This window comes from Pleurodeles waltl, chromosome 5 (genome assembly GCF_031143425.1).
Source record: "Pleurodeles waltl isolate 20211129_DDA chromosome 5, aPleWal1.hap1.20221129, whole genome shotgun sequence".
Taxonomy (NCBI): domain Eukaryota; kingdom Metazoa; phylum Chordata; class Amphibia; order Caudata; family Salamandridae; genus Pleurodeles; species Pleurodeles waltl.
In genome coordinates, this window is record NC_090444.1 from 1,497,226,600 (window position 1) to 1,497,803,315 (window position 576,716).

The following is a 576,716-nucleotide window of genomic DNA, read 5'->3' on the forward strand; positions in this document are numbered from 1 at the left end:
GTTAAAGAGACATAAAATCGTTCTCCCAATTCCATACCCAATATTAACTCTAATACAACCTGCAGAAACATCATATTATCGCCACAAATTGGGTCTCTCAGTGGCAAAGGTTTGCACTCTGTCGAAGTAGGAACCACAATCCTAGTGAGGGTGAATCAGATATACACCCTAAATTAACCTGTGCTCACCCCTTGGTAGCTTGGCACAAAGCAGTCAGTCTTAACTTAAAAGAGTATTTGTGCAACACTTAATTAGATTAACACAGTGAAAGACACCACAAAAAGACCCCACACCAGGTTAGGAAAACAGAGAATATTAATATGAGTAAAGCAAGACCAACATAACAAAAATCTAATCAGTGTAAGTCGATATATGAGTTTTTGAGGATAATATGTGAAAACAGTGCTTAGAAGTGTATAGCGGTCAAAAGATTACTTGAAGTCAGGAGGAACTGGTGCAAATCCTAAATCCAGACCAACTGCGATGGAGGGTAGGCCAGCTACAGAACCCACGCACAGTCCTGCTGAAGAGTACCTTTGTTGGAGCAATGCGACGATGGTGAGGACACAATGTATCAATATTTCTGCCACCATCAGGCAATGTGTCGCTTTTTGAAGCTTATAGTTGTAGAATGCACGTCTGGGACCGAGGCCAGGAGGAGGGCATCTCAGGCAAGGATAGGACTCACAGTTGTTAGAGACCAGCAGCACCAGTAGAGGTGCAAGTAGTCTTTGATGTCGATGAGACTGCAGAAGAACAGGGGGGCACCCCAGAGAGCCTTTGGAGACTCCTGGGTTAAAAGATGTAGAGAGAAAGTCCATTCATTCTCACTGCAGGACAGAAGCAGTAGGCAGGAGGCTAACACAACAGAGCAAACATCAAAATGGCAGTTCATCTTACAGCACAGCACACAGGAGCACGAGGCCAACACAGCTATGCAGTTGTAGAGTGGTAGCCCTTCTTCAAAGCAGAGTACCCTTGGCTCCAGTAGAGATCTGATTTGGTGGGCTTTGGTGTTCAGTATTTATACTTTGGTGTCTTTGTTCTGGAAGGTGGATGAAGGTTTCAGGCCTTCCTTTGAAGTCCACAAGGTTCCTTTCCTGCCCTCTCTAGCTCCCAACACTCTACAGGGGGTTATGTTGCCCTTTGTGTGGGGAGATGCATAGCTCTATTCAGGTGTACGTTGGCAGTGACAATCTCCACCCCTCCCATCAAGCCAGTAAATGGGCCATTAAGGCCCATTAAGTCACACCTAAGCTCACATTGTGTGACTTTCTAGAGGGAATGCACAAAGCCCAGCTGTCATCTATACCAGACATGTATTCAGAAACAGGAAGAGGTACTGAATTGTTAAAGTAAGCACTGGGCACATATAGCTCACTTTACCAGGAACTTACAAGTAAATTAATGATACCAATTGTGAAGAAGCCAATGTTAACATGTTTAGAGTACAGAGCACCTGTACTTTGGCACTGGTCATCAGTGTTAAAGTGCCCAGAATCCTAAAATACAGCAAAAATGAATCAGGAAAACAGGCAGAAGGTGGCAAAAAGTTTGGGGGTGACCCTGCGGAAAGGGCCATTTCCAACATTCTCCAAATAAAAAATTGAGAAATTTGATCTTGAACTTGCCCAGTCACCCGCGCATGTGTAATCCTTAAGTTAATACTGAAAACTAAACCACTATTCACAAAGGTAGATCTATAGATTTACTCTCATATAAATGTACTATTGCACATAGGGGTACATCTCCACAGCTTTGCTACTCACCATTTCTGAGTGTAGATTTACACCTAAGTGTAGACATACTTGCCTCCACTCCCTTAAGCCAGGGGGTACAGATATCTAAGACTGAATTTACAAGTTTAAAGATAGTACTAGTTACTTTTCACTGAAGGAGGAGATCTCCACCACTCAATCAGGGATCTCAAACAGTAAGTATCTTAAGGCACCTTGATGTTGGCACAATATTACCACACATGCAATGAATATGGTACATTTTCTGGTGTTCTTTGTGAATCTCCAAAGGCGCAAAATGAAATTATTTGCAATCTGTGTAAATCAGGATTTGTTTTACCCGAATTACACAGATTGCAAATCTGTGCAAAGAGGTCCTATCTTTTTAGCACATTGTGTAAGGTCAAGGAATAATGTCAAGATATCCAATATATCCGAATAGTATATATGGCCAGATCTGCAATAAAGGTGTACATCAGTACCGATGAGCCACTTTCCTTGCCCCGCCCCTACCCCAACTAATGACACCATGATTGCACTGTATTTACAATGCAGCGCAACATGGCATTCGTTTCCACAATAGCAACATAGTTTATGATGCTCTTGTAGGGTTTTGCTGGATTAGCGCCATAAATTATGGTGCTAGTGCAGCAAACTACTAGGGAGGCCCATAGATTACAATGGGCCCGTCACTTTAACGCCTGCCCTATTAAAAATGAAGGAAAAAATGTCATAGGGAAATCTTGTAGATTTCACTGCACCATTTTTTGTGGCCTCCATGCATGGGCATGCCCCCCCATGCATACATATTACATGGAGCAAGTATAATGTGGCGCATGGGGGTCCACTTTGTAAATATGGCATGGGAAAATGGCCTCCTTAACGCCACATTTGCGTCAATAAAAATGATGCTAATGTAGCACAAGAAGGCGCAAGGGCGTTGTAAATCTGTCCCATAGTATTTCTTGTTCACAAGGTTATGATAAGTGGTTATTTGGCAACACAGGTAAAATCAAGTAGTTGTGTAATCTTCCCCTGAGGAAGTCTGTATCTCAACAATCTTGTCCCAAAGTTGTGAGCTAGGGAAAGGGGAATAGGTTAATGCTCCCCACACATGATACCCAATGTGAAAGCCCACACGGGGCATATCCTTGTGCCATGATGATTGGCAGATGTTAGCTTGCAGTAAACCTACTCTATCCACTATTGCAGACAGTTACCACAGTCATCTTCTTGTGGACTCATGCAGAACACTCATGAAATCCTTGCCACCAAATGTGCAATACTTTCTTTAGATTATAGTGCCTTCCAGAGACCATTGTTGATAGTGACTCAGTGCCTCTCTCTGGGTGATCACTGGTTTTCAAGTATGACAAATTTGAAAGTCTGCTCTTAAGTACTGCAGTAATTATGTACGCAGCAGTCAAGTAAATCGGGTAAAAAATAATAAAAGTGATGTAAATTTAAGTTTTAATGAAGCAGAAATAAATTCAGAAACCCCCAATGGACAGAAACCAAATGACAAAGGCCCAGGGCCATTGTCCAGCCTCCTGTCACAGTGTCCTATGATGACACAGCAATGTTCTGTGATGAAAAGCTTCATCAAAGGAAACTCCAGTCACTACAGGTACTTTTCACTCTTCATCGCTTCTCTACTCCAAATGCTTTTATTTGCAATCCTCTGCTGGTTTAGGGTCTCCTTTCTTTTGTATCTCTCCTTCTCTTTTGTGATGGACTCTGTTGTCCACTTTGTTGTTCCCCTTCTGCTCCACTTTGCCTTCAATCTTGCTGTTGTGCTGGTCTGCTCCACCCACCACAATGCTTATCTCTTCCCCCTCGTTTCTATCTTGCTCCATTAATCCTTAATCTCCTTAAACAATCCTCACTCCCTTACAAAACAGACAGTCCTCGTCTGTCTATTCACCTCCCCAGAAATGAAGGGCCCTCATTTATGAGGATTTGGCATAGGGAGTGACTTGCTGCACTGCCCTTTGTCAAAGTGAAAGGGCCGGAATGCAACCTATTTATCCAATAGGATGCATTCCTGTCCTTTCCCCTTGTGCTGGCACCATTTCAACAGCCTAGCGCCAACTAAGGCACCCTTGCACCATATTGCAGGTTTGCCTGCATTGCATGCAGGATTGTTTATCTGCACAGAAACAATCAATAGAGGTTTTTTTCCTTTTTCTATGTGGGTTGCATTATGCAGCCCACAAAGAAATAGGAACAAAGGAGGAGAAATGAATATATTTCTCCTTGTTATTCCTGCTCATGGAAGGTGTAAGAGTTTGACGCATTCCAGGTTTACAAGTCCTTGTAAATCTGGAAATGCATCAAAACCCATGGAATCCATGGAACGCCTACCTTGCGCAAAGTATAGTGGCTCAGGGATTTGCACAGTCTTGCAATAACTCAAGATTTCTGAGGCCACTCAAAACCATGCAATGTGGCTTTGCCTTGCTTCATAAATCTGACTCAGAGTCTTGCATCGTGCATGTAGCACTTTGCATGGTGTAAACATGATGCAAGGCTCCCATAAATATGCCCCTAGATGTCGATATCCAGCACCTCAGGGTGCCTCTGATGAAGGAACTGTGGACATAATGTTGGGATAAATGAAGTAATGGTAAATGGGCAGCACTGTCCCTTACTTGCAAATATGTATTAGCTGTGGCTTTACAGCACAGCATAAAAGGGATTCCTGTTTGCTTTGCTAGTGCTTTGATCAGGATTGCCAGACCTTTTTCAATCTATACCTCTGTCTTTAAATATGTGTACATGCAGTGCTTCAAGATATTTTGTAAAAGAATTAGGGCTAAATTCAAGAAAAGTGACACTGCATCCAATCTAGCACCACTTTTCTTGCAGCCCTTAGCGCCCCTCCCAGTCGCCACCAGGTGTGCGCCATATTCAACACACGGCGCACCATGGCAGTAGTTAGGGAACTAGCATCAAAATTTTTTACGCTAGTTTGGCCCTTTGCAGGATTAGCACCAAAAATATTGACGTTAATTCTTCAAAGCACATTGAGGCCCATTGAAAACAATTGTGTCCTTGCTTTTAATGCCTACTCCGTGCAGGCATCATTAAAAATGCCACTAAAATGGTGCAAATAAATGTCCAAGATTTTTTGGCACCATTTTTTAGCCCCCCCACCCCCTAATGGGGGAACACCCCCCTGGCATACATTATGCCTCATGCAGGCACAATGAGGCCTAAGAGGATACAAAGTGGCACAATGCACGCATTGCACTACTTTGTAAATATGGTGTGGTGTTTTAGCCATAATGTTGCCACATTAGCATAAAAAATGGCTCTAAAGTGTTTATCTATAGTGCTAGGCCCTTCTTAAATTGTGCCTTAGCATTGGGCCCAAAGTTCTGCTCAGATGCACACAGCTAGTGCTATTGAAGATTTGGGAACCAAATACCAAGGTTGCACAGTCTTGATTCCACTTAAAAACTTAATCTACAACAAAATAACTCATTCCTCTTTACGTCACTCTTACAGGTTTTTATTTATCCCTGCTTTCTCCCTTCAATACTGTCTTTCCCTCTTTCTCTGCCTCTTTCTTTTCCTTTATTATGTTTTTCTATCTCATGTTCTTGATCAAAGTCTATTGAGATAAATTGTGGCCTGCTCCCCAAAAATTAGTGCAGATGAACTCTATCTGCATCTACTGGCTCAAGTTAGGCACTGTTTTACCCGACAGAAAGAACATCTTTAACTGCTGCACATCACTGTAGGAACAGGGCAACACTATCCCTAGTCAAAGTGGTTTTGGCCAGCCAACCTTTTTAATGACAAAGAATAATATACATTTAAACAATGAGTGATGAACAAAATATGTTCTCAATGTGATTTAAGGTCTGAATTGTAAAGACACAACAGTTGGGTTGGCTTACCTCTTTAAAATATCGGGAACACATAGGCCCTTATTATGGCTGCTGCGGTCGGACCAACGGCACCGCCACTTTTTGTCGGCAGGACGGTGTGGCAGTGCTGGCGGTCCTAATCCGTCAGGGCAGCACTGCAATCATCACTGCCCTGGAGATTACAACTCCCTTCTCTGCCAGCGGTTATATGGCAGTAGCAGCGCCAAGAAACAACTGTCAGAGACAGGGTGCAGGGTTCCCCAGTGGGGGCCACTGCACTGCCCATACACTTGCATGGGCAGTGCAAGGGCCAACCTGGCCAGCTCCGTCGCAATGTACACTGTCTGGTTTGAAGACAGTGAAAAATGCGATGGGTGCTGATGCACCCTATGCACTACATCATTGCAGCCAGCTCTGTTACGAGCCAAAGACAATACTGTAAGCCAATTCCCGCTGGGTCAGTGGGAGAAAACTCTGTTTCTGCCCGCTGACCCAGCGGGAACCTCGTAATGGGGGCCGAGGGAAGGGGGCCACACTTGTGGCAACTTACCATTCGGGACTTCGGCGGACGGGCTTCTCAGTCCGCCAAAGTCAAAATGAGGGCCATAATGTCCACAAATATTTTTACCTTAAGATGAGGCTAGGTAAACTCAATTTCAGTACACCCAATTAGAGAGTAATGTGAAATGCCAGGTAGGTTTTACCACTCTAATCGCTGGCATCCTAATATTTATCCTTTGTACTCAGTATATTTCCCTCAAAAAATGTACATTTCAATTGTAAAAAATATATTGTTCTTACCTGTAGTTTCTTGAATTGATCTGTTCAATCTGTTCTGGACGAATAAGACAAATGTTTTCTGTGCATTTCCATTTTGTTGCAATGCATATACTGAAGAAAAAGGCAATAGCTTAGTGATGAGGTTTTTAACAGTAAATAACATCATTGAGCAGTTTTGAATTATTCCCTATACAGTGACATTTGCTTGTATGATTAGTGTACTCTTACGTTTTGAAAGAGATGACATTATAGTTTCGTTCCTAACAAACTATTATCATAGTTTGCTAAATTATGGGTAAAGCAGATTAGTAAACATGTGCAACCTAAACAAAACAATTTTGTTAATCAGAAAACACATTTTCGCACATTCAAAATGTTATTCACGAGGGCAGGTTGTACTGTGCTCAATCTTTTGACCTTGTTAACGCGTCCGTCTATGTTAATTTATACACATCAGGACTCGTTTTAGGTCGATGAACCTTTTGACCCAGTGGTAAGTCTCCGTAAAACGAGATTATCAAACATCAAAATATCTTTCGCAATAACCATTAATGAATTTTCGGCGCATTCATTTGTTCCTGACTCAAATAACCACACCTTAAAGGAAGAATTTGTGAATTTATTCCCTATTGATTATAATCTAATATTAAACGTATTAATCTCAAAACCAAGAAGCATAAAAGCATAATCACAGAGTGGCAATTATAATGAACTTTCAATAATGCGATAATCAGAATCATAGGATAGATACGTTAGCAGAGGATAGACCATAGTGCATGATAAAACATCAGAATATCAGTTCAGCATAGCTACATGTTAGTCACGTCAGTTTCGTCAGTCAATTGAATACCTCACCTAACCTCAAATTAGCATTAGCATGTTGGGCTTCATGCAAAACAATTTAGAACGTCAATTTGGAAGACATCTAACTAAGATACCTAATTAAACATACAGCAGTTGGTACCTAGAAAGAAAGGCATAGAGATTCTGTTAGCAGTAATAATTACCCTCCTCAAGCTAAGTCAGCATACAGGATCAGTCTTCGTCTTCAGGACATCAGATGGTTCACCGTCAATCTATCTAAAGAGAATCAAGGGTCACTCTCCTCATATGGAGGAAAGTGTAATAGGGTGGTCTATGGGCTGTGATACTTTTGTCTAAGTCTCAAATCACCAAATAGAGTGACAGAGTTTCTGGATGCAATCGATGTCATCCCTTCCTAACTGACTGTCGTCCCTTGTGTCATGAGTTTTTATCCCCTTTTCGTAATCCATTCCCCCAAAATTCTATTGGTTAATAACTACACCCCATCATTGGTAACCAATCAAATTATTCATTAAGTAATGCATTTGTCATTCTTCGATATTTTCTCGTCTTTCAATTGGTCTTCATAATCAGCATTTTCGTAGGTGGTACGTCCGGGGTTACTTCACCATCTTGGCACACGTCTCGGGTCAGGAGTTCTTTTCCCCTCGTCTCATCATCCTTGAGAGTGTCCATTACTGTTTCGAAGCACATATCTTTTATACTAAAAGCTGCTAAAAATAAGGATGGGAAGTTTTGTTCATGTTTCAAATTAATACAGAAGAGAACAATAGCTGGGTCATAGTCCTTTGCGAGTCCGCACACAGAAAAAGCAGGAAAAATAGGTTTTAAATGAGAGTTACACAGCTAGTTCGCGACTCATGCTAACTTAAGACATACAATTTTAATTAATACAGTTTTGATCATAATAATGCATATAACTGAAGATTATAATTAATTTAGCATTAACATTCATTCATGAGCAAAACTTATACTTTTATTAATACATTTTAATAGTGTTTTAGTCAAATGTAAGCATTTCACGTCTATAATATATGATATTAAAACTACGCTCTCTCAGTCCCTCCTCTGATGACGCACGTCATCACACAATTCTTGATTTTCAGTTTTTCACCTTGCGCATAATGCGCATTTCAACATCTTGCCCTTTATGTGAACTTCCCCATATTTCATTGAACATTTTCTCTCTTTCACTTTCTTCATTGTGTTTGGCTCTTTTTGACAAGTTTCTTCTAATTTTGTCGTTAATTTTGCATGCTCCCCATAATACTAATAGACAAATTAAAACAATAAGTAGGCCCATCATAATTTTTGCAAGAACACCATTCCAAATATTGGTAAACCAGTTTCCTACCCGGGCAATTCCTTTTCCAAATTTTTCCCAAACTCCAGGTTCTTTCAGTTCCTTCAAATCTGTACTATCTCAAGTCAGGTTAGTAAGCATGTTTCTAATTTTCTTACTATTATCAGGTATATAGGAACAACAGTGACGCTCATTAAGCATTTTGCACACACCTCCATTCTTTGCTAAAAGAATGTCTAAAGCAAGCCGATTATGAAGAGTCATAGCTCTTTCTGCAGCGAGTTCAGTATCCATTAATAATATTGCTCCTGTAAAGTTTGTCAGCATGTTATCCACAATAGTAGACAACTTTTGAATTTTCATAGAATTTAAGATAACCCCAACTGATGGGATTATTGCTCCAAATATGTCACCAACGACAGCAGCCACTGATTCTCGTTTTTGTCTAGAATGTTGTATTTCAGAAGATTTATGTATTTGTTTTAAGTCGTCAATCTGGTATATTTTTGGGAAAACTATTCCCAAATAACATGTCCCATACCATCCCTTTGGGAGACGATAATATGCATTTAACCCACAAATGTAATAGATTCCAGGAATCGCTGGGTCTTGTCCATTTAACATGAAGGTCCATTTACTCTGGAACAAAAACACATGCCTACATTCACTCGTACCCACAAACAAATTGTCGTTATCGGATTTTGGTCTGTATATACATAGCCTACCTACGTGTAGTGCATCTATAGCTAACTTGCCTTGTGTTTTAATGGCAGTGAAGGCGTAATCATTTGCATAAGTACGTTTTTCTAAGCCTTTTTCTAATTTCTCTTTTAATGCTTTGCGTCTATCATCTGTGTGATCTAAAAAGCTTTTTTTCTACAGAAGACAGTAAGCATGTTAAATTGTTGCGGTGTGCATAAGCAGTTCCAAATGTTAGTGTTGGCTCAAAGAATCCTCTGACTAATTTTATATCATGCTCTTTAGCTAGCTTATTTAGGAATTCAATTACAGGCACAAAAGAGAACACAACATCCAGATTCGAATAGAAGTATTGTACATGCTCTTGATTATAGAATCTCGTTAGTAACAAACTACAGCTAATTCCATAAGTAAGAGGGAGACTATGATAAGTAACCCCCTCCTGCACAGATGAAGGAATTTTAGTACACACATAACAATCTTTCGTATCCATAGTCTCCACATACTCATTCAATAAGCGATAGAAGACATTAGTAGAAAGTTCCCCCTTCGTATTAGTTCCCTCATGTAGATGTTTAGTATCTTGTTCGAATTTCTCCCACAGTGATAATTTATTAGTTATAGTGGTAGTCTCAGGTTTTGAAGTTGCATTAATAGTTTTACTCTCTCTCCACGGCATTCCCACGATCACTCCCACAATCATTATTGCGCATACAACACCTATCATAAGTCCTAACCAACCACACACTTTACTTCCTTTGTTACTATAAGCCATGTTTGTATAGAATCAGAATAGCAGATCAACAATCAACTTAAGATGGCAAACTCTTTATGCGTATTTACAGAGTCTTCTCTCACTCCAGGACCCTTTTTGTCAATTCAGGTTAGCAGCTTGTCGTAATCAGGTTTCTTGATGTCAAATCCAGTTTTAATTGTCTCTTTCCGGTAGGTTTATAAAGTCTCTTTCCTTTTAATATATTTTCTACAGAGTTTTCCTGATGTTTTCCTTCAGGTACCGTAGTATTGGCCTGGCACTTCTCGATCAAAGCAAAATGCTAAGAATTCTGGTTGCCATTCAGAGGTTGTAGCATATGCCCATTCAGGACCTGTGCACCTTCGGTTTGCTATTCTCTTTCTTTTTAATCTTCGTTCACCTTGCTGTTCCCCTTCACTCAGATCATCCACCTGTGATGTATCGCTTTCTTCTATTATTGACTCGTTCGTTAATTCTCTTATTCTAAAGGGCGACCTTTCTGGCCATGTATCACCTCTATGAGTCTTGTTTCGGTGATCTCCTTCAGGACGCTGGACAGCACCCTCCTCTTGTGATATGGTCTTTTCTCTCGGTAGGCTTGGAATTCGATCAGAATAGTCTGATTTGTTTTGATTTGGATTTGTTACTATTCCGTCTCTCTCTCCTTCTGGTTCAATACTGTATTCAGGTTCTGAATTGTATTCGTCTGCTTCTGGGAGAACCTCTCCTTGTCTTTGTTCTCCTGCTGCCTCCACTGAGATTGGCACTCCGTCACCTCTCTCGAACTCTCTGATAGTGTGAGGAATGCGGCTGTTCTCAGCGTGCTCTCCTGTAGTCTCAGATCTTTCTTGACTGATCTCTGATTCTGAGACTTCTTCTCTTGAAGTTGCTGTACCGGAATTTTCAAGTTCCTCTTCAACAGGACACGTTACCCTTTTTGTGTGGCTGGCATGTATCCAGTTGGGAACCCCGGCACATTTCACAGCAGTAGTGGTTGTCAATATCACTTGATATGGCCCTTTCCAACGCAGCTCAAGACACGATTTTCTAACGTGTTTCTTGACAACCACCCAATCTCCAGCTTGCAGAGAGTGTCCTGGTTCGCCGATTGGTGGTAACGTGTTAGCTTCTACCTGGTGAGAGAAAGAGCGTATCACGTCAGCTAAATTTTTGCAGTAATCCAACACCATATCATCTGTAATATTCACTAGTGCATTGGCAGGTACCGCTGGTAACCTCATTGCTCTACCCATGAGGATTTCATGGGGGGACAATCCTGTTTTCTTATCTGGTGTGTTTCTCATGGACATCAGTACTAGCGGTAATGCATCTGGCCACTTCATGTTTGTTGCTGCACACATTTTCGCTATTCTTGATTTTAAGGTACCATTCATCCTGTCAACTAGTCCTGATGCTTCAGGGCGATAGCTACAGTGTAACTTCTGCTCGATGTTGAGTGCTGCACACAGAAGTTTGATCACCTCATTGTCGAAGTGTCTTCCCCTATCTGATTCTATAGAAACCGGGAACCCGAATCGTGGTATTAATTCCCTCAGTAATAGTTTTGCAACTGTGAGACTGTCATTTCTATGTGTAGGGTATGCCTCAATCCAATGACTGAAAACACACACAATCACCAACACGTACTTCAATCCCCCACAAACAGACATTTCAATGAAATCCATTTGTATTCTATTAAATGGACCTTCAGCTCTTCCAATGTGGCTCAAATTTACCACTGTTTCTTTTCCAACATTCATCTGTTGACAGATAATGCATCTGTGACAAGTAATTTCTGCAGCATGTCTGAATTTTGGATTAAGCCAATCAACTTTAAAAGATCTGATCATAGCGTCTCTTCCTAAATGTGCTTGTCCATGATATAACCAGGCGAATTGTGACAGTAGGCTATTAGGTAAGACTAATTTTCCATCATCTGAGACCCATATATCATCTGCTCTCTGTGTACATTGCATTTTCTGCCAGGAGCGTTTTTCTACTTTGTTAGCACGGTTCTGTAGTGTATTTAACTCATCTAGAGTATCAACCACTTGCAATGCTAGATTCAGAGTCGTGTCATTTTCAGGCTGAGGTAGCAATTCCCACTGCTCTTTGAATGATATACAATTTAATGCACAAAATCTTACTACCTGATCTGCATAATGATTTCCCATTGACACAAAGTCTTGTGATCTGGTGTGAGCACTGCACTTTACCACGGCAACTTCAAGAGGTAACTGAATTGCATGTAACAAATCTCTTATCTGTTCTCCATTTTTCACAGGTGATCCGGAAGAGGTCATGAAACCCCTTTGTGACCAGATCTGACCAAAATCATGTACAATTCCAAATCCATATCTGCTATCAGTATAAATTGTAACTTTCAAATTCACAGCAGCATGGCAGGCCTTTGTAAGAGCTATTAATTCTGCCACTTGTGCTGAAAATACTTTTTCAAGCCAGGAGGCTTCGACTATGCCAGACATTGTACATACTGCATAGCCAGCTCTTAATGTTCCAGTTGAATCTCTTAAACAGGACCCATCTACGAACATAATGCAATCATTTTCTTTTAATTGGGTGTCCTGTATATCTGGGCGAGGTTTGGTACAGAGGTCAGTCACCTCGAGACAATCATGCTCAAACTCTTCCCCTTCTTTGACTTCTGTATTTTCATTGGGAAGCAGAGTTGCCGGGATCAGTACTGTGCATCTTTTCAGTGTAACATTTGGTGACCCCAAAATAATCGTCTCATATTTGGTAAGTCGTGCATTCGTCATGTGCTGTGTTTTCGTTCTTGTCAACAATATTTCAACAGAATGTGGAACCAAAACTGTTAAAGGGTATCCCATGACTATGCCCTCACATTGAGAAAGGCTTTTACCAACTGCTGCAACTGCTCGCAAACAACCCGGTAGGGCTGCTGTGACAGGGTCCAAAGTAGCTGAAAAATATGCTACAGGGCGATTTGCATCTCCGTGGACCTGTGTTAAAACAGACAAAGAACAAGCATCACGTTCATGACAAAACAACAGAAAAGGTTTTTCATAATCAGGCATCCCTAATACTGGGGCCCTGCACATGCATTCCTTCAGCTCCAAAAATGACTCAAGTTCTTCTTTTGTAAAAGTGATTGTATATGGTTCATCTTTGACATCTTTCCCTGTCAGTTTTATTAAGGGCTTTGCAATGATTGAAAAATTGGGTATCCATTGGCGGCAATAACCCACCATTCCCAAAAACCTCCTGACATCTCTTTTTGTTGTTGGGGGATTCATTTGTATGACAGCTGTTATTCTCTCCTTTGATATTCTTCGGGATCCTTTCTCAATTAGATGTCCCAAATATTTTACTTCTTTCTGACAATACTGCAGCTTCTTAGGTGACACCTTATGCCTGTTTCTTCCCAAATGGTTCAATAAAGCAATGGTATCATATTTGCAACTGTCTCTGGTCTTGGATGCAATCAACAAGTCATCAATGTACTGCACAAGAGTTGAATTAAAAGGCAGTACAAGAGATTCCAAATCCTTCTTTAAAATCTGATTAAAGATAGATGGAGATTCGGAAAACCCTTGAGGGATTCTGCACCAACTGTACACCTTATCTAGGAACTTAAAACTGAACAAAAATTGGCTTTCTTCATGCAGTGGTATTGAGAAAAATGCCTGTGATAGGTCTACTACGGTAAACCATTCAGCATTGCAAGGAACTTGGAACATTATTACTGCTGGATTAGGAACCACAGGGCAGCATTTGATCACAATTTCATTTATTTTTCTCAAATCCTGCACAATCCGAATCTTCCCACAGGGCTTTTTCAAACCCATAATAGGTGAGTTACATGGACTGCTCAAAACTTCCTTCAAAACTCCTTGCCTGAGAAAATCTGCAATTATCTGTGTCACTTCAATGAGTACGTCTTGAGTCATGTGATATTGTGGTACTTGTGGGAATACTGCATTTGGTTTTATCTGCACCTTGACTGGTTTAATTCCTTTAATTAATCCAACCTCCTTTCCTGTCAAATCCCACACTCTTTCTGTTACGGACCCTTGTAGGTCAGCAGGTAAGTCGATTAGTGTGAACACTGGGAATAAGGTAATTAGAGGGTAATCTTCACTCGTCTCCCCTCCCCCTATAAGCTGGTCCTCATCACCTTCGTCATCACTATTTGTCTGAACTTCTATTCCATCGTTGGAACAGGTAATTGAACATTTAGTTTTACATAGTAAGTCCCTTCCCAGTAGGGATACTGGACTTGAGTCGCATACGACAAACCTATGCAGGCCTTGGAAATTCGCAATTTCAACCTGTACTGGATCGGTAATTGGATTTGTCAGATACTGATTAGCCACACCAACCACTCGTATTGTGCATCCTGATAAAGGTAACCTTGGTACTTCCACACTACGGACTGTAGAGCGTGTAGCTCCGGTGTCAACCAAAAATGAAACCTTATAGCCCATTACTTTTCCTTCTACATATGGGCCTCTCTGATCTACTTCTAATGAGGCTGCGAGCCTGCACTCTTCACTGTCTGAACTGTCATCTGACCATTCGTCATTCGTCTCATTTTCACCTCGTAATGGGAATTGCTGTACAGTATTGTTTTGACTCGACACCTGACCTGTGACCTGCTGAGGAAGCATCACCTGTTGCTGACCCATCGGGCTAGAGGTAGCTGCATTTGCTGTCTAGGCACCATAGGAATCTGCTGTTGTATTGGTTGTACTGACACAGTTTGGAAACGTGGTGTCTGCATTTGCTGTATGGGTTGTACCCCTGACATCTGCGCCAAATTATTTTGATAATTCTGATTTTGCTGTCTCATTCTTGGACCTCGTTGATTCTGTTGTGCCCCAACATTCATGCTCTGCTGAACTGCATCATCATGCACCATATTTGGACAATCCCGCTTCCAATGTCCCATGCCCCCGCACGCGTGACATGGTGACATCCTCTTCACTACTTGCCCATCATTTTGTATGACAACATTATTCATGTCTAAATTATGATTCACAAAGCCTCGACCTCTACCTCTCGGCTGTACCTGAAACCCCCCGTTCATTTGCGGTTGCTGATGCATCATTTGCTGAACACCATTTCCCTGAATTCCAGCCTGTGCAGCTCTTATATGCATCACCATCACCATTTCATTCAGCTTTTTCTGCTTTAACTCAATTTCATCACTACAGTATTTCGCATACTGCAACACCTCGTCAATCGGTTTAGCTTGCCAACAAATTAAATGATTCTTAATCATCTGACCAACTTCTGGTCTCAGCCCTTCAACAAATCTGAACACAAGATGATTCATGTCTTTCGGCTCCATCGTTTCAGTACCACTGTAATGTTTAAATGCTTTTAACAATCTCTCATAATGGGCATGTATTGATTCCTTAACTTCTTGCGAAGTCCGGTCAATTTTCTGCCAATCGGTCACCTTCGGTGACACTTTTTGTTTCAAAAACTCAATGACTTTATGATAATATTTCATCACCTCTTCAGAAGGTGCTCCTATCGCCTTATCTCTTGCCGGTTCCTTTGTGGGCCAATCCACCCCTCTTTTGCACTCAAGCCATAAATCTGGCGGAACAATAATCTCAAACAAAGTATTCAAGTCCTCCCAAAGACATTTTGCAAGCTTCACGAATCTATCTGTCTGCTGATACCACTCGATCGGTTTCTCTCTCAACCTCGGGTAATCATTTGTAAAGGACAAAATATCTCCCCTGGACCATGGCACATGGACTAAAACACCACCAGCTGTTTCTCTCATGGGCAAGATTTTTACTGTATCCAGATTGGGTGTAGTCGCCGTTTCAATAGACCCTGGACTATCCCTCTTCCCTTTGTCCCTTTTCTTTGCCCATCGGTTTTCCCATTTTTCTAATGCTCCCCAGATTTGCGCACTCTGCAGCAATTCTTTCAGGTGTGTTTTCATACCTGCGGATCTCATGTGTTCGAAATCTTTTGTTTTGAAGTCTAATCTGTAACTTCGTTTCAAATGTTTCGTGTTTCCAATATCGATGTTGTATTTGTCTGCCAAGTTTGTTAATCTCTGGTGTATTTTTCCCACTTCTTTAGTAATCTTAGGGCATAAGTATCTCAATTCTGCCTCAGTGTAAGATTCTAACCTGTTCACCCCCATTGTTCCTTCCACTAACTCAGCAGCTTCTGCACCTAGCCGTACCAGATTCAGGTATTCATCTTGTTTTTCTTTTTCGGGATTAACTTCGGTTACTGTAGTTGCTGTAGCCTTTTGTGATGTACAAGTTTTCTCTAACCACTCATTTAACTGCTGTACTGTAAAACCCTGCAGTGAAATGTTCCCTGTATGTATCATTGGAGTGTACGAGGTATTTGTACTCATAGTTTGGGGAGTCAGGACTCCCAACCCTGCTTGTCGCATTGCCTCAAAAGGTGCCCCTATTGGACTGAGGTCCATTAAGGGTCTTGATTGTTCGGAAACCTGACCTCCCTGGGACATTATTTGTGGAGTTCTAATAGACCCTCCTCTTATGGCTTCATGGGTCATGACTCCCTGTTCACATGTCCTTGTTCTTTCTTGGGCGTACAACGGTACTGGGGGACCAACAGTGATAGGTAGTGATATGGCGGCAGGTGTCTGACCTGATCCCAGGCTTCTAGGAGCTGCAACACCATAGGTCTGCTCTAATAATCCTGGTGCAGGTTCTTTCAAAGGACCCGCTACTGGGTTATACCCCGGTATCAGTTGTGGCGGTTGTGACACCAACTGTGGGGTTGACTCGATCTGAACCAATCTTGGTTTTGTATATATCGGGTCTGGCGGCACCACTAAGTTTGTAGTAGTCTCGAGCACTGGAACATCGGGATAAATTATTTTTATCTGTGGTGGAGGTTGCAACTGTGTCGGTATGTCTGGAGCAGTAGGTACACTGTCACCATTCTGTATCAAAGCTGTATCACTAGTCTGTACCGTATCAGTGACTCCCTTCTCTTGTGTCTGGTTCCCAGGATCCAAGCTAGTGCTCGGAACATTATCACTCACTGCATAAGGTGGTGGTCGGTCAAGCAGTAATCTATCCATAAACTCCTCATCCTCTGAATCATCCTCTTCTTCCCAGGTCCTTTTTTGTTCTTTAACTTTGTCTGAGTCTTTGTTAGTTTTGCAAGAAGCTTTCTTTCCCTGTCTCTCCTCTTCCTGTGTTATCGCTGGAAACAGCTTTAACCCATCTACGATTCCCCGTCTCCACATCTTATTCTCGTTATCCCACCTTGCTTCTGCATAAGATTTCTCTGCTCTTGTCAATCTCCTGTGAAACCTTTCCTGCCTATGCTTAAGAGCCATCAAATCCCAGATCGCTAGAGCCTCATATTGTGCTGGTCTCGGAGGTGGTTTTTGTGTATTTAACATCCACCTCAAGTTTTCTAAAACTTTTTGATTAAACGTCCCATGTTCCGGAAACGCTAGACACCCTTCTTTTTCTGTCAACTTGCGCCATTGTTTTAACCACAAACACGGTGCAACACCCTTTTCCTCCATAACAGTATAAGCTGGAGTACCTTCGGGCGGTGTAGGTTCCCCATCTGTTGCAACGATGTACACATCTCCCCTCAAAGCGCTTTTGAATGCCTTAACAAAATTCATTTTATTTTAGATTTAATCAGGAACGGCTTAGTTCCCAGGACACTCTTCACCTGCCCTTTGCTCACCCTATTGCCTCTCACGGATGGCAGCCAATCCGTGCGCAACCCCTCTCAACATCTGACCTATCCCAGCGCGGCACTTCTGACATCACACTCATACACACTGCAACTGACAAAGTCTTGCGGCTTATCCACACCTCACTAACTTCTAATAACTCATATAAACTAATGCGATTTATTGCAGACACCTTAAATGACAATACAAATCTGCCGATTTACTACAGGAAGGGTAACACATTCGCTTCAGAACTTTACAGAGATTTCACTTGAAGCCTCAGCAGCTACTCTCTCCTTCTCAGATCCCACATACGCAAGCAGAATTCGACCGCAAATCCTACTCTCGACTTGTCAATGACTCCCTCTAGTGCACTTTAGAGCTTGTCAAATCTCCATCGAAGGTTTCATACATACGTTGTGACTCAAACTTGACTTGTCAACCACGCCCGATTGACCTATTAAACCACGCAGATTACAACATAAACCATATTTTTCATCCTACTCCGGAGTCTTAGACCTCAACAGGTCCGTACCTTAACCAACCACGTGGATAATTTTGAACAATAAGCGCTGCATTCACGTGAAGTACGCCGACTTCCCTACTCTCATACTGTGGAGTACGCCCACTCCTGCTAAACGACACTTATCTTTGGCCTAAACACACAATCTTCACAATCTCCTGCAAGTTGCATAAGCTTTTGAGCAAGCGCAAAAACCCTAACCACACATACTATGGCGCCAAGAACATTTCCAGCTCATCTTAGGCAGGCTCCGAGATCCCAGGAGAGCCCATGGTGAACCTAGCCACTCATCGTTTTGCCAAATTTCATTATCATAGAAAACAAAATTAACAACAAAAACTCCGTCCTAGGGCCTCCAAGGGCCAAACTATCCTCTGCTACCAGAATTGTTAACGCGTCCGTCTATGTTAATTTATACACATCAGGACTCGTTTTAGGTCGATGAACCTTTTGACCCAGTGGTAAGTCTCCGTAAGACGAGATTATCAAACATCAAAATATCTTTCACAATAACCATTAATGAATTTTCGGCGCATTCATTTGTTCCTGACTCAAATAACCACACCTTAAAGGAAGAATTTGTGAATTTATTCCCTATTGATTATAATCTAATATTAAACGTATTAATCTCAAAACCAAGAAGCATAAAAGCATAATCACAGAGTGGCAATTATAATGAACTTTCAATAATGCGATAATCAGAATCATAGGATAGATACGTTAGCAGAGGATAGACCATAGTGCATGATAAAACATCAGAATATCAGTTCAGCATAGCTACATGTTAGTCACGTCAGTTTCGTCAGTCAATTGAATACCTCACCTAACCTCAAATTAGCATTAGCATGTTGGGCTTCATGCAAAACAATTTAGAACATCAATTTGGAAACCATCTAACTAAGATACCTAATTAAACATACAGCAGTTGGTACCTAGAAAGAAAGGCATAGAGATTCTGTTAGCAGTAATAATTACCCTCCTCAAGCTAAGTCAGCATACAGGATTAGTCTTCGTCTACAGGACATCAGATGGTTCACCGCCAATCTATCTAAAGAGAATCAAGGGTCACTCTCCTCATATGGAGGAAAGTGTAATAGGGTGGTCTATGGGCTGTGATACTTTTGTCTAAGTCTCAAATCACCAAATAGAGTGACAGAGTTTCTGGATGCAATCGATGTCCTCCCTTCCTAACTGACTGTCGTCCCTTGTGTCATGAGTTTTTATCCCCTTTTCGTATTCCATTCCCCCAAAATTCTATTGGTTAATAACTACATCCCATCATTGGTAACCAATCAAATTATTCATTAAGTAATGCATTTGTCATTCTTCGATATTTTCTCGTCTTTCAATTGGTCTTCATAATCAGCATTTTCGTAGGTGGTACGTCCGGGGTTACTTCACCATCTTGGCACACGTCTCGGGTCAGGAGTTCTTTTCCCCTCGTCTCATCGTCCTTGAGAGTGTCCATTGCTGTTTCGAAGCACATATCTTTTATACTAAAAGCTGCTAAAAATGCGGATGGGAAGTTTTGTTCATGTTTCAAATTAATACAGAAGAGAACAATAGCTGGGTAATAGTCCTTTGCGAGTCCGCACACAGAAAAAGCAGGAAAAAAAGGTTTTAAATGAGAGTTACACAGCTAGTTCGCGACTCATGCTAACTTAAGACATACAATTTTAATGAATACAGTTTTGATCATAATAATGCATATAACTGAAGATTATAATGAATTTAGCATTAACATTCATACATGAGCAAAACTTATACTTTTATTAATACATTTTAATAGTGTTTTAGTCAAATGTAAGCATTTCACGTCTATAATATATGATATTAAAACTACGCTCTCTCAACCTCAAGCTAGCAAGGTTATGCTTGAGAACAGCACAGAAGACTCAGCACGTACAGCGAGTTCTTATTTTCTATGTTTGCAGTTTTTGGAAGATATGGGTGTGAAAAAACAACAGGCGATGCCAGAAACAAATATGTTTTCAGAAAACTGGACAAAATTCTGAATTCGGCAATGGATTTTCACAATACATTGAATAGAAATCAGAAGGACAAATTGGTGACATGGCTTGCAACTGTAACTTTGATAATAATGGGCACTCCACAAAGCAGTATTGGGAGATGTCCCCAGACTACCTGGGAAATACTGAGTTACAGCGTTCATAGTTTGTCAGGAAATATGTTTGGACTAAACACAAGCATTAGTTTCAAGTGTTTTTACGTAGTCTATGTCCGTGTATTGAATTACATTGGAAAAGATAATAAAAAGTGTTATGAAGGCAAGCTATGTATTTAACCCAGAGGTACACAAGAATGTTAAGTGAGGGAGAGGGGTCACTCCTATCAATTGTTTCACAGCAATTCTTTGGTTGGCACTCAAAATAGCAGCTGTTAAATTTGGGATAGCCATTTTCATGTAAATTCGTCAAGTTGGGTGATTGCAGTTTTGGCTTCAAAGTCGTTACCACACAGTGAACCCAAAAAACCCTTACGGCTTTTCAGAAAATGAGTGGCCCTTGTGAGACCAAGAAAGTATGACATGCAAGGCTCGTACAATCTTTCCCTTTTTTATAATTCTGCGTAAAAACGAATCTATAGCGAAACAAACACATTTTTTTCGTATTTATGACTTATTAAAATATACCTTTGTGCCAAATCCTCAGCAATTGCGAGGAATTTCAAAGACGCATTTGACTTGTATGGTGCCTATAAGTTTGGACACAGGAAAGTCTACCAGCAGGGGCAACATACCAGCATTAGGTATTTCTGAAAGCTAGAGATTCCCAGGGGCCTATTCACATTGGTAAATCTGCATGTTTATATGTACTACTACTAATTTGTCAATCATATCAAAAATGCTTGGAGTTGATAGATAAAGAGCTCAAACGATGCCTCTTAGTGCCACAAGCGAATATGTGGGATTTTGAATAATTGATATCCACATCTATTTCACTCATAAAGTTAGCGATGTTCTGCAACAAATGTGAGAGACTCTTTGGTATACGAGCTAAAAGTATGGTGTCATCTGCATAGAGTAATGCCGGTATTTTCAGGTTGCCTGTTTGCGGGACATCCTCCCCACAGTCAGATGGTCATGTAGATTATTAATATGTAGTATAAATAACATTGGTGCCAGGATACACCCCTGACAAACCCCTCTGGCTAAATCAAAAGGTTCTGGACACATTTGGACAGATTTCACTTTAACTGTCTGATTATAGTGAAAGAAGGCCAAAACTTTTCAAATTTGGATCCTGTCCCAATCCGATTAGCAAGGGTCAAAGTACTTGTCCGCATGTGGAAGTTTCAGCTTATTAAATGTAATAAGGTAACTCCAATGTTATACTATAGGGGAGGTACGCCTTGCAACAGTAAAAAATGAATTTTGGATATGTAAAACTTACAAGTACATGTCCTACTTGTTAAATCCACTGCGCCCTGCATACTGGGCTATCCAGAGCCTAGCCTAGGGTGACATATACGTATTAAAAAGGAAGGTTTGGGCCTGCAAAAGGCTTACCTTGACAGGTCGAAATAGCAGTCTAAAACTGCACACCAAGGCTGCAATGGCAGGCCTGACACATGTTTAAAAAGCTACTTGAGAGGCTGGCACAACAAGTGCTGTCAGTCCACTAGTAGCATTTAATTTACAGGCTGTGGTACATCTAGTGCCACTTTAATAGGGACTAATAAGTAAATTAATTATGCCAATTGGGCAAAGGCCAATGTTAACATTTTTGAAGGAGGTAGTACGCACACTTTAGCACTAGTTACCGGTGTTCAAATGCACAGAGTCCTAAGCCCAACAAAAATGAGGTCAGAAAAAAATGGAGGAGTAAGACAGAAAGACTGTGGGAAGGCCACCCTAATGCTCACAGGTCTAACAATAACCATAAACTTTAGAAAAGTGCCATATCAGTCCATCATGGCAATACGGAAGATTATTTGCCTCTTATTCCTTTTGCTGTCTCCTAGTCAGTTATATACCAGAATGATTTGTATCTTTCTTCTTATTGGCCTCCATCATAGCTTTGAGATACTGTGCTCTGATCCCCTGTTTACTTAATTTAAGAGTAATCTTATATATGGCCCTACAACTATTAACTCTCTCTCTTTCTCCCCTGGTGTAGCTACCAGTGCTTGCCTTACATTTTGATTAGCCAAGGTATATGTTGACTCAAACACTCTTGATTTTGGGGCACTATGGCAATGGGCAGTTTTCATAAGCCCTAACCCATATAGTCGATCAAAATATGCAATTTTAGCTTTGCGTTCAGCCTTGTTCGTAAAGCAATCAAAAAAAGCCCTTTCATTTTGTTTTATAACTTTTGTTTAAAGAAGATGGCTGGGTTTGGTAATTCTTAAATTAAGTGTAATTTGCTAATCTTGGTACGTTGTCACAAGTTAGTGCTTGTTTTTGGGACACAGAGGGAAACCAGTAGATCAGGGGACATAGTGAGTGGATTATGATCGGCAATACCCAAATTAACAATTAGCAGCTGATTAGAGATCTACTTGGAAAGCTATAGGCCCTCATTCTGAGAATGCCGGCAAATGCCGCCTACCCCCACGGCGACGACCGCCAACATATCGTCGCCGTGGCTACCGACCGTCCATGGAATTATGACCATAGATGGAATTCTGCCAGAAGGCTGGGGGAATTCCGTCAACAGTCATGGCAGCGGACAGCGGACGGCGGTAAGGTGACGCTGTTGCCAGCAGCAGCGCCACGCCAGCAAAACACCGCCTACGGTATCATGTTCCATTATACGGCCTGGCGGTGTCTGCTTGCGGACGCAGCTGCTGGCAGCAGCGCTGCATCCCATCTCCTGCCGGAGGACCCTCTGCATGCAGTTAATCCGGGTGCTCCGACAGGAGAGGGGGGTGGGGGGTGTTGTGTGCCTGTGTGGAGGTGTGTGTGACTGTGTGAGAATGCGTGCATGCGTGTGTAATGAGTGTGTGCATGAGTGGGTATGAGTGTACGTGCATGTTGTGTTGTGAGATTGCGTGTGTGCCTGGATGTATGTTTGTGAGTGTTGATGTGAGTGTGTATGAATGTTTGAATGCGTGGGTGAAAGTGTGTATGCCTGTGTGTATGTATGTGTGTAAATGTGAGGGGGGTCGGGAGAGGGAGGGTGTGGGAGGACTCTGGGAGGGGCGGGGTAGACCCCATCAGTACCAGGGAAGGAATTCCCTGACACTGATAGTGCCTACCGCCATGGTTTCAGTGGCATTACAGAAACCACTGAAACATTGGCAGTGGGTGGGGTCAAAATGCCACGGGCGTCCCTAGTGACGGCCACTAGGCTGGAGACTGTAGTCTCCAGCCCGCCGGTCATTACCGCCGTGGCAGACGGTGTGGTACATTGGCGGTTTGTCTTTGGCCAAACCGCCAATGTCATAATAGTGGAGGTAGGTACCGCCAGCCTGTTGGCAGTAATACCCAACTATACCACCGACTGCCAGTGTCGTAATGAGGGCCATAATCTATAACAGCACTACATCAGTGGCCAAAAAAAGTATGAACTCAGGCTTTTGTTGATTACATAAATCTTGGTAGAATATCAGGTCTCTCTCACATATCAGGTTTCAAAGATAAGTGCCTCTAGGAGTGGTGTACAAGGTTTAATCATTAATAATACATTCAGATCTTAAATTCTTTTTAAGTGTATAAATATTTAAGACTGCATTCACATCACCTCAAACTCTGGCCTTTGGTGTCACCAGCAAACAGTCATGTGATGCAGGTGGAAGAGCGTGATTTTATGCACCCGCCCAGTGCAACTAATGGAGTTCCTGCCTCCAGGCAGAGAACAAACTCTAGTCTTTGGAGTCTAACTCCACCCATTAGCTTTACTAGCAAATGGTCCCACACCACGGGCTGAAGAGCAGGTTTATAATTTTATGATTAAATCAATTTGGGAATATATATTTCAGTTTTCTGAATATCAAACATGAATTTACAATTGTAAATTAAGCAATTTGTTTAAATTCGATCCGTAAATGGTTGTCTGAAATTGGTTCTTTGTCTTGAGATATGATACACATTCTTCATACTAATAACAACATGGACCGAGCACTCTTAAAACTACCACTGAGGTCTCAAGGTGGAATAGGTCACCCCTCTTTTATTTATTTTTGCAAAATTACAGGAAAATTACATGAAGTTACACGCACATTTCTTAATATACACCTCAGGAATGAAAATGGAAATCATACTGCGCATTTGAACTTCATTCGAGATCCCGGCAAGGGAACTGGTGAGAGGAGAAAATGTATCCTACAACATAGTTTGCACTTGAACTAGTTTTCCGCAAAGCATATTCACCATCCCATAATAAAATACAGTGTGAAATGTCAAGCTTGTATAATTTTAGAAATGTTGTTAACTATTTTGTGCAGAGCAAGTCCTAGGGTTTGTTCGGTCCCAGGCAGAACAGGAACATGCGAGGTCCCTGTAAGATGTGACATCATAGGAAGGGACATCAATTGAAAATAAATGTTCTGGAATTTTTGAAGCAGCTTTGTAAGCAAGTACCTACCTAGTGTGGATATCTCTAAATTGCTAAAAATATAAACAATAATCCTAATAAAAAAATAATATAATTTTTTAGTCTGCATCGCATGGAAATACATAACATTAATCAAACTGGCTCAAAAGTCTCCCAAAACTGATATGATTCCTACAATGTTCATTAATTGTTTTCAGATTAGGATATGATTAAAATTCCAAGTCAGATTGTCCGAGAACTATACCGCAGGACTTCAATTGACTCCCAAGCCCCCTTCCCCTTCATGCTAGTGAAGTTCAAGGTAAAGTATTTGGAGTCAGCAAGCATGAGGGATCAACACAAACAGCTACATGCTAGATGGGGTAAGTGCCCTGCAAGAACTAAAGCAAACAGAATATAAGAAGAGGATACAACATAAATGTCATACACAGGTAGGGTAGGTAATATGTTGACAGGCAGAAGCACCAAAGGCTGGCCCACAACTGCCCAAAGAGCACTTAAGCATTGGAATTACTTTCACATTCCATATTCCATTTTTTAAACGATGCAGAGAACTGAAATGTTATATATATAAAGATATATATATATATATATATATATATATATATATAGATAGATAGATAGATATATAGTCACTAAAAAACAAAGGTTAAAGAGGCTTGTAGTTAAGTTCTGAATTTACTTGTACAAAACCATAGAAATGCAGCAATTGGGGAGGATCCTAGATGGCCGCCTGAACAGAGGTGTTCTACAGTTACTCCAACTGATTGCTCGGCCAGGACCCCCCTCGGGCCCAAACACGATTGAGACACCAGCTGTGGTTAATGAGACACCCCCTAGCATAAGCAGGATTGCTGGAGGCCTCAACTGGGTGCAGCAACTGTAGCAGAACGCAAATCCCATCTGGAGGAGCAAGCACCCGGTGAGATGCGGCCGTCAGAGAGCAGCGGCTTAGTGAGGCAGGACCGTGGCAGTGGGTGCTGCTGCTTCGGAGTTCTGCGGGGTGATGCCGCTGCTGTGGAGGAGGGCGGGGGAGCAGAGTATTGCCCTGTGGGCCGGGAGCAGTGGATGGACCCGTGAAGGTGGGAAACCTGCTCTGGGAGGGCCCCCGGAGCATGGAAAAGAAAGCAGACCTCCAGTGGTGCCTTGGTCCCAGGGAGTGGAACGGAGGGTGGCAGGCTGCGTGTGATAAGCTGCGTGTGCCAGCTGAGACAGTGGAGGCCGTAAATCAGTGTTGCAAGTGAGGAGGATGTGTTCAATGACACCCCCATAGATTTGGACATTTCTGCAGGAAATCATGAAATCATCATGCAGTGAAACACATGCAAGGGTAGACTGATCTTCTTGTCGATCAGCAATGGCGTCATAAGTGATTACGTGGGATCAGTCCCCTGTTAGTAACTGAACCTGCAGGAGGTAGTGGTCTTGGGAGACGGCACTTCCAGCACAGTACAGCACACTATTGGAGCTGCATGGAATATCGAACTACAACAAGTAAATGGTGCATAGAGCCAGGATCACAGTAAACACAGGTAACTTTACTGGGGACGTGTGGCGAATCTGACGACATAATGACCGGCAGGTGTACACCAAGGCAGGGCCAGCCATTTACAGACTGCTGCACCACCAGGCAGGGTGTACACCACTTGGCTAACTTCAAATCAGGTGACTTGTGGAGTGGGTTCCACCCACACAACTGGGCGTTCCCTAGCACAAGATACACTGCAAGACATAGAAGCCACCCAAATCTAAGGTGAGCCCGGCTGTGTCCGCTAAACCACACCATACCGTTGAGGATGGCCTTGCTAGGATGGCTCAGAGTGCAACTTCAGGTGAGAAGCAGGAAATGGAGGGGTGCTACAATGCCATCCATGCTTGAACTCTGAACTCTAATACTTGGGAGCAATAAAATCATCACCAAGAAAATTGATTGGGGGGGCCACAACAGTGGCATTGTTGAGACAAGACCTGGACAATATGCAGACAAGGTGAAGGACCTGGGACTCAGAGTGGGCGGGCTGGAGGAAATTGTAAGTGCACACACCACCCAGCTGACTAATCATGAGCACCATTTGGAGATGCAGGAGGCTAAACTAGCGGCCTTGGAAGACAGATTGCGGCATAATAATATTTGTATACTTGAGCTACTAGAGGTAATGGAGACAACATCAGTGGAACAATTTTTGGAGCCTTGGCTGCCCACTATACTATCGGGCTTCAGAGGAGAAGAAGGGATACAAGTGGTAGAGCCCACAGAACGCCAGGAGGCAAACCCCAACCGGGCACCATGCCATGCATTCTCATCCCCAGGCTACTATGATACAAGGACAAGCTAAAAGTGCTGGCAGCGGTGCGTGTGAATAGGGATGTGGAGATCAATGGAAACTGGATCTCATTTTATCCTGACTAGGGCTCAGCAATATAGAAGAAGAGGAGGTCCTTCGTGGAGGTTGAAAAGAAACTCCCAGAACGCTGACTGGTATACGTGATGTTGCCCCCTGCGCAGCTGTGAGTGGGCAATCATGGGAAGATGCATTTTTCCGATGACCCTAAGGAAGGTATGCAAATTATTGAGAATAACTGACACACTAGCATTAGTGCAGAACAGGCACATGAGAATGCATGCATGTTTGCAGGAAGGGGACGTTGGTACTGATTCTTTACACCGAGGGGTGGTACATACCAGCTGATAGACAGCAGATTATGTGTCAGACCTGCCTCATGAAATATAGATTGAGAAGCTATCCATGTGTTTAAGTGTAATGTTAATGCTGCAAATGGTGTTGCCCCGCTTCTGGGGCACACATGACCAGCACACAATGATGGGATGTTTGTTGAGTTTTATTCATGGGGAACTGGGAGTTCACTGATTGTGACAATTTTAGAGGCCAGGTTGGGGAGGGCACATGGGTGGGGAGATGGGTGGTAGTTCATTTACAGCGGTGGGGAGCGCAAAAAGTGAGCAGGGCAGTAACTGCTCATTGCTGGGTGGGTGCCAGATCACAAAACACTTCACATCTCTCACATGGGAGTGAAAATAATATCATGGAATGTGAAGGAGACACAGAACCTGATCAAGAGACAGAGATCATGGTCCTATCTTCGCAAGCAGCAAGGCAGAATTGTTAAAGGAGACCCATCTTTTGCCACACAAAAATTAAAAGATTTACGCTAAATGGGATGGATAAATGTGATATACCAGTTTCACTTCCTCGGCACAAGGGGTTTTGCTATGGGTGGATGATAGTATCCCATTCAAAGCAGATGTGATTTTAAAGGCAGTAGACGGATGCTATGTTGGACTGGTGGGCGTCACGGGTGGCAGGCATTAGTTGCTTTTTAACACATATGCACCGAATATAGATACTCCGGACCACTAAAAAGCAGTGATACATGTGTTAGTACCATATACACACACACCATGATATCATATGGATGGGGGATTGCAGCTGTGTGTAAAACAGGGAACTAGACAGCTCATGACCTACAGCATGACCACTGGACAGATTGTCAACAGCTTTGCTAGAGGAGCTAGATTCACTAGACTTGGTCTAATTGTGGTGAGATTGCCATGAACCTGCAAGGGGCTATTCCTTTTATTCTTCACCTCATGGCACATTCTCCAGTATTGACTATATATTTGTACACCTAGAGCAGATGACACACTTTGGGGACGTACAATACATTGATTGCACACTGCCGGATCATGCTCCACTGGCAGTGGAATTGCAAGGTCAGGCATATACAACACCTATGCTGCAGTGGCGCTTCCAGTACAAAGCACTGTATGATCAATCCTACAGGGAAGGAATACGGGAAGCAATAATGGAATACTTTCACATTAATACTAGCACAGTGCAATTTGCTAGAACACTTTGGGAAGCCTTTAATGTGACTATTAGGGGGAAACATTTGACAGCGACATATGGCACACGGAAATCACCTAGTGACACAGTTAGATGACTAGAGACACAAATAGCAGCAATGGATAGGCAGGCTCTACATACAGATGAGACCTCAGAAGTACGCAATACACTAACTGCTGAGTTGGCTGAGGCCCATGACATGCTAGGGAAGCATTATTACCAAACACAGCTAGACATGCACCATGAACAGGGTGACACTGCAGGATGGCTACTGGCATGGCTGGTTAATAGGTAAAGAGAGGGGCATGCGGTGGCCGGTCTTACGGCTGTAAACAGAGACCTGCTCACATCCCAAGATGCCACCCTGGAACGATTTGCTCAATTTTACTCAGCATTATCTGAGAGACAGGATAGAGATTCTGAAGCAGACATAGAATCCATACTGGATGAAGCATGAAGCACAGTTTCCCAGGTGGATAAGGAGGTGAGGCCCTAGCTGAGTGTGCCCCTAGACAAAGCAGATATAAGCTGGGCCAATACCCATATGAGCATTGGGAAGGCCATGATGAACTGACCGTGGAGTTCTACCAAGCATATGTAGACCTTCTTTGTGGGCCATTCTTGGCAATGTACAAGAGGCATTCGAGATGGGAATACTTCCTGCATCAATGAGGGAAGCACACATAGTCCTCTGCCTAAAGGGGGGGAGAGTCTCAGAAAACGGTGAATCATACAGCCCCCTATCGATGATTATGGTGGGTGCCAAAAGTTTAGGGAAAATCCTAGCTCACAGACTGGCAAATGTGGCTAAGAAGGTAGTGCACACATATCAAGCAGGGTATGTAGGGGGGTGAAGCACCACTATGAATATTTGGAAAGCATTCCTCATCACAGAACAGGCTACGATGATGGAAGAGACATGTGCTTTGGTAAGCCTGGACGCCTTTAAGGCATTTGACACTGTTGACTGGCCAAAACTCTGTTGACATAGACAAAACACTAAATAGATATGGGCTGGAAAAGGATTACCTCTGATGGGTGAAGTTGATGTACACAGAGTGAAGATTAGACACAGAATGTCAAAGGTGTGGCCGATAGAAAGGGGGACTCGACAGGAATGCCCTCTCTCCCCCCTAATATTTGCTATGGTCATAGAACCCTTGGCACAGATTATACGCAATAGCCAGTTGGAGATTGGTGTTATGACCGGAGTAGAAGGGAAATAATCTTATTATAGGCCGATGATATTCTCCTGATCATGAGGAACCCAGAAGACAATTGGTCAAAACTGAAAAGCGGGATGTTGGGATTCACTTGGTTTTCACACTGAACACAGACAAATCAGTACTGCACCCAATAATAAAGGCATTAGGGGTAACGGAGGGCACACACACAAATAAAGTACAGACTACAGCTGTTAAATACTAGAAATATATCTGAGCTCTGACTTGTCTGTAGCCTATGAAATGAATGTTGGTAGGTTGCTGACGAGCCTTGAGAGAAGCATACGCAGATGGCTGAGATTCCCCATGTCCTTAATGGGTTGCTTAGCCATAAGCAAAATGATAATATTGCCCAGGGTTTTGTATATTTTGCAACATACGCCAAGTTGCATTCCGGACACCTGTTTCTGTAAGTTGGACAAACGTCTTAGGCTACTTTTCTGGGGAATGGACGTGCAAGGATAAGTCTAGATGTTTTTAAATTGCCATGGGAAAGGGGAGGGATGTGGGCCCCAGACTTTAGGGTTGGGCTTCCCATGTGCATTATGTTGTGCCTTGGTTCATAGAGAATGAAACTGACCCAGTGGATAATATACTGAAACAACTAACCCACCCGCAGAGTCTACTGGCACTATCCCTGGTCCCAAGGAAAAAGAAAGCTGCACTCCCACTCAAGTCAGGACCTTACTGGAGTTATAGGAAAGGGATACTAGGGGGACAGACAATCTATATATCTACATGCAAGATCTGATATCATGACACACTGGTATTAGCCCACAGATACTGTCATTCTTACGCACAAGGACTGAAGGGGGATACCCTAAACTATTAGTAATTTCTTTGAGGATGGTCGGCTGATTGGCTATGGGGCCATCTGTGCTAAATGGGGAGTGGGGGGTGTTGGCTTCCTGGCATATGAGAGAATAGCAGTGGTGGTACGTAAGACGTGGGAGGGGCTCCCTCAAGAACCGGAGACCCATGAACTATATCGGATATTCATGGATATGGGGGAGGCTCAAAGCTGGCCACACAAGTGTATGGGTTGCTTTTGTCTCCTACGGTTCCCTGAATAGGGAAATTAAAGGCCCAGTGGGAAGGCGATCTGGTGAAGGATATAGGGGAGAGAGAATGGCTAGTGGTGATGGGCAATTACCGGAAAGTGACAAGAAATGCCCGCTCATGGCTGGTACATTACAAATGCTTACATAGGGACTATGTCACACTGCAATGGCTGCATAAACTTGATCCCATAAAACCGAAAAGGTGCCCTAAATGCAAGACAGCACAGGGGACATTTTTACATATATGGTGGACATGTCCAGGGGTGGGAAGTTTTTGGAATGAAGTGATCGATAAACTATGGGATTTGATGGGCCATGCAGTTCAACCGACTGCCCAACTGTGTCTGCTGGGGCTAGTAAAAGGATTCAAGCGTCCTGAACATATGGTGAAAGTAACTGAGCTGGGACTGGTTGTGGCCAAGAAATGCATTGCATTGAAATAGATTTCACATAAGATACCCACCAAGAAAAACTGGATGTGGGAACTAGCTAAATGGATGCAGGTGGAGTGTGGGATTCAACACAAACTAGTATACATTGGGGGTCAAGCTGACTGGGACATTGTAGAGGTTCACTTGTGGGGTGCATTGGAGGACACTACATGGACGTACACACAAATCTTGATGACTAATTGATTTCTGGGTATGAAGCAGAATGAAGTGTGATGATTATATGTAACTGCTGCAATCTCCTCTTGAACGGGGGGGTGGGTTTGAAAACTAGTAAATAGAATTAAAAAAAGAAATTCAGCAGTTATAGTTAGCGTTATTTCAAGTAAATATAACTCACTCCCTAAGGTAACTATAACTCGTGCCTTCGCCATGCACAGTTTTCTTATCAATAATTCTATTGCAAATGTTGCACTAATAATATTAAAGATGCCATACAAGATCTCGTCAATAATATAATATGTGGAGACAATAGCTGTGCATGGCGAAGGCACAAGTTATAGGTAACTCAGGGCATGAGTGATAGTTACTTGAAAGATCTCAAACTATAACTGCTGAATTCTTACGGTTTCAGAACCTAACTATAATGTCCCTGTAACCTTTGGATAGTTTTCAGTGGATTTCTATGGTTTTTTAATGTAAAGAAATTTAAATGAATATACGTTATTCCATCCCCCACTGTGCATGACTTTCGACCGCGAGTGGCAGGGTTTAGAAGACTTGGGGGGCCAGGGTCGGCGGGAGCACCGCCGACAGGCCGGCGGTGCCCCGCAGGGCATTCTGACCGCGGCGGTAAAGCCGCGGTCAGACCGGCAACACTGGCGGTCTCCCGCCAGTGTACCGCCGCCCGTTTGAATCCTCCAAGGCGGCGCAGCTAGCTGCGCCGCCGAGGGGATTCCGACCCCCCCTACCGCCATCCAGTTCCCGGCGGTCCGCCCGCCGGGAACCGGATGGCGGTAGGGGGGGTCGCGGGGCCCCCGTAAGAGGGCCCCTACGAGTATTTCACTGTCTGCTTGGCAGACAGTGAAATACGCGACGGGTGCAACAGCACCCGTCGCACCTTCCCACTCCGCCGGCTCGATTACGAGCCGGCTTCATCGTGGGAAGGACGGTTTCCCCTGGGCTGGCGGGTGGCCTTTTGGAGGCCGCCCGCCAGCCCAGGGGAAACCTCAAAATACCCACCGCGGTCTTCCGACCGCGGTACGGTATTTTGGCGGCTCCCGCCGGGCGCGCAGTGACCGCGCCCGGCGGGAGTCAGAATGACCCCCTTGGTGTTAAGATACATTTATTTCCATTAATAAATAGATGTAGATCACATACCAGGAACAATAGCTTTATTTTCATCAATAAATCAAAAGCCCACGATCGACCTCTCATGCTGCTCAGTTGTCCAGCGGAAAGTGACCAGATGCCATTGAACCCCCAAAGCAGGGCCAAGAAGTCAGAACATTGAACGCACTTGAAAATACACATCCTACACATCTGGAGATGGGAGCATCTTGTGACAATAACAATGAGGAAGAAAGTATGCTAATATATGTACTACACCTGGCCTGCAGCCAGGACTTGCCGCAAAGCACTTATAACCACCCAACTCAGAGACACGCACAGCCTTTGGTTGTGTACAGTGTAGGTTTGCAACACGGCCTGCCTTTGTCAGTGGGTCTGGGAGTAGGTGCGTGAGTGACTGAGTGGGTCTGAAAGTGGGTGATTGAGTCTATGAGTGGGTCTGAGTGGGTGCATGAGTGTCTGAGTGGGTGTGTGAGTGGACGCCTGAGTCTCTTGGTTCGAGTATGAGTGAATGAATTAGTGTATGAATGTGTCTGTGGTTTTCTTTCAAATGTTTTCACATCTGTGAACATTTTTCAAAGAATCTGCAAACATTTGTAAATATTCATGAATTTTCCTGAAAATCATGCATGGTAATGAAAAATTATTTTAAACCTATAATTTGCCCCTAAAACTCACCTATAACACGTCCCTGGGATCAGGGTGCCTTCACCCTGAAACCTTATGCCACTTTTAATTTTGATTTCCACCCTGGGGGACCATGTCCTGTGAAATAAAATGGCGGCCACAACTTTCTTGTCAGGTTGTGGTCAGTTAACTGCAGTACTTCTTTTTGCATGCACATTCGTGAAGATTTGTAAATATATATGCCAAATATTCAAGGCCAGAGAGATATATTTTTTCCCTTTAATATTTACTGAACTACTGAACAGATTTACACAAAATAAGTGACAGCTTGATCTGTGTACCGAACGCTAGCTTTCTGCCAAATTTGTGTAATTCCATCCAGCCGTTCGGACTGCAGACACGTCTAAAGGTCCTATATGAATTAACATGGGAAACATAACTATTTTCACTCCCCCACCCATTTGAAGCCCCTGCTTGACGAATCACTCTGAAACATTCCATACATGTGTGACAAGAATCACTGCAATACTTTTTTTTTTACATTTTGTGAACATGGTCCTTACTATAACCATCAAGTGGCTGCCTCCCTCCACTTTTTTGACACTGTTTCTGCTGGTTTTAGGACTCTGCACACTTTACAACTTTTAACCAGTGCTAAAGTGCATATGCTCTCTCGCTTAAAACATGGTAATATTGGTTCATACCCACTTAGCATATTTGATCTACTTGTAAGTCTCTGCTACTCTGAAAGTAGCTGTGAGTCCTGCCATGCCTGTAGATTGTCTGTTAGACAATGACCTTGAGCATACTACCTGAAATGAGTTGGAGCTCAGGTTTCACCTGGAGGTGTTAGGGTTGCTTGAGTGGATCTGCATGACCACAAGGCCCAATGCTGCCCGGAAGGGAGTCAAGGGCATCTGGAGTCTGGAACAATGGCCCAAACCGCTGAAAAAGAAAGGGGCAAAGGATGTGGGAAACCGGTCCCAGAAATTCCAGCGGTGGTTGAGGGGGTCCCAGAGGAGGAGGCCCCTGAGCCAAATGGGGAGGACATTGCCACCCTGGGTAACCTGCCTGAGGTTCCTGGCTGGCAAGTTGAGGATGGGCCAACCAGGAAGAAATTCTGCCAAGCGCAGAAAAAGTGCTCCACAGTTGAGGGTTTGAGGCAACAGGCTGCGGCCCAGGCAGCAGATGAAGCCTCTGGCGATCACCATATCTATTGAGAGAATGATCTCCTTTACAGTGAGCCTAATGTGCCAGAAGCTGGGGCAGCACATGTGCTGGTAGTCCCCCAGTGCTACCAGGCCTTCCTACTGGGGTTGGCTCACGATATCCCCCTGGCGGAACATTTGGGTCAAGAAAAGACCTTCACCAGGCTTGTCACCCACTTTTATTGGCCCTGAACGCGGGTGGCCTCAGATGCTTTCTGTAGGTCATGCCCAGCCTGTCAGGCAAGTGGGAAGAAGTGAAAAGGCTAAAGGCCCGCCTAGTCTCACTCCTCATCATTAGCACCTCCTTTGAAAGGGTGGGCATCAACGTCATTGGTCCCTTCGACCCCAAAACTGCTCTAGGCAACAGGTTTATCCTAGTTGTGTTGGACCATGCAACCCGCTATCCAGAGGCAATCCCTCTAAGGACAGGGACTGCACCGGTGGTGACCAGAGCTCTGAGGGGGATATTTACCTGTGTGGGATTCCCAAAGGCGATTGTGTCTGACAGAGGTACAAACTTCATGTCTTTGAACATGAAGTCCATGTGGGATGTGTGTGGGGTGACCTATCGGTTCACCACCCCTTACCATCGTCAATCCAATAAGCTTGTGGAAATGTTCAACAAGACCCTAAAAGGCATGATCACAGGCCTCATGAGGCATAAGTGGGCTGTCTTCTTGCCATGCCTTCTCTTTGCTTGTAGAGAGGTGCCCCAGAAATGGGGGGGTTCAGCCCCTTTCAACTTCTCTATTGGTACCCTGTCAGGGGACCCCCTAAGCATCACGAAAGAGGGGTGGGAGAAAGCTCCCAGGAAACCCACCCAGGATGTGGTCAGTTACATGCTGGCCCTCCACAACCAGATCCAAAGCTTCTGGAAACAGTGCAAGAGCAACCGCGAGGCCAGTCAAGAGGTGATGAAGCAATGGTATGACCAGAAGATCACCCTGGTAGAATTCTGACCTGAAGACAATGTATGGGTAATGGAGCCAGTAGAGCCTAGAGCTCTCCAGGACTGTTGGACTGGCCCATTCGAAATCAAAGAGCCGGAGGGGGAGGTCTCTTACTTAGCGGACCTCAAGACCTCTAAAAACCCACAAAGGGTGCTCCATCAGAACAGAATAAAGCCTCATTCTGAGAGGTCTGAAGTGCAGGAGGCTGGCCTGGTTTGTAGTGGGTACCTAAGGTACTTACACCTTATACCAGATCCAGTTATCCCTTATTAGTGAAATGTAGTCAGTGTCTAGAAGCCAGGCTCTCTAGGGATAGTGCGGATGAGCAGCCAAAGCCTAACTAGGAGACATGCAAAGCTCATGCAATACCACTGTAGTCACACAGTACTAATACACATGAAAGAAAATACTCAGTAAAGGTACTTTATTTTGGTGAGACAAATACAAAAAATACCATAGAGACTATACTCGCTTAGGAGGTACGTAATACACAAATTATATACACCAGTATGCAAACATAGCTGTAAAAACAGTAAAAAAACTGTGTAAATATTTAAAATCACATTGTTAGAAATCGGCCTGGGGGAGCACAAACCATATACTAAGAAAGTGGAATGAGAAAGTCGTTTTCCCACCTAGGCAAGTGTAGTGTGTAGAGGGGCACTGGGCGTATTAGAAAACACCAAAGGTAAGTAATAGAACCCACCCCAGAGCCCAGGAAAGCAGGAGTAAATCACATTAACTTTCCCAGAACACACAAGAAGAAGATAATGCAAGAACCAGAAGAGACTGCAAGACACAAACAATGGATTCCTGGACTTGAAGACCTGTGGAAGAAGGGGACCAAGTCCAAGAAGCACTGAGGAGTCCAGGGAGAACCCAGATGAAGTTGCAAAAGAAGAACAACTGGTTAAGAACAAAAGTCAGTACTGCACTCAAGAAGACGGATGCGGTTTCCTGGTTGGTGCAGATGATGTCCCACGCGGGATGGATGATTGCAGTCTGGTTTGCATCGCTGGATTCCACCAACAAGCCTTGGCACACGCAAAGCTCGCTGTTTGTGGAAAATGGCACTGTCCGGGACCAGGAGGGAGCCGATGGACTCTAATCAGGATGGGAAGTTAGAGGGAGCTCTCAGCAACTCAGAGGGCCCTCAGAAGACCACGCAGGACACACAGGAGTCCCAGAGCACAGGGACAAAGAAGGTGCAAAAGGAGGCCCATGCAGCACTACACAAAGGTATCCTACGCATACGGAGAACCACGCAGGAAGTTGTGCATCGCAGGATAGAGTGCTGGGGGCTAGAGCTGCACAGTACATGAAGAACTTCATGGAAGGATGCCAACAAGCCTTGGCAACTGCAAAACACGTGGTGCACGGGGGTACTCTCCTATGTGGGGAGGCAAGCTCTTACCTCCACCAAAGTTGGACAGTAAGATGTCAGGACTGTCGACACAACTTCAGTCCACCACCCGTGATGCTGGATCCATGCACTTTGTTAAGAGAGGGGACCCAAGCCACCAGTTGTTGCAGTAGAGGGGTGCCTCCTGAAGCAGGGAAGTGCCTCCTTCACTTCTGGGGAGATTCCTTCATTCTTCTGGTGCAGGCTGAAGATAGGCAGTCCTCTGAGGATGCACAACCTGGAAACAGTTGCAGTTGCTTGCAGGAGCTGAAGATACAATGTTGAAGAAGTCGTCTTTGCTTCTTTGTTGCAGCTTGTAGACTTCCTGGAGGGTCCAGATGCAGTTTCTTTCTTTATAAAGGTGAAGTAAAGGATGCAGAGGATTCCTGCTGGAGTCTTGCAATCCAAATCTGAAAAAACACCCAAGAGAGAGACCCTAAGTAGCCCTGAAAGGGGGATTGGTCAGCTACACAGGTAAGCACCTAGCCGGGAAGGGCTCTGATGTCACCTGCTGGTGCTGGCCACTCAGATGCTCCCAGAGTGCACTGCCAACTTGTAATCCAAGATGGCAAAGACCAGGGAGCCACTGGAGGAGCTCTGCGTGTCACCCTGGGGTAGTGATGGACAGGGGAGTGGTCACTCCCCTGTCCTTTGTCCAGTTTTATGCCCCTGCAGGGACTGGATTATGCAAGGGGGCACCATCTGTGCCCTTCAAAGAATTTCCAGAGGCTCTGGGAGGCTATCCCTCCCATGCCTGTAACACCGATTTCCAAAGGGAGAGGGTGTAACACCCTTCTCCCAAAGGAAATTATTTGTTTTGCCTTCCTGGGCTCAAGCTGCTTGAGCAACGGGAGGGCAGAAACCTGTCTGATAGGTGGCAGCAGCTGGGTCTGCCTGGAAAACCTCAGAAGGCTGTAATGGCAATACAGGGGGTCCTCTAAGGAGCCTCCAGAGTGCATGGATTCATACAAACAATGCTTGCAAATGCCTTGAGGTATGATTCCAACATGTTTGATACCAAACATGGCCACATTCGGAGATACCATTATCAAGCTGGACATAGATGGTGACCTATGTCCTGTGCACCCGTAAAATGGATTCCCGGCACTCACGAAGTCCAGGAAAATGGTCCTGGAGGTTGTAGGGGCACCTCTGCTAGTCCACGGGTGTCCTCACAAACTGGCACTCTGCACTCTGCCTTCAGGGTTGAAAAGCCTGCAATAGGGCTGACTTATAAGTGACCTGGTGCAGTGTAAATTGCAGTGAAAGGGTGCATTCACCGTTTCACACAGGCTGCAATGGCAGTCCTGTAGAAGCCTTTACAGGGGCTCGCTATGGGTGGCAAAAGAAATGCTGCAGCCCATAGGAATCCCTTGGAGCCCCAATGCCCTGGGTACCTAAGTACCATATAGTAGGGACTTATAAGGGGGCACCAGTATGCCAATTGCGGGTAGAATACTGGATTAACAGTATGCAATATCCATAATTTAATGGAGAGAGCATACCTACTGGGGCCCGGATTATCAGGATCCCAGTAGACACAGTCAAACACACTGACAAACAGGCCAAAGGTGGGGATAACCATGCTAGAAAGAGGCTACTTTCTTACATGAAGTCAGCATGCTTCTGGTGACAGATGAGGGTGTGGAAGAGGAGAGTGAGCCTCTCCCCGACCTCCTCTCTGCCAAGGAAGGTGATGGTTCAGTGGAGGGTGTCAATCTCTCTGACTATCTTACCCTAGATCAGAGAGCATGCTGCTACCAATTATTGGAATAGTCTCTTAACTGTTTTCTTTCACCCCTGGACTCACACACTTGTGTGTCCATGATATTGCCACTGGAGACAGTCCCACCTGTAAAGAATGACATTTGAAGAGTGTCAGGTAAGGTGAGGTCCAGCATCAATGAGGAATCTGCCAAGATGCTGGCTCTTGGGGTGATTAAGAAGTCCAGTGGTCTCTGGTCTAACCCAGTGGTGTTGGTTCCCAAGGAGGTCGCTCCCAGTGCCAAGCCAGAGCTTAGGTTCTGCATGGACTACCAGGGTCTCAACTCTGTCACAAAGACATATGCTCACCCCATCCCCCGAGCTGATGAGCTCATAGACAGGCTAGGTGCTGCCAAGTTCCTCAGTACCTTCGATCTCACATCAGGCTACTGGCAGTTCATCTTGACTCAGGGGGCAAACGAGAGATCAGGTTTTTCTACTCCTGAGGGTTATTACCATTTCTGGGTTATGCTCTTTGGACTGAAAAATGGCCCCACTACCTTCCAATAGTTGGTTAACAGGGTCCTCGTTGGCAAGCATGCCTTCTGTGCAGCCTGTCTAGACGACATCGCTATCTATAGTTCCAGCTGGGAGGAACAGCTGCTCCACCTCAAGGAGGTGCTTCAGACGCTGCAACAGGCAGGCCTGACCATCAAGACCAGTAAGTGCAAGATTGGGCAGGGTTCCGTGGTGTATTTGGGACACCTAGTAGGTGGTGGTAATGTGCAGCCCCTCCATACCAAGATTGAAATAATCAAGGCCTGGCAACCACCTAGAACCCAGACAGAGGTGACAGTCTTCTTAGGTCTCACCAGGTAGATTGATTAAGGGTTATTGCACCATAGTGACCCCCTTAACAGAACTCACATCCAAAAAGCAACCTAGGTTGGTGAATTGGATGGAGGCTTGTCAGAAAACCTTTGATTCTCTGAAGGAAGCCATGTGCACGGCCCCCATGCTCAAGACCCCTGACCAGTCCCAAGAACTATCGTGCAAACAGATGCTCCAGAGCATGGCACAGGGGCGGTCCTAGCACAGCTAAATGAGGAGGGCCTAGACAAACGGGTAGTCTTTATGAGCAGAAGACTATTACCACAGGTACAGAGGTAGAGTGCTATTGAAAGAGAAGCATTTGCTGTGGTCTGGGCACTGAAGAAACTAAGACCATACTTGTTTAGGACTTCTGGGTTCAGACAGACCACAGGCCCCTCAGATGACTCATGCAGATGAGGGGTGAAAATCCTAAACTCTTGAGGTGGTCCATTTCCAGTAGAGGCAATGGACTTTACGTTGGAGCGTCGCTCGGGGACTGACCATGCCAATGCTGATGGTCTCTCCAAATACCTCAGCCTTAGTGATGAGAGCTCCCAAGGTGTTTGGTAGCTCTCCCCACTTTCAGCTGGGGGGACACATGTCAGACCTGACAGCCTTAGGGTGGTCACCCCCAACTTTTTGCCTGCCTCCCTCCACTTTTTTGACACTGTTTTTGCTGGTTTTACGACTCTGTGCACTTTACCACTGCTAACCAGTGCTAAACTACATATGTTCTCTCCCTTAAAACATGGTAACATTGGTTCATGCCCAATTGGCATATCTGATCTACTTGTAGGTCCCTAGTAGAGTGCACTACATGTGCCTGGGGCCTTCAGATTGAATGCTACTAGTGGGTCTGCAGCACTGGTTGTGCCACCCACATAAGTAGCCCCTTAACCATGTCTCAGGCCTGCCATTGCAAGGCCTGTGCGTGCAGTTTCACTGCCTCTTCGACTTGGTATTTAAAGTAATTGGCAAGCCTTAAACTCCCCTTTTTCTACATAAACTGCACCCCTAACATAGGCCCTAGGTAACCCATAGAGCAGGGTGCTGTGTAGGTAAAAGGCAGGACATATACCTGTGTGTTTTATATGTCCTGGTAGTTGAAAACTCCTACATTTGTTTTCCACTGCTGTGAGGCCTGCTCCTTTCATAGGCTAACATTAGGGCTACCCTCATATACTCTTTGAGTGGTAGATTCTGATCAGAAAGGAGTAGACAGGTCATAGTTAGTATGGCAAAATGGTAATACAAAACCCTGCCTACTTGTGAGGTTGGATTTTATATTACTATTTTAGAAATTCCACTTTTAGAAAGTGAGCATTACTCTGCACTTAAATCCTTCTGTGCCTTCCAATCCACATCTAGCTAGGTTTAGTTGACAGCACCCTTGTGCATTCACTCAGACAAACCCCAAACACAGGATGCTCAGTCACACTTGCATACATCTGCATATTGAATGGGTCTTCCTGGGCTGGGAGTGTGGAGGGCCTGACACTTACATGTCAAAGGACAGTAGCCTGCCCTCACACAAAGGACTCTTACACACCCTACTGGGACCATGGCAGACAGGATGGTACTGAAAGGGGACCCTGTGCACTTCTAAGCCACTCTTTGAAGTCTCCACCACTTCAAAGGCACATTTGGGTATTTAAGCAGGGTCCCTGACTCTACCAACTTAGACACTGAACAAGACATTTCCTGGAGAAGAGTACCTGAACCAGAATCTGCAACCTGCCAAGAAGAACTGCCTGGCTGCCCAAAGGACTCATCTGACTGCTTTTCTGAGAAGGTTCTGCTGCCTTGCTGTTGCCCTGATGCCTTGCTGCTTTCTGGCTGTGTTGAGGAAGTGCTCTCCAAGGGCTTGGATGGAGCTTGCCTCCTGTTCCCTGAAGTCTCAGGACAGAAAAGACTTAATTCCTGCAAGAGAACTCACTCTACAGTGAAAATCAATGCATAGCCTGCAAGAAACAACGCACAGCCTGTATCGCAGTGAGAAAATCACCGCACGCTGAACTGAAATGATGCAGCCCGACTACGCAAGGAGAAGATCGAAGCAGCACCAGCGTAGTAACCGGAAATTCAACACACGGCTCACTGGATCCAGGCAAAGCTGAGCCAGAACGACACAGCCCGACTTCCTGAGAGGAATCGACGCAGCGCCTGGCGTGTGGTAAAAATTTCCACGCAATATCCACCAGATCGACGCTGCCCCTGTGTCTTCATCCTGCAAGCGCCAGATTTCAACGTGAAGAGGATCTCATTCTACGCGTCGGAAATCGACGCAAAGCCTGCCCTGCGTGAAAACTCAATGTTGCATCGTCTGTGTGTACACACCTCCCTGTTTTCTATGCATCTCCTCCTCTGCGGTCCCTTGCGGAGAATGTGAACACAAACCAGGTACTTTGTGCTTGCAAGAGACATTTGTTACTTTAAAAAGACTAAAGACACTTTATATCATTTTTACAGTGACATTTCAACATATACTTATTTCATCTTGATTGTTTTGACCAGCATCTTATCAGTTAAATATTTTATTTTTCTAAACACTGTGTGGTGTATTTTTGTGGAGATCTACTGTGTTATTGCATGATTTATTGCACAAATACTTTACATATTGCCTTCTGAGTTAAGCCTGACTGCTCTGTGCCAAGCTACCAGAGGGTGGACACAGGATAATTTGGATTGTGTGACTTACCCTGACTAGAAAGAGGGTCCTTGCTTTGACAGTGGGTTACCTAACTGCCAACCAAAGACTCCATTTCTAGCAATCATGATCGAATCATATACATGATAAATGTGTCCTACAGAACCTTGATCAAGCAATAATGTAAGTAATGCTTTTGCACATTACCATATGGACTCCCATGCTGCAAAGAATTGAAGGGATATATCATCATACGATCCCTACATGGGACCCTATGTGGTCTAGAAAATGTCTGAACACCCCCAGGTGCATCAGCACGCCTATCCGTCCATGCTGCAACTGAACACAGTGTGAAGAATATGTCCCTCTTAATAGATCCGCTGTGTTTATAAAGGCAAGTGGGCATACACACCTTCGTGGGCCCATTCACAAACCAAACAATAGTGCAACTTTGTTTGCAAAAGCATGCCTTAAAGATCCATGTAAATAACTTAGACTTTTCAAGCTCTAGGAACATGGATTTGAGATGCATTGGTTTCCCTTGTGCCAAAAAGCACATTAATCTTTTTGCACAGGAATAGGACACAGCATCACCAAATTACCTCAGCCAAAGTTCAGCAATGTCAATGTGCTGCTTGTCTTCCTCACCCCAGGAATGACAACTCAGAATGACAACGCTATACCCAGTCTTCTCACTTCCTACAAATGCTCTTCTATGCACCTGTCACTTCAAGCTGAGACCTGAAGCAATCCTGGATATTCCAAAGGATGCACAACCAAATTAATTGATTGCACATCATCATATGAAATCTAGCGGTTAAACTGCACCTTATTTATTGTTTATGGCTACCTTTTAGTAAAGGGGCACTGATAGACTAAATGACTGGTTTTCCTGTATTTTCTACCAGTAAAGAGTCATATGTCATCCTTATCTCCAAGAGACGTGGTCCTGCATTCTATAATGAATGCCACAGAGCTGCCTTGTACAAAGAGGAACACTTCTTTATTCAGTTAATTGCAGGTATTTGCTCCATGGTGTTCAATACGTGGATTTATGCTATCATTGCGCAGCCCAGAATACAGCTGACATAACCAGACAGTCGGACATCGCAGAGGACACAGAATCCTTGGAATCCAATAAGTAAACCTTCGGTCTGTAGCAGTCCAACATAGGCACAAGACCACACTTAATACAGCGCCATCCGCGTTATGAGGCTCCATACAAGAGCTATAATGAAATACATACAACTCATAACCCTACTCTTCCTGAATATTTCAATTTCCTTCCGTAAACACAGTTGCTTGTATTAACTCAATTTGTAATATATTTTATGGTTTACCCATTTTTCACGGAGTTGTCGGCAGGCTGAAAAACAAAACACTGAAAAACGAAATAATATTTTTAAACTGGTTTAAATACATCAGTTCCTCGAATACTATTGGACGTTTTTAATAAGAAATAATGTAAATCAGTACTGCACTTAATCTAATTGTATTTTATTATTTTACTTCAAAATTCATGCTTCAAACATTAAAATTGCTTTCTTAAATGTAGCATTGTAATGAACAATCAAATTTAGAGTCATTACCAGTAATTGCAGTTTTCTTTAATGACAGATTCCTCTTCATAGTGTTTGCCATCATGGATGCAACCTGCCAACATAATTCATTTACATGTAAAACTATAAAAATGTTCTGCATTTTTTTTTAGTTATTAGAAAGTAAGTTGTAAATGGATGATTATAATGAATGCGTGAACAAGACACAAAAGAATACCACTTTATTTATACAATCATTATTATATGCAGGTTTTGTAAATTCATAGACTATATTGAACTTTAGCTGACATTTTATAGTTTTAGTTTATTTTCAAGCAAATCTCAGCCACTGATGGTTTACACCAAGGCAAAGAATGCCATGATAGAGTTTAGTTCTTTAATTATTGATCATCTGTAACACATATGTGAGAATAAATGTTTTGCAATGTATTATTTCATTAAAAAGCTGGACCATTGGTAAAGTATAGTGACATCCTTCCATTTTAGTCTGAAACTGACTGCCTTCAAGGAACGTTAGCTTGTTTCAATATTGAAAATCCCAGCATTTAAAGTTCTGTGGCTGAAAGGAGAGGACCATCAAAAGATGTCACACAACACAGGACCTGGCTTGGCAGTTCGTGCTGGAGTTTTCCTGTGGGGAGCAGGGTCAAGACTGACTTGCATATGGCTGGGTCTAAACTGGGGTGGCGTGGAGACCAAAATACAATGATTTAAACCCAGGTCTGTGACAGCGGGTGAGTGTTTAAAAACTTTCAACATTCTGTCCATCATTTTACCTAGTGCTGTTGCTATGTGCGCCCTAAGTGGCTAGGATATGCCCTTATGTGGTTCCCGTGCTTGCTGCACCACTGGATACAAGCTAGCCAGGCTTATCAGGGGTGATAACCCAAAACTGGTCTCAGGATGCTTGTTTCTGGCCCAGAGAGGGTGTTGACTGGCAGTTCAAGTTGGACTGCTCCAGTGGGGAACAGGGTCAAGTCTGATTTGCATATGGCTGGGTCCAAACTGGGATGACGTGATGAGCGAAATAACAATGGATTAAACCCAGGCCTGTGACTGGGGTTGAGTGTTTGAAAAGTTTTAACATTTAGACCATCATTTTCATTTGTGATGTTGCTCTGTGCACCCAAAGTGGCTAGGGTATGCCCAGATCTGTGTCCCTTTCTTGCTGTGCCACTGGATTCAAACTAGCCTGCCTGATGAGGGGTGTTACCCCAAAACCGGTCTCAGGATGCTTGTTTTCAGGCCAGGGAGGACCTGGCTTGGCTGTTTGTGCTGGACAGTTCCCATGGGGAACAGTGTAAAGCCCGATTTGCATTTGGCTGGGTCCAAACTAGGGTGATGAAGCAAGGAAAATAACGATGGATTAAAACCAGATCAGTGACTGTAGGTGAGTGTTTGAAAAGTTTCAACACTCTGTCCTTCGTTTTATTTTGTGATGTTGAATTTAGAGCCATTACCAGTAATTGCAGTTTTATTTAATTACAGATTCATCTTCATGGTGTTTGCCATCATGGATGAAACCTGCCAACATAATTCATTTACAGGTAAAACTATAAAAATGTTTTGCATTATATATTTTAGCTATTAGAAAATATGTTGTTATTAAGTGATTATTATAAATGCATGAACAATCACAAAAGAATTATACATTATTTATACAACATCCTTCCTTATATGGCAGGTTTTGTAAATTCACAGAATATATTGACCTTTGGCTGGCATTTTACATTTACCCTTTCAACATGATTCCTCGACATTCTGAAGAAGTAAGAAGGTAATCACTGAGGCTTATCATCCTGTTCATCAAGTTACCTCTGTAAAATCTCATTTACAGTATTTGCCAGAAATGGCCACTATCTGACCCCTGCCCCATTGTACTCCGTATCACTGATGTTGTAGTTTATTTTTATGCAATCATCAGCCACTGGTGGCTTACACCGAGGCAAAGAATAGCATGATAGAGGCAGTTCTTTTATTATTGATTATCTATGGCAAATATATGAAAACATTTTTTTTGCAATTTATCATTTCAAATTAAAATACCCAAAGTACTATTAAAAAGCTGGACCTTTGGTAAAGTACAGTGACATCCTCAGCACATCCTTCCTTTTTAGCCTGAAACCAATTGCCTTCTAGGATCTTTAGCTTTGTTTCAATATTGTAAATCCCAACATGCAAAGTTTTGTGGCTGAAAGAAGAGGACCATCTAAAGATGTCACACAACACATGATCACTTGTCATCTATATATTGTGAGGATGAGATGGCAAGTAGTTCTATACTATATACAATAAAGTATCCCCTTCTTTTACATTATGAAGGAAATTGCAAGTCACCTGCAGTTAGGTGACCATTAAAGACATCTGCTTGCAGCCTCTGTTTTATGGTACCTTCTAAAATGATAAGACTGCACATTAGGATGAGAGAACTTCAGAATGTGGGGATTGAGTCTGTCCACACCAGCAGAAGCTATTGGCTCAATTCATGGATAGCTCACAGTGCCTCATGCAAACCTCTAAGCTTCCCGGGGTGGAAGGTGATTATGGCAATCTGAATATGCCACTCTGATCCCCTAGGCAATAGTGGAAACAGATTTTACCCTTTTGTCGTCTTACTTTTGCATGCCCAGGTGAGAGATACAAGATAAGTTTCCCATACATTTATTGAACACATAACATTGCCTTGCATTGCCTTGCATAGAGAGAATGAGCAGTGATAATTAGGGAGATGAAATGTTACCAGCATTATAAACATGATAAAAAGAATAAACAATCGAACCAGGCAAATTATTTTTAGATATTACTATCACTTACCTTATACTGAGTGTGGAGTGAATGTACCCTATGTCTCCGCCCAATCTAGGAGGATAACCTTAGCCCCCATACCTGGAGAACTGAATCAGTAAACCGGCCAGTAATGTAAATGACAATCCTTTTCTGCAAACTTGAAGATCAGCACCAGCAGAGCTGCATGTCGAACACAGCATTCGTCCAAGGACGGTCGCAGCTGAAGTGCCCCTCCAACCCTTCTAACTCAAAGCATAGTTTACATAATCAAAGCCCATTGTGTGGTCATGGTGCAATGATGTGTTTAGGTAATAGAAGCTATCTCGGAACGGGCAATGTGCTGTAACAGGCCTCAGTACTTCCAACACTGCATGCTCCTGACTCAGTGTCATGTAGTTTCTTTGAAAAGATCTCAGACTATGCTGTTCCTGACCCCATAATGGACACTTCCGGCCCTCCGTGACCTGACTGTCAGGTGCACTCTCGACAACTATCAGCTTTGGCTGACTCCATGGGACTTTGCAATTTGTGGCACATGTAGCACATGTAGCACCCCCACAAATGCACCTATACTCATACATGGGTACACCCAGGCCCCTGTTGTGCATTGACCTGATCTGGCTTCCTGTGGTGGATATCCTCCAGCTCTGAAAGATTAAAACCCTTCACCGGGGTATCTCAGACAATGCCCCCCTTTTGCTTCAGTTTAGCCCCCCCCCCACAGCAACACTACGCCCTATGTGGCATATCGACGCTTGACATTTCACTGAGCAAGAATGCTCTAGCTTCATTGAAGCAGAGATCCACTCTTCGTTTGAGGTGAATGGATGTACGGTGGATTCAGCTGGTACACTGTGGGAAGCCTGCAGACCTACCCTTAGATGTTTAGTTAAAGGATATATCTGTGGTAATGAGGCCGCAAACTGTCACAGGTGACAAATCTGGAAAAATTGACCAACCATTACAATGAAAAACAATACACTCCTAATGACCTTAGATGGATCATATTGGAAGCTATTAATGATAACAGAGACTGTTCAAAGAGACTTTTTGAGAAAGAACAACGGTGGGTTTATAAATTGAAAACTCACCACGAACTTTATTTACAGATAACCATTCTCATTGATGGGGACCTATTCTTTGGCTTTCCTAAATTAGTTTTTTTTTTTCTGTACTTTCATTTTGCTATTTTTGTTTTATTTTAATTAGGATGGTGTTTTGCCATTGTTTTACTAAGTAAATACACCACCTATTTATATCCCATAGGGACAGATCTGAGAGATTTTCTATGTAACAAAAAAATATTTTTACGACCTTATGTCGAGGAGACCTCATGGGGTTTATCGTCTCTCTTTAGCCTGTTAATTAGGACCCTCTCTCTTTATAGCACTGTTGTCCCTAATAACAGTACCCTGACTCCATTAATATATTTACCATTATGGTGGGGTTGCCATGAATAGTAGAAGGTTAATCCCAGACAGCACTTTGCCTTTAGCACACTTGTCCTTTCTTAGTGTTTAAGTTTTTTGAGTTCTCCTCCCTATGATAGTCCTTTTTCTTTGTTGCTGGCCCTTTTTTCATGTTAAAAGCTCCTCCCTCAATCAACCCCTTATCGTTCGGGAGCACCGAGGAGATGTAGGTGGAACAGCGGCATGTGGCAATTCCACACACAGTAAATACTGAGAAGCCCCCCCCCCTTCCCCTTTTTTTGTACCTCTGTCTGTGGCACATGATTATCGGTGTCTGTATAACATTTGACTGCACCACTCGGACACAATGTGCGTCTTTACTGCTCTTTGTGATGCATTCTATATGCCTTTACTGGCCCCGGCATTCGGACCAGGTCAGCTTTTTCAGCGAGCCACATCGTTGCGCTTCCACGCAGTTCTGCATTTTTTTTAAATAAACCAGCTTTTTTCTTGTTACTTGGAAGGCGCCGAGGGGAGCGCTTCCGGCTCCCTTCTGTCGAAGACAGAGCACTCTACTTTACCAGTAACGTACCCTGACATGGCTAGGGAGGAGAGCCATGATTTAATTGCTTCCTACAAGTGTCTGTTTGTATTTTTAAACTTCTTTTCAACCAAATTGGTGTGAACGGATTTTGGGGATGGCATATACCCTTGAAATCTACTTTTGGTTAAGAGTTATGTAGCATACGTGTTTGGAAACTTAGGGGGTCATTCTGACCCCGGCGGTCTTAGACCGCCGGGGCCAGGGTCGGCGGGAGCACCGCCGACAGGCCGGCGGTGCCCCGCAGGGCATTCCGACCGCGGCGGTAAAGCCGCGGTCGGACCGGCAACACTGGCGGTCTCCCGCCAGTGTACCGCTGCCCTTTTGAATCCTCCAAGGCGGCGCAGCTAGCTGCGCCGCCGAGGGGATTCCGACCCCCTCTACCGTCATCCAGTTCCCGGCGGTCCGCCCGCCGGGAACCGGATGGCGGTAGGGGGGGTCGCGGGGCCCCTGGGGGCCCCTGCAGTGCCCATGCCACTGGCATGGGCACTGCAGGGGCCCCCGTAAGAGGGCCCCTACAAGTATTTCACTGTCTGCTTGGCAGACAGTGAAATACGCGACGGGTGCTGTAGCACTCGTCGCACCTTCCTACTCCGCCGGCTCGATTACGAGCCGGCTTCATCGTGGGAAGGACGTTTTCCCCTGGGCTGGCGGGCGGCCTTTTGGAGGCCGCCCGCCAGCCCAGGGGAAACCTCAAAATACCCACCGCGGTCTTCCGACCGCGGTACGGTATTTTGGCGGCTCCCGCCGGGCGCGCGGTGACCGCGTCCGGCGGGAGTCAGAATGACCCCCTTATTGTCAGGCGTACTACATTATCTACATGACAGGCATCTAAGAAATTACATTTTGCCAGCATTTCACACTATTTATGTAGATCATATAAGATTCTAGAGGGATGGAAAATTATATATATTCTTTCTTTGTACTGACCATTGACAATATGGATACAAGTTAACTATCGATGATTTATGTCTCTACACCTATACATACTTAGACTCAGTTTGACCACGCAATCCAGGTGATTCTCCCAAGGGGCCCATCCTTATAATTCATGGAGGGTAAGCACATGGGCATATGTGCCCTATTTTTTATATTGATTTTTTCGCCACTACTTACCTGCACACTTCACCGGAGGGAGTCTTCACGAGTGTGCGATTGCTTTGATGTTGACAAGGTGCACATCATGAATGTTGTGATACGTATTTTTATCTTTTCCTTGTCCTATCTCTCCAGGTTCCTTAACCAAGATATTCCCTAATGGGTACTACTAAGTATTTAAGGATTAGGTAGGTGCTTGCGGTCCTGAAGAATCGCATTAGATCAATTTTTGACTACTAGTGAGAAACATGTTGACCAAGATATAAGAGTAGTACAGGGGTTCCTGTATCTACATGCACTAGCCTCTATATCAAGAGATTTAGGGGCATATTTATACTCTGTTTGCGCCGAATGTGCGTCAAAATTTTTGACGCACAATCGGCGCAAACCCTGCCCCATATTTATACTTTGACGTCCGACCCTGCGGGCATCAAAATTCCACCATGTGCGTCATTTTCTGGAAGGGGGAACCAGCCTTGCGTTAATTATATGCAAGGTAGGCGTTCCCTTCCAAAAAATGACTTTAAGGCCTGTGCCCCTTATTTATACTCTGATGTCATTTTGACGCACAGGAGGGGGCAGGCCTTAAAAAACGGCGCACAGACTGATGGGTGCTGTTTTTTAACGCCTGGGTCAGGGCAGGTGTTAAGGGACCTGTGGGCTCAGAAGGAGCCCAGAGGTGCCCTCCCCTGCCCCCAGGGACACCCCCTGCCACCCTTGCCCACCCCAGGAGGACACCCAGGATGGAGGGACCCATCCCAGGGAAGTTGAGGTAAGTATTTTTTTTCGTTTTTTTTAAGTGTCATAGGGGGGCCTGATTTGGGCCCCCCCTGCATGCCACATAAGTCCCCTGGGCATGGCCATTGGGCAAGGGGGCATGACTCCTGTCTTTGCTAAGACAGGAGTCATGTCAATGGAGGTTGGGCGTAAAAAAAAATGGCGCAAATCCAGTTTGAGGCCTGAATTTTGCCTCAGACCTGACTTGCCCCATTTTTTGACGCACAACCCCCATTTTCCCATACGCCTGCGCTGCCTTGTGTGAGTCATTTTTTTTTACGCACACCAGTCCGCAGCGCCGGCTAACGTCATTCCATAAATAAGGCGCCCGCATGGCGCGTTGGAATGGCGTTAGCCGGCGGTAAAATTTTTGACGCACAACTGCGTTGGCGCAGTTGTGGACCAAAAAGTATAAATATGGGCATTAGTGACTACCAAGAACTTTTCTTGATTTTTTTTAGGGGAGTTTAGACATTGTTCCATTGCCTCCCCTATCTATGTTTTTAATTATGTCAGAGGTCAAATACCTAATTAAAATATGTTGCACCTCTAGGCATTTTTAACAGTTTTTTCTTTCTTTATACCAATCCAGTATTCATTTTTTGGACTGGCTTGTCATTATCTGCAAAAGATCTCTGGCAAAGAGCCCCCTCGTGGGGCCCGTCAGGCATTGCAGCGCCGGCCTGACGAGGAGCAGAGCCCAATGATGAAGCATGTCACCAAATGGTGAGTGAGGGCTCTTGCTTCAAAGATTTTGACTCTCATGGACCTGTGACTTTAGGTTACATTTTGTATATTGGAACTGTGTATGTACTTTTTGATTTATAAGGTTTGGGAGATCTATACACAGGACCAGAACGTTGTTTCCGAACCTCCCGCTATATCCTGTGCCCCTTCCTTTTGATTTGTATAGACAAATCTGGAGGCCCAGATTAACTACCTAGAGTGAAGGGAGCAGGACCAGCCCTCTGCTGACCTGGACCATAGCTAGCCTTGGCGAGATTCTCACTAGAAGAGGCCAGGCAATGCTGGAGAGAATCAACATAATGGGTATACAAACAAAGGGATAAGTTAAGGAAGCTTTTATACTGGCTGGCCACCAGGAGTAGTGCCCTTGATTAGAAATGCTGAGGGATGCCTCAATGAGCTCCAAGAAAATCCCTGAGTCCACACAGATTCCCAGTTGAGCACCTTTGAAGATTCCAGAGTCTCCTACTTCCTCACCTGCTAGCAACGTACAATGAGGCGGAAGATATGGGGATGTTCCTCTCGGGGTTGGATACATCCACGATTGCTGTGACCCCAAACCCGGTTCAACCACTGGTCAAATGCCCCTTGTATTGACCTAGCTCTCTTAATAATTCCAGCTTTAAGGTATTTGCTAAAGTCTTAGCTAACTGGCTAAGCCACACCCTGTCCTATTTGATCCACCCAGATCAATTGGGCTTTATGCCAAACTGAGGCACTCAGCATTGTATCTGAAGGGTCCAGTTGGCCTTTTCCCAGGCCAGTCAGCTTTGATATCCCACAGTGCTGCTCCTGGTGGATTTTGAGAAGGTGTTTGATTCCATTGACTGGTCATTCCTGATTGCCGTGCTGGAGTGGACTGGAATGGGGCCACATTTGTGCACACTTGTCAATCTTCTTCTAGCCCAACATGAAATTTTTGCCTCCATTCCTTATTCACAGAGGCACCCAACAGAACTGTCCCCTACCTTCTCTGTTATTTGCCCTAGCAATCAAGACCCTGGCATGCCTCTTTCACTACACTCGTATTCAGGGGTCGTCTTGGGAGAGAGGCCTGGAAGACGTCATAGCGCTATAGGTTGGTGATGTCTTGGTGTTCTTAGCAAACCCACAGACCTCAGGTCCATGTTGTATGGTGATCCCACAGATCTATGAGGAGACATCTGGCCTCCTGGTGAACAAATCTGAATCCCTGCTGGTACCCATTACTGGGGACATGAGTAGCCATTCCTGGCACTATGGGATCCTGTCACGCTGCTTGACTACAAATACTTAGGTATTCATGTCTCATGTCTTCCAGACTTGGGACCTCATTATGAACACAGCGGTGTTAACCGCCGTGTTCATGCTGGCGGTCATGTAACTGACCGCCAGCCTCCCTGGGACCCCACCAGCCGCATAAAGAACATTCTGCTGGGCCGGCAGCTGGAAACATTGTTTCTGCCCTCCGGCCCAGCAGAATGCATGGCCGGGACATTGCCAGCGGCTCCATGTGGAGCCGCTGTCAATGTCTCTGTGCGGTGGGTGTAGCTGCGCCCGTCTCGCAGATCACTGCTTACGCGATGGGGCCCCCAGGGGGGCCCCGGAGCACCCCTTCCACCAGCCCCTGCCAGGCAAAGGCTGCTGCCAGTAGGAATCATTATCCAAGGGGCAGCAGTGCTGACCTGTCGGATAATGATTCCCACCACCTTCAGGCTGCATGTCAAGGCAGCCTGGCGGTGGAGGAGGGCCACCTATGGCGGCCCTCCCTTTGTTCTTTATAATGGCGGTTCAGCCCACCATGCCGGTAGCGGTCTTTTCACCAGCCGCAGGCATGGCGCGCTGAACCGCTGGGGATCATAATGACCCCCTTGGTCTGGGGCCTTAATCTGACAACTTAGGCAACCAAATGAGTGGAGACCTGCTGATGTGGGGCCGCCTACCATTGAATGTCCTGAAGAGGATGGCCTTTTTTTAAATGATGTTCCTTCCCCATTTTCATGTATATTTTATCAAACTTTCCCCACCCCATTCCTAAGTGATGGCTCTGAACCCTGGCTTCCAAGAACACTTTTCTCTGGGCTGGTGGCCGCCCTCATGTGGCCTTTGTCAATGGCCAAAATTCCCCCTATATGGCAGACCTATATTGTTAATACTTGACCTTGCAGCTTCTCCCATTCAAGTACTGATTTAATGGGGGCCTAGGACTACCCATCCTACTGGGTGGAGCTGGCCTTGCTTGGCCTGGATGGACTGATGGGCCCGCTCTATGGGATCCTAATTACTCAAGCCCCCCGGACTGTACTTAAGTAGCACTACTTTATAGGTTGGGATCATAGACTCACTGCGCTGACCCTCTGGTCGCAGAGGACAAGTTTGCACCATGCCACTGGCTTTGTGTGCTGAAGTAGAATAGGGATCGCTCACCTTAGATATGTTTGGACAGGCACAGGCATGCTGGAGCTGCAGGCGCAGTAGCAGCTCTCCCACACCTAGGGGCCGATTTACAAGAATTAAAGAACAACTGTGCAACCACATTTGTGCGTCAACATTTTTAACGCCGGCTAATGTCATTTCTTATTGCACCCTATTAACACCTTGGAGGTAAGAAAGGGCTAGTGTAAATAAAATGACACTTGACTTTGCGACTTGTCACCAAAAAAATTACACTAGTGCTGTAGAAGTGGTACTAGCCTGATTAGCAGTATGTAGTTGTAGGAGGCTGGACTGGCTTGTAGTGAGTACCAAGGGGTACTTGCACCTTGCACCAGGCCCAGTTATCCCTTATTAGTGTATAGGGTGTCTAGCGGCTTAGGCTGATAGATAATGGTAGCTTAGCAGAGCAGCTTAGGCTGAACTAGGAGACGTGTGAAGCTACTACAGTGCCACTTAGTGTCATATGCACAATATCATAAGAAAACACAATACACAGTTATACTAAAAATAAAGGTACTTTATTTTTATGACAATATGCCAAAGTATCTTAGAGTGTACCCTCAGTGAGAGGATAGGAAATATACACAAGATATATATACACAATAGCAAAAATATGCAGTATAGTCTTAGAAAACAGTGCAAACAATGTATAGTTACAATAGGATGCAATGGGGAAACATAGGGATAGGGGCAACACAAACCATATACTCCAAAAGTGGGATGCGAACCACGAATGGACCCTAAACCTATGTGACCTTGTAGAGGGTCGCTGGGACTATTAGAAAATAGTGAGAGTTAGAAAAATAACCCTCCCCAAGACCCTGAAAAGTGAGTGCAAAGTGCACCAAAGTTCCCCTAAGGACAAAAGAGTCGTGTTAGAGGAATAATGCAGGAAAGAAACAAACCAGCAATGCAACAACTGTGGATTTCCAATCTAGGGTACCTGTGGAACAAGGGGACCAAGTCCAAAAGTCACAAGCAAGTCGGAGATGGGCAGATGCCCAGGAAATGCCAGCTGCGGGTGCAAAGAAGCTTCGACTGGACAGAAGAAGCTGAGGTTTCTGCAGGAACGAAAAGGGCTAGAGACTTCCCCTTTGGTGGACGGATCCCTCTCGCCTTGGAGAGTCGTGCAGAAATGTTTTCCCGCCAGAAGGACGCCAACAAGCCTTGCTACACGCAAAACCTGCGTTTGGCGTTTTTGGACGCTGCTGGGGCCCAGGAGGGACCAGGAGGTCGCAAATTGGACCTGCAGAGAGAGGGGACGTCGAGCAAGACCAAGAGCCCTCACTGAAGCAGGTAGCACCCGGAGAAGTGCCAGAAACAGGCACTACGAGGATGCGTGAAACAGTGCTCGCCGAAGTTGCACAAAGGAGTCCCACGTCGCCGGAGACCAACTTAGAAAGTCGTGCAATGCAGGTTAGAGTGCCGTGGACCCAGGCTTGGCTGTGCACAAAGGATTTCCGCCGGAAGTGCACAGGGGCCGGAGTAGCTGCAAAGTCGCGGTTCCCAGCAATGCAGCCCAGCGAGGTGAGGCAAGGACTTACCTTCACCAAACTTGGGCTGAAGAGTCACTGGACTGTGGGGGTCACTTGGACGGAGTCGCTGGATTCGAGGGACCTCGCTCGTCGTGCTGAGAGGAGACCCAAGGGACCGGTGATGCAGCTTTTTGGTGCCTGCGGTGGCAGGGGGAAGATTCCGTCGACCCACGGGAGATTTATTCGGAGCTTCTGGTGCAGAGAGGAGGCAGGCTACCCCCACAGCATGCACAAGCAGGAAAACAGTTGAGAAGGTGGCAGGATCAGCGTTACAGAGTTGCAGTAGTCGTCTTTGCTACTATGTTGCAGGTTTGCAGGCTTCCAGCGCGGTCAGCGGTCGTTTCCTTATCAGAAGGTGAAGAGGGAGATGCAGAGGAACTCGGATGAGCTCTTGCATTCGTTATCTAAAGTTTCCCCAGAGACAGAGACCCTAAATAGCCAGAAAAGAGGGTTTGGCTACCTAGGAGAGAGGAAAGGCTACTAACACCTGAAGGAGCCTATCAGCAGGAGTCTCTGACGTCACCTGGTGGCACTGGCCACTCAGAGCAGTCCAGTGTGCCAGCAGCGCCTCTGTTTCCAAGATGGCAGAGGTCTGGAGCACACTGGAGGAGCTCTGGACACCTCCCAGGGGAGGTGCAGGTCAGGGGAGTGGTCACTCCCCTTTCCTTTGTCCAGTTTCGCGCCAGAGCAGGGGCTAAGGGGTCCCTGAACCGGTGTAGACTGGCTTATGCAGAATTGGGCACATCTGTGCCCAACAAAGCATTTCCAGAGGCTGGGGGAGGCTACTCCTCCCCTGCCTTCACACCATTTTCCAAAGGGAGAGGGTGTCACACCCTCTCTCAGAGGAAGTTCTTTGTTCTGCCATCCTGGGCCAGGCCTGGCTGGACCCCAGGAGGGCAGCTGCCTGTCTGAGGGGTTGGCAGCAGCAACAGCTGCAGTGAAACCCCAGGAAGGGCAGTCTGGCAGTACCAGGGTCTGTGCTACAGACCACTGGGATCATGGAATTGTACCAACAATGCCAGGATGGCATAGAGGGGGCAATTCCATGATCATAGACATGTTACATGGCCATATTCGGAGTTACCATGGTGAAGCTACATATAGGTATTGACCTATATGTAGTGCACGCGTGTAATGGTGTCCCCGCACTCACAAAGTTCAGTGAATTGGCTCTGAACAATGTGGGGGCACCTTGGCTAGTGCCAGGGTGCCCTCACACTAAGTAACTTTGCACCTAACCTTTACCAGGTAAAGGTTAGACATATAGGTGACTTATAAGTTACTTAAGTGCAGTGTAAAATGGCTGTGAAATAACGTGGACGTTATTTCACTCAGGCTGCAGTGGCAGGCCTGTGTAAGAATTGTCAGAGCTCCCTATGGGTGGCAAAAGAAATGCTGCAGCCCATAGGGATCTCCTGGAACCCCAATACCCTGGGTACCTCAGTACCATATACTAGGGAATTATAAGGGTGTTCCAGTAAGCCAATGTAAATTGGTAAAAATGGTCACTAGCCTGTCAGTGACAATTTGGAAAGAAATGAGAGAGCATAACCACTGAGGTTCTGATTAGCAGAGCCTCAGTGAGACAGTTAGTCACTACACAGGTAACACATTCAGGCACACTTATGAGCACTGGGGCCCTGGGTTACCAGGGTCCCAGTGACACATACAACTAAAACAACATATATACAGTGAAAAATGGGGGTAACATGCCAGGCAAGATGGTACTTTCCTACACAACCCCCCCCCCAAACGAAGGACAATAAGACTAGCCATTACCTGATGAGTCTTCATTGTCTAAGTGGAAATATCTGGAGAGTCCATCTGCATTGGAGTGGCTACTCCCAGGTCTATGTTCCACTGTATAGTCCATTCCCTGTAGGGATATGGACCACCTCAACAATTTAGGATTTTCACCTTTCATTTGTTTTAGCCAAAGTAGAGGTTTGTGGTCTGTCTGAACAATGAAGTGAGTGCCAAACAGGTATGGCCTCAACTTCTTCAGAGCCCAGACCACAGCAAAGGCCTCCCTCTCAATGGCAGACCAACGCTTTTCTCTAGGGGTCAACCTCCTACTAATAAAAGCAACAGGTTGATCCTGGCCCTCAGAATTAAGTTGTGATAGGACTGCCCCTACTCCTAATTCAGATGCATCAGTTTGGACATAGAATTTTTTAGAGTAACAAGGGCTTTTCAGGACAGGTGCAGAGCACATGGCCTGCTTCAGCTCCTCAAAAGCTTTCTGACAGCTTGCTGTCCATAATACCTTTTTAGGCATTTTCTTGGATGTGAGGTCATTAAGAGGGGCTGCAATGGAGCCATAGTTCTTAATGAACCTCCTGTAATACCCAGTGAGGCCTAGGAAGGCTCTCACCTGAGTCTGAGTGGTAGGGGGAACCCAATCAATAATAGTTTGGATTTTCCCCTGAAGTGGTGCAATCTGTTCCCCACCAACAAGGTGTCCCAGATAAACCACCTTACCCTGCCCTATCTGGCACTTTGAAGCCTTGATAGTGAGGCCTGCCTTTTGCAGGGCCTCCAAAACTTTCCATAGGTGGACCAGGTGATCATCCCAGCTGGAGCTAAAGACAGCTATATCGTCCAAATATGCTGCACTGAAAGCTTCCAGCCCTTGCAGGACTGTGTTCACCAACCTCTGAAAAGTGGCCGGTGCATTTTTCAAACCAAAAGGCATTACAGTAAACTGGTAATGTCCTCCAATGGTAGAAAATGCAGTCTTAGGTTTAGCATCTTCTGACAATTTGATCTGCCAATACCCTGCAGTCAAATCAAAAGTGCTTAGATACTTGGCAGATGCCAGTGTATCTATGAGCTCATCTGCCCTGGGTATAGGGTGAGCATCAGTTTTGGTTACCAAGTTGAGACCTCTATAGTCTACACAAAACCTCATTTCCTTCTTTCCATCTTTAGAATTGGGTTTTGGTACCAGTACCACAGGAGAAGCCCATGGACTGTCAGAGTGCTCAACCACTCCTAGTTCCAACATTTTCTGAACTTCTTGCTTTATGCAGTCCCTGACATGGTCAGGCTGCCTATAGATCTTACTTTTGACAGGTAAACTGTCTCCAGTATCTATAGTGTGCTCACACCAAGAAGTGGTGCCTGGCACAGTAGAGAAGAGTTCTGAAAATTGTCCTAGGAGATTTATGCAATTATCTTTCTGCTCAGCAGTAAGACAATCAGCCAAAACTACACCTTCCACAAGAGCATCTTGTTCAGTGGAAGAGAAGAGATCAGGTAGAGGATCACTGTCTTCTTCCTGTCCCTCATCTGTTGCCATGAGCAGGGTGAGATCAGCCCTGTCATAGTAGGGTTTCAGGCGGTTGACATGGAGCACCCTAAGGGGACTCCTGGCAGTACCTAAGTCAACCAAGTAGGTGACTTCACCCTTCTTTTCAACAATTGTGTGGGGTCCACTCCATTTATCTTGGAGTGCTCTTGGGGCCACAGGCTCCAAGACCCACACTTTCTGCCCTGGTTGGTACTGAACCAAAACAGCCTTCTGATCATGCCATTGCTTCTGGAGCTCTTGGCTGGCCTGAAGGTTTTTACTGGCCTTTTTCATGTACTCAGCCATCCTTGATCTGAGGCCAAGTACATAATCCACAATATCCTGCTTAGGAGCTTTTAAAGGTTGTTCCCAACCCTCCTTTACAAGTGTGAGTGGACCCCTAACAGGGTGTCCAAAAAGAAGTTCAAGGGGGCTGAAGCCCACTCCTTTCTGGGGTACCTCCCTGTAGGCAAAAAGGAGGCATGGTAGAAGGATATCCCATCTCCTGCGGAGTTTTTCAGGGAGTCCCATAATCATGCCTTTGAGAGTTTTATTAAATCTCTCCACCAGTCCATTTGTTTGTGGATGATAGGGTGTTGTGAACTTGTACGTTACACCACACTCCTTCCACATGGCCTTTAAGTATGCAGACATGAAATTGCTTCCCCTGTCTGATACTACTTCCTTTGGGAAGCCCACCCTGGAAAATATTCCCAGGAGGGCCTTTGCCACTGCAGGGGCTGTAGTGGTCCTTAAAGGAATAGCTTCAGGATATCTTGTGGCATGGTCCACTACCACTAAGATAAACCTATTGCCTGAAGCAGTAGGAGGGTCAAGGGGGCCAACTATGTCAACCCCTACCCTTTCAAAGGGAACCCCAACCACAGGCAGTGGGATAAGGGGTGCATTTGGAGTGCCACCTGTCTTGCCACTGGCTTGACAGGTTTCACAGGACTTACAAAATTATTTTGTGTCCTCTGACATCCTAGGCCAATGAAACAATGGAACCAATCTGTCCCAAGTTTTCATTTGACCCAGGTGTCCAGCTAGGGGAATGTCATGTGCCAGTGTTAGGAGGAACTTTCTGTACTCCTGAGGAATCACTAATCTCCTGGCAGCTCCAGGTTTAGGATCCCTATGCTCAGTGTACAAGAGGTTGTCCTCCCAGTAAACTCTGTGAGAGTCACTGACATCCCCATTAGCCTGTTTGACAGCTTGCTGTCTGAGACCCTCTAATGTGGGACAGGTTTGCTGTGCCACACTCAGCTCCTCTCTGGCAGGCCCCCCTTCACCCAAAAGCTCAGCAGTGTCTGCTTCCAGCTCCTCTGGTGTAGGTTCTGCACAGGGAGGGAATTCTTCTTCCTCAGAATTAGAATCCACTGTAGAGGGAGGGATAGTAGGAAGTGGTTTGCTTCTACTAGCCCTAGCTTTAGGGAGCACTTGGTCCATTGTTCCAGGATCCAAGTTTCCCTGTCCTTTTTGCTTTTTGGCCTGAGCCCTTGTCAAAGCAAAAATATGCCCTGGGATGCCCAGCATTGCTGCATGGGCCTCCAACTCCACATCTGACCAAGCTGATGTCTCCAAATCATTCCCTAATAGACAGTCTACAGGTAAATCTGAAGCTACCACAACTTTCTTTGGACCAGTTACCCCCCCCCAGTTGAGATTTACAACAGCCATGGGGTGGCTTTGTGTTATGTTGTGAGCATCGGTTACTTGGTACTGGTGTCCAAGTATGTGTTGTTCAGGGTGCACCAGTTTCTCAATCACCATTGTGACACTGGCACCTGTGTCCCTGTAGGCCTTGACCTCAACACCATTTATTAGGGTTAGTTGCTTGTACTTCTCCAAGTTATGGGGGCAAGCAACCAAAGTGGCTAAATCAATAGCCCCTTCAGAGACTAAAGTAGCCTCTGTGGTCTCCCTAATCAGACCAACCCCAACTAAATTACCAAAAGTGAGCCCAGCTACTCCCTTGGATTGGCTATTAGTAGGTTTGCTCCCACCGCCACTGCTATTAGTAGGGACACTAGGTGTAGCAGTAGGGGTTGTAGTGGTAGGAGCTGTGGTGCCTTTCTTTGGACAACTGGGATCTGTTGTCCAATGGCCTTTTATTTTACATAAATAGCACCATGGTTTCTTTTCCTTGTTCTGATTAAAGGAGGATTTGGACCCACCCCCCCCCCACCAGAGTGTTTTTGTGGGCCTGATGAAGACTCATTTTTAGATTTGTCCCCACCCTTGTCAGAAGACTTACCATCCTTCTTTTTGTTGCCATCTTTGTCACCCCCTGTATGAACTTTTCTGTTCACTCTTGTTCTGACCCATTTGTCTGCCTTCTTTCCCAATTCTTGGGGAGAGGTCAGATCAGAGTCCACCAAGTACTGGTGCAACAAATCAGACACACAATTATTAAGAATATGCTCTCTCAGGATTAAGTTATACAGGCTGTCATAATCAGTAACTTTACTGCCATGTAACCACCCCTCCAAGGCCTTCACTGCCTGGTCAATGAAATCAACCCAGTCTTGTGAAGACTCCTTTTTGGTCTCTCTGAACTTTATCCTGTACTGTTCAGTGGTTAAGCCATAACCATCCAGGAGTGCATTCTTAAGAACTTGGAAATTATTAGCATCATTTTCTTTTACAGTAAGGAGCCTATCCCTACCTTTTCCACTAAATGATAGCCATAGGATAGCAGCCCACTGCCTTTGAGGGACATCCTGTACAACACAGGCCCTCTCAAGTGCAGCAAACCACTTGTTAATGTCATCCCCCTCCTTATAAGGGGGAACTATCTTGTGCAGATTCCTGGAATCATGCTCTTTTGCAGGATGACTATGGGGAATACTGCTGCTGCCACCATGGGTATCTAAACCCAACTTCTGTCTTTCCTTCTCTAATTCAAAAGACTGTCTATCCAAATCCAGCTGTTGCTTTTTAAGCTTCAGTCTGGTTTGTTCCACCCTCAACTTATTGAGTTCCCTCTCTAACATTCTGTCATCAGGGTTGGTGGGAGGGACATTTCTAGAAACAGAGCTATGATGGGAATGAACAGAAGGAGACCTGTCCCTTACAGATGCCAACTTAACAGCTTGGTTTACAGAAACATTACTACCAGTATGGTGAGAATAAATGCTTTTGCTATGATGTGAGACAACACTATTTCTATGGTGTGGCTCATCATCATTACCATCTATGCTAGATTGTCTAGTAATGGGCAGGCTAGGAAGTTTCTTTCCTGAATCTTTTCCTGGGGGAGTCCCTGAATCTGATTGGGAACTATTAGGTACTTTTTCAACAGATGGGGCACCTATGGCCTTATCCTGTTCTCTAAGCATGTTAATTAATAGTTCTAAGGCAGGATTCTTCCCTACACTCAAACCTCTCTCTATACAGAGACTCCTTGCTCTTTTCCAGCTAAGGTTGTCATATGCAAGTTTGGACAGATCAACACTTTGGCCTGTGCCAGACATTTTTTTGAGAGAGTTAAAGTGATAGAGAAAGAGACAAAAGTTTTCAGAACTTTTTGGAAAGACAGAAAAAAACTTTTTAAACTTTTAAGAACTTTTTGAAAGTTTAGAAGTACTTTTCAGCACTTAGAAAAGAGTGAAAAGAGGAAATGCAAAACTTTTTGGCTATGTGTATATACACTGACCTTGTTTTGTATATTTTTCTCTTATGAAAAGTACAATGACAAGAGTGGTAAGTAGTCTCAAGCACTTATCCCACCACTGCACAACCAATGTAGGAGGCTGGACTGGCTTGTAGTGAGTACCATGGGGTACTTGCACCTTGCACCAGGCCCAGTTATCCCTTATTAGTGTATAGGGTGTCTAGCAGCTTAGGCTGATAGATAATGGTAGCTTAGCAGAGCAGCTTAGGCTGAACTAGGAGACGTGTGAAGCTACTACAGTGCCACTTAGTGTCATATGCACAATATCATAAGAAAACACAATACACAGTTATACTAAAAATAAAGGTACTTTATTTTTATGACAATATGCCAAAGTATCTTAGAGTGTACCCTCAGTGAGAGGATAGGAAATATACACAAGATATATATACACAATAGCAAAAATATGCAGTATAGTCTTAGAAAACAGTGCAAACAATGTATAGTTACAATAGGATGCAATGGGGAAACATAGGGATAGGGGCAACACAAACCATATACTCCAAAAGTGGGATGCGAACCACGAATGGACCCCAAACCTATGTGACCTTGTAGAGGATCGCTGGGACTATTAGAAAATAGTGAGAGTTAGAAAAATAACCCTCCCCAAGACCCTGAAAAGTGAGTGCAAAGTGCACCAAAGTTCCTCTAAGGACAAAAGAGTTGTGTTAGAGGAATAATGCAGGAAAGACACAAACCAGCAATGCAACAACTGTGGATTTCCAATCTAGGGTACCTGTGGAACAAGGGGACCAAGTCCAAAAGTCACAAGCAAGTCGGAGATGGGCAGATGCCCAGGAAATGCCAGCTGCGGGTGCAAAGAAGCTTCGACTGGACAGAAGAAGCTGAGGTTTCTGCAAGAACGAAAAGGTCTAGAGACTTCCCCTTTGGTGGACGGATCCCTCTCGCCTTGGAGAGTCGTGCAGAAGTCTTTTCCCGCCGGAAGGACGCCAACAAGCCTTGCTACACGCAAATCGTGAGTTTGGCGTTTTTGGACGCTGCTGGAACCCAGGAGGGACCAGGAGGTCGCAAATTGGACCTGCAGAGAGAGGGGACGTCGATCAAGACAAAGAGCCCTCACTGAAGCAGGTAGCACCCGGAGAAGTGCCAGAAACAGGCACTACGAGGATGCGTGAAACGGTGCTCGCCGAAGTTGCACAAAGGAGTCCCACGTCGCCGGAGACCAACTTAGAAAGTCGTGCAATGCAGGTTAGAGTGCCGTGGACCCAGGCTTGGCTGTGCACAAAGGATTTCCGCCAGAAGTGCACAGGGGCCGAAGTAGCTGCAAAGTCGTGGTTCCCAGCAATGCAGCCCAGCGAGGTGAGGCAAGGACTTACCTCCACCAAACTTGGGCTGAAGAGTCACTGGACTGTGGGGGTCACTTGGACGGAGTCGCTGGATTCGAGGGACCTTGCTCGTCGTGCTGAGAGGAGACCCAAGGGACCAGTGATGCAGCTTTTTGGTGCCTGCGGTTGCAGGGGGAAGATTCCGTCGACCCACGGGAGATTTCTTCGGAGCTTCTGGTGCAGAGAGGAGGCAGGCTACCCCCACAGCATGCACAAGCAGGAAAACAGTCGAGAAGGCGGCAGGATCAGCGTTACAGAGTTGCAGTAGTCGTCTTTGCTACTATGTTGCAGGTTTGCAGGCTTCCAGCGCGGTCAGCGGTCGTTTCCTTATCAGAAGGTGAAGAGGGAGATGCAGAGGAACTCGGATGAGCTCTTGCATTCGTTATCTAAAGTTTCCCCAGAGACAGAGACCCTAAATAGCCAGAAAAGAGGGTTTGGCTACCTAGGAGAGAGGAAAGGCTACTAACACCTGAAGGAGCCTATCAGCAGGAGTCTCTGACGTCACCTGGTGGCACTGGCCACTCAGAGCCGTCCAGTGTGCCAGCAGCACCTCTGTTTCCAAGATGGCAGAGGTCTGGAGCACACTGGAGGAGCTCTGGACACCTCCCAGGGGAGGTGCAGGTCAGGGGAGTGGTCACTCCCCTTTCCTTTGTCCAGTTTTGCACCAGAGCAGGGGCTAAGGGGTCCCTGAACCGGTGTAGACTGGCTTATGCAGAATTGGGCACATCTGTGCCCAACAAAGCATTTCCAGAGGCTGGGGGAGGCTACTCCTCCCCTGCCTTCACACCATTTTCCAAAGGGAGAGGGTGTCACACCCTCTCTCAGAGGAAGTTCTTTGTTCTGCCATCCTGGGCCAGGCCTGGCTGGACCCCAGGAGGGCAGCTGCCTGTCTGAGGGGTTGGCAGCAGCAACAGCTGCAGTGAAACCCCAGGAAGGGCAGTCTGGCAGTACCAGGGTCTGTGCTACAGACCACTGGGATAATGGAATTGTACCAACAATGCCAGGATGGCATAGAGGGGGCAATTCCATGATCATAGACATGTTACATGGCCATATTCGGAGTTACCATGGTGAAGCTACATATAGGTAGTGACCTATATGTAGTGCACGCGTGTAATGGTGTCCCCGCACTCACAAAGTTCAGTGAATTGGCTCTGAACAATGTGGGGGCACCTTGGCTAGTGCCAGGGTGCCCTCACACTAAGTAACTTTGCACCTAACCTTTACCAGGTAAAGGTTAGACATATAGGTGACTTATAAGTTACTTAAGTGCAGTGTAAAATGGCTGTGAAATAACGTGGACGTTATTTCACTCAGGCTGCAGTGGCAGGCCTGTGTAAGAATTGTCAGAGCTCCCTATGGGTGGCAAAAGAAATGCTGCAGCCCATAGGGATCTCCTGGAACCCCAATAACCTGGGTACCTCAGTACCATATACTAGGGAATTATAAGGGTGTTCCAGTAAGCCAATGTAAATTGGTAAAAATGGTCACTAGCCTGTCAGTGACAATTTGGAAAGAAATGAGAGAGCATAACCACTGAGGTTCTGATTAGCAGAGCCTCAGTGAGACAGTTAGTCACTACACAGGTAACACATTCAGGCACACTTATGAGCACTGGGGCCCTGGGTTACCAGGGTCCCAGTGACACATACAACTAAAACAACATATATACAGTGAAAAATGGGGGTAACATGCCAGGCAAGATGGTACTTTCCTACAGTAGTTTGACACTAGTCATGTTAGCGTAATTTTTAGGCTTAAAAGTAGCAGCAGAAACACCAAATAGCAGCCACAAGGTGAAATAATGGAGAAGTCAGGGAAGGAGAGACCCCAGAGAGACACCAACAAGCTCAGTACAAGTCAGGATGTCCAGACATCCTCCGAGGAGAAGGGAAAAAGGAAGAGGAAGAGTAGGTTCAGTGAGGAGGAGGACAACTTCTTGATCACAGAGGTGACAGAGTACCAATGCCAACTAATCATCTCTAAATTGCCAATAAGTTGGAAGGAGGCCATATGGCAGTCCGTACTTGAGAAAGTCAACAGAGTAGCAGAGGTGAAGAGGACTGATGGATTTTAAAAAGTGCTGGCACGATTGCAGAACAAAAGAGAAACTGGCCAGCAACCGAAAGGCAGCATTGCAGACCGGTGATGGAAGTCCTGCACCCCAAGTGCAGCTGAATGAGCTGGAGGAGATGGTGGCAGCAGTCATCCCTAAGGAGTTGGTGACCGCAGTCCAGGGACAAGACACTGTGGCTTATGATGAGCAACAACAAACACAGGGTAAGTTGCAGTGGAGGGCAATTTTGCAAATAACAAATGGCATAAGGGTGAGGCACTGTATGCATGAGAAAGGGTTGCATGGGGGCACAATAATGGCAAAAAAAACAAACACATCTAAGGTGCACTGACTCCCCCACTATAGGCACAGACCACATCACAACCCTCACATCACTCCCTTCACTGTATCAACTGTACCATCTGGCCCTGTTTAGCTCTTAGTTGCCATCATGTAACAGGCTTGGTGCACAAGGTGGGACAGCAATGGTTGGGATACACCACCCTGCACCACTGGGAAAGGGTGCAAATGTGATATACACACAACATATGGGGTAGCTCTGTCATTACCATCTATGCTGGTTCGAAATCTGCTGTCATGTGCCTACGCAGGCACACCTGAACCATGCTGCAAGGGTATCTGTGTTTTGGGGAGAATTGCTGTTGTGCATGAAGGGACACCTTCCTGCACAACATTAGGCACAAGTGGTACTTTTCGTCTTCTTGCACAATGCAGCACACAGAGAAACATGACATTACTGGGACAAACAAAGATTACACTCAACCGCTTGTCACAGTCTATGCCAACCCTGAGATGGCGAATGAAAATGCAGCATTCCCAGACATGAAAATCTGGGAAGGCTTCAGAAGTTTGGTGGGTCACATGTTGTGTGGGAACATACCCAGCAACACACATGGATTTCCACCTACATGCAGTGTGAGGCATGAAAGGGGCACATAATTACCAGGTCATGAAAAGGCACACACAGTGCCTCCCTAGCCTGGTAAATATGGCCTGGCACATTCCACCAGTGGAGTGTAGCGGTACAATTATGCTCAGATGGGGCAGTGTGCTGTCAGTGTCAGGAAAATGTGGCCCATTGTTCACCATGTATAATGACATGATGCAGTGCAGTGCAGCATCTCAGCCTGCTGTGCTGCATCATCTTGAATGTTCATGAATGTGCACTTGTCATTAACATGCAATGCATCCCTGTATTACCCTTGGTGACTGGGCACAAACAGCTGCCTAACACCAACACAGGCACACATTGAGCATGGTGTAGAGGTGCCTGTGTTGCAGGTCTGACTGTACATGTGCAGAAAGGGACACATCCTGCAACATCAACAATCAGGACTGCCATCTGCCACTGCCAATACATATTGCTGATTGCAAAACACAGTGAAAGATGCAAAAATATACCCACAACAATGTTAGTCATATGTAGCACCTCTACAATGCCACCCCTGAGGCAGCTGATGATTCCTCTGTCTCTTGCTGTCCCTGCTGACCTCAGCACTGTACCTCATAAACCCTCGCCCTTTCCCAGTCTCTGGGGAGACAGGTTCTTTTCAATTGGAGCTCTGACTGCAAGTTTCCTTTTTTCCAAGAACAAAACCCCCCTCATATGTAAAAATACTGTCCATGGCTAGTGCAGGCCTCTGTGAGCACATAGAAGAGAAAGTGAAACGAGGGTCTGAACTACATGTCAGATCCAGGGTCCCCGTTGCCAGCAGCCTGGCTCCCTACCCCCTGCTCCTGGGCTGCTGAGGGCAGTGAAAGGAAGGAGGCCAGGATCCAGAGCTGGGACAGGTGCAGCCCTTCAGCAGCAGCTTGCCACAGCTCAAAGCCACCTACTGGCAGAAAGCCGTCAGAAAGCAAACCATTGCCTGTGGTAGGGCAAATGTTGTCTTCCTATTGGGCTGAGTGTAAAGTGCAGTCCAGTTATGGGCCAGACAGTGCAAGAGCAGGGTGAGTTTGCACTGTGTGGCCCATAACTGGACTGCAGACAGTGCGCATGCTGGTGAACTACACTCTGCTGCCGGGCTAGCAGAGTTTATGCCAAAAACGCCATTAACTTTGCTCGTGGAGCAGAACTCACTCCCCACCCCTAATTGAGACACTCATGGCTGCCCCTCACAGTCTTACACATGCTTAATTTATTTGTTACATCATTGTTTTACTGTTGCTACCATCCTTGCTTGGCCCAGCCACTTGTGTGATGATTGGCGTCAGCTATCGCAATACATGCATGCTAATTGTCACATGCCATGCTTGGGATCCTCAGGTAAAACTTGCTAGTTCACATAGTTATCAGTCACCTCAATCATGTTGCAGTCAGTGTGTGTGACTTTGTGTATGTAACATATCCACACATATCCCTTAGGCGGGTACTTAGGGGAATATCGACAAGTCATTAGCGCCACCAGAGAGTCTCTTTTTGTGATGGTCCTGTGGCACTGTGCCCTTTCACTGATTTACAAGGAGGCATTTAGCCACTTTGCATGGCTTAACACCACAATGTATGAATGGGTTCCCCAGTGCCAATTTCTGTGGCAGAGGGGAGTGCAATAGGTGTTGCTGTTGGCATACCCATGCAACACCCATTGCTTTAGGCTCTGCCTCAGAGTTACAATGGAATGCAAACCTGAGGCAGTGCCAAAATAATGACATCACCCCAGGGGTGGGGGTTGTCATGGCACAGCAGGGAGAAGACTATTATTTCTCCTTGTTTTTACAAAAATATATACAATAGCAAGGGAAGTGCAGTATATCGGGACCTTTGACCACCTCAGCGCCTAAACTCCTGGATCATTTTCATTATTTGATTATTCTCGTGCTCCAATCTGGCTATATGGTACTATTGGTCCACAATCTCTTTGCACATTTCCTGCACATAGGGTGGTTATAAATATGTCAGAGCACCTGTGAACCCGTTAGGGCACTTGTTGTTGCAGCTGATGTTGACAGTCCGGCCCCTGTAGAACTTGCCCTGTCTGTTGCTAAGGACCTGCCTGCAGTGTGGGTCTTGGAGGCGGATGGATCGTTGGGTAGACCAGCTTAAGGGAATGTTTTCCATGCTCCAGATGAACGCTCCTTCTCATAGAGGCACCCAATCCTCCCCCTTTGAGACCTCGGAATGTGGAGGTAACATTCCACATGCTTCTTGAACTGATGCCTTTGAAATGGGATCATGTTTGCAGCTGCAAAATGAATGGGACAGTTCAGCCAAATGTATATTAGGCAAATGAACAACAGGCATGCAATGAATACACCATCTGCAGCTCTCACATTTTGGTCAGCACAAATCACAATGCCATCCTGAAGGGCAGGTGTAATACACACCTGCACAACAAGCATCATTTCCACATTGCTCATGTCCAAGGTGTCAAGGCTAGTTATTGTTGCACAATAAAAATGAACCATCTTGGAAAACCTTCAAAGGACCATGTCACCATTGACCAAGATTGTCATACACATCAGCCATGTGGCCATGGTAGGTCACACTCATCATGTTGCATTGCTCAATAATGTCCCTCATGTTTGTGCAAGCGACCTCAAATCCATTTGCATGTACCTAACTCATCTGAGCAAGGACTGCAAGTTAAATGTGGTCCCACAGCAGTTTGAGCCTCATATGGCAAGGATAGATGTCTGGACAGAATATTCATGCAAAATGGATGTGACTGGTATATGTGAACATGAAGGGGGGGCAGTCAGTTATGGAGGAGCATTATACTACCCTCATATTCACACAAGTCAGTTCCTGGTAAGCTGTGACATGGCTTGATGCATAGTCCCAGAGTAACTTGATTGCTCTCACTATGCTGCCCATAGGCTGTATGTGTCCAAACCTCTGGTCAGTATGTTACACAACAGCACTCAGCACTGCCATCTCATATGTGGGTGCATGCACGCCCTATACCTTACCTGCACAGGTGTTAGAAATTGGGTCTCTAGTTGGCAGAGGTATACATCCTTATCCTCAATCCTAGTCAGGGTAAGTCACACACAATACAAATTATCCTGTGCCCACCCTCTGGTGGCTTGGCACTGAGCAGTCAGGCTCAACTTAAAAGGCAAAGTGTAAAGTATTTCTGCAATACCTCATACAGTGACACAGTGAAAGCACCACAAAAAGACACCACACAGGTTTAGAAAAATAGTGAATATTTATCTGAATAAAATACTGATGAAACAATGAAACTCAAATGCACAAACCCAAAGTTGTGAATTTTTAAAGATAAAATCCAACTATAGTGCATAGAAAACACAATAGATCCAACTGGGGCTATCAAAGTATTGTTGATAGAGTTGTTCCCAACAATCTGTTGGACCAGTGCAGGTCACAGAGTCATACGGACCCCCAGGTACAGTACCTTTTGCAAAACAAAGAACAAGGACATTGCACAGAGTCAGAAAGAGGCATCGGAGAAGTTGGTGAGGCGTCAGCTCCTTACGGCGTTTGAGGAGAGAGACATTGGTTCTGCACTGCAAGGCAGGTGGAGGTGCGGAGTTTGCTCTCTCTGGATGCAGGGGGAGATGATGAAGCGTTATCTGCGGTGCATCGATTCCTTGAGACCTGGAGGGGTTGCTGTTCTGGTCCATCAGGACATGATATGTCGACTTCACAGCGTCACAATTAACCTTAGTGACATCAATGAAGTTGCAGCAATGTCGAACTTGCATTGCAGGCCAAAGTCATTGCATGCTGAGATGTCCCCAGAGCGGGAGAAGGCTGCGGCGGTACTGGCATAGCTGAAGTCTTTCCTAAGTTGCCGCAGTTGGTGTGCTAGCAAAAAGCTATCTGTGAAGGTCTTTGTAGTTCCTGAGACCCAACAATGGGAAGCAAGCTCAATCCAAGCCCTTGGAGAGCAATTTGGGATGGTAGGCAGAGTCCTTCCAGCACAGTCAGAGGCCAGCAGGGCAAAACAGGGCAGCAGTCCTTTGCTGCAAAGCAGTCCAGAGAGTCCTTTGGGCAGCCAGGCAGGTCTTCTGACAGAGTTCAGGTGCAGGTCCAGAAGTGTCTGAGATGGTGGGGCCAGAGGCACAGTTTATATACCCAAAAATGACTTTCAAGTGGGGGAGACTTCAAAGAGTGGTTTTAAAGTTCACAAGTTCCCCCTCAGTGCAGTCCTGTCTGCCAGAGTCCAAGTAGGGAGCTTGACAGTCTATTGTGTGAGGGCAGACCACTAGCTTTTGAAGTGTAAGTGTCAGGTCCTCCACCTTTCCAGTGCAGGAAGACCCATTTAATATGCAGATGAGTGCAGGTGTGACTGAGTGTCCTGTGTTTGTGGTTGTCTGAGTGAAATGCACAAGGAAGCTCTCAACCAGCCCAGCCCAGAAATTGATTGGAAACAGGCTGTAAGGCACAAATGGATTTTAAGTGTAGAGAAGTGCTCATTTTCTAAATGCAGATTGTCTCAAATAGTAAAATAAAATCACCCCTCAACAATGAGCAGAATTTTCTATTACTATTCTGGCCATACTAAATATGACCTGTTACCCCTTTCATATCAGAATCTACCACTCAAAAAGTATATGAGGGCAGACCTAATGCAAGTTTATGAAAGTAGCACAGTAGCAGAAAACAAATCTAGGAGTTTTCCTCTACCAGGACATATAAAACACATATATAGATGTCCTGCCTTTTACCTACATAGCACCCTGCCCTATGGGTATCTAAGGCCTACCTTGGGGATGACTTATATGTAGAAAAAGGAGAGTTTAAGTCTTGGAAAGTAATTTTAAATGCCAAGTCGAAGGGGCATTGAAACTGCGCACACAGACCTTGAAATGGCAGATCTGAGACATGTTTAAGGGACTACCTATGTGAGTGGCACAGCCAGTGCTGCTGATCCACTAGTAGCATTTAATTTACAGGCCCTGGGCACAGATAGTGCACTTTACTAGGGACTTATAAGTGAATCAAACATGCTAATTGGGTATGAACCAATGTTGCCACGTTTAAGGGAGAGACCATATGCACTTTAGCACTGGTTAGCAGTGGTAAAGTGCAAAGAGTCCTAAAACCAGAAAAAACACTGTCAGAATAGTGTAGGGAGGCAGGCAGAAAGTTGGGGGATGACCACCCTAAAGCTGTCACGTCTAAAAACGAGGATCTTGGAACAGCACTGGCTAATGCCGTACATTTTGTGAAGATTTTTGCTTCATATCATGAATACTATCTCGACCACCAGGATCTGAGATGTTGTGAGCGATGGCATGTCATATGACAATTTTGTAGGGACATCTCTCTGATCAAATACACATGACAAGATCTGTGAGGATGATGGGTTGGCAATGTTGCAACCTACGACACAGATTATGGGGCATTACACCACAATGGTGGTCAAAGATTGGCATTTGCAAGTATGGTATGTTGACCACTGTCCTGCTAATCTTAGGGAAATATTCATGACCTGAGTTTGTTTGTGCTACATGTGGCATACAGATCAGTGACATTTTTTGTGAACATCTTGCCACCCTGCAAACATGTGTAGGACCCTTTACTTCTGTCACATGTCCCGACTGTAATCACTGTTTTTGGACTCATGTACCATGTTAAACAATTCAATGACCCTTGCTACACATATTGCCACCAGTGCATTTGTTTTCTTGGGATGCACATCCTACACACAACTTTAACCATACAGTCCATATCCATGTTTAGCATAGGTTGTTTGTAGTAGCATACATACAATTGGTACGTGGCCTTGCTCACAACATACAACAGCACACACAATACTTGCACTACACATTACATATACAGGCCAACATGTGCAGCACAGCCAGGAGCTTTGTCAGGGGTGGTATATTTATCAGCCTGTCAACTCTTGCCATTATTGTGAGAACAATATGGTGGAGCAGCTGGACAATGGACTCCTGCTTCAAATAATAATATTTTATGACTTCTTCTTCTCTGAGGCCACATATGGACATCCGCTGGTGATAGATTGACTCTCTTCTCCTGGCCTGCCTTTATGGATGCTGTTGTGGTGATGGTGGGTGATGCAGTGGTGCTGGTTGGCATTGTCATTGTCTCCATGTGCTCTAGCTGGAGCACTAGCAGGTTCATGTTGTTCTATGGGTTGTCAGAGTGTTTTGTGTGTGTTTTGCGTCTATACCTGTGCCTGTGCATCATTTTAATGCCAGGTCTCACCAGGCATTACAATTTTGATGCCTTTCAGAGCTAGCATTATTTTTCCTCAGCGCGTCTTTATTTGTGAGGCTTGTGAATATGACGCTAGCGCGCTAGCGTCAGTTTTTAGGAGGGAACGCCTACCCTGCATATCATTGTTGGTAGATAGTGCTGAACCTGTGCTCCTAAAAAAGGACATATGCCAAGGAAATGTAGTGCTAGACAGGTCTATATCAACTTTGTAAATATGGAGCTGAGTTAGCGCCATTGCACCAAAAAACTAATTGTGCAACAGCAGCGCAAACTCCTTGTATATATGACCCCTTGTTCCAAAAATACCTGCTGCTGTGGCATTCCCTTTCAGCCAATAGATCCCCTGACATGCAGATTCCAGAATTCAGCCCCCTTGAGGCAAAACTGTTGATGGAGAGGCTGGGTATGGAAGCCATCACCCGGACCTATGGCTCTCTAGGTATTAATACTCCAGACCAGTGGTTCCCAACCTTTGACTTCTGTGGTCCCCCACATTATCATTACTGGATACCCGGGGTCCCCAACTAAATCATTATTGGAGTCCAGGGACCCCCGACTGAGTCATTACTGAAAGCTCAGGACCCAATCTGTTCTCTTATTTCATTTTCTAAGCAGTTGCGGACCCCCTAAGGAGGCTTCACGAACCCCCAGGGGTCCCCGTACCGCAGGTTGGGAACCACTGCTCCAGACCACTTCCAGGGAGTAGTTCTACCAAGTAGATGGGAGGCCTGAGATCATGAGCCTGAGGATGCGGAGTGATGTGGCTATCCCCCTGTGCCTCCGGTTTGTCCAGATTAATTATCTGCATATCACATACACAACTCTGAGCCAGCAGGATCTCCCAAGCCAACTGTGCTTTATGTTCACTACCAGAGGCAGATTTGTCTTGTCATGCCCAGGTCTTATTTCCTTTTGGGAGGAGATTGGGAGGGTTGTTTCTGCAATTCTGGGTCGACAGCTCTTCCTTACCCCCAGAATTGCTGTGTTCGGTTGATTCTAGGACGTAGGTGGGCAGAGAATGGAAAACATTTTTATTGGGCTAGTAACACTGGTGGCCAAATGAGATATTGCCTGCAGATGGAGATCTCTAAATCTCCTTTCTGTGGTGGTGTGGTAGAGAGGGATAATCATCTGTGGCATACCCCAGGGATCGTCCCTCAGCCTAACTCTCTTTAACGTATACATGGCTCCGCTTGCAAACATCGCCCGATCTCACAACCTCAACATTGCCTCATACGCCGATGGCAACCAGCTGATCCTCTCCCTCACTAAGGACCCCGCCACTGCCAAAACCAACCTCCACAAAGGATTAAAGGCCATCAACGAATTGATGAAGAACAGCTGCCTGAAACTGAATTCTGACAAAACTGAGGTCCTCATCCTCTGCTCCACCCCTCCACATGGGAAGACTCCTGGTGGCCTGCCACACCAGGAACTGCACCGACACCCACCGACCAAGCATGCAACCTGGGATTTATCCTGGACTCATCACTATCAATGACCCAGAAGGTCAACATCGTCTCTTCCTCCTGCTTCAACGCCTTCCGCATGCTTTGGAAGCTCTACAAATGGATCCACACTGAAACCAGAAGTACGGTCACCCAAGCCCTCGTAAGTAGCAAACTGGACTACGGCAATGCTCTCTATGCAGGAACCAAGGCAAAGGTCCAGAAAAGACTGCAACGTATAAGGAACGCCTCTGCACGTCTCATCCTGGAAATCCCTCACAAGAGCCACATCACAGCCAACCTGAGAGATCTGCACTGGCTCCCCGTCAACAAGACTCCTCACCCATGCTCGCAAGGTACTCCACAACACCGGACCAGAATACATCAACAGATAGCTTTTCATCTACACCCCGACCCAACAGCTTTGCTCCACTGACCTTGCCCTCGCCACCACCCTACACATCCACAGAACGACCGCCGGTGGCAGACTGTTCTCCCACCTCGCCGCCAAGACGTGGAACACTCTTACCACCCACCTGCAACAGACACAGGACCTACTTACCTTCAGGAGACACCTCAAGACTGGGCTGTTCGAGCAGTAGCAGCCCCCCTCTCCACTCTGCACCTTGAGCCCCTTGTGGGTAAATAGTGTGCTTTACAAATGCTCTGATTGATTGACTGATTGGTGTGCACCTCAGCAAGAATGACCCATATATGAGGCTTGAGGCTGTCCCTTTAAACACAAGAAAATTTGGAACAGGTGGTGGGTTTACTTCACACTGGATGTGCTGATTACCTAAATGATGTTTGTGTATTGTACATTACCATGATGGGTTGATGGTCTGTCAACATGTTGTTACCTTTTGTTGTTGCTGCAAATTCAATACAATTATTTATCAAAAAAATCTCAAAGTTTTTATCTCTTCTCCATGTGTCTCTGAAAAAGTGCTGCTTCTTGTGTCTTTTCTTGAAACATCCCCAGCAGTGCTACAATGCTGGCAGAAATGTTAAGCAATACCATCATCAGCTTATGTATGCTCACCACTGCAGGCGACTGACTTTGCACAAGATATACCATATGTACATACAGTAAAAGTACATGCATATCTTCAATCTGAGATGCAGAGGAACACTGAGAATGCCTGCGCTGCCTCTGTAGGTAACCCATGCAGCCACATTCTTGAGGCAGCTGTTAAACAAAATACTCAGTGTTGGAACTGAAAGGCTCTCACATTGTGATAGAAATGTACTGCTGCCCTCTGTGTACCAGCTGCAGTGATATTTGGAACCTTGTTAATGATTTTTGGTTGTGGGCGAACATGGATTAGGCATGTGTGCTATGGCTTACACCTAGCTCATTGACAGTGGTTTGCTCAGACTGGGAGGGGCACCTAAAGTGCTACTTTCAAGTGGGGAAAGGATTCTGCCTTCACAAGGAGTTAAGTAGCAATAGTGCATTGTTGGTAGCATCCCATGTTTTTTTGTGTCCAGTGATCAATAGTGTGAACATACCATTTAACTTTTGTAATGGGAGTGGCGCTTCCTGGCTCAGTTCTGCATCTGTGTGCTTAACTCACCTTTGGCCTGCATTGCATTGTGTGCAGCATGGAGATGCATGAAAGCCTGTGGAAAGTTCATCAGGAAATAGCATGCGTGGATACATGGACATGTGCGGATATATGTGGGCCTGTGAGCTGGTACTGCATGTAAGTGATGACATGTGGGATTGCATGAGCATGCTAGAAGGAATGGATGCCCATACAAGGGTAGTTTTGGAGGCTATACATGTGTGTATATATACAGAGGTGTGTGTGTGTGCACATTTGCTTGAAATGGATCTAAAACACAAAGAAGACACTGGGTATCATTTTTCTATCCACGTACCAGGGCTTGCTGGAGGACCACAAAGACATAAAGTAAAGGTTTCACCAAGACCGATTTGTGGATTGCTGTATTCCTGAGAGTTGGGTAGAACATGGACTTGAGGAGGAAAGAGCCAGTCTCTTCAGTGCATGTCAATAGTGGCTCTTTGATTCTGAATAGGGATCCCTGGTCAAAGGGGTGTGGGCACATCTGAGGAAGGAGATGGGGTTGATAAGAGAATCATATAAAATCATTAGGAATACAGCTGAGGCCATTTGGTAACCTTTTGATGTGCTTATCACTGAGGCTGACATCCAGTCATGAACCTCTAGTCATTCCCTTGCCAATGTTTTGGCTTATCAATGTTGGAAACTGTCCTGTTGTGATAGACTGCTCTCCAGAGGAAGATCACTACAAAGGAGTGGGCATTTCAAAGTGGGTAACCCTCAGAACATGAACTTCAAAGGCAGAGACACTAAATAACAAGTGTGCCTGTAAATTGTTTTAAAAAGGGAAGCTTGAGATACTCAAATTGTTCATACTGAAGCTGTATATCACCGTGGAGAGGCTCAGCACAGGTTCTGCTTGTTGTCACTAGGCCTGTGGACTGTGGTTCCGCCAGACTCCCATGCTAGGTGTCTGTGACATCACCCAGGAAAATAAATAACCCTTTGTCTGGAGCACCAGCTTCTGTCTAACCCAAGACCAGTGGGCCCTGTGAGGTCAACACCCCAGAACATGATCTTCAAAGACAGAGACACTAAATCATAAGTGTTTCTGGAAATGGTTTATAAAAAGGAAGGCTTGAGATACTCACATTGTTTATACTGAAGCTGTACATCAGGGTGCAGAGGCTCAGCATGAGTTCTGCCTGTTTTGACCAGGACTAGGGACTATGGGTTTGCCAGTCTCCCATGCCTGGTGTGGGTAACATCAGCCAGGAGAATAAAAAAAAATGTTGACTGGAGCATATAGCACCTGCATTTGTCTGTCCAAAGACCAATGGGCCCTGAGAGGTGAAAGAGATCTCTTAGAGTGAATAAGGTCCAGTGCTGATAGTGTTGTATGGATCCTGGGAGTGGAGTGTGAGATTCTGGTTTGTCTGAACTGCCACAGATTGTCTGGCACTGTGTGTGCCTAACAGTACGACCCCTTTGTCAGGGGGCGGGCCACTTAAAAAAATAATTGTTACCACTGTTGCTGTTGCACTGTGAGAGGAGATAGACCATTGTTTGACACAGAACTGTGACCTGAAGAGGGCTGTCATTGTATTCACCACACACCGGAACCCCCGTATGCCAAGTGGGGTCACAGTGAAGCCGCAAAGTCAAGCCGACTGGCGATGCACCTTGGGCTGATTGACAAGCAGGTTGGTTGAAGTCTTCCTACTGTTCTCAGAGCAGTTTTAGCCAAAAGTCCCACGTTTTGGATTTTTGCTAACTGGGCACCTTTAGCACAACAACCAAGGGTCCAGGACTGGTGGGATACCACTTGGGGGTTCCGGTCTCACTCAGGCTGGGTCCAGGTGCAAGTTCAAGACAGTAAGAGCCTTTTATGTCTCTTTGGCTCTGAACAGGAGGCCAGCAAAATAGCCCTTGGGGTCATGTTGGTAGTCCTGGGTTTAGGTGAAGATGCAGGGCTCAAACAGTAAGGCTGGTCTCTTTGAGTTTAAGGCAGGATCCAGGCAGCAAAGGTGTCCTTCCAGGTGTATCAAAGTGGTCTTGTGAAGTACACAGTAGGCCACAGCAGCACGCAGTCCGCTGAGAATCTTTACAGAGATCTAGAAAATGATCTGAATAGTGGTCTGAGGGCCTCATTTGAATACCTTTTGCCTTATTTGAAGTTGGGAGAAGTTTCTAGTGGCTTCTCCCCTAAGTGCTTGGAAATTCCTGTCTCTTCTATACTGCCTCAAAGCTGGCTGCACTGACAATAAAGAGGTGACATGCCCTTTGTGCCCTTTTTATTCAGTTGCATGTGGCCTGTGCCCAATTCTGCCTCCCAATCCTGCCAGTAGATGGCCCATTCGGGCACACCTAATCCCTCTATTGTGTGACTGTCTAGGAGGAATTCACAAAGACCAACTGTCAGTTGCACTCAGTCATGTGACCAAGGGGAGTCTGCAGGCATCAAAAGGCTAAGGACAAGAAAATGTCAATTTTCTAAAAAAGGCATTTTCAAAATTGTAAATTAAAATCCCACTTTGAAATTCATATCTGTTGCCAATCAGAAATCAGAATTTATTAAATATAATATGGCAATCCCATGGGACCGATAGGTCTCACAGTCATGAAAAATTAATTTAAGAGTTTTTTACTGCCAGGACATGTACTTAGGTTACCTAGGTCCTACCTTAGGGGTGACGTAGACGCAATGAAAGGGAAGGTTAAGGCTTGGCAGATGGGGTTCTATTGCCAAGCCGAATTAGCAGTTTGAAATTGCATTCAGGCTGCAATGAGGCCTCTTAAGTGGGTGCCACAATATGTGCTGTAGGCCTACTAGTAGCATTTAATTTATAGGCCCTAGCGATATGGTATACCACTATACAAGTACTTATAAGTAAATTAAATATGCCAATAAGGTGTATTCCGATCTAACCATGTTTAGGGTAGTGAATACAAGCACTTTAGCACTGGTCAAAAGTGGTAAAGTGCACAGAGTCTTTAGGCCAATAAAAACAGATTTCTCCAGAAAAATGGGAGGTAAGTAGGCAAAATGTTTGGAGGAAGTCCACCCTAAGGTTGATAGGTCAAACAGGAAGGAGTTAATTTTCATTCTCTCACTCTCATATTGTCTTTCTACTTGTGTACTAGAGAAGGCTAGATGCTTTGTAGTCCTTTTGATTAGGGCTTGTTCATATCAATTTGACTATTTGCCATTTGTGCTGAGGATAATTAGGGGCATATTTACAAGCCTCTCCCGCTTCCTTGCACTGGCCTCGCACCATTTTTCTAAAGTTAAGGTGGTGTTATGGAGGTCATTTTTTTAAGCAGAGGCGGTGTTGGACTTTTGCTTATGCAGGGTCATCCCCAGACTTTTTTGCCTCCTGCCTCCTATATTTTTCTGACATGTTGCTGTTGGCTTTTCAACTCTGAGCACTTTACCACTGCTAACCAGTGCTAAAGTGCATATGCTCTCCTGTTTAAATTGTATGTAAGTGGTTTATCCATGATTGGCATATTTGAATTACTAGTAAGTCCCTAGTAAGGTGCACTAGAGGTGCCAGGGCCTGTAAATCAAATGCTACTAGTGGGCCTGCAGCACTGGTTGTGCCACCCACATGAGTAGCTCTGTAATCATGTCTCAGACCTGCCACTGCAGTGTCTGTATGTGTATTTTTACACTGTAAATTCGACTTGGCAAGTGTACCCACTTGCCAGGCCTAAACCTTCCCTTTCCTTACATGTAAGGCACCCCTAAGGTAGGCCCTAGGTAGCCCCAAGGGCAGGGTGCAGTGTATGGATAAGGTAGGACATATAGTAATGTGGTTTATATGTCCTAACAGTGAAATACTGCCAATTTCGTTTTCACTGTTGCAAGGTCTGTCTCTCTCATAGGATAATATGGGGGCTACCTTTAAATATGATTAAAGTGTAGATTCCCCTAGAGAGTAGATGGACATGTGGAGTTTGTGATCCCTGAACTCACAATTTAAAAATACATCTTTTAGTAAAGTTGATTTTAAGATTGTGAGTTTGGAAATGCCACTTTTAGAAAGTGAGCATTTTCTTGCTTAAACCATTCTGTGACTCTGCCTTGTTTGTGGATTCCCTGTCTGGGTCAGTTTGACAGTTGGGTTGTTTTTCACCTCACACCAGACAGTGACACAAAGGGAGCTGGGGTGTAATCTGCATTTCCTGATTAGCCATCTCTGCTAGGAGGGAGGGGTGGAGTGGTCCCTCTCATCTGAAAGGACTGTGCCTGCCTCTGACAATGCTGTCTCCAACCCCCTGGTGTGTGTCTGAGGCCTTGCCTGGGCAAGGCAGGATTTCACAAGAAGGTGTGAGCCCCCTTTGAAGAAAGGTGACTTCAAAGACTAAAATGGGTATAAGAAGGGCACCCAAACTTACAAACTGGAGAAACACTTCTGGAATCAAGGGGAACCTCTGCCTGGAGAAGAGCTGATCGCTGAGGAACAAGTGCTGCCCTGCCTGTGACTGTGCTTTGTGGAGCTTTCCTGCAGTGCTGCTTCTGCCAGAGTAAGAGGGCAAAGACTGGACTTTGTGTGCCTTCCATCTTGAAGAAGAAATCTCCAAGGGCTTGATGTAGAGCTTGCCTCCTGTTGTTGAAGTCTCAGGGATAGCAAAGACTTCTTCCTGCCAGCACCTGGAGTCTCTGGAGAGACCCCTACTCTGCTCTGTGGTGCCCTTCCAGTTCCTGGGACCCTGAAAGGAGAGGCTGGCAGCCTAAGGACAAAAATACACGCACCGAGCACCGTGCGGAGAAAAGATCGACGCGAATCCGATCGCGGCTGAGAAAACGACGCGACGCTGGTTCCGCAGCTGAGAAACGACGCCGCAGGAAACGCGACCGAAAAACCGACGTCCGGAGCAGGAGAAACGACGCGCAGCATCGCTGACGGAGGCTGAGAGATCGCACCCTGCGCCGCGGGACTTTCGGATCGTCGTGTGGCTGGCTTTTTCAACGCGCACCGCCGTGCCGAGTTGTTTTCGACGCACACAGCCGTGCAGGGTTACTTTCGACGCACACCGCCCGTGCGGGGTTATTTTTGACGCAAACCAGGTACATTTTCACACTAGCAGCGCTAGTGTGGTGTTACAACTACCTAAAGACTCTTTTTATTTTAAACCTTTAAAAAATCATAACTTGACTTGTGTATGTTGGATTTTTGTCGTTTTGGTCTTGTTTTGTCTAGATAAATATTTCCTATTTTTCTAAACTGGTGTTGTGTCATTTTGTAGTGTTTTCATTAAGTTAATGTGTGTGTTGGTACAAATACTTTACACCTAGCACTCTGAGGTTAAGCCTACTGCTCTGCCAAGCTACCAAGGGGGTAAGCAGGGGTTAGCTGAGGGTGATTCTCTTTTATCCTAACTAGAGTGAGGGTCCTTGCTTGAACAGGGGGTAACCTGACTGTCAACCAAAGACCCCATTTCTAACAGGCGGTATTAAGGAGGACATTCCCCTGTGCCATATCTACAAAGTGGTGCAATGTATGTATTGTGCCACTTTGGAATCCCTTGTGCCATACCATACCTGCACCAGGCATAATGTATGCAAGAGAGGGCGTTCCCCTGCACAGAGGCTCGAACAAAATGGTACAGTGAAATTTAAAAGATTTCAGTGTGACATTTTTTCCATCATTTTTAATGCCTACCCAATGCAGGTGTTAAAGTGACACTCCTGTATTGGCCTATGGGCCTCCCTGTGCTTTGCTGCACTAGCACCAAAAGTGTTGGCACTAGTGCAGCAAAGCGCCACAACAGTGCAATGACAGCCATTGTGTGCCCTATTGTGTATATGGCTCAACCAGTGTGTTGTTTGAGGGGAGCAGGAGGGTGCAAGAAAAGTGGTTCATCCGGACCGATGTTCCACTTTCTTGTAAATATACCCCTTAATTTCTTAAAGACATGTTGTATTTTTGCACTTACTAATAACATGGTTTCTAGTTCTGTAATTATTAAATTGACATTTGAGTAAATTGAAAATCTGAGATCTAGAAGAAGTCTATTTGGCCATTTTTTCCTTAATGGTCTGAGCTATTTATTTGAGCACAATGGCACATGATTCTCCCTTTCCCATTTCTTCCTTAATGTGATTTGAATTGGAGCGTGAACAATTGCAACACAATATAATTTTGTGATAGGTAAACAATGTCTGCTCTTGACTGATAACAAAGCGTGTGCACTTTATTTCAAACAAACGATAAATGAATGTTTAGCTACTTCTGCCATAACTCTGCAAGTCGCGGCTTGCAAGGGTTACAGGGAGCAGGGCACGAAGGGCATGCAGGTTTAAAAAAAGCTTACTGTTACGCTGCCAATCATCTTTGTTTCAGCAGCAAGCAGGCACAGGCTCCTAGCCTGCCCTATGACCAATCCTGACACCGCTCAAAGCAGCGTTAGGATTTTTTGGGACCACACATCCAGGGTGCTCCCAGGCAGACTGGGAGCCTGTGCTCTCCAGCCCAGCAACACAGTGCCGAGCTGGAGAAAGCACAGTGCGCATGTGTGTTTGGCCGGCCCAAGATGGCTGGCCAAACATACATGTGCACTGAGAGGAGTGCACAGTGCACTCCCCTCAGAGCTCGGCATCCCAAATGCCCCACCCTTTAACAACGAAAGGATAATAAACCTAGTTTATTATCCTTTCGTTGTTAAATGATTTGTAGCGGTTGCTGCTAGTACGGATGGGGAGGTGACACTGCCAGTGAGCCCTGCAACTGTAACTTCTGATGCTATTTTCAAAGTTAAGACTGCCTTTCATGAGCATAAGATGAAAACATACATTTCCAATGTTGATCATTCAAGTGAGACTACCAGATATTTGTTGAATAAATGTCATGAGGGGAGTAGAGATAGAGTCATACTTTGATGCGGTTCCTGTGGCATGCCACTCTTTATATGTTAAATATCATTTGCGGGGTTTCCCACCAGAGTATATATATCTCTAAATTCTCATCAAATGCACTTGTTAGTGACATTTGTGACTGCGAGTTTGAGGGGAATGAAACTTTGCCGCACTTTTTATTAATTTCAACTAGGTAGTCCTCTATTTACTGGCTACCTGTATTCTTACGAGAAGACTAAAATAGACTTGAGGCTACCATTATCCTGGTTTTGCGATCCGCCTATCAACAGTATTTTTCGTACCGTGTAGCTATGAACTATTATGTATCTAATTGCATTCGTGTTACCACTTTTTAAAGGCTCCCCACGTAGTAGGTCTTTCACGTTTATACTTCTTTTCTTTCTTGACAGGTTATCATTGTTGTTAATTGCTCTGTTTTAATTGCATGAAGGTATTTGCTACGGCTATTGCTGAAAACAATCAAGAAATAAAAAAGGAACAGATGTCTGATCTCTATTGAAGATAAATAAAAGATAAGCTGACCAGAAATAGTATGGTCTTAAGAAGTGAAATCTTACTAGTCGAGGGCAAATATAGAGTCCTTGGTATCCGAGAGTGAATACAACGGCACCTGAAGCATTTGGCATTTACCAATTACAGATGAAAGGTGCTGACATTTCAAAATGCGAGGTGGAACAAGTAAGAAATGCTTAACCCATTGTAAAAACCTTAACCATTGTTAGCTTTTGGTTACAGCTGAGGTATTAGGGGAAGGCAGTGTGGAAATCGGAGAAATAGATCAGGGTTCACATAGCCCTATATATTTACCCTTTCTGCTGCTGCTTTCGGGACGACTGAGACCAGGGGAAACAACGGGATGACAAGGGTGCAAATGACCGTGCAAGGGGTAGCAGCTGATAACCATAACGGACATCCATGTGTACAAGCCCTCTGAATTGCAGCCCGTTATTGAGGCACACTTGGTTTAAGATCCGTAGAATTCAAGTGGACTGCAAGAAGAAATAAAATTGTACTTGCAGAGCTGTTTATTTTATGTGCCACCCTATTGTATTCCTAGATAAATTGAGATGAACTGCAACAGTCGCAGGGGAAGGAGAGAGAGGTTGGCTATCTTCTTCCCGTTCAAATCTTCCAGGGGGTATAACTTTTGAAAACTCTGACATCACTGGACTGAAAGTCATAGGGAAATATATGGCACTGAGAAAGCTACTTGGAGAGCTAGAAAATAAAGTTTAAGGTCATAAGGTAATACACCAAAGTCCCTGCAACACCGGTGTAAGAAAACACGACCTGCTGAAGCTCTAAATTAACTACGTCTGTCACACAAATGCACAACAATTAGCAGCTAGGATTTTTTTGCATCAAATTTCAACATTTGGGCATATACTCACAAATATTGAAGAGGGACAGGCATTTGAAATGCTGGACAATCATGCAAAAGTCAGAATGTTTGACCACTGTACCTTTGACCCAGAAGATTGGCCTAGTGTTTTTATCAACTTGTCTATAAAACTTTAAACTCAAACATTTTGGTATGCATTGAATGTTAACAGGCATAAACAAATAGTCTAGAGTGAAATTTTAAATACACCAGAGTGATAGGAGTAATTTTGGTAACGTCGGTCTAACCTTTTGATGCAAGATTTCTGAAAATTAAGCAATATGACGCTTCACATAATTATGAGTAATTTGGCACATAAATCCTACAGCAGGAGCACAGGAAAAACAAATTTAGCGAGCACAAGAGGCTGCTGGCTGTTCATATTCTGTTCAATGTATATCTATTTTCTAAGTACGAAATGTATCCTCTGACCCATTTATGATGTAATGGTGCATTGTGCACCAGAAAATAGTTCTTAATTCTGGGTTACATTCCTCATGTCTTTACACAAATCCTTGTGTAATTTTACTGTAATTTTGTGTAATTGTGCTTTGGTAAATTATACAAATTGTGCCAAATGGCAGATTAATACAAACAACCGAATCAAAAGGCACATTTACGAAATAGCAGCAACAATTGGTTAAATAACTCAGGCCCATATTTATACTTTTTTAGCGCCGCATTTGCGCCGCTTTTTGATGCAAAAGCGGTGCAAACTTACAAAATACAATTGTTTTTTGAGTTTGCGCCACTTTTGTGTCAAAAAATGGCGCAAATGTGGCGCTAAAAAAGTATAAATATGGGCCTCATGATGCAAAGCTGCCATTTGCATCTCCTGTAAATTGCTTTGAAACTCCTATGGTTCGTTATGAACACATTGTTACTTTAAAGGAAGAATAGTTTTAACTTTTGACTATCTATTGGGGTGCACTAGAGACCCTGCATAGATGGCCCTCATTGTCTGCCCGACTCAAAATTTGTTTTCCAAAAACATGTCTGTCTACTCCTTTGAGGTAGTCAAAAACTTTAATTGTTACCAAGTAGACACCTCCATCCAGTCCAGCCCTGGCGGTTTATCTGAAAGCATATTGCATTCTGGAGCACTTAGTTTTGCTTTTTTCACAGTAGAAAAAGGCTTAAAAATCTAAGCATGCAAAGTGATCTTGGCTCAAAAGTAAAAAACGGCTCAATGTGTCACACAGCAGCACATTTGGCAGCTATGTTCATCACCTGAGGAAAAAAGACTGTATTCGCCAGTTCTGCAAATACTATTTCGGTTTGTCCAAGATTAGCATAGAATAAATTGCATTTGGAATACTGGTGGAGTCAGAAAGACGTAAAACACACCCATGTGCTCCAAAATCTTGAAACAGTGGTAACCTCACCTCAGCAAGTGTTGCTAATTTTTGTGCCCGGTTTTAAGAGAACTAGGCATGAACCTAAAGTAAGTACAACGCTGTGTAATTCAAGGAGCATCAACCAGGCCTCCAGGAAACAATTTCAGGGTTGAACTTTTAGGGCTTGATTCCCAAAGGTAAACTTACACTTGTGTGTGTAGCTTTACATTTGCCTATCTTTATATATGGCGCAGTCTCAGCCACAAATGCAGAGATTCCGCAAGTTCTAAAGATACTACTCGTAAAATTCCTTTTTGAATTCCGAAAAAAATGTAAACTTACACATAAGTGTTATTTTAAGAATAATGTCAAAACTTACTATAGTATTTAGGACTTTTAGGAATACATTGCCAACAATCAAAATTAATTACTATGTTAGAGGCTGCCCAATCCCCCCAAAAATCTTTAAGCAGTGCATGAACACTAATCAGTGAAGGCAGAAAGCCCTTTCTTAATGTATACATGGTTTCTTAAGTGCATGTGAAAGAACTTCTGTCTAGTGTCACACTTAAGCAGCACTTTTATGCCAATAAAGTACCTATTAGCCTTATTGTTTTTGCAGATGCATGATAGGTCTTTTCAGCCCATATATGCACTAGGAAAAGTGAAACTATTAGCTTCGGAACGCATATTGGCTGAAGTGTCAGAAATTATGGCATATGTGACACAATATAACCTAGAAGCTGCTACAATTCACAGGAAAAAAACAAAAAACATAGCATGCATGCACCCTGAAGAAATGGGACAGTGGATAGATGCGTGGAAAGATCACAACCATTGGGAGGGGCTGCACATCTAAGAGAGGGTGTGCATAATAGGGTTAATACCTATGTCACCGTTTCAGCATACATTTGTGTGTAAACGAATATGCGGAGGTATTCACAAATGTGCAAAAATTATTATATAGCAGAATCCACAGATGTGCAAAAATAAATATGTATCTACATTCTCAAAGCGAGCAAAGAGAATGAAGACCCCTTTGCAAATACAAAAATGAAACCTCATCCATGAAAAATAAATCTACAATTAATCTTAAGGAACATTAAAACAACCATAACCAAATCTTTCTTCATCCATGAGCTGTTAAGAACTCTATACTAGCATTTGATATGTTAAAATAAAGATTAAAAGTCACAAAACAGCACTGACTAATTCTCTGAAAACAACCGAGAAAATGTGTTCTGACAGCATTTTCCATAAACATGTTTCTCTGTTATTGACACTTGCGTACGTCATGGCAGTAATATAGAGGACGTGAGCTTCCAAACAGGACAACTGAATTTCCCTTAAGCACACCTAATAAGGAATGGAAAATCAAGTATAAGATAAAAGTGATAACTGTCCAGGGCCACACAAATTGGTCAAGTGGTGAGGGTGAAATTCAAAGCACAGGCCTCCTGAAAAAGGCCACAACTGTTCCAGTATATGCACAGTTACAAAGACTGTCTGCCATCTGTACAGCACCACATGTGCCGTTTAATCAAGTGTGAGCACCAGTGCGTGTGTGTGTATGTCTGTGGGTGTGTGTCTGTGTGTGTGTGTGGCTGTTTCGATGTGTGTGTGTGTGTTTGGGGGTGCGTGTGTGTCCGTGTGTGTGTGTGTGTGTGTGTGTGTGTATGTATGTGTGTGTTTTGGAGTTTTCACTAGTTCTGCCCATGAGACTTGAGAAACCCTTTTTAGAGACATACTCTGTACTTTTTATATATTTGGGTGTTAACCTTTTACTAATGAGGTGCAACAGATTCCCATACAATGATCAGAACTGGGAAAATTACAAATTAATAAAGTAAATCTATCACAAAATGCTCTGCACTACTCCATATGCATTGCAATTTCTTGTGGAATAATGTACTCACCCGTGCTGCATATTGGCCCTTCCCACCGCATAATTTCAGTGGCCCAGCTTATATTCATCTTTATCACAATGAAACACTTCAGCACCTCAAGTATTTGCAAGGCAACATTAAGCAGGTAAAGGTCACTCTTAGGCAAGGAAAAATCCACACCCAGAAATATTTAATGGGGTTGCTCGGTCAAACCAGTTGTTATAAGATGATGGAACTCCATTGTTTGAGGAGCTCCGTACAATGTCATCTTAAAGAATCCCTGTTTGAGGAGAGATGGTATGATCAAAGAAACTCTAACTTGGTATCGGAGTGCACACAGTGCTTTCAATGTCCACTTTATCAGACAACCTGGGCTCCCAGACAGTCACAAGAGCTAGCTCTTGAAGCTTGTTCTGGAGGAGGGTCCAAGCTTGTGAGTTACTGCTGTCTAGAAATTCCAGTGTGGGTTCCACGAGCGCAAGTTGCTTTTCCGACCTGCATTCTTGCCAGAAACACTAAGGCCCATATTTATACTTTTTGACGCACAACTGCGCCAACGCAGTTGTGCGTCAAAAATTTTAACACCGGCTAACGCCATTCCAAAGCACCATGCGGGCGCCTTATTTATTGGATGACGTTAGCCGGCGCTGCGGACTGGTGTGCGTAAAAAAAAATGACTCACACCAGGCAGCGCCGGCGTAGGGGAAAAAGGAGCTTGGGCGTCAAAAAATGGGGCAAGTCAGGCTGAGGCAAAATTTTCGCCTCAACCCGATTTGCGCCATTTTTTTCGACGCCCAACCCCCATTGAAATGACTCCTGTCTTAGCAAAGACAGAAGTCATGCCCCCTTGCCCAATGGCCATGCCCAGGGGACGTATGTCCCCTGGGCATGGTCATTTGGCATAGTGGCATGTAGGGGGGCACAAATCAGGCCCCCCTATGCCACAAAAAATAATCGAAAAAATATACTTACCTGAACTTACCTTAACTTCCCTGGGAAGGGTCCCTCCATCCTTTGGTGTCCTCCTGGGGTGGGCAAGGGTGGCAGGGGGTGTTCCTGGGGGCATGGGAGGGCACCTCTGGGCTCCTTCTGAGCCCACAGGTACCTTAACGCCTGCCCTGACCCAGGCGTTAAAAAACTGTGCCCATCAGGCTGGGCGCCGTTTTTTAAGGCCTGCCCCCTCCTGTGCGTCAAAATGACGTCACAGTATAAATATGAGGCACAGGCCTTAAAGTCATTTTTTAGAAGGGAACGCCTACCTTGCATATAATTAACGCAAGGCAGGTTCACCCTTCTAAAAAATGGCGCACATGGTGGAACTTTGACGCCCGCTGCGTCGGACGTCAAAGTATAAATATGGGGCAGTGTTTGCGCCGAATGTGCGTCAAAAAGTTTGACGCACATTCGGCGCAAACAGAGTATAAATATGCCCCTAAAGGCTACAGTACGTAACTCTAAATTAAAGGTAAAAATAACGCTCTGCTCCTTACTGGTCCTCTCACCCATCCAGTGCCATTATACCCTCCCTGGTGCTAGTGCACTCTACACATCTGCCTAATAAAAGAAAAACAAGTTAATTGTCATCTTTTGACATTAGCGTTCATTCATGAGCAAAAACAAAAATAACATGAGTGGATACAGAGAAAAGTCGATTTAATAAAATAACATAAAGTTAGCTTAAAAAAAAAAAAAAAAAGTTTGCAGATGTGTTTATCTTGCTGGGCACATTTTTGCCAGTCATTAGCCTTCTGTTTGAGGGGCACTAGAACATAATAGTACCACGATAACGTCGGTAGTAGCGGAAGGGCACCAATTAAGTTGAAATCAATTAGTGCTTCATCCCTGTTGCACACCGAGGAACGGAAATGATGCCAAACATGCCTTTACAAATTACTAGGATGTAAACAAAGTGCCACACAAACCATCAAATGGTGAATGACAGGCTGGCTCCAAGGCCTTTACTGATCACAACAGCCTCTCACATACAAGGCACATGCGCAAGCGCATGCACTTGCAGCCTCGACCCTAAAAACTGGTATCACTGAATTCAGCCTGCACACCTCATGTGTACCCGGCCACAGTCTTGCCTTGGATCTGTGGTTCTAAAAATTCTGGATCCATGTAATTTACTTTGCCACAGCAGTACGATTTTAGTATGAAAAGACCGATAATGACTAGTACACTAAGCATGAGCTTTTTCGCTCAATTCCAGCAGCGTTTTCACCTCGAAATCGCCATTTTCGTCCTGCACTCGTGGCTCCCATTTTATACACGGCAGCCATTTTTTAAAAGTTGCCCTCACATAGGCTTATAATACAGTCAGATTTGATTCCAAGGACACGTACACCTTGATTGACTTTTCTCTGACCTGGGCAAGCTGGAACCATTGCCTCAGGCCAAACCTGTTTGGTCAGTCCCTCTCCCAGTGGCCGAATCAGATAGCATCAAGGCACACCATGCCATAAAACCCTTATTATCGCTCACACACCCTGCCTAATCTTGCTCACACCTGCGCCTGCTCTTTTCTTCTTCTTACTTTACGAGGGGGAGGTGCCCGTTTTTATTGGGGTCCACACTTATCTGATGTAAAATACAAGGCCTTGCCGGGTAATTTATTATGGGTTGGATGACATGAAATATGAGGTTTCATCATGACACTGTTTTTTCCTTTGTAGTGAAAACATGTGAATGACCAACCAAAATGTCAAGAATGTTTGCCTGAAGCTTAAAAAACTGTATATAAGGAAACCTGACTTTGCATTGAAACACAGTCTCCTGAGAACATACAAACCGTGCTGTTGTACTTCTAGGACGCTTGTTACTTGGTTGCAGCCAATAAATTCGATCTTTGACTTCACCTAGAAGACTCTGAGTTTCTGTGGTCTGAATCAGGAAAGTACCCGAGGTCTTTGGGTGTACCCTGGCACAACTGGGTTACCGGATCAGTACCGGTTCTGAAAAACCCAGTACCTCAGTTGGCGCCCAATGTGGGGCGATACCAGCGGTACCGGTCCAAGCCTGAGGTCCGTGAGGAGCTTCGTGTGAAAATTCTGGAGGAAGGCCACCACCCCATCGACCCCTGCATGTCGACGTGGTCCGAAAGACTTTGCTGCGAGGTTCCCCGCTTCCCGACGGCTACGAAGGACTGCTGCCCTGGCTATCGCCCTGATTTGGACCCTTGATGTTTGGTAGAGCGAAACGATAAGACGAGTCTTCTGGTGACGTCATCGATATTTTCAGTTAAGTATAAGTGGAGCGTCTCCCAGTCCTTAGTTGGACACTTGGTTTGGTCCTTAGTTGGACATTTGGTTTGGTATCCCTTCGGGATCACTTTGATTTGGAACTTGCAAGTACCAAAGCCGAAGGACTCGTGTATTCACGAGACTATCGTAAACGATAATCCTTTGAAGTTTGAAGCTAGACTAGTGAGCGAAGATGCCTGGTCTTAGCAGACTTGGAAATTTGTTTTGTATTTGGTTGTAAAAGGGACTCCCGGTTGGAGGACTCATGTCCGGTTCCTCCGATTGGAACTCCAACCTATGAACTATATGTGAAGCACGGAGTAGGCCCCATCACATATTATGAAGTATGGATCCGTTACACCAGAAAATATGGTGTTTTAAAATGGCCCCAAAATGGTAGCTTTGACACAGAAATCTTAGATAACCTCGAAGTTAGACTTTTTAAGAAGAAAGCCAAGCAAAAGGAAATTAAATTAGCTAAGAAAAATAAGAGAGAAAAAGGTATTTCGATTATGCAAGCTGCTATACAGTTTAAAGATAACAAAGTAGAACAGTTGAATGAGCAGTTGCATAGGCGACATAAAATGACAGTAAATAAATGCTATCCAGTTTTGCCGCCTCTTCAGCAAGATGCAGCAAAATATCCCCTAATGTCGCATTTGCTAAGTTCGCCACCACCCTATGCGCAGAATGCCACTGCACCTCCGCAACCTCTAGTTGCACAACCAGTGGTTGCATTGCCTACTGCTCCTCCACAGCACCCACCAGCTATTCTTCAGTTGGTTCCTATTCCTCCGGTGCAGCCTCCTCAAGGGCCACCGGCTTTGACATCTGCTCTGCCTTTACTTCCTACAACTTTGACTACTATAGCGACTTCCACTCCTGGTATTGTTTCTGACACTGCTTCTGTCTCTGCCTTGTCTCATTCTGTTTTTCCTCCTGTTTATTTGTCAATCTCTCCCTCTATCCGTCAGAGAATGACAAACACTGTGACTAGTCTTTTATCCCCTCTCTTTGGGTCATTAGCTACGACCCCAGTTTCAGAGCGTAAACAATTGCGTAGCCAATTGCCTGATGGTAGGGAGAAAGAGACACTGAATTATTTGGCGCATAAATGGGTTACTGAACCAGCGAGATATGAACTAGAGTCTGTTATGGATGTCTTCCATCAGTGGGAAGAACCGAAACAGAGATACGTTTTTGTGAAAATGTGTACTTTTCTTTCTGAGGATTTAGAGGCAAATGGTTTGGAGCCCAATCCGCCTAAGTTGTGTCGTGTACGGTTCGATTTTGCGACAGGTTTGATTGTGGGTTCAGATGTCGAGAAAGCAGTTGCGATGTTATTGTCGTTTAGGACTGAAGGTGTTCCCAGGTTATTGTTTAAATATGATTCTTCTGCTAAAAAGAAAGGGAAACAGTACCCCATGAGAGAAGTTCCCCCACAATGGAGGGAAGGGGACCCAAATGCTAATCCACCTGTCCTGCCTCATTTCCAGCGTGTATGGGTACACGTTCCATGGAAGCGAGCTGAAGTTTTAGCCCTTAAGCAGACATTGCCTGATCCCCGTAAGAATCCTACAGGGTATTACAAGGAATTGTCACAGACTGCGGGGTCTTGCATTATGAATTTAGCTGACATAGACATGTTGTTTGGGAATGTTGTTCCACAGCCTTTATGGGGAAAGATTCGCCATACAGACCATGCTCAAGAGTTAGGTGACACATGGGCTAATATTGCTGCTGCAGATGCCCGACAAATTGGTGGTGCTAAACCTGAGCCTTTAGTGACAGAGCTTCCTGGTAGGATTTTTGATTACATGAAAACTATAATGCCTGCGATGCGTGTAAACTGGGATAAATTGTCTGCATGTAAGCAAAAGAAAGAAGAACGGTATCAGATTTCTTCACCAGGTTTGAAGAAACGTTTGTGGACCACAGTGGTCAAGATATGAGCACGGAAGGTGGTCAACGTTTGTTCGTTGATAAATTTGTGCATAATCTGCTTTCTGAGTTGTGTAAAAAGTTAAAAGATTCAGAAAGTTCTTGGGCAGTTTCCTCTTCAGCGCAGATATTGGCTACTGCACAGTACTAGGAAAATAGAGATAAAGATGAGAGAGATAGAGTAGAGAAGAAAACTAAAGAATTGAAAACGAAGGTTCTGTTACAACAAGCGTACCCGCCACGTGGTGGTCAAAATAGTGGTGCACAGAGTAACTATCATAACAACTATCAGAATAACTATCAGCCCCAACCGTTTCAGAGAAACTCGCAAAGAGCCGAGTATGCTCAACCACGTATCCCAGTAGGTCCCAATCAGTGTATTGCAAGGAAGAGGGTCATTTCAAGTATAGTTGCCCTGCTCTGCTACAGCGCGCAAATGGTACTTCTGGTTTAAGAGGTTGAGGTGTTCCACAAGCACCTAGAGGAAGAGGACGTGGATCTGTTCCCCAGAGCGCGCGCCCATTCCTCCCTCAAAACTCAATGAACAGATTTGATCAACAGGTTAATGCATCTGGTAGGACGGCTCAGTACTATACTGATGATTACTATACAGAGGATGAGCATTTGGACAGTAATGATTGCTAGGACAGCAATAGACAAAGAGAGGGAGTTGTTTCAGTTCCAGTAGATCAGAGTGGGCCTTATGTTAAGGTGATTGCATCAGGTGTGTCAGAACCTTTTCTGTTGGATACTGGTGCTACCAAGAGTTCTATTATGCACTCAAAACTCCCTGGCGCACCTTTGTCTGGCGAAACAAATGTATCAGTAGGGTTTTCTGGCGCCCCAGTTAGAAATCCGATTTCTAACCCTATATCTCTTTCTGTTGGACCTTGTAAATTTGAAACACCCCTTATTTTGACGACAGGTTGTGGCGAGAACTTGATAGGATTAGATCTGTTAAAGAGATTGTATGCGACATTGTATTGCTCTCCTTCTGGAGTGCAACTCACATTGGGTAAGAAAGTGGTTTCACCAATGTATTTGTCAAAGGATAGATTTCCACCAGAATTTTCGTCTCTTCCTAATACTCTTTGGGCTACTGGACCTAATGATGTAGGTCTTTTGGAAATTCAGCCATATGTGATAACATTAAAAGCCAATGTTAAAATGCCACGTATTCCCCAATACAAGATCTCTAGTGAAGGGGAAAAAGCGTTGTTAGCAATTATTTGTGATCTGATTGAGAAGGATGTAATTGAAGAGACAAGAGGCAACATTTGCAATAGTCCTGTTTTGCCTGTCTTGAAGCATACTGACCCTACTCAGCCACATGTTTATAGGTTTGTAATTGATCTTAGAGAGGTGAACAAAATAGTTGTGCCACAGTTTCCAGTCGTCCCTAATATCACTGCATTGTTGACAATGATTCCAGCTTCAGCCACTTGGTTTTCAGTGATAGACCTGAAAAATGCTTTCTTCAGCATCCCTATTGCAGAAGAGAGCAGGGACATTTTTGGCTTCAATTTGGGAGGACGAAGCTTCAGATTTACGAGAGCTCCTCAAGGCTATTGTGAAAGTCCATCTATCTATAGTCAGGCTTTGAAAGCACAACTTGACACTCTTATGTTACCTGATGGCGCCACTTTCATTCAATATGTCGATGATTTGCTAGTTGCTGCAGATACTAAGGAGATCTGCAAAGAAGCAACATTGTCATTATTGCCTCATTTGTCTGATTTACACCACAAAGTGTCCCTTTCAAAGTTACAGTATTTTTCAAAAAGAAGTGACCTATTTAGGTCATCTCTTTTCGAAGGAGGGAAGGCAACTGACCCCAGAGAGAATCAGGGCTGTTGCAGCAATGAGTGTGCCAAGAACACAGAGAGAAGTGCGTGCTTTCTTGGGTATTACATCATATTGCAGACAATGGATACCTAATTTTTCGTTAATAGCCAAACCCTTGGTGGCATTAACTTGTAAAGATACACCAAATCCCGTCCCATGGTCTGAAGATTGTCAGAAAAGTTTTGTCGAATTACGTGATGCATTATGTTCAGCTCCTGTGTTGGGTACCCCCAACTACAGCAAGCCTTTTACATTGTATGTCCATGAGAAAGAAGGTTGTGCGTTAGCAGTTTTGACACAACAGTTTGGAGACAGGGAGTGTCCATGCGCCTATTTCTCTTCAACCTTAGACCCAGTAGCTAAGGCACTACCAAGCTGCTTAAGAGCGGCAGCGGCAACTGCTGTTTCTATCCGACAGTCTGCTGGTTTAGTGATGAATAACACATTAATCGTAATGGTTCCACATGCAGTGGACACGTTGTTAAACAGAACCAAGACACAGCATTTAACTAGTGCTCGATTGTCAGGTTACGAGTTGACATTGTTAGCAAGCCATGTACATATAAAAAGATGCACTACACTTAACCCAGCTACGTTATTGCCAATTGTGACGGAGTTAGATACTTCTGAACAACATGATTGTCTCCATAGAACAGAAGAAGAAACGAAAGGGAGAATAGACCTTCTGGACACTCCCCTTGCAAAGAGTGATGGTATTTTGTGGGTGGATGGTTCATGCTTTAAGCTCACGAATGGTGACACAACTGCGGCGTATGCTGTGACAACTTTGTGTACGATTGTTGAAGCTGCACGTATCCCACACAATTCAGCCCAAGCAGCTGAGTTAATAGCCCTAACAAGAGCATGTACAGTATCAAAAGGAATGAAAGTGACTATCTATACCGATAGCCAATATGCGTTTGGTGTGGCCCATCGTTTTGGGCGTTTGTGGAAGGAACGTGGGTTCCTGACCTCGCATGGATCTAAAATACAGCATGGTCAGTTGGTAAATGAGCTCCTTGATTCACTTACTTTACCGTTGCAAGTTGCGATTGTGAAGTGTAGCGCACATAAAAAGGTGACTGATGATGTTGGTCGTGGGAATGCATTTGCTGACGAGGTCGCAAAAGAAACGGCAAGGAATGTGATGAGCCGAATGTATGTCGCGCGCCCTGCAAGATGGATTGGTGATGTTGGAATGTGTGAAGACACGATAGAAAGCGTGAAATCGATTCAAGCTGAAGCCACAGAGAGAGAATTGAGTGTGTGGAGAGAAAGTACGGGTAAATTAGATGCGAATGGTTGTTGGGTCGAGTTGTCAGAACATCAGAGATGGTTGCTACCCGATGCGTATGTGCTTGCAGTAGTTACAATGGCTCATGGAATGGCTCACATCAGTGTGAAAGGGATTTGTAAGTTGTTGGCCCCAGTATGGCAAAATGCAGGAATTCCCAAGTGCGCAGAAAATGTGGTTAAAAATTGCATGGTATGCCTGAAACACAACCCTGGTAGAGGAACCCCAACTCCAGCTGGTCATTTTGCACCTCCTACGTATCCGTTTGAGGTTTTGCAGCTAGATTTCATCCACATGGAGAGGTGCAACAACTTAAAATACGTACTCGTTGTTGTTTGTGCCTTTTCAAGATGGGTGGAAGCCTATCCCCTAAAAGACAATACTGCGCTATCCACAGCCAAAGCCCTTGTGAAAGAGTTCTTCCCTAGATTCGGAATGCCGAGAATGATCTGGAGTGACAATGGAAGTGAATTTGTGGGTCAAGTGATGAAGAAAGTATGCGAAGGGCTAGGCATAAACCAAAAGTTTCACGCTGCAAATCACCCCCAATCAGCTGGATTAGTGGAGTGCTATAATGGCACTCTAAAGCTAAAATTGGCCAAGATACAAGCGAGCTCTGGTCTTAAATGGCCTGACGCTCTACCCTTAGCACTCCTATCAACCAGAATGACTGTGCATTCACGAGTGAAACTTAGTCCTTATGAAATAGTCTTTGGCCGCCCGGCCAATATATGGTGAGTGCCCAGGCCCAAGAAGTTTAGCGAGATAGAGCATCCTGTTTTGCTTGACTATCTGTATGAATTGACGGCTAAATTGCGTGTTTTACATCAACAGGTCCACGACACCCTGCCTCCGGTCTCTGAATCTCCAGGTCATCCCATTGAGCCTGGATCTTGGGTTTTAATAAAGAACTTTCAGCGAACCAAAAACGAGCAGCCCAGGTGGACCGGACCGCACCTCGTTCTTCTCTCCACAAGATCAGCTGTTCGAGTAGAAGGGAAGAAACACTGGATCCATGGGACCCATTGCAAAAGGGTACCCCTACCTCTGCCATATGACCGGTGGGTCCAGGAAGGTGTCGCTGACTCAGAGACTGAAACTGTGCCACGTTTTCTGCCTTTCAGCGATGCACGAATAAAAGGAACACTCACTGAGAAAGAAAGTGATGACATTTTACAATCAGCAGTATCACCGTCAGTTCGATTGGACACTACAGAACCTGAACTCCTTTTTCAGGACCACACGATACCTGGGACTAACCGTTATAATCTACGACCAAGAATAAAGGACAAATAAAACAGTTTACTTTTCTTCCCTTTAGCAAAGTTCTCCAATATGGAAAATTATTTTTTAATGACTTTTTGTTTTTTTTGTGTTTTTCGAACCTCCATCCGGGTTCAGCTGTAGGATCGTGGCTGAAAAGACTTAGTGCGGTAGCCTGTGGACATAAGATCTACAGGTCTGGTTTGTTCTAGGGCGGCCTGGAACATTCAGAACACTCCTAAGTGAAGTAAACCAGCCGCCACGAACGGCAACGGTTAGAGGATGGAATCTTTCCAAAATGGAGAACATGTTGAAAGACTGAGTTTCAAGAAGAGAATATGTGAAACGATAACCAGGAAACGGTTTTTGCTGCTGTGCATTTTTATGTTATTTAGTATACTTATGTTTTTTATAGGATATGTTTTATTCTGTTTTAACGTGATATTGGCACCCACTACCTCGTCTACACCTCCTCCTTCCACTGTTTCCCCACATTCTTTTCAACTCCTCCCTAAACATGAATCTGCTAGGAGACTAGAGTTCATTAATAACTCCTTCATCCAGCTTTTGCACCAACACCAACTAGTGATAAATACAACTAACTGTTGGGTGTGTGGCCTTATGCCTCACACAGCAGATAAAGGTATCCCTTATCTGATCCTGCCTTTCAGCCACAATGGTTCCGTGTGGGCATTCAGAACGATATTCATCTATGCACACTACCCCCTACGTTTTGCGGAAGACAACTCTAAGAAAAATGCTTTAGTTAAAGGTATCATAGACATTATGAAGGACAATATCTTCTACAAGACTATCCCCAGAGATGAGACAATAGCATATATAGGATGGAACATGACCGGATATGAAGCCACAATGAGTGAGAAACAGCAAGCTAAGATATCTTCCCTGATTTGGGTTGTACCCCATCAGGGTCACCTGTGTCTGCAAGGTACTGGCAAGAATCCCAGAGCTCAGCTAGGGGACAGCGTCTGCACTGAGACATATGTCTTCGCATCTCAGACCTCCCCTCCGCTCTTGGCAGCTAAGGGTACCTATTTCATCTGCCATGATAGAGCCTTTACATGGTTGCCCCCTGACTTTTCGGGCACATGCTTCGTTTCGTTCCTGTTGCCCCCTACCTACACAGCAGCGGCAGATTACCACAAGACAAGGATAGTTAGAGGCGTCTTCAGTGAAGAAGACACTGCAGGACAAGAATTTGGGGACTTTGTAAAGGGTTTTCTGCCGTTCTGGGGACAAATAGGTAACAGCAGGAGCATAAGGCAATTGATAAGAGTGGTTGAATCCACCGTGGCTGAAACCGCTGGTGCCCTTGGTAACTTGACTGCTGAGCTCCAGTCGGATCGTCTTATGACCCTTCAGAACAGGGTCGCATTAGATGTCATACTTGCAGACCGGGGTGGAGTATGTACATTGATCCAATCGAGTTGCTGTGTTTTTGTCCCAGATAACGCTCCAACAGTATACCTGGCCATCTCCAAACTGCATAGAATTTCCGAATCTATTCATTTAGATAGAGGAGATTGGTCATTAATGGGATGGTTCTGGGAACTGATATCAGCATGGGGATGGAAGATACTGATGGTCATTGGGATGATCTTGGCCATTCTTTTCCTGTTCTGTCTATGCGTGCAGTGTGCTCCTGCGATTTGTGGCCTCTGTGTTACATCATGCATAAGGAAACCTGCACCAAGAGACGAGCTAAATACTAGGATGATGTTTCAGCAACATCTCAACGACTTTAGAAACATAGACCTGGACTCAGATTAGCATGAGAATAGGTTTATTGCCTATGTAAGTGCAAAAGGAGGGTTTGTGGTTCTAAAAATTCTGGACCCATGTAATTTACTTTGCCACAGCAGTACGATTTTAGTATCAAAAGACCGATAATGACTAGTACACTAAGCATGAGCATTTTCGCTCAATTCCAGCAGCGTTTTCACCTCGAAATCGCCATTTTCGTCCTGCACTCGTGGCTCCCATTTTATACACGGCAGCCATTTTTTAAAAGTTGCCCTCACATAGTCTTATAATACAGTCAGATTTGATTCCAAGGACACGTACACCTTGATTGACTTTTCTCTGACCTGGGCAAGCTGGAACCATTGCCTCAGGCCAAACCTGTTTGGTCAGTCCCTCTCCCAGTGGCCGAATCAGATAGCATCAAGGCACACCATGCCATAAAACCCTTATTATCGCTCACACAACCTGCCTAATCTTGCTCACACCTGCGCCTGCTCTTTTCTTCTTCTTACTTTACGAGGGGGAGGTGCCCGTTTTTATTGGGGGTCCACACTTATCTGATGTAAAATACAAGGCCTTGCCGGGTAATTTATTATGGGTTGGATGACATGAAATATGAGGTTTCATCATGACACTGTTTTTTTCCTTTGTAGTGAAAACATGTGAATGACCAACCAAAATGTCAAGAATGTTTGCCTGAAGCTTAAAAAACTGTATATAAGGAAACCTGACTTTGCATTGAAACACAGTCTCCTGAGAACATACAAACCGTGCTGTTGTACTTCTAGGACGCTTGTTACTTGGTTGCAGCCAATAAATTCGATCTTTGACTTCACCTAGAAGACTCTGAGTTTCTGTGGTCTGAATCAGGAAAGTACCCGAGGTCTTTGGGTGTACCCTGGCACCACTGGGTTACCGGATCAGTACCGGTTCTGAAAAACCCAGTACCTCAGATCACAGACACATCCTGCAGGCATCTGGCAGGTTTCTCTAGGAAACATATCTTTGTTAATGGCCTGGATTGGAGGCTGTTAGACTTTTCATCCTTGGCGTGGTCTCCCTTAACTTATTGCCTCTGTTCGCCAGGTTGTTGATGTGTGCTGGACTCTGATTTTGCTGTTTTTGATACTCTGGGCACTTTACCACTGCAAAAGTGCAGGTGCTCCTTTACAAAATGTATATGTAATTGGCTTATCCATGATTGGCATATTTGGTTTACCAGTAGTCCCTAGTGAAGTGCACTAGAGGTGCCAGGGCCTGTAAATCAAATGTTACTAGTGGGCCTGCAGCACTGGTTGTGCCACCCACATAAGTAGCTCTGCAATCATGTCTCAGACTTGCCACTGCAGTGTCTGAGTGTGCAGTTTTAACTGTAAATTCGACTTGGCAAGTGCACACACTTGCCAGGCCTAAACCTTCCCTTTTCTTACATGTCAGACACCCCCAAGGTAGGCCCTAGGTAGCCCCAAGGGCAGGGTGCAGTGTACAGTTAAGGTAGGACATATAGGGCCTGATTCTGACCCTGGCGGCCGGTGACCGCCAGGGTCACCGGCCACGGGAGCACCGCCGACAGACCGGCGGTGCTCCGAAGGGCATTCTGACCGCGGCGGTTCAGCCGCAGTCAGAAAGGGTAAACCGGCGGTCATCCGCCGGTTTACCACTGCCCTTCTGAATCCTCCATGGCGGCAGGGCGCGCTCCGCCGCCATGGGAATTCAGACACCCCCTACCGCCATCCTGTTCATGGCGGGAAACCCGCCATGAACAGGATGGCGGTAGGGGGTGCCGTGGGGCCCCCGTAAGAGGGCCCCTGCAGTACCCATGCCAATGGCATGGGCACTGCAGGGGCCCCCGTAAGAGGGCCCCGCAAAGTATTTCAGTGTCTGCTATGCAGACACTGAAATACGTGACGGGTGCCACTGCACCCGTCGCACCTTCCCACTACGCCGGCTCAATTCTGAGCCGGCGTCCTCGTGGGAAGGTTGATTTGCCCTGGGCTGGCGGGCGGCCTTTTGGCGGCCGCCCGCCAGCCCAGGGCAAATCTCAGAATCACCGCAGCGGTCTTTCGACCGCGGTGCGGTGTTCTGACGGGGTTACTTTGGCGGGCGGCCTCCGCCGCCCGCCAAAGTAAGAATGACCCTCATAGTAATTTGTTTTATATGTCCAGACAGTGAAATATTCCTAAATTCATTTTTCATTGTTGGAAGGCCTGTCCCTCTCATAGGTTAACATGGGGGCTACCTTTAAACCTGATTAAAGTGTAGATTCCCTTTGGGAGCGGATGGACATATGGAGTTTGGGGTCTCTGAGCTCAGATTTAAAAATACATGTTTTAGTAAAGTTGATCTTAAGATTGTGTTTGAAAATGACTCTGCCTGTTTGTGGATTTTCTGTCTGGGTCAGTTTGACAGTAGGGCTGGTTGCACCTTACACTAGACAGTGACACAAAGGGAGCTGGGGTGTAGCCTGCATTTCCTGATGAGCCATCTGTGCTAGAAGGGAGGGGAGGAGGGGTCACTCACACCTGAAAGGGATGTGCCTGTCCTCACACAATGCAGTCTCCAACCCCCTGGTGAGTCTCTGGGGCCTGGCCTGGGCAAGGCAGGATTTCACATTAAAAAGAGACTTTACTTTGAAGTAGGCCTACTTCAAAGGAGAAATTGGATATGAGAAGGGCACCCAAAACCACAGCCTTTAGAACACTTCTGGAAACAAGAGGAACCTCTGCCTGGAGAAGTGCTGAAGGGCTGAGGAAGAAGAGCTCCCCTGCCTGTGACTGTGCTTTGTGGAGCTATCCTGCAGTTGCTGCTTCTGCCAGAGTAAGAGGGCAAAGACTGGACTTTGTGTGCCCTCTATCTAGTGGAGCTCCAACGGCTTGATTTAGAGCTTGCCTCCTGTTGTTTGAAGTCTCAGGGACAGCAAAGACTTCTCTCTGCCAGCACCTGGAGTCTCTGGAGAGACTCCTGCTCTGACAAGTGGTGCCCTATCCAGTCCCTGGGCCCTTGAAAGGAAAGCTGGTGAAAATCTAAGGGAATCGACTTCGGATGACTCCGGACCGACGCTGCTGCTGAATCCGGTGACGCCGCCTACAACGGACTCCGTGATCTTTGCTGGAATGCGTCGACCTTTGCAGGCCCGACACCGCTGCAGCTCCGCCGAAGTCCACGACTCCATGGAAGTCGCTGCACCAAATCGTGACCGACGCCGCTTGAAGTGCGCGGATTCAACGTTTCGCACAGACGGTGCGATCCCCGACTTGTTTTCACTCTTCACCAAAGGTAATGTACCTGGGGGTCTATGTGACTATGTGGCCGGCACCGCTGGTGTCGGATTGTATGGAACGACTCCGTCACAACGCCGTGTTAACACCTCATCGAAGCATTTTGTGTTTCTAAGCGCTGTTTTTGAAATTAATCTTTAAAAATTCATAACTTGACTTGTGTATGTTGGATTTTTGTCATTTTGGTCTTGTTTTACTTCACTTAAATATTTCCTATTGTACTAAACCTGTGTTGTGTCATTTTGTAGTGTTTTCATTAAGTTACGGTGTGTGTTGATACAAATACTCTACACCTAGTGTTCTGAGGTTAAGCCTACTGCTCTGCCAAGCTACCAAGGGAGTAAGCAGGGGTTAGCTGAGGGTGATTCTCTTTTACCCTGACTAGAGTCAGGGTCCTTGCTGGAACAGGAGGTAACCTGACTGTCAACCAAAGACCCCATTTCTAACTTGGTGATCAGCGGTTGGGATTTAGACTTGTATTTGTACTTGACATACAGTGATTAAGTGTACACTACTGTTTTGAGTGCAGACCACTACGTGACCACATACTACTTGTTTGGTGATCTTTTGATTTTTTCTCTTTGGGACTGTTTTTTTTTTTACTTCCATTTTTTAGCTGATTCCTTGATTGACTTGCTTTGGAACTTCATTTGGGAACTTGTTTTTCTGCCTTTGGAACATTGCACTTGTTTTGGAATTTTCATCATGTCCCAAGCTGGAGATGCATCAGTTGGAGCTGACTTTGACCTTGAGAAATTGGAGAGTTATACCAAGGCTCAGTTGAAGCAGTTCTATAAATGTTTTGACTGTCCCATTAAGAACTCATCCAGGAAGGAGTAGCTGCAAAAGGCGCTGAGGGCCGGGGTGACAGCCAAGAGCACTGAAGGGCATACAGAGAATGAGGGAGATGAGGAGGAGAAAGAAGAGTGTTCCGTACACAATGGTATTGTGGGTGGGTCTGTTATGACCAGGGAGAAGGTCTCCAGGGCAGGTAGCAGTGTCTCATCTAAGGGTCTGACACCTGAGGAGTTACGGGACAGACAGGCAGAAAGGGAGTACCAATTGGAGCAAAGAAGGCAAGCCCTTGAGGAGAGGAAGTTAGTGATGGCTCATGAGCTTAGCTTGAGAGAGATGGATCATAGAAGCCAGTCCAGTAGAGATGGTGGCAGCAACCCTACAGTGCAGCCTGAGAGGAGGGTGCACATTCGTAAAGACCTTGTGAAAGATTACAAGAGGAAGGATGACATATACTTGTGGTTCAAGGGGTATGAGTCTGCTCTCCACATGAATCTGGTCCCTGAAGCTCATGGGGGGGGTGGGTCTGTGGAAGCACTTTGAGGTAGAGGGGAGGGATACACTGACAGCCTTAGGGGATGCTCAGAATATCACCTACTCTAGCATGAAGGATGCCTTGCTTACAAGGTATGGTCTCACCCCTGAGCAGTACAAGGATAAGTTTAGGTCCTACAAGAAGAAGGAATTCCAAACATGGTTGGAACGTGTTGATTCTTATTGCAAGTTACTGGGTGGTTGGGTGAAGGGCAGTAAGGTAACTACGTATGCGGGGCTTTACAATCTGATTGCTTGGGAGCACTTGTACAGTTAATGTTTTCCAGAGCTGCGCCAGCACCAGGTTGACAGCAAGCTGACTGACCCTAGAAATCTTGCGCAGGAAGCGGAACGCTGGGAGAGCATCAGGATCCAATCGAGGTATGGGAAGACCACTCCAAGGGTGGGCAGGGTCCCTCTCAGAAGAAAGGGGGGGTGAGAGTTAACAGGGGGAGTTCTCTAAAGGGTTCCAAACTGATCCCCAGGGTAAGGATTCCCTACTCCCCAGTGAAAATAAGCCATGGTTCTCCAAAGGGAAGCCAGTGGCAGGTGGTCCCCCATATAAGTGCTATGCATGTGACCATGTGGGTCATGTGAGGGGGGACCCAAATGCCCCAAAAGTATACCAGCACCAACTGGTCTGCCGTCCCAGGATTTGGCCAGTGTAACTCTTGGGGAGGAGTTGGTTTCAGGTGGGTAGGAACCAGCTGAGATGGCCCTTGTCTCACTAGGGGACAGTGAGATGGTCCAGACAACCCTAGTGCCTGAAAACACTAAGAAGTACAGGCAGTGGGTGACCATTAATGGACAGAGGGTGGAGACTCTGAGAGAAGCAGGAGCCTGTGTGACTACAGTGAGGAGTCAGCTGGTGTCTGAAGAGCAGCTAGATCTCTGTGTACTTCACCAAGTACTTGCAGTGGACAACTCAGAGCGCATGTGCAGAGTGGTGCAGATTCCCTTTGAATGGGGGGGGGGTCTTAGGTTCCTTGAAGGTATCTGTGAGGCCAACCATGCCTGTTGATTGTTTGCTAGGCAATGACCTGGAGGATTCCCCTTGGAAGGAGGTGGGACACAGGTCTCACTTGGAGATGTTGGGTCTGCCAGGGTGGGTATGCATATCCACCCGGGCAATGGCATCCCGTCAGGGTAATCAAAAGCCCCTGGAGCCTGAAATAGTGGCCCAGGGGACCACCAAGAAGAGGAAGGGTAGGGGGTGCAGGAAACCGACCCCAGAAGTTCCCACGGTCCGGTTGGAGGGGAACCTGAGGGTGACACCCCAGAGCCTACAGGGGAACAGGTGGCTGAACTGGGGGAGGTCCCTGAGCTGTCGCAGTGGCAGCCGGAATGGGGGCCCACCAGGGAAGCATTCTGTGCAGCACAGAAGACATGCCCTACTTTGGAGGGTTTGCGGCAGCAGGCTGTAGACCAGGCGGCTGGCAAGGAGCCAGGATCACACCTGATCTATTGGGAGGATGACCTCCTGTATAGTGAGCCTAAGGTTCCTGAGCCTGGGTTATCCCGTGTGCTGGTGGTACCCCAGTGCTTCAGGGCCTTCCTACTGGGGTTGGCTCATGATGTGCATTTAGCTGGACATTTGGGGCAGGACAAGACCTTTGAGAGGCTTGTCACCCACTTTTACTGGCCCCTAATGTGCAGGCACTGAGATGCACATTGCAGGTCTTGTCAGACTTGTCAGCCAAGTGGCAAGAGTGGGAAGAAATGTAAGGCTCCCATCCAGCCTTTGCCTGTTGTCAGTACTCCCTTTGAGAGGGTAGGCATTGACATTGTGGGGCCTCTGGATCCCAAGACAGCCATGGGCAACAGGTTTATTCTGGTCTTGGTGGACCATGCCACCCGGTACCCAGAAGCCATTCCATTGAGATCAATCACTTCCCCTATGGTGGGTCGTGCTTTGATGGGGGTTTTTACCTGCATGGGGTTCCCCAAGGAAGTGGTATCTGATAGGGGTACCAACTTCATATCCACGTATATGAAGTCTCTGTGGAAGGAGTATGGGGTAACCTACAAGTTCACCACCCATTACCACCCCCAAAGTAATGGTCTGGTTGAGAGATTCAACCGCACCTTGAAATGCATGATCATGGGCCTGTCAGAGCCCTTGAGGCAGAAGTGGGACGTTCTCTTGCCATGCCTTCTGTTCGCCTACAGGGAGGTGCCTCAAAAGGGACTTTGGTTTAGTCCCTTTGAGACGATTTTTGGCCACCCTGTGACGGAACCTTTGAGTCTGGTTAAGGAAGCTTTGGAGAAAGCTCCTAGTACCCCCCCCCCATGATGTATTCAGTTATCTCTGGCTTTGAGAAACCAGACTGCCTGCTTCAGGAGTCTCGCTCAAGAGAACCTGGAAGCAAGCCAGGAGGACACGAAACGCTGTATGACCAGAACACCGCTCTTTTCAAGGTTTCAACCTGGAAAAAAATGTGGGTGATGGCACCAGTGGAGCCTAGGGTGCTCCAGGATAAGTGGACTGGGCCATTTGAGGTGGCAGAGCGCAAGAGTGAAGTCACCTACCTGGTGGACTTGCAGTCTCCAAGGAACCCTTTAAGGGTCCTGCATGTCAACAGCCTCAAGCCACACTTTGAGCAGACTGAGCTGACAATGCTCTTTGCAACAGATGATGGGGTAGAGGAGGAGAGCGAGCCTTTTCCTGACCTCCTGTCTGCACGAGAAAAAGATGGGTCAGTGGAGGGAGTGATCCTCTCCCCCTCCCTGACTGAGGAGCAGCAAGGTGACTGTTGCCACGTGTTGGGACAGTTTTCCTCACTGTTTTCCCTGATCCCAGGAGTCACACGCTCGTGCACACATGATGTGGACACTGGGGACAGTACACCCATTAAACAGAAGGTTTACAGGGTGACTGACAGGGTCAGGGAATGCATTAAGGATGAGGTATCCACAATGCTTACCCTGGGGGTTATTGAGCAATCCAGCAGTCTTTGTGCCAGCCCAGTGGTATTGGTCCAAAAGGCTGCTGCATATGGTGCCACCCACTCCAGAACTCAGGTTCTGTGTGGACTACCGGGGACTCAATGCGGTCAGCAAGACTGATGTACACCCCATCCCCCGAGCTGATGAGCTCATTGACTGATTAGGCACTGCCAAGTGCCTCAGTGCGTTTGATTTAACATCTGGGTACTGGCAGATTGCCTTAACTGAGGGGGCCAAGGAGAGGTCAGCATTCTCTACACAAGATGGCCACTTTCAATTTAAAGTGATGCCATTTGGGAGGAAGAATGCCCTTACCACCTTTCAGAGGGTGATCAACCAGGTGTTGGCTGGGCTGGATGAGTTCAGTGCTGCCTACCTGGATGACATTGCTGTGTTTAGTTCCATAATGAGAGTAACACCTGCAACACGTCTGGAGAGTGTTAGAGGCCCTGCAGAAGGCAGGCCTTACTATTAAGGCGAGCAAGTGCCAAATAGGGCAGGGTTCTGTGGTGTACTTAGGACACCAGGTGGAGAGTGGCCAGATGGCACCCCTACAGCCTAAGATTGACACAATTCTGGCTTGGGAGCCTCCCAAGACCCAGACTGAAGTGAGAGCCTTTTTAGGTCTCACAGGATATTACAGGAGGTTTGTTAAGGGATATGGTATCATTGTTACCCCTTAACAGAGTTGACTTCTAAGAAGCAACCCAGGAAAGTGATCTGGACAGAGCCTTGCCAGAATGCATTTGAAGGCTGCCATGTGCACAGCACCTGTGCTGAAGGCACCTGACTACGCCAAGGAAATTGTTGTGCAAACAGACGCCTCAGAGCATGGTATTGGAGCAGTACTCTCACAATTTAATGAAGAGGGCCTAGATCAACCTGTAGCCTTCATTAGCAGGAGGTTACTACCCAGGGAACGTAAGTGGAGTGCCATAGGACGTGAAGCGTTTGCTGTGGTCTGGGCACTGAAGAAGCTAAGACCCTACTTGTTTGGGACTCACTTCCGAGTTCAGACCACCCACAGACCCCTCAGATGGTTAATGCAGGTGAGGGTGAGAATCCTACAGGGGATGGACTTTACAGTGGAACACCGTTCTGGTACAGAGCACGCCAATGCTGATGGTCTGTCCAGGTTTTTCCGCCTTAATGATGAGAACTCCCATGAGGTTGGGTAGTTGCTCCCCACTTTTAGCTGGGGGGGACACATGTTAGACTTTCATCCTTGGCGTGGTCTCCCTTAACTTTTTGCCTCTGTTCCCCAGGTTGTTGATGTGTGCTGCACTCTGATTTTGCTGTTTTTGTTTCTCTGGGCACTTTACCACTGCTAACCAGTGCTAAAGTGCAAATACTCCTTTACAAAATGTGTATGTAATTGGCTTATCCATGATTGGCATATTTGGTTGTAAGGAAATGCCTCCTTGGCATGGTTGCCCCCTGACTTTTTGCCTTTGCTGATGCTATGTTTACAATTGAAAGTGTGCTGAGGCCTGCTAACCAGGCCCCAGCACCAGTGTTCTTTTCCTAACCTGTACTTTTGTATCCACAATTGGCAGACCCTGGCATCCAGATAAGTCCCTTGTAACTGGTACTCCTAGTACCAAGGGCCCTGATGCCAAGGAAGGTCTCTAAGGGCTGCAGCATGTCTTATGCCACCCTGGAGACCTCTCACTCAGCACAGACACACTGCTTGCCAGCTTGTGTGTGCTAGTGAGAACAAAACAAGTAAGTCGACATGGCACTCCCCTCAGGGTGCCATGCCAGCCTCTCACTGCCTATGCAAGTATAGGTCAGTCACCCCTCTTGCAGGCCTTACAGCCCTAAGGCAGGGTGCACTATACCATAGGTGAGGGTACCAGTGCATGAGCATGGTACCCCTACAGTGTCTAAGCAATACCTTAGACATTGTAAGTGCAGGGTAGCCATAAGAGTATATGGTCTGGGAGTCTGTCAAACACGAACTCCACAGCACCATGATGGCTACACTGAAAACTGGCAAGTTTGGTATCAAACTTCTCAGCACAATAAATGCACACTGATGCCAGTGTACATTTTATTGCAAAATACACCCCAGAGGGCACCTTAGAGGTGCCCCCTGAAACTTAACCGACTGTCTGTGTAGGCTGACTAGTTCCAGCAGCCTGCCACACTAGAGACATGTTGCTGGCCCCATGGGGAGAGTGCCTTTGTCACTCTGAGGCCAGTAACAAAGCCTGCACTGGGTGGAGATGCTAACACCTCCCCCAGGCAGGAGCTGTGACACCTGGCGGTGAGCCTCAAAGGCTCACCCCTTTGTCACAGCCCAGCAGGGCACTCCAGCTTAGTGGAGTTGCCCGCCCCCTCCGGCCACGGCCCCCACTTTTGGCGGCAAGGCTGGAGGGAACAAAGAAAGCAACAAGGAGGAGTCACTGGCCAGTCAGGACAGCCCCTAAGGTGTCCTGAGCTGAGGTGACTCTAACTTTTAGAAATCCTCCATCTTGCAGATGGAGGATTCCCCCAATAGGGTTAGGATTGTGACCCCCTCCCCTTGGGAGGAGGCACAAAGAGGGTGTACCCACCCTCAGGGCTAGTAGCCATTGGCTACTAACCCCCCAGACCTAAACACGCCCTTAAATTTAGTATTTAAGGGCTACCCTGAACCCTAGAAAATTAGATTCCTGCAAACTACAAGAAGAAGGACTGCCTAGCTGAAAACCCCTGCAGAGGAAGACCAGAAGACGACAACTGCCTTGGCTCCAGAAACTCACCGGCCTGTCTCCTGCCTTCCAAAGAACTCTGCTCCAGCGACGCCTTCCAAGGGACCAGCGACCTCTGAATCCTCTGAGGACTGCCCTGCTTCGAAAAAGACAAGAAACTCCCGAGGACAGCGGACCTGCTCCAAAAAGACTGCAACTTTGTTTCAAGGAGCAGCTTTAAAGACCCTGCAATCTCCCCGCAAGAAGCGTGAGACTTGCAACACTGCACCCGGCGACCCCGACTCGGCTGGTGGAGAACCAACACCTCAGGGAGGACCCCCGGACTACTCTACGACTGTGAGTACCAAAACCTGTCCCCCCTGAGCCCCCACAGCGCCGCCTGCAGAGGGAATCCCGAGGCTTCCCCTGACCGCGACTCTCTGAAACCTAAGTCCCGACGCCTGGAAAAGACCCTGCACCCGCAGCCCCCAGGACCTGAAGGACCGGACTTTCACTGGAGAAGTGACCCCCAGGAGTCCCTCTCCCTTGCCCAAGTGGAGGTTTCAACGAGGACGCCCCCCCTTGCCTGCCTGCAGCGCTGAAGAGATCCGTTGATCTCTCATAGACTAACATTGCAAACCCGACGCTTGTTTCTACACTGCACCCGGCCGCCCCCGCGCTGCTGAGGGTGAAATTTCTGTGTGGGCTTGTGTCCCCCCCGGTGCCCTACAAAACCCCCCTTGTCTGCCCTCCGAAGACGCGGGTACTTACCTGCAAGCAGACCGGAACCGGGGCACCCCCTTCTCTCCATTCTAGCCTATGCGTTTTGGGCACCACTTTGAACTCTGCACCTGACCGGCCCTGAGCTGCTGGTGTGGTGACTTTGGGGTTGCTCTGAACCCCCAACGGTGGGCTACCTTGGACCAAGAACTGAACCCTGTAAGTGTCTTACTTACCTGGTAAAACTAACAAAAACTTACCTCCCCCAGGAACTGTGAAAATTGCACTGTGTCCACTTTTAAAGTAGCTATTTGTGAATAACTTGAAAAGTATACATGCAATTGAAATGATTCAAAGTTCCTAATGTACTTACCTGCAATACCTTTCAAACAAGATATTACATGTTAAATTTGAACCTGTGGTTCTTAAAATAAACTAAGAAAAGATATTTTTCTATAACAAAACCTATTGGCTGGATTTGTCTCTGAGTGTGTGTACCTCATTTATTGTCTATGTGTATGTACAACAAATGCTTAACACTACTCCTTGGATAAGCCTACTGCTCGACCACACTACCACAAAATAGAGCATTAGTATTATCTCTTTTTACCACTATTTTACCTCTAAGGGGAACCCTTGGACTCTGTGCATGCTATTCCTTACTTTGAAATAGCACATACAGAGCCAACTTCCTACATTGGTTTACTATTAAGTCCCTAGTAATGTGCACTACAGGTGCCAGGGCCTGTAAATCGAATTCTACTAGAAGGCCTGCAGCACTGGTTGTGCCACCCACATAAGTAGCTCTGTAATCATGTCTCAGACCTGCCACTGCAGTGTCTGTGTGTGCAGTTATAACTGTAAATTCGACTTGGCAAGTGTACCCACTTGCCAGGCCTAAACCTTCCCTTTTCTTACATGTCAGACACCCCCAAGGCAGGCCCGAGGTAGCCCCAAGGGCAGGGTGCAGTGTACAGTTAAGGTAGGACATATAGGGGGTCATTCTGACCCTGGCGGTCGGTGATAAAGCGGCGGCCAACCCGCCAACAGGCCGACGGTCAAAAAAATGCAATTCTGACCCTGGCGGGAACCGCCAACACAGCCCGCCGCATTATCACTCCGACTGCCACGGCGGAACAAACAAACAGCGCGGCGGTCACCGCCAACAGCCAGGCGGCAGACAATGTACCGCCCACCCTATCACGACCCACCAATCCGCCACCTTTTCCGGGGTGGGAGCCCCGCCGATAAAAACATGACGTCAACGGTGAGTACTGCACCTATGACACACGGGAGGGGGGAGGAAGAAAGGTTACGGGCATACACATATGCGACCCCCCCACCCCCCCAATATGTACACACCAATGCAGAGCAGGAAGTCACAGTGACACCACACAAAGACCCTTTAAAAATACAATGACACAACCAAATTTGGAATAAATTTTCATGTACAAAAAAAGCACCTGGAAATAATTGAGCAACCGTGAAAAATATTTACAAAAACCAAAAAGATATACACATCAGTGTATCACTGAAGTAACAAGTCCTGCACATCCTACGGATCTAACATGTCCGTGGGCCAAGGTTCTGCGAAACAAGGGCAAAGCCCACACACGAGACCTGAGTCCTTTGGAGAGAACACTGCAGGGGCATCTGATGTCAAAACTACAGGCACCTCAGGGGGAAGGGAAGGGGGGGCCACCACAGCCACATGAGTCCACGACGCCAGATCCACGAGGAGCCACCATGCCCACTGTACCATCCTGGGGAGTGCAAAGCCACAGTCTCTCAAGTCTCTGCAGTGGGTGGGTTGCCCACTGGACCATCCTGGGGAGTGCAAAGCCACAGTCTCTCAATGTCTCTACAGTGGGTGGGTTGCCCACTGGACCATCCTGGGGAGTGCAAAGCCACAGTCTCTCAATGTCTCTACAGTGGGTGGGTTGCCCACTGGACCATCCTGGGGAGTGCAAAGCCACAGTCTCTCAATGTCTCTACAGTGGGTGGGTTGCCCACTGGACTATCCTGGGGAGTGCAAAGCCACAGTCTCTCAATGTCTCTACAGTGGGTGGGTTGCCCACTGGACCATCCTGGGGAGTGCAAAGCCACAGTCTCTCAAGTCTCTGCAGTGGGTGGATTGCCCACTGGACCATCCTGGGGAGTGCAAAGCCACAGTCTCTCAGGTGGATTACAGAGTCCACTGGTCAAGGAGGAGGCATGGTGGGCACAGTGAACCATAAACAGTGCCTGAGACGGCGGGACCCAGCGCAGCGGTGCATGACATGGCGATGTCCAGCGGAGCGGTGCTTGAGAGGAAGGGCCCAGCGGAGCGGTGCTTGACAGGAAGGGCCCAGCGGAGCGGTGCTTGACAGGAAGGGCCCAGCGGAGCGGTGCTTGAGACGGCGGGTCCCTGTTCAGCGGTACCTGTCTTCACGGCGGGGCCCTGTTCAGCGGTGCTCTTCTGCACGGCGGGGCCCTGTTCAGCGGTACCTGTCTTCACGGCGGGGCCCTGTTCAGCGGTACCTCTCTTCATGGTGGGGCCCTGTTCAGCGGTGCTCTTCTGCACGGCGGGGCCCTGTTCAGTGGTACCTGTCTTCACGGCGGGGCCCTGTTCAGCGGTGCTCTTCTGCACGGCGGGGCCCTGTTCAGCGGTACCTGTCTTCACGGCGGGGCCCTGTTCAGCGGTACCTGTCTTCACGGCGGGGCCCTGTTCAGCGGTGCTCTTCTGCACGGTGGGGCCCTGTTCAGCGGTACCTGTCTTCACGGCGGGGCCCTGTTCAGCGGTGCTCTTCTGCACGGCGGGGCCCTGTTCAGCGGTACCTGTCTTCACGGCGGGGCCCTGTTCAGCGGTGCTCTTCTGCACGGCGGGGCCCTGTTCAGCGGTACCTGTCTTCACGGCGGGGCCCTGTTCAGCGGTACCTGTCTTCACGGCGGGGCCCTGTTCAGCGGTACCTGTCTTCACGGCGGGGCCCTGTTCAGCGGTACCTGTCTTCATGGCGGGGCCCTGTTCAGCGGTACCTGTCTTCACGGCGGGGCCCTGTTCAGCGGTGCTCTTGCAGTATGTCAAGGGAGTCATACCTGGCCTGGACACCCTGCTCACTCGCCCTCCGACCGTGCTGTGTCAGGCCCCTTCGGGGAGTGAGTCCTGGGCCCTTTGGTGTCGTCCCTTGCAGCCGGGATGGGGCTTGTGGGGCCCTCCTGCTCCGCGCTACTGGTGGTTGTCCTCTCCGCCCTGCTGTCCTTCCGCTCCTTAGATGGGGCTCTCGGGCCCTTGCCTCCCCTGGCTGCTGTGGCCGGTGAAGTGGCCGGAGTCACCTCCTTGGGGGCAGCCTTCTCTGTCCGCTCACGGCGGGCCTTCAATTTCCGGGTCCTCTTGCCTGGGGGTGGGCTGGCTGTCCCCTTGCTGCTCACTGAAGTGTTACTGCCACCAAAGGGTGGACTCCACATGCCATGCACTACTTGCACTGTAGAAGTTGGGCTGGTGGTGGCTGAGGTGCCCTTGGGACTTTTCCCAGTTGGAGGGGGTGGGTCGGGGGAGGGAAAGAGGTCAAAACTGGAGAGGTAATTTTTCTTGGGACCAAGGTAAGGGGTAGGAGTAGTGGTGAGAGAAGTGGAGGAAGAGGATGTGGTTGTATGAGAGCCAGGTGTGCTGTCCTTGGGTGCAGGTGACTGGGACGTAGGCTGTGGTGAGGTGGTTGGCTGTTGTTTGGGTGTCTGCCTGCGTTTATGTGTCTTGAAAGAGGGGGTGACAGACACAGTGGGAGAGGACACAGGGGACGTGTAAATGCCAGTGGGGGTGGTGACTGCAGGTGTGCGGACTGTAGTGGAGGGTTTGCTGGTGGTGGAAGAACTGGCTGATGTTGGGGTGCATGCAGGTGTGAGTGTAGACGTCACAGGGAGGGAGGAGGGAGACGAGGAGGACGGGGACACAGAGGTGGTAGTGACTGTTGATATGTCTGCATCTGTGTGTTGCTTGGGTGAATGCTTGTGTTTTCTGTGGTGCTTATGTTTGGATGAGCTGGCCTTGGGTGTTGAGGTGTGTGCAGGCTGGTCTGATGGTGTGGATGGGATAGGTTGAGGTACAGGAGACAGAGAAAGGGTGGAGGCAGATAGAAGAGGGAGACTGGAGACAGGGACAATGGCTGCCGTCAGTGCTGAGGCCAGAGCAGTGAACGCTCGTTGATGGGCAGCCTGACCCGAATGAATGCCCTCCAGGTAGGCATTGCTCCGATGCACCTCCCTTTCCACCCCCTGGATGGCATTCAGAAGGGTAGTCTGCCCAACAATGACCGTCCTCACCAGGTCAATGAGCTCCGCACTGAGGGCAGCAGGGGTAACAGAGGCAGGGGCTGAGGTGCCTGGGGCGAAGGAGACGCGCGCCTTCCTGGCCGAGCGGCCACGGAGCGAAGACTGAGGGGCTGCTGGGAGGGCGGTGCTGGTGCGCTGGGTGGCGGCTGTACCTGTTGTTGCGGGGGGCACAGATGGTGCAGCCACCGCTAGGGAGCTCCCAAACGAGGACGTGTCCGTGTCGCTGGTGTCTCCACCGGCCCCCGTTGTGGTGCTCCCCTCGCCCTCCGGATCACTGGTGCCCTCTGTGTCTGTGTCAGTGCCCACCGGGGCCTGGTGACCTGCAGCTCCCTCCTGCTCCGACGCCAAATCTCCTCCGCCGGATGATGCTAAAACACAAGAAGACAAAGATTTAGGGTGGGGGGAGAAATGAAACAAAGTTGAGTGCATGCCTTAGCAATACCCTTTGCGGAGAGGACAGACACAGGTGCCTCGTGCACTAAGTCGCGAACTTGGGGTACACTACTCAGTACTTCTGACTAGGCAAACAGGTCTAGGGACAACACACGCGCACATGTGTGATGCTGGAGCATGGGTAGCTGCACTTGGCACCCTACAGAGGTGGGGGGCGGGGGCACAGGGCCATGCCTAAGGGAGCGGACTACACTACAGAGAGCGCCCTGGCCTAATGTCACCCACAGCCCTCCTCCCCCACCCAGATGCCTCCAATGCGCATACAGATAGGAGAATGTGCGGATACTCACCCCCTTGTGTCTGCTGTGCTGTCCTCAAGCGCCCATCCAAATTAGGGTAGGCCACCGCCAGGATCCGGGACATCAGGGGGGTCATGGTGCGACTGGCACCCCTCCTAGGTCGGGAGGCCATCCCCAGCAGTGTTTCTGCAGTCTTCCTCGTTCCGCGGCGGATGTCCTCCCACCTCTTGCGGCAGTGGGTGCCCCGTCTGTTGTAGACCCCCAAGTTCCGGACTTCCTTGGCGATGGCACGCCAAATATCGATTTTCTGGTGGGCGCTGACCTGTTTGACATGTACAGGGTGGGAAAGAGAAACCGTCACATATCTGCATGTTTGGAGTACATGCCCCCCCCTCCCCAACCTTGTCATGGTTCCCATTCTCTCATCTGTCGTGCGTTGCACTCCTCATTCCCTCCACACCCCACCAACTTACATCCCCCCCCCTCCACACAGGCATAACCCATTCAATGTGCACTGAGTGTACTCACCTGTTGGTCTGGAGGACCGTAGAGTAGCGCATACTGGGGGAGGACCCCGTCCACGAGCTTCTCCAACTCTTTTGAACTGAAGGCGGGGGCCCTTTCACCAGTAGCAGCAGCCATTGTCACTTCCAGACCGAGTTCACAGCAGCACTTGCAGTATAGGTCCTCTCCTGTGGATGATCAGGTCTCGAATGATTGAGCAGATAGAAAATGGCGGTCACGCCCGCGGCGGTGCGTACCACGGCGGTGCGTCCCGCGACCGCCGGCGCACATCTTCATTGGCTCCTGAAACCCATAGGCTTCAATGTTAACCAATGCGTCTTCGCACAGCGGTCTTCGACCGCCTACCGCCACGGTGTGCCCCGCCAGCGCAGTGACCTCACATCCCATTGTCCCACTTCACAGGTCAGGCATCGGCCATTTCAAGGGCCCACATGGCTTAATTTCTAATGCGTCACACAGGCCTACGCTTTGCAATGGCACACATACAAACATATCAAACCATACATTTACCTGTACTGTGCAAGCTGTGTTGTACGTACCTGTGAGTGGATTGACTCTGTACTCCATATTCTCCTTCCTAGGCACCGTCCGCTGGGACTAGCGATGAGAAGGAGGAATCCTCGCGTGTACCGGCCGCTGGTGGACCTGTCCACAATGGAAGAACGCAACATAATACTACGATACCGACTTGACCGAGCCTCCATCCATGAACTGTGTGCCCAGCTGGAGCCAGCCCTGATGTCCCCCATCCGCCAACCCACAGGAATTCCCCCTCTAGTGCAGGTTCTGTCTGTCCTCCATTTCTTTGCAACTGGCTCATTCCAGACAACAGTGGCCATGTCATCTGGGATGTCTCAGCCTATGTTTTCCAAGATCTTATCCAGAGTGTTGTCTGCCCTGATGAAACTCATGCGGAGCTACATCATTTTCCCAGAGGAGGGTGATTTGCCTACAGTGAAAGCTGATTTCTATGCCCTTGGACACATCCCCAACATCATTGGTGCAATTGATGGGACCCATGTGGCTTTAGTCCCCCCAAATGACGATGAACAGGTGTACAGGAACAGGAAGAATTACCATTCAATGAATATCCAGGTGGTCTGTTTGGCTGACCAGTACATCTCCCATGTAAATGCCAAGTTCCCAGGGTCAGTGCATGACGCGTATGTTATGCGAAATAGCAGCATTCCCTATGTGATGGAACAGCTACAGAGACAGCGTGTGTGGCTTATAGGTGACTCTGGTTACCCCAACCTGCCGTGGCTATTGACCCCAGTGAGGAATCCCAGGACCAGGGCAGAGGAACGGTACAATGAGGCCCATGGGCGTACTAGGAGGGTGATTGAGCGAACCTTTGGGCTCCTGAAGGCCAGGTTTAGGTACCTGCATATGACAGGTGGATCCCTAATGTACTCACCAAAGAAGGTGTGCCATATCATCGTGGCGTGCTGTACGCTCCACAACCTGGCTTTGCGACGCCAGGTGCCTTTCCTGCAGGAGGATGGTCCAGATGGTGGTGTTGTAGAAGCCGTGGAGCCTGTGGAGAGTGAAGAGGAGGAAGACTCTGAGGACGACACAGACAATAGGGACAGAGTGATACAACAGTATTTCCAGTAACACACAGGTAAGAATCACCCACGCCATTTCACAATTGCTTATAGCCTCCTGCATCTGTACTTTCTGTAGTTCCCCACAGATGTTTTTCATTAATTTTTGCCTTTCCCTTCCCTTCTCAGTGCTGTCTGACTCAGTACCTGACTTCTGCTTGGTTTGCCCATGAAATACAGCGTATTGACATTGGTATGTTGTCATGACTAATTGACAGAACAGAAATTGAACAGTAATATGTAATACATTTGTTAATAATACAGCATGACTCAAAACAGATTTGTGTGCAAAATGTGATTTATTTACAGTGCTAGATATCGGTACATGTGATTCTAAGGGTGATGGGTGGGGGTGGAGGAATATCCATGGCAGAGTCCAGTTCTCAGTCTCACAGGTGCATTGTCCTTTTGCCTGTGGAAGGATGGAGCATAGGCAGTTCATGGTTGGACAGGGTGGCAATGTGGGACAGTGGGAAGACTTGAGGGGGTATGTCCTGCTGGCGGGGGTCTTGACATCCTACTCTGTCTTTTTCTTTGGTCTCAGGCTCCTCTTACGGGATGGTTGTTCTTCAGCAGGAGGTGGGGTTCTGGGGGGCTGTCGAGGTGTTGGGACCTCCTGTCCACTAGCGCCGGCGGAGGTGGTAGGCTGTTCCTGGTCCGGGCTAGTGACAGGGGCCCTGTGTGGTGCACCATGGTCCCGCAACGCGTCCTCTATCCTGTGGAGGGCCAGGACGATGGTCCCCATTGCGGTCCGGATGATTCTCAGCTCCTCCCTGAACCCCATGTAGCGTTCCTCCTGCTGTGCCTGGATCTCAGTGAACCTGGCCAGTACCGTCGCCATCGTTTCTTGGGAGTGGTGGTATGCCCCCATGAGGGTGGTGAGGGCCTCTTGGAGAGTGGGTTCCCTGGGCCTCTCCTCCCCCCCCTGTCGCACAGCAGCCCTCCGAGCTGCCCGGTTTCCCCCGGCCTCTGTCCCCTGGACGGTGTGCCCGCTACCACTGCCGCCAGGTCCCTGTTGTTGTTGGGGTGTTGGGTTAGCCTGGGTGCCCTGTAGTGGCAGACACACCGCTGATTGAGCTGTCCTAGAGACAGAGGCATGGGCCCGCTGGGTGGGAGCTGTGCTGGTGTTGGCAGAGGGGGTCGGGTCTGGTGTGGCCTGTGGCTGCCTGAGGGGAACCGACTGCCCAGAGGTCCCCGATGGTCCGGGCTGGTCATCAGGTTCACTGTCGACAGAGCTGCTATCCTCAGTGTGGGCCTGTTCCGGTGGTGGGATGGACACTTCTGGACCCTCCTGGCTGGTATGTTGTCGTTCGGGTCCTGCATGGGGTAAGAGAGTTTGGTTATTGTTTCTGTGTGTGCAATAGCGTGCGTGTTATGGGTGCCCTTGTCCCTCCAGTGCAGGCATTCCCTTGAGGGAGGTGTTGTGAGGGTAGTTAGTGGGGGGGGGGGGTTAGTGCAGTGGTCATGCTTAGGTGATGGGTGCCCATGATTTGTGTTGGCATGCAGGAGTTGGTGTTGGGATGGGTGGGTTGTGCTGGTGAGACATTGTCAGGGAGGATGTGTGCTGGGGGTTTGGGGGTGAGGGTGGGGGTGTGGGTTGGCATGCTGGTGGGGTGGGGGGGATATAGTAGTTGAGATTGGACTTACCAGAGTCCATTCCTCCGGCTACTCCTGCGAGGCCCTGAGGATGCAGGATGTTCAAGACCTCTTGCTCCCACGATGTGAATTCGGGAGGGGTGGGTGGGGGTCCGCCACCAGTCTTCTGGACCGCGATGTTGTGCCTGGAGACCATCGATTGGACCTTCTCCCGTAGGTCGTTCCATCTTTTGCGGATGTCCTCCCTATTCCTGGGATGCTGTCCCACCACGTTGACCCTGTCCACGATCCGCTGCCATAGCTCCGCCTTCCTAGCTATACTGGTGTGCTGCACCTGCGAGCCGAAGAGCTGGGGTTCCACTCTTAGGATTTCCTCCACCATGACCCGGAGTTCTTGGTCCGAAAAGCGTGGGTGCCTTTGGGGTGCCATGGGGTGGTGTGGGTGAGGTGTGGGGTGGTGTATGTGATGATAAGTATGTTGGTGAGTGGTGCTTTGTGCTACTATGTGGTGTGTGTGATGGTGTAGTGTGCCTCAGTGTGTCTTGCTATGGATTGTCTGCTGTGTCTCTCTCTCCTTCTCTCAGTAATTATGGTCGCAGGGGTTTGTGGGTGATGTGGGTGTGTGTTTTATAGTTGGTTGATTGTGTGGGAGTGGTGTGTGTATGTGTATCAGGTGTGTGTATTTCAAATTGTCCAATGTGGCTGTGTTTTGGTGCTGTGTGTGTATTCTGACCGCGGCGGTGTGTAGCGCCAATGGAATCCCGCGTTTGAATGACCGCCGTGTGGATTCGTGGGTCGTAATGGCATGGGCATATTTCTGTTGGCGTGACGGTGGAGGTTTGGTCATCTCCAGTTTCTCGCTGCCCGCTGATGTGGCGGGCTGCAGTGGAGGACGGATTTTTGGAGGTTTGGCCGTTGTGGGTCAGAATGACCGTGGAGGTTAACCGCGGCCGCGGCGGTGTTATGGCGGTCTTCTGACCGGCGGTAAGGGCCTTTTACCGCCAAGGTCAGAATGACCCCCATAGTAATGTGTTTTTATATGTCCAGACAGTGAAATATTGCTAAATTTGTTTTTCATTGTTGTAAGGCTTGTCCCGCTCACACGTTAACATGGGGGCTACCTTTAAATCTGATTAAAGTGTAGATTCCCTTTGGGAGCGGATAGACATGTGGAGTTTGGGGTCTCTGAGCTCACAATTTAAAAATACATGTTTTAGTAAAGTTGACCTTAAGATTGTGTGTTTGAAAATGCCACTTTTAGAAAGTGAGCATTTTCTTGCTTATACCATTTCTGTGATGCTGCCTGTTTGTGGATACACTGTCTGGGTCAGTTTGACAGTTGGTCTGGTTGCACCTCACACTAGACAGTGACACAAAGGGAGCTGGGGTGTAGCCTGCATATCTTGATGAGCCACCTGTGCTAGAAGGGAGGGTAGGAATGGTCACTCACACCTGAAAGAGCTGTGCCTGCCCTCACACTATGCAATCTCCAACCCCCTGGTGAGTGTCTGAGGCCTGGCTTGAGAAAGGTAGGATTTCACATTAAAAAGAGACTTTACTTTGAAGTAGGCCTACTTCAAAGGAGAAATTGGGTGTAAGAAGGGCACCCAAAACCACAGACTTTAGAATACTTCTGGAAACAAGAGGAACCTCTGCCTGGAGAAGAGCTGAAGAGCTGAGGAAGAAGAGCTGCCCTGCCTGTGACTGTGCTTTGTGGAGCTATCCTGCAGTTGCTGCTTCTGCCAGAGTAAGAGGGCAAAGACTGGACTTTGTGTGCCTTCCATCTTGTGAAGAAATCTCAAAGGGCTTGATTTAGAGCTTTCCTCCTGTTGTTTGAAGTCTCAGGGACAGCAAAGACTTCTCTCTGCCAGCACCTGGAGTCTCTGGAGAGACTCCTGCTCTGACAAGTGGTGCCCTATCCAGTCCCTGGGCCCTTGAAAGGAAAGCTGGTGAAAATCCAAGGAAATCGACTTTGGACGAATCCGGACCGACGCCGCTGCTGAATCCGGTGACGCAGCCTACAACCGACTCCGTGATCTTCGCTGGAATGCGACGACCTTCACAGGCCGAACACCGCTGAAGCCCCACTGAAGTCCGTGACTACGTGAAGTCACCGCACCACGTCGTGACTGACGCCGCTCAAAGTGCGCGGATTCAACGTTTCGCACAGATGCAGCGAACCCTGACTTTGCGCATCAGCTTGTTTTCACTCTTCACCAAAGGTAATGTACCTGGGGGTCTACGTGACTCCGTCGCCAACGCCGCTAGTGTCATATTATTGGGAACAACTCCGTCACAACACCGTGTTAACAACTCATCGAAGCATTTTGTGTTTCTAAGCGCTATTTTTGAATTTAATCTTTAAAAATTCATAACTTGACTTGTGTATGTCGGAATGTTGTCGTTTTGGTCTTGTTTTTTTAAAAAAATACTGCCTATTTATCTAAACCTGTGTTGTGTCATTTTGTAGTGTCGTCATTAAGTTACTTTGTGTGTTGGTACAAATACTTTAGACCTTGCGCTCTGAAGTTAAGCCTACTGCTCTGCCTAGCTACCAAAGGGGTAAGCATGGGTTAGCTGAGGGTGATTCTCTTTTACCCTGACTAGAGTGAGGGTTCTTGCTTGAACAGGGGGTAACCTGACTGTCAACCAAAGACCCCATTTCTAACAGAGGCAAACAAGTATGTCATGTCCATGCATGAACAACTGTACAGACTTGTTGAAAGAATAAATGGAATGTGTTCATTTCTCTCTCCAGCCTCTGGAGGTGACTATCTACATAAACAGAAGCTGAACTTTTCTCCAGCAGTCAGGAATGAATAGGAAATAGGAGCAGTAAAGGGTGGGTGTTTTTCTGCAGGGGGCAGTGACCCCCCATTTCATTATTTCAAGGAGAACTGAATTTTTGAGCCCTAATAAGGTCAGCACCACAGCCTGCAGTAGTTAATTTTGCTGATGTTTCAACTTAACTTGCTCTGGCAGATAACTGGATGGTGTTTGTGTACTGTAGTACTGTTCTCATGGTAGAACTGAAGTGCACCAACTGAATTGTGGGTCTGATTTCAGTACTTTGCTACCTGAGTGTTTTGAGCCTGAACAGTTCATGTCCATGGATGTCAGTTGATCAAAATGTTAGGAGTCGCAAAAGTACCGTCACATATCACTTGAAGCCTGATTACATAACAGGGTTCACTGTCCCACATTTTGCTTCTCATCTGCCTCCTATTTGCTTTTAAGATCCCAGGGGAAGGGCTGTGACACTAGACTAATATAAAGGACAAACTCCAACCACAGCTACTAATCTTGAATCCCGGCTTGAACTATTGTACGTTTTTATTACAAACAATACATTGGCTATCACTGCTCTGGTAGTGCCACTCAAAATGCACCTGATCCACACTGAGGTTCACTATTCTATCTATGGATTACTCTCATGTAAAGAGAGGAATGAGAGGAGAGGAGCAGAGGGGAGAGGAGACTATAAAGGAGAGAGATTTGCAAGAGCAGGAAAAGAGGGAGGCGATAGGTAGGAAAGAGTTACAAGTAAGATTACTCCATTTTACATGTAAGCACAGTACTTTGCAAATGAGAGCAAGTGTACCTATGCATATCACCAAAAAAGTGCTGTCTGAAAGGAAGAATTTCTGTGACACTTTACTAACTGTACACCAGATGTTAATAAAAATGTTATATCACTATTTATGAGACAAAAACATACAGAATGTATATGTACATACACTACAAGCCAAATATGGAAAGGCAAAATACAGGAACCCTTGATGTAAAGACACAAATAAGTCTTATGCTCTGGTAAATTAGGCTGCTTGCCTTCAGTCTCAAATGTTAGTCTACACTTAAGCATCATATAGTGATGACTGTGTTGGAGTCAGTCATTGATTTAGCTCAAACAGGCCACAAAAGAGGTGTTGGAGTGAGCCAGAAATGCAATAATTCCACCCATCACTTGCTTGTATTCCTCAGTGTGATGCCCATTTAAAAGCAGTGCCACTATACACCATTGAGGCTGGCGTAGCTTCTGACACCACCTCTGTCACCCATCAGCCAGTGTATGCTGGGCACCAGGGACCTGCGGCCGTTGGGGGCTCCCCAGCTGCTGCCCACAGAGCACACCAGTGGTCCCCGGTGGGCTGCCAGAGGGGACCACCAGCTGCCTTGTGCATGGGAGGGGCTGCCTCACCTGTGACTGCGTGCCCAAGCTGGAATGCGATCAGAATGATTTCTGGTCCAACCTAGAGTCTGCCTGGGGAAGGACCTGCGTGACTGGTGACTCAAACAGGGGTCCTACTGGCTCCTCTTTCATCTGCCTCTGGATGCTAATCCCCACAAGTGGCACTCCCTTACGCACATCTCAGACTGGGGCCTCTGACAGGGCCCTACCCACTCATCTGCAGTTGCCGAGACGCCTGCAGCACACACTGGCTGAGCCTACACTACCACCCACCAACACTGAGTGCACAGCTCTACTACTGCATATTCAAACATACTACCCAATGGCTGTGTGGCCTACTCCCACCCTTCATGAAACTGACACCCAGGGTGGCAAGACATGGGAGGCACTGAGTCCAGTGGGGATTCTGTGATGGTGTCACCCTGAGTCTGGAAGAGTCATAATGCACCCCACCCCCTGCTGTGGCTGGAGTGGCACATACCTTAGACCTGAAAGCCCTTGTCCCACCCTGGTGTGGGGCTTCTGCCTCTGCAATCACTGCCCAACTGCCACCCCTCTTTTACAATGTCAACACCCAGAGCCGAAAAAGACTCACACCTTAATGACATCCTGCTTAAGGTCTCTCCCAAAATGCCAGACACACCAAGGGACACCCCACCTACAAAACACACAACCTCTGAGATGCCAACCACAAGTCTGGGTCAAACAGACACAGAGGGGCCTCATACCTTCACCTTATGAAGGCACTGTTTGCTAGTCTCACGGAGGACATCACTGCACTTTGGAGTCAGGTTGCCAAGGAAATTAAGGAGGCGAGATGTGATGTGTTGGAGCTGGGTTAACACGTGAACACCCTTGAGCAGAGAAGTGATGCCAAAGAGGAAGAGCTTGACACCTTCAGATACTAGCTGCTTGAGTTCTGTGCATAAAACATTAACCTGCAACTTCACCTTGAAGAATTGGAAAACAGATCTTGCCATTCCAATATCCAGATCAGAGGCACCCCTCTCCTGGCAGACTTGACAGACCAGGAAGTTTATGTCACCCTCCTCTTCTCCCATATCCTTCCAGACCTAAAGGACATAGATCATGTGCTGACTGCTCCCACAGAGCTGGGCATCCATCTGCAACTTGTGGGGCCACCGAAGATATACTTACCTGTGTCCGCCATGTACCACCAGGGTCCTCCCTCCCTTGACGGCATGAAAGTGTGGTTCTACCAAGATCAGCCCCCCTCACCCTTCAGAGACATTGCTCACCCAAAGAGGCCACCAACTTTCTTTGCGACAAACTAGTCAAGTATAAAGGGGGCCACCCCTATTACCTCACCTTTATCTGGAACAAAGAAACGTGAGTGGTTTGCACCATAGAGGAGGACAAGATTATTTTGGATTTAGAGGATGTCCCAAAGGGAGTGAGCCAACAAGCTGGACAGCAGAAACTACCCAAGCAGAGATTTCATGGTAGTTGAGTGTGTGAGGCTTTGAGGAAGAACACCCACAAGCCAACAGCGGACAAAATTTTTCAAGAACAGTCGAGCTGCTGCACCACCTACAGACTTGTGAATCTACTTAACAAATAGCCCCCCAGACATCAACCTCAACTGGCAGAGAGGCACCAATGATGACTGTCTATCCTGAGGCTCTCATGCAGCAGAGATTACCAATTGTGATAGCTGGAGGCCGTAGGTTCAACATATCCTCTCCAGTGTCAAGTTACAAAAGGTTCAGAACTCCCCCACACTTGTACTGTACGATGACTGTCACCATGATCCCCATATGAGTTGTGCTTCTGGCTTCCATGGAGGAAGTAATTGAGTTCCATGTTAGTTCCCCAGTTAAATTCCACTCACCACCTAAGGGCCTGCACCCTACTTGGTACCTCGACACACACACCAATGCCACTGGCCACCCATCTCAGCAGTCCACCTCTATACCAGTCCATCCCCATAGGCACTGCACTTCTAACTGTGCACATGGTTACATTTTCACCTTCAACCTCTACTGATTGAATGTCCCCATGCACGCATAGCTCACATATCCCCGCTCAGAGGACTGAGACATATGTGTGCTCCAAGAAACACACCTGCTGAAGAAGGACTGGGCAGGAAGTGACATCCTACTAGTGTCATAGACAGTATTTCTCCAGCGGTCATAGGAAAGGAGTGGGGTGGCAATAGTGTTGGCCACAACATTTCAGAAACTGGTAATGTAGACACAAGAAGAGTTCTTTCTACAAATATCCATAAATATCTATTTGTTCACCCTTGCCACACTCTACACACCTGAGCAATAGACAAAAGCAATTCATACTGAATGTCCTGGGGATCATAACACCCAATAATACAGCCAACATTATAGTGGGGGGACTTCAATCTGGTCCCTAACAGTGCTGGTCAGATCAGCTGAACAGGTGGAACAAACTGGCACCTATTCACTGGAGGGCTTGCGCTGGTTAAGTGATATGGGCCTCACCAACACATGGCAAACAGAACACCTCCTATCAAGAGACTACACATTTTCTCTCGCCTCCCACCTAATGTAAGCTCATGTAGATTACGTACTGCTCACCCCCATGGACTAACAGCCATCAAACACTTTGAAATAGGAGTGCTGGTGCTCTCCAAATACTCCCAGCCGTAACTGGTGGCTTAATAACTCCCTCTTATCCTATGAGTCCACTATAATGGAGGTCAGAAAAGCAATCCAACATTTCACTCAAACTATTGACACACCAAATACCCCATCTCATTACTGTGGACACTCAGAAGTGGGTCATGAGAGGGACTTTTAGAGCTATTTCTGCAGGCTTAAAAAGCTCAAGAAGATCAAACCCTCTACACTAGGGGACCAAGTGAGTTCCCTAGAACAGGCTTACATACATTCGGAGTTGTGTGACGAATGGAGGCAGCTGACACTGCCTCACAAACAACTGAAGCATTGGATACAGACAGGGCGGAAGGTGGTCACTTCTGACTAAAACAAAGTTGCTACACCAGAGGAGTAAACAAAGCAGGAGATATATTGGCTTAGATGCCCACAAGAATCAAATTGTAGACATCCACACACATTCAGGGCAGGACCTTCACAAGGATGCCCAGATCCTGAGGGTTGCCAAAGGCTTTTATGCCGACCTATGTACTGCTGAGTTAGTAAACCCTGCCGACATGGAGGAGGATCTCACTTGCACCCACATCACACACCTGCCAGAGCTGGGAGCACAGTCCCTGGAGACGGACATCCACCAGAATGAAGTCTCCGTACTCATCGCTCAGCTGGACGACTTTACCTAAAGCTTCTATAAGGTGGTTGCTATGCAGTTGGGCCAACTTTTCACACATCTTTGCACCTTTTTAGTTGAGACTAGTACCCCCACTGACTCTATGACAGATTTAGTGATCATGGTGATTCACAAAACCTAAAAAATCCCAAACAGTGTTCTTCCTACCTCCACTACCGTCTCCTAAATGTGGATACCAAACTATTTACAGGCATCTACCCTGCAACCCTCAACCCACTTATGCATGGCTTGGTCCACCCAAACAAAGCAGGATCTATACTGGAGAGAGGTTGCTGCGATATCCAATGCTCGAGAGCCCCAGCACTTCTAGAGCTGACTGACGCTGAAAAAACATATGACTGCTTACACTGACCTTTCTTATGATGGTTACTTGACAGGTTCAGGCTGCTACCAAGTTTTCATACATGGATTAGGTGCAGTTACAACCACCTCAAGGAATGATTGAGATTTAACAGGCTGATCTCAGGCATGTTTCCTGTCCTTTGAAGCACATTCTCCCAGCTTCTCTTGGTGCTCTACATTGAGCCCCTTGTGACCAAGATTTGTGCCACCGCGCAGGTTAAAAAAATCATTTCAGGGTGTCAGGAACACAAGATAGCACTTCACATTGATGACATCATACTGACAACCTATCTTCTCCCTGCTTCAGCTCTGCTTCTGTCACCTGAATGGCCATTTGGGATTCTATCTTAAAAGTGGAGACTTGTGACAGTCCTTTGTGTTACCATGTGTTCCTGTACTCACCTAGTTGACTCATTCCAGCTAAGTGCTCATTTGTTGAAACTACAACTGCCTTTCTGGTTCAGCTATAGCTGTAATACCTAACGAGTAGGACAACACCTCACTTGTACTCGTAATCAGGATGCAAATACTGTCACTTTAGGGAAGACAGCTAGCCAAAGCGACATTAATTCTAGCTTGCCCTTGTGCAGCGCTAAACACACCTTTGAAATACTACTTTTCTACTACAGATCCCAACATTTCTCATACTGAACTTCCTTAAAAATGTGTTAAAATGTAATAGTTTCTACAATTTTCCCAAACAAAGCTATGACAAGCATTTGGAAAACCAGTAGGCCTGGCATTGCCTGCCAGCGTTTTGGCTTTGTTAATGTTTGTTTTCTTTTGATATGATCCCTGTAAAGCTTTATTGTTAGAAGAGCTACCGGGCGCTAACCTATATAAAAAGTAATGACTAAAAGAACAAAATGATAGTCGTCCGTGGCACTGAACAGAACTTCTTTGTCTGAGGGTGTGCTCCTTGTAGAAGAAGCAGAATGCCTTTAATCACGGTTATTTTAGTGAACAGGTGAAACGGGCACAACAAGCAAAAGAATGAAGTGGGCTGATTGTAAGATTCTACAAGAAAGAATACTATTTAAAAAATATTAGTAGTAGCAAAACGTTTTAGCTAAAGCCAGACTTAAAAATAGGCGGTCCAAGTATAATTAGAGCTACTCAGGGGAAATTGTAACTAGGTCTGTACAGTGACAGCTTTTAGCAACATTTAGTTGTTGGGACATATTCTTTCTTAGCTTAATTTTGTGGGCTTAGAGGGCACACTTAAGGTTATTTTACTAAAAGTGTAATCGTTTTCATAGTACGTTTCCTTTCCATGCGTCACAGTAGTGGATTAAAACTGCAGTTTAGCAAAGATACAATGGTGTAGTTTGATGAAGCGCACTTTAGTCATTAGGTTAGAGGTGTAAATACACTCTGCAACCACATATAGAATGTAACTTCCTTTTTACTCATTAATTTCCTGCACCGACAAACTTTGAGTTCACTGAAAAGTTGAAAAAGTTAAAACAGGCAATTGTGCTTTTGGCAGAAAGCACACACTCTGTGACATTGAATGACAGGGTCATTGCACACAGAAGGTCTTATTTAGACTTTGCAGACAGGATACTCAGTCAAAACGTGGTAGAAATTCCATCTGCCGCATTAAGAGTGCTATAGGCTATAATGCGCTTGTAATACGGCGGATGGGACCTCTGTCATGCTTGTGACAAAGTATACCATATGCCAAACTATAAATAAGGCCCAGAGTCTTAAATCCAGTAAAACCAAAAGAACAAAGAAGGAGGATCATTACTTAATATTCCTTAGAGCAATGCTGCTTCAGCTAAGCACCAAATCTTCCAAATTATAAATATCTGCAACTTGTCATCAGGTTTTTGAGTGTGGAACTCAATTTGTATGTATGAACGTGCATGATTTTCTGATTTTGAGAACTATTGTTTGTGTATATTGTAGCAGACCTTTAACTACTACAATATTGTGTTACTACACTAAACCTTAACATTTGTTAGCTAATGTTTTTGGTGTGGCATCAAAATATTCTACTCATCCCCTTGTGGCTGCTGTGATGCCCTCAAGCGCCCATCCAACTCCGGATACGCCACCGCCAGGATCCGGAACATCAGGGGGTCATGGTGTGACGGGCACCCCTCCCACATTGGGAGGCCATCCCCAGCTGTGCCTCCGCCGTCTTCTTGCTCCAGCGGTGAATGTCCTCCCATCTTTTCCAGCAGTGGGTGCTCCGTCTGTGGTGGACTCCCAGGGTCTGGACGTCCTTGGCGATGGCATGCCAAATATCCTTCTTCTGGTGGGCACTGACCTAGAGGAATAGTACAGGGGAAAAGGATAATCTTTACCCGTCCGGACCGTCATACCCATTGGCCCACGTTCCCGCCTTGCCCTGATGCACATACACTCACCGTCCGCTCATGCAGGCCTCAGTACCCCCACCCCATGTATCTTCCATCCACACCACTCCAAACAGGCATTGCCCATGCAGCATGCTCACAATGTACTCACCTGTTTGTCTGGAGGACCGTAGGGTAGCGTGTACTGGGGAGGACCCCATCCACTAACTTCTCCAACTCCTCCGAAGTGAAGGCTGGGGCCCTTTCCCCAGACACATGAGCCGTCGTCGCTTCCAGACCCAGGTCACAGCAGCACTTGCAGTGTAGGTTCTCTCCTGTCGAAGGTCAAGTATCAAGTGAGTGAACAGACAGAAAATGGCGGTCATGTCCGCGGCGGTGCGTACCGTCACCACCAGCGGACATTGTCATTGGCTCCTGGGACCCATAGGGTCCAATGTTAACCAATGCAGGATTGCACAGCGAACTTCGACCTGCTACCGCGACGGTGTTGAACGCCAGTGCAGTTACCTCATATCCCCTTGTCCCACCTTACAGGTCAGGCAGCCTCCATTTCAGGGGTCCACATGGCATTAATAATAACTGCATCACACCTATCTAGGCCTTGCATACACACAGTAACAAGCACATTGCGGATTAATAAATGTGTGCAAATGACATTTTGTAATACCTCAGTGTTGGCTGACTCTCTGCTCGCTGTTCTCCTCCATAGGGCATGTCCGCTGGGGCAGGTGAGGAGATGGCGGCATCCTCTGGTGTACAGACCGATGATGGACCTGCCGACAATGGAAGAGAGACACGTAATAGTCACCTACAGACTTGATCATGCAACCATCCATGAACTATGTGCCCAGTTGGAGCCAGACCTGATGTCAGCTATCCGCCATCCCACAGGGATCCCCCCCTCTAGTGCAGGTCCTGTCAGTACTCCATTTCCTGGAAAGTGGGTCTTTTCAAACAACAGTGGCCATTGCATCATGGATATCCCAGCCAATGTTCTCTAACGTGTTGTCCAGAGTGTTGTCTGCCCTGCTGAAACGCATGCGCAGCTACATCGTTTTCCCTCAGGTGGAGGATTTGCCTACAGTGAAAGGTGACTTCTATGCCTTGGGACATATCCCCAACATCATAGGTGCCATTGATGGGACACATGTGGCCTTGGTACCCCCCGCAGGAGTGAACAGGTGTACAGAAACCGGAGGAGCTACCATTCGATGAATGTGCAGATGGTGTATCTGGCCGACCAGTACATCTTCCATGTGAAGGCCAAGTTTCCTGGCTCAGTGCATGACGCTTACATTCTGAGGAATAGCAGCATCCCTTACGTGATGGGGCAACTCCAGAGGCACTGTGTGTGGCTAATAGGTGAGGACAAGGACCCTATACCCTGTGAATAGGTGTCTTGGTATGGGGTTGTCCCTACGGGTTAGTGTGTGTCTAACAGTTGTCCCTCAATATTTTCAGGTGACTCTCGTTACCCAAACCTGTCACGACTACTGACCCCAGTGAGAAATCCCAGGACAAGGGCAGAGGAATGCTACAATGAGGCACATGGGTGAACTAGGAGGATTATAGAAAGAACCTTCGACCTCCTGAAGGCCAGGTTCTGGTGCCTCCATATGACAGGTGGTTCTCTCTACTACTCACCAAAGAAGGTGTGCCAGATCATCACGACCTGCTGTATGCTGCACAACCTGGCTTTGCGACGACAGGTACCTTTTCTGCAGGAGGATGGTCCAGCTGGAGGTCTTGTGGCAGCTGTGGAGCCTGTGGACATTGAAGAAGAGGAGGCAGAAGAAGAGGATACCGACAACAGAACCAACGTTATCCAGCAATATTTCCAGTGAGACACAGGTAAGAAGATATTTCTGCATCCTACTTCTCATACTGTTGTTTGACCTATCATTAGTCTGTCATTTTCACCCAGTGTATGGACCCTGATTTGTCACTTTGCCTTTCCATTTAACAGATGTGGGTCCCACTTTATGACCTCTGCTATATTTCCTCATGGACTAGAGCTGTGTTACATTGGTATGTTGATATTTAAATTGACGTTGCTATATTCCATAGTTATTGCAATTACACATTTGTGAAAGCACAGACTGACTCCAGAATGTTTTGTGATTGATGTGTGTTTATTTTTGTGCAAATAAGTGGAGGGGATTGTAAAATGGTCAGGGGTCATGGTGGAGGAATGTCCATGACAGAGTCCAGTCTATTTGTTTCACAGGTGCATTGTCTAAAGGGGCATAGGAAGTGGAGCAAGGGCAGTTGAAGGATGGACAGGGTGACAAAGTAGGACAGAAGGATGACATTCAGGGGGGTCTCATTTCCTGGTGGGGGTCTTTGCAATGTTCTCTGTCTTGTTCCTGGATCTCAGGGACCATTTGCGGGGTGGCTCTCCATCTGCAGGGGGTGGGGTGCTGGTTTCGTGGTCCTGTGGCACTACCGTCGGCGGAAGTGGTGGGCTGTTCATCATCCAGGCTAGTGTCAGGGGCCTCTTGTTGTGCCACAGTGTCCCTCCTGGTGTTGACAAGGTCCTGCAGCACCCTTACAATGGTGACCAGGGTGGTGTTGATGGACATGAGTTCCACCCTGATCCCCAGATAGTGTTCCTCGTGCAGCCGCTGGGTCTCCTGAAAGTTGTCCAGTACCATTGCCATCGTCCCCTGGGAATGATGGTACGCTCCCATGATGTTGGAGAGGGCCTCCTGGAGAGTGGGTTCCCTGGGCCTGTCCACCCCCTGTCACACAGCAGTCCTCGCAGTTCCTGTTTTCCTGTTCCTCTGTCCCCTGAACCGTGTGCCCACTGCCACTGCCCCCAGGTCACTGATTTTCTTGGGGTGGTGGGTTTGCCTGGGTTCCCTGTAGTGGTGGACACACTGCTGCTTGATGTGTCCTGGGGACATAGGGAAGGGCCCGCTGGATGGGTGCTGTGCTGGTGTTTCCTGAGGGGGGAGGCTTTGTGATGGCTTGTGCCAGTGGAACCGACTGTCCTGAGGTCCAAGATGGGCCGGGCTGGTTATCTTGATCCAGTAGTTGTGCAGAGCTGCTGTCATCACTGTGGGCCTCTTCTGTGGGGGGACTGGACATGTCTGGAACCTCCTGTCCGGTGACGTTGGGTAGGGGTCCTGCAGGGGTGTAAAGGCATGATTATTGCTTCTGTGTGTGCCATTGTGTGCAATGGGTGAGTGACCCTGTACTCCAGTGCTTGCATTCTTGTCTAGGTCCTTGTGTGATATTTGGTTTGGGGTCTGTGTGGGTATCTGTTGTGGACATGCTTTGGTGATGGGTGTTCATGCTTTGGTGTTGCATGCAGGGCTTCGTGTTGGGATGTGTGGGTTGTGATAGTGGGACATGTGTGAGGTGCTGGAGTGATGGGGTGAGGGTGGGGGTATGTGATGGCATGCAGGTAGGGTGGGGGATATTATAGTTAAGAGTTGCCTTACCAGAATCCATTCCTCCTGCTACTCCTGTGAGGCACTCAGGATGCAGTATTGCCAAGACTTGCTCCTCCCATGTAGTTAGTTGTGGGGGAGGAGGTGGGGGTCCACCGCCAGTCCTCTGTACTGCAATCTGGTGTCTTGAGACCACGGAACGCACCTTCCCCGGTAGGTCGTTCCACATCTTCCTGATGTCATCCCGTGCTCTGGGATGTGGTCCCACTGCATTGACCTTGTCGACGATTCTGCACCATAGCTCCATCTTCCTAGTAATGGAGGTGTGCTGCACCTGTGATCCGAATAGCTGTGGCTCTACCCGGGGATATTTCCTCCACCATGACCCTGAGCTCCTCATCAGAGAACCTGGGTTGTCGTTGAGGTGCCATGATGTGGTGTGGGTGATGTGTGAGGTGGTGTTGGTTTTGATGTGTGAGGGGATGTGTTTGTGTGTGTTGTCTGAGGCGCGTGGATGCTGTGTGAGTGATGATGTTGTGTGCCTGTGGATGCTAGTGTTATTTCTGGTAGTGTCTCTCTGGCCTTCTATCGCAATTCTGGTCGTAAGGGTTTGTGGGTGATGTGGGTGTGTGTTTTATATTGGATTGTGTGTGTGAGAGTGGTGTGTGTATGTGTATCAGGTATGTGTATTGCAATGTGTCCAATGTGGTTGTGTTTTGTAAATGTGTGTGTATTTTGAGCGCGGTGGTGTGTACCGCCAATGGAATACCGTGGTTGAAAGACTGCCGCCTGGATTCGTGGGTCGTGCTAGTGTGCTAGTGTGCTAGTGAGCCCGTATTCCTGTTGGCATGGTTTTGTTTCTGGCAGTTTATCACTGACCTTTGGTGTGGCTGACTTGATCTGACTGCATTATTAAGTCTTTCTGACATACATTGTGGTACCGTTGAAGGCGTTTGATTGACTGTTGAGGATCATACTCCTTGCTGTTTATTTTGTTACTCATTTTGAATGCTCTCCCTGTTACATGTCTTTGTTTTACCTTGACCAGATTGTTTGTGTATTGGGCATCAGGCCTACGTGATCCCATGAAGCCCTTTCTCTAGTGGAGATGGTAAGCCCAACCAATATACTACCAGCATGGGTTGCTACCTCCCACCCCATCACGATGTGTTGCACAGTTTGTCACTATTTTTCCACTGACTTGATTGGATTATTCTTTCATGTTCAATGAAGAGATTATATATTTTTAACCTCTGTTCCTTTTTGTATTTAGGGTGACTGATAGGAAAAAGCCAGTCTTGTTCTATCCTAGTAAGTGACTGACTACGTTTTGACTGTAAACGATAGATTGCAGGAGTCTATATATATAATTTTTTCTTTTTTTCACTTGGGTTTCGATTGAAGAAGTCCAATTATTTAATAGGTCCTGAAGAAGCGTCGTAGGATCCTGCTGAGACCATATCAAGACGCGAAACATGTCGACCACATATTAAGGAATTTCGGATAATTACCGACTTCCTGCTTTGAATTTTCTTGTGTGAGTGTCTGAGCATTATCTCAATTTTCACTCCCTTGCCATTCTTTTAATCTTGGCCATTTCCCAACATCAAAGAATAAATCACTTAGTGAGGGTCCTGAGCCAATCTTATCCTTTATTCCTGTACTTTCCTTCCCCACGGACCCATACTTGGCTCCGCGGCATCATCGGCAAAAACAAAAGATCTCCGGCAAAGAGCCCCCCCTTTTTAGGGGGGAGCCCGTCAGACATTGCAGCGCCGGTCTGACGAGGAGCTGTCCGATGATGAAGCATGACACCAAGTACGGTGTGTGAGGACTCTTGCTCCTGATGATCAGGACTCCTTTACTTCCTCTCCCTATTCTTTTGGAACAGTGTATCATATTTTATTATCAAGTTCTTTGGAGGATATACACTGGACCATAAATCCTCCCATCCCCTCCTTTTTTTGAAGTATCTAGTACAGCAGGTTTGCTGTGGGGTTACTAATTGGATAATTCCTCTGAGACTCCTAATATGGATAATTTTCAAGGTCTCAGCTTTGATGATGATGTTGTATCTGCTATTCTGCAGACCCCCTCCATTCTGACCAATGATGGTGCAGGACCATCTGGTCCCACTAAGGAAGAATGGGACAAACTGTCTTCACTTAAACGAGATCTGGTTAAAACGGTTTTACATGGGACTATCATGACCGAATACCTCAGAGCAAACATAGCCCCCAATGGACTACTTGTGTCCAATATGCCCAGGATCTTCCTACAAGACCTTGTCTTTAGGAAGGACTGGGCACAGATTGCATGGAAATGCACTCGAGATTGGCTGGTCTTGATTATCAATACATCTAGACGACTAGCTGAATCTATGGCTATACAGATTACTTTTATGGAGAACACACTTAAGACCATTGTTTCTATAACAGCCTTTAAGAGTCGACTCGCAGAGATAAATATGGATCTAAATGAAACCAAAGAGTTTCTAACGCAACAGAAGATCACTAAGTTACAGAAAGACATCAATAAGTTCAATAGAGAGAAGGTTTACCCTTATGTCAAGGAGGATTACACGATGGATACACCATCTATATCATCAGATGAATCCTCCATTTCAGGCAGGAGACAACGTAAATATAGCCACAGCTCGTCCTCTGATGGATGGAGCACTGAAGATGAGAGACCACAACCTTATTATAATTTTCCACAGTACCATCCTGGCCACCCAATGGCATGGCAACAACCTTTTCCTTTCTATCAACCCCGTCCAATGCCACCTTACATGCCTTTTTTAGGCCGCGGCAGGGGCAGAGGCAGAGGCAGAAGGCTAGGAAGAGGCAGGAGAGTCCATTGGTCTCAGGAGGAACCACAGATGGTAACAAGGAGCCAGGGCAAAACCCCACCAATCAAGATCTAGTGGTCAATCTGTCCTCAAGGCCTCTCTCTGTTTATGAAAAGAAGGCACTCAATAGAGGCCTGGGTTATGTTCCTACTCCCAAGGACGACCCTTTTCGCCTCCAATGCGAACTCTCTCGCTTCTTTAGGAAGATTCGACTACAATTCTTTTTTAAAGATAAACCTACTCACGACTCTTCCCAGGATTCTGGGCTAAAGAAACCCTCCAGCTTCATGCCACCCACGTCCGCTATGCCCTGTGAGGTTTTGGCCTTTGAAAAAGCGGTCACCTCCGACATTATGAAAATGCAACCACGGCATAGATTTAACAACATTCCTAGAGCCGAGAACGAGGCCCTCCACGACTTATCAGTGGATACTAACATTACCATAAAACCAGCAGATAAGGGAGGTGCCATCGTTGTGATGGACACAGAGGACTATAGACAGGAATGTCTTCGCCTTCTCAGTGATTCTACCTATTATGCACATATCACCCAGGATCCCACGGCCAATTTACAAACTGAGATCCGTGGCATGATAGAAGAGGCCCGCGGCAACAAATGGATATCACAAAAAGAAGCAGAATTTTTGGATACTGAGAAGCCTCGCACACCATATTTCTACTGTCTTCCCAAGATTCACAAAGGCCGATCTCCCCCACCGGGCCGCCCGATAGTATCAGGGATTGGATCTATCCTTGAACCATTATCTATATTTTGTGACCATTTTCTACGACCTCTTGTACAACATTCGCTAACTTACCTTAGGGACACAAAGGATGTCCTTAATCTCATTGAAACTATAAACCTTACAGTTAATGTTCATGCCCTCATCACACTTGATGTTGAGGCTTTATATACCAATATCCCACAGGCAGCTACACTGGAGGTAGTCGAGGCAGCTCTTCTGTCAGCCAGATTGGAGTCAACTACCCCTGTTCATTTCATCATGCACTGTGCTAGCCTCGCCTTGACAAAGAATTTTTTTCAGTTCGAGGACAAGCTTTTCCACCAGATTCGCGGTACCTCGATGGGGAGCACTTTTGCCCCTAGTCTAGCATGCATGTATATGTATGATTTTGAGAAGCGCTACATACTGCCAGAGACAAATCCTTTTTTTGACAACATTAAACTATGGCGTCGATATATAGACGACATTTTAGTTGTCTGGCATGGCTCTGCCTCAGAAGTTGACTCTTTCACGACCTGGATTAATGGTCTTGATCCCTTTCTGAACTTCACATCCTGTATCTCTACCATTGAAATCCCCTTCTTAGACCTAATGATCAGCATTGAGGGAGGTAAACTGAAGACAAGAACTTATCATAAAACGACAGATCGGAATAGCTTGCTATTATATGACAGCCACCACCCTAAGGCACTGAGAGACAATTTACCGTACGGGCAATTCCTACGTCTTCGACGGAATTGTAGTGACCTCAAACTATTTAATACCCAAGCTACTGACCTACAGACTAAACTACATGACCGCTATTATCCTGATAAAGTCATAAGGACGGCCTACAAACGAGCCAAATATAGTGACAGAGATTCACTATTGCAGCTGACTCCCAAATCCACAGAAACCAAATTGACGTGTGTCTCCACCTTCACACCACTATCTAATACAGTCAAAAAGATCATCAATAAAAGATGGTCTGTTCTCTGTAGTGGAGGCGAGAGTATTCCTAAACCTGTTTTTGCTTTTAAGAGGACCTCCAACGTTAAAGATATGTTAGTACACACTCGACCGAGACTCAATACGGTCTCGTCCAGCCAAAGGTCTCTATGGGATCTTCCACCAGTCAAGGGTCACTTTCCATGTGGGTCTTGCAATGTATGCTCCCTCACTAAACGGACAGACACCCTAGATTTCGAACCTATACTAACTTGGCGACTGATGAAACATACCAATTGCAATACTCGCAATTGTGTCTATTTGATCACCTGCCCATGTAATCTTCGATATGTAGGTATGACCACACGAGCAGTGAAAACAAGAATAAATGAACACCGCAGCAACATCCGCTGCGGCAGAGTCACAACTAAACTCAGCATCCATTACATTGAGTCCAACCACACACCAGATGATATGTGGTGGGTTGTTTTACAGACTAGCACCTCAGAAGGTACACGTCCACTTTTTGAACTTGAACAGCGCTGGGTTTACAGGCTTAACACCCATCGCCAAGGGTTGAATGATGATATTCCCTGGTTCAACCTGTCAATATAAACAATCATCAGCTGACTGATTATCTACTTATAATCTAAAAGATACAGACTATTGTATTCTCTTATGATTACACTTTGGGCTTCAGTGGTAACATCTCCTACGGGAGCTGGTTACACCCCTCTACACTTTCTATAATTGAATTAAGTGCTCCCCTTGGTAGCGAGTTGGCCAATGAGCAAGTTACTGTATCAGATGGGGGCATTGTGAGTCTTTTATGCTGTCCTTGAGTGGTCTATACACTCATTTCTCTTACAATGCACACTAGCCTAAGATGGCCGCCATGTTATTCCCTCTCTGGTGACGTGTTTTGATAGTCCCTTTTTTATTTTTACCTGTTTCTTGTCCCTATCGCGCCTCGTTCGGAGGGAGCAGTTGCCAAGCAACCAATTGAGTAATTGACGCTTGCGCGCACTTCTCGCGTATTATTTATACCCTTGGAGCACTCGGCTTCCGCCTCATTCGGGAACGGAGCCTGAGGGTAGGTGCTGCGCCTGACACCGATACGCACACAAGTGAGTACCTGCACGTCCTTATGGATATGTTTGACCATAATGCCATTCTATTGAATTTAGATACCGGTTCCTTTAGGGGAGGTCGAGTGTCTCCTCCACTAGTTACCTGTGTGTTTGTGTCTCTGTCACTAAAGAAAATGATCTGTTCAGAGACTGTTAATCTCGATCTTTTTAACTAATTACCCGGCCTTCTTCGACAACAAAGGAAAGGTATTCATAACCTGTTGAATATTCCAAGCCCCGCACGTGACCATTTCAATACTTATGAGCACTTGCTTACTTGTGACCATTAAACGGACCACATGCACAGACACCGAGAATCCGGTGCTGTTGTCTCTACCGTTGATGCTTTTCCATGTGGGAATGACTGATGTTTCATTGAGCATTTTAATGTATAAGGGGGAGAGACCGATTATCTGTTCAAACTCCAATCCCTGCACATGTCTATTTCACTATTTATGAGCACGTGCTTAAATGCCACTATGAATTGAATTATATGTACAGACATCGCGAATCTAGTGCGTTTGTCTCTACCACTAATGTGTTCTATTATGAAATGAATGGTGTTTCATTGCACATATTAGTATGTACTATTTGGTTCTCTTTTTTGATCTGACTGCATTATTAAGTCTTTCTGACATACATTGTGGTACCGTTGAAGGCGTTTGATTGACTGTTGAGGATCATACTCCTTGCTGTTTATTTTGTTACTCATTTTGAATGCTCTCCCTGTTACATGTCTTTGTTTTACCTTGACCAGATTGTTTGTGTATTGGGCATCAGGCCTACGTGATCCCATGAAGCCCTTTCTCTAGTGGAGATGGTAAGCCCAACCAATATACTACCAGCATGGGTTGCTACCTCCCACCCCATCACGATGTGTTGCACAGTTTGTCACTATTTTTCCACTGACTTGATTGGATTATTCTTTCATGTTCAATGAAGAGATTATATATTTTTAACCTCTGTTCCTTTTTGTATTTAGGGTGACTGATAGGAAAAAGCCAGTCTTGTTCTATCCTAGTAAGTGACTGACTACGTTTTGACTGTAAACGATAGATTGCAGGAGTCTATATATATAATTTTTTCTTTTTTTCACTTGGGTTTCGATTGAAGAAGTCCAATTATTTAATAGGTCCTGAAGAAGCGTCGTAGGATCCTGCTGAGACCATATCAAGACGCGAAACATGTCGACCACATATTAAGGAATTTCGGATAATTACCGACTTCCTGCTTTGAATTTTCTTGTGTGAGTGTCTGAGCATTATCTCAATTTTCACTCCCTTGCCATTCTTTTAATCTTGGCCATTTCCCAACATCAAAGAATAAATCACTTAGTGAGGGTCCTGAGCCAATCCTATCCTTTATTCCTGTACTTTCCTTCCCCACGGACCCATACTTGGCTCCGCGGCATCATCGGCAAAAACAAAAGATCTCCGGCAAAGAGCCCCCCCTTTTTAGGGGGGAGCCCGTCAGACATTGCAGCGCCGGTCTGACGAGGAGCTGTCCGATGATGAAGCATGACACCAAGTACGGTGTGTGAGGACTCTTGCTCCTGATGATCAGGACTCCTTTACTTCCTCTCCCTATTCTTTTGGAACAGTGTATCATATTTTATTATCAAGTTCTTTGGAGGATATACACTGGACCATAAATCCTCCCATCCCCTCCTTTTTTTGAAGTGACTTGTGTGGGTGTCTGGATTTGGCGGATTCCGAGCTGTGGGTCTTAATAGCTGTAGCGGTATTCCGCCACCGCTGCGGTGTGTTGGCAGTCTTCTGCACGGCGGTAAGCGGGATTTACCGCCAGGGTTGTAATGAGGGCCTAAGTGACTCTATGAGGCATGGTTAGGCATGACAACTAGTTATTACTAGATTTGACACAGTATTCTCCAATGGCATAGAGGTATACCTAGAACTGTACATGTTTATACTTACAGGCTGGTGATGTAAATATACACTAAAGACTTCAACTGGCTTTTAACTTCCACAGTACTGGTATATTTCCTGGGCCAATTGCTAAATGACTGAAATGAAGTTGTAGATCCGAGAAACCTTATGCTAATTGACTGAAATTTTCAAGGTTTATGTTTGAAAATGGGTTATTGGTAAGTGCAGGTGAGTACCTACACTTAGCAATAGGCCACTAACCTCCACTTAGGTCCAGTTAGGTCTCAGTAAATTAAACCCAGCTCAACCCTTGGTAGCTTGGCAACGAGCGACAAGGCTTAACTTAGGAGACAAAGCGTAAAGCAGTCAAATATCACAAAACAGTAATTAAATAAAACACAGGAAAAAGTTTAAAAATCCAAAATCAATTTATAAAAATAGATTCTATTTTTATCTCTAAAATGACATCAAAACGAATAAAATCGGAAAAGGGGAACCGGAGATATGAATTTTAAAAGAATTAATGGTTTCTAGCACATAGAAGCAACTAGCACTCAAAGGGTTAAAAAAGGTCACATCGGAAAGGAACAAAGTCCAGAGTTCAGGCCACCCACGAGGTAACACTGTCACACTTACTTTCAGAAGTGTTTGTTTCAGGAAAGTGGTCCACAGCACCAGCCAAGGGTTCAGAGGCTCTGGTGTGCCTATTGGGGTCTGGGACTACAACTCCCACAATGCACATCTTCAATTTATGAAGTTGTCCAACTGTCTCCAAACTTCTGGATTGTCTTCCAGAGGTCCTTTTTGTGTCCTTGAAGTGTCCACAACTTGATCCAGGGTTCCAGAAGCTCTGAGTTGCTCCTTGGGAGTTAGGACTACAATTCCCAGAATGCACCTGGTCAGAATCCTCAAATGGCCACTGGACGCTGGTCAGCTGGGCTCTGCTTGCAGGACTTGATGCAGGGGACTCTGGGCAGCTGCTTTGTAACTGTAGCAAACAGGGAGTCCCTTCTTGAAGCAGTAGAAGACAGGTAAAGTCATTTTAGTGGTGAAGCCCAAGTGTGCAGCTGGTGCAGTCCTCCAGAGTGCAGTGTCCAGGTGCAGGTCAGGGGCCCAGCAGGGCAGTCCTTCTTCTGCTGTAGTTCTTCCTTGTTGGAATCTGATAGGGATCTGTGGTGTGAGTGTAGGTCTGCCAGTTTTATCCCTGCTCCTGGGTGAACAACAGCGGGCCCTGGTTCTCCAATCAGGTGCAGGGTCCTTCCCCCTGTGATGACCACTTCCTGGGAAGTGTGGCAAAAATCAATTCCAGGGAGAAACATTCCTCAAAAATCCATCATGGTTGAAAGTGATTTTTGGAGGTTACATCTGCCTAAGCCCACCCACTGGTGTGGCTAAAAATCCTAAACACACCCCTCTCCTGCCCTCTCCTAATCTAATCAAGGGGGCACCTAATTGTCTGGGTTTGCAGGATGTGAGGGTGTTGCTCCAAATATCCTTCCCTGCCTCAGAAGACCAGTTTGTCAGCCCTCCCCTTTCCTGCTTCGCCATCTGCTGAGGGGAGATCTCCTCCCCCAGACACATCTCTTTGTGTGGAACCAGGCCACTTCACACCTCATCAAGGCAGCCTGGCCAGGATGCCAGAGGCTGGCCAATCAGAGCACAGCAGCAAAAACACCGCAGGGCTGAATTTGGCAAATTTTCAGGTAAGGTTTAAAACTCTTTACCTGAACAAGTTATTTTAGATCCAACAACTGGAAGTTGTGGGATTTATTATAACAATTCATTTGATATCAAAGTCGAATTTGCATGTAACTTTAATTTAAAAGCAGCCAGCAAGGCAGGCCTGCCTTTACAATGACACTGGGCACCTGAGCAGTGCACCTATGGGTGCACTACCTATGCTGGGTCCCTAAACCCACTTGCCTTACCATATACTATGGACTTCTAGGTAGGATGACTTAGCCAATCATAATTAGCTTAATTTGCATCCTGAGTTTACACAGAGCACAGGGCCTGGGACTGGTTAGCAGTACCCAGGGCACCATCAGAATCAGGAAAACACCAGCAAAAAGTGGAAAATGGGAGCAAAACAGTTTATGAATCCATATTTAATCAAGTTCACTTCTTGGACAATGGCGTACACTGTTTGAAGTCTTACTAGACTTATGGTCCAATTTATATATGGGAGGACAGCCCGTAGTTCTGCCAAGGGGGTGGATCAAATTATTCCATCTCCCTGATGGAGGGACCACACGATACATTTATACATGACCCCCATGCAGGCAGTTATTTATATTGCATTGGCAGGAACCACTGACAAGGCAGTTCCTGCCAATGCATTTCACTGTCTGTTTGGTGCAGGGCTGAGCCAGCATGATACAGCCCTGCACCAGTTTCCTTTTTTTTATTTTCAAAAAGAAAATTCTAAAATGGGAATTTTCATTAAAAATAAAACAGGTCCCCCTTGCCATGGGAGTCATTTCCCATCAAGATGGAGATCATTACCATTTTACACTGCTTTATCACACTTGATTACCAAGATGACTGCCTGAAATGAAGTTACTCTTGGGTATCAGGCACAATAATATTGCAACACATTAATATCATAGACAAAATATTGAAGAACAAAATATCAAAAGGTATATGCACGGAGGAAAGTATATATTTATTATTCTTAACTCCACATCCATGTACCTTGAAAACATATATTTTCAAAGAATCTACATTTGGAGTTGGGAATAGAAAGTTATAAGAAATTAGGTGAGTCTTCACAAGTACAAGGTGCACAATTGTCTTATCACTGAGAACCAGGTAACCCATTGTAGCACTTGACTCTCTCTATGAGGTGAAGCAGAGCAGTCCAAGGCCTAGCCAGAAGAGGCAGTGTTGAACAACAACTCTCAATAAAGTATTGTCCAATCAGAGCTTTTTCTTTTGAAAATGAAAATTACTATACATACATTCACGTAGATGGGTTGATGGAAATACCTTAGTGACACCCTCATATCACATTACCTGTAACAGATACAACATCTCAATACAAGGTGGTGTCATTTTAAATAAGGTAGGTTTATTGGCTTTAGCGGGGTGTCACCATATTAAGATCAATAACCACAGGTTACATTGTCAATGTAATGATTATAAGGGCTGTCACTTTATATAAGGTAGGCCTATAGGATTTGTCAGCTTATCGTATCCCTTGCATCACCAATAAACCAATGAAGCCAGTACTAATAATCATAAGAATACATTAGGATGGTAAATGCTCAATATACATGTTATTAATACAGCCTTTGATTTCAAGTCAGCATGTGTGTCTGAGTCTTTCTTCAGAAGTTACAGGCCACAACATGCATCCACAGGACAACCACAAAGGGTTCCTGTACTCCAGAGCCCTGAGCAAAGGTCCACCTCTAGGGGTTCTCAAACTTAAAGCAGACTTCTTGTGGGTCATTGCTAGAAGGCAACAGGAGACTTAGTTAAGTTCTGCTAAAACACTTCTAGGGGGACCACTGCAACTTCTGCCAGGATTGGTGAACATCTAATGAGCAGGTCTATTCAGTCTCTCTTTTTAACTTTGTGCTTCATGCCATGGTATTTGGTGGCTCGGTCCCACCATGGGCACTAACACACTCAGGGCCTTGTAGAAAGCCACAAGGTTAGGCAATGCTGCACAGAAGCCTGCATCTTCCTTTTGGCTCATTCAGAGGCAGAAGCAACTCTTCTTCTGCTCCTGTGGTGGGAGCAGCTCTGTGCTGCTGAGTGGACATGCCCTACCCCCAGCCAAGCACAGGCACGTGGGGGAACAATGTGCCCAACAAACTTGTTTCTGTCTCGAAGAATGGGGTCCCAGAGGAAGAAAAAATACCTTGACCTGTCCTTCAGGAGATGAGCCCCACAGGAGCAGAAAGTGGACATGGGGAGGGAGTCCCCATACATGCTGCTTCCCAAAATGGAATACTAAAGACATAATTGCATGGAGCCCTGGCCAACCTCTGCTGTAATTTAATGAAATATGGTAGACTGCTAAGTGCCTATTTTCATGTTTCTTTTTGTTGTAAAGACTAATGTTCGAGGAACAGTGAAAAGAAATGACTTCAGGACAGGCAATGTTATTTAACTTCCTGTCATCACAAATGTAAGTAATTGGGATCACAATCATAGTCAGAGTGAAGTTTCAAGAAAACCTCAAATTAACTTGTGCTCAACTCTCTAGTTGCTTGGCACAGAGCAGTCAGGCTTAACCTAGAAGCCATGCGTAATGTATTTATGCAGCACTTCAAACAGTAATAAAGTGAAAACACAATGCAAGAGATGGCCCATACCAATTTTACATTTTAAGTACATTTAAATGCACATTTTACATTTTAATAAACACATTAAGCCCAAAATTACAAAATTCCATTCAGTAGAACCAGAGATATGCAAAGCATGGAGTGAAAATACAGCCAACAAGCACAAATAGTCTCCTGTGGATATCTGGCTGCACTAGATTGGGACAAGGTCACAAGTTCAGGTCAACAGGGACTAGTCCGAATGAACAAGAGTACCTTAAATCATGATTGCAAAGAGTTGTGGGTCAGACATCGAGAATGATTTGCGTAGCCAAGGCTATGTGAGGTCCTGGTCAGAGAGATGTCCTGCAACATCAGTTCCGTGGAGCAGCGAGGCTGAGGTGTGAGGTCCTGCGTCCCTGTTGAGGAGGCTGTTAGTAAAGGGGCTTGCAATGCAAAGTCCTGATTTGAAGATGTTTTGCACACTGGTTGGTTCCAAGTAAGCTGAGGAATTTGTGATGTGCAGTTGTGCGTCATCGTTAAGGCTGAAAGGGCCTGTGTTGGGGATGCGTCAAGAAGCGGGGGCTGTGAGGGTGATGAAATGTCCTTGTGCTGGGAAATTCCATGCAGCAGAGGCAATACATCAGTTCTTTTGGATGGCTGAGTACCTTTAGGCCCACTTCCAAGGATCCAGGTCTAGGGTGGCACCACATGGTAGGGTAGGACTCACAGATGACAGAGCACAGATTCTGGGTTCAAGGTTGCTGTAAACCAGTTATGTCACTAAGACTTCTGATCATGAGGCCAGACAACAAGCCTCTGGAGTCGATCTGGGATCCCGGGATTGGAGATGCAGATCCAGTCTATCTCACCAGGCTAGAGGGAAGAAGGGAAATAGTTCGGCAGGGCAACAGTCCCTGTGAGCAACAGTCCAGTAGAGTGACAGTCCTTCTTGCAGCACAGCAGTCCATCTTCCTGGAAGAGCCCACAAGTTCAGAAGTGCCCTGAAAGCTGGGGTCTTAAGTTCAACATTGCCCACTTTGAAATGGATGAAGATTCTATAGGTTTCCACCCCTGTGAGGTATTAGCCACCCCCTTCCTCCATGTCCTGACCCCATGTAAGACCTAACAGCCTTAGGGTGGTCATCCCCCAACTTTTTGCCTCCCTCCCTCCACCTTTTTGACACTGTGTTTTCTGGTGTTAGGACTCTGCACACTTTACCACTGCTAACCAGTGCTAAAGTGCATATGCTCTCTCCCTTCAACATGGTAACATTGGTTCTTACCCAACTGGCATATTTAAGTTACTTTTAAGTCCCTAGTAAAGTGCACTACATGTGCCCAGGGCCTGTAAATTGAATGCTATTAGTGGACCTGCTGCTCTGGTTGTGCCACCCACATAAGTAGCCCTTTAACCATGTCTCAGGCCTGCCATTGCAAGGTGTATGTGTGCAGTTTCACTGCCACTTTGATGTGGTGTGAGAAAGTAGCCTCTTTTCTAGCATGGTTGCCCCCATGTTTGGCCTGTTTGTGAGTGTGTGTCAGTGTGTTTTTACTGTGTCACTGGGATCCTGCTAGCCATGACCCCAGTGCTCATAGATAAAAACCTATATGTCAGTATGTTTTGCCTGTCTCACTGGGAACCTGCTAACCAGGATCCCAGTGCACATAATTTGTGGCCTAATGTGTCTGCCTATGTAGTGCATGACTGTGTCACTGAGGCTCTGCTAATCAGAACCTCACTGCTTATGCTCTCTCTGCTTTTAAATTTGTCACTGTAGGCCAGTATCTTCATTTATAAAATTCAATTGGCACACTGGACCCCCCTTATATGCCCCTAGTATATGGTACCTAGGTACCCAGGGCATTGCAGTTCCAGGAGATCCATATGGGCTGCAGCATTTCTTTTGTCAACCATAGGGAGCTCAGACAAATACTTACACAGAACTGCCATTGCTGCCTGCGTGAAATAGTGCACACACTATTTCACAGCCCTTTTCACTGCACTTAAGTAACTTACAAGTCACCTCTATGTCTAACCCTCACTTGCTGAAGGTTAGGTGCAAAGTTACTAAGTGTGAGGGCAGCCTTGCACTAGCAAAGGTGCCCCCACATAGTTCAGGGCCATTTCCCCGGACTTTGTGGGTGCGGGGACACCATTAACGCGTGCAATACCTATATGTAGCTTCACAATGGTAACTCCGAATATGACCATGTAACATGTCTAAGATCATGGAATTGTCCGCCATTCCAAATCTGGTATTGGGGAGTCAATTCCATGCATCCTGGGACTCCACCATGGACCCCCAGTACTGCCAGACCAGCTCTCTGAGTCTTGCACTGCAGCTACAGCTGCTGCCACCTCACAGATAGGGTTCTGCCCTCCAGGGGTCTGGGCAGCCCAGTCCCAGGAAGGCAGAATAAAGCTACATCTGTCAGCCTAAGCTCTATAACACTACTACTTCACCAATAAGGGATAACTGGACCTGGTATAAGGTGTAAGTACCCAAGGTACCCACTACAAACCAGGCCAGCCTCCTACATGTTGCATTTAAAACTGCTTGCTGAGCCTTAAAACTCCACTTTTTCTACATATAAGTTACCACTAAAGTAGGCCCTGAGTAACCCATAGGGCAGGGTGCTTTGTAGGTAAAAGGCAGGACATGCTTATGTGTTTTTTTATAGGTCCTGATAGTGGAAAACTCCTAAATTTGTTATCCACTGCTGTGAGGCCTGCTCCTTCATAGGCTAGCATTAGGCCTACCCTCGTATACTGTTTGAGTGGTAGATTCTGATCAGAAAGGGGTAACCATGTCATATTAAGTATGGCCTGAATGGTAGTAGAAAGTTGTGTTTATTGGTGAGGTTAGAGTTCATATTACTATTTTAGAAATGCTACATTTAGAAAGTGAGCATTTCTCTGCATTTAAAATCCATCTGTGCCATACAACCTGTCTCCAATCCACGTATGGGCTGGGCTGGTTGACAGCTCCCTTGTGCATTTAACCAAGACAAACACAAACACAGGATACTCAGTCACATCTGCACTCATCTGCATACTGAATGGATCCTCCTGGGATGGGAGGGTGGCGGACCTGACATTTACATTTCAAAGGCTAGTAGCCTGCCTTCACACAATGGACTGCTAAACCCCCTACTAGGACAATGGCAGACAGACCTGTACTGTAATGGGACCCTGTGAACTTCAAACCCACTCTTTGAAGTCTCCCCCACTTTAAAGCTATTTGTGGGTATATAAACTGGGTCTCTGACCCCACCAAATCAAACACTTCTGGAACTCAACCGGCAACCTTTCAAGAGGAACTGTCTGACTGTCCAAAGGACTCATCTGTACTGCTTTGTTTTGAAGGACTGCTGCCCTGCTGTTAATCTGCTGCCCGGATGACCTCTGACTTTGCTGAGAAGTGTTCTCATAGAGGTTGGATTAAGCTTGCCTCCTGTTATCTGAAGTCATAGGGCCAAAAAGACTTAGGCCCTCATTACAACATTGGCGGTAAAAGCCGCTTACCGCTGTGCAGAAGACCACACCAAAGGTCAATGATAAACTGGTGAAAACAAAACCTCCACTGTCACGCCAACAGAAATACGCCCACACTGTCACGACACACGAATCCACGCGGCGGCCTTTCAACCGCGGTATTCCATTGGCGGTACACACCACTGCGCTCAAAATACACACACTCTTACAAAACATGCCACACTGGACAATTCAAAATACACACACCTGATACACATACACATACCACTCCCCCACACCCATTAAAATATAAAACACACACCCACATCACCCACAAACCCCTACGACCAAAAATTCCAAAAGAAGGTCAGAGAGAGACAGCACCAGCAAGAACAACAGCATCCACAGGCACACAACATCATCACCCACAGAACTTCCACGCACCTCACACAACACACCACTACATATCATCACACTTATCACCACACACTCCACCCCACACATCACCTACACCACCCCAAGGCATGGCAAAGACACCCCAGGTTCTCGGAGGAGGAGCTCAGGGTCATGGTGGAGGAAATCGTCCGGGTAGAGCCACAGCTATTCGGAGCACAGGTGCAGCACACCTCAATTGCAAGGAAGATGGAGCTATGGCGAAGAATAGTGGACAGGGTCAACGCAGGGGGACAGCACCCAAGAAATCGGGAGGACATCAGGAAGAGGTGGAAAGACCTACGGGGGAAGGTGCGTTCCATGGTTTCAAGACACCACCTGGCAGTTCAGCGGACTGGCGGCAGACCCCCACTTCCTCCCCACAACTAACAACATGGGAGGAGTAGGTCTTAGCGATTCTGCATCGTGAGGGCCTCGCGGTGGAGGAATGGACTCTGATTCTAATTAATTCTAATTTATTAAGAATTCATCTTAATTATTACATCCCCCACCAAACCTGCAGGCCAGCACATACCCCCACCCTCACCCTCACCCCCAGCACCCCAACTCCTCACACATGTCCCAACATCACAAACCACCCATCCCAACACCAAGCCCTACATTCAACAACAAAGCATGGACACACATCACTAAAGCATGCCCACTGCACATACCCATACAACCCCCTAAACCATCATCACACAAGGTCCCACACAGGAATGCAAGCACTGGGGTACACGGTCACCCACCCATTGCACACCATGACACACACAGATGCGATAACCATCCTTTTATACCCCTGCAGGACCCCTACCCAACGTCACCGGACAGGAGAGTCCACACATGTCCACACCACCAACAGAAGAGGCCCACAGAGAAGACAGCACCTCTGTCCAACTGGATCTAGTTGACCATCCCGGCCCATTGGGGACCTCGGGACAGTCAGTTCCCCTCACCCAGTCACAGGCCACCACAGACCTTCCCCCCTCTGGAAACACCAGCACAGCGCCCACCCAGCGGGCCCATACCTCTGTCCCCAGGACAAGTCAGTCAGCTGTGTGTCCAACACTACAGGGAACCCAGGATAACCCACCACCCTAACAACAACAGGGACCTGGGGGCAGTGGCAGTGGGCACACGGTCCAGGGGATGGAGGCCCAGGAACACAGGGGAACTGGGACGGCTGCTGTGCGACAGGGGACGGACAGGCCAAGGGAACCCACTCTCCACGAGGCCCTCTCCTCCATCATGGGAGCCTACCACCACTCGCAGGAGACAATGGCAACGGTACTGGCCAAGTTTCAGGAGACCCAGCGCCTGCAGGAGGAACAGTATATGGGCTTCAGGGAGGAACTCAGAACCATCAGCTCCACCCTGGGCACCATCATAGGGGTGCTGAAGGAACTTGTGAACACCAGGAGGGACACTGTGACACTACAAGGGGCCCCTGACACTAGCATGGACAATGAACTGCCCACCACCTCTGCCGGCACTAGTGGAGAGGACGCCCCGCCACAGGACCACCACACCAGCACCCTACCCCCTGCAGAGGGAGAACCACCCCGCAAACGGTCCCTGAGATCCAGGACAAAGACAGAGCACGATGCCAAGAACCCCGCCAAGAAATGAGACCACCCTGATGGTCATCCTACTGTCCTACTTTGTCACCCTGTCCATACTTAAACTGCCCCAGTTCCACTTCCTATGCCCATCTGTGCAATGCACCTGTGAGACTAATAGACTGGACTCTGCCATGGACATTTCTCCGCCATCACCCCTCACCATTTCACTACCCCCTCCAATATTGAGCACTTAAATAAACACACTTAAAGCACAAAACAATCTGGAGTCTGTCTGTAATTTCGAAATAGTGTATTAGCAATTAAAGTGACAAAATGCTCTTTCAATTGTAATGTCAACATACCTATGTCACACAGCTCTAGTCCATGAGGAATCTAAGCAGATGTCACACAGTGGGACCCTCATCTGTGAAATTGTAAGGGAAAGTGACAACTCAGTGGCCATACACTGGGTGAAAACGACAGACAGTAGAGAGGTAGTAGTGTTAAAGCACATGTAGTAGGCAGGTCTGTATTCTTACCTGTGTCTCACTGGAAATATTGCTGGATCACTGAGTCCCTGTTGTCCCTGTTGTTCATGTCTTCTTCCTCTGCTTCCTCGTCTTCACTGTCCACAGGCTCCACAGCTGCCACAATACTGCCATCTGGACCATCCTCCTGCAGAAAAAGCACCTGTCGTCGCAAAGCCAAGTTGTGAAGCATACAGCAGGCCACAATGATCTGGCACACCTTCTTTGGTGAATAGAATAGGGAACCACCTGTCATATGGAGGCACCTGAACCTGGCCTTCAGGAGGCCGAAGGTCCGCTCGATCACCCTCCTAGTTCGCCCATGGGCCTCATTGTAGCATTCCTCTGCCCTTGTCCTGGGATTCCAAACTGGGGTCAGTAGCCATGACAGGTTGGGGTAACCAGAATCACCTGCAAATGGTGAGGGACAACTGTTAGACATGCACTAACCTGGAGGGATATCCCCAGACCCAGACAACCATTCCCACTGACTTGCTCCCAGGTGCTCCCCTAATAACCACACACGGTGCCTCTGGAGTTGACCCATCACATAAGGGACGCTGCTATTCCGCAGGATGTAGGCATCATGCACTGAGCCAGGGAACATGGCATTCACATGGGAGATGTACTGGTCTGTCAAACATACCTTCTGTACATTAATCGAATGATAACTCTTCAGGTTTCTGTACCCCTGTTCACTACTGTGGGGGGGAACCAAAGCCAAAAGGGTCCCATCAATGGCACCTATGATGTTGGGGATGTGTCCCAGGGCATAGAAATCACCTTTCACTGTAGGCAAACCCTCTACCTGAGGAAAAACGATGTAGCTCTGCATGTGTTTCAGAATGGCAGACAACACTCTGGACAATACGTTGGAAAACATAGGCTGGGACATCCCTGATGCTATGGCCACTGTTGTTTGAAAAGACCCACTTGCAAGGAAATGGAGCACTGACAGCACCTGCACTTGAGGGGTGATTCCTGTGGGATGGCGGATTGCTGACATCAGGTCTGGCTCCAACTGGGTACACAGTTCCTGGATTGTGGCACGGTCAAGCCTGTATGTCATAATCACATGTCGCTCCTCCATTGTTGACAGGTCCACCAACGGTCGGAATACCGAAGGATGCCGCCATCTCCTCACATGTCCCAGCGGATGGTGCCTATGAAGGACAACAGCGAGCACAGAGTGAAACAATTCTTAGGTACGTACCCACAGTTTACACAGAACACCATTCATACACAAAAGATGGCCTGTATGTGTGTGTAGAGTCTAGGTATGTGTGACGCAGTTGAAAATGAAGCCATGTGGGCCCCTGAAATGGCGGCTGCCTGACCTGTAAAGTGGGACAAGGGATGTGCGGTAACTGCACTGGCGTTGTACACCGTCACGGTAGGCGGTCGAAGACCGCAGCACAATGCTGCATTAGTTAACATTAGACACTATGGGTCCCAGGAGCCAATGACAATGTATGCCGGCGGTGACGGTACACACCGCCGTGGACGTGACTGCCATTTTCTATCTGTTCAATCACTCGATACCTGATCTTTGACAGGAGAGAACCTACACTTCAAGTGCTGCTGTGACCTCGGTCTGGAAGAGACAATGGCTCGAGTGTCTGGGGAAAGGTCCCCTGCCTTTACATCGGAGGAGTTGTAGAAGCTCCTGGATGGGGTCCTCCCTAGTACACGCTACTCTACGGTCCTCCAGACAAACAGGTAAGTACACAGGGAGCATGTTGTATGGGCCATGCCTGTGTGGAGAGGGCTGGATGTAAGAGGAAGGGGGGAGTGTGCTGCATGCATGAAAGACGGTGAATGCATGTGCCACGTGGCAAGGGTAGGGATGGGGCCAATCACTTTGACGGTGCAGTTGGTAATAACTTCTTTTTTTCCCCTGTACATTTCAGGTAGGTCAACACCCACCAGTGTTGGAAAATGGGTTATTGGTAGGGCAGGTAGGTACCTACACCTAGCAACAAGCCACAAACCTCCACAAAAGTACAGTTAGGTCTCAGTAAATTAATCCCAGCTCTACCCTTGGTAGCTTGGCATCGAGCGTCAAGGCTTAACTTAGGAGACAAAGTGTAAAGCATTCAAATATCACACAACAGTAATTAAATAAAACACAGGAAACAGTTTAAAAATCCAAAACCAATTTATAAAAATAGCTTATATTTTTATCTTTAAAATGACACAAAAATGATTAAAATCGGTTCAGGGGAACCGGAGATATGAATTTTTAAAGTATTATTATTTTCTAGCGCATAGAAACAAAAAGCGCCAATCGTGTCATCTGGTTGCACCAGGACCGGGACAAAGTCAAACTTTCAGGCCGACCGCGATGGAGCCCTGCTCGGCTACAGGTCGCGGGAAGCCTCGGTTAAAAAGTTACCTTCTGACTTAGTCTTTATTTTGAAGTTTTTCTTCACCGGGACGAACCTGCCAGTTGGATCCGACCTCCTGGAGCCCTTGTCCGGATACGCGAAGTCGGTTTCCTCGGTGGTGATTTTTACCTTCGGACTTAGTCGTTTTTTCGAGATGAAAATCCTTCGACCGGGGTAAACCTGGATCTTGATCCGACGTCCGTGGAGCCCTTCTCGGATACGATGGCTGGAAGGTCCCGGTCAACTTTTTACGTTCGGACTTAGTCTCTTTTTTGGATGTTTTTCTTTACCGGGACGAACCACGAAGTCAGGCCGGGTCGCGGTTGAGGCAAGCCGGCTAGAATTTCCGCGTCGGGTCGGTCACTTTATGGAGCTTTTTTCCAAAATTTCTCCAATCTTTTCCAAACTTCTGGGGCTTCACCCAGATGTTCTTTTAAGGTTCTTTTGGGGTCCACAGCTCACCCCAAGGGTCCAGAAGTTCTCTGATGGTCCTTGGGGGGTGCGGACTTCAACTCCCAGAATGCACCTGGTGCAAACTCCTTTTTGGCCACTGGACAGTGGTCAGCTGGTCGCTTTCTTCAGGAGTTGGTGCAGGGGACTCTGGTTTAGCAATTTTTCACCTGTAGCAAACAGGGAGTCCCTCCTTGAACCAGTTGAAGCCAGGCAAAGTCCTTCTTGTGGTGAAGCCCAAGTGTGCAGCTGGTGCAGTCCTTCTGAGTGCAGGGTCCAGGTGCAGGCCAGGGGTCCAGCAGGGCAGTCCTTCTTCTTCTTTAGTTCCTTTCTTGTTGAATTCTGGAGGGGATCTGAGGCGTGGGTGCAGGTCTGCCAGTTTTATCCTTGCTCCTGGGTGAAAAGCAGGGGGGCCCTGGTCCTCCAATCAGGGACAGGGTCGTCCCCCTGTGATGACCACTTCCTGGGAAGTGTGGCAAAAATCCATCCCAGAAGGCAATAGTCTCTAAACATCCAAAATGGATGAATCTGATTTTTGGAGGAGAGATCTGGCTGAGCCCACCCACTGGTGTGGCTAAAAATCATAAACACACCCCTCTCCTGCCCTCTCCTAATCTAATCAAGGGGGAACCTAGCTGTCTGGGGTTGCAGGATGTGGGGGTGTTGCTGGGTGCTCCAGATGTCCTTCTTTGCCTTTGAAGACCAGTTTGGCAGCCCTCCCCCTTCCTGCCTCACCATCTGCTGAGGGGAGATTCTCTCCCCCAAGCACATTCCTTTGTGTGAAGTCAGGCCACTTCACACCTCATTAAAGTAGCCTGGCAGAAGCTGCTGCAGGCTGGCCAATCAGAGCACAGCAGCAAAAACAATGCAGAGCTGAAATTGGCAACTTTTTAGGTAAAGTCTAAACTTTTTACCTGCACTAGTTATATTAAATCCAACAACTGGAAGTTGTGGGATTTATTATAACAATCAATTTGATACCAAATTCTTGGTATGTAACATTTAAGGAGACTTTAAAATTTAAAATAAAGTCTGCCCATTCTAGCCTATGAAGGCCATTTACTTCAATGAGGGAAAAACGAATTTGGCTGTTTTTACCTCACCAGGGCTTATAAATCTATTTTTATAAAGTCCCTGCTTATAGTTACATGGCACCCAGCCCTAGGGGCACATAGGGCACACCTTAGGGTGACTTATATGTAAAAATAAGGTAGTTTAAGACTTTGGAAGTACCTTTAATTCCAAAGTCGAATTTGCATATAACTTTAATTTAAAAGCAGCCAGCAAGGCAGGCTTGCTTTTAAAATGACACTGGGCACCTCAGCAATGCACCTAGGTGTGCACCACCTATGCTGTGGTCCCTAAACCTACATGCCCTACCATATACTAGGGACTTATAGGTAGGTTTACTTAGCCAATTATAATTAGCCTAATTTGCATATCCATTTTACACAGAGCACAGGCCCTGGGACTGGTTAGCAGTACCCAGGGCACCATCAGAGTCAGGAAAACACCAGCATAAAGTGGAAAATGGGGGCAAAAAGTTATGGGCCTCTGCAATCAGCCCCAGTTTCTCACACAACCCCCCCCCAGCCCACACGCCCAGGAGACTCAGCCCAACCCTGGGAGAGTCTTCCTGGCTTGTTAGGCGAGGAAGACAGTGAAGAAAACTGGCTGTCCCTTTGCAGGGCCTACTCTGCCTTACATCCCCCTGTCAGGGTCACTCCCTCTGGGTAGTGAAGCCATCCCAACAGTAAAAGGACCCAACTCAAACTGAAACTTCCCTCTAGGGGGGTTTTCCTCCTCTCTCTCTGCCAACTTGGGTAGTGAGGTGCCCACCTCCCCTACTCCAAACTTTGCTAGGGCAACACCTAGCTTACCCAAAGAGGTCACCCAACACTTGAGCAACCCCACCATGACCAATAGGGTCAGGGGGCCTACTTTGCTATTGGCCCTGGGGTCTGCCTCCCAGGCCAAGTACAGTGCTGCCAGGAAGGCTAGCACCCAGCAGAGGCTACTGACAGCTGTCAGTACCCAGAACCACACCCTAAGCTCTCCACTGACAGGTGGCTGAGCTGCTTTAGGGGCATCTTTGGGGTCCTGGCACCCCTCTTGCTGTCTAGAGTGGGGGGCTACCACCTCCTGTGGCAGACACCCTCCTTCCACTCTCCCTTCTGTCAGTGCAGGGGCAACACCTTGCATCTGGACAGCTGCCTGACTACTCAGGACTTCCTTGGGGTCAGGTGAGGCCTCACCAGTGCCAACTCTGGGCTCCCCCCCTACTGGGGCAGAAGGCCTTTGGCTCCCTGGAACTCTCTTTAAGAGTGGCCTACCCTTCCTTTTCTTCTTTCCTTTTCTTGGGGACCCCTGTCTCCTAACTGTAGGGACTGACTCCCCAGGACTTTGGGTTGGGGGGGCGCCCTGGGCGACCACCCCATCTGTGACCAGACTCACCTCTGGGAGGTCATTGCCCAGGATACAATCTAGGGGAAGGTCAGCACTGACTACCACCCTAATCCAGTCAAGGATACCCTCCCTCTCTAGGGGCACTATGGCTACAGGTTTAGAGGTGACCTCCCCTGTGGCTATCCTGACTTTCTTTGTCTCTCCTGGGACATACATGTCTGGGGTCACTAACCGGTCACTCACTACAGTGTGACTGGCACAGGTGTCTCTCAGGCCAGTGGTAGGGATCCCATTCACTTGAATGTGGTGGAAGTGCCTACTCCCACCCTCAGGGATCACCAGCTTACCATCTGGTCCTGTCTCCCAGCACAATGCTAGGAGGACTTCATCATCTGAGGAATCCTCCTCTATGGCTTCACTGGACAGCCCAGTGCTAACCACTTTCTTTGGACAGGCTGCATCTCCTCTGAAGTGACCTGTCTGCTGACAGTCAAAGCAAGCCCTACTGTCCAAGAGCTTTTTTAACCCTGGGTCTCCCTGTCTCTGCATGTCAGATTGGGAGTGGGATTTACTCTCCTCCTTCTTAGGGTTCTGGGGTACAGAGGGAGTCTCTGTGGTGGGCTTACCACCTCCCTCCTTAGGTTTTTGGGGACCTGTCCCCCCCTTCTTGGAGTCTCCCCCCTGGGACTTGACAACCACCCTGGTTCTCAACCACTCATCAGCTGCCTCCCCTAGCTCTCTAGGGTTGGTCAGCTTAGAGTCCACTAGATGCTGGCGTAACCTTTCTTGGATACAATTGGTCAAGATGTGCTCTCTCATGATCAGATTGTATAACCCCTCATAAGTATTTACTTTGTTGCCAATAATCCAGCCCTCTAGTGCCTTTAGTGAGGTGTCCACAAAGTCAACCCAAGACTGGGTACTGACCTTCTGGGTGTCCCTGAACTTCATTCTATATTGCTCTGGGGTCAGACCAAACTTCTTGGCTAAGCACCTTTTCATACTAGGGTATGAATCTGCCTCCTCCCCCCTTAAGGTCAGAAGCCTATCCCTCCCTGAGTTGGGGACCAACTCCCACAAAAGGGAACCCCAGTATTGAGGCCTAACCCTTCTCATTTGGAGTGCCCTCTCAAAGGCCTCCAGCCACTTATCTATGTCATCCCCCTCTACATAAGCAGGGACCACCCCCTTGGGTAATCTGGGGCAAACTCCCCCACCCATGGACACCTCAGCTTCTTTATCGCTGCTTCCATCTCTTTTTTCTTTGTATGCCCACTTTTTCTTCTCTAGGGCCAGCTTCTCTGCTTCCAAAGCTATGTAGGCTAGCTGGGCTTCCAGCTCTCTTTCCCTGATGGATGGGTTCTCTCCTCCTGAAAGGACCCTCTTCCTACCACTAGCTTTGGGTCTGCCCCTAGTGACTGTATCCAGTGAGGACCGTTCCTCCTCTTCCTCACTTGGGGTCTGATGCCTTCCCTCCCCTGAGTGGTTAGAGTTAGCATCTTCCTCTTTTTCTTCCTCCTCTGGAGCTTCCTCTGTCTCTACCTCTTGTGCCTCAGCCCATGCTGTCAGGGATTTAATCAGGATTTGCTTCCTGAGATCAGGGGTTGCAGGCAACCCCCTCTCAATACACAACCCCCTAAGCTGGACTACTGTCAGTGTGGGTAGGCTAGCCAGATCAAGCTCCATGGTTCCCTAGTTTTGTGTCAACAAAAATTTTTTGCAAAAATTGGTAACAAGAATTTAGAAAAATTACAAAAATTCAATAATTGAAATTAATCCAAATTAATTTAAAAAAAAATTAAAATTAAAAATTAAAAACAATTTTTGCACTAGGTCAATTTAAAGGATTTTTAATTTGTTTTATCTAAAACTGTAACGTGATATTGAACACAAGTACAGGATCCCGTCGCTGCTTCCAATTATGTTGGAAAATGGGTTATTGGTAGGGCAGGTAGGTACCTACACCTAGCAACAAGCCACAAACCTCCACAAAAGTACAGTTAGGTCTCAGTAAATTAATCCCAGCTCTACCCTTGGTAGCTTGGCATCGAGCGTCAAGGCTTAACTTAGGAGACAAAGTGTAAAGCATTCAAATATCACACAACAGTAATTAAATAAAACACAGGAAACAGTTTAAAAATCCAAAACCAATTTATAAAAATAGCTTATATTTTTATCTTTAAAATGACACAAAAACGATTAAAATCGGTTCAGGGGAACCGGAGATATGAATTTTTAAAGTATTATTATTTTCTAGCGCATAGAAACAAAAAGCGCCAATCGGGTCATCTGGTTGCACCAGGACCGGGACAAAGTCAAACTTTCAGGCCGACCGCGATGGAGCCCTGCTCGGCTACAGGTCGCGGGAAGCCTCGGTTAAAAAGTTACCTTCTGACTTAGTCTTTATTTTGAAGTTTTTCTTCACCGGGACGAACCTGCCAGTTGGATCCGACCTCCTGGAGCCCTTGTCCGGATACGCGAAGTCGGTTTCCTCGGTGGTGATTTTTACCTTCGGACTTAGTCGTTTTTTCGAGATGAAAATCCTTCGACCGGGGTAAACCTGGATCTTGATCCGACGTCCGTGGAGCCCTTCTCGGATACGATGGCTGGAAGGTCCCGGTCAACTTTTTACGTTCGGACTTAGTCTCTTTTTTGGATGTTTTTCTTTACCGGGACGAACCACGAAGTCAGGCCGGGTCGCGGTTGAGGCAAGCCGGCTAGAATTTCCGCGTCGGGTCGGTCACTTTATGGAGCTTTTTTCCAAAATTTCTCCAATCTTTTCCAAACTTCTGGGGCTTCACCCAGATGTTCTTTTAAGGTTCTTTTGGGGTCCACAGCTCACCCCAAGGGTCCAGAAGTTCTCTGATGGTCCTTGGGGGGTGCGGACTTCAACTCCCAGAATGCACCTGGTGCAAACTCCTTTTTGGCCACTGGACAGTGGTCAGCTGGTCGCTTTCTTCAGGAGTTGGTGCAGGGGACTCTGGTTTAGCAATTTTTCACCTGTAGCAAACAGGGAGTCCCTCCTTGAACCAGTTGAAGCCAGGCAAAGTCCTTCTTGTGGTGAAGCCCAAGTGTGCAGCTGGTGCAGTCCTTCTGAGTGCAGGGTCCAGGTGCAGGCCAGGGGTCCAGCAGGGCAGTCCTTCTTCTTCTTTAGTTCCTTTCTTGTTGAATTCTGGAGGGGATCTGAGGCGTGGGTGCAGGTCTGCCAGTTTTATCCTTGCTCCTGGGTGAAAAGCAGGGGGGCCCTGGTCCTCCAATCAGGGACAGGGTCGTCCCCCTGTGATGACCACTTCCTGGGAAGTGTGGCAAAAATCCATCCCAGAAGGCAATAGTCTCTAAACATCCAAAATGGATGAATCTGATTTTTGGAGGAGAGATCTGGCTGAGCCCACCCACTGGTGTGGCTAAAAATCATAAACACACCCCTCTCCTGCCCTCTCCTAATCTAATCAAGGGGGCACCTAGCTGTCTGGGGTTGCAGGATGTGGGGGTGTTGCTGGGTGCTCCAGATGTCCTTCTTTGCCTTTGAAGACCAGTTTGGCAGCCCTCCCCCTTCCTGCCTCACCATCTGCTGAGGGGAGATTCTCTCCCCCAAGCACATTCCTTTGTGTGAAGTCAGGCCACTTCACACCTCATTAAAGTAGCCTGGCAGAAGCTGCTGCAGGCTGGCCAATCAGAGCACAGCAGCAAAAACAATGCAGAGCTGAAATTGGCAACTTTTTAGGTAAAGTCTAAACTTTTTACCTGCACTAGTTATATTAAATCCAACAACTGGAAGTTGTGGGATTTATTATAACAATCAATTTGATACCAAATTCTTGGTATGTAACATTTAAGGAGACTTTAAAATTTAAAATAAAGTCTGCCCATTCTAGCCTATGAAGGCCATTTACTTCAATGAGGGAAAAACGAATTTGGCTGTTTTTACCTCACCAGGGCTTATAAATCTATTTTTATAAAGTCCCTGCTTATAGTTACATGGCACCCAGCCCTAGGGGCACATAGGGCACACCTTAGGGGTGACTTATATGTAAAAATAAGGTAGTTTAAGACTTTGGAAGTACCTTTAATTCCAAAGTCGAATTTGCATATAACTTTAATTTAAAAGCAGCCAGCAAGGCAGGCTTGCTTTTAAAATGACACTGGGCACCTCAGCAATGCACCTAGGTGTGCACCACCTATGCTGTGGTCCCTAAACCTACATGCCCTACCATATACTAGGGACTTATAGGTAGGTTTACTTAGCCAATTATAATTAGCCTAATTTGCATATCCATTTTACACAGAGCACAGGCCCTGGGACTGGTTAGCAGTACCCAGGGCACCATCAGAGTCAGGAAAACACCAGCATAAAGTGGAAAATGGGGGCAAAAAGTTATGGGCCTCTGCAATCAGCCCCAGTTTCTCACAACCAGAATAAGATATTTGGCGTGCCATCGCCAAGGACCTCCGGACCCTGGGGGTCTACCACAGACGCAGCAACCACTGCCGTAAAGGATGGGAGGAAATTCACCGCTGGAGCAAGAAGACGGCGAAGGCTCAGCTGGGGATGGCCTCCCAACGTGGGAGGGGTGCCCGTCGCACCATGACCCCTCTGATGTTCAGGATCCTGGCGGTGGCCTACCCGGAGTTGGATGGGTGCTTGAGGGCATCACAGCAGCCACATGGGGGGTGAGTACACTCTCATTCTGCTGACTTTGCGCACAGTGGAGGTGTCTGGGTGGGGGAGGTGGGCTGTGGCTTTCCCTAGGCCAGGGCGAGTTCTGTAGGCAAGGCCCCTCCGTAAGGCAGGCCGTGTGGCACCCCAACCCACCTCTGTAGAGTGCCAAGTACACCTACTCATGCCCCTGTGTCATCTATGTGTACAGATGTCGTCCATAGCCTTGTAGGCCATTTCCCAGGAATTGAACAGTGGACCCCAAGAGCGCGGCGTAGTGCAGGGGTCTTCTCTGTCTGTCGTGTCCGCCAACGGTAGCAGTAATGCATGCACTCAACATGTCTTTCTTCTGTCGTCCCCCCCTTTTTTGTGGTCTCCCTGTTCTTGTGTGCATTAGCATCATCAGGCGGAGGAGCATTGGCACTGGAGCACGAGGGAGCTGCATCCCACATGGCCCTGGAGGGCAAGACTACGGACTCAGAGTTCACCAGTGGGATGGAGGGCGATGGGAGCTCCAAGGCAGGGAGAGGAGCTGACACCAGTGACACAGACTTGTCCTCTGATGGGAGCTCCCTTGTGGTGGCGGCAGCATCTGTGCCCCCCGCATCTACAGGTACAGCCACCACCCCCCTACCAGCACCGCCCTCCCAGCAGCCCCTCAGCCTTTGCCCCGTGCCCGCTCACCCAGGAGGGTGGGCGTCACCTTCGCCCCAGGCACCTCAGGCCCTGCCCCAGTCACCCCTGCTGCCCTCAGTGAGGAGGCCATTGACCTCCTCAGGTCCCTCACTGTTGGGCAGTCTACCATTTTGAATGCCATCCAGGGTGTAGAGAGGCAGTTGGAACAAACAAATGCATTCCTGGAGGGCATTCATTCTGGTCAGGCAGCCCTTCAGCGAGCTTTTCAGACTCTGGCCTCAGCACTGATTGCAGCCATTGTCCCCGTCTCTAGCCTCCCCCCTCCAACTTCCTCCACCCAGACACAAACCCCTGTACCTCAGCCTATCCCAAGCACACCATCAGACCAGCATGCACACACATCAACACACAAGGGAAGCTCTGGCAAACATGAGCACCACACATCCCACAAGCACTCACGCAAGCATCACACACATGCAGACACACCAACATCCACTGCCTCCACTGTGTCCCCCTCCTCCTCGTCTCCCTCCTCTCTCTCAGTCTTGTCTACACTCACACCTGCATGCACTACCTCTACTGCCACTACGTCCCTCTCCAGCACACCCACACCACACCCGCTCACGTGCAGTCACAACCCCCACTACCATTCACACATCCCCTGTGTCCTCTCCCAGTGTGTCTGTGACGCCCCCTCTCAAGATACACAAACAAAGGCACACATCCACCCAACAGCCATTCACCTCAAGACAGCCTCCAGCGCATGCACCTTCACCCAAAGTCACCAAACGTACACCTCCTACAACCACCACCTCTTCCTCCACTCCCAAACCCCCTCCAGATACCCGTCCCGGGGTCTCCAAAACACTTTTCCTGTCCAATCTTGACCTCTTTCCCACACCTCCCCCGCCCCGTCCGTCTCATAGGTCCTGAAGTAGCACCTCAGCCACAACATCTCCGGGACCAGTGGTGCCTGTAGTCACCGGAATCTGGAGTGCACCGGCCACCAGGGCAGCCAGTGTGGCACGGAGCCACAGCACAGACAGTCCCCCACCTGTGAAGCACCAGAAGTTAGTCAGTGCCCAGCGAGAGAGGGGGAAGACTCCAGCCACCAAAGCTGCTCCCAGGGGTCCCGGTGGAAGTGTGGAGTCAGCTGTGACAGCTTCTAAAGTGGTGAAGGGCCACAAGAAACCCTGCAAGTCTGTGAAGAGTAGCACTGCGGAGAAGACCGCCATCATCCCCGATGCCCCGGAGCCCACCTCCAGCACAAGCCCAGCTGCCCAGGACAGGACCGCCAGCACCGGCCCACCTGCCCAGGAGGCCACCGCCAGCACCTGCCCAGCTGCCCAGGAGGCCACTGCCAGCACCAGCCCACCTGCCCAGGAGGCCACCGCCATCTCAAGCACCGCTGAACAGGGCACCGCCATCTCAAGCACCGCTGAACAGGGCACTGCCATCTCAAGCACCGCAACTGAGTCCGTCATGGGGTGAATGATGCACTCTGGGCACCATGCCCCCTCCAGAACCAGTGGAGACTGTCATCCACTACCTTTGGACTTAGCAGGATGAAGCACTCTGGGCACCATGCCTCCTCCAGAACCAGTGGAGACTGTCATCCACTACCTCTGTCCTTAGCAGGATGAAGCACTCTGGGCACCATGCCCCCACCAGAACCAGTGGAGATTCCCATCCACTACCTCAGTCCTTGGCAGGATGAAGCACTCTGGGCACCATACCCCCTCCAGAACCAGTGGAGATTTACATCCACTACCTCAGTCCTTGGCAGGATGAAGCACTCTGGGCACCATGCCCCCTCCAGAACCAGTGGAGACTGTCATCCACTTGTGAGACTGTGGCTTTGCACTCCCCAGGATATGGCAGTGGGCAACCCACCCACTGTAGAGACTTGAGAGACTGGCTTTGCACTCCCCAGGATTGAACAGTGGGCAAGCCACCCACTGTAGAGACTTGTGAGACTGTGGCTTTGCACTCCCCAGGATTGAACAGTGGGCAAACCACCCACTGTACAGACAGAAGAGACTGTGGCTTTGCACTCCACAGGATTGAACAGTGGACAAACCACCCACTGTTATCCACTTGAGAGACTGTGGCTTTGCACTCCCCAGGATGGAACAGTGGGTATGTGGCCCCCTCATGGATTTGGCGTCATGCACTCAAGCAGCTGAGGTGCCCCCCCCCTTTTCTTCCCCCTGAGGTGCCTGTTTAGTTGCTGTCTGATGCCCCTGCAGTGTTCACGCCGTCATAGTCGGGGATCTTGTGTGGGCCTCGCCCATACCGTGTGGTCCCAGTGTTCCACGGACTTTCTTAGAGCACTACCTGGACTACTATGCCTGGTATATGTTATGTACATGGTGTATTTATATATTTCTGCCTACTTGTTTTACATATATTACAATGGTTACACTCATTTTCTATTGTCTTTGCATTCTTCAGGGGGGGTTGGGGGTGTAACTGTGATGTATTGATATGCATTAGTGTGTGTGTTGTAGTGGGTGAGGGTGGGGGTGTTGCGTGTGTGTGTCCCTGTTTTTTCCCTCCCCCTCCCCTGTGTGGTAGGTGCAGTACTCACCGTGGTCTTCGCCGCCGGCGTTCGTGCTCCTGGTAGAGGAGCAGGAAGACTATCGTAGGGAGATTTTGGAGTTCCAGGTCCATGGCGTCCTCGTTTCTCATAGGGTGTGTAGAGGTGAGCGTTTTCCCTTCGGGATTCCTGTTTCCGCCGTGTTTTTATCCACGGTGAATCCGCTCCGGAAAAGGTGCCGGATTTGCCTGTCATAATAGTGTGGGCGGTACATTATCTCCCGCCTGTCTGTTGGCGGTGACTGCCACGCTGTTTGTTTGTACCGCCGTGGCGGTCGGAGTGTTAAAGTGGCTGTCTTTGTTGGCGGTTTCTGCCACATTCGTAATTGCAAATTTTTTACCGCCGGCCTGTTGGCGGTCTTACCGCCACTTTAACTCCAACCGCCAGGGTTGTAATGACCACCTTAATCTCTTCATAGAATTTCCTTGTGTACCGAAAATCGATGCACAGCCTGCTGGAAATAATGCACAGCCTGCCCTGTGATGAGAAAATCGCCACACAGCCAAAGCGGAATGATGCAGCCTGACTTCCCAAGTGAAGATCGACGCAATGCCTGCATCGGGACTGGAAATTTGGTGTGCAGCTATTCCAGATCGACGCACATCAGAGCCAGAATGACGCAGTCCAACTTCATGAGTGTAGAATCCTTGGATGTGGGCTTCTTTTATAAATTTACTACTGGTGTGTCTCATTATACTCTTACCACACTGACTGAGAAAGTTCCACCTTGACTGCAGAGGTTCTGCACTCTGGGCCGAAGTTCCACACTCTGGGAATGGATTCTGCCCTGAGTGCTGAATCTCCATATCGAAATCAGACCCTGCGCCTTGATTGCGAAGCCTCCATAGTCGTAAAGATTCTACTCACAAGTTCCTCTGTGAATACTGAAAAGTAGCAAAGTTAAACCTTTGATCTAAACTTCGACTTCATGCCTAACTTTACCACTGTGTATCTGGCTTCTTGTGTTTACCTGGCTGCATGTTCCATACAACCAATTTGAACTTGTTCTTACAGGTGATCATAAGGACCAAGTCATTACCATCCTTCAAAATTATGACTCCATCACAGTGGTAGTTTCTTTATCATCCAAAACAATTTGACACGGTTTGCCAAAAGATCTGATTTCAATCCTAAAGACATTATGGGGGTTATTCCAATTTTGGAGGAGGTGGTAATCCGTCCCAAATGTGACGGATTTACCACCAGCCGTATTACGAGTTCCATAGGATATCATGTACTCGTAATACGGCTGGTGGTATATCCGTCACTTTACCGTCACTTTTGGGACGGATTACCACTTCCTCCAAAGTTGGAATAACCCCCTATATCACATGGGGCCTGATTCCAACTTTGGAGGAGGTGTTAATCCGTCCCAAATGTGACGGATATACCACCAGCCGTATTACGAGTTCCATAGCATATAATGGACTCGTAATACGGCTGGTGGTAAATCCGTCACTTTACCGTCACTTTTGGGACGGATTAACACCTCCTCCAAAGTTGTAATCAGGCCCATGGTGTGGTACTAAGCCATGGGGAGACACGTATTTTGCTGGTAGAGGCATAAGACAAAGGCTGTTTCCCGTGTTATTCTAATTGTAATGATATATTGCTGATATTTTCACTTTGCTGACTACAGCAATGCTATTTCTGCCCAAGTGCGGCATCACACATGTGTGAGATATAGCTCATGCTGATGACATGCTGCTCCTTGAAAGGACTCCAATATACTCTGATCTTAATATAGGGATACTGCATGCTAAGCAAATTCAATTAATAAAAACCTAAAAAAGCCACAATTTATGTTGTTTGTAAAGGTCGAAAATAGAATTGGTTGCTCAATGCCTTTAAAGTTGCCAAAGCATGTCTATAAATTGTGCAGGTGCAGGGACAGGCTATTCTCTAATTTGAGGGCTACATAACGATATTAATGAGGACATGCTACCTGAGGACTGTGCGGGGAGAAAAGTTGTGTGAATGCAACTTATGTTAAAGAACGAGTCACACAAGGCTCTGTGGCCCCTTTTGTAATTTCTAATTTCCCCTAAGGCACATAAAGTGAGTATAAGCAACTGCTACATCTACTGGGTGCTTCTGCAATAAGGCCTCTAAACAAAGAGGTACTTTGGAATGAAATGGAGCAAACCCCCTAACCATATCTAAGGTGGGTATGTGCATTGTGAATGAATAGATGCAGACTTACAATGTTTGACAACTTTTACTTGCGTTCGCCTCTGAAAAGTTACTTCCTACCAGTGGGATCCAACTTAAAGTCTACATAATATTACACCATACAGAGCAAATTGTTGACGAGTGCACCTGCATATTTTGTGAATTGGAAAAGGGTATTTACATTTGTAAATAAAACAAGTTGTATATCTGTGTGAAACAATAAAAATAGTAAGGCTAAAGTTTTTAATATGTTTCATATTAAACATTCAAACCACCTTTTAAGGTGAAAAGTAAAGTGGTGTAATACTAAAAGGAACAGTTTCTAATAATGGCAGACGTAATGCAATGGTATGTTTCTCCTTGAGTGAGTGATGTTCGACCTGGGGGCAATCCTAACCACAAAGAGACTGCATGATGCAATACAGTGCAAAACAAGCTTATCGTAGAGATAATGCAGTCTTTTCAAAGTTTATCTAGGATCAAGGGATGCTGATTGTACATAGAAGCTATTAATCTTTGAAAGTGTTTTTTGCAGCAACACAGGGACTAAACTAATAAGGTACAGGAAGATATTGTCAAACAAGCCTAAAACACCGAACAAAAATGTTTGATCTAAAATGTGGTAAACAAGAAATATAAAATCCTCATCAGTGCTCAAAGAAATAAAAGGATAATTTGGATTTGAATATTTCCCACGGTTATAGTCTATCAGTATTTTTTATCTGCCTAGCAGATCATCTGTAATATTGAGAAAGGCAGACTAATATCTTTTTAAAAGAAAGATTGGGACACAGATCACGGTAGGTGGCAGAATGAAACGTTTATAGAAAAATTGGAGGCCAATGATGAATTGGCATTCTGTATTGTGTAGACAATACAATGATGATCACCAGGCACAGATACGTGTAGAATCTCTAGAATGAATTAGACTAACAGTCTAACAGCTTTTATACATAATGGCCAAATACAATTTAATTGTTTATGAGTAATGTAAAATAGCAGTATTTAATATTTACAGCTTTGACGCAAACAGTGTTTGTACAGACTGTAAAGTGTTTGACAAATAGCACATGCAGTAAATATTACCTCCATTTTTAACACGTCTTAACAGAGGTGCAACATAAAATAAATTTACAGCATTAACTAATTTCAGATTTGCTCAAAACAAATGAAAATTGTGCCCTACAACAAATTTTAAATATGCCCCGACATAAAAACCGTAACAAATGCACGATAGTTCTGCATTCCCACGAGCCACCTGCACTAATGGAACATATAAGCACTACCAAAGCCAAAAAGTATCGCTTTTGAAATGCTTACCGCATCTTTAGGCTTTACCGACACCTGTTGCCCATGCTGAATATAATCAGCAATGAGGAATGTTCAGCATTAGCAAAAACCCCAAGACACTGAAGTAGCCATTATTTTAAATTGCTATTGGAAAATGGTGGATGACGGTGTTGGAGAGATAAATTGAACAATAAAATGGTATACAATTCTTATCAGTAAAATAGTATTCTGATAGCTAATTGAAATTCACAAGTCTTCAAAAAGAAATAAGAAACTACTTTTATTAATAAAAGTCCAAAAATGCATGGGCGAGGCCCACAATAGATACCTGACCAAAATCGGAGAGAACACTGCTGGGACATCAGATGGAAACACTACAGGCACCTCAGGAGGAAGAGAAGAGAGGCACCTCAGCCACATGAATGCGAAGCAGATCCACGACGGGGTTCCATGCCCATTGATGTATCCTGAGGAGTGCAAAGCCACAGTCTCTCAAGTCTCTACAGTGGGTGGGTTGCCCACTGGAACATCCTGGGGAGTGCAAAGCCACAGTCTCTCAAGTAGATGCAGGTCTCCACTGGTTCTGGAGGGGGACTGGTGCCCAGACTGGATGAGTCTCCCCGTGAAAGTTCCTGTCCTGTGACTGTCCCAGCTGCACATGGGATAAGGATGCCTGATGTGGCGGTCCATTCATTCCTACACGGTGCATGCCCTATTCAGCGGTGCTTTGACATGGCGGTTCAGGACTGTTCAGCGGTGCATTGACATGGCGGTCTTTGTCCTGTTCAGCGGTGCTTTGCCATGGCAGGTCTGGACTGTTCAGCGGTGCTTTGACATGGCGGTCTTTGCCCTGTTCAGCAATGCATTGACATGGCGGTCTTTGCCCTGTTCAGCGGTGCATTGACATGGCGGTCTTTGCCCTGTTCAGCGGTGCTTTGCCATTGCGGGTCTGGGCTGTTCAGCGGTGCTTTGACATGGCGGTCTTTGCCCTGTTCAGCGGTGCATTGACATAGCGGTCTTTGCCCTGTTCAGCGGTGCTTTGCCATGGCGGGTCTGGACTGTTCAGTGGTGCTTTGACATGGCGGTCTTTGCCCTGTTCAGCGGTGCTTTGCCATGGCGGGTCTGGACTGTTCAGCGGTGCTTTGACATGGCGGTCTTTGCCCTGTTCAGCGGTGCTTTGACATGGCGGTCTTTGCCCTGTTCAGCGGTGCTTTGCTATGGTGGGTCTGGACTGTTCAGCGGTGCTTTGACATGGCAGTCTTTGCCCTGTTCAGCGGTGCATTGACATGGCGGTCTTTGCCCTGTTCAGCGGTGCTTTGACATGGCGGTCTTTGCCCTGTTCAGCGGTGCTTCGCCATGGCGCGTCTGGACTGTTCAGCGGTGCTTTGCCATGGCGGTTCTGATACGGACATTGGTGTGTGGCATGACGATCTCCACACTGGACATTGGTGTGTGGCATGATGATCTCCACACTGGACATTGGTGTGTGGCATGACGATCTCTACACTGGGCATTGGTGTGTGGCATGACGATCCCTACAATGGGCATTGGTGTGTGGCATGACAATCCCTACAATGGGCATTGGTGTGTGGCATGACGTTCCATCATTGCCCAGCGGGGCTGTAGCATCCTGGCCCCTCCTGGGCTATGACTCCGGCGGTGGTTTCTGGACCGGTAACGATACTTGTGCCCTCCTGGGCTGTGACTCCGGCGGTGGACTCCTGACCAGTGACGATACTTGTGCCCTCCTGGGCTTTGATTCCGGCGTTGGTTTCTGGACCAGTGACGATACTTGTGCCCTCCTGGGCTGTGACTCCGGCGGTGGTTTCTGGACCAGTGACGATACTTGTGCCCTCCTGGGCTGTGACTCCGGCGGTAGTTTCTGGACCAGTAACAATACTTGTGCCCTCCTGGCCTGTGACTCCGGCGGTGGTCTCCTGACCAGTGATGATACTTGTGCCCTCCTGGGCTGTGACTCCGGCGGTGGTTTCTGGACCAGTGACGATACTTGTGCCCTCCTGGGCTGTGACTCCGGCGGTGGTCTCCTGACCAGTGACGATACTTGTGCCCTCCTGGGCTGTGACTCCGGCGGTGGTTTCTGGACCAGTGACGATACTTGTGCCCTCCTGGGCTGTGACTCCGGCTGTGGTTTCTGGACCAGTGACGATACTTGGGCACTCTTGGGCAGTGACTCTGGCGGTGGTCTCTGGGCCAGTGACGACGGTGCTGGCGGTTGCGTCTGGACCGCCGGAAATGATGGCGCATTTCTCCGCCGTGACACTCACAACAGACTGGGCAGACTTCCTATGGACCTTCCCCACCTTTTTTGGAGTTACAGCTGACTCACCAATCGCCTTCGATCCCATGTCACTTGTTGTCCCACCAGGAGTCTTAACACAGTCCCGTCGTCCACTCTCCAATTTCAGAGCCTTTACAGGGGGTGGGCTGCCAGTGCCTTGGCTTCGGGTCCTACTGCCTGCCCTGGTGGGCGGTGCACTCCAAAATCCTGGAACCCGCACCACTGGTACTGGAGGCTTTTTGGCTGAGGCGCTACGACGGGACTGATGAATTGGAGGGGGGGGGGCAAAAAGGTCAATTTGACATAGGAACAGTTTCTGACGGACACTGGGATGGGTAGCTGGAGGGGGTCTGGGAGTGGAGGAAGAGGAGGTGGTTGTAGGAGGTGTCACTTTAGGTGTTTTGGGTGCAGGTGCAGGTACTGTAGGCTGTCGTGAGGTGGATGGATGTTGGGTGAGTGATTGCCGGTGTTTGTGTACTTTGGGAGGGGGCGTCACAGACACACTGGGAGAGGACGCAGGGGACGTGTGAATGGCAGTGGAGGTAGTGAGTGCAGGTGAGCGGCTTGTGGTGCTGGGTGTCCTGGTGCGAGTCCTAGTGCCTGTAGATGTGGTGCATGCAGGTGTGTGTGTAGACGAGACTGGGAGGGAGGAGGGAGAAGAGGAGGAGGGGGACACAGTGGAGACAGTGGATGTTGCTGTGTCTGTATGTGGGTGAGGGTTGCCTGTGGTGTGTGTGGTGCCTATGTTTGCTTGAGCTACTTGTGTGTGTTGACTTGTGTGCATGCTGGTCTGTAGGTGTGCTTGGGATGGGCTGGGGTACAGGGGATTGGGTCTGGGTGGAGGAAGTTGGAGGGGGGAGGCTGGACACAGGGACAATGGCTGCCATCAGTGCTGAGGCCAGAGATTGCAGGGTTCGCTGAAGGGCAGCCTGACCAGAATGAATGCCCTCCAAGAATGCATTACAGTGTTGCAACTCTCGTTCTACACCCTGGATGGCATTCACAATGGTAGACTGCCCAACAGTGAGTGACCTGAGGAGGTCAATGGCCTCCTCACTGAGGGCAGCAGGGGTGACAGGGACAGGGCCTGAGGTGCCTGGGGCGAAGGTGATGCCCACCCTTCTGGGTGAGCGGGCACGGGGCGAACGCTGAGGGGCTGCTGGGAGGGTGGTGCTGGTAGGAGAGGTGGCGGCTGTACCTGTAGAAGTGGGGCGCACAGATGGGGCTGCCACCACAGGGGAGCTCCCATCGGCGGGAGAAGTCCGTGTCGCTGGTTGTTGATCCGGTGGCCGACGTGAAGCTCCCCTCGCCCTCCTTCCCACTGGTGCATTCAGAGTCTGTGGTGTGGCCCTCCATGGCCATGTGGGATGCAGCTCCCTCGTGCTCCGGTGCCACTGTACCTCCGCCTGATGATGCTGATGTACAAAAGGACAGGGAGAGCAGGAAAAGGGGGGAGAAAGAACAAAGAGAGTTTTAGTGCATGGCGTACCGCTACCGTTGGCGGACAAGACAGATGCAGCAGCCCCATGCATTACGCCATGCTCCTGACCTCTGCACATGCAATTTCTGGGATATGGCCTACATGGCAATGGTGGAAATCTGCGCACAAGGATGCCACAGGGGCAACTATACCTCAACTTGGCACTCTGCTGAGGTGGGGTTGAGTGCCAAATGGCCTACATAACGGAGGGGCCTTGCCTACCTAACTCGCCCTGGCCTAGGGACACCCACAGAACACCACCCCCACCCAGACCCCTCCACTGCACACAAAGTCCACAGAATGAGTTTGTACTCACCCCCTTGTGTCTGCTGTGATGTCCTCAAGCGCCCACCCAACTCCGGGTAGGCCACCGCCAGGATCCGGAACATCAAGGGGGTCATGGTGCGACGGGCACCCCACCCACGTTGGGAGGCCATCCCCAGCTGAGCCTCCGCCGTCTTCTTGCTGCAGCAGCGAATGTCCTCCCATCTCTTCCGGCAGTAGGTGCCCTGTCTCTGGTGGGCCCCCAGGGTCCGGACCTCCTTTGAGATGGCACGTCATATGTCCCTCTTCTGGTGGGCGCTGACCTACATGACATGCACAAAGGAAGAGGAACAGTCATTACCAACTGCACCGTCAATGTGAGTGGCCCCCTCCCTACTCTGACCATGTGGCCCATTCATTCCCATGCATTAATGTATTATGAACTCTGGCCCCTTCCCTCTTCCACCCAGCCCTCTCCACCCAGGCCTAGCCCATACAACGTACACCCTCTGTACTAACCGGTTGGTCTGGAGGACCGTAGAGTAGCATGTACTGGGGGAGGACCCCATCCACAAGTTTCTCCAACTCCTGTGCAGTGAAGGCAGGGGCCCTTTCCCCAGACGCAGCAGCCATCGTCGCTTCCAGACCTAGGTCACAGCAGCACTAGCAGTGTAGGTCCTCTCCTGTCGAAGCTCAGGTATCTAGTGACTGAATAGATAGAAAATGGCGGTGACATCCGCGGTGGGGCGCATCATCACCGCTGGCGCACCTGTTCATTGGCTCCTGGGACCCATAGGGTCCAATGTTAACCAATGCAGCAGTGCGCCGCGGTCTACGACCGACTACCGCGACGGTGTGCAATGCCAGCGCAGTTACCCCACAATCCCATTGTCCCAGTTTAGAGGTCAGGCAGCCACCATTTCAGGGGCCCACATGACTTCATTTACTACTGCGTCACACATGGCTAGGCCTATACTCAACACACATACAGGAAGGGTTTATTGTCTGGTGTAGTCTTGTGTGTAACTGTGGGTACATACCTGGAGGAATAGTGACTGGTTCTTCGCTGTTGTCCTTCTTAGGCACCGTCAGCTGGGACATATGAGAAGATGGCGGAATCCTCCGGTGTACCGACCGCTGGTGGATCTGTTGACAATGGAAGAAAGACATGTCATCGTCACCTACAGGTTTGACCGTGCCACAATCCAGGAACTATGTACCCAGTTGGAGCCAGACCTGATGTCACCAATCCGCCATCCGACTGGAATCCCCCCTGACGTGCAGGTGCTGTCAGTGCTCCATTTCCTTGGAAGTGGGTCTTTTCAGACAACTGTGGCCATGGCATCAGGGATGTCCTAGCCTATGTTTTCCAACGTCTTGTCCAGAGTGTTGGCTGCCCTGCTGAAACACGTAAGGAGATACATCATATTCCCTCAGGTGGAGGATTTGCCTACAGTGAAAGGTTACTTCTATGCCCTTGGACATATCCCCAACATCATAGGTGCCATTGATGGGACCCATGTAGCTCTGGTCCCCCCCCACAGGAGTGAACAGGTGTACAGGAACAGGAAGAGTTATCATTTGATGAATGTCCAGATGGTCTGTTTGGCAGATCAGTACATCTCGCAGGTAAATGCTATGTTCCCTTGCTCTGTGCATGATGCCTACATCCTGCGGAATAGCAGCATCCCTGATATGATGGGTCAACTCCAGAGGCACTGTGTATGGCTAATGCGGGACTACGGTTCCCCAACCTTTCCTGGCTATTGACCCGAGTGAGGAATCCCAGGACCAGGGCAGAGGAACGGTACAATGAGGCCCATGGGCGGACTAGGAGGGTAATCGAACGCACCTTCGGCCTTCTTAAGGCCAGGTTCAGGTGCCTCCATATGACAGGTGGATCCTTATTCTTCTCACCGAAGAAGGTGTGCGACATCATCGTCGCCTGCTCCATGCTCCATAATTTGGCATTGCGACGCCAGGTGCCTTTTCTGCAGGAGGATGACCCAGATGACGGTGTTGTGGCAGCTGTGGAGCCTGTGGAGCCTGTGGACAGTGATGAGGATGAAGCTGAGGAAGAAGAAAACGACAACAGGGATTCATTCCTTCAGCAATATTTCCAGTGACACACAGGTGAGAACATTTTCTGGTTTAACAGTACATTAACTTTCACACGTCTACCTCTATCCTGTACCTAAATTTCAATCACTATTTGTTAATTGAGTTGTACCCTTCCATTTCAGTTTCACAAGTGTGGTAACCTACGTGTCAACTGCTTGCATCCTTGAAGGGTTTGTGATGTGTGACATTGGTATGTTGGCCTTAAAATGGGTAACCCATTATGACACTGTAATTGATAATACAAAGTTCCAAATCATAGACTGACTCCAGATTTTGTTGTGTTTCAAGGGTGTTTATTTAAGTGCTCAAAAAATGAAGGGGGGTTGTAAACTGGTGATGGGGGATGGTGGAGGAATGTCCATGGCAGAGTCCAGTCTATTCGTCTCACAGGTGCACTGGCCATCTGGGCATTGGAAGTGGAACTGGGGCATTTCAAGTATGGACAGGGTGACAAAGTGGAACAGTGGGAGGACAATCAGGGTGGTCTCATTTCCTGGCGGGGGTCTTGCCATCTTGCTCTGTCCTGTTCCTGGATCTCAGAGACCTCTTGCGTGGTGGTTGTCCGTCTGCAGGGGATGGGGTGCTGGTGTGGTGGTCCTGTGGCGGGGCGTCCTGTCCACTAGCGCCGGCGGAGGTGGTGGGCAGTTCATCGTCCTGGCTAGTGTCAGGGGCCCCTTGGAGTGCCACAGTGTCCCTCAAGGTCTTTTGAATGTCCGTCAGCACCCCTACGATGGTGCTCAGGGCGGAGCCGATGGTCCTGAGCTCCTCCCTGAACCCCAAATACTTCTTCTCCTGCAGACGCAGGGTCTCCTGCAACATGTCCAGGACCGTTGCCATTGTCTACTGGGAGTGGTGGTATGCTCCCATGATGGAGGATAGGGCCTCGTGGAGAGTGGGTTCCCTTGGCCTGTCCTCCCTCTGTCGCACAGCAGCCCTCCCAGTTCCCCTATGTTCCTGGGCCTCCGTCCCCTGGACCGTGTGCCCACTACCACTGTCCCCAGGTCCCTGTTGTTGTTGGGGTGGTGGGTTACCCTGGGTGCCCTGTAGTGGTGGACACACCGCTGATTGACCTGTCCTGGGTAGGGAGGTTTGGGCCCGCTGGGTGGGTGCTGTGCTGGTGTTACCAGAGGGTGGAAGCTCGGTGTTGGTCTGTGGCTGGGCAAGGGGAACCGACTGTCCTGAGGCCCACGATGGTCTGGGCTGGTCATCAAGATCCAGTGGGGCAGAGCTGCTGTCGTCACTGTGGGCCTTTTCTGTGGGTGGAGTGGTGTTGTCTGGACCCTCTGGTGTGGTGACGTTCCTTCGGGTTCCTGCAGGGGTATAAGAACATGATTATTGCATGTGTGTGTTTCATGGTGTGCAATGGGTGGGTGTGCGTGAACCCCAGTGCAAGCATTCCTGTGTGGGGGCTTGTGTGATGATGGTTGGGGGGGTGTTCTGGGTATGTGCAGTGAGTATGCTTTGGTGAGGGGTGAGTATGCTTAGTTGTGTCATGCAGGGCTTGGTGTTGGGATGGGTGGTTGGTGTCATGGGTAGATTAGTGAGGATTTGGGGTGATAGGGGAGGGTGTGAGGGTGGGGGTGTGTGATAGCATGCAGGTAGGGTGGGGGATGTGATAATGAAGATTTGACTTACCAGTGTCCCATCCTCCACCGACTCCTCCGAGGCCCTCAGGATGCATGATGGTCAAGACTTGCTCCTCCCATGTTGTTAGTTGTGGGGGAGGAGGTGGGGGTCCGCCGCCAGTCCGCTGTACTGCGATGTTGTGCCTGGAGACCGTGGAACGCACCTTCCCCTGTAGGTCGTTCCACCTCTTCCTGATGTCCTCCCTATTTCTTGGGTGCTGTCCCACGGCGTTCACCCTGTCCATCTTCCTGGCTATTGATGTGTGCTGTACCTGTGAGCCAAATACCTGTAGCTCTACCCGTAGGATTTCCTCCACCATGACCCTGAGCTCCTCCTCGGAGAAGCCGGGGTGTCTTTGGCGTGACATGGGGTGGTGTGTGTGATGTGTGGGGTGGTGTATGTGTTGATGAGTGTGGTGAGTGTAGTTTTATGTGGTGTTTTGTACGTGGATGTTGTGTGGGTGATGGTGTTGTGTGCCTCGGTGTGATGGGGTTGTCAATAGCTGTGCTCTATCTCTCGCCTTCTCTCAGAATTTTTGGTTGTAGGGGTTTGTGGGTGATGTGGGTGTGTATTTTATATTGGGTTGGGTGTGTGGGAGTGGTGTGTGTATGTGTCTGAGGTGTGTGTATTTGGAATTGTCCAATGTGGCGGTGTTTAGGAGCTGTGTGTGTATTTTGAGCGCGGCGGTGTGTACCGCCAATGGAATACCGCGGTTGAAAGACCGCTGCATGGATTCGTGGGTCGTAATAGCATGGGCATGTTTCTGTTGGCGTGGAGGTGGAGGATTTGTTTCCGCATGATTATCGCTGACCTTTGGTGTGGTGGTGTTGTGTGGGTGTCTGCATTTCGGCGGATTCTGAGATGTGTGTCGTAATAGCTGTGGCGGTCTACAGCGGCCGCGGCGGTGTATTGGCGGTCTTCTGCACGGCGGTAAGCGCCTTATACCGCCAATGTTGTGATGACCCCCTATATCTCCAACTCCAATTTTGCCCACTACTGCAAATATGAATTCCCATTTGTTTTTAAACAAATGCCTTCTCAGTGCCTAAAAAATCAGCCACTGTAATAGAATCAGGATGAAGTTGACTGTATCAAAGAAGTTTCTTAAACTAAGTATAGTTTATCTCTGTGGCACAAACCCTGCCCTTCCGGTAAGAACAATCCAGGCATCAATGGGCATTAGCCAGTACCTTTGCAAATATTTTTTGCCAGTATTGAGCAATGACAGAAGCCTGTATGATAATCACTGGTCAGCTGGCTTGCCTGAATACAGTATTGTTACTATCAGCACCTCACGCACAGAAGGTGGAAGACACCCAGTCTGTGACACCACTTCAAATAATATCATTATGTGAGGGTTAAGCTACACCAGAAATTCTTTAAAAAAATTGGAAGTAAGCCCATCTGTGCATGGAGCCCTGTCATTCGGCCTACCTCTGAGACTGTTTGCATTTTTAATTGGCATGGAAGGGTCAGTGAATATTTCTCCATACTTACTTTGGAGCCAGGCCATTGTCAATTTATTCATGTAATTGTTGATTGGAATGGACTGAACATGAAATGAATAGTTCTGTATAGTATTACCTGAATTACTCTGCTATTTCCTTCAAGTCATAAATGACTCTGTTCCTCCCGAATTACACATGAGTTATTATTAGGCCTGGGTGGAGTTTGCGTAGCAAAGTTGCTAAAGAACTCTGTTGCTTTATATGGAGTTCCCCTAGTGTGCAGAGTTTCTTGCCGCACCTGTTTGCGTGAGGTTTAACATCACTGGCAAAGCAAAGTAGGTCATTGTGTTGGATTCTTGTCTGAACTGCACCATGCGGTTCGCATGGGAGCAGCTATCTAAGGTGCTGGGGCATAGTTTTTATCCCTCTTATATCTGTCCCACCCCACTCTTTTAAAACATATTTTCCTCTAGTTTTTGTTTATTATATTACCTTTTCTCTTTGTGTTTTTCTATTTTAACTTTTTTCCAAATGTTTTTGATTTTTTGTGACTTTTTACTTTTTGATTTTTTTGCAGTTACTTTTCTTTTTTCCCTTCCTTCTTTCTTATCTCTTCCCCACCCATGTCTCCAGCACCATTTTAAAGCAGGGGAGGGGTAGCACCAGGCCCCCAACCACCACCGGCAGCCACATTCCTTGCAGGTGGCGCTGTGAAAGGGTGCAACACTGTGCCATTTTTCCAGGGTGGAGGTGGCTGCATTGGTGTTTTCTATTCAGCACCACCTCCCATCCACCTTGACAGCATGCCCAAGTTGATTTACAGCCTCCAGGAGCAGCAGCAACACTGAGAGAGGGTTACGGGGCTGTGCGTTGCAGCTCTGGGGTCTGGTGCACCCAGCATCAGCTAATGCATCATTGGGCCGATATCCTAGACCATGAAATCGACCTGCTAGACACATAAGTTGCAGGGCTCGGTGAGTAATAATTAATTATTAGTTGAGTTCCATGCTAATAGTTTCTTCCCAAATAGCAAGCATGGTGCTCACACACAGGTAAGTTAACTTTATGTTACAAATATAATATTATATGATCATCTTGTTGTCTAGACAGGTACATGGCACTATCCAATTGTACTTGTTTTTGGTCCTTTCTGAGGTTGATTAAGAAGTAATGCAGAGAATCATCCTGTGCCCTATCCTGTTTAAGATAGTCTTAATTAATATCAGTATTAGTGAGTTAGCATGTTCTCTCACTTCTCTCTACCTAAATTTTTTTGTAGTTTGTTCAGTGCCAACTGCCAAGCCATTTCCCAGTGATGTGTACTAGTTTGGCATGCATGCATCCAATCCGTGCATTGGGAGATTGAGAATGAGATGAGAACTGTAGAAATCATTAGTTCCATTTTATGAATAATTCCAAAATGTAGTTTATGAAATTTGGAAGAAGGTTTGGAAATTTGGAATAAGATGGTACATGATACTAGTATTATTATACATGAGTTTGGCTTTTCCTTTAAAAAAAATAATATTCTTGGAGAGATTATTTATTAACAGTACCACTAATCTTTTCTAATTTGTTTTATTACATCATCTAGCATCCAGGGGCAGGAAGAGGGCTGGTGAGGCTGGTGAGGGAGGTGAAGATGGCCCTCCACAGGTGCTGGGGCAGATGACTCTTCTGCCCCAGTAAGTCCTCTTGTTGTTACATTTTATTTCCCTAACTTTTACTGCTCCACATATAGATTCATTTTTTACCTTTTTACTGTGCCTGTATCCTAATCTTTTTCCACTCCATTTCGATTTATCTGTTTTGAAAATTCTTCTTCTCCCTGCATTATCCTATTTACTTATTCTTGATAATTTAAGTTTCTTTACTTCAAACTCTCTGGCTGTTCTAGTCTGTCTGTACCCTCCATTCTTCTGCTTTGTCAGTGAGCTTTCCTTCTCTCCTTATATATCTTATGGAGCAGTGGTACGGGTCAGAGAACCCATGTACTGAAAATTGCATGCCCATGTAGGGCACTGTATGCATATTTCATGAGAAGGCTTCCTTATTCCTGCTACAGCTCAGTTATTAAACAAAAGGGAAAAACAGGTGGTTTTGAACATGGACATGTAATTGTTTGTACCCTTCAATGTTGTGTATGTATTATTTGTATACTAGCTATTATTAATGCACCATGGTTGGAAATATGAGGAGGATGGCCCCACTCCATTAGCCAACCAAGACCTAATGTCCTTCATTGACCAATTCTTGCACCGTTTTATTTCTCATGAAAAACTCAGATTCATCAATAGCTAGTTCTGCCCGTCATTACCAAAAGTCTTTTTTTTTACTTGACTACTTGGCTTTCAAAAAATTGCCAACCAACAAAATGGCCACCTGATATTTTGATAGAAGAGAAGTTTGTACCCAAAAATACAATGATACATTGCGCTTGTATTTTGCTATTAAAAAAAACAATTGGGGGATGCGTATCTGACCTCTCAATTGTGTAATGTTTTTTTCTAGCTGTACTAACAACCAGGGCCCGTGCCAGCAGTGTCAGTGCAGATGCAGCTGCAGGCGCAGATGAAGGGGGAGTCTCGGCGGCAGCAGTGGAGAGCATTTGTAAGTCCTATTGCTTTCTTATTGACAATTAGGAATACAATCATTACAAGGGTGTACTAGTGTTGTTGACTCACTCGTCAACACCCTGCTTTAGCAGATACAGCATGAGTTAAGTATTAATGACCTCTTCTATATGCAACTCAGTAGACTAAAGTTCATAAAATTAACTTGAGCTATGATGAGAAAGGATGGGTGAAATATAAAATGAGTGAAAGAATATGTAGGCAAAAGGGTGCATAATAATCATATAATTGGGTGATGAGGATAATAGGTAGGGTATACGAGTGAAAGAATGCCTGCCAAGGTGGGAGAAAGGATTCCATGCCTGGAGTGGTGAACAAACTCCTCAGGTGGGTTGAATCTCTAGGATGGGTAAATATGGTGAAAGGATGCAAGGGTGGGTACTGGGTAAATGGATGTTGGTGAAACGTTATTTGGGAGCCATTTTGGAATTTGAATGGTTTTAAATGGCAAAGGACTGGATGAGAGAATGTCAATCTTATATGGTATGCATCAAAGCCAAAGGTGAAGAACACGAGTACTAAAAGAACACATTTGCAATGATGAATAGATAAAAGCTTGGAATGAAGAAACAAGGTAGCTCTTCTGGATAAGGGCATTTCCCCCCTACTTTACTTGCTTGAAATGGTTTTTATCAAAGGTTTGATTCAAAGGGTTGGATGGTATTTCTGACTCACAGTATTTTTCAAGCATGGCAGGTAATATGATTCAAGGCATCCATTAACCATCACCTCCCTGCCTCACTATGGCCTTTCACCAGTGCCACTCATGGTGACCTAAAAGCTTCATTGTTCAATTTGACAGAATCAGCACTGCAGTGTTGGCTGTGCAACATGCCTCTGTCTGCTTAAGTTAAGTTAATGTGTCAAACACTTTTCAATGCATGGAAATGCAAAAACAAGTCCTGTATCCCTTCCCTTCTAGTGCCCTCTGGGTCAGTTGCTTCCTAGTACTTTACTGCTTTACTCTTTCTTCACTATTTCTTAGGTTACTGTCCCAGCCCTCTGAATAATTCGAAAAATCCAGTCTTTGCTTGCACCACATTTTTCTAGCCAAATGATATACATATAATTTATTAGGGCTTCATAACATATTAGCTTCTGTTCAATTTGTTTTCTTTTTAACATTTGCAAACCAGAGAGAGTCACACTACTAGCCAAACCTTAGGCACATGATGATGATGAGGAAGTGATCAGTAAAGTGTATACTCTACCTACCCATCCTAATCCCAATCCCCTGTACCTTACCCTGCAGTTGAGTAATTTAAGAAGATTCCTTTCCTTATTGCAAAGCAAATGTATCTTTCTTGGAAAAAAGTAATTATTACAAAGTGTGGTGGAGGAAGGTGATGAGTACAATGAGTAAAGTTGTACTAAGCAAGTGCCTTGATATTCCTGAAAGGGATAGTTTGGGAAGAATGCACCAAAGAAATCCTATATATATCCCATTCCTTAATCCTTTTCCTGTACTGCAGTACATCGCTTTTCCCACCGTCTACTTATGGAAGGCAGGATGTCTCCATGATTGATTTTATTACACCAAGTGGCATGTTTCATTCTTATTCTTAGTATTCATCTGCCTTGTATTCTGGGTATAATTGAAAGGCATTTTTTTAGGAGAAGAACAGAGCCATTGGAATAAGATAATTTTTGAGTACAACTGCCCCAGCCGCAGACAGTAATGAGTACAACTAGGGCACCAGCTGAGCTAGCAATGCCACCATTAATTTAGCACAACAGGAGAGAGAAGAATACATGTACTCCATAGTATCAAATGGCTTCGACTCCAATCCCTTCTAAAATTGAATGCCCTGAGGTGACCAGCAAATGTATTGCTACTGTTCCACTAACCTACCTGATTTTAATCAAGTGTTTTGCTCAGAACATTGTTTTCATGTTCTATTTTTTTCGTGTTATAGCTAATCCTGCTGGTCCATCATCACAGCAGGAAAAAGCATACCAGATGTGGGGGCAGCAGCTGAAGGCTATCAGGTCTGAGTATCAGGGGCTGGTGGTCCTCGAGAAGGAGCTGGTGACAGCAGCAGTCACTGTCAATATGCTGGGACCCTGCCTGCCCCAAGCCTGCCCCCAGCACCTCAAGCCGATGCCCAACAACACCAGTGCTGCAGTTCTATGGCAGCAGCCCGCTGCCATACCTTCACTGCTGCCTCCCTTCGGATACTGTTTTCCAAAGCTGCGTCCTTTCAAGGCTGGCACTATTAGAGGCTAGGCAGGCACTCATGGATGAGCTCCTCATATGAATCCTGGCCCACCTTTAGTAGCCTCTTCCCTTTTATTTTGATTGTTAGGACTTGCGGGTCGAGGGGACGGGAATAGGTTTTTGAGCTCGGTTCCACTTTGTTTTCTTTTATATTGGACAATTGGACAGTTTTTTTGGACATTGGGGATAAATGGGCCAGTTTTGGGTGGAAGGGGTGGGTTTCTATTCGTTTTGTGATGTGGTTAGTTACCCTTGTACTAATACTCTCTGCAGTGCATTCTGCACTAATTTGACCCACAAGGACAGGGGCAGAGAGATTTGCCATTGCCAATTATATTGCCTAAACTAAAAGAACAACAATGCTCCATTGTTCTCTTACATGAATAGATGAAGCGAGGACTGCATGGTATATCAAAGTACCATGGTGGTGTAGTAGTAGGATGCTAGCACACTAACATTGAAGGCATCAGAAGCAAGGTCCTACTCCATCTGGGTGAACTCAAATGAAAATCCTGCACACTGAGTTGGCATTGCTTCCACCACATCTGCCTCACCAAGTGTGTGATTAATCAATGGTATAAATTATTAGGTAACACCTCAATAAATCACACAGTCTGGGAGAAAAGGGTTAGGGATTTGATGAATGGATGGGAAAGGGATTTAGGTAAAGGTGTGACAAAAAGACAAACACTACACAAACACAATGTTCATCTGGGGAATGATCAACAGCTTTTTGTGGAAGGAATAAAAAAAATGAGTATGTATGACACAGATAACTTTACATTCCATCAGACCCAGTGAGACCCAAGTTGTTATATATCTAAAAATGTTCGGTCACCTATGTTTGCAAAATAGTAAATATAATTAAGTTTGGAGTGAAGCTAACTTACTGAGTTCTAAAAAAAGATTTTTGAAAGAAAAATGATAGTGGTCTGTATTGCCAAATGGGGTGGCACATCTGCATTCTTCTTGGATTGCCCCATCAATCTTCTTGGGTGCCTGCCTGAAGCAGTCTGATTAGGTGAGCATGAATGTTATGGTGCAAGAGAATGGAAGGCCTGTGGATTGTAAAACAGAATGATTATCATGAAATTCTAGAATCAAAAGGGATTGAATGGAAGGTTAGCTCCATGAGGAGTAGTGTACGAAGAAGACTCAGAAGTGGCAGAACAAGAGCAAAGTGCTTTGCAATCATTCATTGTATGACTGATGTGTGCTCAATTAAGTGAGAGTGATTACAACAAACAACGATCACAGACAACATTTAGCCTAGAGCATAATGTGACATCAGCCATCACATGTCTGTCTTCTCCAGTTACCTACAACAACAGCCCCCCGACCCAACCACATATTTCAAGTTTGAGCCAGTCAGCACACTCATGGAACAGCATGGTACTGCCCAAATCAAGTAATTGACACACTCTCTCCACGAGTCCACAGATTAGAGTAGGCCTCTTAGACTCATCATCATCATCCATGTTGATTTCCTTGAAGTTGATAACTTCCTTCTTCTGGCAGTTTTATAAGTTGGCAATTCATGATCTGATTCCTTGCACCATACTCCAGACTCTGATTAAAGATTATGTCCAACTCCCTACCAACTACTCCTGAGAGTCAAAGTCTTCAGACCCAATTCGGATAGAGCAACCTGTAGTGCAGAGCTGTGTTTAACAACAAGAGAAACATTGAGCAGTTGTTTTATGTCTGGACTAGATTTTTGTTTATCAGCCACAAGGACTGGTTGGGTCTTCTTTGACAAACATGAACCATAAAACAAAGTACTAGAAAACAGAGCAGTGTGAAAATACTGGCAAACAAATCTCGCTAAGTGTCAGAGGGGAAGGAAAATAAATTATCTTCAGAAATAAAAATTATTACCCATTAATAGGCCACCAACTTTGTAAATCAATCAGGAAGCAAACACAAGCAGGCATAATAAAATATAATATAGTTAAACAATTGACACGCAATCTTACTATCTGCCACCACTAGACATTAGTCACATGAACCATCTCAACATTAAAATAGGAATCCCTCATACCACTCGCTAGGGCATGTAGCATTACTTACCTGTTCTAACCAAGCATGGTGGAACATTACTGATCCTCTTTGTTTCCCAAAACAAAACACACATTGGCTAGTAAGTTGTAAATCAAATATCTGGGGCAGTTTTGCTAGGGAACAAAAAGAAAGGATAGGCACAGAATGGAGGCAGGAATTGTCTCTCAAATATCCTTGAAGTGTTTTTGGGGTTTGGGGAGGGGCTTCTTCAATGCATACTGGTCAAACTCCAATCTGGGCATACATGTCCCTAAAATGTTGTGGTTCATTAGTCATTTAGACAGATACAAACTATAAAAAATAATGATCTTCTCCCAGCTACCTATATTCTTTTTTTTCTCAAAGCAGTCAAACAATAAAAGAAAGAAGAAAGTTTGATGGTGCCCCAGGTCTAGTCAGGGAAGTAGAGTTCATCCTCAAACTCAAGTGGTTCACCCAGAAGCTGGTTGGTTAATACACTACCATTATCTAAGTCTGTCCAATCACCCACATCTACTTCCTGTTGTACTTCAGGTATGCTATAATTCCGGGGTATAAAGTGTTGATTCATTTTGATCATGGCCAATCTCTTGACATTTTGGGGTGAGAGGCTGGCCCTTCTCACTGTGACAACCGCACACGCTGCAGTGAACACATGCTCAGCAGATACACTGGCTACAGGGCAAGCCAGATACTTTATTGTCAGCCTGCTGAGCACTGCCCATTGGTGCTTCTTTTCATACCAATCCACCAATAGGTTTTGATCCAGATTCACCTCTGTTGCATCATCCATGTAGGCCTGGACTATCCTCTCAATAGTCATTGGTATTCTACCTTGCTCAACCTCTTTTTCCCTTGCCTCTGCAGTGAACTTAAGCCCTGCCTTCAGAAACCAATCAAATGCAGATTCGGGGGCTGCTACTCCTGTTGGTGTTGCTGGTGTTGATTTTGGCTGCTGTGAGTCAACAGCAATGTCCGCAGGCTCTATGGAAGTTATAGGCTGCACCCCAGACCTTCTGCCAGTGACTAGGCCTCTAATTTTCAACCATTCTTTTTCTAGGTCGCTGGCTTGCTCAGCACTCTACTTCTTCTGAAAAAAGAATGAACACGGCCAGTAATTGTTTGCACCGTGGGTCAATAATTGTGGCAAAGATGTAATGTTTGGATGGCACAATGTCTCTTTGCAGCCTTTTGTTAACAAATAAGCAAAGGATTAGGTTCTCTGCCAACTCCAGAGCATCTGTTTTTTCATCCACACCTGCCTACATTTAAGACACCTCCTTTTGCTGTTTCTGCAGCATCTGCGCCAATAGGATAGCTTGGCCCATGGTACAAGCCTTCTTGCTGACTTATGAGTGCAGATTCTTCTGCATGTGCACAGTAAGTTGCTAACTCTGGGTACTTTTTTGAGAAAGTCTTGTAAAATGGTGTTTATGCAGTGCACCAAACACAGGACCCTGAAATCGCCACAATCTGACATAGCCTTAACTATATCACTGCCATTGTAGATGGCAACAAATCCAATGTTAAGCCCTCTGGGCACAGCCATTCAAAGATCTCGTTGTTAAAGTTATCCAAGATGTCTGCAACGATATGGGATTTTTTCATGGCAAACTTAGGTACCGTTGCACGCTTCCAAGCACCATTCAGAATTTCAGCAGTGACAACACCTGCAAATATCATTTCTCTTACCCCCACAAAAGAGATGTAATGTGCATTGATACACATGTAATCAGTGGCTTGGCATCTGGTCCACATGTCTGTCATCAGATGGACTGTGTGGACATCACTCTCTGCAAAGCTTGTCCAACCAATTCCATCACATCGTGATGTAGCGCTGGAACAACAAATCTGGTGAAACAGGTCCGGCTGGGAACCTTCCATTGGGGCAGATGGCTGCCACAAATTCTAGAAACCCCACTCCTTCCACAAAAGAAAAAGGGAGGAAGTCCAATGCTAACATTTTAGTCAGCTTCCCATTATACAAACGTGCAATTGAGTGGTTGCATTCATACTGCCCTTCCTGACTAAACATGGAAGCAATAGTAGCATGGATTTTTTTCTTTACTGGTGCCACTGATGCAGGCAGAAGGTGGTGGCAGGCTGAGTGTGCATCTCAGGGGAGTAGCTACTGTATGTTCTTGCCTTGGTGTTTTGACCTGACTCTGACCCTGTGCCATTGTGATGCTGCTGAACCAACAAGGAGGCATGACTAGTGGCCACAACAAAGAACACATGAAAGGCCTGAAAAAAGTACACTAGCCCCCAACATAAAATGGCCACAACCACCTGGTCAAACAGCAACAACCAGCAAGGAGGCATGCCCACAAGAAACAACTCATGCAGATCTAAAAGCATTCTGGCTGCCTACAAAAATGGTCACTAGCCACATGGTCAAACAACAAGCAGGATGAATAGAAAACAAAAACGCATATAGGTATAGGGCTATAATTGACTACACAAAAAGGGCCCCCTGGCCACATGGCATGGGGAACAAACACAAATGGTGGCTAATGACAAACATTCTCATTCACTGTCTAGACAACAAAGGCATTGATACAGGAGAAAATAAACAGCAATAAGTCAGCAATTCTAAAAAAGAAAAATAGAGGAGCCAAAAATGTTACAACAACACCACACTTCGTTCAACGGCATGAAGTATTACCCCATCATACATTGTTTGCAGAAAAAAAGTGAAATATCACCTAACAGCATTTTGTGATATGTAATCCAGTGCCATCCATGGTGTTTCAGTTCAACAGAAAACACAAACAGTTGTTTCATCAGCATCCATGACTAGTACTTGGCCTACAGGTCGAAGGCCTATTCCGTTAACCGACTAGGACACTGAATGCCTTTTCTGTTGGACCTTTTCCCTCCTAGTGCTGAGCCCTTTTCTGGCTATTTGGGGTACTTTGCGCGTAGGTCCCCATATTTGTTTGTGCACATAAGCTATCCATGCCAAATTTGCATCTATTTTTTCTGACATTCTGGGGATTGTAAAGGTACCCAGAGTATGTGGGTTTCCCTGGAAGAGACCAAGAAATTAGCCAAAATACAGCTAAACTTGTTTTTGTTTTTTGTTGAAAAAAATTGAAAAAAGTGCTGCAGAAGAAATCATCTGTTTTTTTCCCTGTAAATGGGATCAACAAAAGGACTGCAGTGCTAAAATAACAATCTTCCCAGCTTTCAGGAACGGGCAGACCTGAATCAGAAAACTACATTTTTCAACACAGTTTTGACATTTTACTGGGACGTACCATATTTTTACTGTTTTTTGTGCTTTCAGCCTCCTTCCAGTCAATGACAGAAATGGGTGTGAAACCAATGGTGGGTCCCAGACAGCTAAACATTTTGAAAAAGTAGACAACATTCTAAATTCAGCAAGGTGTCATTTGTGTGGATTCTTCCAGATTTTCCTACAGAAAAAAATAGTTGAATTTATAAAGTATTGAAATTAAGTTGAAAAAAACAGCTATTTCTGTCTATGTTTTCTTCCATAAATTTTTCTATGTGTTGTACATTTTTGAAAGCAATATACTGTTATGTCTGCTGGACCCTTCTGGTTGCGAGAATATATAGGTTTTTTTAGGTTCATCAAGAACCCAAGGTACCCAGAGCCAATAAATGCGCTACACCTTGCAATGGGTTTTCATTGTGTACCGGGTATACAACAATTCATTTGGTAAAATATAAAGAGTGAAAAATAGGTATCAAGAAGACCTATGTATTTCCAAAATGGGCACAAGGTAAGGAGTTTAGAAGCAATGGCTTTTTGCACATCTCTGAATTCGGGAGTCCCCATACTAGCATGTGAATTACAGGGCATTTCTCAAAATGACTTCTTTCCTACTCACTGTCTTATGTTTGGAAGGCAAAAATGCACAGAAAGACAAGGGTCAATAACACTTGTTCTTCTATTCTGTGTTCCCCCAAGTCTCTCAATACAAAAGGTGCCTCACTTGTGTGGGTAGGCATAGTGCCCACAACAGGAAATGTCCCAAAACACAATGTGGACACATCAACATTTTCCAATGAAAATGTATGTGTTTTTTGCAAAGTGCCTACCTGTGAATTTTGGCCTCTAGCTCAGCCAGCACCTATGAGAAACCTGCCAAATCTGGACTTGTGGGGTTCTCCTGGGTTCTGTCACCCAGAGTCCTTTGCAAATCTCAAAACTGGGCTAAAAACACTTTCTTCTTCACATTTCGGTGCTGCAAAGTTCTGGAATCTGAGGGTAGCCACAAACCTCTTCCCAGCTAGCACCCCTCCAGGTCTCCCAATAAAAATGGTACCTCAATTGTGTGGGTAGGCCTAGTGTCCATGACAGGAAATTCCCAAAGCACAATGTGGACACATCACTTTTTTCCAATGAAAACTAATGTGTTTTTTGCAAAGTGCCTAGCTGTGGATTTTGATCTCTAGCTCAGCCAGCCCGTAGGGAAACTTGCCAAATCTACATTTTTTAAAACTAGACATCTATGGAAATCCAGAATGAGTTCTGTTATTCAAAATCCTTTGAAGACCTCAACATTAGGCTAAAAAACACTTTTTCCTCAAATTTTGGTGCTGCAAACTTCTGGAATCTGCAGGAAGCCATAAACGTCCTTCCACCTAGCGTTTCCCCAAATCTACAGATAAAAATGATACCTCACTTATGTGGGTAGGCCTAGTGCCTGTGACAGGAAATGCCCCAAAACACAACATGGACACATCAAATTTTTCCAATGAAAACTGATGTTTTTTTTAAAGTGCCTAGCTGTGGATTTTGGTCCTTAGCTCAGCTGGCACCTAGAAAACCTAGCAAACCTGTACATTTTTAAAAGCTAGACATCTATGAGAATCCAGGATGGTGTGACTTGTGAAGCTCTCACTGGGTTCTTTCAGCTGGAATCCTTTGCCCTGGAGAGTGAGAGAAAGTATTAGTCTCTTTCGCTCTCTTTTTTTAATATGTGTGGTTTCCCTGGGGGCCAATCATGGCACCAGGAAAACTACAGATATAAAAAAAAAAAAATTATGCCCCTGAGAGAACGTAGCTTATATACTCAATATTAACATGAAATGTTACAGTACTAATACATAATAATGCTGCATAGAAAATGTATTAATGTATTTTGCTAAACGCATGCTTGAATAGTGCCCACGGGGAGTGGCCGCCAATGTATACGGAGACTAATGAAATTGACTAATAATGATGAAATGTTATGCTAAAATATGGTTTTACACTAATATTAAAAGGGTTATATGATAAGGTTCTACTAATAAATCATTGGGCCTTAGTTAGCATTAGTCGAGGTCTAGCTGCCTGGTTTTCATATTAAGGGGGTCATTCCGACCCCGGCGGTCCTTGACCGCCGGGGCCGGGGTCGGCGGGAGCACCGCCAACAGGCTGGCGGTGCTCCTGAGGGCATTCTGACCGCGGCGGTATGGCCGCGGTCAGAACCGGAAAACCGGCGGTGTCCCGCTGGTTTTCAGCTGCCCTGAGGAATCCCCCATGGCGGCGCAGCTTGCTGCGCCGCCATGGGGGATTCCGACCCCCTCACCGCCATCCTGTTCCTGGCGGTTTCGACCGCCAGGAACAGGATGGTGGTGAGGGGTGTTGTGGGGACCCTGGGGGCCCACTTTGAATTTCAGTGTCTGCTCAGCAGACACTGAAATTTGCGACGGGTGCTACTGCACCCGTCGCACACCTTCCACTCCGCCGGCTCCATTCGGAGCCGGCTTCATCGTGGAAGGGTGTTTCCCACTGGGCTGGCGGGCGGCCTTTTGGCGGTCGCCCGCCAGCCCAGTGGGAAACCCAGAATGACCGCAGCGGTCTTTTGACCGTGGTACGGTCTTCTGGCGGTCCCAGCCAGGCCGGCGGCTACCGCCGCCGGCCGGGGTCAGAATGACCCCCTAAATGTGTTTTTCTAACGTACAATGTGCTGACTTGCTGAAGGACATGAACTCTTGTTTTTCTAAAAGCTAAAAGATGAATGGTATTGTAGTAGATCTGTTCTCATGAAATTCGACTTGCTTAAAGAAACATTTTTGCTGAATGCAACAGTGTAGACTACTCGCAGGTACAAGGTCGCCTGAACCAGTACAGACAATGGAGCCACTGACTGAAGATGTGCAAAGGACCACAAGAGTATGAAATCATACCGGACATTCTACCCGCTGAAGACGTCAATCATAAGGACCAACAAACTACATGAGAACTGTTATGGGGTGACAAATTTTATGAGCTAATTGGTAACCTATTGGATGGAGATAGTGGGGTGCAAACCCTCATCCAATGGGAAATTAGGGGACTGTACAACATAAAAGGGATAAAAATCTTTGACACAAGGATCAACGTTAGAGCGAGGGGAGATGTGATTGCGAATTACTATGATCCAAAGACTTTGGGCCAGATGTAGAAAGCTTTTTGCATGGCGCAAACTGCGAAAATCGCAGTTTGAGCCATGCAAAAAGCCTTTTGCGATGCTCATTCACAAATTGCGAGTTGGTACCGACTCGCAATTTGTGAATGCGACTCGCAAATAGGAAGGGGTGTTCCCTTCCTATTTGCAACTCACATCGCAATTCAGAGTTGCTTTGTGACCGCGAATGCGGTCACAAACCAACTCGCAGTTACCACCAGTGTCACACTGGTGGTAACTCATTCGCAAAAGGGAAGGGGTCCCCATGGGACCCCTTCTCCTTTGTGAATGTCGACAAAAATATTTTTTCAGAGCAGGCAGTGGTCCTATGGACCACTGCCTACTCTGAAAAAAACAAAACCGAATGGTTTCGGTATTTTTTTCATTTTGCAACTCGTTTTCCTTTAAGAAAAACGGGCTGCAAAATGAAAAAAAAACTGCTTTATTTACAAAGCAGTCACAAACATGGAGGTCTGCTGACTACAGCAGGCCACCATCCCTGTGAGTGCAGGGACTCGCTATGGGGTCGCAAAATGCAACCCACCTCATGAATATTGATGAGGTGGGTCTTTGCGACCCCATAGCGAGTCGCAGAAGGTGTCTGCGACACCATTCTGCATCCGTTTTTGCGACTTGCAAATTGCGAGTCGCTCAGACTCGCAATTTGCAAGTCGCAAAAACGGATTTTGCTACATCTGGCCCTAAGTCACTCTGTTTAGTGACCTGCTAATTTTTACTTAAAACCATCCTGGCCCTTAAATTGACCGTTTATACTTTACCTCCTTCTGAGGGAAGTACCTTTTATACTTTTGCCCGACTTGCTGAATTCCTGACTGATGACGAATCAACTGATGTCCTGAAGACGAAGACTGAATCTGAATGCTGACCCAATACGGAGGGTAACTATTTGACAGTGAAATTGTAATTGTCTGTTTGCTTTTCCTTTCTAGGTACCAACTGCTTCTTTTGACAGAGACCATAGTTAGAGGTTTTCTAAATTGATGTTGCTAAATAGTTTTGCATGAAGCCCAACATGCCAATGCTAATTCGAGGTTAGTTGAGGAGTTCACCAGACGGATGCAAATAGACAAATGACTGAATCTATGCTTTGTTGAAGAGGTGTGCTAATGTTACTCTGTTAAGGATAACCTATGTTGGCTTCGTGTTATGTTCTAATAATTGTGATCCTTGCTTTGATGAAGTCTTATTCGAGTTGCCAAATTATGACAATATTGATGAGCTTTTTGCTATTGAAACTAATAAACTTGATATTAGAATTGTAATCAATAGGGAATAAATATCATAAAATCGTACTAAACTGGTGTGGTTATTCATGACTGAAAGGTCATGGTGGTTTCTGAGTTTTATTAATGTCTTTGACTTATGTGAATTGTCTTGTTATGGTAAATATTGATGATGTTATTGACATATTGATTGACATGTTGATTAGTTATCTCGTCCTAAGGTGTCTTCAATCAGGGTCAAAAGATTCATCGGCCTAAAACGAGTCCCCGAGTGTATACATTAGTCATAAAGGGACGCGTTATCACCCCCGTATGGGTTAGCCCATGTCAAGAGGGCTGACTCGCCGTCTTTTAAAAAAATATATTTTTTTACTTTTTTGTTATTTTTAGCCCCGGAGGCGCAATCGCTACTTAAGGGTAAAACCCCTTATTTTAAAAAATTAGACTGCCCCCTTTGGTGGGGGGGGCAGTCGCCCCGGAACTATCCCTGAGGCCTAGTGCTGTTTCCTGGCTGTGGATCACTCCAGGAAGGCAACAATGGAAATGGGAGATTCTCTCTTTTCTATTGATGCCTCCCTGGTATCTGGGGAGGCTGTTTTGTCCTTTTTTCCCCACCCGAGTGAGGAGAGGATGCTCACCTCGATCCTTCTCGATCCTCCTGTGGAGAAAAAGTGTGATGTCAGCGTGTCTCACTGATGTCACATATGGGCATGAGTGGGTACAGGGGGAGATGCTGCAAAGCACCATAGTATTTTTAAAACCTCTCCCTGGCGTCAGCCACTGATCTTGGTCCGCAAAAGGGAGGGTGTGCATGTGTTGGCCATTGGCCAACACACGCACTGATAGGGTTAAACTACACGTTTACATTTCTAAAACTCATTTTTCATGTAGGCCTTCAAACACACTTATAGTTAATAAATTACCTTTTAGTACTTAAATTTTTCTAATAAAGTTTGCTCTTTAACATTTCTCTAAGCAGTCATGATCTGCGGACTGCATGTAATACATCTTTCTCAAGACAACACTTGAAGGAATCCCCCGTACCCAAATGGTCATGATCAAAAATCCTCACACTGAGAGGTGTGGGTTCTGCTCAAGCTGTGTCTGTAGAATTTATCTCTCTTAAATTATTTATAACTCTAAGGGGGTCATTATGACCCCGGCTGTCACTGTTAATGTGGTCGAAGTACCGCCAACAGGCTGGCAGTACATAGCGCCACGTTATGACAATAGCCAACCCGCCAATGTCCCACAATGACCGCCATGGCAGTAGCAGCCACCGCGCAGTAGATTACAATCTCCAACCCGGCGGCGGCTACTGTACCGCTGCCGGCATTATGACCCTGCCTTCCGCCATGATTTTCGTGGCCTTTGTAATGCCACGAAAACTGCAGCGGTAGGCCCTACCAGTGACAGGGAATTCCTTCCCTGTCACTGGTAGGAGGTCTACCCCCCTAACACTCCACATACTACCCCCACCCACCCCCTCCTTCCACTCTCCCCCCTTCCAATCCCACCCACATACATGCATACTTGCAGGCACACACCACGCTTTCACACACTCACACAGGCATACATGTATTCAAACATGCATGCATCCATTCACTCGCACACATATGTACACACATCCAAACTTACATGCAGACACTCAAAAAATTGTCATATCATTGAGTGGAAGGAAAAGAGGATAGGAGGATACCAACCACGTAGCTCTATACTGAGTAGTCCAGTACAGAAGTGTATATTAGGATCTGATATTACTGTACATGACAAAGCTCAACAAAATGTACTTTACACTTTACAATCTATCAGTCATCATCCACAAGTCACACTTAGGCATGGGAACTCATGACTCCCTCACTGATGATGCAAGTCAGGTGGAGTAATGGCTGATATCTACTTCAAGTTGAGAACACACAACACATCAATAGGTCCACTTCACATACCTGCATATCAGTTGAAGTATTGATTGATGAGATCTGCCCTAGAGTAACCTGCTCCTTCTTTCCTTCTTTCAGGAGCCCAAATGTTCATTGTTTTACACACCTTGACATTCCATGGGCATTATTGTAACGGACTTCCGCAGGCGTGGCTGGGTACCTCACTGGTATAAACAGCTGAGGACAATTTGGATATCCAGAGTCACCTGTGTACACAATGGTCTAAATACACAATTGCTGTATGTGGGACTGGCGTGATTGTGATGACAGGAGACAAGACTCATAGACACACACCATGAAGAAAATTTACCAAGCAGCCAGGCCCTCTCTATTTGTAGTCATGCCATTAGACGTGGGACATTGCTGTTACACATGATGTAGGAATCATGCACAGATCCAAGAAACTTGGCTGTGACTTGTGAGATGTACTGGAACTGCAACTGGGAGGGACGAGGGCGACATGGGTGCCATCAATGGCTCCTACCACATGAGGAATGTGTCCAATATTATAAAAGCCTGCCTTTTATAGTGCAAATCTGCATGTTGGGGGAACCTGATGTAGCTGTCTAGGTGTCTCAGCAATGCATACAATAGATCCTTCAGCACCAAGTGTAGCACTGACAAGACTTGAAAGATGGGAACTATGCCATAGGGATTGCAAATGGAAGGCATCAGATCTCGCTCCAACTGTGTACAAAGATCCAGGATGGTCTGGCAATTCAGATGATAGGTCTGGATGGCATGCCTGTCCTCCATGGTTTCTAGGTCTACTAGTGGTCAGTACACTGGTGGGTGTCTCACTCTCCTCGTGGCAGCATTACTATTTAGAGAGAAGAGATTATATTCTGAGTTATGCAGTAGGTACACATCTGTAACACAGTGTGAATTACCTGACACATAACATTTGTTGAGGATGTGTAGCACTTCTGACATGTAAAATACTGTCCATAGATATACAGAGATTCCAGTATCAATGTTGCACATTAGCTAACATGTTGATGGGAATGTATATGTTAAACTGATGTTTGTGTACATGTGTGTAGGATTTAGCTCTATTCACACATATGTCTTGTAACCTACCAAAATCTACCTGTGGCCAATGTCTCTCAGAGTGATTTACATAGTTCTCTCCATTTTTACTTCCTCATAATGTAAATTGTAATATATATGCCCATTGTGTTGCACATACATGATGGCACTACATATGTATCTCCACTTATTTTAGTGGAATAGGTAAATGACACTGATGGAAAAACACATCCATTGAAGAAATGTTGCCAAAATGGCAGACACCTCACCTACTGTACTGGACAGTTGGAAGTGACCTGAGTCTGCCGGCGGAAGTCATCATGGCGGTAGGAAATCGCAATTGCTGTGCAAATTGGCATTGGGTAACACTGCTGCCTTTGGTGGACTTGGGTCAGTGGCGATGACCACCGGTATTGGCAGTCTTGTATGTGGCGGCCGTGAATGCCATTTTCTGCAGTATTCCTCACTTGATCCTGAAATTGTTGCCAGCAAGACCTCCATGACGTGAGCTGTGTGTACTGCCTCTGGGAGCCATCATTCCTGCAGGTGATAGGGCCCCTGCCTTCACCCAGGAAGAACTTGAGAGGCTGGTGAATGAGGTCCTACCCCTGTATGAACAGCTAAATGGGGCACCAGAGGAGCACGTGAGTCCTATGCCTTAGCCAAGTGTGATAGATGTTCTGTGTGACATTGAATCGGGCATGTGCACTATTATGGATGTAGATGTTTGCAGTTGGAATGATGTGAAGGCGTGTGTGCTGAGAGGATGGATATGTGTGCCAACTAGCTGCGACTGGTGTGCACTGACCACTCCTTTTGGTATGGTGCCAGTATTCATGACATTCTGCTTATGTCTGTGTCATTCATGCAGGGTCACACCCACCAGAAGGAGGAAATCTGGTGTGCCCTGGGGGTCCACAGCCTGTGGAGCACCAATTGCAGAAAGCGGTGAAAGGACCTGAAACGCTGGGCCCAGAAGACCGGAGAGGCCAAGCTGGGGATGTCCTCCCAATGAGGGAAAGGTGCCCATTGAACCCTGATTACCTCTAATGTCACGCATTTTGGCAGTGACCTCCCCTGAAGTGGATGGGCGTTTGAGGGAAGCACAGCAGCCACAAGATGGTAAGTACTTACAGTAACCATGTACTTTGCTGTTATAGTTTGGGGCTTGATGTCACACTTTTCCAGCTTTAACAATGTAAGAGGTGTTCCATGTATGGTGACTAGAAGGATTATATAGTACTCCATTTACTTGAATGAGGGAGGGAGATCTGACCCAGGACAATTGCATATGTAAGTAGAGGTCACCTGTGTAAATATACATCTATGTCTGCATGTGGAAATATGCAATTAACAGTGCCAATTGTGTGTCTCAACCCACCCTTATTGAGATGTATGTAGTCTGCTGTAGCAGCCTACCTGTCCAGTAATTCCTGGTCCATGAATCAGGATATATGAATATAGCTCTACGGTGGCAGTTCACTTCCATCCATGTTCATTAACTGTATTTGCCACAGATTGCCTTACAAATGTGGTATTGGGCCTAGTAACCTTTTGTCATGGTACAGGTATTGACTTCATGTGAGTCTGCCATCTCATGCAGTCAACAGGTATGGACAGATAGGGACTGTAAAATGGGTTTGTGGTGGTGGCACGCTTCATATGCACACTGGGGGGTATGTAAAGGTTGTAACTGAAGAACATCCAACTATATTGTGTATTTGGGTGTATCTTGCTTTTCCATGCCATATTAATGTAGGCAATTAAGTATTATCCGAATTCCTTTGCATCAGAGGATGTAAGTGATTGGGCTTTCCCACCCCAAGACAAAGTGCAATGTACATGCAATCTGCCAATGGCCTAGCAATACCAGTGCAATATATGGTATTACCCATCTACATCATGTCACAATAGATACTTGGGGTCAGCTCTAGTGGAGAGGGACACATCCTGTTACCCCCAGCCCTGCTCATGTATTTCTCATGAAAAACTCAGATTCATCAATAGCTAGTTCTGCCCCTCCATTACCAAAAGTCTTTTTTTTAACTTGACTACTTGGCTTTCAAAAAATTGCCAACCAACAAAATGCCCACCTGATATTTTAATAGAAGAGAGGTCTGTACCCAAAAATACAATGATACATTGCGCTTGTATTTTGCTATTAAAAAAAACAATTGGGGGATGCGTATCTGACCTCTCAATTGTGTAATGTTTTTTTCTAGCTGTACTAACAACCAGGGCCCGTGCCAGCAGTGTCAGTGCAGATGCAGCTGCAGGCGCGGATGAAGGGGGAGTCTCGGCGGCAGCAGTGGAGAGCATTTGTAAGTCCTATTGCTTTCTTATTGACAATTAGGAATACAATCATTACAAGGGTGTACTAGTGTTGTTGACTCACTCGTCAACACCCTGCTTTAGCAGATACAGCATGAGTTAAGTATTAATGACCTCTTCTATATGCAACTCAGTAGACTAAAGTTCATAAAATTAACTTGAGCTATGATGAGAAAGGATGGGTGAAATATAAAATGAGTGAAAGAATATGTAGGCAAAAGGGTGCATAATAATCATATAATTGGGTGATGAGGATAATAGGTAGGGTATACGAGTGAAAGAATGCCTGCCAAGGTGGGAGAAAGGATTCCATGCCTGGAGTGGTGAACAAACTCCTCAGGTGGGTTGAATCTCTAGGATGGGTAAATATGGTGAAAGGATGCAAGGGTGGGTACTGGGTAAATGGATGTTGGTGAAACGTTATTTGGGAGCCATTTTGGAATTTGAATGATTTTAAATGGCAAAGGACTGGATGAGAGAATGTCAATCTTATATGGTATGCATCAAAGCCAAAGGTGAAGAACACGAGTACTAAAAGAACACATTTGCAATGATGAATAGATAAAAGCTTGGAATGAAGAAACAAGGTAGCTCTTCTGGATAAGGGCATTTCCCCCCTACTTTACTTGCTTGAAATGGTTTTTATCAAAGGTTTGATTCAAAGGGTTGGATGGTATTTCTGACTCACAGTATTTTTCAAGCATGGCAGGTAATATGTATCAAGGCATCCATTAACCATCACCTCCCTGCCTCGCTATGGCCTTTCACCAGTGCCACTCATGGTGACCTAAAAGCTTCATTGTTCAATTTGACAGAATCGGCACTGCAGGGTTGGCTGTGCAACATGCCTCTGTCTGCTTAAGTTAAGTTAATGTGTCAAACACTTTTCAATGCATGGAAATGCAAAAACAAGGCCTGTATCCCTTCCCTTCTAGTGCTCTCTGGGTCAGTTGCTTCCTAGTACTTTACTGCTTTACTCTTTCTTTACTCTTTCTTCACTATTTCTTAGGTTACTGTCCCAGCCCTCTGAATAATTCGAAAAATCCAGTCTTTGCTTGCACCACATTTTTCTAGCCAAATGATATACATATAATTTATTAGGGCTTCATAACATATTAGCTTCTGTTCAATTTGTTTTCTTTTTAACATTTGCAAACCAGAGAGAGTCACACTACTAGCCAAACCTTAGGCACATGATGATGATGAGGAAGTGATCAGTAAAGTGTATACTCTACCTACCCATCCTAATCCCAATCCCCTGTACCTTACTCTGCAGTTGAGTAACTTAAGAAGATTCCTTTCCTTATTGCAAAGCAAATGTATCTTTCTTGGAAAAAAGTAATTATTACAAAGTGTGGTGGAGGAAGGTGATGAGTACAATGAGTAAAGTTGTACTAAGCAAGTGCCTTGATATTCCTGAAAGGGATAGTTTGGGAAGAATGCACCAAAGAAATCCTATATATATCCCATTCCTTAATCCTTTTCCTATACTGCAGTACATCGCTTTTCCCACCGTCTACTTATGGAAGGCAGGATGTCTCCATGATTGAGTTTATTACACCAAGTGGCATGTTTCATTCTTATTCTTAGTATTCATCTGCCTTGTATTCTGGGTATAATTGAAAGGCATTTTTTTAGGAGAAGAACAGAGCCATTGGAATAAGATAATTTTTGAGTACAACTGCCCCAGCCGCAGACAGTAATGAGTACAACTAGGGCACCAGCTGAGCTAGCAATGCCACCATTAATTTAGCACAACAGGAGAGAGAAGAATACTTGTACTCCATAGTATCAAATGGCTTCGACTCCAATCCCTTCTAAAATTGAATGCCCTGAGGTGACCAGCAAATGTATTGCTACTGTTCCACTAACCTACCTGATTTTAATCAAGTGTTTTGCTCAGAACATTGTTTTCATGTTCTCTTTTTTTCGTGTTATAGCTAATCCTGCTGGTCCATCATCACAGCAGGAAAAAGCGTACCAGATGTGGGGGCAGCAGCTGAAGGCTATCAGGTCTGAGTATCAGGGGCTGGTGGTCCTCGAGAAGGAGCTGGTGACAGCAGCAGTCACTGTCAATATGCTGGGACCCTGCCTGCCCCAAGCCTGCCCCCAGCACCTCAAGCCGATGCCCAACAACACCAGTGCTGCAGTTCTATGGCAGCAGCCCGCTGCCATACCTTCACTGCTGCCTCCCTTCGGATACTGTTTTCCAAAGCTGCGTCCTTTCAAGGCTGGCACTATTAGAGGCTAGGCAGGCACTCATGGATGAGCTCCTCATATGAATCCTGGCCCACCTTTAGTAGCCTCTTCCCTTTTATTTTGATTGTTAGGACTTGCGGGTCGAGGGGACGGGAATAGGTTTTTGAGCTCGGTTCCACTTTGTTTTCTTTTATATTGGACAATTGGACAGTTTTTTTGGACATTGGGGATAAATGGGCCAGTTTTGGGTGGAAGGGGTGGGTTACTATTCGTTTTGTGATGTGGTTAGTTACCCTTGTACTAATACTCTCTGCAGTGCATTCTGCACTAATTTGACCCACAAGGAGAGGGGCAGAGAGATTTGCCATTGCCAATTATATTGCCTAAACTAAAAGAACAACAATGCTCCATTGTTCTCTTAAATGAATAGATGAAGCGAGGACTGCATGGGATATCAAAGTACCATGGTGGTGTAGTAGTAGGATGCTAGCACACTAACATTGAAGGCATCAGAAGCAAGGTCCTACTCCATCTGGGTGAACTCAAATGAAAATCCTGCACACTGAGTTGGCATTGCTTCCACCACATCTGCCTCACCAAGTGTGTGATTAATCAATGGTATAAATTATTAAGTAACACCTCAATAAATCACACAGTCTGGGAAAAAAGGGTTAGGGATTTGATGAATGGATGGGAAAGGGATTTAGGCAAAGGTGTGACAAAAAGACAAACACTACACAAACACAATGTTCATCTGGGGAATGATCAACAGCTTTTTGTGGAAGGAATAAAAAAAATGAGTATGTATGACACAGATAACTTTACATTCCATCAGACCCAGTGAGACCCAAGTTGTTATATATCTAAAAATGTTCGGTCACCTATGTTTGCAAAATAGTAAATATAATTAAGTTTGGGGTGAAGCTAACTTACTGAGTTCTAAAAAAAGATTTTTGAAAGAAAAATGATAGTGGTCTGTATTGCCAAATGGGGTGGCACATCTGCATTCTTCTTGGATTGCCCCATCAATCTTCTTGGGTGCCTGCCTGAAGCAGTCTGATTAGGTGAGCATGAATGTTATGGTGCAGGAAAATGGAAGGCCTGTGGATTGTAAAACAGAATGATTATCATGAAATTCTAGAATCAAAAGGGATTGAATGGAAGGTTAGCTCCATGAGGAGTAGTGTACGAAGAAGACTCAGAAGTGGCAGAACAAGAGCAAAGTGCTTTGCAATCATTCATTGTATGACTGATGTGTGCTCAATTAAGTGAGAGTGATTACAACAAACAACGATCACAGACAACATTTAGCCTAGAGCATAATGTGACATCAGCCATCACATGTCTGTCTTTTCCAGTTACCTACAACAACAGCCCCCCGACCCAACCACATATTTCAAGTTTGAGCCAGTCAGCACACTCATGGAACAGCATTGTACTGCCCAAATCAAGTAATTGACACACTCTCTCCACGAGTCCACAGATTAGAGTAGGCCTCTTAGACTCATCATCATCATCCATGTTGATTTCCTTGAAGTTGATAACTTCCTTCTTCTGGCAGTTTTATAAGATGGCAATTCATCATCTGATTCCTTGCACCATACTCCAGACTCTGATTAAAGATTATGTCCAACTCCCTACCAACTACTCCTGAGAGTCAAAGTCTTCAGACCCAATTCGGATAGAGCAACCTGTAGTGCAGAGCTGTGTTTAACAACAAGAGAAACATTGAGCAGTTGTTTTATGTCTGGACTAGATTTTTGTTTATCAGCCACAAGGACTGGTTGGGTCTTCTTTGACAAACATGAACCATAAAACAAAGTACTAGAAAACAGAGCAGTGTGAAAATACTGGCAAACAAATCTCGCTAAGTGTCAGAGGGGAAGGAAAATAAATTATCTTCAGAAATAAAAATTATTACCCATTAATAGGCCACCAACTTTGTAAATCAATCAGGAAGCAAACACAAGCAGGCATAATAAAATATAATATAGTTAAACAATTGACACCCAATCTTACTATCTGCCACCACTAGACATTAGTCACATGAACCATCTCAACATTAAAATAGGAATCCCTCATATCACTCGTTAGGGCATGTAGCATTACTTACCTGTTCTAACCAAGCATGGTGGAACATTACTGATCCTCTTTGTTTCCCAAAACAAAACACACATTGGCTAGTAAGTTGTAAATCAAATATCTGGGGCAGTTCTGCTAGGGAACAAAAAGAAAGGATAGGCACAGAATGGAGGCAGGAATTGTCTCTCAAATATCCTTGAAGTGTTTTTGGGGTTTGGGGAGGGGCTTCTTCAATGCATACTGGTCCAACTCCAATCTGGGCATACATGTCCCTAAAATGTTGTGGTTCATTAGTCATTTAGACAGATACAAACTATAAAAAATAATGATCTTCTCCCAGCTACCTATATTCTTTTTTTTCTCAAAGCAGTCAAACAATAAAAGAAAGAAGAAAGTTTGATGGTGCCCCAGGTCTAGTCAGGGAAGTAGAGTTCATCCTCAAACTCAAGTGGTTCACCCAGAAGCTGGTCTGTTAATACACTACCATTATCTAAGTCTGTCCAATCACCCACATCTACTTCCTGTTGTACTTCAGGTATGCTATAATTCCGGGGTATAAAGTGTTGATTCATTTTGATCATGGCCAATCTCTTGACATTTTGGAGTGAGAGGCTGGCCCTTCTCACTGTGACAACCGCACACGCTGCAGTGAACACATGCTCAGCAGATACACTGGCTACAGGGCAAGCCAGATACTTTATTGTCAGCCTGCTGAGCACTGCCCATTGGTGCTTCTTTTCATACCAATCCACCAATAGGTTTTGATCCAGATTCACCTCTGTTGCATCATCCATGTAGGCCTGGACTATCCTCTCAATAGTCATTGGTATTCTACCTTGCTCAACCTCTTTTTCCCTTGCCTCTGCAGTGAACTTAAGCCCTGCCTTCAGAAACCAATCAAATGCAGATTCGGGGGCTGCTACTCCTGTTGGTGTTGCTGGTGTTGATTTTGGCTGCTGTGAGTCAACAGCAATGTCCGCAGGCTCTATGGAAGTTATAGGCTGCACCCCAGACCTTCTGCCAGTGACTAGGCCTCTAATTTTCAACCATTCTTTTTCTAGGTCGCTGGCTTGCTCAGCAATCTACTTCTTCTGAAAAAAGAATGAACACGGCCAGTAATTGTTTGCACCGTGGGTCAATAATTGTGGCAAAGATGTAATGTTTGGATGGCACAATGTCTCTTTGCAGCCTTTTGTTAACAAATAAGCAAAGGATTAGGTTCTCTGCCAACTCCAGAGCATCTGTTTTTTCATCCACACCTGCCTACATTTAAGACACCTCCTTTTGCTGTTTCTGCAGCATCTGCACCAATAGGATAGCTTGGCCCATGGTACAAGCCTTCTTGCTGACTTATGAGTGCAGATTCTTCTGCATGTGGACAGTAAGTTGCTAACTCTGGGTACTTTTTTGAGAAAGTCTTGTAAAATGGTGTTTATGCAGTGCGCCAAACACAGGACCCTGAAATCGCCACAATCTGACATAGCCTTAACTATATTACTGCCATTGTAGATGGCAACAAATCCAATGTTAAGCCCTTTGGGGCACAGCCATTCAAAGATCTCGTTGTTAAAGTTATCCAAGATGTCTGCAACGATATGGGATTTTTTCATGGCAAACTTAGGTACCGTTGCACGCTTCCAAGCACCATTCAGAATTTCAGCAGTGACAACACCTGCAAATATCATTTCTCTTACCCCCACAAAAGAGATGTAATGTGCATTGATACACATGTAATCAGTGGCTTGGCATCTGGTCCACATGTCTGTCATCAGATGGACTGTGTGGACATCACTCTCTGCAAAGCTTGTCCAACCAATTCCATCACATCGTGATGTAGCGCTGGAACAACAAATCTGGTGAAACAGATCCGGCTGGGAACCTTCCATTGGGGCAGATGGCTGCCACAAATTCTAGAAACCCCACTCCTTCCACAAAAGAAAAAGGGAGGAAGTCCAATGCTAACATTTTAGTCAGCTTCCCGTTATACAAACGTGCAATTGAGTGGTTGCGTTCATACTGCCCTTCCTGACTAAACATGGAAGCAATAGTAGCATGGATTTTTTTCTTTACTGGTGCCACTGATGCAGGCAGAAGGTGGTGGCAGGCTGAGTGTGCATCTCAGGGGAGTAGCTACTGCATGTTCTTGCCTTGGTGTTTTGACCTGACTCTGAGCCTTCCTGTGCCATTGTGATGCTGCTGAACCAACAAGGAGGCATGACTAGTGGCCACAACAAAGAACACATGAAAGGCCTGAAAAAAGTACACTAGCCCCCAACATAAAATGGCCACAACCACCTGGTCAAACAGCAACAACCAGCAAGGAGGCATGCCCACAAGAAACAACTCATGCAGATCTAAAAGCATTCTGGCTGCCTACAAAAATGGTCACTAGCCACATGGTCAAACAACAAGCAGGATGAATAGAAAACAAAAACGCATATAGGTATAGGGCTATAATTGACTACACAAAAAGGGCCCCCTGGCCACATGGCATGGGGAACAAACACAAATGGTGGCTAATGACAAACATTCTCATTCACTGTCTAGACAACAAAGGCATTGATACAGGAGAAAATAAACAGCATTAAGTCAGCAATTCTAAAAAAGAAAAATAGAGGAGCCAAAAATGTTACAACAACACCACACTTCGTTCAACGGCATGAAGTATTACCCCATCATACATTGTTTGCAGAAAAAAAGTGAAATATCACCTAACAGCATTTTGTGATATGTAATCCAGTGCCATCCATGGTGTTTCAGTTCAACAGAAAACACAAACAGTTGTTTCATCAGCATCCATGACTAGTACTTGGCCTACAGGTCGAAGGCCTATTCCGTTAACCGACTAGGACACTGAATGCCTTTTCTGTTGGACCTTTTCCCACCTAGTGCTGAGCACTTTTCTGGCTATTTGGGGTACTTTGCGCGTAGGTCCCCATATTTGTTTGTGCACATAAGCTATCCATGCCAAATTTGCATCTATTTTTTCTGACATTCTGGGGATTGTAAAGGTACCCAGAGTATGTGGGTTTCCCTGGAAGAGACCAAGAAATTTGCCAAAATACAGCTAAACTTGTTTTTGTTTTTTGTTGAAAAAAATTGAAAAAAGTGCTGCAGAAGAAATCATCTGTTTTTTTCCCTGTAAATGGGATCAACAAAGGGACTGCAGTGCTAAAATAACAATCTTCCCAGCTTTCAGGAACGGGCAGACCTGAATCAGAAAACTACATTTTTCAACACAGTTTTGACATTTTACTGGGACGTACCATATTTTTACTGTTTTTTGTGCTTTCAGCCTCCTTCCAGTCAAAGACAGAAATGGGTGTGAAACCAATGGTGGGTCCCAGACAGCTAAACATTTTGAAAAAGTAGACAACATTCTAAATTCAGCAAGGTGTCATTTGTGTGGATTCTTCCAGATTTTCCTACAGAAAAAAATAGTTGAATTTATAAAGTATTGAAATTAAGTTGAAAAAAACAGCTATTTCTGTCTATGTTTTCTTCCATAACTTTTTCTATGTGTTGTAGATTTTTGAAAGCAATATACTGTTATGTCTGCTGGACCCTTCTGGTTGCGAGAATATATAGGTTTTTTTAGGTTCATCAAGAACCCAAGGTACCCAGAGCCAATAAATGCGCTACACCTTGCAATGGGTTTTCATTGTGTACCGGGTATACAACAATTCATTTGGTAAAATATAAAGAGTGAAAAATAGGTATCAAGAAGACCTATGTATTTCCAAAATGGGCACAAGGTAAGGAGTTTAGAAGCAATGGCTTTTTGCACATCTCTGAATTCGGGAGTCCCCATACTAGCATGTGAATTACAGGGCATTTCTCAAAATGACTTCTTTCCTACTCACTGTCTTATGTTTGGAAGGCAAAAATGCACAGAAAGACAAGGGTCAATAACACTTGTTCTTCTATTCTGTGTTCCCCCAAGTCTCTCAATACAAAAGGTGCCTCACTTGTGTGGGTAGGCATAGTGCCCACAACAGGAAATGTCCCAAAACACAATGTGGACACATCAACATTTTCCAATGAAAATGTATGTGTTTTTTGCAAAGTGCCTACCTGTGAATTTTGGCCTCTAGCTCAGCCAGCACCTATGAGAAACCTGCCAAATCTGGACTTGTGGGGTTCTCCTGGGTTCTGTCACCCAGAGCCCTTTGCAAATCTCAAAACTGGGCTAAAAACACTTTCTTCTTCACATTTCGGTGCTGCAAAGTTCTGGAATCTGAGGGTAGCCACAAACCTCTTCCCAGCTAGCACCCCTCCAGGTCTCCCAATAAAAATGGTACCTCAATTGTGTGGGTAGGCCTAGTGTCCATGACAGGAAATTCCCAAAGCACAATGTGGACACATCACTTTTTTCCAATGAAAACTAATGTGTTTTTTGCAAAGTGCCTAGCTGTGGATTTTGATCTCTAGCTCAGCCAGCCCGTAGGGAAACTTGGCAAATCTACATTTTTTAAAACTAGACATCTATGGAAATCCAGAATGAGTTCTGTTATTCAAAATCCTTTGAAGACCTCAACATTAGGCTAAAAAACACTTTTTCCTCAAACTTTGGTGCTGCAAACTTCTGGAATCTGCAGGAAGCCATAAACGTCCTTCCACCTAGCGTTTCCCCAAATCTACAGATAAAAATGATACCTCACTTATGTGGGTAGGCCTAGTGCCTGTGACAGGAAATGCCCCAAAACACAACATGGACACATCAAATTTTTCCAATGAAAACTGATGTTTTTTTTAAAGTGCCTAGCTGTGGATTTTGGTCCTTAGCTCAGCTGGCACCTAGAAAACCTAGCAAACCTGTACATTTTTAAAAGCTAGACATCTATGAGAATCCAGGATGGTGTGACTTGTGAAGCTCTCACTGGGTTCTTTCAGCTGGAATCCTTTGCCCTGGAGAGTGAGAGAAAGTATTAGTCTCTTTCGCTCTCTTTTTTTAATATGTGTGGTTTCCCTGGGGGCCAATCATGGCACCAGGAAAACTACACATATAAAAAAAAACTAATTATGCCCCTGAGAGAACGTAGCTTATATACTCAATATTAACATGAAATGTTTCTGTACTAATACATAATAATGCTGCATAGAAAATGTATTAATGTATTTTGCTAAACGCATGCTTGAAATGTGCCCACGGGAAGTGGCCGCCAATGTATACGGAGACTAATGAAATTGACTAATAATGATGAAATGTTATGCTAAAATATGGTTTTACACTAATATTAAAAGGGTTATATGCTAAGGTTCTACTAATAAATCATTGGGCCTTAGTTAGCATGAGTCGAGGTCTAGCTGCTTGGTTTTCATATTAAGGGGGTCATTCCGACCCCGGCGGTCCTTGACCGCCGGGGCCGGGGTCGGCGGGAGCACCGCCAACAGGCTGGCGGTGCTCCTGAGGGCATTCTGACCGCGGCGGTATGGCCGCGGTCAGAACCGGAAATTGCGAGTTGGTACCGACTCGCAATTTGTGAATGCGACTCGCAAATAGGAAGGGGTGTTCCCTTCCTATTTGCAACTCACATCGCAATTCAGAGTTGCTTTGTGACCGCGAATGCGGTCAAAACCAACTCGCAGTCACACTGGTGGTAACTCATTCGCAAAAGGGAAGGGGTCCCCATGGGACCCCTTCTCCTTTGTGAATGTCGACAAAAATATTTTTTCAGAGCAGGCAGTGGTCCTATGGACCACTGCCTACTCTGAAAAAAACAAAACCGAATGGTTTCGGTATTTTTTTCATTTTGCAACTCGTTTTCCTTTAAGAAAAACGGGCTGCAAAATGAAAAAAAAACTGCTTTATTTACAAAGCAGTCACAAACATGGAGGTCTGCTGACTACAGCAGGCCACCATCCCTGTGAGTGCAGGGACTCGCTATGGGGTCGCAAAATGCAACCCACCTCATGAATATTGATGAGGTGGGTCTTTGCGACCCCATAGCGAGTCGCAGAAGGTGTCTGCGACACCATTCTGCATCCGTTTTTGCGACTTGCAAATTGCGAGTCGCTCAGACTCGCAATTTGCAAGTCGCAAAAATGGATTTTGCTACATCTGGCCCTAAGTCACTCTGTTTAGTGACCTGCTAATTTTTACTTAAAACCATCCTTGCCCTTATATTGACCGTTTATACTTTACCTCCTTCTGAGGGAAGTACCTTTTATACTTTTGCCCGACTTGCTGAATTCCTGACTGATGACGAATCAACTGATGTCCTGAAGACGAAGACTGAATCTGAATGCTGACCCAATACGGAGGGTAACTATATGACAATGAAATTGTAATTGTCTGTTTGCTTTTCCTTTCTAGGTACCAACTGCTTCTTTTGACAGAGACCATAGTTAGAGGTTTTCTAAATTGATGTTGCTAAATAGTTTTGCATGAAGCCCAACGTGCCAATGCTAATTCGAGGTTAGTTGAGGAGTTCACCAGACGGATGCAAATAGACAAATGACTCAATCTATGCTTTGTTGAAGAGGTGTGCTAATGTTACTCTGTTAAGGATAACCTATGTTGGCTTCGTGTTATGTTCTAATAATTGTGATCCTTGCTTTGATGAAGTCTTATTCGAGTTGCCAAATTATGACAATATTGATGAGCTTTTTGCTATTGAAACTAATAAACTTGATATTAGAATTGTAATCAATAGGGAATAAATATCATAAAATCGTACTAAACTGGTGTGGTTATTCATGACTGAAAGGTCATGGTGGTTTCTGAGTTTTATTAATGTCTTTGACTTATGTGAATTGTCTTGTTATGGTAAATATTGATGATGTTATGGACATATTGATTGACATGTTGATTAGTTATCTCGTCCTCAGGTGTCTTCAATCAGGGTCAAAAGATTCATCGGCCTAAAACGAGTCCCCGAGTGTATACATTAGTCATAAAGGGACGCGTTATCACCCCCGTATGGGTTAGCCCATGTCAAGAGGGCTGACTCGCCGTCTTTTAAAAAAATATATTTTGTAACTTTTTAGTTATTTTTAGCCCCGGAGGCGCAATCGCCACTTAAGGGTAAAACCCCTTATTTTAAAAAATTAGACTGCCCCCTTTGGTGGGGGGGGCAGTCGCCCCGGAACTATCCCTGAGGCCTAGTGCTGTTTCCTGGCTGTGGATCGCTGCAGGAAGGCAACAATGGAAATGGGAGATTCTCTCTTTTCTATTGATGCCTCCCTGGTATCTGGGGAGGCTGTTTTGTCCTTTTTTCCCCACCGGAGTGAGGAAAGGATGCTCACCTCGATCCTTCTCGATCCTCCTGTGGAGAAAAAGTGTGATGTCAGCGTGTCTCACTGATGTCACATATGGGCATGAGTGGGTACAGGGGGAGATGCTGCAAAGCACCATAGTATTTTTAAAACCTCTCCCTGGCGTCAGCCACTGATCTTTGTCCGCAAAAGGGAGGGTGTGCATGTGTTGGCCATTGGCCAACACACGCACTGATAGGGTTAAACTACACGTTTACATTTCTAAAACTCATTTTTCATGTAGGCCTTCAAACACACTTATAGTTATAAATTACCTTTTAGTACTTCAATTTTTCTAATAAAGTTTGCTCTTTAACATTTCTCTAAGCAGTCATGATCTGCGGACTGCATGTAATACATCTTTCTCAAGACAACACTTGAAGGAATCCCCCGTACCCAAATGGTCATGATCAAAAATCCTCACACTGAGAGGTGTGGGTTCAGCTCAAGCTGTGTCTGTAGAATTTGTCTCTCTTAAATTATTTATAACTCTAAGGGGGTCATTATGACCCCGGCTGTCACTGTTAATGTGGTCGTAGTACCGCCAACAGGCTGGCAGTACATAGCGCCACGTTATGACAATAGCCAACCCGCCAATGTCCCACAATGACCGCCATGGCAGTAGCAGCCACCGCGCAGTAGATTACAATCTCCAACCCGGCGGCGGCTACTGTACCGCTGCCGGCATTATGACCCTGCCTTCCGCCATGATTTTCGTGGCCTTTGTAATGCCACGAAAACTGCAGCGGTAGGCCCTACCAGTGACAGAAAATTCCTTCCCTGTCACTGGTAGGAGGTCTACCCCCCTAACACTCCACATACTACCCCCACCCACCCCCTCCTTCCACTCTCCCCCCTTCCAATCCCACCCACATACATGCATACTTGCAGGCACACACCACGCTTTCACACACTCACACAGGCATACATGTATTCAAACATGCATGCATCCATTCACTCGCACACATATGTACACACATCCAAACTTACATGCAGACACTCAAAAAATGGTCATTTCATTGAGTGGAAGGAAAAGAGGATAGGAGGATACCAACCACGTAGCTCTATACTGAGTAGTCCAGTACAGAAGTGTATATTAGGATCTGATATTACTGTACATGACAAAGCTCAACAAAATGTACTTTACACTTTACAATCTATCAGTCATCATCCCCAAGTCACACTTAGGCATGGGAACTCATGACTCCCTCACTGATGATGCAAGTCAGGTGGAGTAATGGCTGATATCTACTTCAAGTTGAGAACACACAACACATCAATAGGTCCACTTCACATACCTGCATATCAGTTGAAGTATTGATTGATGAGATATGCCCTAGAGTAACCTGCTCCTTCGTTCCTTCTTTCAGGAGCCCAAATGTTCATTGTTTTACACACCTTGACATTCCATGGGCATTATTGTAACGGACTTCCGCAGGCGTGGCTGGGTACCTCACTGGTATAAACAGCTGAGGACAATTTGGATATCCAGAGTCACCTGTGTACACAATGGTCTAAATACACAATTGCTGTATGTGGGACTGGTGTGATTGTGATGACAGGAGACAAGACTCATAGACACACACCATGAAGAAAATTTACCAAGCAGCCAGGCCCTCTCTATTTGTAGTCATGCCATTAGACGTGGGACATTGCTGTTCCACATGATGTAGGAATCATGCACAGATCCAAGAAACTTGGCTGTGACTTGTGAGATGTACTGGAACTGCAACTGGGAGGGACGAGGGCGACATGGGTGCCATCAATGGCTCCTACCACATGAGGAATGTGTCCAATATTATAAAAGCCTGCCTTTTATAGTGCAAATCTGCATGTTGGGGGAACCTGATGTAGCTGTCTAGGTGTCTCAGCAATGCATACAATAGATCCTTCAGCACCAAGTGTAGCACTGACAAGACTTGAAAGATGGGAACTATGCCATAGGGATTGCAAATGGAAGGCATCAGATCTCGCTCCAACTGTGTACAAAGATCCAGGATGGTCTGGCAATTCAGATGATAGGTCTGGATGGCATGCCTGTCCTCCATGGTTTCTAGGTCTACTAGTGGTCAGTACACTGGTGGGTGTCTCACTCTCCTAGTGGCAGCATTACTATTTAGAGAGAAGAGATTATATTCTGAGTTATGCAGTATGTACACATCTGTAACACAGTGTGAATTACCTGACACATAACATTTGTTGAGGATGTGTAGCACTTCTGACATGTAAAATACTGTCCATAGATATACAGAGATTCCAGTATCAATGTTGCACATTAGCTAACATGTTGATGGGAATGTATATGTTAAACTGATGTTTGTGTACATGTGTGTAGGATTTAGCTCTATTCACACATATGTCTTGTAACCTACCAAAATCTACCTGTGGCCAATGTCTCTCAGAGTGATTTACATAGTTCTCTCCATTTTTACTTCCTCATAATGTAAATTGTAATATATATGCCCATTGTGTTGCACATACATGATGGCACTACATATGTATCTCCACTTATTTTAGTGGAATAGGTAAATGACACTGATGGAAAAACACATCCATTGAAGAAATGTTGCCAAAATGGCAGACACCTCACCTACTGTACTGGACAGTTGGAAGTGACCTGAGTCTGCCGGCGGAAGTCATCATGGCGGTAGGAAGTCGCAATTGCTGTGCAAATTGGCATTGGGTAACACTGCTGCCTTTGGTGGACCTGGGTCAGTGGCGATGACCACCGGTATTGGCAGTCTTGTATGTGGCGGCCGTGAATGCCATTTTCTGCAGTATTCCTCACTTGATCCTGAAATTGTTGCCAGCAAGACCTCCATGACGTGAGCTGTGTGTACTGCCTCTGGGAGCCATCATTCCTGCAGGTGATAGGGCCCCTGCCTTCACCCAGGAAGAACTTGAGAGGCTGGTGAATGAGGTCCTACCCCTGTATGAACAGCTAAATGGGGCACCAGAGGAGCACGTGAGTCCTATGCCTTAGCCAAGTGGGATAGATGTTCTGTGTGACATTGAATCGGGCATGTGCACTATTATGGATGTAGATGTTTGCAGTTGGAATGATGTGAAGGCGTGTGTGCTGAGAGGATGGATATGTGTGCCAACTAGCTGCGACTGGTGTGCACTGACCACTCCTTTTGGTATGGTGCCAGTATTCATGACATTCTGCTTATGTCTGTGTCATTCATGCAGGGTCACACCCACCAGAAGGAGGAAATCTGGTGTGCCATCGGCAAACAAGTGTGGACCCTGGGGGTCCACAGCCTGTGGAGCACCAATTGCAGAAAGCGGTGAAAGGACCTGAAACGCTGGGCCCAGAAGACCGGAGAGGCCAAGCTGGGGATGTCCTCCCAATGAGGGAAAGGTGCCCATTGAACCCTGATCCCCTCTAATGTCACGCATTTTGGCAGTGACCTCCCCTGAAGTGGATGGGCGTTTGAGGGAAGCACAGCAGCCACAAGATGGTAAGTACTTACAGTAACCATGTACTTTGCTGTTATAGTTTGGGGCTTGATGTCACACTTTTCCAGCTTTAACAATGTAAGAGGTGTTCCATGTATGGTGACTAGAAGGATTATATAGTACTCCATTTACTTGAATGAGGGAGGGAGATCTGACCCAGGACAATTGCATATGTAAGTAGAGGTCACCTGTGTAAATATACATCTATGTCTGCATGTGGAAATATGCAATTAACAGTGCCAAATGTGTGTCTCAACCCACCCTTATTGAGATGTATGTAGTCTGCTGTAGCAGCCTACCTGTCCAGTAATTCCTGGTCCATGAATCAGGATATATGAATATAGCTCTACGGTGGCAGTTCACTTCCATCCATGTTCATTAACTGTATTTGCCACAGATTGCCTTACAAATGTGGTATTGGGCCTAGTAACCTTTTGTCATGGTACAGGTATTGACTTCATGTGAGTCTGCCATCTCATGCAGTCAACAGGTATGGACAGATAGGGACTGTAAAATGGGTTTGTGGTGGTGGCACGCTTCATATGCACACTGGGGGGTATGTAAAGGTTGTAACTGAAGAACATCCAACTATATTGTGTATTTGGGTGTATCTTGCTTTTCCATGCCATATTAATGTGGCAATTAAGTATTATCCGAATTCCTTTGCATCAGAGGATGTAAGTGATTGGGCTTTCCCACCCTAAGACAAAGTGCAATGTACATGCAATCTGCCAATGGCCTAGCAATACCAGTGCAATATATGGTATTACCCATCTACATCATGTCACAATAGATACTTGGGGTCAGCTCTAGTGGAGAGGGACACATCCTGTTACCCGCAGCCCTGCTGATGTGGACAGGTTGTACAGGCATTGATTTAGCTTTGCTTCATACTTTGAGATGTGATGTCTTGCCTGTACTGTCATCATGCTGTTTTTGTTGTATAATTTCTTGTAAGTGCAATGGCATATGCCATGGGTCCATGGTTTAGGTCCAGGGGTGCATCATGCATACATGTCATTCCAGTGGGATATGTGTGTTGTGTGGACCTAAGTATTAATACTCACATGTCAGGATTGGTGTGAGTGATGTGGGTACATGTTGACATGTAATGGTTCTGTATTAGCATGTCACATGGTGTATGATTTGCCATAATGGGTATCAGTTGTCTGTCCTTTGTTTAGCTGTAGTTACACTGCTGTCTATGATTGTCAATGGATGTATCATGTGTGCTAGGTAGGACACTGTTGCCATACATGCACATATGGTGTGATGTGGAGTATGTATTAATGGTTACTGCAACAAGGCCTCTGGATTTTGATTCATGTAGTGATTTAGCTGTTCCCTAGACATGTATTCTGAAAGGGACTGCCACATGTTGTGTCTTCTTCAGGCATTGTATCCATAGTGTAAGATCAGTACTGAGGGTTAAGGTAGGCATGTAATTTAAATGGCAGGTGCTGTGTAGTTAGTCAATAGAGTTGTCTTCCCTTGCATGGTATATTGCTTATGGCAATGGACAGGTCAGGAGTTGAATGTGAACATGCCTATTGTGGTGCTGTCAACTACACCACGCCGCATCGGATCCAGTGACGCCTCTCTCCCCCACTTCATGCACTCGCCTGTTTCCCACAATTTGGCAGAGGTACCGTGCCTGGGGGTCAGTGGCACTCCGTAAACAGTGCAGGCGTCCTCCTATTGTGTGAAACTACTCTGTCATAACGCCGCTTAACATCACATTGCAGCATTGGTGCTTCTAGGCACTATTTTTGTGTTTTTAATTGCTAAAGTCATGTTTGTAATTGTGTACTGTGGATGTTTATTGTATTTGGTCTTGTTTACTTACAGAAATATTTATTCTTTTTCTAAACCTGTGTGGTGTCCATTTTGTAGTGTTTCACTGTATTACTGTGTGTGTTTGTACAAATACTTTACACACTGCTTCTGGGTTAATCCTTTCTGCTCATGCTTAGCTAATGAGAGGGTGATCAGGGTTAACCAGGTGTGTTTCTCCTTTACCCTGACTAGAGTGAAGGTCTTTGCTAGGACATGGGGAAGCCTGACTGCCAATCAAATACCCCAGTCCTAACATATAGGTATGCATGTTTTCATGTGTTTATGTGACGAATGTGGTGTCCCTCTTGCTCCCTCTCTATCTCTCCCTCCCTCTCTCTCTATTTGTGTGCATCAACATCGGCAGTTGAAGGAGACAGAGCACAGGCGAGTGGGGATGGTGCCGACCACAGGACCCGGAGTGTTGTGAGCACTGACAGCGAGGGAACCAGTGGCCCAGAGGGCGAGGGCAGTACCACGATGCAGACCGGATCTTCCACTTCATCACCTCCATGAGCCTCCTCCAGTGGACACTCCCTGGCAGTGGCAGACCTTTTTAGGACCACCCCAGTACCATCTTTGTCCGTCACCCCCTTTCTACCACCGCCCTCCCTGTAGCTCCCCACCCAGTTGCCCGTGCCCACTCACACAGGAGGGTGGGGGTCTGCTTTGCTGCAGGCACCTCTGCCCTTGCCCCTGTCAGCCCTGCTGCCCTCACTGAGGAGGCTATTGACCTCCTGAGGTTGATCTCTGGGGATCAGTCAACCATAGTGAATGCTGTCCAGGGACTGGCAACTCAAGTCCAGCAGAGTAATACTTTCCTGGAGGGCATTCATGTTGCACTGGCTGGCCTACAGAGATCCGTTCAGGCTTTGGCCTCTACACTGATGGCAGCCAGTCACCCTTTGTCTTCATTCCCCCCGCCTTCCTCTTCCCAATCCCAAAACACTCTTCCCCGATCCAGCCAAAGCACACAAACCGATAAGCATGCATCTGGCCTTGAATATTTTATCATACTTATTTATATTTATATTATAACAAGGCCAACCAGTTGTTGGTTTCAAGGTTACAGCTTTATCCAGCATTTCTTTACAGAGGCCGTTTTGGTCTTGGCTGACATTGTATGTGTGTGAGCATTTGGGGGAGAGTGGTGGTTGTGCTACCAGTTGTGTCTAGACTGCATGTGTGGATGTGTGCATGGTATTTCTCCCTCAGTGATGGGTGTGTTGTGTGATGGGCGTGTGTATGTTGAGGACATGTTGTTGTTTTGCTGGTATTGTGTGGTGACCTGTTATTCACTATGTTATGTGCTTATGTGTGGTTGTACTTTGTGTGTATGTGTGTGGATATAGGCATATCAGATCCCTTGTTATGTATGTTTGCTGAGTATTGTGGTATGGCTTGTTGTTTGGATGTGTGATTGTATGTGTTTGTTCTCTGGTGGTGTTATGTTGTATTGTATGAATGAAAGAACGGGAGGTTTGTGTGGTGGATGAATAAAGGTGTTTTGTGGTATTGCTGTTGTGGTGTAGTTGTGTCATTTGGTGGTGTTGTGGTTTGTTGTGTGTGACCATGCCTGTGCTTTGTATCCAGGGTTTGGCGTATGTTTTTGCATGTGTGTGGGTGTGTAATGGCTGTATTGTGTGTGTACTGTGTATGTCTGTATGTGGCTGTGCGTGTGTGTGCGTGCATGTGGGTGTGAGGTTACATGTGTGGGCTACCCTCTATAGCCATCCTGGATGTGTATGTTGTGTGTGCATAGGTACATTGGCATTTTCTGTGACAGGTAAGTGTGTGTACTCACAGTTGGTGTCATCGCAGTCTCCGCTGGTTCCAGAATTGTTGGGGGAACAGGAGCAGAGGGAAGATGTGCAGTTCAGGTTCCATGGCGGCTTCAAACTGTTATGTGTTCTTGAAGGTGAGTGTCTCCTTTTGTAGAGAGGGTTTTTGCAGTGGTGGGACTGCAGCGTAAACCTTAGTGGTGTGCACCTTGTGATATGTCCAGCGGGAACATGCTCTGTTCTTGCCTGAAGGTATCTGTAGTTGTCTGTGGCGGCCTGACCCTACTGGCAGTGCCGGTGGTGGTTTGGCTAAATTCTATAGGGAAGACAGCCATGGGCATAATTTTGCATTCTTCTCCACCAGCCTGTTGGTGGTACAGCTGCCATCTCCAACATGGCAGCCCCCGAACTTGCAATGTGGCTCTGTATGTTCAGTTTGTCAACAGAGGCATTTGACTTTTCAACGTTGGTCATGCTGTTTGAAATGCAGCCTAACTGTTGTAGCTCTAGCCTCCTCTTAAGTATTAATTGCATCTGCAAACATCCTGCATATGTGGAACCAATATGACTCACCCTGGCATTTATGAGATTGAGTTCCGGTTTTATCAGATATTGCCTTCTGGTTTTATCTGTCAAATCATTCCTTCATATGGTTTTGCTGTGCAGGGCCATCTACACATTTGAATAAGTCTGCGCTGAAACTCGTGGACCACTGACCAGTCCGCAGTATCTGCCCCTGTTCATTCCCCTGGCCCCTGTTGCAGTTTCACTGTATTGGCATTTTTTTATTATGAAGTGACAGTGTAATCTTCAATACAACTGTAAGCTCACTAGCATTTCACTTTTTAGATAACTTTTCATTAGAGGTGTGAGAAGAACACCATCCATCTAGCTAGGAATGTGTATTGTCCAGTGCCTGTGGTGACCAGCATCAAGTTGTGTGTTGACTTGCAAAACATAAATGCACAATCACAGACTCTCTTTGCTTATTTTGCAGATTTGCAATGGCTAATATAAATGATGTTGTAGCAATTTCTCCAGAAGGGTCTCTAAATAAAACAAACTGAATATCAAGCTCTATAACTCTGTTTAATGTATAACAACAAATAGATAAACATGTTGTCCTGTATCCTGGGCCCTCATGTCAAGTTGTGCTCTGACATAACAATGCATAATCAAACAAAATATCTTACTCTTAGATCATGGTTTGCAAAGTATTATTTGAAAGGCATTATTCAGATCAGCCATACTGGCAACAAATTTTATAACATTATAAATAATATAAGAATTACAATAAGACTAGGAATAAGAATGTATTTTTACATAACGCACTATAGGGCATTAGATGATCCTTGTCTGTGAGCAGTTTGGCAAAAGTGGACTTGGGCTGCAGCAGGTGTATACAATATTTTAACTTAGACTTTACATGATATTAGATTAGATTCCTGATCAGTATGTATTTTGACTTGGATCCTTCTGTATAAAAGCTATGGGGGTTATTCCAACTTTGGAGGAGGTGTTAATCCGTCCCAAAAGTGACGGAAAAGTGACGGATTTACCACCAGCCGTATTACGAGTCCATTATATCCTATGGAACTCGTAATACGGCTGGTGGTATATCCGTCACTTTACCGTCACTTTTGGGACGGATTAACACCTCCTCCAAAGTTGGAATAACCCCCAAAGTGTGTTTTTCCCTCATGGGAACATTCTATGGGCAGTGAGAAAACGCACCATGACAGTGAGGTCATCACATAATGTAGAATGTTGAGTTTAGATCTGACCAAAATTTGTGGGTGAGGGAATTGGTGAGAGAGACAGGTCAGACCCTTATATAAGCTGATACTTTTAGGCAAGAGTTAGACCACAAGATAGAAGGATCACTGGTGAATCACAAGGTTAAAAAATTAAGCAACATTGATAGGTAGAAGTCTAATGTGCTAACAGGTACTTGGGAGTGGTATTTTTCTTAGGAAACCTAACCACATTCAGGGGCTCATTACGAGTGTGGCAGTCTACAGACTGCCACACTTGCAGTGGTGGTCTGGATGCTGCCAGCTCCATTAGGATCTTGGATCCCAGTGGTCTGGTGGTGACGAAGGTTCTAATCTGCCAGGGCAGCGCTGTAAGCAGCACTGTCCTGGAGATTACAACCTTGCTCTCTGCCAGCGGTTTCATGGAGCTAGCACTGCCATGAAAAGGCTGGCAGAGAACAGGTGCAGAGGCCACAGGGGGGCCCTGCACTGCCCATGCACTTGGCATGAACAGTGCAGGGACCCCCTGGCCAAAACCATCATAATGTTCACTGTCTGCAAAGCAGACACTGAATATTGCGAGGGTGCTGGTGCACCCTGCTGGCGACAGCATTGCAGCTGGCTCATTTACGAGCTGCAGACAAAGATTTAGCCTGTTTCTCGCTAGGCTAGTGGGTGGAATCTAATGTTTCTGGCCAGTGACCTAGCAGGAAGCCCATAATAGTTCCAGCGGGGGAATCGCCACATTGGCGGCAGCTACCGTCTGGAGTTGGTGGATGGAGTTTTCCATCCCCAAACTTGTAATCAACCCCACAGTCTTTTTCATCCACATCTTTTCAAAGTTACTTATACAAATAACACAACAACATATTAAGAAAATTCCAAACAGGAAATGTTTTCGATGACTGTAAAAGAGAAGACATAGACACTTCTAAAGTTTCTCACTGACTAAAAGTTATTTACTGATAGTTGTATGAATATTAGTCACCTACATGTTGACATAAATGTTTATTTACCCCTTTATTCTTGCAGGATATTTCAATCTCAGTTTTTGTCAATGTGTCTTTATGTTGTAGCATACATAGTCACATCCTCATCCATCTTTGAGTGCAAACATGTCTTCATCACGTGGCCTTACCACCCTCAGCCTTTCTGTTTGTTTGTAGATATGTGTCTTTATTTTGATTTTACTGCTTCTCTTTATCTTTCATTCTCTTTATTTTTCTATATCCCTTTTTCATCTATTTTCCAACCTTCCCCTTTCACCTCTAATCTATTTCTACTCTGCTGTCTTTATCAATGTCATGGATTCATGTAGGCAACGTTTTTTTTTCTCTTCAGGTTCGGGAAAAAGAAACAGAGTGATCATTCTAATTGATGGACATATTGACATCCAACATATATCCTCAGAGAGTGATGATGAGGGAAGGTGGGTTGCTGTCAAGTCACTTATTAAGAATGCTGCCTTAACTATTTTCAATGTATATGTCCAGCTCAAATTGACAATTCCTTACACTGTAAAATGTATCAAAAGTGAATGGGATAGTCTGTTGACAATTTAGTACTTTGTGGAAACTGCAATAAAATATCAGACCCTTTTTTTATAAGAATTCTAAATTTACTTTTATCTCAATTAAAATGCATAAATCATTTGTCAGTTCAGTAACTTAGAGGTCACTTGTTGATTCATCGATAATTTATAATCCTACTTTAAGGGAGTGAACTTTTTCTTCTCAGATCATCATTCCCATTCTAGAGGTGACCATAAATTTGTATCAAAACATATATCACAAATTATAATCAGTGCTGAGACCACCACAATTCTAATATCTGATCATGCTCCTGTCAGTATTGATCTTGATTTCTTATGTGCTCCAAATACAAACAGACATTGGAGATTTGACAGTACTCTTTAAATGGATGAATCCTTCACACATACCTTTTAGACAATTGCTATTGAGTTCTTTCATCTTAACTCCACTAGTAATGATTCTATACAAGCGATTTGGGAATCCTTCAAGGCTAGGGATTTCCTAATCACCTATGTATCAAATCAAAGAAGAATGCAAAATAGAGAAATGTATAATAATATGCATAATATAAAAAAAAATGGAACATCAGTGTTATTAATCTAAATCTAAACTATGCTTAGATGAAAGTATAAAGGCAGAATTCCAGCTTAATACAATTTCCACAGAAACCACTTTTTTCTTATCTTCCTAGAGCCAGTGCAAATTATTATAATGGACAGAATGAATCTAGGAAACCTTTTGAAAACTCTCAAAATTGCAAATTAAAGAACTAACGTACAATGCATTTTAAAGAATGATAGAGACTTTAAATTAAAGGGTGATGATATTTTGAATGGATTTGTCCAATTTTATAATACTTTATACACTCCTCAACATAAGTGAATTGTAGAATATCTTGCCTCCAGGCAAGAAAACACTGGAAAGGATATACATTTTAATTAACTGGAAAGAAATATCTCAATCAATCTATCAGTATTTGTAAAGTGTGACTACTCACAAGGAGCTGGGTTGGAGGGGCCTCATCCAAAAAGCCATGTCTTGAGGATTTTCCTGAAGATAGTGAGCAACAGGCTTTGTCTGAGATGCAGGGGAGGTTGTTCCAGCTCTTTGCTGCAGTGTAGGTGAAAGATCGCCCTCCGGAGGTGGTTTTGCGAATGCGAGGACCAGAGGCCAAGTCCATCTGGGTGGAGCGGAGGGATCTAGCAGGGTTGTGGAAGGTGACATGGTGGATCAGGTAGGCTGGTCCTGCTTTATGTATGGCCGTGTACGTGTGAGTGAGAAGCTTGAAGGTGATCTGCTTCTCGACCGGTAGCCAGTGAACAATCCTCAGGTGTTGAGAGATGTGTTCTCAGCGAGGGAGGTCCAGAATGAGTCTGGCAATGTTCTGGATGATTTGAAGTTTTTTGATGTTCCTAGTTGAGGTGCCCGGGTAGAGGGCGTTGTATGACGCCGCGAAGACCTGCAACACCCCACTTGTGAACCTCTGTCAGGTCTGTGGTCTGTGTCCGGGACGGCCGTTTCTGCCGCAGGCTGCGTTTTGAGCCGCATTTCGGGCTGCTGCCTATTTTTTGATCTACAGCGTGACTGGTACATTTTTCTTTGGGCACTGCTTCGTGCTGCGCCCGCCTTTTGCCCTTATAATCTCTCTTACCTATTCTCTCTGTCTTTCTCTTGTTTTCTCTTTCTTTGTGATTTCCCTCTTAGCCATCTTTTGTTCTTCCCAGGAGTCAGTCTTTCCTTCCCTGCATGCTTTACTTCCTCTTTTACACCATGGCTATTTTTCCATTCACTCTAATGTGGCTTTTCCCAATTCAAGATGGTGTCTTCAGAACTTCCTGCGTTTCAAATTCTGTTTGCCAGTATACAAGCACAGTTGGTCTTCTGTTCTTTGCGTTGCGAACACTTCTTTTCTGGTGGTGCTCCTCACTCCTGTATAGTCTTTTTTGGACTTCTCCAGTTTTTTCTTGTCTGCAGTTTTTACTGTTTCCAGTATTATTTACGCTTCTCTTTTTTCTTACCTCTTTTCAGGAGTTCCTTTCTTCTGAGGCTTTTCCCAGGATTGGGTGTTTTCCTCTGGGACTCATTCTGGAGGTTACAGTCTGCTTGGTCTTACTCTACCAGCAGCACCGTGGCTACTGGAAAGGGTCATCCTTACCTTGGTCAGTCCATAACCAGGAAGAGACCAGGTAGTGCCTCAAGATTGACAGAGAACCACGGTAAGAAGCATTCAGATCGTGTCACGTTGCCGTAGTCGAGCTTGCTCATGATTAGCGCGTGGGTGACTGTCCTGCGACAGTCTGCTGGGATCCATCAGAAGATCTTCAGGAGTTTATGGAGTGTGTGCTAGCAGGAGGACGCGACAGTGTTTACCTGGTGGATCCTGGAGAGGGAGGAGTCGAGGATGATTCCTAAGTGTCAGGAGTGCTCAGTTGGTGCAAGGGTGGTGCTGAGGGATGTGGGCCACCAGGAGTCGTCCCAAGCTGAGGTGGCATTTCCGAAGAAGATGAGCTCCATCTTTTTGGAGTTGAGCTTGAGGCAGCTTTCTCTCATCCAGGTGGGGATGGCTTCCATTCCTGCGTGAAAATTCCTTTTTAGGTCTTCGGTGAGGGAAATTATGAGTTGTGTGTCATCGGCATATGACACGATGTTCATAGCGTGGCTTCTGACGATGGCAGCAAGAGGGCCCATGTAGAAGTTGAACAGTGTGGGACTCAGTGACGATCCTTGGGGGACTCCACAGTTGACTCATGTGGGTCTGGATGTGTAGAGTGGGAGTCTGACCCTCTGCATCCTCCCAGACCTTAAGGAGTGGATCCAAACCAGGGATCTTCCGCAGATTCTTATGTCATGTAGTCTGGTGCGCAGATTGCTGTGGGAGACCATGTCGAAAGCTGCTGAGAAGTTGAGGAATATCTCTTGTGAAGAGATTACTAAAGTACTTCATTTAAATACAAATGGTAAAGCACCAGGCCCAGAAGGGTTTCCTATTTCATTTTATTAAATGTTTTTCACATTTATTCTCAAAATGAGATAAATGAGATGGCTTGTTTACCTTACTTTTATGAAACAGGGACAGCTCAGGACACCTTTCAAGATGCATTGATTTGTTTGATCTCCTAAAGAAGATACAAAACACAGATTCTGTAAGCACTATAGACCATTATCCCTGGTTACCATTGATTACAAGACCTTTGCAAAACTCATTCTGTTCGGATTTGATCCCCTGCTGCCAAATCTGTTGAAATTAGAGCAATCTGGTTTTGTTAAAGGTGGATTTTTCTATGATATTACAAGGTTATTTTTTAAAATATTTTAAGCAAATCTAATAGTTATAGGTCTTGATGCTGAGAAAGCCATTGATCATATGAGTTGTGCTTTTCTTTTTCAGGTCTTGTTTGGCTTTGGTCCTAAAATTATCTGTTTAATATCACCTTTGTATTCCTCACCACAAGCTTCAATATTTGTTCATTCTTTAATTTCCCCACCTTTCAATTTAAAAAGTGGAGTTAGACAAGGATGTCTTTTATCTCCTATATGATTTATACTGTTCCTTGAACCTTTTTTATTTAAAATAAGAAAAAATAATTATATACAAGGATTCATGTATGGTAAAAATCTAATTATCTGTGTATGTAGATGGCATACTCCATTTCATTTTCATTCCGACTTTGTCGCATCCAGCTTTTCTTGATGAAGTGAATTACTTTTCCCTAGTCTCAGGATACTAACTCAATATATAAAAAGGTGAGATACTCCCTCTCAATAACATTTGTTTAAAACTTGATTTTATATCTTTTTGTTTTCGTTGAAGCCTACATAAAATGAAAGGTGCAGTCAAAAGGACCTTATACAAAACTATGACTGAGTTAAGCTTATTAATAACAAGCTGGAACCATTATTCCTTTCCTGGCAGTGGCATCTTCATTCTGCGAAAATGATGTTGGTTCTTGTAGTTGTATTTACTCTCTCTACAATTCATCCAAATGTAACAACTTACTTCTTCAAGAAAATGAATTCCTTACTCACATCTTTCTTGTGGAATAAAAGGAAACCATGCATGACCATACTAAAACTATTAAAAGGATAAGTAGTATGGTGGAGTTAACAATCCACGTTTTAACTATTAGATAACATTTATGATGACTTCCTATGTGGGCTTAGGTAGAAATTTCTCCTTTCTAATTTAAAGAATAGATATTATTTACCAAACGTGCCTCATGTATATCACAGCCGATCCATAGGAACACAGGCAGATTAACATTAATGTCCCACACGATAGAGGTAATTTCTTAAATTCATCTATCTGCTATAACAAATTTCTTAAAAATAAAAATAGGACAGTTTTTGGCAACCAAGGAGAGGTAAATTGTTAGTATGGATTTATAAAACATTTAAGGACACTACAATACAATCTTTCGCTGATATACAACATGCAGATATATTTCAGTTTACAAATTGATTACGCACAAATGTATCACTTTAGTACAATTTTGTATCTGCAATATATGCTAAACATTTGATCACTTATTCAGTCATGATGTCAGATAACCACCTTTTTCAAGACCAGCACACATTCAAAAGAAAAAAAAGCATCCCAGGATGATTTTTGTGTGCTGCGCTGCATCAAAAGCCCATAAATATGGGCCTTAGGGGCATATTTGCAAAGAACTGGCACGACACTGTGCCAAAATTGGCAGTGCTGTGTTAGTTCTGAAATGCAGGGTTGTGCCATATTTACAAAAATATGGCACATTTCTGTTTCCCCCTGTGCTAAATTAGCTGACTAGTACCAAAGCAGCCACGTTTGCACCATGATGCAAGAATGGCTGTGTTGCGTTGGAGGTTGTTTGCTCCATTGGTTGGTTAAATGCTCCATTACCCAGGATTGGTTGTTACGGAGCAGCAACGTCGGCTACCGCAGCTATGAAGGATTTGAAGTTAATCACTGCGGATTACAGGATTGAAAGGTAGGTGCCATCATTTCTCTGAGTACTTGGCACAGCCGATGAGAGTGATTTCACTCGCGTCTAATGCGCTAGTTCTCGGGACAGCGGCTTCCTGCATGACACAAATTAAGATATTTCTACAGTGATTCTTAATCCGCTATGTAACGGCAAGAGGAACCGAGCATTTGACTCAGGAGACATTCAGACTATTGGATATTTTGGAGTGGCGAGTTGTAGTACATATATCATTACATTTGTTTTCAATTACATGAAATTAAGGGATGATAACATTGATCAAGAAAGGAAATTGGTGGCACATGCCTTATTAGCAAAAACGTCTGTGAAAGGGAGATCCTTTGTGAAAGATCAAGAATATAATAATGATCTGCATACCTTATTAAATAAATTGAAAAAAATATGTAAATTGGAATTGTCTAAATGGTGGGAAGCAACATCGCTACAGAATTATGTTGACCAAGAGATGGTCCAGAGAGACCTAGGAATTTACACCACTCCATCATATGAATTGCCTAACCCACATATCCTAAAAGAATGGACAGAGAATTCAGCCACCAGTTCCAGACGCATGCTTAAAATATTTATGAAAATATGTGTGGCATGATAGAGAAACTATGATACATGATATTAAGAAATGTTGGATTTGAGACCAGAAAAAGAGACTATCACTAAGTTTATGGAGGCAATAAATGTACGGGTGAGTAAATATGAGGAAAATATCAAGATTAGAAAACAAGAGAAATTAAATAGAGACATTAGAGACTTTAAAAGCTGAAGAATTGTAACTTTCAGTAGAAAATATGACTATTTATATAAATCAGTCACTAACAGTCTTTGGATAGGTAGTGAACCTTCAACCTCTAAAAGTGAACAAGGAAGTGAGCGGGAAAATGATACCTCAAGTACAAAGGACAATGAGATACTAAGTATAGAAGTGGAGAATAAGCCAACGACTTTTTTAGACGAATATCCACTGCTGCGCAAAGGCAGGCAGATTGCCAATAATCAGAAGGGAGAAGCACAGAAGTACAGAGGCCGAACAATGGGCCAAAGAGGAAGACGGGGAGGAGCCATAAGAGACAAGAGAGGCTTAGAAACCGGAACAAAAATGATTTCAAATCATAGGCATGTGGGAAGAACAACAAGAAGCTCCAATTTAGAAACATAATGGATACAGAAATGGTGAATAGAACTATTATTAACTTGTCCAACCACGTATTAACAGATAGTGACAAACTGACTTTATGCCTAACATTATCATTCTGTCCTACTGAACGCTTCAACTATGCAGAGACTTGCATTGACTAATTTAAATGCATCAGAAAGTTGAAACTTATTGTTGGAAAATGGGTTATTGGTAAGGGCAGGTAAGTATCTACACTTAGCAATAGGCCACCAACCTCCACTTAGGTCCAGTTAGGTCTCAGTAAATTGAACATAGCTCAACCCTTGGTAGCTTGGCAACGAGCAACAAGGCTTATCTTAGGAGACAAAGCTTGAAGCATTCAAATATAAAAAAACAGTAATTAAATGAAAAACACAGGAAACAGTTTAAGAAAATAGAAAATATTTTTAGCTTTAAAATGACACAAATACAAATAAAATCAGATAAGGGGAACCAGAGATATGAATTTTTAAAGAATTATTGCTTTCTAGTGCATAGAAACAAAAAGCGCCAAACTGGTCATCTGGTCGCACTTCGAGCAGGGCAAAGTCAAAGTTTAAGGCCGACCGCGATGGAGCCCGGCTCGGCTGCAGCCCGCAGGAGGCCGCAGTCAAAAGTTTACCTTAGGACCTAGTCATTTTTCTGGAGATTTTCTTCAGCGGGACGAACCTGCCAGTCCAATCCGACTTGGAACTCTTCATCCGATACGCGTTGTGGGAGCCCTCGGTGGAGATTTTTACCTTCAGACGTAGTCGTTTTTTTGAGGTGAAAATCCTTCAACCAGGGCAAACCTGAAGCTTGATGTGAATCCCCGTGGAGCCCTCTTTGGATACGCTGGCGGGGAGGTCCCGGTCAACTTCCTATGTTCAGATTTAGTCTCTTTTTTGGAGATTTTCTTCACTGAGACGAACCTGCAAATCAGGCCAGGTCACGGTTGAGGCAAGCCGGCTAGAGTTGCCACGGCGGGTCGGTCAATCTATGGAGCTTTTTTTTTAAAGTTCTCCAAACTTCTCCAAACTTCTGGATCTTCTTTCAGATGTTCTTTTAAGGTCCTTTTGAGGTCTACAGTTCACCCCAAGGTTCCAGAAGCTCCGAGATGCTCCATGAGGGTGTGGACTACTATTCCAAGAATGCACCTGGCGCAAACTTCTTTTTTGGCCACTGGACAGTGGTCAGCTGGTTGGTTTCCTCAGGAGTTGGTGCAGGGGACTCTGGTTAGCAAGTTTCACCTGTAGCAAACAAGGAGTCCCTCCTTGAACCAGTTGAAGCCGGGCAAAGTCCTTCTTGTGGTGAAGCCCAAGTGTGTAGCTGGTGTAGTCCTCCAGAGTGCGGGGTCCAGGTGCAGGCCAGGGGTCCAGCAGGGAAGTCCTTCTTCTTCTGTAGTTCTTCCTTGTTGGAATCTGGTAGGGATCTGAGGTGTGGGTGCAGGTCTGCCAGTTTTAACCTTGCTCCTGGGTGAAAAACAGGGGGGTCCTGGTTCTCCAATCAGGGGCAGGGTCCTTCCCCCTGTGAGGACCACTTCCTGGGAAGTGTGGCAAAAATCAATCCCAGGGAACAACATTCCTCAAAAATCCATCATGGCTGAAAGTGATTTTTGGAGGTTACATCTGGCTGAGCCCACCCACTGGTGTGGCTAAAAATCCTAAACATACCCCTCTTCTGCCCTCTCCTAATCTAATCAAGGGGGCACCTAATTGTCTGGGTTTTCAGGATGTGAGGGTGTTGCTGGGTTGCTCCAAATGTCCCTCTCTGCCCTTGAAGACCAGTTTGGAAGCCCTCCCCCTTCCTGCTTCCCCATCTGCTGAGGGGAGATCTTCTCTCCAATGCACATCTCTTTGTGCTGAGCCAGGCCACTTCACACCTCATCAAGGCAGCCTGACCAGGCTGCCAGAGGCTGGCCAAACAGAGCACAGCAGCAAAAACACTCAGGGCTGAAGTTGGCAACTTTTCAGGTAATGTTTAAAACTCTTTACCTGAACAAGTTATATTAAATCCCACAACTACAAGTTGCGGGATTTATTTCAACAATTAATTTGATACCAAACTTCTGATATCTGTTACTTAAGGGGATTTTTAACATTAAAATAAAGTCTTCCCATTCTAGCCTATGGAGGCCATTCACTACAATGAGGGAAAAACGAATTTGGCTGTTTTACCTCACCAGGGCTTATAAAACTATTTTTATAAGGTCCCTGCTTATAGTTACATGGCACCCAGCTCTAGGAGCACATAGGGCACACCTAAGGGGTGACTTATATGTAAAAGTAAGGTAGTTTAAGACTTTGGAACTACTTTTAATTCCAAAGTCGAATTTGCATGTAACTTTAATTTAAAAGCAGCCAGCAAGGCAGGTCTGTCATAAACCTCAGCTGTTCACCTTTGGGGGCACTACCTATGCTGGGGTCCCTAAACCTCCAAGCCCTACCATATACTAGGGACCTATAGGTAGGTTATTGTTAGAAATGGGGTATTTGGTTGACAGTCAGGTTACTTCCTGTTCGAGCAAGGACCCTCACTCTAGTCAGCGTAAAAGAGAATCACCCTCAGCTAACCCCTGCTTACCCCCTTGGTAGCTTGGCAGAGCAGTAAGCTTAACTTCAGAGTGCTAGGTGTAAAGCATTTGTACCAACACACACAGTAACTTAATGAAAACACAAAAAAATGCCACGCCAGCTTTGAAAAATAGGACATATTTATCTAAACGCAACAAGACCAAAACTACAAAAATCCGACATACACAAGTCAAGGGATCGTGGTGTCTGCGCGAAACGTTGAATCTGCGCACTTCAAGCGGTGTCGGTCACGACGTGGTGCGCCGACTTCCACTGAGTCACGGACTTCAATGGGGCTGCAGCAGTGTCGGGCCTGTGAAGATAGCCACGTCCCAGTGAAGAACATGGAGTTGGTTTCAGGCAGCATCACCGGATTCAGCAGCAGCATCGGTCCGAAGTCATCTGAAGTCGATTTCCTTGGATTTCCACCAGCTTTCCTTTCAAGGGCCCAGGGACTGGTTAGGGCACCACTTGTCAGAGCAGGAGTCTCTCCAGAGACTCCAGGTGCTGGCAGAAAGAAGTATTTGCTATCCCTGAGACTTCAAACAACAGGATGCAGCTGTGAATCAAGCCCTTGGAGATTTCTTCACAAGATGGAAGGCACACAAAGGCCAGTCTTTGCCCTCTTACTGTGGCAGAAACAGAAACTGCAGGATAGCTCCACAAAGCACAGTCACAGGCAGGGTAGCACTTCCCCTCCGCTCTTCAGCTCTTCTCCAGGCAGAGGTTCCTCTTGATGTCCAGAAGTGATCTAAAGTCTGGTTTTGGGGGCCCTTCTTATACCTAAATTCTCCTTTGAAGTAGGCCTACTCCAATATAAAGTCACTTTTGAATGTGAAATCCTGCCTTCCCAAGGCCAGGCCCCAGACACTCACCAGGGGGTCGGAGACTGCATTGTGTGAGGACAGGCACAGCCCTTTCAGATATAAGTGACCACTCCTCCCCTCCCTCCTAGCTCAGATGGCTCGTCAGGAAATGCAGACTACACCCCAGCTCCTTTTCTGTCACTGTCTAATGTGAGGTGCATCCAGCCCAACTGTCAAACTGACCCAGACAGGAAATTCCACAAATAGGCAGAGTCACAGAAATGGTGTAAGCAAGAAAATGCTCACTTTCTAAAAGTGGCATTTTCAACACACAATCTTAAAATCAACTTTACTAAAATATGTATTTTTAAATTGTGAGCTCAGAGACCCCAAACTCCACATGTCCATCCGCTCCCAAAGGGAATCTACACTTTAATCAGATTTAAAGGTAGCCCCCATGTTAACCTATGAGAGGGGACAGGCCTTGCAACAGTGAAAAACAAATTTAGCAATATTTCACTGTCAGGACATATAAAAACACATTACTATATGACCTACCTTAACCATACACTGCACCCTGCCCTTGGGCCTACCTTAGGGATGCCTTACATGTAAGAAAAGGGAAGGTTTGGGCCTGGCAAGTGGGTACATTTGCCAAGTCGAATTTACAGAGAGCACCCACAGAAGCAGGCAGCACCTGCAGAAGTACCAGAGCAGGCACTTAGAAGATTTGTGAACCAGAGCTGGCTCAGAGTCACAAAGGAGGTTACCACGACATTGGAGTCCAACTCAGTGGGTTGAGCACTGCAGGACGGAGTGCTGGGGACCCAGGCTAGCCCGTGCACAAAGGAATCCTTGGAGAAGTGCAGAGAAGCCGGAACAGCTGCAAATCACGCAGTACAAAGGTTCGCAGTCTAGCGTGGGGAGGCAAGGACTTACCTCCACCAAACTTGGACTGAAGGATCACTGGACTGTGGGAGTCACTTGGATATAGTGCCTGTGTTCCAGGGAACATGCTCGTCAGGATGAGAGGGGACCCAGAGGACCGGTGATGCAGGCTTGAGGTGCCTGCGTTAGCAGGGGGAAGATTTCGTAGACCCACTGGAGATTTTTTCCTGGCTTCCAGTGCAGGGTGAAGGCAGACAGCCCCCAGAGCATGCACCACCAGGAAACAGTCGAGAAAGCCGGCAGGATGAGGCGCTACAATGTTGCTGGTAGTCATCTTGCTACTTTGTTGCGGTTTTGCAGACATCCTGGAGCAGTCAGCGGATGATCCTTGGCAAAAGTCAAAGAGGGAAGTGCATAGGAACTCTGGTGAGCTCTTGCATACGTTATCTGAAGAATTCCACAGAGGAGAGACCCTAAATAGCCAGAAAAGGAGGTTTGGCTACCAAGAAAGGAGGATTGGCTACCGAGAGAGGTAAGATCCTATCAGAGGGGGTCTCTGACATCACCTGCTGGCACTGGCCACTCAGAGGCGTCCAGTGTGCCCCCAACACCTCTGAATCCAAGATGGCAGAGGTCTGGGACACACTGGAGGAGATGAGGGCACCTCCCCTGGGAGGTACTGGTCAGAGGAGTGGTCACTCCCCTTCCCTTTGTCCAGTTTCACGCCAGAGCAGGTCTGGGAGATCCCTGAACCGGTGTAGACTGGCTTATGCAGAGATGGGCACCATCTGTGCCCATCAAAGCATTTCCAGAGGCTGGGGGAGGCTACTCCTCCCCAGCCCTTCACACCTATTTCCAAAGGGAGAGGGTGTAACACCCTCTCTCAGAGGAAATCCTTTTTTCTGCCTTCCTGGGCTGGGGCTGCCCAGACCCCAGGAGGGCAGAATCCTGTCTGAGGGGTTGGCAGCAGCTGCAGTGGAAACCACGGAAAGGCAGTTTGGCAGCACCCGGGTTCTGTGCTAGAGACCCGGGGGATCATGGAATTGTACCCCCAACACTAGAATGGTATTGGGGTGACAATTCCATGATCTTAGACATGTTACATGGCCATGTTCGGAGTTACCATTGTGACGCTATACATAGGTAGTGAGTTATGTATAGTGCACACGTGTAATGGTGTCCCCGCACTCACAAAGTTCAGGGAATTTGCCCTGAACGATGTGGGGGCACCTTGACTAGTGCCAGGGTGCCCACACACTAAGTAACTTGGCACCCAACCTTCACTAAGTGAGGGTTAGACATATAGGTGACATAAGTTACTTATGTGCAGTGAAAAATGGCTGTGAAATAACATGGACGTTATTTCACTCAGGCTGCAGTGGCAGGCCTGTGTAAGAATTGTCTGAGCTCCCTTTGGGTGGCAAAATAAATGCAGCCCATAGGGATCTCCTGGAACCCCAATACCCTGGGTACCTAAGTACCATATACAAGGGGATTATATGGGTGTACCAGTGTGCCAATGAGAATTGGTAAATTTAGTCACTACCCTGCAGTGACAAATTTAGAAAGCAGAGAGAGCATAAACACTGAGGTTCTGATTAGCAGAGCCTCAGTGATACAGTTAGGAACCACACAGGGAACACATTCAGGGCACATACTATGAGCACGTGGGTCCTGCCTGGCAGGATTCCAGTGACATAAGGGTGAAAACAAACATACATACAGTGAAAATGGGGGTAACATGCCAGGCAAGATGGTACTTTCCTACACAAGACAAGTAGTATGTGGTCACGTAGTGGATTGAACTCAAAACAGTAGTGTACACTTAATCACTGTATGTCAAGTACAAATACAAGTACAAATCCCACTGCTGCCACCAATGTAAGAAATGGGGTCTTTGGTTGACAGTCAGGTTACCCCCTGTTCAAGAAAGGACTCTCACTCTAGTCAGGGTAAAAGAGAATCACCCTCAGCAAACCCCTTCTTACCCCCTTGGTAGCTTGGCAGAGCAGTAGGCTTAACTTCAGAGTGCCAGGTGTAAAGCATTTGTACCAACACACACAGTAACTTAATGAATACACTACAAAATGACACAACACCAGTTTAGAAAAATAGGAAATATTTATCTAAACAAACAAGACCAAAACTACAAATATCCGACATACACAAGTCAAGTTATGAAGTTTTAAATATTAAACTCAAAAATAGCGCTTAGAAACACAAAATGCTTTGATGAGGTGTTAACGCGGCGTCGAGACGGAGTCGTTCCCAACAAGCCGACACCAGCGGCGCCGGACACGGAGTCGCGTAGACCCCCAAGTACAGTACCTTTGGAGAAGAGTGAAAACAAGTCGATGCGTGAAGTCGGATCGTGGCGTCTGTTCAAAACATTGAATCCGCGCACTTCGAGCGGCGTCGGTCACGATGTGGTGCAGCGACTTTCACGGAGCTGCAGACTTCAGCTGGGCTGCAGCGGCGTCAGGCCTGTGAAGGGCATCACTTTCCAGCAAAGATCACAGAGTCGGTTGCAGGCAGCGTCACCGGATTTAGCAGCGGCGTCGGTCCGAAGTCGTCTGAAGTTGATTTCCTTGGATTTCCACCAGCTTTCCTTTCAAGGGCCCAGGGACTGGTTAGGGCACCACTTGTCAGAGCAGGAGCCTCTCCAGAGACTCCAGGTGCTGGCAGAAAGAAGTCTTTGCTGTCCCTGAGACTTCAAACAACAGAAGGCAAGCTCTAAATCAAGCCCTTGGAGATTTCCTCACAAGATGGAAGGCAAACAAAGTCCAGTCTTTGCTCTTTTACTCTGGCAGAAGCAGCAACTGTAGGATAGCTTCTCAAAGCACAGTCACAGGCAGGGCAGCACTTCTCATCAGCTCTTCATCTCTTCTCCAGGCAGAGGTTCCTCTTAATGTCCAGTAGTGATCTAAACTCTGTGGTTTTGGGTGCCCTTCTTATACCCAAATTCTCCTTTGAAGTAGGCCTACTTCAATATAAAGTCTCTTTTGAATGTGAAATCGTGCCTTCCCCAGGCCAGGCCCCAGACACTCACCAGGGGGTCGGAGACAGCATTGTGAGAGGACAGGCACAGCCCTTTCAGATGTAAGTGACCACTCCCCCCCCTCCTAGGACTCATCAGGAAATGCAGACTACACCCCAGCTCCTTTTCAGTCACTGTCTAGTGTGAGGTGTAACCAGCCCAACTGTCAAACTGACACAGACAGGGAATCCACAAACAGGCAGAGTCACAGAAATGGTATAAGCAATAAAATGCTTACTTTCTAAAAGTGCCATTTTCAAATGCACAATCTTGAAATCAACTTTACTAAAAGATGTATTTTTAAATTGTGAGCTCAGAGATCCCAAACCCCATATGTCCATATCTTCACTTTAATCAGATTCAAAGGTAGCCCCCATGTTCACCTATTAGAGGGACAGGTCTTGCAACAGTGAAAAACGAATTTAGCAATATTTCACTGTCAAGACATTTAAAACACATTACTATATGTCCTACCTTAACCATACACTGCACCCTGCCCATGGGCCTACCCAGGGCCTACCTTAGGGATGCCTTACATGTAAGAAAAGGGAAGGTTTGGGCCTGGCAAGTGGGTACATTTGCCAAGTCGAATTTACAGTTAAAACTGCACACACTGACACTGCAGTGGCAGGTCTGAGACGTGATTACAGAGCTACTCATGTGGGTGCCACAGCCAGTGCTGCAGGCCACTAGTAGCATTTGATTTACAGGCCCTGCCACCTCCAGTGCACTTTACTTGGGACTTACTAGTAAATCAAATATGCCAATCATGGATAAACCAACTTTATACAATTTACACGGAGAACATGTGAACTTTAGCACTGGTTAGCAGTGGTAAAGTGCTCAGAGTTCAAAAGCCAACAGCAACAGGTCAGAAAAGATAGGAGGCAGGAGGCAAAAAGATTGGGGATGACCCTGTGTAAGCAAAAAAGTCCAACAGTTATTTTGCCAATTATAATTAGCCTAATTTGCATATCCACTTTACACAGAGCACTGACACTGGGGCTTGAAGCAGTACCCAGGGCACAGCAAGAGTCAGTAGCCACCAGTACATGTCCAAAAGGTTTGGGGGTAACCAGGGCAAAATGGAGGACTTTCTTACACTTATGAAATGGTATAAACCTAAAAATCAGAAGACTATGGACATGGGATGCTCAGACGTCCATGATATCCAGGGTGTCTTGCGCATTAGTGATGTGGATACCGTAGTAACTCTTCATGAGCTAGAAAATAATGGGGTGACACAGGAAGATTCCAAAGGTTTATATGAAATCTTGGGTGATTTGGGTATCACATACAGCCTTACAGCACCATCTGGTTTTAAACCAAGATCTACATTTCTTCCCAATATGAATCATGACGATATTGATACCTTTCATGGTGTAGTGACTCTGAATTTTATACAATTTTGACATAGGACATGGTTTAAAATGAGGCAGAATCAAAACTTAACATATGATCAAAGGATAACTATAGAATTGTTAGCAGGTAGTTTTACACCATTGTCACGAAAGATATCTATGCGAGTAGCATTACAGGAATCTGGCAATATCTTACAGAATGGAATGATAAATGCTTGCTATCTTGGGAGGAATACTGTTTTCCTAAGAAAGATTTCCTAAGTTATCAGTATTGTATATTCTTCCCAAGATTCACAAAGATAAGGATAACCCCCCAGGTAGACTAATAGTATCTTCATGTGACAGTGCTCTGGAAAATGTGTCCAAATATGTAGACTTTTTTCTGAAGGAATTTGTTATTAATTTACCATCTTATGTGTGTGATACCAAAGATTTTTTGGGCAAACTTGAGGGTATTTCATGGGAACATAATTTCATATTGGTAACCTTAGGTGACAATTCCCTATATACATTATTGAGCTTGAGAAGGGCATTGAAACATGTAGAGTAGACATTTTTGCAAACAAGACCTATTAAATATCTAGCACACACTGATATGATTATTGAAATTATCAGATATTGTTTGACAAAAAACATTTTCTTAGTCAATGGAGTATTGTACAAACAAATACTTGGGACTGCCAAGGCAACTTTTTTTTGCTCCATGTTTTGCTAATTTGCTCCTAGGATGGTAGGAAGAGGAGATTTTTAGGGATGAGGATAGGTACCCTGAAATTTAGCAAGCCATGCTGTGGCTTCGGCACATGGATGATCTGTTCATTATTTGGAAGGGCACTGAAGAGGAAGCCAAAAGATGTATTAATAATTTGAATAATAACAATCATAATTGTTTTGACATATAGTATGAGCAAATCTTCTATTGATTTTCTAGATATAAAGATACAGATCAGATATAATAAGATACATACAGAATTGTTTCGGAAGCTCACTGCAGGTAATAGTTTACTTCATGCATCGAGTGGGCATCCAGAGAATTTGAAGTGGAGCATTCCATATGGTGAATTGTTAAGGGCCAAAAGTAATTGTAATACTGAAGAAGCATTTGATAAAGAACAAGAGAATATGACTATTAGATTCAAACAAAGTGGTTATCCTAATTGGGTTATTAAGAAGGCCATTAATAAAGTTAAAGGGGTAGAAAGAACACAGACCCTGTTTGACAATAAACCAATGAAGAGAGGTGAGGACATCAATGAGAGCAGAATCATCATGACTTTTAATGAGGATGCAGCACACATTAGGAAGATTATCTCAAATAATTTGGACATTCTGAGAAGTGATCCAATTATCAGTGCCACTATCCAAAAGAGACTCCAAATCACTTATAAAAGGGGACATAGCCTACACGATATTCTAAGATCTAATGATATCACCATGGTTCCTCAAATTAGAGATCATTATTTACAGGGAATTTTCCCATGTGGACACTGTAAAGCTTGCCACAATAGTGCTCTGCGGAAGGAATATCCTACCTGCAAACCAGGTGAATTGAGACTGATCAAGCAATTCCTTACATGCAATACCCCATTTACGATCTATGTGTTAGAATGTCCTTGCCACTGGTGGTACGTGGGAAGTACCAAACATATTGGTAAAAAACGCATTCTCGAACATATGCAAGATATTACATCAAAGGATTCCCACTATCCAGTAGCTAGACACTTTCAGGAGAAACACAATTCTAACGATTCCTTGCTCTCATACTTCATTATTGAACATGTGGCATCTAACTATAGGGGTGGTGACAGAGAATTAACTTTGAGGAAAAAGGGATCCAAATATATTCTGCATTTAGAAACTAAAATACCAATGGAGTTGAATACTGATCAAGGATTGAATTTTCACATCTATGAGGGTTAACGAATTGCTACTTTTCGCAAATAACCTACCAATGTGATTTTAGAGAATTTAATTCATAGTTTGAGATCTGCTTATGTACTGAATTTCATGTACATATAGGCCCCCTTCATGACATTGGCGGTAAATCCTGCTTACCACCGCGGTGACGGCTGCCAACATACTGTCGCACTGGCAAATATCTGGTCGCCATATTATGACAAACACACACACCAATCCGACAGAATACTGTCACAAATACAAATCCGTCAGCCCAAAGGTCAGTGTTAAACTGTCAGTACCAACACCCAGACCATTATGCCAACAAAACAACGCTCATTACATCATGACCCACGAATCACCATGGAGGACATTCAATAGCTTTAAATGATTGGCAGTACAAACTGGCGCGCTCAGACTGGACTCCCAAATTCTAAACTACAGAACGTTGGTCAATACCAAATACACACACCTGACACTCGTACACTCCCACCCACCCACAGCACTATAAAACCCACAACCACATCACCCACAAACATTTACGAATACAAATTATTGCCTCCAGACTGACATCAAGACCACTGCGACAACCAGACACACACAAACACACATCCCTCACACACCCCACTTCGCATACCCAACCACAGTACCCAAAACCCACACACTTACACACACCACACAACACCCCACAAAGGCACCCCCATTTCACAGATGAAAAGTTGTGGGTCAGTGTGGAGGAAATAGTCAGGGTAGAGCCACGGCTGGTTGGAGAACAGGTCCAGCAAATATCCATTGCCAGGAAAATGGAAGGCACCAGCTTGCCATACAAAGGACTGGTGGTGGACCACCACCTCCTCCCCCACAGTTCACAGCACTGGAGGAACAAGTCTTGGCATTACTGCATCCTTAGAGACTCACTGGAGTTGCTGGAGGACTGGACACTGGTGAGTCAACATTTACTACTTATTAACCCCATACCTGCATCCCATCTCACACCCTCACCCTCACTCCCATCACTCCATTCCATCCCACACACTGCACCTACACAAATAACTAACTCCAATGCCAAGCCCTACATACTATACCAATGCATGGACAGCCCTCCCAGTCCTGCATGGACACCCCTCACCAAAGCATGCACAACATTGGGGAACTAACAATCCCACAATACATCACCATACACAATCAAAGGTGCAACAATTGAGGGGAAGCTAGGGATGGACAATATGTTACAGAAATGAAGCATAATACATCACTTACATCCTGCAGGTGCCCCAGCCATCCCCAATGGAGAGGAGGTGCCACAACTATCCAGTCCCCCAACAGAAGATGCCTCCGGTGATGACAGTAACACTGGATATCTAGATTAACAACCTTGCCCATCAGGGATCACTGGACAGTCCTTCAGCCCGGCCCACTCCCAGTCCACCACAGAGCCTCGCCCATCAGCATCCAACATCACAGCACCCACCTAGTAACCCCACACCTCTGTCCCCAGGAAACATCAATTAGCAGTGTGGCCACCTGTACAGGAACCCCAGTCCACACCTTGCCCCCAAGACAATCAGGGACCTGGGGTCAGTGGCAGTGGGCACACCATTCAGGGGACAGGGGCACAGGGGAACAGAGACACTGGGCGGACTGCTGTTCACCGGGGGAGGACAGGCCCAGGGAACCGACAATCCAGTAGGCACTCAACAAGATCCTGGGGACCTACCAACAATCCCAGGACACGATGGGCCAGAACTTTGACAACATGCAGGATAACAAGCGGCTGTAGGAGGAACACCATCAGGAGATCAGAGAGGGCTTGCAGGCCCTCAACACCAGCCTGATCCCCATTGCAGGGGCGCTGGCAGACCTGGCCAACATCATGAGGGAATCAAAAGCACACCAGCAGGCACCTACCACTAGCCAGTCTATTGACCAGCCCTCCACTTCCCTTGTAGATGGTGGACAGAAGGCACTGCCACCGGACGCACAGGCCACCAGCACCCCTCCCCATGCAGCAGGTGAATCACCCTGTAAACTTTCCCTGTGACCCAGACAGAAGCCAGAAACACTTGCCAAGACCAAGACCACCACCAGGAAATGAGACTCTCCTGATTGTCCTGCTTGTGTCCCACCCTGACACCTTGTCCACTTTGAACTGCCTTTGCTCTTCTTCCTCTGTCCCCTTGGACACACTGGACCTGTGCTACAAAAAGACTGGAACAATACCCTAGACTTTCCGCTACCATCACCCCATTCTATTGCCCTTTGCCATCAATTTTATAGCACTACATTAAACGCTCTTGAACACAACTTGACTGATATTATTTGATGTTTTGAGAAGGTGCATTTAGGGGAACCGTCACATCTAGTGCAAATGATCTGAAAACTGTGATAGCAGACAATTAATGACCTGCAACTGTATGTAGTAATCACATCAGGACACTGTTTTCACATCACCAACATCTGTAAAATGAAAAGGCATAGGTGACAGTAAGTTGAGATGCAAAGAAAGTGAATGCTATCATGCTACAGTCACACAGATGAAGTCAATAGTCAGAGCAATGATCACTTCCACTGTCTCACCTGTGTGTCATTGGAAGTATTGACGTGTAACTGATGTCATGTTGTCCACATCCTCATCCTTAGCCTCCTCATCCTCACTGTCCTAAAGTTTCACTGCTACCACGGGGGCATCTCCAGTCTCCTCCTCCTGTGGAAAAGGTACATGTTGTTTGAGGGCCAGATTGTGCAACATGCAGCATGCCACTACTATCTGGCAGACCTTCCCAGTGAGTAGCACAAGGATCCACCTGTCAGATGGAGGCACCTGCACCTGGCCTTCAGGAGGCCGAAGGTCCTTTCGAATATCCTTCTGGTTCGCCCATGTACCTTATTATAACGGTCCTCAGCCCCTGTCCTGGCATTCCTCGCAGGGGTCAGGAGCCACGGTAGGTTTGGGTAGCCAGAGTCACCTACAAGAATTGAGGGATGAACATTAGCCTGACATAATGCTATGGGGATAACACCATAAGGCATACACTGACATACAGTTGGTGGGGACTCTGGCTCACCTATTAGCCACACCCTGTGCCTCTGTAGTTGGTCCATCACATTTGGGATGCTGATATTCCTCAGGACAAAGGCCTCAAGCACCAACCCAGGATACTTGGCAGTGACGTGGGAGATGTACTGGTCTGCCAGGCACACCATTTGCACATTCATTGAGTGGAAACTCTTCCGATCCCTGAATACCTGTTCATTCTGGCAAGGGGGGGGGGCAAACGCAATATGTGTACAGTCAATCGCCCCAATAATATTGGGGATATGCCCATTGCATAGAATCCTGCCTTCACAGTGGCCAAATCTTCCACCTGGGGGAAAGCAATGTAGTTGCACATGTGTTTCACCTTAGCAGACAATACCATTCCCAGCATGATTGAGAAAACTGGCTGTGACATTCCTGCTGCCAAGCCCACTGTCACTTGGAAAGAACAAGTTGACAGGAAATGGAGCACTGATAGCACTTGCACAAGAGGGGGGATCCCAGTGGGATGATGGATAGCTGATATCAGGTCAGGCTCCAATTGGGCTCACAGCTCTGTGATTGTGGCCTTCTCCAGTCTATAGGTGAGTATAATGTGCCTGTTCTCCAAGTGTAGCCAAGTCCACAAGGGGTCTGTACATAGGGGTTTTCTCCTCCTCCTATTCATCCACAGTGGTAGGTATCTAAAGGACACAAGAGTGAGTAGGTTGTCACAATTTGAACAATGGAACCACCACCTCAGTGTACATACAGCATAAATGTGATGGGACAGTGGGAATGGCAATGTATGTGAAATTCTAGGCAATGACGCAGTTATGAATAATCTGATCGTTGTCCACCGCCATGCAATGGCGACCTCCTGTCCTGTATATTGGGACAGGTGGAAGTGAGGTAACTCTGTGGATGTTGGGCGTCATGGTGTAAGGTGGTCTTGCACCGCTGTGCAATTCCTCATTGGCTACTGTAGGGCTCTATGGAGTACAGTGGCCAATGGGGATCAGTGCCAGTGATAATGGTGACCTCCATTTTGTATCTAAATCCTCACTTGTTTCCTGACTTTCCACAGGACAACACCTGCACTGCATGTGCTGCTGCGACCTGTGCCCTGAACCTGCCATGGCCCTTGTGACCGAGGAAAGGGTCCTTGCCTTCACTTTGGAGGAGTTGGAGCGACTAGTGGATGGGGTCCTACCCCAGTATGGACTGCTCTTGGGCACGATGCATGTGGGATGGTTGCATGGAGATGTGTGTGCAAGCGTTGTATCATCAGGGGGGAATGTCTTGTGGTAGTGTACATGGTGGGCACCAGTCAGGAAGGGGAAGGATCCCATTTCACCAGCCAGGAAGGGGAAGAATCCCACTCCACCAGCCAGGAAGGGGAAGGATCCCACTCCACCAGCCAGGAAGGGGAAGGATCCCACTCCACCAGCCAGGAAGGGGAAGAAACCCTCACCACCGGCCAGGAATGGGAAGAAGTCCTCACCTCTAGCTGAGAAACAACAGCCCTCACCTTCAACAGAGGCTGCCCAGGAAGCCCCTTCCTTTGCTGAGGCACAGCAGCCCACACCTCCTGCAGAGGCCTGTAGGGTCCAACACCACCCTCAGTGGGCACAGGGCCCTCATCCCCTGCTGAGATGCAGCAGCTTTCACCTCCAGCAGAGTCTGGCAGGGTACCAACAGCACCATTACCACCACCAGTGGCCACGGAGCACTCACCTCCAGCTGAGACAATGCAGCCCTCACCTCCAGCAGAGGGCATGTAAGCTACCCTCCAGGGACTGCTGTACAAGGAACACCTTCAAGAACAAGTGGGCAAGTAACCCACCTGAGAGACTGGGACCTTGCACTCCCCAGCAAATGGTACTGGGCATTGAGCCCCCTCAAGAACCAGTGGGCAAGTACCCCACCTGAGAGACTGTTACCTTGCACTCCCCAGCAAAAGAGAATGGGCATGGAGCCCCCTCCAGAACCAGTGGGCAAGTTCCCGACTTCAGCAGAGGTGTCCCAAGCCCCTTTTGCCCTGCAGTGCCTGCCCACTTCAAAAATTATACCCCTGCACAGTTCAGTGTGGATGTTGTCAGGAAACAACTTGGGCCTTTGTACTTTGGAATGGGCATTGGCCCTTTCGGGACAATTGTACATATCTCTTTGTTATCCAATTGATTTATTTGGTGGCTTTTCCCATTCAATACATTCTCAGTACTGCCTTACTGTAGTCCTTGCATTACTATGCCGTTTGTCCTGTACCACTGTTTTTTGTCTGCAGCTGGTTGTGTGTATGGTGTGTGTGTGTGAATGGTGTGTGTTGTGTGTGTGTGTGTCACTCTCATTTTCCTCCCTCCTTCCCTTGTGTGCTAGGTGGCTGTATTCACTGTGGTCGTCTTCGTCCGCGTTGGTGTTCCAGGTGAAGCATGGCATAGAAGAGCATCGGGAAGACTTGCAGTTCCGGTTCCATGGCGGCATTGATCTTCTCTGTGTCTCTGATGGTGAGTCTTTTGTCTCTTGTGATGTGTTTCCACCAGGCTTTTGATGGCGTTGGTACCACCCCGGAAACTGTTGCAGATTGCAGTGTCATGATATTGTGGGCGGTACCTTGTCTTCCGCCCGGCTGTTGGTGGCTACCGCCGTGGTAGATGTTCTGGGACATTGGCTGTCTTTGGGAGTTCTCACTGCCATGATGTTAATTTGGCAGCAATTACTGCCAGCCTGTTGGCAGTATTTCTGCCACTTTAACTGTCACCGCCAATGTCATAGTGACCACCACAGAGTTTCTTGTTTCTTTTTTTGTCTTTATTAATGAGTATTTGGGGTAAGATTATTTAATTCATCTTTTGTCTTGTTACAGAAGGAAGGGGGACGGATGGATAAATATCTGGATTTTCATTGCAACTTCTTTCTTTTTCCTGCACATAATGACACTTTTTGCACGGGGTGTAATGATACACAGATAAGGATTTTTTGCACTTATTTTCCATTCCATGTTTACTAATTCGGATAGTTCAGTTTATGGAATTACCCATTGGGTTATCAATTAAGTTTATCTTGCTTTTAACAGGCTGAGATTTTTAAGTGACATCTGTGTATTTGCAAAGCTATTTGGTATTTTCTAATGCTATTTCATTACATGTAATATGAATGTGGGCTGTCTTTATGGATTGATTGAGGATACTCTACAAAATAATTAATAATTCTGAGTGGGCCTTAGAATTACAGTACAATGGCATTCTGTCATTTGAGACTCATACGGTTTTTATGTATATATTTTTCATGCATTGAAAGTTCTCCATATATATTATAAAATCATAAATTAAAGTTAAGGTAAAGAATGCACCTAATTAATTGTTTAGATATGGGCAGCCACATTTGTATTGTCAATAATGTTAAACATTACTCAAATTGCTTTACAACAAGTATTTTGCCTCTTTCTTCTTTTTGTCCTTTTTCTATGAAACTGAACAATGCTATGTTTATGTGTTACTGATTGGTTTTGCAATGCACGTAACCAAGGCTGCAGGGAAAGCCAAAACGCATTGTGTTTTGTATTAAACTCACTACCTTTATTTACCTTCCTGGATGTCGTGAGTGTGAATTTTCATTTGACATTCTTCCATTGGGATTATACACAGGCTTGCTCTGCCGGTTTACGCACCACCTCTCTCAGGCTGCCCGAGCCCAGGTGGAACGTGTTGTTTTGTTATATATATATATTTATATTCACTTAAAAAAAGCAAAGGTTACAGGGACTTTACATTTCGGTTCTGAATTTACTCACACAAACAAAAGAAATTCAGCAGTTACAAGTAGAGTTATTTCAAGTAACTTTAGCTTGCGTCCTGAGGTAGCTATAACTTGCACCCCCACCATGCACAGTTTTTACTTCAGTAATCTGACTGCTAATGTTTCATTGATATTTTTTATTGATGTCATAAAAGCTGTTGTGAGTGCTGTGATAGCTGGGGTAATTAGTGGTGCACGATGAGGGCAAGAGATATAGTTACGATAGGGCGTGAGGTATAATTACTTGAAATACCTCTAACTATAACTGCTGAATTTCTCTGGTTTTGTTCAAGTAAATTCAGAACCTAACCTAACTATAGCATTCCTGTAACCTTTTTTTTATTTTTTTTATTCTATTTCCTAACAATAATGTTCCCCTTACCTTTATATTTTTCAGTGAATTTATATTTTTTTTAAACCTAAAATAATTTTCATTACTATACTTTAATCCTACAAAAGGGGGTTGGCCGCAGGGTGTGTCCAACGCTACTAACCACCAAACCTCACGCTGTGCATTGCCTTTGGGCAAGCACAGCAGCAATTGGCCACAAGGCTTGTCTCTCTGGGTGTGAGAATAAGTGTGGGAGATTGTCTCTGGGTGTGAGAGTGGCTGTGAGATTGTCTGTCCAGATGTGACTGTGGGTGTAAGAAGGCCTATGTGGGGGTTAGAATGGGTATGAGATTATCTGATTGGGCTCCAATTGATGAAAGATGCATTTACCACCAAAAAGGAGTTCAGATCATTTTTCAATATGAAATTGCAGAGTAAACACACTTGCTTTGCCAAGCCCAGTGGTTAGGAACATTTGTCCTTTCCAAAAGCAAAGCTTAAGCTGGGGTACCTGGTGTGTTTACATCTGTAAGTGCTTCCTGCTGACATTTAATTTTTGTGAAGCAAGCATCATGTCCAGGATGGATGCTCATCTGGTTGTTTATCTAGCAAGAGTCCACTGTCCCAGGGACCCCACATCCCAGGGCCGGCCATGTCACCTGGGTGCCCCCCTCACCATCATTGGGGACCACAGGGTAGCCTAAAGGCCCCCATGGTCCCAGCTGGCTTCCAGCCTCCTGTGGGAGCCAGAATTGCTGTCAAAGACAGGGAGATGCTTAACGTGGAGCTCCCTGTCTGTGAGTGGAATTGTGACCTCCATTTCCCTGCCTGCATGTCTGTAGGCAGGGACACAGAGGCCTGGGGAGGTGGTGGTCCCTGCGGGCATGGGGAGGCCAGGCATCCTCCTGTACTATTGAACTAAAGGTTCACGAAGGTGATGGTTCCCAAGGCAAAAATAAGCCTGTGAGCAACCTCCTTTATTTTTTACATGCACCCTGGGACCTTTTGTTAAACAAAAAAGTTGCCACAAATTTGTGACATCTTCACAAATTTTCAGCAATTTTTTTTACAAAGTGCTTTTTCGCCCTTGCGGGGCCCCTCGGGGATCCCAACAGCAGAGTTAAGGGGTTAAATTGTCCATACCATGCCCCTTTTCTTTTTCATTTTTTTCAGGGACTCGGCTGAAGGCAAGTCCCAAGATAGCTGCCAACACCTCCTAGTTAAAGTGTTGGCGGCCAATCAGAGCTTTCCATTTCCATGCACAAGCTTGTTATTATTTGCAAAGTAATTGGGGAGGATCCACTGCACAAGATATACAAATTTAGTTTTCCTTTAATTTCTCTTAAACAACTGAATGGATTTACACCAAATAACAAAAAGCATAATCTACTGTATATACCAAACGCTACCTTTCTGTCGAAGCCATTTTCAAAACAGCTATGGGAATTAGAATGTGAAACATATGTTTTTTGATTCTCCCTTTTCATCAGCCCCTGCTTGACAGATCAATGCAAAACATTCCATGCGCAGCAAGAATCACTGGCACACTTTTGTTGGAACATTTCGGGACATTCATCTTACGGCACCAAAGATATGGAAACTATGGAAACATGGATCTTATAATATTTATCTACTGGTGACCGCCATATATATATACATATATGCATATATATATATATATATATATATATATATATATATATATATATATATTATACCTATGTGTGTGTGTATATATTCACTGAAAAAAACAAAGGGTACAGAGATGTTATAGTTACTCGTACAAAACCATAGAAATTCAGCAGTTATAGTTAGAGTTCTTTCAAGTAACTATAACTGTGCCCTTGCCATGCACAGTTTTCTTATCAATAATGTATAATGTTATTGCAAATGTTGCAGTGATATCAAAGATGTCATAAAAGTTCTCATCAATCACATAATATGTAGAGTAATTAGCTGTGCATGGTAAAGGTGCGAGTTATAGTTAAGGCGTGAGTTAAAGTTACTTTTACAGCTATAGTTACTAGTTTTTTTCTTTCCTCAGATCTGCCATGAATTGTAGTGAAAGTTGAAAAAAATGCTTTTTAGCTCTAGGGTAGTCCCTCTCGGACCCCAACGCCAGAGCTAAGGGGTCATAGTGTCCTTACCCCTATCCCTTTTGTTTTCCTTTTTTTGTTTATTCCCTAAATATAATGTCCCAGTAACCTTTGTTATATTTAGTGAATTTCTATTTTTTTTAACATAAAGTAATTTTCATTACTGAACATTAATCCAACCACCGCCACTCATGGCCTGCACTCGTCTCATAGAAATCCCAAGCCAGTTATTTCAATGGCTTTTCGAGTATCTGCTGGGAGCGTGGACAGGTCTGAGGCATCTATGTACCACCACCTTTATTTACAAATTGTCTGAAACACTGAACATCAGTCTTTTTCAGCACATTAGCAACAAACTAAGCACCCCAGCAAATGCAATACCACCCTTGCATTCAGGTTTGGCAGGTTTGGCAATATGTTGTGGTGATACAGCTCTAATCATATCACTTAGGGGTGACTGGGGGGAAGATATATAGGAAAATGCATCGTACTCCATTGAGGTAAGCCAACCACCATACAGGTCCTGACCACCTTATTGATGAATTTCCTGTGAATTATCCTGTTCTGCTTTGTACCTCATTTGCCTAGATTGAGTAGCCACCTGTTCTTTACCTGAACATAGTCTAGGCACAGAAGGGTTGCATAGCCGTCAGACTGTTGCCAGAGGTGTATACTGTAGCTGTACGTGATGGTGTTAATATTCACCTGCCATGGGGGAGAGCACTGGGCTGTTACGATTTCAGCTGTAGCTGTACATGATGGTGTTAGTATTTGCATGTCATGGAGGGAGAGCACTGGGCTGTTATGATTTTGGCATTGAAGGTTGGCCGCAGGGTCTGTGACTAGACCCTGCGGCCAATCCTCCTATCCACCCAGCGCCATGCTGCGCACAGCCTTTGGCCATGCACAGTGGTCGCAGGTCTGCATGACTCCTTGCCACCATCCAATTTTGGCCCGGCGATACCCATCGCCTAGGGCAAAACCTTCTAACAATTTTGTTTGAGGGGTCATGTGGCCCCTCTACCCTGGCCAATTTCAGCCCCTGGACCTCAAGGAAATTACCACAGATACACAAACAGTTGAACCCTCCCAACCTTGAGTGTACAGGACTGAGACCTTACCCACTAGGCCAAAAGTGACTCCCTAGCATGTGGTGTCCCAAATTAGCTATGACATTGAATACAAAGATTTTGAGTAGAAAAAGACGTCAATGTTACATCACTAGGAATGCTTAACAGGCAAAACACTGGAAAATAAACAGACATACTGTCATAAGATACAATGATTTGAACCTTCAGCCTACTGAATGGCAGTCCAACAGCTTTACCATTAGGTCAGAAGTGGCAAGGTGTGCTGTCCATCAAAACAAAGCTATAACATTCTTACCAAACATCTTGCTAGTCTGACTCTTTGAAGTCTTTGTATGGAGAGACCATTGTAATAACAATCTCTTCCTCTCTCTCTTCCATCCCATCCCAAATGGAACCCACTCATTGGTTTATTTTAGCCCCGGACAGGTGGTGGTCCCCAAGACTGCGGTGGGCCACATGATCCCCCACACACAACTAAACCTTTGCCACGGGGAGGTGGTGGTCCCTGGGTCTGTGGGTGGCCACAGGGCCCCCTGCGTCCAAGTGTCTTCTGTTTGGTCTGGGAGTCCATTATCCCTTAGAGCGTTCAGGTGTTTTACCAATTTAATAAATAACATTTCACAGACAAATTTCTATTAAGAACAAGGAGCCAGATTTATTAACCATTTATGCAACCTAGTGCAGCAAGGCAACTTTTATTGCTGTGTTGCGTGAAAAAGAGATAGCAAAAATGTGCTATGTCTACTAAGATATGGCACACTTTTGCTCTATCATAGCGCTGGAGCACTTCAGGCAACCTAACGCAAATGCAGACACCCTTGTACCACAGTGCAGGAGGGCATGTGCTACAAGGAGAATTGTTTTTGTGCAGGAAGGTTGTAATGTTGTGACCAGTGATGTGAACTGGTGGGCAGTCATTACCAAGGTAATCTGCCAGAGAGGGGTTTTCAACCTCCTGGCCTGGTTTCCACTTGTCCCACCGCAGGTAGAGGTTTAAACCGAAGGTGACGTAGTGAGGGGAATAAATAAAGAGGCCCGAGCAGGCGGGGCCAGATAGGAAGTGCTGTATGATAGAAACACGCTGTCCTACTCTCAGACGGTGAAACTGAAGACACGTGTCTGTGTTTGTGTTAAAGCGCAGCACGCGACCCAACTCCAGGAAGCCTTACCTCGACTCCACAGAAGGGGTAACCCTAGAGGCAGTTTACTCTTAGTATGCATGCTGCAGAATACAGCACACATTGATATAGGACATAAAGAAGAGAAAAACAGAGCCTTCTCCTTGTTATGTCATCCTCTGGGAGGGCTAGCGAGGTCAAGCAATCCCAATTTTACATCTGCGTGAAATCCATAGGTGGGTGCAAGGGAATACTTGTGCTCCACTAATGGAACGCCTCCCAGAATGAAATGTAACGCAGTGCAGCACAAGCTTCTGCATTGCATTACATGTCTTCACAAAGTCATGTAATGAGGCACACATCGTCCCTTGTGTTGTTTTTAAATATCTACTTGCATTTTGCATCATGGCTGCACCACAAAAGTGGTAAAACCATGATGCAAAATGTTAATAAATCTTGACCAAAGTGCCCAGACCCGGTCAAGTTATGATAATGGGATATGATAAAATGGCATTGCACAAGATAAATAATAGTATCTGCTCAAAAGTAGACACAATCTAGTTAAATCTCAAGACATATGAATTTGTTTATTGGTTGCTATAAAAACTGTGATAGTTGTACTTATAACCACATTCAATTAAGTGGGTGAAAGGTGCTTTTAGTGCATGAAGTCTGAAAATTATTTAATTCTCAGATAGCTTTATAAACTGAAGAATGAATCACGCCACCCACTTATGTAAAAAGTCAGTTCCTTAAAGCTAAAACATATTTAAGGTCAGTAACACCCTAAGAAGGTAACCTTCATGCACACATTCTCATTTGAGTTTGAAAACTTGAATGACTGAATAGTCTGATCGCTGAGGATAATATACAAAGATATATATATATAGCAATTGTACTGACGTATCTTATGCTGATGAATGTCTATCTCAGCACAACTGTTATTGTTGTACTTGGTTCAGTTTTTTGCAAAATAATTGGAATGATTTATGACCACCTGCCATTAGAGTAAAGATTGTTTTTTTCTGGCTATGGATGAAAAATGAATAGCCTACTGGTGATGATCTCTCTATTGAAGGTTTGGCGCCTCGATTCAGCTGGCAGAGTGGAGGGATGCTGTAAAATTATACTATTTCTGAGCAAAGAATATCATTGTTTCAAGTAACATATTTTGTTGTATTCTTGTGTGTATTAATACGTGCCTCGGCTACCGAAAAAATGAGGACCCACCCCTTTCCTAGTCAACATTTCAGCAGCAATTCAGCAGCATCAAATGTGTTAACAAAGTTAAGAAACCTGCTCAACTGAACTAGCGCTGTATTCTTTACAGTGCACATAGTTTAAGAAATAAAGGGAGGCGTCAGATCATAATTCACTTTTTGTTGTTTCCATGCCAGGCCAGTAACAGAACGTATTGCAATACCATTTAGTGTGTCAGATATTCCTTGTAAACAAACTCAACATGCCATCTTCAAAAATTGTTGCTAGACGTCTGTTGCTATCTGCACGATGAACCTCGGAGAATGAATGCACTGACCTTCCCAGAAAGTTGCAACATATGCGGTATTGAAAAGTACTAAATACCATGATATAAGTGGAAATGCCGGAATTGATGTTTATACGTATATAGCTTTCTGAATACTCACCGGGTGAACCCATGTGCGTAGTAAAGTCAGTGGTGGATGGCAAAGGTGTGCTCTCAGTATGAAGCTCCGATGATTCATCGCCCTTGCAGGCAGCCCAGAAATCTGGACAGCAGTCAACATGCCCAATGGGTTCTTTGTCACAGAATAAGTCACAGTAGCATGTGGCATTTTTCTCAAAGTACGGAAGCTGACAATTGTCATCTCTCTGCGGGCAGCAGCCACGGTTCCTGCAATAGAGATCTTCGGAAAGAGATCTCTTGCTTCTGCTCTTGCTTGTCATGTGCAGGTTTCCATCAGAATAAAAGTTCACTGTCAAATTTCTGACAGAAACAACTCTCTCAACTGAGGCAAGGTGCAGTGCAAAGTAGCCCAGTATCAAAATGTGACATTTAATCCCCATCATTTCACCAAGAGTCTGTTCCGTGATATCAGTGAGTAGAGCTAAATGGCAGAGGGCTGTCGTTCTAGTAGTAAATGAGTCAAAATGGCTGGCAGACCGGACGCGCAGTGATCAATCAAGCGCTGACTTGGACTGTTGAACTCTTTCAGGTTAACAATTAACCAAGAAAGGATGTATCTGTACAGGAGGAAACTGAAAAAGTAAAGTAAGATGGCTTAAGTAATATATTTCCTAAGGTATGGGGAAAAATCGTACAGGTAAAAAAATAAAAACTCCATTAAGACTGACAAATTTCCTCATTAGTCAAAATGTAAGGACCTAAGGAGTGGTACTTACAAAAGATGATGCTGCCATTGTTAATACATATATTCTATTATCTCATAGGTTATTTTCTTACTTACAGCTGGGAGAAGACTGACATTGCTTGAGTCTGGGCTTTCTGTTTAATTAAAGTGGTTTTCCTCAAAGGACTCTGGAGACAAAATGCCGTCAACTACAGAAAGTGTCCCTCGAGATTCTTTGCTGATAGAATCTGCATTTAATTTTTCATCTTTTATAAGGCACTGATCTGCAGAACATAATGGAAATTATCTTGAGAATGTTTCGCTTTTGTCTATGAAAATTGACAGTTCTAATAAAATACCGATGAAAATTGAACAGTTCTAATAAAATCCCGTGAGATGTGCGGAAGAATACCAAATATTTAATTAAATCATGTTGAACAATGTGAGGTGACATGTTTAAGTGATCTTTCTAGTACATAAGCCTCAATTACGAAATACCTTCGAATTATCCCTACTATTTCCTTGCTCAGAAATAGCCAATGTCCGGGTCCCCGAAATTAAAGAGTTGTTGAATTATTAGGGATCTCAAGAATTTGTAGAATGAAATGCAGGAACTTCTGTTTCCATTACAATTGCTACGATTCTACCTTTCTCACACGAGATTACAGCTGCAATCAGGCAGCCCAAACCTGAAAAACGAAAACTTGTACTTTTCACGGGCAGGGATGGGCCCTGTTACTAGAACCATCGGAATTACTGGTCCACTTGTCCTCAAGACCAGAGTGAGTATGCAACTGTTTGTGATTGAAGTATATAGCGAACCTGCGGAGTATAACATTAGCGTGACTGTGTGACCAAGTATGAATGTTACATTTGAATTCATACAAACTCTTAAATTAATTATGTTTTGCAATTAATATTATTTAACAAATACACAGCCTCACGAGAAGTATTAGATTTGTTGCCGCATTTGATATGTATCTTGTATGTGGATCTGTTGACGCATCTTTTCCAGTGCCTGCATTCAGATCTTTGGTCTATATAATGAAGCTTTGCGTATGTTAATGCCCCGCAAATCGACCTGAGGGTGGCATGCGTATCACACCATAAACAAAAATAACACTTACACAAAGGCACACTTTTACACACCTCCTTTGCCGGGAACTGTGGTATATACTACGCTTTCCTCGAACGTTGAGAGGAGGCATATAAATATCGCGGAGTGGTGTATTCCAGTGGTACAAATATTCCAGAACTTGATCATTTCTATTCTAGCGTTAGCAATGTAATTTAAGGAAAGTGCATTTTATATATATATATATATCCCAATCATGTTTTCCATAAATCCTCTAGGGCTGGATTTACACTAGTAAATTAAGCTGGGAACCAATATTTGTGGTATATGTGTGCCTCCTGTTCTCTTTCATGTGGAGGGAATCAAATGGGTCTACTTTAGTCACACAACACAGAATTTCTTGATTTTTCTCTTTTTCGAGGGAGAGACTTAGTAATACAGATAGCTGTTTATAAGTGCTTTTGGGAGCCTTAGAAATACAGGGCAGCTCAAAGTGTTTGATCACAGAATGTATTTACATCTCAGAGCCATTTTGTGCCATATTACAATGTCATGTAAAATGTTTCCGCGCCAACAAAAGCCATCGTATTTTGTAAACCCAAAAACAAATTTGACTATAGCAATTTTAGGTGCAGTTGGACTGGTTTAGTGAAATGTTTATTATGGCTTTTACACGTTCCCGGTTTTTTCTGTAAGAAGAGTTATAATTTACAGGAAAATTCAAATTGGAATGCTTAAATGTAATGGCGTAAAAAAAAGAACACATCACTGGGGATTGACTTTAAAGTCTAACGTGTTTAATGCAAAATAGCCAATATGCAGGCAACATAATGCAATGCAATTTCCGTTTCAACAGACTAGAGCTTCTATACTAAATCAGTTGCGGCATACGTTAAAATCCATACATTAGCTTCTAATTTGTATGCAGTTCTTTTTCTCACTATAATTGAAAAAAAGCAGCAACTCTTGACTGAGACTGCACTAAACACTTAATAGATACCAGCTAATTATCAGATACCAGGATCTTCTCAAGAGAAAGAATCTGAGAAGATCTTGAATAAACGATAGTAAAGGGACAAACAGGCGCTAACTCTACTCTAAAATGATCACATTCTGGTGCCAGTCCTCAGAGTGAAGCTATATTTACTTCACAGTGAAGAAATCGTACACCGCATAATGGCAATGGTGTTTTACAAATGATGTAACTTAGTAGGCATACTAGGGTTTCAGTGCTTTTTAGGCAGGCATAAAATTACCATAGCAATTTAGTAATAACAAGTAATGGTACATGAAGCATTCGCATTTTCGTAATACATATATAGTTATTAGGGCGCATAATTAAAGTTACTTTCTCACACTGCCTTAAGAATGCCCCCACTGCTGCCTGTTTAATAATATAATGCACCATTATTCCTGACACACCTATATTTGATTGTCAATATCCAGTACACATAAGACAGAATCCTAACACCCTCGTACACACAACACAGTGCAAACGTCATACAGTTGATAACACAATACCAAACCACAGTCATGCACCACACAAACACATCCAGAAGAATCATTCAGATAAATCCAACATAAATGTATGCCATCCCTATCAGCACAACGTTGTGTAATTGCTTAACTGGATCATGATGCATAAATGGAGAGTACTTTACTCCAGCCAAGCAAAGACAAACAACCACAAAAGCCAGAACAAAACAGAAAACTCCTTCTGAAGATCCACTCTTTCATATAAGACCCTAAAAAAACTCCCTAGATGGAATTAAATTTACTTTCACACTAACCTATACAAACCATTTCTAAACTAACATTGAAAACTCTCTCCTAACCTCACATAAATAAACAACAAACAAAAGAGATGATTGATTGATGGTCTTCCCACATATACTCAAAAGGGTAGCCAGATGGAGAATGCACTGCTGTGGCACAATATTTAAGCATTATTACCCAAACATGCGAGCAATGATGGCTAAGACCCTCCCTGTAGTCAAGATCTTGAGCTGCAGACAAGCAGGGTTGGACTGGACTATAGGGCAAACTATAAGTGCCCAAAGGGCTAGCCTAACAGGCTAGTTCATTTGATTTATTTAGTTTTTTGGTTGTTTGTCAGTCTGTTCAATTGTCTGGTGGGCTGGATTTTTACTGTTTATGTTCCACTGATATTACAGTAGAAATACCGGCAGTAAGCACAAATACATTTGGTCTCTCATACTTTGCAAAACACACACATTAGGCCTCATTACAACTTTGGCAGTCTTTACAGAAGACCACCATGTTGGTGGTAATCTGCCCGCCGTATTAAAAGGCACAAACTTAAGACTGCTGGAAAACAGCCATAAATTTAACACTGCCAGTACACAGGAGGGCGGGAAAGAGACGGTTCCACCACCTCACCGCCAGGCCGACAAAAATCCACCTACCAGATTATGAGCCACAAATCAGCACAACAGTTCTTCCATGGTGGAAAACCATTGGCGGTGTGAACCGCCGCAGTCAGAAACCACTACTGTCAGAACAAAATATCACATTGGACAGTTTGAATACCCCACATATGACACACATACACAAACCAGACACACCTACTCACAGCACTATATAACACACCCCCACACGACCCACAATCATTTGCAACAAAAACGACAATCAGATGCACCACCTGTACACTATAAGCACACATATACATCTCACTCAGCACAAAGCATACAACTACACTACCAACACAACACGCACTTACCAAGCACACACAAACACCACAAGAATCCATCACGCATAATGCACCACCCACAACCCATCAGTCATCCACCACTGTATCCTTACACACATGGTTCACAGACAATGAGTTGAGGGTCATGGTGGATGAAATTGTCAGGGTAGAGCGACACTTGTTTGGAGCACAGGTCCAGCAAACGTTGACTGCCAGGAAAATGGAGTTGTAGCAGAGAATAGTTAAGAGGGCCAACTCAGTAGGCAACCATCCACGCACAAGAGAGGACATCAGAAAGAGGTGGAACAACCTACGGGGGAAGGTGTGTTCCATGGCATCACAACACCAGATCGCCATGCACAAGACTGGCGGTGGGCCCCCCCTCCTCCTCTACAGTTCACATCTTGGGAGGAGAAGGTCTTGGACATTCTGCATCCGAGAGCCTGACTGGAATCCCTGGGGCACTGAGCCCTGGTAAGAGCCCGCAAAATCCAAGTCACACAGTGATCGTGTCCTGCATGCTTCCTCACCACCCAAATACTCTGCAATTCACTGTATGTCTCACTACACCTCCCACATATTCCCCCAATGTCCCTCTCCTGCATGCCACACCTCCACTGAGCCTACCTGCCCACACAACCCTTGGCAAAGCACAGATAGTGTTGGTTAATACCATCACCACAACTCCACAATGCACTAGCTCATCTACGTGAAAACCTGGAATGTGCACATCACATTACATCTCTTGCATGTATGACTATTGTACAATCCATACCAACTAGATGGGACAACTGAGGACCAACACATGGCAATGACAGATATGCAGTCGCACAGCACAATGTAAAACATGGCTAAACACAGCTACAGGTCTATGATGAATACAAATGGCCACTAATCCATAACCTAAACCCTGAAATGGACTGACCATGGTATAGAAAGTGAGAGGGCAGACTCCATGCACATGTACAACATGCACAGACAGGACATTTAAACTTCCATACTCACATACTCACCTCCCACTGGGACATCATGGTGCAATGTCCAGGCATTTTGTGTGACATCTAACAAGACTGACTAGTCATTAGGTAACCGTGCTGAACAGTCCTGTGAACTATCAGACAGTACCCAAACCCATCTGCAGTGCTATATGTACCAAACCTGAATGACAGCACCCAACATGGAGTATAGTTCATGTCACAGACTACTATGTACCATCAATGGTATGCTGTGCAGCATCTGTCATTGTCATTGCTGGGAATTATGTTAAGCCACTGTATGCATCTGATAAAGAGATTACCAAAAAAACTTACTATATTTAACTCTGCCACTCACTCCCTCCACAAGTACCCTTGCCAGTGCCACAATGGAGAGGATACCAGAGGCTGCCAGCCCTCCGCAGGATGAAGGCCCCAGTGAGAACAACACGCCTGGATGTCTGGACACCGACGGCCTACCTGGCCCATCTGGGACATCTGGTCAGTCTAAGACTCCCTGCCTCACCCTGCCCACATCAATCCCCTTCAACCCTGTGGTATCAACATCACAGCGAACCGTTCATCCCCAAACCTATGACCCAAGGAACGGTCAAACTATTGTGTGCCCCCCAGTACAAGGACCTGAGTCGACCCCTCACACACCAGACAATGAAGGTCCTGCAGACACTGGGAGGGGGCACACAGTGCCTGGGGCACAGGCACCTGGGGATGTGGAAGGGAAGACTTGTACCAGAGGAAGGGGCTCCCCAAGGGACTTACCTGACCAGGAAACCATCTCCTAAATACAGGAAACATACCAACAATCCCAATGACAGGATGTGCCAGATTATCACCATGCTGGGGAAAACCAAGGGCTGCAGAGGGAATACCACCAGAAGGTCATGCAGCAGTAGCAGGCCCACATTGCCACCATGGCCTCCATTGCAGGGGTGCTGAGGGATATCAACACCACCCTGCATGCTTCCTCCACCCATCATCATGCCCTTCTGCTGGCAGCCTAACATCTGAGCCATCTACATCAGCGGCAGCTAGTGGAATGGAGGCTCTACCTGGGGAACCACATGCCTCAGACACTCCTCCCTCTGTAGCTGAAGAACCCCCTGCAAATGTAGATGTCCAACCAGACATCCGGCTGGAGCAGATGCCAAGACCAAACCCACTGCCAGGAAGTGAGCCTCTCCTGATTTGTCTCCCTTGTGTGCCATTGAGACACTTTGTTGACTGTTCTGAGACATTAATCCATTTCCCAAGGGCACATGAACACTGGACCTGTGCAACCAACTGCTGTAGCAACTACTATGATGATGCCATCTACCACGACCTCACTCATCACCATTTTTGTCTATGTATGCACATTTATTTTGACAATCACTATCATGATATGCACAATAAACACCATGGAACACAGCTACTGGATACATGTCTTTAATAAAACATCAACAAATGTCATGCTTGCAAACTGTGGTCAGGTAATGCCCCCCTCCACATTGAACAGGCAGTGTAATGGACAGCAGAGGGAGGCACCCTCAGTAGGACACACAGTACAACAGATATGTCCAAGAACAGATGTCAGAGATGTAGAAATCCAGGACCACACAAGTGTATAGTCAGTATTCCAACCTGCTAAAGGAGCATGACAGTGAGTACCATCAGGATGGAAGGCATGGTGCCACACAAACCACATATGCAGGTCATAGATATCGTGCCCACTGTAGTATACGTCCTAAGCAGGGGCACATAGATGTAACCTAGACATCACCAGTCACAGGCCATTGCACAAATTTCTTCACCAGCCAACGTTCATGTACAACCCACATTTCTGTGATCATTTACCAATGGCTAATGACTATGAATGTCTCAAGCCAGATAAAATACCACAGTCAGTGGGTGGAATGACATGAGTACAGGTGAATGCAGCTAACATAGCTCAATACTGGCCTGTCCGTTTGAGAAGTGAATGTAGGAAACTGCAATTAGAACACATGTTAGAGCAGAAACACTGTAACTGTGTACTTTAAATGATATCTGTCAGCCACCACAACTCACACATTGGGATAGGACCACACTACACCCCCACTGATGAATCAAGTCAGGAGGACTATTGTCACCAATTCATGTAGACATACAAGACTTGAAAAACCCCACTCAACATACCTGTATGTTACTGAAAGTTCTGATTGATGAGGTCAGTCCTAGAGTCAGCTGCACCTTTATCCTCTGGCTCCTCATCACTTGCCATTTAGCTGATGGAGCTACTGGTCCAGCTGCCTCAGCTCCATCAGCTAGCAATGCTATCTGACGTCTCAGGGCTAGATTGTGGAGCATGCAGCCAACAATGATAATTTGGCATTCCTTTTGAGGCGAGTAGAGGAGGGCCCCTCCAGATAGGTCCAGGCACTTGAATCTGGCTTTCAGGAAGCCAAATGTTAGCTCGATTATGTGTCTCATCCTCTGGTGGGCCTCATTGAAACATAGTTGCCTTTCAGTGGCAGGGTACCTTACTCGTGTCAACAGCCAAGGATGTTTAGGATAGCCAGAGTCCCATGTGTGCACAAATGTAGGGCCAGTGAAATAACAGGCACAGCGACTGGCCAGAATGTGAAGACAGTTGCTATAACAGTGAAACACCTTAAAATGCACACATACCAAGGAGCCAGGCCCTCTCTGTGTGCAGTCGTGCCGTCATGAGTGGTTTCTTGGGGTCACATCTGATGGAGTGGGACAATGACTTCTATCCTTGGCCTAGATGATGGGGTGATTTGGACAGGATGCGGTTTTGTATGACTTAGAAGATGGTGATGTGAACGTTTAATTGTTTCATCATTCCAGACGCTGAGCTATGTAGTAGTGTAGTCTGTTGTCAGTACAATGCCAGTCATGTAGGTCCATGTGTTCATTATGTGTACATGTCAATTCCTTTTGACATGTTGTTGTCTGGCCTTAGGTACAGGTTATTACATGTCAGGAATGGTGTGAGTAATGGTGTTTTTATCATGTTATGAAGTCCAGCTACTGTAACTGAATGTCATGTGGCATGGTATGTGCCTATGATGTAATATGTGGGTTCCTGAACTTCATCCACTGTGACACTGTGCTCAGTGATTGACTATGGATGCGTATTATGTGCTATTTAGGGCATTTTAGATGCACTTAGATGTATGAACCATTGTGGTGTGTTTGGTGTCTGCAGATCTTCCTCTGTGATTGGGTGTGACTAATCACATATCTGTAACCCTGTACCCTAGACTTGTCTTCTACACACCTGTATGGGTGTACAACTTGTAGTGGCTACATCAGTTATGAGATCAATATTGGCATTTATGTACAGAGGGCTAGGTCAGCCATGTTATGTGACAGGCAGGTGCCGTGTGGTCTGTGAGTGGAGTAGTCTTTACCATCAAGGGACATTACAATGGACATGGATTGATCAGATGTGGTTATTGTACAGGCCAGATGTGTGAGTATGGAGAGGCATGATCATGATCATGATTCACATAGTCATTTGTACTTCAGCCAGGGCATGATGTGCATGCAAATGTGACTTTGTTAATGATAATGTGTATGACTCCAGACTTCCTAACTTACTTGGGTATAGATGTGGGTGTGAGGGTTGGCATACAGGGGTGACTAGTAGTGACATTTTGTGACTGTGAGAAAACAGAGCTGATTGCAGAGGCTCCCTGACTTTTTTTTCCACATTTTTCACTTTTTGCTGGTGTTTTCCTGACTCTTATAGTACCATGGGTACTGCTAACCAGTCCCAGGGCCTGTGCTCTGTATAAAATGAGTATGCCAATTAGGCTAATTATAATTGGCTATGTCGAGCTACCTATAAGTCCCTAGTATATGGTAGGGCATGTAGGTTTAGGGACCCCAGCATAGGTGATGCACCAATAGGTGCACTGCTGAGTTGCCCAGTGTCATTTTAAAGTTAGGCGCAAATTTGACTTTGGAATTAAAAGTACTTTCCAAAGTCTTAAACTAACTTATTTTAACATATGAGTCACCCCTAGGGTATGCCCTATTTGCCCCTTGGGCTGGGTGCCATGTAACCATAAGCAGGGACCTTATAAAAATAGTTTTAGAAGCCCTGGTGAGGTAAACCAGCCAAATTCATGTTTCCCTCATTGTAGTGAATGGCCTGCATAGGCTAGAATGGGGAGACTTTATTTTAATTTATAAAGTCCCCTTAAGTGACAGATACATTAAGTATGGTATCAAATTAAATGTTATAATAAATCCCACTACTTGCAATTGTTGGATTTAATATAACTTGTTCAGGTAAAGAGTTTTAAACTTTACCTGAAATGTTGCCAACTTCAGTAGTGTAGTGTTTTGCTGCTTTGCTCTGATTTGCCAGCCTCTGGCAGCTTGGCCAGGCTGCCTTGATGAGGTGTGAACTAGTCTGGGCTGAACAACACAAAGGAATGTGCCTGTGGGAGGAGATCTTCCTCAGCAGATGGAAAGGCAGGAAGGGGGGCTGCCAAACTGGTCTTGAAAGGCATGGAATGACATTTGGAGCAACCCACACCTCCCTCACATCCTGCAAACCCCGACAATTAGGTGCCCCCCTGATTTGATTAGGAGAGGGCAGGAGATGGGTGTGTTTAAGATTTTTGACCACACTAGTGGGTGGGGTCAGGCAGATGTAACTTCCAAAAATCGCTTTAAGCCATAATGGATTTTTGAGGAATGTTACTCCATGAGATTGATTTTTGCCACATTTCACAGGAAGTGGTCATCACAGGGGGAAGGATCCCCCTGTTTTTCACACAGGAGCAAGGATAAAACTAGCAGAGCTGCACCCACACCTCAGATCCCTACCAGATTCCAACAAGGAAGAACTACAGAAGAAGAAGGACTGCCCTGCTGGACCCATGACCTGCACCTGGACACTGCACTCTGGAGGACTGCACCAGCTGCACACTTGAGCTGCACAAGAAGAAAGACTTTTCCTGGCTTCAACTGGGTCAAGAAGGGACTCCCTGTTTGCTACAGATGAAAAATTGATAACCCGAGTACCCTGCACCAACTCCTTAAGAAACTGACCAGCTGACCACTGTCCAGTGGCTGTTATGAAGTTTGCACCATGTACATTCTGGGAGTTGTAGTCCGCACCCTCAAGGAGCATCTCATAGTTTCTGGAACCTTGGGGTGAGCTGTGGACCTCAAAAGAACTTTGAAAGAACATCTGGAAGAAGATCCAGAAGTTTGGAGAAGTTTGGAGAACTTTTGGAAAAAGGCTCCATAAAGGGAACGACCCGCTGTGGCAACTCTAGCCGACTTGCCTTAACCGTGACCTGGCCTCACTTGCAGGTTCATCTCGGTGAAGAAAATCTCGGAAAAAGTGAATAAGTCGGAACGCAGAAAGTTGACCGGGCCCTCCCAGGCAGTGTATCCCAAGAGGGCTCCAGGGACGTTAGATCAAGATTCAGGTTCCCCGGTCGAAGGATTTTTGCCTTGAAAAATGACTAAGTCCGAAGGTAAAAATCTCCACCGAGGGCTCCCGCGATGTATATCCGAGGAAGAGTTCTGAGAGGGTGAATTGGACTGGCGAATTGGTCCAGCTGAAGCAAATCTTCAAGAAAACGATTAAGTCTGAAGGTAGACTTTTGACCAAAGCCTCCCACGAGCTGTAGCCGAGCAGGGCTCAATTGTGGTCGGCCTCAAACTTTGACTTTGCACCAGTCGAGTTTGACTAGATGACCAGATTGGCGCTATTCGTTTCTAAGAGCTACAAACCATTAATTCTTGAAAAATTCATATCTCTGGTTCCTCTTATCCAATTTTAATCATTTGGTGTCACTTTAAGGCTAAAAATATAATCTATTGTTATAAATTGTTGTTGCATTTTTATTGTGTTTTGTGCTTTACCTATTTACTTTTATGTGTTTTTTAAATGCTTTACACATGTTTCCTAAGTTAAACCTTGTCACTCATTGTCAAGCTACCAAGGGTTGAGCTGGATTTAATTTATTGAGACCTAACTGGACCTAAGTGGAGGTTAGTGGCCTATTGCTAAGTGTAGGTACTTACTTGCCCTTACCAATAATCCACTTTCCAACAGTGACATGATGTAGGATATGTGTACTAGAACCAGAGATAGCCAAGGCAGGAGATGTATCCCACAGATGTGCATGTTTACATGTGTGTATGTGAGGAATATGTTAACTCGCTCCCTCCCTTTCACTCTCTCTCTAGTTGTGTGCCTCAGCTTTGGAAGATTAAGGAGTTGGGGTACAGACAAGTGTGGAGGCTGCAGGCCACGGGACCCAGAGTGCTGCGACCAGTGACTGCAAGGGACTCAGTACCACGGAGGGCGAGGGGAGTTCCATGGGGAGACTGGATCTTCAGCATCATCCTCGGAATACTCCTCCAGTGGGCACTCCCTGTTGGTGGCGGGCCCTTCTAAGACTACCCCAGCACCATCTTTGTTCACCTCCCCCTTACTATCACTGCCCTGCCTGTAGCTCCCCACCAAGGTGTCTGTTCCTGCTCACCCAGGAGGGAGGACATCTCCTTCACTGCAGACACCTCTGCCCCTGCCCCAGTCAGCCCTGCTGTTCTCAGTGAGGAGCCTATTGACCTATTGAGGTTCATTTCTGTGGGTCAGTCGACCATCGTGAATGCTATCCAGGGACTAGCAACTCAAGTGCAAAAGAGTAATGCGTTCCTTGAGGGCATTTAAGGTGCACTGCCTGGCCCACATAGATCCTTTCAGGCTCTGTGTCCACACTGATGGCTGCCAGTCACCCTTGGTCTTCCATCCCCCTTCCATCTACCTCTTCCCAATCCCACACCCCTCTTCCCCATCCCAGCCAAAGCACACAGACAGACAAGCATGCACCCACCATAGCCACCGACACACCCACATGCAGCACATCGGTAGACACTACCCCAAAAGACAGTCAGCCGTCCAACATGGCATCTCCCAGCACTGCTTCCCCCTCCTACCTCTTCCCAAGACACACAAACACCCACAATCACCCACCCAACAGACACCCAGCACCCACAAGCATTCCTTCCACAAACATGCACCCACAACATCCACCAAGACACCTCCTACAACCACTCCCAAACCATTTTGCCATGACCGTCCTCCTGTGTCCAAAAAGGTGTTCCTCTCAGAGTTTTCCCTCTTCCCTATTCCTCTACCACCCCATGATACCCCCAAACACACTGTGTCCCTCCCCAAGTCCAGCCCTTCTTCCTCCAAGTCCTCCCCAGACCCCCTGATACTACCCATGCCCCTCCCCTGCCAAAATGTCGATCCCTGCTAAGTGTTCCAGCCCTCCCCTAAGCCTCGCCCTAAGCCCCCCTCCCAAGCCCAAGCCCAACCCCAAGCACAAAGAGCTCCCTCCTAAACCAAAGCCCAAATCCCCCATCCACTCCACCCTAATCCATGAGGTCCTTTCCTGCCCCCTTGATGCCCCTACCCCATGGAGGTCAGATAGAAATCAGAAGTCATGTAGTGGTTACACAGAGGTTCCATTTGGGCATTGTACACATTGTTGTTTGGACTGGCCTATCGCCTTTTATCTTGTACATAGTTATTTATTTATTGGCATATTTATTTTTCTAATTTATCTGGGCAAACCAGTTGTTGGTTCTGTGGACACATTTTTGTCCTGCCTTTCTTTCCATGTGACTGTTTTGGTCTTGCCTGCTTTGGTTTGTGTGTGTGGGACTTGTATGTGTGGGTGTTGGTTGTGCTAGCAGTTGTTTCTTGGCAGCATGTGTGGGTGTGGCCCTGGCATTTGTCCTGATGCGTTGGCTGTGTAGTGTGTCTAGGACATGTTTGTGTTTGTAACATGCATGTATGTTTATATTGTGTGTATTAATTATGTTGACATGTGTTCTTGGTAGTGCTGTGTGCCCTTGTGTGGCTGTAGTGTGTGCGTGTGCGTGCATGTGCCTGTTGATTGGTATATCAGGACCATTGTTTGGTGTGTTTGCGTGATATGAGATATGCTTCGTTGTATGACTGTGTGATTGTGTGCATTCGTTGTCAGGTGTTGTAACATATTAGCGTGTGCATGTAGCCTCAGGTGGAGGTGTGTATTGTGTTTGCTTGCTAATGTTTTTGTGTTGGTGCGATTTGTGGTGTAGTTGTGTTATTTGGTGGTGTTGTGTATTGGTGTGTTTGACTGTGCCGGTGCTGTGTTTCTGCTGTTTTGTGTGTGTATTGTACATTTATGTTGGCCATGGTGTGTGTGGTATGTGCATGTGTGTGTAAATGTGGCTGTATGCGATTGTGTGTATGAGTGTGAGGTGAAGAGTGTGTGACGCCGTCACCATCCGTCCCAGATGTGTATGTTGTGTGTGCGTAGGTACTTTGCCTTTTCCCTTCAGTGTCAGGTAGGTGTGTGTATTTACTGTTGTTGTCATTGTAGGCGTCTCTGTCTCCAGAGTCATTGTGCGAGCAGGAACAGTGGGAGGACATGCAGTTTAGGTTCCATGGCAGCTCCAGACAGATATGTGTGGCAGAAGGTGGGTGTCTCCTTTTATAGAGTTGGTTTCCGCCAGGGCTTTCATGGTGGTGCGACCGCGGCATAAACCTTGGCAGTGTGAAGCCTCATAATGTGTCCGGCGGGAACATAGTGTCTACTGGCCTGAAGGTGGCTACTTCTGTCAGTGGAGCGCTGACAGCACTGGCAGTGATGACGGTGGATTGGCTGTATTCTGTGGTGAAGATCACCATGGTCATAATTTGCTGGTCTTCTCCGCCGGCCTGTCGGCAGTATGACTGACACCATCATGGCGCTTCTGAGACCGCCAGACTTGTAATGACCCCCATAGTGTGTCTTTGAAAGTTTAAGATGGCCCTGAATTGCAGAATGTGGTCACCTTTATTAGCTATCTGATTTACTAATAGGGCCACTTTAATTTTTGTGCCTGGGCCTATTTTTGGTCCCAGATCACCCTGGTTGACCATGCACAACCCTGATAATAACTACCTGGTAAGGGTAGCCTGCTCCCAAAATAGGTAGCATTGTGAGGACATGTGAGACCTCATACCTAACATTTTGTGAGAAAAAATTACTCTATCCTCCTGAGTTGTTCCCTCAGCCACTTCTCCAGCAGTTGTCAGCTCACAAGCAGCTGCTCTGGCTCCTCCCCTTGCTCTTGATGAAGGGATAGACAATAAGCCAAAGAAAAGTAGAAAACACTGTCTACTTTTCTTTGGCAGACTCATCTTCCCTCTCACCAAAAGCAATGTGAGGACTCTAGAGAGGCATGTGTGATCAAGGAGCTGCTACAGTAAGGGCATATAGACCTGGAGCAAAAAACTAGAGGAACCCTGGTAGCTGGCAGCCAGAAAATGCCCTCTGTGAATACCTGTAAAAGTAATTTTACCCAATAAAGTAAGCACCACTCTGGGTGCTAAAGATAGTAAGTACTATTAAAATATGAATAACAACAGTACCTTAACAACATACCTCAATTCTGACAGACAACCACAATCTTTACACATGGCGCCCTGAGCGACAGTCTTTTTTGGCGCCCTCCACCCCATTACCACCTCCTCGGATTCACTTTTTACCACCTGGCAAATGCGCCCCTTTTACATACATTAGTTTGTTTTAATTTGCTTGCAAAAGCTGGCTTAACTAATCCACTCAGCTATCCACATAAAATATAGTTCTGTTCTTTGCAACAGGCATATTAACTCTCTATGCTACTTTATGGTGAGTCAAAGCTGCCGCTAGACAAAACTTCCATCTTTCTCTCTAGCAAGAATATTAATCATAACAGGTATCTTGATATTTTCATTGTTTCCTGAAGGCTGGACGCACAAGGACATTTTCAGCAGGTGCTTTTGAATCTCAAGTTTCATAAGTCATTGCTAAACACAGCACCACCCTGATGTTAGCACCCCCCAATCTAGGTCAGGACTCTGTGTGGCCACACCGCTCTCACTGCCCTAAAGACAGCCCTGTTATTATTTTGATTTAAGTGGGCATCAATCAGTAAATGTCAAAACTGCACACTGTTCACATTTCACACCGAAAACAAAAGAGAATATTAAAGTGCGAACTATAAAAATGTATCTAATTCTACAAAAAACTAGAGCTTGCAGTTTTGCTGATGCTGCGCAGGCCTGAAGGGAACTCACCTAAATTATTTTATTTTCTGTTTCCAATGTTATGGCCGCTAAATGAATACTTAAAATACATACACATTCGGCTGTTGAAATTATTCTTAATCCATTTATTAATCCTCACAAAGTAAGAAGTGAAATTATGACTTGATTTAGATGTTTACAAAGCACCTGAGTATTGTTTCCATAGTTGTGAAAGTGATCCGTTGAGTCTGAAATATTTCCTTCGGATGTGTCATAAATAATTAAAAAAAGAGTTGGAGAGTGTGCTGCTACTCTGGGTCTGTACTCATTAAGTATGATCTAAGTTTGATGAAAATGATTGTAATGCAACCTCTGCTAGATCTTTACATTGTCATATAGGACAAATCACACTGAGATTTAGGTGTTTTGGGATCTTTTGTTGTTCAATAGAGATTCAGAGCTTTGATGATTGTCGCTGGTAGTTAGGACCTAGTTTCAACAGGAAAAGTGTTATTTGTTTTGCTAATAACATTGGCGCCATTTGGCGAATCCTCACAAAATGTTTTAAAAACTAATATGACATTCTGTTCAACTGCTGTCTGCGGTGATCAATCAAGCAGGGTTCTAGGACAAAGGTGAGGTCCCAACATGTGTTTTCTCCATTAATTTTCCAATAGGGCCTTTAGACGAGCCTACAGCCTGAACTGCAGGAATTACACCATATTTGGAAGGAAGCTAGATCTTGGTGCACAGATTGTGCTTTTTGTTATTTGCCATTGTTAGACCTGGCATCCTTGGCGTCGTCTCCCCTGTCTTTCTTGCCTCTGCTTGCCATGTTTTGACTGTGTGCTGTACTCGGTTTTCGCTGTTTGCGGTAATCTAGGCACTTTACCCCTGCTGACCAGTGCTAATGTGCAAGTGCTCTCTGTGTAAATTGCATGTGTAATTGGCTTTTTCCATGATTGGCACATTCGATTTATTAGTAAGTCCCTAGTAAAGTGAACTAGAGGTGCCCAGGGCCCGTAAATCAATTGCTACCAGTGAGCCTGCAGCACTGATTTTGCTGCCCACATGAGTAGCCTCGTAAACATGGCTCAGACCTGCCACTGCAGTGTCTGGGTGTGCAGTTTGAAATTGACAATTCGACCTGGCGAGTGAACCCACTTGCCAGGCTCAAACCTTCCCTTTTTATACATTGAAGGCACCCCTAAGGTAGGCCCTAGGTAGCCCCATGGGCAGAGGGCAGTGTATGTTAAAGATGGGCAATGCACTGATGTGTTTTACATGTCCAAACAGTGAAATACTGCCAAATTCAGTTTTCACTGTTGCAAGGCCTATCTGTCTCAGAGGTGCCTTTAAACAACCTTTAAGTGCAGTTTCCCTTTGAGAGCAGATAGAGCTAAGGGGTTTGGGGTCCCAGAACTCAACATTTCAAAATACATCTTTAGGTAAAGTTGGTATTTAAATTGCCTGTTTGAAAATGCCACTTTTATAAAGTATGCATTTTCTTCCTTAAACTGTTTTGTGACTCTCTACTTGTGTATTCCCTGTCTGGGTCAGATTGTCAGTTGGGCTGTTTGTGAATCTCCACTGGACAGTGACACAAAGGGAACTGGGGTGTAGCCTGCATATCCTAATGAGCCATCTGGGCTAGAGTGAAAGGAGGTGTGGTCACTTACACCTGAATGGGCAGTTCCTGTCCTCACACAATGTAGTCTCCAACCCTCTGGTGTGAGGCTAGAGCTAGGCCTGGGCAAGGCAAGATTTTGTGAACTACAGAGACTTTCCTTTGAAGTTTGCCTACTTCAAAGACAGAAAGAGGTATAAGTCGTGGACCCAAAACCCCAGATTTTCAGATTTACTTCTGGAACCAAGAGGAACCTCTGTCAAGTAGAAGAGCTGAAGAGGTGAGGAGAAGTGCTGCCCTTGCCTGTGACTATGCTTTGTTGGGCTATCCTGTAGTTTTTGCTTCTGCCTGAGGAACGGGACACACTGGACTTTGTGGTATATTCCTGCTTCTGAAGAATCCCCAAGGGCTTGGACTCAGCTTGCCTCCTGTTATGAAGTCGCAGGGCCATCAAAGACTTCCCCTGCTAGCACTTGGGCACTCAGATGAGACTTCTGCCCTGCCAAGTGGTACCCTATCCAGTCCCTAGGCCCTTTAAAGGTAAAGTTGGTAGAACATGGATGGAAATCCATGCAAGAGAGCAGTGTGAAGAAAACTTTGACACACCACCTGCAACGTGGCTGTAAAAAGAACGTGCCACCCTCCTTGCGGCTGATTTCAATGAATCACCTGTAAGACGGCTAGAGATTTGACACAACACCTGCTTGTGGCTGCTGAAAATGACGCAAACCCCCATGCAACGCAGTTTTCCATCACAGTGCAGCCTGATTTTCACGCATCATCGCTTAGTGTCAAAGTTATCGCGAACCTGCACGGATCCGAGGTGCCCTGTCTGGAAATTGATGCATCGCTCTCTTGCGGGAGAAAAAATCCTTGTATCTCCTACCCGACCAAAGAAGAAACAATGTACGGCCTCACTCACGAGCAAGGAATCAATGCAATGTGAACTTTTCCAATGCACAGTCACCAGTGTGGCTTTATTTTTTATACACACCAGGTACTTTGTGTAAAAACAAAGTTTCCATTGTTTTCTATGAAGTAAGACTCTTTTTACTTGAAAAATTCTTAAATTGACTTGTGTATGTTGGATTTATGTCCTTCTAGTCTTGTTTGATTTAGATAAATATTGGCTATTTTTCTAAACTGGTGTGGTTGTCCATTTTGTAGTGGTTTCACTGTATTACTGTGTGTTGGTACAAATACTTCACACAATGACTGACTGTTTGTGCCAAGCTATCAAGGGAGTGAGCAGGGGTTATCCTAAGTGTGTATCTCCATTGCCCTGACTAGAGTGAGGGTTCCTGCTTGGACAGAGGGCAAACTGCCAACAAGAGATCTCATTTCTAACACTGATAATCAGCGATGAGGATAGAACTTGTATTTGTATTTTACATAAAATGATTAACTGTTTTTCAGTGGATACTATTGCGTGACCAGAAACTACTAATTTGTGCTTTTTCTCATTTTTTCTATTTCCATTTTTTGTGATTTTTGAAGTTCTCTTTGGAACTCTCTGAACTACTTTGGAACTTTGCATTTTTTGTGAGTACTCACCAACATTTCTCAATATAGAGATACATCAGCTGTTGCTACAAAGGCTGTTTTTGAGTTGGAGAAACTGCAGGAGTGCACAGAGCTGAAAAAGGCATTGAGGGCCTAAGTAACAGCCAAGGAGGTAGGCACACAAATGAGGAGGAGGAAGGTGAGGAGGTGCAAAGTATTCCAGGTGGTATAGTAGATGTACCTGTTCTGCCTCGGGGTGGGTGTCCAGGGGCAGGTAGCAGTGTGTCACCCAAGGGTCTGACTTCTGAGAAGTTGTAGGACAGGCAGGCATAGAGGGTGCACCAAATTGAGTTAGAAAAGCTTGAGGTGGAGATGGAGATGGAAGAGAGGAGGCTGACCATTAAAGAGAAAAAGGTGCTCTTGGCTCATGAGCTCAGTTTAAGGGAGCTAGATTAGAGGAGCCAGTCTAGTAGAGATGGTGGCAGCAGTACCTCAGTGTAACCTGAGATGAGGGTACACATTCCTAAATATCTGGTGAAGGAATACAAGAGGAAGGATGACATCTGTTTGTGGTTAAATGGGTATGAGCCTGCTCTCACATGAACATGGTACCTGAAGCACTTTGGGGGTGGGTCTGTGGAAGTGGTAGAGGGGAAGGACACTTGACATCCTTAGGGGATGCTCATGGACTTATCTACTCTATCATGAAGAATAGCCTACTTACAAGATATGGTCTCAACCCAGAGCACTACAAGGACAAGTTTAGGACTTGCAAAAAGAAGAAATTCCAAACCTGGTTGGAATGTGTTGACTCTTTTTACAGGTCACTGGATGGTTCCGTAAAGGACAGTAATGTAACAACTGATCAGGGGCTTTACAATTTGATTACTTCGGAGCACTGGCATAGTCTTTATTTTCCAGAGCTGCGCCAGCACCTAATTGACAGCAATCTGACTGACCACAGAAAGCTTGCTTAGAAAGCGGACCAGTGGGAAAGCACCAGGGCCTAGAAGAGGAATGGGGCAGACTCCCTTAAGGGTGGACAGGGTCCCCATTAGAAGAAGTTGGGGGGCAGAGGTAAGCAGATGGAGCTCTCAAAAGGGCTCCAACCTAGATCTCAGGGTAACGATTTCCAGCCTCAGTTTAAAAAAAAACCCATGGGTCTCTACAGGGAAACCTGCACAGAAGGGCCCTCACAAGTGTTATGCTTATGACCAGGTAGGTCATGTGAGGGGGGATCCCAAATGTTCCAAGTGGACACGAGCACTCACTGGTGCTCAGTCACAGGGTTTGGCCACTGTAACGCTTGGGGAGGAGTTGGCTTCAGGTGGGTGGGAGCCAGCAGAGATGACCCTTATCCCACAAGGGGACAGTGAGGTGGTCTAGAGGACCTTTGTGCCTGAGAACACTAAAAAGTACAAGGAGCGGGTGACCATCAATGGACAGAGGGTGGAGACTCTGAGAGACACAGGAGCCAGTGTGACTACTGTAAGAAGTCACCTGGTGTCTGAAGAGCAGGTAGTTCCCCATGTACTTTACCAAGTAGTTATGGTAGACAACTCAGAGTGCCTGTGCAGAGTGGTGCAGGTTCCCTGTGAATGAGGGGGGGATCTCAGGTGACTTGAGAGTAGCTCAGAGCCCATCAATCCTGTAGAATGTCTGCTTGGCAGTGACCTTGAGGATTCCCTCTGGAAGGAGGTGGAGCACAGGTCTCACTTGGAGATGTTGGTATGTCTGGGTGGGTGTGTGTTCACCGGGTCAATGGCAGCCCGTCCAGGTGATCGGAAAGTCTTAGAGGAGGAAGAGCAAGGGGTGCAGGAAACCCTCCCCAGAAGTTCCCTCAGTCCAGGAGTAGGATGAACCTGAGGGGGATGCCCCAGAGCCTACAGGGGGACAGGTGGCTTAACTAGGGAAGGTCCCTGGGCTGACTCAGTGGAAGCAGGAAGGGGGACCTACCAGGGAGGTATTCTATGAGGCACAGAAAACATGCTCTATTCTGGAGGGTTTGCGGTAGCAGGCTGCAGATCAGGGCACCTGGCAAGGAGTCTGGTTCACACTTGGGCCCATATTTAGGAAAAATGATGCACAACTAAGCTAGCACAGTTGTGTGCCTTTTTTTTTACGTGAGCTAACATCATTCCATAGCACCATATTTAAGAAATGATGAACAATGGCGCTAAGGAATGGTTAGCATAAAAAAAAAAATGACATTAACCATTGCGGCATGCCATAAGGAAATATGACGCTAATGCTGCAAAAGTGGCGCTAGACCATTTTGGGGTACGTAAATATGTCGCAAAAGTGTTAGCGCCACTTTTTTTTTGCAATTTAGCATCAAAACAAAACGCACAAGCAGGAAAAATTGCAAATTGAAGAGAAGATGGAGATTTCAGGCCAGGAGAGACGCCAGGGAAACCTCAATCACACAAGTACCAGCCTGGAGGGTCTAGAAAAGTCCCAGGAGAAGGAGAAGTGAAAGTGCAAGTGTTGTTTTCGTGAGGAGAAATATGACATCCTGGTCAAAGAGGTGATGGAGCACCAAGACCAGCTCTTCGTTACCTCCAAATTGCCAGTTGATAGGAGAGACGCAATATGGCAGGAAATAGTAGAGAAAGTCAACAGTGTGGCAGAGGTCAAGAGGACTATCACCGAGTGCAAGAAGCACTGGCACGAGTGCAAGCACAGGACTAATGAAAAACTGGCCAGGAACATAAAGGCAGCACTGCAGACTGGAGGTGGAAGTCCAGTACCACAACAGGACCTGGATAAGCTGGAGGAGATGGCTGCAGCGTTCATCCCCGAGGAGCTGGTCACTGGAATTGCAGGACAGGACAGGACAGCGTAGACTACCAAGAACTACCACAAATGAAAGGTTTGTTGCAGGAGGGGAAAATCTGGAATTCCACAAATGGCAAAAGGGGTAGGCACATAGGACACTGCCAATGCATGCTAAAGTGTTGCATCTGGACACATAGGCCCTGAATAAAGACGCACCATCCCCACCCGTGCCACACATGTACTGACACTTTGGTTCTGCTATGCACTCCAACATATACACAATGTGGACATAGGCCACTCACTATGGCTATCCTTCACCATCTAAATATGCAACACATTCCCTGGAAGGGACATGCCAATAGTGTGGCTGTGGCTGTGGCTGTGCCATGACAACACCCACTGAATATATTTTCAAAGCCCCTGTACCAGCACAACTGAGACATCAGAGACTAGGACAGAAGTCAATACCACCTCTGGGGTGGTGTCAGGGTGGTGTGTCTGGTGAAAATGCTTCCCTTCCTCCTTGTCGAATTGCCTTTACTCATGTGTACTGCATCTTGCAGCACACATTGAAATGTCACCTTAGCAAAAATAGCTTGTAATGTGCAGGAAGGGACACACCCTTGCACATAAACAAATCCTCCCCTCAAGGCAGGCACCCCTTCATCATGCTGCAACAATGCCTGTGCAGAGAGAACAAATCTATGCAGGCACAGGGGGAATTGCAGGGCTATACCATATTCAAGTAAACATGTCACATCCCTGCATATGTAAACTGGTGAAGTGTAGTGCAACACATATTGCTGCTCCCCTGAGCCGTGCTACATGAGAAAAATCTGTCCAAACGCTTGCATACTATGAAACACAGCTCATATAGGGTTAACCCACAACATCTCAGAGACAACCATTTGTGCCATATGGGAATGGCCACAAAATAAAACACATAAAATGCATGAAGCATGTCTGAGAACATCATGTGTGCAGCTGTACAAGTAGCTGCAATCTCACCATCTGACAAGATGGAGGCCCAGATCAAACAGAAACTGATGTTGTGTAGTGCTGTACCAAACTAGAAAGTATCACGCACCGTCATTTTCAAAACACAGGGATGCGCCATATTCATAAGAATATGTGCACCTCTGTATTCCCCCTTGCGTCAGTGGTAAATTAGCTGTCATGCACCAACGCAGCCACCCTTGCGCCATAGTGCAAGGGTGGCTGCGTTGAGGGGGAGATTGTTTTTGTGCAGTAATAATACCTTCGTGCACAACAACAAACTTAAATGGTAAGTTGCTCTTTCTATGTGTGCAGCAGAATGCAGAACACATAGAAAAAAGCAAAAAATCTAGGAGAAATGTAAGCATTTCTGCTTGTTCTGCCATGCTAACGCCACCCCTGGGCTGCCGTTAAATGTTGGCACTGCTTCCGGTTTACGAAAAGTTGTAACTCTTAGGCAGTGTTAAAACACAATGGGTGTTGCTGTGGGGGCGCCATAGCAACACCCATTGCACACACCTTCCACGCAAAGTGCTGCATGTGAAGGGGCCATATATACAAGGTGGCGCCAACTTACTGAGTATTCTATACATATATTGAACAGATAGTCTTTGAAGTTGACATATAGCATGTATGGATCTGAACCAAGTCAATAGAATTTACCCAGATGGGAGTACCAGTTCAACTTATTTGTGTGGTACAGAAGAAGCTAATCTTATCAGTGATGGATACCTGTCAGTGTTGCAGGATACAGTTCCAATGTTGCCTGTTGTCAGATGTGCCACACTTGCCAACAATGAAACTGCAGAACTCCACCAAGGGCAGTTTAAGTTCCATACTTACCTGTCCAAGACAAAGTATACATACACATTGTGAATGGCTGGAACAGTGGATGGCAGATGTATGGACTAATTGACGCTATTTAACAGCCAATCTGGCAGCTCCTTATTCATAGGGGATGCACATGGTAATCCTTGGAAATCAAGATAGTAAGCATACCCTAGGCCATTGCTCCAACTTGGTCAGTGACTCATGAGAACCCCCAGATAATCAACTTTCAAAACAATTAGTCTAATAGAAACAGGATTTATTGCAAAATTTCTAACAGTCATTTACCTACTACTAACCTAAAAACGATCCTACATTTATACTATCCTAAACTAACTTAGCATAACCCCTTCCCTGCCAAGGACGTAATGGTCACATCTGTGGCTGCAGTGCTCAGGCGTCATGGACGTAACCATTACGTCCTGGACTGGCCCTCAGGGAAAGTGCTAGCGCTCCCGCCGAGGGCCGCCCTCCTGGCTCCCAGGTCACGGTTGGAAGGGGAATCGCTTCTCCTTCCACCCAGCCCCTCCTACCCCCCAGTGACGTCTGATGACACCAGTGCACCAACGTGCGCTGACCTCATCAGAGGTCAACTTCCGTTGCTTTGGAAGCAATGTTTTCATTAGGCCTTTTCTGCCCACCCAGGGGCAGATCAGCCTATAATAATTAGACTGATCTGCCCCCAGGGGGGCAGAAGCCATTAGGCACCTGGGATGTTTTTTTTAAAATTTATATTGATAAGGGGAGCGAATCCATAGGCAAGGGTCGCTCCCTGGGGGGCATTTTATTTATGAGGCCTTTTCTGCCCCCCGGAAGCAGATTGGCCTATATTAATTAGGGCGATCTGCCCCCGGTGGGGCAGAAGCCACTAGACACCAGGGATTTTTTTTTCTTTATATTGATAAGGGGAGTGACCCTTTAGTCAAGGGTCGCTCCCTGGGGGGGGGATTTTTTTAGGCCATTTCTGCCCCCCTTGGTTGCAGATCAGCCTATTTCTATTAGGCCGATCTGCCCCCGGGGGGGCAGAAACCACTAAGGCATCAGGGATTGGTGTGTGTGCATGTGTGTGTTTTGTTTGGGGGGAAGTCTCTTGGGCAAGGGTCGCTCCCCATGGGGCACATTTGGGCAGATCGGTCTATATTTGGAAGGCCCATCTGCCCCCAAGGGGGGTAGAAAGCCCACCAGAGACCAAGGAAGATTTTCATTCCAAAATAAGAGGGTGGAGGTATGGTCGTACCACCATCCCAAATACATGGGGCCAAAGTTGTTCTGCCCACCAGTGGAGAGATAGGGCAATTACACCCGATCCACACCTCAGGGGTGCAGAAAGTCTACTAGATGCCAGGGAATAAAAAAAAAATAGTGTGGTGGTGGCTCCCAACCAGTATGGGCCTGGTTATGCCCCCACCCCCAACTGAAGGGGTAACAGTATTTCAGCTCTCCCGCACACACTAAAACATCTTATCCCATGGCAAGCAAGAGGATGCTTGATTATTTTGTGTTTTGGTTTTACATTTGGGCAATGAGAGCTTGGCTAACTCTCAAAATCGTCCCACATGGAATGGTGAGGGCTGCTCTTTTTAGACTTTGGGACATTGCCATCTAGAAAACTCCACAAGACCTAGACACATCTGAAATGTAAACATCTGGGTGAGTCCAGGGTGGTGTGCTTCACGTGCACCCGCACCATTTTCTTATCCACAATACCCCGCAAACCTCCAGCTTTGCTGGAAATCACACATTTTTCCCCCAGTTGTGTGATGGAACCTTCCGGAATGTGCAGGAATCCACAAAATTCCTACCACCCAGCATTGTGTCATTTATACTGATGAAAATTCTGCCCCACTTGTCATCCTAAAATTATTTTTTTTCCAACTGCCCTTTTGGACCCGCTTTGGTTCCCCCTCAATTTTCGAAATGTTTTTTGCTCTGCCCTGTCACAGGCGTTTGGCCCACCTACATAAGTGAGGTATTGTTTTTAGCGGGAGACTGAGGGGAACGTTGGGTGCCCTGGTGCGGTGATCACAGACAGAAATCTGGGAAAAATATGATTTTTTAGCTGAATTTGAGGTTTGCTGAGGGTTCGGGTAAGAAAACACTGGGGGGTGCATGCAAGTCACACCTCCCTGGACTCCCTCAGGTGCCTAGTTAACAGAAATGTCTGATTTTGGTGGGTTTCCCTGTATGGCTGCTGAGCCCAGGACCAAAAACGCAGTTGCGCCCCCACACAAAAACATGTAGTTTTGTATTTGATAATTTTGATGTGTCCAGATAGTATTTTGGGGCATTTACTTTCGCGGGCCCTAGGCTTACCCACACAAGTGATGTACCATTTTTATCGGGAGACGTAGTGAAACACTGGGTGGAAGGAACTTTAGGGCTCCTCTCAGATTCCAGAACTTTCTGTCACCAAAATGTGAGGAAAAAGTGATTTTTGGGCCACATTTTGAGGTTTGCAAAGGATTCTGGGTGACAGAACCTGGTGAGAGCCCCAGAAATCATCCCATCTTGGATTCCCCTACATATTTAGTTTCCATAAATGCACAGGTTTTTGTAGGTTTCCCTATGTGCCGGCTGAGCTAGAGGCCAAAATCCACAGCCAGGCACTTTCCAAAAAACAGCTCTGTTTTCTTTGGGAAAATGTGATGTGTCCACGTTGTGTTTTGGGGAATTTCCGGTCACGGGTGCTAGGCCTACCCACACAAGTGAGGTACCATTTTTATCAGGAGATGGGGGAACGCTGGGTGGAAGGACATTTGTGGCCCCTCTCATATTCCAGAACGTTCTGTCACCAAAATGTGAGGAAAAGTGTTTTTTTGGCCACTTTTTGAGGTTTGCGAAGGATTCGGGGTAACAGAACCTGGTGAGAGCCCCAAAAGTCACCCCATCCTGGATTTCCCTAGGTGTCTAGTTTTAAAAAATGCACAGGTTTGGTAGGTTTCCCTAGGTGCCACTGAGGCCAAAATCTACAGCTAGGCACTTTGCAAAGAACACGTCAGATTTCTGTGTAAAAATGTGATGTGCCCATGTTGCATTTCCTGTCACGAGCATTAGGCCTACCCACGCAAGTGAGGTGCCATTTTTATAGGGAGACTTGGGGGAACACTGAATAGCAAAACAAGTGCTATTGCCCCTTGTGTTTCTCTACATTTTTTCCTTCCAAATGTAAGACAGTGTGTTAAAAAGACGTCTATTTGAGAAAAGTCCTGTAATTCACAGGCTAGTATGGGCCCCCCGCAATTCAGAGATGTGCAAATAACCACTGCTTTTCAACACCGTATTGTGTCCCCATTTTGGAAATGCAAAGGCTTTCTTGATACCTATTATTCACTCTTTATATTTCAGCAAACAAATTGTTGTATACACAGTATAGAATGAAAACCCATTGCAAGGTGCAGCCCATTTATTGGCTCTGGGTGCCTAGGGTTCTTGATGCCCTATAAATCCCCACAACCAGAAGAGTCCAGCAGACGTAACAGTATATTGCTTTAAAAAATCTGACATTGCAGAAAAAAGGTACAGGGAGAAATATGGACAAAAATGGTTGTTTTGTTACCTCAATTTCAATATTTTTTTATTTCAGCTGTTATTTTCTGTAGAGAAACCTTGTAGGATTCACACAAATTACCCCTTGCTTAATTCAGAATTTGTCTACTTGGATCCAGCATTGGTTTCACACCCATTGCTGTCACTAACTGGAAGGAGGCTGAAAGCACAAAAAATTGTAAACATGGGGTATGTCCCCGAAAAAAAGGCCAAAATTGTGTTGAAAAATGAGGTTTTCTGATTCAAGTCTGCCTGCTCCTGAAAGTTGGGAAGATGGTAATTTTAGAACTGCAAACCCTTTGTTAATGCCATTTTCAGGGAAAAAAACACAAACCTTCTTCTGCAGCCGTTTTCCCCAATTTAAAAAAAAAGAAAAAAAAAGTTTTCGCAATATTTTGGCAAATTTCTTGGTCTCATTCAGGGGAAACCTTCTGGGTACATCTAGAATCCCTAGGATGTTCGAAAAAATGATGTAAATTTACTGTGGGTAGCTTGTGTGGACAAAAAGTTATGAGGGCCTAATCGCAAACTGCCCCAAATAGCCAAAAAAAGGGTTGGCACCTGAGGGGGGGAAGGTCTGGCACCAAAGGGGTTAATTAACAACTACACCTATCTAACCTTTTCTAAACTTATCTTATGCATGTAATACTACACTCTAAACATTAATCCCTACCCCCCTTAAGAGACCAGTTACAGGCAGGACAACATAAGTATGCACATATGTACTGACCTAAACTATGGCCTAAACAAATATATATTTTTTTGTTTTGTTTTATTTTTGTAATTATTTCTTTATACACAAATACTCGAACATTACTCCCAGCAATAAAAAATTGTAGAAAAGCCCACACCAACTATATTTAATCTAATCAATGCCTACCATACACTAAACTAATACTACTCATATGAAACCCAATCTAAAACTCTGCACAACAGTAAAAGGGAGGGGAAGGAACTGGGAGGCTGTGGGGCAAGCTTATTTCATTTTTTTTCTTTTTTTTCTTAATTTTCTTCAACATCTTCTTGTTGTCAGCACTCTCCTGCTCCAATTCATCCAGTATGGCCATTATGTTGGCCACGTCCCATCTCGTGTCAGTTTCAACTTGACTGCTCATTACTGCAGCAGGCGGCTGAGCAGGAGCTGACATGGAGGGGCTAGGACCTGCAGAGGCTCCCCGCACTCCTGATGTTTTGCCAACACTTTCCTTCTTTTGCTGGGCTGCTCTGGAGGTCCCCCATGTGCAAGCGCATACCGTTCCCCAGTCGCCTTTTCCTTTCAGAATTGTGAGAGTGTGAATTTTCTAATATGTCTTATTAAAAATTGTAGTATATTAATTATATAGTGACTTAACATACAAAAACGGGTGACTTTTGAAAATGATTGCAATAGTTAATTTCTGTTCTTAGCTGAGCAAAATCCTAACCAAACGTTGAGGTTATTTTAGATAGTTCGATGCTTATATAAAAGTGTGTTGGATGGCATAATATATGTGTACACAGCTACCCCTAGTGGGTTGCTGCATTATGTCTTTAAACGCCATGTTTAACCAAGTTCTTGCATAAGTTGAATGTTCTGTTGTCTGAAATTGTCACTAATGCGTGGTTTCTTCCTCGAGGATGGAAGAGTTACTTTGCAAGACATTTCTTCCTGAGAAGAGAAGTTTAGATGGGATGGAACAATGGAGCTACAGACAAGATGGAAGAGGAAAAGTTACTGTTATGAATATGTCCTGGTTATTGTGACATCACCACATTTTAGGTTATCAATTAAAGCTACTATTGATTGAATTGTAACCACCCCATGTACTTACCAATAATAAGCTTTTTGAAGATTAGATTAAGAAGCTGGGTAGGATTTTCTTTAGTCAGAGGCGAGATTTTTTTAGACACTGGACTCTATCCAAGATTTCCCATTGATAGTTCAAGTCATACTAACAGTGTGGGTTTAGTTGTCAATAGGCCTGATTCTCTGAAGACTTACCTGATGGTGTCCCTTTGCTGAATTAGATTGCATGTTGTTGTTCTCTGGGTAATGTATAAAATCATATTGATATATGTGTCTCTTTTGCTTTGTACCAGCTGCAACTTATAATTTGACTGATGCATATTAATAATGTTTTCTTACAATGACCTGAGATAGTATGTTTTTCCTAAAGTTGTGTTTCTAAATTCTTTTACAGGAAGCCCAACATGTTGATGCTAATACTGGTTAGTAAGGATATTAACTTCATATGCTCAAGATTTATATTGGCACTCTTTGATTGGTTGTACTAATGCATACTTTACCATTATTATGAATTCTAGTGTTGTTAATCAGTGTTATTATTCTGGAGATTATTTGTTTGAATATTTTGATTAAACTCAGATATATAAGACATTCTAATCAGCCATTATTAATTCTATATGATTATCACTTGTGTTTGAGAGTTATTTTCGTGACATTAGCATTGTTAATCTAGGAAAATAAATTCATAATTCTTCTTAATAATTTGGTGTGGTTATTGTCTAAGGTTCAGTATTCCAAATTCGTTATTTAATGCTGTAAATCATATTACTCATTGATAACATCCTCTCAATGCATTGTTGCTTCGATCCATTGACCTCTTGCGCAAACTCCACTATTCAGCTTAAGCTATAGCTAGGATTTTGTAGTGCTGCAGCAAAACCTCCTTCCCGTCCTCTGGCATCTGGCATCCACTTCCATAATGTACCTATAGCGTTCAGCCCTTTTGTGGAATGCATTCTGTTGGTCAGGTGCCATGTCGGCAGCTGATAAATGAGAAGAATCAAGCATTACATTCAGGATTGGGTGGAGGTTGAACAGACCTATAATGTACACTGCAACTGCAGATGACACATGCAGTCCACCACATTCCTCAACAAAGACTTACTCCTCATCTTTAACTATTTCCCCCCAGCCATCTACAGTATCATGTACATGTCACTGAGATGACAGCTATCCATTGTTGACCATCAGGGGCCAGAGGTGAGTGGACTAAATTGTCCTTGATCAATGTTTGTGTTATCAAACTTGTGAGGCTCATGTGCCTCAACAAGTCTGGATTTCCTTTGTTCTTGTCCATGAGGGGGGCTGTGCATGCAGCCCACCACCCTGATTCCCCTGGGGAAGCATCAAGGCTTGCCCAGCCATCATAGATGTATGACACGGCCACCCAGTACGAGCATCACGGGAGGTAATGTTGTCATATGAAGCCCCCCAGCTCATCGGCCAACATCCTGGCCATTCTCTCTTTCCCTGATAAAGTGGACAGCAAATGCAGTTGACAGAAAAAAAAAAAAATGCCCTAAGACTGCTCAAACTACCCCAAATACCCAAAAAATGATACTACCCTAGACAAACACCCCACAATACAGTGACAAATACAGAATACATACAATCCAAAAGACAGATTGAATGACAAATAAACACAGTAGCTACGGGACACAGCACAAAAACTCTCCAAATACTCCAGAGCTCAAACAACACCAGCTCCACACACCCTCACACATTCACAGACAATAAGACTATGAAGTGAAAGTAGAAGTGGGCTCAGTGTACCATGGCTGTTATGCGTTGATTTTTCCCCATGGTGCGTGAAAAGACCTGTAATAGATGCTCAGTGGCCAGGCATCATTTTTCTAATGTTGCAGAATGTAGATTTGAGCCGTTTGCATCATTTTTTTACACATGACAGGAATGCATAGAATTTTGCAAGGCAGACCTTGAGCTCACCCAGATTCGCTGAATATATCACATGGGCTATGCAACAATGTTATAATTATGGTATGGCTACATGTGTGTAACTAACTAGTCATATCTTTATGGTGACATTAGTATGTTGAACCTATAGGTTTGTTTATGAGTCTGCTGAATGTGATTACTCATGCCGTGTGCATATGTGTAGCTATACTGTGTCCACATACATGTTAGCTCATGTGTACTATACGTGTACATAGGTGTTTGAACACCAATTTGAGGGAGTACTACATTGTTATGTCTGATAAACAAATGTACACTTACCAACAACACAAAATATATGAAGGACTATGTCCAACACATGGTAAGGCATGTGACAGCCATGACAATTTGTACTAATTTTATGCAGTTAACGGGTTGACATCATGTTACCCCAGCCAATTTGTGTGTGCATGTGTGTCCACTCTGTGGTGCGTTGTTGGTTTTGCCTTCATGATGCTCTGCTATACGTGTGATATATAGCTCCTTCTGCATCTTAGCTGCAGGAGATGGAATGTTTACATGTGTCACAGAAGGTTGCTATATGGTGTGTGTGTGTGTGTAAAGATATGTGTAGTGTCATTCCAGTAACATATTACTACTGTGGTGTGTTCATAGGATGTGAAACCTCACATTACTATTTTCCTACGTGGACACATGTTGGACTTTCACAAATGCCTCTGTAGTCATATCAGTGCCACCTAAGTTTCCGTTTGTCGGAACACATGTGAAGGTCATTTCTTTCAATCATTGATCTTTTGATACCTATGCCCTTACAATTTTTCAGAATCCTATGCCCTTACAATTGCTATACACATTACCATGCCTGAGTCATTACCATGCCTGAGTCAGTAAAGTGGTACATGTGTGCTGAGATATGTGGTATATGTGTGCATGTCACCAACTATAAACTCACATGTGTCCACATTATGGCCCTCATTACAACCCTGGTGGTAAATCCTGCTTACCACCAGGCCAACGGCTGGCAAGCACCATGGCCGCGGCAATAGTCCGCCACAGGTATTATGACCCACAAAAAGAATACCGTCACAATACAGACACCCACACAAGTCGGCCACACCAAAGGTCAGTGATAAACTGGTGATAGCAAAACCCACACCGTCACGCCACAGTATCACAACCCACGAATCAACGAGGCGGTCTTTCAACTGCAGTAAACCATTGGTGGTACACACCGCCGCGCTCAAAAGAGACACACATTTACAGAACAACACTACATTGGACAATTCTGACAAACATACACACACCACACCCACACACTCCACCACTATAAAACACACACACACATTACCCACAACCCCTTACAACCAAAAAAAGAGACCAAGCACAGAGAGACAAAGAGCACACACCCAATCAGAGGAACACAACACCATCACTCATTCACCTCCACACACATCACAGTATACATCACAACACATCACCCCACACATCACCTCACTCATATCACTCACAGCACATCCATGACACCTCAAAGACACCCCAGGTTTTCTGAGGAGGAGCTAAGGGTCATGGTGGAGGAAATCATCTGGGTAGAGCCCCAGCTATTCGGATCACAGGTACAGCAGACGTCCATTGTAAGGAAGATGGAGCTATGGCGGAGAACCGTAGACATGGTCAACGCCATGGGACAGCATCCAAGAACCAGGGATGACAACAGAAAGAGGTGGAACGACCTACGGGGGACTGTGCGTTCCGTGGTTTCAAGACACCAGATTGCTGTATACTCACCTCCTCCCCCACAACTAAGAACATGGGAGGAGCAAGTCTTGGTGATAATGCATCCTGAGGGCCTTGCAGGAGTAGCAGGAGGAAGGGACTCTGGTAAGTCAAATTCTTTACTACTTTATCTCCCCCTACCTGAATGGCATCACATACCCCTCTCTTCCCTCACTCCATCACCTCACATCTACCCTACCATCACAACTAACACATCCCAATACCAAGCCCTGCATGCAACACCAATGCATGGACACCCATCACCACAGCATGCCCAGATGAGAGACTCACCCAGCCCACACAATCAGCAATCACACAAGGCCAATGCAACAGAGAAACCACAATTAAATATGGGAAACATACCCATTGCAAAATATGGTACACACAGATACTATAACAATGCATTTGCATCCCAACAGGACCCCTACCCAACGTCCCCGGAAAGGAGGTACCAGCTAAATCCAGTCCCCCAACAGAAGAGGCCCACAGTGATGATAGCAGCTCTGCACGTCTGGATCACGATGACCAACCTGGCCCATCATGGACCACTGGACAGTTGGTTCCCCTGCCACAGTCCCAACCCACCACAGAGCCTCCCCCCTCAAAAAACACCACCACTGCACGCACCCAGCGGGCCCAATCCACTGTCCCCAGGACACGTCAATCAGCAGTGTGTCCACCACTACAGGGACCCCAAGCAACCCCACAAACACAGAACGATCAGGGAACTGGGGTCAGTGACAGTGGGCACACGGTTCAGGGGACAGAGGCACAGAACAACAGGGAAGCTGGGAGGACTGCTGTGCGACGGGAGAGGACAGGCCAAGGGAAATGACCCTCCACGAGGCTTTCTCAAACATCATGGGAGCATACCACCATTCCCAGGAGACCATGGGCACGGTACTGGCCAAGTTACAGGAGACCCAGTGGTTGCAGGAGGGACAGTAGCTGGGGATCAGGGAGGACCTCACAAAAATCTACACCATCCTGGTCACCATAGCAGGAGTGCTGGCTGACTTGGGCAAGACCATGAGGGAGGCAGTGGCACAACAAAGGGCCCCTGACACTAGCCAAACCGATGAACAGCCAACCACCTCCGCCAGCGTTAGTGGACAGGAGGCCCCGCCACAGGACCAACAGGGCACCAGCACCCCACCCCCTGCAGAAGGATAACTACCCTGCAAAAGGTCCCTGCGATTCAGGCAGAAGACAAAGAACATTGCCAAGACCCCCGCCAGGAAATAGGACTCCACTGATTGTCACCCTTCTGTCCCACTCTGTTTCCCTGTCCACCTTGAACTGCCATTACTCCCCTTCCTATGCCCCATGGGACAATGCACATGTGATACCAAGAGACTGGGCTCTACCATGGACCTTCCTCCAACATCACCCCAGCCCCTTGCACATACCTCATACTATTTACCACAAAAAATGAACACCATTGTCAGTACACCAGGTCAGTGTAATGATTGAAAAGATGTATTCTTACTACATTGACAGAGCATTGCAGCGTCTATGTTCATTGAATTATACAATGTATGACAGTTGGTGGGCAGCAGTACACATAGCAGAAGCCAGAATGGGATACACAGATCTGAAAAAAAGGAAACCCAAAGTGAACAGTTAGTGGCCATACTCAGAGGGAAAGAGGCTGCCATGTACAATGTCCTAAAGTATACTGAAATGTTAAGTGGAGTTACAGTCTCTTACCTGTACACTGGAAGTACTGCTGCATAATGTTTGTTCTGCTGTCCACGTCTTCTTCATCTGCCTCCTCTTCCTCACTGTCCACAGGCTCCACCGCTGCCACAAGACCATCACCAGACTCATCCTCCTGCAGAAAAGGCACCTGGCATCTCAATGCCAGGTTGTGCAACATGCAGCATGCCACGATGATCTGGCACACCTTCTTGGGTGAGTAGTACAGGAATCCACAAGTCAGATGGAGGCACCGGAACCTGGCCTTCAGGAGGCCGAAGGTTCTCTCAATAATCCTCCTTGTTTGCCCATGTGCCTCATTGTAACGTTCCTCTGCCCTTGTCCTGGCATTCCTCCCCGGGGTCAGAAGCCATTACAGGTTGGGGTAACCAGAGTCACCTGCAAATATCAAGGGACAATTGTGAGACTCACACTAACCCTTAGGTTCAAACCCATACCCAGACACCTACATATACTGTGTGGGGACCTTGGGCTCACCTATTAGCCACAGCCGGTGCCTCTGTAGTTGGGCCATCACATAAGGGATGCTGCTATTTCTCAAGATATAGGCGTCATGCACAGAGCCAGGATACTTGGCATTCACATGGGAGATATACTGGTCCGCCAAACACACCATTTGCACATCCATCGAATGATAGCTTTTTCTATTCTTGTACACCTGTTCATTTCTGCGGTGGAGCAAATGCCACATGTGTACCATCAATCGCACCAATGATGTTGGGAATATGTCCCAGGGCATAGAAGTCAGCTTTCACTGTGGCCAAATCCTCCACCTGGGGGAAAACGATGTAGCTGCGCATGTGTTTCAGCAGGCCAGACAACACTCTGGTCAACACGTTGGAGAACACTGGTTGAGACATCCCTGATACCATGGCCACTGTAGTTTGAAAGGAGCCACTTGCTAGGAAACGGTGCACCGACAGAACCTGCACTAGAGGGCATATTCTTGTGGGATGGCAGATAGCTGACATCAGGTCTGGCTCCAATTGGGCACACAGTTCTTGGATCGTGGCACGGTCAAGTCTGTATGTTATTATAATGTGTCTGTCCTCCATTGTCGACAGGTCCACCAGGGGTCTGTACTCCGGAGGATACCACCATCTCATATGCTGCCTCAGCAGCTGTACCCTATGGAGGAGAACGTGAGCAGAGGGTCATTTATCACATAGATAGCACAACTGTGTTTGAATTGAGGTCACAGAAGCAGTGTGTGAAATCGAGAGTCAGTATATGTGCCAATATGTGCTGTGATGCAGTTAGGTGCCATGCCATGTGCCCCCCTGAAATGGCGTCTGCCTGACCTGTGAGGAGGGACAAGGAGAAATGCGGTAACTGCGCTGGCATTGTGCAGCATTGCAGTAGGCGGTCGCAGACCGCCGCACAACTCCGCATTGGTTCTCGTTGGGCTCTATGGTTTCCAGGAGCCAATGGAGATGAACGCCGGCGGTGACGGTACCCACCGCCACAGACATCAACGCCATTTTCAAACTATTCACTCACTTGCTACCTGACCATCAACAGGAGAGGACCTATACTGCAAGTGCTGCTGTGACCTGAGTCTGGAAGCGACAATGGCTAGAGTGTCTAGGAAAAGGGCCCCTGCCTTCACTGCAGAGGAGTTGGAGAAACAGGTGGAAGGGGTCCTCCCCTAGTACACGTTACTCTATGGTCCTCCAGGCAAACAGGTGAGTACACTGTGAGCATGATGCGTGGGCAATACCTGTTTGGAGTGGTGTGGATGTAAGCCACATGTTGGGGGGTGCTAAGGTGTCCTGGCCTGAATGTTGCATGAGAGGTGGTCAGTGTACGTGCATCAGGGCATGGGTGGGAACTGGTGGGCAATGAGTATGACGGTCCGGACGGGTGAGTAATTACATTTTCTGCCGTTGTTTCCCTCTAGGTCAGCGCCCACCAGAAGAAGATTATTTGGCGTGCCATCGCCAAGGAGGTGCGGACCCTGGGGGTCTATCACAGGCAGAGCACCCACTGCCACAAGCTTTGGGAGGACCTGCGCTGCTGGACCAAGAAGTTGGCGGAGACCTAGCTGGGGCTGGCCTCCCAACGTGGAAGGGGTGCCCGTCGCACCATGACACCCCCAATGTTCCGCATCCTGGCGGTGGCTTATACGGAGTTGGATGGGCACTTGAGGGCATTACAGCAGCCACAAGGGGGTGATTACTGTTTCAGAAAGCTGACTTTGGCGCGTTAGGAACTAGCTGGGTAGGGGATGTGGGCTGTGGTGCCCCTAGGCCAGGGTGATCATACCAGGGTAGGGCCCTTGTCTGCAGGCTCTGAGCACCCCTACCCCAATGGTACAAGTGGCCAACTACTACTGGGCAGGGTCCTGTGGGTGTCAGGTGTGCAGGTGCTGGTGTTAGGCATTGTACCCCTGGTGACTACCTTAGCGAGTGGTTGGGCATGGCCTAGTGCATAGGACTGCTCCCTGTGTGTTGTTTACGCCAACAGTAGTGTTGTTTCTGGCATTGAGCAAGTGTATCCTCTGTCTATCCCCCACCTTTTCGTTTTGTTACCCTGTCCTTGTGTGCATTAGCATCATCTGATGGAGGAGCAGAGGCACCGGCGACTGAGAAGGCTGCATCCCACATGGCCCATGAGGGTGAATCCACTGAGGGTGAAAGCACCAGTGGGATGGAGGGCGAGGGGAGCTCCACGATGGGGACAGGAGGGGATACCAGTGACAGCGACTCTTCCTCTGATGGAAGATCCCTGGTGGTGGCGGACACCTCTCTGCCCACCCCCCCACCAGCACCGCCCTCCCAGCAGCCCCTCAGCGTGTTTCCCGTGCCCACTCACCCAGGAGGGTGGGCATCTCCTTCGCCCCAGCACCTCAGGTCCTGCCCCAGTCAGCCCGACTGCCCTCAGTGAGGAGGCTATTGACCTCCTGAGATCCCTCACTGTTAGGCAGTCAACCATTCTGAATGCCATCCAGGGTGTTGAGAGGCATTTGCAACAAACAAATGCATACCTGGAGGGCATTCATTCTGGTGTGGCGGCCCAACAGAGAGCATTTAAGGCTCTGGCCTCAGAACTGATGGCAGCCATTGTACCTGTGTTCAGCCTCCCCCTCCAACTTCCACTACCCCGACCCAATCACCTCTACCTCAACCTATCCCAAGCATACCTTCAGACCAGCATGCACACACATAAACACACAAAAGTGGCTTAGGAAAACATAAGCACCACACATCATCACACAGGCACTCACACAAGCACCATACCCATGCACACACATCCACTTCCTCCACTGTGTCCCCCTCCTCCTCTTCCTCCACCTCCCTTCCAGAAGTGTCTCCACTCATACATACATGCACTACATCATCAGCCACTGCCTCCATCACCAGCCCACCCATCACAACACACCTCTTATGAGCAATCACCACCTCCACAACCATGCACACGTCCCCTGTGTCCTCTCACAGTGTCTGTGAGCCATCCTCCCAAAGTACACAAATGCACACACACACACATTCAACAGCCATCCACCTCACATTAGCCTCCAGCCCATGCATCTTCACCCAAACTCAGCAGATGTACACCTCCTACAACCACTACCTCTTCCTCCACTCCCACACCCCCTCCATCTTCCCGTCCCAGTGTGTCAAAGAAACTTTTCCTGGCTAACATTGACCTCTTCCCTACACCTCCCCCTAGGGCCGGGATGTCTAGATCCCAGGCCAGCACCTCAGCCACCAAATCGGCATCCGCTGTGGTCCCTGCAAGTCCAAGAGGATTGAAGGGGGCACCCGTCAGGGCTGTCAGTGTGCCACTTACCAAAGGTAAGGACCACCCAATTCCGCCACCTGCCAAGGTTAAGAAAGGGCCAGCTTGCAGCAGGGAAAAGACGCACCACCCACCCAGCAAGGCCTCATCCAAAACCAAAGAGGACAGTGCCAAGGTCCCAGCAGCGACTACAAAAGTGGGGAAGGGACACAAAAGCAAGGGCAATTCACCTCAGGGCACGAGCCTCCTGGTGAGGGACTGGGGACCACCATTTCTCCTGACAGGCCAGCAACCTGTACCACGGTAAACTCTGCTGCAACGACCGCCACCTGCACCGCCACCTGCACCTCCACCAGCCCGCCATCTCCACCCCCACCTGCACTGCCGCTGCCACAATGACAGTCACCAGATTCATCCCCAGAGGGCAGCCATCCGAGGCTGCTGGAGACAGCCTAGTGTCTCCCTCCACTACTACAGACACCTGCTCCACGGGCAGCTGTGATGCTATTAATTGTGTTTGACCAATGACTTTGTGTTTCACCACTGCGCATATTAGTTGCTCAATGTTCACTAGTAGCACATTATGGCGGTCATTCTGACCGCGGCGGGAGGCAGTCGCCGCCCGCCATGCGGTCACCGCCGAATGACCGCACCGCGGTCAAAAGACCGCGGCAGCCATTCTGGCTTTCCCGCTGGGCCGGCGGGCGACCGCCAAAAGGTCACCCGCCGGCCCAGCGGGAAAGACCCTGCAACGAGGAAGCCGGCTCCGAATGGAGCCGGCGGAGTTGCAGGGGTGCGACGGGTGCAGTGGCACCCGTCACGATTTTCAGTGTCTGCAAAGCAGACACTGAAAATCTTTATGGGGCCCTGTTAGGGGGCCCCTGCACTGCCCATTCCAGTGGCATGGGCAGTGCAGGGGCCCCCAGGGGCCCCACGACACCCGTTCCCGCCATCCTGTTCCTGGCGGTAAAAACCGCCAGGAACAGGATGGCGGGAAGGGGGTCGGAATCCCCATGGCGGCGCTGCCATGGAGGATTCCCTGGGCCAGGGGTAAGCCGGCGGGAAAACGCCGGTTCCCCTTTTCTGACCGCGGCTTTACCGCCGCGGTCAGAATGGCCCTGGAAGAACCGCCAGCCTGTTGGCGGTGCTTCCGTGGTCCCTGGCCCTGGCGGTCATGGACCGCCAGGGTCGGAATGACCCCCTATATGTTTTGTTCAGTTTAGCTGCCTATTAGCTTTGACATGGCATTAGCCATTACATTCTGCCTATTGGCTTTGACATACTGTATTCAGTTTAGCCACCTATTGGCTTTGACATTGCATTAGCCATTACATTCTGTATTCTGCCTATTGGCTTTGACATGCTGTATTCAGTTTAGCTGCCTATTGGCTTTGACATGATATTAGACATCACATTTGATATTTAGCTCAGCTGCCTATTGGCTTTGACACGATATTACAACATGACATTAGACATTACATTTGGTATTTCGGTTAGCTGCCGATTGCCTTTAACATGGAGTTAGACATTGCAGTTGAGAATCCAAGCTGTATTTTTCCAAGCTATGTTTTTCCACAAGATGAACCAAGCTGTTTTCTTCACACCAGACTAGACCTGATAAGAGAGTACATTTGGTGTTTTCCTTTCTGCTCAGGCTTGGGAACAGGAGAAGTCTAGGAGATCTGGCCAGTCTCCAAAGGCTTGCGTACTTTTCCCGAGTCTGAGAGGAGGGGGCACGCTTTTGTAAGGATGACTCGGGGCTTCAGAGATTTAGATTCGAATCTGCTTGACTTCAGGCTGGAACTAGGCGCCAGTTGCCAGTCTCCCGTTTGGGAAGATAATCTCTTTCTCGCAGTTGACCGGAGTCATCAACTTGCAGACCCCAGAAAGATGAAGCTGAGTATGTAGGCCCTGCCGCATTGCTCAAACGGTGAAGTATTTGATTTTTTTTTGCTTTGCTAATGTAATCATATAAAGATATACATAATCTGCTGTGTACATTGCAGCTGAGAAGTACTGTGGTATATTTTGTTTTCATTGCTGCGACTACTTTTACTCATTTGAACGTGTGCTTGAAAGCTATTAATTTGTCTCTCAAGAACTTGTGGGTGGGGAAGAATTAACAACAATAAAGGTCTTCTTTGAACTCAGAAGTGCATTCCAGAGATGTTCTGTAAGCTCTGATACGAGATAAGTAGGAAGGCAGAACAGCAGCACCGGCAGCAACTCCGCTGCAGACACCTCCACAGCCACCACCACCTGCACCACCGTATGCACTGCCACGTGCCCAGCCAGTGCCACCACATCGGACATCAACAGCATCCCCAGTGGGCAGCCATCTGAGGCTGCAGGAGACGTCCCGGACCCTGCACACACCACATGAGGCACCACCACCAGCATTAGCACTACCAGCAGTTTGCAGCCTAAGTCGCGACAGGGTGGAGTGTGGCTCTGCCTCCATGGAGTATCATGCTACCTGTTCCCTGCACATCTTGTGCCTCAGACACCCAGGTGAGGGAATGGGAACTGCCACACCCCATGTGCAGCATCAGTGGGCACGAAGCCCCCTCCAGAACCAGTGGAGAGATGAATCTACTCACCCTATCCTTGGCCGGATGAAGCACACTTGGCGCAAAGTCCCCTCCAGAACCAGTGGAGAAAGACATCCACTCACCCTATCCTTGGCAGGATGAAGCACACTGGGCACAAAGCCCCCTCCAGAACCAGTGGAGATATGCATCCACTCACCCTATCCGTGGCAGGATGAAGCACACTGGGCTCAAAGCCCTCTCCAGAACCAGTGGAGATATGCTTCCCCTCACCCTATCCTTGGCAGGATGAAGCACACTGGGCACAAAGCCCCCTACAGAACCAGTGGAGAAAGGCATCCAATCACCCTGTCCTTAGCAGGATGAAGCACACTGGGCACAAAGCCCCCTCCAGAACCAGTGGAGAAAGGCATCCTCTCAGCCTATCCTTGGCAAGATGAAGCACACTAGGCACATTGGGCACAAGCCCCCTCCAGAACCAGTGGAGAAAGGCATCAACTCTCCCTATCCTTGACAGGATGAAGCACACTGGGCACAAAGCCCCCTCCAGAACCAGTAGAGAAAGGCATCCACTCACCTTATCCTTGACAGGAAGACGCACACTGGGCGCAAAGCCCCTCCAGAACCAGTGGAGATATGCATCCACTCACCCTCTCCTTGGCAGGATGAAGCACACTAGGCACAAACCACCCACTTGAGAGACTTGAAAGACTGTGGCTTTGCACTCCCCAGGATAAAGCAGTGGGCAAACCACCCACTTGAGAGACTTGAGAGACTGTGGCTTTGCACTCCCCAGGACCATGCAGTGGGCAAACCACCCACTTTAGAGACTTGAGAGACTCTGGCTTTGCACTCCCCAGGACATCGGTGTGGGCTTGTGGTTCCCTCCAGGAGCAGTGGCGCTGTGCCATCTTCCAGCTGAGGTGCCCCCTTCCCCTTCCCCCTAAGGTGCCTGTGTTTTTTTGACCTGATGCTCCTGCAGTGTTCTCTCCATTTTGAGGCAGGAGTCAAGTGTGGGCTTCACCCCTGGTTTTTGGGCCCACTGGTCCACGGACATTTACAAGGGACAGTGTACGGACTTCTGTACATAATGTAAATATTTGTATATACTGATATTTTAAGTATCGTTTGCTATATCTGCATGTTCCAAAATATCACTGATTGAACTCAATTCCTTTTGACCTTGCTTTCTTCCAGGGGATAACGGGGTGTATCTGTAATGTTGTTTGATGTGTTAGTGTATATGGTGTTGTGGGTGAGGGTGGGAGCGTTACGTGTTGCGTGTGTGTGATTCACTCTCTTTTACCTCCCCCCCACCCTGTGTGCTAGGTGCAGTACTCACCGTCGTCGTCGCCTTCTTTCTTGTTCCTGGTGTATTAGTAGATACAACAACATGGGTAACACCTGAAGTTCAGGCTCCATGGAGTCCTGGTTTCTTGTTGAGTGTCGAAAGGTGAGTGTTTCCCCTTCAGTGTACTGTTTCCGCCGTGCTTTTGATGTCATTCGTACCGCCCTGGAAAAGCTGGAGGATTGGCCTGTCATAATACAGTGGGCGGTACATTGTCTTCTGGCTGTCTTTTGGCGGTGACAGCCGTTGTGTTTGTTGCTACCGCCCTGGCGGTCGGAGTGTAAAAGTGGCTGTCTATGTTAACAGTTTCCCCGTGGTCTTGATCCCATTTTTGTTACAGCTGGTCTGTTGGCGGTGTTACCGCCACTTTAACACCGTCCACCAGGGTTGTAATGAGGGCCTCTGTTTGTTATGACTGTCACACACAATGGTATACCACTCTGTAGCAGTGTTGCAGTCTGGCATACATGGCAGCATACTCTTCATTACTACTGTGGGAATTTGTATGGCAACACAATCCAGTGGTTGAATGTGAAGGTACAGGTTTACAGAGCAACAGTTTACTCAGGCTACTGTGCACATATATCAGGCCCCTGACAAGTCATAAGTTTATGTAGCCAGAGTAGTGGTGTTAGGGTATTTTGAGCGGGGATATAGCCTCTTCTTGATCGCTACTCAGCAGAATGATGCACACTTCCCTATAGACAGACACATGCACAATTGTGATCAAATAGACAGGAATATCACATTTTCCTCTGCAGTACTTGATGCCAGCCTTCCCCTCTCAAGTACTGAGGACTGGGTACTTACACGTGTAGGACACATCTCATCATTTGATGTCCTCAGTAATTTCCATGGGCAGCTTGCTTAGGGGTTGTATATCTGTTGTGACTTCTATTTTGGGAAAGTGCATGGTACAGATGGTGTTATCTGTCATTGCCTCCTGTCATGTTGGCATGAGATGGGCAACTATCAGGTTATGGTAGTGGCAAACATAACTGGGTTATGTACTGACCTGGCCACCCTCTCTGTACATATGTTGGATGTTCACATGTAGACATTGATGTGTTGCACAGTCAGTATTGGTCTATGTGTGTTCCTTTTCCATGTTTTCCCTCATTACTTGTAAGGTATATATTGTCTCCGACATTGCTCCCATTCTTGAGGCTGCTTGCACTTTGTACATATCTTCTACTGCAACATTGTCTGGTCATAGATGGACAGGATGCAACATGTGACGTATTAAATGTAGAAGTACACATCTTTTACTACTGGCTGCATGATAGTTACCGTCCATTTGATGGTATTTGTTAGATGTAATAAGCGCCATGCAAACATGACATTACACCTTTGTTAGACCTGACAGCCTTAGGGTGGTCACCCCCAACTTTTTGCCTGCCTCCCTCCACTTTTTGGACACTGTTTTTGCTGGTATTAGGACTCTGCACACTGTACCACTACTAACCAGTGCTAAGGTGCATATGCTCTCTCCCTTAAAGCATGGTGTCTTTGGTTAATACCCAATTGGCTTATTTAATCTACTTGTAAGACCCCAGTAAAGTGCACTACATGTGCCCAGGGCCTGTAGATGAAATTCTACTAGTGGGCCTGCAGCACTGATTGTGCCACCCACGTAAGTATCCCCTTAACCATGCCTCAGGCCTTCCATTGCAAGGCCTGTGTGTGCATTTTCACTGCCGCTTCCACTTGGCATTTAAAAGTACTCGCCAAGCCTTAAACTCCCCTTTTTCTACATATAAGCCCCCCTAAGGTAGACCCTAGGTAACCCCTAGGACAGGGTGCTATGTAGATGAAAGGCAGGACATGTACCTGTGCAGTTTATGTGTCCTGGTAGTGTAAAACTCCTAAATTTGTTTTTACACTGCTGTGAGGCCTGCTCCTTTCATAGGATAACATTAGGGCGACCCTTATATATTGTTTGCGAGGTAGATTCTGATCTGAAAGGAGTAACAAGGTCATATTAAGCATGGCCAGAATGATAATACAAAATCCTGCTGACTGATTAAGTTGGATTTAATATTACTATTTTAGAAATGTAACTTTTAGAACATGAGCATTTCTCTGCACTTAAATCCTTTGTGCCTTACAATCCTCGTCTGGCTAGGTAACTTGACAGCTCCCTTGTGTATTTCACTCAGACAACCCCAAACACAGGATGCTCAGTCACACCTGCACACATCTGCATTCTGAATGGGTCTTTCTGGGCGGGGAGGGTGGAGGGTCTGATACTTACATTTGAAAGGACAGTGACCTGCCCTCACACAATGGACTGACAAACCCTCTACTGGAACCCTGGCAGACAGGACTAAAAGGGGACTTGCTGCACTTCTAAGCCACTCTTTGAAGTGTTCCCCACTTCAAAGGCACATTTGGGTATTTAAACAGGGCCTCTGACCCCACCATCTCAGACACTTCTGGACAAGATACCACTGGTGAAGAAACTCTGAACCAGGACCTGCAACCTGCCAAGGGGAACTGCCTGGCTCCCCAAAGGACTCACCTGACTACCTTTCTGCAAATGACTGCTGCCCTGCTGTTGCCCTGCTGCCGTTGGCCCTCTGGCTCTGCTGAGAAGTGCTCTCCAAGGGCTTGGATAGAGCGTGCCTCCTGTTCCTTGAAGTCTCAGGACCAAAAAGACTTCATCATGTAAAATTTGACGCATAGCCTGCCAGAAATGACGCACAGCCTGCATCGTGGTGAGAAAATCACTGCACGCTGAACTGGAACAATGCGGCCCAGCTCTCTGAGAGGAGATCAATGCAGCGCCAGCGTTGCGACCGGAAATTTGATGCATGGACCACTGGATCGCCGCAAAGCAGAGCCAGAACGAAGCACCCTGACTTCCTCTGAGAAGAATCGATGCAGCACCTGCGGTGCAACAGAAATTTCCACGTATCGCCCACCGGATCGACGCAGCTCCTGTGACTTCATCGTGCACACCCAGGATTTCTCTGCATTGTCTCCGGGGCATCAGAAAACCTTCAGCCTGAAGAGGATCCAAGTCCATGCGCCGGAAATCCACACAAAGCCTTCCTGCGTGGAAAATTATCAACGCATCGCCTGTGTGCATCAGAGAAATCGACGCACACCTCCCCATTTTCCAGGCATCTCTTCCTCTGCGGTCCCTTGCAGAGAATTTGAATGCAAACCAGGTACTTTGTGCTTGCAAAAGACGTGTTGATTTTTAAAGACTAAAGAATCTTTTTATCATTTTCTGAAATTACAATTTAACTTGTACTTATCAAACCTTGATTGTTTTGACTTGCATTTAACCAGATAAATATCCTATATATTTCTATAGACTGTGTGGAGTATTTTTGTGGTGCTATACTGTGTAATTGCATAATTTAGTGCACAAATATGTTACACATTGCCTTCTAAGTAAAGCCTGACTGCTCAGTGCCAAGCTACCAGAGTGTGGGCACAAGATAATTTGGATTGTGTGAGACCTACCCTGACTAGATTGAGGGTCCTTGCTTGGACAGGGGGTAACCTGACTGCCAACGAAAAACCAAATTTTTAACAACCTGCCACAGCACTTGTGTTGTCTTCAAGTGACCTCCCCTGTTGTATTTGCAAGTATCTCTGCATATCTCTCAGCTGTCCATCCACATCTTCTTCCAGCATGGCACAAGCAAGGTAACTCTTGCCATGACTGAATGATGTTGAGGTGTGAAATCATCTCAGTGCTGTTTTTTTCATTAGCCAAGTGCAACATATATGGCTACTTCTACTCCCATTCATTTTTTGATGGATCTCTGACATTTTTTAACATTGCTGGACACAGTTGCATCCCACATTCCACATCTGATTGCCGTGTTGGAGCCCTAACATGTATAGGATAATTGTTAATTGGCCCTAACTTGCACTTGTTCTGGCATTTGAGTGACAATTAGTGGTGTGTATTGCTATGTGCTGTGTGATGTTATACAGAGCATTCCAGGTAACCATGCTGACACATGTCAAACATTGTTGGTACTAGCAAACCCTTTGCTACCTAGGACATACACTCGCACATCAGTATTCACACATTTACCTGGAATTGCTGTAGGCATGTGTCAAGCCAGCAGATTTGGTGAAAAGTGTGCATCTTATGTACATAGGGAGTGTAACACATTCAGCCTGCATTCTACCCAGACAATTATTTGGTGGTGCATTGTCCCATTTAATTCTTAAATCCTGGAAATGGGTCATTTGTTTGGATAGTGATTCAGCACTCATAGCTGCTTAATTTGTCTGGCCACCCATAGTGCACTTCACAGCCAATGTGTGTGTGCCATAAGTGAGGACAGTCCACCATGTGTCAGGGTTGTACCCAATGGCAATGCCAGGACATAATCCCATGGATACACTTTGCAGACTCTGTTTCTAACATTGGTTACAATCTCTGTACAATTACTGAAAGTCCATAGTTAACAATGATGCCCCCTCATGTCACACATGAACAGTGCAGGCAAAGCGGCACTCACCCTGAGATGTGACAGTGGTCAGTTTCAACATTACTTAAACACCATTTGATCATAGCCCCTACCTTATGTGTGCCCCTGTTGCATACATCCCGGTAGGTAGGGTGTTGATGTGGGAAAAGAGCTTGGAATTAGCCCCTTGCCCACTTGACAGCACAATATATGTTGTTGTGCATGGACCTAGGCTTTCAGGAGTCACAGGCCCGTGAACTGCATGTCACTGATATGTGAAATGGAGGCAGTAGACCCTCTTACATCACAAACAAGGTTGCTCCCATACTTGTAACTATTGTGTTTCTTACCTGCTCCCTGAGGTTTGAGTTTGATTCCAATGGTATATGTTGTGGAGAATGAGTAGTCCAAGGAGATTCAGGTGCAAAGTATTATATTTGTGCTATTTACAATGTGATGATAGTCCAGTCACTATGTATTCATGCTCTGTACTGTGTGGTGTCTCCCAGGAACTCCTGCAGCAGTATTTTTTTGTTTCCCCTCCAAATTAGCTGCTCCATGATCACCCTCTTCCTCATTAGGTACGTCAACCTGTTCATCCCAGGGAACATGTGTTTGCATACATATGTTATGGAGCATTGCACATGCCTGTATTATTTCACATACCAGTGGAGGAGCATACAAGAGACTTCTTCCTGTCAGGACCAGGTACCTGAACCTTGACTTCAGAAGCCCAAATGTCCACTCCACCACATTGCCTGTTCTCCTGTGCCCTTAATTAAATGCACATTCTTCCACCATTGTGGGATTGGCAAATGGAGTCGTTACCCATGGCTGTATGCCGTAACCTTCATCAGCAGCAACGGAATGAGAGAAGATGTGCTGGTAAAGCTTGATAGTGGTTTGGAATACACCATGGCAGTTGTTAGTTGTTGGTGGAGGTGGAGTGGTGACTCAGACTTGCTTGTGATGTAGTGTATGTTCCTGTTTTTGTGCAAAGGTTTCATAGGTCTGTGTTGATGGACATGACAATACTGGGTAGTGGCTCAGGGACCTGGGAATTTCCATATTGATTCCAAACTGATGGTTAAACCATTTCAAGGATGTGCTGTGTAGTCCATATTTGAGGCAGTGTCCTATTGTTGGATGGAACCTACCAATTCCTTGCATCACAATGGTGTCAGAAGGAGAGACACCACGGTAGCCCTATAAAGCCAAAGTGTGTTACCATGTGGCACTACGCATGCAGTGTGACACTTAGGGGGTCATTATGACCCCGGCAGTCAGGAATAATGTGGTGGTAGTACCGCCAACAGGCTAGCGATACTCTCTGCCACATTATGACTTTCGCAGGTTGGCTGCAGCCAACCCGCCAATGTACCACTCCGACTGCCATGGAGTTAGCAGCGGGTATCATGACCCTGCCTACCCGCAATGGTATCCGTGGCAACTGTAAATCCTTCCCTGTCACTGATAGGATGCCACCTCCCCCCAACACTCCCCAGACACCCCACACCCTTTCATCCATGCTCCCCCTCCCTTCCAACCTCCCCCATGCACACACACCACGCATTCACACACTCATTTACACAGACATACACGTATACATACATGCAGGCATTCATTCATTCACACACACATCCACACTTACCCGCAGACACGCATTCACATTTCCATTCATACATGGACTCACACACATTAATACACGCATGCAAACAAAACTAAACACACACTTGCATTCACAAACACACTCATACATACATGCACACACCCCCACCCACACACAACACCGTCCACCCCCTCCCCTGTCAGAAACCCGACTTACCTGTGTCCAGGGGGTCTTCCGGCAGGGGATGGAACGGGGCACTGCTACCACCAGCAGTGCCCACCAGCAGAACACTGCCAGGCCATATTATTTGTTATAGTACGGCTGGTGGCACTCTACTGGCGTGGCACTGCTGGTGGTACCAGTCTGCCCTTCTTGTGGGGGAAATCCAGCTGTGGTCATAATTTGGCGAACGGATGGTAGCGGACTTTTGGCAGCCGTCGCCGTGGCAGTAGGCAGCATTTACTGCCAATGTTCAAATAAGGGACTATGGGCCAGATGTAGGTAGTTCCGATTTTGCGAATCGGAAATTGCGAGTCGGTGCGACTTGCAATTTCCGATTCGCAAAATCAGATGCAGAACGGTGTCTCAGACACCGTCTGTGATCCGCTATGGGGTTGCAAAGACCCACCTCATTAATATTAATGAGGTGGGTCGCATTTTGTGACCCCATAGCGAGTCCATGCAATCACAGGGATGGTGGCCTGCTGAAGACTGCAGACCTCCATGTCTGTGACTGCTTTAAAGCAGTTTTTTATTTTTTTATTTTGCAGCCCGTTTTTCTTGAAGGAAAACGAGTTGCAGAATAAAAAAAATAACGAAACCATTTGGTTACGGTTTTTCAGTGTAGGCAGTGGTCCATTGGACCACTGCCTGCTCTGAAAAACCCTTTTTGCCAACAGTCACAAAGGGGAAGGGGTCCCATGGGGACCCCTTCCCTTTTGCGAATGGGTTACCACCAGTGTGACACTGGTAGTAACTGCGAATTGCTTTGCGACTGCATTCGCGGTCACAAAGCAATTTAGCATAGCGATGCGAGTCGCAAATAGGAAGGGGACACCCCTTCCTATTTGCGAGTTGCATTCACAATTTGCAAGTCGGTACCGACTCGCAAATTGTGAATGAGCATCGCGATCGGCATTTTGCATGGCGCAAACTGCGATTTTCGCAGTTTGCACCATGCAAAATGCTTCCTACATCTGGCCCTATACCTCTATTTGCTCTCAAAAGAAAACTGTACTTAAACGTTATTTAAAGGCAGCTCCCACGTTCACCTCTGAGGGAGATAGGCCTAGCAACAGTGTAAAACAAATTTGGTAATATTTCACTGTTACGACATGTAAAACTCATCAGTACATGTCCCAACTTTAACAACACTGCACCCTGCCCATGAGGCTACCTAGGGCCCACCATAGGCGTGCTTACATGTATCAAAAATGGGAAGGTTTGGGCCTGGTAAGTGGGTACACTTGCAAGGTCGAATTGTTAGTTTAAAACTGCACAGACATACACTGCAATGACAGGTCTGAGCCATGTTTACCGTTCTATTCATGTCAGTGGCACAATTAGTGCTGCAGACCCATTATTAGCATTTGATTTACAGGCCTTGAGTGCCTCTAGTGCACTTTACTAGGGACTTACTAGTAAATCAAATATGCCAATCATGGAAAAGCTAATTACACATGCAATTTTCACAGGGAGCACTTGCACTTTAGCACTTGTCAGCAGTGGTAAAGTGCCCAGAGTATCAAAAACAGCAAAAACAGAGTCCAACACACATTCAAAACAGGGGAAGCAGAGGCAAAAAAGATAGGGACACTATGCCAAGGATGCAAGCTCTAACACGTGTCACCCCCAGCTGAAAGTGTGAAGAAGTACCCAACCTCAAGGAAGTTCTCATCACTAAGGCGGAGGAATCTGGACAGACCATCAGCACTGGCGTGTTCTATTACAGGGCGGTGTTCCACTGTAAGGTTCATTTCCTGCAGGGAGATACACCACCTCAACAGTTTTGGCTTTTGACCCCTCATCTGCATTAACCATCTGAGGGACCTGTGGTCTGTTTGAAGCCGGAAGTGAGTCCCAAACAAGTAGGGTCTCAGCTTCTTCGGCGCCCTGACCACACCAAAAGCTTCACGCTCAATTGTGCTCCACCTATTTTCCTAGGGCTGTAACCTTATACCAATGAAGAGTAAAGGCTACAGGCTGGTCTAGTCCCTCTTCATTCAGCTGTGACAAAGGTGCTCCTACGTAATGCTCTGAAGCATCAATGGCAACAACAAATTCTTGAGAGAATTCAGGTGCCTCCAGTTGATTTCAACGCATCACCTGCATTGCGGCTGGAGAAACAACAGCACACCCGCTTGCGGCTGGTAAAAATGACATAAACCCCACGCAGGGTGGTTTTCCATCACCTTGCGTCCGGATTTCTCATGCATTGCCACTGAGTGTCAAAGTCATTGTGAACCTGCATGGATCCGAGGTGCCCTGTCCAGAAATTGACACATATCTCTCTTGCGGGAGAGAAAAATGAAGCATCACCTACCCGACTATGGAAGAAATGATGCACAGCCTCACATGCGAGTAAGTAATTAATGCATCACTGACTTTTCTGAAGAACGCTACTCTATGTGGCTTTCTTTTAAATGCAAACCAGGTACTTTGTGTAAAAACAATGTTTCCACTGTTTTCTATGGAGTGAGACTCTTTTTAATTTAAAATTTAATAACTTGACTTGTATATGTTGGATTTTTGTTGTTCTGGTCTTGTTTGATTTAGATAAATAGTAGCTATTTTTCTAAACAGGTGTGGTGTCCATTTTGTAGTATTTACACTGTATTATTGTCTGTGTTGGTACAAATACTTTACACATTGCCTTTGGGATAAGCCTGACTGCTTGTGCCAGGCTACCCAGGGGATGGGCAGGGGTTATCCTAAGTGTGTATATCCATTGCCCTGACTGGAGTGAGGGTTTCTGCTTGTCTCCTTGGAGAGAGTGCAAACTGACTGCCAATCAGAGACCCCATTTCTAACAGCCATAAATCTGTTATATTTTTAGAGTTATTAAAGGTAAAAATTATAGATACCTATGCTCTCCAAATTCCATCAATCCCATGCTGATATCTGAGTGACTGCCAAGATTTCTACCAGTGACAAGTAATCATAACTCATGCCCCAAGGTAACTATAGCTTGCACCCTTGTCATGCACTGCTAATTACCTCATATATCAAATCACTCATAACATAATCTATGACATCAATGATAATATCACTGCAAAATTTGCAATACAAATATTGATGAGAAAACTGTGCTTAGGAAGGGCACAAGTTATAATAACCTTAGGACATGAGTTATAGTTACTTGAAATTATTCTAACTATAAAAGCTGAATTGCTATGGTATGTTTGAAATGTGAGCATAACTATCACATCCCTGTAACCTTTGGCTTCTCCAGTGACTGAATCTATATATATATATATATATATACAAAAATATATATACATATTACCTAGTGGCAGTTGCCACTAGGTAGTTATAGTTCGGACCTAGTTTCTATAGAAAAAGCTGTCATTTGCTTAGCTAAATCTTTTTTGTTTTGTACGTTTGAAATGTGAACATACGTATAACATCTCTATAACCTTTGGCTTTTCCAACGACTTATCTAGTATTACCTAGTGGCAGTTGCCACTCGGTAGTTATAGTCAGGACCTAGTTGCAATAGAAAATGCTATTATTTGCTTGCCTAAATCTTTGGCACAGCTTGACAAATCTTCACAAAAAAATTCAACAGTCACACGAGCTGCTGTCTGGAAATTTTCAGGGTGATCCATCAAGTGGGGGCAGAGATAAAGGAGGGATGAAATTTAGAGTTTTTCCAATGCTAAGCTTCATAGGAAAAACTGAACAGCAATAGAGCAAAAACCACTGAATGGATTTACAACAAATTTAGAAGACAGGTAGCTCTTGGTCCAGAAATAGCCCTTTTTAGGGTCAAGCCTGAGTTGCATGCGCTCGTGCATGCGTATCGCAGCGAGACACTTTAGTATTTAGAAAAGGGCTCGGAGCCCTGTCAACTTCATGCCAGTGTTTTTTATTGGTTTGTGGGCTTGCCTAATAAAATCTGCTTGCTTTCATTAGTCGAAGGCACATATACGTCATGCCTTTTCCGGTAGCTAGCCCTCCTCGAGTGCAGAGACCAAGTACAGAAAACATGCGAGGCTCGCTGTTTTCCATCGGGCTTGTGGACTTCTTTTTCTCTAATTTACAAGCGCGATCTTGCTTGGTAGAAGTCGAGTGCTTTACATAGTTAATTTCACTTTTTCGGGTTATGTACATAAATGCACTTTTGCCCGATAGGTGAAAAGTCGGGTTAGGAGTTTACAACGCGATCAGCTCTAACATGAGCAAACGCGAGACCCGTTGCATTGTAAATGCTTGTTGTTATTTGGTGTAAATCTGTTCAATAAGTTCTGAGAAATGTAAAGAAATCCAAATTTCTATATAAGGAGACACAAAGGATTTGCGACCCCAACGTGAATCCTCGCACCACTAGGAATACTGTGATTAGTTGGTCCCACCTGTCCAGAAACCTGCAGCTGCCATTTCATGAACCGGGGCACGATCCTGGAGAATGAAAATATGGGCTCATTATTACAGAAGGGGGTCAAAGTAGAGGTACTCTGACCTAAATTGAAAATTAAATAAAGTGTGAGGACACAGTTTTAGAGTTTAGATAGAGTAAAACCCTTTTTTTGGCCATGAGTGCGGAGTCACAAACTCATCGTAGCCATCAGTGCGGCCCCCCAAGTGAAGCCCCAATGGAGTCATGACTGCAAACCTGTTCAGAAAGTTGCAGCTGCCATTTTATTACCTGGGCCATGGTCCTGGGGGATTGAAATATGGGCTAATTCTAACAGAAGAGGTCACAGTGGAAGTAATCTGACCTTATGTGAACATTAAAGGATGTGTGAGGACATAGTTTTTGAGTTTAGAAAGAGTAAAACCCTTTTTTGGTCACAATCGTGGATTTGCAAATCCATCGAGGCCTTGAGCATGGCCCCCTGTGTGAAGCCACCATGGAGTCACGACTACAGCGGAACACCACCACAAAAATGAAAAAAATATTATAAAAACATACACACAAATTCTGTGTCAGACGCATTTCTACATTATGCAGTGGCACTCATGCTGACACACCAGTGAGAGCCTCATACAGCCACTCAGAGACTCAGTGAGACACTCATGTACCCAGTTAGATACCCAGTCAGACCCTCATGTACCAACTGACATATCCAAGCAGGTCTTCATGCACCCACTCACAGACCCATTCAGACACCCATGCACTCAGTCATAGAGCCATTGAGCTACTCATGCACCTATTCAGAGAGCCACTCAGACACTCATGCTCCCACTCAAAGACTTAGTCAATCATGCTCTCACTCAAAGACCCATTTAGATACTCATCCACCTACCCAGAGACCCAGTCAGAGAGTCATAAACCCATTCGCAGACTCATCCTGACACTCATGCACACATTCCGAGATTCACTCAGACATTCATGCTGCCACCAAGAGACTCAACGAGACATTGATGCACCCATTCACACAATCACTCAGGCACCCACATAGAGACCAATCCAGCCACTTACACACCTACTCAGAGACTCATGCACCCATTCACAGACCATTCAGGCAGTCATGCACCCACTGAGATACCCAGTCAGACACTTATACTCTAATCCACAGACCAATTGAGACACTCTTGCATTCATTCACAGATCAACTGAGACACTCATGCACCCACTCACAAACTAATTAAGATACCAATGCTCCAACTCAAAGATCCACTCAGAAACTGATACACCCATTCAAAGATCCATTCAGAAACTCATGCAACCATATAGAGACCCATTTAGACTCTCATTTACTCACTTACGGATCCTTTCAGTAACTCATATACCCATTCAGAGACCCACTCAGATTCTAATGCACAGACTCAGAGACCAATTAAGACAGTCCTGCACCCACTGCAAGATGCACTCAGACACTCATGCACCCACTAACGCACATATTCTGACACTTACACATTCACTTAAAGACCCACTCATACACTAATGCTCCCACCAACAGACTCATTGTGCCACTCATGCAGCCACTCACAGACCTATTCAGACACTTAAGTACCCACTCACTGACCCACTCAAAGAGTAGTACATCCAGTCTCAGACCTATTCGGACAGTAATGTTCTCACTCATAGACCCATTCATACAGTAAAAGTAAAAGTCTCATGCAGACGCTCAGTCATGAAGTCATAGAAAGACTCATACACTTTTGAAGTCAGCTTGGGACCTACTTTGAGTTAGAATTGTTTACATTCACATTGTATAATTGGTTGGTTATAATATGTTCTTACGGTTGTGGCCAGCATTTTCTAAAGCTTGTCATGGTCCTGGGGGATGAAAATAGTGGTGAAATATATGGAATGGGCCAGGGTGTATGTATTGTGCCATAAGGGGGATATTAAAAAGTGTCTGAGGGATTTTTTCTACACTTACCAAATGTTTAAAGTGATCTGGAGTCACTGCACCAGGATAAGTTTATAAAAATAAATGGGAAGTAGGTTTTTAAGTAATTAATTACAATTTAGATAGGAGCATGGCTCTAAGAAGAGCCTTTGTGTTATTTGTTTGTATTTTATTGATGGAGATAAGAGTGGATGCAGAGTTTGAAGTGATTCAGAAGCACTGTGTTGCCTTCATTTGTAAAGTGCACATCATCTCTTCTATATATGATTGGCATGTCAAAGTGCAGATTATTATTGTAAATACAACCCATGTTCTGGTCTTTGAGGTATACTGAAAGAGTTTTATTAACAGGTTCTTAGCTTTGTGGAGAAAATGTTGGTGGCCAGTTCCATTTTGTCTCTGGCAGATATTTTAGATATTTGAGAACACATGGTAGAGTGTAATTAATTGACTAAAGGTATCTTTCATTAGGATTTCCAATCCTACTCCAGTGAGTGTGCCTAGGTCATTTCAACCATAGTGCGCAATCATGAAATGAGTGGGCTAGCAGTCTATAATGCTTTCAAACAATAGAAGCACCTGATGTCACTTTAACCCTCTCTGGCCAACCCAAGTGATATCCACATTAGGCAAACCAAGACCCTTGTTAATGCCACTATTTCTAGCATAGTCACAAGCACAATAAATGTAATCATAGAAGCAGGAGCAGTAAAGAGACGACTACAGTTTAGTCAAGTACTTTACAAAATGTGAAATGGTTGAAAATGAAGGAAGCAGTAGGTTTTAAAAAATTGATTGGATGTTTAAAATAGAAGAGTACATAAAATAGGTTGTAAGTAACAGTATTAAGTTACTGCATCTGTGATTGGGTGACATTTTTGGGTAAAATATGATAAAGTTTTGGTTAAGATTACATTTGCAAACAGTCAAACATACCTGCTACAGAGCAAATGAGAAGCTGTCATGCTCCTTGCAGACAGTGCTGTGACCTTTTGAACTGCTGCTACTGAGACAATAATTGAGTTGCACCTGGCATAGGGTTTTCATTGTGTGCCTGTATACAACAATTCAATTGGTAAAATATAAAGAATGAAAAATAGGTATTAAGGAAACCTATGTGTTTCTGAAATGGGCACTAGATAAGGACTTTAGAGTGGTTATTTGCACATCTCTGAATTTGGGGGTCCCGTACTAGCATGTGAATGACAGGGCATTTCACAAAATAACTTTTTTTTTTACATACTGTCTTACATTTGGAAGGCAAAAATGTAGAGAAAGACAATTTGCAATAACACTTGCTCTTCTATTCTGTGTTCCCCTAAGTCTCCCGATAAAAATGGTACATCATTTGTGTGGGTAGGACTAGTGCCTGTGACAAGAAATGCCCCAAAATACAATGTGGACACATCAAATTTTCCCAAAGAAAACAGATGTGTTTTTTGCAAAGTATCTAACTGTGGATTCTGGCTTCTAGCTAAGCTGGCACCTAGGGAAACCTACCAAGCCTCCACATTTGTAAAGGGTAGACTCCTACGGGAATCCAGGACTGGGTGACTTGTGGGGCTCTCACTGGGTTCTGTCACCTGGAATCCTTTGCAAACCTCTAAATTGGGCTAACAAAACACTTTGGGCCTCATTATGACCCTGGCGGGCGGCGGAGGCCGCCCGCCAGGATCCCGCCCTCCAAATTACCGCGCCGCGGTCAAAAGACGGCGGCGGGCATTACGAGTTTTCCCCTGGGCTGGCGGGCGGTTCCAGTAAAACCGCCCGCCAGCCCAGGGGAAAACGACCTTCCCACGAGGATGCCGGCTCGTAATCGAGCCGGCGGAGTGGGAAGGTGCGACGGGTGCAGTGGCACCCGTCGCGTATTTCAGTGTCTGCAAGGCAGACACTGAAATACTTTTCGGGGCCCTCTTATGGGGGCCCCTGCCGTGCCCATGCCATTGGCATGGGCACGGCAGGGGCCCCCAGGGGCCCCGCGACCCCCCCTACCGCCATCCTGTTCATGGCGGCTTTCCCGCCATGAACTGGATGGCGGTAGGGGGGGTCAGAATCCTCATGGCTGCGGAGCGTGCTCCGCAGCCATGGAGGATTCCAAAGAGCAGCGGAAAGTCAGCGGGAGACCGCTGACTTTCCGCTTCTGACCGCGGCTGAACCGCCGCGGTCAGAATGCTCATTGGAGCACCGCCAGCCTGTTGGCGGTGCTCCCGTGGTCGGTGGCCCTGGCGGTCACCGGCCGCCAGGGTCAGAATGACCCTCTTTGTCTTTACTCTTCAGTGCTGCAAACTCCTTCAACTGAGCATTCCTCCAAGTCTCCTGATAAAAATGGTATCTCACTTGTGTGGGTAGGCCTAGTGTCCGCAACAGGAATGGATCACACAATGGTCAATGGTAGTCCTTACGTGAGGCAACTTTTGACCATGGGGTAATCCATTCCTGATGCAGGCACTAGGCTCAGGTACACAAGTGGAGTAGAATTTGTATCAGGGCAAGTGGGAATACGCTGAGACATAGGAATTTTGTGGCTCTCTGCATAGTCCTGTAGTTTGTATGACAGAAATGCAAGGAAAATACAGTTTTAATTCAATGTTTCACCTTTAGAGCGTATTTAAACTCTGGGTAATCCACACAGGCCACACCTCTGTGGACTCCCCCAGGTGTCTAGTTTTCAGAAATGTCTGGATTTGGTAGGTTTCCCTATGTGGCTGCCGAGCTCAGGACTAAAAACACTGTTGCCATTCTTACAAAACCAGGTTGTTTTGTCATAGATAATTTTGATGTCTCCACAATATGATTTAGGCAGTGGAATTTGGGGCTAAACTAAATTGGGAAGCTGCCTCATGCACCTGCTTTCTGGGTTGGACTAACCCACTGTTGTCCCGCTGCACAGACTGTGCTTACGACGGAACAGCATGACTGTCCTCATCTCATCCCTCAGAGTCTCTGGAAGAGGAGATGTCAGGTTGGACTTCTACGACTGAAAAATCACTCCCAGAGTCTGCTCCATTGTCCTGTCCCACAGATGCTGTCTAAGTATCTACTGTCTTAGTCTCTGATCCTGCGTCAGAGCTGTCCTTCATAACTTGAGTTAGCGCTTGGGCAGCAGTCATCCAACGAGACGAGACACCATCTCTGCTACTGGCTAAGCTGCCCCTTTAAAACACTAGCCTACATAGATGGTCACAAAATTGCTGGGTGCATGTGTTAGATGTGTGCAATAGTAAATGTCAGTAACCTTACCTTAAATTCTTCCCTCAATCAGCAGTTTCTCTGAAGACACTGATAAAAACAAAAAAAGACATGCTATTACTTCACCTTGCCACATCCCCATCATCACAGTCTTTACGCCTGTGGTGTCTAGTCCGACAGTCATTTTTGGTGCTCCCACTCACAGGACAGCCTCCTCAAATTTCCTCACTACCATCCAGCAAAAGTGCCCTTCATCTCTCCCCAGCCCCCCTTGCACATACATTTCATTTGTTTTAAAGCTCAGGTAATGGCTAATTACTAATTCACCCAGCTATTCATTTAAAATATGGATCCAGCAGGCACATAACCCTTCTGTGCTACTTTAGGGCATTAAAATTGCCACTAGACAAAAGTCCTATCTCTTTCTCCAGCAGGAACAAAATCACAAGAGTGATACTGACAAGTTTGTTGCTGCCTGAAAGCCAAGGTTGAAACACATTTGTTGAAGTCTGTGCATTGCTTTGAAGAAACACACTGCAAGACAACCAGTGGTGAATATATATATGTGCATATATATATATATATATATATATATATATATATATATATACACATATATATATATATTATTCTTTACCCTTGGGAGGGGCAATGGTGTCCCCACAGGAGTAAACCAACTTATTTTGCTTTAAATAAATGCCCCGAGGGTGGGGTGAACCCCCCTAGATAAAATCCCTGGTGTCTAGTCGTGTTTCCTGGCCATGGATTGTAGTGCGGGAGAATCACCACTTTCAAACAAGGCCTTCCTGAAAGATGAGGAGGCCCTTTTGGCCCCGTTTTCCCCACTGAAGCTGAAAGCAGCTTTACGTCCTGCTTCCTGCTCCAGTGGAAAAAACAAAATGTGATATCAGTGTGCCTTGCAGTGCGCTGATGTCACAGAGGGGCAGGTGAGGAGGCAGAGGGGAGACACAGAAGCTCTTCTATGTCTCCCGACGGATAATACATTGAAAAATAATCCTCCGGTGGAAGGCACAGGAGGATTTTTAAAACCCCTCCCTGGCATTGGCCACTGGTCATTGCCTGCACCAGGAAGGGTGTGCGTGTCAGCCATTGGTCGACACACACACACGCCAACAGGGTTAAAAGAATGAAAACTCTAGACAAAACAGTGTCATGTATGAAGAGATGCTGTAAAAGGAAAACATGTACAAAAATGTAAAATGTATAAACAAAAGTAATTTTTGCAAATTATTTACTGCTGAGTGAAAGTATACCTCCAGTACTGAACCATTCTTTAATGAAGAAGGTTATTTGAAGGACAGCATATTAGTTCATGCAGTAGATTCAACTGGTCATTGTTATGAGACAAATAAAGATACTTCTATGGAAAAATAAGAGATTATTCCTAGAGATATGGAAGACATAATAGCTGAAGAGGCTCAGGAAGGCTTAGACAGCCCCCTGTTTGCAATTTGAATTGTAGCAGTATTTGTAATATTCTGCAAGAATCTATAGATTTATTAAGAGTTTTTGTATAATAATTTCACAAGGATTAGTGCCATGCAAATTAAAAAAGAATACTAATTTACAAGGACACTCATTAGCATATTTGTCAAGGAAAGGGTGCCAAAGCATCGTTCCTCACTTTAGGATGGTGGCCGTTCACCATTCAAAAATTGAAAGTTTGTAAAGAGACTTTACTTTGTAAAGAGTCCAGCATTATGTTTAGGGGAATTAACAGAGTACTTTTGTATGGTACCAAAGAATAGGTGGAGAAAGTTTGTGATTATGTGCAGTTTAGTTTCTTTGGACCTCAAAAGGAGTGCAGGAAAAGTGAGGAATTTGTAGGTACAGTTATTGAAGAAGAAAGTGGAAATGTCGCTATTGACAATTTTCAAGAAGAGATTATAAAGTTTAAAACAGTAAGTTCTGAAAAGCCAAGTTATGTATGTGTTTGCTGTAGACGCACTCACTATAAAAGTCACACACGTAATGTAGATGTTATTTCTAAAATTGAAGATGAAAATAGAGAAAAGTGGCAAGAATGTGCTGCTTATTTATATATAGTAAAACATTTTGACTTGTTGAGTAAGCAAGTTATATGTAAGTTCTGCTATGAGAAGTTAGATGATCAGAAAACACCAAGTAGAGCAGTCTATAATCGATTGGAACTTGACAGTATTTCAGTAGGGCTACAAGATTTATATGTATATGAATCTATCCTTATACAGTCTGTACATCCATTTCAAGTGATAATTACGATTGCAACCAAAAACAGGTAAATTTCGTCCAAAAGATTTATTGAAAATTCTTAAAGGTAGAGTAGTGTATTTGCCATTGGACTTTAAAAATGTTGAGACAGTAGGTACAAAGGAAGACAAAGATTAGCCAATTGTTATCTTGGTAAATGGTGTACCAACTAAGAACAAAACAATTTAGCAAGTGTTAGTAGATGTTAATAAAGTTAAACAAGCAACTTTATACCTGGTACACAATAATCTGCATTATAAAAATGTTAATGTTGATCCTGATGTACTAAATGTTGATAATGCTACTTTGTCAGGCACTGGCCAAATAGAAAAAGTTGATCAATCCAGAGCAGAACAAATTTGTGAGACTATACAATCCATTCATTACTTTCCAAAGAATATATTGGAGATCCTATTGGTCTTTTAAAAATGAAGCAAGCTAAGGGAGTTCCTATGAGTGTATGGGACAAATGTTTAGAGGCTTGCTGTTTTCTGCAGTTGTTTCCCACTGGAGTACGTGGTCAGTATAATAACTGACCCATAAAAATACCAGCAGTTGAATACCAAACAACATGATTGTATTCAGAAGATTTAAGGTTTAGACAGTGTATTCCACATATATTTCATCTACTTTTTTGAAAGTGACTTGTCCGGACTCTCATTCACAATGAATCACATGCTAAAAACGGGAATTGGTTTTCAAAATATCTGCAAGAGACTTTATAAACAAAGTACATGAAAAGGACGAGAAATTAGAATGCAACTTGATTAATTTGGGGAGCCAATGAATATTAGCACCAACATCATGGAGGTCTGAAGTGTATGCTGAGGAACCTAGGTCCACCTACCTGTTTCTTTACATTGAATTGTGCAGAGTATGCATGGGATGATTCCATTCATTCCTCAAGAGAAGCAAACTCTAATATCAAAGATATTAATTTAAAAACACCTGGAAAACTGTGCTCATTAGATCCTGCTATTGTGAGTAGATATTACAACTACAGATTTCAAGCTATTCTTGCTATTATCTGCAACAAGACAAGTAAGTGATTTCTTTTGGAGAAAAGAGTACTAGGCAGGAGGTGTTGCTACTGTGGATAAAAGACACACTAAAATTTGGATCAGAAGCTGATGAATCAGTGTTGTCTTTTATAGAACAATATGTGACATGTAGCATACTAAAACGCTCTGCTGGAAAAGGTCTGAAAGAGCAAGAATTGCATTTCCAAACACATAGATGTGGAAAACATATAGACAGATCCAAAGGAAATGTTTACACAAGATGTAGATTTGGAAGCATAAACAGCCTTTAGTCCTCAGTCAGACATACAAGGACATCTCTAACAAATACATATATTTTAAAAAGAACCGAAGATTCCAAATACATTAATGATAATAATCCAGTCATTATAATATGTGGAATGTTAACATGGACATTTAATTTGTTGCAGACAATTAAATTGCTGTGGCTCGATATGATACATCATACATTACAAAATATTTAAAAATTGAGATGAAGGAGATGTGGGAGGATATGTTTGCATAGAGGACTCCCAGAAAGAAATTGTATTCCTTCAGCTTGAAAATGCTTTCTCACATGGAAATGTGGTCTTATGAGGCCTGTGATAGACTTAGTTCAGCAAGTTTGTTCTCAAATTCAAAAGGAATTCTCTGAGTAAATATTGGCCTATCTAGTACAAGAAGCAGAGTACTGAAATCCTTTCCTGAAATTCAGTACATGGCAGAGTTTGATCCAGAGAGTACCGATCTTGTAAAATCAAGTATCTTCGATGCATACTATCCAAAAAGAAGTACCCATCTTGAAGACAGATGCATTTATGAAATTCTTCAAAACTACCAATATAACGGTAATGTTACTGAAAATATAGAAGAAAGAAAGTATGCAATTCAAGGCTGTGATGGATGTTTAGTTAAACATGAAAACCAAAATGTAATTAATCAATAGAAAACTTACATGTAAAACTCCTGAGAAAAGAGAAAAATAGATATTTTTCTATCTAGCACTTCTTCAACTGTTTAAACCTTGTCCGGGTGAATTAGAATTACTTTAAGGCTATAACTCCTATGAAGATTCTTATAATGGTGTAAAAGATACTATTGAGTGTCATATCTTTAAAAACTATTTACAAATGTTAAATGAAGAGATACAGCAAGGAGAAATAATTGCTACTGAGATAGCAAAGGATAGTTCTCAAAGCAGCCAGAGTTTGGCGCATTCAAATCAAGATCCTCTTGGAAAACCTATTATTGAAAATGAAGCTGCCATAGCTATGAATGAAGTGGAAACTGCCATGGAACAAGCTAGATTGGAATCAGAAAATCTAACTGTATTAGTTGGACAGCTGAACAATGAGCAGAAAGACATTTACATTGAAGTAAAAGAAAACATAGAACACGGACTACAACATGACAGAAGTGAATGCAGTTGCTCACTATTTTAGCCAATTCTATAATACATTAGTGTACAGGCTGGTAATGGAAAAAGCTTTTTAATGAAAGTGGTCTCTACTTACAAAAAATCACAAAGTCCATCCTATTGTGTGTAGTAACTGCACCTACAGGATTGGCTACACACAGCATCAAGGGAACGAAATTACATAGACATGATAATAAAATGGAATACGTGATGTCATCTGGAGAAGCTTCTCATGAGGTAGGAAGAGTTTTGAAGAAGATCAAACTTTTGATTATTGACTAGGAATGCATGATTTCAAATCTAATGCTTGCTTTTGTCCATCTGTGAATGCAAGAGATTTTAAAAACTGAATACAACATCTTGTTTGGAGGAAAGGGCAGCCTGTTTTTAAAACTCTCTCATATGATGACACTCAAAACTCATTAGGAAGTATTGGCAATGTCAACATTTGGCAATAGGTTCAATATAAGGAACTTGTGAAAAGTATGCATCAAGTTTCTGATGTGGAACATGGAAACATTCTAGAGGACATCAGAGTGGGAGTTCTGACACAGGAGGCATAATTGATGTTGGAAACTTGAGTCAATCCTAGTTGGCAGCCCTCCTTACCTGTGGTGGACTGACTAAACCCATGGACAGCTGTCGAAAACTTCCTGGCTGTCCAGGATGTTTGAAAGTAAGTGTTGCATGTCCATCACCCCCTGAGGCACATGTTTAGGGTTATGAAATATGTGTACCTAGGTGTGAGGATCCCAGTGTAGAAGATAGACATGTAATTCCAACATTCATTTGTTCCAACCTAGGATACCCCCTCATGATTAGCAACTGCATACCGTCCAGGCAATTCCATTTACTAACCACAGGTCTTGTGGGCCTTGATTGTCATCCAGAAGATAGTCATGAGTTGGCCTGTCACATGTGGAGTACTTGCAGCGTTTTTTATGTGACTGATAGCAGTACAATGATGCACAGATCATTTGAGTAGGTGCACACCTTTTTGTGCATTGCTGTGCTGTTAAATAGTAAATGTGTAGGTTGTGTTGGCCTGTCATTCCTCAGGGACATTCTATGATCTGTACTGTGATTTGGACTGTTTCAACTATTTTTGAGGAAGTGTTACAATATCATCTGTAGATGTATCACATAATGATGTCACTAATGTTTGGCTTTCTCTATTTTCACAGCTCCCAACATGCATGCCCATGAGATCAGGGAATTCCAGAGGCGGTCTCTGGGTTCCGCAATATGACACAGCGTTATCGCCATGAGAAAGCCACAGGGGTCTGGAGGGCATTTGCCCAAGGGGGGCCAGCCTTACCCACAACAGCCACCACCACCAGCACTACAGCTCAGACCACAGTCGGCCAAAGGATTACAGCCACTGTTACAGGTCCGTCAACCTCATCTGCTCCAGACCCACAGGCAGCAGCTCCTGCACCTCCCCCTCCAAGCACGGCACCGGCACCAGCAGTGCCATCAACTAGTAGAACACAGACAACCCCAGCTGCTGTGATAGACAATGCAGAATTTCAGTCCATGAGATGTGACATGTAACGGATGTTGCGCAGGATAGACAGGCTGCAGCAGGAGGTGTCCTGCAATAGCAGGTGCCTGCGGGGTATTAAGAAGATCCTGCGGAGGGCCAATTTGTGACTTTTGGATCCTCAGCCATGATTCCCTCCATCCTCTTTCCTGGTTCTTAGCTTTAGTGGGTTTAGGGGTCTTAGTGTTAGGTTAGAATAGGCTGTTAGTTTAGTTAGTATAAGTGGGTTGGGGGTGGAGAGGGTTATATTATTACATGTGTTTTTTGTGGGTGGGTGGACGATGATGTTAGGGTTTATGTGTATAAAAAAAACCTAAAAAAAGAAAATATATATAAAAATATACGTATATATATATATATATATATGTTTGTTTAGGATAAGATAGTATCTGTTTACGTTAGTATATGTTGTCCTACATGTGTCTCGTCATATGAGGGGCGTGGGTGGTTGATGTTTAGAGTGTTTAGTAAAATGTGATAGATAAGTTTAGATTAGGGTAGTTAGGGCCAGTAGTGGGTAATGTGTAGTTAGGATAGGTTAGGTTAGTTAAGGTGTTTCCCCTAGTTTTAGTATCCTTTATTACGGTTATCTAAAGTTTTAGGTACTCCTTTACAGTATGTGTCATATTCTTGGGGATCAGGGCGTTGGCATGGGGGAACAGTGTCAATTTAGTATTTGCATTTGTGTTCCATCCTGCATCCAAATCCAATTATTGACATGGTTATTCCCAATTCCTACTGTGCTGGCACATTGGCAGAAACAACAAAGCTACTTCTGTATGCATCTGCCATCCATTGCACCCACCACTCAAGGTTACTATGGTTTCCAATGTGTTGTGAAGTTTGGATGTGTTTTTAAATCTTTCATCGTCTGAGTCCTGAATTTGAATCTTGGGCACTGTGGTACGTCTGCCTGCAGCCTGATGTTCATGTGAACCCTGATAAGGTGAGTGATGGTATAATATTATGTAGTATTGTATACAGAATTCACATCTATCCTTTCTTACATTGTAATCCCAGGTTACATATTTGTCCATACACTCGTACACATCCATTCCTGCTGTATGCTGTGTGTATGTGATAAAAGTTTATAGTCAGATGTCACATACAAAAAGATTGTCCTGAAGGGAATGTTGGCCACATTGATTTTCAGCCTATAAATACATTGAAGCTGACTTTTTCAGTCCTACACAGCATTATACTGTTTGTTTTTGTCAGAGAGACCAGATCCTCGGGGTTTGCGCCTTTTCCAAATACATCCACCTCTTCGCAGCTCCAAATTCTACTAGCTATCATAGCACAGAGTTAAAGAATGGCCAAGTGGGGGATGGGGTTTTAGGTTGGGAACAGCAGGGAAGGAGACCTGTGGAAGCAAGAGTTAAGAACACAATAGCAAGGTTATTCACATTAATCTTCATGAACTTTGTTTTCATTATCTATACTCTAATAACATGAGAGATCAAGAACTTTTCAATAACGTGATCTTTTTAACTCTGGATACATGGAAATAAAAGAAAGATTATGCAGACTTTTATATGAGCGTTTTCAAAATAACATCTTTTTATAATTATATACTCTGAGCATTGACCTCTCTCAAGTTAGTCCTTAGAATAGCAATTACGTCATAACAAGAATCAATGAGTACATTCGTTCCCAAATAATTAACTGCTATAGGATTCATGAATGATACTGTGGAAGAGGTAAACTGACTAAACTTGTTTTGTCTAGAAAGATCACAGTCTGTTTGGTCTGAGTTTCAAGATTCAATTGCCCAGAAATTATTACGCACCTTATTGCCAGACTGCTCATCAAGACTCAAATACCTGAAATGATCGCGCGCGCTGCAGATCTGAACTGCAAGGGTTAATTGTCAAGAATGGATCGCGCACACTATCGCCGATTCAACCATCAAGATTCAAATGCCTCGAAATGATTGTGCCCTCTGCCGATCTGAAGTGCAAGGGTTAATTGCCAAGAATGAATCGTGCTCACTGTTGCCGATTCAACCATCAAGATTCAAATGCCTCGAAATGATAGCGCACTCTGCTGATCCAAACTGCAAGGGTTAATTGCCAATAATGAATCGGGCACACTATTGCCGATTCAACCATCGAGATTCAAATAACTCAAAATGATTGCGCACTCTGCTGATCCGAACTGCAAGGGTTAATTGCCAAGAATGAATCGCGCACACTGTTGCCGATTTAACCATCAAGATTCAAATGCCTCGAAATTATCGCGCACTCTGCCGATCCGAACTGCAAGGGTTGATTGCCAAGAATGAATCATGCACACTGTTGCCGATTCAACCATCAAGATTCAAATGCCTCGAAATGATTGCGCACTCTGCCGATCCGAACTGCAAGGGTTAATTGCCAAGAATGAATCGCGCACACTGTAAATCACAAGGCCAAAACTGATATGCTTCTAGAAACGGAGTTGGGGGCCTACCCAGACCTCCGCCTTACCGCTCTGCTTGAAGATCAGCAAAATAATGAGGACATGGCCAGGTAAATGCCTAAGTAGGCCCCCGGAACAAGAGTTCAGGGAAATGCTGCTGCTCTGCACCGGGACCTCTGAATAGTGAGCACGTGGAGCTGGGCTGGGTCCCTTAAATAGACCCAAGCCCCACCCACATGCCGCACCCAGCCAGGCTGCAGGAAAGGCATCTAGAAAGGCTCGGAATAGGGACCACACCCTAACCACACCCTGTATTCTTGCAGCAAAGCCTTGAAAATAAACAATACATTACAAACAGCATTAATGACATTTCAAGATAAATGCCTGCAATGCAAATGGTTAATATACAATATCAACACATAATGCATGAATTATTACATTGCATAAGGTTTGTCATTTTGCATTATGCTGCCCGTAGAGAGCTCACTGTCCTGGTGTTGACAGTTTTCATTTCACTTCAGATATAAGTCTCAGGAAGTGCAGATTATGATACAGTCCAGACCCAGTGCATAGTTATCAGTCCACAAATTTTTCAATGCAGTTGTATTGACATTCTATGGACATTGACATGTGACATACATCACTAATCTCCTACACAGTTGATGTGTCACATTACACAGAGACAAAGTGGTTGTGTAAATGCTATTTATTTTACAGTGCTGTATTGCAGTAATTACATAGTCCATGATTGTGAGTCCATTAGTGTGATGCCTTCTATTGTGATGCAACACAAGTGCAATGGGACATGTCATTGGGCATGCTGGGGTGAAGTGTCATTCAGTGCAGAGGAACATGAATTGCCAATGAGGTAGTGAGAGACAATCACAGAGCATAGGGTCAAGGTAAACAGTGTGCTGGAGAACAGTGCATGAGACCAACTGTAGCAAGACTGGCATTTTAACAAGCACAGGACCTAGGATATCAGTGCCATGTGACATGGAGTGGTGCTACCGGGTACTCCTGCGGGTGAAGGTGATCTATTGCATGTCTTCGTCTTCTGATGTGTGTGTTGTCTCCTCTGCCCTTGGTGGTGGTGGGTTTGAAAGGGCAACACACACTTCAGTGTTTGAAGACGTGGAGTCAGAATTCACGGTAGCTGCCAACTGTGGGGCTATTAAGGGCATTACTGCAACAAGGAGGAGCTGCTGGTTCTTGAGTATAGCAGCTACATCACTGTGGTAGGCAGCCAGGTCGGCCCTGAGGGGGTCATGATTGCATCTGTGCACACAGTGAAATGTTTGGGATGCCAGGTGTTGTGGCTACTCCCTTACTGCTGTGGTGAATTCCCTTACACATTGTTGTAGTCCTTGCAGGATGGATGGTAACCCTTGCATGGCTGCTGTCTGTTCTGCAGATGACATCATGCACGTGCGCATCCCCTCAAGGCTGGCTGCCATATTTTGCATCCCCACCCGCACCTCCATTGGCCAGCTCCCGCTGTATTCCAACCACAGTCCTCTCAAAGTCAGTACCAGTGTCCTCAGAGTCCTCATCTGGGTTGGAGCTGGCAGGCCGTACTATTGGGGTGGTGGATGGGTCCTCTGTGATGGCTGCTGCTTCTGTGCTCCTCCTTGCGACCGAAGGTGGGGTCTGGGGGGTACCAAGGACATCTTGGAGGGTCTGCTGACTAATGTTTGTCGGATCATCATCCATGTCATCAGGGAAGTCAGGACAGGCAAATCCCCAGAAGAGCCATCGTCCTCTGCAATGAGATATTGTACAATTAGTGTGTCTGTGTTGTGGCATTTGTAATGTGATGTCACTGACTTCCTATTAGTGAGACATTGTAATCTTGATTCCTGTTCATTGTTCCTGTCATTAATATTAGCATTCTCACAGGCCTATGCCCCAGCTGCATGTCACATGTAGTGTGGGCAGTTTGGGGAATTGTCTGCGTCACATCCTCTAGCTGTAGGTTCTGTCCAAATTGTATGTTGCCACCTTCTTGTCCTACTCAACCCTCCGTCTACTTCCATTATCATGGTGATGTCTTGCACTGGCTATGGGTGTTCTGATGCCACTTGCACCACACTTAACAATCTGGAACTGACCCTGTCTCAGATATTTCACATCCACCTATATGTTGCTGAGACCTAGCATATACTATGTATAGCATTGGCATAGCATGAAACAGGTGTCAGCATTGTTAGTGTGTAATGTTGATGTTGGGGAATGTGTGCTACATTGAATTGCAGTGATGGTCCTGGCAGTGTTCCATTTTCTCTTATGACTGTGCGGGTGTGTTTAACTAGCTAGACACATATGTCTTCCCCCTCAATGGTGTTGTCTTAGCAGTAGACAGTTGGGATGTTGCAAGGTGGCATTGCAGCTATTGTAACACAGGCACGGGGTAGACCCTGAAATGTGCAGCATGGGTATGGCAATACTGCTGTGTACTTCATAATGTGAGTAACAATTCCTGATGTTTATAGCACCTAGAGACATGGGAATTTGACAGGATTTGCACTTTGTTAGGAATTACAGGGGATTGATAACGTCATCATCCTGAACCCTCTATTTCGGGTGTGTTTGATACATGGGCACATAACTGCCATAAGCTACTTGACCTGCACACACAGCACAGGTGGTAGTGGCAACTGTTGTCAATGGTAAATACCACTTGCGGATATGGCCTGAGAATGGTTATTGAGCCCTAGTTCATGTAGCGACAATACCAGCTGTCGTGTGACAGCAGGACAGTTTTACGTTGTACCCTACCCTCCTGGACTGCCTTTGCCTTTCCAACAGCCTTGGCATGGCAGAGTACCCCCATGCAAAGGTTGTTGGTGTAGTGTTGTGCTGTGTCCCAGTTTTCCCCTGTACAGCCCATGCACACGTTCCGTGCCCCTTTGCCCTTTCCACTACCTGATTATCATGGCTGGCATGCATTGTGTAGTAGGTATGCCCCCTGTTCACAGTTAACATTTAGGCATTTGTGTCCCTCATGCAACTTACCCTTCATCTGTGTTGTTTCCTGGTAGTCTGTGCTGTCCTGTCCTTGAATCCCTGTGATGATCTCCTCAGGGATGACGGCTGCCACCATCTCCTCCATGTGGTCCAGGGCCTCCTGTGGTGCTCAACTCCCACCTCCAGTCTGCAGTGCTGCCTCCCTGTTCCTAGCCATCTTTTCCTTGGTCCTGCGGTTGCAGTCATGCCAGTGTGTTTTGCACTCAGTGACTGTTCTCTGTACTTCTACCACACTGTTTATCTTGTCCACAATTTGTTGCCATATTTCCTCTCTCCTCCCAACTGGCAATTTTGAGGTGACAAAAAGTTGATGCTGGTGTTCCATCATCTCTTTCACCACTATTTCATTCTCCCCTGCACTGAACCAGCACTACCTTCTCTTCTTCTCCCTCTCCTGGGTCTTGTCTGGGTCCTCCTGGCTGGTTCCTGGTCGATTGTACACTTCCTGGGGTCTCTCATGGCTTCTGGGATCAATTTTGGGGCTCCCTTGCACATTTTGCTATGTTTGCATCACTTTTTGACACTATTATTGCGAAAAAATGCAAGTGTCTGGTTTGCGACATCGTAAACCGGATTAGAGTCATTTTCGCCACGAGTTTGAGTAAAAAAAGAATGACTTTAACCCGTGGTTTGCGCCACGGAGCGCCAAAGTATAAATTTGATGCCCGGGTGGCGCAAAGAAGTTGTGTTAGCCGATATTAAACCTTTTGACGCAAAACTGCATCAGCGCAGTTTGGTGTCAAAAAGTATAAATATGGCCCAGAGTTTAATTAAATTGTTTGATTTTTTTAAAACAACATAGCCCTCATTTGAGCTAGATCTTAACCCTTTGGTACAAAGTAACTAGGAAAAAACATGAGTTTGAATGGATTGAAGAGCAGCTGTGTGCCTTTGATTTGGCAAATGAAATAATTCAACAGACTTTAGACTTGTGTATAGTGCAAGAGGGAAACACTGAGTTACATGTAACTGTTTAGGGACAATATGCAAACTGTAGTATGTGGCAGAAACAGGGGAGGCCAAGGGTGCCCCTAGGAAGTTGGACTAGAAAACGATCTGACTCTGGAGAGCGCTATACTCCTTTTGAAAACCAGTTCTTGGGTTGTTATTGGGCTCTAGTGGATACTGAACAAATGACACTAGGTTATAATGTACCTGAGACCTGAAATAGCAATCATACAGTGGGTGATGAGTTCACCTAAATCTCACTGTATAGGACATGCACAAGAGTGTGTATCATACACTGGATCTGGTACATATAAGACAGGGCTTGAGCAGGACCTGCAGGCACTGCAGCCCTACATGAGCAGGTGTCACAAGCCCCTGTACAGGATGAGGAGAGGGTGCAGGAGGTACCACAGGTAAAAGAGTCACCAGTGAGATGTAGTGCGCCATTTGAATCCTTGTCCCCTGAGGATAAGAAACATGTGTGGTTCACGGATAGTTCATCCAAATACGTTGGTACCAAAAGACATTGGAAAGCAGTGTCATACAATTCAGTTACTGAAAAGTTGTTGTCTACCACCGGAGAAGGAAAAAGTAGCCAATATACAGAGTTGTACACTGTGTGTCAGACTCTAAAGCAAGAGCTGCCTGGGACGTGTCATTTTTACACTGATTCTTGGTCCAATGCCAATAGATTAGCAGTTTGGCTTTCCACATGGCATGCACATAACTGGTTCAATCATTTAAAGGAGGTGTGTAGCAAAGAGTTGTGGCAGGAAATTTGGGAAATGTTAGAACAGAGGAAAGTCATAGATGTTCATTGTCACATTGACTCATCAGAACACTGGTTCAATTCCCTTGCAGATATCAAAGACAAAAGTTCAGAGGCAGAAGTGTCAACCCAGAATTCTGAGTTGGTGGGAATGGCTAAGTGGGCGCACCAGAAATGTGGACACCTGGGAGAAAAAGCCACTTACAGGTGGGCAGAGATTAGAGGGATGCACATTCCTCTAGATTTGATAAAAACTGTGATTTTGCAATGTCCTATTTGTCAGCCCACACAACAGAGATCTGTCCCACAAGCAGTTAAAGACCAATTGGGGAGAGGAAAGTTACCAGGACTGATAGAAATCAAAGCTATTCTGTGAAATAGTGGAAAAGCTGATTTATTCATACAGACTGGAGACAGAATTGTCCAACTTATCATAAGTGCAGTGTATGGAGGATTGGTAAGGAAAGGGACTGCCCCAGTCCTTCTGACAGTGCTAGGAAAGGGAAGTTGTAATCCAGTAGATAAAAACCTCAGTGTTACGGTGTTGGTTGAATCCCCAAATGGCTATGCAGAACCTACAGAAATTATAGCAAAGGGCCCCAATAATGTCCTGCTGATTAGAAAACAAGGAAAGGTAAAAGGGGAGCACATTTCAGATGACAAATGTTATTTGCAAGAAAAGTCATACTTGTTTCTTTTACAGATCTTACTACGACTTGCCACTGACCATGAGTGTGCTGTGGCGTCTCCCTTAGAGTGTTTGCATGTGGGGTCAGGGGAGGGACCTCCCCCCCAACCTGAACCTGATTGATAACCTTTGTGCAACGCTCCTGCTGCTTTTAAAGTACAAAACCTATGGATCCATTTTGCGTAAATTGTGCTTCACAGACCAAAGTTCTACATGGGAACAATACAGAGTACCATGGATGTTCTGTCAACGTGTTTGATTAAATTTTTCCACTGGAACTAACCCATGGCTTGTTATCATCTGATGACTGCTGCCAGTCTTCTTAAGCAAAATTTCCAGTTGACTAACTATTCTCGTATGGGAACACTTATATTCCAGCAAACCTTTTAGGTGGACGCATACCTTTGCATGATTAGAACTTGTGATGTTTTCATCTAATTCTAACTTGCTATCCTAGAGACACTATTCAATCAGTTATTATCCCAATCAGAATATATAAGCCTCAGTCTTTTCATTGTAGGAGTGTCTGGTTTAACTGCTGATAAGATCAACACATTAATCCACTTCTGTTGCTTTCTAGTGATTCCTTTTATCATTGCATTATGTTGCTGTATACAATGCAAACCTGATAACTTTTTTAAATAAGAGAAAAGTCCACAAAGTCATTGATAAAAGGGTGGAAATGTAACGAAAATGTATGTTTGACCCCTGACTTTGTGTTGCACCTCTTTGCATTTGGATTAGTTGTTCAGTGTTCACCAGTTGCAGATTACATTTTGTATTCAGTTTAGCTGCCTATTGACTTTATCGTGGCGTTAGACATTGCAGATGAGACATTGCAGTTGAGCTGTGTTTTTCCACATGGTAAACTGTGCTTGTTTTTCGTATTTCTTTTTCACCAAACAGTTAGTCAGTCAGCATGATAAGAAAGCACATATTTGTTTTTTTTTCAGTGCATGTAACAGTTCGGGCTTGGGAGGATAGCCTTGAAATATTGACGAGTTTTCAGCTTTTTTCTTGCAACTCTGACCTACAGTAGCCAGCATGTTTGAATATTTCTCTTTCATGGGAGTTTTTTTTCCAGAAAGCCCTTTTGATTCTTTAAGGTATAAAAAAGGTGGCCCTGCTCAGAAGTGAGGGAGTTTCCAAGACCTAGGTCAGGTTAGACATCGAATGCCTGCTACACACACTTGTCCCGTGAGGCTGGATAACTCTTTCTCACAGTTGAATGGGGTCATTTTCTTGCTGGCAGGAGAAAGATGAAGAGCTTGGAAGGCCCTATGGTGATGAATTTTTACTTTATTCTTTGCAATTATGCTATAATATAATCACATATATTTGCTGTGTACATTGCAGTTGAGAATCATTGTGGTAAATTTTCCTTTCATTAGTGTGACTGTTTTTAAACATGTGCTTTTGACCTACTAATTTCATGTTTTTGGAACCTCGTGGTGAAATGATAATAAATGTCTTTTTTGAACCGAAAAGTGCATTTCAGAGATTTGTGTCAGCTCGGTCATTAAAGAAACTAAAACAGTCATGTATGTCCTTAATGGTTTTATTACACTTAGAGATCTGATACTCAAGCCCTTTCGGATTGTTAGGTTTGTCCATAAAGTATTTTTGCAACTTCAAGCGTCTGATAAATTTAGAAAGGTCTCTGTGTATATTGGTATAATCTGGTCTGGAAGTAGGACAAAAACCTAGACCTTTGCTTAGAACATTTATTTCATCATTGGACATTTCAACATCAGAAAGATTAATGACTTGCACAGTGTCAACGTTGTTAGTATTGCATTCGTTAGTGTTGGAAGATACATTTTGCGAACCTCTGTTTAAGTCCTTGATTGCGTGATGCTGATCTTGTGGTCATACCCTCCCTTTTCTCTGTGTCCTTTGTGTGTCTCCCCTTCTTGTTTTGTGTTTGGATTGTACCTCTGTCGTGTACCTTTTCTGTATCTCTCTAGTTCTAATAAAAAAGTTGAAGAGGAATTGCTCTCCCCACATGTATTCAGTGTGCTGTTAGTTCCCTCCTCTTGTGTGTCAGTTCCTCCACTAGAAATGCTGGAAACATCCGTAACATTGTTAGAAGCGGATATGTTGTTTTTACCAGTCTTAGACTGTGTATTGATTTTAATGTCATCAAATTTGTGAGAGAACGTAAAAATTTAACCATTGCGGTAATCATTGTTGTCTCTCATTAGTTTTCTCAATTTTTTATCTTTAATAGCAAGTTGGTGTGCATTTAATACTGCTTTCAAAATAGTGTAACTCTTCTCTGTTGCTTCTGGCAATTTTAGATCTTTAATCTCTTGTTCCAAAGCTGTCATGTCTTCTAAGAGTTTCTTTCTCCTTCTTTCTGTATGTCTAATAAGGATATTAATCATCCCAACTGAGGATGAAGTAATTGGGTGTCCCATTCTTTTAAAAGATCTGGGTGTAAATCATCAAAGATGGAAAAATAATTATATGTAAACCTCTGGGGACCTGTCTTAGTTCTAGATATCTCTTTAACGTGGTGGCATCCCACAATTGAGAAAGTTCCTGTTTTTTAAAAAATTCTAGTTTGATGAATTTTTGTTTAAGGCCCTCTTGTATATGTGTGCTAATAGTGTCCAATTTTTTTTTAAGGTCCTCTTGTATATGTTTACCACTAGTGTCCAGTGTCCAGTGCACACCCAAGCACACAAATGAACACAATCCCATATGGGGAAATGTTCAGAACTAGAGTAACTGTAGTGATGACAAGGTTTTCAACCAGGAGTTGGACCTTTTGGAACAAAGTTTTAAAATAAGGGGATATCCCAACCATCTATTCTCCAGAGCCAGGAAATGTGTCATGGCCATTGAACGTAGGGCACTACTAATTCAAAAAAAGTGCAAAACTTTTAAGGGACTAAGCTGTCTATGACAATCAGATATAGTATAACTAGTACTTTGGTGTATTGTATTCTCCGATGATATTAGCACCTTTTACAAATGGATGCCACCCTAAAGAAGATCATTAATAAGAAACCCTCAATGGTACACAGCAGAGGCATTACCCTGAGAGAAAAACTTTGTCCCAGTCATGTTGTACCTGACACACAGGAAAAACAGGAGTCATGGTTACCCATAAAACCTAAGGGATTCTATAAATGTGGGGGATGTATCTCCTGTCAATTTGCTTTGAACAAAATATTAACATTCTCCTATAACACCAAAGAGGTGCATCCCCTGAGAGAATGCATTAATTGTAACACTAGATTCACTGTCCATTGCATCATCTGTGTGTGTGGCACAATATATGTGGGTAGCACTATCCGTCCACTTAAAGAGCGGATACAGGAACACATTAGAGCTATTCGTAATGCCAACCCTAACTATCCCATAGCTGTACATTACAATAGAATACATCGCAATACAGAAGTCCTTAACATTAAATTCCATGGTATTCCACATACTGTATTCCCAGTCATCCAAGGGCTGAGGATCGAGGTAAGGAACTTAGGAAACAGGAAACCAGATGGATCACAAAACTACGGGCTATGAACATGGATTAAATTGAGACAGGGAACTGTATGTGTTTTTGGATTGACCTTATACATTTAGACTGTTGTATCTAAATGATTCTGTTACTGTATTAAATTATGGATTGTATATATGACAGTATACAGAAATATACATGACCAGGTTTACGCTTCTATTCACTGATACCTTTACTCTTTAATGTAAAATGTGCAATATACATTTATACTAGGAAGACATTTACACATGTAATAGATTCTTTTATACTGTCCTTTGACCTTAATCTCTAACAAATCTTCTACTTGCATGTATTGGGTGCACTCTCCCATGTGTGTTCAACCTTTTAAAATATTTTTTGCATATCAGCCAACACTGTCTTACTTTTAGGTAAACATTGAAATGTATAGTCATCTTTTCTTATCCTCTTTGAGCACTTTGCTTGACTTACTCTCCATTTTGAATGTCTACTTTAAGATGGCGGCCGTCTTTTTCAGGGTTCTTTCCCAATTTAGATTTCCATACCATTCTGCTCTTGAAAAGTTGCTCTATATGTGCAATGCTCATTATTTACTTTCTATGACACTGCCAATACCCCTATATATAATGCCTTTCTGCATACCGTACCACTTTTATGTTATTCAAGCACTTGTTCTCCTAAAACATTCCAACAGTTTTTATTACTCCAAGATGGCCGCAGGCATAGACGTAGGCTGGTTGTCCCATTTTGATTACTTTTCAACCTGTATTTAAACCCATGCCGGGAACTGTCCTGACTGTTTATTCCCAACAGCACCCAGCCAAATACACACGGTGGCAGGAAATACAGTAAGAGTTTTTTTCTTTTTTCTTTTTTCTTTTTTTCTTGTGAGCATTTGTGTCTATATTCTTTGCCTTAGGGACTATGGTCTCTGTATTTGAGAACTTGACTCGCATGTGCTCTAACATGTACGTTCTAACACATGGTGACATGATCTTATTGCTATCACCATGGCAACTGTGTTTTCCATATAGAACGAGACCGGTGAGTTATTTTTTCTTCAACCTGTGTTCACCTATAGTTGCCTCCAGTTTCAAATTTTGATTGTGACCGGTTTACTATATACACAATACATCATGGGTTTTTTCCCCTGTTCTGCCTAGTTACCTGATACATTTTAATTATTCTTTCTGGGTCTTGACCTCTTGACATCTTCAGTGCCTCCTTATGATAACAAAAATTGATTTAATTCTAATTATCAATTACGAATGTATGACCTGCTACAACTCTTTTAAAGTCAACTATCTGTTTACCCACACTTTTCTTTCCACTTACAGATTATGGGGCTTATCAGGGCCTGTGTCTATGAACAGAAATTTAAACAATACTTTTCCGAAGTTACCACTTCGAGGACATACCTCTAATAATATACTTTGCACTGACCACTGTACTGGATAATTTCTTTGAAGTACACCACCTCCTGACCGGATACAATAAACAATGTAGCGCGATTTTAGAACCATTACAAGTTTTCCTTGGAGCTTTGGAACACTTATTGGTCAGGATATTATTAAATTAGACTCAATACTCTTCCCTCTCCACCAGCAACTGGGAATTAATAAGCACTAGCATCTATGGAAGGTGAACGTATGAACTTGTCCTTTCTAAACATTCTCTTTCTATGGACATCTAAAGTACTTTTGAAATCTGACTTGCAGTTACATATATTAGTCTCTGCAGATACTGTATCCTTCACATTAGGATCTAAATATAAGTATGGGGACATACATTGCACCTATCTTCACTTTCTTTTCTTTTTTTATATAATATTTGCTTTTATATATATTTCTATATCACACTGGGTGTAGGCATACTAGTGATTATTGTTGGGAAGTCACTTCACATTAAGCCAGTGTCCATCTTATACACTTGTTTTTTATACATGTGATGATTTATATATTCCATAGCCTTGATAAAGTCATTTTGTGACAAAACACGTGTTGGCTGTGCAAATATCAAACATCTGCAATGAAGAATTATATGGAAACATGAACTGAAATGAAGTCTTCTAATAAAAGAAGACCTGGCAACACAAAACGGATTGGTCTGAAAGACTGATATTATGGACTATTTGTTATATGATCTGAACAAAGAGAGTGCTGTGATTGCAATGTTTTGAATTGTGATGACAGACGTAAGAAGCAATAAGTAGAGAAGGACTTTCCTTCCTTCTAACACTGCTCTCTCTGATAATTGGTGAGCATAGTAGGATGTAGGAAGAGGTTATACCCTACTAACAACTCTTACAAAGCTGATAGGCATAAATGGTGCACTCTGACAAACACTATCTCCATTCATACTACTTCCTATAGTAGAAAGTATGCATACTACAGTCTATTCAAAGATCATCTACTCCTTTTCTACTGTTCACAACCCTATGTGAGTCTCGGAAGATCATAACTTATTTTTGGAAAGAGGAATTAACCATCTACTCATCACAGTACTCATCTCTTACACACTTCCTCTCAAAAACAATAGTCACATTATACATTTGTACTAATGGAGTATAATCAGAGCTCTTCTACCCCTTTTTACTATTCACAATCCCACGAGAGTCTCACAAGACTGTAAAAATAGGTTCGAAGTATATGCATTAATTTTCTTCATAGTAGTTATCCCTTAGACACCACCTCTTTAAATCTAGGGAGACAGGAGACCCTTCTGCTGCCCTCTCTGTCTATTGTTTATTTCATTACCAACAACACCTCAAATTATTCTCAGTAAAAGTAATGCCAGCCATTTAATTTCTAACATTCTAACAGTCAACCAATCAGATCTCTCCAGAGACTCATTTTAGCCTCTCTCTCCCTCAAGAACGTAAAAGTTCACAGGAAAAATGGGCTTCTCAATCAATCACAGGGCACCATTTTTATATTTGAGCTCCCACAGTACTCCCATGGGACTCTCACAAGTCCAACAATTCAACTATACAATTATTTTTTACCCTTAATTTCTCAAAAATCACTGAACAGATTTACACAAAATCACCATGATCTGGCTTGCTGTCAAACTTTGTGTAGCTCTATTCATCAGTTTTTGTTGTAGCTATCTCTAATGAAGTCTATGGAAAGTGAATTTTGGATTTTATGGTTTGGGGACCACCTTTTTTCTCAACCCCTGCTTGATGGATCACCCCATAACTTTCCAGGGAGCAGCTAAGGTGAAGGAACCTCATTTTGGAAGGTTTTGTGAAGATCCATCAAACGGGGCCAAAGTTATTAGCAAAACAAAAAATGTTCCATATATGGAAAAGGGGACTTAACTATAACTACCTGTATATGCATACAAAACATACATATACATACCTGCATATATATATATATATATATATATATATATATATATATATATATATATGTGTATATATACACACACACATGCACACAAACACATATATAAATTCAGCAGGTATAGTTAGCAGAACTAACTTTAACTGGTGCCCCCACCATGCACTGCTTATGACCTCACATATGACATCACATGTGACATGTTGAATGATATCATTTATGACATCACTGATGACATCTTAAATGACATAATTGACAACATCACTGATGACATCATCCAAACTTCACTTTCACGCATATTGCTCTGTAAATTAGTATGACATTAGAGGCCTGACAAGTATAAAATAGATAGCTCAGGAGAACATCATCCATTTACACTGCCACCACACATACAACTCACCTAGATGTTAAAAACAAGCATCAAATACAACATTGAGCCTATAGAATTTACTTTAGAGGTTGCCTAACTTTAATAACTTAGCGGTGATCGCCATTAGGTAATATAGATATGATGACATTTAACAAGAACTTCTAAGTCCAACACATATGCTTAGTCCTAAAGTTGTTTTTACTGTTGTACAGCCTATCTCTCCTTTTGACTAACACTGAGATACCTTATTAAATTCATTATGTGATAACGTTGGATTGGGAGTAGAGAGAAGTATGCTTTTTATGAATTGCAATTTAAAATACTCTTTAGTGTTAAATTGGATTTTAAGTCACTAGTCTGAAAATGCAACTTTTAGAAATATGGCATTTTCTTGTCCTAATCATTTGTGCCAGCTGCCAGTGTCCTGGGCTGCATGACTGGGAATGGCTCTGCTTTTGGGTTTTGTTTATTCCTCCCAGACAGTTATTCAAACGGGACGAGATGAGGGCAAGATAGGGCATCCTATCAAGATGGCTGGGGATGGAGCTGTGCTTGCACTTCAAAGGGCTTGCCTACACCACATAAAAGGAATCTGACAGCAGCCTGTTTGCCACCACAGACATTTCGGAGCCTTGTCAGGGGAAGGGAAGACATTTCCAGAACCAAATGTGGGGATAGGACAGGGTGTTCACCCACATGCAATGGTTGCCACCAGGTATGAATATTGGACCCTCAGAAAAACTCTTCAGTATACTCCTGAACCACAACAGGCTCCAGAGTCCTCCCTGCAACTGCCCCGCTGACCAGCTTCACTGGAACAGCCTGGACATGCAAGTGAACTTGCCTGATTCCTGCTGGCCTCTTCTGGAGTAAGTGACTGGTTCCCAAAAGCTGCCTTCCCAGGGCCTGCACCCTTAGCTAGCATCAGAGTGTACTTCTCCATGCCTAACAGTGGGTTTCATCAAAACTGATGCATCGCAACACAACTCAGTTCCAGACCTTGCAAAACAGTTTCTTGTTGATGGCTGATGCAGCATGATGCAATTTGACATAGCACCTCACATCACAGCTCCTCATCAGCAGTCTCATCAGAACCAACGTAGCATTACACAACTCAATGCTGAACGTTCCTTGCAGCTCCTGATCTGTGGCCCCATCAGAGCTAATGCAAAACCTTGCTTCAAGGATATAATATGCAGTTCTCAGTGGGAAGAATCTGGTCATTGCATCCAGGCTAGATCCTCCAAAAATGGCCTGACAATGTAACATTGTCCCGTTCCGATGTGACCAGATAACCACAGCTGGAGCTTTATGCTTCTAAAAGCAATTGTTACCTAAATGATTTAAATTACATATCTCCATTTCTACTGATTAGATTTTGTTGTTCTAGTTACATTTTATTTTTTTAAATGGACTCCACTTTCCTAAAATGATTTGGGATTTTTCTTGGGTTGTATTTTCATTTTATTACTGTGTACATGCTGCATAAATACTTTACACATTGCCTTTAACTTAAGCCTGACTGCTTGTACCTTTCTAACAGAGGTTTATGCACAAGTTAATTTAGTGAAGTTTGTGGTTTGCAATGATGAGTATTGTGGTTGTTGCCTGAATGGACCTTTCACCCTCCTCAGCCAATAACCCGATTTCTCACAATGAATGTATTTTTCACATGCAAGACAGCAACCTTCCCAAGAATAGTAAAATGTACTTCCAGTGCAATTGTACATGGTCAAGGTTTCACCTCGCTGTTGCTAGCACAGACTCACATAAATCTAGCAATATTTGTTCTAGTACAGGTGGTGTCTGTGAGAAGCTCCATGTTGGAGAGTTATGAGAGATCTTTTAAAGGTATGTTTTACTTCATTAAATGTGATAGGTTTATTCTGTGGGAATTGTCTACTACTGTATTAAATGTATGAACTCTTAAGAACCCCATAAAAATACATTATTTTGGATATCTAAGGAAGTCCTCTCTTACTGATTTTAGGAGACTAACCCATGCTGGACTACTATCCTATTATATGAAAAGTAAAATTTTCCCTGCATGAAATTCCTGGAGGCTAATTTATAGTAACTCTAAAGAACTTTACAACCTGTATAGAGCTCAAGAAGATGTGTGAAATCCCTCCCAGCATCACACAGTAGGCTGACCCGAATGGGCAGAGATGACTCCTCTGAGCTAAATAATATGCACGGTGGAGGTTATGGGCATTCTGTTGACACCACAGTATCAAATCCTGCCCTACAAGTCTGATGAGTCATATATAATATTTTAGTGTAGTAGATTACAAAAGAAGAAGATGTCAGGACAATCCTTGGATGTTCTCTGTCTGGTTGCATTTTTCTCATCAGACTTGTGGCTCTGGGTTTGGTGTGGGTACAACACCTGCTTCAAACTGGATTTTAGTGATACTTGAAGGAGTGCACTAGTTGTTACCAAAATGAGCCCACAGTACTTGAAGACCAAAGTGTGACTGAAGAGTTTTGCTATCTGGAAAAAGTCCTGACACATAGCATTTTGAGCATGCTGCAGTATGGCAAACAAGAACTAGTGAAAAAAGTAGGTAGGGTTGCCCTCTGGAAATGTTATCCCAATGTTTAGGAAATACCCAGGGGCCATTCCGACCTAAAAGTGGCAGGCATATATGGAGCTCCCCTAGACACCTCATTACAACTCTTTCTGGACCTGTAGAAGGACAGACTGGTGACTGTGACCCGGGAGGAGCGCTGAAGGGCTGGACCTGCTCTCACTTGTACCCAGGCCAAAGATGTGAACTCCAAAGGTCAGTTGACTGGTCTCCTGTGTGGCCTCAGGGACATAACAAGCTGCATGAGGCCTTTCTCTGGACTGCCAAGCAGACCAGTAGCAACTAGACCTGAATCTTTTAGGTGGCTTCTACTGCAGTGAATCCTATCCCCCTTAGAGCTGCACCTCAGAATCTTAGAAGTGTTGTAACTGGTGGTGCTGTTTGGTCTTGAAGGCATGGTTAGAATGCTTCTGGAGCCTTCTGTCATCAATTTTCTCAGTGACATATTTGTTTTCATTTTGCTCTGCAAACTGTAATGAAGTCGTTTTCTTTCTCGGAACCTCTACCCATCTGTCCCATCGCTGGACATTTACCTTCATGCGGAAATGAAAAACCACATCATGAACACAACTTTTTCTCCTTTAAAGACATTGACTTGCATTTATTTAACTTGTACTTGCCTTTCATGACCTGATTCATTTTTCACCATTTCAACTTCCATATCAGCACTGCGTCAGTCTATTCTTTCATTGGCTCTTTCAGTCGTCAGTATTTTCTCTAGACTGAGCATCTTTCTTAATAGGTGTCTACAAAAAGAATCTGAAACAAAGCCATCAAGGATTCATCATTGAATTCACTAAACTTGCAGTATTTGATAATCACATCAAGTCTTTCAACAAACTCATCCATCATTTCACCAGCTCGCTGTTTTGTTTGATTGAAAATATACTTTTCATAGCTGACGTTCGGCATTGGATTGAATTCGTAACCCAATGCTTCTTTGATTTGATGGTACAATATTGCATCAGTCTGTGACATATACTTCAGCACTTCTTTTACTTCATCACTGGCAAAATTCTTTAAATACTTAGGCCCCCACTTAGGTCCCACTAGCCACAAGACAGCCAGTGAAGGCGGTTACCCGACTGCCATATTATGACTGCTGGTGGCTCTCCACCATAATTTGGGGGGAGAGCTGCCAGCAGCCATACTGGCGGTTGCCAGTGCAGTGGAGGTTGTCACGCTGGCACTGCCATGTCAACACAACACTGTCACACCTATTATGACTTAGTAGTAGGCTTGGCCGTGTTGTGTTGGCGGGGCGCTGGCAGCAGAGCAAGTGCCATGGACCCCGTTCCCTCACAGACAACCACCACGACCACCAGGTAAGGTGATCGACTGACAGAGGGGGGTGTTGGGTGTTGTGTGTGTGAATGGGGGGGTGTGTTTGTGTGAATGGAAGGGGATGGGGGTGTTGTTGTGTGTGCGTATGTATGCAAGTGTATGCGTGCATGTGTGAACACGTGTATGCTGGGGTGGGGGGTTGTTGGAATAGGGATCGAGGTTGTGGGGCTGTTGGAATGGGGATCAGGGTTGGGGGTGTCACAGCTTTGGGGCCTAGGGGGCTTAAGATGGGGTTAGGTGTGGGGGGAGGGTCCTACATGGAGGGCGGGTTGGGGAGTCCTGCAGTGGTGACAGGAATTACCATTCCTGTCGCCAGTATCGTTACCGCAAGGGATTCCATGGCGGGGCTGCCACCACAGAATCCCTGGTGGTAAGGATGCACAAAATACTGCAGGCGGGGTTAGGTGGACCGCTGGATCGAAGGTAGTCTACCTTTGGCCAGGTGGTCCTACCAACCTAGTGGTACTGGTGGTGAACTGGCTGCAATACAGCCAGTTCACTACCATTGTCAAAATTTGGCAGTCCTGCACTGCCACATTAGTGGCAGTCTGGCTGCCACCACTGTCATGGTGGTGTAGGACCAGCAGGGTCATAATGACCCCCTTAATGATTTTCTTATCATTTACTTCTTCTATGTCATCTATGAAGCTGGTAAAAGTCCCAATCCACGTGGTCTATCTGGAACCAACATTTTTCTTGTTGGCGGTGTCAAATGGTGGTGACGGTTTCAGAAACACACTTGTGTCATAATATGCACTCTTTTCTTCTACTTTTGAGAGCACATGGTGTTCAGGTGACAGCCGCTGTTTGCCTGAAATGGTAGCCTCTGCAAGCACTGTCCTTGTACTCAAACTTGGGTCATCATGCCTGATTGGAGGTCGCAGATCCTCATTTCCTTTCTCAACAGTGAGTAATGATTCAGTTTCTCACACTTGATCATTGTTGCATTTTGTTTTTTGCATCATACCTCATTGTCAGTGCCTTCAGCGGCTTGTTTTGTATCGATAATGGCTGTGTTATGGTGTGCCACAGTATTTCCTCTTTCACCCTTACCAATTGATTCTGGTGGGCTCTTTGAATGCTCTCCTTCAGAGAGCCTTACACTTTTTTGAGGATTAGATATGGGCTGCAGCAGAGCTTCGACTTCAAGCCCACCATCTTCAAATTGTCGATTTGTGTGCACGTGGTATGCACAAGCAGTTTGCTGTATCATTGCAAATTCTCAGGGAGAACAGCCTTGTTTCTTTGAGGCACAGATCCCCTACTAGTCACCAGTTGCAGCTTCCTCCCCAGCCAGGAAGCATGCAAATGATCATGCCACACATGGAGCTCATTACCATATATCCTTATTCCTCAGCATACAATCACACACTATCCTTGGATCATGGCATAACGGTTAATAACCACACTTTAAGACCTCCCAATAAGTTATGCAATTTCTCTTGAGTCTTCTTAAAACTGCAAGGGTCCTAGCACACAAAGGGCCTGATTACAACTTTGGCGGAGGGGGTTAATCTGTCCCAAATGTGACGGATATCCCGCCCGCTGTATTACGAGTCCATTATATCCTATGGAACTCGTAATACAGTGGGCGGGATATCTGTCACATTTGGGACGGATCAACCCCCACCGCCAAAGTTGTAATCAGGCCCAAAGTCTTACGACACTACAATTGCATTCATAACACATCTTGAAACTCATCATCACACATTGTTTAGATGTCTGTTGTTCATCATCAGACACTTTCCTTTACTGTTGTCAGGATGATGTGCATGTGTTCATTGATAACTTTTCCTGTCTATTATTTTAGACATTTTCTGCGTCTCTTTATCCCTGAACATTAGAGCCTCTTTTTGATTGATCTCGTTAATGGTTGCAGCTTTATTGTCTATTCCCCTTTTGCAAAACCCACTGCAACCTTCATCATCGTTTCTAAACTGCAAGTATCTCAGTATTTCTAGGAATCTAGCAGACAAGTAATGTCCTACTCTGTGGCACCTTTAAGTAAGTATTAACATACCTAGAAAGATTTAGACTCATTCTAAACCATTTACATAGCCCTAACCTGAAGACCTGTTTTATCAACTGGACCAGCTGTATCATAAATATGCTGGTAAAGACATACATCGCTACCTGCCAAAATAACTAACCATCTTCGCAGGTCCCCACAGGAAAAGAAACCAAGTCATTGTCAGGTTCGAGTAAAAGCAGAACGTAAATGTAAACAAGAAAACTGGATCGATAAATACATAAATACATTTTTATTGTTTTTAGGTATTTAAAACCGTAAAAATGTGTAAATCAGTTAGAATTGGTTAAAACAGAGCAGTGTCATTTAAGTCCACAGTCAATAGATGCATGGCACACATCTGCCAATTCAGCACATTATACAAGTGCACAGTCATTACATCTTTTCCAATCAATATAAAATCATGACTTGTTAGATGAACTTTCACAAAAATGATGCACTGTTCTGCCCAGGGGATCCCTTGACAACATTCAGTCCGAAGATTAAAGTGCAATGTGTTTTAAAGTAATCTTAAAAGATGGCGAAAATACTACATTAAAAGTTTTCAAAACAGTCAAATTTAACAACTGACAAGTAGTACCGCGGTACCATGATAAACTGCATAATGTACATCTGGCTTAGAGGGTCCATTGATGGCGCCCCAATGAATAAAGTGCACTATGAGGGCTTATTGGTCTTAAAGAGCAAATTAGAATCGTAAAGTGCTTTGTGCGGTGATGAGGGGCCTATCAAGCCTGACTCGCACTAGTTGTGGCCAATGTAGAAGACCATATTCGTTTATCGCCTGGTGACTTGCACAGATTAATTGCAATTAGGTTTCAAGGCCAGGAAGACTCCCATCCGAAAATTAAAGTGCTAAGGTGCTAGCAGAGGGACTACCATACCGAATCTCCACTAACCAGGACCAGAATATAACAAATTGTTGGTATATGATTAAAGTGAACAGTGCAATCTTTTCGGGTATAAAGAGTCTGAGGTGAAGTGTGGTTTTAACGTGCGGTTGGAGGCAAACAAACTCAGAGGGGCTATTCTTTGGCTGGAATTCAGTAGAGCAAAGAGACTGCCACTGTAGCTATCCAAAAGCGTCGAGTTTAATAGCTTAAGAGCTTCCCTGAAGAATTTCACACTGTTGGCTAAAAGCTGTATACCTACACCACTCATGCATTCTTGTTACATTGATGTATGCCCAAATAGTGGTAAATTGGCTATAGCCATTAAAGTCTTAATCTTTTAAAACAGAGGCAAATACAAACATGCATCAAAGATTTCTGCTTAAAATTGCAGACAAAAGTTATCATCAGAAAATAATTTTTATGTTGTTAACCGTATTAGTCCGCATCTGAGCCTCATAAGTACTTTTTTGAAGACCAGTTTCATAGGACTGGATAAGCATGAGGCTTTTCCCTGGTCTTGGTAAAGAGGCACAAATAGAGCTGCATGAACCATTCACACTAGCTCTTGCCTGTCTTCTCCCTTAATCACTGTTGCATTTTTGGCTCGATTTTTTGAGGTTAGCTTTCGAGGATGTTTTGTTTTTCAATGACGCTCTGCACAGCCAAAAGATCAATTGAGTTCCTCACATAGGCTTCACATTGTAGCTTGTGACCTTGAATGCCTAGCCAGATCAATTCTTTGAGGGATCCTTTGGGGGCCATTTTTAGTTTGTCATAGTAGCCCAGTAACCAACCAAATTCCAGTCATACTTGAGCCAACAGAGAGGCATCCAGAAGATGGAACAAGCAACTGCAGCATCGAGCTTGAGTTTTATCCAGCCATGTTGCAATTTGATCTTTAAATATCAGTGAGCCATAGGTTAAAGCTGGCATAAAGTTGGCATCGATTACTTTGCCAATGCCTGGAGTTGTGGCCGATGCATCGTATCTGTCAATTTTTTAGAGCTCATGATCATGGACAGAGAGATTTCTTTTAAGCTCGAGAGCTGTGTTCAGTATGAGCCCTGCTTGTTTAAATAGATGGTGAAGTACTTTGAGCTCCATACTTGTTCCAAATGTACATCATCCATGACAAATTTGAATTTATTGGTGGTCTTGATGATTCTATCTCCACAAACCTTGATTTTTAGTTTTGGAATAGTTGATTGATAAATTGTTTTCTATGCAGTAAAGTGAAAGTGCATCCAAGGATCCTTGGAGCCCTTCCACTGTATAGTCAAATACTAAAATATACTCTGTATGCAGAAGGCAATGTATGAGGGTGCGCACAAATTAAGGAGAGAAGGCACAGGCTGCAGCTAGTGCGTGATTTATGCCAGTCAAATAAAGATTAAACAAAAGTGGGGCTAAGATGCATCCCTGTTTTACCCCGGTGATGGTTCAAGTATTAAATGTTGTGAGCCTGTTAGACAATATTTTTACTCTCACCTAAGGATTAGTTTAAAGGTTACTAAAAAAAATTCCAGGATGTCCCAGTCTTACAACTTCTGCCATATTCTCAATCTGTCCACTTTATCAAATAAAGTGCTGAAATCGATGGATGCTTTATACAGAGGCAGGGTGTCTTTGATGGGCACTTGAGTGGGTGATGGGAATTAAGGCCTTTGAGTTGGCCCATTCTTAGAATTAATTATTCAGAATGTTTGTGAGGCATTTACCATCAATGTCCAGGAGGGCAATAACCTGAAGTTGACTAGTTGATCATTTGTATCTTTCTATGAATTGGAGATAATATAGAGCCTCTCCAACTGTCTAGGGCCTAGTAAAGAGTCAAATTCCTCAGTTGCAGATTTAAATATTCTAGTGGGGAGGCATTTGGTCCTGGGGCCCCTGCTGTTCAAAAGAACATATGTATTAATTTGATCTTGTCTTTACTGGACAGGTCTTCACCTCATTGCTCGCGATTTCCATAAAGATGGCAACATTTTTCTGCCAGCAATGGTTTGAGTCTAGACCCCACCTCCAGTCTCCTATACAGGTTGGAAATGTATACAATCAACTTGCTCAGATGGATGGAGTGGCCCTCGTGTTGTTTCCATTTGATATTTTCTGGACCAGTCTCCAAAATTTTGCAGACTTTTTTGTTTTCACAACCTCATGAAGTTCTACCTACAGTGAATCTTCATTGTGTCTGGCCAGTTCCCATATTTTTGCCCTATTGGACTTCCTTGCATTTTGAATCAGTTCCACTCTTATAAGGGAGAAGATGTTGTTATGAGCAATCCTCAAGAGTTCATTCAAATTTTGTATTAGTGTTGTCAACTCTTGGGTGTGATTGTTTGCTTCCCTGCATCTCACAACTCTCTCCATACCAGCAAACTTGTTAAGTAGTTGTTCCAACCAGCAAACTTGTTAAATAGTTGTTCCAAGAACTGAGCCCAATGAAAGTATGAAGATGATGCCTGCCCCTTTGCCCCAAATCATAGGGTCAGTCCTTCCATTTTTACGGATGATTAAATAGTAGACTAATTTATTCTGCAAAACCCTCAGACACCCACTTCATTGCTAAAGGATTGAGTTTGTTGGAGTCTAGTAGTTATCCTGGAGAGAGTGCAGATTAACATTGCGTGATCACTAGTCAAACTGTGCAGGACTTGAAAATTACTAGCCAGAAAACAATTTTGCATGGTGATATCCAAATGTAGTCAATTAAGGAGGAGCTTGTAATATGCATGTAAGATGGAGGATGATCTAGCACACCCTTGCCTTTCAGGTTTCTAAGGCCCAGTGAGTTGCGTTTGGTGGCAACATTTTCCCCGGCCTTGTCCCTTGTGAAAGTCCCCAAGACAATCTCAGGGATGTGCCAGGCAATGTATTCTTCCTGTTGCAATATAGAGGATTCCCCTGTTCCAAATAGATACATATTGAAATTCACACCATTACCCATGTGACTGCACAGTATTGCTGCCTTCGGGTTTTAATGGTTCTTAAAACTTTCCCTATTGCTGTTTTTTTCTTGAGCCGTTCTGGACTTATGTAGATACATCCAATGACAATTGGTGGTACCTTCCTACAGTGGACTTTGGCTGCTGTTGTTGCTAACACAAAAGATATATGCTCCCAACCACTTGCAAGCTCCTTTACCTTGAGTTCCATGGATTTGTATATTAAAATGACAACTACTCCAGAAGAATGCCCCTCTTTGACAGAAGGTTCAGCTGCTGGGAAGTTTTGAGGAAATCTTGCCATGTTGAAACAACCAATAGCTAAGTTTCTTGCAAACAGACAATGGAGGTCATTATGAGTTTTGCATTTTTTTAGGGAAGACCCCGTGCGATCAGCAAATAAAACAGCCAAATAACCGAAACCACCAGAACACTGGAGGAAGGAAAGGATGGGTACCCACCACCAGCCCCATCAGCATGACAAAGATCCTCCCATCATATTACAATCCACAAATCATGACAGCAGTTCTTCCACAGCAGGAAGTCATTTGCGGTGCAAACCATGGCAGTCTCACTTACATCACACTGAACACAACACCACATTGGATAGTTTGAATATCCCACACCTGACACACATCCACACACTCGACACACAAACACACTCCACTATATAACACCCCCCTACACAACCCACAATCCTATCCAACCAGAACGCCACACACAGCCACTTACGAGAAATAACCATCACAGATTTACTATAACAACTGTTGCTACCTAGACACATTTCAACAGGCATACGTCCCAAACCTGCACAGCATACAAAACACACACAATGCAGCGATTTCTGGATTGACACATTGAATCCGCGCAGGCTTGCGTTGATTTTTGACACCCAGTGATGATGTGTGAGAAATCAGGTCACACAGTGTTGGAAAATCACATTGCATGGGGTTTGCATCGTTATCAGCAGCTGCGAGCAGGTGTTGCGTTGTTTCTCCAACCATGATGTGTCGATCTCAAAGCTGCGATGCAGATGGAGTGATGATTTTAGCCACAAAGAAGGTGGCTCATCATTTTTCAACCGCTTTGCAGGTGGTGTATCAAACATTTCCCTTCACAATGTTCTGTGTGTGGATTTCAGTCCTTGTTCTGGCAACGTCACCTCTCAAGGGCCCAGATACTGGATAGGGTACCACTTGGCAAGACATGAGTCTCAGCAGAGAGTCCAGATGCTGACAGAGGAAGGCTTTGAGGGCCCTGAGACTTCAAAACAGGAGGCAAGCTCAGTCTAAGCCCTTGGAGATTCTTCACAAGCAGGAATATACCACAAAGTCAAGTCTTTCTCCTCTTTGAGGCAGAAGCAGCAACTGCAGGCCAACCCAGCAAATCACAGGCAAAGGGGCAGTACTCCTTCTCAAGCTCTTCATCCCTTCTTCTTGGCAGAGGTTCCTCTTGGTTCCAGAAGTAATCTAAAAATCTGGGATTTTGGGTCCACTACTTAAACCCCTTTCTGCCTTTAAATTAGGCACTTTTCAAATGAAACTTTCTGTTGTTTACAAGATCCTGCCTTGCCCAGGCATAGCCCCAGACACATACCAGGGGGTTGGAGACTGTATTGTGTGAGGGCAAGCACAGCCCATTCGGGCGTAAGTGACCACCCCTCCCTCCATTATGGCTCAGCTGGCTTATCAGGATATGCAGGCTACACTCAACACTCAAGCTCCCTTTGTGTCACTGTCTAGAGGGGATTCACAGACAGCCCACCTGTCACTCTGACCCAGAGAGGGAATACGCAAGCAGGCAGAGTCACAGAATGGTTTAAGTAAGAAAATGCCCACTTTCTTAAAGTTGCATTTTCAAACTGACAATTTAAAAAACAACTTTACCAAAATAAGTATTTTTAAACTGTGAGTTCAGAGACAACAAACTCCATTTTTATCTGCTCTCAAAGGGAAACTGCACTTAAAAGATATTTAAGCACAGCCCCCATGTTAACCTTTGAGGGAAATAGGCCTTGCAACAGTGAAAACTGATTTGGAAGTATTTCACTGTTAGAACATGTAAAACACATCAGTAAATGTCCCACCTTTAACATCCACTGCACACTGTCCATGGGGATACCTAGGGCCTACCGTAGGCGTACCTTACATGTATAACAAGGGAATGTTTGGGCCTGGCAAGTGGGTACACTTACTAGGTTGAATTGGCAGTTTAAAACTGTACACACAGACACCGCAGTGGCAGTCTGAGCCATGTTTATAGGGCTATTCAGGTGAGTGGCATAACCAGTGCTACAGGCCCACTTGTATCATTTGATTTACAGGCCCTGGGCACCTCTAGTGTGCTTTACTAGGGACTTACTAGTATATCAAATGTGTTAATCATGGAAAAGCTAATTACAAATATATTTTACACAGAGAGCACTTGCACTTTAGAACTGGTCAGCAGTGGTAAAAATGGCCCGAGTACCAAAAACAGCAAAAAGAGAGTCAGGCACACAGTCAAAGCATGAGAAGCAGAGGCAAAAAAGACAGGGGAGTCCACAATAAAGATGCCAGGTCTAACAAGTATCCCACACAGCTGAAAACCGGGGAACTACCCAACCTCATGGGAGTTCTCATAATTAAGGTGGAAGAATCTGGACAGACCATCAGCATGTTCTGTTCCAGGGTGGGGTTCCACTGTAAAGTCCATTCCCTGAAGGTAGATAGACCACCTCAACAGTATTGGATTCTCAACCCTCATCTGCATTAACCATCTTGGAGGCGTGTGGCATGTCTAAACCCAGAAGTGAGATGAAACAAGTAGGGTCTTAGCTTCTTCAGCACCCAGACCAAAGCAAAAGCTTCACGTTCAATTGCCTACATTCCCGGGGGAGTAACCTCCTACTAATAAAGACTACAGGCTGGTCTAGGCCCTCTTCATTTAGCTGAGACAACACTGCTCCTACGCCATGCTCTGAAGAATCAGTCTGCATGACAAATTCTTGAGAGAAGTCAGTTGCCTTCAGGACAGGTGCCTTGCACATGGCAGCCTTCAGGGCATCTAAAGTTGCCTTGCAAGACTCAGTCCTTATCACCTTTTTTGGTTGTTTCTTGGAACATAGCTCAGTTAAGGGAGCAGACAATGGTGCCAGACCCCTTAGCAAACCTGCTATAGTGGCCTGTGAGACCTAAAACGTCACTCACCTCAGTCTGAGTCTTGGGAGGTTCCTAAGTCGGAATGGTCTCAATTTTTGGCTGTAGGGGTGCCACTTGGCCACTCCCCACCTGGTGTCCAAGTACACCACAGGTCCCTGCCCTAGTTAGCATTTACTCACCTTAATAGTGAAGCCTGCCTGCTGCAGGGTCTCTAATGCTTTGCAGAGGTGCTGCAAGTGTTCCCCCAATTGGAGCTGAGCACAGCAATGTCATTCAGGAGGCTGCACTGAAATCATCTAATCCAGACAACACCCAGATAACCAGCCTCTGAAAGATGGCAGGGTCATTTTTCATCCCAAAGGGCATCATTCTAAATTGGTAGTGCCCATCTGGGGTAGAAAATGCAGACCTTTCCTTGGGCCCCTCAGTCAGACCAATCTGGAAATATCCAGACGTAAAGCCAAACGTGCTGAGATATTTGGCAGACCCTAACCGAATTTATTGCATTCATTGCAGACAGCACTGGATATACAGGAGGAGTTGATTCCTCTTTAGTGCTGGACAAACAAGAACATGGATTGACCGTAGCTCTTGCTTTTTTCTGTTTTGTCAATCATGAGGAGTGATTTGGTGGATTTATAATGATAGTGCCCCCATCTATCAGAAGCTCAGAGGTCTCCAGTGGACTTGCAAGCTGATCTTGTTCCACTACTATGGGTTCTGTAAGTATGCAAGTGTCTGACCGCCATTGACCTTGTAAGAGGTCTGAGCAAGTACGTAGACATGCCTTGTTAGTCACTTTATTCAATTTCTCCCTGCTGTAAATAGAATCACTTTCGGAACAGGAAAGGTTGAAGGCAGGAGATTGTGGTGTTTTGTTGAGTTCTACTGATACCACATGAAGTTGGCACATACCTGCCAATTGGCTTATGGTTTCCACTGAGAGTGTCATTGGATTAGTAGTAAGTGAATGCCTGGTACCATCTTTAGAAAAGGAAATATTGGGGTGTTGTTTCAGTTGGCACTGGTTCAACCTAGTCTTTAATGATTGGCTGTTTGAATGAAATAGCTGAGATTTGAAAAATTTGGCCACCAAGTAAGTTCTTAGAGATAGAGTTGAGTTAATGGGGAGCAAAGGTGAAAACAAAAATGTGTCTGCTCATTGACATGTAGAAACCCCAATAACAGGAGCTGGGTCAAGAGCATAGCTCACAGGTGTAGCTGCAGGCAAGTGTGTAGAGCACAACAGAATTGCCATGTCCGGGGCCATGTACTTTGCATCCAAAGGTCCCTGTCTGGATAGCAGGATAGATTTTGTAGAAAGAGAGCTTTTCCTTCTTTGAGAGACTTTTGTGGCTTGCCATTACAATCTAGCTCTCTGCCCAGTATTCTTGGGCAACCTCTGCTGGTGTATTTTCATCTGTAGATTTACTATGTTATCCTTTGCCAGCGGTAAACAGGTAGAACTGGGGGGCAGAAAGAAGCTTTAGTTGTGTACTCTTGCAGGGTGTTCAGAGGTGTTCAGAGGAGCCCTAACCAAGGATGAATTTCAATGGGGGGACAACTTCTGTTCCTCTGTTTGCAACTAAAATAGGTACTGGTCACAAGAAGCATTGTGAAGTGTACATTATGCCTCTTCTGTAGTTATGGTTGCTGTTGCTAGGACCCCCTCAGGTCAAAACTAGGTCTAAAGCCATGTACAGAGGAGGTAAATATTTATCTCCAGGAGTAAGGCAGTTGGAATATAGAAAAAGAAGGGGGCCTGTCCCCTCTGCTTAACTCAACCCCGAGACCCACAAGCCACACTGGAAGCCACCTTCTAACCAGTTACCTCTGCAGCATGTGCTAGGCCTCAACCCTTAATCCTCTGTTCTCCTACTCAGCCAGACCCTTCTCCACATTGCCAAACATAACCCCCTGGTCTAAGCTGCATTTACCAAGTAGCCTCCACCAGCAAGGAAATCAGTCAAGTTTCAGGTGGTTGTTCAAGAAGTGAAGTGCAACGTGTGGATGAAAATAATGAAAAGGCAGACAGCCTGCAGAGAAGCTGGCTGAGCAAAAGCACTCTCTGGCCACTTCCAATGATTTCACCACAGCATGCAAAGTACTGGCCATGTTGTTGGGGGTGGCAAACAGGGGAGTTATTTCTGGTCCTGGATTCAGACCTGTACCTGATACCGCATCTTAACAATTTCACATAGTGCACTTTTTACACAAGGAAAACACTATGTTGCTTCTTCCCATACCTTGGATAGAAACAAAAACTACAAACCACCCCCACACTCATAATCTACAAGCTTGACCATGCCTTTAGCCTATACCTTGGAGCACTCACATTCATCATATGCAAAGTACAAATCACCTACAATACTGCCATAAGACCTCTTACCTGCCTTCACCCAAGAGAATAAATGCCTCCAATCTTGCAATCACTTCAATCCAATCATAAGGGCTAGAATAGCAATGTTCAGGGCATCTTGCATTGTCCACAAAGCCTGCTAAGGAAAAAGACTGCTATACATACAAGTTCAATTGAAGCAATAAAAACAAAACAGAACACTGTGTTTCAGGCTTGCACCACTTATCTCCATGCCACTTCTTTTTCAGAAATTAAAAGGGTCCCTGCTTTCTCAGTACAAGTCGCCAAGCTCTGGAATTCCCTAACAGCCAGCATTCAAAACATCCTGCAGCACATATAATTCAGAGGTCAGTAGGAAACATGGCTATTTCCAAGACAACTACACCACTCAGCATCCCACCAACAACAAGCACTATAACAGTCACACTCTCAGACTCAATTGCCAACTTAAAATCCACAGATTGGAAACAACCCAACCAGCCACTACCAGGCTGGTAAATTATGGAGGGCTGACCTATGGTTCACCAGGTTATTAAATAGTATGTAATTTACCATGTACGATTTCTGGCCCATGCTAATACTAATACCATAGCACTCAATTGCAACTTACACCTCTTACATTCACATAAGATATATCTGCTACAAGGGTTGTCCATCACTAGTATGTTCTATTCTATTCTCCAGTATTTATATAGCACATGGCTACCCTATAGGCCTCCCAGTGCTGGGAAGACTTCTGCTCTGAATTAAACTGTCTGCTATTTCCTAAAATACATAGGTTTTCTGTAACTTCCTAAAACAGATTTCTGATCTCCCCTGTCTAATACACAATGGGAGCATATTCTAAAGTTTGAGGGCTAGAAAGTTAAAAGATCATCCATCTCTTTGTTTTTCTTACTCCTCAAGACAAGGAGGAGGTTTTGACACTTTGAACGTAGCGTACATTTAGGAACATAAGACACTATAATTCTTTGTGTAAGTTGGGGGTCCTTTTTTCCATATTGTTTGACGCATGAAGCAGAGGGTCTTAAACTATATAATCTTCCGTATTGGAAGCCAATGAAGTGGTACCAATGCAGGTACTGCTGAAGTCCGTTTATGGATTTTGAAGAGTGTACAGGCTGCTGTGTTCTGAATTACCTACAGCCAGTTTATGACATACATGGGACTGCGTAAATAAAGGGCGGTCTCATAATCCACAAATAAATTAATGAGACCCTGCACTATTACTTTATGCAGATATACTGGGATCCAGCTTAGAAGTTTTCTTGAGTCCAAAGCAGCATGCCGCCAACTTCTTGGCCTGGACTTCCATGGATAGCATGTTATCTATAAGAATCCCTAGGGTCTTAACTTACAGAGAAGTTGTCAGAAGAGGTCCCAACTCCATCATCAAATTAAGTTCATGCCAGAGTGAGGGTTTTTTACCTACAACCATGACCCCAGTTTTATCTCCATTCAGTTTTAGACAACTGTACGACGTCCAGTTTATGACATGCTTAGGGCATGCATTTAACTTGTGCAAGTTATTGTCTGTGGAGAGGGACATGACAAGCTGCAAATCATTCTCATAGGAGATGAGGGTGAATCTGTATGCATGTACTATTTCTGCAAGTGGATCTACATGAAGTTTAAAAAGCATAGGACTCAAGGAAGATCCCTGTTGGACCCCAGCATTTAATTAATAAATTGTAGAGAGTCTGAGATTCTGTGGGGGCCCACATTCACCAGTGCTCTTTCAAATAGCTCTTGTACAGTCTGTCTCTTCCTGGTGCTCCACATCCACTTCTTCCTGGTCAGTCTTTACTCCTATAAACCCAGGCAGGCTCCTTCCCTCCTTAAGTGGACTTATAGGCACTTCTAGTGAGGCACAGCTCCTGCAACAGGTAATCCAGCCTTCACATGATGTTCCCTCCAGCCCTGGCTACACAACAGCCACCTGTGCACTCTGTGGAGCACCCTTTGCTTGGTTAGAAAGCACTTGAAAGTGGAACTAAGGGCCTGATTGCGAGTTTATGTGTTATTTAATACATCTGATAAATAACGATAACACATGTCATTTATCCGGTGCAATAAATAGTGCCTATTAAGAGTTTGTGGAGAATAAGAATGCAGATTCCAGTGTTTAACACAACAAAATCTGCATGATACAGTAAATACTTTATGCTTTTGCCCTGTTAAATGTCGGAAGGTTTGATCTCCTGAGATTTAACAAAGGTTGAGCCATTTAGCACATCTGATAATTATTGAATATGTTAAATACCTTCAAACACGTAATTCTAAACCATGTATAAACAGAGATTCACTTATAGGTTGCAATTAAACAACCCACATATAATCAGACTATGTGAGTTAGTTTGGGTTCCACTTTTAGACAAAGGGTATAGATCCACTGTTTTAAAGGTTAAAACCGGTATGGGATAATAATTGTTTCTTGTTTCTTTCCAGACTTTTAACACAACGTTTGGTAGAATGAGGCTTATCATTTCAGGTAGACCTTGAGAGGTCTTTATCCTGGAGCACCCACAAAAGAATCACAGAATGGTGTGATGTTACTGTACCTGGCAGTCATCAGCCCAAATAAGGAAGCAACCAATGATTCACAAAAGGGCAGATTTCACCTGCAGACTTTCAAAAAAGAATCTGCAGTCCAAACTTTCATTTCTATCATTCACTAAATGGCAGTATTCTGACATATTTTTCAGCATCTCCATGACATCACAAAGGCTTATATTATAGCTAAAGTTTCCTCTCCCTGCTCATTAGTGTTTGGGTCGCCATTCCAGCTGCAGGTATGTAAGCAATATAATTCCACTATCTAGTAGCATGGGTCCTCAGTTGCCATTTTGTGTGAGGACAAATTGGGTACCACTGGCCCTAATTACTCTGGCTCAGTCACACAACATGCATGTGCAAAACTGGCTATACATACAAACATTCTTAACATACATACAGATTGTTAAAGTAAAGGTCTGGACAAGTACATAAAGGGGGAACTTTACACAAGTGGGCCAGTAGGCCTCACTCCAAGTGACAAAAATAAAAAGGTCATGTCACACTATTAATTCTGTTAAACACAGCATGTTGCCATATCCACTCCATGTTCCAAACCCATAATAGGGACAGTAGTGCACTATCAACAATGAGGACAAGATTGATTAACCTCTCCAGGTCATATGAGAGATCCACGACCTCTCATAGTCAGGGACGGCGCTAAGCCACACAAGTTTTAGTGTGATGCCAGTGCCAAAGGAAAAAGGCAGGATCCCAGATACATATGCAGTTGGGCACTCAGGACAGAGAAATATGCACTTATACAATGCAGGGCACATGCCCATCTCAACAGCAACCACTATTCTGCAAATTCTGAATGTTGGAAATGGTCACCCAAACATTTTGCCCTTTTCCCTCCACGTTTGCTGAATTTGTTTTTGTTGGCCTTAGGATTCTATGCACTTTAGCACTGCTAACCAGTGCTAAAGTGCTTGTGCTCATTCCCCTAAACATGGTTCAACTGGCAAGTACCTAGCGGCATATTTAATTTATGAGTAAGCCCCTTGTAGAGCAGTATACCATATACCTAGGGCCTGTAAATTAAATGATACCAGTGGGCCTGCAGCATTTATTGTGTTACCCACTTAGTCACCACTGCAAACCATGTCCTGTGCATGTGATTATAGCTGGATGCAGAGTTACACTGCCAAGTGGAACTACCATTCAAACCCCCTTGTCAAACCTTAGTGTCCCCTTTTTTATATATATCACCCCAAGGTAGACCCTAAGTAGCTCATACAGCTAGGTGCTGTGTAAGTAAAAGGTAGGTCATGTACTTTTAAGTTTTACATGTCCTGGTAATGAAAAACTCCCAAATTAATTTTTCACTACTATGAGGCCTACACCTTTCATAGCATAACATTGGGGATTCCATTTCATATGCTGTAATTCCTAATAGAGAGGAGTTTGACCTGTCATGTTTGGTACCTATGGAATTGTAATAATAAATCTTTAATGGCAAAGTTGAATTTATTATTACCATTTTTTAAATGACTCTTTAAGAAATCTATACATCAAAAAGATTTCAATACTGACTATGCAAGACCACATGACTTAATCAGGGTGATCGACATGTATTTTACAACATAGTTCATGCTGTGTTCGTTAACTTCAATGTTATAAACAGAACAACCACAATCATAGACATTTGACAAACAAAGATTTTGTTTGCCCACAGCACTTAAAACATAAATGACACTGTGCACATTACACAGTTTATGGAACGTAAACAAATATACCTCAGTTCTGAGATTCAATGCCCAATAGGGGCTTTCATTAAGATCATTCCTCAGCCCCTGATCAATGGGGTAATACCAGAGAGCAACACAAAACAAAATTTGAAGAAGAGCAAGCATCCGTTGGAATGAACATTTGACTTTGTCCCAGTCCAGCATGACCAGATAGTCCTGGTTGATGTTTTTTGTTTTGAAATGCTTTTCTACAGTTTATTTATTTAAAATTCATACCACAAGTTCTCCTTATTGGATTTTTGTAATTTCTTTCTTGTTTTGTTTATTAAATCAAGCTTTATTTTTCTAACCAGGCATGTTATCTTTTTGTGTGATGTTTTCACTGTTTCTATGTTGAAGTGTTTCACAAATACTTACACATTGCCCCTTATGTTAAACCTGACTGCTCTGTGCCAAGCAAGATACTGGGTGGTGAGGACAGGTTAATTTAGAGTGTGTTTGTGACTTACCCTGACTAGGATTGTGGTTCTTGGTTAGATAGAGTGCATACCTCTGCCAACCACAACCCCAATTTGTAAAAATAAAGAAACTAATTGTTAAGAGTCCAAAAACGCATTTGATTTTGAAACAATCTACATCACGTGAAAAACACTAAAATTAATAGTTATAACTAGATCTGACAGGCACCACCCTTGATATTTGCAATCTTTCGGAAAAGTTGTGGGTCCCAGAAGTCTACAACATGGAGGTATCCAGGATGCAAGCATCATGCCCTATCCATTCACCTGACTAAACAATGGGGGTGCTATGGGTTTAAAGTTTGCTCAAGAACTCACAGCACTACCCTAATTTCAAAGGTAATTGTCAACATACCTGCCAAGTCATCAGTTTGCCATTTCAATTTCTATTCAGATGGCCACCAAGCAAAACTAATATCTTGAGATATCAGTGTGACTCCCAAGTCTTGCAAGTGCATGAAGAACAGCAGCATCCACCTATAGGTCAAGTACAATAGTTTTTGCTTTTTATGTCACACCAATATCATGAAATCCTCTCCCTGCTGCAATCCCAGCCTGCATGCACCAGAGACCAGAATACTATAACCAGCTACCTATGGTGCCAGAATGATAATAAGATGAGAAGTAGCACAGGACATAATTTCATGTTTATTGAGAAACAACCTTCCCATAGCCCAGGATTGTCAGGCATTGGTACAACCAGCAGATCCACGATAGTTGATAAGATATCCAAATGTCAGAAATGTACATTTGTTTAAAAAAAGATGCTCACATATTTGCACATTGGCCTCCACATCCTGGTTTATGTGCAAATATATAACTTTCTTCAGTTCACAAAAGTTTTCCGTGTTATGCCTGGAAAGCTTAAGCACTGGGCTAAGTCTAAGCTTTCCAGACATACTCCAGGAAATGTTTTGTGAATTATTGCCAATGAATATGTATAGCCACATCCTCTGGTGTAATTGCACATTGCGTCCAATTACAACTAGTGAAATATCTACAATGATTACCTTTGACCAATGTCACATGTTTTTTGTTTTATTTTAATAAATCCCACGGAGAAAACATTTATCCAAAGGTAGTGCCCACACAAAATTTGGGGGTGATCAGCTCTACTTCTCATGATGAAAGTGGTTGACACCTTCCCTTGATAGCAGTATTCCCCAACCACATTCTGGATGGGAAGGGTCAAAAAATAGTTTGCCAATAACTTCAAATGGGTGATGTTGTGGATGTTCATTAGTGTTCCAGCTAAGTGACGCCCTGAAAGATACACTCCAATTCCCATCCCTTTTTGGGGTTTACTGATGCAGCATATTAAATATTTAAGGTGCACTATGAGTAAAAGATACTGCAGAAAAATTGTTCTGAATTTCAGGAGATAAAGATTTGATCAATTGGGTGTGTGCAAGTTAGAAATCATGGTGCGTATGGTTTAGTGAAGGAAGCCCAATTAAAATCAGTTTAAAATGTGGGTTTTAGTTGAGGGAATAGAACCCACCTTAAATATTGATCATAATCATTGTCAAAGTGAACCAATAAAGTATTTTGCTAAACTAATGCTTCTCTGTTGCATGGCACAAACAGGTTCAACTTAGAGGTAACATGTAAAGCATCTATGCAACATTCAAACAGTAAAATAAACAGCACAAGAAAACTTGCAGACCAATTCAGAAACACAGGGTACATTTTAATACATATAATGACACAAAAAAACAATCCAATAAGTAGAACTGGGGACATAAATGTTTGAATTTGGAATTAAAAACAGCGCCAAAAAGCACAAAGAGTCAACCCTGGTTATTTGGTCACACTAGACTGGATCAAAGTCAACACTTAGGAATGCAGTGGAGTGTGGGTCACATGTAGAAACCTGGTTCATCCTGGTGGAATGTTTACCTTCTGACTTAGAAACTTTTATGGAGAGAAAGTGGTCATTGACTAGTTGGCAGTAGGGCAATTTGCAATCAGAATCTTAAGGGGGCTTGACACTAGCAGGCTGCTGAAGCGCAGAGTCCCAAGCAGTCACTGACAAAGTCTGGACATATAGTGGGCGAAGTCCAGGGTCCATCACCTGGAAGGCCTCGAGGCAATTGGCTTCACCGTGGCATCAGTCGTGTGAAGCCCTTGAGTTTTAGAAAGATTTCTGTAAGTCAGATCTCCTGCCACTAGTGGGGTAAAAAAGCAAGCTGACTCCGACCAGCGATTCAATGTCGATGGCTGTGGCTTAAATGGCGACCCCAGTATTCATTAGTTCTCCAGGCAGAAAGATGAAAAAAGTTTCTAAGTCACACTTCTTACAGTTTGGGGACAGGAGGAGAACACCCTGACACCATCTAAGTTTCCAGGACCTGGGGCAGTGCAAAACCTGGAGAGGTTAAGATTAACTCCAAGAGAGGCCTGCAGCAGGGTCCAGGACAGGTCCAGTTGGTACTGAGTAACTGGTCCGTTGCAGAGAAAGGGCCACTGGAAGCTTGTTGTGTCTCTGTGGCTCATACAGCAAGTCAGCCAACAGATTCCAGGAGTCACTTCTGTGGTCCTGGTTTCAAGGCAAGCATGTTCAGACTTCCTTCAAGTTTCAGAGAGAAAGGCAATCCGAAAGGCAGTCCTTCTTCTGATTCCTGAAAGTTCCATGAGTGTTATGATAAGAGGTATGTGGGGTCCACTTGTCTACCCCTTAATCAGTTAGGATCAGTTCCTCTAACCCCACTGGATTTGGTGCTAGCCTGACTAGACATGTGAGCTTCATCTGCCGGTGACAAAGTAGGCATCCTTTGATAATCAGGGCGCAGCCTCACAGGCCATTCTGTCAAGGAAGGAGACCCCATCCCTAGTCCCAGGATCCTTTGTCTACTGTCTGGGAGCAATACACATCTTACTGCAGGGCAGATATCAGATGTCAGGTGGCCGCTGGCCGCTGGCCACTGACTGGAAAGACTTTTGGTTTCAGGCATGAAATTGATTCGTTTCTAAAAGTGTATTTTCCAAAACAGTAGTATAAAATCCAACTTGGTCATTAAAGTTGAATTTTATGTTACTAATAAAATTAGTCCTAAACCATTTTTCTAGCTTCTCTCAAAGTGAATTTAGCACTTATTAAAGGTGATAGTTTAAACCATTGTTAACCTCTGAGAAGGCCAGCCTTGCCATAGTGAAAAACTACTACAAGGTTGTTTCACTGCTAGGACATGTAGAACATTAAATATACATGCTTTACTTTTGAAATACCATGCACCTTGCTACATGGGCATTTAGGGTCCACCTTATGGGTGACTTATAACTATTAAAAGGGAAGGTTTCAGCCTGGCAAAAGGTTAGTTTTGTCAGATTGAAATAGCAGCTTAAAACTGCACACTCAGGGGGTCATTCTGACCCCGGCCGGCGGCGGAAGCCGCCGGCCTGGCTGGGACCGCCAGAAGACCGTCCCGCGGTCAAAAGACCGCCGCGGTCATTCTGGGTTTCCCACTGGGCTGGCGGGCGACCGCCAAAAGGCCGCCCGCCAGCCCAGTGGGAAACACCCTTCTACGAGGAAGCCGGCTCCGAATGGAGCCGGCGGAGTGGAAGGTGTGCGACGGGTGCAGTAGCACCCGTCGCGAATTTCAGTGTCTGCTAAGCAGACACTGAAATTCAAAGTGGGGCCCTCTTACGGGGGTCCCTGCAGTGCCCATGCCATTGGCATGGGCACTGCAGGGGCCCCCAGGGGCCCCACGACACCCCTCACCGCCATCCTGTTCCTGGCGGTCGAAACCGCCAGGAACAGGATGGCGGTGAGGGGGTCGGAATCCACCATGGCGGCGCAGTAAGCTGCGCCACCATGGGGGATTCCTCAGGGCAGCGGAAAACCGGCGGGACACCGCCGGTTTTCCGGTTCTGACCGCGGCCATACCGCCGCGGTCAGAATGCCCTCAGGAGCACCGCCAGCCTGTTGGCGGTGCTCCCGCCGACCCCGGCCCCGGCGGTCAAGGACCGCCGGGGTCGGAATGACCCCCTCAATCTGCAATGGCAGGTCTGGAGACATGTTTTGTGGGTGGAAAAATGATTGCTGAATCCCACTAGTAGCATTTAATTTTCAGACCCAGAGTACCTGTTCTGCCATATGCAAGTGATTTGCAAGTAGATTGAATGTGACAATTTGTGGTATGTTAATTTTGACCTGTTTAGAGGAGAGCAAAACCACTTTACCACTGGTTAGCAGGAGTAAGGTGTGTAGATTCCTAAGACCAGCAAAAACTGTTTCAGCAAAAGAAGCCAAAAATCAGGGAGAATGTCATGCAAAAGAGAATCATTTCCAAAAATATCTAAATGCAAATTAATTTACATAGTCAGAATGTATTTTAACAATCCCACATCAATGCTTCATTCAAAAACAATGCACAGTCTCTACTTAATCATTTCTGCTGAGTTTTTTACTGACGTTTTCCGGGCTGGCTCAACAAGTTCACGAAATCTGTACTTTGTGAAACACCCTGACCGAGACTCCCAGCTTTCAAAGCTAGGTCGTTTACAGACACAGCTTTAAGATCAGTAGTTACTGTTAGACTTTTCATCCTTGGTGTGGTCTCCCTTAACTTTTTGCCTCTGTTTCCCAGTTTGTTGATGTGTGCTGGACTCTGTTTCTGCTGTTTTTAATACTCTGGGCACTTTACAACTGCTAACCAGTGCTAAAGTGCAAGTGTTCTTTACAAAATGTGAATGTAATTGGTTTATCCATGATTGGCATATATGGTTTATTAGTAAGTCCCTAGCACAGTGCACTAGAGGTGCCCAGGGCCTGTAAAACAAATGCTACTAGTGGGATAGCAGCACTGGTTGTGCCACCCACATAAGCAGCTCTGTAATCATGTCTCAGACCTGCCACTGCAGTGTCTGCAGTTTTAACTGTAAATTCGACTTGGCAAGTGTACCCACTTGCCAGGCCTAATCCTTCCCTTTTCATACATGTAAGGCACCCCTAAGGTAGGCCCTAGGTAGCCCCAGGGGCAGGGTGCAGTGTATGGTTAAGGTAGGACATATATTAATGTGGTTTATATGTCCTAACAGTGAAATATTTTTAAATTTGTTTTTCACTGTTGCAAGGCCTGTCCCTCTCATAGGATAACATGTGGGCTACCTTTAAATCTCATTAAAGTGTAGATTCCCTTTGGGAGCGGATGGACATGTGGAGTTTGGGGTCTCTGAGCTCACAATTTAAAAATACATCTTTTAGTAAAGTTGATTTTGAGATTGTGTGTTTGAAAATGTCACTTTCAGCAAGTGAGCATTTTCTTGCTTATACCATATCTGTGACTCTGCCTGTTTGTGGATTCCCTGTCTGGGTCAGTTTGACAGTTGGGCTGGTTGCACCTCACACTAGACAGTGACACAAAGGGAGCTGGGCTATAGTCTGCATTTCCTGATGAGCCATCTGTGCTAGGAGGGAGGGGAGGAGTGTTCATTCATACCTGAAAGGGCTGTGCCTGCCCTCACACATTGCTGTCTCCAACCCCCTGGTGAGCATCTGGGGCCTGGCCTGGGCAAGGCAGAATTTCACAATCCAGAGAGACTTTGTTTTGAGGTAGGCCTACTTCAAAGGAGAAATTGGGTATAAGACGGGCACCCAAAATGGCAGACTATAGAACACTTCTGGAAACCAGGAGGAACCTCTGCCTGGAGAAGAGCTAAAGAGCCGTGGAAAAAGAGCTGCCCTTCCTATGACTGTGATTTGTGGAGCTATCCTGCAGTTGCTGCTTCTGCTAGAGTAAGAGGGCAAAGACTGGACTTTGTATGCCTTCCATCTTGTGAAGATCGCTAAGGGCTTGATTTAGACCTTGCCTCCTGTTGTTTGAAGTCTCAGGGACAGCAAAGACTTCTCGCTGCCAGCACCTGAAGTCTCTGGAGAGACTCCTACTCTGCCAAATGGTGCCTATCTAGTTTCTGGGACCCTGAAAGGAGAAGCTGGCAGCCTAAGAGGAAGAAATCCACGCACAGAACGCCATGCAGAAAAAGATCGACACAATTCCAATCTGCTGTTGAAAAATCGACACGCTTCCGGCTTTGTGGCTGAAAATCAATGCTCGCTTGCAACACAACCGAAGAATGGATGCACGGAGCTGGAGAAACAACGCGCTGCATCGCTGACGGAGGCTTGTGAGATCGCAACCCGCGCTGTGTGTTTTTCAGATCATTGTGCGGCTGGATTTCCGATGCAAACACCGCTGGACGTGTAAAAACAACAGCAGGCCTGCCTGGACCCGAGAGTGCTGACCAGATCGACGCATCGCTCTCCTGCAGCGAGAAGAAACGATGTGCCCCAACCTGACGAAAGGAGAAGCGACGCAAGATCTCACTCGTGAGTGAAATTGACGCATCACAGGCCCTTTTTGACGCACACTCGCCCATGTGGGGTTATTTTTGACGCGCCCAAGGTACATTTTCACGCTAACAGTGTTATTGTGTGTTTAAAACTACATGAAGACTCTTTTTGATTTTTAATTGATAACTTGACCTGTGTATTGTGGATCTTTGTCATTTTGGTCTTGTTTTGTTTAGATAAATATTTTCTATTTTTCTAAACCTGTGTGTCATTTTGTAGTGTTTTCATAAAATTACTTTGTGTGTTGGTACAAATACTTTACACCTAGCACTCTGAAGTTAAGCCTACTGCTCGTGCCAAGCTACCAAAGGGGTAAGCAAGGGTTAGCTGAGGGTGATTCTCTTTTACCCTGACTAGAGTGAGGGTCCTTGCTTGGACAGGGGGTAACCTGGCTGCCAAACAAAGACCCCATTTCTAACAGTTACCTTATTAACAGGCTGCCAAATTGTGGGCACGCCAAAAGGGACTATATAGCCCTGAATCTGAGTCAAATGTGGAAATTTCCATGTGCCAGACGACTTTCGTAAATTAAGGCAAAAGTGGGGAAAAGTCCAAAAATAGAAGCAAACTACTTTAAGTTATCGCAAAGTGGGGAATGATTACCTTACAATAAAGTAAGAAGAGTTGACTGTCTTCTGCGTGAGGGGTCACCTCAATCTACTAAGAGGCATATTTATAACTGGAGTTGCATCGCTCTGGCACCATGCAATGTAGTGCATGTGTGACACAAGCCCAAACTGTGACTTATGAAGCCATGCAAGGCCACCATGCATGGTCCTGAGTGGCTTCATAAATCTGGAGTTAAGCAATGCAGTGCAAATCACTGCATTGTATTACTGTGCTCCAGGGAGTCATTCCGTGGATGTTGTGTGGGTATTCCCCTGCAACATCTATTCATTTTGGCGTTTTCCCAAATTTGCCAAAAGTGGTAGACCTGGTAATGCAGCAAAAGCTGCACCTTCCTAGGTGAGGTATAACAAGGAGAAATATCTTTATTTCTCCTTGTCACTTCCTCTTGGTGCAACACACATAAAAAGAGGAAAATGCCTCAGGGGATTGTTTTTGCATAGGAAGATGCCCCTTTCTGCACAAAAACAATCGTCCTTCCAATGCAGGCACCCTTGCACTGTGTTGCAATGGTGCCAATGTTGCACTAGGCAAGCAAATCAGTGCCAGGGCAGGGATAAAGACAGGAATTCACAGTATTTGTTCAAATAGGGTGCATTCCTGTCATTTCCCTGTGACACCGTGCAGCCAGGTGACTTATTGCGCTGTGATACTTTGTTATAAATATGTTCCTAATGGTGGTGACAAAGACATCAATAAGGTACAAATGAGGTCATGTAGCATCCATTTCTCATTGTAGGTAGTGTTGCTACTAACATTTGCTTAGCAGAGAACATTAAGGTAGAACGTAACACGGAGTGTATCCATTTTATTTAGCCATCATTGGATATGGCCGAAATAATTAACTTGAAAGGAAAAACAAGTGGAAATTGTGTGTTTACATTGGAAGGATAAAAACCCATAGGTATCTCTTAATGTATTTGCAAGTACTTACAAATTGGAGAGTTTCTGTGATATCTTGATATTCTACCCAGATTTCATAGCCACTGCCCCCTTGTCAATAAATTGAGAATATGCTTTACACCTGCCTAGCAGTTAATTTATCAAGGAAGGGAACTGGTCTTTAGTGCGTTATATTTTGTATTAGAATTCTATGCACATCGATCTGTCTGAATTTCAGCAACAGCAGAAGTTGCTTGCACTGGTGAAAGTATAAACCCTATAGCTAGTGGATAAAACTTCAACCTGTGCTTGTACTCTCAAGGTTGGATACACAACAAACTAGAAACCACAGAATAAACAATGAGAGCACAGAAAAAAATGTTTTTCAATACAGAGCATATACCAAGTAGCCAACAAACAAAAGAGGTTGTTGTGACCTTGACGGGGCAGCGCTAAAATCTCACAGTTCACAATGTTTTCTGTTTAGCTACATATTGTCATGTTTATGTTAAACAAGTGTCAGATATTTGCCAGTATTGTTCAATACCTATACACAACAGTAAATGAATCAAATCATAGAATAACATGCTTATAGAGATGAATAGAAACAACCTCGCATTCCAATTTTGAACATCTATGCAATTGTGATATGCAAGCCTTAAATAGTACTATAATAATCTTAATTTCCTATGGTGTCAAGCCACTCCTTTTGGTGGTCATATTTATATTGTGCAAACCATCAGGCTCGCATTTGGAGTTGGCTTTTAATTCCAATTAGACCCATACCTCTTTCTACCGGTCCAACAAGAATTTCTAGCTCTGCGGAGTAACAGCAGACCCTAGGCCTGATTCACAAAGGTAAACTTACACTTTTGTGTAAGTTTACAATTGTTTGCTTTTCACAAAGGACTTTACAAGTAGTATATTTATGGGTGCAGCGTTTCCACATGTAACAGGTGCTTACAATCAAGTGCCGGTGCAGAGCATCGGAAAGCTGGGGCTCAATTAGGCACTGCTCAGTATCATATCTCCAGTGGAGGAGGAGGACCAACCAATTTCCCAAGATGTTCCTAATAATGCCCAGTGTCTGGGGGCTATGTGCAGGCCCATGGTGTGGGTGCCATGTGGTGGGGAACAGCATGAACGTCAATTCACCAAAATGCTTGGGATAACAGAAGTAACATCACACGTCCTTTGACCTTCATTTCACACACACATTCTTACATATACACATATTTACACTTGCACACATCCTCTCTTTCGCATAAACACACACACACCACCAAGCATGCACAAAAAATAATTCTTTAAAAGCACTTTACAGCTGCCAAGGAAGGCTATATTCTAGCTAATTATACTCAATTTTATTACAACAACAGTGAATAATGAAACATTCACTATTAGTGTAATAAAAATGTTGAAAGAAAACAGAGCGGAGCCCCAACCGACGTTCATAAGTATAACCTACCACCATGTTTCTGCCACTAATTGTGCCACCTCTGAGGCCCGGGATGCCAAGACAGTACCATGGGTCACAAAGGGCAAGCGAGGAGTGGCAGCTGTGACTCCTGGTGACCCCTAAATGACATCCATGGGGAACAGTATAGCAGGTGAGGGGAGTGTGTCTGCATCTCAACTCATACTGACTCTAGGGCGGTGCCTGCCTGTCTGGCGGAGAAGCTCTCCATCTCTGGAGGCTTTACGCACATCTGCCATCGGGATAACATCACACTCAAAACAAGCATTTACAATGCATCGGGTCTCGCGTTTGCTCGTGTTAGAGCCGATCGCGTTGTAAACTCCTAACCCGACTTTTCACCTATCGGGCAAAAGTGCATTTATGCACGTAACCCGAAAAAGTGAAATCAAGTAGGTAAAGCGCTCGACTTCTGCCAAGCGAGATTGGGCTCGTAAATTAGTTTTAAAAAAGTCCACCAGCCCGATGGAAAACAGCGAGCCTTGCATGTTTTCTGTACTTGGTCGCTGCGCTCGAGGAGGGCTAGCCACCGGAAAAGGCATGACCTATGCGTGCCTTCGACTAATGAAAGCAAGTCGATTTAATTAGGGAAGCCCACGAACCAATAAAAAGCACTGACGTGAAGTTGACAGGGCTCGGAGCCCTTTTCTAAATACTAAAGAGTCTCCCTGCTATACGCATGCGCGAGCGCATGCAAAGCAGGCTCGACACTAACAAAAAAGTGCATGAAAGTAAAAACAATGCAAAATGCTTTCTACATCCACGCACCCATGGACCTAAAATTGCATCCCCATAACTATCGGAACTGCCACAAGTCTGCCCCAACTGCACTTCTTTAAAGAACACTACATCATGATTCAATTACAGCCCACTTTTGTTCTTAGGATTGGTACCTAAGAACAAAAGTGGACTGCTTTTGAATCATGCATATGCAGGTGGGGTAAGAGGACGCGCTCACCCACATTGGATTTAGGTATAGCATGGTGTGCAGAATCAGTGCAGCGTAACACTACTGTCATCGTAGTGTTACGTGCATGCACTAGTATGGCTGCGGCCCCTCCCCCTGAAAACATTTCTTCAGACACTTATGCTACCAGGTACCCCCAAATCACACGCTGACTTTGTTTTGAACCTCACAGAGCTCTTTCGGTTAGTTTAATGGTATGAAAATGCCACAAATATGGGTACATAAGTAGATGAGTCTGAGTTCAGTCTTACGAGTAAATTACTCCTAAATATTCTGGGCCTAAATAAAGCATTTTTATAAGTTATATTTCTTACTCCAGTTACATGTGCGGCTCATTTGTGAATTTCCACGTGTAAGACATAGTTGCTTATGGTTTTCGTGAATACAAATGTTGTGAAGGGTATCTCTGTAACACATGTGAATTTAATTAACTGATTAAGTATTCTACTTACTGTTGTAATAAAAATGAACTAATCAGGCATTATCCCACTTACAAGGCAATGTAGTGCTAGGTGTGGGGTAAGTGTTAAAATATCTGGAGAGCTGTGCCGCAGAAGTAGAGGGTAAGTATAATGTGATCAATCTGCTGCCTTTTTATTCATGTCTGAGATGATGCTGGTGCATTCCTGATGTTTGGCACATTTGCAGAATAACGTTCTATTGATTTAGTGTATCGTTCTCTAGCTGTGCACTTTTGTGAAATCTATTAATTGTTTGCTGTTTAATGTGCGGTGCTCACGAAAAAGGGCATTCTCTAGGACAGTGCTCAATTTAGCATGCGCAGAACTGAACTCTTTAAGGACAGCGCTGTCAACAAGAAATATGTTCCAAAAATATTAATAGTGCAGAATAATTAATATGTATAATGTGCTCATGCAGTCTCTGTCCTTGTCTTACTGATCTCCAAAGTACATTAACAACTCAGGTTAGTACTTTGAAGGTTAAATCTAAAAATATTTAGTCACAAGTCATGGGGAAGCACTCTGCGTTATTAAAAAAGGTAGAACGTGCTAACTCAAAGAACCGGCATTACTTCTCTGCTTGGCCTTTCCCTTCATCAGTACAACGGTGAATTATTGTTTCTTCCCAGGAGCGAACTGTTTATGTGCACACGTACATTACTCTAGAAAGCAGATTAATACACCCTTCTAAATCCCCCAAATAGTTAAATTATTAGGATTATGAATTATTAAATTATTAGGAAACTAAAAGGTTTCGATTTTGTGAAGTTCTCTGGGCAAGGTCACATCAATCAGCACATTGCCAACAAGAATCAATAAAACAACATAGTCATTCTCGCCTTTTACTGACATTATATGTCACGCTATTTAACTCCAGAATAGTGACACAGTGCGATACCCGATATGATGATTTTCAGTAATGGAGCGAAAGACCCCCGTGATCTCATCAAAATGTATTACAAGTCAACAAATAAAGCTCTTTATCCGAATAAAGGTAGGAGAGTAGCACTTGGAAGCATATCTGAAATACAAGACGTGACACGGGAGCATCAGTTTGTTGATTTTGAATCAAAGTGAATGTTTGCCCGGAGGTGCAGTAAGGGTTGAGACCCGTTCTTGTTATGTAAAACGTGTCATTCTCACTAACGTGCCGCAGTATGTCACAAATTTCTGACGTGCTGCTTAATACCACCTGCATATAGTGCTCGTGGGTGATTTCCAAAGGACCCTCTTTCATTTGAGTAAAATAAAATAAAAAAAATAGAAAAACAATATAAGTCAAAAACTCTGATGGTGGGGTTTGAAACCATGATGTAGGACAACAGGCAAACCATGACATTTACCCACCAGACGAATATTTAAGTGGGTGAGCTTTGTTGGCTAAAAGTCTTTTTATCATGGAAATGTTGTGTCAGTCCCTCTTCTATTTTTCTGTTACATGCCACAAAATCACAGTTGCTTTACATTCTCAATAAAGAAAGACCATTTTACTCTCTTCTGGCACTGGCCCATGCATTTCTCCTTCTTCCACAACCTTATTCTATCTCTCATTCTACAAATTAAGGAATTTCTCTCAAGCTAAACCTTGTCCTCCTCCCACATGCCAGGGCATGTCACTAATGTCTGATATTCACTGGCATGACTAAATGGGCCACAAACCTCACAGACACTTCTAGGGGGTGATTTACAAAGGGACCTTTGTAATTTGGGTGAAATAAAAAAGAAACTGAGAAACAATATAAAAGGATTTTGAGGGAATAGGGTACGAACTCTTGTCAAAAGTGCACATTACTCACTCTTTAACCGCTATTCTGCCCACCTTGCTCGATGAATGCCATTGCAAAATGCCCTTGTAGCCTAGACACAGAGTTGTAGTCCTTCCTCTATTTCCATGGTATATCTCTTTTACATGCCACAAAATCACAGTTGCTTTTCATCCTTAATAAACAAAGGCCCCGTACTCTCTTCAACCCTAGCACTGACCCATGCATTTCTTTTTCTTCCACAAACTTCCTCTATCTCCCATTCCACAAATTAAGGGATTTCTTTCACACCAATCCTTGCCCCGCTCCATCATGCCACAGCATGTCACAAATTTTTGACATGCACTGCAATGACTAATTGGGATACACATCTTCCAGACACTTCTAGAGGGGGATTTACAAAGGTATCTCTTTCATTTGGGTAAAATAAAAAAGAAATTGAGAGCCTGTGGGCTTCTTTTACTTTCACTGAATCAGTGCTCGGGAGGCACATCCCAGCCCCTGAACACTGATTCGGGTGGGAGAGGTATAGCTGTAAAGGGGAGAATTTCTCCTTTCCAATTACATACCTCACCAGTGGATCCCTGCTTGGGGATCGTAAAGGAGAGTGATCCCTAAGCAGGCATCCACCCACCTTCACCAGGGATTTTGGGGATTTGGGGGAGTGGCCCCTTGAGCAATGGCTTGTGCTCTCCATATCAGCCCAATATACACCAGGTAGATTTCTTAAATTATACGTGGTGGGGCCAGCCCATTATGGACATTGACCCAACCCCTAAAAGTAAGGTGGCAGTCTTTCTGCCCTCCAGGTGGTTGATGGAGGTAATTACCCTCTGACTGCCCCACCGAGGGAAAGGGGGAGTCAGAGAGCTCACCAGACACCAGGATCTAATTTCAAAATAAGTAAAGGGAAGGGAACTTCCAGAATCTGTAGGAATCAACAAAAAGCCTACCACACAGAGTCTCCCCAATTATTTCAGAAGGTTCCAACATAGATATGTAAGGAAAATGTGTGATTTAAGGCATAGTTTGCAGGGCACTGTGGGTAAGAAAATCATAGGGGATCCATGCAAGGCACACCACCCTGAATCCCCTGGTTGTTTAGTTTTCAGAAATTTCTGTGATTTGTAGATTTGCATGCGTGGCACCTTAGCACAGCCCCAAATGCTGAAGCTTCCCCGACTTCACCCAGGGCAGACTTTGGATCAGTGGGGCCTCTTGTGATCTCTCATAGATGTTAGATGCCATCAGACCCAGAAATCAATATTCCAATATATATATAGATGGACTGGTTTATGGAGAGGCGGAGCTCCTTAATCCCACCATGATGGCAGATCATGGTTGGTGCAATCATCAACATGGACCCCATAGTTTGCAGGCTGGGTTCCCAGGCGGGGAATATTGTGGATCCACAAGTTATATTTGTGTGTTTGTCACCCCCTTCTTTGTGGCCTATTTACAATACATATTCATGGTGGGCAGTACATGCTATTCTGCTGTACTGGGGACATACAAAGAGATACATTGACTCTTGCCTCTCAGAGCTCTTTCTGATACATGACCTACTGTATATCATACGTAGCCTGAATGTTAGAGGCCTAAATTCACCAGTGAAGCATCTAGCATTGCTAACGCTTCTCAGGGATGCTAGATGCAATATGTGTCTCATATAAGAAACCCATCTTCTAAAAGCCGATTGGAAGTGATTATGCTCCAGATGGTTCGACTGCCAATACTTTACAGCAGGCCCAAAGAAGAAGGCAGGGGTGACAATTGCTAGCCTCTCACTTCACTGGGAAAATAATACAAACACAGACTGAAATATCAGGCCACCTGTTATCATCAAGTATCTACATGCAGGGAAAATCCTACTCAGTAGCAAACCTATATGCCCCCAATGAAGGCCAGGAAACCTTCCTCAAGGAAGCTTTAGGCAGTGTCACCGACACACCTGATTCAGACATGATTATAGGCAGGGACTTCAATATTGTTCAGGACAAAACACTACTAAGGGTACTAAGGATAGGCAAACCACCTGCACTCACTTAGAGTCCATGGTAAAGGAACTAGAAGAAATACATAGACGCACAAGCTAATTGGCAGCACAACGTCAACTCACTGCAACACAGAAACAACTAAAAGCGTTAGATATGGACAGAGCAGAGTATGAGATGCTGCACACTAAACAGAGGTTTTATGTAGGAGGACATAGAGACAGACACCTTCTAGCTAACAGACTGTGCTCTTTAACGGCCAAGAACAGGGTAAAGGAGATCAGAGAATCTGATCAAGCTGCACATCTGTGTGGCACCAAAATAGTACGGGACTTCGAGCAATACCACGCCAAATTATATTCTGGGAGAGCCTGATGGTGTGAACTATCTGGCTCATGTCCTGGGGCGGCAATTCCACAGGGGGAAGCCTCCTTGTTGGATTGGGATATCCAGGTGAATTAAGTTTTGATGGCTATCCAAAGCCTTCAGTGGGTAAAATGACAGTACTAGATAGCTACAGCCCCAATTTCTACAAAATATTTAGAACAGTGTTGGTCCTTATTCCGGCACATTTATATCACTTGTTTAGTGAGATGGGCACACTTACATACACCAAACAACTTTCCTCAATCACATTGTTGCCTAAACCAGACAAAGATCCTAGATATTGCTCCTCCTACCACCCCATCTCCTTATTAAATGTAGATTGTTCGAAATGGAGTCTTTCGTTGGAAGTCAGGTTACCCCATGTCCAAGTAAGGACCCTCACTCTTGTCAGAGTAAAGGAGAATCACCCTTGCTAACCCCTGCTCATCCCCTTGTAGCTTGGCATGAGCAGGCAGGCTTAACTTCAGAAGCAATGTGTAAAGTATTTGTACCAACAAACACAGTAACTCAGTGAAAACACTACAAAATGACACAATACAGGTTTAGAAAATATATAATATTTATCTAAACAAAACAAGATTAAAACAACAAAAAACTGACGTACCCAAGTCAAGTTATGAACTTTTAAAGATTACACTCAAAAATAGCGCTTAGAAACACAAAATGCTTCGATGAGGTGATAACACAGCGTCATGACGGAGTCATTTCCAACAATCTGACACCAACGGCGCTGGGTACGGAGTCACACAGTCCCCCAGGTACAGTTCCTTAGTAAAGTGTGAAAACAAGCCGGTGCGCGAAGTCGGGGTTCGCTGCTTCATTGGATCCGAGGCAGTGTTGGTTCCGGTGCTTCTGGGCAATGGAGTGGAGGCATCAAGAAGAGGCGTCGGGTCCTTGCTGTGGAGCGGTGGAGGTGAGGAAGCGTTGGTGCAAAGCATTGAATCTGCGCACTTTGGGCGGAGTCGATATCCGGTAGTCACGGAGTCGCGGACTTTGGCGATGGTGCAGCAATGTCAGGCCTGCGATGGTCGTCACACTCCAGCGAGGACCATGGAGACGGTTGCAGGTGGCATCACGGGATTTAGCAGCGCCATCGGTCCAGAGTTGTTCAAAGTCAGTTTTCTTGGATTTTCACCAGTTTTTCCTTTCAAGGGCCAAGGGACTGGATAGGGCACCACTTTTCAGGGCAGGAGTCTCAACAGAGAGTCCAGAGAGTGTATTTCCACCATACAGCAATAGTGGGGTTGTCACGCCACGGCGGCCGCAAGCACGGGCCGCGGCGGCACGGAATTTGGTGAACACCGCGGCCTGCATGCAAGCCGCGGGGAAAGCCGCAGCTTGCAGGCAGGCCACGGGGGAAGCCGCGAGTCTGGCCAGGGGTCGCAGCACTCGCCGCGCCCCCTTCTTTTGTTTCTGCCGCAAGGGCAGACGCGGCAGGAGCTGAGACCCCGAGTTGGGTCTCGAACCTGCCGCGCATAGCGCATTTAGTGCGCTTAACATTCTGACATTAAAGAAACCTTCTTCTTCACCACTTACCAGGTCTCTACAGGCAAAAGCCGGATACCTGCACTTGGTGGTGTTTTTATGCATGCCTTTTCCCTTTCCCAGCATGCTGCCCACTTCCTCTCTTCCCAGCATGCATTGTTTCTCTTTGTTGGACGCATGTTCTTTATTCTATGTTATACTCTTTTCCCCAATCCAAGATGGTGGTGTTTCTACTTCCTGTTTCCTATTTCCTGTCTAGGGGTATATAAGGGGAATTCAGCTGCTTGCTCATTGCTTTGCAACACTCCTTTGGTGGTAGTCACGCTCCGGCTGGTTTCCTCTTGTGGACCCAGTATTTCCTGGCCTGTCTTCATCTCCAGTTTTCCTGTACTCTCTGATCTTCAGTTCTAACGCCCTTGTGTCCTCCTTCTGTTTCAGGAAGTTCCTGTTGGAGGCTTTTTACCCTTTTGGGGTTTTTCCTCTGGGACTCCTTCTGGAGGGCACGGACTGTAGTGGCTTGCTATTGTCAAACAGCACCGTGGCTACCGGAAGGGGTCGCCCCTACCTCTGCCAGAGCAGAACCTGCCGGAATCGGGGTCGTTCCCCAACCCTCATCAACTTCGACGGTAAGCCCAGTGAAAACCGTGACAGATTGCAACGCCCAAAGATCCAGTTGCAGTCCGGAACCATGGATAATCCAGTGGCAAATACGGAACCCACCAGCCAGACCCTGCTCATGACGATACAACAACAGGCTCAAGAACTCCAACAGCTACGTACTGAAAACACTGTCTATCGACAAGCATTTGCATCCAGGACCACTGATGTCCCCTCAGTATCTGCCACTACACCTCGTTTCTCCGGGGATCCTAACAAATTGAGAGAATTCCTGGATGCCTTGATGGTTTATTTTGCCTTTCGCCCCTCGCAAATTGTGAAAGACAAGACCAAGGTGGGGTATTTGATTAGCGCCTTATCGGGACCAGCCTTGGCTTGGGCCACTCCTTTAGTGACAAGAAATGACCCCTGCCTGTCTAATTATTCCAACTTTGTCACTACCTTTAAACAGATGTTTGAGCGCCCTGGACTCGAGTCTTCAGCAGAAGAAGCTCTTTGCGATATCCAACAAGGAAATCAAGATGTATTACAATACATCACCCGTTTCAGACAATTAGCAGCAGAAACATCCTGGGTGGAACGTACCTTGGTGACACTGTTCCGCAGAGGTCTCAGAGAGGACATTAAGGACAAACTGGTGCACTCTGCTAGAATAGAGAACCTTAAAGGATTGATGGATCAGGCTCTGACGATAGAATATCGGTTGAATGAACGAAGAATGGAGAAAAAGAAGAGTCGTTTGCCATCACACTCAATGACGTCTCGCACCTTCCCTCATCCTACCGAAGAAGTCCATCCTGAACCTAAGGGGGCTACTGAGGAAGAGTCAATGCAAATTGATACGGCTCGAGGACCTTTATCAGCTAGTGAAAGAGGAAAACAGACGAAGGAAGGGATTTTGTCTGTATTGTGGTGCAGCTGGTCACCTAATTCGCACCTGCCCCATTCGTCCAACCAAGCCTTTGGGAAACGCCAACTCCCGTCCTCAGTGAGAAGGGTGAGGATGCGATATCGTGAAATACCTTCCATTTGTTCTTCCAGGGAGGAAGGAACTGCTCTTTTTCTTTTACCAGTTATCCTTCACTTAACTGATGGCCAGGAAGAAAGAACCCTGGCTTTATTGGACTGCGGACCCAGTGGCATCTATTTAGATGAAACATGGGCCAAAGAATGACAGATAGCACAAATACCTAAGGAAGTACCAGAACAAGTCCACACGGTGGATGGATCACTCTTGGCCTCAGGACCCGTACAATATACCGCCCCTACTTTCTGTCTACAGTTTGGGAAACACCAAGAAAATCTTTCGTTTGATTTAATTTCATCACCACACCACGTCATGATCCTGGGAATTCCATGGCTCACACGGCACAATCCTTACATCAACTGGGAAACAAGAACTATTTCTTTATCCTCTCACTTTTGCCAACACCACTTCTACCTAGCAGGGGATTATTGGTCCCCAAAAGGTCTCTTAGCAGCACCCCCTAAGGTGGGATGCTCTATTAACGTCCTACAGGGAGTTCCCAGGCATTATCATGAATATGCCGATGTATTCCAGAAGCCAGAAAAACCTGAACTGCCACCCAATAGAGAATACGATTGCACCATTCCTTTAGAACCAGATACAGTGGTTCCTTTCGGGCGAATGTACTCTCTAACAGAACCTGAGAAGCAGATTCTTAAGGAATACCTTGATGAGAACCTACAGAGCGGGTTGATTGCTCCCTCCTCTTCACCTGCAGGGGCTCCTCTCTTCTTTGTGCCTAAGAAGACGAAAGATTTGCGTCCCTGTATTGATTTCAGAGGATTAAACAAGATCACTATTAAGGATCGGTACCCGTTACCCCCTCATTAAGGACATCCTAGAAGCAGTCAGAGGGGCAAAGAGATTCACCAAGCTGGATCTCAGAGGAGCCTACCATCTTTTAAGGATCAAAGAAGGTGATGAGTGGAAGACCGCTTTTAGAACACCTTTTGGTCACTACGAATATTGAGTAATGCCATTCGGACTCACCAATGCCCCTTCCATTTTTCAAAGGTTCATGGATTCTATCTTTTCTGATCTTTTGCAACAAACAGTGGTGGTTTATCTCAACAACATTTTAATATTTTCTGTGTCCACCCAGAGGAACACTCTAAGCATGTTCGCCAAGTTCTAGAGAGACTCCGACAACACCATTTATTCTGCAAACCCGAAAAGTGCGAGTTTGATCAGACAGAAGTAAAATACTTGGGATACTGCATTAACCAAACTGGAGTCGCCATGGATTCAGACAAGGTGCAAGCTATATTGGATTGGCCATCTCCTTCTTCCATCAAGGAGACTCAGTGTTTTTTGGGATTAGCCAATTTCTATCGACAATTTATAGCAGACTTTGCCCAGAGAACCAGCTACATTACTCAAACCCTTAAAAAAGACCATCTAAAGAAGGGCTTTTGTTGGACACAAGACGCAGAGTTAGCCTTTCGAGACTTAAAGAAAGCCTTTATTCAAGCCCCCATTCTACGACATCCAGACACCAGCAAACAATTCATTGTTATCGCAGACGCATCCAAAAGAGCCATTGGGACTGCCTTACTGCAAAGACAAGACAATGATGATTTAGAGCACCCTGTTTTCTACCTGTCACACATTTTATCCAATTCAGAACGGAACTATTCCGTGCTAGAACGTGAATTACTCGCCTTAAAGACCGCATGCACAGAATGGAGACACTTTCTGATGGGCTCGAAAGAACCCTTTGAAGCCCGGACAGACCACAGAAATCTGCAGTGGTTAAGAAACTTTCAGTGTCAGAATAGCCGGCAGACTCGATGGGCTTTCTTTTTCAGCCAATATGACTTTTATATCACATACATCCCTGGTTCTCAGAACATCCTGGTGGATGCCTTGTCCCGACGTTACCCTGAGTGCAGTGATTCTCCTGTACAGAACCTATTTGACGATAACAAGATCATTGGTTTAGTACAGACTTTTTTAGACCAAGTTAAGTCCGAATATGCCCGTCTAGAAGATACAGAGCTGAATAAGTTGCGTCCGCAACTTCATATGGATCAAGGGTATTATTATCATGATAAGGCCCTGTTCTTACCCACTAAACTAGTACAGACTGAAGCCTTACGTATGTGCCATGATTCCCCCATCGCAGTTCATCGAGGAATGAAAGCTACCCAAGAACTTCTGCTTCGCTCCTTCTGGTGGCCAACTCTCAAGACAGATACTGAAGAATATGTATCATCCTGTACTATATGTGCTCAAGCCAAGACACCCCGTACTAAACCAGTAGGATTACTTCGCCCACTACCAGTTCCCCCAGGTCCATGGCACACTATCTCCACAGATTTCATGTGCTCATTACCCTCTTCAATGGGAAATCACGTAATAATGGTAACCGTGGACTCCTTCACTAAGATGGCTCACTTCATGGCCTTAAGAAAGTTACCAACGGCAAAAGAATTAGGTCAAATCTTTACACAAGAAATCTTTCCACTTCATGGATTACCTCAGGTCATTATATCGGATAGGGGTCCTCAATATATCTACCGATTCTGGAAACAATTCTGTAAGACCTTGGGAATCGAAGTGGCCTTATCATCAGGGTTCCATCCTCAAACTAACGGACAGACGGAACGACTCAATCATGGCCTCGAACAATATTTACGTAGCTTCTGCAATGCTACGCAGAGTAATTGGGCTACCTATTTACCACTTGCAGAATTCTCCTACAACAACTCAATACACAGTGCCTCGAAAGTCTCCCCTTTCTATGGCTCCTACGGTTTCCATCCTAAGGCCTTTCCAACTCCCCTGAAAGATACTTCCAATCTTCCTGCCATCTCCTCCTATGTTCGACAGCTATGGGGTGTCCAACATGTTATCCATTCCAACCTTGTGGCCACTAAGTCACGCATGAAAAGGAAAGCTGATAAGAGACGTTGTGCGGCTCCTCACTATCAGGTCCATGATAAAGTTTGGCTCTCCTCTAGATTCCTACCTCTCCGACTTACTCAGAACAAATTCAAACCCCATTTTTAGGGTCCCTTCCTGATTCTCAAAAAGATTAACCCAGTGTCTGTGCGTCTTCGCCTGCCCCAGACTTGGAAAATACACCCTGTATTCCATGTCTCTCAACTTAAACCGTACCTTCCTGATCCTTTTCACAGACAATTCTCCTGTCCTCCCCCTCTGTTGATTGATAATGTGCCCGAGTACAAGGTCCAGGAAATCTGTGACTCTCGGTTTTTCCATGGATGCCTCCACTATCTTATTCATTGGAAAGGCTACCCTATGAGTGAGTGTTCCTGGGATGATGCCCCTTCAGTTCATGCCCTGCTTTTGGTCCGTCACTTTTTTCAGCTTTTCCCTCACAAACCTGGGGCCTCGAGGGGGGGACCTACTGTCACGCCGCGGTGGCCGCGGCCGCAAGCACAGGCCGCCGCGGCGCAGCATTTGGTGAACACCGCAGCCTGCATGCAAGCTGCAGGGGAAGCTGCGGCTTGCAGGCAGGCCGCGGGGGAAGCCGCGAATCCGGCCAGGGCAGACGTGGCAGGAGATGACACCCCGAGTTGGGTCTCGAACCTGCTGCATATAGCGCATTTAGTGCGCTTAACATTCTGACATTAAGGAAACCTTCTTCTTCACCACTTACCAGGTCTCAACAGGCAAAAGCCGGATACCTGCACTTGGTGGTGTTTTTATGCATGCCTTTTCCCTTTCCCAGCATGCTGCCCACTTCCTCTCTTCCCAGCATGCATTGTTTCTCTTTGTTGGACGCATGTTCTTTATTCTATGTTATACTCTTTTCCCCAATCCAAGATGATGGTCTTTCTACTTCCTGTTTCCTACTTCCTGTCTAGGGGTATATAAGGGGAATTCAGCTGCTCGCTCATTGCGTTGCAACACTCCTTTGGTGGTAGTCACGCTCCGGCTGGTTTCCTCTTGTGGACCCAGTATTTCCTGACCTGTCTTCATCTCCAGTTTTCCTGTACTCTCGGATCTTCAGTTCTAACGTCCTTGTGTCCTCCTTCTGTTTCAGGGAGTTCCTGTTGGAGTTTTTTTACCCTTTTGGGGTTTTTCCTTTGGGACTCCTTCTGGAGGGCACAGACTGTAGTGGCTTGCTATTGTCAAACAGCACCGTGGCTACCGGAAGGGGTCGCCCCTACCTCGGCCAGAGCAGAACCTGCCGGAATCGGGGTCGTTCCCCAACCCTCATCAACTTCGACGGTAAGCCCAGTGAAAATCATGACAGGGGTGTCAAAGTTAGTGGAAGTCTTTGACGGCCCTGAGCCTTCAGAACAGGAGGCAAGCTCAGTCCAAGCCCTTGGAGATTCTTGTCAAGCAGGAATGTACCACAAAGTCCAGTCTTTATCCCCTTACACAGGCAGAAGCAGCAACTGCAGGATAGGCCAACAAAGCACAGTCACAGGCAGGGACAGCAAATCCTCCTCAGCTCTTCTCCTTGGCAGAGGTTCCTCTTGATTTCAGAAGTGATCTCATTTTCAGGGGTTTTGGGTGCTCTTCTTATACCCCTTTCGGCCCTTGAGGTAGGCCTGCTTCAAAATAAAGTCTCTCTTGTTTGTGAGATCCTGCCTTGCCCAGGCCAGGCACCAGACACACACCTAGGGGTTGGAAATTGCATTGTGTGAGGACAGGCACAGCCCTTTAAGGTGTGACTGACCACTCCTCCCCTCCCTGCAAGCACAGATGGCTCATCAGGATATGCAGGCTACAACCCAGCTCCCTTTGTGTCACTATCTAGCTAGAGGTGCAAACAACCCAACTGTCAAACTGACCCAGATAGGGAATCCACAAACAGGCAGAATCACAGAATGGTTTCTGCAAGAAAATGCCTACTTTCTAAAAGTGGAATTTTTAAACACACAATATAAAAACCAACTTCACTAAAAGATGTATTGTTAAATTGTGAGCTCAAAGACCCTAAACCCCAAATTTCTATCTGCTCCCAAAGGGAACCTGCACTTTAATAATATTTAAAGGCAGGCCCCATGTTAATCTGTGAGAGAGATAGGCCTTGCAACAGTGAAAACCGAATTTGGCAGTATTTCACTGTTGGGACATGTAAAACACATCAGTACATGTCCCACCTTTTACATACACTGCACTCTGCCCATGGGGCTACCTAGGGCCTACTTTAGGGGTGCCTTACATGTAAAAAAGGGAAAGTTTAGGCCTGGCAAGTGGTTACACTTGCCAAGTTGAATTGGCAGTTTAAAACTGCACACACAGACACTGCACTGGCAGGTCTGAGCCATGTTTAAAGGGCTACTAAGTGGGTGGCACAACCAGTGCTACAGGCCTGCTAGTAGCATTTGATTCACAGGCCCTAGGCACCTTTAGTGCACTTTACTAGGGGCCTACTGGTAAATCAAATATGGCAATAATGGAAACCCAATTTACACATAATTTTACATAGGAGCACTTGCACTTTAGCACTGGATAGCAGTGTTGCAGTTTTGGTGTTGAGACGCCTGGGACCGAATTCCAACAATGGATTTTTGTAATTATGCCTCCCCGAAAGCAGTAATGAGAGTTAATGTCCTTACATCCTGACCCTTTAATGTCTGCAGGGGTACACGGCAGGGGTGCCCACTGTTCCCTTTGCTCTCCATATGGAGACCTTTGCTGAGCGGATTTGAGAAAACCCTTGTATATATAGAATACCCATGGGTGGTACGGACATAAGGCAGCATTTTACAAAGATGATGTTGTACTGGTCTTGCCCAACTCGAGAACCTCACTATCTGCAGTGGTGCACGAACTCCAGAAGTTCAGTAGTGCTGATGGCTTTAAAACTAACTTTCAGAAGTTTGCCGCTTAAAATAATTCTATTTCAAAGCAGGAGCACACACTTCTTGAAAGTGAGTTCCCATTTTCTTGGTCCTCCCAAGGGATAACCTACTTAGGCCTGCAATTATACCCTATCATTGGACTCATGTTTGACTCCAGTTATACCGTTATCTTGACATCTGCTCGTGCTGACCTGTCTAAGTGGTAACACCACAGCCTTTCTTGGCTGGGACGGCTGGCAGCAGTGAAAATTACGCTGTTGCCTAAAATACTCTACGTAATGCAAGCATTACCATTTCCACCCCCCAGATACTCAACAAAATGCAGCGCCTTCTAGAGGACTTCATATGGGATGGGACAAGAGTGCAAATGATCCAAAGCCAAACATACCTACCTGTAGGAGGCTGGCCTGGTTTGTAGTGGAAGAAGTCACCAATTAGCCTTGGCTATGACAAAAGTGCATTTTGCATTAAAATGACACTGGATGGACCCAGGAGGGTCCTGGGGGCCTCAACTCTGTGTGAGGAAGAAGAGGAGGATCTCAGCACTTTAGAGAGCCCTCAGGAAGCCAGCCAGCACCCCCAGGAGTCGCAGGATCTGGGTTCAAAGGAGGTGCAAAACTTGGTTGATGCAGCACAACCAAAAGAAAGTCCCACGCCTCCGGTGAGTTTAGTGTCGCAGAATGGAGGGCTGGGGAACTGGGACAGGCTGTGCACGAAGGAATTTTGCAAAGAGTGAAAGAGGCCTCATAAGGCGAAGAAGACACAGTACACAGGGTTACCGTCGCTCTCGGGGAAGGCAAGGTCTTACCTCCTCCAAATTGTGTCAGCAGGACCTCAGGACAGACTACATTGATGATGTCCACCCTTTGTGTCCTTAGGAGCACGCTTGTCATTGTGAGAGGAGTGCCAGGGTACCGAGAGTCATCTTGGAAGTTGCCTGCTTGGAGCAGGGGAGTGACTTAGTCCCTCCACAGGAGATTTCTTTGGTTCTTCGGGTGCAGGATAAAGACTGGGAGTCCCCAGAGTGTGTACACTGTGCAAACTGTTGCAGTTGCTGACTTGGAGCTGAGCTTGCTGAAGAAAAGTGTCTCTTGTAGACACTTTGTTGCAGTTACACCATTTCTAGGAGCAGGCTGTGGTTGATCCGAGGTCAGAAGAGTCTGAAGTTGTTGCAGAGAATTCCTAAAAGAAACTTGCAAGCAGCATCTGAAGAAAACCCACAGAAGAGACCCTAAATAGCCCTGAGAAGGGGGTTGGCTACCTTATCGGGTATGGACCTATCAGGAGAGGTTTCTGACGTCACCTGCTGGCACTGGCCGCTCAGATCCCTCCAGAGTGCCCCCACACCTTGCAAAGCAAGATAGCCCAGACCCCAGGAGGGCAGAAGCCTGTCTGTGGGTTGGCAGCAGCGGTAGCTGCAATGAAAACCCCAGAGAGCTAGTTTGGCAGTACCTGGGGTCTATGCTGGAGCCCCGAGGATTCATGGGATTGGCACCCCAATACCAGATTTGGCATTGGGGGACAGTTCCATGGTCTTAGACATGTTACATGGCCTTATTCGGAGTTACCATTGTGAAACTACATATAGATATTGACCTATATGCAGTGCACGCGTGTAATGGTGTCCCCCGCACTCACAAAGTCCAGGGAAATGGCCCTGAACTATGTGGGGGCACCTTTGCTAGTGCAAGAGTGCCCTCACACTTAGTAACTTTGCACCTAACCTTCAGCAAGTGAAGGATAGACATATAGGTGACTTATAAGGTACTTAAATGCAGTGACAAATGGCTGTGAAATAGTGTGTGCACTATTTCACGCAGGCTGCAATGGCAGTTCTGTGTAAGGGTTTATCTGAGCTCCTGTATGGGTGGCAAAAGAAATGCTGCAGCCCATATGGATCTCCTGGAACCCCAATGCCCTGGGTACCTAGGTACCATATACTAGGGAATTATAAGGGGGTCCAGTATGCCAATTGAAATTGGTAAGTGAAGTCACTGGCCTACAGTGACAAATTTAAAAGCAGAGAGAGCATAAGCACTGAGGTTCTGATTAGCAGAGCCTCAGTGACACAGTTAGGCACTACACAGGCATACATATTAGGCCGGAAATTAAGAGCACTGGGGTCCTGGCTAGTAGGATCCCAGTGAAACAGGCAAAACACACTGACATATAGGTTTTTATCTATGAGCACTGGGGTCCTGGCTAGCAGGATCCCAGTGACACAGTAAAAACTCACTTGCACACACTCACAAATAGGCCAAAAGTGGGGGTAACCATGCTAGAAAGAGGCTACTTTCTCACACTACCTCAAACAGAGGAGGAACTGGGTGTCCCCCACCTGACACGCTACTATCAAGCTGCTCAACTGAGATTTGAAATGGACTGGTCACTATCGTGTTCAGAAAAACACTGGTGCTTCATCTATCAGGTAGTGGCAGGAGTCGACATTTGAAAGGTGTTCCCAAAATGACACTGTCTAGTAGGGGTATATGTCTCCCTGATTCCCAGTGCCACAGTGGGAACCTGGGACAGGGCCCAGACAAAGAAGTGGTTGTCTGCCTCTGTTTCACCATAAAGCCTGTTAATATAAAACCCTGCTTTTCCTCTGTGATTACATGGCTTTGCCTTCACCTGGTGGCAAGAAGCCAACTACAAACACCTAGGGGATTATGGACTTCTCCTGCATATGGGCTGTCTTTGATATCCAGCCGTCGGCCTACTGGCAATACCTAGCTGTCTGCCACTGGATCACTCAGTCACAGATCTTAATGCATGCAAGCTCCCCCTCTACACCATTTTAAAAATGGCTGCTCGCTCACTCACTCCTCTGATAGGCGCCACCTATCTGACATTTATGTATTCTAAAAGGGCCCACACACCTGGTAAAAACCAAGACGTAGGGGGAGGGGGAATGCAAACACCCTTTCTCAGCTGAGGAATTGAATGATATTCTTTGCCGGGCTGCAGCTCTGCACTCAGCACCTCCAGCAGGAGCTGTTTCTCAAAATAGCACATTACTGGTACTATACCCTGGCTTGGGCAGCCAAATGGTCTACAGGTAGCAAGAACATCTGTTGGTGAAGCTGTGGCCCGGTGGGCACACTCACTCTCCTCCTTACCCATTACTGGTCGGAGGTATTGACAGCTGTTGACAACATTTTTGATACAGAGATTCCCAGATTCCCTGCTTATGTCCTATTGGGCCTTCCAAGTCCTCTAACTCACCTCCTCAAATCTGTTAGAGGAGGAGCTATTACATTAGTGATAGGGGCCACCATGCAAGCACTGCTTGCCCAATGGGGCTCATGGGCAAACCCCACCAAGGCAGATTAGCTATACAAACTGTGAGATCTCTTGGAGATGGAGAAACTGAAGGCTATGGTGACTAATAACCTGCCGTGGTTTGATAAGATGTTGGGACCATGCATTCAAAACCTTTTTGAGGAATTCCGGGAGTTGACTTGCCCAAGGTATTTGTGAGTCCTCCGTCTTACTCAGCCAGCTCACTCCGACATGCAACCTAGTAAAGCATGACCATTCAGACAAGATGCACCGCTTGGTTCCCTTCTAACTAGCTCACACAATGCTCATCGTCGCCACTATTGAAATTACACTTCACATAGGTCACCTTCTTTCCTTTCCTTTCTCTGTTTATAGACCTGTTTTCCCCTAGTGATCATACAATTTGCATTAGAATGATTCTCCACCGGCTAGTGGATGCAGGTGAATGATGTTGTATTGACCCATATATTAATAAAAAGATTTAAACCATAAAAAACAAAACTACAATGTGTGCCTCTTTTGTGCATTACCCAACTGAGTTTGATAAAGTGAACTGGCAAGGACGTTTGGCAAACTTCAAGAAGTGGAAAATCAATACTCGTCTATTACATTTCCTGGTCAAATTATACACTAACACATGGCTCCAGGTGAGGTTATCTACCGGCAATGCTTTGTCATCCAAGTTTCATACTGAGAACAGACCTAAACAAGGGTGTATTCTGGCCACGCTATTATTTTCCTTGTATATCACTGGTTTAATTAAGTCTCTGGATTCAGATCTTTGCATTCCACCTATGCTGGGAGGTTCAAGAATACTACATTCGGCCTATGTAGACAACTTGCTAAGATTGTCACAAACTCCATATGGTCTACAACACCTCTTAAAACACCTAAATAAATTTAACTTGGAGAATAGACCAATCGGTCAAAAATAAAAATGATAGTATTTGGAAAGAAACCTAAGTCTGTATTATGGGTTTTAGGAGCTGCTCTGATTCAAACAGTAAATCAATATGATAATTTTGGGGCTACCCTCGATAGCAAGATATCATGAACCAACCATCTAGCCACCAGACAGCTTTAGTCAGTCACAATCAGAAAATCTGTTATAAGATTTGCCAGTTTGTTGCAGGCAGAGCAATCCAACCATCATGGAAGCACTAAACATGAAACTAATTCCATACTTGCTTTACGCATCTCCTGTGTTAAAACATAAGGCTACAGCCAGTCTTGATGAAATATTAATGCAGCTTGTACCTAATCTCTTCCATCTTCGTACAGCTGCTCCACACTGTTATCAGACTCAAACTAAACCTAAAATCTTAACAACACTTCATTATATAAGCACTTTGAATTGCACCTGTGACAGCGCAAGAACACATCCTTCTACATTGAAATCCTTAACCCACCACGAACTAAGGAAAACAACATATAAAGACCTGGAGCTGAATGTTTTATCCTCAAACACAGCTTTAGAAACCAATACACCAGTCAGTGTAGAGTCATTAGCAAAGTTAAATGGACCAGCCTGGAAAAGTCAACTTTGTGGGACTTTAGATGGCATACAATGGGACATCGGCCTGGCAAAGTCAAAACAATACAATCACAAGTACTTTGTTTTGTATACTTTTGCTTTACAGAGCCAATTAGATCTAGGGTCAAATCTGCCAGCCTATGGTACAATGAAATTTCCAAGATGTAGGGCCTGATGTAGATTTTGATGGTATTACCGGCAAGCCGCGTAGAGTCAACTGTGTTCGGCCCACCATATTTAGATGTATTGCAGCTGAGCCAAAGACCACCACAATGGACTGCACTCCATCACCCAAGCTGAATCCCGCAGCCGACGGGGCAGACTCCAATGCTGATGAGTAGCCCTCTGTCCCCATCTTGATGGTGGGATCCCGCAGAGCCTATTTAGTTCACACAGTTAAATTGGTGGTGAATCAGCAGTGAGCCCATGTCAGCGAAAGTCTACTTGGGGACCAGTTCAGTATACTATTATGGCTGTGGCTATTGGTAGGTTACTAGTAGCCCACACATGTTGTATTCCTATGACCCACTCTATTAAACACACTCCATTTCGGACCATGATCATTTACAATCAGACTGCAGAAGAACATTCAGCCAGCATACTTTTTGACACAGGAGACAGATTTGTTGTTTCTGTGTTCCTATCATTCTGTGTTTTAGATAATTTTACTTTCTTTCATTATCCTTGATTTTTTACAACACCATATCTTTTGAACAGCTCTTCACAATGGAAGGGAGGAGAAATCCCTGTTTCACAGAGGGAGAGTTGTCTGTCATAGTGGATGAAATCATTACAGTAGAACTACAATTGTTTGGAGCACAAGTACAAAATACAATCATATCTCAGAAAAGGAAAACGTGCTCCAGAATAGTTGACAGAGTGAATGCTGTAGCTTGTGCAGGGCTTTTCCAAACCCTCCCCTTCCAAATCCCCATCCACCTCTCCCAAAACCAAGTATACACCATGCAGTAACATTATTATGGTGCCTGTACTCTGCCCCAGAGGCCGTTTATTCTGGCAGTGAATTTAGGAGGCAAGTGACAGGCCTGAAAGCCATTGTGCTCCACATGGGCTAATGCCTTTTCTACTGATGGAATTTTCTGAATTATCAGCAAGAGACTTATCTCATACATATGTAAAGAGGTTTATTTTGAGAACACTTTTGTTCTGGCCTTATTTACTAATTGTTACTAATTGTTTGCTGATGATGTTAGTTCTGCTAATGTATGAGCCATACACTTACTCTCATTTGTGACCCTGGCATATACAGGTTCAATATTTTAATTGTTATTTGAATACATACATCAGTGTTGTACATTAGTGTGGACATATTAATTTTGGTGCAAGCATTCATCATGTTACTGGGCACTTACACCAAACTTATAAGAGCTTCTGATATTGTGACTGGAGAATGCTTGTGTGTTTAATTTGACATCCTGTGTCAATAAATGCACATATCCATTACACCAGGAACTTATATTTCGGGGTTAAATGTCATCTGCTGTTGTCAACAATTGCATACATCAGGGAGACATGTGGTCTCATAGATCTCTGACATGTTTGCAGTTTAGAGGTAAGATTAGTTGTACCCTTTGTGTACACCACCTTGTAGCACCCTGCAGTGCAATTGCTACAGTATCATGAAATTGTGTAGTTCCTATAGGGGATTCTATTTATTTATTAGACATGTTAGTTAGGGGACATTTTTGCACACACCTGTATGGACACATTTTTATTTGGGATTCCTCTGACTTGTGGTATAGGTGTCCACTGCCATGAAGATAGTTTGTGCCAGATTGGTGGGTGCTACTAACTTCTCGAGGTGAGCTATGATGTAATTTTTTTAAGTCCAGCATTGCACACATATGCGTTGTGCAACATTATGGTGTTGTTTGCAAACCTTTTTTACCCATGCACAAATCTAGTGCTACTGTACAGCAACAATCCTGAGAATGACAGGAATAACAGTGACTTACCTTCTGTTCCAGTGACAACACTGTTGATTTTCTTTTTGGTCCAGGAGCAGCAGCAACAGCAAGACATGTATGACCAGGTTCATGGCAGCAGGAAATGGAAGAAGTGGGAAAAAGGTTAGTTTTGTTATCTCTCCCAATCTGCCAACTCAGATGCCGAGGTTTAGCTGCCACAGTTGCGTTTGTGGGAATGGACATCATGATTGGCTCAGTGGAAAAAAGATGCTGGAGTTCCCCCACCAGCTGATTTGGCCTATAGCACCATTGACAAAGGTGGAGATTCTTGGCCGTGACTGCGGCTGCCAGCGATCTTTTCCAAATACTTGCGCTAGCATCAAACTAGGGCGGGTAGACCATCATGGCAGCAGGTGGGATTTCAGATTGAAAATTGACAGTGGGACCATTATCATCAAGATCTAAACCAGGCCCTTAGACTGTTCTATATCCCAAATTATGAATTTGAGGGCAAATGGAATTTGCAGTTAAAGGAAAATCTCCCTGTCATCTCTGTGGACTCACAATGGAAACTCTTCTAAACATTATACGTATTTGCCCCAAACTTTTATATTTAAGAAAACAATTTTTATGAAGGAAAAAAATCAGATCTAATGTGGAGGCTGTTAGATACTGCTTTAGTGCTAGAGACAGTAGTGCAATAATATGGTTAATGGCATTCTTAGACAAAGCCTATAAAGTATTTATTTCTTGAGCTAGACAACCTGTTCTTAAACATTGATTCTAGCTTATATGCATATCGAACCTTTTTCAATCATTATCTGATTTTTGCACCAATCGTGATATTTGATATTTTTTATTGTAATCTTTTGATTAATAGAATTAATTTCATTCATTCAGTCATTCATTCATTCATATTTTTACAAGATTGTTTAATCCAGTTTAACTGCATAATATTTACATTTTGTATAATAAAACATATTATTTGGTAAAATAACAATACCACAGAAACAAAAATAATATGCGAGCCACTTATGAAATCCAGATATAATTTTTCAAATACATATCCTTCTAGTTCCAAGACCTAAATAACATTCCAGATGTTATGTACTGGAACTCTAAAATATGTTTTAGGAGTGCCTACATTTTAATTGTTGCCTATTTTAACATGCATAAAAGAGTCTACTGCAAAGTAAATGTCAGAGTCAATAGGATTTATAGTCAGGAATTAACAGTTTGACTGCAAAAAGTGCTAATAGCGACACAGCACCACATGCTACCCAGTGGGCAGGCTATTACATGGATAAAATCAAATCTCTCTCAGCATTCGCGACTGCTACAAGAAAGTACAATGATAAAAAAGATGGATTCTGGAAATATGCATCCATGATAAAATGGTGGTATGAATAGATGGCATAAATGTGTTATTTGTACACAAAAATGACATTATGACTGTCTTTCAAAGGTATTACAGTGACTGTGAGGATTTGGGAGTATTATGTGGTATGGCTATACAGCCTTTCCTTGAAATACACTTGCAAAAGCACCATGGGTCCAGTTAGGCTTGTTTGCACAATGGTAATCTCAATCTTGGGAAGCTATGGCTTTCGAGCAGCAAGCCTTGCGTAAAGGAACTTAGTGCAAAGCATTTAACAGGCCCAAACAACAAAATAAGAAAGCCACACAACAGAAAATAAATGCAAAACAAATTTATAGGAAGACATTCTATTTTTATGAATTTTAAGGGTCCAAGATGAGAAAAATCCAGCAGAAGGATCCAAAGATATGAATTTGTAAAGGTTTTATCACTTTTTATTTGAACTGCAGGCTAGCATTGGTCAATCAAAAGTTTGTACATTTTTCAAAGGTTTTTAAATGTTAATTTGTCTACTCTGGCCCAGCTTGGGTGACCAATGCCAACAGGACGAAGGTCTGGGAGGCCATTGGGGTATATATGGGCAGTTACCTGGTCACCTCAGTGTTTTCCAGTCTACTTCCAAACTTTAAAGCTCAACTGCCTTAGACTACAACAGAGTGGTCCTTGTGTTGGGAATACAGAATGAAATGATGCTCAAAGATGCTCTGATTGCTCTGTAGGTAACATGGATGCCTTTGTGGTGCTTCCTCAGTCCACAGGAGATGTGGGGTGACTTTGGCCACAGAGGTTGGAGGTCCCACGATATCTTCTTTGTGACAATAGAAGACTGTCTCCTGATGGCAAGCTGTCTCTGAACCCAGCAGTCAGAGCAAAATCCTTTAGTGGAAGTCCCTCTTGGTTGATCAATATGGACTCTGATGGCACTCCCAGGTCTGGCTGATTCTTGTTCAACTTTTGGTCATCAAGGATTGGTCTCTTGGGGAGACTATTTTTTTACAGTACCGAGAGGCAGACAGCACCAAGTCTTCTTGAGTGGCTACCAACTTGCTGGTTTGAGCTTCTTTAGCTCTTTTGTCCCTGGATCTGGTTTCTGTTGATCAGCAAACTGACCCTTGGAGTCACCGATTTGGTCTGTGGCTGGGGCACTACTTTTCCCTGATCCAGGAGCCACAGGCAGAGTCTGAACTTTTGCTGGCCAAGATGTAGCAGGTGCATTTCAGCAGATGGTTCAGCCTCACTCTATGCAGTACATGCATCAGCGGGGCACCCCTTCTTCAGTCCTTGTTCTAGTTCCAGTGTGGTCTGAGGTTCAGGGTGCCAGTGGTGCCATATTTATCCCAGGAAAGTCCCCTGAGGGGGCCATTCAGTCACTATCCAATGGCCTAACAGGTACTCTCCCTTCATGTGACAAATTTCCTGCAATATGTGGCACCTAACAATCACAGTGTACTATTCTGCTCACTCACAATATGTCTGCACCATTCCATGGCTGTTAGCAGCTTGGTAGCCCACGCTAGCGGTATGGCTGTCTGTGGGCTACACATCAATGGAAAACCAGTTTGAGCATTGTTTTACCTCTCTCTGTCCCTGTCGTCAACCCATCTACATGAACTAGTAAAGCTTCTCAGAAGTGTGATCACCAATTGCACACCAAAGGTGGATTTCTCTTTGAAGCACACCTTTTGGGCTACCACCTAAGTGGCTTCATGCAAAGGGGAGACTGCTACTGTTCCTAAGCCTGAGAATCATTCACACTACTCCCCAGACAGGTAGAAAGCTGCCTGTTTGCAAGCATCCAAGTGAAGCTACTGAAGCCATTTTGTACTTTGTCACCCATATGGAGGCAAAATTACTGCTGCATCCCTGGGTGGACCTGTGCCTTACATACCCTAGATACACTGGGTAGCATATATGAGGGACTTATAAGTAAGTCAACACTTGCAAAATGGGCATAGCCAATTGGGCAGCACTTTGTAAGGAGTTAGATCACTGACACTGAGGTCTGCTTAGAAGGCCCCAGTGATCTTTCAGAGTTAAAAAAAACAGTAGCATCTCTCCAAAACTGTAGAGGTGAACATGCAAGAAGAGGCATGTTCTTACATGACCCCCCTCCAGGTGAAAGCTGATGAGCAAATAAACTTTGTCCTGGTGGTTCTCATTGTCTAAGTAGAAGAACCTGGAAAGGCCATCTGCATTGGCATGGTCAATTCAAAGTTTGTGTCCCACTGTAAAGTCCATACCCCGTAGGGAGATGGCTCATCTCAATAGTTTGGGGTTCTCTCCTTTCATCTGCATTAGCCACCATCTAAGAATCCTGTGGTCAGTTTGAACTCTGAAGTGAGTCTGAAATAGCTAGGGTCTAGGAGTCTTCTGGGACCTAACCACAGAAAAATCTTCCCTCTCATTAGCACTCCAACTGTGCTATCTGGGGAGTAGTCAACTGATCATAAAGGTAACTGATTGATCTTGACCCTGGTTATTTAGCTGTGACAAAACTGCCCCAATCTCATGTTCTGAAGTATCTGTTTCAACAACAAATTCCTTGCTAAAATTAGCTGCCCTTAGGACAGGCACTCAGCACAAAGCTTCCATACGGGTGTCAAATGCCTTTTGACACTGGTCAGTCCATATGGCCTTCCTTGGGTGTTTCTTGGAGGTTAACTCTGTTAGGGGTGCCACTATGGTACCATACCCTTTCACAAATCCCCTTTAATGCCCAGTCAGGCCAAGAAAGACTCTGATGTGGGTCTGTGTCTCAAAAGCTTCCCAGACCAGACTTGTCTAGATTTTGGGTTGGAGAAGTTCTATCTGCCTTCACTTACTTGCTGTCCCAAATACACTGCAGACTCTTGCTCTATCTGGCATTTATTTGCCTTGACAGTCATCCATGCCTGTTGAAAGGCTTGAAAGACTTTGTTGAGGTAGACTAGGTGATACTCCCAGGAGGAACTAAAGACAGCAATAGCATACAGATCTGCTGCCCTAAAGCTTCCCAAACCTGAATGTACTCTGTTTATCAACCTCCTGAAGGCGGCATGTTCATTTTTCAGTCGGAAGGGCATGACCTCAAATTGTAGGTGGCCTTCAAGAGTTAAAAAGGCAGACCTCTCCTTGTGAGGGCTGTCTGCCAATACCCTGTAGTCTGGTCAAAGGAGCTCAGATAGGTTGCAGCCCCCAACTTGTCTATGAGCACCACTACTCTTGGTATGGGGTGGGTATTGGTCTTGATGACTGCATTTAAGCCTCCGTAGTCCACGCCGAATCTCATCTCTGGTTTTCGATCCTTGGGGTTTGGATTGGACACCAGTACTATTGGGCTAGCCCATGGACTACTAGCGGGTTCAATCACCTCCAACTCTAGCATCTCTGCAATCACAGCTTTGATGCTAGTTTTGACCTGGTCTGACAAACTGTATATTTGCTATTGACAGGTAAACTGTCATCGGTGTATGCATTATGGGTATACTATGCTGTCAAACCTGGGGCATGGAAGAGAGTTTAGCAACCTGACTGAGCAGGTTGTAGCAGTCTTGATGCTATTTTTGGGACAGAGTGGAAGAGAGGACTACTCCATCCTCCGATCCATCTTTGACATTGGCAGACAGTAGATCTGGGAGTTTCACTCTCCTCCTCCTCTGAACCACCTGTTACAATGAGCATAGTGATGTTTACTCTGTCATGATAAAGCTTGAGCCTCTTCTCATGTATCACTCCATGTGAGTTCCTAGTGGGGTTCCTAAATCTACCAAGTATACAACTTTGCCCTTCTTTTCCAAGATAGGGTAAGGCCCAGTCCATTTGTCTTGGAGAGCTTTGGGTGCTACAGGCTGTAACAGCGACACAAGTTGTCCAGCCGAGTAGTCAACCATGGAAGACCTGTGGTCATACCAGTGCTTTACAAGCTCCTGGCTGGCCTCCAAGTTTCTGTTTGCTTTTCTTCATGTACTCACCCATCCTTGACAGATGGCCTACTATAGTCCAACAGAAGCAGTGGAAGCATCACCATAATCTACAAAGAGAACCTTGAATGCTCCACCACACAGACAACTCCACTGCCTTCATGGAGTACCTCAGCCTCCTACTTCGTACTAACAGCAAAACCACCATCAGAGATACCCTCCCCTACAGAGCTCTGGGACCCCACTCTGCCTTTTTTGCAATGCAATCCCAGATTCCATTGCCCCTTTCGTCATTGAATCCAATCTGTACCTTTTCCTACAGGACCTCAACTTTCACATTGAGAAAACAAACAATGCCAACATGGTTGACCTCCTAGAAAGCAGGGCCAACCTCAGACTCAAACAGGTGGTCACTAACCCCACCCACATCGCAGGACATGCTCAACCCCACCTTCTCAGCAGGCAACAGAGTAACGTACACCCACACCGAGGAGTTTACCTGGACCAATCACCAATGAATCCATTTCACCAACTCGGAACCCCCCAACATCACCACCTCCAGTGCTAATCAAACATGGCACAGCTGGTCAAATGTCTCAGAACAACATTGAACCAACACACTCAACTCCCGCCTACCCACCATCACCAAGACACTGAACAAGTGGTGAAAACCTGAATCATGGGAAGCGCCAACGAAGTCACACCAAGGAAACCCACATCCCCCACGAAACGAACAAGACAACCCAAATGGTTCACGACAGAACTGAAAACCCAGAAATGCGACTGTAGAAAGAAAGAAAGACGATGAAGCACCAGTAAGGCTATCGAGGACCAAAAATGATTCAAAGACATACTCAATTGTTACCACCACCTCCTGAAAAACACCAAGAAAGACAATCTAGCCACCCACATCAGTAACTGCTCCAACACCAGCAAGAAACTGTTCAATATAGTCAAGCCTACGCCTTAGAAACGCCTTAGCAACAGAAATTAACCTTACACCTTACCAAGCCCTCTGTGACTCCCTCTCACACTTTTCACAACAAAATCAACACCATCTACCAAGATTTCACAGCAGTCCTCTGCCGAGGAAGGCATCACTGCCCTACCCCCACCAACAATTACCCACACCAGCTCACCTCAGGGAACACTCTTACCCTGAAGGCAATGATGTCCATCATGATATCCAAACACTCCAGAGCCCCAGCATACCCCTGCTCCCACCACACTTTCAACCTCAACAATCAACCTATTAGCAGAGAACTCACCAGGTCCTTAACTCCTCGATCATCACGGCTCACATTCCACAGAAAGGGAAATGTGCCGACGTGAAGTCACTGCTGAAGAAACCATCCACGGACCCTAGAGATCTCAAGAACTACTGACCCATATCCCTGCTCCCTTTTCCAACCTAGATTAGATCATTGAGAAAGCTATCAACATCCAGATAACCAAACACCTGGAGAATTACGACGTTGTGGACTCCTCCTAAGCTGATTTCAGAGCAGAGCACACAGTTAACATAAGAATGATGCTAGCTTACAGAGAAACAGCAACCCTCATCCTCCTTGACCTCTCAGCAGCCTTCGACATCATATCCCACCACACACTGATCAACAGACTCCACCAGATCAGAATCCAAAGAGCAGCTCTCAAGTGGATTGCTTTCTACCTCATAGGAAGAATGCTGAAGATCATCATCCCTCCCTACTTCTCCACCCCTAAGAACATCACCTGTCATGTACCTCAAGGCACATCCCTCAGCCCAACCCTCTTCAACATATATAGGACACCTCTGGCCAACATCATCAGGAGCCACACACGCCGACGGCACTCAACTCATCCTCTCCCTGACAAATGAACCAACAACCATCAAAGACAGGTTTAAAAAAAATGAAGGAGGTGGCCAGCTGGATGAATAAAAGACAAGACAGAAATACTCATCTTCCGAAAAGGAAAGGACACCCTATGTAACAATGAATGGTGGTCATCTGAGCTTGGCCCTACCCCTCATACCTTCCAAACACTCCTGCAACCTCAGCATCATCATTGACAGCCAGCTATCCATGAAGAAACAGGTCAGCACTGTCTTCTCCACCTGCTTCCTCACCCTCTGAATGCTCAGGAAGGTCTTCAGATGTCTCCCACCCAACACCAGGCAAACTGCCATGCAAGCCCTCACGTAGGAATAACCAGCCAGCTCATGAGGAAACACCAGACCATCCAGAGCACAGAAGCCAGACTCATCTTCAACCTCCCCTGACAGATGCACATCACCCATCACCGCCGAAAACTCCATTGGCTACGAGTCACAAAGAGATGTGATTTTAATCTGCTCATCCACCCTTACAAATCTGCAAATCCACAGGGGGAACCCTATCACCCTACCCTATCTAGGGTTAATACAACGTCACAAAAAAGAAAATGACATTCCTACCTGTCATTTTCATCCACCCTTACAAGGCACTACACAATAAAGGACCAGCGTACCTTAACAATTGAGTGACTTTCCACCAACCAACTTGAGAACTCTGTTTTAGATCCCTCTCCTTAGCACTCACTCAGAGCATCTGCTAAGCTAACAACAGAGGCCACTCCTTTCCCCCACCAGGTGGCTAAGACCTGGAACACGCTCACCCTGCACCTCTGAGTCTCACCATGTCAACAGTTCAGGAAGGACTTCAAGACATGGATGCTCAACCAAAAGGAACAGGCAACGTGATCCCGCAGTACTACCCCTCAGCGCCCCAAGACCCTCACGGGTGAAGTTGCCACACTATATAAATCCTGATTGATTGATAGTTCTTTTCCAACCTTCTCTCACCAAACACGTACATGATGTCTAAAGAGCAGCTCCAATGGGATGAAACCTACTCCTTTCTGTGGGGCCTCCCTCTATGCAAGCAGTAGGTATGGCAGGAGAATAACACATCTCCTTCGAATTTCTCAGGTCAATCCCTGATCATGCATTTCATAGTCTTGTTAAATCTTTCTAAAAGGCCAATTCCTTTGTTATGGTAGAGGGTAGTGAACTTCTAAGTTACTCCACACTCATCCCATTTTGATTTCAGATAGGCCACCATAAAGATAGGTCCTCTATCTAATATGACCTGCAAGGAAACCCCACCCTGGTAATGATATCAAGTAGAGCTCTATCCACTCCAAAAGCAGTGACTGTTCTAAGGGGAATTGCTTCTTGGTATCTGGTGGCATGGTCAGAGGCAGTATGTGGGTCTAGGGGATAAACAATGCTAATTCCCACCTTCTCAAAGGATTCCCCACCACAGACAATGGTAAGAGAGGAGCCCTTAGTTTGCTACCTGCCTTGCCCCTGGCCTGGCAGGTAACACAAGAGTGACAGAACTCCTTGACTTTTCCTGTCATCTGAGGCCAGTAAAAATGATTGATCAGCCTGGCTCAGGCATTGGTCTGCCCCAGATGTCCCTTTCAGAGGATGTCATGGGCCAGGTTAAGGATACATTTGCTGTACATTCGGGGGACCACCACTCTCCTGTTTGCCACTTGTTTTCTTGGTCCCTTGCCTCACTGTACAGGATTCCTTCCCCCCACAACACTATATGAGTACAACTAACATCACCTTCCTCCTGCTTGACAGCTAGCTGTCTGAGGCCCTCAAGAGTGGGATGCGTCTTTTGCCCCCTGGTTAAAGTTCTCTCTGGAGAAACCATCTTGTCCCTGGAGTTCTGCCAGATCAGGCAGCTCTCTTAGGTAAGCATCCTACTTCTCATAGACCAGGCAGTCCCGTGAAGGTGAGGTTCCTTCTGGGTCTGTGGACCTTTGGAAGTGGCCTTGCCAGACTTCCTACCTCTCCTCTTGGTACAATGGCTTTGAACCATTTTTCCAGGTCCAAATTCTCTTGACTTTCCCTTAAGACCTGTTGTGCTGTAGTGAAAACACACACACAATCAGGGAAGCCCAGCTTTGCTGCATGGGTCCTCTTCTCCACCTCAGATATTTCAAGGTAGTTGCCCAACAGATACTGTACTGGGATGGCGGGGGATAGAGTTATTTTCCTTGGCCATAGTAACCCCTCCCCAATCAAAGTCTACCACAGCTATAGGATGTGACTTTGTTACATTGTCAGAGTTGACTATCTGATGCACTTTATCAGGAATGATATGACCTGCAAAATTATCTTAGCCATGATCACTGTAATGTTGGCACTTGTACCTCTCAAGGCCTGGACTTCAGACCGATTGATTCTTGGTCACTGTCTGTACTTTACCATACTGGCAGGCCAGTGGGCCAAGGGTTCAATTTCTCCCACACCCATGGAGACTAATGTTGGCTCAGTATACCCCGGCAATTCCCAGGGACAACTTCCACCTCTGTCCCTACTCTCAAAATAACCTTGTTGTTATCCCCAGCGGATGGCTGTTTGGTACATACAGAATTTCCACTCTTCTGCCCTGGTTAATTACATTGATAGCACACCCCAGCTTTTACTGGATCATAGTTCTTTCCCAGGTGCCCTCTCCCCTTTGACTGGGATGTGGCTCTGGGCTCCCCTCCACGTGCATCTTTTAGGGTATGTCTGGGTTTTTCTGACTTTTTCTGAGGAATCTGTGCTGCTTTCTTGTGTTTACCCCTTTGAGACTTCTTGGGCACTCTAGTGCTTAACCATTCATTAGTCATCTTCCCCAGCTCTCTAGGGCTATATAGCTCAGAATCTACCATGTGTTCATGTAACTTCTCTGAAGTACAATTTGTAACCATGTGCTCTTTTACCCCCAAACTGTACAGCCCCTCATAGGTATCAACCCTGTTACCTTTAATGTAGCCTTCCAGTGACTTCACAGAAGTATCCACAAAGTGTACCCATGTCTACGTTGACCCCTTGTGTATGTTCCTAGACTTTCTTCTGTCCAATAGAAGTGCTGGAGGAATCATCATAATCTACAAAAAGAAACTTAAATGCTCAACCACTACAGACAACTCCACTGCCTTCATGGAGCACCTCTGCTTCCTATATCGTACTAACAGCAAAACCACCATCAGATGAACCCTCACCTGCAGTGCTCTGGGACCCCGCCCTCCGTTTTGCAACACAATCCCAGACTTCATTGCCCCATTTGTCATTGAGTCAAACCTGTACCTTTTCCTAGGGGACCTCAACTTTCACCTTCAGAAAACCAACGGAGGAAGCACCCCCAACAGGCTGGCGGTGCTTCCGGGGGCATTCTGACCGCGGCGGTAAAGCTGCGGTCAGAAAAGGGAAGCCAGCGGTTTCCCGCCGGCTTCCCGCTGCCCCAGGGAATCCTCCACGGCGGCGCTGCAATGGGGATTCCGACCCTCTTCCCGCCAGAACCTGGCTGGCGGGAACGGGTGTCGTGGGGCCCCTGGCATGGGCACTGCAGGGGCCCCCTAACAGGGCCCCACATTGATTATCAGTGTCTGCGTGGCACTGCACCCGTCGCACACCAGCAACTCCACCGGCTCCATTCGGAGCCGGCATCCTCGTTGCTGGTGCTTTCCCGCTGGGCGGGCGGGCGGCCTTTTGGCGGTCGCCCGCCCGCCCAGCGGGAAAGTCAGAATCACTGCGGCGGTCATTTGACCGCGCTGCGGTGTTCTGGCGGGGGAACTTTGGCGGGCGGCCTCCGCCGCCCGCCAAAGTTAGAATGACCCCCATAATGTCTATTCATAGAATCAAATAACACCTCCAAAATTCAAGTCAATTCGATTAAAATATGAAGTTCAGATAAATAATTGTGTTTATAGAAACACCTTTGTGCACCCAAGTCTATAAAAACGTGAAGTGAAACCCCAGAAAAGTCACAAAATTAAGCGTACGATCAACAGTCACTTAACAATGCTCCGAAGCGGCAGATAGAAACTTCTATCAGGGGCTGAGGTAGATTGCTAGAAACTAAAAAATGAAGAGTAAATGTCTAATGGAGCCGGTGCCAGCGGATAAATACTCACAAAAACCTCTGTTTTGGGTAGTCGGACACCAACCCCGGGACCGGGCAAATGCAGATGGAAAAGGAGCACGGTTGAAGTATCTTTAAAGGTGCACCAAACAAGAGTCAACACGGAACCCGGAAGTGGTTCCAGTATAGAATGAGGCTGCACGCAAATTTCCGGAGAAGGAAACAACGGACTACGCCAGCCAGGAAAGAATCCTGGCTGGTGGCGTCCATCCTAAAGTGTCCGTTGATGTTAAAGAAGGGGATGGAGCTTCATATTTTTTGTCACAACCCCATGCAAGTGGCAAAAAAAGGGAAACAACCAAAATTTGTATGAAGAGATATATAATGAACTCTTCAAATGGAGGCTGCCCATTTGATCAAAATGATATAAAAATAGGAATAGTGCCAGCCAAACCCTATGTACAAGCAAGTTAAAATCAATCAAATGAAAACAATAAACTGGTGCAGTCAAAGCATTACACTACCCCATGGGATGTCATCATTTAAACCAACAATGTGTGTTTTTAGTTTAAAAACCCATCTTTGCTTAATCTTAAAAAGACTTCTGGGGTCTTGATTAGCCCATCTTGGTGCTTGTAAAACCACCCACCATAAATCATTAGGACCATGGTGTGTTTCTAAAAAGTGAGCAGTCAATTTAGTGGTGAAATGTGCACATCTTATATTCCTCCGATGTTCATTAATCCTATTCTTCACCTGTCTGCTAGTCATCCCAACATACCGCATGCCATAGGGGCAAGTAATCATGTAAATACAATTTTGTGTGTTACAATTGGTGTGCCTATTGAGGTGCCAAGTGCTGATCGGTTCAAGGTCTAATGTATCGAGATGCTTAGTCAAAGGGCAAACATTACATTTACCACATGGATAGTGGCCAGTCACTGGGGGAAAATCCCATAGAGTGGTCTGCTGTAGAGAGTCTCGTTTCAGACATGGACGAGTGTGGACTACCAAATCCTTAATATTTGTAGGTCGTTTGAACGCAAACAAAGGTCTTTGCAACTGTGTGCCTCCACTTAATAAAATGGACCAACGTTTGTTGATCAGTTTCTTCACAGTGTTGGAAAAAGGGGTGTATGTGGAAACACATGTCAAGCGTGTATCAGATTCTTTTACAGTTGGTAGCAGTAGAGCATCTCTATGGTTGTTACGAGCCCTCTTGTAGGCAGAGTTGATGACATTTTTGGGGTAGTGTCTCTCATGCAATTTGGCCTTGAGATCACTTGCCTGTGTCTCAAATGATTGTGTAGAACTACAATTACGACGTAGTCTGAGAAACTGGCCAAAAGGGAGGTTATCGCGTAAAGCCTTAGGACGATGACTTTCATAAAGTAGAAGGCTCTTGCGATCAGTATTCTTTTGATAAGGTTCAGAGGTCAGTTTTCCATTGTCAATCGTGATCCTAAGGTCCAAAAAAGAGACCTGAGTCGCTGAAATGTGTGCAGAGAATTTGAGAAACGGGTCAAGAGTGTTGACCCATTCAATGAAGGTATCCACATCATCAAGGGTACCCTGCCATACAATCAGGATATCGTCGATGTATCTCTGCCACAGTTTGATCTTTTCATAGAAGGGGTTGGTGTTTGGTAAAATAAATCGTTGTTCAAATGCATACATAAAGAGGCAGGCCAAGCTAGGTGCGAAGGTGCTACCCATCGAGGTACCTCGTATTTGGTGGTACAAAGAATATTCAAACTGATTTTTTTTTTTTTTGTCATAGCCATGGTGGCGCACTGCATAATAAAGTGCACTGGGGTCAGCGAGGTCTCGGGGCACTGAAGAATAGCATCCTCCACAACTTGTAGAGTGGCTTCTTGAGGATTATTAGTGTATAGTGCCTCTCCGTCCAAAGTAATAAGGGCGTGGACTTCTACAGTAGAATTGATAGTGTTAATCAAATTGAGTACATCCTTTGTGTCTCTGAGGAATGTACAAGAACTCTGTATGAACAGTTGAAGGATATTATCACAGTTAACAGATAGAGGTTCTAAAATCGAGCCAATGCCGGACACAATAGGGCGTCCTGGAGGGGGAAATGTCCCTTTGTGTATCTTAGGGAGACAATAAAAGTAAGGAATCCGTGGGTTGGTAGTCACGAGGAAATCTGCTTCCCTATTTGAAATCCGTGCGTTACTCTGAGCTTCCTCAATCATGCTCTTGATCTGGGTCTGGATCTGGGTCTGTAGAGTTGGAGGTCAAATAAGTCATATCCATTTAGTCTACAAACATTAGTCTGCACAAATAATTCAAGCCCTTCAATCATACTGTTTAGCTTTATACTTGAGATAGATAACTAAGACAAACAGATTTTTGATGTTTTTTAAATTAAATTCCTGCAAGTCAACCATCACCACCACACATTGCACAGATGCTGTTGCCAGTTACTAGACAAGAAGCACTAGATGTAATGGCCACACTCAAAAAAGGAAAGACAGCTACATTTTTTGGGTTTCATATTGAAATCTGAGAGTTAGTACAAGATAGGACATCTGAAATCTTATTTTTTTGAAGAATGCTGCCAGATAGCTAGATCTCGCCCCTCAATTCCTTAAGTCTTTGTAGCAGTTTTTTGGAAACCACAAAAATGGTCCACATAAGTGCTGTTTTTACCATACTGTTCTACCTACAAAAGAAAAACAGTTTAATAGTGAATGTAGGAAATTGGGTTTTGATTGGGGGGGGGGGGTTTGAGAACCCTTCCCTTCCCAAGCAGAAACCATGGCCCTTGTCAGAGTGAACCCTAAAAGGTACTAAATTATCCTGTAATTAATCCTCTGGTAGGATGGCTCAAAAACAGTCAGGTTTAACTTAGAGGAAATGTGTTAAGTATTCATGCAGTGCTCAAACAGTAGTCAGGTGAAAATACAGCATAAGAAAAATCTCACACCAATTTATAAAAATAGAGAACATTTTAATAAATACGTTGAGACAACAATCCAATCAGTAGAACCAGTAGAACCAGAGTTATGAATTTGTAAAGTTTTTAGTAAAAACTAGCACCTAAAAAATCAAAGAGCCAACCACGGATACCTAGTCCCGTGAGGCAGGGAAAAAAGTCAAAAGGTATGGCTGATCATGTGGAGCGCAATCCAGATCAAAAAGGTGAATTGGGACCAATCTTCACTTACTTTTGGACTTACAAGTAATTTCCGAGAAAAATGTCTGAGAAGGAAAAGTTCAGCAGAGGAAGGCAGCTGACAGTGTTTGAGGTGAAAGAGTCATCGTCAAGGAGCCACTGGAGAAAGTTGTGGTAAGAATTGCTACGTTCAGACTTAGGGCCTGACACAGAGTTTGGCAAATGGGGATTACTCTATCACAAAACTGACGGATATCCCATCCGCCGTATTACGATTCAATTTTGTCCTCCAGAAACTGTAATACGATGGACGGAATATCTGTCACGTTTGTGATGAAGTAATCTGCCAAACTCTAAATCAGGCCCTTAGACTATTTTTTGGAAGTCGAAAATCTTCAATGGGACGAATCTACAGACTGTGTCTGACGAGGACTCCAGGAGGACAGATATCCTCCAAAAGAGCAGTTACTGCATTGGATTTTCTGCTGTGGAGAAGAACGGAGTTAAAACTACTGTGAAGTCCGGATGACCGGAGATGCACCTTGGGCAGATAGGTGAACTGATAAGTCTCAGACAAGCAGGTAAGTCTCAGGTCTAGGTGCAGGGTTCATGTTGTTGGAACTTTTCATGCCCCTGTAGCTTAGAACAGGAGGCCGATTTAAGAAGCAGTGAAGTAATCTGGTAGGAGAATGGTGGTCCTTTGAAGTGCAAAGCAGGCATTAAGCAGCAGGGTAGTCATCTGAACTACAAAGCATTCCTTCTGGAGGTCCTCCAGGGGTCCAAGAGCAAACTGAGCAGTGGGTCTGAGGGTCCTATTTTTATATCTGGTGCCATCTTTACAGTGGAAAAAACATCTAGAGTTCCCTTCCCCAGCGATGTTCCTAGAATTTCCTCCCTCCCCGCCCAGTCTCCAAGGGGTCTGGTAAGACAACAGGCTAGTGAATTTCTTTGTGAGTATACTGAGGCAGCTCCTTCGAAATGTAAGCAGGGCAGGGAACTGCTGTGTTCCACAAATCCTGGCAGGATGCCCCCTTTGTTTCACTTTCTGGGAGGAATACCCAAATACCAGCTTTCATGCTAATCACAATCATGTGACCGAGGGCAAAGGCTACATGAACCAAATAGTTAAAAAACAGAAAATGCCAACTTTTTAATGTGGCATTTTCAGAAATGTGACATCAAATTCCATTATAGTGGATTTAAAATTACAATTAATTTGAGAGCAGACATGATATTTCTACCTGTTCCCAAACAAAACATATCACTTAATAAATGTAATAAGGCAAACCAATGTTATCCTTATGGAAGAGGGAGTGAAAAATAAATGTAGTAATTTTTCAGTGCCAAGAACCTGCCCAACTTTTTTACAAGCAATGCGCCCTGTCCTATGGGCTTTTTATGGCCTACTCTAGAGGTGACATACATGAAAAAGGGAGGCTTGGGCCTGGGAAAAGGTTTCGTTTGCCAAGTTGATTTGGCATATTTAAACTGCACACAGGCTACAATGGCAGTCCTGATATATGTGCTAAAAGACTGTAAGTGGGTGGTACATTAGGTGCTGCAGGCCCACTAGTAAAATTTAATTTAGAGCCTCTGTGGACATGTTGTAGAACTTTATTAGAAACTTAAAAGTAGATTTAATGAGCCATTGGATTTGGGCCAATTTCTCCATGTTTATAGTAGTGAGCACTAGAACTTTAGCACTGGTTAGCAGTCATAAGGTGCACAAAATCCTGAGGCCAACAACAATTAATTTCAGTAAACAGAAGGGAGAAAGCAAAACATTTGTGGAAAGGCCACCTTAAGGGCTGTCAGGTCTAACACTGAATATAAAACGCATTTGGAATTATTGGCCTACCACATTCTATATAAAAGATTTGATTCAAAGTGATCAAAAAGGGATCATGGAAGGTCTAAATATTAATAAAAATATCTCAATGTGTGTTGCAGGTATTGATTGATCAACTTCAAGATAAAATCCTTTGATATTAAGAGTTTAGCTTTGGATTGTGTTTGATGCTCATATTTAAGTCACACATGGAGTATCATAGCTACCCTAATAGATAATCAGGAACATGAGGGAAAAAAAATAAAAAAGCTTTATATCAGGGACCTTCTGCGCATATCATTGCAAATGGGTCTATCAGTGAACGTATTGTAATTTAGCATGGAAGAGGTACCCCCATCTCTCTTACTTTTTGATCTTTTCATTTAAACTTTAACCACTCTTTACATGAACTCCCTAATTAAGATGTCTTTTCATATGCATCAAAAAATACAAAGTTAAATGTTATCCTGACAATTTGTTAGTACTTTGACTTTGCCATGATTCAGCTTTTTCTGTGACAAACTTTATAACTATTTTAAATAAGTAAATGTTTTCTGTTTAAAATATTATTGTAACAAAACAAGTATGTATTATGGAATAACAGACAAGGCAATCAACGAGATGGGATGAGGTAAAATAATTAAAAGTAACAATAGCAAAGAAATCTGAGGATTCTTTTTATGTGATCTACAGAGTACAGTGGGCTGAAATTAAACAAGTTTTGTATCAGAAGCAGAACTTGCAGCTGTAACAAACTGAACTAGTAAATTAAATCAGAATGAAAATCCTCCAAAAACTCTCTCATAAATTAGAAGCCCATGTTAACTGTTTTGTGTATAAAAATAAAGAAACTAGAATTGCTTGGACCAAACACACAGGAGGAACTGCATTCTTCTGAAGATTCTGACCGTCATCATGATTTTGGTGGTCTTTTCCAAAGAACGCCAAAGGCACTGGCACCAAAATACCGCCCTAATACGACTGATCTCTGAATTCTGCCCAAAATCCAGTGGAATTCTGAGACCAGCCTTGCTGGCCGGTCGGTGGTGGAGATGCGGTGCAACCACTGGTACTACCACACCTAAAAGAGACTGTAACCGTATTATAACCCCTAATACGGAGTGGTGGTGTCCAGAAGATGGTGAGGCGCTGCCAGTGGTGGAATCACCCGGACCTGTCCCTTCCCGTACGACCTCCTCAACAGACTAGGTAAGTGGATTGTCTGACAGGGGAGGGTATGTGTGTGTGTGTGTGTTTGTGTGTGTGTGTGTCTACATGTGTGTGTGAATGTCGTGAATGTGGGGGGCGTTTCTGGGTGTGTGTCTGGTGAGTGAATGATTGTGGATGGGGTGGGGGTGAGGAATGAGTGAGTGTTTGTGGATAGGGGAGGGGTGAGTGAGTATTTGTGGAGGGGGATGAGGGGGAGTGCATGAGTGCATGTGTGCAGGTGTGAGTGATTGAGTGCGTGAGTTCATGTGTGTAGGTGTGAGCGATTGAGTGCGTGAGTGAGTGTGTGCAGGTGTGAGCGATTGAGGGTGTGAGTGCGTGTGTGCGGGTTTGAGCGATTGAGTGCGTGAGTGCGATTGAGCAGATGGAAGGGGTGAGTGCATGTATACGTATGCATGTGTATGTAAGTGGACGGGGAGGGGGGTGAGTGTTTGTGTGAGTGGACGGGGAGGGGGTGTGTGTTTGGTGAGTGAATGGCGAGAGCGGGTGTGTACGTGTATGTATTACTGGGGAGAGGGGTGTGTGAATTTATGTATGCAGTGCAGGGGTGAGGGGGGAGTGAATGTATGTATGAGGTGCAGGGGGAGGTGTGTTTAAAAGTATGCATGCGGTGCAGGGGGAGGGGTTGTGAATGTTTGTATGTGGTGCAAGGGGAGGGGGAGTGAATGTATGTATGTAGTGCAGGAGGAGGGGTGTGTGAATATATGTATGTGCTGGGAGAGGGGGAGCGGTATATGAATGAACGTATGCACAGGGGGAGGGGTGTGTGAATATATGTATGTGCTGAGGGAGGGGGGAGTGAATGTGAGTGCATGAGTGAGGTGTTTGTGTATGTTAGTGTGAATGGGGTGTATGATGCGAGTGCGTGGGTGAGTGGGGGTTTGTTTGTTTGTGTGTGGGAGTATGTGAGTGCATGTTTATTCCTGTCACCATGGTGCAAGACCACCAGCTTTTTCTGGTAGTGCGACTGGCAGTAAAATGCTGGCGATCTCCCGCCTTGTGACCCCACTAGCGGTATCACGCCTTTCGGCGTGCTGGAGGTTCTCACCTCCAGCCCGGTGGAACACTGTAATGTGGCGGGACAGGTAGAGGCTTGGTGGTTTGGCTTCGGCCACACCGCCAAATCCTAATTTGGTGGTATTCACCGCCGGCCCATCACTACTAGGGTTGCAATGAGGGCCTATATATTTAACTGAGACATTTAGGTCCATAGTTATACTTTTTTAGCGCTGCATTTGCGTCATTTTTTTATGAAAACACAGCGCAAACGTACAAAATATAATTTTATTTTGTAAGTGTGCGCTGCTTTTGCATCAAAAAATTACGCAAATGCAGTGATAAAAAAGTATAAATATGGGCTTTTTTTTTTTACATTTAAATGTTTTAGATTATCTGCACTGGTCTGATTACCTATTTGAAGTCTATGGCCCTCTGCAAAAGACCGCCAACACACCATTGCGGCCGCAGAATTCCACTACAGCTATTACAACCCACAGCTCAGAATCCTCCAAAATTCAGACACCCACACAAGTCCGCCACACCAAAGGTCAGTGATAAACTGGCGATAACAAACCCACACTGTCACGCCAACAGGAATACGCCCACACTATCACGACCCACGAATCCCTGCGGCGATCCTTCAACCGCGTTATTCCATTGGCGGTACACACCGCCGCGCTCAAAATACACACACAATTTCCAAAAACAACCACATTGGACAATATGAAATACACACACCTGATACACATACACTCACCACTCCCACACACTCAATACAATATAAAACACACACCCACATCACCCACAAACCCTTACGACCAGAATAGCAACAGAAGGCCAGAGAGAGACACCACCATCAACAAACTAGCATCCACAGGCAGTCAACACCATCACTCACACAACATCCATGCACCTCACACAACACACACCAACACATCCCCTAACAGATCACAACACACACCACCTCACACATCACCCACACCACCCCATGGCACTGCAAAGACACCCCAGGTTTTCTGAGGGGAGCTCAGGGTCATGGTGGAGGAAATCATCCGGGTAGAGCCACAGCTATTCGGATCACAGGTGCAGCACACCTCCATTAGCTAGGAAGATGGAGCTATGGCGCAGAATCGGCGACAGGGTCAACGCAGTGGGACAGCGCCCAAGAACACGGGATGACATCAGGAAGAGGTGGAACGACCTATGGGGGAAGGTGCGTTCCGTTGTCTCAAGATACCACATTGCAGTTCAGAGGACTGGCGGCGGACCCCCACATCCTCCCCCACAACTAACAACATGGGAGGAGCAGGTCTTGGCTATACTGCATCCTAAGGGCCTAGCAGGAGTAGCAGGAGGAATGGACTCTGGTAAGTCAAATCTCAACTATTACATCCCCCACCTTACCTGCATGCTATCACATACCCCCACCCTCGCCTCACCCCCATCACTCCAACTCCTCACATATGCCCCATTATCACAAACCACACATCCCAACACTAAGCCCTGCATGCAACACCAAAGCATGGACACCCATCACCAAAGCATGTCCACTACAGATACCAACACAGACCCCAAAACAATTATCACACAAGGTCCTACACAAGAATGGAAGCACTGGGGCACAGGGTCACCCACCCATTGCACACCATGGCACACACAGATACAATAATCATGCTTTTACCACCCTGCAGGACCCCTACCCAACGTCACCGGACAGGAGGTTCCAGACATGTCCACACCCCCACAGAAGAGGGCCACAGTGATGACAGCAGCTCCGTCCAACTGGATCTAGATGACTAGCCCAGCCCATCTGGGACCTCGGGACAGTCGGTTCCCCTGACACAGTCACAGGCCACCACAAAGCCTCCCCCCTCAGGAAACACCAGCACAGCACCCACCCAGCAGGCCCATACCTCTGTCCCCAGGACACGTCAAGCAGCAGTGTGTCCACCACTACAGGGAACCCAGGCAAACCCACCACCCCAAGAACAGCAGGGACCTGGGGGCAGTGGGAGTGGACATACGGTTCAGGGGACAGAAGAACAGGAAAACAGGGGAACTGGGAGGTCTGCTGTGCGACAGAGGGAGGAGAGGCCCAGGGAACCCACCCTTCATGAGGCCCTCTCCAACATCATGGGAGCGTACCATCATTCCCAGGAGATGATGGCAACAGTACTGGCCAAGTTTCAGGAGACCCAGCGGCTGCAGGCGGAACAGTATTTGGGCTTCAGGGAGGAACTCAAGCCCATCAAGACCACCCTGGGCACCATTGTAGGGGTGCTGAAGGACCTTATGAACACCAGGAGGGACACTGTGGCACAACAAGGGGCTCCTGACACTAGCCTGGACGATGAACTGCATACCACCTCCGCCGGCGCTAGTGGACAGGAGGCACCGCTACAGGACCACAACACCAGCACGCCACCCCCTGCAGATGGAGAACCACTCCGCAAACGGTCCCTGATATCCAGGACAAAGACAGAGAACAATGCCAAGACCCCCGCCAAGAAATGAGACCACCATGATTGTCATCCTTCTGTCCAACTTTGTCACCCTGTCCATCCTTAAACTGCCCTAGCTTTACTTCCTATGCCACTTTGGACAATGCACCTGTGAGACAAATAGACTGGACTCTGCCATGGAAATTCCTCCACCATCACCCCTGACCACTTTAAAACCACCTCCACTATTTTGCACTTAAACAAACACCCTTGATTCACAAAACAATCTGGAGTCAGTCTGTGCTTTCACAAATGTGTATTTGCAATAACTGAGGAAAATACCAATGTCAATTTGTCAACATACCTATGTCACACAACTCTAGTCCATGAGGTATCATACCAGAGGTTACACAGTGGGACCCACATCTGTGAAATGGAAAGGCAAAGTGACAAGTCAGGGCCCATACACTTGTTGAAAGTGACAGACAGATGATAGGTCTTACAATTTTATCAGATGTAGGAGGCAGTGATGTGTTCCTACCTGTGTGTCACTGGAAGTATTGCTGGATCACGTTGTTTCTGTTGTCTATGTCCTCCTCTTCTGCCTCCTCTTCTTCACTGTCCACAGGCTCCACAGCTGCCACAAGACCACCTTCTGGACCATCCTCCTGCAGAAAAGGCACGTGTCATTGCAAGCCAAGTTGTGCAGCATATAGTAGGCCATGATGATCTGTCACACCTTCTTTGGTGAGTAGTAGAGGGAACCACCTGTCATATGGAGGCACCGGAACCAGGCCTTCAGGAGGCCAAAGGTCCTCTCTATGACTTTCCTAGTTCACCCATGTGCCTCATTGTAGCGTTCCTCTGCCCTCGTCCTTGGATTTCTCATTGGGGTCTGCAGCCATGACAGGTTGGGGTACCCAGAGTCACCTGCAAATGTCGAGGGACAACTGTTAGACACACACTAACCCATAGGGATAACCCCAGACTCTGACTACTATTCACACGGTAAGGGTCCTTGTCCTCACCTATTAGCCACACACAGTGCCTCTGGACTTGCCCCATCACATAAGGGATGTTGCTATTCCACAGAATGTAAACGTCATGCACTGAGCCAGGAAACTTGGCTTTCACATGGGAGATGTACAGGTCTGCCAAACACACCATCTGCACATTCATAGAATGGTAGCTCTTCCGGTTTCAGTACACCTGTTCACTCCTGCGGGGGGGGGGTCCAAGGCCACATGTGTCCCATCAATGGCAGCTATGAGGTTGGGGATATGTCCCAGGGCATAGAAGTCACCTTTCACTGTAGGCAAATCCTCCATCTGAGGGGAAACGATGTAGCTGCGCATGCGTTTCAGCAGGGCAGACAACACTCTGGACAGCACATTTGAGAACATAGGCATCCCTGATGCTATGGCCACTGTAGTTTGAAAAGACCCACTTGCCAGGAAATGGAGTACTGACAGGACCTGCGCTAGAGGGGGGATTCCTGTGGTATGGCGGATAGCTGACATCAGGTCTGGCTCCAACTGGGCACACAGTTCCTGGATTGTGGCAAAATCAAGTCTGTAGGTGACTATTACATGTCTCTCTTCCATTGTCGACAGGTCCACCAGCGGTCTGTACACCGGAAGATGCCGCCATCTCCTCACCTGCCCCAGCGGACGTGCCCTATGGACGAGAACAGCGAGCACAGAGTCAGCCAACACTCAGGTAGTAAAAATAAAATGTTATTGCACACATTTGTCAATCCGCTATGTGCCTCTCTCTCTGTGTATGCAAGGCCTAGATATGCTGTGACGCATTTAAAATGAATGCCATGTGGCCCCCTGAAATCGTGGCTGCCTGACCTGTAATGTGAGACAAGTCGATATGAGGTAACTGGCATTGTACACCGTCGCGGTAGGCGGTTGAAGACCACGGCGCAATCCTGCATTGGTTAACATTGGACCCTATGGGTCGCAGGAGCCAATGACAAGACACGCCGGCGGTGACGGTATGCGCCGCCGCGGACGTGACCGCCATTTTCTGTCTGTTCAATCTTCGACAGGAGAGGACCTACACTGCAAGTGCTGCTGTGACCTCAGTCTGGAAGCGAAGATGGCTCATGTGTCTGGGGAAAGGGCCCAGGCCTTCACATCGGAGGAGTTGGACAAACTAGTGGATGGGGTCCTCCCCCAGTACACGCTAATCTACTGTCCTCCAGACAAACAGGTGAGTACACTGTGAGCATGCTGTATGGGCAATGCCTGTTTGGAGTGGGGTGGATGAAAGATAAGGGGATGGGGGGGAATGAGGCCTGCATGATCAGACGGTGAGTGTATGTGCGTCTGGACAAGGGTGGGCCAATGACTGTGATGGTACGGACGGTTGAAGTTTTTCCTTTTGCCCTGTACTATTCCTCTAGGTCAGCGCCCACTAGAAGAAGGATATTTGGCGTGCCATTGCCAAGGACGTCCGGACCCTGGGGGTCCACCACAGACGGAGCACCCACTGCCGTAAAAGATGGGAGGACATTCGCCGCTGGAGCAAAAAGCCGGAGGAGGCCCAGCTGGGGATGGCCTCCCAACGTGGGAGGGGTGCCCGTCACACCATGACCCCCCTTGATGTTCCGGATCCTGGCGGTCACGTATCCGGGGTTGGATGGGTGCTTGAGGGCATCACAGCAGTCACAAGGGGGTGAGTACCGTCACATCCATCTGACTCTGTGTGCATTGGAGGTGTCTGGGTGGGGAAGCTGGGCAGTGGGTTCCCCTAGACTAGGGCGAGCTTTGTAGGCAAGGACCCTTTGTGAGGCAGGCTAAGTGGCACCCCAACCCCAGCAGTCGTAAGAGCCATCAACACCTAGTCAGGCTCCTGTGACTTCAAGGTGTGCAGCAATCGGGAATAGGCCATGTACCCCATGTCCCTGTGATTAATTAGGGAACTCTAAGTGCATGGTGTAGTGCAGAGGGCTGCTGTGTCTGTAGTGTCCGCCAACGGTAGCGGTATTGCATGCACTGAACATGTCTTTCTTCTTTCTTCCACCCCCCCTTTTTGTGGTCTCCCTGTTCTTGTGTGTATTAGCATCATCAGGCGGAGGAGCTGTGCCACTGGAGCAGGAGGGAGCTGCATCCCACATGGCCCTGGAGGCCGAGACAACGGAGTCAGAAGTCACCAGTGGGACGGAGGGCGAGGAGAGCTCCACGGCAGGGACAGGAGCAGAGACCAGCGACACCGACTTCTCCTCTGACAGGAGCTCCCTTGCGGTGGCGGGCCCCTCTGTGCCCACCGCATCTACAGGTACAGCCGCCACCCTCCCTACCAGCACCGTCCTCACAGCAACCCTTCAGCGTGTTTCCCGTGGCCGCTCAGCCAGGAGGGTGGGCATCTCCTTTGCCCCAGGCACCTCAGGCCCTGCCCCAGTCAGCCCTGCTGCACTCAGTGAGGAGGCTATTGACCTCCTGAGATCCCTCACTGTTGGGCAGTCTACCATTCTGAATGCCATCCAGGGTGTAGTGAGGCAGTTGCAACAGACCAATGCATACCTGGAGGGCATTCATTCTGGCCAGGCAGCCCAACAGCGAGCATTTCAGGCTCTGGCCTCTGCACTGATGGCAGTCATTGTCCCTATGTACAGCCTCCCACCTCCAACTTCCTCCACCCAGACCCAGTCCCCAGTACCTCAGCCTATCCCAAGCACACCATCAGACCAGCATGCACACACCTCAACACACAAGGGTGGCTCTGGCAAACATAAGCACCACACATCCCACAAGCACTCACACAAGCATCATACCCATGCAGACATGCCAAAATCCATTGCCTTCACTGTGTCCCCCTCCTCCACGTCTCCCTCCTCCCTCCCTGCCACGTCTCCACTCACACCTGCATGCACTACATCTTCAGCCACTACCTCCATCACCAGCACACCCATCACCACACACCACTCACGTGCAGTCACCACCCCTACTACCATTCACACATCCCCTGTGTCCTCTCCCAGTGTGTCTGTGAGCCCTCCTCTCAAACTACACAAACGCAGCCACACACCCACCCAACAGCCATCCACCTCATGAGAGCCTCCAGCCCATGCACCTTCACCCAAAGTCAGCATACAAACACCTCCTACAACCACAACCTCTTCCTCCACTCCCAAACCCCCTCCATCTACCCGTCCCAGTGTGTCAAAAAAGCTTTTCCTCTCAAATTTTGACCTCTTCCCTACACCTCCCCCCCCCCGTTCATCCCCTAGGGTCCGCCTTTCCAGGTCCCAACCCAGCACCTCTGCCACCACATCACCGGGCACAGTGGTGCAAGAAATATCCAGATTCTGGAGTGCGCCAAGCAACAGGGCTGCCAGTGTCCCAAGGAGCGAGTCCAAGGACATTCGCCCACCTCCAAAACAGAAGAAGTTGCCCATATCCCGGAGGGAGAAGGCCAAAACACCTGCCACCAAGGGCCCAGCCAAGACAACAGTTGGGAGTGGCAAGACAGCTGGGCCACCATCCAAGGTGGGGAAGGGCCTGAAAAAGAAAGGCAAGTCAACGTCACCCCCAACCTACATGGCTGACAAGACCACCACCGGCACTGCCACAGGCACCACCGCCAGCACCCAAGATAGTGAGCCCTTCACCAGCACCACAGACACTGTGCCCTTCAGCAGCACCAAGGTCAGTGAGCCCGCCAGCAGCACCGCCGCTCATGACACCACCGCCAGCACCGAGGTCAGTGAGCCCGCTAGCAGCACCGCCACTCATGACACCGCCGCCAGCACGAGGTCAGTGAGCCCCCCACCAGCACCGACGCTCATGACACCGCCACCAGCACCGAGGTCAATGAGCCCCACCCACCAGCACCGCCGCTCATGACACCGCCGCCAGCACTGAGGTCAGTGAGCCCTCCACCAGCACCGCTGCCCAATGACCTCCGCAAGCACCGCTGCTGCTGAGCCTGCCGCCAGCACTGCCAGCGGCCACGCCACATCCTGAGCCAGTGGCACCACCGCAGACATGGCTGCCATCCCCAGTGGTCATTCGTACGAGGCTGGGGTCAGTTCCAGGGGCCTGGGCAGCTTCCATGTTGCCCCACCGTCAGTGGAGTGTCACATCCACTACCTCAGTCCTTGGCAGGATGAAGCACTCTGGGCACAAAGTCCCCTCCAGAACCAGTGGAGAAAGGCATCCACCGCCTCAGTCCTTGGCAGGATGAAGCACCCTGGGCACAAAGCCCCCTCCAGAACCAGTAGAGAAAGGCATCCACTACCTCAGTCCTTGGCAGGATGAAGCACTCTGGGCACAAAGCCCCCTCCAGAACCAGTGGAGTATCACATCCACAACCTCTGTCCTTGGCAGGATGAAGCACTCTGGCCACAAAGCCCCCTCCAGAACCAGTGGAGAAAGGCATCCACTACATCTGTCCTTGGCAGTTTGAAGCACTCTGGGCACAAAGACCCCTCCAGAACCAGTGGAGAAAGGCATCCACTACCTCAGTCCTTGGCAGGATGAAGCACTCTGGGCACAAAGGCCCCTCCAGAACCAGTGGAGTATCAAATCCACTACCTCAGTCCTTGGCAGGATAAAGCACTCTGGCCACAAAGCCCCCTCCAGAACCAGTGGAGAAAGGCATCCACTACCTCAGTCCTTGGCAGGATGAAGCACTCTGGCCACAAAGCCCCCTCCAGAACCCGTGGAGAAAGTCATTCACCACCTCTGTCCTTGGCAGGATGAAGCACTCTGGGTACAACGTCCCCTCCAGATCCAGTGGAGAAAAGCATCCACTACCTCTGTCCTTGGCAGGATGAAGCACTCTGGGCACAACGCCCCCTCCAGAACCAGTGTAGACTGTTATCCTCTTGAGAGACTGTGGCTTTGCACTCCCCAGGATAAAGCAGTGGGCAACCCACCCACTTGAGAGACTTGAGAGACTGTGGCTTTGCACTCCCCAGGATAAAGCAGTGGGCAAACCACCCACTTGAGAGACTTGAGAGACTGTGGCTTTGAATTCTCCAGGACCAAGCAGTGGGCAACCCACCCACTTGAGAGACTTGTGAGACTGTGGCTTTGCACTCCCCAGGATAAAGCAGTGGGCAAACCACCCAGTGTAAAGACCTGAGAGGCTGTGGCTTTGCACTCCCCAGGATAAAGCAGTGGGCAAACCACCCACTGTAAAGACTTGAGAGACTGTGGCTTTGCACTCCCCAGGATAAAGCAGTGGGCAAACCACCCACTGTAAAGACTTGAGAGACTATGGCTTTGCACTCCCCAGGATAAAGCAGTGGGTAAACCACCCACTGGAGAGACTTGAGAGACTGTGGCTTTGCACTCCCAAGAATAAAACAGTGGGCAAACCACCCACTTGAGAGACTTGTGAGACTGTGGCTTTGCACTCCCCAGGATAAAGCAGTGGGCAAACCACCCACTGTAAAGACTTGTGAAACTGTGGCTTTGCACTCCCCAGGATACATCAATGGGCATGGAGCCCCCTTGTGTTGCTGGCGTCGTGCACTCATCCAGCTGAGGTGCTCCCCCTTCCCTTCCCACTGAGGTGCCCCCCCCTTCCCTTCCCACTGAGGTGCCTGTTTTTTTCGATCTGATGCCCCTGCAGTTTTCTCTCCGTTTCGATCGGGTATCTTGTGTGGGCCTCGCCCATGCATTTTGGGCCCAGTGGTCCACAGTCTACATTTGTGCAGTACCTGGACTTGAATTCTTGGTGTACATATTTGTTTATAGTGTATATAAAATTTTGACTAATGGATTTTACATGATTACAATCGTTCAACTCATTTCCTTTTGTCATTGCGTTCTTCCAGGGGAGCTTAGGGGGTGTAAATGTAATGTTTCAGCATGTATTGATGTGTGTGTTGTTGTGGGTGAGGGAGGGGGTGGGGGTGTTGCATGTTGCATGTGTGTGTCACTCTCTTTTCCCTCCCTCCTCCCCTGTGTTGTGGGTGCAGTACTCACCGTGGTCGTCGCCGCCATCGGTCGTGCTCCTGGTAGAGGAGAAGGAAAACAATCATATGGAGTATTTGGAGTTCAGGCTCCATGGCGTCCTGGTTCCTCGTGGGTTGTGTAGAGGTGAGTGTTTCCCCTTCCAAGTCCTGTTTCTGACGTGTTTTTGTTCGCGTTGAATCTGCCTCAGAAAAGGTGGCAGATTGGCCTGTCATAATAGTGTGGGCAGTACATTGTCTTCCGCCTGACATGTTGGTGGTGACCGCCATGCTGTTTGTCTGTACCACTGTGGCGGTCGGAGTGTTAAAGTGGCTGTCTTTGTTGGCGGTTTCCGCTGTGGTCGTAATCCCATTTTTTTTCCGCCGGCCTGTTTGTGGTATTACCGCTTTTAACACCGACCGCCAAGGTTGTAAGGAGGGCCTATGTTTCCTAATGGTAAGTAACAAAAGGGCTTATCATTCAATTTTACCACATGTTGATAGCTTCAGGAAATGTTCGGAAAAACGTGTTACCATGAAAATGGAATAGTGATGCTGAACAAATTGACAATGATCGTTGGACTCTTAGGGGCAGATTTATGAAAAGTGTTGATGCACCTAGTACAGTGCCACTTTTCTTAAACCCCTTTGCTCCCCCTAACGCCACCATGGTAGTGCTGTATTTAAAATATGGTGCACCATGGCGGTAGTTAGGGTGACTAGCGTCATAATTTTTCACGCCTGTCTGGCGCTTTGCAAGATTAGCATAAAAAATGATGACGCTAATCCTGCAAATCACCCAGAGGCCCACTGTAAGCAATATGAGCCTCTGTTTAACACCTGCACTTAGCAGGAGTTAACAAATGCCAATAAAAATTGGGCAAAGGAATCTCATAGATTCCTTTGCACCATTTTTACGGTGCCCCTAATGCCGTTACGCCCCTTTGCATACATTATGCCTGGCGCAGGCATAATGTGGTGCAAGGGGTTACAAAGTGGTGCAATGCAAGCATTGCGCCACTTTGTAAATATGGCACAACATTTTTCCCAATCCAACACCACATTAGAGTAAAAAATATGATGCTAATGTGGCATTGGAACAGAGCAAATCTCACATAAATCTGGCCCACATCATTTATTTGTTGACGTTGGATAACAATGCTGACCATGTGCATGTTCTTTGGAAGTGTTTTGGCCTGAAATCTTCACTTATAAAAAGTGTACATTATTGTTACCCTTATAGAAAGAGCCAAATCAATCACATTGTGGAGTATATGCGTATAGACGTGTAGTATGACAAGAAATAAAAAGTCACAGATACTCATTAATGTACCTACTGGGCAAGCAATTTTGAACAGTAGGAAAGATAGAAAAAATCCTTCACTTTCAAATAGGTGAGCTGAAGAGAAAATGGTTTCTGAATTAGAACTTAAAATTGGTATACATAGCATTAAACAGCAAGAAATTCCTATCTGAGAAAGTATATAAGCAAACTTTTAAGATTCAGCAAAGAACATTCTTGATGATTGTTAGAAATGGGGTCTTTGGTTGGCAGTCAGGTTACCCCCTGTCCAAGCAAGGACCCTCACTCTAGTCAGGGTAAGTCACACACAACCCAAATTATCCTGTGCCCACCCTCAGGTAGCTTGGCACTGAGCAGTCAGGCTTAACTTAGAAGGCAATGTGTAAAGTATTTGTGCAATAAATCATACAATAACCCAACATAGCACCACAAAAATACACCACACAGTGTTTAGAAAAATATATAATATTTATCTTAATAAATGCCGGTCAAAACGATTAAAGTTGAAATAAGCAAATGTAGGGATATTACTAAAAGTGATATCAAGTGTCTTTGGAGTTCAAAGATTACTGTAAAAGCAATAAAAAGTGTCTTAAGTTCTCCTAGAAGCAACAAGTGTCTCTTGCAGGGCAAAGTACCTGGTTTGCATTGAAAACTCCTCGCAAGGGACCTCAGAGGAGGAGACGCTTGGAAAATGGTGACTGTGCGTCGGTTTCGCCCCTTCGCACATGGACATGCGTCTTATTTTCCATGCGGGGGAAGCCGTTGCATCGATTTCCGGTGCACAGACTTGGATCCTCTTCATGTTGCGAGGTTTTCAGATGCCCCGGGGACGATGCGTGGAATCCTGGGCTTGCGGAGCGAAGTCACAGCGGCTGTGTCGATTCCGGTAGGCAATGCGTGTAATTCTGAGTTGCCTTGTGTTGATCCAGTAGGGCTGTGCGTTGAAGTTCCGGTCACTTCGCTGGTGCTGCGTCGATCTTCTGTTGCGTGGTCAGGCTGCGTCGTTCCGGACTCGGTGTGAGGTGAAATTGTTACCGCGAGCAGACTGTGCGTCGTTTTTGGAAGGCAGTGCGTCGAATTTTCGTCGCACGGGATTTCAGCTGCAGGAGAGAAGTCTTTTTGGTCCTGAGACTTCAGGGAACAGGAGGCAAGCTCTATCCAAGCCCTTGGAGAGCACTTCTGCAGCAAAGCAAGAGAGCAGCAAGACAGCAGGGCAACAGCAAGGCAGCAGTCCTCTTCAGAAAGCAGTCAGGTGAGTCCTTCTTGTCAGGGTGCAGGTTCTGGTTCAGGTTTCTTCTCCAGGAAGAGTCTGAGGTGGTAGGGCAGAAGCCCCGATTTTATACCCAAATGTGCCTTTGAAGTGGGGGAGACTTCAAAGAGTGGCTTAGAAGTGCACCAGGTCCCCTTTCAGTTCAATCCTGTCTGCCAGGGTCCCAGTAGGGGGTGTGGCAGTCCTTTGCGTGAGAGCAGGCCCTCCACCCACCTGCCAAGGAAGACCCATTCAAAATGCAGATGTATGCAAGTGAGGCTGAGTGTCCTGTGTTTGGGGTGTGTCTGAGTGAATGCACAAGGTGCTGTCAACTAAACCCAGCCAGAAGTGGATTGTAAGGCACAGAAAGGTTCAAGTGCAGAGAAATGCTCACTTTCTCAAAGTGCCATTTCTCAAATAGTAATATTAAATCCAACTTCACCAGTCAGCAGGATTTTGTATTACCATTCTGGCCATAGTAAATATAACCTTCCTACTCCTTTCAGATCAGCAGCTACCAACCAAAACAATGTATGAGGGCAGCCCCAATGTTAGCCTATGAAGTGAGCAGGCCTCACAGTAGTGTAAAAATGAATTTAGGAGTTTTACACTACCAGGACATGTAAACTACACAGGTACATGTCCTCCCTTTTACCCACACAGCACCCTGCCCTAGGGGTTACCTAGGGCACACCTTAGGGGTGACTTGTATGTAGAAAAAGGGGAGTTTTAGGCTTAGCAAATACTTTTAAATGCCAAGTCGAATTGGCATTGAAGCTACACACAGGCCTTGCAATGGGGGGCCTGAGACAAGGTTAAGGGGCTACTTAAGTGGGTGGCACAACCAGTGCTGCAGGCCTACTAGTAGCATTTAATCTACTGGCCCTGGGCAAATATAGTACACACTACTAGGAACTTATAAGTCAATTAAATAGTCCAATCGGGCATGATCCAATGTTACCATGTTTAAAGGGAGAGAGCATATGCACTGTAGCACTGGTTAGCAGTGGTAAAGTGTGCAGAGTCTAAAAACCAGAAAAACAGTGTCCAAAAAGTGGAGGGAGGCAGGCAAAAAGTTAGGGGTGACCACCCTAAGGCTGTCAGGTCTAACATGTGTCCCCCCCACCTGAATGTGGGGAGAGATACCCAACCTCCTGGGAGCTCTCATCGCTAAGGCGGCAGTATCTGGAGAGACCATCAGCATTGGCGTGGTCAATCCCCGGGCGATGCTCCACCGTAAAGTCCATCTCCTGTAGGGATGTGGACCACCTCAAGAGTTTTGGATTCTCATGCCTCATCTGCATGAGCCATCTGAGGGTCCTGTGGTCTGTCTGAACCCGGAAGTAAGTCGCAAACAGGTATGGTCTCAGCTTCTTCAGTGCCCAGACCACAGCAAATGCTTCTCTTTCAATAGCACTCCACCTCTGTTCCCACAGTCTGTGGTAATAGTCTTCTGCTAATAAAGACTACTGGTTGGTCTAGGCCCTCCTCGTTTAGCTGTGCTAGGACCGCCACATGCTATGCTCTGAAGCATCTGTCTGCACGATAAATTCCTTGGAGTAGTCAGGGGCCTTGAGCACAGGGGCCGTGCACATGGCTTCCTTCAGGGAGTCAAAGGCTTTCTGACAAGCCTCTGTCCAAATCCCCAACCTAGGTTGCTTTTTGAATGTGAGTTCTGTCAAGGGTGTCACCATGGTTCTATAGCCCTTGACAAATCTGCGGTAATACCCGGTGAGGCCTAAGAAGGCTCTCACCTCTGTTTGGGTTCTTGGTGGTTGCCAGGCCTTGATAGTTTCAATCTTGGCATGGAGTAGCTGCACCTTGCCACCACCTACTAGGTGTCCCAAGTACACCACGGAAACCTGCCCAATCTGGCACTTACTGGCCTTGATGGTCAGGCCTGCCTGTTGCAGGGCCTGAAGCACCTCCTTGAGGTGAAGCAGGTGTTCCTCCCAGCTGTCACTGTAGACAGCAATGTCGTCCAGGTAGGCTGCGCAGAAGGCATCCTTGCCAGCTAGGACCCCGTTAACCAACCGTTGAAAGGTAGCGAGGGCCCTCAGATGTGGAAAATGCTGATCTCTCTTTAGCCCCTTCAGTCAAGGCGATCTGCCAGTACCCTGATGTGAGATCAAAAGTACTGAGGAATTTGGCAGCGCCTAGCCTGTCTACGAGCTCATCGGCTCAAGGGATGGGATGAGCGTCAGTCCGTGCAACTGAATTGAGGCCCCAGTAGTCCACGCAGAACCGAAGTTCTCGCTTGGCACCGGGTGCAGCAGCCTTGGGTACCAGCACCACATGTCTGGCCCAGGAACTGCTAGACTTCTCAATAAACCCAGAGCCACCATCTTGGAGACTTCCTCTTTGATGCTGGCCTTCACCTTGTCTGACAACCTGTACAGTTTGGTCCTTACAGGGGGACTGTCTCCCGTGTCAATATCATGGACACACAAGTGTGTAGTCCAGGGGTGAGAGAAAACAGGGAGGAGTACTGTTCCAGTAACTGGCATCAGCCCCCTCTATGGTCTAGGGTCAGGGAGTCAGAGAGAATGACACCCTCCACTGACCCATAACCTTCCTTGGCAGCGTGGAGGTTGGGGAGAGGTTCGCTCTCCTCCTCCACCGCCGCATCTGTCACCAGAAGCATGTCGACTTCAGACCTCTCAAAATGAGGCTTCACTTGGTTGACATGGAACACCCTTAGGGGGTTCCTAGGGGTTTGGAGGTCCACTAGGTAAGTGGCCTCCCCTTTCCACTCCTTCACTTCAAATGGGCCAGACCAGCGGTCCTGGAGAGCTCTAGGCTCTACAGGATCCATTACCCACACTTTTGTCTCCAGGTTGAAACTCTGCCAGGGTGGCCTTCTGGTCATACCAGCATTTCATTACCTCTTGACTGGCCTCAATGTTACTTTTGGCCAGTTACCAGAATCGGTGCATCTGGTTGCAGAGGGCCAGCATGTAGCTGACCACCTCCTGAGGGGGAGCCTTTGGAGCTTTCTCCAACCCCTCCTCGACAATGCTTCAGGGTCCCCTGACAGGGTACCCATAGAGGAGCTCAAAGGGACTGAACCCTACCCCCTTCTGCGGTACTTCTCCGTAAGCAAAGATAAGGCATGGTAAGAGGACATCCCACTTACGCCTCAGGGCCTCGGGGAGGCCTATGATCATGCCTTTCAAGGTCTTGTTGAATCTCTCCACAAGACCATTAGATTGGGGGTGATAGGGTGTGGTGAACATGTAGGTTACACCACACGCATCCCACATAGACTTCATGAATGCAGACATGAAGTTAGTGCCTCTGTCAGACACTATCTTCTTTAGAATCCCACACGGGTAAATATCCCCATCAGAGTTCTGGTCACCACCGGTGCAGTTACGGTCCTCAGAGGGATTGTCTCTGGGTAACTGGTGGCATGGTCCACCAAAACCAGGATGAACCTGTTGCCTAGGGCAGTTTTGGGGTCCAATGGACCAACAATGTTGATGCCCACCCTTTCAAAGGGGGTGCCAACGACAGGAAGTGGAATCAGGGGGCCTTAACCCTTTTCCTGTTTTACCACTGGCCTGGCAGGTAGGACAGGACCTACAGAACGTATCTGAGTTGGTCCTCATTCGGGGCCAGTAGAAGTGTGTGACAAGCCTGGCAAAGGTCTTGTCTTGTCCCTAATGTCCCGCCAGGGGAATGTTGTCAGCCACTCCCAGTAGGAAGGTCCGGTAACACTGGGGGACCACCAGCACACGTGCTGCCCCAATGGCGGAACCTTAGGCTTACTGTAGAGGAGATCATTCTCCCAATATATGTGGTGATCGCCAGAGGCATCACCTGCTGCCTAGGCTGAGGCTTGCTTCCTAAGGTGCTCTAGAGTGGGACATTCTGTCTGTGCCTTGCAGAAATCCTCCCTGGTGGGCCCACCCTCAACTTGCCAGCCAGCAAGCTCAGGTAGGTCACCTAGGACGGCAATGTCTTCCCTAGTTGGCTCGGGGGCCTCCTCCTCAGGAACCTCGTCAACCACTGCGGGAACTTCTGGGACCGGTTTCATGCGCCCCTTGCCCCTTTTCTTGGCAGTTGTCTGGGCCATTGTTCCAGGCTCCAGATGCCCTTAACTCCCCTCTCAAGCAACCATGGACTGTGTGGTCGTGCAGACCCACTCAGGCAATCCTAACATCTCCAAGTGAGACCTTAGCTCTACCTCTTTCCAGGTAGTGTGCTCAAGGTCATTGCCTAACAGACAATCTACAGGCATGGCAGGACTCACAGCTACTTTTAGATTACCAGAGACCCCCCCCACTCAAAGGGAACCAGAGCTACCGGCAGGTGGCTCTCACGATTGTCGGCGATTATGACTTGGTGGAATGTATTTGGGAGGACCTGCTCTGCTGACACCAGCTGACCCTTGACAGTAGTCATGCTGGCTCCTGTGTCACGCAGAGCCTCCAACCTTTGCCCATTGTTGGTGACCCACTGCCTATACTTGGAAGTGTTGGCAGGCATGTGGGTTTTTGGCACCATCTCTGCTTCCCCCAGGGACACTAGGGTTACCTCTGTCTGCTCCCCAAAACTGACTGGGACCATCGCCTCCCCGAGTGCTACGCTAGCCAACTCAGGTGTCTGCCCTCCTTTGGGGGGCTGTGCCCTCTTGGGACACTTGGAGTCCCCTTCAGAGTGCCCATACTTATTGCACTCTGCACATTGGGGTACAAACCTCCCTGTCTTATGGTCAGTAAAACCTCTCCTTTTGGAATCAGACCGGGACTGGTTACCACTACTCCCTTGGGAACTATTTTGGAGCCTTTTGAGAACACCTTGTTTTTAAGTTTTTCTCCCCCCTCTTTCATCTGATGGGAACCCTGACCACCTTTGTGGGTGTCCCACCCAGATACCTTTCTGGAGACTCTGGTACTAGTCCAGAGGTCCGCCTCCTCAGCAAGCTTCCTGGTATCAGTAAGATTACTCTCTACTAGGTGTTGGCGTAACTCTGTGAAACAAATACTGAGCATATGCTCTCTCAGAATCAAATGATACAATCCTGTGTAATCATCTTCTTTGCAGCCCCACACCCATCCATTCAGTGCCTTACTGGAAAAGTCAAAGAAATCTACCCATGTTTGTGTGGACTGTTTGGTGCTATCCCTGAACCTTTGACGGTATTTCTCAGGGGTCAGCCCAAACTTGGCAAGTAAAATGGCTTTCTGAAGTGGATATGTGTTTTGATCCTTTGGGTCCAATGTGAAAAGTGTGTCCCTCCCCAATGCTGGCACATAACTCCACATAGCTGTACCCCATTGCCCTTCAGGTTCCTGATGAGCCCTTAGTGCAACTTCATAAGCAGCTAGCCATTTATCTATGTCATCTCCCACCACAAAACTGGGCACCACATTTTTGGGTATACAAACCTTCATTTCTCCAGCAGGTCCTGCCTGTATGCTGCCACCATTACTGCTGGATTCAGACTGCTTCGCCTTAAGATCCATCTCCTTGAGACTCAGTTCATGAGCCAATACAAATTTATTTTCAGCCAAGGCTCTCTCTGCTCTCCTTTCCTCATGTTGAGCCTCAATTTTCAGTCTTGCCATTTGCAATTCGAACACCCTCTCCTCTCTCCTTTCCTCTGCGGTCAGGCCTCCCTGGTCTGGAAGGGGGCACAATTGCAGTGGTAACTTCATCCACTGATGGCAAGAAATCCTCTGAGGGGCCATCTTCTGGCTCCTCATCCTCAGCATCAACCTCTAATTGGGCTTCTGCCCAGGCCCTCAGCGCCACTTGAAAGTCCTCCTTTCTGGAGGCCCCTTGGGTGGGTACACTCATCTCCTTGCAGAACTCTTTTAGCTGTTTGACAGTATATGTCTCCAACAGGGCTATGTCAAAATCTCCTGCTTGAGACCCAGCCTGAGACATGTTGAGTGAGGATTTAGGTTTAGAAAATTGTCAGGAAAAAATAATTTTCAAAAATAGATAAAAATCAAGTTGACCTTCAACTGTGGGTAGGCAGTGAAATACTTAGCTACTGTATGTCACTGCCCAAAAACAAGTCCTATAGTCACCGCTGATCACCAATGTTAGAAATGGGGTCTTTGGTTGGCAGTCAGGTACCCCCTGTCCAAGCAAGGACCCTCACTCTAGTCAGGGTACGTCACACACAATCCACATTATCCTGTGCCCAACCTCTGATAGCTTGGCACTTAGCAGTCAGGCTTAACTTAGAAGGCAATGTGTAAAGTACTTGTGCAATAAATCATACAATAACCCAATATAGCACCACAAAAATACACCACACAGTGTTTAGAAAAATATATAATATTTATCTAAATAAATGTCGGTCAAAACGATTGAAGTTGAAATATGAAAATGTAGGGATATTAATGAAAGTGATATCAAGTGTCTTTAGAGTTCAAAGATTACTGTAAAAGCAATAAAAGGTGTCTTAAGTTCTCCTAGAAACAACAAGTGTCTCTTGCAGGGCAAAGTACCTGGTTTGCGTTGAAAAATCCTCGCAAGGGACCGCAGAGGAGGAGATGTGTGGAAAACGGTGAGTGTGCGTTGGTTTCGCCTGTTCGCACACGGACTTGCGTCGTTATTTTCCATGCGGGTGAAGATGTTGCGCCGATTTCCGGCGCACCGACTTGGATCCTCATCAGGTTGCAGGATTTTTCAATGCCCCGGGACGATGCGTGGAATCCTGGGCTTGTGGAGCGAAGTTACAGTGGTTTCGTCGATTCCGGTAGGCGATGCGTGGAATTTTCTTTTGCATGGCAGGCGCTGCGTTGATTCCGTCGGGCGTCGCTGTTCTGAGTCGGCTTCCGTCAATCCAGTAGGGCTGTGCGTTGAAGTTCAGGTCGCGTCACTGGCGCTGCGTTAATCTTTTGTTGCGAAGTCGGGCTGCGTCGTCCCGGACTCGGGCCGGACTCTTCACCGCGGGCAGGCTGTGCGTCGTTCTTGGGAAGGCGGTGCGTCTAATTTTCGCCAAACAGGGATTTCAGCTGCAGGAGAGAAGTCTTTTTGGTCCTGAGACTTCAGGGAACAGGAGGCAAGCTCTATCCAAGCCCTTGAGAGCACTTCTGCAACAAAGCAAGAGAGCAGCAAGACAGCAGGGCAACAGCAAGGCAGCAGTCCTCTTCAGAAAGCAGTCAGGTGAGTCCTTCTTGTCAGGGTGCAGGTTCTGGTTCAGGTTTCTTCTCCAGGAAGTGTCTGAGGTGGTAGGGCAGAGGCCCTAATTTTATACCCAAATGTGCCTTTGAAGTGGGGGAGACTTCAAAGAGTGGCTTAGAAGTGCACCAGGTCCCCTTTCAGTTCAAACCTGTCTGCCAGGGCCCCAGTAGTGGGTGTGGCAGTCCTTTGTGTGAGAGCAGGCCCTCCACTCTCCTGCCCAGGAAGACCCATTCAAAATGCAGATGTATGCAAGTGAGGCTGAGTGTCCTGTGTTTGGGGTGTGTCTGAGTGAATGCACAAGGTGCTGTCAACTAAACCCAGCCAGACGTGGATTGTAAGGCACAGAAAGATTTAAGTGCAGAGAAATGTTCACTTTCTACAAGTGGCATTTTTCAAATAGTAATATTAAATCCAACTTCACCAGTTAGCAGGATTTTGTATTACCATTCTGGCCATACTAAATATGACCTTCCTACGCCTTTCAGATCAGCAGCTACCACTCAAAACAATGTATGAGGGCAGCCCCAATGTTAGCCTATGAAGTGAGCAGGCCTCACAGTAGTGTAAAAACGAATTTAGGAGTTTTACACTACCAGGACATGTAAACTACCCAGGCAAATGTCCTCCCTTTTACCCACACAGCACCCTGCCCTAGGGGTTACCTAGGGCACACCTTAGGGGTAACTTATATGTAGAAAAAGGGGTGTTTTCGGCTTGGCAAGTAATTTTAAATGCCAAGTCGAATTGGCAGTGAAACTGCACACACAGGCCTCGCAATGGCAGGCCTGAGACAAGGTTAAGGGGCTACTTGAGTGGGTGGCACAACCAGTGCTGCAGGCCCACTAGTAGCATTTAATCTACAGGCCCTAGGCACATATAGCGCACACTAATAGGGACGTATAAGTAAATTAAATAGTACAATTGGATATGATCCAATGTTACCATGTTTAAAGGGAGAGAGCATATGCACTTTAGCACTGGTTAGCAGTGGTAAAGTGCGCAGAGTCTAAAAACCAGCAAAAACTGTGTCCAAAAAGTCGACGGAGGCAGGCAAAAAGTTAGAGGTGACCACCCTAAGGCTGTTATGTCTTACAATGATAAATCATAATATATAATGCAACTTACTGCTATTTAAAGACCACTTTTAAATGCAATTATTTTTTCTTACTCTCCCTCTTCCTGAATATACTTTTAGTGATCGGAGTAGGGGAATAGTCTTGAATGTTATTCATGCCAGTTTCAATTTCTTTCTAGCTTCATACAGCAGCACATGAAGTTATGTGAGCACAAGATGGATGTCATGAAATTTCCTTCAGCAGTCACCAATCTAGCCACTCTCTTTCACGAAGGAAGGTTAGTGATAGAGAAAAAGGGACCTGTTGTATACCATTTCTATTTCAAATAGGACTATTACAATAGATCCTTTCACTTCCATTATTACTGGAGCCACAATAATTAGGCCTTCATCACGACTTTGGCAGTCCGAGGAGTGCCATGGTGGTGATGGAGGTCGCACTGCAACCGGGCCGGCTGAGAAGACTGCCATATTATGACCATGGTGGTGTTCCCAACAGAACACAGCCAAAACACCGCCAGTACCACCAGTGTGGGTGTATCGGCGTGGCTAGCAGTAGGCATCTTCAGGCCAGTGGAGACTATGTTCCCATCAACCATATTACGACGAGCACACTGCAATGATTTCTGGGGCAGTCTCACCTCCACGAAAAGTCTGACGGAAATGAGCAACATAAAAGGAGACACTCACTTTCAGGAACACATACACGTCAGCCGCCATAGTACCCGACATAGAAGTCTTCCCACTGCTCCTGCTGGCCATACAACTCCAGAACCAGTGACAGCGACAAAGACAACAGCCGTAAGTACACACACCTAGCACACACTGGAGGGAAGGCCATTAGTACACACCCACACACTACATACAACCCCAGGACGGCTAGCCACGCCCACACACAAATGCAAATGTACACTCGTACCAAAACACAAACACATCTACATACACACTCACACACAAACAACACACACCTCGTCCAACATACACGTGTCATACACACACCACACCACACACATACACCACCCGCCAATGTCAGATATATCCACACACAACAACACTGAGTCACACAACCACAACACCATTGTGACCACACAAACACATTGGCACAGAGGCACAACGCACACCTCCACAAGAAAACACAACAGCACACACCCATTACAAACAATAACACTGCCAAACAACGCATCACATCACACACCACGTCCATCCAACACCCAAAGTACATCATAGATGCAACACAACACACACACTACTGCCACTCTATGCCAAACAAAAGCAATACAGTATTTCACACCAAGTCCATAGCACAACTCACTTACACAACTCATGCTGCTACACAAACATATCACATACACAGAAGACACACACCATATCACATATATACAACACATACATGTGGAAGGAAAGGCAGGACAAGGTTGTAGACCTCGACACCACTGGGTGACTGGTGCAGATATATTAAAATAAAGGTCCCGTCATTAAAATCGACTATATATAACATAGGCCTACTGGCCAGTCCAAAAGTGTCCATTGCCCCAGGCACACTGGGCAGAGTATCTGCCCCCAACTTGACTCCTAACTGCAAAGTGTCCTCCACATGGCAGGGGAATCAGTGGGGCACGCAGCCACCTCAGGTGTGACGGGAGGGCAAGGTGGGGGTTTGGGTTTGGGAGGGGGTCCTTTGGTTTGGGTTTGGAAGGGGGGTCCTTAGATTTGACTGTGGGAGGGGGCCCTTCAGTTTGGCTTCTAGAGGGGGGTTGTTAGATTTTGATTTGGAGGGAGGTGTGGCTTTCCCCTTTGTATGGCCCTTTGGAGGAGGGCCCTTGCCTTTCGGGGGGTGGTAGTGTTTGCTGAGGGAGGGGCATGGGCAGAACGAGGGGGCCATGGGAGGGCTGGGAGGTTGAAGGACTGGGTTTGGGAAGGGCATGAGGGCGCTTGGGGGAAACAAGGACAGGGTCAGTGGCAGGGAAGATGGCAAACTCATGCAGGATTTTTTTTTAGGGACACAAGGGTGGTCATGGGAAAATTGGGTGGCAGAGGAGGGAGAGGGAGTGGTTGAGAGGTGTGTCTTGGTAGGTGCCTTGGGTGCAGGTGTGTGGGTGAAAGCCATGTGTGTGCTGAGTGTTAGTTGGGTGGGTGAGTGCAGGTGTTTAGGTGTTTTAGGAGGAGGAGTAGGAGAAGCATGGAACTAACAGGGTGGATATCTGAGTGTGTGTTGGGGTGGTGCCTGCAGGCAAGGTGGATATGCTGCATGTGGGGGTGTCAGTAGTAGTGGTGAGTGTGCATGTGGTGCATGGGGTGGATGTATGGGGGTCTGCTATTGTGGTGACAGTGGACTTGAGGGGACTTGTGGATGGATCTAGGAGTGTTGATGTGGTGAAAGCAGATGTGAGTGGTGTAGTGCCTGTGAGGGAGGCGATGGGGGGAGTCTGTGTAGGGAGTGGATATTGTTGTGTCTGCTGTCTGTGTGCATGGTGGTGGTGGGACTTGTGGTGCCTGTGTTTGTCTTTGTGAACGGTGTCTGTTGAGGTAGATGAATGCTGGTCTGACTGTGTGCTCTGGATGGATGTGGGGATAGGGATGTGGGGGTTGGGCACAGGTAGCTGGAGGGGGACAGAAGACAAATGGACACTGGCTGCCATCAATGAGGAGGCCAGAGCCTGAAAGGATCACTGCAGGCCAGTCAGGGGACTTTGAATGCCTTCCAGAAATGCATTGGTCTGCTGCATCTGTGATGCCAGAACATGGACGGCATTCATGATGGTTGACTGTCCCACAAAGATGGTCAATAGCCTCCTCATCGAGGGCAGTAGGGCTGACTGGGGCACGGGCAGAGGTGCCTGTGGCAAAGGAGACGCCAACCCTCCTGGGTGAGTGGGCACAGGCAACTGGGTGGGGAGGGTGGTGCTGGTAATTGGGTTGGCGGACAAGGGATGGTGCTGGGCTTATCCCAGATGGGTCCTCCACCACCAGGGAGTGTTTATTGGAGGAGGAATCCAAAGAGGATGTTGTAGATCTGGTCTCCCCCATGGCACTCCCCTCACCCTCCGTCCCACTTGTCCCCTCAGCTCTGCTGGTTTCAGCCTCCTGGGACCTGTGGGCTGCTGCTTTCCCACTTACCGGTGCCCTTTCTTCTTCACCTGATGAGGCTGATGCACACAAAGACAGAGGAGGAGAGGGATGGAGAGTGGGAGAGAACGAAAGGGTGCAATGGATCAATACCTACACATCATTCACACAGACTGACAAACAAAAGATCTTTTAGTATGCCATGCCATTGCACGCCTTTACATTGAAATGCTCAACTTTGGGAAATCAGAGGGGAAACAGAACTATTCACTCTAATCCAACTAATGTGGGAACATTGGCACTTTTTACCACATGAAGGGTCATACAATGCACAGTAGCACAGTACTTGGCACACACCCATTGTCGTTTACATAGACCTACCCTGTACTCCTTACTCTACCGATTTCTGCATGGCAAAGTACCATGTCAACAAATCCATAAACAATGTGCCAGTAACATTTTGTCCCCTGCAGCCATCTACACATACAGTCTGCGGCAGCTGATTGAGATCACACCAATTACCTGATGGAAGGAGCTGGTCACCCAAAAGATGGCAAATGTCATGAGAAAATATCTAAAAAATCATGTTTTTACCCTCATAAGTCACTGTCTGCATGGTACTGGCGCACATAACTGATACAATTCCTGCACGGTTGGCTCATGCCCATAGCTGAGGAGTAACTACTAATGATCTACTCAACATCTACCCACTAGTAGGGTACCCAAACCCATACATGCCTATCGCTATGGATGTGTGAGTCTGTACTTACCCTCTTGTGGCTGCTGTACTGCCCTCAAGGGCCCATCCCCCTCAGGGTAGGCCACTGCCAAAATGCAGGGCCACTAGGGGGGACTGGGTCCGATGGGCACCCCTCCCTCGTTGGGAGGACGTCTCTAGCTGGGCCTCTGTAGTCTTCTGGGCCCAGCATCTCAGGTCCTTCCACCACTTTCTGCAGTGGGTGCTCCGGCAGGCATGGAACCCCAGGGTTCACACTTCCTTGGCAATGGCATGCAAAATCCCCCTCTTCTGATGGGAGCTGAATGGCATGGGTGACTCTTGGCATCAGATCCTGCAGGATGTCTAGATGGACGTCCTTATTTGTGGGGGATTCCTCAGCTACAGAGATATGGGTGCTAGTGGCCTGTGGGTCCTTTGACAAGGCCTCCATTCCACTAGCTGAGGTGGAAGTGGATGGCACAGATGGTATGTGGCCAGTGAAAGGGTCTGTGGGTGGGAGGAGGATGGACATAGAATGGATGTGAGTTCCTCTAGCACCCCTGCAATGGAGGCCATGGTGGCATTGTGAGCCTACTACTGCTGCGTGGCCTCCTGGTGGTATTCCCTCTGCAGCATCTGTTTCACCTGCAAGGTGGAGGGTATCTGCCCCATCTTGTCCTGGGATTTCTGATATGCTCCCAGGTCTTGGGGGATGGCCTCCTGGCCAGTCCTTTCCCTTGGAGGCCCCATCCCATGGCCCACAGGTGCCCTTCCACTGGCCCTGGCCCCCTGTGCCTGTTCCTCTGACATGGTGTGCCCACTCCCAGCTACACCAGGGCCTTCATTGTCTTGGGTGTGAGAGATAGACTCAGGTCCCTATACTGTGGGCATACTGCTGATTGAACAGTCCTTGGGACACAGGTTTGGGGACGAGAGGTTACCTGTGTTGTTGTTACCAAAAGGGTGGGGGGCTCAGATGTGGGCAGGGTGAGGCTTGTGGTGGTGGACTGACCAGATGTCCCAGGTGAGTTGTCGATGTCCAGACATTCAGAGCTGTAGTCCTCACTGGGGCCTTCATCCTGGGGAGGGCTATCTTTCTCAGGCATCCTCTGCAGGGTGGAAGTGGAAGGGGTACCTGTGGATGGAGAGAGGGAGAGTTACATTGTGGAGATGTACTTGTTCGTATCATTGTCTGATGCATCCAGTGGCTTGAGTTGTTTCCTTGTGATAGCAATGACAGATACAGCACTGCAGACATTGTTAGTGGGTGATGGATTGAGGAACTGGTTCCATGTTCCAGGAAGGGTTGTGGATTGTGGATAGCATAGCTGTCATTGCCATGTAGTGATATCAGTCAAAGCATCCAGTTAGTGTAGCTGATGCAATCATTTTAGGTGCAGGTGTTCCACTGTGAAGTGGGACTGGAAGCTTTTCATGTGTGGGGAGTCATGCATTTTGGGAGTTGTAGTGCTTGCCCTTGTGAGTGCTATTTGTGTAATAGGAGCGGACTGTGTAGGATTGGTGGCAATGGGGTGGTGTGGCATGCAGGAGAGGGGCATTGGGTGATTGGGTGGGGGAAGGAAGTTTAAGGTGGGTTGAACTAGGGAGTGATAGGGTGGTGGGGACACATGTTGTACAGGAGTCATTAGTGGCAGGTGAGTGTCAATGGCTTAACTGAATCCAGTCCTCCGATTATTCCAGTGAGACCATCACGACACAGAAAGCCTTCTCCAAGACCTTCTCCTCCCATGATGTGAACTCTGGTGGAGAAGCTAGGAGCCCACCACCAGTCTTGGTGGCAATGTGGTGTTGTGATGCCAGGGAACGCACCTTCCCTCATAGGTCGTTCCACCTCTTCCTGATATCCTCCCTTGTGCATGGATGGTAGCCCACTGCATTAACCCTTTCGCTGATCATCCACCATAACTCAATTTTCCTGGCTCTGGATGTTTGCTGGATCTGTGCTCCGAACAGTTGTGGCTCTACCCTGATAATTTCATCAACCCTGCCCCTCAACTCTTCGTCTGTGAATCATGGGTGCTTTTGAGGAAACATGGTGGTAGTGAAGTGGATTGTGGGGGGGGGTTGTGCGCAAGGGTGGTATGTTTGGTGCTTGATGGGGTTTGTGGGGTGGTTCGGCTGGTGTGGTGATGGGTTGTGGTGTTTGCTTGCAATTGTGCTGTGTGTGACGTGTGACGTGTGAGTGTGCCAATGGTGTATATCTCTTATATATTGGGTACAGCAGTATCTCTGGGTCTGTGTGAATTGTTCCTTTTACAATGGATTGTGGGATGTGTAGGGGGTTGTTTTATAGTGGTGTGTAGGTATGTCTGATGTGTGTATGTGTCTCAGGTGTGGGGTGTTCGTACTGTCCAATGTGGCTTAGGGTTCTTTTGGAGGTGTATTTTTTAGCGCAGCGGGTCGTACCACCAATGGTTTACCACAGTGGAAGGACCGCTGTGCTGATTTGTGGGTCATAAAATGGAGGTCGAAAAGTTGTCAGCTTGGGGGTGTCTAATTTTTGGCTGTTTTGGGGCATTCTTTTGGCTGTGACTTGTAATACAGCGGTCATGAGAGCTCCAATACTGGTGGTCTTTTGACGGCCGTCACCATGGCGGTCTTCCATAAAGACTGCCAGACTCATAATTAGGACCTTAGTCTCTTGGTTCTAAAAGCAATGCAATCCATGTCACAAAGAACTTCCATGTACTCTACTATAATAGGCACTTATTTTATTTTCAATAGGAGCATCCACTCACTAATGAATCAGGTGTGCACCTCTGGGCATCCACAAAATGGATACAATTAGTACAGGGGAATTGTCCCATGGTGCAGAGATAGAGATACCCAAAGCACCACAGTCCTAATTCAAGACCACCAAGCTATTCTTTGCACAGACACTGTTTTCAGGTTACTTATCAGCAGTCCTGTTTGACAAGTTCATGTACATGGTTGTAATCAAAACAAATTGTTTGCCTTGCAGACAACTCAATCAAGCGTTACACTTCAAAATTGGGACTTCTCTTTTTACAGGTTTGTTTTGAAAATCTTGATCTTGTGCAAATGTAATTAACAGTCATGACACAGATTGAGAATATGATTGCAGTTTAAATTTTTAGCAATGATGAGAGCAATACAAATATTACAAGCATGTTCGCAAGTTAAATGGCATTCTTGACCCCAATGCTAATATAAATAAGAAGGGGCATATTTATACTCCGTTTGCGCCGAATTTGCGTCGTTTTTTTCGACGCAAATTCGGCGCAAAACCAACGCCATATTTTTACTTTGGCGTTAGACGCGTCTAGCGCCAAAGTATGAGGAATGAGCGTCATTTTTTTGCGTGAACGCCTTCCTTGCGTTAATGAGATGCAAGGTAGGCGTTCCCGTCAAAAAAAATGACTGCGACGCAAATGCGTCGTATTTATACTCCCGGGCAAAAATCACGCCCGGGAGTGGGCGGGGCAAAAAACCCTGCATTTGCGCCTCTTTTTAACGCCTGGGTCAGGGCAGGCGTTAAGGGACCTGTGGGCTCAAAATGAGCCCACAGCTGCCCTCCCATGCCCCCAGGGACCCCCCCTGCCACCCTTGCCCACCCCAGGAGGACACCCAAGGATGGAGGGACCCATCCCAGGGACATTCAGGTAAGTTCAGGTAAGTATAATTTTTTATTTAAAAAAAAAAACAAATTGGCATAGGGGGGCCTGATTTGTGCCCCCCTACATGCCACAATGCCCAATGACCATGCCCAGGGGACATAAGTCCCCTGGGCATGGCCATTGGGCAAGGGGGCATGACTCCTGTCTAAGACAGGAGTCATGTAAATGGCGTCTGGGCGTCGTTAAAAATGGCGCAAATCGGGTGGAGGCGATTTTTTTGCCTCTACCTGACTTGCCCCATTTTAAGACGCCCTAATGCCATTTTCCCCAACGCCGGCGCTGCCTGGTGGACGTGTTTTTTTTCCACGCACACCAGGCAGCGCCGGTCTGCTAGCGCTGGCTAACGCCATTCAATAAATACGGCGCCCGCATGGGCTTCAGAATGGCGTTAGCCGGCGCTAATTTTTTTGACGCAAAACTGCGATAGCGCAGTTTTGTGTCAAAAAGTATAAATATGGCCCGAAATGTCTTCCCACACTTGAGGCGTGAAGGTTTATCAGCAGTTTTCATGGAGAAGAAATCTCACACTTTCTAATAACAGGATTGAGAGCAAACCAATCTTATAAAATAAAATAAACTATTTTAGATGGGAACTATTGTAGAGTTTACAACAGTTTCTCTGCTGTCATTTCAACATCTCATTATATTCTCAATTGGTGCATTGGCTATTATACTCATCTAAGGGCACGACAGAAAGCAAATGTATTGGTTTTTATGAAGAGGATGGAAGCCAATGGACACCTGGTGCCCTGCTATGGAAAACATGTTAAAGTATAGATGAAGATTTACATCACCTTCTGAACATATTAAAATACTGAACAACTGTTCCTAGTTACAAACATTCTCATAAGTATGTCTGGAAAGCTGTGCCACGGTTAGGATTCCAGACCTGCTACTTGGAATGTTATATGTGACATGTCCCAAGGGATTTAATTTCCCCTTAGCAGAGTTCAACATAGAATGCATTTCCTAAAAAGGGAATTGGAGCTTCTTGTGCAAATGCACTCTTTGTCTGTAGAGAAACCTTTTTCTGTGCACAGAAAGCTCATTCACTGTGTCTCCATCGAGCCTTGGGTGATCTATTCCCCTTATCGTCAAGAAAGGTGGCTTACACCAGCGATTGGCTGGATTGAATCACAGACTCTTTCAATGCCCAGCCAAAACTTTCCTTTATACCAGCATAATTTTGTGTAAATTCTGTGATTACACTCCATGAAAGTTATGCAAAATTACACTGCTAAACCATGTCATGCAGCAATAATTTAGCAGAAGTGCACTGGTACAACACTAAACACCAGACAGGCTGCTGTTTACGGTGCTTGCCCGTTTTCTGCTAATTTTCTAGAGGGAAATGTGTCCTCTTGTGCAAAATGGATGCAAGAATGCATTTCACGCTAAAATGCTGATTTGCATTTGACTGAATTTTGTGTGATTTTAGGACATTTTCCAAACGTTACAGAAAGGCAAATCTTGCAAACTTTGCACATCCCTAACCGATCAGCTGCAAAAAGAGGCCAGATCGAAGTCCTGGAATGCCCACAAATGTATAATTTTATAGGTGTTCCAAAACTTACACTGCAAACTATCACTGGAAAACGTACACTTCCCACCTCTTAGTTTGGATTTATCGCTCTGAATTTCTATGCACTTGTGGCAGAGAAATTCAACTCATGGCAGAAATCTCTGGCAAGCAGGCATAAGTAAAGTATTTTTAGTCATAAATATGTGTACATGCAAGAGTATATTTAGGGCTGAAAATGTGAATGGGGTCCCTGATCATCTGTTTCCAATTATTAGTTTTTGAGTGAATAAGAGACTGACACAGAGACATCATTGCATTGCAGTAAAAGTTTAAAGGGCATATTTAAGAAAAATGACGCTGCACACAGTGCAGTATCACTTTTATTGCACCCCTTAGTGCCCCCCCTAATGCCACCATGTGTGTGACTAGCATCAGAATTTTTTACGCTAGTCTGGTGCTTTGCAGGATTAGCGTAAAAAATGTTGCCGCTAATCCTGTAAAGCACCCAGAGGCCCATTGTAACCAATGGAAGCCTCCTTTTATTGTCTGCTCTAAGCAGACAAAGTGTTGAAACAAAGATTTTCTTGCACCATTTCTTGCGCCACCCCAACAGGGAATGCCCCCTTTGCATACATTATGCCTAGCACAGGGATAATGTAGTGCAAAGGGTTATAAAGTGGCACAATATGGAATGGTGTCTTTGGCCTTCTCACATTGTATTAGCATTAAAACAATCACACTAATGTGACGTTCGAATGGCACTAGGGGCTCTTAAATATGCCCCTAAATCTTAACAATCAACTGCAGCTATCTTTATCGGACTATCGATTTTCTCCTTCATCTTTCCTCGTGACTATGAGTATTTAGTGCTAGGACCCCCATCAGCTCATAAATTGGATTTAGGAATCTGCAGTAGGCATACGGAAGAATGTAAATGATAGGTATCTTAACATGAAGATGGAGGTCTTTGTATGTAACCAGTAAGATCTTGGCCCTACAAGATGGATTATCTCTCAATATGCAGTGATGAAATATACCATCATGAGACTTTACAATATTTAATCATCTCCCCATGTACAACTTGGAAAATGTGTTGATTACTTATGCCAAAAATACAATGAAGACTTTGGGTAAGCTGGCAAAGCTCATATCTCAGTACTTGATGTGGGCATGGTCGTTGTTTCTTTTTAGAAGACAAAGGGCCTCATTACGAGTTTGGCATTCCTGTGACCGCCATGTTATGACAGGCTGGTGGAGGAAACCGCCAAGTAATGATTATGGCGGTGATCCCAACGGAGCACAGCCAAAGAACCACCGGCACTGCCAGTGTGATCAGACCACCACAGATGATTGGAGCCACCAACAGACCAGGAGAGTCCAGGTTGCTGTCAGACCTATTATGAGGTTCCACACCACCAATATTTCCGCTGGCGTCGGACCACCATGGAAACCCAGGTTGAAGCGAACTGTATAAAAGGCGACACTCACCGTCAGGAAGCCAATCTCGTCCGGAGCCACCATGGAACCAGAATTATCATCATCCCACTGCTCCAGCGCACCGAAAGACAATGGAATCTTCACCACTGACGAGGACAACAACTACAAGTATACACACTCACCTGTAGGAGTTGTATAATGTCAAATTTTTACAGTTACATAACATATCAGAGAGAAGGGGGTGCAAGGGCAACACTCACATGTAACAGTACACTGACATGTACACTCACATACATGTACAAAGACACCCACACATACACAGCACACACTCTGCAGCCACCACACACAAACACACCACACGTCAAGAACACACACTTACGTGAAGCTACACAGCACAGGCCTAGTCTCACACAAGACCAGACAACATAAATACACATCACAGCAACACCACAGCCACATCACAAACACATTGAAAGCACTCACAACCAACACTAGCCAGGGACACATCACACATACAACAAAATGGACAACCAACAGGGAAGGAACACACACAATTACATAATCATACAACTTACCAATTGACACACACATCATACAAACAGCACATCGTACCTATCAAACCATGCACAGTAAATGCACACTCACACAGTCAAAGCACAGAAAGCCACATACAACAACAACAAACACATGTCAACACAAACACAACACATTACTATCACAACAACATGCTTGCTATATACACATGCCCATCACACAACACACACCCCATCCCTTGGGAACAAAAGCACTACACACACGCTCACATACTGCCAACACAATGCAGGAAGCACAAGCACCACACACACATAAATACTAGCACACAACCAATGTCAGCCAGGAACAACCCAAACCTAGGAAAGATAATGCAGGACCAAGATCTAACTAGATACCAACAACTGATTAGTCAGAATATATATTTTAAAACAATAAGAAGAAAGTCAAAGGCCATAGGCCAGTCCATAGTCCTGCAATTGTGCACCAAAGGCACATAATGGTGCCCCAATTTGACTCCTGACTGCCATGAACCTGCACAGGTAGGGGCATAAAGGGGGCAGGCATGCACCTCAGGGAAGATCTGGGGGGATGGTGGTGGAGGGGGCATTTGGTCTTACGTTTGGGAGGCAGAATGGGCTTTGGCTTAGGAGGGGGGGTTTTAGGCTTAGGCTTGGGGAGGGTTGGCTCTTCTTGGGAGGGGTCAACTTCTTGGTGGGGGTAAGGGCATGGCTAGTGGCAGGTGGGTAGGGGAGGCCTTGAAGGTGGAATGGATTGTCTTAGGGAGGGAAACTGAACGTTTAAGGATATTGGGGGGGACTAGTAGTGAAAAGGAGGGGGGAGCATTGACAAAGGATGACTGGATGCCAACAGTGGGGAGGCCAGAGCCTGAAATGATCTCTGTGAGTTGTCAGTCCCTGGATAGCATTCTTGATGGTCGAATGACCCCCAGAGATAGATCTCAGGAGGTCAATAGCCTCCTCACTGATGGCAGCAGGGCTGACAGGGGCTGTGGCAGAGGTACCTGCGGCAAAGGAGATGCCCATCCTCTTGGATAAATGGGCACGACCAACTGAGTGGGGAGCTACAGGCAGGGCAGTGATAGAAAGGGGGTGGTGGACAGAGATGGTGCTGAGGTGGTCCTAGATGGGTCCGCCACCGCCAGGGATTGTCCACTGGAGGAGGATTCTGAAGATGAAGAACGGGGTCCAATTTCACCTGTGGCACTCCCAACGCCCTCCATGCCATTGTGTCCCTCGCTGTCAGTGTTCTCATGACTGAAGGTCCCCTGGCCAGCAGCTTCCCCACTCGGCTGTGCCCCATCTCCTTCACCTGCCGATGCTGATGCTGGAACACAGAAAGTGAGGTAGGGTCATCAAATTATTTTCATACAACTCATATCACACTGTACACCTCAGCAACATCACATCTAGTTGCACAACAACCCCAGGTATTACCAGTTTAATGGAAACATCATGTCACAACAAGATACAGTGTACAATCCTCAATGAAACCTTGTCACACATCAGCTAAGCCACCTATATCACACCTACAATACCATGATATCAGTAGAGCTCTCACCTCAAACAGTCCATGACAAGGTGACTTGCCCACATGATACTGTGTCCCTATCCACAGCAACATAGTCAACCAACAACCAGGCTATTGGAAATATAGGTAACACACATTTCCACATATCGCCTACACAGACTAAACACATACTAACATTTTGACTTGATGTCATGTACCAGGCAAGGGACCTCATTGTATAGTAAACACAAGACAGCATGTAGCATACAAGCCATACCCACTTCATGTCACTGAATACACAACCTTCACAAAGGAAATTTGCAAACATGCAACTACTCTAATTGCCATATCCAAAATTTGAATACGATGGAGTCAGAACATGTCACTTACACATGCACCAAGAGAGATGTAGAAAAGGATGTTACATAATTTGTAGACCAGGCCATCTAAGACATTGTCCTCCTGAAAACACAGTATAGCACAACTATAAGGGACTAATTATCTCAGAGCATTTACCCACACACATTCACAGGTAGTATGACTTATCTTTCAATATAATGAACACCTACCATGTGCCTGAAGGTGACATATAGTTCAAAGTAGCATGCTATTGTTTCATCAAGAGCCCAAAGACTGAGTGGCAACATCATTATCCACACATCAGACATAATTTGCCCTACACTGTTTGGGAAAAACCTGAGAGACACAAACCACATCTGAGGCTACCATGACAGGGACATACACCTTGATGTAAGCTAAATGCTTGACTACAGATAGCATTCCACTCACATGTGTATGTAAAGTTCCAGAGCTGCACCACAATGCAGTCAGTGCAAACAACAGGTTTCCATACAACAAGGACTCAAGAGATATCCAAAATAGCACTACAATTTATGTTTGATACTTATTTCTGTGTAGATTGATGACTGAACCTTACAATGTATACATGATGTTGGCAATAACCAGTTAAGATTGCAACTGTGTACAGGATGTCTTGGACTATTTATCATGCCAACCACACAATGGCTAAGGAAATTGTTGTGTAGCCATTTCACACCTACAGAACGTGAACATGGTACTAACATTCATAGCTTTGACATCAATGTATGTGATCCAATATGAGTCTAGCAATACCTCCATGGTTAACCACATGTAGGAATTCCACTTAGATGACAATTTACAGAGGCCAACATATATTTCTCACTTACCAAGAGGGTACACCTTGTAACAGGTCTGAATATGTTTTGTAAGTATGGCATGTAAAATGTCAGATTGACATCACAGACTCACATGATGGAGTCCCTCATCTGGAACATAATGAAAAGTAGGAATTAATTTAAGTTGTTCGACTCTTTGTTGGCCATGACATGGATCAAGGGACATTGGAATTGACAGTGGGCAAAGCCCTGGACAACTTACCATCATGATATTGGGAGCATTGGTCTGTGTTGGGAAGGAACAACCAGCAGGGTATGAAAAGCCTTATGGTGGTACACATATGACACAGTTAATGTGCATCATCATATGCTTCTGCATAGAGGCATATGATGATGCACATTATGATGCACATATTGTGAATATCTTCATAAACACAATAGAAAATACACACCTGCATACCAATTTTGTGGACTGTACATATATGTGCCCCTGGGAGATATTTGATCCTTTGCAATTACTAAATTGTCAGAGCTTAGGATCTTTCACATCATACACTAACCTGGTAAAGGGATGAAAATGTGTTAAGTCTGTACTTACCCCCTTGTGACTGCTGTGCTGCCCTTGAGTGCCCATCCAACTACTGGTAGGCCACTGCACATATGCAGGCTATAAGGGGGATCAAGGTCCAGTGGGAACCCCTTCATCCTTGGGAGGACATCACAATCTGGGCTTCTGCAGTCTTCCGGACCCAGCATCTCAGGTCCTCCCACTGATTCCTACAGTGGGTGCTCCACTGGATGTGGACCTCTAGGGTCCACACTTTCTTGCCAATGGCTCACCAAATCCTCTTTTTCTGAAGGGCGTTGACCTGCATGAATGACGCAGACAAGAGGAGATGGTCGTGTCCACACGCACTATACTAAAAAAGCAAGGTGAAAATGCACGTTAGTGCAAGTAGGCCATACACAGAGTGCCTAGAGCGTCACCTTCAATGAGGAAGGACCATCTGTAGTAGGTCCATGTGTGACATTGAGACAGACATAAAACATGCAAATCCAGCACCAGGTGTCAGCTTGAAGCATATGACCAGACCACAAGCATATCTCTAAACATGGTATATCTGTCCAAATATTTTAACACCACCAACAATTATAATGTAATACTGTATGTAGTTTGGTCAGGGGACATACATCACACACTATCTATGTCTCAGGGCTCAAAATCTATCTATGCACACGTGCACATGTCCATCTACCCAGACATACTACTGCAATCATTCATTCAACCACATTTCCTGAACGTCATCATACAATCAACAATTCTAACATTTGTATTGCATTGCACTTACCTGCTCCCTTGGCGCACCATAGAACCATAGAGCTGTTCATACAGGGGTAGAACCTCTTCCACAAGCCTATCTAGCTCTTCCCTTGAGATGGCATGGGCACTATCACCTGCAGGACGTGGCATGATTGCTTCCAGAGGCAGTACACAGCAGCTCAGGTCGTGGAGTTCTTGCTGGCAGCAGTGTCAGAAGTCAAGTGAGAGATGAAGTATGAGATGGCAGTCACATCTACCACGTACAAGACTGTAAGTCTCAAATCTGAACGAAAAAGTTTGTAAAGTTGCATCAGACATTGTGTTCACTGCTGGCTTTTGAGCGAACATTTCAAAATGTGCATATATCTTGTACAAGATGTAAATTTGATGTATCCTGAGTTATGTACATGTATTGGTTTTGTTAGCAGAGTGATGACAATCTAAAAATGGTATAGGTGAACCAAATATGTGCAACATGTAAAGAAAGCTAATGTAACATAGACTGTCAGTGACATCTTTCTCTGTTTCAAAAACATGATAGGGGTTAAGAGATGTGAATACAGTTGTAAGCCATTATTTGCCTAGGTATGTGCTGTGTACAACATATGTACAGTTTCATGTTTAAATATTTACCATCATATGTGATGTAGGTGTGACCATACTTATGCTGTACAGATTGAGCGACACACATACATACTGGTTTTCTCCCACATAGTTACTTTGGAAGCTGGAGCCAGATCTGATGCCTGCCATTCATATTCCCTATAGCATACCTCCCATTGTACAAGTAATGTCAGTGCTACACTTTCTGGCCACAGACTTCTTTCAAAATATCATGGCCCAAACTGCAGGGATGTCTCAAGCTATGCTCAGTCTGGTCTTGAAGGCTGTACTGTCTGCATTGTTGTAACACCTGGACAGCTACATCCGATTTCTACAATGTGAAGATCTGACCATGTAAAGGCTGATTTCTGTGCTTTGGGACACATTACAAATGTGGTTCTGGTCCTAGATGACACCCAGGCTCGGCTCTTCTGTATGGGTGGAGGAGCGTTGCCCTCCGGCCAGTAGCAACCGCTGCAAATCCTTTCCACATAAAAGGGGTGGGGAATTTGGGGTGACGAGCTGAGGGGAGTGCACTGTGCACTCCCCTCAGAGCGCATTTGTGCTTGGCTGGCTGTCTCGGGCCAGCCAAACACACATGCGCCCAGGGTTCTCTCCAACCCAGCAACATGGTTGCCCAGCAACATGGTTGCTGGGCTGGAGAGATCCTGCACAGGCTCCCAGTTTGCCTGGGAGCACCCTGGCTGAGCAGCGTCAGGATTGTTGCAGGGCAAGCTGGGAGCCTGTGCCTTCAGCAGCGACGGGAGAAGAGTAGTGCAGGAGCAAAGCAGGTAAGTGATTTTCAAATTATTTTAAAATTAATTTTCTCCCGCACCCTCCATGCCCCCCGCACCCTCTGTCCCCTCCGTCCCGCCCAGCCCCAGCCACAGGAGCCGCTCCTGATAGCACCCATGTAGCCTTGGCTCCCCCTAATGCCAGTGATCAGCTTTATTGGAACAGGAAAACCATCTACGCCATCAATGTCCACGTGGTCTGTTTGACTGAACTCTACATTTCACAAGTTTGTGCAAGGTACCCCAGGTCAGTCCATGATTCCTTCATCATGCCTAACAGCAGTATCCCACTGAGGATGACACGACAACACACAGAGAGGGTGTGGCTGGTTGGTAAGTCACATATGTCATGTGTGTCTGTAACTTATATCTGCTACCAGATATGTTGATGTCCAAGATTTATGTTTGGCTTGTTGTAACTATTCCTTACAGGGGACTCTGGCTACCCAAACCATCCTTGGTTGTTGGCACCAGTGAGGTACCCAACCTCGCCAAGGGCAGTCCGCTTCAATGGGGCCAACGGAAGGACAAGGCATGTAGTGGAGTGGACATTTGGACTCCTGAAGGCAAGATTCCACTGCATCGATAAGTCTGGAGGAGCCCTCCTTTACTCACCCACCAAAGTATGTCAAATCATTGTTGTCTGCTGCATTTTCCACAACCTTACCCTGAGATGTCAAATCACATTTATACCAGATCAGGGGAAGCCAGCAGTTCCAGCAGGTGAGAATGCAGGTTTGCCAAGTGGGGATGAGTAAGATGAGGATGAAGCTGGAGACATCAGGGCTGATCTAGTCAATCAGTACTTAACCTGACTTTAGGTATGTGATGTGATGTAATTTGAGTTAATAAGTGAGGATTTTGGTGAGGTTAGGAATGTTTGATATGGGTGTTAGTATGACTATCAGAGAAGTTATCAGTAGCTCCAAAGCACATGACACAGTTGTGCATGAAGATTGTTACATAGTGTAGTGTCCATCAATTTGATCAACATGGTTTAAGTGTGTATGTATGTATGAATTGACTGCTTAATATTTATGTATCAATTTGGCCTATACCTTATGTTTGTCATTTACAAACTGTAGATTAAGGCCTGCATCATGACACTGGTGGTAACTCCCACTTACTGCCATGCTGACTGCCGCCAACATACCACCGGCACTGCGGATTACCGCTACCCATAGTATGACACACACATAGCAATCCGTCACTATACAGTCACAAACACAAGTCCGCTAGTCCAAAGGTCAGTGATAAACTGGCGGTACCAAAACCCATACCATTACGTCAACAGAACTACGCTCACATCATTATGACCCACGAATCACCGTGGCGGACATTCAACTGCGGTAAACCATTGGCAGTACATACAGCCGCACTCTAAATACACATACTCAAACAAAACAACACTGCATTGGACAATTCAAACTACACACACCTGACACACATACACACACCATACCCACACACCCACACACCCACACTACAGACAACCCTTTAGGACTAAAATAAATTGGCAACTGAAAGAGAGAGACACCAGGAGGCTCCAACAGAACGAGCGCCATATAACACCATTACCCATACATCATCCACGCACCTTACAGCACACACCCCAACACATCACTCAACATACCCTCACACACAACATTCACACTACACCCATGGCACCACAAAGACACCCCAGGTTCTCAGAGTAGAAGCTAAGGGTCATGCTGGAGGAAATCATCAGGGTAGAGCCACAGCTATTCGGATCACAGGTGCAGCAGACATCCATTGCTAGGAAGATAGAGCTATGGTGAAGAATCGTGGACAGGGTCAACGCCGTGGGACAGCACCCCAGAACAATGGATTACATCAGGAAGAGGTGGAACGACCTACAGGGGTAAGTGTGTTCCGTGGTAGCAAGACACCAGATCGCAGTACAGAGGACTGGCGGTGGACCCCCACCTCCTCCCCCACAACTAACAACATGGGAGGAACAAGTCTTGGCAATCATGCATCCTGAGGGCCTGGTAGGAGTAGAAGGAGGACTGGACTCTGGTAAGTCAACTCTTTACTACTTTCACCCCCCCCACCTTCATGCCATCACCTATCCCCACCCCTACCCTCACCCCCATTACTCCACCACCTCACATACATCTCACCATCATAACCCACCCATCCCAATACCAAGCCCTGCACATAACACCAATGCACGGACCCCCATCATAGTCCTGCATAGACACCCATCACTAAAGCATGCACAGTATACAGAATCACCTAGCCCACAAAATCACTACTCACACAAGGCAAAGCTGACAGAGCAATCACAACCATAAAGGGCAACACACCCATGCACAAGATGTCACACAGAGAAAAAATGACGCTGCATTTACATCCCTACTAGTCCCCCACCCAACGTCACCGGAGAGGAGGTACCAGCAACATCCAGTACCCCCCGCAGAAGAGGCCCACAGTGATAACAGCAGCTCTGGACACCTGGATCTAGATGACCAACCTGGCCCGTCAGGAATCTCTCGGCAGTCGTTTACCCAGGAACAGTCCCATACCACCACAGAGCCTTTCCCCTCAGGAAACACCACCACAGCACCCACCTAGCAGGCCCATACCTCTGTCCCCAGGACACATCAATCAGCAGTGTGTCCACCAATACAGGGACCCCAGGCAACCCCACAAACACAGGATGATCAGGGACCTGGGGTCAGTGGCAGTGGGCACACGGTTCAGGGGGCAGAGGCACAGGACAACAGGGAAGCTGGGAGGACTGCTGTGTGACAAGGGGAGGACGGGCCCAGGGAGCCGGCTCTCCAGGAGGTACTCACTACAATCCTGGGAGCATACCACCCTCCCAGGAGGCGATGGGCCAGATACTTGACAAGTTGCAGGAGACCCAGCGGCTGCAGGAGAGGCAGTACCTGGGGATCAGGGAGGACCTGAAGGATATCCACACCACCCTGGTAACCATTGCAGGGGTGCTGACAGACATGGCCAACACCATGAGGAAGGCAGTGGCACACCGCCGGGTCCCCGACACTAGCCACACCGATGAACAGCCCTCCACCTCTGCTGCAGCTAGTGGACAGGAAGCCCCGCCACAGGAACAGGCCACCAGCATGTGTCACCTGCAGAAAGAGAACCACCCCACAAACGCTCCCTGCGATCCAGGCAGAAGCCAGAGAACATTACTAAAACCCCGCCAGGAAATAGGACTCCCCTGATTGTCACCCTTGTGTCCCACTATGTCACCCTGTCCACCTTGAACTGCTATTGCTCCACTTCTTATGCCCCCTTGGACAATGCACCTGTGATACAAATAGAATGGACTCAATCCTGGACTTTCCTCCACCAACGCCCCAGCCCGTTGCACATACCCCTCTACTTATTGGCATTAAAAAACACCATTTAGGGGGCGTGGCCACGGGCGTCAAGATGGCGGTCGCACTCTAAGAGTGCTCTGGACCCCTCCGTCATCCGCCCGGAAGGCCAAGCCGTGCCGCACCCGTAGCGACAACCTAAGAGACCCCTTGTGGGTCTGTGGGTGCTGCGGGACCCGAGGCTGAAAAAATCTGAAGAAATCCAACTCCAGGAGGCGCCCCGGGGAGGGTCGGACCCGGAGGCGGGAGAGGAGCGGAGTCGGGGCGACTCGAGGTGGCTCCTCGGGACGGGGAGCCGAGCCGTGGCCAGGCCCTGGGGCTGTCAAGGCCGGGTACTGTCTTCCGGGCCCAGCACGGAGGAGCGCCGGCTGCAGGACACCGCACCCGGGCGAGGGACCGGAGGAGCGGAGCCGGCCGCTGCCGGCCACTGGTGAGTCGCGTCGGTGACTGGGCCCGGGGAGGCGGAGGACCGCTGGACCCGAGCTTGGGCCCCGCGGCTGGGGCAGGCCCCTGCCGCGGGTTCGGGCCACCACTGGGACGGCAGAGAAGCCTCTGCGGGGCCGGGCCTGTGCATGGGGCCACGGACGAGAGAGGACCCTGGGCTCCCTTGCCTTGGGGCCCGCGCCTGAAAGTTGGTGAGCAGATCCGCCGCAGGATCTGCACGTGCCATGGGTGGCTGCTGGGGCCTGCGCCCTGCGGAAGGTGAGCGGCTGGTCCCCTTGAGGACATTAAGGAGAGCCCGATCAAGCGGGGGAGACGCTTGGAGGAGACCTACCCCCGCGGGCCATCTGGGGGAGAGGCCTGGGGCCAGAGGAATGAACTCCCTAACTCGTAGGGAGTGGATACCTGAAGACGCTGGGTTGGAGCCGGGACCCTGCTCAGTCTAGCAAGAACCCTATTCCAGCCGCGACCGGGGCATCGAGCAGGGACCCTGGCGCTGACACAGCGATCTAGCCGTCCCCGAGGCGAGGTGGGCCGCGGATTTCGCGTGGAGGCGACACGTACCGGAGGCGGGCCGGTGCGGAGACCATCTTTCCGCCTGTCCTCCTCCTGCGGCAGGATCTCCGGTACCCCCTGAGTAACTTGCCCCCGGACCAGGGGAGAGACAGAATGGGAAAGGACAGGGCCACCAGGCAGCCCCCGGCCTCGCAGCAGAAAATAGAACAGTATATCGTCCCGGCGCCCCCCAATGGAGAGACCACGGCGCTATCGGGAGCCTCCACACCGGATGGAGTAAACACAATCCTAATGGCTATTCAGTCCTCACAGCTGGCAGTGGAGTCCAAGATAGGAGAGGTCCGTGTGGACATGGGCCTCATTAGGCAAGACCTCAGGAATGCTGTGGGCCGCATAACGGAGGTAGAAACTAGGGTCTCACAGACAGAGGATGACCTTGCTGAGCTAAAATTAAAGTGGCCCAACTGCAATCCCGAACTGGCGAGCTCCATCGAAGGGCCGAAGACGCTGAAAATCGCTCCAGGAGGAACAACCTGCGTTTTGTGGCATTTCCAGAGGGAGAGGAAGAGAACAAAGCAGTCGAGTTCTTGGAGAACTGGATCAAATCCTGGATGCCAGACCAGTCGCTGTCACTTTGGTTCTCGATTGAAAGCGCGCACAGGCCGCTGGCCCCCCGACCGCCCCGGGGGCCCGCACCAGCCGATGATAGCTCACTTTATTAACTTAAGAGACCGCACCAGAGTTCTTGTAGAAGCCAGACACGCGGCTGATCTCTTATGGGACAATCACAAAATCCTGGTGTTCCCGGATTATACCCGCGAGGTACAGAACAGACGCCGGTCTTGCGAGCAGATCAAGCAGAAACTAAGAGCCATGCAGCTTTCTTACATGCTGTTGTTCCCCGCACGCTTGAAGGTCATCCTAAACGGGAAAGCTCACTTCTTTGACTCACCGGAGGAGGTATGGACATGGCTGACAGAGGAGGCTCCGAGGCCCAGCAGAGAGCCTAAGGAGCGGGTAGAAGCTCCGGCCGAGGACCGCTTGCTCCCCCGAAGGGAGAGGAAGAGAAGCCGAAGGCGTGCCGTAACTGGAGGTCGAGGCGGAGCAGAACCTGCGGCCCGGATGAGTGGAGATCGAGAGGTCGTGCCAGAGTCGACCGTGGAGGCAGCGACGGGAATCACGCCGGAAGAGAGAGACACCGGCCAAGGGTCTAGCGAGGGCGACCCGGTCCTGTCCCAGGCGCTGGGCTGAGGAAACTGTTTCGTCAGAGCCGGACTGCGGTGCCCTGCTGGAGGGGCATTTGATGGGGGCTCCCCCCCCAAGTATATACTGAATACTGAATATTTGCTGTGAGACTAAGGGGATTATTACAACTTTGGAGGAGGTGTTAATCCGTCCCAAAAGTGACATTAAAGTGACGGATATACCACCAGCCGTATTACCATAGTATATAATGGACTCGTAATACGGCTGGTGGTATATCCGTCACTTTACCATAACTTTTGGGACAGATTAACACCTCCTCCAAAGTTGTAATAACCCCCTAAGTTCTGAAGCCCGAAGGGGGCACTACGGCTAACCTTCTAAACAAACATTGCAAGCGATCTGTGTTTCAGGAGGGGTCCATCACTCCACACTAATGCCAGGTTTAGTAGATAAAACTGGTTAGAATGGGTGTTAGGGCGACAGATGCTTCTTGGGTGGAAGTATGGGGTGGGGGGAGTTGGGAGGAGTTATGTTCACACCACAGACACAAGTTAATGTATGCTTAGGTTTCTTGACCTGTGAGAGTTCCTTTTTTCCTTTTTCCTTCCTTTCTTCTTCTTTCCTGTCCCACGCTGCAAAATACCTGGAGGGGCGCCCCCTTTGGCGTGGCCCAGCTTACACACAATTCACAATTCACCCCGTTCTTGTGCCGCATCCAATGATTAAAATTCTGTCCTGGAATGTAAACGGCCTCCTGGACAAAATTAAGAGATCAGCGATATATAGTACCCTGCGCAGGCATGTCCGCGCTGCGATTTTGCTACAAGAGACTCATCTTCTCGGGACCAGATGCCCCATGCTGGCCAGAGGGGGATATGACAGGGTCCATCACGCGGGCTTCTCTAGAGGCTCCAGGGGTGTGGCTATACTGCTTCACCGCTCACTGCCAATCACAATAACAGCAACGCGCGCCGACACACAGGGTAGATACATAATGGTGGCTGGGCTGATACATGGGAGACCCATTAACCTAGTGAGTGTATACGCCCCCCCGGTGGGACTGGAGACCTTTCTGGCCTCCCTCAAACAGATTATAGCAGACCTTCCCCAGGGTACACATTAATAGGAGGGGACTTTAATGCAGTACTACACCCTGAGCTAGATGTATCAGGAAACAAAACGGCCAGCCGCTCGTCCAGAGCGTCGACGCTCAGAGATTGGGCGGATAGCCTCGGCTTGTGTGACATTTGGCGAACCTGGCACCCCAATACTAGGCAATACACACACACGTCAGCGGCACATGGGTCACATGCCAGAATAGACCTCCTATTCGCCCCAGCGCTAGACATAGTTAATGTTACGGGAGTTGAGATCCTTCGGGGTGTCCGACCACGCACCTATACAGGCGCGCCTGGGCAATACCGACCCGACCAATAGACCCACCTGGAGGCTGAATGCTTGGTACCTACAGGAGGAGGATTACAAAGAGGCAGTGAGAACCCGACTGATACAGTACTTTGAAGACAATGTAGGCTCAGTGCAGTCGCCGGGCATGGTCTGGGCAGCATGTAAGGCAACAATTAGAGGCCACGGCAAACATCTCATTCGAGTGAGGGAACAAGCCCGTATCTCCCAAATAGCCGAACTAGAATCGCGGACACTACACCACGAACGCAGGCATCTGGCTTCTCCCTCAGCCCAGGGCCTTCGCCAGCTCCTGAAAATGCGCGAAGAGGTCAAAGCCCTCACCCTAGAATCAGCCAAGCTCATGTGTAAGGCCTCCACCGCCTGAGTATATGGGTGGGGGGACAAAAGTGGGAAACTCCTGCACTGGCTGGCCACTCGTCCACTGGCCAACAGAATTATATCCGAGATCTCGGACGGGTCCGGAGGGCTCTCCAGAACCCCTAGGGACATTGCACAAAGCTTTGCAGCTTACTACGCACACCTGTACAAAGAACACCCACGGACCCAAACGGAGAGGGACTCCCCCCTCCTTGACGAAGTTACCCTTCCCAAGGTGTCACTCACAGTAAAAAATGCGCTCGACGAGCAACTAACCCTGAAGGAAGTGACTACCGCAATAACCGCACTAGCTTCGGGTAAGACCCCCGGCCCAGACGGCTTACCAACAGAGTTATATAAAAGCTGCAGTGACACAGTAGGGCAACACCTCCTTAACATGTATGAGGAGGCTGAGAGCAGGGGCCATTTTCCACTTGGTATTGACCAAGCCACAATTGCTGTGATCCCTAAAACCCAGCCACCATTGCGGAACTGCGCGGACTATCGTCCTATCTCCCTTTTAAATATTGAAGTTAAGATACTCTCTTCGATCCTCGCAGCAAGGCTAAAACCAGCCCTCTCAGCGCTGATCCACCAGGACCAATGCGGCTTCATGCCAACCAGAAGCACCAGACACTGCATTAGACGCCTAAACCTGGCCCTGGCACACTGTGATACCCTAGCCGACTCATCGAAAGCTCTTCTCCTTCTTGATTTCGAGAAGGCGTTTGACATAGTGGATTGGTCATACCTACATCAGGTCCTGGAGGGCAACGGGATTGGCCCCAGATTTAGGAGACTCGTGAAACTTTTGTACTCACAACCGACGCCCAGAGTACAGGTGAATGGAATCGTATTGGACCCTTTTCACATAGGACGAGGCACGCGTCAGGGTTGTCCCTTATCCCCACTCATCTTCGCACTACTGATAGAACCGCTTGCCAAACTGCTCAGAGAGGACCCTCTGATTGAGGGATGGTCCTGGCCCTCTGGCTCAGAAAACCGCGTGGCACTCTACGCAGACGACGTTCTCTAATACATTGCAAACCCAGCTACGAGCGGTCCGTGTATTCTGCAGATACTGGATCTTTTCTCGGAGGCATCTGGCCTCACCCTGAACCACCGTAAGTCCCTACTTGTCCCATTACACCCTGCAAGGGATTGCATTGATTGGCAGCAGACCATCCCCATTCGACGAAACTGATTTAAATACCTGGGGATCTCAGTCTCCCTTGTGCCAGAATTAGCGTGGGAACTCAATGTGGCACCACTCGTAACTAAGGCTAAAACCGACCTCCTGCGTTAGCAAACCCTGCCCATTAACTTACTTGGGCGAGTCGCTCTCTTCAAAATGATGGTACTCCGCACATTTCTCTATCTGCTGCAGAATTTCCCATTCCAAATCCCCAAGAAATGGTTTAAAAACCTGGACCGCCAATTTCTATGGAAAAGTGCCCACCCGCGACTGGCACTCACTACATGCCAACGAAGCATGGGTGAAGGGGGTCTCGCGATATCAAACTTATACTACTACCACCTTGCGACACAACTTATTGTGGTGAATGACTAGATTGGAGGAGGCTGGTTGGATCCGGCCTATAGACTTGAGCTTGACACGCTGAAATACGTGGGAGTATTCAACGCCCTTTATGGATGTCCAATTCCCAACTCCACCCCGGAGGTAACTAAGGTGACGCTCCTGGGATGGAGAGAGGCTCAGAGGATTACCGGTAGGTGGAAACGAATCACCGGTCAAACCCCGTTGTGGCACGGTAATCTCCTGACTGGGGTCAGGAAACTGCAGGGATTCCAGAAATGGGATGAATCGGAATCTCCACACTCGGGGATGTCTGGGAGGGTTCGCACATGAGATCCTTTGAGGGCCTCCAGAGCGCCTTCTCCATGAACAAATCGCAGTTCTATAGATACCTCCAGATCCGTCATGCTCTAACGACACACATGCGTACTGATACGCCCATACCAGACCATTCGCCAATGGAGGCAAAGGTACTAATGGGCAACCTGGGCAAGGGAGGAATCTCACAAATATACCGCTCACTGATTTCCAACACCCTTAGTCCAATGACCAGACTTCGCAACAAGTGGGAGGGGCGGGTGGCAAGAATTGAGGAAGGGGACTGGAACAATGCCTTAGCAGCCCCTGGTACCCTAACTATATCCTCCAGGCTCCGTTTGGTACAATCCTACTTTTTACACGCGGTATACATGACACCCAAGAGACTGTGCGAGGCAGGCCTCCGCTCCACGGCTGCCTGCCCAAGATGCTCCCAGCCGGAAGCGGACTTCTATCACATGGTATGGTTATGCCCGATCATAGAGGACTACTGGAAAGAGGTTGCGGCACAAATCTCTGAAGCCCTGCAAACTGATTTAATTCCCGAACCGCTCCTGTTCCTACTAGGGGTGGCGGGAGACACAGATTTGGGAAGAATGAAGAGATCTTTTGTGGGAATAGCATGTCTGGTCGCCAAAAGGGATATTATGGCCAAATGGATGACAGAGGGAGCTCCATCCCTAAATAAATGGAAACGGGGGATGGACTGGTGTGCACAACAAGAGAGAGTGGTGTATGAGGCCGGGGGGTGCCCGGGCAAATAGGATAAGATTTTGGGGGGATAGGAGGCCTTAGGAGACGACTAGACTACAAAAATCCCAATTTACATTCGAAATGCCAAATCCATTGACAGGCCCAAATACTCACTGACCTGAACCCCCTGTTTAATCACGTGCTGAGTCCAGGGGAGCCCTGCCCCACACAACTGAGAGGGTTTGATTACCATAGGGTAGACCCACGATCAAGACTGGCCGCGGGACGCCAAAATGCCCCAAAACTCGCAACCCACACCACGAATTACCCGTGGACAGGAGACACTCTTTTCCCTTTACTTAACTCTCACACCTTTTCTCTTTGGTTTGTTCCTTTTGCATTGTTTTAACCCAACTCAAGTGATCCTATTAAATCCGAAATAAATTTTATGCACATAGTAGGGTGCTATGCAATAATGTGTATCACTTGGCTTGGAAATGTTCATGTAAATCTTTTTGGAAAACAATAAGGCTTCTTTATTTTTAAAAAAAAAGAAAAACACCATTTAAAAAAATACGAGTATGGAGTCTGGCAAATGATTGAACTATGTATTTGGTTAACAAGCTTTTAACACTGCAATACAACTGTACAGGAATTTATACATAGGCATGACCTGTAGTAGGCTGCAGCCAACACCCCAGGTGCCAGAGTGGGGCAGAGATATCTGAAAATAGAGATGCCAAAGGGTACAGTAAGTTGCCATAGAATTGATTGGGAGAATCTGCCTGCCATGTACAATGTCAAACACAAAACTGTCAATGGAAAGTGAAGTTACAGTGTCTTACCTGTGTGTCACTGGAAGTACTGTCGTATTATTGCTGTTCTGTTGTCCTCATCCTCTTCCTCCTCATCTTCACTGTCCACAGGGTCCAGTGCTGCCACACACCCATCTCCAGCCTCATCCTTCTGCGGAAAAGGCATTATGCAACATGCAGCATGCCATGATGATCTGGCAGGCCTTCATGGGTGAGTAGTACAGGGATCCTCCAGTTAGATGGTGGCAAGGAAACCTGGCCTTCAGGATGCCAAAGGTCCTCTTGCAAATCTTTCTTATCCGCCCATGTGCCTCATTGTAACCTTCCTCTGCCCTTGCCCTCACTGGGGTCAGTAGCCATGAGAGGTTGGGGTAACCAGAGTCACCTGCAAATATCAAGGGATACCTGTTAGACACACACTAACCCTTATGGCCAACACCACACCCATGCACCAATATCCACTGGGTAGGAACCAGGGCTCACCTATTAGCCACACCCGGTGCCTCTGGAGTTGAGCCATCAGATATGGGGTGCTGCTATTCCTCAGGATAAAGGCATCATGCACAGACCCCAGATACTTTGCATTGACATGGGAGATGAACTGCTCCACCAGGCACACTATCTGCACATTCATGCAGTGAAAGCTCTTTCGATTTCTGAACACCTGTTCATTTCTCCGGGGGGGGAGGAGGGGGCAATATGTGTACCATCAGTAGCCTCAATAATGTTGGGGATATGTCCCATTGCATAGAAGTCAGCTTTTACTGTGGCCAAATCCTCCACCTGGGGGAAAACGATGTAGCTCTGCATGTTTTTTATCAGGGTAGACCACACTCTGGTCAGCACTATTGAGAACATTGGTTGTGACATTCCTGCAGCCAAGCCCACTGTCACCTGGAAAGAGCAAGTTGCCAGGAAATGGAGCACTGAGAGTACCTGTAAAAGAGGGAGGATTACTGTGGTGCAACGGGTAGCAGGTATAAGGTCAGGCTCCAATTGTGTTCACAGCTCTGGGATTGTGGCCAAGTCCAGAAAATAGGTGAGTATGATGTGCCTGTCCTCCAGTGTAGCCAAGCCCACAAGGAATCTGTATACATGTGCTTGCCTCCTCCTCCCATTCTTCCACAGTGGTTGGTACCTAAGGGACCCAAAACTAAGAAGGGAGTGAAAACAGGAACCATGAACACACTACAGCAGTGTACACAGAGCATTCTTGGATGCTGGACACTGGAAATGTCTGGGTGAGTACATTCGACTACAATGACACACTTTTAAATCTGTACATGTGTACAAGAAAATGGCAACTGCCTGTCCTGTATGCAGGGACTGGTGGAAGTGACCTCACTCTGCAGGCGTTCGCATCATGGCGTGAGGCGGTCTGCACCGCCGTGCAATTCCTTATTGGCTAACATGACCCTCTATGGAGTATGGGAACTAATGATGATCAACGCTGGCTGTGACGGTGTTCACCGTGGTGGCCGTGACCGCCATTTTCTTTCTACCACTTCACTTGATTCCTGACTTTCCACAGGATGACATCTCCACTGCGTGTGATGCTGTGACCTGTGTCTGGAACCTGCCAAGGCACGTGCAACAGGGGAAAGAGCTCCAGCCTTAATGTCGAAGGAGTTGGAGAGTCTCGTGGATGGGGTCCTACCCCTGTATGAGCAGCTGCATGAGCCTCCATACCAACAGGTGAGAACATCATGGGTACATTGCATGCGACATGGCTGTATGGAGATGTGTGTGTGTGTGCTGGCAGTGTGTCATTTGGGGGGCATGGCTGATGGCTATGTTAATGCAGGGGTACGGGTCATGTGTGTGCCTGATGAGGGGCGAATGCAGTTTGTAGGTCTTATGTGTGACAGGCTGGATTGTCTGGTTAATGGTGTCTCATTGTTTGTGTTTCCTCTGCAGGTCGGCGCCCATCAGAAGAAGGGATTCTGACGTGCATCACCAAGGACGTGCAGACCCTGGGCATCTATAGCAGGTCGAGGACCCACTGTAGGAAACAGTAGGAGGACCAGAGATGCTGGGACCAGAAGACTGTGGAGACCCATCTGGGGATTGCCTCGGTGCTGTTGTTGCAGTGATTGACCCTTTGCTCCCTTTCTTTCCCCCTCTCTCCTTTTGTCATCCTGTCCATGTGTGCATTAGCATCATCTGGTGAAGGAGCAGGGGCACCGGCGAGTGAGGGAGCTGCAGCCCATGGGACCCAGGAGGCAGAGTCCACCATTGCTGGGGGACCAGTGGGACAGAGGGTGAGGAAAAGCATCACAGCGGGAACAGGAGCTGATACCACTGACTCTGATTCCTACTCCAATGGGAGCTCCCTGGTGGTGGCGGACCCCTCTGGGACAACCTCAGCTACAGGTTCAACCATCACACCCGTACCAGCACTGCCCTCCCAGTAGCCTCTCACAGAGTTGCCTGTGCCCACTCACCCAGAAGAGTGGACATCTCCTTCACCCGAGGCACCTCATGCCCTGCCCCAGTCAGTGCTGTTGCCCTCAGTGAGAAGGCTATTGACCTCCTGAGATCTATCAATGTAAGGCAGTTAACCATAGTGCATGCCATACAGGGGCTGGCATCCCAAATGCAGCAATGCAATGCCTTCCCGGAGGACATTCATTGCGGCTTGGTGGCCCTACAGACATTGTTTCAGGGTCTGGCCTCTTCACTGATGGCAGCCAGTGCCCCTGTTTCTTCTGTCCCCCCTTCCAACTACCACTTCCCAGTCCAAGTCTCCACACCCCCAACCCATCCCACACACACATTCAGACAAACATGCACACAAAAACATCAGACAAGACTTGCACAGACAAACACAGGCAGCACACTTCAGTCCACAAGCACAGCCAACACACAGATGCACACACATCATCCACTGCCTCCATTGTCTCCCCTTCCTCCTCCTTCCTCAGTCACATCCGCACTCATACCTGCATGCACTGCATCAACAGTCTCTGAACCTGCCACCTGCACAGCCTTGCTCACAGTCACCACAACAGCGGACCCGCAGACATGCACCCCACTCACAACCTGCGCAGTCACTACCACCACCATCAAAACATAATTCAGCACACACACCTCACTTGCAGATACCACCACAACATCCATCCACACGTCCTGTTTGCCCCCTCCAAAGACACACAAACACTGGCACTCAGACCCCAAACAGCTATCCACCTCACACATGCACACTATCCATGCACCTGAACCCAAGTACGGCACACCTCCTCCTCCTCCTACAACCACTCCCTCTACCTCCACTTGCATCCCTCCTCCCACATCCTGCCCCATTAGCCCTAAAAAGCTTTTCCTTTCCCGCCTTGACCTCTTCCCTCCCATGCCCCCTTCTGCCCGTAAGAGGAAGGTCCCCCCCAGCCCAGTACCTCAAACACCCAGTCTGACACTGTTTCACCCCCAAAGTCTCCATCTGCCAATAAGGGGCACATGAGTGCGATGCCGGCCCCCGGCACCAAGGACACCCCTCTGTCCACAAAACAGAGGGCTAAAGTGCCGCCCCTTCCCAAACAATCAAGATCGTGGAGCCACCTCCAAAGCCTAGGGCTAAGGAGTCCCCTCCCAAGACAAAGGCCAAGGAGCCCCCTCCCAAAACGAAGGCCAACGAGGCCCCTCCAAAACTAATTGAAGGAGGCCCCTCACAAAACTGAGGCCAAGGAGCCCCATCCTGAACTAGAGCCCAAGAAGCCCCCTCCCTCACCAAAGGGCAATAACCCCCCTCTAGAACCAGTAGGCAAGGAGCCCCCTCCATTATCAGAGGGCAAGGAGACCCCTCCATCACCAGAGGGCAATGACCCCCCTCCAGAATCAGTGGGAAATGACCTCCCTCCAGAACCAGTGGGCAAGGAGCCCCCACCAAAAACAGTGGAGAAGGAGCCCCCCATCACAAGTGGGCAAGGAGCCCCCTACATCACCAGTGTGCAAAGAGCCCCCTCCAGAACCAGTATGCAAGGAGCCCCCTCCAGAACCAGTGGACAAGGAGCCCTCTCCGAATGCGAAGCCCCACCGCACCCCCTAACCCCTGATGTGCCTGCCCGTTTCCAACATGATGCCCCCGAACAGTGGAGTCCTGATGTTGTCAGGAGTCAAGTTGGGGCTTGGACTTTGCCCTGTTGGCATTAGTGACTTTGAACTGGCCTTTGGGCCCGCATGTAAATATGCAGTTGTGTATGTTTTTGGATTTTGAATTTTCATCCAACATGATTACTTTGGTTGGAACAGAGGTATGTGTACTGTCGATTTTCTCTGGATCTGGCTCTAGGTGTGTGGTCTGTGTGTGTCTGGTGTGTGCTGTTTGTGTGTGTCACTCTCCCCTCCATCTCTCCCTCCTTTGTATGTTAGGCGGCTGTACTCACCGTTGTCGTCTTCACTGGTTTTGGTGCTCCAGGATGGCCATGGCTTGGTACAGCATCAGGAAGACTTGCAGTTCTGGTTTCATGGTGGCCGCGGACTCCCTTGTGTCCCTAGAGGTGAGTGTCTCCTTATATCAGATGTGTTTCTGCCAGGCTTTTGTTGTCTTTGATACCACCCCGGAAATCCTGGCGGTGTGGTATGTCATAATAAGATGGACGGATCCTTGTCTTCAGCCTGCTTGTAGGTGGCTAATGTTGTCTTCAGTGGTCATACCGGGCTAGCGGTTGGTGTGATACATTGGCTGTCAATGGGAGGGATCACCGTCATGGTCAAAATTTGGCAGTCATTACCGCCGGCCTGGTGACGATACTACTGTTATCACCGGTGTGGCGGCAGGCTGACCGCCAAGGTCATAATGACCACCTAAGTCTGTTTTAAACACAGACTAAAGGGGTATCTAAATCAGGGCATTGGGATGTTGTGATTTGTTGGTTGTGGGCGACACCTATGTATGGATTTGCTATGATGGTTCCTATTCAAGGGCCCTCATTTTATTTGTAGAAGTCTACGATTTGATAAAGGGCACTCACTGTGAGAATTTCTTCATGGGTTTTGGGGAAAGTGTGCACTTGGTGGAGTCATTTGGTTCACAATGGGAGGGCAGGATTATTTTGAGCTTACGTAGGTTGGTCAGCTGGTGAGCCAAAGTCTGGGGTAGGCTCTGGGGCACACATATGCCTCAAAGTCAGGAGTGATGGATGTAGAGTAAGCTGCAGGGGTGGGTTTGGGGCTGGTGGAGGATTTGGATTTTTTTAGCTTCTTCATATTATATTTGCCTTATGGTGGTCATAGTGGCTTATTATGGCATTGTCTTTTTATGGAATAAGCAAGGTAAGAAAAATATTACCTGAGCAAGAGGTGGGCATCTTAATTGGAAATGTTAATGGCCTACATTCTTCTCCTGCATTTCAAAAGGTTAGGTATGAATTATGCGGAATCAGTCCATCGTTGGCCTGCCTGCAGGAAGCCTATCTGGTGCAGAAAAAGTCAGATAGGTTGGAGGGCTTAGGTTATTGGCTAATGGAGCCAATTGGGGTATGGGATGCTAAAAAGAGGTTTAGCATTTTTAACAAGAGTCCCGTCATGGATACGCATAAAGATACAAAGGGACAATTTGAATTGCTGGGTCACTGTGAACCTTAGCTCAAGTCAGGTGGGACTAACATTGTGTTGTGTGTACGGAGATAATGAGGATAACCCAACACCAGCGCAATATCTGTTGGTAGAGCTTGCCATGTAGGAAGACCCGATAATTATATGTGGGTATTTTAATGTGACTATGTTCTCTAATTTAGATAGCTCAAATAGGAATTGCACACCCTGTAATATATGCACTGAAGCTGCCTTACATCATTTGGTGAGCACATATGGGTTGCTCGACAGCTGGCTTCACACACATGCAACACTACCAGTTTTTACATACTGTGAGATCACCATCAATATCATTCAAGGCTGGATATGATATTTGTTACACAGGAAGGGGCCAGGGATATTTCAACTTGTCTTTTTCCATCAATATTGTTGAATCATAATCCGCTCTTGGTGACAGTTGCTTTCCCAGGGTATGGCAATGTGGGCAGGGGTGAGTTGAAACGATGAACACTTGACCAGTTGCTGTTAACCCAAAATGTCTACTGAGATTACATAAAGGAGACCTTGACTCTATTCCTTTAAAGAGAATCAAGGGTCTACTACTCCAGCTGTGGCCTGGGATACCATCAAAGCGGTGTTGCGGGGGCCATGGTCAGCTTTGTCTCTCACCAGGATAGTCTATGCACATGCAGGAGGAATACTTATGGAAAGAACTCCTTCAGCTAGTGTACGGGCATGCATATGTTTTAAGTCTTACGAAGTCAGAGGAAGCTGTGAGGAGGATCTATCAGAGTCTCCTGAGTTTCAAAACCAAGATTCAGATGTTAGTGTGGGGTAAAGTAGCCAAGGCACCTCATGACTCCAGATTAAACACCTTTGAAAGTAGTGAGTCCTTGAGCTAGCGTACGGGCATGCAGATGCTTTGAGTCTTAAGAAGTCAGATGAATCTGTGAGGTGGATCTATCATAGTCTCCAGAGTTTTGAAACCAAGATTGAGATGGTAGTGTGTGGTAAAGTAGCCAAGGCACCTCATGCCTCTAGATTAAACACCTTTGAAATTAGTGAGGTAAATAGTGTGCATGCAAACATTACAGGTGAGTGAGAGGATGAACAAGAATGCCCATGACTCCCTTCGAAATGTGAATAACATAATTTAAAGGAGCCTGGATTGGGTTTTGAGGGTCTTTCAGGGTTACTATGGCATGCGGAATGGGGACATATCTGTGGTCCCTTTAGGTGGCATCAATAAATGTGCCACTTCCACTGTACCAAGAGTAGTTTCTGATGATGATCAAATAATTATGGATTCACCTATTGTGCGGGCAGATTTTAAGAGATGTCAAACAACTCACGGCTGGTTGAGCGGCAAGGCCAGACATGATACCCTCAGAGTTTTATAAAGTTTTCTTTAGCATCCTTTTTAATTAATTTATGCAGCTGATGAAGTACATCTAGAAGACAGCGGATGCCACTCAGTCTTGGTGTGAGACCTTTGTAACAGTATTTTTGAAGAAAGGGAAGAATCCACTGAAATGAACCGGCCAGGCGATTCGATTTGAAAACTTTATTCTGCAAATACAAAATAGCCATAAAAGTACATAGAAATAAATAAATATTTAAAACAGTCAACACGACCTCATTCTAATTCATAATACAAACATAAAACAGCCATAATAATAAATATACATATATAATATATTAAAAACAGACCTAGCCAACTTCATAGCAACAATTATAAATGAGCAGGAAAGCACAAGCAATTACACATATTTAGATGTTACAGAGCTAAAAATTAAGGCATTTCCTAACCTGTATGGCATTTAGGATATGTTGTGCTACCCTATAACACACATAAGGATTATTTAAATGTAATAAAAATTCCAGTGCCACCAGGTATCTTCTTAGATTATATTCAGTAATACGGGGTTTAAGGTAGGAAAACCTAAGGTGCTCATGAAATGTACACAATAACATAAAGTGCAAAGTGTTCTGTATGCTAGCCCTGTCATAGGGGCAGCTATCCAACTCATGGGGACAAGATCTCATTCTAGGGAATGCCACCAAATGGTGCACTATTCCCAATCTTAGGCCCATATTTATACTTTTTTAGCGCCGCATTTGTGCCACTTTTTGACGCAAAATCTGCGTGAACTAGCAAAATATAATTGTATTTTGTAAGTTTGCGCCGATTTTGCATCAAAAAGCGGTGCAAATGCGCCCCTAAAAAAGTATAAATATGGGCCTTAGTCTTGTCAAGACAAACTGGTGCTGCATGTTAGTGACACCTGATAGGTATTCGTCTCTACTTGTTCCCAGAGAAAAGCACATATATAAACCAACGGTGGACTTTGTAATTTTAGTGGTTTTCCTACCATCCAATCTATATTGCAGGAAGGTATCCTTGCTAAATTTCTTTGGGAATGACAACACCTGCTCTCGGTCCGCATTTATTTATATATATATTAAACACAGTTTTATAGGAAGAGTCAACATAGGGAAGCCAATGAATACACAGGGCATTTTCCAGTTTTAAACAGTCCAGGATAAGTTGTTTAGTAAAAATAGTTTCCTCCTTGGGCCAAATACTGCGCCTTAAGAACAGGGGACTCAAATGCAACACATCCTCCAAATATTGGAGACCCACCTCCTGATGTGCAAGCCAATTAGATGTGGATGTGGGTAGACATAACAAACGTTTTAAGAAACGTCTTTCCTCTATTTGCAACAGTGTTCTTTCTGCATAACTCCACACTCCTGCTCCATACGCTGCCATTGATAAAAATCTAGCCCTGTAAATATTCACTTTAAGGGTTATGGGTAAATTCCCTAATTTACAAGCAAATCTAAAAATAGCACAGGAATTCATTCTCATCTTGTCCTTACCCAAATCTATTTGCTGAACCGGACAGTCAAGCCCTTTTTTCGGTGCAGGCTGATTATCCCAGGATGAGAGCAATACTTCTACCGGTCCTGTTGTATGCTGAAGACACAGTTATCATGGCACAAACTTAGGTGGGACTGCAGTCACTATTGGACAAGTATGTTTCCTTTATAATTAGTTGGGATCTTACAGTCAATTTCACAAAATGTTATGCCATGGAAGTAGGCCCCTGTCCACCAGTTCCAAAACTTTTAAGGTGTGGTATCACCCTTTGGCAAAAGTTCCAGCTTTCTCTTATTTCGGGGTGGTCTTGGATGTGAACATGAACTGAAAACCCTTGATTGAAGGGAGGAGATGTGACCTGGTCAATGCCACAGGGGCAGTATCTAGTTTTGCCCAAAAGTTAGGCTCTTGGTCCAGGGCACTTCAGTGAAGCATTATCAGACCAAGTGTGTCTCCAAGGCTCAATATGGCTGTGAGGTATGGTGATATATAATGGCTGATAAGATCCAGTTTGCAGATGTTTCTAAGGCACATTCTGCAGGGTCCGCAAAGTCCGCTAGCCTTTTCTGTCCATGAGGAGCTTGGTGTGAAATACATTGGAGACATTGCTGTTCTAAGGCCTTTGCTGTGCTGGATTAAGCTTTGGGCTGGGGAGGGAGCCCAGCTGAACAGACAGATTCTTTCTGACTGTTTGCCCCTTAAGCACTTGCATACAATCCTTTGGACTGCCTACGTAAAGGCAGCTTTTGTCAGCATGGGCAGGACAGACATATTTTATACCCATCGCTCACTGAGCCCACTAGAGCTTCAAAGGGTGAGGAATTTGTTTTTTGAACATGCACTATTGCAACAAAAACATATAGAGCTTATGACGCTAATGGTACAGGGGTGTGGTTGTTTTAAACTATTCAGGGTATGGAGCCATATGTATCTCTTTTTCCTAATGAGAGGGATAGATTTGTTGAGGTGAGATTCAGGTTTAATCTGATACACCATCGTTTGGCATCCCCCAGTGGATGGAGTGGCCCAGAAACCTTGGGGCCCTGTAGCTGTGACAATATGTCTTCGCAGGACACCTTATATTTTGTGCTGTTTAGCAAATACTTTATCATAAGAAGCTGTTTATTCTCCTGTTTTTGAAAGTCCTGAATGTCACACGGGCTCGTCGGGCACTTGTGTACTTGCAGCTCTTATTAAATGAAAATGTCCTATTTGCTGTTTCATACTTGTTATGTGCCGCTTTGAGATCAAGGCCATCTAGAGATGATGAACCCTATAGTTGTTTGTGAGGATTTTTACTATAATGTGTTATCAGAATAATGTTAGCCTTTATATTATTTTTATTGATTCATAATAAGGAATGTTTATGCGTCTTTTACAGTTTTATTAAGTGTGTGCCTCTCGATTCTATGCACGTTTATGTTTATATCTACAACTGAAAGTAGATTTATGACTGACTGAACAGGCCACTCTCCCTGATTAACTGTGATGCCAAAATATATGCCAAAAAACTGGCACATTGTTTTGCCCCTATAATTGCATGGTGCAAGGACAGTATGCAGCATGGGTTTGTCCCACATCGAGAAACCACAGAACATACTGATCTTGCAGTTGCAGTATCTGACATGGCAGAGGTACTAGGATGATTGTGCTGGATGATGAAAAGGCATTTGATCTGGTATCCGCAATGGGTGTTAGATACCAGACACCAGATGTTGGCTGGAATTCAGGCTCTTTATTACAATCTGTTAGCGTGGGTGGTCTGTTGTAATTCCATCTCTGAAATTGTGGCCATAAAAAGGGAAACATGTCAGGAGTGTCCTTTGTCCTCATTATTATTTCCGCTTTACCTTAAATCACATCTGTGTCATATAAGGAAATCAGACAGCTGGCTCAGCTAAAGAATAATACCTCAATGTACAGCATTGTAGCTTATGCAGCTGACGTGACAGTGTTCACATCTGATCCATCTGCTTCCATGGTGGCAATCGAAAATGAGGCTCTTATATTTAGGGCCTTGTCCAGCTATAAGCTTTGACATTGTGTCACTTAATTATGAACCTGTTATCGAGAAATCTAGGTGTATATTCGAACACTAGAATTGGCCGCAATTAGATATACTGGGTGTTACAATTTGATCAAAATGGTGATACCTCCTATTTGTTATATCTATTTCTGTCTATTCCTTTATATTTAACTGTTGCTTTTCTTTCTCAGGTCGAAAGGTCTTAGGCCCAGATCATCTTACAATATACACACCTCTATTGTGCACTTTGGGTTTTACAACTCTCAAAAGATAAAGGTGGGTACTCTCTCCCGAACTTAAAGTATTATGTCTGGTCTGTTTTTTCAGAATGCATGTCTCAAGTTTTGATCTTTCATGAGTCATGGTACTTACAGTCCCTATGTTTCGAAACTGGTCAGAGAGGACGGTTTCACAACCCATCGTACTACAAGTACATGCACTTCAAGGCCTTTCTGGTGTTTTATCAGGCCTGGCCAAGTCTTAAGGATAAATTCTCAATTGCCTCTCTTTCTCAGTATCCATCTCTATGGTCTACCTTGTATTTTCCTGTTTTCCTTGTGATCTGCACTCAGTAGATTGGTCTGGGCCATGCCTGCAATTTGTAGGTCAGCTGTTTGTGGTATGCCACGTTCTATCCTTTTCAGATTTAGGGCCTGATTACGACCTTGGTGGATGGGATACTCCATCACAAATGTGACGGCTAACCTGCCCACAATTTTACAGGTTCCATTAGGATATAAAGAAACTTGTAATATGGTGGGCGGGATACCACCCACCAAGGTAATAATTAGGCCCTTAGTCACTTAATTTGCAGATCTGAGCAGAGATTTTTTGCAGACCAAAATTGTTTTTCACAATCCATTTAAAGACTCAGGGATGCTGAATCGCATACCGTGAGTTGAATTTTGTGCAGGGCCAGTTGCGGGGGGGGGATAGTCAATTTTATAAATGTTAATTTCAGACCAGCCATATAATATATCTACCATAGTCGCTAAATGGACTTGTAAATTGTTATTACAAGTGGGAGTTAACACAGCCATGCAATCAATATCTGATTTGTGATTCTATGCCAGCTGAAAGTCCATAATTTCAAGATTATGCTAAATATCTGTTACACTACGAACTAATTATTTAATTGAGGTCGTTGGACCAGCTCAGAGTGTATATTTTCTGCTCATGTAGGACGCTATCTTTACTGAAATGGGGGGTTGTGATGAATTCTCTAGGTTTACTTGAAGTCATATCTATCCATCTGCCCAGCTGATTATTTTTGCAACATCGGGGAAGTTCCCTCAGGGATGAAAGGCATTATTAGGTCGAGCGTAAATGTTCAACTTCTTGTATAGTTTTAAGTATACTTATACTGTGAGTTCAAAGCTATCTCATTTGTTGGTTGCTGTATCCTTTAAAAATCCTTGCTTGCTAGTGGTCAGTTCTGCCTCTTTGTCCTGCCTTTTTCTCTTTGGAAGCAGCACCAATTGCTGTATAATTATGCAATGTCCTGTTAATCTCTTCTGTAGGGGAGATTTTTCCCCAGTATTTCCCTGTTTGTCTTTCACTGTGGGTGTGTTCAGTCCCTCCTCCCCACCAGCTCCCTCTGTAAACATAAAACAGCAGGCTTTTCCAGGGCCAGCTCACCCTCTCTCTCTTTCTCTTGTTTCAGCACTGGGAAATTCCTGTCAGGGGAGACGGTGCAGTATAAAGACCTTGCAGAACTGTGGGAGGAGGAACTCTTACTCTCTGTCCCAGGCAGCCTACAGCGAGGGGAAGAGGCACTGTATAAAGTAGACACATACCGTGACGAGCACATTCAGATTGTTAAAGAAGAGTAAAGAAGTGTTGTGGAAACCCAGTGACCACACGTCTAAACGCCACAAATTATGCTTGTTACATTTTTCTGGTACTTATTGCTCTTTACAGCTGAACTTAAGTGGCTGTTTTACTAGTAGTTTGTGGGACCTTCAAAGCTAGACTTAAGCTGCCTGTTGTTTTTGTTTACCTCAGCTCTCGTGGTTATGTTCCTCTGATGTTTTAATTCCTGTGGTTGTTTCCTGCTACGTGCTCGAGGTCTGTTTGTGTTCCTGGTGTGTGCGCATGTGTAGCATCTGGGCGGTTCTGCACAGCTGCTCTCTGGGGTCAGAAGGCTGTGACGTTTACAATGCTGTCTTCAGTGAATGACCATATATAAAATAGAAAGATGGCTGTGAGCCTGTCAATACAATATGAGGTTTAGAAAGGGCAGCCTTTTCAAAAATGTTTTTGATTGAGAAAGGCGCCAGTTCAGATTTCCCAAAAGCCAGGATTAATTGCTTTTGCCTGATGGTGTTTTGAAAGCGATTGTTTGACCGCTGAGAAGAAATCTCTCAAAATGGCAATGAAGTGGGGGTTTCGTGGAACAAGAGGCAGTGACTGAATAATGGGTTGTGTGGTTATGTATGAGGAAGGATGGCCAATCAAGGCATGAGTTTTTTTTTAAGAGTCTGGAGCGTTCCGGTTATTTACCAAAGACCTTCACACTTCCTATTACTCGGGGTTGTGGTGTTGCAGGGAGAAAAATGTGACAATGAACAGTAGAAGAAAGGATTTCTACTTTCAAATATAATGACTTATACATTCATAGTGCTTAGTTCATCCATTAGTACTGTAATTGCATTTATATAGCGATCATTACCCCTGACGAAGCGTACAGCACAGATGTTATTACCCAGTTTAATGGTGCACAAATTATTTATTGAAGGATGAAGGGATAAGTGAACTGTCTTGAATTCAAACTCATAGCCTGCAACAATGTATACACACAGGGCTCTAAGTGGGCAGGGTCCTGCCAGTGCTCAGCACTGGCAATTCTAAAAACCAGGCGCTAAGACAGGTCCTTATTAGGCTCTCTGTTTGCCTTCACAGTGAAAAAAAAATCTTATCTCGCAGGCAGTACCGGCCATGATTGGCCTTCTAGAGACTCTTGTAGTGTCTGATAGTGAACTGAAGTCCACAGTGTCAGAAGAGGTGGAGGGCAGAGCTTAGACCTAGAATGAGGTGTAATGGCCAGAGCTGCCTATTTTGGAGTGTGGTAACCAGGTTGGAGTCTCGGCATCGTCTCAACATCCTGTGATTCTGGGCAAACCACTTAATCGCCCTGTGATACCAAAAATGATTGTGTCCTTGTGAAATGTAACTGGTGCTTGTGTAAGGCGCTCCAATGTCTATGGGGTGAATTCATGCTATGAAAAGCTGCCAACTCTCCCCACCTCCTAAGAGTGCAAGTCAAGTGGGGTCCTTCTGTCTGCCTTGCAGGTGTACTTCAGTATAGTCAGGCAAACAGGGAACTCTCCAAGACATGCCATTGTTTTGGAAGAGAAGTTAGGGCAGGGGCAGAGTAAGTCAAATGTGAGGCTCATGTCTCCATGGGGCTTCATTGGTTGTGGCAAAGGTAGACTGACATCTCTATGGAGCTTCTTGCACTGGAGCACAGTAGTGCATGGGTCAGGTTGGTGTCTCAATGGGCTTAATGGACTAGAATGCAGACAGTCACATGCATTGAAGTATCCTGCTTGACATAAAGTGCTACAATACCTCCTCACTGGTATTTAGTCCTATATAAATGTTGCAATACAGTGGGGGGTTTATTATTTCATACTCTCCTAATTTAAAAATTGGAGCATTTGCAATATTATTGACAAGAAAGTCTTTGATACTCACTACTTTTATGCAGCTAACAACCATTGACAAAGCCAATAGTCCTGGCTTGTTTTAGGAGAAATTCAGTTGTATTACATATCTGGATGCAATAACCGAACGAGGCAACAGATTAGCTCGGCTGCACTATGGTAAGGGCAGGTTTTTAACTTACATGTTTAAGCCACAACAGTAATTACTTTTGGCCACCCCTTTTAAGAGACCCCCTCAGTTTTTTCATTTCACTTAAAACCCAGTATGCACTGTTTTATTTAGTGTAAACCTAGCCAAAAGCCAGTGGAGCAAGCCACATGGTCAAAGTCAAAGACAAGTGATGAAATGGATAACTGGAATCTGCAAGTTGCTGTTACGGTTCCATGATGTCACATTGCTTACCATTGGTTGGCTTCATTTTTAGGACTGAGCAGGTGCAAGCGCTCAGGCCCCTGTTGTAATCTATCTGTGGGCTTTTAACCACACCCATGTCACACCTGTCAGTTTGGTTGGTTTGTGGGCTTGCGTTTTAAAATTTGTTTGATTTTATTAGTGACAAGCATGCATACGTCATGCCTTTTCCGGAATTTAGCCCTCCTCTACAGCACCAGAAAACTACTGAAAACATACGAGGCTCAGTATTTTCCGAATAGCTTCTGCACTACTTTTTTCTTTTTATTTCCTATGGAGCACGATCTAGCTGGGCAGTAGTCGAGCACTTTGCATGACATCAACTCTGTTACATGGATAATTCAACTTTTGTTGGTTGCATGGATAATTCTACTTTTGCCGGTTTCATGGATAATTGTACTTTTGCCAATACGTTTCACTGTGAGCAAACTTATGTTTTCTTTTATGTGTCTCCTTCACACTCATGGCTACTGTCGGCTTGCATATGTAAAACTATTTTACTTTTCATTTTCAGTTTATGAGTCAAGAAAAGTCTGGTTAGGAGTTTACAATGCTAATAGCTCTAACTCAAGCAAATGCGAGACCCATTGCATTGGAAATGTTTGTTTAGTGATTTTAACTGCTAGGATTCTGGCTGCGCTCCATTGTCTTGATTCAAATCCACCATTGACTTTAAGCAGTTCTTGGATATTTATAGGCTTTATCTGTCCCTTGTTGTATGGAATCCCAAAAGGAATATTTCAGGCAAATGTGGGCCAGGGTGGATATAGATGGGGTGGCTGGTAGCTGCAGAGCGGTTCTCTGGTTTTTGGTTTAAATGGAACCTTGCCTCTCCCTCTTGCCATTTCTTTTCTCTTTTTTGTATTATACAGTGTTACGACTCTGTTGCATTAATGATGTAATCGAGTATGGAAAATCATTACAAATATTTATGAATTTAAAAAAATAAAAATAAAAATAAAAATAAAGCCTTCCAAGTAGATAGCGAGTGATACCAAGAGCAAGTATATAACACTTTTAAATGGAAGGTACATAATCATTTAAAATGGTACTCGTTCCTGGGAGACAAGAACATTTTCAGGAACAGGAGCCACAGTTGGTTTACCATCAATTCATATAAGAGACATCGTCACCAAAAATATCTAGAAGAAAGTTATAGTCCATGTTTCAAAATATAGCTAATACAATTAAGATTTGGATTTTTCGCCTGACTTGACCTGGTACAAAAATGGGTGGATGCGCCACCAACGAGCAATTGCAGACTGGGTTTGTTTCAGCAAGAATCAGTGTTGCATATATTGTGTGTTTGCCATGTATCTTACTGGACCGTAGATAATGAGCTACAGCCAGTATTCCTTCAGTTCAGAATACCAACATGTTGATAAGCAATAATTTTCAGCTTCAGAGGTGAATTCCGACCGGTCGCTATTTGTTTCATCAAATTTATGAATAAAGTGAAACAGCTGTTATTGGAAACGAGCCTATCGGAAGAGGTGAAAGGGGATGGTGCGAGTAATACATAGCTGGATTTTTAGTCAATAACCTTTTATGCTGAGACTGTATTTTATAACAGGCAGGACGGTAATATATGCATTTTAAGTTCTGTAGTGTAAGAGGACATCAACAGCACAATTGTTTTATTATTTTCAACACAACCATATCAGTGTACATGGCTACTGACTGCCTTCAGGGTGTCTGTCTAATATTTGAGTTTTTAGAGTTATATTTCTCCTTTTCGGTAATATATAAATTAAGGAAATGTAGGCTGGACATTTTTATAAACATGTGGAATCCAGGGAAAATGTAGTTTTGGCGCCTTAGGTGGGCATGCATGCAATTGGCACAGTAGGTTTTTGTATTGCGGGGATACATTCGGGAGGCTTTTGCACGTGTGCGGATTTTAACTGTGGATTGTTTTTATTAATTGAAATAAAATATACTTACTTTATTACACATTACCTCTAAGGGAAATACGTGCCATATTGGTCCAGGGTTTTGGGGAGACAGCAGCGCAGATTCATATCTAAATATGGCTGGCTGCTGCTGTCCACCCTGTGCTGGTGGTGTTTAGGGCTGCCTAGTGACATGCACACACTTTTGCACCACAGTACAAAGGTGTATGAATATTATCTAGCATAGCTTTGTCGTGGAGGAATAGTCTTCCAGATCAATTGTATATGCTTAACCAATTTGTTTTACATTTCACACAATGAATGTGCTGCAGATATGTAATGATTAAGACATTTCTCCGACTTTGTGACTGCCTCAAAGAAGTCTCGCTTTTTAATACCACGTCTGACAATCTTTGCAGATCTGTGTTTCCGTCAAAAAAACAATTGTGGTAGGGATGAAACGGCCAGGTATCAGAAATGATACACCACTTAATGTAGTAGAGTGCGAACCAGTACAAAACAGTATTTGTGTTACAAAAAGGACAACTTTCAGCACAAATTTTTTTGTGTAGGAAACAGGAAAGTAAATACTATACTAAGACTTTTCATCACTTTGCATGGCCTTGCAGTAGCGCAAAGTCGTGGTAAATCTTCCCCTCGAAATGTCTGATTCAGAGCATGGACTGGAGACAGCAGGGCTCCTGAAACACAGGGTAGAAACAGCAGCTTTTTGTTTACGAGCTCTGCTATCAGCAGCACATGCACTAAGTTGGAGGTTTGTCGAGGTACTGCATGCGCTGTAGATGGAAAGAAGAAATGTATATACCACTTATGTGTTGTTGCATAGTAAATAATGGGATCATGGTTTGACTCCCGATCTCAATGAGTGTCTTGCTGCATGTTCACATTTTCATGTCTTCAATTAGCAAAGTTGAACTAAACAAAAACTGCAAGGGTTCATGAGGAAATGATCCTGTGCCTCCAGTACTAATAATCTCAGGTGAAACCAGACTCGGAGTTCTGAGTCTTGATCACTAACATAAGATTGGCAGTGGCGGGGGATGTCCAGGATGAGGCGTGCCTCCACACGCTTCAACCTGGACATCCCCTACCACTGCCACATCACAGCCCACCTGAGAGATCTGCATTGGCTCCCCGTCAACAAGAGCATCACCTTCAAACTCCTCACACTCACAAGGCACTGCACAACACCAGACCAGAATACCACAACAGACGGCTCTCCTCCTACACCCCGACCTAACAGCTTTGCTCCACCGACCTTGCCCTTGCCACCGTCCCATGCTTCCGAAGAACAACCACTGGTGGCAGATCATTCTCGCACCTCGCCACCAAAACATGGAACACTCTTCCCACCCACCTGCGTCAGACCAAGGACCTCCTTACCTTCAGGAGACATTTCAAGACTTGGCTGCCCGAGCAGTAGCAGCACCTTCCTCCCACCCCCTCAGCGACTTGAGAACCTCACGGGTGAGTAGTGCGCTTTACAAATTCCCTGATTGATTGATTTATTAGGAGTTATTACACCACATTCGCTTCCCTGAAGGAGCTCCACCGACCTAGTCTGTATATAGTGAAAGTCTGTGGAATGTTTTATTTCCACAGTAAGGAATTCTGCTAGATTATATTTAAAAGCAAAAATGATCAAGACTAAAAATTGTGGTCAGTCTAACAGAAACTAAATTAAATAAAAACGAAGGTTAATAAAGACTTTCCAGTAGCACAGTGTGGCAGATAATGATTTAATTCCACATCGTATTGACTTGAAAGAATATCCATTTCTAACAAACATTGGCAATGCCAATATGTTTGTCTCAACTCACACAGCTGCCCCAATCACACACGCACAACTCACGCTATACTTATAAAGTCAGACTTTTCACCCGGAACTCACACATGCACACCACTCAACTTGAATTCACACAGACATTTCAATTACTCTGCACCAATACCAAACACTCAGCATTTGTATAGCACCTATGTTGAGACAAAAAAAGTCCCTTGTGTGCACCCCTACCCTAAGCATCCCAGCTGTAATGATATCTGGTCCCTAATGCTGATGTTTGTTGTCATTGGCGAACATGGATCATGTGTGTGTGCCATGACATAGGCTTGTCTCACAGATTGTAACCTTTTTGAATTGGATGGGGCATCCAAAGTGCTTTTTTCATAGTCGCAAAGGGCTGCTGCCTTTGCCAATAGTTAAGCAGCATGAGTGTGGGGGTGGCAGCATACTATGGATTGATTGGTAGGACTGTAGAGTTGTTTTTACCTGTAACTGGAGTGAGGCTTACAGGCTACCTAGTTTAAAGTTCCTCTGCTGCATGCTTAACTGGCCCTTGATCTGCTTTGGTTTGGTGTGTAGTGCTGTGCAGTCTGTGTGTGGCATACATGTACTGGATGTATGTGTGCCTGTGAATGGTACCATACAGGGGTGATGCAGTACTGTGAAGTATATAAGACTCTGGGTTCCATTTTGGAAGACCCAGGGCTAACAGGATGAATATGAGAAGAGAATGAGAATGTAGAGGAATCCACGAGACAGTTTTGTGGATTGCTGCATTCCTTTGAGCTGATTGGAACACATTGAAGGAACGGAGAGCGAGGCTCTTCAGTACACTTTAAAGGGTACTCTTTAAATCAGAGAGAGGCCACTGGGAATGTGCCTGGGCACTTCTCAGTAAGGAGATGGGGCTGATAAAAGAATCATAAAGAGTAGGGCTGATGCCCTGAGGTAACCTTTTTCCACATATATCACTGTGTCTGACTCTAATGGCCTATGATGTAGGGTTTTCAGATTTAGAGACCCTCTTGCTGTAACAGACTGCCTTATAGCAGGCGGGAAGGACAGAGGAAAAGGCATTTCAAAAGAAAGCAGACCTCCAGCATAATCTTCAAAGACTCAGGCTCTGAATCGCATTTGGTGTCTGGAAATAGACTACAAGAGCAGCATCTTGAGGCCCCCCAAACTGTCAAGCTGCCAGCCGGTCTGTGTGAGGAGGAGAAGCTCTGCAAGACTTCTGCCTGTTGCCAGAACTGGGTACCAAGGCCTGCCAGTTTCCCAACTGGGTAAGGGGTCATTAGGCCAGAGACTTCAAGACCACATGTCCCCACAACCTGGATCACCAGTGCCTGCCTGCTTGTCAAGACCAGTGCTCCCTGTGAGGAAAGGAGAGCACTGGAGGGAGTGAGGTCTAGTGGGGGATCCTAGCGACTTGATACCTGTAGAGAGGTGTGAGGAGGTAGCTGCTGTCCCTCTTGAGTCACAGCCCATGTGCAGGGAAAAGTCATTGGTCCCCAGAGTAGGGGAATCATAACGTGAGCTGTGAATGTTTCTGAATTGAATTGGTCATCACCCGTGTGCAGGTCATTAAGTTGGTGTCCTTGTTTGCCAGGTGGGGTCTTTGTGAAGAGTGCTGCCTTGCCGAGTGGGCCATAGCCCTTGTGTGGTTCTAAGTCACAAACTCTGTATTCCAGGTGGGGTCACCCTGAAGACTGATGCTGTGTGAATCAGGCTGTAGGCCCTGTACAGAAGAAGAACGGTTACCCTGTATGCTGGGGGAGGGTACTGGTCCAAGGCAAGGAGCGTGGTCTGGTTGAGACCATTAAAGGAGGAAAGAGGCCGCCAGGCTGATCCAAGCAGACCCAATCCACGATTGAGAACCACCACCAGCAAGCATCTCACTCCCACCTCACCTGTGGGGAGGTTCCCAAGGACTTATTAGCATTGGAGGAGCGTCAAAAATGCAGCCACTGTAGCACTGCATGTGAGGAACTTGAGTACTTGAATCTTCCCTGGCCACAAGTGAAAGACTTACTAGAGGCAGCTGATGCAGCTTCAGCACCTGGGAATGGGGCTTTCTCAGAGTCTTTGATCTTGCTGGTGTGGGTAAGACAGATGTTCTGATCAGACAGTACCATGGGAGCTTGCCTGCCAGATAGTGTTTTGCCACTGAAACCCTTTTAACTTTCATAAAATGTCAGAGTGGGTCTCCTGAGACTCTGGCTACTAGAGGGGCTTAACTTGAATGTTGCTTATACTGATTGGGGAATAATCATTACTACTAGCAAGAAAGGAGTGGGACTCAGGGACTTGCCTAAAAAATGCCCCTGACCTCAGGTGTCTGTGTGTATTGGTTGTAAATGTTGCATGTTACTTTGTGCTCACACATGACTGCTCCTGTTTTCATTAAAGAAAGAATTTGATTAGACAATCATTTATTGCTGCTGCTAAGCAAACTTTGACTTTTGAGTTGTGAGCCTGTACTCACTCCCCTGTGTCTACTTTCCCTTGAGAATCCTTGGCTTGTTCGACCCTCGCTACAACTGAGAGACACATGCTGAAGGAATATTTGGTCCAGTTGCTCAGGATCCATAGTAGGTCGGGCCCCGGCGCATCAGGAGTGAATGGCCTCAACTCCCCATGGTTGGACCCAGTAGCTCCTGTTTACCCCGCTACATGGTGGTACAGCCTTTAAAGCAAACAATACTTCATTTCAGTCTTCGGTCTTCTACTTTCCAAATGGGTCTGCCTGCTAATCTTAAAACAAGTGAATAATTTAAAATAGAGTTAAATTAAGAAATAAATGTCCAGGCCATGGCCTCAGCAAGGTTTCCTTTCAAACACTCCATAACATTTTATAGGTTCCCACATTAAGAATTAGGATCTCTTAACAAAGTCATGTTCCTGAAGCTGCACTATGCAGGACCTCATCTGTGCTGCAGATCCATCCTCAGACCCACAGAGTAAACAACTGTCACACACTTCTTTACAGTTAATATACTGTTGAAAAAGTGAAAGTAGGAACTCAGCCACATTGTTTACCTTGTCCAGCATCTTAAATCATGTTGGTAAGTGTCTCCTAGGCTTTTCATGTGAAAGCCTCCCCCCAGCAAAAGGGACAAACCCCAGTAGTAAACAGGACATTTGGCCCTTAGATGATAGGTACTGGGGATAAGCAACAGAATCTCCCAGGGCCAGAAATTCACAGTGGGTGGATTGCATCTCTTAGAAACAAACAGGCCAGGACTTCAAAAGAATTTCTACACTGCATGTGAGATGACTAGGCTTTAGAGTTTCACTGGGTGGGTGTCTTCATAGCCTCCAATTCTGAGATGATCAGAAAAATTGTGAGAGCTGGATAAAAAAACAAAGCAAGGCTCCCACAAAGCACAAATGCTTCAGTGGGGAGGGCACTGCAATTGTGGATAGGGGTTACCAGTAATGCCAGGGATATGTTTGGAAGCCCCCTACCTTGATAACACCATTGTTTATCATGCAGTGCAAGAATAAGTCAAACAATGCACTGCAAACTGTAGGACAGAGAGCAACTGGAAATCCAAGAGGGGAAGGAAAGGAGAGGAGGAGATCAAGGTGCGACACCAAGACCAGGTATTGAATTTCTGATTCAATGCCCTGGCCATTTCTTTTCATCCACGCCTATTCACCCCTCTCAGGCAGAAGGAGTGGGAGAAAGTGAACTACATGGTCAGGACACAATGTTCTCATCATGCAGCTATCTCAAAGGTTGCCGCCACAGTTAAATACAGGGTTGGATTTCTGTAAACATTGCACATTGCTGGCTTATAATGTGTGGTGGCTGGCTCAGGGAACTAATGCTTCCACAGCAGGGATCTGTGTTTGACATCTTGATCACACATTCATATCTTAGTAGGTCCACTCAGCTTTTCACCCTTGTGTTCTAGATTACATGCTTTGAATACATATGATATTTTATCTGCAAGGGGGGAGTCAGGGCTCCTGTGCAGCTTGAACTATTTACAAATATTTCTCTACTTCATAGTACAAAAGTAAACATTGAAAATCATAATTCAGTCAACTTTATCTTAGTTGAATCTAGTCTAAGGCCCTCATTATGACATAAGCAGTCAAAACAGTTGACTGCCGAAGTCATGCCGGCCAGGAGACCACCAGTGACGGCGGTCTTGAGACTGCCATATTTTGACTCCTGGCAGCTCTCCACCATAAACAAGGGGGAGCGCCGTCAGCAGCCATACTGGAGGTCGGCGGTCTAGTGGAGGTTGCTGCGCTGGCACCGCAGCGTCATCACAACAACCCCTACCATATTACAACTTTGTAATCAATGTGGCAGTGTTGTGGTGACAGGGCAGTGCCGGTGGAGCAAGCTCCATAGACCCCGTTCCCTCCTGGATGACCACCGCAAGCAGGAAAGGTGATCGTACGACAGAGCAGGGGGGAGCAGGGCAAGGGGTATGTTGAGTTTTGTGTGCGTGAATGGGGGTGTGAGTGTGTTTGAATGGAGGAGAGGGTGTTTGTGTGCATGTGAGTTGCATGGGAGTGCATGTTTCTGTGTGAATGTGTGAATGTGTGTCAGTGGGGGTGTCGTGGATGCAGGTATGTGTGTGAATGTGTGTGCATGGATGTGTGAGTGTGTGTGTGGTGCGTTGATGGGGTGGGGGGTATGTACAGGGCTCGGGGGTGGGGACAGTGGTGTCTATGGGGTTCAGGGGATGGGAGGGGGCCGTGGCTCTTTTGGGGGGTGGGAGAGTCGCATACTGGTGACAGGAATGTTAATTCCTGTTGCCAGTATCCTTTCCACCAGGGATTTCCTGGCAGGGTTGCTACCATGAAATCCCTGGCAGAAAGGAGACTCCTAATACCGCTGGCGTTATAAGGTGGACCGCTGAGCTGAAGGTGGTACGACATTGACCCTGTGGCCCCACTGCCCTGGCGGTATAGGCGGTGAACTGGCTGCTTTGCAGCCCATTCACTGCTGTGGTCATAATTTGGCAGTCCTGCTCCTCCACGCTGTCGGCGATGTTACTGCCCACCGCCGGCGTGGCAGAGCAGGCCCACCAAACTCATAATGAGCACCTAAGTCTTCCGTCTGCATTACAAAATGCTTTCTATTTCAGGCATGTGAACAGAACATAATAAAAAAAAAACATGCAGATTGAACACTGCCAGGAGCACTGTTACTTCTTCAAACTAAAATCTTCAGCTGTACTTGTGGATCCAGGAGCCACCTCTGTGCTACAGAGTACCCAGCCAAGTCACCCACAAAGGAGTCTAAGACTATTCTAAAGATATATAAGAGGATTAAAAGCAGCAGCCCCCTCTTGTGGGCCTCTCTGTACCCCTGTAGAATCACCTGTGTGAGCTGTTGAGGAGCACTGACCTTTGGCAAGAAAGCCCTGAGTGTGAGAGGTTTGAATATTGTGCCCAGAGAAGGCTCCTCTCCAGCTGGGAACTTCTGGCCCTGTCTCTCAGTGAAGATCTCTACATTCAGGTGTAGTCTCTTTTTTGGAGCACAGATTCTTCTGAGGTCAAAGACTGCATACTGTACCCAAAAAGGGCTGCACAAGACCGGAAACGTTCTCCGCAATGTCCAGCTGCTTCCTCAAAGGTGGGCCACACACCAAAGGTTAATGAACTTGTGCATCCTGTTCATATCAGTGATACTATCTGTGATAATAAAATGCCCAGCAGAAACCAGAAGCTAAACTGAGTAATCTGGAGCTGCTACCCACAACATGAACATCTCAGCGAGCTAAGGGGGTGGAGAATTGTGGCTATTTAAGTGGGGAAGCCAGCACACTGGGACTAAATTATACAAGGCCCCTCAGAAATCTTCCCTGAGCCTAGAAAAAAAAATATGTGATGTAACCTGGTGCTCTAATGCCCTTGGCTCAAGCTTGTGCTATTTAAAAGTCTGAAAAATAAATACACAGCCTGTTTTAGATAAAACTCCAAGAAAGACCTAATTCATATAAATCTAGAAGTAGAAATCTAATGTAAATACATTTTCCCTAGTTGTATGTGAAAGGTAAAATATTAAATAATCTGGCAATAAACCTAGTGATTCATATGCCAAGTATTTAGCATTTATAATCTTTTGTATACTTACTTACAGTTAGTATTAATCGGAACACCCTATTCACATATGAATAATTACTATGCAAGATATACTACCTACCTTTCTGGCACCACATGACCCATCCAGAGGTAACCAAAAAGCAACAGGACCATATTTTGTGTCACACATGCAGATTTCTGCCCTGCCTGTTTTTGCTGGCTTTAGAATTCAGTACACTTTACCACTGTTAACCAATGATAAAGTGCCTGTGTTTCCCCTTTGAACATGATGAAATTATCACACATCTAACTTGCATATTCAACTTACCCATAAATCCCTGTTAGATAACATCTAAAATGTTCATAGGGCATATATGTTACATATCACCAGAGGGCTCTAGCACGCATTGTGCCACCCTTGGCTTTGAGAGTACAAACCTGACTGCAGGCCTGCAGTATGTAAGACACAGAGGCCCTCATTACAACCCTGGCGGTCGGTGATAAAGTGGCAGAAATACCGCCAAAAGGCTGGTGGTAAATACCCCCAAATTATGATCATGGCAGAAAGAGCTGAGACAGAAAGCCACTTTACCACACCGACTGCCAGGGCGGAAACAACAGCCACCACAGTGGTAGCCGCCTGCAGCCAGGCAGAAGCCAATGTTCCGCCCACTGTATTAAGACACAGAAAATCACCACCTTTTACGGGGTGGTACCAACAACAGCAAAAGCCTGATGGAAACACTGCACAGAAGGGAAACGACTCACCTGTGGAGACTCAGGGAAGAACCATGCTGCCATGGAGCCTGAACTGCATATATTCCCAATGCTGTTCTACGTCCTGCTCCACCACAAGCACCAATGACAGCAAAGACGACCACAGTGAGTACAGCCACCTAGCACACAGGGGAGGGGGGCAGGAAAAAGAGAGTGACACACACACGCAACACCCCACCCCCACCCACAACACCATACACACAAGCAGATGCAGTAATAAAACATATTCACCCCATACCCCCCAAGAATAATGCAAGGACTTCACAAATAGATAAACGTGAATGTAATAAGATAAAGTAGTAATACATGCATCCAATGTAAAAGTATATACATATTTAAAAATCAAGGGACACTGCCCAGTCCTCAATGTTCGTGGGGCACAGGGACACATTACAAAGTCCAAGGCCACACTTGACTCCTGCAACAACATGGAGAGAACACTGCAGGGGCATCAGTTCGAAAATAGGCAGGTGCCTCAGGGAGATAGGGAATGGGGGTGGGGGGGCACATCTGCCGGCAGATGGAACAATACTACTGGTCCTGGAGGGGCCAACATGCCCTGTGCTTGGTCCTGGGGAGTGCAAGGCCACAGTCTCTCAAGTGGGTGAATTGCCCACATGCTCTGGAGGGGGCAACATGCCCTATGCACTGTCCTGGGGAGTGCAAGGCCACAGTCTCCCAAGTGGGTGATTTGCCCACATGCTCTGGAGGGGGCATCGTGCCCTGTGCTCTTGTTCCTGGGGAGGCTGGGATGGTGGATGGCATCTCCACTGGTTCCTGAGGGGGCATTGTGCCCTGTGATCTTCAAACTGGGGAGGATGGGGTTAGTGGATGGCTTCTCCACTGGTTCTGGAGGGGGCATCGTGCCCTGTGACCATCAAACTGGGGAGGATGAGGTGAGAGGGTGCCATACCCACTGGTTCTGGATGGGGCATCGTGTCCTGTGATCTTCATCCTGGGGAGGATGGGGTGAGTGGGCGCCATACCCACTGTTTCTGGAGGGGGCATTGTGCCCTGTGATGCAAGTCTTGGGGAGTGCAAGGTCACACTCTCTCAGCAGGGTGTCAATCCCACAGGATTTGCATGGGCAGCCCGCACAACAGCCCATGGATGGAGGACTACACACTGTCTGCCGGCAGTGACAGCTGCTCAGTGGTGGTGCTGGTGATGTTGCCGCTGGTGGTGGGGGGAAGCTCCTGCCCATCCCCTGCAGGCTGGGACAGGTTCCCACTGCTGGTGATCGTGCTGTTGGTGGTGTTACTGCTGCTGGTGGTGGTTGTAGGGGGAGGCTCCTGCCCATCCCGTGCAGCCTCTGGACTGCTGCTCACTGCTGGTGGTCGTGCTGGTGGTGGTGCTGCTGCTGGTGATTGTGGTGGGAGGCTCCTGCCTATCCCCTGCAGCCTAGGACGGCTGACCACTGCTGGTGGTGGTGCTGCTGGTGGGGGGGAGGCTCCAGCCCACCCACTGCAGCCTCGGATTGCTGCACCACCATGGTTGGTGGTGGGGTCTCTGACTAAGTCCCAGCACCAGGCCCCTTGTCCTTTCTGCCTGCGGGTGCAGGCACCCTGCTCCTTTTGGCAGCAGCAGGGGATGGCTCCTTGCTCCTCTTGGCAGCAGCTGGGGATGGCTCCTTGTTCCGCTTGGCAGCAGCTGGGGGTGGCACCTTTACCTTCACGGTAGCAGCTGGGGGTGACACCTTGACCTTCCTGACAGCACTTGGGGGAGGCACTCTTTCTGTGTGGCTGACTGGTGCCCTGGATTCCTTCCCACCATGAGTTGCTGTGGACACTACTGGGCCCATGGACTGGGTGGCTGAGGTGCTTGCCTGGGTTATACACACCCTGGCCAGACTTGAAGAACAGGGGAGGGGAAAGGAAGAGTACAGTTGTGGAGAGGAAAAGCTTCTTAGGGACATTGCGGTGGGAAGAGGAAGAAGGTCTGGGAGTGGAGGTAGAGGAAGTGGTTGTAGGAGGTAACTGTCTGCTGTGTTTGGGTACAGGTGCATGAGCTGGATGCTGTTTGTGAGGTGGATGGCTGTTGGGTGTCTGAGTGCTTGTGTTTGTGTACTTTGGGAAGAGGGGGCACAGACACAGTGGGAGAGAACACAGGGGACATGTTCATGGCTGTTGGGGTGGTGACTGCCAGTGAGGTGTGTGTTCTGATAGGTGTGCTGGTGATGGAGGCAGTCGATGAGGATATAGTGCATGCAGGTGTGAGTGTAGACAGAACTAGGAGGGAGGTGGAGGACGAGGAGGAGGGGGGCCACAGTGGAGGCAGTGGATGTTGGTATGTCTGCATCTGGATGGTGTTTGTTTGAGGGCCTGTGGTATGAAGTGTGGTGCCTATGTTTGCCTGTGCCACTCTTGTGTGTTGTGTTGTGTGCATGCTCATCTGCCTGTGTGCCTCAGATAGGTTGGGGTTGATGGAAATGGGATTGGGAAGAGGAAGTAGGAGGGGGGAGGGTGGAAACAGGGACAATGGCTGCCATCAGAGAGGAGGCCAGAGCCTGGATTGATCTGTGTGTGATCAGTGTGAATGCCCTCCAGAAATGCATTGGACTATTGTATTTGGGCTGCCAGCCCCTGGATGGCATTCACAATAGTTGACTGCCCAACAGAGATCAATAGCCTCCTCACTCAGGGCAGCAGGGCTAACTGGGGCAGGGCCTGAGGTGCCTGGGGCGAAGGAGATGCCCACCCTTCTGGGTGAGTGGGCACAGGCAACTCGCTGAGGGGCTGCTGGGAGGGAGGTGATGGTAGGGGGAGTGGCGGCTATACCCGTAGCTGGGGTGGGCACAGAGGTGTCCGTCTCCACCAGGGAGCTTCTATCGGAGGAGGTATCTGTGTCCTAACTGTCCCCTCCAGTCTCCGCCGTGGTGCTCCCCTCGCCCTCTGTCCCACTGGTGGTCTTCCCTTCGGTGGAATCTGCCTCTTGAGTCCTGTGGGATGCAGCTCCCTCCATCATTGGTGCCTCTGCTCCTCCGCCAAATGACGCTAATGCACATAAGGACAGTGTGACAAAACAAAAAGGGACAAAGAGTACACTTGGTCAATGGCTGCACTAACACCCCCGTTGGCATACACAGCACCTTCACACACAGGGAACAGCCCAATGCACTATGCAATTCACTACCAGTAACATGGCATGGGGAGGGACATATACTGTCCACTGCAGCATACCTGGGATCCACACACCCCTGCCCAGTTCTGGATGCCTACTAGCTAGGTTGGACCAATTTCAGATCAGAACCCTGCCCAGCATGGGACCTACCTTCTCGGCAATGTCAGCCCTGGCCTAGGGGCAGCCCCAGGCACACTTCCCCCACCTGAATACCACCCCACCAGGTGTAAGTAATAATGATGGGTAATGTACTCACCCCCTTGTGGCTGCTGTGATGCCCTCAAGAGCCCATCCAGCTCCAGATAGGCCATCACCAGTATGCTGGCCATCAGGGGGGTCAGGGTTCAACGGGAACCCCTTCCTCGTTGGGAGGCCATCCCCAGCTGGGCCTCCGCCATCTTCTGTACCCAGCGTCTCAGGTCCTCCCACCATTTCCGACAGTGGTGCTCCGCCTGCCATAGACCCCCAGGGTCCACACATCCTTGGCGATGGCACGCCATATACCCTTCTTTTGATGGGCGCTGACCTGCAGAGGAAATATACACAGTGAAAGGTATTAGTTTAACCATCCTGCCTGGCCCACCATAGCTTCCAATCCCCTTATGCACAGACATGGCCCAGCATTCATGCTGCATGCTGCCCAGGGCCCATCCACCAACCCCCCCCCACACAAGGCCTTCACACACACCACCCCATGCACTCATGCCACATGCATCGTGCTCACAGTGTACTCACCTGTTGGTTTGGAGGCCCATAAAGCAGTCCGTACTGGGGTAGGATCCCATCCACTAGTCTCTCCAACTCAGCTGAGGTGAAGTCAGGGGCCCTTTCCCCAGTCACACAGGGCATGGTAGGTTCCAGACACAGGCCACAGCAGCACATGCAGTGTAGTTCCTCTTCTGTTGAAGGTCAGGTAGCAAGCGAGTGAACAGATAGAAAATGGCGTGAAGTCCCATGGCAGTGCATACCATCACCGCTGGCGTACATCACCATTGGCCACTGTACCCCATAGGGCCCCATAATAACCAATGAGGAGATGCACGGTGATTCCCGACTGCCTCCCGAAATGGTGCACACCGTCAGCTGAATTACCTCACTTCCACCTGTCCCTCCATACAGGACAGGTGGACGCCAACGCGGGTGGAGGGGGTAGACCATGGATCATAACTGTGTCACAGATCACAATTGTACATTCAAGACATGTGCCACTAATACATTTAAAAAAATCACATCATTCATTGAACTGTAGTGGCTACAATGTACAGATTACGACCGGCTCCTTACTCTTTTGCCCCATAGATTGCAACCAATGCGGATGAATAGGAGATGGAGACATCCCCCCGTGTACAGACCCCTGTTGGACTTGGCAACAATGGAGGACAGGCGCATTATCCTCACCTACAAACTTGACAGGGCCACAATCACGGAGTTGTGTGCCCAACTGGAGCCTGACCTGATATCTGCTATCCGTCACCCAACTGGGATCCCCCCTCTTGTGCAAGTGCTATCAGTGCTCCATTTCTTGGCAACTGGTTCATTCCAAGTAACAGTGAGCTTGGCAGCAGGAATGTCACAGCCAATTTTCTCAATAGTGCTGACCAGAGTGTTGGCTGCCCTGATTGAAAACATGTGCAGCTACATTGCTTTCCCCCAAGTGGAGGATTTGGCCACAGTGAAGGCTGACTTCTATGCCTTGGGACATATTCCCAACATCATTGGGGCGATTCATAGAACACATATTGCATTTGTCCCCTCTCCTCTGGCAAAATGAACAGGTGTTCAGAAATCGAAAAAGTTTCCACTCAATGAATGTGCAGATGGTGTGTTTGGCGGACCAGTACATCTCCCATGGAAATGCTAAGTATCCAGGCTCAGTGCATGATGCTTTTATCCTGAGTAATAGCAGCATCCCAAATGTGATGGCCCAACTACAGAGGCACAGGGCGTGGCTAATAGTTGAGCCCTGGTTCCCACCCAGTGGATGTTGGTGTAGTGGTATGGTGTGGGCCATATGGCATGGTGTGTGGCTAACAGTTGTCCCTCGATATTTGCAGGTGACTCTGCTTACCCCAGCCTCTCATGGCTACTGACCCCTGTGAGGAATTCCAGGATAAGGGCAGAGGAACATTACAATGAGGCACATGGGCAAACAAGAAGGATCATTGAACGTATATTTGGCCTCCTGAAGGCCAGGTTTTGGTGCCTCCATCTAACAGGTGGATCCCTGTGCTACTCACCCAAGAAGGTCTTCCAGTTAATCGTGGCATGCTGCATGTTGCATAACCTTGCCTTGAGGCACCATGTGCCTTTTCTGCAGGAGGAGGAGGCTGGAGATGGCTGTGTGGCAGCAGTGGACCCTGTGGACAGTGAAGATGAGGAGGCAGAGGAAGAGGATGAGGACAGCAGAACTACAGTGATTAGACAATGCTTCCAATGACACACAGGTAAGACAGTGTAACGTCACATTTCATTGACAGTTTGTTGTTTGACGTTGTCACTGGCAGGCTGTGAATTCCACTTCTATGCCCACTCACTGTACAATTTGGTAACTCTTTTTGCAGATGTTGGTGCCCCACTATCGCTCCTGGTGTGTTCACTGCAGCCACCTATAGGTCTTTCCTATGTATACAATACTGTACAGTTGAATTGCAATGTGTAAACCTTGTTAAATGAATACATACCTAAATAATTTGACATACTCCATACTTGTATTTTTTCAAAGTGTGTTTATTGCAGTGCTCTGCAGAAAAAGGGGGACGTGCAATGGGCTGGGGTGATGATGGAGGAAAGTCTAGTGTAGAGTCCAGTCTATTTGTAGTACAGGTGCATTATCCAAGGGGGCATTGGAAGGGGAGCAATGGTAGTTCAAGGTGGACAGGGTGACAGAGTGGGACACAAGGGTGACAATCAGGAGAGTCTAATTTCCTAGCGGGGGTCTTGGCAATAGTCTCTGGCTTCTGCCTGGATCGAAGGGAACGTTTGCAGGGTGGTTCTCATTCTGCACGGGGGTTCTAGTGGCCTGTTGGTCCTGCTTTGGGGCCTCCTCTCCACAAGCAGCAGCAGAGGTGGAAGGCTGTTTAGTAGTCTGGCTAGTGGCAGGGGCCTGCTTGTGTGACACTGCCTCCCTCATAATGTTGGCCATGTCTGCCAGCACCCCTGCTATGGAGACGGGGTTGTGTTAATGGACTTCAAATCCTCCCTGACCCCCTGGTACTGTCCCTCCTGCAGCTACATGTTCTCCTGCAACTTGTCCAGGATCTGGCCCAGCGTATCCCTGGAATGTTGATTTGCTCCCAGGATTGCAGTGAGTGCCTCCTGGAGAGTCGCTCCCTGGTCCTGTCCTCCACCTGGCGCACAGCAGTCCTCCCAGCTTCCCTGTTGTCCTGTGCCTCTGTCCCCTGATCGGTGTGCCCACTGCCACTGATCCCAGGTCCCTGATTGTCTTGGGTTTGTGGTGTGCCCTGGGGTCCCTGAAGGGGTGGATACACTGCTGATTGACTTGTCTTGGGGACAGAGGTATGGGCATGCTAGGTGGGTGCTGTAGTGGTGTTACCTGAGGGGGGAGGCTCTGTAGTGGTGTGTGACTGTGCCTGGGTAACTGACTGTCCGGAGGTCCCTGATGAGCTAGGTTGGTCATCCAGATCCAGGCGAGCAGAGTCACTGTCATCACTGTGGGCCTCTTCTGTGAGTGGACTGGATGTTGCTGGCACCTCTTCTCCAGTGACATTGACTGGGATACCTGTGGGGAGGTAAGTGCAGTGTTATTATTTCTGTCTGTGACATATTGTGCATGGATGGGTTGCCCTCTATGGTTGTTATTGCCCTGGCAGCTTTTCCTTGTGTTAGTTATGTGGTGGGCTAGATGATTCTCTCTAGTGTGCATGCTTTAGTGATAGGTGTCCATGCAGGGCTGTGAGTGGAGTCCATGCATTGGTGGTGCATGCAAGGCTAGGCATTGGGATGAGGGGGTTGTGATGGTGGGGTGTGTGGGAGATGGTGGAGTGATGGGAGTAAGGGTGGGGTCGGGTATGTGATGGCTTACAGGTAGGGGGGTGATAATAGAATAGAGTTGACTTATCAGAGTCCAGTCCTCCTCCTACTCCTGCCAGGCCCTCAGGATGCATGATTGACAAGACTTGTTCCTCCCATGCTGTTAGTTGTGGGGAGGAGGTGGGGGGTCCACCGCCAGTCCTCTGTACTGCGAGCTGGTGTCTTGCTGCAATGGAATGCACCTTCCCCTGTAAGTCGTTCCTCCTCTTCCTGATGTCATCTCTTGTTCTGGGGTGCTGTCCGACGGCGTTGACCATGTCCACGATCCTCCGCCATTGTATGTTGGCGGCAGTCAGCATGGCAGTAAGTGGGATTTACCGCCATTGTCATATTGAGGGCCGTAATGATGTAGGTTTTAAGTGCCAATTTGACCTGGTAAGATAAACCCTTTTTGACATACCTAATCTCAGGTTTTAAGTATGAATAAATCAATTCTCACTTCCCATTAAGGCAGAGTGCATGGTATTTATGTATTTAAGAAAAGGACATGTAAAACAGTAATATTACATTTGTTCATACAATAAAAAGCTGTCAAAGACATTTTCATTTCAGCAAGGTAGGTGTTCCTTTGGAAAGCACTGGGATGCAATATTAAATTTAGCATTGCTTTCTCCTCCTAGGAAACAGCTACAGAATTCATCTTTCGACTTTCTAAACTAGTCATTATAAACCCAATTCATTGGTAAAGTTGGATTTGCAAAACATATTTTAGAACAGGTACTTTTAGAAAAGTTGCATGTTACTTGACTAAAGCCTACTTGCATGTGTTTCCAACTGTCATCCATGATCTCAATACCCTCCTTAGTGAGGTATGAACTTGCTCTTACAGCTGAGACGAAGACCTTGGGTGTGAGGAGTTCTGTTTCTCTGGAAGGATGACCATCTGTGCTATGTCCAGGAATGTCATTAACTTCAATGGGGCCTACCTAGTCACAGGAAGTTGCCGCTATCACCTACACCTGGCACTTTTCTTTGTCTCCTAGCCAACCAGGTACCTGGCCCACTAGGGGAGGTGCTGCTCTCAGAGCCAGTTTTGAGTAACCACAGAGTAGGGGCTGCTCAATTCCCTGGTTGCACCATTAGGGTGGACCCAGTTGCTCTGCAGAGGTGTGGAAAGGTTCTGCGGTGTTAATTTCAGCAGAGATGAACACTGTGGCATTGTCTACAGTAATACCCACAGGAAATGCTGCAAAAGAGAATAGGGTCACCGCTATGGACTTTTACCTCATTGATTAGGGAGGCCTGCTTCACTTGTACCCAGCCCCCAGAAGTAACTGCAAGGGTCGGAAGACTGATCTCATATTTGAGCTACAAGGATATAACAAGCTTCAAGAGACCTTTTTCCTGCATCCCTTGCAGTTTCAAGTGGACCTGCTCCTGTACTTGCTGCTGGCCTCCTTTGGAGTGACTTGTGACCTTCAACTGCTGTTCAGAGGTCAAGGATCTTTGGTTGGCGTCAGAGTGTACTCATCCTCAAAACCTGGAATCTTTGTCTGAACTTTTTCCCTGGAGAACCATCAGGAGACTGAGACCAGCCTGCCTAGACGATCTGACAAAGGAGCATCGATGCTGGGCCCGACTTCGCCATTGCTCATGCTACACTCTGCTTGACACCAGAATTTGTCAACAATCAGTACACTCAATTCTGCCCAACAACTCCCTCGACATCACCAATTGACGGGGACCCGATTGACGCCAGAAGCATCTGGAGCACAGAAACTTGAACTTCTCCTGCCAGAGGTTGCCCCGCCAAAATTCACGCACCAGTGTTTGTCAGCATTCAGCCCCATCTAATCAGTGCCAGCCCACCGCCTAATCTCATAGAAGGTTGTCAACATTAGGAGGTTACTTTCCTACTGGGACAAACCTGGCCATGGTATCCGACCAGCACCTTAAAACTTACCTTGATCCCGGTCAAGTTCAACTGGAATACTGGAGTTAGAACTTAATGGTTTTTGGCACTATTGTTTTAATTTAAACTTTAACAATGTATAACTCTTGTTCTACTTATTGGATTTTTCTCATTTTGGTGCCATTTTATTTATTAAAATGTATTCTATTTTTCTAAATTAAATTGGGTTTTTTCCTTGTGCTGTGTTTGACTTTATGCTGTTTAAGTACTGCATAACTACTTTACACATTTTCTCTAAGTTAAGCCTGTCTACTCTGTGCCATACTACCGGGGGTTAGGTGTAGGGTAACTTAGTGACTTCATGATTTCACTTTGAAAAGTATTGTGTCACTCTTTGAGGTGACTACTCACCCCCTCAACTAATACTCCAATTTCTTTACTTTCTCTCTTTTCCACCTACCCAAATGCTCCTCCTCTTCCCAATAAATATGAAAAGCATCCAATATACTTCCTGGCATTCCAAAGTGTTTTTTGTTCTTAAGAAAAACACAATAGTGAATGGTTACGAGAGGAAGGGCTATCAGTATTGGTAGAGAATAGGGCATTCAGAGTAATGAGGGTTACTTATAGGTAACCAATACATTACCCCTTGAACTCCACTCTCCTACCCCTACGACAGTGAGCGGGTTACTCCGCTACAATGATGACAAATAGCCTGTCGGCCAAAATAGATATCCCAAAATATCCTGTGGGATTTAGATTTGGGTGGATGGGCTATCCGTGATGGAGTAACCCACCTGCCAAAATCTAAATCAGGCTCTTTCTTTGTTACTGTTACAAAGTTCTGCAAGGCTTGTTCCCAAAGGGCTTGAAGGTGAGTCCATTGTCCCAAAAATACACAGGAGGTCTAATAAAAGTGAATAAAGAAAGCATTTGGGGCTCATAAATTCTTCAAACATAAAAATAGCTTCCAGTGCCCTTAAAAATCTGAACATGAGTATGTGGCCCTAGATTAGAAGTCATTCCCTTGCTGAGGTTCCCATCTTCTTACTCAGACAGCAAAATAAAGTTTGAAACTTGTCCATTCTTACTTGAGACAGGCTTACTAACCACAGATGAGCCTGAAACAGGGCACCAATTAATTCCTAGGCCTGAGTTGGAAAAAGACGGGATTTCTTGCGGTTGATAATAAATTTGTGATCCATCAAAATTTAACAAACTTTCTTCTATGTATTCCTAAATGATGGTCTTAAACAATGATCAAATCAACCAATGTAAGGATGAACTAGGATCAGTTTGTAATGGGGAAGGAATAACCCAATTGATGATAACACTTTCATTTACACCCTCAGGGATAGATGTAAACCCATTAGGGAGCATTGAAAATTGACAGTAATGGCACTTCAAACAGTCTTGTGAATGTTCCATAAGGAAGAAAAAATCAGAACATGCAGGTATGCATGCTCAAGCTTCCATTCTTTAGGGCTTATTTGTTGCAATGTTTCCATATTAGATCTCATCTTATTCAAGTTTAGATTCAATTTCTTTAGACTGATTATCAGTCTGTAATCTCTTGATAACATATGCACCAAGAATAAAACTGAATTGAAGCCCTGTCTTTCCTGATACTTTGGTGCTAGACAGATTGTCTCCTTTACCAGAAGAATTGCACATGTTTTATTCGGAACTGACATTTTTAAGGGCTCAAGTACAGGATCTACATGTGTCAGTGTGTCACAAAACTCCAGACATTATCATCTTTCTTTTGTCTTTTAATTTTTTTATTTAACTTTTCGAAAGCCAGAATTATTCAAGTCCAATACAAATCATAATTAAATCCCCGGAGATAAGCCAGGTTTCACAAGCATTAACATTAATAGATAAATACGCACAGAAGTCAAGGTAAGGGTGGAAAGAGAAGGGTAGCTCTAACCACAAGGCCCAACAAAATAATATAAATGTTACAAACATTACCCCACATTCGAAATATGCTTGAGCTCACATGTGCCATGTCCAGCATTACAAAATACCTTGGAATCACCAAGCCTCCCAATTAAATCTTGTTCATGCTCTTTCTAATTCTTTAATTAAGCTAATCCCCTTGCTCCTGGCAAAGGTTTTTTCAAGGAAAATTAGCTGTATAGCCACCCACATTCTTTAGGGTGAGGGGGTCAGCAGTCACACACTGTCTAGCAATGCATAGCCTGGCTGTAGTAATCAAAATAGAGATCAAACGGCTAAGCCCAGTGTCAAATTCTGGCTCGTACCCTAACAAAACCTCCCCCGGAGTGAACGAAAACTCACATCCCGTGGCAGTCTTGTTCACATTGACTACCACCTCCCAATACGCCCCAAAAGCTAGACATACATAACATATAAGTAGAATATCTGCTGCAATTAGGTCACATTTAGGGTATTTTGCTTTATTCAAAATACCCACCTCACCAGTTTTTTGGGAGTCTAGTAAAGAATACATATTGTCCTAAATGTATGCAGTTTAAGGTTCACCAAGTGCACTGCACCCTCTGCAGCCTGCAGTGCACTACCTAATTCTGATAGTAATATTTCAGAGAAGAGAGCTTGACTCCCTTTAGCTGCAAGCCAGGAAAGATCGTCTCTCCTCTGGTCACAAAAACCCTGATACATAAAGTTTATCTGAGAATTCTCACCAGATCTAACAAGCTTTAACATCACAGAAGAGCGTTCCTGAGCTACCAGACCCAACCCTCTGGAGAGAACATAATCCCTCAACTGTAGGTATTTAAAAAAATGGTTATGGGTGTGAGAAAACAGGGCTGATTGCAGAGGCCCCTTAACTTTTTGCCCCCATTTTTAAATTTTTTGCTGATGTTTTCATGACCCTGATGGTGCCCTGGGTACTGCTAACCAGTCCCAAGGCCTGTGCTCTGTGTAAAATCAATATGCAAATTAGGCTAATTATAATTGGCTAAGTTAACCTACCTATAAGTCCCTAGAATATGGTAGGGCCTGTAGGTTTAGGGACCACAGCATAGGTAGTGCACCCATAGGTGCACTGCTGAGGTGCCCAGTGTCATTTTAAAGGCAGGCCTGCCTTGATGGCTGCTTTTAAATTAAAGTTATATGCAAATTCGACATTGGAATTAAAAGTAGTTCCAAAGTCTTAAGCTACCTTCTTTTTACATATAAGTCACCCCTAAGGTGTGCTCTATGTGCCCCTAGGGCTGGGTACCATATAGCTATAATCAGGGACCTTATAGAAATAGTTTTATAGGCCCCGGTGAGGTAAAAACAGCCAAATTCGTTTTTCCCTCATTGTAGTAAATGACCTTCATAGGCTAGAATGGGGAGACTTTATTTTAATTTTTAAAGTCTCCTTAAATGATGGATACCAATAGTTTGGTATCAAATTAATTGTTGTAACAAATCCCACAACTTCCAGTTGTGGGATTTAATATAACTTGTTCAGGTAAAGAATTTTAAACTTTACCTGAAAAGTTGCCAATTTTAGCCCTGCATTTTTTTTGCTGCTGTGCTCTGACTGGCCAGCCTCTAGCAGCCTGGCAAGGCTGCCTTGATGAGGTGTGAAGTGGCCTAGCTTCACACAAAGGAATGTGCCTGTGGGAGGGAATCTCCCCTCAGCAGATGGTGAGGCAGGAAGGGGGAGGGCTGCCAAACTGGTCTTCAAAGGCAGAGAAGGACATTTGGAGCAACCAGCAACACCCCCACATCCTGTAACCCCAGACAACTAGGTGCCCCCTTGATTAGATTAGCAGAGGGCAGGAGAGGGGTGTGTTTATGATTTTTAGTCACACCAGTGGGTGGGCTCAGCCAGATGTAACCTCCAAAAATCAGATTCAGCCATGATGGATTTTTGGAGAATGTTGCCTCCTGGGATTGATTTTTGCCACACTTCACAGGAAGTGGTCATCACAGGGAGAAGGACCCTGCACCTGATTGGAGAACCAGGACCCCCCTGCTTTTCACCCAGGAGCAAGGATAAAACTGGCAGACCTGCACCCACACCTCAGTTCCCTACCACATCCAACAGGGAAGAACTACAGAAGAAGAAGGACTGCCCTGCTGGACCCCTGGCCTGCACCTGGAACCTCCACTCAGAAGGACTGCACCAGCTGCACACTTGGGCTTCACCACAAGAAGGACTTTGCCTGGCTTCAACTGGTTCAAGGAGGGACACCCTCTTTGCTACAGGTAAAAAATTGCTAACCAGAGACCCCTGCACCAACTTCTGAAGAAAGCGACCAGCTGACCACTGTCCAGTGGCCAAAAAGGAGTTTGCGCCAGGTGCATTCTGGGAATTGTAGTCTGCACCCCCAAGGACCATCTCAGAACTTCTGGACCCTTGGGGTGAGCTGTGGACCTCAAAAGAACCTTAAAAGGACATCTGGGAGCAGCCCCAGAAGTTTGGAGAAGTTTGGAGAACTTTTGAAAAAAAGCTCCATAGAGGGACCGACCCGCCACGGCAATTCTAGCCGGCTTGCCTCACCCGCGACCCGGCCTGATTTGCTGGTTCGTCCCGGTAAAGAAAATCTCCGAAAAAGAGACTAAGGGGGTCATTCCTAGATTGGACAAGCGGGAACCGCCAGAAGACCGTACTGCGGTCAAAAGACCGTACTGCGGTCAAAAGACTGCGGCGGTCATTCTGAGTCTCCCGCTGGGTTGGCGGGCGACCGCCAGAAGGCCGCCCGCCCGCCCAGCGGGAAACCCCCTTCCACGAGGATGCCGGCTCCGAATGGAGCCGGCGGAGTGGAAGGGGTGCGACGAGTGCAGTTGCACCCGTCGCGATTTTCAGTGTCTGCCATGCAGACACTGAAAATCTATGTGGGGCCCTGTTAGGGGGCCCCTGCAGTGCCGATACCAGTGGCATGGGCACTGCAGGGGCCCCCAGGGGCCCCACGACACCCGTTCCCGCCAGCCAGGTTCTGGCGGTGAAAACCGCCAGAACCAGGCTGGCGGGAAGGGGGTCGGAATCCCCATGGCGGCGCTGCTTGAAGCGCCGCCGTGGAGGATTCCTTGGGGCAGCTGGAAGCCGGCGGGAAACCGCCGGCTTCCCTTTTCTGACTGCGGCTTTACCGCTGCGGTCAGAATGCCCCCGGAAGCACCGCCAGCCTGTTGGCGGTGCTTCCTCCGTCACCTACCCTGGCGGTCATAGACCGCCAGGGTAGGAATGACCCCCTAAGTCCGAAGGTAAAAAGTTGACCGGGACCTCCCAGCTAGCGTATCCAAGGAGGGCTCCAGGGGCATCGGATCAAGATCCAGGTTTACCCCGGTCAAAGGATTTTCACCTGAAAAAACGAATAAGTCCGAAAGTAAAAATCTCCACTGAGGATTCCCAAATCGCGTATCCGGAGAAGGGCTCCAGGAGGTCGGATTGGACTGGCAGGTTCGTCCCGCTGAAGAAAGTCTTCGAAAAACAGACTAAGGGGGTCATTCCAACCCTGGCGGTCAATGACCGCCGGGTTGGAGGACCGCGGGAGCACCGCCGACAGGCCGGCGGTGCTCCCAAGGGCATTCCGACCGCGGCGGTAAAGCCGCGGTCGGACCGGCAACACTGGCGGTCTCCCGCCAGTGTACCGCCGCCCTTTGGAATCCTCGAAGGCGGCGCAGCTAGCTGCGCCGCCGAGGGGATTCCGACCCCCCCTACCGCCATCCAGTTCCCGGCGGTCCGCACGGCGGGAACCGGATGGCGGTAGGGGGGGTCGCGGGGCCCCCATAAGAGGGCCCCTACAAGTATTTCACTGTCTGCTTGGCAGACAGTGAAATACGCGACGGGTGCAACAGCACCCATCGCACCTTCCCACTCCGCCGGCTCGATTACGAGCCGGCATCCTCGTGGGAAGGGAGTTTTTCCCTGGGCTGGCGGGCAGTCTTTTGGCGACCGCCCGCCAGCCCAGGGAAAAACTTAGAATACCCTCCGCGGAGCGGTATTTCGGAGGGGGGAAGTCTGGCGGGCGGCCTCCGCCGCCCGCCAGACTTGGAATGACCCCCTAAGTGTGAAGGTAAACTTTTAACCGAGGCCCCCCGCGGCCTGTAGCTGAGCAGGGCTCCATCGCGGTTGGCCTTAAACTTTTACTTTGCCCCGGTCGAGGTGCAACCAGATGACCCGATTGGCGCTTTTTGTTTCTAGGCGCTAAAAAAACAATAATTCTTTAAACATTCATATCTCCGGTTCCCCTTATCTGATTTTATTTGTTTTGGTGTCATTTTAAAGATAACAATATAAACTATTGTTATAAATTGGTTTTGGATTTTTAAACTTTTTCCTGTGTTTTATTTAATTACTGTTTTGTGATATTTGAATGCTTTACACTCTGTCTCCTAAGTTAAGCCTTGACGCTCATTGCCAAGCTACCAAGGGTTGAGCTGGGTTTAATTCACTGAGACCAAACTGGACCTTAGTGGAGGTTAGTGGCCTATTGCTAAGTGTAGGTACCCACCTGCTTTACCAATAACCCCTTTTCCAACATTTTTGGTGAGCAGTGGTGGGATCCTGTACTTGTGTTCAGTATCACGTTCCAGTTTTAAGTAAAACAAATTAAAAATCCTTTAAATTGTCCTAGTGCAAAAATTGTTTTTAATTTTTAATTTGGATTAATTTCAATTATTTAATTTTTGTGATTTTTCTAAATTCTTGTTTCCAATTTTTGCAAAAAGTTTTTGTTGACACAAAACTAGGGAACCATGGAGCTTGATCTGGCCAGCCTCCCCACACTGACAGTAGTCCAGCTTAGGGGGTTGTGTTCTGAAAGAGGGTTGCCTGCAATCACTGACCTCAGGAAGCATGTCCTGATCAAATCCCTGACAGCGTGGGCTGAGGCCCAAGAGGTAGACCCAGAGGAAGCTCCAGAGTAGGGAGAAGTAGGGGAGGATGCTAGCTCTAACCACTCAGGGGAGGGAGGGCATCTGAGCCTAAGTGAGGATGAGGAAGACCGGTCCTCATTACATACAGTCACTAGGGGCAGACCCAAAGCTAGTTGGGGTAAGGAGGTCCCTTCAGGAGGAGAGAACCTGTCCCTCAGAGAAAGAGAGCTGATGGCCCAGCTAACATTCATAGCTTTGGAGGTAGAGAAGCTGGCCCTAGAAAAGAAAAAGTGGGCAAAGAGAGAGAAAAGAGATGGTGGCAGCGACAGAGAAGTTGAAGTGTCCATGGGTGGCTTTTTTTGCCCCAGATTACCCAAGGGGGTGGTTCCTGCTTATGTAGAGGGGGATGATATAGACAAGTGGTTGGAGGCCTTTGAGAGGGCACTCCAAATGAGAAGGGTTAGGCCTCAATACTGGGGTTCACTTTTATGGGAGTTGGTCCCCAACTCAGAGAGGGATAGGTGTCTGACCTTAAGGGGGGAGGAGGCAGATTCATACCCTAGTATGAAGAGGTGCTTAGCCAAGAAGTTTGGTCTGACCCCAGAGCAGTATAGAATGAAGTTCAGGGACACCCAGAGGGTCAATACACAGTCTTGGGTTGGCTTTGTAGACACCTCACTTAAGGCACTAGAGGGCTGGATTATTGGTAACAAAGTAAATGCTTATGAGGGGTTATACAATCTGCTTATGAGAGAGCACATCTTGACTAATTGTACCGAAGAAAGGTTACGCCAGCATCTACTGGACTCTAAGCTGACCAACCCTAGAGAGCTAGGGGAGGCAGCTGATGAGTGGTTTAGAACCAGGGTGGTTGTCAAGTCCCAGGGGGGAGACCTCAAGAATGGGGGGTCAGGTCCCCAAAAACCTAAGGAGGGAGGTGGTAAGCCCACCACAGAGACTCCCTCTGTACCCCAGAACCCTAAGAAGGAGGAGAGTAAATCCCACTCCCACTCTCACAAGCAGAGACAGGGAGACCCAGGGTTAAAAAAGCTCTTGGACAATAAGGCTTGCTTTGACTGTCAGCAGACAGGTCACTTCAGAGGAGATGCAGCCTGTCCAAAGAAGGTGGTTAGCACTGGGCTGTCCAGTGTAGCCATGGAGGAGGACTCCTCAGATGATGAAGTCCTCCTAGCATTGAGCTGGGAGACAGGACCAGATGGTAAGCTGGTGATCCCTGAGGGTGGGAGTAGGCACTTCCACCCCATTCAGGTAAATGGGATCCTTACCACTGGCCTGAGAGACACCTGTGCCAGTCACACTATAGTGAGTGACCGGTTAGTGACCCCAGACATGTATGTCCCAGGAGAGACCAGGAAAGCTAGGATAGCCACAGGGGAGGTCACCTCCAAACCTGTAGACGTAGTGCCCCTAGAGAGGGAGGGTATTCTTGACTGGTTTAGGGTGATAGTCAGTGCTGACCTCCCCCTAGATTGTATCCTGGGCAATCACCTCCCAGAGGTGAGTCTTGTCCCAGGTGGGGCAGTCGCCCAGGACGCCCCCACAACCCAAAGTCCTGGGGAGTCAGTCCTTACAGTTAGGAGACAGGGGTCCCCAAGAAAAGGAAAGAAGAAAAGGAAGGGTAGGCCACTCTCAAAGAGAGTTCCAGGGAGCCAAAGACCTTCTGCCCCAGTAAGGGGGGAGCCCAGAGTTGGCACTGGTGAGGCCTCACCTGACCCCAAGGAAGACCAGAGTAGTCAGGCATCTGTCCAGATGCAGGGTGTTGCCCCTGCACTGACAGAAGGTAGAATGGAAGAAGGGAGTCTATCACAGGAGGTGGTAGCCCCCCACTCCAGAGAGCAAGAGGGGTGTCAGGACCCCACAGTTGCCCCTAAAGCAGCTCAGCCACCTGTCAGGGGAGAGCTTAGGGTGTGGTTCTGGGTACTGACAGCTGTCAGTAGCCTCTGCTGGGTGCTAGCTTTCCTGGCAGCACTGCACTTGGCCTGAGAGTCAGACCCCAAGCCCCTGCAACATAGAAGCCGGCTCCGAATGGAGCCGGCGGTGTTGCAGGGGTGCGACGGGTGCAAAGCAGACAGTGAAAATCTTCATGTGACCCTGTTAGGGGGCCCCTGCACTGCCCATGCCAGTGGCATGGGCAGTGCAGGGGCCCCCATGGGCCCCACGACTCCCATTCCCGCCATCCTGGTTCTGGCGGTGTAAACCGCCAGAAACAGGCTGGCGGGAAGGGGGTCGGAATCCCCATGGCGGCGCTGCATGGAGGATTCCCTGGGCCAGGGGAAAACCGGCGGGAAACCGCCGGTTCCCCTTTTCTGACCGCTGCTTTACCGCCGCGGTCAGAATGGCCCTGGAAGCACCGCCAGCCTGTTGGCGGTGCTTCCGGTGCCCTCCACCCTGGCGGTCATAGACCGCCAGGGTTGGAATGAGGGCCTAAGTCCCAAGGTAAAAAGTTGACCGGGACCTCCTAGCCAGCGTATCGGAGGAGGGCTCCAGGGACGTCGGATCAAGATCCAGGTTTACCCCAGGTGAAGGATTTTCACCTTGAAAAAACTACTAAATCCGAAGGTAAAAATCTCCAACGAGGATTCCCGCATCGCGTATCCGGAGAAGGGCTCCAGGAGGTCGGATTGGACTGGCAGGTTCATCCCGCTGAAGAAAATCTTCGAAAAAGAGACTGAGTGTGAAGGTATACATTTTTAACCGAGCCCATCCGTGGCCTGTAGCCGAGCAGGGCTCCATCGCGGTCGGCCTTAAACTTTGACTTTGCCCCGGTCGAGGTGCAACCAGATGACCCGATTGGCGCTTTTTGTTTCTAGGCGCTAAAAAAACAATAAATCTTTAAAAATTTATATCTCCGGTTCCCCTTATCTGATTTTATTTGTTTTTGTGTCATTTTAAAGATAACAATATAAACTATTGTTATAAATTGGTTTTGGATTTTTAAACTGTTTCCTGTGTTTTATTTAATTACTGTTTTGTGATATTTGAATGCTTTACACTCTGTCTCCTAAGTTAAGCCTTGACGCTCATTGCCAAGCTACCAAGGGTTGAGCTGGGTTTAATTCACTGAGACCAAACTGGACCTTAGTGGAGGTTAGTGGCCTATTGCTAAGTGTAGGTACCCACCTGCTTTACCAATAACCCCTTTTCCAACATTTTTGGTGAGCAGTGGTGGGATCCTGTACTTGTGTTCAGTATCACGTTCCAGTTTTAAGTAAAACAAATTAAAAATCCTTTAAATTGTCCTAGTGCAAAAATTGTTTTTAATTTTTAATTTGGATTAATTTCAATTATTTAATTTTTGTGATTTTTCTAAATTCTTGTTTCCAATTTTTGCAAAAAGTTTTTGTTGACACAAAACTAGGGAACCATGGAGCTTGATCTGGCCAGCCTCCCCACACTGACAGTAGTCCAGCTTAGGGGGTTGTGTTCTGAAAGAGGGTTGCCTGCAATCACTGACCTCAGGAAGCATGTCCTGATCAAATCCCTGACAGCGTGGGCTGAGGCCCAAGAGGTAGACCCAGAGGAAGCTCCAGAGTAGGGAGAAGTAGGGGAGGATGCTAGCTCTAACCACTCAGGGGAGGGAGGGCATCTGAGCCTAAGTGAGGATGAGGAAGACCGGTCCTCATTACATACAGTCACTAGGGGCAGACCCAAAGCTAGTTGGGGTAAGGAGGTCCCTTCAGGAGGAGAGAACCTGTCCCTCAGAGAAAGAGAGCTGATAGCCCAGCTAACATTCATAGCTTTGGAGGTAGAGAAGCTGGCCCTAGAAAAGAAAAAGTGGGCAAAGAGAGAGAAAAGAGATGGTGGCAGCGACAGAGAAGTTGAAGTGTCCATGGGTGTTTTTTTTTGCCCCAGATTACCCAAGGGGGTGGTTCCTGCTTATGTAGAGGGGGATGATATAGACAAGTGGTTGGAGGCCTTTGAGAGGGCACTCCAAATGAGAAGGGTTAGGCCTCAATACTGGGGTTCACTTTTATGGGAGTTGGTCCCCAACTCAGAGAGGGATAGGTGTCTGACCTTAAGGGGGGAGGAGGCAGATTCATACCCTAGTATGAAGAGGTGCTTAGCCAAGAAGTTTGGTCTGACCCCAGAGCAGTATAGAATGAAGTTCAGGGACACCCAGAGGGTCAATACACAGTCTTGGGTTGGCTTTGTAGACACCTCACTTAAGGCACTAGAGGGCTGGATTATTGGTAACAAAGTAAATGCTTATGAGGGGTTATACAATCTGCTTATGAGAGAGCACATCTTGACTAATTGTACCGAAGAAAGGTTACGCCAGCATCTACTGGACTCTAAGCTGACCAACCCTAGAGAGCTAGGGGAGGTAGCTGATGAGTGGTTTAGAACCAGGGTGGTTGTCAAGTCCCAGGGGGGAGACCTCAAGAATGGGGGGTCAGGTCCCCAAAAACCTAAGGAGGGAGGTGGTAAGCCCACCACAGAGACTCCCTCTGTACCCCAGAACCCTAAGAAGGAGGAGAGTAAATCCCACTCCCACTCTCACAAGCAGAGACAGGGAGACCCAGGGTTAAAAAAGCTCTTGGACAATAAGGCTTGCTTTGACTGTCAGCAGACAGGTCACTTCAGAGGAGATGCAGCCTGTCCAAAGAAGGTGGTTAGCACTGGGCTGTCCAGTGTAGCCATGGAGGAGGACTCCTCAGATGATGAAGTCCTCCTAGCATTGAGCTGGGAGACAGGACCAGATGGTAAGCTGGTGATCCCTGAGGGTGGGAGTAGGCACTTCCACCCCATTCAGGTAAATGGGATCCTTACCACTGGCCTGAGAGACACCTGTGCCAGTCACACTATAGTGAGTGACCGGTTAGTGACCCCAGACATGTATGTCCCAGGAGAGACCAGGAAAGCTAGGATAGCCACAGGGGAGGTCACCTCCAAACCTGTAGACGTAGTGCCCCTATAGACGGAGGGTATTCTTGACTGGTTTAGGGTGATAGTCAGTGCTGACCTCCCCCTAGATTGTATCCTGGGCAATCACCTCCCAGAGGTGAGTCTGGTCCCAGGTGGGGCAGTCGCCCAGGACGCCCCCACAACCCAAAGTCCTGGGGAGTCAGTCCTTACAGTTAGGAGACAGGGGTCCCCAAGAAAAGGAAAGAAGCAAAGGAAGGGTAGGCCACTCTCAAAGAGAGTTCCAGGGAGCCAAAGACCTTCTGCCCCAGTAAGGGGGGAGCCCAGAGTTGGCACTGGTGAGGCCTCACCTGACCCCAAGGAAGACCAGAGTAGTCAGGCATCTGTCCAGATGCAGGGTGTTGCCCCTGCACTGACAGAAGGTAGAATGGAAGAAGGGAGTCTATCACAGGAGGTGGTAGCCCCCCACTCCAGAGAGCAAGAGGGGTGTCAGGACCCCACAGTTGCCCCTAAAGCAGCTCAGCCACCTGTCAGGGGAGAGCTTAGGGTGTGGTTCTGGGTACTGACAGCTGTCAGTAGCCTCTGCTGGGTGCTAGCTTTCCTGGCAGCACTGCACTTGGCCTGAGAGTCAGACCCCAAGCCCCTGCAACATAGAAGCCGGCTCCGAATGGAGCCGGCGGTGTTGCAGGGGTGCGACGGGTGCAAAGCAGACAGTGAAAATCTTCATGTGGCCCTGTTAGGGGGCCCCTGCACTGCCCATGCCAGTGGCATGGGCAGTGCAGGGGCCCCCAGGGGCCCCACGACTCCCATTCCCGCCATCCTGGTTCTGGCGGTGTAAACCGACAGAAACAGGCTGGCGGGAAGGGGGTCGGAATCCCCATGGCGGCGCTGCATGGAGGATTCCCTGGGCCAGGGGAAAACCGGCGGGAAACCACTGGTTCCCCTTTTCTGACCGCGGCTTTACCGCCGCGGTCAGAATGGCCCTGGAAGCACCGCCAGCCTGTTGGTGGTGCTTCCGTTGCCCTCCACCCTGGCGGTCATAGACCGCCAGGGTTGGAATGAGGGCCTAAGTTCCAAGGTAAAAAGTTGACCGGGACCTCCTAGCCAGCGTATCGGAGGAGGGCTCCAGGGATGTCGGATCAAGATCCAGGTTTACCCCAGGTGAAGGATTTTCACCTTGAAAAAACTACTAAATCCGAAGGTAAAAATCTCCAACGAGGATTCCCGCATCGCGTATCCGGAGAAGGGCTCCAGGAGGTCGGATTGGACTGGCAGGTTCGTCCCGCTGAAGAAAATCTTCGAAAAAGAGACTGAGTGTGAAGGTATACATTTTTAACCGAGCCCTTCCGCGGCCTGTAGCCGAGCAGGGCTCCATCGCGGTCGGCCTTAAACTTTGACTTTGCCCCGGTCGAGGTGCAACCAGATGACCGGATTGGCGCTTTTTGTTTCTAGGCGCTAAAAAAACAATAAATCTTTAAAAATTCATATCTCCGGTTCCCCTTATCTGATTTTATTTGTTTTTGTGACATTTTAAAGCTAAAAATATAAACTATATTAATCAATTGGTTTTGGATTTTTAAACTGTTTCCTGTGTTTTATTTAATTACTGTTTTGTGATATTTGAATGCTTTACACTCTGTCTCCTAAGTTAAGCCTTGACGCTCGTTGCCAAGCTACGTAAGGATGAGCTGGGTTTAATTTACTGAGGCCTAACTGGACCTTAGTGGTGATTAGTGGCCTATTGCTAAGTGTAGGTACCTACCTGCCCTTACCAATAACCCATTTTCCAACAATGGGGCAGGCTAAAATCAGCTTGCAGGTCAGCAAATGAGTGAAAGCCATCAATATCAAACAGTTGTCCAGCACGATCAGCCCTTGTCTTGCCCATTCCTTATAGATGGAGTCATAAAAAATGAAGGGAAATGCTGAGTTATTACAGAGTGGTGTGTCCTGATCGATTAACGTTAGGGAGTACCTGGAGGAGATCTCTCTCCAGATCATTACAGTGTCCCTGACAAACTTAAACCAAACATGCTTGTAGTAGTTAGGACCTGCAATCTGGTATAGGAAAAGCTAAAGGGCAGGGCCTGGAGCCAAGGCAAATCAAAATGTGTTTATGAAGCCAGCTACTCCCCCATAAGGGTATCAAGGAGCTGGGGCAGAGCAGGTTTAAGGTCCTTCCTGAACTGATGCAGAGAGGTGCAGGGCAGGATGTTCCAGGTCTTTGCTGCGAGAAAGGCAGAGGAACTTCCACCAGCCGAGGTCTTCCATAAGCGGGGTATGGTGGCTGGTGCTTGATGAGCAGAAAGCACTAGTGGGGGAGTAGAAGGTGATGCGGTGGTTGAGGTAGGAGGGTCCTAGTTCATGGAGGGCCTTGTATACGTGTACTAGGAGTTTGAAGTTTATCATTTTCTCAATAGGAAGCCAGTAGCATTTTGGATGTGCTTTAGTTTCTTCAGGTTCTTATGGGTGGTGCCGGTGTAGAGGGCATTGCCATAGTTGAGGCTGCTATTAACCAGGTCAGGGGTCATGGTTCTGCGGGAGTCCTTTGGGATCCATTTGTAGAACTTCCACAGCAGTCAAAGAGTGTGAAAACAGGAGGTTGTGACTGAGTTGACTTGGTGGGTCATGTTGAGCAATGAGTTCAGGATGAAGTTGAGGTTGCTTCATTGATCTGTAGGGGTGGGGTGGTGCTTAGGGTCATTGGCCACCAGGAGTCATTCCAGGCTGATGTGGAGAGTCCCAGGATGAAGATCTCGGTCTTGTCAGAGTTTAGTTTGAGGCAGCTCTCTTTTATCGACGCATCAACAGCTTCCATCCCGTTGGGGAAATTCTTCTAGGCAGTTATGGGGTATTCGGCCAGAGAGATGATCAGCTGGGTGCCATCAGCGAAGGGGACGATGTTCAGCCCATGGTACCTGACGATGGGTGTGAGCAGGGCCATGTAGATGTTGAAAAGTGTAGGGCTTATGGAGCAGCCAGGTGGAACTCTGTAGCTGATCTACGTAGGCTGACAGGTAAGGTGGGAGTCTGACTCTCTGGGTTCTGACAGAAAGGAAGGAACATATCCATTGTAGAGACTTTCCACAGATGCCAGCTGCGTGGAGTCTGATGCAGAGGGCAAGATGTGAAACCGTGTCTAAGAGCCAAATAATAGCAAAAGGCAGATGTCCAGTTCGGCTATGATAAACAGACTACGTAGTTGCCCCAAAAGAGCTGCCCAAAAATATAGACTGAAATCTGGGAGCTCTCACCTTGCTTGTTTATAACCCCAAATAAAACTATTAATTACCCCATCTAACTTTTTATAAAACAGGGTCAGCACTTTAAGAAATATAGCCCTAAAAAGAACATTCATTTTGATAAAATATTACATCAGCCAATAATGCTAATTGGCAATTTATTCCAGGACCACAGTTTAGCACAGACATTTTAAATCAATGCCTCATAATTTAGTTTAAAGATTTTGTCAATTTTAGCACTTAATTTAACACCCCAATACGTAGCCATATTGACCAACCCTGGAGGTGGGATACCCAGATTATGATTTAGAAGTGAATGACATTCAGCTGCATTTAGTTTATACCCAGACACTGCATCAAATTTGCCAACCTCAGCCATAATTGGTTCCATAATTACAGATGAACTGGTGTTGAAGACTGTCACATCGTCTGCATAGGTGCAGTTTTTCAATTCACATCCACCAGAAATCAATGGTTCTATATCTGCTTTCCTCTGTAGCACCCGCAAAGGTGGCTCAAAATATAGAGAAAACAAAAGAGGAGAGTGCGGGAAACCCTGTCGGGTACCACTCTGTATTTTAAAAGATGCAATGGAAATACCAGCATAGGCTACCATAGCAGCTGGAGATTGATACAAGCAGTGCATCAATTTACAAAATCGCTCACCTATCCCAACCTCCCCATTTTAGCCTACAGACAGTCCCAGGCCACCTGAACAAAAGCTTTCTCTGCATCCAAAAGAATTATTGCCAACTTAATTCCCCTTTTCTCTACAATATCAAAAGTAGCAATGACTGTATTAATATGACTAGTGGTGTCATGGTCAGGAACAAAACCATTTTGATGAATGGAGACAATATGGGCTAATGATGGAGCTAAGTGATTGGCGAGTATCTTAGCAAAAATCTATCTGCAGATACATTGATAAGTGATATAGGATGATATGAGCCCATCTGTTCTGGTGGTTTTCCCTTCTTATGAAAAACCATGAGCTTAGTCAGATTCCAAGAATCGGGGACCATACTACCCACATCAATACAACATGGAACACCAAGAAATGTAACAAAATGCTTTTACAAACTTTATAAAATTCCAATGGAATAGTATGCTCCCCCACTGCCTTCTCAGAGGGGAGCACAATAAGGGCATCTTCCAGCTTCCAAGTTGTAAAATCTACCTGCAGAGATACCACCTGAGTGACATCCAATTTTGATAACACATTGTCTCCTTAATAAGCCTTAAGGTATTGTATGCACAAAGCTGTAGACTGGCTATATAGATCCCTATAAAATAAAGAAAATTGCATAGCGATGGATTGAGAATGGGAATGGGCAGACCCATCTATGCCAATAATATGCTCAATCGCCTTACTGGCGCTTTTGTCAGAGATCTGATGGGCCAAAATACGTCCCACTTGTTCCCCTTACTAGTATTGTCCCGTATTGTGTTTAGTGTAACTGGCCGCCACTTTTGCCTTAAGGCCTTGGCCCTACAGGGATCGAGCTCTGATAAGCTGTGCACAAAGCACCCATTATTCAGGACTTCCCAACCTAATCTCCATGGAGTGTGCAATTTCCAAAAGGCATATTTCCCCAGCTAGCTGATTGACTTGGATCTGCTTTGCCTTATGTGACTGGTAGATATATCGCATCATTGTGCCTCTAATGTAAGCCTTCAGTGTGTCACAAACCACTGAGAGAGAGGGGGTGATCAGGTTTAATGTGAGAAACTCCTTAAGTGAGTTAGACACTACCTGACAAAAATCAGGGTCTACCAACAAGTATCTAGTGAATGAGAACAGACACAAATGCGCCTTAACGCTAGGCAGATTGAGAGTGAGGGTGATAGGATTGTGATCAGATGAAACCTTGGGGTGTATCTGCATTTCCACCTCGCCCAGAAGTCCCCCATCAATACAAAACAAATAGATCCTGGAAGTGTCTATGTGGTGAGGAATGAAAGGTATACCTGGGCTCTATGGGGAATAGGACCTGCCAGATGTCTGCAAGCCCATGTCTGTTAACCAAGTTGAGAATAGCAGTCCTTGTTTTAACCATAAGTTGAGGAGCAGAGTGATTAGTAGAGTCTAAAGTGTAATCCATGACACAATTGAAGCCTCCCATAAGTATTGTCTGCCCAGATCATTCTGAGAATTCAATGCTGATAGTGATGATCATTGCTGGATCATCTACGTTAGGTCCAGAAATAGCACCAATCACATATTTAACACCAAAAACTACTGTATAAGCTGGGCCAACGCCCATCTACCCCTAGCATCCAAAGCCATCCTGAAAACCTTACAATCTAAATTCTTGGCTGCCAGAATAGCTGGACCCCTAAGGGACACCGACTGTGATATAGTGGTAATTACTGCATACCCCAAATGTTTAAGTAGGTGGCTATCTTTACGGGCCAGATGTGTCTCAGTTCAAGAAATTATACTCGGGCAATAATTTTTAAGCTCTTCTTATACCAATCATTGCTTATTATTAATTAGTTCAACCCAGATATGTTCCAGTACATAACTTTTAATCTAACCATTGTACACTGACAAGGGATATCAGCGGTTTATCTCCCTTGCCATATCAAACCCCCTTAGGAGGTATACACCTGGCCGGCTATTTCTGCTGGTGCCATGAGCACTAATTGTTCTGACCATTTTCACCCCTTTTCATCCCCAGCCTGCTATACGTGCTCCCCACCTACTCTGGAAGTAAACCCAAAACCCACCTCCACCCCTTCTCCCACCTACCCACTTCCATATCTAGCAAGGGGAAATTATCCCCACCTCAGGCTTTTGATGCCCTCCTTCCCACCAACAAATCACTGAAGCTAACAACAGCTATAAGGTTAGTTTTGCGTTACGGCCTAAGCTAAGATCGTTTATGTGGTAGTCATTACGTAGCAGCGTTATGGTTCCTGAGGGCCAGCATAGCTTCTTGTTAAGAGTAGCACATCTGAATATGCCCATTGTCAATAATTTTGAGTTGTGCTGGCTACTGCAGAAAAACCTGTGTTCCAGTGGCTTTAAGGGGATCTATCATATGGCGCAGCCTCCACCATTTGTCCATGGTCATCCTACAAAGATCTGACAGAGCAAAGATCCACATACTGTCAACAGTGACAGGTGCATCGGGCAAGCTTTCAGTGCGATCTCCTGCCTCAGCAGAACGTTCCAAATGAAGACCAGAAAAGGACGATGATAATCTGAATGTGACTGGGGGGATAGTTTGCTTCTGTTTCTGCTGAGAGGCAGTCGATGCGCCAGTTGAACCTGCAAAGCCAGATCCCAATCTGTTAAGCTTGGAATGCTTTCCAAAAAGTTGCACTATGTATTGACAGGTGTCATCCCCCTCAACGCCCCCTGGAATCCCAAACATCCACAAATTATTCCTTCTCTGGAAGATTTTCAGATCTTCAATCTTAGGCTGTATGAGGGCCAAATACTTGTCGTGTTGTGTGATGATTTCAGCAGTGGCTATTCCCACCTCCTCTGTGTATGACACCCGCTGTTGCAGTTCAACAATATCCATAGATAGGTCATGTACTTTTTACGATTTACCTTGTGAGAGACTGCTGGATGGCTGCATTATCAGCCTTAACTTTTAGGTAATGTTGCTGAGCTTCTGTCTGTTAAATTTGACTCAGCTGCAAAATTTACCATAAAGAAGGCCCCTGTTAGTCACTTGGATCCTTAGAATCTGCTACTCCCCAGAGGTAGAAGTTGGACCTAAAGACTGTACCTTGCCATCTGACAGAGAAGTATGATCTACAAGTAGCAGGGTGTCTGGCAATACCTCTGTGGTGCCTTTGCCTGCCCCTAATTTCTATAGGAGTCAATAGAGGATTAGTCCCAGATTTAGCCAAGTGTATTGTAAGAATGCAAAATATTTCTTCACCATGTTTGAGGAAACCACAGCTGTAACTAACTTGAGTCTCAGCAAGTTGATTAACTTTACCTCTTGCTTCTAGCATTTTCATTCTCCTCTAACACCTCCTTTTTGATGTTTGGCGATGTGGTTTGAAGACTTCAGCATGTTTCTGGTTCTTCATAGACCTACACAGAGAATATATGAGATGATCACAAAATGGTTTGCTGCCTGAAAGTGTCATCTAAAGACCAGGATTCTTCTGTTTTCCAAACCTGCGATGAATATGATTTTTGTCCACAGTATTGAATGCTGTGTAGAACACTGTGACTTTCAAAATGTTACAGGACACATCAGACAGGATTCTAGCCTGTATTTTCTTGTTTGAAAATAAATCTGAACTTCCCACTCTTTCCTCTTATGACTTGTAAATCCTTAACAAGGATTGAGATGTATAAATAGTATAGCATAAATTTCAGTCCATAGTGCCAGATCCAGTCCAGTCTCGAAACAGCATCTAATCTGCAATCTATCTGTTACTCTTACTTCCTCACAAATAACAGAAGAATGGCAGCCAAATTTGCCAATACTGGTGCAGTTTTATCTGAGAAGATAAATAAAACCATTGCCAGAGGGGAAAGGTGTAAGACACATTTTGGAAGATCTAGTTTCTCTGGCATCTTCCACTCTCTTTAAAGCAGATCCATCATTATTTTTTATTTAAAGCTAGAGCAGAGAGTGGATGGAATTACATTTTTTGGAATATGCCTGCACTTGTACTTAGTCCCTTATCTTTCATATATATCTGTAAATTCTCATGACAATATCTAAAAAGAGAAACCAGTTTAGACCTTTGAATAAATTTGCCACTGGTATGCCTTCTGAGATCTTGGAATCTTCTTCATCATACTCTGGAGGACCCAGGAGAAAACTAATGATGAATATACTAAGAGGTTATGTTTAAAGAATAATCAGAAGACGTAGGAGAGGACAAAGAGTAACGATTTCTGGTAGTATCTTTGACTTTCCCCAAGTCATCAGAAACAGATGCCATTAAGTATTGCATTTGTTCTTCAGAAAGTTCCCAACCATCAGCAGAGGAGAAGAAGAAGGAAGAAATATAGTCTCACCCTCCTTGGATCTCTTCCTCTTACCTTCATCATTATTGTCACAGTGACTCCTCAGTGCAGAGTGCTTACTGTGGTCCATGCGGAAGAATGCAAGGGCCATATAAAATCTTTAAAGGACCCCAGATGTCAATAATAATGCCTATATTTGTTTTCCCATCTTTTTATTTAAAAAAATTAAAAAGCATATTTATTTATAACCTTCCAATTTTCCCACAGAAAATATAACAATTACCTTTGGGGTAGAACCCCTAATGTATGTATTAAAAGAGCAGCAAACTAAGCTTGCAGCTAATGCCGAAACATACAAACAGATAACACTTAAACAAGGGAAACATCTCCCATGTCCTCCTTCACTCTTTGTTTTCTTTTTTGAGCCAGAAAGAGAGAGACAGAGAGAGAGCGAGAGAGTGTGATGCACATTAACACAGAGGTGTAACTGTAACACAACCAGCGGGCTGTGCCATTACTTGGTCTTGTGGTTAAGACCTCAGGAAATCCTATTGTTGCAGCCCAGGCATTCCAAATACCCTGAAAAAGCTTTTCGAGCAATCTTGGAGATTCAAAACCTGCACCCTCAGCTTTCATTAATGTACTATCTGTGCACCAACAGTGTGTTCAAAAGGAAAGAATACAGAGAGACATAGAACAGACTCCACAACTGCAAACAGTGCATCTTATTTCCAAATGACACCAGTAAGAAACATTCAAACACATCTTCAAATTAAACCTATAAGCATGGAGTCCTCATACATATAACAGGCACAGAATGCAAATAAGGGGAAAAGAGGAGCCCCACACTTCATAAAACCCCATTTTAGGGATGGTTCTTAATTTGAGAAAAACCCAGTCTACATCTCCACAGTGACATACTTACCATGGGGTCTAAGGGATTTTCCAAAGCCTACCCTAGGGAGCCCAGCAACCCCAAGGCTTACCTTTATGATTTTTGGCCTCAGGGTAAGGATTGAATATGTGTCCACCAGGTCTGTGACATCTGATGCTGAAGCAGACAAAAGAAGCAGGGAGTGTGATGGGTGACTTTCTTATGTAGGAGCAATAGGAGGAAAATAAAGGTAGAGTTTAAGCTGTTGTCTTTTGATTGGTTCATGCGGTGCCTGGTTGGGAGATGGGACACTTCATATAGTAAGTAGTGGTATGAGAACAGGATCAAGGGGGCAATTAACATTCATCTCCAGCTTGAAAAGCGTTACTCTGTTGATCTTTCTCTAGAAAGGCTTTTAAAGACTCCAAGAGAGAAGTGATTAAATGGCATTTAATTTCATTTTTTGCATTAAAAAAGAAATCCAATGATATATGTTCCCTTCCCTCACATTCTTTGTGAAAAGATGGCATAATGTTGCATGCTTCTCTTGTATTTAGCATTTGTATAGGGTTTTGCTACTATTAGTGTTTCTTTGAAACACCGTTCAAGAAATTCAAGTAAGTCATGGACGTCATTTAGAGGTCACTAGGGGGTCGCAGCTGCAATCAACGGCTTACCCCTTGCAACAGTTGGTATTGCCTTTGTGACTCCTGGCCTCAGAGGTGGCAAAGACAGTGCCAAGCGCAAAATCTAAAATATTTTGACCAGCACGGTTTACTTTACTTTATGTAAAGTTGCTGAGAACTCAGGCAATACCTTTTATTTTCTGCGAAATATAGAACTGTAGTATAGCAAAACAATTTTTTTAACTACCTTTTGCCATGATAAATGCTGAATAATTTGTTTGAGCATAGTTTTTCCCTCTGGCGTCTCATGAGTGATTCTGGGTCACAAGAATCATGAATCAAAATATACTAAAGGAATGATTTGAGATAATAGTGTAGTCATATTCAAAACATAGGTTCTGCTTCACAAAAATATTAGTAAAGCTGCACTCCTTTTATTAAAGCTATGCCTGAGTGTAGTTTTACTGCTTTCTGGAATTCCTGAACGCTGATTGACGTCAGCAAGGAAAACTACTCTTGTCACAGTTTTTCTTGCAGATGTGCAGATTCCATAGGCAAGCATATGATTTTCAAGATTGGAATCCATTTCCTTTGTGTGGTGGTCTCCGTGGCAGATTACTCCTCTCAGGAGGAATATATTTCCCTTTGAATATGCACATTTGTATTTCCTTATTTTCAATTCCAGCCGTGGAAAGGGATTCACGTCAGCAGCCGGCTGGAGTAAAAATATGCTTGTGAATTCCCATAGATGTATGGGTTTGTGGGCATTTTCAATCTTCCAAGGCAAACCATTCCTTCAAACACCCAGGGCAGCCCCCTACATCCATCCTTTTAGAAGCATCTGTGGCTACGGAGAGCTCCACACTCATTGAGAAACTCCAATTAAAGGGGTTACATCTGTCAGGAATCTTTTTGTGATTTCCTGGCAGGCATAAGTGAGACAAATTCACTTGGACAATATCAATTTATTCACATGTACTTAACTACTGTTGTTTTTGTAGTCTCTATCTTTGCCTTTCCCTATGTATTGTTAAAATATTTCTAGTTGAGGTATACATTAGTGGAAACATTAAATCAACAGCAGTTTGTGGTACTAATTTAGGTTCCCAACGTTCTTCTCTGTGTTGTGGCACTGTATCCTTCTCTTCAAACCAACATTAAATTTTTATGTAAATCTAAAAGGAATCAGTAATGCTTAGCAAATGTCAGCACCCTACTTATACTATAGCGTGGTATTTAAATAAGACATTCATCGCTGTTATATGTTATTTGTGCAGGTATTAGGAACATTAGAGATATTGATTAAGGTGATATGATCAGGACTAAGGTCAGATGACTTCTGGGAACATTCAGGACCAGAGATCATATGACAACACTTCTTTTGATGTTACTGAAGTCAAATGGACTGTGATGTCTCTTCCACTACCCTGGCACTTTGGTAAATGGACGTCCATGAAGAGAGCTCATTATGAATGCTTTAGAGCACCCAGGTGATCACACTAAAATAAAGGCAGTGCGTTTCCAAGGTCTGTCTTCAGTTACTTAAGGCAATTTTGCATAATGTGCAATACTTCTAGACAGGCCCGGCTTTAGTGCACGTGGTACCGTGTGCAACAATCTTTTTGGCACTCCCCCCTATGACCACCTTCTCAGATTCCCTCACTACCACCTGGCAAAAGTGCCCCTGATCTCTCCACAGCCTCTGTCACATACCTTTAATTTGTTTTAAAGTGCTGATAAAGGCTGACTTTACTGATCCACTCAGCTATCCACATAAAATATAGTTCTGTTTTTTGCATCAGGCAAATTAACTCCCTGCCCTAATTTAAGGCATCAAACCTGCCACTAGGCAAAACGCCGATATCTCTCTCTAGCAAGAACATTAACCACAAGAGTTATCTTAACATTTATTTGTTTCCTGAAGGCTGGACACACAAGTAACTTTTCAGCTGGTGCCTTTAAATAGCAACTTTTGTACGTTATTGCAAAACACAGCGCCCCTCTCAGGTCAGCGCCCATCTTGCCTCTCCCCACTTCCAACCAGGTCAGCACCCGGTGCGGCCGCACCAGTCGCACCGCCCTAAAGCTGGCCCTGCCTCTAGATGTGTAGATCGCATTTCTACAAACAAAACTAGTGTAGTAACTCAAAACTGTGCTCTAATGTATGGCTTTTTGCCTGCATAAATCACAAGCGTAAAAAGCGTTCAGTGCAGATGTCGGCCTCTTTTTAAGAATGGTCATCATAAACGTGTGAATAAATATTAAACAACAGTTAATTGGGCAGGCTGGCGAATCCTGGTATGGGGAAAGTGTTGTAAAACTGTAATATTGTCAACCGTTTACGAAGAAGAGGTATTATGTTAGAAATTATATGGTTTAAATATTGCTACACCCATCCACGAAAGTGAATCTTTTACCCAGTTGTGAAGAACTTAAATGTCCATAGCTTCTCTATTTTCTCCACAAAAGCTATCCACAATTAGGCGGTACAAGGTCTAAGGGGTAGTTTGGGAATCTGCAAAACATATGGCAAATGAGTCGGAAGTGCATTTTTTCTATTTTATTGGCATAAAGCATACAACAAACATATGAATTACCTCAAGAGTGTTTAACCTTCTAGTTGAAAGGTCCCTACCCGATAATTAAATTTTTAATTTCCTCAACTAAATGATCAATCATCATTTGACAAATTAGCCCTAAACCTTTTGACATATATGTTTGATTTTTAAAATGTTTAAACGTTTATTACTTTACCTTCATGGAAACCAGTATGCTGAGTCATCTGTCGGTCAGTATCCACTGATAGTTCAAGCAGTCTAGAATGAACTCACTGACCCGGTTTTCGCTACAAATGCGCCAAAAGAGATAAACCAGTCAATGTTCAAGAACATTTACAATCCAACAAGTTATAAATACAGCTGTTTACGATTGCTTACATGCATATTGTGCAGTAGCCATTATCTTGCATAGATATGGTTTTGCAGTTCTTGGAAGTCTCTGCTTTATAACTTTGAAACTACCACGTCTTAAAGACTGTAAAGCTACACAGGAGAACATTGAAAGGTTTCAGTGAATATGTGCTATGCTTGCACTCTTTCCACTATTCACTGCCTTTCTTTAACCCTTTCTCTGCTCCCTTCCCAGTGCTGAGGCCTTTTTTGGCTATTGAGGGTAGTTCGCACTTTGGCTTCCATAACTTTTTGTCCACATCCTGTGGATTGTAAAGTTTGTGGATTCCCCTGGAGGGGACCGAGGAAATGGGCAAAATATAATTACACTTTTAGTTTTTTGGGAAGAATTGGAAAAAGTGTTGCAGAAGAAAGTGTCTGCTTTTTCCTGCAAATGGCATTAACAAAGGGTTTGTGGTGCTAAAATCACCATCTACTCAAATTTCTGAAACAGATAGACTTGAATCAGAAAAACAAATGTTTCAACACAGTTTTGGCATTATACTGGGACAGAGCCCATTTTCCCTATTTTTGTGCTTTCAGCCTCATTACAGTTAGTGGTATAAATGGGCATGAAACCAAACATGGTGGACCCCGAAAAGCTATACATTTCTGAAAAGTAGACAACATTTGAAATTCAGCAAGGGGTTATTCGTGTAGGCCCTTCAAGATTTTTCTATAGAAAGTAATAATAGAAACACAAAAAATATTGAATGTGAGTTAAAAAGCAGCCATTTGTGTCTATGGTTCAATCTGTAACTTCTTCCAATCATCGCAGGTTTTTAAAGCAATATACCATTACATCTGCTTGACCCTTCTGATTGAGGAGTTGTAAAGGGCTTGTAGGTTCACCTCGAACCCTAGGTATCCAGAGCCAATAACTGAGCTGCACCTTGCAATGGTATTTCATTCTATACCGGCATACAGAAACTCATTTAGTAAAATATAAAGAATGAAAACTAGATATCAAGGAAAGCTATGTATTTCGGAAATGGGCACAAGATGTGGATTTTAGAAGCAGTGGCTATTTGCACATCTCCAAATTTTTGGGTATCCATACTAGCAGTTGAATTGGAGGGCGTTTCTCAAAATGACCTCTTTCTTACATATTGTCTTACTTTACATGTGAAAGGCACAAATGCTTAGAAAGACAATTAGTATTAACACAAGTCTCCCAATAAAAATGGTACCTCACTTGTGTAGGTAGGCCTAGTGCCCGCAACAAGAAATGGCCCAAAACACAACATGGACACATCACATTTTTCCACTCACAAAATACCCATTTTTTGCCCTGTGCCTAGCTGTGGATTTTGGTTCCAAGCTCAGCCAGCAGCTAGGGAAACATAGCAAACCTGTACATTTTTGAAAAAATAGACACCTAGGGAAACCCAGAATGGGATGACTTTTGTGGCTCTCACCAGAGTCTTTTACCCAGAATCCATTGCAAACCTCAGAATTTGTAAAAAAAACAAAAAAACTTTTTTGTCATATTTCTGTGATGAAATGTTCTAGAATTTGAGGGGAACCACACATTTCCTATCTCCCAGCATTCTCACAGTTCTTCTGATAAAAAGTCTTCCTCAATGTGTGAGTAGATCAAGTACCACAACAGGAGAGGGGCCCAAAACTTATTGTGGACATTTCAAAATTATATATCGCAAAACAAAGGGAGCACCTGTGTTTTTGGTCCCGGGCTTGGTGGCCATCTAGGGAAACCTACCAAACCCAGACATTTCTGAAAACTAGTCAGCCAGGGAAGTCTAGAGAGGTGTAGCTTGCATGAATCCTCTAATGTTTTCTTACCCAGAATCTCCTACAAACCTCAAATTAGCTAAAACAAATCACATTTTCCATACATTTCTGTGTGGGAACACCACGCCAGCACAAATTTCCTATCAACCAGCATTCCCCTCAGTCTTCCAATAAAAATGATACCTCACTTGTGTAGGTGGACCAAGTCTCTGCGACAGGGAAGAGCGAAACCATGTAGAAATTGAGGGGTAACCAAAGCAGGTCCAAAAGGGCAGATTTATTCATATGTTTTTAGGCTGACTCTGCTTTGGGCACCCTCACAAGTGGGGCAGAGTTTTTACCAGTGCAGATGGAGCAATGCTGGGTCATGAGAACTTTGTGGATTTCTGTGGATTCCGCAAGTTTCCATCACAGAATTGTAGGGAGCATGCATGATTTCAGGCAAAGTTGGAGGTTTGCAGGGCATTATGGGGTGCATGTGAAGCACACCACCTTAGACTTCCCCAGATGTTTAGTTTTCAGTAGTGTCTGTGTCTGGTAAGTTTTTCCAGGTGGCAGCGTACCCAAGTCCAAAATGTGCAGCTGCTCACCATTGCAAGTGGGATGACATTGGGAGTTAGCCAAGCTCTCTTGGCCCATATGTAAAATCAAAACACATAAGAGTCAAAAGTCTTCTTGCTTGCCATTGGGATGAGATGCTTTAGTTCGCAGGGGCAGCCGAATGACTGTTGCCCCCTTCGGTTGGGGGGGCATAAACATGCCATAGTGGTAGGCAGCCCCCATCCTTCTATTTTTAAATAAAATGCTTCCCTGGTGTATAGTGGGCTTTCTGCCTCCCCTGTGGGAAGATCGGGGTAATATTTCTCATCTGCCCCGCAGGAGTGGCAGAAAGACTATGCCCATTACATTTTGATGGAGTGGGGACATTGCCAGTCTGGACAGCCCCTACCCCTACACTACGAAAATAAATCCCTGCTGCCTAGCAGGCTTTCTGCCCCCATGGGGGGGGGGTAGAAAGACTGTGCCAATGTGATTTTTGGGAGTGGTGGGGGCAGTGCAATGCCCATTCTGGGCATCCGCACCCCTAGATGAATATAAAAAAGTCCCTGGTTCTGGCAGAAAGGAAATCTCTCTCTGCCCGCACCAGAGGGATTTCCAGTGCACGGACAGCCAGGAGCTGTCCAGTGCACATGAGCCCTGAGCCGTCCGATGCACAAAAAAGGTTAAGTTGATATTCAGTACCACTCCAGAATCAAATAACATTTGTACCTATGTATGCATGTTTTTAAACTTCATGTTCTTAGCCTTTTTTGCCTGACTCAAAATAGATATGGTTCCATATGTGATTGCAAAATTAAGACATTTACACCCACTGAATGATGTTTCTGCCAGAAAAATGTGGTGGATTTGCTGTAGAGCTAAATTTAGGGTTAGAATTGTAATCTGTAATTTTGTGGTTTTTCCCAATAATCATCAATGTATTTTTAAGGACAGGTAAATTCAATCCCCAAAATGGCTGGAGAAAGTATGTAAATAGGGCAAAAGATACTGCACATGGAGGTTTTAGAAATGAAAGTTCTCCACCAGGAAAATTATTTTCTGTGCAGATGTAAGTGTAGGGTAATGTCTGATTTTTCTGGGTTGACAGGGCTGACAAAAGTTACTCAGTCCCAAGTGTGGTGGTTGAGATAATTTACTATTGGTGTTCTCGTGCCCACCTTAGAACAGCGCTGCAAACTGGCCAATAACAACCCTTTCAGCACTTAACCCTCAGGGTGTTGAGGACAAGCATTAACAGGTTTCTTTGATAGGTAGTGTGGGGGCAAGAGCCAATCAACCAACAGATGCAATAAAGCAGGGGTATCCAACCTTTTCTGTAATAAGAGCTTCTTATTTTTAATGAAACTCATTGAGACCTACTAACAATAATGGTACTGTAATTGACCACATCAGACAAGAATACATTACTGGCCACTATATTTAAGATTACTACTAGCGATCACCTCCGTGCATCAGGCAGGGTTGTCAGCACTAATGTATGAAAGGCTTTGTCAATATGGAAAGCCTCTACATGTATAATAAAAAACAGAGATAGCTGCAATCGCATTGGTGCCAAGGTAGTAACATTTGTGAAATGGGTTGGAAAAGCCACATGAATTATCACTCAAATATCAGCTTTAATAAAGATATTTTGTAATTTCAGCAATTTTTCTCCAACTATTAGTGTATGAGTTTTTAAAACAAGCACATTTTCGTCTCTATTATACACTCTAGAGTTTGGTATATGTATATTAATTCAACCAAGATAAAGCTTCTAATTTAGTAGTCAGGGTTGCACACAGGAGAGCTACTTACAGGTAGCTCGGGAGCTAGTAGTAAAAGCCAGCAGTAAATTAATGTCCATCTGAGTTCTTATTTTTTGTAACTATCCTGAGACTGTATTGAACTGTCTTTTACCCTTTTCAGAAATTTTCACAGTTCGGGTTTGACTACTAGGGAGGCAGGAGCAGCTGAAACTTTTTCGTCACTTTGGCCATTTTTACTCTTGAAAGGACTGTTAGATCCACCATCTTGGGCAGTGTGGTCTCTAGCTTTTCTCTGACCACATGTATTTTAGATAGAACACAGCTGTGCTAAAGGGCCTGCCTAGTTGTGACTAAAGTATTTTATGTGTTTTAATGTCTTTTTAGCAGTCCTGAGGTTGTATTGAATTGTTTTTTGCTCTTTGCATGAATTTGGACAGTTCGGGATGACTACGAGGGAGGCAGGAGCAGCTAAAACGTTTTCCTCACTTCGGCCATTTTTACCCTTAAAGGGACTGTTAGATCCACCATCTTGAGCAGTGTGCACTCTAGGTTTTCTCTGGCCACATGTATTTTAGATAGAACATAGCTGTGCTAAAGGGCCTGCCTAGTTGTGTCTAAACATTTTTATGTGTTTTAATGTATTTCTAACAATCCTGAGGTTTTATTGAATTGTTATTTGCTCTTTGCATGCATTTTCACAGTTCGGGGCTGACTACGAGGGAGGCAGGAGCAGCTAAAACGTTTTCCTCACTTTGGCCATTTTGACCCTCTCTAGCTTTTCTCTGGCCACATGTATTTTAGACATGACATGGTGTGGACGCAACTGCACTAAATGTCCTTCCTAGTTGTGTCTAAACTGTTTTATCTGATTTTAATGTCTTTTTAATAACCCGAAGACTGTATTGAACAGGTTTTTTTCCACTTTGCAGGAATTTGTGCATTTCAGGGTTGACTACGAGGGAGGCAGGAGCAACTAAAACTTTTTCCTCACTTCAGCCATTTTGAACTGACTGCTAGAGCTGCCATCTTGGGCAGTGCGCGCTCTAGCTTTTCTCTGGCCACATGTATTTTAGACAGGATGTGGCACAGATGTGCAACGGACATGTTCAGTGGGTGCACTGTTGGTGCTCCAAAGGATCCTCAAAGGCAAACCAATCTGTGCCCATCAGTTTCCCGGAAGTGAGCAGCACCAGCCACTATGCCCAGGGACTTCCAGAAGGTAAAATAGTGTTTGCCTATGTCATAGCTCAGAACAATTGATTAGTCTAACTCCAGCATGAAAATGCACATCAAAGCCCCTCTTACTCATTATTCTGGGCGACTACTCCTATTTGCATTATGGATTTCAAGTCAATCCTATATCTCAAAGCAATGAACAAACTCTTTGACCTATGTTTGAGCTTAACATGAACTCAAGGTTCTCTGAAGCCTTGATTAATGCTCAGTTATTGCCAAAACATGTGGATAATATATCCAATTTTTTGTGTAACCAAAACATGGTTATCTGAGTTTTCCAATCCCACAACTACTTCTGCTATTCCAAACGGCTACAAAATACGTAATAAGACCTGTCTTAGTGGAAGAGGAAGGGGTAGCCATAATTTATAGAGAAAACTTTGATTGTGTAGCAGTTCCTATTTCTGGCCTCGAAGGTGCTGAGGCACTCTGTTTCTAGCTCACACTCTCACATCATCAATCCACGGCTAGGGCCCTACTACACAGACCCCTGGGTCCTGTGGGCCCATCTCTCCATTCCCTGTGCTATGCCTTGGAAAAGCTGGCCTGATAGGTATGCTCATTTTACAGTGTTGGGGGATTATAACCTTCACTTGGATAAAACAGAAGCTAGTGAGATGGATTCCCCATTTGAAATTATATGCCCCCTGGGAATTGTCTCAATTTGTGTTCAGCCCCACTCACCAAACAGGCCATGTGTTGGACCAGGTATTTACCAATCTGATGCTGGTAGTTGACAATCCCATTCCGTAAGTTTGGTCTGACCACCACTTTATCAAATTTAAATGGATGTCTTCAGGAAAAGTTCAACCACAGACAGCCAAAGATTCTTGCGGACCCTCAGACTTACGATAGCAGGTGACACCTATTTTCTCTGAACATTTATTTTAAGCTTTTTACCTTTTTCATGCAACATCTAAAGGTAGTGTTTTTTACCAAAAGATAGTGTTTTTTAAATAAACGATAGCGCTTTTTACCAGTCACTTCCTTTTATTGTTTTTTCGGTCTCCTGTCAGGCCCATGTTAAGTGGCCTCTGTTGTGGTCTAAGCTGCTTTTGCAGCAATCTTTTTGGGGGGATTTTAATAAGGGCCTCCCTCTCACCCTCCTCTTACCTCTCTGCCTCCTCACTGTTTCTCCTGACTCATTTTCCCTCCCTTTCCCCTTCGAACACAGCACCCATCCCAGCTGCCATCTTTACTCTTCTTCCGGTTCCACAGACGGCTGCCATCTTGGGTTGTGGTCTAGTTGCGGCCTGCTCCTTCCCTGACCCCATATAAGGGTTGCAATGCAGCAGGCATGCCTAAGGCAAGCCTGTCTGTGACTGTCCATGCCCGAATGGGTCCTGGGGCCAGGAACTCTGTCCCGTCTAACCCAGAGAGTATTGTATACCCTTCTGATTTTGTGCACGCACTCAACCCCCCATCATGGAAGCCTGTCAGCATATTTGTCTTACCGGCCCCCAAATATGATCATGTACCAACTGTCACTGGTCATTGCAGTCCGAACTGGTTACAGCCTCATGTGTTCAAACAGATCCTCCAGTCTGTTCCTCCTTACTAACTGTCGGCCCCTTGCTGAGCACAAATTAGTCATACATCTTATCCTGTATGAGCTACATCCTGAAGACATTCTTAACTGAAACATGGCTCCATGAGAAGTCCTCTCTGGATACGGCTCTGGCGCTTCCCTATGGCTATCTGATAAATAGGTTGGACAGAGTTAATGCCAGAGGTTGCAGAATCGCCATCATTTATAAGGAGACATTGAAATGCACTTTCCATCCTTAGACTCTTCCTGGCTGCGAAAGCATGTCTTTCTCCCTCACACTTAGCACCTCATACACTTTTTCTATGGCTTTGATGTTTTGCCCTCCTGGCCCCCCCAGACATTTTTATTCAATCTCTTCCTGATCTGGTTTCAGAATTAGTTTGCAATAAAACAAATGTTACCCTCTTTGAGGATTTTAATATTCATGTAGATAATATATGCAATTCAACTGCCAAAAGCCTTCTATTAGATCTGGCAGCTTTAGGCGTGGCTCAGCTGATCAGTGGCCTGACCCACTCCATGGATCACACTATTGACCTCGTCTTCAGTAATGTTACTGACTTGATTTCCCTGCCCCCTTGCTTCTTGGTTTGGTCTGACCACGCATTAACCACACAGAAGCGTACCACCCCTCCTGTTTCTAGAACACCACCTAAAATAAAACAACTGCAACACCACTGGCATAAGTTCAATCCTAATGACTGGGTCACCCCTCTAGAAGGTCTTAAACATAATCCTTTGGACCACCCCACATGCCTCTCTGAAAAGTTTAATGGATGGATCACTGAAGCTCTGAAAACAATATTACCGGTAGTTACTAAAACACAAGGTTGACATAAAAACTAGCGCCCTTGTTTTTTTGCCCCACCTTCATCTTTTAAGAAAGGAATGTAAATGCCTTGAGAGGACCTGGAGAAAGACCTCTGACATCTTTCTAAAAGGTGAGTATCTGAAAGAAATCAGACACTTTCACTCAGAAATCAGAGCAGATCAGGCATCTTATTATGCGTCCAAAATTGAACATTCCTCAAATACCCCTAATGAAGTCTTTCAAAGTCTTTAAGAGATTGTCGTCGTCCCCCCGCATACTGACCAGATGCTTCACAAGAACATAGCAACAATCTTGCTCACTTTTTTCAAAGTAAAATTCTCGATATGTATTCTGCTTTCCCGAATTATCCTGACCGGACAACAGACCCCCTCAGTTTTTCTGTGCCACAACTTAACACTATCTCTTCCTTCCCCCCTCTCACAGAAGATCTGGTTATCAACTTTCTTCAGTCTCTAAAGTCAGGTTCCCCCCTCGACCCAGCACCTCCCCACATCTTGGGGTTAGAAGTCATAGCTCCGGTCCTGACTAATCTCCTCAACTCTTCCCTTACCTTCAGCCATGTCCATCATCAGTGGAAGCATACTATAGTTAAGCCCATCTGAAAAAGCCTCACCTTGATGCAACTCTTATTAATAATTACAGTCCGATCTCACTGTTGCCCGCGGTGACGTAAATAGACATCTCACAAGCTTCCTTGAGGATCATAATATCCTTCACCCCACGCAAATGGGTTTTAGGCCTCAACATAATACTGAGACTGCACTTCTTGCAGTTATGAAAGAAGTCAGAAGGCGCCTCGATCAAGGGGGCGCAGCAGCCATCATCCTATTCGATCTCAGTGCGGACTTCGACACGGTTAACCATTCAATGCTGATCCAGAGAATGTTGGACGCTGGGATTACTGGAGGTGTGCTAAAATGGCTCTCCACCTTTTTGGACAATAGGACTTTTTAAGTTCTCGATCATTCTTTTTTATCGAACTGTGTTTCGCTCAACTGTGGGGTCCCTCAGGGCTCCCCCCTGAGCTCCTCGTTGTTTAATCTTTACATGTATCCGTTAGCAGAGGTTATAAAACCATTTGGTCTGACGCTGGTGTCCTATGCTGATGATACTCAATTGTTTTTTTCTTTCTCCATTAAATCTAATTCTGATCACTCCTCTCTGACCCCATATCTCCAAGCAGTGACTAGAAGAATGTCTGGCAGCAAACTAAGACTTAACAAAGACAAAACAGAAGTAATGTTGGTAGGGAACCACCTCTCTCAAGGGCTCCAGTCATCTATCCCGGAGTCTCTGAAAGTCCTGCCTCTTCTGAAAGATAAGATAAAAAGCCAGAGAGTCTGGCTTGACTCATGCTTTATCATGGACCATCAATCCAAAATGACAGCAGCTACCTGTTTTAGTCTTCTAAGACTTTTAAGGAAAGTTTTCAAAATCATCCAATTTTTAGCCAGGAAGCTCTTAGTCCAGGCCCTGATGATCTTGCGTATGGACTATGGCAATGCTCTTTATTTTGGCTTCCCCAAGTATGTAGTAAAAAGACTACAGGTGGTCCAGAGTGCCACTTTGTGGCTCCTCTTTAACATCCCTAGACATCAATCCACCAAATGTTCCATTTCCCTTCTCCACTGGCTCCCTGCGGAACAACAGATACAGTTTAAATCCCTTTGCTTGATGCATAGAGCCCAACACAATAGAGGTCCATCCTTGCTAAGATCTGTTGCTTCCTTTTATACGTCCCCCAGGTCTCTCAGATCTTCGATGGCGACCTTGGTTAGGCTTCCTGCGGTGAAGAGAGCCAGGTGGGGTAATAGATCCTTCTCCTACTTAGAAGCTAAGCTTTGGAACTCCCTACCCCAAGAGCTCTGGCTAACTAGTCAAGAGCTTCTATTCTGAAAAGCGCTTAAGACCTGGTTGTTTAGAGCATAACCCCCTTGTTGGTCTGTTTAGTTCTGCTTTAGTGCTGGAATGCTTCCAGGTGGCCATGCGCTCTACTAAAACTTTAAACTAAACTTGTGTCTCTAGAGCTTTTCATAAAATTCATTCAGAAGAGTTCATGAGATCAATGGAGGAGAGTGTTCCTTCTCTCTCGGGTGATGTGGAAAAGGATGCCTGCCTTCTGGAAAATTGGATTTGTGCCACTGCCCATAAGCTTGCACCAGTAGCTCTGCTTTCTTCCCGCAGTATTAAGCCATCTCACCCTTGGTTTACAGACACCATTAAAAAGGGCAAGAAACAGTGTAATATCTCAGAAAGATAATGGAGGAAACTCTATAACCCCAATGCTACGGGAATGTATAAAGATGTTTTAAATAAAAATTATAGGGAAGTTAAAATGGCCTCCTTTCAAGGAAGAATTGAAAGAGCTGGGAATACATCTATAATTTTTCTTTTTTATTCGGCAAACCTTTATGCCCCCTGATGCCTGCTCTAGACACCAGAAACCTTCCGCTAAATGGTTTGAACAGCTAGCACACTATTTTCATAATAAGGTCATGAACATTCAGGCCAGTCTTTCCTCCAGTATGCAGTCTGAAGAGGCTATGCTGGAAGTAATGCATTCAAAAGTGACTCTCTCAAGGTTTGAACCAATTTCCCTGTAAAGATCACATACAGCTATACATAGCATTAAGTCTGACTCCCCGGTGGACTCCTGCCCCCTAACATACTGGCTCTAGGGGAAGTGTCATTAACCCATGGCCAATTAAGTTTTGAATGAATTAGTGTCTTCAGCAATAGTACCTCGGGCCTGAAAGCAGGCCAACATTCTGTCCTTGATGAAGAACCCCTAGGCAGACCCACATGAGCAATCCATTTACAGACCTATATCTCTGCTGCAAGTTTTAGCTAAAATACTGGAGCAGCATGTTAACCATCAGCTCTCCTAGTACTTACAATGTAACAATCTGCTACACCTGAGTTAGTCTAGTTTTCGACCCAATTTCATCATTGAGACAGTGCTAGTAGAGGTGGCTGGTTACATCAGGAACACTCTAGATATTGGGGTAAAGGCAGTTCTAATTATATTAGATCTTTCATCAGCCTTTGATACAGTGCATCATTCTTAACTCCTAGCTTGTCTCCAATCCATTGGAGTTGTGGTCAAGCATAAGATTGACTGGCCTCTGTTTTTTTTGTTTTTTTTGGAGGGATGAGTTCAAGAGGACTGGACTCATTGTTTTTTGTCAGGGTCTCATGAATTGCGAGTGGCACAGAGTTCAGCCTTGAGCCCATTATTATTCAATATCTATCTTGCTGAGGCCTTGGGAGCAAAAGTGATATGCTGGTGATATCCAGCTATTGTTCTCCTTCGGGCAGGGATGCAGTGTTCCCTGGAGAAAAGATCAGATCCTGTCTTACAGCCATCTTCCAGTGGCTAACACACCATCACCTTAAATGCAATGCATAAAAGATTGAACTGATTTTCTTTGGTTTGAAGGCCCCTGAAACATGGCAGTCCTTTTGCCCTACTGATGCCCACTCCCTTTCAGTTGTCAGGCAAATTCAGTAAAGAATTTGAGGATCAAATTTGATGGATGTCTCTCCCTCCCTCTCCCTTCCACCTCAAGATAAAATGACAGTGGGGACCTGTTTTGGACTGGTGGGAATACTAAGAAAGTTCCTACACTTCCTCCCTTTCACTGTCAGTAAATAGGTCATACAAGCTTTAATAACATTGAGGCTTGAATATGGTAATACCATGTTGTGAGAAAAAAGGGCTGATTGCACAGGCCCCCTAACTTTTTTGCCCCCATTTTTCACTTTTTGCTGGTGTTTTCCTGACTATGATGGTGCCCTGGGTACTGCTATCCAGTCCCCGGGCTTGTGCTGTATATAAAATGAGTACGCAAATTAGGCTAATTATAATTGGCTAAGTGAACCTACCTATAAGTCTGTAGTATATGGAAGGGCATGTAGGTTTAGGGACCCCAGCATAGGTGGTGCACCCACACGTGCACTGTTGAGATGCCCAGTGTAATTCTAAAGGCAGACTTGCTTTGCTGGCTGCTTTTAAATTAAAGGTACATGCAAATTTGACTTCGGAATTAAAACTACTTCCAAAGTCTTAAACTACCTTATTTTTACATATAAGTCACCCCTAAGGTGTGCCCTATGTGCCCCTACAGTTGGGCACCATGTAACTATAAGCAGGGACCGTATAAAATAGTTTTATAAGCCCTGGTGAGGTAATACAGCCACATTTATTTTTTCCTCATTGTAGTGAATGGCCTCCATAGGCTAGAACGGGGAGACTTTATTTAAATTTATAAAGTCTCCTTAAGTGTCAGATACCTTACGTGTGGCATGAAATTAATTGTTATAATAAATCCCACAATTTACAATTGTTGGACTTAATATAACTTGTGCAGGTAAAGAATTTTAAACTCTACCTAAAATGTTGCCAACTTCAGCCCTGTAGTGCTCTGCTCTGATTGGCCAGCCTCTGGCAGCCTGGTCGGGCTGCCTTGATGAGGTGTGAAGTAGCCTGGGCTCAGCACAAAGGAATGTGCCGGGGGAAGGAGAACTTCCCTCAGCAGATGAAGAGGCAGATAGGGGAAGGGCTGCCAAACTGGTCTTCAAAGGCAGGGAAGGACATTTGGAGCAACCCTGCACCTCCCTCACATCCTGCAAACCCAGACAAATAGATGCCCCCCTGATTAGATTAGGAGAGGGCAGGAGAAGGACTTGCTTAATTTTTTTAGCCACACCAGTGGTTGGGCTCAGCCAGATGTAACCTCCAAAAATCAATTTCAGCCATGATGGATTTTTGAGGAATGTTACTTCATGGGATTGATTTTTGCCACACTTCCCAGGAAGTGGTCATCACAGGGGGAAGGACCCTGCACCTTATTGGAGAACCAGGACCCCCTGTTTTTCAACTAGGAGCAAGAATAAAACTGGCAAACCTGCACCCAAACCTCAGATCCCTACCAGATTCCAACAAGGAAGAACTACAGGAGAACGACGGCTCTGCTGGACCCTTGACCTGCACCTGGACACTGCACCATGGAGGACTACACCAGCTGCACACTTGGGCTTCACCACAAGAAGGACTTTGCCTGGCTTCAACTAGTTTAAGGGAGGACTCTCTGTTTTCTACTGGTGAAAAATTGCTAAGCAGAGTCCTCCAACTCCTGAGGAAACTGACCAGCCGACCACTGTCCAGTGGCCAATTTGGAGTTCGTACTAGGTGCATTCTGGGAGTTGTAGTCTGCAACCTCAAGGAGCATCTCAGAGCTTCTGGAACATTGGGGTGAGCTGTGTACCTCAAAAGAAACTGAAAAGAACATCTGGTTGAAGATCCAGAAGTTTGGAGAAGTTTGGGGAACTTTTTGAATAAAGCTCCATAAAGGGATGACCTGCCAAGGCAACTCTAGCTGGCTTGACTCAACCGTGACCCGGTCTGACTTGCAGGTTCGTCCCGGTGATGAGAATCTCAGAAAATGTGACTAAGTCCGAATGTAGAATGTTGGTGCAGGCTATCTCAGGGCAAGCATTAGTTTCCGTGCCCCTTCAAGGTACCTTCACTCAGCTAATGTTTTCCTGGCCAAAATCCCTAGGATTTGGTTTTCTAGGGCTAAAGGTAAGTGCTTCTCATTCTTAGGGCCACTGGCATGGAACAAGCTTCCTCCTGAGTTGCGGGCTACTGCAGCGACCTCTCTGTCCAGAAAGAAACTGCAAACATGTATTTTTAATCAGGATTAATTGTTTGGGATATACACTGGGCAGCGATCGTAGCTGTGCAGAGTGCCAGGACACTCATTGGAGTACCAGAGCACTATATAAGTGCGCATTGGTTCATTGTAATCTCAAAGCAAAACCCAAAGTACTTTTTAACCTCATGGTGACATAACGTAAAATAAACCTTATTGCATTATAAATTTTACCTCCAGTTTGTCAGTGGGTCTTTTTTAGAGTGAATATAAATAATGGAGATTGAGGCCCCCATTATGACATTGACAGTAAATCCCGCTTACCGTCACAGTGATGGGCGCCAACATATTGCCGCGGTGGTGAATATCCGTTCCCCATATTATGACACACACACACCAGTCAGACAGAATACAGCCACATTCACAAATCCACCAGCCCAAAGGTCAGTGAAAAAGTGGCTGAACCAACACCCATACTGTTACACCAACAGAACAACGCCCATCACATTCTCACCCACGAATCACAACGTCAGACATTCAATGGCGGTAAACCATTGGCAGTACATACCGCCGCGCTCAGAATGGACACCCACATACCAAACAACACTACATTGACCAATACTAAAAACACACACCTGACACTCATACACACATCACACCCACACCATAAAACACCCACCCACATTACCCACAACCCTTTACAAACAATTACTGCCATTAGATTGACAAGAACAGCACAGAAACAACAAGACACACACACCACATACACCCATACATTTCTCACACACCCCACTACATTATTCAACACACACCACACAACACCCACGTCCCCACTAAGGCACCCCTGTTTCACTTATGAGGAGTTAAGGGTCATGGTGGAGGAAACTGTCAGGGTAGAGCCACGCTGTTTGGAGCACAGGTACAGCAAATAGCCATTGCCAGGAAGATGGAGCTATGGCAGAGAATCGTGGACAGGATGAACGCCGTGGGACAACATCCAAGAACAAGGGATGACATCAGGAAGAGGTAGAACGACCTACGGGGGAAGGTAACTTCCGTGGCAGCAAGGCACCAGCTCGCAATACAGAGGACTGGTGGTGGACCCCCATCTTCTCCTCCACAACTCACGGCATGGGAGGAGCAACTCTTGGCATTACTGCATCCTAAGGGACTCGCTGGAGTAGCCGGAGGACTGGACACTGGTAAGTCAATATTTACTACTTATCACCCCGATACCTGCAATCCATTACACCCCCTCAGCCTCACTCCCATCACTCCACTACATCCCATGCACTGCACCTACACATATGACTAACCCCAATGCCAAATCCTGCATGCCATACCAAAGCATGGACAGCCCTCCCAGCCCTGCATGGACACCCATCACCAAAGCATGCACAGCATAGGGAAACTAACAATCCCACAATACATCACCATACACAAACAAAGGTGGCAGGGCAACAGCTACCACAGAGTGGATGCCAAGGATGCACAATATGTCACAGACATGAAGCATAAGAATAATAATACATCACAATCCCAGTGGGATACTCCCAGTGATGACAGTAACTCTGGACTTCAGGATCTAGACCAACAACCTGGCACATCAGGGACCACTGGACAGCCGGACTCCTCAGCCCACTCACAGTCCACCACAGATCCTCCCCCATCAGGATCCAACCACAGAGCACCCACCAAGTGTACCCACACCTCTGTCCCCAGGACACGTCAATCAGCAGTGTGCCCACATGTACAGGGACCCCAGTCCACACCTCGCCCCCAAGACAATCCGGGACCTGGGGTCAGTGGAAGTGGGCACACCGTTCAGGGAACACAGGCACAGGACAACAGGGACACTGGGAGGACCTCTGTGCACCGGGGGAGGACAGGCTCAGGGAACCGACTCTCCAGGAGGCACCCACTGAGATCCTGGGAGCCTACCAGCATTCCATGACACGATGGGCCAGATCCTTGACAACATGCAGGAGAACAGGCGGCTGGAGGAGGAACAGTATCAGGGGATCAGGGTGGACTTGCAGGCCATCAGCACCACCTGGATCTCCATAGCAGGGGTGCTGGCAGGCATGGCCAACATCATGAGGGATGCAACAGCAGAGCAGCAGGCCCCTGCCACTAACCAGTCCATTGACCAGCCCTCCACTTTCGCTGTAGCTAGTGGGCAAGAGGCCCCCACCACAGGACCCACAGGCCACCAGCACCCCTCCAGAAGGTGAACCACCCTGCACACGTTCCCTGCAACACAGACAGAAGCCAGACACACTTGTCAAGACCACCGCCATGAAATTAAACTCTCCTGATTGTCCGCCTTCTGGCCCACCCTGTCACCTTGTCCACTTTGAACTGCCTTTGCTCCCCTTCCTATGGCCCCTTGGACACTGGACCTGCGCTACAAACAGACTGGAACAAAGCCCAGGACTTTCCTCTACCATCACCTCATTCCATTGCACTTATCGGCCAATTATTTGCACTACAATAAATACCTTTGAATACAACTTGACTACTTGTATTTTATGTGTTGAAAATGTGCATTTATGGAAACAGTCACATCTAGTGCAGGTGATCTGAACACTGTGAGAGCATAGAAATAATGACCTGTAGCTGTCAGTAGTCATATCATCATTACACAGTTGCTATCTCATCAACATCTGGAAAATGACAAGCCATAGGTGACAGTAAGTTGAGATGCAATGGTAGTTAATGCCATCATGCTAGAGCCACACGGAAAACATCAATAGTCAGAGGAATGGTCAGTTGCACTGTCTCACCTGTGTGTCATTGGAAGTATTGACGTATTATTGATGTTCAGTTGTCCTCATTCTCTTTTTTCTCATCATCACTATCCTCAGGGTCCACTGCTGTAACAGGGGCATCCCCAGTCTCCTACTCCTGCAGAAAAGGTACATGCCATCTGAGGGCCAGGTTGTGCAACATGCAGCATGCCACTACTATCTGGCAGACCTTTTCAGAGTGAGTAGCACAGGAATCCATCTGTCAGCTGTAGAGACCTGAACCTGGCCTTCAGGAGTCCAAAGGTCCTCTCGATGATCCTTCTTGCTCACCCATGTGCCTCATTATAACGTTCCACAGCCCCTATCCTGGCATTCCTCAAAGGGGTTAGCAGCCACAATAGGTGTGGGTAGTCGCACATGTGTTTAACCAGGTCAGACAAAACTCTTAAAGCACAATTGAGAACATTGGCTGTGACATTCCAGCGGCCAAGCCCACTGTCACTTGGAAAGAACCAGTTCACAGGAAATAGAGCACTGATAGCACTTGCACAAGAGGGGGGATCCCAGTGTGATGATGGATAGCAGATGTCAGGTCAGGCTCCAATTGGGCACACAGCTCTGTAATTGTGGCCCTGTCCAGTCTATAGGTCAGTATAATGTGCCTGTCCTCCAAGGGGTCTGTACACGGGGGTTTGTCTCCTCCTCCTATTCATCCACAGTGGTAGGTATCTAAGGGACACAAGAATGAGTAGGCTGTAAAAATTTGAACAATGGAACCCCAACCTCAGTATACATAGTGCAGTTATGTGATGGGACAGTGGGAATGGCGAGGTATGTACTAATCTAGGCTGTGATGCAGTTAAGGTTGATATGACCATTGTCTCCCACCATGAAATGGCATCTGCCTGTCCTGTATGCAGGTACAGGTGGAAGTGAGGTAACTCCGCCGACGGGCGTCGCGGCGGAAGGTGGTCTCGCACCGCCGTGCACTTCCTCATTGGATAATATGGTGCTCTATCGAGTACAGTGACCAATGGGGATCTGCGCAGGTGGTGACGATGCACACTGCAGCGGACGTGACTGCCATTTTCTATCTGATTCCTCACTTGTTTCTTGCCCTTCAACAGGAGAACACCTACACTGCGTGTGCTGCTGTGGTCTGTGTCTTGAACCTACCATGGCCCATGTGACCGGGTAAAAGGCCCCTGCCTTCACTTCGAAGAAGTTGTATCATTTGGTGGATGGGGTCCTACCCCAGTACGGACTGCTGTATGGGCCTCTAGACCAACAGGTCAGTACACCTTGGGGACGATGCATGTCATCGTAGGGGATGTCTTGTAGTGGTGTACATGGTGTGCAACGGCCGTTGTGTGTGCCAATGGTAGCAGAAACGGGATTGGTGAGCCATATCTGTGACAGGCTGGATTGTATGTGTAATGGTGTCGCCCTGTCTGTATTACCTCTACAGGTCAGCGCCAATCAAAAGAAGGGATTATGGGGTGCCATCGCCAAGGACGTATGGACCCTGGGGGACTATGGGAGGTGGAGCACTCACTGTCAGAAGAGGTGGGAGGACCTGAGACGTTGGGCATGGAAGACCTCGGGGTCCCAGCTGGCGATGTCCTCCCAATGAGGAAGGGGTGCCTGTTGGAACCTGACCCCCTGGTGGCCTGCATACTGGCAGTGGCCTACACAGAGCTCGATGGACACTTGAGGGCACTACAGCAGCCACATAGGGGTGAGTACAGTGGGCATTACTACAATAGTTCGTAGGTGGCATGGGATCCAATTGGTGGGTGTGAGTTAGTGGGTGCCTCTAATGCCAGGCCAGACATTTCAGCGTGATCCAGATCAAAGGGTAATCGGTGTATGGCAAATGCAGGTAACCTAGCTTGTTAGCATTCCATGTCAGTCAGGGCTTTGTGGGTCCCAGGAGGGGTGCAGTTGGTGGTGTGTAGTCTTCATCCTGCCATGGCATCTAGCCAAATCACTGGCAGTGCAATGCATAGTGCTCAAGGCTGATCCCTGTGTGTGACGGTGCTGTTTATGCCAACTGTGGTGTTGGGGCAGTAATTGACCCAGTGTTTCCTTTCTCTCTCTCCACCCTATTTTCTTCTGTCATCCTGTCCATTTGTGCATTAGCATCATCTGATGGAGGAGCAAGGACACCAGCGACAGAGGGAGCTGCATCCCACAGTACCTTGGAGGCAGAGTCCACCAATGATGAGTGGGACGGAGGGCAAGGGGAGCACCACGGTGGAGACAGGAGGCAACAACACAGACTCAGCCACCTCCTCCGATGGAAGCTCCCTGGTGGTGGCAGACTCCTCTGTGACCACCCCAGCTGCAGGTACAGCTGCCACCCCCTGTACTTGCACCGACCTCCTAGTAGCCCCTCAGTGAATTGCCCGTGCCCGCAGGGTGGGAGGTTCTTTGTCTTCCACCTGGCTGTTGTTGACTACCGTCTTGGTGAGTGTTGTTAACGCCCTGGCGGTTTTTGTGGTACATTGGCTGTCTATGGGAGTTATCTCCGCCATGGTCATAATTTGACGGTAATTACCGCCGGCCTGTTGGTGGTATTACTGCCACTTTATCACTCACCGCCAGGGTCATAATGAGGGCCTGAGTGAGTTGACTCCAATGCCATCATTCAGGAGATGGTCAGCTGCAGCGAGGAGACATAGTATGAGTTGCCCAGCCCCTTCACAGGAGGACATGTTGAAATATACTGGAGGTTGAGGTCTAGTGACCAGCGGGTTGGATGGCACCAAGTGATCCTGGCAAACTCCCTCAAGTAAGCACAAAATTCAAAGGTGGAAGAAGGAAAATCAAAACAGAGTATAAAGAATGACAAACAGATGTGTTTCCATTTTCTCAATGGAGCTCCTTTGGGCAGGTATTTAAATATGCTGCCCAAAGAGCTGGAAGAGAGAGAGGAGACAGCAATAAATCTAGTTAATGCAAAGGAATTGATACTTGTAGAAGGCATCAAAGTGAGCAGTACGATACAACAAAAAGAGGATGATTTGGAAACTAAGCTTAGAGGGTTGGAAAAACTACTTTGAAGCAAAATGATGGAGAGCAAGTAATTAAAAAGATATTTGGATGTGGGACTTATTCCACAAGGATTGCAAATCCTGGTTGCCCGAGTTAAGAACATTCAAATCCCAAAATGTTACAGGAATGGGATTCTAGTAATAATGAGGAATTGGAAAGACTATTGGAGATCTTAGTCGAATACTGTCCTCCCTGCAGCTGGCCAATACGGTGTTCCTGAAGGAAGGAGGCATCAGCCAACAGTTGCAGTCAGATCACTCCATTTCCATTAACAAAATTCCTGCCTACCCCAGGATTTCAGATTTATGAAATAATAAAGCTTGTTTTAGCTTATGTCACCAGGATGCATTTTGGCCATCTCCATAGCCTTGCTCACACAGAGCCTTATTTCAACACCACAGCACCTCATTTTTCTCGTTATAAAATAAGAATATATATTTTGTGACATCAGCCACTCCTATTAAGATCACATTTAAAGTTGAACAAAAGATCTATTCTTTATGATGTCATATAAAGTGCTAATATTAAAGTAGCATGTGCAATAATTTTCAAGTGACTCTTGCCATTTATGTTTGCAAAATCAGTTAGGATATGATGACAACTAATTTTACAAATATAAATGGCACATGACTCTTTGTTATGAACACATTTATGAATGTATTGAGATATATGGTCAGCTGCTGTAAAGAGAGATATTACCAGCAGCCAAGCCCCCTGAAGCAGTATATGGTCAGCACCCATTTCAAAAGTGGGAGAAGGACCACCAAAACTGAGTATAAGGAATAATTACAATATTTGTTCCTATTTTTTCAAAAGAGCTCAATTGGACCTCTCGCCATTTTTGAGACAGGTATATAAATATGCCGTCCAAAGAGCTGGATGAGAGAGAATAGACAATAAGGAGGAAAATAAAATGTATATAAAGCCAAAAGCTGGCAACATGATCCTTCTTGTTACCAGTTTGTATCCAGAAACATTGAAGATCATACCACATGGGGAAAGCCTGAGGATAATCACGGACTGTAGTAAAAAAGAAAAAGGATGCAGCTCAGAGTGAACGGTGAGAAAGCTTCAGAGAGAGAGAGAGGATAGAATGACAATACTGATGGAGATAAAGATAAGTCAATTCAACAAAATAGAGAATTTAAGGGAGAGAGTGATCACTATATGTGATTAGAACAACATATAGTGAAGAGCAGGATGCTGTTAGGAAGACGATGTAGAAGTATTGGCACTTATTCAATAACGATCCAGTTTTAGCCAAGTAAGTACCTCCAATGACAGGGAAAACATTCAAGAAAGCTTAATGCACAAAAGATGAATTAATGAAGAGTAGCTCAGAATAATTTAGAGAAGTACATTGTTACATGAAAGTTGTGAATTCAAAAAGTCTACTAAGTGTAAGGTGGTAATGTGTCTTTAAGAACGGTGGATATGACTCTGACTTTGGAGACAGCTAGAAAAATCAAAGGTAAGGGAAATATCATTGTAAAAGTGATCATATTGTACTGAAGTGTCCTTGTACTCTGCAGTATGTAGGAAGTGCAATTCTCCAAGTACTCAAAAAAATGCTATGGCATGAACAAGCAATATAAAATTAGGAGAGGAATTATTCAGTTGCTTGTCACTTTGAGGAAACCTACAATAGTAATGACAAAGATATGAAGTATTTTGTAAAAGACTCATTACTGATGAATATCAGGGAAGAGGATCAAGACAATGCATTAAGGAGATTGGAGTCAGAACTAATTATTGAGCTACATTTGCAAATTCTAACATTTCTTAACATGGAGGAAGACCTTTATGCACATCTATAAAGATTTCCATCTGTCTCTTATCAGCCATGCAATGTATCTACATCAAAAACAGAGGGAGTGCTTCAACCAGAAAACAAGATATAGGGCCTCATTAGGAGGCTGGCAGTGTTAAGACCGCCGCAGACAGGGCGGTCAGACCACCCCATTATGACTGTGGCAAAACGACCACGATCAAACTGCAGACCTCGCAAGGCTGCAGCCAGCCTGCAGCCTGGCGGTTCCAGCAGTTGTAAAACGCAATGGCAATACTGCAAGCAATGTTGCCCTGGGGAATACGAGTCCCCATCTGCCAGCCTTTTCATGGCGGTAAACAACGCCATGGAATGGCTAGTGGAATAAGGGTTGTGTGGGCCACTGGGGGCCCCTGCACTAACCCGTGCTTTTGACATGGGCACTGCAGAGCCCTCATTCATAGCCCCATCACTCATTTCACTTCCCAAATTACAGGCAGGGAAATGCGTGAAGGGTGCTGTTGTAACTACAACCTTGCCACCGGCGTCAATGTTGTGGTGAGTGTTCTGCTGGCCCAGCAGGACTATCCTAATATGGCGGGCAAAAGACCTCCAGTACTGGCGGTCTTTTGCCTGCAGTGGTAGGCGGTCCTGTGAAAGGACATCCGAAGTTGTGATGAGGCCCGTAGTTTGAAGAGTATTAAGTCAAAGACTGTAATTGATACTAAGTAATGATGACAAAAGATTTATGAATTTTAATTCTTGTTGTTGCAGCATTGAAATAACAAATGTGTCCATACAGTTTTTAATACCTGTTTTTAACTAGAAAAGTGTATTTTCAATTAAGTTAATTTACGCTATGCACGGTCCCAGGATGCTTGTTTTCTGGTCCACATAGGACCTAACCTTACAGTTTGGGCTGGACTATTCCCATGGGGAGCAGGGTCAATACTGATTTGCGTATGGATGGGTCCAAACTGGACTGACCTGGCAGCCAAATAAACAACGGATTTATACCTAGATCTGGGACTGAGGGTGAATGTATGACATTATTCAGCATTCTGTCTATCATCTGTTCTTTTGACTTTTGGTTATCTTAGTACTTTATTAGGATTAATAAGGTTGTCAACCCCATAAATGATAACTAGAGAAATATACCCCTTTGGTGTCAGAATTTGACGTAAGATTGCACAAGTGGCTATTAGAGGTAACATTTATAAGCTATAAAATAATAATCAGGGACTTTACAAAAAAAGCCTACTAGGGCAAGATTGTGATATGATATGATAACAATTTTAAGTATAAATGACATGTGGCAATTTAATGTGGACCTTTTTTGGTATGTTCCTATTTTATAGCAAGAAAAATGAGATGCTGTGGCATTGAAATAAGGCTAATTTAAGATGCCTGTCTAGATTTGATGTGTTTTTAGTATTTTGTGTATATTTACTGATATTGGGAGCACTAGTGCACTTTAGAAGTTACACTTAAGACAGCCCCTCTATGTGTGAGCAAGGTCACATAGACGACCAAAATGTTCCATAGTGACACAACCTAAAAAAAGATTATTGCTTTATAAATTTGAGCTCCAGTCTACCAGTGGTCCTTTTATAGAAAGTCAAAGAAGGAATTTTGATGAGCAAAATGAAACATTGTACAATTCAATGTGTATAGCAAAATGGTGTAGAATACTGAATTTTATCAATGAGGCACTTTCACCCTTATCTATATCGGGACTTGCTTTCTTCCTGCAAAGGTTAGCATCCCTATCATTCCGTATCCATTAATGGTAGTAGGAGGCTTAGGCTAATCTACAGTTCTCTCAAATCTACTGGTTTCTGTGAGCACCTCAGATCAATAGTTATCATTACTTAGTGTTAATTCAACAGTATTAGCTTATGCAGTGACTGTGCCTTTAGTTTCTCTGCTGTGTGAGCAGGCTAAACCCTGCAGTTTACTTGTGTGTTGCATTTAGTAGTCCTAGATGGGCAGGGGATGTGGTTGCACCCTCATCCTTAAGGCGTGAATTCTAATCACAAAGCAGAGGCAATGGTTTCTGCAGCCATCATTTCCTAAAGGTTTTGGAAAGGTGGGCCTCTAAAGAGGCCACTTTTTTGTGTGCCTGTGGGCCAGTGCACTGCCAAAGGTGTTGGGGTCTCCAGGCAGAATCTTCTCATGCAATGATTTCAAGCAGTGACAGCTTCTGGTAAGATCAGATTCTCTGCTTACAAGTGATCCAGTATCCTTTCTATTGCACAGAAGTACTCAATTCTTGTACTCAATTATTGCACCTAGATAGGTTCTAGGAACAACTTGATACACTTCACTGTATAAATCATGCCAAGACCAAAGGGACCTTCCTCTCCTAGTTCACTCTCCTTACGTCATCAGCTTCTTCAGGAGCTCCCTCAATTGGACCACACAGGCTTCTTCTGCTGGGAAGTCTGTCCTTTACCATGCAAGGCACACCCTTCCATGTTTCAACAGCAGTTAGACTTAGAGGCACTTCAAACAGCCCTACAATTTCTCCAAAAGAAAGTGTTGTTTTATGGTTATGGCCCCAGACTGACTGTCAGGTAAACTCTAAGAAGCACTCCTTTCCTTGGTAATGAAGAACGTGAGACTGAAACAAAATGTGGTGGTTTAGATCCAACATTTATACACATTTCTGAAGCAGTGTAGATCCACTATCTCAAACTTCAGAACTAGTTTGGGCTAGTTCTCTTTCTAGTGTCTGTAAGAAACTGGATGAATACTTGGGGTTGGTGATTGCCCACCTCCAGGAATAATCACAACTCTTGTCAGGAGGAAACCTTAAAGTAACAAAATTAATGTGATCTCAACCTCTTGGTAGCTATTGGTCAGAGGAGACGCTTAACTCAGAGCCATGAGTAAAAATATTTATGCAGTACCAAAACAGTATTAAAGTTATCATGAAAAGAAAAATTCCCAGACTGAATTAGAAACAAAATGGCACCAAAATTACAAAATCCAATAAGGGCAACCAGAGAGATACGTTTTTTAAGTAGAAATGGTGCCATAAAGTTCTAAGCACCATTCATAGACCATGACCATGTAGACAGGGACAGAGGCTCAATTTCAGGCTCATCACAATGCAACGCGGGATGGCCACACCATCCAGGTTCATACAATTCTGACTTAGTTTTTTGATGAATAAACTTTTCATTGTTTCAAAAGCAGCTCTGCTGGGTAATTGATATGGCTCCCAGGACCTCAGGGGCAATGGTTAGGGGCCAGGCCTCACTACATCAAGGGGCACTAGCAAGGTCTATACCATGGTCCAGTTGCTACTAGTCAGCTGAGCATTCTGCAGCTTATTGTTTCCTTAGCTACACGTTCAGCCTATTTTTACTTCGAATCCACTTTTTGTCCTAAGGGCAAGAGTAAGGAGATTTGGTCCTTCGGGGCTCCTTCCAGATCACAGACAGCAGGTCCAGTTCTTCTTCTGACCTTTTGCAGGTCCAGAAAATAATTGGAAGTGTGCAGCTGAGTGTTCTACATTTGTCCCTGGCACGAGATAGTGGGAGGGGGTGACTTCTGGACACTCCCTCACCAATGAGATAAACATTCTAGAGGTCAAGTTCACCAAATGTGTCATAAGTTCATGTTTGCCTAACTGCAAATAGGCCCATAATGCCATTTGTAAGGTTATTTTCAAGACGGTGAAAGTCTTCTGCCACACTAAACCTGGTCTCCAATGTCTACGGTTGTTTAAGAGTGTCATAGAGCATTGACAAGGATCCTCCCACATCTAAGACCAAAATTCAGTTTAAAGCGGGCCCTCAACCCACAACAAACCATGAGACAAAAATATTGCAAAAAATAAGCAGAGTCCTTCAGCAACCTAACAGAAGATATACAATAACTGTTTTGGCATACTGTTCACTCTTTTTGTGATTCTAAATAAAGAATCACAAACAGGAATTTCCAAATGGTGAACCACAATTTGTATGAATGAAGAATTTCCTAATTGTGACTAGTCACAAAATGCAGTTTTAGGAAATGCAATATCCGCCAATTTCAATCAGATGCTAATCAGGTGCACCCTATGTAAATTGTCACAAAATACATCTGACCCTTTCACAATGGCATCAATGTATTTTTGGGCAAGGAGGATGGGGATTTTGGCTGGTATGCAGAGGATTTTAGGGTTAGGGTAACCCTGTTCAATCAAAGTGAGGAGGAGGCATTTGATAAATATAAGCTCACTAGTGAGGTCTTTTCAGAATTGACTGTTGCCTTACATCCACAACTACAGACCGCATGCAAATATATTACTTTATTATCTTGCACATTTTCCCAATGTCATAGGGAGTGTTGATGGTACACAAAGTCAAAGTCGAAAATGGTAATATGGTACGGAGCTCCAAAGGAGGTCCACGTAACAACACAATATAAAAAGGGAAAATCAACAATACATATACATTATCGATCCTCCATAAAAATGGAATGCCCCTAACATTTATATAAATTACAATTCAAGAAGACAAAACATTAAAAATTAATTAGAAGATATTATTACAAAACACTTCATTTGGTGAAGACATTGTAGACCTAAAAGGTAACATTGTGCATAGACCGAGAATTAGGGGACATGGGCTGGCCAATATAAAGTACTGACCGTAGAGATATGATATAACAATGATGTGCAAATGTGCAAGTTTACAGTTTTATAAATACATCATTAAAATATCAGTATACTTAACTAGCACCCATCAGCCAGATCTGAAGACAATGGCTTTACACAGCTTGATCAACAAACTACAAAACTAGAGAGAATTATATGGTTCAGTGCATCAATCTCCTTATATGAACCCATAACTAAAATAAGATGCACTGTTCCAAAAGAATGAACTTCATTCTACTAATTAGGGTTGGGGTCTTTTCACTCACCACATGCATTAGTCTTACACGAACAGTAACCCTCACTCACCATTAAGTAACATGCTTCATCATCGGGCCATGCTCCTTGTCAGGCCAGCACTAGAATCCGTAACGGGCCCTCCTAGAGTGCTCTTTGTCCTTTTGCCATACCAATAGTCTGAGGGAAGATATATTATAAGATTGCTGCCACTTTCCTCTTAAAAATCTACCTATTCCGAGTCCTTTTTCATATTCCCTCCCCACAGGGATCACACTCTAAGATGCCCACCACCTTTTAGTTCACCTTTCTTTTTGGTCCTTTGTTTGTGTCCATCGATTTCCTAGTGCCTGCCTACATGGGGATAAATGCCAGCACTTCCCAGCTCCGAATCATTCTGGGGAGCTTGGACAATGGGGTAGGTCAGACTGACCATTGCGCTCTACAGTTCAGTGAGTACCATATTTAGTTTTTTTTTTTTTATACGGTCAATTCCTGGATGATGGGAACATAGTGCTGCCCAGGGCAGCAAGCAACCAATATGATTTCTACTTAGGTACTCTGTTATGAATTTACACTTTAGGATTTCATGTAATGTATACATTTTTAGATGTTATAAATTCAGTACAACTTAGGCATGCCTATCGGAGGACACCTAAATCATTATTTCTCATTTATTTCATATCCATAGTTATCAGATTGTCATGATAGAAGAGCGATCAGCATCCATGCGATTCTCAAGGGACCCAACTGCCTGACCTAGGAGGGTAAGAATAACTCGTGGCGGGATGCGCCTCCTCTACTTCAGCATGAGCACATGGTCACTTTATCCCATGTGAGGCATGAGTGTGGCTTGTCATTTACACATACATCTGAAACACATGTTTTTGAGGGTGGAAAATGTGGTCACTATGATGTGCTCATTGAGTGTTGTTTTTAACTTATCTCATTTTATGTTGTTTGATTAAGTCTCCACATTCATAAAGTTTGATTCCAACGTAAGATTTCAGTTATTTCTCACATAGGCAATAGGAGTACTGTTTTTTACTCTCTTAGTGAGGGTTAGGCACAACAACAGGAACATGATAATGAGGACTAGAAGTTCTGTAGTGTGGGGAATACCCACACACAGTTCCATAATATCTAAAACTCTAATTAGAGTGGTAGACATACATTTAGTTGTTGGTATGGAACCAGATCATTGTTTTCTGTACGTTCCCCCTTTTTGTTTTCAACCCCGGCAAGGGTGCCAGGTTGTATTAGCCAATTTTAAGTTTTGCCAGTCCCCTCTGACATCCACTCACTACTGGCATTCTTTCTTAAAAAGAACTCCTGCAAAGAGCCCTCTAGTAATAGTAGTGTACAATACTGACCTTAAAAAACAGAAAGATGGCAAACAAAGTGGAATATAGAATGGACAAGTGTCTTATGCATATGCAATAAAACATATCCTTTAACTAAAGCCACTGACCAAACAAGGGAATGGTGGCATTGCATACACAACAATTCACTAATGCACCCAAGGCCACTAATAAATGTTTAAAAAACATTTAAAATATTTATAGATCATATTGCATAACGTTTAATTGGGTAGAAACATTAGAAACTTGCAGGCCTCCACTGCAGTATGTATGTTATTTATATGAAACAGAGGCCTTAAAAAGTGACAACATGCATTCTGTAACACCGGACAGACAAAAAGTACATGATTAAAATCTTGAATATATAGCTGACAAAGCGCGCATGTTCTTTTATCTTTCAGGACTTTATTCAAAATTCTAATAATAGTATTTAAAGGGAGCACATCTAATCTCTGCAAAAGTGTCATTTTTCTGACCCCAGGAGGTAAATTCCAGATTAAGGAGGGCTGGGATTAAATCCCCAGAGAAATCTCCTGAACCACTATATTATGCAGGTTTGACTTGAATAAGGAAATGTCTCTGCCCTGGCTTATGTTAAGCAACACATTTGTGTATAACTCTTTAAAACAGAGTTAGGCATAGGAGAGCCTGCATTCAAATCAAACCCCAAAAATGTCTTTAGCCTGTTCAAATGACGTAAGAAAGACAGCCCTTTCTTTTTGTAGAGAGAAAAATTCATACTTCAAGTCTGCCCACAGGGTTTCCTCTTCTACATGCAAGACTGAGTTATCCCACTTTATCACAGCATCCAGAAACAGAGAATAGGAGGACAATAAACCAAACTCTAAGTGAAGAGTGTGAGGGGCTGCCAGAGTTTTCATATTACATATCTGATGAAAAATGTGTCTTTCAATCCTCTCAAAATAGTCCCAAAGTCTCATGTCCAACACTTTGCTAGCATATCAAAGTGAAAGGGGAATTATAACTGCGTAAACTGACAGGACATGCCTCCTTCAAGTATTATACAATTTAATGAGGGCATTTGCCTGAGGGAGGGCCCCACTTGAACAAAGTGTTATATGGTCCTTCTCCTGCTCATTCTTAGAAAAAACCTTAGCAAGATAAAGGTACGAGTCAATGATTTCTAGTTTATCCTTGCCTTGGTACCAATTAAACTTCCATTTCCTTCTTGGGACATTCTTATGAAAAATCAAGATTTCACTTTTGGATATATTAATTATCATAATTCATCAATGTCCTAAGGCAACATTGTAAACCAGAACTAATGAGCATCTAACCAATCCTTGGAAAATCCAAGAGATCATAGATATAGGGAAAACAACACAGGAGCCAAAACACAACCGTGCTCCAGACCATTTTGGGACAGATTTATGAAAAATGGTGCTGCTCCTAGTGCAGTGGCACTTTTATTGTGCCCCTTAGCGCCCCCTAACGCCACCATGTGTCTGCCGTATTTAAAATATGGCACAACATAAGGGTAGTCAGGTGTACTAGCGTCATAATCTTTGCAGGATTAGCATCAAAACTTTTGACGCTAATCCTGCAATGCACCCAGAGGCCAATTGTCCATAATGGGAACCTCCCTTTAACCCCTTCGCTGCCAGACATTTTCCCCCTCGGGTGCCAGGCCTATTTTTGGGCTATTTGGGGCAGTTTGCACTTAGGCTCTCATAACGTTTTGTCCACATAAGATACCCACGCCAAATTTGCATCCTTTTTTCCCAACATCCATGAGATTCTAGAGGTACCCAGAATTTGTGAGTTTTCCTTGAAATTAGCCAAAATACAGTGAACATTTATTTTTCTTTAAAAAAATGGGAAAAAAGGGCTGTAGGAGAAAGCTTGTGTTGTTTTCCCTGAAAATGACATCAACAAAGGGTTAGCGGTGCTAAAATCATCATCTTCCCAGATTTCAGGCTTGAATCAGAAAACCACAATTTCTAACACAATTTTGGCAATTTACTGGGGCATTCCCCATTTTTACTTTTTTGTGTGCTTTTAGCCTCCTTCCAGTTAGTGACAGAAACAGGTGTGAAACTAATGCTGGATCCCAGACAGCTAAACATTTCTAAAAAGTAGAAAAATTCTAAATTCAGCAAGGGGTCAGTTCTGTAGATCCTTCAAGGTTTTCCTACAGAAAATAACAGCTGAATAAAAAAAATATTGAAATTGGGATTAAGAAAACAGCCATTTCTCTCCACATTTTACTCTGTAACTTTTTCCTGCGATGTCAGATTTTCAAAAGCAATATATCCTTACGTCTGCTGGACTCTTCTGGTTGCGAGTATATATAGGGCTAGTAGGTTCATCAAGAACCGTAGGTACCCACAGCCAATAAATGAGGTGCACCTTGCAATGGATTTTCATTGTATACTGGGTATACAGCAATTTAGATGGTAAAATATAAAGAGTCAAAAATAGGTATCAAGGAAACCTTAGTTTTTCCCAAATGGGAACAAGATAAGGTGTTGAGAAGCAGTGGTTATTTGCACATCTCTGCATTCCGGAGTCCCCATACTAGCATGTGAATTACAGGGCATTTCTCAAACAGACATCTTTTTTATACACTGTTTTACATTTGGAAGGACAAAATGTAGAGAAAGACAAGGGTCAATAACACTTGTTCTTCTATTCTGTGTTCCCACAGGTCCCCCCATAAAAATGGGACCTCACTTGTCTCGGTAGGCCTATTGCCAGTGACTGGGAATGAAACATGGACACATCACATTTTTACATTGAAATCAGATGTGTTTTTTGGAAAGTGCCTAGCTGTGGATTTTGGCCTCTAGCTCAGCCGGCACCTTGGGAAACCTACTAAATCTGTGCTTTTTTCAAAAATAGACACCTAGGGGAATCCAGGATGAAGTGACTTGTGGGTCTCCCACCAGGTTCTGTTACCCAGAATCCTTTGCAAACCTCAACATTTTGCAAAAAAACACCTTTTTCTCATATTTCGGTAATGGGAAGTTCTGAAACCTAAGAGGAGCTGCACATTTTCTTCCACCCAGCATTCCCCAAAGTCTCCAGATAAAAATATTACCTTGCTTGTGTGGGTTGGCCTAATGCCTGCGACAGGAAATGCCCCAAAACACAACATGGACACATTACATTTTCCCCCAAAAAACTGACCTGTTTTTTGCAAAGTGCTTAGCTGTGGGTTTTGGCCTCTAGCTCAGCCGGCACCTAGGAAAACCTAGCAAACCTGGACATTTCTGAAAACTAGACACCTAGGGGAATTCAGAATAGGGTGACTTGTGGGACTCTCACCAGGTTCTGTTACCCAGAATCCTTTGCAAACCACAAAATGTGGCAAAAAAACACTTTTTCCTCACATTTCGGTGATGGAAAGTTCTGGGATCTAAGAGGAGCCACAAACTTCCTTCTACCCAGCATTCATCTAGGTCTCCTCATAAAAATGGTACCTCACTTGTGTGGGTAGACCTAGTGCCTGCATTAGGAAATGCCCTAAAACACAACAAGGACACATCAAAATTATCTATTACAAAACAACCTGTTTTTGTAGGGGCGGCACCTGCGTCTTTGGTCCCGGATGCGGTCACCTAGGGAAACCTACCATACCCAGACATTTTAGAAAACTAGACACCCAGTGGAGTCCAGGGAGATTTGGCTTGCGTGGATCCCCCAAAATCTTCTTACGCAGACTATTAAAAGGACACCTCACCCACCAATCAAGTTGGTGGCATGCTTCATCATCGGGGTCGCACCCGAGACACCTAGCAAGTCACAGGTGTGCTGCGATGCCGGATTACAGCAGAGAAGGTTTTGTCATTTTTACCACACATACTGGTTGGATTTGGCAGAAGGGTGGGTGATGGTTCAGTAGATCAAATTTTATTAACAAGAGATTTCACAAAAATGCAAAGCACTGTTAAAAATTGAAAGGCCAAAAAACCGAACCAATGACTGCATCAAGGCACCAACCGCTTTACAGTCCATTCACCCACCTTTCATACATGAAATGCACAAGGCCATTCACGCCGCCAAGTGCAGGCCGAGCACATTACAACACTGGCATCAACAGACAGCGCCATTCAAGGGTCCATCACTTTCACACACCCACATGCCTGATACAGCAATCACACGAGCTGATGGGAGTGTGTGGACTGGCGTTTGGATAGCAGTGTGTTGCAGTGGCCAACAGCAAGTCACTATTTATACCGCCAGCCAAGCGCCACCCAATGCAAACCGCCAGCCAAGCACCACTCCACGCACATCGCCAGCCAAGCGCCACTCCACACACACCGCCAGCCAAACACCATTCCATGCACACCACCATTACTTTTTTTATTAAACAACAAAAAAACTAGTAACTAATTATAAATAAGTACACAACTACAAACACAAAACTCCAACTGAATACATGACAGTAATGCCAACAGTGAAACAGAACATATGAAAATATAATAAACAGGCAGTTTACGCTCATGTATTTCCCAGTAATTCTTCTGGGTTTGGTAACTCCTGAAGCAGCCAGCCACACACAGCCCAGGCTTGGAAGGACAATCCAGGCAGTATATCTGGCTCTCCCTCCGGGTACCTCTTGGGGCACAGACTCTACTTTTTTTAGTGGACATTTTTTTTTGGGAAGTGGGAGGAATGTGATCGGGAAAGTGTCAATCTTTCAATCTAGCCACATCCTCCACCACTGCTACTCTAGGAACTCTTGCCTGTTCCACCACAATAAGGCTCTCTATCACCGACTCCTAAAATTTAACAAATTTTATCCTTGACCCAGGGGAACAATACTTGAACACATTAAAAGTATTAAAAGTTGCTAAATTAAGCAAATGGATGGCCAACTTTTGATACCACACGTAAGACTTATGAAAAGCAGTGTAAGTTTCCAACCTCTGATCTACTCTATCAACACCACCCATGTGCTTATTGTAGTCCAAAATGCACGCAGGTTTGTGCACTTCCGCAACCTGACCCCAAACAGTCACAGGGGAAGTATTCTCATCATGGATGGTAGTTAGCATGTACACATCCCTCCTGTCTGAAAATTTCAGAGCTTGCAGCTCATTATTACACAAGGCACTGCACTGTCCCTCAAGTTTTTTACAGACAAGCTCACTTGGATAGCCTTGCGGTTAGAACGGATTGTGCTACAAGCAACAGTGTCTTCTCTGAACAATTCCTTGAACAACTGCACTCCATTGTAGAAGTTATCTACGTACAAATGGTGACCTTTGTTAAACAGTCTCCTATTAAGTTCCCAAACAATTTGCCTCACTAACTTCAAAAGTGGGCGAACAACCAGGGTGGTAAATACTATCAGTGTAGACCCGGAAATTATACACACACATATCCTGTACTACTTTTAGACAGCATATACATCTTAATTCCATACCGTGCCCTCTTCCTAGGAATGTACTGCTTAAAAACCAACGCCCCTTGAACAGGACCAAATACTCATCTACAGATATTTATTTCCCTGGAACATAGACCTCTGAAAACAGATCTACAAAATGATCAAGGACAGGCCTAATCTTAAAAAGACGATCACAATCAGGGTGATCTCGTGGCAAAGCTAAAGCATTGTCAATAAAATGCAGAATCAGAAGAAGAAGCAAATACCGATTAGGAGTCATGGTTGCAGGAAATATAGCTGTTGCCATCAAGGAACTAGTAGACCAATAAGAAGCCAATGACTCCTTCCTTATCAATCCCATCAAAAAAGTCAAACCCGGGAACTTTTTCAACTCTTCCAGATTTGTGGGAATCCACTGGTAGCTCTAGACTGAGGCCTAACTCTGGCAGCGTTGTCCCTCAAATATTGCTCCGCATACAAATTAGTCTGCTCAACGATCTCTTCAAAAAATACATCGTCCATAAGCAACTCAAAGAAATTGACAGGCAAAAAGTTTTCCAAATTCAACCCACATCTTGGGAGACCAGTAAAGGCAGGCAACTGTGGCTGCTCCATGTTTGGGTCAACCCAGAGTTCAGATCTTCCAATGGGAAACCTTTCAACCCCAGGCTGCTGCACTATTGGCACATCAGTGGCCTCCTCTAAAACAGGCCCTTCATCTGAGAGTGGCTTCCTCATTAGAACATTCCTCTTGGACAGAAAACTCACTGCAGAATCTCTCACTTCCTCCTCTGTCTCAGATGCAGTCAGTCTCATAATCATGGTCAGAAGACGACTCAAAAAGTGTGCCAACAACCTGCTGAGCAGGCACTCTGCTGCTGGCCATGATCCTTTCTAAGAAGTGTAACTTGACAAATGCTCCAACAACAACCAGCACTCCCTAAAATAAGCAATAAACAAAGTGTGGCTTTATCACAAAGAGTTATGTATTCAAAAACTGTACCACTCACTTGCCTGAAAAAGCTAGACTCAGTGACAGCAACTAATCTGCACAGACACAGCAATCACCAGTGATATCCCACTAAAAAGAAAAAAGAAAAAACAAATTAGACCTAAGACAACACAAATATCAAAGTGCACAAATCTAAGGACAATTTCACACACAGTTCTGCATTTAGTATCCCCCCTAGGAGATGGACTCCAAATGGTTTCTAGCTCGTTCCTGGCAGCATTTGATGACGTTGGTGTCAGCAGACTGCTATGGGGGGGTCGGCCTTCCAACACCACATTAGCGTAAAAAAAATAATGCTAATGTGGCATTGGAATGGTGCTAGGCCCTCTTAAATCTGGGCTTTACGAGTCAGTCCCTCGCATCAAAGTTTGACACCAGGTATCAGAATGCAGTTCCAAGAGCATAGTCCTTAATAAGTGATGCAAAACACCCAAGGAGAAGCACTTCCTCCACAGCAATTGACAATCTACTCTACCAAACTCAGTTGAGAAATCGATAAATGCCATTTATACTGGCATACCCCGAGAAAGAGAATATTTTTCAATTATCGCTCAAAGGATAACTATGTTATCAAGAGTGTTATGGTTGCTTCTAAAGCCAGCTTGTTCCGGAGGAATGATGTTATGATTTTGAGCACATACATTACAGGAGGAAAGGAGGGGCTAAATAAGGCCCCACACCAGCCTCCACTAAACACTCAAAATAAATAAGATGGCATGGCTAGTCTTAATCATTAAAACAGCCAAAAGACTGTCTGATGCAATAGTAATTCAGCTAAAGACACAAGACAATGCTCTGAAACCCAGCTCACCCTCACATTCTTCAAAAAGAAACTGAAAGAGAATAATAAGGTCTTCACAGAATTTAAAGACTTTTTAACACAATTAAAAATAGCCACATTTCAAAAAGGTTTAGTAAATCTCTCACATGAGAAAATATACCCGTACCCTAGAAAGGACTATGTCGAAAGAGAAGGTGCCTCCTCTTTTACATCAGAGCATAGTACTTATTCATCAAGCACCAATAGGTCCTCTTATAAATCCTCTGCCACGAGTAGTAGAAGGGGCAGAGGTAAGAGAAACTACAGACAGAATCCTAGACCAAGAGAGGCCAATGATCCAGGAACAGTGCAGCCAATACAGTGGGGTTGGCCACCATATGGCTTTCCAAAATATTTACCATGTCCGGGGTTTTCATGGCAACCCCCACTCTTCTCATCTTCTTCTTCTTTAGAAAGAGGCAGAGGGAGGGGAGGATGGAAAAACAGTGACCGCAGAGTATCCTGGAAAGACCTGGAGCCAGAACAAAAAATAAAAAAACACAAAGGAACCCCAACCAGGGACCAGCAGGTCATAACTGACAGTATAATTAATCAAAGTAGAAAAACATTAACAGAGACTCAAATGCATGTCATCAACAAGGGCCTAAGTTTTGTACTCACACCAAGGGTTGACCCTTTCTGATTAAAAATGGAGATATCAAATGTTTTTGAAAAATCAGACTACAGTACTTTTTGTTTACCAGAGACTGAGAAAATACAGAAGAAGATAGGGAGATGAACACTGGTCTTCACAATAAATCTTCTTTTACCCAACCACCAATCAACCCCCACCTGAGGTGGCCACTTTGGAACAGGGAGTAAATTTAGGCCCTAAGGGCCATATTTATACTTTTTGAGGCAAACCAGCCCCAGTGCTGGTTTGCGTCAAAAAATGTACCACCGGCTAACACCATTCCAACGCGCCAGACGGGCGCCTTATTTATGGATTGACGGTAGCCGGCGCTGCGGGCTGGTTAGATTAAAAAAAAAAAAATTCTAACCGGGCAGCGCAGGCATAGGGAACAATGGGGGTTGTGCGTCAAAAAATGGTGCAAGTCAGGTTAGAGTAAAAAAATCATGACTCTAACCGGACTTGTGCCATTTTATGATGCACAACCCCCATGGAAATGACTCATGTCTTAGCAAAGACAGGAGTCATGCCCCCCTGCCCAACGGCCATGCCCAGAGGGTCGCTGGGCATGGCCATTGGGCACAGTGGCATGTAGGGCCCAAGTTAGGCCACGTAAAAAAAAAAAAAAAATACTTACCTCTACTTACCTGTACATACCTGGGATGGGTCCCCCCCATCCATGGGTATCCTCCAAGGGTGGGTGAGGGTGGCAGGGGGTGTCCCTGGGGGCAGGGAAGGGCACCTGTGGACTGCTTCCATGGTTAGAAACCATGGAAATGAGCCCACAGGTCCCTTAACGCCTGCCCCGACCCAGGCGTTAAAAACGGAGCAAATCAGTCTGGGCACCATTTTTTAAGGCCTGCCCCCTCCTGTGCGTCAATACAGCGCTGGAGTATAAATAAGGCACACAGGCCTTAAAGTAATTTTTTGGATGGGAATGCCTACCTTGCATGTCATTAACGCAAGGCGGTTTCACGCATCTAGAAAATGACGCACACTGCTGAATTTTGACGTTCGCGTAGTCAGACGTCAAAGTATAAATATGGTGTTAGGTTTGCGCCTAATTTGCGTCAAAAATTTGGATGCAAATTCAGCGCAAATAGTGTATAAATATGCCCCTAAGTCTTTAGAAAAAAACAGGCAAAAGACCTTCCACAGTTTCAGGAGAACTGAAAGAGAGGCTCTTAGAAATCTTAAAGAAGACACTTCTGTGGTCATGAAAGCGGCAGAGAAAGGGTTTGGAACTGTCATACTCCTGAGTAGATGTATCAGACTGAGGGCCTGATTTATACTTTATTAGCGCAGCTTTTGCATCATTTTTTGACGCAAATACAGCCCAAACTTGCAAAATATAATTGGATTTTGTAAGTTTGTGCCGCTTTTGCTACAAAAAATGACACAAAGGCGGTGCTAAAAAAAAGTATAAATCAGGCCCTGGGTATTTGAATTTACTTGGGAAGAGCTTACATTATAAAAAACTTACCAAAGACACAATGCCAGACATCATGGAAGAAATTTTGTTTCTATTGAAAGGCGGTCTATTGAATGGTTGGATAACTGAGAAGGAGGCTTCTTTCCTGATTGAAAAAGGGGGAAAAATACCTTATTTTTACATACTAACTAAGGTGCACACGAACATACACCCCCTGCATGGATGCCCAAAAGTATCAGGATTAGGCTTGGCTCTGGAACCCCTGACAAAATTTGTGGATTTCTTCCTTAAACCATTAGTGAACTAAACACCATTATTTCTAAAGAATACCAAAGATATACCAAACAAACTGAGAAATATTACTTTTGAGCCTGTCAAACAAATTATACTCACTCTAGATGTACAATCTTTATACATATATATTCCCCAAGAGGCTACACTGGTGGTGATTGAGCAACTCCTGACACCCCGACAGGAAAATAAAATGACACTGACGGAGTTCACTTTAGACTGTGTTCACATTGTCCTAACGAGAAATGTACGATGAGGATTTCTTTTTACAATCACTTGGGAAGTCAATGAATAGTACCTATGCTCCTAGTCTAGCCTGCCTGTACGTATATAACTTTGAAACCCAATATGTCTATTCTGGTACAAGCCCATTCATGAACCAGATGAGATTGAGAAAGAGATATATTGACAACATCCTTGTGATCTGAAAAGGTACGATAGAGGAAGCAACAGAGTTTATCGCCAGAGTTTAAGCCCTGATCCTTTCTTAAGATTCACAATGAACGAGTAACATAGAATTCCCATTTCTGATTTAAGAATATGTCATGAGGGTGGAGTGCTAAAATCCGTGGTTTACTATAAGCCTACTGATAAGAACAGCCTCTTGCGCTAGGACTGTTTCAACTCCTGTTTCAACTCCTGTGGAGAAGTGTGGCTCAATGGTTAGAGCAGCAGACCCTGATGCAAAAATCTGGCCCAGGACCAGGGTTCAATTCCCGCCTCGGCAGGTCTTGGGCATCGGTGCCTAATCTAATTCATGGGTCCCACTCTGTAACTCTGGGCAATAGCTTGCTTAATCGCCCCAACAGCACGGGGATATCTGGCTTCACCTTGGAGGTTGTCCAGGAGTGGGCACTTCACAGGGAAAAGCCAGGAGTGGTTCCACAGTGGTATGTGTACAGCACCTTGAGACCCTAACGGGTGAGTAGTGTGCTATACAAATACGAAGTTTACAGTTTTACTCCCTGATCCCTGAGAGAAGGGCAATAGGGCAGTTCCTAAGACTCACACGAAACTCTACAGAGGTAGGGAAGTATCAAGAACATGCGAGGAAACTCACTGTCAAGCTTAGAGACAAAAACTGTCCAGAAAGCACAATTGAAAAAGCAAGAAAATGAGGTGAGAATAATGATAGAGATGCCCTGTAGTGAACATATAAAAAAACTGTGCGAACCAAGACCGATATGTGCCCGAGTTCCAGCACAGTCACTTAACTAATTAAAAAACACTGAGTATTCTAAATTCAGGTAACCTCACAATTGAACAATCATTATTCTCATTTAAGAGAAGTCAGAACCTTCAGGACACCCTTGTACATACACAACTCAAAAAGACAAATATTGAGAACTAAATTGACACTCTGGAATACCCTGACCCCAAAAGCACATCAACCATGTAGTGGATGTGGGGTTTGCCAATTTACAAAGAAATGTAAACCACTGGACATGGGACTCACCAGGCCCTGGGTATTAAAACATTTGACAAATTGTAATTCGAGCTATGTCATCTACATGCTGATGTGCCATGCAACCTCCTATACATTGGAATGACAATAGGAAAAGTATGAATATGTATAACAGAATATAGGAGTACAATGAAATGTAAAAGGGACAACACAAAACTCACAAAACACTATATGGAACAAAAACACACACCAGATGACATAGACTGGTGTGTGATTGAGAGTCTAGAACACAGACACAACAATATGAACCAGTCACTTTTTAAATATGAACTCCGCTCGGCGTTTTGTCTGCAGAAGGATACACAGAACTCATTGATTATATCACTTGGGTGTCTCTGGGTAGTTAATCTTGGTTGTCACAATTACACCCTTACTATATATAGGTTATGTTAGTGTTCAGGAATAAGACACTGCAGGGCTCTTCAGGCTGTCCTCCCATAAATGGATAAGTTATTTGGAAACAATGGGTAATATTTAATAATGAGTAAATATAGTATGTCATTGTTCGGAAAGTAAACAAAAAAGGGGGCCTTTCATAAAATGGATCAATCACTAAGCAAACACCAAGTAAGATCTCAAGACATGATATTTAATTATTGAGGCTGCAGCAAGCTAATTCCCCAGTGAGACCATTCTGCTCTACTAAATCTTCTGGAGTGGACCTCGTGCCCAGGAAACTACAATCCCCATGCATCAAAAAATCTGGAACTTGCTCTAAGGGGATGCATTTGCATCATCAGAAATTGACTTGGGGCTCTAATACATGACTTCAAAGTGTGAAAGGGACTTTGTGCATGGGGAACTGCATTCCGAGCATGTTTATCCCTATACTACAACCAAGTAGAAGAGACTTGTGGGTGTAACGCAGGTGGGGCATTAACCACGCATTAAACGCAAGCAGGCTAATGTACAGGTGTATCTGTATAACCAGTGCAAAGATATGCATTCCTGGCCTGACACGGGCACTTTTCCTTGACGAAGTAAGTAAGGGGGAGTAAGGTCATTATTTGCCACAGTGCTTATGACCAGATAAGCACAATTGAAGGCATTTAAGGCATTTTTATTGGGTCTCAGTAGCACCACCAGTAATCTGGACGTGGTGCTCCAACTACTGAGTTGCTGTACTTATCTAACATTATGTGTTTCTCAGTGTGTGACTACAGGAGACACCCATCCAGAACACACCATGAGGCTGGAAATGCTTAACCATCTTCTAATCCTAGGTAATGCTTAACCATCAACATGGACAATGGGCATGTAATCTCATCTCACATGTGTCTTTGTCACAGCTTTTATGTATTATCATATCCACTTAAGGAGGGGTCTGTGAAAATGCTTAATATGTATTCCCCTTCAGAAAATGTGTCTGCTTTCTTTCTGTGTTTGTTTTCTACTATCAGGTACTATGACCTAGATACTAAAGGCAGAGAGGTATGTCCTTTTTCCATTACTTATCATTTCCTTTCTTAAATTAAGGTGAGGGTTCTATACACTGGCCCTGAAAAATGACCAATACCTTTATAAGCTGTGAGAATGGCAGAAACATGTCATCACCACAGAGTTATGTAAGGGTCATAATACCCGTTGACGTCCTCTGAGAAATACTCTTAGCAATTTGTTAGACATGCTTAGGTCACCACTGTAAGAAAGGGCACTTTGTGCTTTACCCTAAGGTATTTTTAATAGCACCAACTGAATGTGAGTGAATTATCCAGAACAATTATATCTCAGAATTCCCTCAAGATAGCTCAACTTGAGGTCAAGTTTGCCCTGGTAGTATCATCTTAACAGGGTGGGACAAGGTGGTAAATGATGAAGCTTGTCACATTATTTGAGTGACCCGACCTTGTCTAAATCTCTGGGATTGCCAGTATTTTGAATGTGAAGTTGAGCAGAAGGGTGATAGGATCTCTACTGAAGCACCTGCATCATAGATCTCTGGGTACTCAGAAATAGGTCACCATGCCATCTTTTGCGTTTTGAGTTATGATCTTGAGCCTATTATTATAAATGACAAAGCACACTACAGGCAAAAAGTTTACCAATCCCATCCAGCAATGCTATCTGTCTGAAAGGGAAGATTTAAGACCCTTAAGTCCAGATTTATGGTGGCCTAGCGTCATTCAAACTCCACATTCACCAAATTTTGTTATGCTAATGTGGAGTTGGAAGGGCAAAACACTGCACCATATTTACAAAATAGCACAATGCTTGCATTGTGCCACTTTGTAACCCCATGCCCCACATTATGCCTGCGCCAGGCATGATGTATGCAGGGGGGTTTCCTGTGCTGGGGGGCTGTAAAAATGGCACAAAGGAATCTATGAGATTTCTTTGCATGATTTTTCTCTGCATTTATTAACATATACTAAGTGTAGGTGTTAAAAAGAGGCTCACATTGTGCTTCTGGGTGCTTTGCAGGATTAGAGTCAACATTTTGTATGCTAGTCCTGCAAAGCGCTGGACTAGCGTAAAAAGTTGTGATGCTAGTCCCCATGACTACTGCGTAATGCGCCGTATTTTTAATACAGTGCACACATGGTGGCGTTAGGGGGGCGCTAAGGAGTGCAAGAAAAGTGGCGCTGCATAGGTGCAGTGCCACTTTTCATAAATCAGGGCATTAATATATAATAGTACAATCACACTACCGTTCCAGGATGAAGGGATTTTTCCAAAGTGGTAACAATAAACAAACAACGGGGCAAAAAGGTTCCATGAGCTGCAGCCTATTTTTTAATGACTACAATGGACATCTCATCAGACACCATAACCCTGGAAGATATAGCATTCTTTATGAACCCCAGATTTTTACCTAGTGAGGGACCACTACAGCCTTACAGAGCGAACATCTCTTCATCTACATGCAACACCAAAGAGTCGACAGCCTTAGACTTACTTGCATATAGTTCAGTGATGTAACCAAAAGCTTTCCAAAAGCTCTGAGGCCTAGGCCGCTTGGGTAAAACACAATGTCAACGGTGATAGTTTTTGGGCAAGGAAACAATGTGTACAGCAACCCTGCTGTGCGGTGGAGTTAATCACAGGCAGTCACTCCCACACACTCAATCTACACAGCTATAAGGTGCCACAGATATCAGGCAGATTCGAATAGAATGCACTGTCACACACTCAATCCCAGCACCCTAGTGTGGTGCACTGATGTCCGCCAGGTCTGTTGTCACTGTACTCACAGACCCGGTGAGCCCAAACGTACCTCCACCCTTTAACCAATCCCTACTACCCCAACCCTTCCCCCACGAGCTGGAGATCAAAGCAACCTATTCCAGGACACCAGGCCGATCACAGTCAGAGTCACACTTCTTCAGGGTACTGGGGTAAAAGGTGAAGGGTCATTTGTGTGGATCCTACAAGGTTTTCCTACAGAAAATAACAGCTGAAATAAAAAAATATTGAAACTGAGGTAAAAAAACTGCCAATTTTCTCCATGTTTTACTCTGTAACTTGTTCCTGTGATGTCAGATTTTCAAAAGCTATATACCGTTATGTCTACTGGACTCTTCTGGTTGTGGGGATGCTTAGGGCTTCTAGGTTCATTAAAAACCTGAGGTACCAGAGCTATTAAGGAGCTGCACCTTGCAATGGGTTTTCATTGCATACCGGGTATACAGCAATTCATTTGGTGAAATATAAAGAGTGAAATTAGGTATCAAAGAAACCTTAATATTTCTAAAATGGGCACAAGATAAGGTTTTGAGAAGCAGTAGTTATTTACACAGCTCTGAATTCCGGGGTCCCCATAATAGCATGTGATTTACGGGGCATTTCTCAAATGGTCGTCTTTTTTACACACTGTCTTACATTTGGAAGGAAAAAATATAGAGCAAGACAAGGGGAAATAACACTTGTTCTTCTATTCTGTGTTCCCCCAAGTCTCCTGATATACATGGTACCTCACTTGCGTGGGTAGGCCTAACGACCGCGACAGCAAACACAACATGGACACAACACATTTCTACATTGAAATCTGATGTGTTTTTTGGAAAGTGCCTAGCTGTGGATTTTGGCATTTAGCTCAGCCGGTACCTAGGGAAAACTAGCAAACCTATACATTTTTGAAAACTTTACACCAACTAGGGGAATTCAGAATGGAGTGACTTGTTGGGCTCTCACCAGGTTCTGTTAACCAGAATCCTTTGCAGCTCAGCCGGCACCTAGGGAAGCCTAACGAACCTTTCCATTTTTGAAAACTAGAACACTAGGGCAATCGAAGATGGGGTGACTTGTAGGGCTCGCACCAGGTTTTGTTACCCAGAATCCTTTGCAAACCTCAACATTTGGCAAAAAAAACCCTTTTCCCTCACATTTCAGTGTTGGAAAAATCTGGAATCTGAAGGAGCCACAAATTTCCTTCCACCCAGCATTTCTCCAAGTCTCCTGATAAAAATGGTACCTCACTTGTGTGGGTAGGCCTAGTTCCCGTAACCGGAAATGCCCAAAAACACAACATGGACACATCACATTTTCCCAAAGAAAACTGACCAGCTTTTTGCAAAGTGCCTAGCTGTGGATTTTGGCCTCTAGCTCATCCAGCACCTAGGAAAATCTAGCAAACCTGGACATTTCTGAAAACTAGACACCTAGGGGAACCCAGGTTGGTGTAACTTGTGGCGCTCTCGCCAGGTTCTGTTACCCATAATTCTTTGCAAACCTTAAATTCTGGCAAAAAAAAACACTTTTAATTTACTTTTCAGTGATAGAAAATTCTGGAGTCTGACTGGAGCCACAAATATCTTTCCAATCAGCATTCCCCCAGGTGTCATGATAAAAATGGTACCTTACTTGTGTGGGCAGACCTAGCGCCCGCAATAGGAAATGCCCCAAAACACTACGTGACACATCAAAACTATCAATATAAAACGACTTATTTTTTGGGGGGTGCATCTGCATTTTTGGTCCTGGGCTCAGCAGCCATCTAGGGAAACCTACCAAACCCAGACATTTCTGAAAACTAAATACCTGAGGGAGTCCAGCGAGGTGTGACTTGTGTGGATCCCCTAGTGTTTTCTTACCCAGAATCCTAAGCAAACCTCAAATTTAGCACACAAAAAAAAACACATTTTTCCCTCATTTCTGTGTAGGGTCACTGCACCGGCACAAATTTCATACCACCCAATATTCCTCTCAGTCTCCCAATAAAAATGATACCCCACTTGTATAGGTGGGTCAAGTGCCTTTGACAGGGAAGAGCAAAAAACATGTAGAAAATTAGGGGGAACCAAAGTGCGTCCAAAAGGGCAGTTTGAAAAAAAAGTTCTTAGGCTGACAAGTGGGGCAGAATTGTTATCGTTATAGATGCAACATTGCTGGGTGGTAGGAATTTTGTGGATTCCTGCAGATTCTGGAAGGTTTTATGACAAAAATGTGGGAAAAATGTGTGATTTCAAGCAAAGTTGTAGGGTTCCAGGGAATTGTGGGTAAGAAAATGGTATGGGTGCATGTGAAGCACACCACCGTTGACTCACCCAGATGTTTACTTTTCAGATGTGTCTAGATCTTGTAGATTTTTCTAGATGGCTGCGCCAAAAAGTCCAAAAAGTGCAGCCCTCTACAGTCCAAGTGGGACAATTTTGAGAGTTAAACAAGCTCTCTTGGCCCAAATTTAAAACTAAAACCCCAAATAATGAAATGTCCTCTTCCTTGTCATGGAATAAGATGTTTTAGTGTGCGGGGGAGAGCTGAAAGACTATTACCCCCTTCAGTTGGGGTGGGGGCATAACCATGCCCATGCTGGTTGGTAGCCACCACCCCACAATTTTCTTTTTAACATTTCCTGGCTACTAGAAGGCTTTCTGCCCCCCCCGGGAGTGGATCCGGGGTAATTGCCCTATTTGCCCACAAGTGAGCAGAACAACTTTGTTCCCATTTATTTGGGGTGTGGGTATAGCCATACCTCCACCCTCTTTTTTAAAAAGAAAAATCTTCCCTGGTCTCTGGTGGGTTTTCTGCCCCCATTGGGGTCAGCGGGGCCTTACTAAAATAGGCCGATCTCTCCCCAACGGGGCAGAAATGGCCTAAAATAGATGTTCCCCCCATGGGAGTGACCTTTGCCTAAGGGGTCGCTCCCCTTGTGTGAAATTGGTGCAAAATCGCTAGTGTCTAGTGGTTTCTGGCCCCCTTGGGGGCAAATTGGCCTATCAAATATATGCTGATCTGCCTCCAACGTAGGTAGCGATGGGCAAAAATAAAATTGTCCCCCACGGGAGCGACCCTTGCCTAAGAAGTCACTCCCCATCTGTAAAAAACACAAAAAATATCACTGGTGCCTGGTGATTTCTGTCCCCCGTGGGGGAAGATCGGCCTAATTATTATAGGCCTATCTGCCCCCAGGGAGAACAGAAAAGCCCTACCAAAAAAATTGCCCCCTGGGGAGCGACCCTGCCTAAGGGGTCGCTCCCCTCATCAATGTAAACAAAAAAATAAAATCCCTGGTGTCTAGTGGTTTCTGGCCCCCTCTGGGGGCAGATCGGCCTAATTAATAAAGGCCACTCTGCCCTCAGAGGCTCAGAAAAGGCCTAATAAACAAATTGCCCCCTGGGGAGCGCCCCTTGCGGAAGTGGTTGCTCCTCTTATGAGTAATTACACACACAAACAAACATCCCTGGTGTCTAGTGGCCATTTATGCTGTCCAACTGCTTCACGATCGGGCAGCAGAAATGCTCACAGAGTCATGAAAGGAAAGGCCTTTCCTTTCATGTCTCTCTGCCGACCCCAGCCCCAGGATTGGAAGAGAAATGCAAAGCATTTCTCTTCCAATCGTGCTAGAAGCTGAGCTTCTAGTGCGATGAGGCAGCCGCTGACCTCATTAGATGTCACTGAGGGGGCAGGGAGGGAATGAGGGTGGAAGGGGAAGCGATTAGCATTCCATCCCTGCCCATGGGACGGGGGTGGGATGCTCATGGGAGAAGCGCTAGTCCTCCCCCCATGAGCCACTCCCATGACAAACCGTTTATGTCCTTGGCCCCTCAGCTCCGCAGCCAAGGACATAACCATTACATCCTTTGCGGGGAAGGGGTAAAGATGGAAAATTGTCAGCTACCGCTGCCCGAGCTGCAGACAGTAGCAAAGTACTTGAAGCACTGGCTAGCATGTCGCCAATAATTTGGCACAGCGACTTGTACTCCATAGTGCATAATGCCTTACTCATCATAATGAGAGGTCATTCTTTGTTATTTTTCCTCTCAATCTCTCTAATTAGTTACTAGAAAAACCTTTGAAACAAAAAAAAATTAAATCACCATTTTTTTCATCTGGTCTTATTCTGCCTTAATTCTTTTGTAACAGACTCTTAGGGGGTCATTACAACATTGGCAGTAAAAGCCGCTTACCGCCGTGCAGAAGACCGCCAATACACCGCCGCGGCCGTGGAAATCCGCCACAGCTATTATGACCCACATCTCGGAATCCGCCGAAAGTCAGACACCCACACAAGTCCGCCACACCAAAGGTCAGTGATAAACTGGCGAAAACAAAACCTCCACCGTCACGCCAAGAGAAACACGCCCATGCTATCACGACCCACGAATCCACGTGGCGGTCTTTCAACCGTGGTATTCCATTGGCGGTACACACTGCTGCGCTCAAAATACACACACATCTCCAAAACACAGCCACATTGGACAATTCGAAATACACACACCTGATACACATACAAACAACACTCCCACACACCCAACACAATATAAAACACACACCCACATCACCAACAAACCCCTAAGACCAAAAATTATTTACGAAGGCCAGAGAGACTGCACTGCATAGACAGCCCCACCACACAGAGGCACATAACACCATCACCCACACAACATCCACGCACAAAACACCACACACCACTACACATCACCACACTCATCACCACATACACCACCCGACACATCACCGACACCACCCCATGGCATGGCAAAGATACCCCAGGTTCTCGGAGGAGGAGCTCAGGGTCATGGTGGAGGAAATCGTACGGGTAGAGCCACAGCTATTTGGAGCACAGGTGCAGCACACCTCCATAGCTAGGAAGATGGAGCTATGCCGAAGAATAGTCGACAGGGTCAACGCAGTGGGACAGCACCCAAGAAATCGGGAGGACATCAGGAAGAGGTGGAACGACCTACGGGGGAAGGTGTGTTCCGTGGTCTCCAGGCACAACATCGTGGTACAGCGGACTGGCGGCGGATCCCCACCTCCTCCCCCACAACTAACAACATGGGAGGAGCAGGTCTTGACCATTATGCATCCTGAGTGCCTCGGAGGAGTCAGTGGAGGAATGGACTCTGGTAAGTCAAATCTTAACTATCAAATCCCCCACCCTACCAGCATGCTATCACAGACCCCCACCCTCACCCCCTCTCCTATCACTCCTACTCCTCACTAATGTACTAATAACACAAACCACCCATCCCAACACCAAGCCCTGCATGACACAACAAAGCATGGACACCCATCACTAAAGCATGCCCACTGCACATACCCATAACACCCCCCTCAACCATCATCACACAAGCCCCCACACAGGAATGCTAGCACTGGGATACACGGCCACCCACCCATTGCACACCATGACACACACAAATGCAATAATCATGCTTTTACACCCCTGCAGGACCACTACCCAACGTCACCAGACAGGAGGGTCCAGACATCTCTACCCCACCCACAGAAGAGGCCCACAGTGATGACAGCAGCTCTGGCCAACTGGATCCAGATGACCAGCCCGGACCATCGGGGGCCTCGGGACAGTCAGTTCGCCTCACACAGGCACAGCCCAACACAGACCTTCCACCCTCTGGAAAAAACAGCACAGAACCCACCCAGCGGGCCCATACCTCCGTCCCCAGGACACGTCAATCAGCTGTGTGTCCACCACTACAGGGAACCCAGGATAACCCACCACCCCAACAACAACAGGGACCTGGGGGCAGTGGTAGTGGGCACACGGTCCAGGGGACGGAGGCCCAGGAACACAGGGAAACTGGAAGGGCTGCTGTGCGACAGGGGGCGGACAGGCCAAGGGAACCCACTCTCCACAAGGCCCTCTCCTCCATCATGGGAGCATACCACCACTCCCAGGAGACGATGGCTACAGTCCTGGCCAAGTTTCAGGAGACCCAGCACCTGCAGGAGGAACAGTATTTGGGGTTCAGGGAGGAACTCAGAACCATCAGCTCTGCCCTGGGCACCATCGTAGGGGTGCTGAAGGACATACAGAACACCATGAGGGACACCGTGGCACTCCAAGGGGCCCCTGACACTAGCATGGACGATGAACTGCCCACCACCTCTGCCGGCGCTAGTGGACAGGACGCCCCGCCACAGGACCACCACACCAGCACCCCACCCCCTGCAGACGGAGAACCACCCCGCAAGCGGTCCCTGAGATCCAGGAACAGGACAGAGCATGATGCCAAGACCCCCGCCAAGAAATGAGACCACCCTGATTGTCATCCCACTGTCCCACTTTGTAACCCTGTCCATATTGGAACTGCCCCAGCTCCACTTCCTATGCCCATATGGGCAGTGCACCTGTGAGACTAATAGACTGGACTCTGCCATGGACATTCCTCCACCATCACCCCTCACCATTTTACCACCCCCTCCAATAATTAGCACTTCAATAAACACCCTTGAAGCACAAAACAATCTGGAGTCAGTCTGTGATTTTGAAAATGTGTATTAGCTATGACAGTGACAAAATCCGTTCACAAATGTAATGTCAACATACCTATGTCACACATCACAAGTCCATGAAGAATGCAAGCAGATGACACACGTTGGTAACCACACCTGTGAAACCGTAATGGAAATGTACAACTCAGTTACCAAATACTGCTTGAAATTGACAGACAGGATAGAGGTAGAAGTGTGAAAGTACTTGTAGTAGGCAAGAAAGTGTTCTCACCTGTGTGTCACTGGAAATATTTCTGGATGACTGAGTCCCTGTTGTCAATGTCTTCTTCCTCTGCTTCCTCCTCATCACTGTCCACAGGCTCCACAGCTGCCACAACACCATCATCTGGACCATCCTCCTGCAGAAAAGGCACCTGGCGTCGCAAAGCAAGATTGTGAAGCATACAGCAGGCGATGACGATCTGGCACACTTTCCTTGGTGAGTAGAATAGGGAACCACCTGTCATATGGAGGCACCTGAACTTGGCCTTCAGGAGGCTGAAGGTGCGTTCGATCACCCTCCTAGTCCGCCCATGGGCCTCATTGTAGCGTTCCTCTGCCCTGGTCCTGGGATTCCTCACTGGGGTCAGTATCCATGACAGGTTGGGGTAACCAGAGTCACCTAATAGCCACACACGGTGCCTCTGGAGATGACCCATCACATAAGGGATGCTGCTATTCCGCAGGATGTAGGCGTCATGCACTGAGCCAGGGAACATAGCATTTACCTGGGAGATGTACTGGTCTGCCAAACATACCATCTGTACATTCATGGAATGAGAACTCTTCCGGTTCCTGTACACCTGTTCACTCCTGTTGGGGGGTGCGAGGGGGGGGGGGCAAAGCCACATAGGTCCCATCAATGGCACCTATGATGTTGGGGATATGTCCAAGGGCATAGACGTCACCTTTAACAGTAGCCAAATCCTCCACCTGAGGGAAAACAATGTAGCTCCTCATGTGTTTCAGCAGGGCAGACAACACTCTGGACAACACATTGGAAAAACATAGGCTGGGACATCCCTGATGCCAAGGCCACTGTTGTTTGAAAAGACCCACATGCAAGAAAATGGAGCACTGATAGCACCTGCACTTGAGGGGGGATCCCTTTGGGATGGCGGATAGCTGACATCAGGTCAGGCTCCAACTGGGTACACAGTTCCTGGATTGTGGCACGGTGAAACCTGTAGGTGATGATTAAATGTCGCTCCTCCATTGTCAACAGGTCCACCAGCGGTCGGTACACCGGAGGATTCCGCCATCTCCTCACATGCCCCAGCTGATGGTGCCTAGGAAGGACAACAGCAACCACAGAGTCAAGCAACTCAGAGGTATGTACCCACAGCTACACAGAACACGAAACATAATCCAAAAAGTTGTCTGTATGTGTGTTGAGTCCAGGCCTAGGTATGTGTGAGGCAGTTGAAAATGAAGCCATGTGGGCCCCTGAAATGGCGGCTGCCTGACCTCTAAACTGGGACAATGGGATGTGAGGTAACTGCGCTGGCGTTGTACACCGTCGCGGTAGACGTTCGAAGACCGCTGCGCAATGCTGCATTGGTTAACATTGGACCCTATGGGTCCCAGGAGCCAATGACGAAGTGCGCCGGCGGGGATGATACGCACCGCTGCGGATGTCACCACTGCGGACGTCAACGCCATTTTCCATCTGTTGAATCACTCGATACATGATCTTCGACAGGAGAGGACCTATACTGCAAGTGCTGCTGTGACCTCGGTCTGGAAGAGACAATGGCTGGTGCGTCTGGGGAAAGGGCCCCTGCCTTCACTGCACAGGAGTTGGAGAAGCTTGGGGACGGGGTCCTCCCCAGTACACGCTACTCTACGGTCCTCCAGACCAACAGGTGAGTACACAGGGATCAAGTTGTATGGGCTATGCCTGGGTGGAGAGGGCTGGTTGTAAGAAGGAAGGGGGCAGAGTTCTGCAAGCATGAAGGACTGTGAATGCATGTGCCACATGGCAAGGGTAGGGATGTGGGTCACTCACTTCAACGGTGCAGTTGGTAATGACTTCTCTTCTTCCCCTGTACATTTCATGTAGGTCAGCGCCCACCAGAAGAAGGATATTTGGCGTGCCATCTATGTGTGCTCATGTCCACCATAGCCATGTAGGCCATATCCCAGGAACTGCATCAGTAGAGCCCAACAGAGCGGCGTAGTGCAGGGGGCTGCTGTGTCAGTATTGTCCGCCAACGGTAGCAGTAAGCCATGCACTCAACCTGTCTTTCTTCTGTCGTCCCCCCCTTTTTGTGCTCTCCCTGTTCTTTTGTGCATTTTGTTCTTTGGTGCATCAGCATCATCAGGCAGAGGTACAGTGGCACCGGAGAACGAGGGAGCTGCATCCCACATGGCCATGGAGGGCCACACCACGGGCTCTGAATACACCAGTGGGACGGAGGGCGAGGGGAGCACCACGGCGGTCACAGGATCAGCAACCAGTGACGCGGACTCGTCCTCCGATGGGAGCTCCCTTTTGGTGGTGGCAAAATCTGTGCCCCCCACTTCTACAGGTACAGCCGCCACCCCCCCTATCAGCACCGCCCTCCCAGCAGCCCCTCAGCCTTTGCCCCGTGCCCGCTCACCCAGGAGGGTGGGCATCACCTTCGCCCCAGGCACCTCAGCCCCTGCCCCTGTCACCTCTGCTGCCCTCAGTGAGGAGGCCATTGACCTCCTCAGATCACTCACTGTTGGGCAGTCTACCATTGTGAATGCCATCCAGGGTGTAGAAAGGAAGTTGCAACACACTAATGCATTCCTGGAGGGCATTCATTCTGGTCAGGCTGCCCATCATCGAACCCTGCAATCTCTGGCCTCAGCACTGATGGCAGCCATTGTCCCTGTCTCTAGCCTCCCCCCTTCAACCTCCTCCACCCAGACCCAATCCCCTGTACCCCAGCCTATCCCAAGCACACCATAGCCTGCACACACGTCAACACACAAGGGAAGCTCAGGCAAACATAAGCACCACACATCCCACAGGCACTCATGCAAGCATCACCCACATACAGACACAGCAACATCCACTGCCTCCACTGTGTCCCCCTCCTCGTTGTCTCCCTCCTCCCTCCCAGTGTCATCTACACTCTCACCTGCATGCACTACCACTACAGCCACTAGGTCCCGCACCAGCACACCCACCACCACACCCCGCTCACATGCACTCACCACCCCCACTACCATTTACACGTCCCCTGTGTCCTCTCCCAGTGTGTCTGTGACGCCCCTTCCCAAAGTACACAAACGCAGGCACACACCCACCCAACAGCCATCCAACTCACGACAACCTCCGGAGCATGCACCTGCACCCAAATCAACAAAAGTTACACCTCCTACAACCACCTCCTCTTCCTCCACTCCCAGACCCCCTCCAGCTACCCGTCCCAGTGTTCGTAAGAAACTTTTCCTGAGCAACCTTGACCTCTTTCCCACCACCCCCCTCCAATTCATAGGTCCCGTACTAGCACCTCAGCCAAAATAATCTCCGGTACCAGTGGTGCCTGTTTGAGGTATGTGGAGTGCACCGGGCACCAGGGCAGCCAGTGTGACACGGAGCCACAGCACAGCCAGTCCCCCCCCTGTGAAGCACCAGAAGTTGGACAGTGCCCGACGGGATAGGGGGAAGACTCAAGCCGGCAGAGCCACTCACAAGGGTCCCGGGGGGACTGTCCACTCAGCTGTGACTCCTCCCAAGGTGGGGAAGGGGCAGAAGACAGCGCCAAAGTCTGGGAAGAGCAGCACGGGGGAGAAGCCCGCCATCATCCCCGCTGCTCAGGAGGCCACCGCCAGCCCCATCGTCACTGGCCAGGAGGCCACCACCAGAGTCAGTGCCCAGGAGGGCAGTCCCATTGTCACTGGCCAGGAGGCCACCGCCAGAATCAGTGCCCAGGAGGGCAGTCCCATCGTCACTGGCCAGGAGGCCACTGCCAGAGTCAGTGCCCATGAGGGCCCCGGCAGCCACAGCCCCTCTGGGCAATGAGGGACAGCCATAGGAAACACCACTGCACAGGTCAGCGACAGCAAAGTCAAGCACCGCTGAACAGGGCAAAGACCGCCATGGCAAGCACCACTGAACAGGTCAGAGACAGCAAAGTCAAGCGCTGCTGAACAGGGCAAGCACCGCTGAACAGGTCAGAGACAGCAAATTCAAGCACCCATAAAGACCGCCATGGCAAGCACCGCTGAACAGGTTAGAGACAGCAAAGTCAAGCACCGCTGAACAGGGCAAAGACCGCCATGGCAAGCACCGCTGAACAGGGCAAGCACCGCCAACTCAAGCACCGCTAGCCCATGTGTGGTAGGGGCAGTGACGGAACTGGTACCGTCACAGGGAGAGTGATGCACTCTGGGCACCAGTCCCCCTCCAGAACCAGTGGAGAACAGCATCCTCTACCTCAGTCCTTAACAGGATGAAGCTCTCTGGGCACCAGTCCCCCTCCAGAACCAGTGGAGAACAGCATCCACTACCTCAGTCCTTAACAGGATGAAGCACTTTGGGCACCAGTCCCCCTCCAGAACCAGTGGAGAACAGCATCCACTACCTCAGTCCTTAACAAGATGAAGCACTCTGGGCACCAGTCCCCCTCCAGAACCAGTGGAGAACAGCATCCCCCCCTTCTGGTCTTCACAGGATGAAGCACTCTGGGCACCAGTCCCCCTCCAGAACCAGTGGAGAACAGCATCCATTACCTCAGTCGTTAACAGGATGAAGCACTCTGGGCACCAGTCCCCCTCCAGAACCAGCGGAGACTGTTATCGACTTGAGAGACTGTGGCTTTGCACTCCCCAGGATGGTACAGTGGGCAACCCACCCACTGTAGAGACTTGAGAGACTGTGGCTTTGCACTCCCCAGGATGGTACAGTGGGCAACCCACCTACTGTAGAGACTTGAGAGACTGTGGCTTTGCACTCCCCAGGATGATACAGTGGGCAACCCACCCACTGTAGAGACTTGAGAGACTGTGGCTTTGCACTCCCCAGGATACATCAATGGGCATGGAGCCCCCTCGTGGATCTGGCGTGGTGCTCTCATCCGGCTGAGGTGCCCGCCCTTCCCTTCCCCCTGAGGTGCCTGTTGTATTTCGATCTGATGGCCTTGCAGTGTTCTCTCTGTTTTTCTCGGGTATCGTGTGTGGGCCTCGCCCATGCATTTTGGGCCCAGTGGTCCACGGACATTGAATGGTGCATACCTGCACTACTAATCATGATGTATATTTTATTGAATGTGAAATTATATCTGTATATATTTGCTTACTGTATTTTGATACATTACAATGGTTGCACTCATTTCCTTTTGTCTTTGCATTCCTCCTGGGGGTTTTGGGGTTGTTACTGTAATGTTTGGATATGCATTGGTGAGTGTGTTGTAGTGGGTGAGGGTCGGGTGGGGGTGGGGGTGTTGCGTGTGTGTGTCCCTGACTTTTGCCTCCCCCCCTATGCCGTAGGTGCAGTACTCACCATTGTCTTCGGCGCCAGAGTTGATGATGATCATACAGGAGCAGGAAGACTATCGCAGGGAGTATTTGGAGTTCCGGCTCCATGGTGTCGTTGTTCCTCGTGGAGTGTGTAGAGGTGAGCGTTTTCCCATTGAAATGGCTGTTTCCGTCGTGTTTTTATCCACGGTGAACCCGCCCCGGAAAAGGTGGCGGATTGGTAGATTGTGATACTGTGGGCGGTACTTTTTCTCCTGCATGTCTGTTGGCGGTGACCGCCCCGCTGTTTGTCTGTACCGCCGTGGCCATCGGAGTGTTAAAGTGGCTGTTTTTGTTGGCGGTTTCCGCCACGGTCATAATTCCCTATTTTTTCCGCTGGCCTGTTTGTGGTCTTACCGCCGCTTTAACACCGTCCGCCAGGGTTGTAATGACCCCCTTAGTGTTTCTTATGTGAGGTATGTGTAGGTAAATAAATAAAATATTGGCCCTGTAACTCTCCTAATCATAAATAATAATCACATCAAGTTCCTTCGTCCCTAGGCGATCAGCAACATAGTTTTACCCTGCCACCCACTACTATCTATCATGTCTTTGTTCAAACCATTGTTTACAATATGTCTTTTGTTATTTTTCATTTGCTCGCTATAGATACTCCTGCCCGACAAACACAACTAATTAGCAGGAGATAGCGACCCATCTGTGGCAGAAGAGGCTGGGGAACATTCAGGCTGAGTACCAGCACCTGGTGATCCTGAAGAAGAAAGAAGCTGAAACAGCTGCCTCGGATTCAGGGCTCAGTAGAAGAGCACACCAGCCCCCAGCCTACTGGCTACTACATCGCCGGTTCCAGCAGTCAGGATCCCCGAGTGCACCTGCTGCTGCATCCTCCCGCTCCACCTGGGCATTTCAAAGACACATCCTGCAGCAAATGGACATTTGGAGAGCCTGCTCACCAGGATAGGGCCGAACATCAACCAGCTCTGGACTCATAGAGAAAAGTGCCCTTTTTAAGCACTTTTAAAAAACAAATGCTTTGCTGGAAGGGACTTGTTGTGGGTGGAGAGGAAAGGGAGGGAGTTAGGATAGACTTTCAAATTGGCCTTTTCATTGGACTTTTTGAGGACGGGGTTAGATTTGTTTGGGGAGAGGGATGGGTATGTTGTGGGTGGAGAGCAAGGGTTTTACATTTGTAAAGAATAAAAGAGGTATTCTTTTTTTACTTCAGTTGCATCTCAAATCTTTATTTTGGTGTTTTAGACTTTCAGTTTCATGCTCTGTCTTTAGTATAGCCTGTTATTCCTAATCCGCTAAAAAGTGTGTTTCATTTACTTAGCCCCTTGCTCTAGTGCACTCTGCAACTATTATTGACCACTAGGGGATGATTGCCCTTACCTATTTTGCCTACAAAAACTCAATACACCCAGGCAACCTCTCCTTCAATAGGAGTTAAATACTAACTAAACAAGTTCACTTCCATCCATAGTATGTCTCGTACCTGAACAAATGAAGTGATGAAGTCTTCTTACTGCAGGGTTTTCCCAATATGGCATCTTAAGGGGGTGGTAGGTAGGGAGCAGTAGAAGTAGCAGGGTAGCATGCTAACAAGGAGGACAGAACTTGACAGAAAGTGCAACTCCCTCCTAAGCAAATTCCAACTATAGGATGAATCAAAGAGTTATCCATCATTGTCAACTCGATTGAAAGAAAATAGAGAGTTAGTGAGTCATCATCATATATCATAACTGTAGGAAGACTGAGACCAGACTGCCACAATGCCTGTTTTGACACAAAGCAAAGAAGAAGACCTGATATGACAGTAAAATGTAGGAATATCAATTTATTCTGAGCAATGGGGGGAGATATAGTATAATAAAACTAAACTTAGGAAACTAGATCATGGATTCAAAAGTGGGTTCAGATTCAAGATTGTTTGGACCATGTTAATCATTTATGGAACACACACACAAGGCAAGAATGAAGATATTGATGGGGTTGGTGTGCAATATTGCTCAGGTAATACAAGGTAGAAGGTCATGCACTGAGTTGGTGATGCCTACTTGCTTTTACAATATCCACCCTAGCAAGTGTGTGATTCATTTTTGGTGCAAAATTAGGTCACACCTCAAAAAATCACACAGCCCGGGGGAAGGGGGCTTGGGGCTCAATGAATGGATGGGAAATGGGATTTGGGGAAAGGTGTGACAAAGCCAAACACTACACAAAAAAAAAACACAACAATATTAATTGTGCCGCTGAGTAGCACACCATCATCATTTTGATGTGGAAGGAAACAAAGGGATGAGTAAGAAAGTATGACACAGTTCAGTAAATACATTGGAAACAGTCCTACCCCAGAGAGACTCCAGATAGTATATCTTAAGTTTTATGTCTTCTAGTTTTGAAATATGGAAGACTGAATGTAACCCACCAAGTTCTAATGATAATGATTGTTAAAAGGAAAATGATACTGTATTGCCATTTTGGGTGCCTGTCTGAACCTGTCCGGTAGGTAAGCTGGTGTCTTGAGCTGGTGTTTGTGCAGAAGAGGACAAGGAGAAGACCCGTGTATTGAAAGAAAACAGTATCTATATTATAGAGTAAAGGGAAAGTATAAAAGAAAGCAAGGTAAGCTTCATGAGGAGTCATGTGGGCTCAGGAGTATAGCAAGAAAACTCAGAGGCAGAGCAAGAACACAAGAGGAGTTTCATGTTTGAGCTAGCAATGCAGCAACCACTCAGCAGCTTTTCTAAATCAACACACGTCTCTTCAGTTCACAGAACTGAGTGAGTACTAGGCGTCAGAGTCTTTGCCATCATCATGGGTTCTCTTTGAAGTCAAACTTTCTCCTTTCTAGCTGTTGAGGTAGTCCCAACCCAAACCCTTCCATCTTCCTCCTCCAGATCCAGAGTAACTCCGTCCCAGTCCCAAACTGTGCAAGGTAGGCTTGTGAAGTGCACTACTGTTAAAGAACAGATAGAGAAACAGAACTGGAGTATTTTTGTGTAGATTTGTGTTTTGTAACCAGAAAAAAGGAGCAGACCCTCCAGGTACATTTCACCACTTTCGAATGACCATTCACTTGCAGGAAGAAATGTTCACCTATCAGCCCCCAAACATTGCAAATCATCAGACACAAGTTTACAGTTTTGTTGAACTCGCGCCCTCATTGCTAGCCACCACGTACATCAGTTAACACTCACAAATGTACAACACAATCAATCAATATATCACCACTCATTGGTGCAATAGTTACTTATTTACCTCTTCCAATCCAAGCACGGTGGTTGAACAACATAGCACCTCTTTGATAGTATCCACACATTGGAATTAGACATTGGCACTAACAGTATGTTAATCAATGATCTTCTAGGTCAGCCCTGCTAGGTGATGTATGGGATAGGCAATGGCAGGTGAAAGAGGCAGGCAGCATCTCCTGAAGAGTATGTGAGGGCCAACATGGGTCCAACTCCAATCTGTTGTATGTGACTATAAAATCAATGGTAGGCCAGCATAAATCAAACACAAACATAATATTGCACTAGCATTTTTTTTATAAACAAAGAGAAAAAGAAGCTGAACGAGAAATAATGAAACATTTCTGTGGTGGCACTGGCATACTCCATCCAGGAAATAGTTTGTTCTCAAACTCTGGTGGTTCACCCAGAAGTTGGTCAGCTCACATGCTTGATTCAGACCAATCACCCTCTTCCTCCTCTTGTGGTGTTTCAGGAATGATGTAATCAGGTGGTATCAAATGCTGGTTCATTTTGGTCATGGTCAATCTCTCCACGTTTTTAGGAGGGAGACTAATCCTACTCACTGTAACAACTGTACCAGGTAAACTGAACACATGGCCAGCAGACACGCTTGCTACAGGAAAAGCCAGAAACTCTATTGCCGTTCTTCTTCCAGTTCTCCTGCTTGCTCAACAATCCACCTTTTGTATTGTGAAACATTCCCCTAAGAAAAAGGAATGATAGCGGGAAAAAACTTTTGTAGCGTGAAACAAGTGGGCTGGCACAGATGTACCCTCTGGGTGAGATGATGTCATTTTGCAGCCTTGCATTACAAGTCAAGCGATAGCTTAGCCTAGTAACCACGGCTTGCGCTTCTGGGTTTTCGTCCACACCCCTGAATGTGAACCTTTCAGACACCTTCTTTAGCTGCTCCGGTAGCAGATGCAATAACAGGAAGTCTTGGCCCATTGTCCTGGCCTCCTCACTTCCCACGTTTAAACCTCAAAAGGGAGCAGCATCTCTGTGAGGCATTTGACTAGGCCCCATTTGTCCGCATCCATGGTCATAGCTCTCCCAGGTGCATCAGCTCCTTTATCAAAGACATATTCATTGATCTGTTTGTACTGCTCAAACAGACATTGCAACATATATTAAGTTGAGTTCTAATGTGTTGTCACCTCCAGTATCAGGGCTTTAATTGGTACTCTGTTGTGATGCTGAATGATCTGCAACTGTTTCCGGGATTTAAAAGAATGGCTGAAATTAGTGCAGATGTGTCTGCAGGTGGTCAGTATGTTGCTGGCTATGTCTTCTTTTCCCAGAAAGTCTAGCACAACTAGGTTGATGCAGTGTGCCTAACAAAAGATCCTGAAATAGCTACCATCTGCGATGGCCTTGAATATGTTACTGCCATTGTCTGTGGCAACAAATCCAACTCGAAGACCTCGGGGTCACAGCCACTCAGACACCGTGCTATTAAATTCTTTCAGACGTTTGCAGCGGTATGTGACTTGTGCATAACGAATATGGCTACTATTGCATGCCGTTGAACACTCTTAACATTTCTTCAGGGTCAAGGCCTGTGGATACCTTTTGCTTTACCCCCAGAAAAGATACCCAGTGTGTAGTGATATACATGAAATCAGTAACCTTACAACTGGTACATCTGTCTGTCTTCAGATGGATAGTGTGGCCAACACTTTGCTGCAAAGCTTGTGCAACCATTTGCAGCACATCATGATGCAGTGACAGAACAGCAACTCTGGCAAAATAGGTCTGACTTGGAACCTTCCATTTTGGGCAGAGGGCTGCCACAACCTTTAAGAATCCCACTCTTTCCACAAAAGTAAAAGGGAGGAGGTCCAGCGCTAACATTTTTGCCAGCTTGCCATTGTCCAAACGTGCCATTGGGTGGTTGCGGTCATATGGCCCCTCCTGCCTAAACATGCCCATAATTGTAGCCCGGATTTTCTTCTTTTGTGGGGACACTGATCGAGGAGATTTTTCAGATTTAGGTGGTGGTAGACTCAATGCACATCGTGGTGCTGCAGTCACTGTATGCTGTGGTGTCTTCATCTGACTCTTAGTCTTCCTGTGCCATTGTGAGGTCACTGAGACAGCTTATTCTGGTGCACTGCTGGGGACAGGAGTGCTTTGCGTGAGGATGATGTCACCCTCTTCTTCCTCACGTTCCACTGTGATTTGATCAGATGTTTCCTGGCTCTCCTCACCTTCACCTCCACAACCAAGTTTAGCTGTTAGTTTAAGGTGTTGCTCCGACCAGATTGCATGATGTTTTTTTATATGGACCATCAGGCCTGCAGCACCATAATATGAACCAGGCTTATCTTGATGAACACTTGCCTGGCAAATGGAGCCTATAGCAATGTTCTCTAACTGTTTGCTAACTGTAAAAAAGTCCCAAACTGGGGAAGAGTACTTCCTTATTTGGCCACTGCCAAAAGAAGAACTGGATGTAGGTAGTTGTGGGTGTGTTGATTGCCTCTCTGCAGTGCATACCTGTACTGAGGCAGGGGTTGGTGCTGGTCTCAGCTGGGGCCTTATAAATATGGGATCTGGCTGTGCTGTCTGTGCTACATTCCACATAGCAGGTTGAATAGTAACGTCGGACTCCTCTGTGCCAGCCTCTACAATGACTGCATCATTGTCAACATCTGCATTATCATCTCCTTCCCTGATTCTAAGGCCTTCTCAAACTTTTCTTTTCCCTTGCCTCTCCTGGTGTTTCATGGACTTTGCAGGGGTTCATTCCATGTCCCTATCATCGTCATCAGAAGTTGTGCTTGGAGAAGATGGTGGAGTAGTAACCTACTTTTTTCTTGCTGGAGATCTGGCAGCCCTTGATTCTAAAATGGGAGGTTCTTGCTCAAGAGAAAGCTCGACCTTCTGTTCTTCTCCAACTTCAGGAAAATCTAGCTGCGGCTTCTGTCTACTTTGCTCTGTTTCCTGAACCAATTGGGAACTACTTTGTTAAAGGGACAAATCCAATTTAATATCACTGCTCGTTGGAGTAGCCATGATTGCAGTGGCTGCCTAACTGACAGACATCGTCTTGGGCTTGGGTTGGGGTGGTGCCGCTATTGGTGAGGACTGCTCCCTGGTTTCTCCCGAGAGGCTGGTGTGGCAGCAGGCACACATCTCCCAAAAAAGGTTGCTGTTGGCACACCACTGGCAAAAAGCTGCTTCTTCTCACTGGCCACTTTCTTCGGAGCAACTTTCTTTAGGGCCATCTTAAGTTGCCCTAGGTTGGCAGTGTCACTAATGTGCACAAGCGAAAGAGTTTGGTGCCTGTAGTCCGAAGTAACTGTAGGCTCTTCTCTTTGGCAGTACTGTGGGAGATGTGAGGTCTCTTCTCTTGTACACCTAAAAGCAACCAAGCAAGAAAAACATGTAGTTATTGAAATGTGGCATGGCATTGTTGCAGCAGGTTGAAATTAGTGCAGAGAAATGTAATCTTAGTGCGGTGATTACTTATGTAATATACTTTGTATTTATAGTACAAGCAAACCACTCCCCCACACCATAAAAAAAAATGCATTTCAAATCAGACAGCATAACATACAGATCTGGCTCTTTGCTTTATTTGTATCTGTTTTAGGAGACACCTGGGGTAGTCAGAGAAAGGTGTGTGGGGATGTAGAATAATTTTTGAATAAAATAACCTATGGCAGCAAGGTAGTTCAGGGGACATGCTTCGGTGGATGGATGGAAGGAGGAATAGAATTGATCGGATGGATGAATCAAGGCAAATTGCAGAATTAAATACACATTTAAATTAAATTACAGAATTATAAAAAAAAGTTCAAATATAAAATATTAAGATATAAAAAAATTCTAAATAAAAATAAAAATTAAATACACAAATAGAGTAAAAATATATTAAAAACTAAAGTAAAAAAGTTTACAAAAAAAAATTAAGTATAAACATTTAAATAAAAAAGTAAATTAAAAAAGAAAGAAAAGTGGCATCAAATTTGAATTACAGTCAAAAATAAAAAGGTAAAAAATAGAATAGAAAAAAATAAAAATGGAAACTTCAAAAACAAATGATCAATAACTAATGATGTTTGTATGTAAGCCTATGTCAACTCAATGACACACTGGCTACACAGTGTATGCACAAAATGGCTGCGAGCCAGCCACACTGTCAAACAACAATAGCATGGAGAACAGAGAAAACATGCAAGCCTATGGCAAGGGACACTGGCTGCATGGATCCCATAGCTGGCAGCCAGCCACATTGTCAAGCAACAACAACAAGGAGGCATTGCAAACAAAGAACACATGTAGGCCTATAGCAAAGAGACACTGGCTGCATGCACCAAATTGCTGCCAGCCACATGGTTAAACAACAACAACAAGGAGCAAGGAGGCATGTCATATAAAGAACACAAGCCTATGGCAAAGGACACTGGCTGGATGGACAGATTGGCTGCCACCCAGACAAATGGTCAAACAACAACAACAAGGAGCAAGGAGAAAGCATGGACCACAAAGAACACATGCACGCCTATGCAAGGGACACTGGCTACATGGAATAAATGGCAGCCAGCCAGACACATTGTCAAACAACAACAACAAGGAGCAAGGAGGCATAGCAAACAAAGAAGACATGCAAGCCTACGGCAAAGAGACACTGGTTTCATGCACAAAATGGCTGCCAGTCACATGGTCAAACAATAATAGCAAGGAGGCATGGCAAACAAAGAACACATGCAAGCCTTTGGCAAAGGACACTGGCTGGATGGGCAAAATGGCAGCTAGCCACATGGTCAAACAACAACAACGAGGAGCAAGGAGGCATGGCAAACAAAGGACACATGCAGGCTTATGGGAAATGGACACTGGCTGCATGTACAAAATGGCTGCTTGACACATGGTCAAGCTACATCCTCCTATGCCTTCAAATATTACTACCCCACAATATATAAACCTTTTGCAAAAAAAATGAAACACAACCAATAGCCAACATTTTAAATTAAATCAATTCAATGCCATCCCTGCCCTAAATTAAGTTTTCAAAAACATATACCACTGAAGCATTCATTTCATGCACTGATGACTACTAGTACTGGCCTGGGATGACTGGCTTAACGGCCCTTTGGAAATCTAGGACACATGCTAAAATAATATTGCAAGGTACTGAGCTGTGCAACAATTTTCCTTTACAAAAGGTAAAAGAAATTCTATGAAATACAAAATAAATAATAACTAGGCCTATACTTAAACTCCAGGCCACCTACCACCACCATACATATTTAAATCAAATTAAAATACAAAGAAATATTTGTGCATGCCCAAACAAAGAACCAATAAACATCTTTAGTCAATAAAAAGTTTTAGAACTGAGTTGTGTGATGATTTCATAAAAACAAAATCCTTGGCTCCAAATGTATATCCAGGAGACAAAAAGAGTGATCCCTCCAACTTGAAATCCAACTGAAAAGTGACCAGGGAATGGACAAAGCACTGGGAGTCGCCTGCTGGACAGGAACAGGAATTTGTAGTGTCAGACACACTTCTCAATCCGAAAGACAAATTGCAGGGTCCATTGGAGAAGAAAATGTAGTCAAAAAAGATCTTTGTGACTAAATTTAGTGGCTCTGGAGTAGAAAATCTATGTCAGAAATGAGTTTGCACTCGCGAGCAGCCCGTTTTGGCTGCTGGCGTGGCTGGAAACAACTCGAAAGAATGTGAGGTCTTGCACGCACTCGCTAGCGGCCCACGAAAATCATCACACTCACAAGAGAGCACCAAAACACAATCTCGCAAGTGCGAACTAACTTTGTTTCCAGAGAGCAGAATTTGGGAACTCCGCGCTACGCCTAAACTCTGCAAACTCCTCTGCCGAAGCGGAGTTCTGCACCCAGACCTAATTATTTACTTACAAAATTTGTATTCTAGCTGTTCCTGTCTTACCTTGTCGGTTATTGTTAGGGCTGGTGGAAAGGGGAAGAAAACATCCACAGCTATGCTAAGCATCTGAGTCAAGTATGTCATTGTTTTAGGTTATGAGCCTGCAGGCCAGAAGGTACCATCAAAAATTTGAGGATGTTCTATCCGAGGAGAGGCTGCATCCTGGACAGATGTTTGGGAATTTCAAAACCAAACATTCATAGAGCTGCCACCTGGCATTTTTCCCACATAGTTGTATATCGTGACCGCTAACATGTGACACTCCAACATCCTGTAATTCTTTCTGAAGGTGAGTTCTCTTATGTTTCGGTGAAACGTGACATTTCTTCATTTTTTTTCTATTGTCGACAAATATTCAAAGTTATGTCAGCATTGTTTTGGTTCAGTATGTTATGTATGGTTGATAGAAAACTAACCATGCTTGGCATCTTCTCTTGCAGGAAGGACTGTGAGATGAAGATTAGTCAAGGATTTAATGATCCAATTAATTATTTTCATTCATCATTAATACTTACAGGTCCAGCATCCATCCCTCTTCCTCCCCATCCAAAGCTTGTTATTCATAGACCTTACTGTTCGGCCCCAGGGGATTTTATGGGTAAAGTAGGAGGGTCCTTCAAAAAAAATAAAAGTGAAAAAATATTTTAGGTCTACATTTTAAATCTATTGAAATAAGGGGGGTAGGACGAGAGGTTTGCCTTTGTTTGTTGGGAGGTGCCTTTATGGTAAGGACAGTGATGGGGAAGACCTGGAGTAGAAGCAATGAAGATTACAAGTAAATCGGATCACTCTGGAACCAGTAGTGTTGAGTTTTCTTTTAATTTTGTATCTCCTTTTGTCTCCTTTTAATGGCAGATGCGTGTGTTCAAGTCACAACAGTAATGTTGTTTTTTCGCAGTCTTTCAATCCAAAACCAATTTTTACACACTGAGTGACCAAAATATGGATCACTAATCGCAAAAAAGCTTAAACATACCTTCATGTTGTTTCATTTCATGGCATGATTTAAAAACGAAGATCAGATTAAAGTCATAATTCAATGTAACATATTGTAAAATTGATAGACAAGTTTTACTTTTGCTATGGAAAAAAGTTCTTAGCACATACTGTGACAATTAACAGATCATGTGCCAGTTAACATTGCTTTCCTCAGGCTTCCATAGTTAACAAAATTAACATTTGATTGGAATAAAATACGCAAAGGATAGTGTAAGGTATTTTCTTTATACATTTTTTTCTCTTTTCATTCTTAATATATTTTTAGATCAGGTCCATGAGACAGATTTAGCTGTTCGCCACACTTGTTTCTCCAAAAACACTCATACATGCTATGTATAAAAAGAAAGACTTTAGGTCAGCAGGCTCCATCTTTTGGTCTTTAAATTTATCATTCACAATATTGTTTCACCTATAGAACACGAGTCAGCCGTCAGCCCAGTATACCCACTGACCCTACTCTCTTTGACTGACTATACAACGCCTGTGCACATTGTTCAAATCTGTCCAGAATTTCTCTTCATTGCCAGCTGAAGTTTAATATATGTCTTTGTTATCTATTTTTATGTAACTGCTATTTGTTTTGCCACACTTCAGGTGAGGCAAAATAAACAAGCTCATTTTTGACGTTTCTGTTGTAAAGTGTGCATTTGTTTATTATTGTCTTATTCAGAAATAATACACAGAACAACTAAAAGACTATATAAAATAATCACTTGTAAAACGGCCACGTCAGTGAATGCCCTGAAATTTCACATTTGTATTGGAGGCAATCGGTGGTCACGTTTAGGTTTAGGTGCAGCATATTTTCTTTTTTCTTTTTGGGGCATATGCTTGCAATAAAATAACAAAAAATAATGTCACTAGCTTGCAAAAGCCAGCCCCTTTGGTTTTGCCAACGCTTGTTCTTCATAGTATTGTAGTCCAGTTGAGGGTCTCCGACTCTAATGCACATCTAACCCAAAGCAAATATACTCGGTATGCTGTGCGTTTAGATCAAGGGTGATATAATAATTTTTTAATTTTGTTTCACTGAGGGTTAAGTTAGAGAAAGGGAGTCGTTGGATTCTCCAGAACATTGCTTCATAAAGAGGTTGAAGGCTTTATTTATTAGTGAGTGATAAGAGGAATTTCCATAAACTGGAAGATGTCAGGTCATTCACCTTTTTCAATAACTAACTCATTTAGATGACCAGAATAGGGGATTTCTAACCATGGGGTCGCCATCAGCCTAGTAATTAATTTAAAACAGTGCTTAATTTGTGCTTGTTGTTTCCGGTGCGGGTCACCAGCACTTATTTTTGAGGGCTGGCACTTATTTTTCTGCCTCAAGCATTTACTGCGAGCAAAAGACACATACGGGAAAGACCGAGGAAGAGAAAAACACAAAAGCGTCTCAATGGGAGAAAGCAGAAAGCTGCAAGAGTGAGCTGTAAACGGATTGAAGAGGCCCAAGATGGCTTCAGGACTACGCTGCCTCAGTATTCCGTGTTCCCACATTTAATTGCAGCAGCCGTGTGTTTGAGAGGAGGGATTTGGACAACAGCACCTTTTTATTGACAAATTAAGCACTGATTTAAACTGACCCAAACTTGGTAAGATTGGCGTGCAAAGGAGTACTTTATTTAGGGCAGGGCTTTTGACTCAATTACTGCTGGCTTTTTTACTTTCCAGGACCACAAGTTACACCATAGTCTCCTGGAGCAAGAAGGCTACACAAATGTCCATTACTCAGAGAAACCTTTCAGTGCATTTGACTATGGACACCAGTGATTTTTATGGAATACAGTAAGTGCCACCAGTCTAGAACGATGCACCGTCACTTGAAACTACAATATCTCACTTACACTGGTGATGTAACACTGAAATGACCCCAAATCACCACATTTAGTCAAAGATTTTAAACAAATATCTATATTATGCTCTGGTGCAAACTATATTTCAAGATTCTTTGGAATAAATAATCACTGATGGTGTGTATTTATGTGGTATTTCTAAAATATAATCCTAGCAATAAACCAGGAGAGCAAAGTACATGGTCAAATTTAAGCACTAAGTCAACGAGTAATACGTGATGAAGCTGAGTTGTAGTTGGTTGATGTATTTTGATGAACTGTCCTTAAAAGAGGTGAGTTTTCAGCATTTTCCTAGAATTGGAGCAGTGTTTGGGCAGCCTTGATGTATATGCAGATGTTTTCTCCAGATGTTAGGTGCATTGATGGAAAAAGCTTGCTTTGTGTTTTTTTTTCTTTATTACAATTCATAAGATGTAGTCTGATGGTGTCCTGGCTGCGGGGGCGTCAAGAACCACTAAAGATGATGTGCTTGTCTGCAAGGTAAGTGGCATTACTTGTAGTTATGGCTTTGTAAACAGTGCTTTAGCACCACACAAGGATGATGAACGGTGTGCTGAACAATGCAAACACTCACCCCCAGTCACAGATCTGGGTTTCATCCATTGTTCTTTTGCTCACCATGCCACCCCAGTTTGGACCCCGCCATATGCAAATCAGTCTTGACCCTGTTCCTCATGGGAACAGTCCAGCCTGAACTGCCAAGCCAGGTCCTCCCTGGACCGGAAACAAACATCCTGGGACCGGTTTCAGGGTTTCACCCTTCATAAGCCAGTCTAGCTTGAATTCAGTGGCACAGTGAGCAAGGGAACCATGTCTGGGCATACCCTTCCCACTTAAGGCAACTTTAGCAACACAAAAGGATGATGGACGGAGTGCTGAACAATGCAAACACCTGTTTTTCAAAGATTGTCTCGCAATGGGAGCCAAAGGAGTTTCATCAGGATGTCAGTGATATGATGGTATTTCTTCAGCTATGTTGCAGCATATAGGATGCCTTTAAATGATGCCAATGTGGAGCTTGGGAGGCATTATCACCATTCAGATGAAAGAGTACCCAGGCTTGAACAGCAGTTCTGATGTTGGTTTCTGGAAGAAACTGTTTGCACTTCTTTAGAAGAGAGAGCTGGTACCAGGCCTCCTTTGTTTTTTGAGAATGCATTCTTTGAGAGTGGGTAGGAGTCCAGGGTGAATCCAAGTGACTTGACATTCAGTGAGGTTGTGGTTTGAAGCCTTCAAGGTTCATGTCATTGAGCCAAGTTTGTACTCTATCTTATTTGTTGTTTTTTGACAAATAACAGATATTCTGTCTTGATTAGGTTGAGCTTCAGGTATGGATGCTGTAAAAGCAGTGTTAGAGACATTGCATATTTGAAACATAGGATATGTTCAGGTAGAGTTATGTATTGTTGGCATATTGGTGAACATTGGTGCTGTTGTCTGTGAGTAGAATAGAGTGAAGCACAAAGTAACTCCATGTAAATGTGGAAGATAACAGGAGACAGTATGGAACGCTGGGGAACACAAGAGGTGATAGCCTGCTTTGGATGCGCTCATGTGAAGAAACTGGTTTTGGTTCAAAAGGTGGGAAGAGTACTAGTGAAGGACACTGAATGTGCATCCTATAAGAGACTCCAAGGTGTGTATGAGTGTGGGATGTTGAACTGTGTTGAAGGCAGCTGAGAGGTTCAGAAATATCAGGAGGCAGGGGCCATCTTTATCTGTGGTCAAGAGGATATAATTTTCGATGTGTAAGGTAGCAGTCTCTATGTTGAAGAGTTATCTACAGTCAGACTGTTAGTTGTGCAGGAGATGGTTAGCACAATTGTGATTTTGGAGGTGTACATAGACTGTTTTTTCAGTGATCTTGCTGATGAATGGTGGGTGAGGTATAGTCCGGTAGTTGGCAAATCATAAAGCAGAACTTTTGTACATGTAGCCCTAAAATACGGCTAAAAAGGGTAACAGTTGTGAATATATATGCTTTACAAAGCTATGGAGCATTTCTTCTGTGTCCTCGCACTGGTGCACTGTGTAAACCTTACTACCAACACAGGCACCCATGCACCGTAGTGCCAGGGTGGTGCAAGGGTGCCTGCATTATGGGCAGTATTATTTTGTTAAAGGAAGGGAACCCCTCCTGCACAAAAACAACTGTTAGAGGCATTTTTCAATGTCTATGCATGACACAAGGACAACTCAAAGGCTTGATAAATTTGGGCCCTATTGTATAAACCACCTGCCCATTGATGGAGTGGAAATCCACTTCTGATCATGGTACATTTGCGCCCATTTATGAGCTGTTAGCAGTGCACTGTGAGTTCCATCTATGACACCAATGATATGTGGTATTCTTACAGAACTATAGAACTCAGTCTTGATATTGTTCAGTGTGGCATTACTTGTGGAAAATTGGAAGTAGTCAAACATGCATTTGAGCATAACGTTGAAAACATGGCTGAGCACAGCAGAAAACGTTCTCTGTAACACCCCATTGAAGGCTCTAATAATGTGCTGGAAGAAGCCAGTAGTACAGAAATGTAACACTACCAATACCAACAGAATAGATGGGATGGATGTTGGGTTTCTATTGCTTGGCAACAGTTCTGATCTAAATTATTAAGCTAGGGCTTGAATTGTGGCATGGTTAAACATCTTAATGATATGCGTTTCCTGCATGGTTCCCGCATGAGGAAATGTTTTAAAGACTCTTTCATGTCATTTTCTTATAAATATTCTCCTCTGTTCTGGTTGATGGATATATCTTCGAAATAGAAAAGAAATGTTTGAAGTTTTTTAGTTTACGCATGTGTGTCATTATTTTGATTCTGTATTTCTATATTACAATTGTCTATTGTGTTTATATATTACTGACAATATTTTATATTTTTGAATTATGTTTGCAAATTATTTACAATTATACAGTCACTTTAGTCTAGAATATATTTAGAATATATTTTTGAGTTATGATGCAAATAAAATTGTACATAAAATTCAATTCAACACTGTCTCAATCTCTTTGTAAGCAAGAATATTAGGTACAGTTAATTTATGTATTTTTCAAATTTGTATTTTTTCTAATATTTATTGTGGTTTATGTTCATCGATACCTTTCACAGTGGACGGGTCAGCTTTATATTTTGTATGGGGAATTTTCTAGATGATTTTGATGGTAGGAACATGAATGAAGTAAGATATAACCAAGCTTGGCTATGTAGGTTTATGTTTGAACACGTAACATGTTCGATAATTGATTGCGGAAATATCCGACATGGACAATGGACATGTAGTCTGTACCTACCTTTTTGGATCTCTGCCATCCCACATTGTTTAACACAGAACATGATTAACAGAATATGTTGATGCCATGTATGCATCCATTAAATTAATTGTCTGTCATGACGTAAATATTTTTGTTGACCTTGTTGTCACCTTACCCTAACCTTAAAGTGAGCAGACGTCCTCACTAGTTGCTGTTTGCATTCTTCTGCTGGAATTCAACATGGCTGAGGCTACAGTTGACAAAGCCTCCAACTTCAAAGAGGAAGAGCTCACATCACTATACATAATTTAATAAATTAACAAACTTACATTGTGAAGCATGCTCATGTAAATTAAATGTTTTTTGTAGGATCATATTTGTGTTTTACATGTTCAACTGCTATAATTGGTATTACAATGCTATAATCCATGGTGTAACATATATTTACATATTTGCAACTATACCTTTGAACATTGTTCAAGTGACATATCAGTTTATGACATTGTCCTATCCAAGACTAGTGATGCCTTGGTTGTGAGAAATATATTTTTTTACCAATTCACATCAATTTTATTGTGTCATACAAAACATTTGCTACACTGCACGTATACAAATAATATACAGACATTTGTTTTTTGTTCTTTGTAGTGCGGGAAAACACAATGGTCTACAGTGAGTTAGAGCAATAAGACCTACTTCATCACAATGTGACATGAAGACCATGCATAGAAAGCAAAAGTAATAACTTTTTACAGCACTACTAGTATTTTGGAGTGTCCATCCATCGCGTAGTAATGCGTTTGCATTGAAATACCTGTGCATGAATTTGTCCATAAATCTTTTCACACCATGTTAGGTTACATCTAAATGAATAGGTAAAACAGGTTTGTAAAAGCAATCTAAGAACACGATTTGCTTTATTTGATATATTATGGTCCTTTCAATTGTCTATAAATGTATCAGATATCACTTCCAACACCCCAAAAAAATCCATTGTTCAGTATGTGCTTCCAGTGCTGTGAATTGTATTTCTGTCAGTGTAACCGCACAGAAGCATGTGTAAACAATTGTCATTCTACAATATTCCTGTTGTTAGTGAATTGAAAACATATATTTTTAATTCTGTTTTGAAGAAACCTTTTTACTAATATATCTTGTTCTAGTCTTATTTTTTATCAAATGTAAAGATTTGGTAGCCGATTGCCAGGCAAGTGTGGTGGCGGGAGGCCATATGCACCGTAGCTTCCACTGCTGTAAATGGTGGGAACACCTTTGGCATCACAGCGTTACAAAAATTTGGAACATCCTCCTAAAAAAGGAAGTGAGTGCTGATTCCCATGATGCGGTGAAGTGCAGCAGTGGCCAACCCTGACTTGGACATGAGCCTGAAAGTCACGGAGCAGTGAAATGGTGCAAGTATATGTTGGTAAGAAAAACTTAAAAAATATTATGCAGCTTCTACACTTAAGAAATTAGAGGCTTGGAACTAATCCCTGACACTCCATAAATGTGCAGGCCATTGTGGATCACCAGTGATTGTTCACCAATATCATGGCAAAGTATCCTGGGAGTGTACATGATTAATTCATCTTCCGCCACAGCACCATCAATTGGCACTTTCAGGCTGGAGGATATGGCAATGGCCTACTTGTTGGTAAGTATAGAAACCTAGTAATTTACACACAGCAGAGCAACCCTGTAGAACACCCAACACATACACCACTACATTGACTCTGAGGTGTGACACCAGTAGCCATGTTTGATATCCTGACCCAATGGGATACACACTTATGGACAAATGACGGGTGCAAATAGTAATAGATTCCACTCTGGAGCCACACAGGACCATTTTAAAACCACACAGTGACAATGACATGGCCTTAACTGGTAGTACAACTTGGAAGAGGAACCTTTCAATATCACATAAGGCTACTGTCAACCCCACACACTTCCAAGCAATACATCCTGTGTAAGGGGTGTGTAATGTGTGTTGCTGCAAGTCAAGCACCATGAGACACAAAGCATGATGACGCTGATTCTAATGAAGGTGACATGGAATTATTGAGGCAGTACAAACATATCACACCCCTCCCTGGGTGACATTTCCAGTTAGCAATAAGGAATTGGACTGTGCTACAAAAACATGTGCATGTGACACTAATGCAAAGTGCATACTGCTACACATATGGATTGAGACAATTCCCCATATACATAACACATGTACAGGGAGATGGACCTTCCTACACTAAAACCTTCACCCCCACAACCAAGTTAGCCATCTCACCTGGAGCAAGTTCAGTAGTGTAGGTGCACAGTTGCACATGAGCCACCTGGTTGAGGGAACAAAAATAGTTTTGCATAGAACTTGTCACACATGAGATAATTGTGCATCGTCAATAGTGAACACTTCAATGCTGCCAACGTATGGAGATGTGTTGTGCATTGTCACCTAGCCAAGTCAGAGGGTCTCACTGTTGCATTTCACCTAATTGGATGGGATGTTCAGGCCCTATAGTACAACCATGTTGCCACCACAATGAAATCTATTGTGTGTATGGAAGTATCATGTCACCTCCAGTAAATGCACACAGACACTTCTTTCTCACTAGATAATACATGGGAGACACACACTGAACTGCAAGTTTCTAAATATGCCACAGATATCATGTCAATCAGCCAAACACCAGTTTTGCTAGTCACAAACAACCCAATGCAGGAAAGAACATCACAGAAGCCTAGGATCCCACACAATACCACAAATACATATGAGTCACAGACAACACAAGATAACAACTGCCATGCAAAGTGACAATCACGGTGCAACCAACAACAAAATACTTACCCGCATTTTCTCTTTCAGCTGATCAGGCTGACCCCATTTGCTAACCCAAGCACAGCAGCAGAGCGTGCCTATAATGAGGCACATCATAGGACATGCATCATAGTTGAACAGACGTTTGGCATCCTGAAGTCCAGATTCAGGTGCCTGGACATCACCAGAGGCAGCCTCCTATATTCCCCTATATTCAGCTATATCTACAAGGAGCATGTGTGACAAGAAGTGCATCAAACATGAAAATGGATAGCCCAAGTGCCCCAGGTATGACAAGCATTGCTCACAAGACATGCCCTGCGCAGACCATCCCTGGTAATAAGTCCTGCCACCTCCATGTTTTAAGTCTCTGCCCACCCTTCTCTAGGGGGTGCTGTAAATGGACTATCTGTACCCTGAGAATCATCATCTACACTCACCCAGAGTCCCATTCTGACTCCTGTGTGCTTCCCTCTTCAGTATGGCATGCCATAGTTTCTAGTTCATCAGTCTGCGTGGACTTCAGGTCCGATAATGCACTGCCTGGTAGTCGGTAATACCTGTAATCTGCTGTCTGTTGCTTCCCATGTAAAAGGTCTAGTTGGCCCTTTGAACTTGATTCTCAACTCCTGGACTTGTGAGCGACTGACTCTGCACACACCTGTTAGCACTTGCATGCAGCCCAGCCATTTGAACCTGCCCTGCCCTTGCTGCTGCCTGGAACTGCTTAGCAGCTTCCATTTTCTGAATCTCCTTGTTGTGCATTGGCGTACAAATCACTTGGGTACTAGAGCCCTTGGGGAATTGTATAACAGTGCATAGTACAACAGAAACTGATCTTTGTTCCCACAGTGTTGTTCCTGCTTGTCCCAGTCAGAGTCTGCTGACTGTGTATTTGCCTTGTTCATGTTTGTTCTTGACAGAGCCTGCATCCTGTTAGCCAGACTGCTTCCAGTCTTAGCGTTAACTATAGACATTCCCTGTGGCTACATTTGCCTCATAGTTGGTTTCCATGCCCTCTATTTCCTCTTGGGGTATTGTGTCTGGTATGTCTACGATGAATCCTCAAATGTATAGTATAGTTTAATTAGTTTACTTATTGTATTGTGTTCTAATCCAGCCCCCATCCCTTTCTGGTTTTGCATGTATTTATGAGTGTCAAACAGTGACAGTGTGCTATGGCTGTATGCATGGATTTGGTACTGTGCCTCCAGCACAACAAACAAGGGTTGCTAATGTGTAAGTAAGGACTAAACATGTTTGTGCCCTGACAGTCCAGACACAGATTCACTTCTGCCGCCACCTTTTGATGGGGCTTGCGTGGTGACTAGCTGTGAGATTAATCAGCACAGAGACACTGATGTTCCCTGTTGCAGTGGGAATTTTAGAGCCCACCCTGTGTACAAGTGTTGTGGTGAAACCTGCCTGTTTCCTATTACTGATCCATAACATATTTGAGCACACCAAGGTTGCTCTGTCATCAGTCTTCTAATAGTTCTGCTGTGCCATAGCTGGACTACTCCCATGTATGCCATTAGTTGATCTTTGGCTTTTGGTCAAATCTGCTTTGAAGGATACTCTGCTAATTCAAGGGTTGGCTCCACAGACTCATGACTAGACCTGCACGTAACTGTGACAACATGGAGGCCATTACTGACACAGGGTACACATGGCCACACACTTGAACTGGACACCTTTGTGCAATGAACCACTGGAAATATGTGAACACATGCAGCATGGTCTGCTGGTCCGCCACAAGAGAAACATAGGTCATTTACGTGAGTCAAACTGTGGTGTACTTAACTATTTTAGGATTGGATTTGAGACTCTTTGTCACAAACACTGAACCTACCTAGCATGTTCAAATGCCTGACTAATGGGTAGTATACACACAAGTGACCATGAAGTTGTATCCAACATTTCATTACATTTGAGGGGTAACATATCTGACATAGCCATTATCAGCCATCCTCGATCTTTCCTGTGTATAGTTTGTCATGGGAAATGTTTTGTCCCTAATGTCAAGCAAGTACACACAGCATAAGAGGCGACAGATATTACAAACACATATCATGACTGATGTACCTCAATGAATGGCATCGGATGGTTATACCCATTTGTAACACATTCATACATGCACATTACGCCAAATGTTTTGCGTGCTGTTCCCACAGAGGCACAACAATAATTTGAACAGACAATTCACACACATAAACACACAGGCCATAAGTCTATTTGTTTAGTAGCGTAGCCTTGCTGCCCTCTATTGATGCAACACCTGCACAAACTAGAAAAATCGGATTTTATTTCCAAAGTTTGTGTTGCTGTTGCGTCAGTTAAGAGAGCGAATCCTGCACAACAACATGATTATTATGGGCTGCAGTAGTCTGCCACATGTGCCCAAACACTAGAACACACACTGTAGGTCATACCATCCTATCTTTGTATAGTTGTAGGCTGCATGCATGTTAAAATTTGAAAAATCACTCAAAGACAGTTTAAGACAGATTTTTTGATGCAAACGTGTCAAAAAAGACGCAGATGTGTAAAAAAATAACGCATATGCATTAAAAAACTACGCTAATGTGTTACAAAATGATGTTTATATGTTAAAAAGATGCATACGTGTTAAAAAATGATGCAAATGTGTTAAACAATGACGCTCACACACATTATACATCAATTGGTCCCTAGTGTTAATTCTACCAACGCACCCCAGGAATGTGGTTATCCATTGAAAATGTATTGATCCTTGAATGCGTGGGAATTTCCATGCATATGCGTAAAAAAATATTGACGCAAACCCCGTACGTGTCATAAAATTACATGCAATACAAAAAACAGGCCACAATTGAGACAGGAAGTGATGTAATAGGATATCCTGTTTGCAGAAATGGAACATTGGTTGTACTTTAATTTTCACTTTGCAGTCTGTGATTATTATAGACTGTGTGGCTGTGTCTTGACTTGTCTCAGTGAATATTGTGAATTCGTCTCCTGTATGCTCTTTATATTGTCTTTTGGAGTTTTGTAAGTGTCTGTGGTATCCTCTGTAAGTGTTTTTTTGGAATTTATTGTATTTTGATTTGTCGTGGAAGTCTGTTTGTGGGTATTGTTAGATGGGGTGTTGTTGGGCTGTCTGTGGGTTAGATAAGTTTCCTTTTTCTACCTCCTCTCCCTGTTTTTCCCTCTTTACCTTTTTCTTTCCTAATTTTGTTGAGATGTTGGGAAGGCCACGGCTGGGGCGAATGGGTGAGGAGGACTTAGGGGCATTTGTGTGGGCTGGTGTGCACTTCCTCCCCCTGATGTTGGAGGCTAGGGGCTGTGTGATACAGGGGTATCACATGGAGGCAAGAAGGTTGAGGTGCGCAAAGGTGCTGTTCCACCTGCGGCGCATATTCAACAGCCAGCGCAACGACCACCAGCTGAAGCATCGCTGTGCTGACCTGGTGGCCCGAGAGCAGGACCTCCTGGGCCAACTGGGTATGGTGATTGGTGGCCCTGTTGTTGAGTACAAAATTGACTAATTTGTACAGTACAATGCTAAGGAGTGACAGTAGCAGATGTTGCGACATACTGCATGCAATGTTTGTGGACATGTGGACTGTAAGTTGAACAAACTGTGGCCCTGATTTATACAATTTTTGCAACGCATTACCGTCATTTGTTGACGCGAAAGCTGCGCAAACTTACAAAATACAATTGTATTTTGCAATTTAGTGCTGTGTTTGCGTCAATAGATTACGGTAATGCGGTACAAACAAAAGGAATCAGGGTCTGTGAGTATACTAGGAATAGGATGTATTTCACATGGTAATACATGGAAACAATGTAGTCCCCAGTTTTGTGGAACCATGTCCGAACAGTATTCATGGCCATACGTACCAAGCTCAACATAACCTCCGCTAGTATCTTAGGCCCATATTTCTACTTTGTTTGTGCTGCATTTGCATTATTTCTGGGCGCAAAAGTATCACACACTTGCTACATTCAAATATATTTTGCTAATTTCCATAGCTGTAGCGTAAACAAATGAAGGAACTGCAACACAAAAAAAAACCACATCTGGCCCTAAGTTCACTGTTTCTGTGTGTTTACGCCTGGACAGATAATCTTTCACGTGGCCAAACCCAAATGGGCCATGATGCTACCAGATTGCAGTACCACAAAACAGGTTCATCTTGTGGCTTTTCAGAGTAGGCGTTGAAATCCTATCATTGAGAAGCAGGGCCCAACAACATTTTGGCTTGGGCGCAATTGCTGGTACTGAGCTGGTGCAGTTACCATCTGTGTCACTTTTGTGCCAACCCATTTTGTAAAGTGAATGGGCCATCATGGGATCCCTGCTCTTTGTGAATGCATGGTCACAAACTATTTTGAACATGATGTTGTGCAAGGGACCACTGACTGCTTCCATGATACTATTTTAGTGAAGAAATAGGTTGTTATTTTACTTTTGGTACACCCCTGCTGATATATTGCAGCATTTCTACAAATGTTAACTTCTCAGTATGAAGGCAGTCACTGACATGGTGGTCTGCTAAGATCAGCAGGCCAGCATTCCCATGAGTGCTGCCATTCCCAAGGTGCTTTCAAATAGATACCTACCTCATCATGATTGTAGAAGTAGGACATTTGCTAACCCATGTTTTTATTAGCGGACAGTGTCAGTTCGGTTGTACTCCCACTGATCATCCAATTTGGCAATTCTAAGTTGCTGATTCTGGCAATGTGTGATTTACAATACCTGATATGGGTACACAACACCCAGAGTAACACATTTCAGGTGCAATGACTACACCCGTGCCCATGCATTTTGTCAAGGATGATCAACTAAGACACTGTCAGCACACATCTTTTTTGCTGTTTTGAATCAGAAAAGTGGCCAATCCATGTTTAGCATAACATTGTCATCAAGTAACACACAGGATCCCTGCCATCATGCTGTCATAGGGGGCAAATACGACTCAGGGTACACTGCCAATGTGGCATATGTAACCTGCATAACACACTGGCACACCTATTATGGACCACTGAAAGCACAATAATTCCTGAACGCAAATCAACCCACATGAGCATCACACAGTTACTCATTGTCCCTTGATGCACAAGCCACAAAATCTGAGTCACTGGTATTGCAGTGCACCAGGAATGTGGCATAGCATGTGTCAGACAATTACAAAAGATGAAATGGAGTACCCTCTGGAATGAATTAAGCACAAAATTGAGTAATCAAGTTTGGCACCACATGATTGTTAGGGCCAGTGCATGTGTGCATATGTGTGTCTATCACTCACTGGAGTGATAGTGTCAATGCATGTTTGCAGTGGTATCTCTGTTGGGGTGTCTTCATGCCTGATGTGCAGCTCTATCATATAAAATGTCACACACAGCGATTTGTTGTTCCAACTTTTGTACAGTGAGCAGACATTGAGCACATATCACTCTTCTATGTTTTACAGGTGGAAAAGTCTCCTACAA

General features: G+C 45.6%; 1 long non-coding RNA gene across 1 annotated transcript; it reads right to left on the reverse strand.

Moving 5' to 3' along the window:
• Positions 1 to 6,412: 6,412 nt before the first annotated feature.
• LOC138297401 (uncharacterized) lies at positions 6,413 to 247,131 on the reverse strand. The gene is made up of 3 exons (XR_011204078.1): positions 246,670 to 247,131; positions 43,596 to 43,659; positions 6,413 to 6,502 (listed from the first exon to the last, which is right to left on the reverse strand). It is a non-coding gene; the product is annotated as an uncharacterized lncRNA (long non-coding RNA).
• Positions 247,132 to 576,716: the final 329,585 nt, after the last annotated feature.